The sequence below is a fragment of the Pungitius pungitius genome, chromosome 2, assembly GCF_949316345.1.
Source record: "Pungitius pungitius chromosome 2, fPunPun2.1, whole genome shotgun sequence".
Taxonomy (NCBI): Eukaryota; Metazoa; Chordata; class Actinopteri; order Perciformes; family Gasterosteidae; genus Pungitius; species Pungitius pungitius.
In genome coordinates this window covers 32,921,097-33,440,599 of record NC_084901.1, presented here as the reverse complement: position 1 = coordinate 33,440,599, position 519,503 = coordinate 32,921,097, and the positions used below count along the sequence as shown (strand labels likewise).

At 44.2% G+C, this 519,503-nt stretch overlaps 37 protein-coding genes across 52 annotated transcripts in view; 19 read left to right on the top strand and 18 right to left on the bottom strand.

Annotated features, from left to right (window-relative positions):
* ccnjl (cyclin J-like) overlaps positions 1-4,783 on the bottom strand; it is a 12,544-nt gene extending 7,761 nt beyond the window's left edge. The window contains exons 1-3 of the mRNA XM_037461906.2: positions 4,413-4,783; positions 3,719-3,828; positions 518-728 (exon numbers count right to left, since the gene is read on the bottom strand). Coding sequence (XP_037317803.2) covers positions 518-728; positions 3,719-3,796 — 289 coding nt within the window. The 5' untranslated portion in view covers positions 3,797-3,828; positions 4,413-4,783. The remainder of the gene's footprint in view (positions 1-517; positions 729-3,718; positions 3,829-4,412) is intronic.
* Positions 4,784-5,037: 254 nt separating this feature from the next.
* On the bottom strand, positions 5,038-7,977 carry c1qtnf2 (C1q and TNF related 2). The gene is made up of 3 exons (XM_037461907.2): positions 7,818-7,977; positions 7,225-7,476; positions 5,038-6,677 (listed from the first exon to the last, which is right to left on the bottom strand). The coding sequence occupies exons 1-3, from the start codon at positions 7,873-7,875 to the stop codon at positions 6,037-6,039; spliced, it is 951 nt and encodes a 316-aa protein (XP_037317804.2). The 5' UTR covers positions 7,876-7,977; the 3' UTR covers positions 5,038-6,036.
* Positions 7,978-8,315: 338 nt separating this feature from the next.
* Positions 8,316-13,067, bottom strand: slu7 (SLU7 homolog, splicing factor). The gene is made up of 15 exons (XM_037462462.2): positions 12,896-13,067; positions 12,516-12,672; positions 11,733-11,886; positions 11,545-11,625; positions 11,017-11,181; positions 10,801-10,866; positions 10,554-10,685; positions 10,352-10,449; positions 10,194-10,261; positions 9,914-10,053; positions 9,527-9,688; positions 9,327-9,428; positions 9,159-9,236; positions 8,911-9,033; positions 8,316-8,823 (listed from the first exon to the last, which is right to left on the bottom strand). Exons 2-15 carry the CDS (start codon positions 12,662-12,664, stop codon positions 8,644-8,646), a joined length of 1,698 nt encoding a protein of 565 aa, XP_037318359.1. The 5' UTR covers positions 12,665-12,672; positions 12,896-13,067; the 3' UTR covers positions 8,316-8,643.
* A 710-nt stretch (positions 13,068-13,777) lies between these two features.
* nsd1a (nuclear receptor binding SET domain protein 1a) lies at positions 13,778-25,463 on the bottom strand. Its single transcript, XM_037460180.2, has 24 exons — positions 25,046-25,463; positions 24,781-24,903; positions 23,737-24,443; positions 23,193-23,334; positions 22,842-23,014; positions 20,937-22,758; positions 20,659-20,783; positions 20,144-20,354; positions 19,888-19,991; positions 19,776-19,814; positions 19,460-19,672; positions 19,274-19,369; positions 19,078-19,201; positions 18,792-18,992; positions 18,116-18,295; positions 17,590-17,746; positions 17,271-17,476; positions 17,060-17,172; positions 16,711-16,980; positions 16,500-16,616; positions 16,273-16,414; positions 16,060-16,166; positions 15,778-15,976; positions 13,778-15,465 (listed from the first exon to the last, which is right to left on the bottom strand). The coding sequence occupies exons 3-24, from the start codon at positions 24,424-24,426 to the stop codon at positions 14,630-14,632; spliced, it is 6,267 nt and encodes a 2,088-aa protein (XP_037316077.2). The 5' UTR covers positions 24,427-24,443; positions 24,781-24,903; positions 25,046-25,463; the 3' UTR covers positions 13,778-14,629.
* Positions 25,464-26,456: 993 nt separating this feature from the next.
* Positions 26,457-28,646, bottom strand: si:ch1073-44g3.1 (uncharacterized protein LOC797133 homolog). Its single transcript, XM_037460184.2, has 2 exons — positions 28,204-28,646; positions 26,457-27,926 (listed from the first exon to the last, which is right to left on the bottom strand). Exon 2 carries the CDS (start codon positions 27,921-27,923, stop codon positions 27,255-27,257), a length of 669 nt encoding a protein of 222 aa, XP_037316081.2. The 5' UTR covers positions 27,924-27,926; positions 28,204-28,646; the 3' UTR covers positions 26,457-27,254.
* Positions 28,647-28,728: 82 nt separating this feature from the next.
* Positions 28,729-31,539, bottom strand: atp5po (ATP synthase peripheral stalk subunit OSCP). The gene is made up of 7 exons (XM_037460185.2): positions 31,401-31,539; positions 31,074-31,118; positions 30,878-30,988; positions 30,532-30,661; positions 29,414-29,526; positions 29,146-29,232; positions 28,729-28,993 (listed from the first exon to the last, which is right to left on the bottom strand). The coding sequence occupies exons 1-7, from the start codon at positions 31,425-31,427 to the stop codon at positions 28,883-28,885; spliced, it is 624 nt and encodes a 207-aa protein (XP_037316082.1). The 5' UTR covers positions 31,428-31,539; the 3' UTR covers positions 28,729-28,882.
* Positions 31,540-32,430: 891 nt separating this feature from the next.
* On the top strand, positions 32,431-35,545 carry LOC119210100 (serine/threonine-protein phosphatase 2A catalytic subunit alpha isoform). The gene is made up of 7 exons (XM_037459745.2): positions 32,431-32,723; positions 33,121-33,330; positions 33,471-33,644; positions 33,726-33,815; positions 34,314-34,475; positions 34,586-34,704; positions 34,801-35,545. Exons 1-7 carry the CDS (start codon positions 32,622-32,624, stop codon positions 34,871-34,873), a joined length of 930 nt encoding a protein of 309 aa, XP_037315642.1. The 5' UTR covers positions 32,431-32,621; the 3' UTR covers positions 34,874-35,545.
* A 606-nt stretch (positions 35,546-36,151) lies between these two features.
* On the top strand, positions 36,152-42,443 carry sfxn1 (sideroflexin 1). Its single transcript, XM_037459744.2, has 11 exons — positions 36,152-36,286; positions 38,084-38,253; positions 38,352-38,522; positions 38,699-38,797; positions 38,888-38,963; positions 39,236-39,321; positions 39,448-39,575; positions 39,705-39,754; positions 39,955-40,004; positions 40,139-40,186; positions 40,341-42,443. The coding sequence occupies exons 2-11, from the start codon at positions 38,090-38,092 to the stop codon at positions 40,435-40,437; spliced, it is 969 nt and encodes a 322-aa protein (XP_037315641.1). The 5' UTR covers positions 36,152-36,286; positions 38,084-38,089; the 3' UTR covers positions 40,438-42,443.
* A 683-nt stretch (positions 42,444-43,126) lies between these two features.
* On the bottom strand, positions 43,127-57,268 carry atp7a (ATPase copper transporting alpha). The gene is made up of 23 exons (XM_037459741.2): positions 57,032-57,268; positions 55,913-56,043; positions 53,325-53,829; positions 52,107-52,853; positions 51,741-51,959; positions 51,495-51,658; positions 51,107-51,268; positions 50,949-51,025; positions 50,431-50,653; positions 50,038-50,271; positions 49,856-49,947; positions 49,467-49,594; positions 48,875-49,029; positions 48,659-48,793; positions 48,313-48,507; positions 47,437-47,619; positions 47,127-47,340; positions 46,861-47,007; positions 46,574-46,716; positions 45,977-46,180; positions 44,891-45,008; positions 44,690-44,792; positions 43,127-44,582 (listed from the first exon to the last, which is right to left on the bottom strand). Exons 2-23 carry the CDS (start codon positions 56,030-56,032, stop codon positions 44,309-44,311), a joined length of 4,542 nt encoding a protein of 1,513 aa, XP_037315638.2. The 5' UTR covers positions 56,033-56,043; positions 57,032-57,268; the 3' UTR covers positions 43,127-44,308.
* Positions 57,269-75,244: 17,976 nt separating this feature from the next.
* gabrb2a (gamma-aminobutyric acid type A receptor subunit beta2a) lies at positions 75,245-97,869 on the bottom strand. Of its 2 annotated transcripts, XM_037460680.2 has the most exons (10): positions 97,699-97,869; positions 97,474-97,574; positions 96,963-97,030; positions 88,074-88,294; positions 82,078-82,160; positions 79,333-79,470; positions 78,960-79,112; positions 77,309-77,553; positions 76,690-76,830; positions 75,245-75,615 (listed from the first exon to the last, which is right to left on the bottom strand). In XM_037460680.2, the coding sequence occupies exons 1-10, from the start codon at positions 97,770-97,772 to the stop codon at positions 75,259-75,261; spliced, it is 1,581 nt and encodes a 526-aa protein (XP_037316577.2). In that variant the 5' UTR covers positions 97,773-97,869; the 3' UTR covers positions 75,245-75,258. The 2 variants fall into 2 exon arrangements, with proteins under 2 accessions (XP_037316577.2, XP_037316579.2); XM_037460682.2 differs by lacking the exon at positions 76,690-76,830 and having other exon boundaries at positions 97,699-97,849.
* Positions 97,870-97,919: 50 nt separating this feature from the next.
* On the bottom strand, positions 97,920-105,061 carry gabra6a (gamma-aminobutyric acid type A receptor subunit alpha6a). Its single transcript, XM_037460683.2, has 10 exons — positions 104,909-105,061; positions 104,726-104,832; positions 104,522-104,589; positions 103,918-104,138; positions 103,737-103,819; positions 103,492-103,635; positions 102,617-102,769; positions 102,273-102,520; positions 100,203-100,447; positions 97,920-99,030 (listed from the first exon to the last, which is right to left on the bottom strand). Exons 1-10 carry the CDS (start codon positions 104,965-104,967, stop codon positions 99,009-99,011), a joined length of 1,350 nt encoding a protein of 449 aa, XP_037316580.1. The 5' UTR covers positions 104,968-105,061; the 3' UTR covers positions 97,920-99,008.
* A 310-nt stretch (positions 105,062-105,371) lies between these two features.
* On the top strand, positions 105,372-107,809 carry nudcd2 (NudC domain containing 2). 2 transcript variants are annotated; one of them, XM_037460688.2, is made up of 4 exons: positions 105,372-105,840; positions 106,408-106,456; positions 106,552-106,808; positions 107,246-107,809. In XM_037460688.2, the coding sequence occupies exons 1-3, from the start codon at positions 105,652-105,654 to the stop codon at positions 106,782-106,784; spliced, it is 471 nt and encodes a 156-aa protein (XP_037316585.1). In that variant the 5' UTR covers positions 105,372-105,651; the 3' UTR covers positions 106,785-106,808; positions 107,246-107,809. The 2 variants fall into 2 exon arrangements, with proteins under 2 accessions (XP_037316585.1, XP_037316584.1); XM_037460687.2 differs by having other exon boundaries at positions 105,374-105,840; positions 106,552-106,703.
* ccng1 (cyclin G1) lies at positions 107,621-111,526 on the bottom strand. The gene is made up of 6 exons (XM_037460686.2): positions 111,311-111,526; positions 109,949-110,209; positions 109,595-109,848; positions 109,077-109,155; positions 108,799-108,909; positions 107,621-108,671 (listed from the first exon to the last, which is right to left on the bottom strand). Exons 2-6 carry the CDS (start codon positions 110,207-110,209, stop codon positions 108,480-108,482), a joined length of 897 nt encoding a protein of 298 aa, XP_037316583.2. The 5' UTR covers positions 111,311-111,526; the 3' UTR covers positions 107,621-108,479.
* Positions 111,527-111,991: 465 nt separating this feature from the next.
* LOC119210547 (septin-8-A-like) lies at positions 111,992-119,100 on the bottom strand. 2 transcript variants are annotated; one of them, XM_037460685.2, is made up of 10 exons: positions 118,945-119,100; positions 117,257-117,371; positions 116,963-117,158; positions 116,288-116,474; positions 116,045-116,206; positions 115,786-115,882; positions 115,470-115,638; positions 114,732-114,864; positions 114,421-114,611; positions 111,992-113,631 (listed from the first exon to the last, which is right to left on the bottom strand). In XM_037460685.2, exons 1-10 carry the CDS (start codon positions 118,972-118,974, stop codon positions 113,628-113,630), a joined length of 1,284 nt encoding a protein of 427 aa, XP_037316582.1. In that variant the 5' UTR covers positions 118,975-119,100; the 3' UTR covers positions 111,992-113,627. The 2 variants fall into 2 exon arrangements, with proteins under 2 accessions (XP_037316582.1, XP_037316581.1); XM_037460684.2 differs by having other exon boundaries at positions 111,992-112,665.
* Positions 119,101-120,230: 1,130 nt separating this feature from the next.
* On the top strand, positions 120,231-126,742 carry LOC119210544 (uncharacterized). The gene is made up of 3 exons (XM_037460679.2): positions 120,231-121,504; positions 124,176-124,474; positions 124,935-126,742. Exons 1-3 carry the CDS (start codon positions 120,306-120,308, stop codon positions 125,867-125,869), a joined length of 2,433 nt encoding a protein of 810 aa, XP_037316576.2. The 5' UTR covers positions 120,231-120,305; the 3' UTR covers positions 125,870-126,742.
* Positions 126,743-126,834: 92 nt separating this feature from the next.
* LOC119210550 (cytochrome b-c1 complex subunit 8) lies at positions 126,835-129,139 on the top strand. The gene is made up of 3 exons (XM_037460689.2): positions 126,835-126,941; positions 127,888-128,059; positions 128,966-129,139. The coding sequence occupies exons 2-3, from the start codon at positions 127,906-127,908 to the stop codon at positions 129,058-129,060; spliced, it is 249 nt and encodes an 82-aa protein (XP_037316586.1). The 5' UTR covers positions 126,835-126,941; positions 127,888-127,905; the 3' UTR covers positions 129,061-129,139.
* Positions 129,140-129,802: 663 nt separating this feature from the next.
* On the top strand, positions 129,803-136,294 carry hspa4b (heat shock protein 4b). Its single transcript, XM_037460935.2, has 19 exons — positions 129,803-130,131; positions 130,760-130,817; positions 130,993-131,133; positions 131,610-131,732; positions 131,981-132,080; positions 132,204-132,337; positions 132,430-132,674; positions 132,787-132,863; positions 132,978-133,129; positions 133,234-133,340; positions 133,436-133,569; positions 133,890-134,074; positions 134,176-134,271; positions 134,495-134,650; positions 134,758-134,883; positions 134,986-135,093; positions 135,173-135,292; positions 135,402-135,563; positions 135,770-136,294. The coding sequence occupies exons 1-19, from the start codon at positions 130,025-130,027 to the stop codon at positions 135,956-135,958; spliced, it is 2,520 nt and encodes an 839-aa protein (XP_037316832.2). The 5' UTR covers positions 129,803-130,024; the 3' UTR covers positions 135,959-136,294.
* Positions 136,295-136,739: 445 nt separating this feature from the next.
* gnpda1 (glucosamine-6-phosphate deaminase 1) lies at positions 136,740-138,999 on the top strand. Of its 2 annotated transcripts, none has more exons than XM_037460938.2 (7): positions 136,740-136,897; positions 137,180-137,322; positions 137,681-137,782; positions 137,890-138,072; positions 138,210-138,394; positions 138,540-138,714; positions 138,839-138,999. In XM_037460938.2, exons 2-7 carry the CDS (start codon positions 137,199-137,201, stop codon positions 138,898-138,900), a joined length of 831 nt encoding a protein of 276 aa, XP_037316835.1. In that variant the 5' UTR covers positions 136,740-136,897; positions 137,180-137,198; the 3' UTR covers positions 138,901-138,999. The 2 variants fall into 2 exon arrangements, with proteins under 2 accessions (XP_037316835.1, XP_037316834.1); XM_037460937.2 differs by lacking the exon at positions 136,740-136,897 and adding an exon at positions 136,932-137,098.
* Positions 139,000-139,905: 906 nt separating this feature from the next.
* LOC119210694 (NEDD4 family-interacting protein 1-like) lies at positions 139,906-146,735 on the top strand. The gene is made up of 8 exons (XM_037460941.2): positions 139,906-140,096; positions 140,867-140,951; positions 143,554-143,693; positions 143,817-143,904; positions 144,320-144,444; positions 144,624-144,690; positions 144,782-144,890; positions 145,253-146,735. Exons 1-7 carry the CDS (start codon positions 140,061-140,063, stop codon positions 144,886-144,888), a joined length of 648 nt encoding a protein of 215 aa, XP_037316838.1. The 5' UTR covers positions 139,906-140,060; the 3' UTR covers positions 144,889-144,890; positions 145,253-146,735.
* On the bottom strand, positions 146,711-156,960 carry fgf1a (fibroblast growth factor 1a). 2 transcript variants are annotated; one of them, XM_037460940.2, is made up of 4 exons: positions 156,825-156,960; positions 154,993-155,157; positions 148,273-148,376; positions 146,711-147,447 (listed from the first exon to the last, which is right to left on the bottom strand). In XM_037460940.2, exons 1-4 carry the CDS (start codon positions 156,937-156,939, stop codon positions 147,217-147,219), a joined length of 615 nt encoding a protein of 204 aa, XP_037316837.2. In that variant the 5' UTR covers positions 156,940-156,960; the 3' UTR covers positions 146,711-147,216. The 2 variants fall into 2 exon arrangements, with proteins under 2 accessions (XP_037316837.2, XP_037316836.2); XM_037460939.2 differs by having other exon boundaries at positions 154,993-155,200; positions 156,825-156,933.
* On the bottom strand, positions 156,939-174,659 carry nr3c1 (nuclear receptor subfamily 3, group C, member 1 (glucocorticoid receptor)). Its single transcript, XM_037460936.2, has 9 exons — positions 174,316-174,659; positions 172,441-173,627; positions 164,023-164,183; positions 163,705-163,821; positions 163,344-163,616; positions 162,826-162,970; positions 161,833-161,963; positions 161,124-161,281; positions 156,939-160,853 (listed from the first exon to the last, which is right to left on the bottom strand). Exons 2-9 carry the CDS (start codon positions 173,625-173,627, stop codon positions 160,701-160,703), a joined length of 2,325 nt encoding a protein of 774 aa, XP_037316833.2. The 5' UTR covers positions 174,316-174,659; the 3' UTR covers positions 156,939-160,700.
* A 2,475-nt stretch (positions 174,660-177,134) lies between these two features.
* On the top strand, positions 177,135-188,870 carry LOC119211516 (BTB/POZ domain-containing protein KCTD16-like). The gene is made up of 2 exons (XM_037462487.2): positions 177,135-178,958; positions 187,128-188,870. The coding sequence occupies exons 1-2, from the start codon at positions 178,136-178,138 to the stop codon at positions 187,577-187,579; spliced, it is 1,275 nt and encodes a 424-aa protein (XP_037318384.2). The 5' UTR covers positions 177,135-178,135; the 3' UTR covers positions 187,580-188,870.
* A 10,436-nt stretch (positions 188,871-199,306) lies between these two features.
* On the top strand, positions 199,307-212,019 carry sh3rf2 (SH3 domain containing ring finger 2). Of its 2 annotated transcripts, XM_062560805.1 has the most exons (11): positions 199,307-199,788; positions 200,061-200,499; positions 202,222-202,452; positions 203,534-203,629; positions 204,659-205,054; positions 209,204-209,325; positions 209,458-209,628; positions 209,865-210,139; positions 210,221-210,531; positions 210,670-210,974; positions 211,108-212,019. In XM_062560805.1, the coding sequence occupies exons 2-11, from the start codon at positions 200,062-200,064 to the stop codon at positions 211,286-211,288; spliced, it is 2,526 nt and encodes an 841-aa protein (XP_062416789.1). In that variant the 5' UTR covers positions 199,307-199,788; position 200,061; the 3' UTR covers positions 211,289-212,019. The 2 variants fall into 2 exon arrangements, with proteins under 2 accessions (XP_062416789.1, XP_062416790.1); XM_062560806.1 differs by having other exon boundaries at positions 199,335-200,499; positions 210,242-210,531; positions 211,108-212,015.
* Positions 212,020-212,435: 416 nt separating this feature from the next.
* kif3a (kinesin family member 3A) lies at positions 212,436-222,273 on the top strand. Its single transcript, XM_037461783.2, has 17 exons — positions 212,436-212,612; positions 213,125-213,398; positions 213,656-213,800; positions 214,347-214,431; positions 214,583-214,688; positions 215,254-215,393; positions 215,504-215,701; positions 215,812-215,986; positions 216,064-216,162; positions 217,636-217,792; positions 217,935-218,115; positions 219,310-219,420; positions 219,643-219,768; positions 220,092-220,145; positions 220,256-220,324; positions 220,455-220,585; positions 220,955-222,273. Exons 1-17 carry the CDS (start codon positions 212,607-212,609, stop codon positions 221,001-221,003), a joined length of 2,106 nt encoding a protein of 701 aa, XP_037317680.1. The 5' UTR covers positions 212,436-212,606; the 3' UTR covers positions 221,004-222,273.
* A 2,928-nt stretch (positions 222,274-225,201) lies between these two features.
* atrx (ATRX chromatin remodeler) lies at positions 225,202-249,606 on the top strand. Of its 2 annotated transcripts, none has more exons than XM_037459683.2 (34): positions 225,202-225,398; positions 227,034-227,095; positions 227,248-227,297; positions 227,390-227,511; positions 227,597-227,635; positions 227,826-227,935; positions 228,057-228,124; positions 228,368-230,655; positions 231,463-231,532; positions 231,848-231,999; positions 232,085-232,243; positions 232,343-232,463; positions 232,546-232,666; positions 232,922-233,095; positions 233,444-233,591; positions 234,004-234,113; positions 234,282-234,428; positions 234,524-234,701; positions 235,007-235,144; positions 235,239-235,414; positions 235,503-235,620; positions 236,863-236,993; positions 237,112-237,206; positions 237,344-237,483; positions 237,989-238,139; positions 238,280-238,380; positions 239,072-239,180; positions 239,302-239,479; positions 239,572-239,763; positions 244,825-244,974; positions 246,285-246,401; positions 246,799-246,894; positions 247,796-247,924; positions 248,059-249,606. In XM_037459683.2, exons 2-34 carry the CDS (start codon positions 227,039-227,041, stop codon positions 248,281-248,283), a joined length of 6,360 nt encoding a protein of 2,119 aa, XP_037315580.2. In that variant the 5' UTR covers positions 225,202-225,398; positions 227,034-227,038; the 3' UTR covers positions 248,284-249,606. The 2 variants fall into 2 exon arrangements, with proteins under 2 accessions (XP_037315580.2, XP_037315579.2); XM_037459682.2 differs by having other exon boundaries at positions 227,597-227,677.
* Positions 249,607-251,815: 2,209 nt separating this feature from the next.
* Positions 251,816-256,202, bottom strand: fgf16 (fibroblast growth factor 16). The gene is made up of 3 exons (XM_037461447.2): positions 255,448-256,202; positions 253,850-253,953; positions 251,816-252,179 (listed from the first exon to the last, which is right to left on the bottom strand). Exons 1-3 carry the CDS (start codon positions 255,749-255,751, stop codon positions 251,934-251,936), a joined length of 654 nt encoding a protein of 217 aa, XP_037317344.1. The 5' UTR covers positions 255,752-256,202; the 3' UTR covers positions 251,816-251,933.
* A 31,279-nt stretch (positions 256,203-287,481) lies between these two features.
* Positions 287,482-294,012, top strand: zdhhc15b (zinc finger DHHC-type palmitoyltransferase 15b). Its single transcript, XM_037459851.2, has 11 exons — positions 287,482-287,641; positions 288,032-288,058; positions 288,163-288,257; positions 288,372-288,492; positions 288,834-288,903; positions 289,193-289,225; positions 289,311-289,431; positions 289,616-289,748; positions 289,888-290,014; positions 290,398-290,516; positions 291,685-294,012. Exons 1-11 carry the CDS (start codon positions 287,524-287,526, stop codon positions 291,726-291,728), a joined length of 1,008 nt encoding a protein of 335 aa, XP_037315748.2. The 5' UTR covers positions 287,482-287,523; the 3' UTR covers positions 291,729-294,012.
* Positions 293,987-298,198, bottom strand: uprt (uracil phosphoribosyltransferase (FUR1) homolog (S. cerevisiae)). Its single transcript, XM_037459852.2, has 7 exons — positions 297,615-298,198; positions 297,069-297,111; positions 296,918-296,987; positions 296,680-296,742; positions 296,041-296,202; positions 295,322-295,420; positions 293,987-294,293 (listed from the first exon to the last, which is right to left on the bottom strand). The coding sequence occupies exons 1-7, from the start codon at positions 297,845-297,847 to the stop codon at positions 294,187-294,189; spliced, it is 777 nt and encodes a 258-aa protein (XP_037315749.2). The 5' UTR covers positions 297,848-298,198; the 3' UTR covers positions 293,987-294,186.
* A 4-nt stretch (positions 298,199-298,202) lies between these two features.
* On the top strand, positions 298,203-320,131 carry abcb7 (ATP-binding cassette, sub-family B (MDR/TAP), member 7). Its single transcript, XM_037459850.2, has 16 exons — positions 298,203-298,394; positions 300,506-300,589; positions 300,672-300,749; positions 302,998-303,117; positions 305,763-305,895; positions 307,554-307,822; positions 308,484-308,572; positions 308,746-308,833; positions 311,054-311,228; positions 311,688-311,845; positions 313,593-313,756; positions 313,904-314,033; positions 314,444-314,615; positions 316,394-316,497; positions 317,181-317,288; positions 318,721-320,131. The coding sequence occupies exons 1-16, from the start codon at positions 298,245-298,247 to the stop codon at positions 318,937-318,939; spliced, it is 2,241 nt and encodes a 746-aa protein (XP_037315747.1). The 5' UTR covers positions 298,203-298,244; the 3' UTR covers positions 318,940-320,131.
* Positions 320,132-326,479: 6,348 nt separating this feature from the next.
* Positions 326,480-368,468, top strand: nexmifb (neurite extension and migration factor b). The gene is made up of 3 exons (XM_037460111.2): positions 326,480-326,642; positions 359,937-360,067; positions 364,198-368,468. Exons 2-3 carry the CDS (start codon positions 359,986-359,988, stop codon positions 368,409-368,411), a joined length of 4,296 nt encoding a protein of 1,431 aa, XP_037316008.2. The 5' UTR covers positions 326,480-326,642; positions 359,937-359,985; the 3' UTR covers positions 368,412-368,468.
* A 4,416-nt stretch (positions 368,469-372,884) lies between these two features.
* On the top strand, positions 372,885-381,724 carry rlim (ring finger protein, LIM domain interacting). Its single transcript, XM_037461067.2, has 4 exons — positions 372,885-373,125; positions 374,154-374,381; positions 377,507-377,614; positions 377,693-381,724. The coding sequence occupies exons 2-4, from the start codon at positions 374,213-374,215 to the stop codon at positions 379,933-379,935; spliced, it is 2,520 nt and encodes an 839-aa protein (XP_037316964.2). The 5' UTR covers positions 372,885-373,125; positions 374,154-374,212; the 3' UTR covers positions 379,936-381,724.
* Positions 381,725-382,210: 486 nt separating this feature from the next.
* On the top strand, positions 382,211-384,380 carry glod5 (glyoxalase domain containing 5). 3 transcript variants are annotated; one of them, XM_037462672.2, is made up of 4 exons: positions 382,211-382,455; positions 382,846-382,899; positions 383,284-383,439; positions 383,597-384,380. In XM_037462672.2, exons 1-4 carry the CDS (start codon positions 382,318-382,320, stop codon positions 383,738-383,740), a joined length of 492 nt encoding a protein of 163 aa, XP_037318569.2. In that variant the 5' UTR covers positions 382,211-382,317; the 3' UTR covers positions 383,741-384,380. The 3 variants fall into 3 exon arrangements, with proteins under 3 accessions (XP_037318569.2, XP_037318568.2, XP_037318567.2); XM_037462671.2 differs by having other exon boundaries at positions 382,213-382,413; positions 382,846-382,998; positions 383,597-384,378; XM_037462670.2 differs by having other exon boundaries at positions 382,217-382,455; positions 382,846-382,998; positions 383,597-384,376.
* A 1,175-nt stretch (positions 384,381-385,555) lies between these two features.
* Positions 385,556-390,147, bottom strand: irg1l (immunoresponsive gene 1, like). Its single transcript, XM_037461576.2, has 6 exons — positions 390,003-390,147; positions 389,707-389,761; positions 389,393-389,580; positions 389,004-389,096; positions 386,935-387,140; positions 385,556-386,705 (listed from the first exon to the last, which is right to left on the bottom strand). Exons 1-6 carry the CDS (start codon positions 390,018-390,020, stop codon positions 385,784-385,786), a joined length of 1,482 nt encoding a protein of 493 aa, XP_037317473.2. The 5' UTR covers positions 390,021-390,147; the 3' UTR covers positions 385,556-385,783.
* Positions 390,148-401,413: 11,266 nt separating this feature from the next.
* Positions 401,414-405,385, bottom strand: si:ch211-153b23.4 (uncharacterized protein LOC335392 homolog). The gene is given in 9 exon segments (XM_037462498.2): positions 401,414-401,907; positions 402,003-402,125; positions 402,206-402,295; positions 402,387-402,499; positions 402,585-402,733; positions 402,820-402,919; positions 403,013-404,689; positions 404,797-404,910; positions 405,297-405,385. Coding segments are annotated over 9 exon segments (2,607 nt in total). The 5' UTR covers positions 405,349-405,385; the 3' UTR covers positions 401,414-401,718.
* A 583-nt stretch (positions 405,386-405,968) lies between these two features.
* On the top strand, positions 405,969-407,589 carry si:ch211-153b23.5 (uncharacterized protein LOC321177 homolog). The gene is made up of 5 exons (XM_037462499.2): positions 405,969-406,062; positions 406,416-406,528; positions 406,671-406,842; positions 406,954-407,155; positions 407,257-407,589. The coding sequence occupies exons 2-5, from the start codon at positions 406,421-406,423 to the stop codon at positions 407,447-407,449; spliced, it is 675 nt and encodes a 224-aa protein (XP_037318396.2). The 5' UTR covers positions 405,969-406,062; positions 406,416-406,420; the 3' UTR covers positions 407,450-407,589.
* Positions 407,590-408,356: 767 nt separating this feature from the next.
* On the bottom strand, positions 408,357-415,500 carry si:ch211-153b23.7 (uncharacterized). Its single transcript, XM_037462601.2, has 7 exons — positions 412,972-415,500; positions 410,516-410,669; positions 409,999-410,142; positions 409,742-409,870; positions 409,423-409,665; positions 409,048-409,173; positions 408,357-408,951 (listed from the first exon to the last, which is right to left on the bottom strand). Exons 1-7 carry the CDS (start codon positions 413,106-413,108, stop codon positions 408,724-408,726), a joined length of 1,161 nt encoding a protein of 386 aa, XP_037318498.2. The 5' UTR covers positions 413,109-415,500; the 3' UTR covers positions 408,357-408,723.
* A 42,169-nt stretch (positions 415,501-457,669) lies between these two features.
* On the top strand, positions 457,670-517,665 carry frmpd3 (FERM and PDZ domain containing 3). 7 transcript variants are annotated; one of them, XM_037460966.2, is made up of 17 exons: positions 457,670-458,043; positions 482,282-482,382; positions 503,233-503,345; positions 503,490-503,644; positions 503,774-503,876; positions 504,156-504,201; positions 504,712-504,816; positions 506,834-506,941; positions 508,287-508,418; positions 509,164-509,283; positions 509,510-509,646; positions 510,176-510,302; positions 510,632-510,721; positions 510,927-511,106; positions 511,291-511,426; positions 512,089-512,289; positions 513,575-517,665. In XM_037460966.2, exons 3-17 carry the CDS (start codon positions 503,305-503,307, stop codon positions 516,388-516,390), a joined length of 4,497 nt encoding a protein of 1,498 aa, XP_037316863.2. In that variant the 5' UTR covers positions 457,670-458,043; positions 482,282-482,382; positions 503,233-503,304; the 3' UTR covers positions 516,391-517,665. The 7 variants fall into 7 exon arrangements, with proteins under 7 accessions (XP_037316863.2, XP_037316860.2, XP_037316858.2 ...); XM_037460963.2 differs by having other exon boundaries at positions 512,089-512,973; XM_037460961.2 differs by having other exon boundaries at positions 511,258-511,426; positions 512,089-512,973.
* Positions 517,666-519,503: the final 1,838 nt, after the last annotated feature.

Below are 519,503 nucleotides of genomic sequence, written 5' to 3'. Positions count from 1 at the left end.
TGCACTTCACTACAACTGTGTCTTTAGGAATTCAAAGTACACGGTCTGTGATATTGGGTTTTTGTTAACCGATCCCCCTTTCCATGGCTCGCCTCGATCAATGTGACCTTTTGAGCAGTAAAATGTTGTGAGGGACAATAATGAAGCTGCATGGCACACGAGCATAAACTACAGTAAATACCCTCTGGAACCAGTCCCATCTTTTAAATGATCACAACTTAAAGTGGAGGACATTTTGACCGTGGCAGGTGTGAAAGTAGTTCATCTCAAACCCACCGGGCTGATCGAGTAACAGCAGCAGCTCCAGACATGCTAGTGTTACCAGGATCAAAGACACACTGCACTAAATTGTCCAGGCAGGCAATCTATCAGATGAGTCTGGGAAGTGGAGCTGGACGAAAAATAGCCCTGTGGTCTGTAGAGCATCAATCAAATTAGCATTGTTGCAGGCGGTTTTGCACTTTTATGCCATCTGTGCACAAAGTGCCACAGGGCTGAAGGCTGAAAATGGACTTACTGGCCAGGAGCAGACACGAGAGGGCGATGACGTAGAGCTGCTTGACGGCCACGTCGTAGTGGTCCATGAACAGGTCCAGCAGGTAGACGGCCAGGTGACGCGCTGTGGGACACAGCTGGTAGCGATTGCTCAGGATGGCCAACAAGTCGGCAAAGTACCGCCGCATGCCGATCTGTGGAGAGTGGGCTCGGTAGACCGGTAGCTTCAGCTCCTGCAGAAGGGGGGGGGGGGGGGGGGGAGGTGGACACAGGGGAGAGGGTTGTAAAAAAAATAACACGCATGTCCCCTGCTGACTGGGTCTAACTGCTATCAGGAGAGCTGCTGTGAGTGAAATAATCAAAGAGTAAAGTTAATTTACCATCAGAAATACTTGATTACGATTCAACCTCATTTAAATTTCATTTAATTCCCCCCCCTGTCGAGAAGGGGAGCTAATTTGGGTCATTGCAAGGGTCTCTGAGTAATGGAGGGTGGTCATGAGTGTGTTTCAGTGCGTCTGTGTGAGTGTGGTTGTGGGGGTGAGGGGTGAGGGGGGGGGCACAGTACTCCAGTAGCAGTTGATTAGTAGATAGGATTAGGCTTCACCCCTAGCGCATCTCCTATTCATGTTCAATTAGCTGCATGTGTTTCAAAGTGGGAGACAGATCCTCGGGGGCATTAGCATCCAATCAGCCTCAGGTATCCTTACAATCAGCGACAGAAAAACAGAACCAACAGTTCAAACTGGATTCACCCATTCAGAGCAAATACTTTCTATGTACTTAAGCTGCTTATGTGAAATTGTTTTTTTGTTATTGCTCTCTGTGAATCGGAATAAAGACATGGGTTTTTGATTTGGATTTAATACAAGGTTTAGGACTGGTATTTTAATCTTCTTAGATTTAAACCGCAAAGGGGCCTTAGATGAGAGGAGGTATACAGAAAACAGGCCCATCATGTCGGGGCTGTTTGGAGACTCAAACAGTGCGATGTGGCTTTAGAGCTTCGTATTTCAAAAGAATCGCATGCTACAGTCAGACAATCCTTAAAATAACACCGTTTAGTGTGAGGCACCAACACGGCCGGCTCTGTAAACAGTCAACTATTTATTTTGAGCTGAACTAAGACAACAATGACTGACTCTTCAATGGAATCTAAAAATAAAGAGTACCCACTCCCAAAACCATGTACAGCCACCCCCCTCTCCACCACAACCAACCATACCACCCAACCCTCCCCAAACTCTCCTCCCACTGCCTCCATCTGTCTGTCTGGGGGTAGTACGAGGGCAGCAGGAGAAGGAGGGGAGGGGGGTGGATGCGAAGGGTGGGGGCCTGTTGGAGTCTGGAAGGCCTCCGGGTGGGGCAGGGGAGGGGGTGGGGGGGTCTGTGAGGGGCGGAGAAGGTGCCTTTGTGGGGGGACCAGCACCGTAATTAAGGATTCCACAGCTGCCTGTGCCTGATTTGCATGTCTGATCATTTGCCACATGCTACACGGCGCAGCTATCTCCCACATCAGGGCATTGCCGCTGCAGCAAACGTCATTAAGGCAGGATGAGACCGTGGGGGTGCAGGCGCCACGCAGGAAATCTGCACACCGTGTGGGGGCCTTTTAACACGCGCCTTTGATACTTACTTACTTACTACACCACTAATTTCCATTGCAACTGTGCTTTCCGCAGCGTAGCCACATTTGCCGTCGGGAAAGGCTGGTGCACAGCAAATCCCTCCACTAAGTTTATGAAACCTATTATACAGCTGGAGCATCCAATGGTGAAGGAACCTACTCAGTTTGGTTTCAAGATGAAATGTTAGTTGTTTTTTTAAATATATATATGTATAACCCCCTTTGTTTATTGACTAAATTACTTTAAGGTCATTTCTACTTCAAAAATGCTTCAGTGTTCAGTAGCTGTTAAAAAAAACACCTGCATTCTAAGCGTGAAAAGTATTGTGCATTCACCGTGAGCAGGAGAACAATTAATCGATTGAATGATTAGCAGACTAATCGATATTTATTAAAACGGTTAGTAGCAGCACCCACCGCTAAGAACACAACTGAAACCTTTGTTCTTATATGGTCTTAAAAAGGGAACTTCTGAGTTAAAACAGGGCCAAAACAGAGCAATCGACTCCAACTGTTAAATCCGCCGTGTGTCGCTACGCAGTCGTGACACAGCAGGTATACTGTGGTGAGCCTGTTGCTTTTGGATTTTACCAAAATAATAAAAGGCAACCAGGACTAACATCAGACCGACTATCTCTCCCTTATAGGATGTGAGGGAAGGGGGGGGGGGGGGGGTGTTGTTTAGTTTACAGCTCTGCGGGCACATTGTCAGTCGTCTCGCTCTGAGTCCGATTGTGAATAAAACGTTGAATCATATACAGGACTCAAACATTTGCTGCCAGACTGCAAACACGACGGCTCCCCCTCTGCACATCAATACAATCTTTGGTGCATTCAGGCATCTGATATCTAGAACCTGATCCGCATTCATCTCCCTAGACTGGAGACTGGCAGCAGAGTCCCGGCCCAAAGATGCCAGTCGAGTGACAGATGTCTCCATTAAAGTGACACATGGGAAGAAATATGATCACGCTTCGTGGTTAATTAAGCAATTCCCCTCAATGAGCTTTACATCCTCCATGTAATCTAATTTCAATCAGGACCCTCTTTCGGACTTTCAATATAGCGTGAGTTTTATAACCTGCTAAGAAGCAGCTGTGGAATATCAACACAGCCCTGTTGGATCTGGCTGCAAATAATGATCAGAATCAATAAAGTTGTCAGTTAATATTATCAATTAATCAATTTCTAGTCAGAAAAACATTTTTTTAAAGGAGAGAAAAAACTATATTTACTGAAATGTTTGCCTTCCAAAATGGTGCAAATAATTGTTGTGTCTATTCGGGACAAATGCAGCGATCATATTGTGATTGATTGGTCCTTAAAAATACTATACAATTGTAAAATCACATCACAAGTTACATTCCGACTTCATCTCATTTGTTTTGAAGACTACCAAAATATATTTAACCCAACACATCTTTTATCCCCTTAAACAATTGATTGTGGGATCATTTTCTACAGAGAGCAGCGGCGTGTTTTTGTGGATTTGCGTGGATTTGTTCGACAAACAAAAAAAAGTGGCAAGAGAACCGCGTGCGGCTCATCCTGTGAAGAAAAGCCCGCAGGACGCGGCAGTGGTCACCGGCGGCTCACCTTGATGCGCAGGGACTGATGGATGTCGGCAGCTAGCTGTCCCTTCCACCATTGCAACTCCCTCTCCATCCTTCCCATCCAGAGGAGACTCCAAGGATCGAGTGTTTTACCTGCGGAGACACGCGAGCTCCAAATCAAACAAGAGTTCCAACACTTTGGAAGTGAAAATAGATCGCGTAAATAAAAAAATAAAAAAAAAGAAGAGGGGGGAAGTTGGGCGTGCAAAAGTTCTCGTTAAATGGATTATACGATTTTAATCCGACGTGTCTGTCTGCGAAAATCAGGCGGTTCCGGAACACGGGGGTCTTGATTAGGTGGTCGATCACCTTTCTAATCCCACAGCAGAGGTCTCTGTCCCCGCATAGGCCATTTTCTCTGCTCGGGGAATTTAAATGGCTTCAGTTAAATGCCCTCTCGACCACGCTGTCGGTCCTTCGGATCACGGCGGCGTTTTGCACAGACAACACGGTTGTTCGCTTCCGACAACAAATAGCCAACAAATCTCACACTTTACGGTTATCATTCAAAACGCGTAGGTACCACGAGACAGTCAGGCTACAAGTTAAGTGCCCACCTCGTGAGAGAGAACCCCCCCCCCCCCAATTCAAAAAAATAAACAACAACTAAACATCTTCGTCATTGATCCAACGCGGCAGCGACCCGGTGAACTTTTAATCCCGGTGGTTCCACTCACCGACGGGAATGCCCCCTCCTCCTCCTCCTCTAGACCCCTTTGTCTCAGTCCGACATCCCGACCCGCAGGACTCCTCTTCGGCTCAACTTTCGCAAACACCGCTGTTTTTTCGGCCAAACGGCAACGTTCGAACCCGCCGTTCATTAAACAAGCCGCCGCGGACGAATCCCGGCAACAGGCGCTCCGTTGCGTCGTTTTTCCCCGAAACTGTGCGCACTTTTTCCGAGAGCGTTATTTTTTTCTCTTTTTTTTTTTTTTTTGCGACACCGTGTTTTCCTCCCCGGTAGCTCCGCTGTAACAAAGTAACGTTGAGCTCGGCCGCACGCGACGTGCAGGGCCCTCCTACTGCTGCCTGGGAGTTGTAGTCCTTCCGGTCCAGAGGTCATCGGCAGAACTACAAACCCTCAAACGTACACACAAGGCTTTCTTTAACATGTAAACATTATGCAATAGGCTTAATTATATTGTTTTGGTTGATTTATTTTACTTACAACACATTTTCATGTAAGAAAATAGTTCATTTTAAACTTAATATAAATATTAAAATAAATATATAAACCCCGCCTGCTCCAAGTCAGATGTCGAAGTGTCCTTGAACAAGACACCGAACCCTCAACCGCTCCCTGGGTTAGGCAGTCCAATGCTCCCACTGTGCGGGATGGGTAAAATGCAGAGAGCAATTTCCTGTATGTGTAAAATAATACTTGGCAATAAAAATAGCTTCTTCTTCTTCTAATATAATTAGTCAATTAGTTAATGCCAATAGCAGGGTTTAAATGATATACCAATGCTTTTTTAAGCTAGTCCATCTCTTTGCACAGGCAGGTTTTGTGCCACATTACTTTAAAACACTTTATAAATAAGTGGATGCTGCCACACAAATTTGGGTTCCACAAATGCTGTATTTTTTTTTATTTGGGACACAAAATATGGTGCATAGTATTGTACATGTGGGATGTTTTAATGATGTGTATGTATTGGTTGCTGTTCAAATGGAGTATGGGCGACTTTGCTTTTATCGCAAAATCAGCATTAATCAAAATGCATTTCTTACCATTTCAATTTAAGTGATCAAAAGATGGGATCGAGGCTGTCTGTGACAACTCCATTACAGTTGAAAATATATAATCTGATTGTCGTTTTTTACAAATGTTATCCGAGTTACACATTTTTGCATTCGGATGACGTAACCCTAAATACAGGTAATATTTGACGACCCAACCGTGGGGACCGGCTGAGGTATCCAATAACAACCACACATTGAGCTAACAACAATGAAGAGTTGTAAATTATATCCAAATGTTACAAATATCTAAATGAATTGAATCAATTTGTATGAATGGCATAAAATGCTTCTATATACATAATTATTATCCAATGCAATAAGAAATATTTGATCTATCTACAGAGATGGCTTATTTAAAGCCTCCGGGGAAACTTTTTAATAAACCAGAAAAACTATAAAAGGTTGTGATTTAACTTTTATCCCAAAAAAGTTTTGCTTTGGAATGTCCAACAATTAACGTCCCCTCTCTCGTGCCCCCTGGTGTCAGACTCTGGTTTCACAACATTTCGATAAAAAAAAATCCACCAAAAACTCAAATAAAAAGAAATGATCTCAGGATTAACCGTCATCTCGAGCATTATCTTTTCTATCAGCCTCGTCGAGATATTCCTGGTCGGCATAGATAAGAAAGCCAGTGAAGGTGCTGTCCGTCCAGAAGGGGTCAAAGAAGAGCCCGTTCTGGTCCGAGTAGAAGATCTGCAGCCACACCTGGTCGGACTGCTGCAGGTGGAGCACGGTGGAACCAGACGCCACGTCGTGGTTCCCCGTGTTGGCATCAAATGTCCTGATCTTGTACTGCCCGTTGTGCACCAGCCCGATGGCCAGGTGTTTGTTGGCCAGAGTGATGTCGTACGTGAAATAGTAGACGCCCGGCACGGCGCAGACGAACTTGCCGCTGCTGGCGTTGTAGTGATCGCCCTCGTTCAGCAGAATCCGGCTGAAGCGGATGGGCAGCCGCTCCTTGGGGTAGCTCTTGGTCGACGCCACGGAGAAGGCCGATCGGGCCGCGCGGCCGCAGTCGCACCCGCCCGGAGCTCCCCGTGGGCCGACGTCACCCAGCTCTCCCCGGGGACCCCGGGGTCCAGCCGCCCCTGCTGTCCCCCGTGGTCCCTTTAGACCACGAGGTCCAGCTTTGCCGATGGGGCCCTCGCGCCCTTTCACACCCGGCTTACCTGGGTTCCCTGTCCTCCCGGGATCACCTGACGAAATGAGGACAGAATGCTTGTCATTTTACAGCACAAAATGCACACATACTCCATCCCTATGGCTTACAACCTAATTGGATGATAGTTACTAAAGAGTCCTTCATTGTTTCCAGGTTCATGTGTGTCCTTTTTATAGTGTTCACATTTGAAGAATCAGAATATTCATCAGGCCTATTTGTTTGTTAGAGCCATGAGCCATTGTTAGAGCTGTACTGACCATATGAGTTTTCCTACATTCCAAGGGGGCAGAGAGGTGGAATACATGACATATTAACAATCCAGATAAACTTGATGTTAACAAGAAGCAAATGTGTTTTTAAATAAAGAAAGAAGAGATACAGACCTGGATGAAAATGAGTTGTATTTAGTCATGTTTCACAACTTGTGTCTCTAAGCCCAAGTGGAAGTCTTTGCAGCAGACGTCCTAAACATGTCTTTGTTTCTCAGTGAAACTACAATAGGACAACGTGAAGCATAATGTTGGACCTGTTGAACATTGCGGTGGGCGAAGATAGAAGAAGAGAGCCGAACCGATAAATACCTTGATCTCCCTTCCCCCCCCACAGTCCGTCCTTCCCGTCCGGACCGTCCCTCCCCGGGGGCCCCATGGCGCCCGGGGGCCCCGGTGACCCCGGGGCTCCGGGGTTTCCGTCGGGCCCAGCGGGGCCCGGCAGGCTGCAGACCAGCTGGGAGGAGAGGACGGTGATGTTGCGTGCTCTCTTTGACGAGGAATAGCTGGTTTGGGAGAGGACAACCGAGAGCAACACCACCAGCATCTGGAACATGATGGTCCCTGTGGGGCCGCAAGGGAAAGTCAATGTTTACAACAATTAATGCCTTTTTGTTTTTTTCATATAGTTTGCAATCAGATGAGTTTTAACAAAAACAACAAATCTGCTCAAATGGCTAAAGTGCAGGGAGTGGCAGCCGAGTGCATGCACGCTGTCTACAGTAGAATCCGATGAAAAACATCTGCCGTCTCAATGGTGCAGTCCTTTCAATGCCAATCACTCGGTGCTTAATCATCGATACGATACAAATAATTATACATACGTTAAATGAAAGAATGCCGCTAATGTCATGTTTTTGCTAAGGGATGGTATCAGACTTTTCAAAAACACAGTATGAACTCACCCGTTAAGTTATTATTCAGCTTTTTCTCCACGATAGTCCACAAACATGATGTTTCCATAACTGAGCGGGAGAGGATTCTTCAAGAGGAGAGAACATCCACCCTGTTTAGCATGTAGGCCTAAACACTGCCAACAAATACTTTCACTGTGATGTCATGACTTCAGATCATTGCAGCCAGAGTGCACAGTGGAAGTTGTGACGCATCGATTGTGCACTAACTGAAACAGTGGAGGGCGGGGGGGGGTGCTGTGTAACAGACATCTAGAATATTATCCAGATGTGTTGGTTTATTGCTGCGATGCAAAACCAAGATACCAAATTAAACATTTCAGCTGCTAGGTGAAATGAATTGATTAATTAAATGAATTGTAGTGAAAACTGATTGATTATGTGTGGCTGTTTTCAATGAGACACTATAAGCAACAACACATTTATTATGAAAATGAAAGCTTCTGGAATGATGTTTAAACTTTTTATTTTTATTGTAAAACTATTTAAAGAGTTAAAAGTCTTGTTTGGCATGCATGAAGCCCAGGAAAACCCAATAACTCATTGGAGATAGCAAGGTCTTTTATTATAAAAACAATATTATTCCCACTAAAAGTAATTACATTGAGACTGAGGGAGGCTCCCAGATTTAGGAAAAGCACAGATGGTGCTATGGTCCATCAACCTGTAGCTTCCAATACAATAAGAGAGCAGATTGACATTTTTAAAAAACTGTACACAATTTTTCACAAAAAGTGAGTTGTCTGAGTCAGAAACATGTCTCCCCCCCCCCCCCCCCACCGAGCAGCGGCTCTGGTAAGAGACTCCTTGAGGAGACTCAGTTTCCCAGGAAGGGAGCCATGGGATCATCTGCTCGGCAGCGCTTCATGCGGAAGGCCTCCATCTCCTCCTCAGTCGGTGCCTTTACTTCCTGCAGGCTGGTGTACGGCCTCTTTCTCTCTTCCACCTGCATTATTGCATCCACGTGCTTCACCCGCTTGTCCTCTGCTTCCAGTGCCTGCAGAGAAGAAACATGTTGGAGGTCAGTCACGCAGACATCAGGGAGACCAGGAGATAAACAGATGCTCTCAGGAGCACTAGGAACCTTTCTCAGCTTCTCCTTCTTCTTCTCTTCATCCTCTGAATCGCTGCCTTCAGAGATGTGCTTCTTGTTCTTCTTGTTCTTCTTTTTCTTCTTCTTGTCCTTCATCATCTTATCTTGATGCATCTGGAGATTTAAAAAAACATTGACACGATTAACATTGCACAATCCACACTTAAACTGACAATAGAATACACCTGCATTAGGATTAAAGGCAACTATGACAATATTAACTCTCCAGCATCACTTACTTCCAGCAGAGTCTTGTGCTCTTCTTCCTCCTGTGGCTCCATCAGTCCCTCGTCAAATGGAACACATTCGGAGTTGTTCTTCAGGTGAACAAAAAAAACACAACGTGAGAAAAATAATAAAACAGAGCCTGTGTGTATCAGGTAGTCTTTGAAAACTCATCTACTTACAATTCCAATCCCACTCTCTCCTGTGCAGTAACTCTGTTTGACCATGGAGTGACAACACTTGTATCCCCAGAAGCCATCGATCCAGAAGGAGCCCCAAATACACTAAAACACAAGAGATTGGTTTGAGAAAAGAAAAAAGGAAATGTGACCAAAATACAGCAAGTCACTCGCTTTCCCAAAGGGTGTTTTCCCATCCTCACTGAATGGTTGTTGATGATCACGTCCTCCTCATACTTGGAGCGAGCCACGGCCTTCTCCAGTCCCTTCAGTACGGCGCCGTGCCGAGAGTACTCCACGTAGTCTTCTGTCTGGGCCAGGAGCAGCTCCCGTGGGGGTGCATCCAAGTGCTCTTCTCCTCCATACTGATGTCAAAGACAAAAAGCACAGAGTCAATACTTGAGCCCACGATACTCCTGATTTTGGAGCACTACTGTAGTTCACAGACCAAATTCGTGAGTAAAGAAATCTAAATTGTTTAATACAGTTATTCCCATCTCAAACAAATTAGTTGGTTCCCATTAAAAAAAACAACAACACAAACAATTAGAAGACATAGTGCACAATGACATCACAGTTAGACGGATTACCTTCTCCAGAATGCCGTCTCTCAGTTTCTCTTTGAAGTCCTCCTTCTTGACTTTGAAGGACCGGTGGAGCAGCTCGAGCTTGGTGGGGTCGGCTTGCAGATGCACCTCGGAGCCCCTCTCGTACGCCTCCCAGGCAAACACTGTTACCAGAGGCAGTAATAGATTGGGAGGAGATGTGAGATCAAAGTAAATCCAGGATTTAAGTACGAGGGAGGGGAACATACAGCATTGCTGGTGCCGACTACAGAGAAACAGAGATGGAAACATCGCGGTGACTTACGCTGCGTTTGAGCCATGTTGATGGTTGCTCCGCTATAGCGAGCAAAATTGTCTCCAGCATACCCGACCCTGTCGGACAAAAAACAGTTAACCAAATAATTTCTACGGAAGCCAGTGGGAATGTTTGAGACATCAGGAAGTACAGTAACAACAACTTACTCGTCGGGGTTCATGCCGGTGTTGGAGTACGGGTTCTCTCTCATAGCTCGAGTCTTTGGATCGTAATATGCTGAATTTGGATCCAAATTCCTCAGGTACTGTGAGAAACCGACACGAGAGATTTTCATTATCGGGAGTCTGTGAGTTAGTAACAGTACACCAGCTCTCACTTTGATCAACAGCTTCCAGATGTGTCTCTTACTTTAGCCGTGTCTTCTCTGATACGCAGATTCCTAACAGTGATTCGTCTCTTGGAGTCAAAGTTCTGACCCGGCATGTCGATGTCATCTGCATATTTATCTTCGTCCTCATCCTCGCTGTCGTGTTCCCGCTCCTGCAGACAAATTATTAAAGTAATATGTTTTTAAAAGTTAAGTCTTCTAGACAAGACAGTGTTCCTTAAATTAGACAAAAATGCGATTCATATTTGATCTTGAGCGAAAACTTACAGATTGATCCAGTTTTCCAGAGGCCAACTCATCCTGAAGCTTCTGTGCCTTCAGTGTCCTTTTGGCCTGAGAAGCAGAAATAAATACAAAGCGTGATTTGTGTGCCGATGGGAAAGTACACACGACCGTTGTAATTACATTTTTCATACAGGCAGAGATCATATGGTGCCAGCAAAGTGTGTTTTCCTTTCTCTCAACAAACCAAAAAGAACTTACCAGATCTACTTTGGCGTATTCCTCCACGATGCGCTGGTGTTCCTCGGGGTCATACCCATTCCAGCGATCTCGCTTCCCATCATAGTCCAAGTCGAGATGTACCTGACTGTGTTCGTCTGGAGCTATTCCGTTACCTGTGTACCTCGCTCCAACTTTTCGGGGGCGCTGATGAGACAAAAGTAAATGTCAGGTTAACCTTATTAATGTCAGATACAATATTCTTTTAACCTTTTAGGTACTAAGCGTTTTTTAGATCTCATGGTAGAAATTTGCATTTAGACACTAAAACTGGCATATTCATCACGGAAAATAAAAATAATTTTGCATAAGCCATTTTATAACTCTAAAGATTGTTGGGTTATGTTTGGAGCATGTTCAACCTTAGCTTTGTAGCCCAGACTGTAAGCTTTCTTGTGTGGCATTCTTATATAGGTTCAATATGAGGGTCGTACCAAGAGGGTTGATGCTCAAGATTAGAAATGAAGGAAGATTCTTTTCTACCAGAAGTGGAAAGAGTTGTACATTTACCTCCAAGCAATCCTTCCTCTTGTGTGTAATGGCACCACAGTTCTCACAAGCTCCCTTACGGAACTTAGTGCTGACAGCGGTCTAGTTGGTGAAAGAAAAAAAAGCAAGAAAAAAAAAGAAGAAGACCGTATTACTTGAAAGCGCATTTGTAATGACTACACAAAAGTATCTCATTGATTAATTCTCACCTCTTGCACTCCTCTCTTATACCACTCTCCAACAGATGAGTATGGTGCCTCTTCTTCCTCCTGTGGTCTCTGATGCTTTAGAGTGGGCCTTTTGGATGGGTCAATGTACCATGGCACCGATGAAATGTACTGTGGGATGTGAGGGTTTATGTCTCTGGGGGAAAAGCACAAGTGGGTCACATTAATTTAACAGTAATTATACTGAAATGATGTCAAATTAAAAAGAAGTGTTATTCGATGTCTTCTGTGGCTTAGTCTGAGAGAATAATGTTAGGATCATCTCAGGCTCAGTTTGGGGATTACAAACTTGTTTAAAATCCAGGGTAAAATCCTGGTTTCTGGGTGTTTGTTTGTTATGTGAGACTCAAAAATATTGTGCACTGGAAATATTGAACAATTTCCTAGATCAGACCTTGGCTTGTATGTTTGTCTCACTTCATGTGATGTTTTATTCAGATGATGTAGTTATTAAACATATAATATGAAACAGTTGACATTTACCATACAAGATCTAAAGATGTATACAGCCAATAAAAAGCATTATCCATCCAGTGTTTCCCACTTATAAGGAAGTCGATTCATAATATGCCAGAATCTTCTACTTGATCATTGCTTTCTTTTGTAGTTGCACAACTTTATGAAACAGAAATACTAAATCAAGCACAGGGTAATCTTCTGAGAAGTTGTATTAATTATCTTTGCCAGTTAAATGTAGTCCTCTCACATATCCAGATATGAGCCAGTAGCGACTGCAGCAGCCTCCCAGTGCAGACGTGAACTTACTTCCCCTCCTCGTCCACCTCAGCTGGAGCGTTTCCCAGCTTCCTCTGCTCCTCCAGCTCCTTCTTCTTCCTCCAGTCCTCCCGGGTCATCTTCTTGGGCTCATCCAGGCCCACGATCCCCTCCGCGCTGACGGTGGCCTCTTCTGCCATTGTCGAACCTGCAGGAGAGGGACAGTATGCGTTAAGTGTGTCCTGATATACAACGCCACTTCCCGTCATTCTCTGGCTAATGCTCACGCTAACGTATTCGAGATGAACGCCATAGAAGTTGATACTGGAGCAGCGGCGCAGTGAGCCCAACGTTAGCCGTGAACCAGATGAGTGACGTGAACGGGAAGCATTTGGTCTCTTGTGGATTTATTCAACTAGTCACTTTATTACCTTTGTTTGGCTCCAACAAGTTACGCCGTAATACCCCGAAATTAAACCGTAGTTTCCTTCGTAGCTTGCGCTGTGTTTAAACTTGTCCGTTATGTTTTGGCCTAACACACGAGCGACGCCATTTTACAGCAACTGCAATTACGTCACGCTGTTTCTTCTTCTGCGGTGTTTAAATCGTGAAGATAACGTCACTGCCGTAAACAGCGACGTCTAGTGGACTCGTCTGTTCGCCCTAAATCTAAGCCTCAACCGCACAGATAATGCTGTTTACATGATGTATAGTGAAACCAGTACATGTTTTACCGTGTGGTATGACAATTATATTCTTGTGTTCAGTTCGCAACGCTTCTGAAATTTAAATGATGCGCATTCACAGTAATGTCGGGACTCGAGCAAACTTTGAATTGCGAGAATAACGGCCATGCGCGAAACTAGCCTGTGCTTCCTGTTTGTCTTCTGCTCTGTGCTCATTTATTTCACTTTAGTGTGGCAACATGCGTCACCAAGTTCAGGATCAACTGTTGATCCTTGTGTTTGTTGTATGACGTATTCTGTAAGCAATGTATGTAAAGAGGCCTTTAATAAAGCGCTTTGCATACAGTCTGAGGAATAAAGGGTTAAAAAGGGGCCCCCATGGAGCTCATTCTGACCACTAGAAAATACAGATAAATAATTGCTATTTATCATTAGTGGCTAATTTTGCTTGAATAAGTCTCCCCAGACTTGGTCAAATGTTCTTTGAATCGTGTATAGTCAAGGTTTATGATGATAAACCACGATGAGCGTGTGATTGAGAGAAGATAAATTGTAGTTTGACGTCTCACTTTAAGTCACAATTATCAATTGTTAGTCAAGACTAAATGTGAGAATTCAAGCCCCTGGAGACACATAAAAATATGTTTATTTTCTGCCAACTGTTGATTTGGCTTGCTTATCTGTCAAACATTTACACTTAGGAGGTCACAGTAGAAAACCAAAATATAATGTTGTGACACATTGACCGGAGTCTGAACAGTGAATCTGTACTTTGATCAAACTCTGAATGGGACAGAAGTGACCAATGGAAGACAAATGTTACATTTTTTTTTTTTTACTAGTGTAGTTGTCATGACTTTTCTGTGTTTCTCTGATAACTGCCCCAACTGTTGATTGAAAATGTAAAGAAACAAAATGAAAGGGCAGTTTTTGTAGTGAGTGAGTGAATCATCAAAAGTCTTTATGACTCCAGTGGGTTTATTTTTGCATTCTTCAGAAGCACCGAGCAGACATTGTTGTGCCAAACTCTAACATGGACCAGTGAGAACTCTACTTTGATCACTCTTGTAGTTAGATATACAAAGTTAAGACAGTAACAGCAACATAACATGCCCTAATGACAGTTTGGTCAGGTAAAACTTCTCACCTTTTTCTTATATTCCAAACATTGAAAAAGGCCAAAAAATGTAAACAATGTTGAAAAAAACAAACCATGGAACATAACAGCACCAGACACAAACATATCGACGTAAGTATAAAGAGACGGACTGAGACAGTTCTTGAGACCTAGCACCAGTACGCATCCCCACCATCAGTCCAGCAGTCTGGGGACTCGAAGGCAACGCGGTACCAAAGTGAAGGCAGTGTTGCTTTCAAGTAGGTACCGAAATATCAAACTCTCGGCCTTTTTTCAAACTTTTTTGTTTTGAGTGGAGAGTTTGATGCTGAGTTGTCATTAAGGAAAAAGGGGGACCAGAGTCACTTGTCATTGTCCTCTACTCTACCCCACTCCTCCCCTTCCACCTCTCCATCATCATCATCGTCATCGTCGTCGTCATCGTCGTCGTCATCATCGTCGTCATCATCGGTATCTTCATTGGCATAATCACCCCAAGTGTCATACACATCCCCTCCTTCGCCCCCCCCTTTGTGATCGCCTTCCTGCAGCTGATCATCTCCATACCGCGGCTCATCTTCCACGACCTCCATCTCCTCCATGTCATCCTCTTCTTCCTCCTCCGCCTCCACCTCCTCCTCCTCCTCCTCCTCTGCTTCTTCATCTTCACCGTCATCGTCCAAGTCCTCCATCTCTAACCCGCACACCTCCCCGTCCTCCACCTCGCCGTCCTCTCTTTCGTCTCTGGAGGAGGTGGGGGTGGAAAACCCTTTCCCCTCAGTCCGGTCCGTGCCGTAAGGGCCGCTGGAGGGGACGAAGCTCGAGGTAGCCGTCTTTGTGTTGATATAGAGGCGAGGCGGGGGCCCCTGTCCGGCCGATGCACCCTGTCCATCGGGGGAAGAAACTGGAGCAGAAGTGGCTTCTCTGGAGTCGGGGCCGGGTGACTGAGTGACCGGCGCGGCCACGTTCCCCGGCCTCACGGAGGTCATGCCGGGCACGTATTCACGGATCTCCCCCGGCTCCAGTGGGTCCGGTCCACAGGGGTCGTGTTCACTGCACGACAGCTTGCCGTCCAGTTTGGAGATGAAGAGCATGCCGTCGCGATGCTCCTTACAGTAGGAGCTGGGACACATCTCACAGAACGAAGCTGCCTCTTTACCGCAGACGTCACACTGGTGCCATGGACACTCCCATCGCCCTGGAGACAAGATCGCTATCATTATCAGGTAAAAACATTCACCCGTCTCTTTTAAAGGTCACAATAGTCCGATTTTGATCAAAGAGATGAGGTGCAAAAAAAATTCACATCCAAGAGGTATGCTGATAATCTCCATTTGGACAGTGACACCATGACCTGCTGTTATCTGTGATCCTTCTGAATGAATCATAGTAACACTATTGAGGCTATTCAGTCCACTCACATCCAAACTAGTTCTCACTACCATGTTTACATCACATGTCATTTAGCTGACTGTATATAACACAGCGCTTATATAGCGCCTGGACTTGCCTGCAGGCCTCTTGGCCAGGTGGAGGCAGTCGGCGTGATAGACCTTGGGGCAACCCGGCTTCTTACAGGACACTATCTGGCCCCCGTCTCCGCAGCTGAAGCACTCGTCCTCCCTCTCCTTGGTCACTTCTTGCTTGGTCTTCTTCTTCATGGGGACCTTCCTCTTACCTTCCTTCAGCTTCTCAGCCGATGGCTGGTTCTGATAGACAGACGAATGGAGGTTACAGGGCTGCACTTCTTGAAAGTTCGACAGGATTGTGGGTTTTTTCTGAACGCGCCTACCTTTGGCCTGACCCCCAGGAAACCACTGCAGTTTGGTGCTCCACATTTACAAGCAGTTTTGCCATTGCCCAGACACTCCAGGTTGTAGTTAAAATTCAGCTCCACACCTAAGGCACACGTTGTCTTAGATCGATGCGGCACTCTGACGTGTAGATTGTAAATGAATCAACTTAACACAAAACACCCAAGTGGGAGGAACGCTGTCACTCAAACCTTTTGGGATGTCTTGTAGAGCAAACAGCCCCACTCTGGTGTCCCCATTCACGGTCCACTTCTGAGTCTCACAGTTGGGCTGGCAGCAGTGGTTCATGAAGCGAGCCTGGTTCCCTTTGGGCCCGGCGTCAATGATCCGGTCCTTGAGTGACAAAGTACAAACTGGTTTGCACAAGATCTACATAATGCATGGAGTGTGTCGCCGTGCACACAGCGTGTGGGATCACCTTGTCCACTGTAAGCATGTAGAAGTTACAGATGTCGTTCTCCTGGGCGTGTCGGATCCTGGCCCGGCATTCTTCTTCATCGATCACCTCTCCCACATATTCGCTGACGAAGGCTCCCTGAGCAGGAAAGCGGGACGGGTCGTTGTGAAACGGGCAGAGATGGACGCATTGGGCGCGAGAAACACCCGTGGGTTATTTTCTTCTGACGTACCTTCTTGATGTCCGACACGCCGACTAAACCCCAGCCACGCGACAGCGTTCGGAAGATTTCCACAGGCGTGTACTGGCGCTTTGTGAAGGCCTGGTTCTGACAACGCTCACCGGCCACACACACCTGAGGGTGGCACTCGTACATCAGCATGCGGTTAATGCACTCGGAGTCCACGCCGCACGGGTTCTCGTCAGACGCCTTACAGTTGCAGCGCGGGATCTCCGACAGGTCGGCGGTAAAGATCTGCACTTTGCCGATGGGCCGGTTGACCTGACAGACGGACGCAGGGTGGTTTAAGAACTGAAGCGCGCCGAGCTGGACCGAGGAGCTGAGGACGAGCAAGCGGTACCTTGATGTGCTTGTATGGAGGAGGCTTCTTGTCGTTCTTTCTGTTCTCCTGGAGCTGCTTCATCTCCCTCTCGGCCTGCAGCTCTCTGAACCGCTCTGCTGCGTCAGTCAAGGCTTTGAGGACAGAAAGTATTCCAGAAATAGAAGATGTACAGACTTTCTTAACAGATCAAAAGCAGCGACATTAATCAATAATGGACACAAGTACATACCATTTTTGTACACCGCATCTGCTCCCTTTCCCATCTTCTCTATGTTGTGAGTGTCACCCTCCATGTAGGGGAAGACTCTGGCATGGTACGTCCACACAAAATCTCTGGATCCAAAGAATTGCACGGGGAACTCTCCCACCTCATGTTTCATCCTCAAGATGTTGTCCGGAACGTCTCTGGTCAGACAAACTTCTGCAGGCCACCACCTGAAGAGTTGGTCAGAAATATGGGGGCAAGTTTGGCTGATGCTTAAAGACACTGTGTGTGTGTGTGTGTGTGTGTGTGTGTGTGTGTAAGAAAAGCAATGTAGTGACCTTACCTGTAACGCCCCCATTTCACCCACAGTATGTCCTTAATGCGAGGCCTCTTTCCAGCTTTGCAGTCATTGCAGAACCAGCTGCCCTGTGGCATCTCGATGTTCAAACACTCCTGATGGAAAGCAGCAGGACAGGCCTCACAGCACAGCAGGCTGCCCCCTACGGAACCACGATGAGGTCCTTCTTATCACCAGGAGGTTTGTCACCGTTTGTTTAAAATGTAATATATACTCTTTAAACCCAAAAGGCCTTTTATATATGAAACAGACGGGGAACTGGTGTGACCAGTTTATCCATTATCACACAGGAAGAGGAGGCAGTGAAATCCAAGGAACTCAACTGTGTTATTAACGATGTCGTCAAACTCACAACATGTAGTGATGTGAAGGCTTATTATTTTAAGGGGAGCATCTAATTGCTAGGTAGGATTGGCCATACAAATACATCTGACACATGACTTTGTCCTGAAGAAGAACAAGCAATGCATGGAGTGGAGTGGAGTGGAGTAGCAGTGAAGACCAGACTTACCCTCAGAGCACACAAAGCACCAGCTCACGTTGATGTGTTCGTGGTTCTTGCAGCCCTTGCGGGGAGTAAAGTGGTTTGGACAGAGGAAGCTATTGTTAGCCAGCACCAGGCTGCCTGCTGCCATACAGTTGTCATTGGCGTGATAGGCCACGGGGCAGCGAACGCATCGAGCCAACCGACCTACGATGAAAATACAGAGGAGCCGAGGCTTATTGATCCACGAAACATCTCTACAGCACACACACACAGCGCTCTCAGTTAGATTAAATCAACGTGAAGAAAATGTTTTATGGAGGTATAACATTGTAAATACTAAAGTTAAACGCTGTCATTTTGGTACCATCAATTCTAATGAGACATGAAGAAATATGCCAAAGACTTTTCACATAAAAGCACTATATTTTCAGGTAAAGCATGAAAATAATTTAATATAATAAAAAATAACAACATGTATCCATTTGACTGGGACAATCTACACCACAGATGCTGCTCAGGTGAAAAGGTTGCCAGGCACAATTGTAACGTTTATACCAAACAGAACCGTGACTTTACTCCCAAAGCACCGCAGCTCTTGGCTAAAAGAGTTTAATTTGAACGTGGTTTCAAATCTCTGTCATTTCTAAACCAGTCACAGTCATGTCACAAGGACTGAAGTCTCGGGCGAGAGGGGACTTACCTTTGGTGCTGCAGATGTTGAGAGGGTTGGCGATGTGGCAGGACAGACACACGTGCAGAGGGCAGCGGGAGCCCTTGCTGTGCGGCTGCGTGGCGGAGAACGCCGATATACAGTCGTTGTGGTAGAACTTCCCGCACAGCGGTATGATGCAGCGCTTCACCCCACTGCCGGGCTTCTTGCACACGAAGCACGCGTGCACACCTGAGAGCGAACAAAAGCAACATTTGGGACGCGTTTTAAGGACACACACGTGTCGGTCCTTTGTCAGACACGAGTCGTGACCCACCTGCGTTGCACTCGCCACAGAGGAATTTCCCCTTGGGGGCCGCTGACAGGCCAATGCACTGCGGGTGAAAGGCTCCATAACAGTGTCCTTCACACACCAGCAGGTCACCCGTCCGCTCGCACACCTGCACAGACATGCACAGTAAGGGCCGAGCTCATGGGCGCCGAAATCTATACTCTCAGGTAGATCGGCTCACCTGACAGACGTTCTCCTTTAGGGAGGTAGCTCCTATTTTCCCCTTTACATCCACCTGAGAGGAGAGGCTGTCATTCAAGCAGACAGACGGCAGCACCTAGAGAGGTGAGCAAAGGCGTTCTGTTAACACTCAGGGCTGCAAGGTGGCTCATTGTTTTCTTATTGTTGAACAATACAACGTGCACACCTCAGGTCTGGGAGTCGCAGGACGCGCGTGTGGTTTTTCCGTAGTGCTGCAGGCTTCCACCTCGGCCCCCCCCCGGGGCGTCTCAGATCCCTGAGGGCTGGGGGGCCACTTATAAGGGAGGACCAGGGGGAGTTCTTTGCATTCTGATTGGTCGGGCGCAGCAGGGGGAGAGGATTCACCGGCCGGAGGCTTCTCCTTCTTCACAGATACATCCTATAAAATGTGAGATTTCATTGTGCTTAGGAAAGTTAAACATATTTTTTAGACTTATAATGTATGAGGATAAATATTGCTTTGAGTTGTGTTTTTTTTGTACCTGAGTTTTCTTGATCGAGGTTTCTTGTCGCTTTGGCTCCTAGAAAACAACGAGTCAGGAAAGTCAACATTTTATCGTCCAAAAAACCCCATCTAAATAAATTCTGACATACCTTCTTCTTTGTATGAGCAACAGACACTTCTTCTATGGTACATTCCAGCACCTGGTGAGACAGTTTCCTTGGCCTCTTTCTGTCTGGGACCAATAACCCTGTTTCTGAAGTAAAACAGTTCCCAATTATTTAATAAAATCCCATCTGGGAGAAACCTCGGTATTAAATAAACCAAAAGATGTCACATTTTTGGTCCAGCAACAGTGGACAAATGAACGTCATACAACACAACTTAGACACACTTGAATATACTTACCAGAATCGGGAGGTAGATCAGTTTCTTCTGCGGTCTCTGCATCGATGGAGGGTTGAGTTGGAGCTGGAGACAATGGGGATGCTACAGGAGAACGCTCATCCTGAGGTGGACTCTGTTCCGAAGCCTCCAGTGGTCCAACAGAAGAGGAGGCCGAGGTACTTGTGTCCGCCGTGGTGCTGAGGTCGTGGAGCGCCGTCATCCCCGATGTCTGCTGCATGCACACATACAAATGAAGCGCTCCAACGGCATTCTACGTTTTGAGGGGATTTAAAGTCTTTGTTCTTGCAATGACATAATGGTGACCTTGCAAGACGACCATTAACAACATAATATAATCTTATATTTTGTACAGAAGTTATATCCATCCGTCTTGTAAGAGTACAAGGAGATGAATCAATTCGTTTACAGAAGAAATCGGTAAAAATAGGTACGACAGAATATTCAAGAACCGAGTGAATAAAAGATACATTTCAGTTTCTGTTTTTCACTTTCAGCTGCTACGTAAGGAAACTAACCATTTTGGAAGATTCTGAGGAGTGTTTCTTTGATTTCTTTTTTGGGACAAAAATCTGTTCGTACTCCTCGATGGACTCCAGGAGCCTTTTAGTTGGTTTCCGGAGACGCTTGTTCTCCGAATGTCCTGCGTGAACACACATGACACACATTTACACCTGCTGTTACCCAACACGATGTCCAATCCAAGCAAAGACAAGTCTTCTAAAAACACAACAAATACACAGGAAGGACGTGCTCTTTCCTTTCCTTAGTGAAACCTCGTCGGTTTGCGTCTTACCGGCTGCGCCGCTCATCTCGAAGAAGAGCGAGTCGTCCTCTGCCTGCTTCTCGACTCCCAGATCCAGATCTGGGGACCCCCTCGTGTGGTAAGACCCATTCGTCTCAGCGGGCGCCCGGCTCATCACGTCCGCCTTATTCTCAGCGGCCCCCTCCAACATCTGCCAGCGCTTCTTTGGAGCCACTGCAGATCCTGAGTTCTTAACGAGGTAGCTGGCCGAGGGATCAGCGGCGGCGGCGGCGGCGGCGGCAGCGGCGGCAGCGGCAGCGGCAGCAGTACAGGACCCGGGACCAGCTAGGTCAGCGTGGCCACTGACAAACTCCCTGCCGTAAGCCAGGTCGGCCAGGTCCGAAGACAGCCCAGGTATGCCCAGGTTTAGTTTGGCAGGAAGCCGCTGCTTCCGGCGCTGCTTGTCCGAGCTGCCGGTCTTGGAGCGGGCGGGAACGACTTCACAATGGTAGGTGTCGGCCGTCATGATGGCTTTAGTCCTGTTCTTGCTCCTCGCCGCCGTGTTTTTGGGTGTTGTGGATTTCCTCGACCTCCCGTTCTCCGTTTTGATGGCGCCGCCAGCGGAACCCTTCAGTTCTCCTCCCGTGAACGTCGGGAGCATCAGGGGCTCCTGCTTGATCAGGGCAGGCGACGGCGGTACAGCCAAGGGTTTGCCTTCCTGTTCTCTGGTGTCGTGCATGTCCTTCAGGAGCATCAGGAAGGTGCTGAACTTGTAATTGGAATCCGGCCGAAATGCCGTGGGCTCAGAGTCGCCGTTGTCCTCCTTGACAAGAGATTTAAACGTCAGTTCCTTAACATCCTGGAAAGCATTCATGGGCGAGGGAGAGGAGGACGGCGAGGTGCAATAGGACAGATCTGGGTTTTCGGTCTTGACCGTGACCGGCTGCACAGCGGGCAGACACGAGTCCTCGGACAGGGACTTTATCAACGAGCCGTTCCGAATGTGTTTCTTGTCGGGCTTCCGAGCGCGCCTCTTTGGAGAGCTGTGATTCCTAGAGGTGGAAGCGGTGCAGGGCGATTCCACCTGAGGACAGTTTTCAGGTGTTCTTACGGGTGCGTCCGATGAGGCGTCTGTGGAGAGTTGGCTTGTGTCCAGCGCATCTTTGAGCTCCGTCTCCTCTGCTCTGAGAGCCCTCGTCATGAGACCACTGCTGGCAGGGAGACTCATGGAGTGCTTTTCGGTCGGACTGTACGGCAATTCACGAGCGCTGCCCGAACTCTGCTCAGGAAGCGTCTCTTTGGACGACAACCCTTCTGTTAGAGCGCTAAAGGCGTCACAGGGATAGGTAGACGGGTTCACTTTCTCTGCACACTTTGTCTTAGTTTTTGTTGAACCCTTTTCTTTTCTGTGTTTCGGAGGCAACAACGTGCGTTTGGGACGATGCAGCATCGGAACTGAATCCAGGTCCGTGTAGGCCGAGTCCTTCGGCTCGTCTTTCAGTGCACAAGTTGCTGTGGGACGGCACTCCGCCATGTTTGTGATGGTAGATGACCCCTTGGATCCACCGACTATATGACCGAATATGTCTGACAAGCATTTCTTTTTCTTCTTGCAGGCTTTGCTCTTGTTGTGTTGAACTGAAGGAGAGTTTTTGATGAGAGCGTGCTCGTTTCCACTGGGGGCCACACTGGGCGATGGGGGTCGTCGGCTGGTGTCCACGGAGACGGAGGCTGTGGGGCTCGGGCTGGGAACACGCTCCTCTCCGTTTTCAGATGCTGGAAGCAGGCGTTCGGAATTCCTTCTCCGATCTCGGAGCAGACCCTCGGCTTCTTCCACACTGACTTTCCAGGCTGTCATCAAACTTTTGGGTATCTGCAAAGGATCGAAATTACATTCAAAATGAAGGTTCACAATAACGTTGCAGCCTATTTTTCAAATTGATGACGCGTATTTACCGTATACTTGTAGTCTTTCTCCTTCTGTTTCCCCCTCCGTCGAAGCACAGGTAGGTCTTGAAACTCATGGCCTCCCTCAAAAGGAAGAATGGCATTTCCGGGGACCCAGGCACCTTCTGAAATCTCCCCAATGGTTTGCAGGAAATACATCCGACAAGGACGGGGATGGGGAACTGAAACCGAGTAAATCAGGTACAAATGACTAATTACACAGTAGGATTCCTTTGCTTGGTGTTACTTACCTGTCGGGTGAAGCTCGAGTGGCAGAAAACAATTTGACAATTGTATTGTTAAATTCATTATAGGATCAAACTTCTTCTCCTCCACTGTTTGTTCTGAATGGAGCCTCACCTTTCATCTTAGTGTAGATCCCCTGGTCGGGGTCACAGTTGATGGCGCAGGGCCACCAGGGCCGTCTGTTGAATTTGGCCCACACAAAGTCCCCTTCTGTGTATTTCACTGCAGGAAGAGGCTTTTTCTTTGGGCTATTGGACTGACCAGGACAATAATAAAAAATACTATATCAGGAATGTTATCTAATACACAAAATGTATGAAAACGTCATCGCATTTCAGACATTTTGGGGTAATTACTGATATTAAATTATCCTGTGACTTAACCTCTGCATCTGAACACACTATTTACACACCTGTATTGTGTTAGTACAGATTTTTAACTGTTCTGTTAACAGTGTATTTTAAAAAACATTGTTCCCTCCACCTTGTACAATCAGATCAATTATACGTAGGAAGGCATGCTTACAGGCCAAGTTCAATAACATAATACTTAACCATCACTTCTATTCCTACTGGCCTTCTCAGTGGAAATACATGACCCGGATATACTCTTCCATCACGTGGCCTGCACAGAGGTATCCCACGCGTGTCGGACTCACATTCGAGTTGGTGCCCGCTGGGGAAATAAGTCCGGGGTCAACGGGAGATCCGAGTTCCCCGTCACTGTCCGACTCCTCGCCGAAGCTCCACCCGTCTCTCATGGTGATGTCTGGCAGTGCGCTGGGGCTTAGTGTGGGGTTCAGTTCAGATATGGTTTTGGACATCAGGTTAAAGACCGTAGGTTTGTACGTTCTTTTGTCCGCACCCGAGCTGCTCGCGGCCCTGCGGTCAGTCACAGTTCGATCCGAGTGTTGAAAAGGGGCCATGTCCTCGCTGCTGCTGCCCCCCCCCTCTTCTTTAATGTCACTGCTGTCAAACAGCGTGGATTCGAAATGCAGGTAGCCATTGGGGATGGGCGAGCAGCGCTCCATGCTGTCGGGACTGCGAGAGGAGAAGTCGTTTCTGCTCACGTCCTGCAGAGTCTCAAAGGGCTCCACGCCATCGTTGGCCGGAGACGGAGGCAGCCGGACTGGCGGCGCCTCAGACTCCTCATCGTCACTGATGGGGCTGGCACAGCGCAAGTGGTTCCTGGGGTTACGGTCCCTCTCCGGGTCGGACCTGTTGACCACGGAGGTCAGGTCCTGCAGCCTCCTCAGAGGGCTGTAGCAGTGGGATCGGTCGGGCTGGTTGTACCCAAGTGCTGCTGGCTGTTTGAGGCTGCAGGACGGCGGCCTGTAGGACTGGTTCATGTTGTCATGGCTCTATCCTGTCAAAGAAAGGAAAACAGCCAGGTTAGTGTGTGTGTGGGGGGGGGGGGATCATTTAAGTTGCTCCTTAACTGCTTAACAAGCTTTGTGTACTGCACATTCAAATATGGAAACATTGCGGAAATAAAACAACAGGTAAACAGAAATCTATAAAAAGGAGCATATTGCCGCCGTGCGCGCACACACACACACACACACACACACTAATATGCCGACATTGCATGGGCTCCATGCTAGAGGCCGCTCGGACGGCACAGGACAAAACCCGGGACACGACCGCCGGCTCCCTGCGAATCACACATTTCATTGACAAAGTGTGAGGAAATAGCCGCGTACCGCTTTGTCTGCCGGCCGCGGGTCAGTGGAGCGGTCAATGGAGTCAATGGAGGAGCGCACAGGCGGAGGAGGTGGTGACACCGAACCATCACAGGAACACAGTGAGTGGCTCGCACAAACAAGCTAGAGCCACACACCGACAGAAGGAAGCCACTGTTAACTCTCTCTCTCACACACACACACACACACAGACAAAAAAAAGGGCTGATCGCCCACTAAGTTCACAACATTACCAACACGTGGGGGGAAAAAGAGGAAAACTCACCATTTGGAGGTCGGTTACCGTGAAACCGCCGGCGGATGTTTGATAATGTGGCACACAGCGGGTGCTTCTCTGGCTCGGTGAGAGCGGGTCTGCACAGCGGCAGTAGGCCGAGGCACGGCTCTCATTCCCTGCGCGTCATCCGCCTGATCAGCGGCGGCCCCATTGAAGAAAAAGAGAAAGGAAAAAAAAGCTGTCACCTTAAATAAGAAAATAAAAAGTAATTCTCCAATCCGCCACAAGACCAGCGGAAATTCAGTGTGCCAGAACCTCAACAGCCACAGCAGCTTATTTACTACATGGGGGGGGTTGGAGGGGGGGTTGCCTGCTGTCGAAGTGCCCCTGGTTATGTTAAAACAAGCCCAGACCGACTGTGATGGTGAGCAGCAACCAATCGGCACTGCTACCCAACCCCCCCGTCTGCACAGGGCCGTGACACTCACCCTCCCAACGCACGCACACACTCACAAGCGCGTGCGCTCAGACAAACAGGGCCGCGCGCGTGCGTGCGTGCACCGCCAGGTAAAGTTTTCACTATGGTGGGTATTCACTGAGGCGCTTTGTGCAAATGGAAACCGTTCCTTCGCGTCCGTCCCGTTGCTCCCGCATTGACGGGCCTGTGCGTGTGCGTGTGTGTGTGCGTGTGTGTGTGTGTGTGTGTGTCGTGGGGAGATCGAGAACACAAAATGATTTTGCACTGCGCAAACAACCGCGCGGCCTCTCCGCTCAAACCAAACGACACGCGCCATGTTGCCTTTTCCCCCCCCCCCACCGAGTCCTCTGGCATGAGGAAATAGGCCGCGAGGCGCCCACGAAAACACGATGAAGGGAGCCCGCGTGTCTCTCTAAGCGTGGAATAAATCCGCTTCCCCCCCCCCCCACCGATATAAAACCAACAGTGATCGATGTCCAGTGTGGCCTCACGAAACCCTCGTGAGGATTCGGTGCGCGCTTTGTGGATCCAACTGATGCGTCTCCATCAGGGCGCACAGAGAGCACAATGGGCTCGCAGGATGAAACAAAGACCTTTCAGTTACAGGACGATTTGACACCAGAGACGCTTTACGTTCCCGGGTGCAGATTTTTTTTTTTTTTTAAAGATCCAAGGCGTTTACGAACTGATTATTCAGATGGTTGCGTGGTTCACTTACTCAACACTTCGAGGGAATGATCCAGCAGAAGCGACTTGTGACCCATTTACCCACAATACCAGATCTACTGTCCAGGGCTACCATTAAAACACGTTTTTTTTAACCAATCCCGAAAAAAAAAGTAAGATCATATGTCAGTACGTCGTAAATAAACTAAACAAGAGATAATTAAGGGATTATTACAAAGGTGAATATTGTCTGAGGACATTGGCCCTCTAGTGTCGACAGGGGGAATTACATCCTTTGAAATGGACAGGAAATAGTTACGTGGAAAAGACTATTTCTTTTATTTTGGCTTCACACACAGCACATTTCCATTTATTACATAGATCAGAAAGCAGAGCATGTTTCGTGGAGTTTTTTCTTTCCTAATTAACAGCAATAACAACATACATGTAAGTCTGGAAGCGCTTATCAAGTGAGTTTGGGGAGGAAAACAGGCCGTCACAATACATACTAAATGATATTCATATTGCCAAAATTACAAATACTGTATACAAAAAGATAATTATTTTGAATAAAATGATTTAAGTGAAATAAAAATGTAATGCAGTCTTATTTTAGGTATGATAATGTTACAAAAAAACAACATTTAAATTGTAAAACACAGAAAGGACAACTATACATCCACATAGTTGGACTCAGGAAACAGCTGATTTGACTGGCTGTACTTACATCTTTAATAATGTAATAAAAAAATCAGCCATGGAAATGAACAGGCAGAGAAGAATTAAATGTCACACACAAGTACAAAAAGGAGTCCCGCTATAGTGAAGTCTGCACCACCAAGTGCTTTTTTCACAGATACTGATTGGTGTGATTATTTCGTAATGCATGCATTTCTGCCAAACTGGAATTACACTTTTAATAGACTTTAATTATGAGAAGATGAAGAAAATGTCAATCACTGTAGAAACACTCCTTTGGATCCATTTCTGAACGTCAAAAAGTTATTTTCCCCAACATTTGTGAGAAACATTTTCCGTATCTTCTCGCTCATTCACTCAAATGTTTTTTCAAGCACCGGGGGGGGGAGGGGGGGGGAAGAGTACACTGCACATCTATTCGCTGGTTTCATCCACTTTGCCACTGGACTCGCCGAGGGGTCTTTTCTCCATCATAGGGTATGAAAACGGCGGAACATCACAACTAGCAAAGTCCAGTTTCTTGGGCACACTGCATTGGCTAAAGTCCAGTTTCTTGGCGCCGTCACAATCAAACTCCATCTTCTTGAGCCGGGCCGGACTCTTGATGCTGCCGGGGGGCCTTCCGGGACTGACCTTGTATCCCGCTGCTTTGGTGGTACCAAGAGGCCTCCCCGGGCTGGTTTTAAACCCGGCCGCTCTAGTTGTCCCAAGTGGACGTCCAGTACTCGTGCGGTAACCAGCTGACTTTGTCGTCCCCGACGGCCTCCCTCGACGCCCCGACTTCACTATGCCCTTCTTCTTCTTGGGGCCCTCGGCCCCCGCGGCCTCACCGCCCCGGACTCTCACCGCCTGAGGCTGGAAGTTGTTCTGGGTGTCTTGGATTTGACAGACCATGGCCTTGTGCATGCCCTGCGGCAGAGGGGCTAAGCCGGCGAGGGACAGCTGCAAACCAGGGGTGGTCGGAGAAGGGTAGAATTTGCTGGACTGTGTGCTACATAAGTCGAAGTGGCTGGCTGGGTGGCAGTCCTCGGCCAGCCCACCCATACAATAGTCACTGTTGCTGCTGGTCACTTGGTGCATCATTTTCTGTTGGGAGGGCGGATCAATATAAACATTAGGCAAAAAAAGCACGTGCCAGAAACAATAAAAACAGCAGTTATCTTTTTTTTTTTTTAACTTTTGATGTAGCCAGCTGGCCTTTTAACGATGCAACACAACTGTAAGTGATGGCGAGACAAAGCGAAGTAAACTATGGCTACAGTTTGCAACAACGAAAACGATGCCGTGCACAAAAATAACATTTTTTTTTAATCCCAAACCGATGGATATTTAGTTGAGCAAAGTAAGATTGAATGAAGCATACCTTTTTTTCTTGGTGGATGTTAGAAGGAAAGGGTTAATTTCGGAACGCATACGTTTCTCTTCTCTGGCAGTCACATCTTTGTGAAGATGGCGCACAAACTACACCCTCGCGGCCATGGCTATCGTCTTGAAGCTGGACAGCGATGTCGGCATCATATTTTATTCAGTTCATGCTCGTTTAATCCTTAGGCAGAGGTTTAGAGAGGCGGCCATTTTCGAGTGGATTTTTTTTTTTTTTTTTTATTAAAACAGGACGCGGGGAGCGCGCATGCGCAAAACTATACCCAGGAAACGTTGGAGCAGATTAGTGTCTCCCAACGTGGTTTTTCCTTAAAACAAAGACACAGCGACGATGTGGAGCTCGATTTGCAATATATACTAAAATCATACATTTACACAACACCTCAAATGTTAGGATTGATATTTATCAGTAACTATGACGTGTAATGATCACTGTGGGTGGTGACTGATTAGAAATAGGAGTACGCTTAGGACACAACAACAATGAAGACAACAAACATTCACCTATGTTTTACACATTTTTATTAACATCCATATCAACTTAAGTATAGACACTGGATTTTATGGAGCAACTGCAATGCCAGAACAGCAATATACATTAAATCAGCATCTTCCCCAATGGTCGCTTTCAAGCTTTCGCTAAATTAAGTCCACAGGACTTAAGATCCCTTCATGAGTTTTGTCAGCTTCTGAATCTTTGTTTTAGTAGACATGTCCACATACTTGTCTCCAATACTGACAATCATGCCCCCCAGGATTGCAGGATCAAACTGTAAAGAGAAAAGGTTGAAATTACTAATTATTTTAAAAGATTGAATGGCAGAATGGTAAATAAATCACTTCTAGGTCTACATTATGAAGAAAGTCACACAAATGTTAAAATGGTCATTTGCATGTTTCTGGCTTCATTCATTGTCTGTACCTTTGTTTCCAGCTTGATGGTTTCAGTCTTCTTTAGAAATCCTTTGAGAGCCACTTTAAGGTCAGCAAGATCAGCCTCAGCCAAAGGCTAAAATAAAGGTTTTCATAAATATGAATTGGTTGATTGCATTCTCAATACAGTAAATGTAATAGTCAATTACTTTTGATTAATTGCTGAATCATACAAACCAGTTTTATTTGAGGTGACATGTTTACTAGTGTCAGATCAGATTCAGTGATGGAACATAAATAAAAATCCTTTTTGTTACCTGAGCCGTGGTGACGGTGCAGATGACCTCTCCACGGTGTGCACTCATCATCTTGCCAAAGGCGGTGATAACATCCGCAGTTATAGGAAGACGACCATTGTCAGCCAAAACATCTGCGAACCAAAGAGCACAACACGTTCAAGCAGGATGGAATACTGTTTTCCTGCAATACCAGCTGACTGCCTAGAGGTGCAACGTGTAACGCAAGGCCGCCTGCTCCGAAGAACTAAGGACCAGCATTCGACCCCTACTACCTGGTCCATACAATCTAAATTTAGTCATTGACTATTCCTTTTCTTCTTAAAGACAACTGCTACCAGAGCAGAAAAACACAATATAGAAACAAAACTGCAGAAAAGCTGAGAAGGTGAAAGCGAATCCATCCATATATGTACAGTCAGTCAGTGCTTTGTGTATTTGACAATTTCCAAAGTGGTAGAGATGAGAAAAAGACCTGCGTCTTCATACAGTTACCATAATAAATACAACACTGCTATGCGAAGTGAACCATGTGGATTGTGCTTTTTTGGTATTTGCCCGATTTTATACGACTAGTTTTCCTGCTTGATTAGTAAATGATTCACATTTGTGCCGAAAAATGTTCTGGAGCTGTAGAATAGTCACACGGTTCGTGACCTCTATAGAGGTGAAAGACCCCAAGAGCGGTGGTTGATTAAAATTAGAGTTGGTTCTTTACCATTTGCTTGTAACTTTATGAACCTCAACAGAAAGGTGTTTGTGTGCAGGATATAGAGAAGAAGAAGAAAAAAAAGATATTTAAGGGTACATGGGACATTCCAGCATGTGACCTCTGAGAATAAACCAAACAGTATAATGTGATTTGCATTTTGGTGTCCTTTTAGTCCACTTATTTAAAAAAAAAAAAGAAGCAAAAGATAGTCATTACTTTGGCTTCTTTCTTGGCTACAATTAAGTGTGTTTATTCCATCTGATGAGTACTGATGGACTCTTCATGTAAGATCCACTGACTTTAACCAAAAGCCTCAAACTTGATTTGTTTTTACTATAATACAACCCCATACATTCATTCAGCCTACCTACGGTCTACTTAACTATGATTAAGCTAAAGGGCAAAGCAGCAATCACTGATCACTCACTGATGAGGTTGACAGTGACGTTTGAAACCTTGGCCTTTGCAAGAGCATCGTGGAAAGTCTTCTGCTTGATGCTGCGCTTAACATGAGGATTCATCACAATATGGGAAACTTTGGGGTCCTTGATCAGGGCCTGAAAAACAAGATGGCAAATAGCAATAGGCAATTTAATTAATGTGCTTCAGTTGGAATGAAAAAAAAAATCATTATCCAAATGCTGTATTTCTGGTATACAGCATATTCCCCCCCCCCCCCCACCACAATGTAAATGACATGTCACCTTGGAGAGATACGAAGCATAAAGAAAACGTTCAACATCCAACGTTACAATTGAAGGGGTTTGACTTACAGACACTTTCACCATCTCCTTTTCCACTTGGTCCAGTTGGTTCTGCTTACTGGCAGCTGAGAACAGCGCAGTGGCGTAGCGGCCCTCCACTCCATAGACCTGGATGGGGGACTGGAAGGACACAAACACACCGATTAACTACACAACAATCCCAACAAACGAGCAGTTATGCTTTCTGCAGCCAGGCGTGACTCACCTTAACCAGCTTTTGTCTGATCACAGATGTGCTGAACTGGCGGGCCTACAATAGAACAAATTCATGCTTTGAGCACCGAGAAACCAGAAGTTGAACCGATTCCACTAATGGCACGTTTTGTACCATTTACGTCAAGACAGCTAGCTGGTGGCTAACACGTTAGCAGTCATTCAAGTGCAAAGCCTTGTGTGGACTTATTCGACATTTAGCGTTAGCTCCTGATCAACAGAAGGAATACAACACAATATGATAATCGTTTAGGCATACATTTGTCGGTCATAGCCACCATAAAACCAATAAAATAACAAAAAGGGTTGAATGTCTTACCTGCTGTCCTAGCATGAGTGCTGCCATTTTCTCCTACAGCTGTGCCGAGAAGAGCAAACTACTGCGCATGTGCAGTTGGGAGGGAGGCGCGTGGCCGCGCTTGTGGTTGATGTAGTTTTTTACTGCGGCGCGACTCGACAGCTGCGCAAAATGACATCTCAACCATGTGGGTTTTTAAAATGAAAATTCTATCGCTATATTCGTTCTCTCTCTGAGAAAAGTATAGCAAATGTAAGTGTCACAACTTAGTATTATGAAACCATATTATTTATATTTTAGTTCAGTTTGTAGCATTTTTAGTCTGTTTGTTGGCAGGTTTATGGACAAACTACAGGCACTTTTTTTTAAAACTTGCTTTCAGTGCCTGTAGTTTGCGTCTTGAACTTACAAACAATAAGTTAAAGATGGTTACATATTTAATTCATATGTTACTGTGCTTAGCCCTAAGTTTGAGTAAGTTATATTCATGTAAATCCATTTAGCAATATTACAACAACCAACACCATATTAAGATAATTGGCTGAAAATGATGATGTGATGCTTAAGATTTGAATAATATTGTCAATGGATATTTGTAATACTAAATAGGCATGATTAGCCCGGTCTCGAACCGCCAACCCTCAGAGCATTGTAGGTTTAACTGTTGATGGTGACTGATCCCATCTTCGTCCAGCAGAGGGTAGAACAACTTCAGAATCAGCATCACTTTATAAATAGCCTGAATAGCGTTAAATATACAATGGCAATAAAAACCTTTTAAATGTCAGTTCGTCTGGGCGTTAAAGCTGTTTAAGCTGTTAAATATTGGTGTGGAGGCATGCGATGACGTAGTAAAGGAGGTGTGATGCTCAGCCTCTCTCTGGACCTGACTCTCTGTGTCTCTTGTTGTTTCATATTTTGTAACTAATATCACGGTACGTTCGTTTGACCTTGGACGTTTAACAAGGATAATTCATTTATGTATCATGTGAACGAGACCCCCCCCCCCCCCGCCCACCACCACCACCACTAAACTGCAGGGACGCAGCGGTTGACGCATTCGTTTTTGCGCGCACAAACACACGCGCGCGCGCACGCGCACACGCAAGCCGCGAGTGACCAGAGAGCTCGCCAGGACGCAGCGTAGCCGGGCCAGGAAAACGGAACGGGGAGCAGCGAGTTCGTTTTTCCCCCCAAAGAAACATTCCCGAGCTGGTCGGCTCGCTGGCTGACGCGCGCACCATGGATGACAAGTCATTCACCAAGGAGCTGGACGGATGGATTGAACAACTGAACGAGTGCAAACAGCTGAGTGAGAACCAGGTCAAAGTCCTGTGTGAAAAGGTAAGGTTCGCGCAGCAGTTTGCTGTTGACGTCGCACCTCCTGGCCTCATAGAAATGTGTTGGCGGAGCTAACGGCAGCTCGTGCATGTGGCCTTGCTTTGGAGCGCACCATTTGACTGCGGCTGCACGCAGGACGCCGCTCAGGGCAGCAACTCGCCCAGAAGATGGAGGAGGATGGAGGAGCAAATATGTATTCTGTAGCAACGCCCACTCTTGGTTCCTCGCTGTGGTGCACCGGCACCACAACAAACTATCATCGTCTGCATGTTTTACAATGGGGAATGTGATGCAAACATAATGGTACAGAGAAATGAAGAAGGTTTGTTTAGGACACATGCTCAGTGTGTGTTATACCTATGAACCAGCATCATCTGTGTTTTCTTGCTCCTCCATTAAGGCGAAGGAGATCCTTACAAAGGAATCCAACGTGCAGGAGGTGAGATGTCCGGTGACAGTCTGCGGAGATGTCCACGGTCAGTTTCATGACCTGATGGAGCTGTTTAAGATCGGGGGGAAGTCTCCAGACACCAACTATCTCTTCATGGGAGACTATGTTGACAGAGGCTACTACTCTGTGGAGACAGTTTCTCTTCTGGTTTCTCTTAAGGTAAAAACTATAAATGACACTTTGTCACTGGTGCTGTACTATACATGAGCTACAACTGGGATATGAATTGGGAACCGGGGCAAAGATCCTGTTTTTTTATTTACCTAACATATTGCTATGAATACATTTTGTGTTTAAAGGTAAGGTTCCGTGAACGAATCACCATTCTCAGAGGGAACCACGAGAGCAGACAGATCACACAGGTGTACGGCTTCTACGACGAGTGCTTAAGGAAATATGGAAACGCCAACGTCTGGAAGTACTTCACAGATCTGTTTGACTACCTGCCGCTCACGGCGCTGGTAGATAACCAGGTAAGGTTGTGGATTCCAGATGTACCATATGGCAAACAGCAAAGATAGCGGGACTCATTTGTTTTCTGTCTCTTGCACAAGATATTCTGCCTCCATGGAGGGTTGTCCCCTTCGATAGACACACTGGAACACATCAGAGCGCTGGATCGCTTGCAGGAGGTTCCTCATGAGGTAAATTGAGAAAGATCATCTAGATTATTTATAATTCAGTCATTTACTGTTATAACAAGATGAAAAAAAACATCTATTTTAAGGAGTTGGATGTTGTATGCAGCTGAGAGATGGTCCAACAATCTGGATTTTTTTGCATCATTTATATTCTAAATTCATTGCATATAATCTTAACGTTTTTCAGGTGAAACAGTTAAAGGACATTCATCCTTGATTTGGCAACAATTTAAACCATTTAGTGATCATTTATATGTTTTTAGCGAAACAAATCACTGGTTTTGCATTTACAAATGGAAAGTTTTGTTGGTTTTCTTGTTCACAATGTTCTGACAGTGACAGGAAATCCGTAAATTGATAGATAATAAATACATATTTTTAGATGGGGCATTAATAAAAGTCTATAGTTTGACATTATCTTTGAACCTCTGGATTTTGGATGGATTTCGTGCTTTTAAGTGCAAGGGAGTAAACAACAACGATGTTTTCTCCCTTGTGCAGGGTCCAATGTGTGACCTGTTATGGTCCGACCCAGATGACCGTGGCGGCTGGGGCATCTCACCTCGTGGCGCCGGTTACACTTTTGGGCAGGACATTTCCGAGACCTTCAACCATGCAAATGGCCTGACATTGGTCTCGAGAGCCCACCAGCTGGTGATGGAGGTAATTCAACTATGTGCATCTGCTGAAAGTCACTGTGCTTTTTAATCAGAGACGCTGCAGATGCAGGTTATATTTAAAGTAAATAACATCCAAGTCATCTTTTGATCTAGGGTTACAATTGGTGTCACGACCGCAATGTAGTGACAATCTTCAGTGCACCAAACTATTGTTATCGCTGTGGGAACCAGGCAGCCATCATGGAACTTGACGACACATTGAAATACTCCTTGTAAGTGCCTTTTGTTTGTTTTTGTGTGGACTTTTGGCACTTTTTGTAAAAGGAATTTGTATTGACGACAAATCTATCTTTTTTTCTTGGCTCCAGCCTACAATTTGATCCTGCGCCACGCAGAGGGGAACCCCATGTGACGCGGCGTACGCCAGATTATTTCCTGTAAGAGTCACTGGCGAGGATGGCAAGAGGCTACACAGAGAAAAGAAGCAGTCTCAACTCATGGACCAAAATAAATGTGTGCCATAATAGAAAGTATCACATCTAGATAAAGACCACAATCCTTTCAACTTTTTCCTCTCTGTGCATGATGTTTTTATTGCTAGAAATGAACAACACAATCACGATACCTGCTGGTTTGTCAGGAAATACGTATAAACTGATACAGAGGATAATAAGTAAATGTAAGTAATGTGTGTGTTGATAATAAGCAAAGTGTTTCCATATACAGTTTGTAAGCTGCATCTTACACTTGGCATGGCCTCAAATCAAAGGTTGCAGTAAATATAATGTCAACTCTTTCTTTTTGTAACTGAAGCGCAACAGTTTATTTTGTGAAGTGAAATTATAGGCTTAGACGTCGGAAATGAGTATGTTCTCTTTGCACTTTTGTATTTGATTTTTATCACATGGCACTGACAGACTTTGTTCTTTTTTATACCCTGTTATAGTGTAAGGAACCCTCTCTCTGCCCTGCTGTCTCTTATGGGGGTTAATCTAATCATTTAAATAGGCAATAATGGTACCAGTTAAATCGGTTGTTGAAAGAAAAATAAGTTTATGTTTTGCAGCCACCACTATACGAATAAAAACGGAAGTTGCTTCGTCATGTACTTCATTTAAGCCGTTTGTGGCATTGTTCCCTCTCACCAGTCACCGCTAGATGGAAACAGACGATCCACTGGTCACAGTGATTACCCAGTGACTGGATGTGTACGAGATATTGGGTAACTATTATTTATTTATTTATTTAAAGGTGCTTGGCATATGCTGATTGTGAAATGGACGAGGCTCCTGCTATGCCAAACAGGGATCATTTAGCTTTAAATTTAGCTTTATGTATGATGAAATAAATCATGATTGCTCTGGTTTGAATATATGTTCACTAGATGTTAGTGTCGGCCATGCACGTCAGTAGTTGTGGAGTCTAGCGCTTGAAAATCCAAAGTTTCACCAGTTATTAATGATTTACTGCCTGTGAATCACGTTCACGAAAATGTCCGCGCTTTAACGGATGTGCTGCTCAGCTCGCTGCTAAAAATAAAAGTCTAATTTAAAGGAAAAACGCGAAATGAAACCTGTTTTGCTGCCTTGTGTTGACCAACTATTGTTGTATTTTATGGAATAATTGGAAATGAAGAAATGTATTTTTTCCTGTTGTCATTTATCGCCACCCCCCCCCCCCCCCAATCCTTTTCCAGGGGTATTTCAGGGCTTTTATTTTGTCAGTGCAGTGGCGGCCGCGGGCGGAAGTTCCTCTACGCGCTCTGTGGCTGAGCGGACGCTGCTGCACGTTAAACTAGCGGGCTGCAGTCTTTCGGGGACACCTTCTGCGGACCGCCGGAGCCCCCAGAGAGCAGTGAGTAGGCGCCCGTTGCCTCCTTCCAAAGGCTCCGCCGGGACGCCGGCGGGCAGGAGGCCCGGCGCGGACGCGGAGTGTGTTTGGGGGCGCGGGGCCACTGCCGTGAGGCGCGCGCCATGTGTGGATGTGGCACGCAGATACTAGTTGAATCTGGGGCAGCACAGCTGTGCACTTACATTGCGCCGGAAAGATGCCGATGCTAATTAGTCGTTTTGAAAGGATGATCCGTTTACTGCCATTTTATGTATTTATTTTATTTCTGATAATTTCTTGATGGTTTTGTTCAGATGCGGAAAACGCCTCCAGTCACAGTCCAGAATGGACTGGTCTACGTCGGGTTAAACGTACTGGGAGCACAGACACGAAGCAGCAATGCACATGTTTCACAGTGAATGGTGACATATCTGCCACAGGATGCTGCGTGCAGGATTTTGGAGGACATATTGACTGGTCAAATGCTGTTATGATTGGCAGGTTAATGTGTAGCCACGCGGGGTTGAGCGTGAGGGCAAAGGCACCAAACGGATCAAAGGCCGCGTCAGTCCAAAGTTCAGTCCCCTAATATCACCTTCATTAATGAATCATAAATAGTTATGTTACATGTAGTCCGCTCTGCAGCTATTGTTTTAAAGAGCTCAATACTGTGATTTGGTGTTTCATTGGACGATCTCGTGTTTTGTTGTCATCTCGTGAGAATCTCATGGCGTTTAATTCAATTTAAAGAGACAGCCTGCCTCCTTCTCTCCATCACCCGCCAGCAAACTAGAGTTCTCTGTTTTATTACCAATCCAGCAGCCATCTTTGGTGCAATTTCTGGTGGAGTTTCATCATGCTGCAGCACATTCTTGCATGGACTTGCTGCACTTCCTTTTGTCCCAGGTCTTCCAGCCGTTCAGCTGGAGAATGTAAAATGGGTTCAAAACCAGCTCAGACTGGGTTACCTCGAACTGCGCGCACACGCGCACACGCACAGGGGGGTACAATGAGCATGCTGCATGCCCAGCGACGTATCTGATGTCTTTGACAGTGCAGTGTTCGTTCAGTGCCGGCCAGTTTGATCTGGTTTGGGGTTATGCGATATGTGCACGAAACGCACCCACTAGTGGTGTTGAAATAACAATAACAATAATTGCATAACATACCACCCTTTGCTCTCTTAACCCTAAAGCAATCTGTGTTGATAGAAATAATAATAATACAATAAGCCCCCGGTGTGCAGCGGTTCACGATGTACACACACAAAGCTCTGGCACTGTCCAAGAGCTGCTTTTCAGAGTTTGGGGGTTGGCGTGCACCCATAATAGGGCGTCGCAATTTAGTGCTGTCCGGTCAGGCGTCACCATGGCAACATTATGCTGAATAAGCAGCATGACAATCCTGAGAGGAGCATTATTCGTTGGAGTCCTCCCCTGCCGACTTGTGTCTGCAAAGGAAAACAAGAAGTCAGGGAGTGTAACTGGTTGAGTGAGGCCCCCCCCCCCTTGGGTTCTTAAATGGCGTGTTCTGTGTGTTGTTTGTTGCGTGCTTGTCTTGTACCTCGATCAGTTTGTTTTTTTTATACCCCTAAAGCCTTCTACACAGCGTGTGTACCAAACCATGCCTGCGCTCAGCCACGTCTAAAGAATAACAAAACATCTGGAATTTTGACATCTGTTTAGTGAATCCGTGACAATTGTAGCTGTGGTGAATGAATCTAGTAAATTCATTTGTGTTGGTGTGCTGAGATCTCGTTTATTTAACCCTGAAGCATCCTTCCTGCTGGTTGTGACTATGGAAACGTTCCTCCCTCCATAGATAAAGATGGCAGCAGAGCTCCCCACTTCCATAAACATCAAGGAGCCCCGGTGGGACCAAGCGACGTTTGTAGGTCGGGCCAAACATTTCTTCACCGTCACCGACCCCAGAAACATTCTCCTCACCAACGAACAACTAGCACACGCACACAAAGTGGTCACGGACTACAGGTACACCAGCCCCCGCCGCTCGTAGCAGCAGCAGCAAAACGCCGGGGGGGGGCGGTTATGCTCTCAGGTCAATGGCTTTGCTTGTTGTTGCCTCCTAGGAAAGGCATCGTCTCCCCGGGACTGACGGAAGATGAACTCTGGAAAGCGAAATACGTCTTTGATTCGGCCTTCCACCCCGACACCGGGGAGAAGATGATCCTGATTGGCCGCATGTCAGCGCAGGTTCCGATGAACATGACCATCACTGGATGCATGATGACCTTTTACAAGTGAGGACTTGTAGGAGTTTCACGTCTGCCTTTGACTGTTGAACCATCATTCACTGACCACCTGTGTATTTAAAATCACCTTCTTCCTCAACCTAATGACTTCAAATAGGATTTCTCGTCCATTTTGACCTGCGACTCTCCATCGATTCTACTGTTTTTTGTCTTAAATCTCGCAGGACAACTCCGGCCGTGTTGCTCTGGCAGTGGATCAATCAGTCTTTTAACGCCATAGTCAACTACACCAACAGGAGCGGTGATGCTCCCATCACGGTCAGGTAAGACGCACACGCTCACACGGCTCATGTTAACCCTTCAATGCCATAGTCGGGGGAGGCTTTCGTGTGATGTGACTCTTCTGTTTGCAGTCAGCTGGGGACGGCGTATGTGTCTGCGACCACAGGGGCAGTGGCCACCGCTCTGGGACTGAATGCACTAACAAAGGTACCCGCTCATGTAACACCCTTTATGTGTTACACAAAGCATAAGGGAGCAAAGGGCTGTATTACTTACAAGGGCCTGCTACCGGAATGTTGTCTCTGCAGCGGCTGGGCACCCTCATTCATGGTAGAAAAGTAAAGCATCTAGAACACAAGCTGCAATACTGGTACATACTGCAATACTGAATACTAGTCTGAGAGGTTACATTGGCCGTGCTGCTGAGTACAAATGATTCATTTCCTCTTTGTTTTTATGCCTCCTCTCTCCTGTTGTAGCACATCTCACCTCTGATTGGACGGTTTGTTCCATTTGCTGCGGTTGCTGCTGCTAACTGTATCAACATCCCTCTGATGAGACAAAGGTAAAGAGGACACGCAGGTGACCTCCTCGTGGTTTGGAAGCACGCCGACAATTGAAATGCATAGTGAACTTGAACTTTAATTCCTGGTTGTAGCTTTAATTGAAGGCCGCGCCGCTTGTTTTTCAGAGAACTTCAACACGGCATTCCCATAACAGATGAGAACGACAACAGGTTGGGGGAGTCGACGAACGCCGCTCAGCAGGCCATCTCTCAGGTCGTGGTGTCCAGAATCCTCATGGCTTCTCCAGGAATGGGTATGAACATGTTTTGTATGGGTCAACCTGCAGTGAGGTTGGTGCTCGCTGTATTAATCTGTATTGAATTTGAATTTGGTTCTTTGAATACGCTCTGTGCGTTGATGTCTTGGGTTTGTGTCTTTTCAGCTATCCCCCCGTTTCTAATGAACCATTTGGAAAAGAAGGCCTTTCTGAGGGTAGGCATCCTTCTGCTGAGTCACAGGCTTTGTTGGCACAGGTTTATTGTGTTAAGAGGGAGATTGTGGGAAGTCATGTCCCTCGCTGCGTTGTGATCACACGACAGAGGCGCTTAAAAAGCACTGAGGACGTGAGGCCGGTGCAGGAATTCTCCACTGCTTTTGTGGCGCTCATTGGTGGTTCTGCGTGCTCTTTTCAGAAGTTCCCATGGATGAGTGCACCCATTCAAGTCACCCTGGTGGGATTCTGGTGAGTCGTCAGAGATGGTGCGCCCGATAAGCCGCCGGGTCAAATTCCGTCGACGCTTCCTCTCGTTTGCTAACGAGGATGCGACGTTTTAGTAGCTCCGGGGGTTTATGCCACTTGTGTGTTTCTGTCTGCAGCCTGGTGTTTGCCACTCCACTGTGCTGCGCCTTGTTCCCTCAGAAGAGGTGAGGGAAAAGTTCAAACTCGAGCCGCCAGTCGTAGCCACAGAGCCGATGCTCGTGTCTCTCTCTAGTTGAATGTATGCAGGGTGCGCGTGATTCTTATCTGCCCTAAAACGTTGCATAACACGCCTTTTTCGTTCCTTCCCCCGCGATCCAGCTCCATATCAGTCAGCCGCCTGGAGCCGGAGCTGCAGGAGAAGATCCGGGCCAACCACCCCGGAGTGGAGAGGGTCTATTTCAACAAAGGGCTATGAGTGCGCGGCCCACTCATCCAAACACTGCCACAACACAGCTGCAGGCTCGCTCCTCTCCTCTGTGCCAGCCCTCCTCATTCAGTGTGCCAAAGTTAAGTTTCCACCATTCAGGTGGCCCTCTGGGGACTCCCTCTCTTCGTAACGACATGTTTGCTCTTGTCAATGTGATTGTTGACTTTGTTGTAACTGCTAGAGAAGGTTTTCCTCCCACTGGGCTGGATGAATCCGACCCGGTGCTGTATAGCGGGCAGTGTGAGATCGTTTTAAGTGGACGTTCTTTTCTGTACAGTTTATATTTTTGAGGTTGGCATTCAGCTTCAGTTTTAACCTTGATAACGCACACCTGTGCATTTCGTGCTTTTGCCAAATTTCTTCCACACCTCATCACCGATTGCGACCTCTTACTCATGAAAGTGTAATTCAGTTCATTTTGCCAAACGAGACGTCCAGTGGGCCTCGAGGCCTCTGGACGTCTGGTCCTGACTCTAAAAACAACTCTCCAGGGATGCACCCTATAAAATGTGATGCTATGATGGCGGCAACCATTGATGGGCCAACATGGTGCTATTTTGTCTTAATCTGTGTTTATCAATCTATTTATTCTGCTTGCCAAATATGCATGAACAAATCCCTCATGATTCTATCTCCTCGGATAAGATGTTTCTGTATATTTAGTTGCTTCGGGAGAGCTGAACGGTGGCGACAAAATGCAAGTAATGTTAAACGCACTGGTTCGCATTTCCCTAATCCATAATGTCCCGTAGCTAATCTAGGATTTGGCAATCATTGGACGCTTTTGGGAGTATTAAATGCTAAGAGGTTTGATCATTACTGCACAAAGTGTGTTAGATTTAGGTGGCAGTTGACCCAAACTCTTGTGTTAAAATGCATATGTTAGATTTGGATGTCAAAATTAGGGGGAAAAAATGCCAAAAGCCAGAAGTGTTTTTCACAGCATGGATGATCAATCTAAACAAGATGTGCTTTAAATGTGACTTGTGACATTATGAACTCAACCTGCTCCGTGGACTCATCGTACCTTTGACCTCAGTCTGGTGAGATCCCAGTTTAAAATCGTGGGATTATTAACAACCCACACTAAGAAATATGCACACCGTAGAGTAATACAGAGTTACATCAGCACACAATACCACAGCACACAGTCCCATGTGGTAATTCCTGTTGCTCTGGTTGCCAGTATCCAGACGACAATGGACCCAGTTAAAGACGCCTGTGTTGTGCAGGACTGAAATGATTGCGTTTGTGTGCCACCTTAACGGGAGATTTATCATTCAGCGTTGAAATCAGGGACTTGAGTGTAAAAGACAAACTTGAAGCCACAAAACCAACAAGCGGTATTCGTCAAAGGTAATTTAAAAAAAAAAAAAACTAAAGAATGATTTTGTATTTCTAAGCACAGGAAACTTGTGAAAATGATTTGGTTTCATTGCATTTTAATTACTCATCACAATGTGTAATGTGTTTAATGTTAAATATACTGAAATCTACTTGCATATATTGCTGTAAAAGTAACTTTATTTTAGATTGTCATTGTGTCCAGAGACGTGTTGGAGGTGCAGCTGTTCCAAGTGAAGTTTGTTATTTCGTGTTAAAGGTAACTGAATGTAGCATTCTCCAGTGTCAGTGTGTTGGTCCAGAAGACCTCAACAACTCAATACATTTCAAATGCTGCACATTTTAACATTTTTAGTTTCCTGATCGCAATACTTTTCTGTACAACTGAGAAAAGGGGATAAATATCAAACTTCCTCTTTGGTAGATGATAAAAAGTGTCCATTAACCTCCAACTGCATCTAATGATTGAATTAACTAAACTAACAAGCTTCCATTTACCAAATGAGATAAAGTCTCTACAGCCAATAAGTAATTTACTGTTTGCTTTCATAGCAATGAATTTAACAAAAACATGGTATTTGTTTTGCAGATAGCTGGGTTGATTCGATGTTTAGACTAAGTGGTTAAAAATAAAGTTCATCACATCTGCATTTGGTTTTTGTCCATTATGTTCAACCGCAGCGCCACAGCGCCACCTTCTGGTTCAAACTGGACGGAGCCGAGTGACATTACAAAAGGGTTTTATTCCGAGGCACTTAATGTTCAGAAGAACCATGAAAGACAGCATACTAGCTTCATTTTCATGCTCACAGATCAGAAGCCCTACGGACGTTTTTCACCAGGCAATGCACACAAACAATAGCACGCAGCGCATTTTGACCTCAAACAGAACATAATGCATCATGGGAAAATGGTGCAAAGTGATGGCTTCTTTTGACGTCTGAAAGAATCACTAAAGGGGCTCAAACACAAATATTACAGAAATAGCTGGAGTGCAGTGATGATCTCCTGAGTTGACAGTCAATAGCAATGCAGACACTTACAGGAGAAAATAAAGCATAGACCGTTTAACAGCATCTATGATATAAATACTTCACTTACAACATACAACTTGATCCGTGTGATTTCTTTATAACCACTACATAATTCATCCACGTTGGAGTCTCAGTAACTTGTTTGGTGGTACTGATGAGGCTTCTTCTGCTCCCCTGGGCTTAAAGACGTTTCTTTGATGGAGGGCAACAGTTCACGTTCAAAACAAAAGAACCGATTCCTTAAAACAACTACAGCTTTTAGTCCGACACCAGAAAGAACACACGCCTCCCCCCCGCCCCCCCGCCCCCCCCCCCCCCACCGCAGCTATGTTGACTTGTCATGGAAGGAAACGATTTTGCCAACAATAACAACGAGGCCGCGTGCACAATGTGAAACTAAAGCAGCTAAATGGAATCCAGCCTTCGTTCATTTCACACCGTCACGTGATTTTTTCCTACTGTGACAAATAAAAACGTCTTTAGTGAAAAAGGCCCATTTGGCTTTTTCATTATAAACTGCATCACAAAAAAACCCCACAAGACAGTCTTTGCAACGAGCAAATTCACGCACATACAAAGTCATTCACGTAACAATTTGCGTTGGAGTTTAACAGCAGATAGTGTTCACATTCAGTGAATGACACCCTGCACTATGAGATGAAGATGAAGACAGACCCAATTAACGAGAGCCTTCTGCAGGCGACGTCTCTGTTCGGTACGAGGTAACCTCTGTACCGTGTTATCTTTGGAATGGGATGGACTTCTGCCAAAGTGGCACTTCAACTGGCACTTGGGTAACATTCACCACTCCCTCCATTAGCACTCGGCACAAAATCAAAACTAAATGTGATTTCAGAAAGTCACCTACTTTTATATTTTCCCTAACTATACATATTGGGAGATTAAAAGTGAAAATTTGCATTTGGATTGAACAACTTTCTTTTTAAACATTTTTCCCCAAAGAATATAATGAACAACAGATAAATAAAAGGTAATATAAATACTCTGGAATATAATTATACAACAGTGTTATAATATTTTTTTCATTTTAGAAATTCAGTCAAATATATGACTCGGTGGTGTCCACTCTTATACGGGGCACCACTGCTAAGATGTCTTTGGATTGACAGCAGCTGATCAACGTTCTGCTTCCCGGTTGGGTGAAGGCAGCGTGGATGCTTCATCTCCATGCACCCAGGGTGGTGCACCCAGGGTGGTGGACCCAGGGTGGTGACCTCGACTAAAGATTGTCTGCATCTAAGGGACAGAAAGCCACGACTTCAAGCTCCCAAGTGCATGTGATCAGCTGCTTGAGCTAAAAGAAAAACCAGGAACGTGTAAGTAACCGGCGCTGCCCCGAGGTATCTGCAGCAGATGGAAGGGCCGCTACTCAGCGTGCAGCCCCCTAAGCTTGGCGCAGCACACACATTTGAACTTTCGGCACATAAAAGTCGCTGCCGGCCCGCGTGAGCGCCGCGTACTCAGCAGAACTCCTCCTCGCACATGGCCCCCCCCACCAGCAGCGAGTGCTTGTCGGGCTCACTGAGCACCAAGCTGTTGAGGGAGTGCCTGTCGGAGCGCAACGAGTTGATGGAGGCCCGGCTGTAGTTCACGACGCGGTCCAGCAGGCTGAGTCTGGGGGAGGGACGACGCAGCTCGCCCATGCCGATGTGCACGCTGACGTCCGACAGGCTGCCCGGCCGCCTGCCGTTTCCTAGTCTGGCCTCCAACATCTCAGCGGTGGGCTTAGTGTAACTAAACAAAGCCGATGAGAGAGAGAGAGAGAGAGACCAAAATGGAAAATGGTTTTAGATGAATATTATGAATAGGGAAGAGAGACAAAGCATCAAGTATCTCGTCACCATTTGAGGAGAAGGGAGGACAAAACCACCGAGACGGACGACAGAGCCATCGCAGCAGAGCCCATCCAGGGCTGTAACACCAGGCCGACTGGAAGGAACACACCTGAGGGGCGGACAGGGTTCAGATCAGCACGGTGGTTATATCAATGATTACCGTCATTTGGACGACATCGTTTAAATAAGTCTGTTGCAGTGACCCACCAGCAGCGATAGGAATGCCGACCAGGTTGTAGATTAGAGCGAATACGAAGTTGATTCTGATTCTCCTGACGGTCTTTTTGGAAAGGTCGATGCTGGCCACCACATCCAGAAGGTCATTCTGCAGACCAGATTCAAGTGAAAGAGGATAAATGACAAGGTGCTGTCATACAAGATAAGAAAGAAAAGCAAATCCATTTGGGATAATAATAAGCAATAATTTGCAAACGCAAGGTAGAAAACTCATTTAAAATAATTATTCTGACCCTATGTACGTGATAATGAGAAATACCACAACAATAGTACTGGCAATAAGTAAACAGATCATAATTTGTATATTAAGATGAGCTTGATAAGAAATACATTATATGAAATTATTTTGTTGGAACAGAAGGTGCTGAATCAAAAAGGCATTTTATTATTATACTGACATTATATTTCAACAATCTATAATATTGTTGTCTTCTCTCGTAACATAGATGCTCTTCTCTCTAATTAAAAAAAGATTTAAAAATAATGTTGCATCCCATTGCAGGATATGAATAAACTGATTGTGCAAGAGGGAGCAACGCAGCAAGTGATGTCTTTCATGTTTCAAGAGTCTTTAACAAGAAACGGATGTGACGTTTACCGTTGCTTGGAAACACCGTCAGCTGCCTTTCTAAGTAGCTATTAGGGGATGGTATGCTGCAGATTTTAACTCCTAAATATAAAATAGGTTCAAAATAATCGTTGGCCGCCACGCTGAGGGGGAAAAAAGGGTTTGTGAGGTTTAAGAATGAATTTGTTAATCCTTGTACTTTGTAAGTACTTCTACAAAGTGAATGTTAATATGATATATCCCATGTTGCCATCTTGTGAAATATGTCATATTGCAGCATCACTTGGATAAAACAGTATCATCATTCAGTGTCGCTGACTGTGACTGTTTTCTGTGACACTGTCATGGCGGATCCTGTGTGTGACGCTGCCTCTATGCTGCAGGGCAGCCGGATCATGTTTGATGCTTTCATGTTGTGAAACCGCTGATCTGTAGACTCGAGACATGACGAAGTTAAAAAAAAAAATCCATCAGGCACAAATACTCACCCTGATCAAAACCACATCTGCCGCCTCTATGGCCACATCTGTCCCCGTTCCTATGGCGATGCCCACGTCAGCCATGGCCAGAGCGGGTGAGTCGTTGACACCGTCGCCCACCATGGCTACTCTCTTTCCTGCCTGCTGCAGCTGCTCCACCTTGGCCACCTTGTGGGAGGGCAGCACCTCGGCAAACACCTTCCTGATACCCACCTGTGAGAGAGGAGGAGACAGACCACAAAATACTAATCAATAATAAAATGGCTATAAAAAAAGTGACAAAAACCTATGTCACTGGGGGAGGAGAGGTGAAGAGCAGAAAAGCACACATTTATGAGAAAGTATATACTGTGGGGGGAGGGTGTCAAAGATTTGTTTGTTTACTCACGCATCATGACAATTTGGTTACTGCATTGTAATACATTTGTTGGGTTTTTAAATGGAATATAGAAATGTTATATCAAAATGTATGGCGCCTTCTTCTCAAACCATAATCACTCTTCTCTTCCATAAGTAAAATATTTAAATTCTATTAAAGGGTTTTCACGTTTTAAAACATTTGTATTTGTCATATCATCTATCTCTGTATCCACTTTCTGTCCATACCTGGGCAGCAATGGCACGTGCCGTCTTGCTGTTGTCTCCAGTCATCAGCACCACCTCTAGGCCCATGTTGGTGAGGGTTCTAACAGCAAGCTCTGCCTCCGGCTTCACAGTGTCTGCGATGGCTATCATCGCGCACAGCAGATCTACGAAGAAATGAAAACGCTTTGAAATGAAAAGGTTGAAACAGAAAAAGATAATTGCACAACAGCGTAACGGTTTGCAGTCAGTCAGGAGAAGACGGCAAAAGCATAAAAGATTGCATTCCTGTGTGAAGCGGCACTACTCACCGTCCACGGCAACTAGAACTGCAGTGCGTCCTCTGCGCTCATGCTCCATCATGGCGTCATCTATATCCGGTCTAACCTGCAGGCAGTTCCTTTTCATCCACTCTCTATTGCCAATCAGAACAACGTAGTTGGCTGTCTGGACAAGGTCTACACACACCGAGATCATTTGGGTTAGAGAAGCATGAAGGGGGGTGACACAGAGCGCAGCTGAATCACTACTTCAATACAATAGTACACGCCTACAACAATGTGTTTTCCCAACATACTTAGTGGCTGTGGGTCCATGATAAGAGGATGGGAGCTGGTGGACATCCTGGTGTCACTGATCTGGACCAAGACGCTGTTAAGCTGGTTGTTGTCGTCGCTGTCGCTGTCCGCCTGTTTGAGCAGGTTCTCCGTGTTGCTCACCTGACACCGGATGCCACAGCCGGGAACCGACTGAAAGTCGGTGCATGCGCCAAGAGACGCTGTGCCGAGCTCCTTCAATGCAGAAAACAACAAAGGTTCAATAGAGCATATGGAGGATCATGTGGTGGGTGTGACATTGACAGTGTTGGATTTAAGGTGGAGACCTACCTGTTTGCAGTATTTGGTAATGGCTGCTCCCAGAGGGTGTTCACTGTTGTTCTCCGCCGTGCCCACGATGGCCAGTAGGCGGGAACGAGGCATCCTGTTCCCCTCCACAACTATCTTGACTTGGATAACTTTTGGAGCGCCATACGTGATGGTCCCAGTCTTATCGAACACCACTGACTGGACCTGCCAACAGAAGGAGGTGCGAGAAAAACAAAGAGGCTATCAGACTCCATGTAAGATCAAGCTGGAGTAACATCTAGACCAAGTATTAAGATTTTTACTCACTACTCAGTTTTCTCATGCCATCGCATCAAAACGTAAATCTCTAATCTCATTCCATCCATTTGGGCAACGTGCATAGCAACACCAGCTGCCCATCAGGATCTTAACTATCTCACACACACACATACACAGACCCCTCTCCCTTAAACGCAGCCTTACTGAGGGGGAGGGTGTCGAAATTCAATTAGAGGACTACCCGCTCTATAAACAAGAAGCCATCCTTCTGAAAACACCCACGTCTTAACGCGGTTTGCGAGGAAGGCAACGAGTGTAAGCCAGTCAGTCAGAGGCAGAGTCGGGCGGGTCTCCTTGGAATGGGTGTGTAGATAATTAAACCACCGTAAATAACAGGCTGCACAGGTGCCAATGCGTGTACAACAGGTATTCTGGCATGTGTATGAGAGGGCACTTCAGCATTTCCCAGAAACTCTCTTGCACAATGTGCACATACAGCTACAATGTGCACATCGACACTAACATGGTTGTGTAACCTAGAAAAATCAGACCCCTTTTAAAATGGAATTAAATTCATAGTTGGTTGGTTACATAGCTCGCTGACAGCATATAGGTGCCAGAATTTCATAATTCACACACCTTGTGCGCCATCTCGAGTGGCTCTCCTCCTTTTATCAGGATGCCATTTTGGGCACCGACCCCCGTCCCCACCATGACAGCTGTCGGGGTCGCCAAGCCAAGGGAACAGGGACATGCGATGCATAACACCGTTATGGAGGCCTGGAAGGCGAAACGAATCACTGCCTCAGCTTTGGAAATGCTCTTGTCGTAACCCTGCAGGGAGGGAAATGGTGATAAAAAACAGTAATAAGGAAGAATTTCAGATTTAGTGACATTTATTCACGTCAAACGTTTTAAATCAGTAAAAACTGAAATGTGAACTGTGCAGCTTGGTTCAGATATAAGGGTTGAAAATAAGACTCACAGGAAAGTACTCCTCCACCAGCGAGAAGTCTAAGAACCCGATGACAATCCAGACGATCAGTGTGAGGAGGGATATGCCAACAATGAATGGTACAAAGTAGCCGCTAATCTTATCGGCATATTGTTGGATGGGAGCCTAAAAATTAAAAGGTCAGACTTTTAACACCAGAGTAATTACTATCAAAGCATGTGCACACATTGCATGATCTTAAATCACCTTAGAAGTCTGAGCCTCCTCTACAAGTTTGACAATCTGGGACAGCGTGGTGTCCATGCCAACATGTGTAGCAGTGACGAGCAGGGAGCCATTCTGGTTGATGGAGCCTGCAATCACAGTGCTCCCCGGCTTCTTAGTCACCGGCATGGCCTCACCTGGAGTCACAAAGCAGCAGCTGGTGAGAAAACAGTCCGAGGCAGCAGAGACCGGAGCAGGACATCTGTAGCAAATACTGCAGTTCCAGCAGGATCCACCATTCAAAGAATGATCCAACACACTACATGTCTTATTACTGATGATGAAGACTAATGATGTGACAAATAAAGGCCACTAATTGTTCTGGTTAACTGTGTTAACATGGCACCAGTAGGAAAAACATCTAAAAGACCCATTTAAAGGATCAATTGGATCTATAGACTACAAACAAAATCATTTTATTTCCTTTGCAGGAAAGCACTATAAGCCGTCCTATAATTTATCGGTAGGCCTTGTAGTCACATTGTAGTGTTTTCAGAGGCGTTTGAGAAACCTACGATAGTTGATCCTCAGTCAATACAAATCAATACTTGTTTCTTTGTTTGCTGGGACCAACCTGTGATCAGCGACTCGTCGGCCATGGAGTGACCCTCGATGACCCTCCCATCGACTGGAAACTTTCCTCCAGGCACGACTTTCACCACATCGCCCCTCTGCACCAGCTCAACATCCACCTGCTCCTCACTGGCACACACAATGTTGTGAACAAACAACTAACGTAAAAAGGGGAAATTAATTTCCAAAATTAGCTTACTTATTAACAAATTCTTTGTTCACTCAAGTGAGACCTACTACTGAATTCCACATGAACCAAACCATACAAGTAAGTCAAAAGTTTTCTCTTCATTTCAATTGTAAACATTAAAATATCTTGAAATCTAAAACAAACTTAAGATATGAAAAGGCTTGTGTAATAAAATGACCACAAAGAACACAAGAACACACCTTATGAGGGACTTGTCGCTGCCGAGCGTGACCACTGTGGCCTCGGTTGCTTGTAGCGACATCAACTTGGACAAAGCTTCGGATGTCTTGCTCTGGGGGGAAAGGCACACGATTTCCCAATGATTAACACATTCAATAAATTTCAAGTCATAGAGAATTGATAATGACATAATGAGCTGCACCTTAGCTATCTGCTCCAGCCAGCGCCCCAGGGAGATGAAGACAAAGAGCATCGGCGGGGTGTCGAAGAAGGTGATGGGGTTGACTTTGGCCTTCTCTGCCATAGCAATTATTAGCACGACCAGCGAGTAGGTGAAGGCTATGGTGGTAGCCAGAACTATTAAGACATCCATGTTAGCAGATCGGTGCTTGACTGCTTTGTAGGCTTGAATGTAGAAGTATCGACCACCAATAAACTAAGAGAGAGGAAAAACGCAAAAGCCTAAAGACGTGTCATACAGAGTTCCTCCCATTTCCCGAACAAGCGCCCCTTTGAAATAAAAAAAAAAAAAAACTGTGTGTGCGGCTGGATTTTTTCACATTGCCTGGAAGTGCAGTGGATCCCTCGGATTTACCTGAACGGGCACACAAAAGAGGAAGGAGAGGAGGTTCATGATGGAGAGGCCTGGGAGCAGCTGTCTCTCCAGGAACATGGTGGCGTGGTAGTGGTTGCGATCCTCCAACGTGGCGTTGTGTTGGTGGGAAACATTCATGTAGTGGTCCATGATAATCATGTAGGTCATCATGCCCATCACAGGCACACAGAAAAACAAGCTCACCAGGAATGACTTCCTCCACCTTAAAGCCAAGAGACAGTCGTTTCTTAGATTAGATCTAGATTCTGTTATCTCTCCTTACGCCATCCCTACCGCCCTACATATAGAGTGAGGTGTTGAAATAACAGAATCCATTGAGTAACGTTAAGTTGGGCTGGTTCCACTTTAACTAAAAGCAGAACTGTTTTCTAATAAACAAATCAACAAATTGTTGAGTCATATGAAGAAGTGGATTCTAGCTACATCCGACACGCTTTGAGTTGGATTCAAATCCATATGAAAGCATAAATGCGTGGCGGGTTCGTGGTGCTGCTTACTGTCGGATCTCTTTGCTGTGGTCCAGGTGACTGGCAGTACGGTCGCGCTTCACCAAAGACGCTTCAAACCCCAGATTCTATAAACCAAAAAACCCCGATCAAATACCACCAGGATTAAGAACTGAAACAATGCTCAGATGACAAAACAAAAAAAATACCTCAATCAGCTTGATGACGTCTCGCGGCCCGATGATTTCCAGGTCGTGCTTAATGTGTGCTTTGTTGGTTGCCAAGGCAACAGAGGCATATATAATCCCCTTTTCTTTCATGAGGCTGGATTCAATTTTGTGAACACAAGAGGCACACGTCATTCCCCTGACCTGAAAGAAGGTGAAGAGATGCAGTCAAGTAGAGAAAAGGGATGCACACAAATTGAAGAGGGTATGAAGTGAGGAACAGCCTTGATCCAATACATCTACATCTCCTTATAAAACCGACATGTTTATACATCACCTCAACTAGTGATTGAAATGTTTATTCAGGAATGGATCTTTTCTTATTAGTGCAAGGCAACCTTAATGTCAATCCTGCCTTACGGTGACTCACCACTAGCTCCAGGGTCCCATCGGACCCTTCGTAGTTCTCCATAACGGAGGCGCTGAAGCCCAACTCTTTCACACACTCGGCTATTGCTTCAGGGTCGATGAGCTCCGGGTTATAACGCACCTCTGCTTTACTGGCCATTAGTGCTACGAGCACCGAGGAGATACCTACAAAACGTCAAAGATGCTACGTTTAGCTCCTGGTGACATGCGTTTAGTCCTTGTTAAGTATTTCAACGTTTTTACAGACCACATTCATTCTTGAGGTTTCTCTCGATGTTTGCCACGCAGGATGCACAGGTCATTCCTCCTATCTGGATGTAGCATTTGGAGTGTGTGTCTCTGTCGTTTGCCTGCAAGGTTTCTTTTGTTCTTTGTAGGTCCCCATCCAACTCCTTATCTTTCACAAGTGAAATACTCAAAGACTTGGAGAGGCTGGGATTCGGTGCAGGCAGCAGAGAATTGGTCTCTGTGGGAAAACAAATGATAGCCTTCAAAAACATTTTTTGGGCTGAGGCCAATCCGGAGGCAACAAAAGTTTAAACTGCTTTAGCCATCTAGCCGTTTCAGAAGGTAGTGGTAAAAAAAAACAAAAAAAACCCCACAATCATCTTACCAGGTAGGAATGCGTCGAAGCCCATGTCCTCTACGGCCTCCCTCAGCTCCTCCGCTGTGGCCTGAAGGGGATCAAACTCAAAGGTCCCCTGGTGATCAGACAGGGAGACGTGGGCTGAAATCACTCCCTTCCTTTTAGAGATCATGCCTTCGATGGACTGGACACAGGAGTTGCACGTCATGCCCTCTATGTGAATATTAACCACAGACGCAAGAGGTTGGCTAAAGCAAGGCTGAGAGACAGCAGGCTTCGCTTGGGTTGCTCGCGCAGGCCGAGGCGGCGATAAGGCAGATGTGGGCGATGCGGAAACGTCCCAGATTTGAGTCTTGAAGTTCCCTGGAGGCAGCGCCTCAATGGCCTGCTGCAATTGAGTCACAGAGACCTTTAGAGGATCATAGCAGATGGAGGCCTTCTCCATCGGTAGAGAGACCTCCACAGAGGAGACACCAGGCAGCAGAGAGATGTTGTCTTGGATATTGACCACGCACGAATGGCAGTGCATGCCTTTCACCCTCAGCGCGATAAGCGTCGTGTCTATGAAGATTTCGGTCTCTTCCGACGGCGACGAAGCGGTTGGTTTTTGGGAATCGACCAAACGTTCGATTTCACTGAGGGAGAGTTGCAAAGCCCGAGGCTTGGACCTGACAACAGCTTTGAAGCCAGCCACGGCTATCTGGTCGGTAATGGTTTGGACAGTGATGAGGTAAGGCAGGTACACGATTGTAGCTTCCTGAGTCTCTAACACAACTGTTGAGGATAAAAACACAGGTTTTTGAAAAAGAAACAGCAACAAGAGGACATGACTTTGCATGATGAGGCATATAAAAATAATTCATGAAAAAAACATTCATGTCCTTGTTGGCAGACATGACCTACATTCTCAAGTACTTCCTTGTTTAAGCACTCTGTAGCTTGAGTTCTGAGAAGGGCTAAAGATCAATATCATTATCAAAAAACTGTCATTAAGATATAGTATTAGAGTATTTGTGAGTTGAAACCCAATTGTATTAGAAAAGCCCTTGAAACTGGTGGGTGGCTTTAGAGTTTGTGTGTCCACGTCACAACAGCATCACCGGAAGGCTTTCATTGGTCCTGAGAGTTGTTCCCCGTAGGATGTGCATTCCTGTGTAGTGCAGCAATTGTGTAATGACATCACTTCTGTCTCAGGCCGTGTGGTAAAGCTTTACTAACAGCTTGTAAATAGTTCTAGTACATCACCTTTGATCTTTTCGACCCCTTTCAGTTTCCCAATCTTCCCTTCGATAGTGTTGGAGCAGGAGTGACAGGTCATTCCCTCAATGTTCAGCTTCAGTAGCGCCGCGCCGCGCCCAGTGATGTGGGATGGGGACAAGGCTGGACCTTTTGCCATTAGACTGCGAGGTGGTGGCTTCTCTGCAGGTGTTAATACTGAAAGCACTTCACTCAGCTGCTGCACTGAAGTCAGGGAAGGAACAAAGGACACAGTGATGCCCAGCGGGGCTGAGCTCTGTCGCACATCCAACACTCCCCGACACTGGGAGAGCTTCTCCACAGCCTCCTGCTGGGCTGCAGGCGTCAGGCCTGGGGTGGGGATCAGCTGGGTCTCCGTGGGGACGGGTGTGGCCGCGCTGGAGTCTGACACACTTGATTCAAAGCCCATGTCCTCGATGGCCTCCGACAGAGATTCTTGGGTATGTTGGCTGTGGTCAAATATGATTGTGGCATTCTTCTGCTCTAAAGACACCTGAAGAAGGAAGTCACGGTGTGGGTTAAGGGATTAGATTGGTACAGAAGGTGCATTTGTTAAGTAAGAAAGAAAACCAATCAGACTAGTAGAAGGCAGAAATGTCAAAACTGGTAAAAAGGTACATTTCAATATTCATTTTAAGAAAGCACACATGTTCAGACTATTTGAATATCTATTTCATGCCTAGGACACAGACTCGAATGAAATACAGAATCCCTGCTGAGAATAATAAAAAAACCAAAGTGTAGGCCGGGGCGATGAGTCGATGACGTCGGGGAACGACGACAGTGTTTCGTGAAAAAGCAAACGCTTAATGACTTTTGATCATGAACAACCAAAGTTCCTTCAGTCTCGATCGGGGCTTTGCGGGCCGGCCGCTGGGAGGTGCTCAGGTTCTAATGGTGTGACTCTCTCACTTCAGATTATTAAGAGTTATACCGCTAAGCACTGAATGCAGACAATTGAATGGGAAGGATTGGCAATGGTTTTCTCCTCACCGATATTACGTTATTTTAACCGATTTAATATCACAACTACGACGTTATAAAAGAATTAACTATTGTCTGTTCCCAGTTGTGCCATTAGAGACACTCCTGATTGGTTCATATGGAGGTACGCTGAGCCATTTTAATTAGCACACTTATCGTTTAAACAGTTTGCCACCATTCTTCCACGGATGTGCCGCCAGGGTGTTCTCCAAATACAAAGACTCTGCTCTGCTTCACATTTCAAGCTTTGATTGTGTTTTCTGAATATAGTCTGTTATTGTGGTTATATGAATGTAATTTAAGCTGCTGTTGAATGCTGCCACACCGCCCTGTTACACAGGTGTGTATGTAGAACAAACCGCTTTTGACCGCAGTAAAAATGCTGTTTTTGAAAGATTAAATCCCAACAAATGTGAAGAGCAGCAGAATATGTCTTTTATCAATAACTTTTGACTTTTGGACTGAGAACATTTCTGAAACGAGGCGCGTCCGTTGAGAGAGAGCTAGAGAGGGAGGAGAAGGTGGATTATTTAATAATATTGTTCAACCACACATGATGCTCTATCATAGTTGCACTAAGCACAGAAAGATTGCTTGCTTCTTGATCAGAGGAGTCATTGCTAATAAATAGATCTATGACACTTGACCTCCAACGTGAATTGCTCTCCTTAATAACTCTTAAAGGCATGATATTTTTAGAAGCTCAATCGGACACTGACAATTTGAGAAACCATGACAGGATGATAGCAAAACAGAAACAACTCCCCGACTCAAGCCTTATGTTGCCATACTGACAACATTTCATTCCATTCCTTCTTTATTGCTTTTCTTTACTGTCAAACCATGACTGAACGGTATCAACAGTGCACCTTGAATCTATAAAAAAGAAGAAAAGTCATTGCATTGCTCAAGCTCCCTTCATGTTTTGTCAGCAGTATGGCCCTTAACTCTTCCTCTTTAGAAGAAGGAAACATGTGACGCGCTTAATGGATGACTTGACTGAACCATGAGTTACAAATCACAGTGGGGATTTTGTTGTGAGTGCGGCTGCTTGTATGGATTAACTTTTCTTTTTCTCAGAATGAGAGGTGGAGGAGGGCAAGGAATGAAACGACTGTTGTACCAAGAAACAACAAAAATCCATTCACTCCTCCCAGATCATGTCTATATAAATTAATTTAAAATGAACCAGGACCTGGATTCTCTTAAGACATAAATGACATTTCCTGTGGGTATAGACTTCATATCGACCCGCTGTCACAGTCCTGCAAAAGGCAATGCTTAATCAGGAGCACAATATTGGGTTATCTTCGTATTCAACTCCTGCCTGAGGGGTAAACAAGCACTAAAAAAAAACAGCAGACCACCACTATTGCAATTAAGTTATCTCTCATGGCTTTATTGATGTTACTTTGTTGTTAATCAAGACTGTAGGATTAATCAAAATGCATTAGCCAAAAACAGGCTATATAGGAAACTTTAGTTAAAACAATAATGGATACCTGTCTTCCTTTTCAAAGTAAAAAAATGTGTCAACAGCACATCAATGTGGCCTGAAAACGTTGTCATATCTTTGCAAGAACTAAATTTACCTTTATATGTATCACTCCAGGAAGAGAGCCAATGCGCTGCTCAATGGACTGGACACAAGAGCCACAAGTCATTCCCACCACACCAAGGGAAACTGAACTCAGGTTGACCTTTTGTGTCATGGTTGCTTTCTCTAGAAGGAAACAAAGGGAAAGAATGCATTGTTTGTTTTTACAGAAAAAAAAAGGTTTTGTTCAAAATTGAAAAATAATCATACAATGGAGCTCTGATTACAAGAACAAAAGAAGAACGTTCACATCACTGCTACCAAATTAGATTCATTCATACAACATGAAAGCAGTATGTTCATCATGACTTGACAAAAATGGGGAAAATAAATCAAATCTAGACATAATGTTAAAATATGTTTAAAAAAGAATAAGTAAAACAACGGAAGGTTAGTTTTTCCTTATGGCCTTGCTTAGATGAAAACATTTTCTAGATTAAAGCTCTGAACATTATTAAACCTTCATTCAATCTACAATCCCCTCCAGAGTATCAAAATAAGACCAATATTCACCAGTAATAAGACATAAGTCAGCTTTTGACACCTGCCTCAACAAAGCAAATGTCACTTCAGCTGTCACGCTTTGTCATCCAGACCACAGCCCTTCTGGATGTTATTGTAGCCAAACACAAAGTGACGAGAATCACAGGGAAATATTTGACAGGTTGGACAATATATTACACTTGAGACTCATACCGTCAACGAAAAGAAACTGAATTATCTCACAATTAAAACTAGGGAACATGTAGTAACTATGTTGACGTGTATTATCTAGTTATATGTCATTTGTAACAACGTTTTAGTTTTCTGGTGACGACGACTGACTTGAGAAAGACTGAGTCTAGTTTTTTACAAAACGGTGGCTACGTTTAAGCGAACGTTAAGTAAATGTAACCTTAAAATAGCTGAATTTAGCTAAGTATTTGACGTTAGTCAACCTTAAGATTAGCATGGCTTGTTAATAAACTCACAAAACCGCGTAGGGTCTACGCAAAGCCCAAGTTAATAGTCACATGAGAATTCCCACAACATGTCAGACAAAACATGTAATCAGTTAAAAGCCAGGCTGATGCTAACGTTAGTTTTTAGCGTGGATTAAATGCTCAACTCTTACCTTGCTCACAGGGAACAGACCAGTTAGCTACAGGCTAATGACGTGACGATAGGCTTAGCTAGCAAGCTTCTTCTCTTCAAACTACGTTGCAGGCAAAAAAAAAGGAACGACGTGACATGGTCCCGTCCACGAGGAACAACAAATAGCTTTGTGGTTATTTTTTCCTTCCCGTGTTATCAAAGAAATTGGCCCTGTTTTCCCTTCTTCGTCTTGTGCCGACGTGACTGACGTGCCGGCGTGTCGTCACTGCAAATGGGCGGAGCTACGGCGACACGATTTAAAGTTGGACAGACTTTGCAATAGTGACCTCGCAAGGTTGCTATTATTTGGACTGTGTTGACACTTAATTTGCTTACTTTATAGATAAGTTAGGGTTTATTTGTGCGTGTTTGCCAAATAAATTATGAAAACGTATAGATTTTATATATACAGTATATATATTGTATTCCACTGTTGTAACTGATCAGTAGTCGTTTACATCATCCATCCACTTTGTGTAGTGGGTTGGCAGCAAAAACAGGCCTGTTCATCCCGTAGTAAAACACATATAGAATTGGATTATTTGACTTCGTTATATTAGTAGCCTACATACTGCAGCAAAGCTGAAGAGATACCATGCTTTAAAGTCAGCTTGAAGGTCATTTGTAACCTTTTATGCATTCCCATCATGTGTGCACATGGCATAGATCTAGTGTTGAGCCACACACGCACATGTGCGTTCACACACAAATGTCAAATTGTCCATTGAGTGTTTTGGATATTTTCTTTTCTTCTGTGCATGCATGCCAGTCAGTAACAGACTGCGTTTCCCCTCCATGGCTCCAAGTGAACGCTGTCTCCTCCAACGACACAAAACCAGGAGGAAAGTGTTGTTTTTGAGCCGCATGTGTAAGTAATGTGTTTTATTGCTTATTTGTTCAGGGTAATTGTGCTCATAAAGCTCCCAGATTTCAGTAAACATTGTAGTAAACTATTCTTGTTATTTACAACTGATTTAACAAGGTCAATGCCGGACTGTGTGTTTAATAAACATTAGACTAAAAAACCCAAGATTAAAAAGTACTTTTTTTTAGCAATAATACTGGTTTGAATTTAAAAGCTAGAGACCTCAGTTTTGATGTCATGTGTGGTATTTATCAACTTATTATTTGATAAAATGTTATGTTGGCAGGAATTATAATTATTGCATTATTTTGAGTGGCATTAACAGAACCATGCCCGATTTCAGCCACAACCTCAAAGTGTAAGATGCAACGCATAGATTTTAAAGTGTGACTTGCACTGATATGCTAGTGTACACACTGTGCATTGACCCTTTTACTGTTTGCATTTAAAACGTTTACTGATCTCATGATCCCACCGTGAGCAATAAAACGGGGAAGGAAAGGTCTCAAATCAAAGTGCAGGCGCTTCTCCTCTAATGAGAGAAGACGCGATGGGTGTCCAGCTTTGCTTATAAATTCCGCAGAGAACTGGGGTAACCTGCCCCCCCACTTCATCCTGCAGATCTTCCAGAACCTGTCCCTCGTCGACTGAGCCAGGGCGTCGTCACTTTGTTGCTGTTGGAATGATGTCTTTCACAACCCTGATCTGTGGAGGAGGTTTGAGTTTGAGCTCAATTGACCTGATTCAGCAGATCATTAAGAAGAGTCAGAACGTCAGAACGTCAGCTTCAAGGTAAGAGCCCTCACCTGCTGTCACCCCACACTCTCTCTTTTCCCCTCCTCCTTCATTTACATAACACAGCTGCATTTAAAAAACAGATCTGGCCTCTTTAATCCAAACCATCAGCTGCAGAATTGATCCTGATGCATCAGCTGTCTTGGCATTAGAGGGCTTAACACATCCAGGGATGATATTATTTTGTACTGTACACCTCCCTCCTTCCCTCTCTCCCTTCCGAATGTTATTCTGCCTTTGTATGTTTACCCAAAATGAAAATTGATTTCCACGGCACGGCCCAGCTTCATGGACGTATCTCAGGTAAGAGCCTGACATTTCACTCCTGCCTTTTGCAAAGATCCAGGGTTAGTCACACCGTGTCCTGCGTTGGCATGTCAACCGTAAGTCTGCTATTATTTTCCTTATCCATCATAAAGAGCTATGATACGGTGATGAAAAATAATCTTTATAATCTTAATTTATTCTATGTAAGATATTGCGTTGTAATTGGCATTACTTGAACTTGAACACGCCCACTCTGTCCTTGTATAAGCACAGGCTAAACAAAGGAAGGTCACAATATCCATATCCATTCAGAATATATGGGCCAAACTTTCATTTCCTTTTTTGAGGTTTGTGAAATTCAGTTTGTGCAAAACACTGTTATATTAAACACAATAGTCCCACAATATCCCGTGCACACTGTAACGCAAGACGTTAAATGTGCTGTAAAGAATACTGTATGTTTACCACTTTGTCACGTTTGCCTACATTTGCCTACTGGAATGAACAAGCTTTCTGACTTTGTCCATTTCTGTGGTTTTTAATCTTCAACACTAGAGAGCAGCAAAGTGGCGACAGTGAGACCTTGAATAAGCAGAGCACCTACTGTATAATGAAGTGTGCCAATGATAACTGGGCCCTTTCTACAAGTTGATTCAGCCTGTGCACACTCCATTTCTATGAAAAAGAATTAGACTGTACTTTCTTTTTCTTCTGATTCTTCAGAATTTACAGCCTTGTTTGATCTAGAGGTTGCATCTGCCACAAGGTGACACACATAGTTGTGATGAACACAATTTGATTGTTCTTACGTGTATTTTCATATTGTACAGATAAAAGAAAATACACATAAACAGTCTACAGCACGTCATAAAACACTTTTTTCAGGCCAAATCTGTAAGCCGCACACATGTGTTTGCCTCAGTGACAGGAGGCGTTGTGACTGTTTAGGGTTTCGAGGTGAGAAGAATTTATTAAACCAGCTAAGCTTTTTGTTCTGGAAAATTGCCACGTTTTGGAGGGGTGGGTGGCATGACTAAGTGGGTTACCACTGTGCTCTGAAAACCCATCAGGAAAGTAACAGGCTTATGTGTTCACTACGGCAGCTTGTCATGAGGCGGGTAACGAGGAGAGGGCGGACGCACTCCCCACCCCAATCGATCACCAGTCACCAGTCCAAGAGAAAGGGTTTCCAATCATGAAAAATAACATAATAAACATATTATTCTTTGAAGTTGTCGACTAGTCTGTTTCTCCTGTGTGAATCCCACCTCCATGACATCAGAGTGGGGGGACGGCCGTCCGTTGGGGTGTCCAGGGTGGGATGGGGGGGGGGGGGGGCGTAGACAACCTGGCCCGAGCTCGTGGAGATCCTCCGCTTCGTCCACTGTTCTTCTCGGGCGCAGGGGTCCAGCCGGTCCAGATGCCTGGCTTGCACAAGCGGGGAGGGGGCGATAGAGTTCTTCAGTACATGAAACGTGTACCTGGGGGAGAGAGTGTGGCGGTGAGAAAGTAGGCCAGTGAGAAATATGCGGCTCTTTGATGTAAATCAGAGCATTCCCTCTAAATATCAGCACTTTCAGACGCATCGGCGAACCAGGAAGAAGGGCCGAGCCGTGGTGCAGATCATTCCTGGACTTCACAATTAACATGAATTAATTACAAATCTACCGAGACTGTTTAGGCGACAACCTTTGGCGGATCGTGTTCTGAAGGAACACAAACTCTTAAATAACATCTCATTAGGATGTCTCTTTGTTTTGAACACGGGTGGAATACAGGATTGCAATAATGGTTTCTGAGCTTTTTGATATAATGTATATAATATTAAGCTGTCAGATCCAAAGGTGCATATTTTCTTCATCCTACTTTGTGTTATGAGCAAGTGTTCAACATTCTCCTCACTGTAGGTAAGCAGCACACCTGTAGGCTCCTTTAAAACTCTTTTTGTCGCAATATGTGATGACAAACAATCCCATTTGTGATAAACTGTCTGTTACTGATTTTTCTTTATTGCATTCATTTAAAAATTACACTGGATTAATGTATGTAATGTTGCAAAAACACATTGTGGGAGATTCAAATATTTAGCTGTTGTTCTTATCGTATTAGTATGAAATAGAACCTGACTAAGCTATTGAATGATTATTGGGAGTATATACCGTGATTATATCTAGAAATAGATATCCATCAGGTCAGCACTTAGGCTTTGATCTCTATTGACAAATGGAACAGTGAACAAGGAAATTGTGTTCAAAGGAGTTCCAAAGGTAAAAACATCAATGTCTGAATCCTGGTAAGCTTGGACATGTGGTCTAACTTTAGGCGAGAAGGACACACCATAACAGAACAGCAACTTGGCTCATTTAGCATTTTACCCATGGCTCAACTCTGTAAACACGTGTAGCTAGTATTGTGACTGAGCCCTGCTCCCTGTCCTGTGCAGCATCTCTGCAGATCATGGCAGTGCCACGGAAGCTGCAAAAGAACTGATACAAGAACAGCAGATTTACATCCGAGGCCTGGGAAGAACCTTAAAATGTGGATGATTGCATTAGAATATCCAGCTCCACCATAGAAACAACACTCACCACGTTCTTACAGCAGAAGTAAATGGTCATGTCAAACCTGAAACCAGGATTTTTAGGTGTTTGAAGCAAGATATGGCAAAATCACCCACCATGACGGCCTCCAGATGTCAGTGAGAGCACTACAAGAAACGAATAACATCTGGGAATCTGTTACATTTTTTTCATTATGGACAAAACAATGCATTTAAAAACAATACAAATACTCAACAAATGAATCAATTGTCAAAACAAAAAATGCTCATAGCTCTAATACAAAGTTTTAATGAATGTGATTTAGCTGTGGTCAATTGACAAAAAGTAAAAGAGGATAAATCTTAACTTGGATGTGCCATCTCTTATAATCCAAAAAAAGAAATCTCTCTGCTGTTGACTCATGTTCATAATGTCTGACTAGAAGCAATTATGAAGCTGTGCTCCCATCAGACTCATCATTGTTGTCTGTAAACAACTTCAGCCTCTTAGCCAAAAGCAAAAGGGACATGATGAAAATAATTGGGTCACATCCTGTTTTTAGATCCTCTATCCAGTGCCGGTTAAATTTCATTAGGTGTGGTTTGGAGACAACTGTGGGAGTGCATCCCTCAGGTGGTCATTGAGTTACAGTGGTAAACATGAACAAAAAAAAAGTTCATTACCAATATGAGAAAAGGGGTATTTCCATGGGGGGGGGGGAATTAGACAGGTAATTAGATGTGAAAGCAGTAGATGTTGAATTAGCGGTATCTCCCTCCATTCATCATCAATGAGAGGAGCGCAGCAGGGCCTTTGTTCCAGAAAGCTCCCCGTGTATCCGTACGAGCCGACGGGTCATTTCAGTCTATTTGAGGCAGGATTAGGACATGGTCAGGTTGCTATGAAGGGTCTTTAATGACCTCAGAGGAGCAGGGCCCACACCTGACATCTCATCTTTCTCAGATGAAAATGTGAGGGTTTGACCTTTAGTTATATGCAAAGATCGTCAAAAGGTTTGGTCATTTAAATTCAAAGGAGCTGGACTCTGGGGTAAAACCTCCAGAACTGACAATTTGGAAGCACAAGACTCGTCCCGAGTGACCATCAAAAACACCCGATGACGCCTCAAGAAAGACGCTGTATGTGTGTGACGTGGGACATTTAAATCACGTAAAAGTTGTACTACTACAGGACTTCCCAGTATTACTATTTATTGATTTGAAAACATACAACTGTTATTGTGTAGCTCAAGTATTACATTACATGTAAGAAATACATTATTTCGATTAAAAAAGACAAAATAAATAAATTAACTTGCAATCAAATTTGGAAAGTATAATTCTTCCAGCCCTATCAGTGGGATATCAGGATAATTCATAATTAATAGTAGTACATAACGGACCCCATCTTAGGCCTCTTTTTGGGAAGGAAGAGTCACGTGATGTAAATAGTTCCAGGATATATGCTGAAGATAAAAGAACAACTCAACAAAGTTTTGTCTATTTCAGAGATGCTCCACTATCACCAGCATAGCTTAGCTTAGCATAAAGCTTCGAACAAAGCCAAAGGTACAAAGGTAACAAAATTAACCTACAAGCACCTCTACGGCTCATTAATTAATTGCATCTTGTTTTTCTAATGTGTAAAAATGAAGCTGTCTATCGGACTGTTAACCTCCTGGATGCTCTGCCTGTTGCCTGGCAACCACTAGTGAGCAGATTTTGTTACCTTTGGACAGAGCCAGCGAACTGCTTCCCACTGGTTTAAGTCATTGTGCTAAACTAACACAACTGGATTATTTTTAAGTGCATTGACATTTTCATACCACGTTTGATTTCCCAAAACAAATTCAAATTGTGGGGTAAGAAATCAGAATCAGAGACGTTAACTTAACCGGTACAGTCAGGCGGGGAGAGGTCTGTCTCTAGCTGCACTGCAGTGTCCATAACAAACTCCTCTCTGTTGTCTGACGGAGCTCTCAGTCTGATCACTGACCAGCTTTCAGAAGACCTTGTCACTCACAACCCGCAGCACAAGAGGACGAGCAGAGCTCAACCAGTAAGAGACAATTATGCTGCTACATATCAACAAATCATATTGTCTACCTCGTTTGTAAAGCGCAGTGTACACAGTCAACGTGATGCTGGTGTCATGGTGAATTATGAAGCGGTACAGGGTGGAGCAAATACGTTTGGGGCTCGGTGGTGTCATCAGCCTCCTCTTTTTTGCAGGCGGGTCAAAACAGTGCTCCTCTAAAAATGAGTCTTCTAGTCTGGTCGGATTTCTCTGGGGCTTGTCCTGCCAGGAGAGAGACCGCCAGAACTCACTCACCTGAAAAAGTGAGGCAAAAACCCCCTAAATGTCATATAGTGTTTATGTATCACCACCCATATGGTGATAACACAAAAACACTCTTACAACCTTGTCATCCATTTCCACTTCATTACTTTTTGTGCTTTTACCTTTAATTACAAACTCAAGGGAAAACCCACCTATCTTTTCCCATCTGCCAGACGTATAACAGCACAGTCAGCTCTAAAATTAATAAAGACAACCCTGATTGCCCCTGCAAATCTCCCTTTACGTTGCTAATTTAGCGAGGCCTCAATTTTTACAACTGGGGATTGAAAAATGAAAGAAAATTAGCACCGACCACCGATGAATGAACAGAAACTTAAAGCTAAACAATTGAAGAGAACTTTTTAAATTGAACTAATTGTTTAAGGTTAATAGGAATCCTTTTAACTTAATCATTGTTACTGATTAAATTATGAAGATTTTGCTGCAGTACTGCAGCCACATGGCTACGTTTAAAGATCTGTGTTGCACAATGAATGAGACACTAAATAGATTCTTCAGTCTTCAGTAATACATAGTATAGTATTAGTAACACAGTTAGCCAAGTAGATGCATGCTGGTGAGAGAACACATTCTCTGGCCATCTTTCCGTTCCTGACTGTGCCTCCATCTCTATTTCTCATCCACAGCGGCAGTAGACAAAGCGCTCACCCTCTGTCTCCGAGCTGTTGCCATGGAAACCACCGCCGTGTTGCAAATGGCAAGGCCCAGAAAATAGTGCAGGTAAGGATCTATCTCCCGGCTGCCGCCGCTGCTCCCTGATCTACGGATCTGCTGCAGCAGCTTCCCGTCTGGAATCACCTCAGTTTCCTCTCGGAGTGAAAGTTAATCAGTTTTTATATTAATCATGTCGATGAATGCTTACTGCCTGCACTCAGCTTTCAGTTTTGATGAGACAGAATTGGAAAAGGTTTTACACTTTTAACCCTTTCATCCAGTTTTGTTTGATCATGCGGCTTCGCGGAACTACTTCAGAACGGGAGGAAGTTTTCATTTATTCTAAAAATTCTTCATGACTAGAAACCGAAGACGGGTTTTTTGCCGCCTTGCTGGAATAAACACGAGACTTGTTCCGTCTCAGCCTGTGTCTCCCAGCCCCTCTTTGCCGTGTGGGCAGAAATAGACGGAGAGATACTGTATTGCATGTCAAGAAGACGGTGACTAATATGTAGTGCACGTTTACAGTGTGTACAGTGTTTATGTGACATCATGGGTCTGGGGCTCAGCGTGACCATGTGTCCCGTCACAGACATGGAGGCCATCTAGAGCCAAAATGCACGTGCTCATCACTGTCACCTAACAGCTCTGCCATCTGCAGCGGGGACAGTTCCCATGAGACCTTTTGACACGACGATGGGGTGAGATTTTGGTAAACGAAATCACAGTGGGGTCTTTTCAGTGGGCACACTGAAAATAATATTTGAAATCAGGTGAATTGGGTAAACGTTCCAATTTCTAGATCTGACAAAATGTACAGCACTTTTAATATTCATAATGTTGGTATGGTTTGCAAACTTAATGAAAAGAAGTGTCACAACCGGACAATGGGCCTGAACCCAAATGCACAACTCCCAGGACGAGGTTCAAAATCAAAGTTTATTCACAAAAGGACACAAATGGAAATCACTCACAGCAGAGGAAAAAAACCCGCTATACTAAACCTAAAGAACAAAAAAGGGTCTAGAAAACAAATTCTAGGCTGAAAAAGTAATAAAGAGAAAGAGAGCCCGATCAAAACAAGACTTGGCGAAGGACATGGTGGTTTCTTGGACATGACCAGAAGCAAAAAGTACTAATTGCATACATTTTGTATACTGATATAATAATGACCCCATCGAGCCTGTACAGCATGTGTCCACACAAACTATGCTCCAGAGGTAAGGTCACATTTTCCACAAGTATCGGGAATCTGGAATCAGGAAACGTTTATTTCCATTATATGTTAGACATACATAGAAACTGACTTGGCAGTTGGTGCAGGACGAATATACATGCATTCTTAATACTGTTTTATGATAAGACATAAAGTCAGTGAGTTCATTTTAGATTATTTAAGAGATGTCAGGCAGGACGTTTCAGTGGCCTGGCTGGGCTCCTCAGGTGCAGTAGATAGTGTTCTATAGTCTACAGTGCACAGTAAAGACACTGTGGTGTTTGGTTTGGAGCCATATCTCTGGTATTCAGTCATCATTAGAACTGCAAGGACACTTGTTAATTAAGAGGAATGAGTCTAATTCATGGGCCCCCTCTGGGTGGCCTTGAGTCAACTACCTAACAACCCTACCCCCCCCCCCCCCCCCCCCGTGAGCAAACAAAATGCTGGTTGCCATTTCCCCCCCACGGTAGCTTCCTTTGACCCAAGACTCATGAAACGCACAACGTGGCCCCATTCTGAATTAAACGTCTGCCTTTTTTCTTCACGACTGAGCCATCATCTCACCGGCGAACTGCTGAAGGCCACGTCGCCCTCCAACTGGCTCTTGCGTCGGTTGTCATGGCGATGCTGCGTGTTGTCATGCTTGGTGACCTGTGGGGGTCGCGACCGCTGGTTTCAGATGACCTCTTAAACTATGGACTATGTGTCAGGTCATGTTAAACTGCGAGGGCATCAAAGATTCCAAAAACACTTCAATTGGCCAATAATATGTGTACTTTGGAGGAAGGGAACTCAGCTGCAGGGTAAAAAAGCAGTAATACAGAAATTGGATTTAAGCACCACAAACATAGAAAGAAAAATAGAGTGTGTCTCCTCCCCTTTTTTTTTTTACTATTATACTCTATTGCTCTGTGACCAAAGTGTGTTTTTTTATATTCCTTTGGAAATAAAAACATCTCTTCATAAATGTAAAATCATTAATTATGAACCAGTCTGCGTGATGAGTTTCTGGTTATGTAAATCCTCACTGACCCAGTGCTCCAACAAGACACATGGTGAGGAGGAGAATGACGCAGAAGATGACGTCCATGTTCTGATTTGCTGCGCTCGTATCTCGGGCCGCTGTGGTTGAGCATGATTTGGTTTCATGGCCTTTTCAAAGTTGGGATCAGGAGGTCTACAAACAGGTTCTCCGAGGTTGTCATCAAGGAAAAAAGCGGTTGTGTCTTCTGTAATATTTCAGGAGATGTGTGGGTTGATTATTTCACAGCAAAGAAGCGTTTTTAAGACATTTTTAAACACCGACCCCAGCATTACAATGTCCGTTTTTTCTGTCATTTGCTCCATACAACATCCAAACAGCTATTGGATGAGTTGTCAGGAAACACATTTGCACAGGTTGTCCCTGGAGGATGAATCCTGCTGCCTCTGATGACCCTCTGGAGCTTCCTTTATTCTACAAGAGCAAGTCAAACCTTTCATGTGGCCTTGATTCATCAGCCATAAAACAGACACAAGTTTTGACACATTAAACGAGATGGTGCATCATTATATTAACTTTGGTAATCCTTTATATATATCATCATTGTCAAATCACCATAGTGAAGAACTTCATTAACAGCTGTCCAATAAGCACTTATACTTTGTGTTAACATCAGCTTAAAACACCACTGCTACATATCGTGTAATCCCTTTTTACAGAATCTGTTGGTTGAACACTGATATAATGAGAAATGGTTCCTGTCTGTTTAGTGTGTCACAGTCAATCCAGTGATCCAGCACGCAAAATACCAGGGCCTTGATCCACCTAAAAGGATCAGGACTGTAATTGGTGTTATGAATTACACCTGTATGACATGTCAACATGGCTGCGTTGAAAATTGTGTTTTAAAGCCTTATAGGTCTGCAAGGTTTTACATTATTCGCCATAAAAACTAACCCATGTAGTGTAAAAACAACTGTACATTGGCAAGGCAGAATATGCTAAAGATACTTCATATTAAAATGTTTTATAGAGCTAAGTTGGAGGCCAGAAGAACACGTCTTTGGGTGGGGTTGCGATCTTTTGTTCTGGCTTGGGCCCCCTCCCAAAAACCCATTAGAGCTCATAGTAAATGCAGAGAAACAGCAGAGTGAACGGAGAACACACCTGCGTTGCACAACAAAGCCACAGCGCGGTCCGCGCTTTTCATTTGGCAGCAGCCGACTCTCTATTCCAGCGCCCACCTTGTCCTTATCAGGTATCTCTGCAGCAGGAGAAAATGAGAAATATCATTTATACTGTCAGATCTGGTTTGATATTCATTACTGTTTATAAGTTCAGCCATTCCCCTCCTTTATGGTAGAACAGCTGTGGTGAATAAAGACATCGATTACAATCTATTACTGCCCCAATAATGCCTTTGGAGGCATCATAAAATGCAGCAAGTGGCCTCAGGCATTGTTTGGGGAATCCATGTGATCAGTGTAGTTGATACTCACACATAAAACTTGAAATGATTGAGACTGTTGTTGGGCTTTTCACGCCCTGCGACTCTGTTGAAGTGAGAGGAGGTGTAAAGTCACCACAGAATGAATACAGACTTTCTTAATGTAACGTAATCTCTTCTGCCACAGAAAACACAAGCGTGGTCTAAAAATACAACTCAAGTTATGTAATACAACATGTATGGGTTTCGGTTCTGACATAACGATCCTCGTGTACCGCAGATGTTCAGAAAATGTTACAGTTGTCGTGTTGGATATCAGTCACAAAGAGAAGGGGGAGAGGTGACGCAGCGCAGGGGGAAAAGGGAAGTGGAATCCCTCACTGAGGCGTGGCCCTGCTCCGCGTCAGGACGTCTCTCTGTGACACACACCGTCACACCGTCACAAAGTCACCCGCTCGCACATCCTTCCTGAGAACATACGTGTCATATGTCAGCCGTTATTAGTAATGATTTCATAAAGATGCACAGTCCCCGGGAGGCTCAAGTATTGATTTCTGTCACATTTATGAACAATAATGGCACCGTGGGCGTACTTTCTGCACTCACATTAAATATTGACTCCCTGTGCACGGATAAAATAATCACAGCAGCTGCTCGAGTTCCTTTATTAAGGAATAAACAATACAACCAAATTAAAAATCAATGCTGTGGTTTTTTGGAGAGCGGCCCAGGTGTGTTCACGTGCTTTGAGGCACGTGAACTTTGAGAGAAAGACGGCACACGTTACGATCCGAGTCTGTTCCAGAGACTTGAGGATCCCCATGAAGCCACATGCGTTATTTCTGTAACAAAGAGGTGCCTTTGCTGCCCTGCACGTTGGGCCTGATCGGGTCGCACAACACCTCCCCTCAAACAAAGCCAGGGGGGGTTCGGATTTTTACTTTGATGCGTTTAGTCAACAGTATCCAGTTATGAGAAGTTCAATTATCCAAAGTGCATTGTGTATTGACACAATTTGTCACTGATTCTGCATTTGGGAGATGTGAACTTTTCTTTTTAAACACTAATCTTTCTTCCAGAAAAAAGATATTTAGAATTGCCTTAAAGATCTCATATTTGCCAATAATGACTTTGTCAAATCATCAAATTTAGCAGCTTTGGTGAATTTTGTAACCTTTTAAAAATGTCTCCAGACAGACAAATCGGCAGAAATGCCTCCAGTTTGTTTGTTTGGTTTGATGTCATATACGAGTCACGTTCAAACAGCGTGTGCTGGGTGAGATTTAATATTAGAGTGTGTGGTGACGACAATGTTCTGCGAAAAGGCATATGTTTAAAATTAGACACTTTCAACAGCACAATGACGTGTGCTGGGAGCCAATCCGTGTGATCGGTAGCTGGCGTTGGATTGACAGGAGTTTGAGATAACGACAGGATTGATTGAATGACCCTAAAGATAAGGCACCCGAGCTCAAACCGACACACTTCACACCTCCGCGAAAGCAACATTTGGGTAAAGGGGGGGGGGGGGGGGGGGGGTTGGGAAATAAAGACGTGTATCTGCAAAGGTTTGCCTCGCTACAGAAAACCAGGAAATGTGAGGAAGCCTCAAATTTATTCCTGAGCTTCTTCTGGAAACATTTGTATGCTTCAAAGAAATCCCAGCCGATCGATTGTGTTCTTGTCTTTACAAGCCCCAAAGATGGAGCTTTAGCCCCCCCCCCCCCCCACCCACCCAGCGAGCAATAAAGACCCACAAGAGAGCGCTCGCCATGACTCAACCTGTGTTTATCTGAGCGCCTGAGGCATCGATGACTAGTGACCGCCAACAGGCCCAGAGGAACTGGTGCGTTCTCAGAAGTGTCTCACATGCTAAATATGGGTCTGCTACCTGGACCATATTACCACACACGCACAGGAGGTGCAGGGTTGTGCCCCCCATTGAGGCGGCACTTGCACATCTGGGACATCTGATGGCTTTTGACGAACCCTTCGTCATCGGAGCGGCCTCCAGTCTCACATCACGTTCACGGGGGAAAACCAACACTCCACGTTCACGGCAATGAAAGGTCCCAGAATGTCTGTCTTTATCCTCATTTGTGAATTAGTCATCCTTCCCCAGTTATTCAAAAATAGATAACCGCGAACGTTACCGTCTCTGCTGACGCAACACCCAGATGAGGATTTCAGAAAATGTGCACAATGCGGTGGTGAGAGTGATATTGTTGTGAGGCTCTTCTAAAAAGCAATAATCTCCCACACAGTTTCCATTTCAAGTCAGAGATTCTCACGGGGTGCTGAGACGCAGAGGAGGTGAAGCACACGCAGTCACGCAGATCTACCTCAGATATCAGATATCAACATGCTGGATGGTAAGCGTCATTAGGCACCGTGACAGTGTCCTGCATCATGCATCAGCTGCACAGCGGCACTGCTTCTGGATGAGGGACATTGAGTCAGTTACCTGCTGTAGATGAAGCACGTTGTGATGTTGAACCCACTGTCCGACTTGTACCTTCTGAAGTCCTCCCAGCCGTCCTTCAGGACACTCAGAGACAGCGTGACACACTTTGGGGATGAGAGTCATCTGTGGCTGAAAGGTATTCACTAAGGGGACAAAGTTCAATTTATCTATACCCACAAAATATAGCAGGAGGGTGTTTTTTGTGGTCTCAATAGTAACGGTTTGCCCTCCCCAAGGCCTCTAGAGGCAGATTGGACACTAGGTTGCGGATGTCCTTCTCCCGTCTTCTCTGACCTCTCAAAGCATCTCTCACCCGGTCCAGAGGACTCTTCAATGTCACTGCTGATCTGAGGCTCTGTTCCTCCCCATCTTCTTGATGCTTACAGCTCCTTCAAGGCAAATGACAGCAAACGTAACCCTACTCTAAGTCGGCCCTTTGCGTTGACAGCTGTGTTTGCACTCTGTGCACTGGAGCTGTCTCACATTGTGGGGAAATAGGGTTGCTGAATACAGTTAGCACAAATTTAGCACAAGGGGTTTTTCAGTGGCAATCAGCTCCAAATCTTTGAATTCATCCATACAGCAGGATCAGGAGTCAGTGGCCTGCATGCGTAAATAGTTTTTAAATCTTTATCCTTGAAAAACAAACAATAAAAAACAATATTGGAGTATGCACAGCTGACAATTGCAGAGCAGACAATTGGTGCATTGGGTCATAAGGAGATTTGAACTGACAACACAACAGTGCAGAGTGCAACTGATGCTTGAGGCAAACATATATGAAGAGTCTGCAGAGTGTAATGGACACAGTAGGACTCTGTACTGCAAATAAAGTGCACGGTCTGTAATAATGCTGAAAACCTCTGTATTGCTCTTAATGCGACTGAAATTAATAATTAGTCTTTATTGGTGCATGAAGACTTCTTTCTAAAAACAAAAATCCAATTTAGCTAAATGTTGTTGATGGGTGAACGTTTGTTCACAATGATACAAGGCAGAATAAATGTGACATATGTGAGTGAGATGAATGACTAAGACAAAGTATCTTGTTGCACAGATGGCATGCATGTAGGATGCCTGCCACTTCCTCATGTTGACATATGTTGTCTTTTCCAGAGAACGCTCCAGAACCTGTTTAATCAGGCCAAATTTCCACTGGTTCGCTCATCCATTGTACTTCTTTTTAAAATGTACACACAGTCAGTAGTGTTCATAATCAAACTTGATGTAACTGGTTAATTATTTGACACACGGCGTATTGAGGCGGTATTTCAAATTTGCCTCAAAATGGAGATTGTGAGCCATTTATTGTCATTTTTAACCGGTGCCATGTGCACCTCGCAGGTGATTTATTACCTATCAAAAAATGTAAATGGCTTCCGGTTTTGTCCTTGAACAGCTGACACGTGCGGGTTCATCTCTGCTGGGCACCTCGGCACGTTTTTCCATCCGTGTTTCCTTTCGACTCGTGACGCGAGTGTGCCAGACTCACCCTCTCACCCGTCCCAGTCAGCTCTTGGCTGGCATGCCCTGTGCACAGTGGCACAGCTGTGAGTCCACACTGCGCACACACACACACACACACACACACACACACACACACACACACACACACACACACACACACACACACACACACACACACACACACACACACACACACACACACAGGAACAAAACCGACTCGTGGAAACAAAAAACACACACACACAATTCCACAGAGCAGAGGTCTGTGCATTCCTAATTACTCCAGTGACATGGAAACACTACAAAGTAGAAAGCATCTGCCTTGTCCCCCCCCCTCCCCCCCCCCTCACTTACATGTCAACACTAATGCCCTTTTTGAAAGGAGGAAAAGAGACAGAGATCGAGAGAGCGGGCAAATTCAGCACAAACCATCTGTCTGAGATAATACATCTGTTACAGGGAGGGGGAACAGTAACGTAGAGCATGGAAGCACCGGGAACAAGGTTACATGTCGCATTACATCAGTTTTTACACCATTTCGTCTTCTTATGCAGTTTTTACACCCAGAAGCATCACATGCCCATGTGCACACACACACACACACACACACAGGGACACAGGTGATTCCATTTGGGTCTCTTCTCTTACCTCCAAAACAAACTAAAGCTATGAATTCCTCACACATGATTCACTTTGTGTTCAAATCTGTACCAAACCATTTAACAATCTCAAAATCCTCTTTTGCTGCTTTTATCCTTAATTTGTATTCATGATGTCCATCAGATATTTCCTCAGTTAAACCCTCCTCCCTCCTGTTTGTTTCTGGTTGTGTTTCTTCTGTTCCTATTAGGCTAAAAGTCTAACATTAGCTTTATATTAGGCCATGCGAGAACAAAATCTTTTTAAATATTAAATATTCAGTGTTTTGCACCATGAAAAATTCAATAGCATCCATTTAAGGGCTGTAACAGTGGTCAGGAGGGGGAGAAGGTGCAGTGTGCAGTGGCTTTGCTGAATGAGGGGAGGATGCAGGGGGAGGTTGAGGCACGGATGGATGGACGGCTCTTCTTGCCCTTTACTTTTCTTTCTCTTCCCGTCTGCAGCCAGCAGGCAACAGTTGGGTCCAGAGAGTGCCTCCATGTCCGCGGCTCTCTGCGTTAATGTCCCCCGAGGCCGGCGCCCGGCCCCCCGCTCAGACCCCAGCCGAGCCCCATCTCAGCACCATCGCGGGCGCCCTCTTGCTCCGACTCCTTTGCCTCTCCATCCATTATGCAGCCAACAGTCCCCAGCTGCAGCCCCCTCACGTCCCTCTTTTCATCCCTGCAGTTCTGCCCTGGCGTGCCCACTCAGAGCAGGTGCACCGTTCACTCGCTCATCCGGACTCTCTGTCAGCCAGTTCGTCACGTTCACATCCAGGACACATAAAACCGCTGCCCGTGCACTCAGTTATTGAAGTGATAGACTGAATTGAGTTTTAATTGAATTTAGATACATCTTCATAATTGCTGACAATCATTACACAAGATATTTACAGTCATTATGAAATATTACAATTGGAATTTACAGAAACTTTGTACAAAATACGCCTGACTTGAATGCCTGGATAGTGGGGTCCTTGTTTAGTCATCTCTGGAGAACAAAAAATTGACCCAAAAGTCACTGGTGTCTGGAAGTGCTTCAGTTTCAGCAAGTAGATGCTTTTAGAGTCCATTAAAAAGAAAGTAAAGAGAGAAAAGTCCAAAAAGTACAGAATCAGCAAAGTTTTGAATTGTGTTTTTCTTTCAGTTAAATTGCTCTTTTCATTTTTTTTTTTGACTGAATGGAACATTTGATCTGTAATTCAACTGCAAAAACAACAACAGAGACCCATTTAAATAGAATAAATCCATAATATTTACACAATAATGTGAGTATTGATTTATAAAAATGAATCATCTCTTTTTCTTAAATATGATTTATGTTTATCTACAGTTTTTCAAAACAGAAACCTAATCACAATGAAACGCATCATACTTCTTCGTTCAAATCTACTGATAATGATGATTGTGGATTGCCATATTTATGCAGCAACTCTGGTTGCACTGAAACTCAGCTCCTCTATTGGAAAAGTTCTTCCACCAGCTCGCGTTAAAGCCATTTCTCCGCCTCTGGAGCTCCTCCCACAATGACAAGTAGCATGGAGGAGTCAAGTCTTCCCTTTAAAAAAACAACACGCGGTGAAATGGACTTTCTGTTCACCCTGTCATCACAGCACAGCCAAAGCAAAACAAAAACCCGGCCAAACGGTACCACCTCGTCCCCGGGTAACATGATACCTTCAACACAACTGAGGCTGCTTCACTCCGTTCTTCCGGCACCATAAAGCCCCACTGGGGGGGTCTGGGGAGACGAGTGCCCCCCCCCCCCCCCCCCCCCGCTGTTCCCCTTGTTGTCATCCAGTGACGCTCAAACCTTCCGTCCTTAGCCAAAGCTGCAAAGTGGTAACTGACAGACTAGTGAAACTAAAAAGCTTTGCGCTCTATGGTCGTCACGACTGAGATGCAAATGAAATCAAACATAAGCATGCTTTTAAAAGGATGTTTTTGATATACAGTAATTATAGGAAAATAGACTATCAAGGATGACTCCTTTAAAATCATTTGTAAAGCTTTCCTGGATGCAGACAGCTCGGCTACGAAGTAAATAGATACTAAACAAAACAAATCCTTAAAGTATATGCAAACACAAGCATAAATATTTGATCCACAGAGAGTAAGCTACGAATGACAAATATTAGTGATATATTGAAATTCTGGAACAGGCACCATTTCTGTCTTTTTAAAATTCGTTCTTCTTTTTTGAGTGTTTGTCAGTCGTTTAAAGGTGTTTCCCAAATCCTAAAAGAGTCACTGCTGACTGAAGTTTTGGGTGCTGCTGCAGTCCGTCCAAAAGTCTCTGCTTTGTCTTCACTTTTTCTACAATGAACCAGCTAAAAAAAGTTGGTGCACTTTTTATCTTTCACTCCCCCCCCCTCCATCACCCACCCTCTCTCTCTCTCTCTCTCTCACTCTTTCATCCCCTCACTCACTCTCCTGATTTCTTCCATCTACTCTAAACCCCCCCCCCCCCCCCCTCCTCTTTTTCTTTGCGAGCTGGCGCCGCCGGGTTTAATGGACGTAGTAGAGCCAGTAGACGACGTTGAAGAAGGAGAAGACGGTGGGGAAGATCATCCTGGACCACTTATCAATAGAGTTCACGTCGGACAGGTCTGGGATATTCACCTTGAGCTGGGAAGCCCGTCTCCGTAGGCGCGACTTCTTTTGGGCGTGGCGCTCCAAAGCGCTGTGGCCATAGTTCTGGCGAGCCATGGCCGCCCTGCGGTACTGCAGCGTCGAGCTGTCGTAGGCCAGCATGGTGTTGCGGGGGTCTCCCGGCACTCCGAGGCCTCGCGACAGGTCGCCGCCGCCGCCCATCTCGTTCTTCATCTCCAGGGAGCTGAACAGGATGTTGTCGTCGGGGGTCATCTGTGTGAGGGTGTAAGAACAGGTGCAGCCATGAGAGGTTACTGCCTCGGGGGGGGGGGGGGGGGGGGATCTGAGGCGGTTTGGAAGGTTCAGACTGAGTCTAGTAACATTACGAGTAGCTCCGGTAATCATTAAGTCATGAGGTGCTAGAATGAGTAATGTAAATGAGTCAAAAACTGTGTTACCTACAGTTTACACGGCACTTTAAATCAATTGTATTGCTATTATTCATCATCTATCAATCAATATCTGAGTGATAATACAACCACAAGACTATGAGATAACATTCCTGGGAGAGCACAACGCACTCCACAAACTAATTATCATGAGGAAATCTTCATTGTCATCTCAGAATTTCAACCAAGGTGGTAAAAATTCTGTTGATTCACAAGACAAACTGAATAACAAAGGAGAAAGCAAAGGAAAAAAATGTGAGAGGAGAAGGTTGAGATAAATACTAAGGACTTTGCAATGATGGAGGAGAGGCTGAAAAGGTTTGGGTGCAGGTCAGGAAAGACGTTGTGGGAAGTGATTTCGGATCAAGATTTCTTCATCCATAGCCTGACTTCTGAGGAAAAACGTCCCTGTAATCCAATGCTGTCCCGCTGTAAATGGAGCTTGTTGAATTTTGTTGGATTTTTTTTTTGTGTAACTCACTTTGACTCACACCTCATGTATGAGCATCCAGGTTTTTCACTTTCCTTCAATTAGCCTGAAGAGAATTATCAATTTCCGTTGAGAGTATACAAAATTTGTATAATATTATCTAAAAGAGAAGCTCCTAATTTTCTTCTCTCTCGCCATGTTTGTCATTTCCCGTCAATTCAGATGTACAGCCCAGGTTAAGATTAAATCGATGCCTGCAGAAATCAAACTGCTAAGCCATGTTTGTCAGGAAAATGCATGAAGAGCAAACCAAGAGAGGGAAAAAACACAATGGTGGGAGTGATGATCAAAGTTGCCTTAAAATCTACAGAAATCAAAGAAATGCACAAAAACTACAGGATTTTCCTCTGATCTAGATTGATTCAGATTGATGACATTGTTAGTTTTGACTTTCAAAACCTCCAGTACCTTATTTCTTTGCTCGCCTAGTCCTAATGCGGCATCGTCCACAAAGATGGGATCCCACATCGAGTCATATGCGTCAATTTCCCTCTGTTTCATTCTGGCATACAGAGCATCATCTCTCTGAACTACATTTCCCACCAGCCACTGCAAGCATACAAAATCAGCACTGTTACTTGGGGGAAATTGTAGCTTGCCACACTCAGAAGGAAAGGTTTTTTTTTTTTTTGTAAGTTGCTGTTGTTCCTGCAAACTTTAGCAGCTGAATAAGAATCTAAAGAGAAGACTTTGGCACCGCCAGTGATTTTTTCCGAGGCGCCTTGCCCTTTGAGAGAGACACACACAAATGGAGATAAAGTATAGGCCTGCATTCTGCATCCATTCTTTCAGCTCCTAGTATGAGTAATAAAATTGATACACAAGGCTAAACCAGTGAGAAATGGAGAGCTAGAGTAGGAGTAAAGAGTGCTGGTAAAGGACATCAACCACCGATCACAGCATCACATTAACCTTGAGGGGAGAAGAACTCGTTAGTTCCCACAGAAACCAACACACACACACACACACACACACAGATTAAGCACCAGCACAGATACCTCTAGAGCAGGTTTGGCTGCACATGTACCTTGTTGGGGTCGGGTCTCATCTTTTCGTTATTGGCCGTGGCTGCTTTCTCAGCCGCCTTCTTCTGCCGCTGGGGGCCCTGCCCGAAGAAGATGTAGTTGACGAAGGCGTACTCCAGCAGGGCCAGGAACACAAACACAAAGCACCCCATCAGGTACATGTCAATAGCCTTCACGTAGGGGATCTTTGGGAGCGTCTCTCGCAAGTGGGTGTTGATGGTGGTCATGGTCAGCACCGTGGTGATCCCTGGATACCACAGGTCACACGGTTAGAAAGAAAGTGAGGTCTTTAGACGCTGAAAGACATTTGTTTACCATTATCTGTACAGTGAAGGAAAACAGGGTTGTTAAACTGACTGAAGGTTATGACATCTTTGTTTTTTACTTACAACACTTTGGTTCAGACTGGAATATCTCATCAACTACAGGATGATTAAGATGACATTTCATACAGACATATGTTTTACTCTAGCGCTGCATGCAGGCTGACATTTGACATTTGAGTTTTAGTACAAACATTCATGAACATGAACCATTCATTATTTTGGTGATTCAACCAGTAATAATGAACCAGGGTGACTTGTTTGAATTTGGCGTACATCAGAATACGCAGATCTTTAAACCATTTCATCCGGGCTTGTAAACAGGAATTAGAACGTATATTAAATGGCTTTTGTGTATAGCAAACAGACAGGCCTGAAATAATGTGAACCCTCCTGAGGTCGTGTGTGAGTCTAAATCTAATCATCTATTCAAATGGACACGGATTGAACTGCAGGCTGGATAAAAGCATGTTGTAAACATCTGCTATTAGTCACAGCACAATTCACCTGTTTTTTTTTACCATACACACCCTGGGTTTGATCCATTAGTCATCTGCATGCACAATCAGAATTTGGTCAGATTCACACGTATTATAAATAACCCAGCAGTGTCGCTGTAGCATGGAGCCTCGTCTCTCATTGGCTGAGCTCACTCGCTGCACGTTCTCTGGACGCTGAGCGGAGACAGATCTTTAAATCGAGTTCTGCATGCACCGTCTGAGGCTCCAACCCACATAACAAATAACATGAACACACACGTGAAGCTCAAAGCCGTTCCCTCTGCTTCTCCGGATCTGCCATGTCCACGTTTAACACTAAAGGGAGCTTTTCTTTCAGGGTCAGTGGCACTTTGGCATTTTTTATCAAAACAGTCAAATGTGTGAGATGAATTGATGCAAAACCTTTTCGTTTGACTGAAATTTAGCTGGGAACTGTCACTGATTAGCATGGATCTTTGACCAATGAGGGGCTCCGATAGACAGACAGGCGGAGTGAGAGAGAGAGAGAGAGAGAGAGAGAGAGAGACAGCATCCTTCAAGGTCGAGCTTCAGCGCATATTGCTCTGCATGAGTCATGCATGTAGTCATCTCTGAACAACAGACATTTAGCCAGGCAGCCTATCACACACTGCTATCACTCAACTGCTTAGAGCTAAAAGAAAATACTGGAAAAATAAAGAGTCAAAACAGAGATCGGACACGAGCAATAATGTGCAGAACTAAATGCTAACGGTTCAATGTGTGTTAAATGGCGCTAGTTATGCTCTGTTATCATTTATCTTTGGGTTATTTCCCAGGGTCACTGTTCAGCGGTGGCGAGGCGATCCTACCGAGGGCCACTCTGGCAGCCGAGGCGTCGTAGTTGATCCAGAAGGAGACCCAGGAGAGGATGGTAATCAGGATGGAAGGCATGTATGTCTGCAGGATGAAGTAACCAATGTTCCTCTTCAGTTTGAAGCTGAGGGACAGGCGGGGGTAGGAACCTGAAGGAAGCACAGGGAGGAAGTGGGATAGAAATAGATTTTTCCTCAATGGCGCTCAACAAAAACTACACTTTCTATCAATATGTTACGCTTATAATACTAATAACTGTGGAACATTTTTATTTGACCCTAAATGATGATTTTCCCAATAATCTGCTCTCAGTGCACCATAAACCTGCTGCTGCAAAGACAAGTACCAAAGAGTGTGGCTGTAATGTACCTGTAGAGAACACCACGTTGGTAGAGATGAGCTTATAGTCAACAATAGAGAACTGTGGCAGCTCTATCCTGTCGACCCCTGACACGGCGCCGTCTCCACCTCGCCAGTAAAACTCAATGTCATCGGTGGTGTAGCCATCTGCAGAGGACAAACCAGAGAGAAAAAACAATGTCGCCCAGTAATGTTCTAGTAGGGCGGAGACGTCACCGTTTGTAGTTTAGCAGTCCTTCCGTGGTTCAGTGGGAAGCTCCAGAAACATCACTTCCATCAACACAGTTAATATGTTACTGTGCAACTAACTCTCAGGGACTGTTGGTTTTAGTTTCCTTGATCACACCAACATGGACGAGTTTTTAAAAAGCCTTTCGTCCTCCAGAATGACTTTTAATAAAATACAACTCAAAACAGTTATTGTAAATACAAGTAGGTCATTTTGTTAATTGATGAAGGCGAGAAGCTTCAAAAACGTATAGATATGCAATTCCGATGGAACTGCATATCTATGGGCATCGACTGGATGTTTATCACAGAGAAGAATAATCACCACTAACGGAAAGAAAAGACTGAAGCGTAAAGTTGAGAGGAGAACATCTGGCATTGGCTACTTTACATCTGGCTATTTTAAACCTACATGACATGGAAGAGATTTGCATTGGTTGCACAGGGATGTAAAGCATCGTCGTTGCGTTTGGTGGAGTCGAGTGTTGCAGACTCAATAAATTCCTATTCTACTTTGTCTCCCTCACACTACAATACACAGAGTGACCTATTCAGCTATGATGAATAATTTAATTGCAAGCCTTTGATTGAAAGAAATCAACAAACAATTCTTGTGGCCGTTCAGCATTTAACATAAAGACAATCACGATGGTCCTGTTATTGCATGAAGATCAGCTGACTTCAGGCTGCAGACATTTTGAATTATTAAATGTGACACCAACAATATGGACATGACCGCGTTCTACATGAAGCTGCACGAACAACAGCCCACAACTGAAGACTGGGCGGCTATTACTAAACATAGTATTTACTCCGGTGTATTTCCTTTTCTGACACATCATTGTCAACCAATGCCATGAAAAAGACTAAACCTACAATGCGCTTTTCCTTCTTTATACAAACACTGACTTACTTGTCTGGTAACGAAGGAACAGCTCACCTGTGTGGCTCAACAATAGCGGCTCTATCTACACGGAGGAATAATCAAGACTTTGGCTACACAAACAATACTTTTTAGAAGGATCTATTTATCATTGGTTCGGGTATTTTGAAAAGAAACACAGTGGTGCAGCTGTGATGCCGTGAAGAGGTTGATGTTGAAGCATCAGCAGATACACCGAGTTTCCCTCCACACCTGCATTATCATCAGCCACATCACCCCAATTAGAGCCGAGTCCACCGTACTGCGGTCTCCATGTGCTGCTCAGCTCAGTTCTGTCATCAGAAGTGTCTCGGGGAGTTTGGGAAGAGAAGGTTTTAGCGCGAGGAACGACGTGAGGGAGCGTTTTATGGCTCGTGCATAACTGGTCAGTCAGTTTGTAGCTCCATTAGTTCTCTTCTTGTGTGAGAGAGACAACGCAGTATGAGCTCTAAGATACGTGTACATACGTGGGTGTGTGCATGTACTGCGTGCGTTACAACAGACCTTTAGTGTTGGAGAGCTAAAAATCAACTATTGCTCAGCATGTGAGAGTCTGAGCCTCAGCAGTGAGCTGCTGATGTACCACAGGATCTGGGAATATAAGACTTGTGTCTGTTAAAAATGCATCAAGTTTATCAAGGGAGAGCGAGAGAGTTCTCTTGGCTCATTAGTCTGAATAAAATAGCATGCTCTGGCATCAAGCGATTCCAACGTTAAAACCATTGCCAGTTAATCCATATGAAAGCAGATACTGCTGATCAAACTGGAGCTGTGCATGCGTGTGTGCGTGTGTGTGTGTGTGTGTGTGTGTGTGTGTGTCCATTTTGTGTTGGGCTGCCTGAGAGAGGAGAAGGAGGAGGAAGGCAAAAACAGAGAGAGGATGAGTGATGGAGAGAGAGAGATAGAAAGGCTGGGAGGAAGAAAAAAAGGCGAGGATGAGACTGTGCATGAAAGGCGATGAGAAACAAAAAGAGAGGGTGATGAAGAGGAAGATGGCGAGCATAATGGGAGAGGAGCAGCACGAGGCCGTTCTGACCCGAGCTGCTTTTGTGCTGCTGGCAATAGCGTGATCAAACCCAGAAAGACTGAGCCTTACACCACATCCCAGCACCATAACCCTTTTCTCCAGGGACCCCGATAAAACACGCAGAGGACCTCGTCTTTCCCTCTCATGTTCCTCTACCCCCCCTCCCTCCCTCCCTCCCTCCCTCCCCCCCTCCCTCGGCTGGAGATCTCGCCAGATCACGTACAGTTACGAACTCTGTACTGTACAAACATGGAGGCAGTTTCGGGAGGAAGCCACACATCACATCCATTATCGGCACACCCCTGAAACACAAGCCTTTAGGAAGCCACTGCAGATGGAGTTGAATTCACGAGGCTGGATGTTATCAGTCAGCGAGCCATTAGTGATGTTCCTCTTCGCGATGCGTATCTCCTGATACCTCGTCAGCCTTTCTCAGCATTTTGCATGCAGTCTTATCGGCCTTCCTTCTACCTGCTGCCAAGCCGATTTCAGAGCTGCATGTGTACGTGGGGGATCTGTTGAATTCTGTGCCTACGTGTGGGCGTGAGAGCTGGTTGTCAGGGGCAACGGTACTTACAGCTTTCAATCTCCAGGGTGCAGTTTTGCTCGTCTAGAGGGTAGCGGCGCAGGTCCATCATACAGGCTGCGGTTGTGGTGATCCTACACACAGAGGGGGATAGAAATATATAGGATTTGTCAAAGAGCCGGCAGAGGCAGCCCAACTAATTTAATTTGACCTTCAAAGCAGAAATCCTTATAACCGAGGAGCAGCTGATGTACGATCGTTCTTCAGAAAACAACAGGCTCCAATATAACATTTAATCAAACAGGTGAATCGAGATCAACTCAAATGCTGCGTGTGCCAAGTCCGAGAAAGTCTTCCTAACAGACATTTGTTGGAATAAATAAATACTAAGTAAAATGGTTATACTACCACTTTCATGTGTGTTTACCATTTCAGGGGTCTTTAAGGAACCCAGGAACGCGTGTCTGTCCCCATTGAGGATCCGGTATGTTTAACTCTTCTCACTGACCCACAAAGCAACAAAAGGCCCAGGTTTGTTGTTGGTTTGATGCCCTTTGACCCTTTTATCCTTGTATTTTATTTGCAGTTTTGTACATTTATGTTTGGATTTTGTGTACAAAGGGTGTCAGTGCAAAACAGAAGAAGTTTACCTGCCAGTTTAAATATAGGTTCAATAAACAAATACATCATTTCTTGTTGTCATTCCTTCACCTCCAGGGATCCTCGACTGTGACATCAAGCATTGGCTTGAGAGTTGACACCATTTTAAATCTCTTTAACACTATACATCTAATCATAAGCAGGTTTTGAGTATGCAATATATTCATTGTGAAAATGTTTTACATATTAATGAATTAACATTTACTTCCTTATAGTATATAGCACAAGGTTTCCCCTCTGGTCAGTGAGTCCTGCAACAGAGGCTGGCAGCCAGCGGCCTCAGACAGGTTCACCCGGAGCAACGCGACACGTCGGGTTTCACACCGGACCTGAGACGGGCTGCACTCGGCCGTACCAGAACCCACAGGCTGTTTGACACCCAATTTAACTCTAAATCCAGCATCCTAGACAGCCAGGAGATGATATACTCTGTTTGCCTTACGTGCACCCAAATGTCTGTCCATAACTAATCCCTCATCTGACTGGACACCACCTAATGTGTTTGGGATACAAAGTATACAGTCAATTTTCTTTTTAATGAATAAAACAGCAAGATATCTATTTTTACAATGAAATCATAATAGCGTTCCTCTCCCAACTTCATCCAAACTACAAACTTATCTTGAAGAGTGCTTTGTCTTTAATAATTAAGAGCAGAAGTTTATTTAAAATATGTCTACATAATACTTGGAGCTCCCCTGGGTCCAGCCTGGCAAGTTTAGGATTTCTTTTTTTTTTTTGAGACATAGAGACGCAAAGTCTTTCTCTTTCACACACTCAGGCTCTGTGTCTCTTTGCTTCCCTTTTCTTGCTCTCTGGGCTCTTATGTAAGCGCCAGTTAGCAGGACCATGGCGCACTGGGGGATTAACACAGGAGTCTTATATCTGTCCTAGTTTTACCCCTTTCTAGGGGAACAACTTATTGGGAGGCCGTGCTCACCAGCCAGCCATTCATCCCTCACCATCACCATCACCACAACTAAATTGTGACGTTGGCAGAGGAAGCACAGGGGAAAAGCGGAAATGAGGCCAAAATGGCAGGGGTAAAAATAACAGACTATTTATAGCCCACCTACATCATCGGCAGAAGTCTCGAAGCTTTTTTTGTCTGAGACTCTGCATCACTGATCAAGAGCAGCATCTGCAGCTCCCGTCCAAACCACCACGGCCAACATCCACACCAGCGACTCACAAACAGCTAATAACAGAGGGGGAGGAGGGACGGGGGAGGATTTCTCTGCCGGATTCTCCTCTCCTCTCCTCCACCTCCTCCTCCTCCTCCTCCTCCTCCTCCTCCTCCTCCTCCTCCTCCTCCTCCTCGTCATCGTGGCTCCAGCGAGAGTCTGCCCCCGACCCTCTGTAGCAGCAGCAGAAGCAGCTTGTTTGCTCTTGATCAACATCAGGGCCGGTCCCCCTGCCTCCCCCCCCCCCCCCCCTTTCTCTCTCTCTCTCTCATCCCAACCTGCCGGAGGAGAGGCCACGCTCCAACAGATCACGCAGATTCAAACACGCTACATTTGCACAGCGTCGGAGCTAATGGGACATGGAGCTTGAAAAAAAAAGAAAAAGGCATTTTTTTCCGTCCGGCCATGTTTCGTCACAGTTGGGCGTGTGTGCGTGTGGAACCCCCCCAAGGCAACCTGTTCACCTTTATTCCAAATGACCTTGTTTACGCACATAACCCAACCTCCACAGAACCCCTGACAGAATCTTTCAGAATCATTTAGCGGGAGCGTCACAGCAGAGGCTGAATGCAGAGACTTTCCCAAGCAGGTTGCACAGCGTGTGTGTAATTAAACTCGCGTACGACTGCATGGACGTTGGAACGAAGTTAGAAGTTGGACTAAGATGGAGAAGCTTCCTCCATTTTGGATACGGAGCCTGTGTGGAGCAGAGAAAACGTGGCAGGATTGTCTCTCTCTGCTCAGGCACTGTTGCCAAATTTGAAAATAAAATGTCTGCAGTGGCAGCAAAAAAAAAAAAAAAGGAGTCCAGCGTGTGGCATAGCAGGACGGACCAAAGGACACCACATGCACACCACCCTGTGTGATCAATAGTGAAAGAGAGAGAGACGGTTTTATGGCGATGCTAATCCTATTTTGATGATGATGATGAGGATGATGATGATGATGATGATGATGATGATGATGATGATGATGATGATGATGATGATGATGATGATGATGATGAGCAATCATAAACGGAAAAGGGTCCTCTTTCAGCTTTCTCCTTGTGGCCGTCCATCGAGCTGCAGAGTGGAACCTAAAGAGCTCCTCATAGCACGAGGATATGTCCTCTCACAAGAGGAGTGAAAATATTCACTGAGAAACAGAGAGAGAGAGAGAGGGAGAGAGGGAGGGAGGGAGGGAGGACAGGGGAAGACAGGACGGGTGGGAGAATCCTAATAATTTCTCCATTTTGAATGAAGTCTGACCTTCAAGTCTCTTTCTTTCTCTTTGGCTCCCCCCTTTTTCCTCCCTCCCTCTCTGAGCCGTGCCCCGACTGCCTTTCCTTCTTTCCTGCCTCAAATGAAAGGCTAAGTGGAAGTTTGTGTTTTTATTTTTCTTTCTCTCTGTGTGTGTGTGTGTGTGTGTGTGTGTGTGTGTGTGTGTGTGTGTGTGTGTTCCTTTTCTCGCAGCCTGGGCGGTATCTGTGTTATTGGCTGAGCCTTTTCGGGGGGGGGGGGGGGGGGGGGGGCTGGGTAATTAGATCACAACTGAGCTCTAACGTGACAGTTGGGAGCACTGTTGTAATTTTCTGCTCCTCCTGGTAATTGAAGACCGGGATTTGGCAGGATTGGGAAGCATAGATCCAGGGAATAAGGAGTAAACAACACACTCACCCTTCCCTTCTCAGCATGCAGCCCAACAATAACACTCGCACACAAAACCATCCAAGGCCTGCTGCAAACTAAACAACAATCTAATCCATCGGTGTGTTCCCCAGGTGCGGTGCAAACTCATTTCAGTTAGATTGCACAAATCCACATTCACTTTGAAGTCGATAATATGTTTACTTGCACCCCTTATTATGCAATGATTTATCGAGACCACATTGTATCTTATAGCATGACATATTTACTACAGCAAATAGCACAACAAGCAAACAAGTAATAGAATGATTGTGTAGACTAGATAATTACCTCTTGTTAGTGTGAACTGTTTGTACATTTTTTAATGGACACCTTGAATAGACAGTTTGACAGTTTACTGGGTTTTGGGGTGATGACATTGTGTAAAGCCCTTTTCCAGCCTTTCCTGTATTTTTCAGCAAACATACCAGCTCCTACATTTCCCATGATGCAACTGGATGCCATCTCTTCAGTAGATCATTCCTACTGGATAGAAACTCCCATGTTTTTACTCAAATGACTTCACTATGACATCATCAAGGTTTCCAAAAACTTTCGACAAGTGCAAAAAGTGATCTTTAAAGCATCTCAATGCTTCAATTAAAAGTATATCTGGGTGAATATATCCTTTTAAAAATGAAATCAGTGGGGGAAACATTTTGAAGTACTTTCACTCCACTACATGTTTGTTACATTGGCCTCTTTACTCCACTACATTTATTGGACAGCTCTATTCAATATTGTTCCTTTACAAATGAAAGACACAAGTCCCAAACAAACAAACACATGATCCATTAAACATAGATACAGTAGGCCAACTGGATAACTTAGTGCAACATTGACCAAACACATCGATGAGAGACTGCAAACATCACTACCATCAATTCCATTACAGAATGCTGTCTTTTCGAGGACATTTTACTGTTGAAGCAGCAATTCTAGAAGCAACAGTATATTTACATTGTGCCGTTGCTATTTTCACTCCACACTATTAACAAATCCCCTTTTTGCACCTTTACACTTACGAAGGAGCGATATACGAATGAATTAACAAACAATGAACCAAACACGTGACGCCACGGACAGGGCGGCTTTTCACAGAGATCCTTTAGCCATCCCGTCCTCTGTGGAAGCTGCTGTGACCAGCCGGCCCGTCTCTGCAGGTACGTGTCAGTGTGTTCACAGCGCAAAGGCATCTGGCCGGGCTGACTCTGACAGAAGCTCGTGTCTGGACTCGCTAGCATCAAATAAAACCTGAACCAAACCCATGAACCAAAACACGGAGAAGCCGGGAGGCCCCGGCACCGACAAGGACGCACGTGAGGCAACGACCACATCCCTCTGCTGCACGCACACCCTCCGATCCACAACCAGCCTTTCCCTGCCTCCACAGCTGTGTGGTTGTTATGCAAAAATGTGTGTTTTGGGCTTATATAATTGCGTCAGAGAGTTGTAAATTATATTTCTTTACAAAATGTAGCGATGATGGCTCTGGTGCGGTGCAGATACTTACACTTTTTTTGCACAAGATGTGCATATCTGTCTCGAGGAAATGCTACAACATCTGGAATTAGCAACAATAATCTCATCTTTTAAACACACACACACACACAGATCAGAGGAGCACAGTGATGGATGGGCTCTGCTAGCTTGTGAAGTCAAATGCGCAGCATCAGTACAAATACAGATTCAGTGTTTGTATTGAACTACTACATTATTGATTATGAGTTATCCATTATGTATGTGAGTCTCCTCACAGGCTTCACAGTCCAATCGCACCAAGAGACGTCTCGTAGGCGGGTTGAACCCGCCTGCACAATCAGACCCACTTCGGCTGTTTGCACCACCCTGCTTTATTATTGATCGCGACCAATCAATTATTCATAAAGATGATCAGCGGGAAATGTGGAAGGGAATGTGTCTTTTGGCATTGTTTATTACATTTCATACCTTTTCTTCATATATTTTCATGTGCTAAAGCAATGAGCAATAATTGCATTGCAGTGTCTCTCCAATCTTATTGATCATATTTGAACTCCCTCGCAACCCGTTGGGTCACAGAGCTTATACCACTCAAAACATCATATTTCTCCCTCATTGTGCAGGAAAACTGTGTGTCAACACAATTGCGTTATTATTCAAACCGTTGGCTGGTAACTAATCATTTTGCTGCTCTGGTTAAGTTTCATTTATCTTTATTTCATTTATCTTTTCATTTCACCAGTTAGCTGCCCATCTATTTTCAGCAATGTTGCTGCGTTACCAGATGAGAGTTATTAACTTGTTGTGTAGAATATCATTATAAAAATAAATAAATAAAAACAAAATCATTTAACTGCATCTAACTGTTTGTTGTGTCACTCTGAGCAGAAAATTGAACTGTCACAATACTTTAAATTCAAAGTTGGAGTTCATTAAAAAAAGGCTCAGTCGGGCACAACGCAATGCGCTCCAATCACATTGCTTCATTATGCATTGGCGATCAATCCACTAATAGTCACGACACGAAAAGGACGGGCCGATGTGGAAGGCTTACCTGAGTCCGTAAAGCACCGTGCCGTCCGGGTGCAGACGGATCATCCGGTTCTTCACAGTGACGCCGTGAACGAAGGACTTCTTGTCGTTGAGGAAGTAGGTGTCGGGGACCCACAGCTGATCCGCCACTCGGTTATCCAGAGTCAGGTTGTATGCAATCTCAGAGTAGGACAGACGTTTGTCCCGCCATGCTTGCTGGAAGTACATGGTCAAGGTGTAGTCCTGGAGGACAGAGGGGAGAGTCCCTTTAATGAAGCCTCATGCAGAGAATCAATGACGCTCATTCCACCACCAAGCCAGAACACACTGTCAAGGTACTGACTAAATCCATCAGATGACACGCACGCGTGTTTCATTGAACAATGTCAAGCGCCAAAAGCGTGTCATCCCGCGCTCATGTCTGAACATGACTCCAACGATTAGTCACAGCTCGTTGTGTGGACTCTGCAGAGTGAGACCGTCCTGCCCAAAGGTCTTTTGGGGATCTGACAGGCTAAGGCCAGTACCAGGGTCATGGTGGCTGGTGGTGTGTATGTGTGTGTGTGTGGGGGGGGGGAGGGGGGTGTAATAATCAACTATCCTCGCTTAGTTTTGGGACCAAAACAAGAGGGAAAAATGTTATTATTACCACTTAGTCAAATGTGGCTTCATCCTGGTCCCTTTTTCGTATATTGCACTGCAATCGATGAGTAGGAAAACAAATAGAGAAACACAGCCTTGAGCACCGTCATGACTTATGCTTCTGTTTCTATGTTCCTTCTTTCTTTATGTCATGTGACACTGCAAAGGCTTTGAGACTCTGCTCTTATCACTTAAACCTTTATCACTCATTATAAGCAGCGCGAGCGACCAAAGCCCAACGTAAAGACTCCCGTGTCGATCTCTCCGGGAGTCAAAAGCCAAGCGCGGACGGCTGCATTTTACACGAGTTCCCAGTGAACCCCGTCTCACTCTCGCTTCCTCTCCGCCTCATTATCAGCCTGTCCATCTCTCTATCACCTTTGGGATCGCTAGCTGCTGCCTGAAGTCTCAGTGTACATCACCCACTGAGGCTGCATCTCCACCATCCTTCGCCGTATTGAAACACAAGCGAAGCCTAAACACTTTCCAAAGGGAAGCTAATAAAATTAACTGTGGTAACAATCTGAGCCACATGAGCAGAGATCATTTATTACTGTCTGGAGTCATAGACTCTTACATATAAGCTATTTACTGTTTTTTTGATACAGCTGAGGGGAGGGGGGGGGGTGTAATTTGACATGGAACAAGTGCGTCTGATGTGTCAAACACTTTTGCATTTAGCTCTTAATTATTACATTAATAGGATTTAATTATTATTACAATTTAGGGTGCAGCTAGCGAATATATTATCAGTCAGTTAAGATCCCCCCCCAGCCATCAGCAGAGGGGTCTCTCTCCACAGTCAGACATTAGATGTCATGTACTGAATGAACCAAAATGGCAAAATGAAGGTATGGAAAGAACCCTCACCACTTTCAAAATACTTACATATTTGACAAAAATAGCTGCTAGTAAAATTGTATTCATGACAGTTGCAATTTTTGAAATATGAATCGAATTGTCAGACACTATTTTTTTCAACATAGTGAAAAAAATTCACATGTGCCACATTGTGTCTGCGATGGCCATCTGCAATATGATTTTAATCAATTCAACCCACAACGGGTCACGATTTAAGATTTGAGCCATTGAGGAGCCAATCGGCAGCGAATGCACCAAGAAACGGACATTTTTGAAAATGCAACAGGTTCCTTGAAGCATGCAGCCACAACGGGGGGGGGGGGGGGGGGGGGCACCCAAAACATCCTCTGGTTTACTGCAGCTCAGTGCGAGATGATCCTCGGACGGACACGGGGGGGGGGAAAACTCACTCACACACAAAATGGATGACAGAGATAAACGACACCTGTCGCAGTCCGTAATCAACCCGCGTTACTAATAAGTAAGTAATAAATAAATAAGTAAGTAAGTAAGTCGTGACACGCGCACAATAACAGAGCTGCTCTCATCTTATTTTTCAGCGTGTGTACATTAGTGGCGTGGGGTGGGGGGGGTTAAATGTTTAGAGATGCACAGCTCCAGCCCGGAGAACACCTGGCCCTCCGGGCTGCATGATTAGAACCTCGCAGATGGAGCCGCTGTCCTTCGCTCGGACGTCACATGGGCTTTAAGGAAGGAACACTAAATACAGCTTTTCTCACTGTGCTGCCGGGGTGTACGTGTCGTGAAAGGGTTTTACTATTCTGGAAAACACAAAAGCAAGAGATCGTGTTGTTTTTGTTCAGGCAAACAAAGCAAATTCTCTACATCTGCATGTTCATTTTTTTTGTTTTTATTATAAATCTGCACATCAAATATTCATGTCACACAACAACATTAGGCCAAACTCTGGGATACACACAGCCCTGAGCCTAAATATGAGAGTAAGTTAATCAACACAAAATATAAAGAATGAGATAGAAGCCATGGAGGTGTTGTTTCACTTCGCCTTGTCTATTCAAACAGCAATAATCCACACAACATGTGTGTGTCGTGAGCCTCTTCGCTGCACACACAACACGGGACGATGTGGAGAGACGGGGCGTCCCGTGCCGGAGGGTCTGCCTCCCAGGCGACCTTCAGTCTCCTCGTCACAAGCACTCCATTGAAATCACACAGAAGGACCACTTAGCTTGTGGGGAGGACGTCTTGGGGAGGGCACCAACATTAAAAAAAATAAAAAATAACTGACAGCAGTGAACATATGAAGACGATGAAAATACAAACAAGGCTCGGTTGCCTTAAATATATCAAAGCTGGTTGCACAGTGACAGTGCCTCACTGCGGATGTGTTTCTGGGCTCAAAAACTCCCATCAAGAAGCTGACAGAGTGACGAGGAGTGCGTTTGTGTTTCCCCGATGAATCCGACAGAACGTTTAGATTTAAAGAAACAGAAGATTTCCATTGGCTTACTTCCTTATTGTCTTCTTTAAAAGCTCAACAAAACACGCTTAACGTTGTTTTAACATACTTTATGACTTACTTACGTGCTCTTTATCTGTAAGTGGGGTTGACAGTACTACTACTAGTAGTACTAGTACTATGAAATCCACACAAGCGTCATTAGCTTTGATGCCAATGTTGAACTCTTTGAGTTCTCAATGACCCCAAACACCATGTAAACATGTGACATTTGACTAATCAAAGAGATGTTCAGACCATAGACGTCCAAAGCATCACCACTTTAACTATTTAAATATTTGAACAGCTGATAGAGAAAATATGTAATGCATACGTCTGAGAACATAAGCATCATTGGTCATTTCTGGTCTCGTCATATAGTGAGTTTCATTAAATAAGCTTCATGGTTTAGGTTTTCACTAACTTAGGTTGAAGAAAACAGATTAAAATGTTTAATTTTGAAATCATTATAATTACTGTTGTTCTTTCTCTTATTATTTCAATGGTTACTGATAGGACATTATAGTGTGAGGTGCAAAGGGAATCCAATTAGAACCAACTAACAGCCTGCGATCTGTGTGTTTCCCTCTCTCTCCTCTGACAGACGGACGTCCGACATATTGCTCGCTGCTGTCATGTGTCCCTCCAGCAGAGGCAGAGGAGAACTTGCTGATAAGGACGATGTGGACTGTGCACAGCTACGTTTGGGCAATAAGGAGCTCGTCTGCGGAGCCTTCAGCCTGTGGTCTGTTTGTTTGCCATCTACGAGCTGGAGGAGACGCCACAGCACATCAACTGGTCAAGCTGAGTTTATTCATCCGTTGTGCTCTCTGTGTCCGGTTAAGAAAGGGCTTCAAATGAAATATTACGGGTCAAGTAGGGAGTTAGCGGATTCTCGCCATTCGCATCCTGAGGGAAGTGACATCATGGACGCCTTCGTGACTCTCCTTCCAATGGGTGGTTTTTTCAGCTACTTAGCTTCAGTGGAGAAAGCGCCTGACGGAATCATTAAGGGAGTCATGAGCACAATGAAGGCTTTTAATGGAGCTGGCCAACGTACTCCTGGTTTTAAGACACGCAGCTTTTTGGTTACGCTTTAAAGAACAATTTACTAACGTTACTAACGTTGCACTTGCAGTAGGACTCTACACCGCTTGGTTTTGATAATAAAAACCCTGTGAAAATATGGACAGCCTTCATTTAATTTCAATGGATTTTTTTGAACCATTGGTCAAAACGGGGTTTTTTTATCAAGAAAAAATTTTATCAAGAAAATGGATTTTTAAAATAGAAAGTAAATATGACAAAAAATTCTTAATGTTTAAAATATGCGTTTTTTGGGCACAAACATTGCTTCATTATATATTAGAAACCTTACTTTAACAGGTTTTACTTCTCAGCATAACTAATGACATTGTTCTGGAGAACCTGCATTCTTGTCTTAATCTTTTTGCAGAGCCAACAGAGTCGGATAGATGAACAAAATCTGGGAATTTATCTGTATAAAAGTGCGCACGGATCGTAGCTTTGATTTCTTTTAGATTTTTACGGCAACCTCAGAGAAGCCAAAGAGAAGAGAAGGAATTAAGATATCTATAATATTTCAATATGAGTCTGGTAATCAAGTAATTGTTTTTCTATTCTTCATTTGTAAACTGAGTTTAAGATGATTGCTGTGTGAATGGGGATCTTTGCTAAGCATTTTTAACTATGTGTTGAATAATAAAGGGAGAAAATCAATGGTTCAATAACTAATGTTATTGTTGGTTGCAGCCCTATGGAAGAGACTACTACCGTTGGTACTATGGGAAATTGCTGTATCGTCAGAATTTACTAAAAAGGCAAAATATTGAATAAAAAAAAGAAAAAAAAAACATAACAGAAATCTTCAAAAGCGGAGCAACCTTCACATGCATCACAAATGTGAAAAAAAACCTTGAAAAAGTCCCTCGAAAAAGAGGCCTTATTAGGTCTCCCTTGACTTCCCTATAGTCACAAAAAATAAAAGAAAGGAGGCTGCGTTGTCATGGCAACACTGAGTAAAAATAACACAAGCTTATTTTCCACAAGCTGGAAATAAAATGGAACGGGATCAGTTTGGACAAACAAGATCAAAATGGTTGCTAATTCGGAGACGCAGGAAGCTGCATCATTTCACACGGGTGGAGCGCGCGGTCGGGGGCTGCGTCAGGGTCCCTCCGGTCATCGGCTCCCCCCTCATCTGACGACCAGATCCCATTACTCATGTAAAGAAACCAGCGTATTGTCAGGATAATGATCGTGATAAAAGAAACGCTCACGCCCCACTAATTCCTCCATCCCAAAAGCCTCCGCAGCTGGTTTGTTTAAATCTCTTAATTCACAGCCAGCTAATTAGCATTCAGAGACGGGCGCTGTAGTACAGTCGGTGCCTCTTAACGACCATCAACCTCAGGTATTTTACATGTAATTAAACAAACGGAATGAAGAAAAGACGAGGAGGGGAAATACTTATTTACCTCCCTGCTTATTCCAGCCTTGGCCGTGCACATCGTGGCTGTGCTCAACGTGTGGATGGCGTGCGGCGATGAGGTTATTATGCACCGCCAATGCATTGCCGAGACAACAGACTCAACTTTTATTTAATCAGCTGCACTGCCTGTGTGCAGAACACTTTTTAATGCACCGTAACCAGGGTTGGGTTTCTGCATCTGTGATTTCAGCAAAAACAAACAGCCATATGCAAATGCAATTTCAGCTGCTAAATGAGGGAGATACGTGATTGAGCGGGATGCCAGAAGCGTACAGACAGACAGGCGGAGATAAACAGGGAGGTGGAGGGTGGGAGGCTTGTGTGTGTGTGTGTGTGTGCGTGCTGAGGGCGGCAGGGTCTCGGCCGTGGCCTCATATCGGTGCCGTGCTTTGCACTGACCCCAGTGAGTCAGCAGAGCCCCCCCCCCCCCCCCCCCACAGAGGACGTGTGGTCGCACCTCGAGCCTCGGAGGACACTTCTCTCTCAAAATAGCCCATTTGTAATGCCATGCAGGCGAGGCGGCTACCGCGACGCTGACTGACCCGCACATCTCTATCGCCCCGACAACACGGCTGACCTTTGAGCCTCAACGGGCCGCCGCAGAGGTCTGCAAGAGAAGGCACCCACTCGGCTCCGAACCCAACCTCCTACGTGTGCACGGAGACACCAGCTCAACAAGCAACCCTGAAACGACTTCAATCAGCCCCCACCTAAATGCAGAGTTCATTCTCCACCAGAGGCATTTTTATCTTTAATTAGAAGTGAGCAGCTGTCTACAACCCCAACCTGCTCGACAAACTCTCATTTCAAACCCAATCATGTGCTTTCAATCCTGACATCCTGAAAATGGCCCTTTCTTTAGGTTCATATATTGTTGAGATAAAACAGTGTCACTTCTTTCTTTCGACTTCTAGGTGGAGGTAATCCTAAAAAAAGAAATGGCAACAAATCCCCGGATACAGCTTTGAAATGCCATATTTCTTCTGGTTTTCTTTGTTTTTGCTATGATGGTAAAAAGGAGGATGGAGGCTTCTGGGCAGCTGATTGGACAAGACACTTGAAAACATGGGCTCCGGCAACTTATTGACATTTCTCTTTTTTTTGTGGATATTTTTGAGACAAAACAATTAATAAAGTGAATAATAATGACTTGCGGCCCTTTGATTCCCTCGATCTACAAATATATCTTTTTTTTAATGATTATGGCATCCTAAAGCTTAAAGATACCAAAGATGTGAGGCTACAATTCCGGGGAAGTGTATTTAAAACGATGCACAAAAGATATAGAATATCCAATTAGTAATTGACCGCCACAAAGCTTAAATAGCGAGCTGAAACAAGCTGTTAAAGAATCAATATACGATAGAGTCAGGCAGTGTGGAATAAGATGCTTTTCAAACCCTAAAGCCACTTAGAACCGAGGGTAAACTACATATTGAGGGGTTAATGAGCCGCCAGCTGCAGCTCCCTCGTGGGAACACGGGGGGCTTGCTACACATTTCTCCACCAGGACGTAGATACAGAATCATTAGAGGGGACGGCGAAGTAACCTTCACCTCTCTCCCACCCTGCTCCCTGCTGCCTTCCCCCGGCCCCGGCCCCCACTCCCCCTCTCAGCGTTTCAATCTTTAAAGCGGCTACCCCCGACGAAGAAGATCAAAGCAGCCCGCCCCTGAGCCCGGGTCACCAGCTCCATCCTCGTGATCACGAGGTGGAGGGACGACATCCTCCATGCCTCCCGGATCAATCCCATCAGCTGCTGTTATCCCCTGTTTGCACCGAAGAGAGCCGGGCGAGAAGAAGGAAGGACGAGGAGAATCCTTGTTATGTAAGGAGGATTTTTCACAAGGTGACAATGTGTGGAACACAAAAACCACTGAAGTTTTCCTATTCGACTTTTTGTCTAAATTTGCCTGTAGGAGGCCTGTGCAGATCTGGCAGGGAGAGCTTTTCGGAGAAATGAGCGAGATGAACGCTCTCTCATAGCCACGGGGAGTTGTGTGACGTCAGCCGCCATTCACTGTTGGAGCCCAGTTTGGTGCCTTGCTACACACACACACACACACACACACACACAGACACACGCCGATGTATGAAGCTGTGTTTTTTTTTTTCCAGCTGAATGCTCGCATAGTTCTTAAGTAAGATAACCCTTTGGAGCAAGGCAGAGGTGGATTACATGGCTGCTGAGCCCAGAGTCACAGCCAGGGATGCCGTCAAAGTGGTGGGAGGGGGGGAGGGGGACGGTGGGGGGGGGGGGGGGGGGGGGAGAAAGAGAGAAGCCAAAGCGAGTGAGGGGTTTCTATTTCAAATCTCCCCAGACCCCCGAGGCGCTTCCGCTCTGGCTGCATCCTCCACCAAAATAAACCATTTCCATCAAAGGAAACTGACCATATTCAGTGCTTTTCGTCATCCAAGGCAAGGTGCTACAGAGCTGCAATGTCCTAGAAGACTCATTTGGAACAGTCCAAAATGGCCACACGGATCTGACAGGCGGCCAAATCAAACTTAGAAATGCACATCTCTTCCAGTTCCTACTGGGAAACTTGTTTTTCTTGCTCTTATATAACGCCTCTATTACGTTGCTCCATGGAGAGGAGCAACATAATAGAATTATCTTTTATTACACTTTTATTATCTGCAAGGAATGCCCTTAATATTTAACTCAACGCGTCCAGAAATCCCACGAGCAAAACCAGTTGTTCTGAACCAGACAGAGAGGAGATTCAACACTGGAGTTGTTCAAGTTGACGCCAGCTTCCTGTGGGTTGCAGTTGATCTGTGTGTCTGTCACACGGATCAATAGGTGCCCCCCTGGTGGGGGGGGTCGTTTTACTTTGATGGTAAAGGCTGTGATCGCACGAATTAAAATAATGAAGCGCCATCAAGACACCAAAAGGATGCCAGTTTGGAGAGGATTGAGGGTTTTCTCATTTATTTTATAGGTAACTGCATGGGGAGGGGAGGAGGGGAGTGGGTGTCAACAAAATTACACCACCAAGGCTTGACAACGTGAAAGCAGTCAGGAACATACACGCGCGCGCGCACACACAACACACGTGCAGCTCTGCGCGCGCGCAGCCGGGGCTGTGCGTCCGAGTGCGCCAGTGAGTGTGTGATTTGAATTCAAATGCAGCAACACACCAGAGCTGTAAATGCGGAGGCACAGAGGAGGATGGCGATGATGTGTTTGGGAACGGAAGCGGTTTTTTTGTTTTTTTACACGACCAAAAAAAACATGTATTCATAAAGATGCCTCGTCTCGGCTCACATTGTCGCGGCTTCTCTCGCGTACAATCACACACACACACACACACACCAGCATCCGTGATAAGTAGCCCACTTCGGGGGGTAATCCAACCGCGCCGTGCAATCGGCAACATCAAGCGTGGTAATAATCATGAAGGTGCACCTACCATATTGACTTCAGAGACCATGTCTATGCTGGATATGTCTATATTCATTCCCACGGCCACCGGCGCACCTGTGAAGGAATAAAGGCATCAATAAAAAAAAAAGCCGTATGAATAATTCTCTCATCATGTAAATTTATCAAATTCGTGACGCGGGCTCGGGTTCCTCTCGGCTCTCCTCCACCTACAGGAGCATCATCGGCCTGAGCCGAGGAAAAACATGTCATGTTTAACACGCAGATGCGCTTGAATGAGGTTAATTCAATCAGTTTAGTGGGATAATCAAACATTAATGAACGGGATCGATCACGCAAAAAAAAAAGGAAGCCCGTCTGATCTTATCTTCCATCAAATGAAATATGGACATGATTTCTCATAGCCTAATTGGAAGGGCCTATTTGCTTGTGAAGGGATGATTACGTAAATTAAAAAGGAGATTTTGCGATTCATTAAACATGTATTGCGCGTCAGGAGGGTGAGAAAACATGACATCCATTTTCAATTTGCTCGTTACCTCCGAAATCTGGCCTCAACCGAATGTCGTATCCTTTCATCAGCCTGTCCACTGTTTCCTTCACCAGAGGCATATTGCTCGGGTCTTTGAGATCCTTGGAGCTGTGAGAGAAAAGGGTGGCGTGATGTAAAACAGCTTCTTAATATCACGCGACGGGCACGCTTTTACCGATGCTATACATGGCATGTAAGACGGGGGGGGCAACGACAGAAAAACGAGGATTACCTTTGAGTGCAGACAAAAGTCACGAGTAAAGAAAAAGTAAAAATCCCAAAGTGGTTTTTCCTGATCCTCCCCATCGCAACTGTTTTTGAGGCGGTTTCGGGATGCGAGTGAGGAGAGCGCGCATCCAACTTACTCCAGACAGTGCAGAGGAGCCAATGAGAGGCGCATGCGTGCAGCCAGCCCAAGATCAAAGAGTGGAGTCTGATGATGGTGGATGAGCAGTTTCCATTGCAGAGAAAAATATTAAAGGGACAAGTGGTTGTGCGTAATGAAGAAGCAAGCGTATGTGCCAGGAGTGAAAGGAACGACAGCGGTGTTGATTTTAGAAATTTCTTTTATTTTTTATTTCTTACCACTTGGCAGTTGAGTTGGTATATCCTTACAAGGTCAAACGATGGGATGGATTGAAGGGTTTAAGTGGTCAAAATGTCAACTTGAGATCAAGTTTATTCCCTCAGCTTGCATGTCAGTGTGCGTGTTAAATGGGTGAAAAGAGGACAACACTCCAACCGTTTGAGGTTTACGCTTCAGACAAACATCTGGGTCCCACAATCATGCAGCATCTGTACAAAAATAGAAAATGAGTGTCATCAACACCCATGGGTATTACATCCTACTCTCCTCTGCAATGTTTCCAGAAGACCTGCAGTAGATCTGACAATGTAGAAGGAGCACCGGAGCGGGCCGAGCAGGTGTGATGGTGGGATGGAAAACACAATCCCACAATTCATTTTCTCAGGTTTGAGTACATTTCTGAAGCCGCAGGGAGGGATGCGAGCCTCCTCTAAATTGCCTTTGATCTTGTTGTAGTGGGAGCTGTGCTTCTGTAGAGGGCAGGCTTCTGAAAGCATTGGTTCACTGTTGCATCACCACCCGTTACAGCCATCACAGATTATATCATGCACTTCTTTTTGATGTGTTTCTAAGCGTGTGTCTGAGCGTCATGCGTGCTGCATGTCTGTGGCGTCTGTCTGGTTCCAGGGGGCCCGAGACGTTGTTGTGTGCACGTGGCAGGCTTTAGAGTGATTGAGGCCCGTGAAGGGCAGCTCTTCAGCTGCTGATCAGGACACAAGTGGGCAGTGGTCACAGCCTGTGAAATGAGTAGATGTGCGGCAGGAGAATAAATGAGTTTCTGATTCATTTCCTCTGTCAGATGAGAGCAGACTGACTGCTGAAGGCTTGTTCTCACACACACACACACACACACACACACAGAGGGAGACAGGGAGAGAAAGAGAGAGGAGGGTTGAAGTCAGGCTGGCTGGGTACTGAAGGTCTCTCCGGCGGCACGTGCCCTTTTCCAGGTCCTCTTAGATACTAAGAACCACGTCCCTGCAAGACCAACAACACGGCAGGGCATTAAACGAATGAAGGAGGATGTACAGAAACCTTTGTGCAGTGGCCCCACCTGTGTGCTCCCTGCACTCCCAGAGCCTTCTTTAAAAGTACCTCGCGGGGTCAACACGTAAAGGGAATAGATGTGATGCTGCTGCTCTCGTGCTCTCCGTCTCGTCTCTCTCATTATTCTTCAGAACGTCGTGAACAAAACCACCAGAAGAACGATCGTACGGGAACATGAGATTGAGCAGATTTGCACTCCATACTGTTGCGTAACACATCTCGCTCCCCACAGTCTCCCTCTCTCTCTCTCTCTCTCTCTCTCTCTCTTTACTCTGTATCCCTCTCTTTCTTTCTCAGACATGGAGCTTTGTGTTCAATAAGTGGTTCACTTGCAGGGAAGAAAATAGTCTCTTTTTCATGTTCTTAGTGTACAAAGCTTTGGTTTCTTTTTCCCTTTCGAGACCTCCATTGGGGGAGAAACAGTGTTGTCATTAAAACAGATGGGGTTTCACCAGCCTTCAGGTAAACCTTATATAAAAGAGGAGAGAAATGTATGCAGATTTTTTTCTCAAATTAACCAAAGCCGGGCTTTTTGTGTTCTATTTAATCTATGATGATAAAAGCCCCATTGCTGGTGTAAGTTTAGCAACAACAAGACCAAACATCATTCTCTTTCTTTCTCCATCCTCCAACTCCAGGGGGTTTCAGCATTAGAAATTATTGATGTCTTTACTGCCGGGATAAAAGTCTTCGACAAAAACTGTGGGTAGTTACTGTTCTACTGAAGCTATGATAATTCAATCAGAGTGAGACGGATGTCGGTGAGCTACAAGGTAAGTATGGATAAATACTACAATAAAATGTCCAAGACTTTTTTGTAAGATCTGATCATGGGTAAAAACACTAGTACTTCACGTCCCCGTGAAGTACTAGTAAAGTAAATGAAAAGGTTTTTCTGTTTCTCTTTCCCAAAATGATGGTTCTTTTCTTAAATCTTACTTTAAAAAAAAAATTCAACCTATGTATGAAGTTCCTGGTAGATATTGTGGACTATAACTAGAATTTGAGTTGGATTATAATAAAAAGAAGATTCCTCATTGTGGTAACATTAGTACCAGGACAGATCGGTAACTGCACCGAGCCGACCCCTTTGGCTGATGTACCTGGCACTCTCCATGGTGTCCTTGGCCAAGTAGATGTACCAGTAGACCAGGTTGAAGAGGGCGAAGGTCAGCGGGAAGAGGACGCGGGCATACTCGTCGATGGGGCTGGTGCCGGCCAGCTGTGGGATGGGAGGAAATGCGGAGCCCTGCTGGAGGAAAATTGGCAGCGGCGGAGCATCTCCTGGATCGCTGCGACACACTGAGTGGTTTCTCCTCGTCAGGCCCTCCTGAGGGCAGCTGTCCAGCTGGTGGGGGCAATGTGGAGGGACAACGAGAAGAGATGAGAGAGAGTTTGTGTGGGGTTTCTGCTAAGTGGAAGGAAAAGGATTGGTAGTGTAAAGGAAACCAAACTAGCAAGTTCTAGCCAGCAGGTACATGCATACGGATGTCAACATGCTGGAGACGTGCATGTGAGGCTGGAACCTATGTTGATTCCCACAGGAACTTTTTTTTAAGTGGTTTCTCCTCGTCAGGCCCTCCTGAGGGCAGCTGTCCAGCTGGTGGGGGCAATGTGGAGGGACAACGAGAAGAGATGAGAGAGAGTTTGTGTGGGGTTTCTGCTAAGTGGAAGGAAAAGGATTGGTAGTGTAAAGGAAACCAAACTAGCAAGTTCTAGCCAGCAGGTACATGCATACGGATGTCAACATGCTGGAGACGTGCATGTGAGGCTGGAACCTATGTTGATTCCCACAGGAACTTTTTTTTTTCCAATGGCATGCCAACATCTCCATAGAACGCAGCAAGTAGTTTGCTGGATGCCCATAGGATGGTTAAGAGATTAAGCACGGAGAAGTGCTGGACTTAGTCTCTGTTCTCACACTGGGGCTATTTTTAAAACATCTAACCATGAGCCTTGCACGTGAGGCAGATCCCAGGAGGACGCAGTAGTGGCTTACTGTATTAACATTCAGCATATAGCTTTAGATGAGAGCACTACAACAGCCCCTATTACTATTTAATGTGCAGTGTGCCCTGAATTAGGAGAATGGAACATGCTGCACGACTACATGGAAATGCATTGAAAAAGACCTGATCTGGGGCATGATTTCTATCTCTCTACATGTGTGGAGCTGCTTGCTTCTGGCTCATAACGACCATCACTGCATCATCAAACTCTGGCAACACTGAGCAGATTCTAGTGGACAAACCACTAACCTTTATTATTAATGTACAGGAATTTGAGATATCAAGTGATATCATTCTTCAAATGGTATATAAGATCATACGATGACGTTGCTGAGCAGGTAGCTTTCCTACAAAACCTGGTTTACTTAAATCAATTCTTAAGCCAACCAGGTAGTAACATATATTAATGGAACAAATCAAAGATTTTGTGAAAGACGCTTCTTTGCTTTCTTATCAAGCATTTTATGATCCGCTTGATTTTATTGTGGTGTTTCTTCGCAAAACATGACGCTCGAGTCCAAAACAGTCTTAATGCTAAACTTTAGCATTAAGACTGAAAGCTGTGCTCATGTAACCTTACTTAATATTTAGCATACATACACCTCTAGATAAAAAAAGTTGAAACAACTATTTGACAGTTAAACTATATTCAGTATCTTAATGTGATGTCTTTATTCATTTACATCATAGAATTTGCCTGGAAAAAGCCTTCAGCGTCCTCTTGCATGCGTTAGCAAGAGGACTACATCTTGAACCCGATCGGTACAAACACCAGATAAGTTCATGTTATGTCAGCAACTTATTCACCCTGCCTAACCGTACAGCAAGAGGAAGCCAGGCTAAACTGTAGTAATCTGTACCCAAACGCAGCAGAAAACCAACACCGCGCAACAGAATGTGCAAAGAGCAAAGCTAAATGTGCACATGCACCTGGGGACTGTTGACTGAACTGTGGGGGCTGCATTCATCCGCAGGGTAACAATCACGTTTCACCAGTTTTTACACATCTTTATCCAAAGTAACGACCGTTACTTTGTGTTAAATGTCTTGTGTTAATGTTGCAAACACACACTTTGCTTTTCTAAACTTTTACAGTTGACTTGTAATTCAGGTTACGTGGCGATCCCCAACGTTTTAGACGGTGACGTGAAGTTAGATTCTCACCAAAGAGTTGTCGTCATCGCTGCCGGTAGCCAGCACCTCCAGCTTGTCTTGTCTGACCTTCTGCTTCTTCAGGCGGTTGGCCTGCAGGGTGGCGAGGTAGTTCACTGCCGCAAACTCCACCAGAGCCGACGCCACGAAGGCAAAACACACAGCGATGAACCAATCCATGGCCGTGGCATAGGCTACTTTGGGAAGGGACTCGCGGGCGCTGATGCTCAAGGTGGTCATGGTCAGCACTGTTGTGATACCTGGAGGGAGACAAGCGCTGGTGAAGTACACATGGAGAAGAACAACAATGTCAAACGCCACTGGTAAACATTAAAGTGGGGGCAAGAGCGCCGTACCAGCAACTGTGCGTGCAGGAACAGACTCTTTGTTGATCCAAAAAGACACTTGTGACAGCACCACCACCATAATGAGAGGGATGTAGGTCTGGATGAGGTAGTAGCCCAGCTTCCTCTGGAGGTGGAAATGGACCACCTGCACAGAGTAGTGACCTGCAAGATCAAAAGCATGTGTGAGGAGAGCAGCCCTGAGGGACCGAGCAGGGTAGCACAGAGCGGATGCCCTTGCCTGCCCTTGAAAGCAGAAAAGCTGCTGAAGGAAAGGTACAGATGCATTTCTGGTGTTACGGCTGGAATAACCTCCCATCATTTGAGAGGCAAGAGGAAGAAAGAGAGGAAGGAGGGGGCACGGCGGACATTTATTTAGAAATGGGATGAATTCGAAAAGAAGGCGCGCGCGAGGAGGGGGCAGAGGAGGGAGCAGGCAGTGTCACTATGCGTAACTGCCCGAGTCTGAACACATTTGTACAGACCGCACACACACACACACACAGATTTACTCTCTCTCTCTTTCTTTTGGTTTTCCAAATGGCTATCAGTCCCACGTTCTAATGCCTGCCTCAACCTTTTCCTCCCTATGCCACGGATCTGCTGGGTTCACAGGACGGGAGCCCTCCTCCTGCTCCCGGTGAAACACGCACACTCAGACACACACTCCCCCATCCCTCATCCTCTTCAGTCTCTGTCAGTGCTCTGAAGGAAGTCTTTGCTTTTATTTTGGCTCTACTCTGGGCGAATAATGGACACCAGTGTTTGAAGCAGCTCATCTGACCCCCTTTTTGCTCTCAGATTCATCAGCTCAAGAGATAAAGGAAAAAAGCCGGAGTGGGGGAAGGCAGCCGTGTAGCAACGTGATAGCGGACAGAGGGCGTCACCTGTGTTTGATTTGAATATCTCACTGGACAGCGTCTGTCCCACCAGGTCATACTGCAGAAGACTCATGGACTCGGCAGGACAATCAACCGATGCTACCGGTCCCTTCCGCCAAGTGAAAATAATTTCACTGCTTGTGTAGGCATCTGCAAATGCAAAGGCAATAAGAAAAACTCAAAGGGTTGACCCGTTCTTGAATGTGGCCATTATTATTCTTTCTGTTCATGAACAAATCTGTTAAACTTACAACTTCCAAACCTGAGGGGACACGCGTGGCCGTCCATGGGGAAGTCCATAAGCCTCATTGGACATTCCGAAGTGATTGTCAGTCTAACAGCAAGAGAACACACAAGTTATCTTTTTCCTGTAGACCTAGTGTCCACAAAAGATCCAATTGACTAAACAGTAGGTGTTTGATGTAGGGTCACCTCATGGTGTAGAGGACGGTGCCGTTCTGCATGATTCGGAACAGTTTGTTGGGCGTGGTCATGTTGTGAGAAATGGACTTCTTGGAGTTTCGGAAAAAAGTGTCCGGCGTCCAGATCTTGTCCACCATGCGGTTGTTCAGTCGCAGGATTTCAGACGGGCCTTCAAACTTAAGCCGCTCGTCGACCCACATCTGACGGAAGAACATGTCCATGGTGTACTCCTAATGCATGTTGTGGATATAAAACAAAACCACCCAAAGTTTTACATTGCAATCTTCGTCCCAGACGTTCCCCAGTGTACGTAATACTGGGGAGTCATTTCAACTGGCTGTAGATGGTGCGGAGAGATGACGAGGCAATGATGGATGCCACTCATCACAGATAATCATTAATCAATCCATTCAGCCATTCCCTCTGTCTGACGTGTTGTCATATTGATTTAGAGGCCATCGACAATGGAGTTATAGGGCTGGTCAAACAGATTAAAGCTGATTAGATGGTCTTGTGGCAGTTTGCCCGCCAGGCAGAAATTTAGCGGTCACTGAAGCGCTTTCATCTCCATGAGTCAGCAAATATGAATCTCCTTACAACAGAAGTATCTCACCATCTCAACATCTGATACAGGTCCAAAGCTGGTGACGAAGATGTCTGTTTTCACCTCTGTAAGACCACCTATAAAAGTAATAAACAAATGTATAATACACACAATGTGCACAAGAATAGTCCTCCACTAATGTTATAATGTATCAATGAATATATGTTTCTGTAGAGACCAGGCTTTAGGCTTTAGATTTAAAGTCCAAATTACCTCCAGATCCAGGTCGCAATCTGTTGTCGTAACCATCCAAAAGTCGATCCAAAATTAGGGTGATGTTGTCCGAGTAGATCTTCTCAGCTCCATGCACATTACCAAGACTGCAGAGTAAATAAAGGTTAAAGTTGAAGACTCAGTGTACTCAAACCCATGTTTAAGCAGAGAGGGAAGACTTACTTTATCCAGCAGATAAAAGTAACACAAGTAAATGTCAGAATGGCCATCCTGGGCAGCATTTATCCCAAAATATGCCGTCAATTCACGACACAAATCATCCTTTGTACAACAGCATTGAGGGCAGTTAAAACAGAGCTACAGTCCTTATTGGCGTCAAAGTGCTAAAGTGACTGGTAGGTTTGAATAAGGACTCCGGAGGCACTTAGTCAAGAACAGTAATCTAATTAACAGATTAGTAAATCCACTCCATTTTTAGACAAACACCGCATTATCTTGGTTTCATTTAAACCTCCCCACAGTACATTGATGAAGAAAAAAAAAACAAGAAAGACTTGTTAGTTAATGTTATATCAATGAAAACACTGACCTAAAACTCTTACATACATTTTCCGGCTGTAGTTCACTTTACTGGACAGCGGGTGGCGCTTTGGCCAAAAATACTGTTCACAAACGGAACTGCGATGCTTTCCTGAGAGCAGAAGAAGAGTGAGTTTCAGACATCAACACAGACTGACGCCACACAGCACAGGCTAATCGTCGAATATTAAAAAAACATTTAACTTGACATGTTCACAACAACAGTTCTACAAAGCCCAGCGAGGAGTGGTGAAGATCAACCGCGCGGCAACCTGTTAGCATAACTTCTCTGTAAGCCAGACGGAGTGTGACGTCAGACTGCTAGCTGGGGTTAGCCGACGTTAGCTAGCGCTAGCCGACCTGTCGGTACGGTGCCGAGCCGCAGCATGTCGGTGCACTTCGAGGAGCGGAGCGGCGTTGTCCCCTGCAAGACCCCCTGGGGCTCCTGGTACCAGACCATGGAGGAGGTTTTTATTGAAGTCAATGTGCCTAATGGGACGTCCGGTAAGGAGGTCAAGTGTCATTTGGGATCGAGGGACATCGAACTGCACGTCAAAGGGAAGGAAATGTTCAAGGTAAAGTTAAAAACCTCGAGACATCATTTCAACCAAGAGAAAGAGTGCGTTTTCAGTTTGGTTACTAGAACGAGGCCCTTGGGTCAACATAAATAAAGACACAATATAGACATACTTCATAGAGACAATGATAATAAAACATCTCCCTGAGTCACACGCGTTCACAGTTCAATTGCAATTACAAATCGGAGGTCCAACGCGTTTTCAATACCAGCACTTAAATAGAAAAACACAGTATAACGTAAGAAGCGATACCAAGTTTAAAGGTAAACGTCCTGCTTTCAAAATGTAACGTTAGTTTAAGTAAACTATTATCCGAATTTGGTCCATTCTGGATATTTTATTATTAGATTCCGTCCCTTTTATGGTAAAGCTGGTAATAATGGGCTCGTCTTTCTGTATTTCTGTTGATCATCTTTAGTGGTTTTATTTAAAAGATTGTGTTTATGTCAAGAAAGCTCCAGGCACTTTAATCATAAGGTTCATAAGGTTTGACTCAAAAGTTGAACGCACATCTTCACAAACTGTTTTCCATTTATTTATTTTTACATTTTTACATTCCATCAGGGAAAGTTGTTTGACACAACCATGTCCGACGAGGCCACATGGACACTAGGTATGTGGGGCTCCTTCGGGTAACACACTTTGACTTGAATGTACAAAATTCGCCCCTTATATCGCTCTTTTCTCTTTTTTTCTTTTCATTCTTAGAGGACAAGTGTCTCATTCGGATCATTCTGATGAAGACCAACAGAGAGGCAGGGAACTGCTGGTCCTCCCTCCTGGAGGGGGAGTACTGTGCGAATGCCTGGGTCCAGGACCAGATGCAGAGGAAGCTCACACTGGAGAGGTTCCAGCGGGAGGTTCGTTTAACTAAGTGCCATCTGAGGGGTCGTGGTGTACTTCGCCAAGAGATTATTACAAGTTCTCAGAGGCACACATGAGGGAAAGCTCGCTTAAATCAATGGGTACGACTACTAACTAAATGCCTTCATGAATAGTTTTTAAATGATTATGTAATATGAAATTAAATGGATTTTTCAGATTCTAACAAAACAAATAATTGCTCTAACCAGTCAGAGGAAGACGTCTCAAATTGGCAACCAAAAAGTTACTTATTCCATGAAGCAATCAGACACATCACATTAACAATTAATAGCCATCTACTTTTCTTTTTAAATGCCTGATCGTGTGCTTTATTAGAAAGTGATCGCCAAGTAGAGGCTTGATTACATCACTTTGCTACAAAAGGAAAGCAAAGCAGTAGCAACTGTGTTTATTCCCGATTTTGAACAAAATCCTATACGAATTCATACAGACCTTATCTGGGTAGATAAGTAAAAGGATATGTTTGCAGGTATTGTAGGGTGATGTCTCCTGACCATGTTTTTTGGCTTTTTGCTAGAATCCTGGATTTGACTTCAGCGGTGCAGAGATATCTGGGAATTTTGCTGGCGGTGGTCCAGACTTTTCCAGTTTACAGAAGTGAGCAGTCTGGTGATGCCCAACACCTGCAACCTGCTGGATATGTCACCTTGGTCTAACAGACCTCAAAGCGCCATGATGAGAAGTCACAACTTTGCCTTCAGAACTGCCGATAATGAGCGGCAGACGGTGTAACCAGACTTTATCGAACCGTTAAAGACGACAGAAGATTTCATCGGGCCAATTCGAGCCCAGTTTGGCAAGTTACAATGTTCATTACACAGGCTGAGCAATGGTTGATGGAAGAAGCTTGTGTGTGACTCGGTCGTTTTAAATGAGAAGAATGCAAAAGCAATAGCTTTTCAATAAAGTTTTATTGAAAGGTACAAGAACATAGATTAACGAGATGGTGTATTCAATCAGCCGATTTAAATTTGGAAACACATTTTATGTCACTAAAAGAAACTTCTGCTAAACAGGGAATCTGACCAAAAAAAATGCAACAAATTGCAATCCACATGTCCACTGCAACAAGCTTTTTTTTTTATATTTGCTTCCTAATTGACAACTAAAATCAATTAATACATGTCGTACTTAACTTTTATCAAATCAAGAATTGGTTTGAAAACCACTCATCTGTAACCACTGGCATTTTGGCTCAAACTGTGTGGTCAGCCATGATTGACGGGATAGTCAATAGCCTCACTTCGCTGGAGTAAACCAGCGCTCCTTCTCCGTAACAAAATAAAAACAAAAAATCATCACCTTGGGTAGGAGTGTGCAATCAGGACAGTTTAGCAACCTAGGGTGGGAGTTAAGGATTTTGGGCCCGATTTCTTGGTTCCATTTTTTGATATTCACAAAATCCTTCTCCCTCCCCTTCCACATAGTGGACTGAGGACCTAGGTGGTTATTTACTTAATAGCTTAAAACCAGCAACCCGTTCCAGGAAATACCAAACACCTTGGTACGGATTTTATCGAGATCATAGTGTACACTTTAGCAAGCCACATTTAACCAGGAGAGGAACACTTGGGATGGTGGTAGTTGGACCTTTCTGACGTTGGGGCAGATTAAAGATAAATGTAAGATGGTAAACAAAGTTGAGTCAATTAGAAGTTTTTCTTTTTTTGCTTTTCTTTAAAGAAATCCATCATCGCCGATGAAGATCTGTAAAGAAAATAACTGGAGCTACATGTTCACGCCCCCCCAGATTAACAAGCTGACTCGGGTATGGTGGGAAGATGAGTGATCTTGTAGTAGCTGTGCTTCAGCTGACGCGCGGTCCTTCCCGAAATAGTCCAGCGAAGCCTCTGGCCGTTTGGCTTGGAGCACCGGGCACTGGCATATTCAGCCAGGCATTTCCCGACCAACTCCCGCACGCAGACCAGGTCGCCGTCTCTGAACTGCAACGCCATCGGAAAAACCAGGCGGGACATTAAGCCCCTTCATTTCCACTAGTCCTAACGTCAAGCAACCGTTGGGTTCTAACCAGCTACAGTAAGACAAAAGATTAGTACAGTGGGTACTTACATTCAGCTGCTGCTGCAGACCTTTCAGGGCCTCTGATATTTTGTCAGTGTGCTCAGGGTCATGTTGTTCCTGGGCCTCGTAACACAGCAGCGCCATTGCGAGCAGAGATGGCTGCAGAGGAACAGATTATAGCTCCTTCAGTGCAATTCAACTTTGAACAGTCAATAGATTTGTCTACAAAGACTGGCAGAGAAAACGTTTTAAAAATTAATATTTACCAAACAGACTCACTTCATACCTGTAGTACCACGACAGACAAATAACAGATTTGGCCTTACCTTTATTTTGGAGAAGACAAATGAGCAATGACATGCCTTCAGTTGAGCCTCCAGTCTTTCAAGGCTCAGTATCTTCTTGCTGTGAAACAGAAAAATGCTTTTACTGTCAAGACAACAATTTATGTGAGAGGTAGCCCTCACGAGATTAGTCATCAATCTATTCAATTCAATTCATTTTATTTTGTATAGCCCAAAATCGCAAATTACAAATTTGCCTCAGAGGGCTTTACAGTCTGTACACATGCAACATCCTCTGTCCCGAAACCCTCACATCAAAATCCCGAAAACCCTCACATCACATCAAAATCTGAATTTTGTTTTTTGGTATTTTAACGTCTCCCTGACGATGTTTACCAACGCGGTCCGTTTCACGTCTATAAATCTACATGATTTTACGTCGGATGATTTGGGTTTCTTTATTATTCTTTTTAAACCCAAATATGAGCAGACACGTTTTAGTGGAGTAAATAGAATTGTGTTGAGTCACGGTTCAGCCCTGCAGGTCCGCCTGTCCTTACCTCTCAGCGTCGAGCTGCCTCTGGACGTGGCTGTGAAAGAGGCGGAGAAAGCGGAGGGCTGTGGGGGCCTTCACCTTCCAGTAGAGCTTCTCCATGATGATCTTCTCCATCCTCATCATGTCAGACACCGTAAAGCGATTCTGACTGATGCGGATCAGTTCGTTGGCCAGAGGCACGTTCTTCTCCTCCTCTGCAGACTTCACGGCAATGTAGAAGCAGCTGAGGCCCACGCAGGACAGGTGCTTTGGTTGAATCTGGGGGGGACAGGTAAAGGAATTCAGAATATAGAAATAACCTCTGCCATTTCTATATGGCCAGCAAAATGTACTTTTCAGGCATGAATGCTCTCCGAACCTTCATCAAGGAAAGGAATCGGTCCAACAAGCTGATGGCCAGTGAGAAGGTCTCGGAGCTAAAACCAAAGAACCTGGTCAGAGAGAGCAGGTCCTTCACTTCCAGCTCCCTCAGTCTGGTGGTCATCCTGAGACCGTTGTCCTGGGAGATCTCGATGAACCTCAAGCCGCTCAGCTTGGGTTGGTACCGGCCCTCCAGATCCGTCAGGGCCTTCAGCTGCACTGCGAAGGGCTGTGCGGGTCCCGTCACTGTGTCGATCATCTGTGCAGAGGGAAGCAGAGCTGAGTAACACGGACTGAATCTAACTAAAACTCTATATTTATTTAGTCTCAAAACTATAGAAATCTGTGAAACTTAAGAAACCACAGGTTTTGTTCTATCTACAACTGGCAACTAATCAGCAATATATGCCGACAACATACAGCACAGTGCCTGAAGTACCAATATGCTGTGGATACCACAGTAGGCTTACTGGTGTCACTCTGCTCGAACATTCAAATAACTCAATTTGCATTTATGAACAAAGACCTCAGATATCCAGCCTTTTCTGATATCAACCTAAACAAAATGTCAACCAGTTCATGCAATTTAGACGGCTTTAGGAAACCAGAAATGCTCGAACAGACCTGTGTGTTAAACACTATACTCATACCCCATCTGGATAAAGGGCCATGTGTTTGCGCAATAGTAAAACTCCTCAAAGAGTTTGAAGTGTGCGAGTAATCGAGTGAGTAACCATCCACGAGCAGCTGTCCCCAAACCGGACTGAACTGGAAGGGGCCGGTGGCGGTGGTAACGTAAAACACCCTCAAGGTCCAGCACCGTGGTTTATCACCAAGGGGGCAACACAACTCTGTGATAAGAACCGCTCGTGTTCGATAGTCGGGGCACGTGACTGGCCGTATTGTCTACAGGACGCGGCCATGCGCGTAACACAGCAGGATCCGAGACATGTCGGGACATGTCTTTGCCGCACGCACGCACCGGCAGACAGCTAACCCGATGACAACAGAAAACCCACAGTCGGAGAACTTGGATTAAACCGTTAAAGTGTGTCTTGAACTATAATACACGGCCCAGTGGGCGTTGAATCCATTTACCGTTGTAACGTTACTCCGTGACAGTAGAGAGGAATGGACTAACGTGAATCATTTGACGTTAACGGCGTGACGTTAACCGTTAGCTCAGGCTAACGCTAACCTTTTCTGATGGTCATAGCGTGAGTTTTTTTCTCTTTCTATCTGTGAACTGCCACTGAAAGGACATATTTTACACATTGAAAGAATCGATCCCACGTTAAACATATGCACATCAGGTAACGTTAAGTAAGCAGAATATACAAAGGGAGGTTGGTTAACTTACCTTGGGTGAAGTTACGTTGCCTTTAATGTTACTAATATAAATCGAGGATGGAAAAATGCCTCAACACGATTTCAATATGCGAGTGAAAAGAAATTAAAAACACAAAAAAGAGTGACTATGAACTTTCACTAAAGAAAGTTTTAAGCAGACGTTATTTTCTGCCTATGCACACCCCCTACCCTTGGAGTTAGGCGATGGTGAAAGGACAGTAGGATGTCAATGCAGGAATAAAGCCAGACCCACGATCCAACACGACGAGCATTCATTGGTCATCGACAGGTGACGTTTACAAGTTACATTTCAATTGGATACATTTCCAGCTTAGAACAAATAAGCCCCGCCCTACACATGATTGTGGCCAATTGTAGATTAGGAGGCGGGACATGACCTGAAATTGCTAACAGTGTCTGATGATACAACATAACGGGAGAGGGGGATACGAGAAAACAGCAACATTTTGGGGGAATGTTTCGGGAAACTATGCAGGATTTCTTCAAAGTTCATGTATTATTGTTTGTTATAAAACCAGGCATTATCCCACCATACTGGCTCTCTGGAGGGTTTCCAAAGGGTGCTTCCTAGATAGTTTCTAGAACAGTCTGGAGGGACCGTGAACCTGCTGAGACCACACCTTACCTGCCAAAAGTTGTGTCTTACAGTGCAATTATGGATAGAAGGAGGCACGTTTTCAAAGGTCTTTATTACATCAGGATGTACAAATCTGCAAGTGGTCCCACACAAACCCACTATATAGATCGAATGACAAAGATATTTAATCCTGAATATATGTGAGGCTGAATAATATACTTCTACATAGATATTTTTAACATAACATTAGGGTTGACATTTTCGCATGATAGGACACCATTTAGAATGATTAAATATAAAGGTAATCTAGTTGTACCATGACAGATTTAAAGTGCTTATAAATCATAATATATGGAATCCGTACAACATTTAACAGCAATATTATGTCATTTTATAATATTTATATCACAGTGTAAATTGTCATCAGTCAAAAACTACAAGCATAACAAAGCGGATAAATTAAGGGAGCATATTTAGTACAAAAACTGAGATTTTGGCAATGATCTTTAATACTTTTAGGAGTGAGGATTAGGAGTCATGCAGAGACTTCTACACTGCTAAGACGCTTGAAGAGGAGGTTAGTAGACATGGAAGTCTTCAGGCAGGTAACTTTGAGTGATGTTAAGTGCATTTCTATAAAATTGTTATTTCAAATTGTAAAAATAATACACTTGATTGCTAATCTGGGATCTTTTGATGTTGTAGAAAGTCGTTAATTCATATTCCTTCCTGAGGTTAAGGAGCACGCAGATGGAAGACTAAAGAAGCTATGAAAAGGAAAGAAAAACCATGTTATATATCCAAACAAACAGCTGTATTTATTAAAAGGCATTAGACAAGATTAGAAATAATAAAGTTTAGTGGAAATGGTCATCTGTCTTGATAAACATGTTGTTATTTGTCCTGTTAGCTTGCATTGAGGAAAGGCAAATTACCATCGAAACATGATGGAAATGGAGGCGCTGTTCTTGAAACACAACCAAATTTTGGTACCTCATGACAAGTACTTGTGAAATATGAAATGCTGCCTACAATAAACATGGCTGACGTGATGGGGGCAGGTTAAGATGAACGGTTCAGCTGACAAACTCGTGAACTGATGCTGTGTTTGGTTTCCCATGGACATGATTTATTTCAATATAAATAATGGTAACATATATGCTCATTTTTAGACTCTGTAAACATTAATTATAACTTTGTAAAAAGTGGTGTTAGACAATTCAATCATCTTACCACTGTTTACTATCTCAAACTAAGAATAAAATACATTTGAAAAAGTATCAATAACTATATGTTCATTAGTAGAAAATCAGAGCTAAAAACCCTACTGGAGACCATATAACTGAAAAATGACTGCACATGTAAAGCATAATATAAGTTATCTTCATCTCTTCAAATCAGTGTGTACCTAAAAGTCTCTATAACAGGACATGAACACACATTCATGGCGAGGACATCAAACAACACCAGCTACTGGTTATGAAAACAGTCCATGGACTGTGTCTCCAGCAGCAGCGTGAGGGACAAACTAAATACACAAAGTAGAGAACGTGGCTTAAAGCCATCACATATTTCAGGCTGACATATGAGTAACTTTGAATGGTTCACACATACAGTGTGACTAAGTAATGTCAAAGATGACATTACTTAGTCACAACTCTCTCTCTCTCTCTCTCTTCCAATGTGATGGCAGACACATTCCTGGTTCCCTGGGTGTTTGATCCATAAATCAACTGAAAGGGGGAAAGAAAAAAGACAGAAGATGGGAAAAAGAAAAAAATGGATGGATGAATGAATGAATGAATGAAAAGAATAAAGAATGAAACGAGTATGGGTATGCAACAGTATTTTGGTGGGAACTTTTTTTTTAAATTCACTTTTTTTTTCTCCATAGACCAACATTTTAACAGCCCGACCATCAGATTGTTTAATTAAAAAAACCTTGTGGAAAGCAACTCCTGAAACAGAATATCTTGAACAGCTTTCACACTCAGCACCGTGGTAGCATATAGTGAACAAAACGCTTTTAACTTATCCAGATGTATTTCAACACCTGAAAGCTCATCGTCTCTTTATTTTTTTCATATGTTTGTATCCTACTAATCATTAAGACAGCTTTGCCATTGAGTATTTTGAGCTTATGTAATTGACATATAAAAGGTAAACAGCTGGAGAAATGACTACAGCTCTGCGTGGGAGTAAGTATCATCAGGTCTGCGCATGGTGAGCGGTGTGAGCGTCGTGGGACCCGTCACGTATGAATAAGAGAGCTGCGCCTGTGCACACACTGTCAGTCTGAATCAGTCTCTGTATCAGTTTCTGAGCCACTGTGGCTTCTGGGAAAACAACACTATCTCATTAATCACATGGTACGCCTCCCCCCTCTGTCCCATCCACTCCACACAGAACAGATGTCCGTGGCTTGTCAATGTTTAGTGTTACTATTTAGTGGTTTTACCGCATGCTCTGACCACAATGGTGCAGGACAGGAAAATCAAAGGCACACAGAAAGTTGGACTTACTTCTTCTTGTCCTTGTCCTTCTTGAACGGTGTTTGTGAGCAGCCTTGAAGAGCCTGTCCCATCAGCGTCTCAGCTGCAACCTTTCTTCTGTTGAAGGCGTTCATTTCCTCCTCCAGTTCTCGTCTCTTCTCCTCCAGATTCTTCTTTTCTTCCTGGTGCATCCGCTTGAGCTGCTCAAACCTCTCATGAAGCTGGAAGAGATGATGATGATGATGATGATGATGACCGGGATAAGACGGGGCACAATGTGAGACAGACCAAATATGTTATACTTTGAATGAGTGGTTATTTCCGCTTATGTCAATCCTCACCTCTTTTTCCTTTTCTTTCAGCTCAGCTTCCGTCTCCTTCACTTTGCTGACAAACATTTGTCTCATTTCTTCCTCTTTGTGCTGCAGATCGACGAGGAACTCCTTCCTCTTGGCTTCGTATGTGTCCTGGAGGCTAAGACATGAGAGTAAAAGCAACGTTAAGATCAGTTTAATAACGTATTGGACAGGATTAGTCCACAAGCTAGCGGCTGCAGCACCATCAGGAGCAAAAAGACAGCATGTTAAATGTTACCTGTTTAAATTGAAGAGAACAGCAGATAATATGGTTCACTATCTGGCCTGAAACTTCCAAATGCTGTTTAATACAGACTTTAAAATGTTCTTCAAATGACAAAATAAATTAAAATCAGATCTAAATATTTTTGCAAGTACTGTATACTTATGTAAATACTCACATTTCCAACTGAGTCAATCAACCAGGTTTAACATTTTCAAAAGCAAGTTTTTAAATGGCTTTTTCAACCTAATCCTGAGCTCCATATGAGGTAAAACTACTGAGGTATCAGGTGGCATTTCATGAACATGTGGTTACTCGCCTATATTAGGAAGAGTGGGTAATCCTTGGATGAATTCACAAAATCAATTATTTACTAATAGTTAAATAATTAAACTAGAGGCTAAATTGGGGCATAATTCTCCACTAGTTTCCTTTAAGCTGAAAAGGGAAATGAGGTAAGTTGTCCAGATGCATTACATCAGCACTACCCCTAAGTTCACCTGAAGGACTGGCTGTCCGGGTCCGTGTCCTTGAAGCCCATCTCTTCTAGCTTGCAGCGACGATAGAGCTCATAGTGCCGAGCGTGCGTTTGCTCCCGGAGATCCTCCATGTTCACACGCACTAGCATCTCCCGCAGCTTCACAAAGTCACAATGATTTTCGTTCTCCACTGGGGGAAAAAAAGAAAAGAAGATCATTTTGCACTCACTGAGAATCAGAGAACTCATGAAAAACTGAGAATCGTAATATTATGTTTATTGCTCGATACTTCAGCAGCAGGACGTAACACTTTATGATGCTTGTAGGATCAACTCACCCTGTACTGATCCCCAGGGGTACAGCCTTGCTTTCACCATCTTATTTCCCACTTTAACCTCCTCCAAACTCCCCACCACAGCAAAGGGAAGATGAGTCTGTAACGTAAAAGTGGCGACATTGTCACACTTTTTATTAAATGACCCTGCTGTTGTTATGTCCGGTGCGTAAGATGTGCTTCAGTGGATTGAAATTGTGTCTTCCATTGTTACCAGATGGGCGCATGTATTGTGTCATGTGTTGGTGTTTCTGGGACTCACGTTCATGGAAGTGTTTATCTCGGCGACCGCTTCATCCTCTGTGGGGAACTGGTAGATCTGTACTCCATTACTGACCAGCTCGCTCATTATCTTGATCTTCAACTTGTCCAGTTCGCTCTTGGAAACCGTGTCAGCCTTTGCAATAACTGGGATGATGTTCACCTGCGTAAAAGATCCTAATGGGAGTGAGACTGAGGAACAGTTGTATTGCAGAATAAGAACATGGACAGATTCTGTGTTCACCTTGCTGTCCAGTTTCTTCATCGTGACGAGATCGAGGGACTTCAGGGAGTGTCCGGTGGGAGCGATGAAATACAGGCAGATGTGGATTCTTGTGTCATGGCAGTTAAATAAGGAGCGTTTTATTTTTAGCTCCTCCTCTAGATACCTCTCGAACTGGGAATCGATGTACTCAAGAATGGGCTTATGGCTGCACAGAGAGACGGCACAAGACATAAAACATGAGCGTCATTTGTTTTATTCTTCTATGCATGGGCAACAAACTGTACATTGCTTTCAAGTTGTTTGAGTACATTTGAATATCTTGAATATTTCCACCCCCTGTTGTTGGAGCACTCAAATGTTTATTGAGACTGCATTAGCTCTAGCAGCCATTCCCACATTTCCTTTCTTCAAACACAATGTTTATGCCAGAGACCGACCGGATCTCTTTTACAAGTAGATCCTGCAGGACAAGGCCCAGGGTGAAAAAAATAGCATGCGCTGAACTACCCAATTTTTAAGATCAGCATCAAAGAGCGCTGCATGTAAAGGGTTTCTATATCATTTGAACAACAATGTAGGCCTATATTCTATATTTGTGCAGGACAGTTTTATTGTTTTTTCTAAATCAGCTTCTCTCTCTGGAAAGCACTCTGTCTAACTGAAAGTCAAATGAACATCTCCATGTTGCTGTACCTCTCTGCTTTGTTGATCTGGTCTCCAAAGCCCACAGTGTGCACAATGGTCAGCTTGAGGTTGACATTGCTCTCCTGAAGATCATAGGTCTGTGGGCGTAGCTGCACCTCCCTCTGATAGTGGCTGGCTTCCTCATTTTCAAACGTCGTATTGAAAAGAGTGTTCATTAATGTTGACTTGCCGATCCCGGTCTCACCTTTGATGAAGAGAAAATGACACAGGAGAGACAGAGATGAGGGGAAGCTCTAATGTTAGGTCCATTCCCTTTGGATCATGAGCTAGGTTCAGACATACCAACGCAGAGGATGTTGAAGCAGAATCCCTGTGCAACTGATTTACTGACCAACTGGTCCGGAAGACTGTCAAACCCCACATGACCTCCGAGCTCCAGGGTTCGCTTTTCTTCATGCTGAGATATTCGGAAAAACAGGATGGTCATAGATTCAAAAAGGAAAGATAACATCACATTTAATTTTAAATTGATCATATTTACAACAATCAAATAAAATAGCAAGGTTAGAGAGCTCCTTCTGTTAGATCCTATCCCCAAATTTTGCGTTCAAGCTTAAAAGCATTCTTTGCAAATTAGGTCATCTCTCTCTTCCCATTTACACACGCTATAGTCTGCCTATAAATGCCTCAATATCACCAACCGAATTCCTCTGTTAGAGACAAGCTAATCTGAAAATAAAAAAACAGCAATGAGAATTATGCAGCACAGATGTCTTTCTTTACATTGTGCGTCCTATGCCTGTTTATCAAGCTTATATAAAAGGCTTAACAGAAGTTGAAAGCTGCCAACAGTAATGGTCTGTTATTACATTCATGGATGAAATTATTATGTAAGTATTTGCATTATGCATTAGTTTGTTGATTAATAGATTAGGTATAAAAGAAAGATTGTAAAAAAATAGCCCAAAAACGCTCCCAGAGCTCAGAGTTACCTCTTAAAATGACTCGTTTTGTTTAATTAACTTTATAAAACCAATACATACAGTATCAGTCAAAAGGTTTGGATACACCATCTCATTGAATTGAATGAGAAAATGTGTCCAAACTTTTAAATGGTACCATAAATATATTTGAAAATGATTAAAGACTGAATGGATTAATCATTTACAGCAGCACTTTTTTATTGTGTACAAAACTCACTGCACAAACCATCACCTTCTTTCCAGGTTTGCTAGTATAACCCTAAAAATCTGATCATGACAATAACAATATACTACATTAACTGCATTCTGCCCCGGCCCTATGAGCTGAGGGGTGTTTGATCCCTCCCATGCCAGATACATCCCGATTTACTGGCATCTTGCAAAAGGCTCAACATGAGGATCAGGATGTGTTCAGCACAACAATCATCCATTTCTGTCCCTCTTTATTCACACACATGCACACGCGCACACACACACACACACACACACACACACACACATTCACTAATACACAAAGAGCTCTTTATCTAGATGCTTGGGATTTGGAGAATATCCAAGCTGCTGGTACCCATAACTCCCCTTCACAGACAGACACACACACCCCAACTTCACAAAGTCTTCCATCATTCGCAACCCGTGCACGTGGGGCCCGTGACGCAATGCACGTACTGTCAGATACGATGACTTTTTAGCAAAAACACTTCCACGTTGACGCTGATGCATCATGTGGTGCATCTAGCTGCCCCTTCAGGAGGGTGACTACGTGTGTTCATCCTCTTAACTCGGTGCCTCACTGGCTGCTGCCCCGCGTCTCACCGAGCGTCCCGCTCTGCACCTGCGTGCACCTGTCACGGCGCTGACGTACTGCAACGCGCGTCGTGCGGTGCATTCTTTTTAATGCCGCACGGTCAGGCGGCTTCCTTTCTGCAAGGCTGCGCGGCTCTCACGCATTTTTGCGTAACCGCATCGAACCGCAGTTGAAACTACCCCCCCCCCCCTCCCCCGTCACACCGGGGATGCTATGCTAGCCGCTAGGATCGTACTTACCGCGAAGACGTCTCCATCGTCGGCCGCCATGGTGCGAAGGGTCCGTGTGCGGGATGGAGGAGCGATCAGCGGGGCTCTGCTCTCCTCACGGAGCGCGCAGACTCGCTGCTGCTTCCAATATGGCCGCTCGGAGGAAACACCCCCCCCCCCCCCTCCGGAGGGCGACGCCACAGCGACCAAAGCGCTCCGCCTTCACCCGGATTCACGGATTAGAGAGAGAAAATGTTAGCACCGGTTCTGTAGTAACCGATTATCTAATTTATTAGTTCATTTCCATTGTGACTTTCCTCAGGTTGGAAAGTTAAATGATAAGCCACATAAACAGCAACTCTTCATCCCGTTAGGGGCTTGGACACCAGTGGTCTCCTAGCAACGTTACACCGAGGACAAAGTAACTTGGGCTTTGCTGTGGTGGGAATTAACTCTACCTTTTGATATTGGGCTCTTTGATTTCAGTAGAAGATAAACCTGTTATACTTCATGTATATGGAAATCACGCTTTTGAATATGACGATTGTAAAACTATATTTTCAAAATGTCAGGGTGACTCTGTGGTTTTGTTGTTTGAATGATGATAAATGCGCATGTATATAAAGCAACCTGTTACCATTCAATATCTATTTCAGCATATTTGATATTTGCATGATTTCCAGAAACATTCGGATTACAGTGTGAAGTTTTTCATTGCAGTCTTTAGCATATTCTTCTATTACGTATACTTTAGAATTGCTAAATGTTTTAATGTGTTGTATGTCCTTGATTTAAGCTGTATTTGTATTAATGTGTAAGTATATTGACAAGTTGAACTCCTGACATGTTGTATTTAGCCAATAAAGCTTCTGGATTCTGGTTCTTAATAAAAAAGTTATTAAATAAAAAGTAATTCAAAATGAATGCTTACGGTACACATTTATCTGTATAAAATATAATATAACAACGTGAAACACTACTCCTGAGACAAGATGAAAATAAAGTGGTGAGAACAGAAAAAATGAATTTGCTGTGTTAAAACTGAACTAGACATACAATAAACAAATATGCAAACACACAAACTGTACTCAATAGCTCCCATTCACCTTTACAAAGGCCATATTTGAACCATGTAAATTCACGATCAATATAATAACAAATGTAGTTTGTCATAGTGTCTTCATATCGGCTGCGATATTGATGTGGATGACATAAAAAAAACGCGTGCATTTTTTTTTAGCAAGGAGGCGCCGGAAGCTGCAGGAGGACAACGGAAAGATAGATCCTCCCCCCCCCCCCCCCCCCCCCGCCCCGCATTATCCAAAACATCGGTTACACGTTCCCATCTTCAAATTCCATTCCGAACACGAAAATAAAAAGGAGAACAAAAAATGTCTTTGACCCAAGAATCTCTTTTGTCTTTTTTGCTGGAGCGCGGAGGCAAAGTGAAGAACTCTGAGCTGGTGAACCACTTCAGGAGACAGATCCACGGCGGCGATCCGGCGGAGAAGCAGCACAACAGGGACCTCTTCAAGAAGTTGGTGAACAGCGTCGCGGTGGTGAAGCAGATCGACGGGGTGAAGTTTGTGGTCGCGAAGAAGAGGTACCAGGACTTCGTGAAGGAGGCGGCGCGGGATGGCGCGCAGGGAACGCGGGTGGACGACGGCCCCTCGACCGGGTCCCCGGTTCCTCGACCTCGTCCCGGAGCGGATTCCACCCCCGTTAAAGTCCTGAATGTCCCCGCAGATCAGGCGGGCAGAGCGCGGGCATCCGGAGCCGTGTTCGCCGTGGTAGCAGTCAAATCCCCCCCGCGGGACCCCGCGCCAGGTACACAGACCGGGTCACGTCCCCGAGGGCGTCCCGACCTGTGGTCAGACGAACCAATCACGTCGGTGACCAACGCTTCACCACCACCGGTGCCGACTCGGAACCCCGACCGCCCAGCGTGCAGTAAGGGGTCACCGAGTGACCCTCAGTGTGGGAAAAACCCAACGACAGACACGCAAACCCCAGGTTTGAGGCCACAAAACCGGAGAGAGGAGGCAAAGTACTCGGAGTCAGTGCCCCTGGAGCCGTTGGCCCACGAGTGGTTGGTAAAGTGTGCAGCCGGACTGTGGGGGCAAATCTATGGTTTGCTGCTGCAGGACACTCGGTTGGCGCAGAAGAAAGACTTCATGTCGGGCTTCACGGCGCTGCACTGGGCTGCAAAGAACGGCAACAGCGAGATGATACACAAGCTGGTGGACACCCCGAGGAGAAGAGGCACTTATGTTGACATCAACAGCAAAGCACACGGGGGGTACACGCCGCTGCACATCGCGGCCATGCACGGCCACGGCAAGGTCGCGGCGCTGCTGGTGCAAAGCTATGGAGCCAACGTGCACGAGAGGGATCACGACGGCAAGAAGGCCTCCCATTACCTCGGCGACGCTGCGTCAGCTGAGGTCAGAGCTCTTGTGGGAGGACTGCAGCCCCGCGAGAAGACAGAGTCTGATGAAGACAGAGAGCACGCGAAGGGCTTCAACACCATCAGTAAACTGTTCCAGCCTCACAAGAAACAAAAGACAACAGCTAAATGTGCTCATGACGGGTGAGACAAAAGAAGTTTTGTGTATTTAAAAAATATTAGAATAAGGCAAACAAGTGTTTATTTCTGCGCCTCTCTTCTGCTTCTTGTGCTATTGATGAATGTTGTTTAAAATCTATCCTCTTCTAATTCGTTGGTTGTTTTATATGTATTAACAGAGGTCATTTTGAACTAATTTTAAATTATTACTTTGAGTAATAACACAGTGTGATATTCACACATATCTTCCTTACCACATGTGTAATACATCTTTACCTCTTGATAACTAACTTTGTGTGTGATAAAAATATGAAAACAGACCCCCTGTGCATGTAATGTGTTTATTATATTCTGATCATCAAAATGCAAGGTCTTGGCAAAGGTACAAAGAAAATATCTGATACTTCTGTAAAAAGAAAAAGTGGTAACATTTTGAAAAAGCAACAGTACCTCTAAACTTCAGTAAAAGCAAAGGGGGCCTTTGTGGGGGCATTGATGCAAAGATGGCGAACAGCCCGGGTGGTGGAATGTCTCCTTTATCATACTCTTTGAAAACTTGGGCTGTAATGGACGGGAAAGGCCTCCCTTTGTGGGACAACACTCCACAGAATTACATGCTAATGTTTTTTTTTTAGGTAGGAAAAAAACAAACTTTAAGGAGAAAAATAAGAATCCCTTTTAAAAAAGGTCTTCCCGGTCAAACAGTCATTGAGAAATGAATGGCCTTCTCAGATCAGGAATGCTCAAAAATAGTCAAAATGGTCACCTTTTTTTGTATTGTGTGTCCTTAACTTACCCAGAAACACCCCGTCTCGGATGACATTAACAGTGTTAGAGCTCAGACAATGAAGCCATAAGCAAAATGGTGCCAGAACAATGTCCTTTGTCTTGTTATGTGTACGCTGCTTGCATAATAATCCTCAGAGGACAGCTGCACGCACACCGACATCAACAAAGTAGACCGTTGTGGACAATCCAAACACAAAACTTTGTGATGTAACTAAATAGGACTCCAATCACGATTCTTTAAAAGGTTCACACAAAAATGTCCAGTTTTAAAAACTGTCCAACAATACTATAAAAGGAGTCCAGCTCTGTATCATTTCTTGGATAAAATGGAAAACAATCTTTTTTTAACAATCTTGCAAGAATTTAGGCTTAATATTTTAAACCTGTTCTGTAAATAATATTACATACAACATAAAACATACAACAAACATTTAATCAATGGTAATCCGATCCAAAACTTTCCCAGCAAGATAGATAGATAAAACGTATGCAGATAGCATGATAATGCAACTTCACACACAAAGCAGGAGTCATTGTAATAAACACTCACATATCTGTGTCTGCACAAAATGAACCCTAATTACAGCTTTTTCCAAAACATAACTAAATTCAGAAATTCTTCATTCTGTTTGGGGATCTGATTTTTTACAGGACATGGCTAACTCATATCATGTCATTCTCAGTTTAAATGGAAGCAGGATTTTCATAGAATTTAAGCTACTTTGTGTGATTAAAAAAGATTGAAAAAGGGAGAGTGTAATGTCTGCCCTCTGGTGGTCAGCAACTTTACAGTACATTCCTTTTTCAGGAATAATCATTGTTGAGTAAAGTTATTTTCTAGAAATTGAGTTCATAATGTAACTTTACCTGCAACTATTGCACATCTGGACTGAAATCGTTATAAATAATACACCATTAGCGATGCAAAGTCTATATTCCCTAGAATTTAAGTTAATACTGTAAAATAATATCATCGTTATACTAACAATAAAACAACAGCTACATAATAGCTTTGGCTAAAGCTAGTTAGGGTTAATGGTTAACATAAGCTTTTACAGTTTTTAATTTTCAAATGATATAAATCTACATTAGCATATTATGGTATTATGGTAAGGTTACACAAAATCAACGCTTCATAGATCATACTGAAGAGAATATAACTATAAAATGTACTACAAAATTATAAAAAAGAACTATATCAGTAATGGTCCAATTTAGCTATTGATATGACATAACGTTAGCTTTAACTTTAATGGAATTTGGATGCTAACTAGCGGTTAGCAGCTTAGCAAAAATCACAGTGTTTAACAATGAAAACTCACCAATGTTACTCTTCTGATTCACCCACAGGCAGTAATATTTCCAAACGTCATCTCCAAAATCTATACAGGTTTCTTTGCTCTTTTTGGTTAAATATTAGGGGGCAATAATACAGCGCTAACTAAAGTTGACTTTAAGGTTGTTTAGCTTGAAATTGGTATTAGAATATGTGAGCTATGGAGTACAGTTTACCGAATGTTAGTTATTTAGTTAATTAAATCGGAAAATCGCTTTCTTAAAACGTCCTTTTTGAAGACCTAGCGTGTGATCTGGTGTGTATTTATGCTTTGGAGACAACACTAAATAATGATCAAGCCATTGCTGAACACCTTCTGAAACCGTGCTGAATGTGATATCGAGCCTAAATGTGAAGTTATAAAATCCGTCTCTTTACCTGAGAAAGTTGAGGGACAGCCTTGATTGCAAACACCTGCGCAGCACCACGTGCTTTCGGCCCTGTTTACCTCGAGTTCTCAGAGGAGAAACTCTGCCTGGTTTCGTTATTTACCATGAAACAACCAACGCCAATGTCGGCGGTCCTTCGTTTTTCTCGCACGGCTTTCTTTCTGCTGCTGGTCACCTGCAGCTTCCCGCTGGTCGGAGCTTCTCTGGCTGCCCCGAATCCGCTGCACAGCCTGGAGGACTTCACCTACCCGTACGGCAGTATCTTCTCCCCGCTGCTGAAGGCCCTGGCGGAGCACGGAGGGTCCAGGTGGAACCCCGAACTGAAGAGAAAGATGAAGCCCGAGCACAAGTACATGAATTATCTGACGCAGGTTTACAAGACGTCCTCCCGAGTGCAGAGGAGTTTGGACGCGGATCAAATCTACAACACCGTCCGACTCATCAAGCCGCGAGATGAATGTCTTGCAGAAAGTAATAAAGGTGAGCAACCTGAGCGGCACAGCTGAACGTGCATGGACCTCTCACACTATGTGATGCACCTGCAGTGCCGAGGCTTGAAAGAGGGTTTTTTTTTTTTAATGACTAATATTTTATTTTATTTTATTACTGCGTGGGACTAATATTTCTAATGTGAAAATCTGTTTTTGTGAAGATTTAATGTAATCGTGATGACAAAATTCTTAATAAAAAGTATTGTAAAAAATGACATAAGAAAAACCATTTGGTTTTACATGATCTATTTAATGCCGTTTTTAATTATGCTTTTGAGAAATCCCAATTTTTAAAAACAAACTCCTGCGTATATAAAAGGCAAAACCCTCCACTTAAACCGACTCAAGTTTACTCTGGATTATTGAAATAGAATTTGATGATGGTTATTTGTGCCACTGACATGTAATGGTGACAAAGTGCCTTCATGGTTTCTAATTCTCTTCTTCAGGGGACTTCATGCAGGATCTTTCCTACAGTCTTGACCAAGTAAGAGGAAAGGAACAGCTTCTGAAGTCTGCCCTGCTGTACAATTTTGACCGCGCTGCACCTGTCAACTCTGTGTGCTACCTGAGTCTTGGGGAGCCGGAGAACGCGAACCAGTGTCCACTGTGTCCCGAGGTCCGTCACTCTGTGAACTTCACCGTCGGCACAGACTCCACGAGCAGGAGGAACTGGGTGGAGGTCGACGTCACCTTCTTTCTCCGGCCTCTCTTGAAGTTTCAGAAGAAGAATTTGCGCCTGCTCATCAACGTCACCTGTCCAGGGGAGCAAAGAGCCATCGATGAGGGGCGCAAAGCCCCGCTGAAGTACACCCTGAGGTCCCCTCTCCTACTTCTTTACCTCCACGACACCAGCAGAATAGCCCACCCGCAGCTCCCAGCCGATGCCAAAGCGGGCCGAAGGCCAGACACTGTGGCCACCGCGTATAACGAGCAGATGGTCATCAAACAGGAGCAGAGCGTGGGGCGAAAGCGGAGATGGAAGAGGGAATCACGAAAGAGCAAGCAAGGCGATAAAGGTCTGGATATCCAGCTGCCGGAGCTTCTTCCGAGCTCTGAATTTCAGACAAGCGACTGTGCCTTGTATGATTTCAGGGTGCGATTCAGCCAGCTCAAACTGGATCACTGGATTGTTTTCCCACCAAAGTACAACCCGAGGTACTGCAGAGGCATCTGCCCGAGGACCATAGGCTTCTTCTACGGCTCACCTGTGCATACCATGGTGCAAAACATCATCTATGAGAAACTGGACTCGTCTGTGCCCAGGCCCTCGTGCATTCCCTCCCATTACAGCCCCCTGAGTGTCATGATCTTTGAAGAGGATGGCTCCTATGTCTACAAGGAGTTTGAAGACATGGTGGCCACCAGATGCACATGCCGCTAAGCCAAAGAAGTCTGGGCTTTTCATTTTTCTCTTTTCCTTTTTTTCCCAGGCTGAATAGAACATCACCACAAACCTCCTCAACCGTCACCAAAGGTGGGCTCTATCCAAGTTTTGGATAGTCTGAACAGGCACAGTGATTCCATGAATATATCAAATTGTTGTTTGTGGATGAAGTTTGATCTGGAGCAGGTGTGGTTACTTAATCAAGTTTGTTTACTTAAACAAAGTATTTTATCCTTGTGAAACTATTTTTTCTTTTTTGTTAAGGTGTGACAAGAAAGGATGTGAACGGATCCTATTCTTTGACTTACTGCAACATAGTATTTAATGTGACGCACTTGAAGAAAGATTAGTGTATGAGTTTCTATTTTAAGTTTAACTCTTAAGTTTAAGTTATATTTTTGTTAATTTATTTTGCGTCGCTGGTCTTGTCATTATTCTATTATACAATTGCTAAGTTTTAGTAGCCCTGTTCTGGACAAGAGATGAATAAAAGCGGTCACAAACTCTGGTGACCGCTTGACCTTAGACGTGTCATTTTCTTCTCTGGGATTAGAGACAACTGTCTAAATGGCAGCCGACTACATGAAGTTGTCATGGGTTCAGTGTATTTATTACTTGTGGTCACTGCGTGACTCAATAGGTATAAATTGAGCACATACCTATGAATTTGTACTGGTTGAATGTGACTAAATGCATTTCACGTCTATTTATGCAAATTGAATGAATTCACTGAAAAACTATATGTAGACTTGTCTGAGAAGTTGGAAAATAAAATAACATGCATAAATGTTTGAAAGTGCATAATTATTTAAATCATACAGATTATAAAAGACTGATTTAGACCCACTTTTAACCCCGATGTCTAGATATTTATGGTAGCCTATAATGACTGATCAGCAACCAGAACCATTGCAGACCAAACCTGTGGGTTGATTGATTAATAAAACGTAACGAAACTCCAGTCCACCAGAGGGCGCTGACATCCAGCGTGTCAGCAACCAACCGGCGCCTGAGTCAAAAGCGAAGGACACCGGAACCTTACTAGGAGATACTGTTTTGAAGCAGCACGGTAAGCTAAATGTTAATGTGGTTTTAACTGTGTCATTTGGCCTTTTTAAGCTTTAATCGCCCTCTGTATGTGAGATTTACCTGGTTTATTTTAGCAGGAGTCCCCGAAGGTTTTATGTGCCTTTTACGTGAAACTAATCCGCCAACGTGCCAAAGGAAACGTTTCAATGACCTTAGCAGCTAACGTTAGCCTGTCGGAGCTATCGATGCTAACCTTTAGCTATCACCCTTAGCAGTAGTTCGTCCTGTGGTCGCTAAACCTTGTTTAACGTTAGATTAACTGTTTCTTGAACATACGGTGTCCGTGGACGTCTTTCCTCCTTTTAAGTTACGCATTTACACCTAATTATGTGACCTGGTAAGTCTGTGGAAGGTTACATAATTAACGTCACTGACAAATCAAAGTTGAGATGGAGCAATCGCATACACTTATATTCGTAATATTCAGCAAGTCATGTAAGGAGAAGGAGAAGACCCTGTGTTAAATATATTCGCTCGTGTCGTTTTTGCGATGATTATTTCAGCTGATTTAGTTGAAAACACACCATACAGTGAACCCATAGCATATATTTTATTATTTTTTTTATCTTCTTCCTGCACTACGTTGTCCATTATTATACTGTCCAACCGCCAAGTCAAATTCCCCGTAACTGACACTTTCATCCAAAGCGACTTAGAATAAGTGCATTTCAACCATAAGGATACAAACTCAGAAGAGCAAGAGTGCAATTTCATCAAATTATTATCCCCAATATCTATACTCATAATGGGTTTGAATGTTAGACTAGAAATAATTGTGCCTAATCTTATTTAAAAAAAACTGTTTGATTCTAAAAAATAATGTGTCTATTAACATTATGGTAATAAAGTAAATTAAAGCCCAAAAGACATTGCCTGTAGACCAAACATCATGAAATAAGCACAGAATATTTCTTCTCTCATTTCAGCTCATCTCTCTCGTAAACATGGGCCGCCACTTCGGAGACTTGGCCAAGATGCGGCATATAATCACATACAGTCTGTCACCCTTTGAGCAGAGGGCCTTCCCCAACTACTTCTCCAAGGGAATCCCCAATGTGTGGAGGCGGGTCACTGCCTCTTTCTTCAAAGTTGCCCCCCGTGAGTTTTTATTTATTTTATTTTTTAGAATTTCTAGTCTCTATCTAGTATTTTACATTCAGAGCCGATGGTCCTACACTTGAGATTCATTTATTTAGATATAGTAGACTCTCAGAATGTCAACAAGACACTAACTAAAAAAACTCTTTGAGACTCTTGATAGTCGTTGAGATGTCAATATTCAAATAAATGGCAAGACACTGTATGGCATTGTAGGGAGAGTTAATTTTTTATTTAACCGTCTAAAATGTTATAATTACTACTAAACATGTCACACTAAAATTGGGTTGTTTACATAGCAAAAGTAATTCTGAATTTCGGATAGGAGTGTGTGTTATGAATACAATCCGATACCACATTGATGCAAGAATCCTATAACGTCATTACCACAAGTGACTGGGGCCAAGTCACATGACTTGTTGACCACTGCCGTGTCTTCCTTGATGAGTCACTGACATCAAGAACGAGCAGACTGTCACACGACTTGCAAATGACATGGGCAGGCCCATAGTTTCAGGCAGCATCTGTCTTTGCTGTTACTGCATTTAATTACCTTAAAAAAAAAAAAAAGAAACATATATATGTATATATAATAAAATATTTTTTATATACTAAAAGTAAGTATTTTATGTTATAATATGTATTCACTTAACTTGTTTTGTTGGTTGACCCTAGCAAAAATGGGTATTTTCCAACAAAAGAAAATGGTCATGTAGATAATGTGTAATGTCTGTTAAGGAGAGTGAATTAGATTTGACAAATGTGGTTAATAACTAGTTTTTCAGGATCTCTTTACTGGTTATGTAATATTTAACAGTGGGTATTGCGATTTTACTGACATCTGTGGCTAAATTCAATAAAAAGATACTCCTGGTACTAATTTTCTAAATAATTTTTCCATTGCAGCAATGACCCTCATGTACCTGACATACACCTGGGGCAACAGTGTCCACGAGCAAGGCAAGAAGAAGAATATTGCTGACTTTGAGAATGATGAATGAACTCCTGCCACCTATATGAACACCACCCTCTGTTATTAATTCCAGCTGTATGTTTCACCAATAAAGATCGAAATATTTATGTGAAAGTCGTCTTGATTCACTTAACCCATCTCTAGCCACAATACATTCATATTGATTTATTGTCACATGAATGCATTTTTTTTACACAAAACTAATCAACCCACAAAAAGAATTGCATACTTGTGGGGGGGGGGGGGTCTTGGAATGATATGGATGAGGTTTCCTGACATTTTAAAGAAAAAGTAGCATGGGTTTTTAGCGACACGGTCAAACTTAAAAGCTTGGGAAATGTACAGGATTACAGCAGCATAGGGGAAAGGTGCACATGAGATATACTAAAAAGAGTTACAAACAGCAGTAGTAAAAGACTGAAATTATATATACAGAAGTATTTATTAATATCGACACATTACATTAAGAGAACTATTTTAGTATTTATTGCACAGTTTCTTTGATCTTGAAGCAGAGCAGCCTGTAGGCCACAGAAAGGAAGGAAGACGGGGGAGCAGCCTGGGGCTGATGGCGCTGCAGAGACCTGCCAGGGCGTCCTGCACTGGGGTGGGGGTTGTCCATTAGGGGGTGACAGTTTCACCATTATCCTCCTGTATCCAGAGGGCACCCCAGCACATTGATCTAAACTCCACATTTACCGATCTAAAGCTGCTATTGCAGTTCCTCGCCGCCAGGCGGCGCGTGACAGCGGCTTGTCGTGCTGCGCAGTCGCGTGCTATTGGTCGGTGGGACAGAGAAAATTCTTGAACGCTCTCACCTATCAGCCGGCGTACCGCATGCTGCTACCCAGCTTCATGGAACAAGAAAGAGGCTGCATCACAGTCCGCTGACTCAAACCCACCGTAGCCTACCGTCGTTTCTCAGCAGTGACTTACATTTCTGGTCTTCCTTGTGATTATTGTAGTCCGCGCTGTTCCGTTAGCTAGTGAAAATGTCGGTTGTCGGATTTGACGTCGGGTTCCTGAACTGCTATGTAGCGGTAGCCAGAGCCGGGGGGATTGAAACGGTCGCTAATGAATACAGTGACCGATGTACACCGTAAGTACAAGTCAATGCGTTATTGTGTATGCTTTTTGTTGTTTAACTGCCCCGAGACCGCAGGTACAGATGTGAAATAATCCAATCTTTTCTTTCATCATGATATGTCGTCTTGCTACCATGCTACGTAGGATGCTAGTTAGCTCGCTAGTGGATTTCGAAACAGGAAACGGCATGTGAGTGCTAAAGCTAATGCTAGCTTAAACGGCACCTTTTGTGTTTTTGAAGAGACCGTTATACCACATCATAGGACGTATTCTCTTGTGGCTTTTTATCAAATGGCCTCGAGATAACCTACATAACAAGTAACCTGCTCTGTCCGGTGATGGATTTTATTTTCACTGGAGGCATGAATGAGCGCATGACGGGAGGAGGCCGTATCGCGCCTGTCAAACGGCTCCATCATCCAGCCATTGCACCTTCGTTTTCACACCAATAACCATCACAAGGAGGCACTATAGATTATCTGTTTGCATTAACAACGTAAGCCTTATTTGTATTATTTAGTGAACTCGTCAATGCAAACCGGTGCCATTTTGTTCCGGGTTAAGACGATAACGAAGCTGCGTCGTTCTAAAAAAAAAAAAAAATGTTGTTGTTGAACAAAATGTGTGTTTTCTCTCTTTAGAGCATGCGTTTCCTTTGGACCCCGCAATCGAGCCATCGGTGCTGCTGCTAAAAGCCAGGTATGATTATACAGCAGTAGACGTAACACTGGATATCTGATATATATATATATATGAACCTGGCAAAGTAACCATAGCTTTGAGTATGACTGTATATGTGTATGTATGTATGTGTATATATATATATATATATGTGTTTATTTGATTAATAAGTTATTTTTCTGTTGTCTAACAGATTGTCACAAACTGCAAGAACACAGTCCAAGGGTTCAAGAGGCTTCATGGCAGGGCGTTTACGGATCCCTACGTCCAGCGCCTCAAAAACAGTTTCGTCTATGATATTGTTCAAATGCCCACAGGGACAACTGGCATCAAGGTGAGAGGACATTTACAAGGGGAGCATTTACAGTTAAATTATGGGATTGAACACAAGACACACTCAATATACTTCCAAATAATTCATGTGAATTTGTATATTCACTTTGAGAGTATTGTAATGGTCCTATATCTTATCATTAGGCCAGGTAACTATCAACCTCTCAAAAAACACCCCTCGGACAGTGAGGCAAGTCTTTATTCAGTTTGTTGTTAACCATAACAAGTTTATATTTCCCAATAATAAAGAGACATACATCTATGAAGGCAGAACACCTGAATAGACAAAGAATAGAAATATAATACAACAACACAGCATTATATAGTTCCATTAAAAAAATTTTTCCCACAATCTTTTGGGTATGGAAGCTCAAAATTATTATTTTTTGGTATTGCAGTCAAGGATTAGTGTTATGATACAGTGGAACCACGATGGATACTTTTACAACTATAAAACTGAGGGACGTTTTTTTAAAGGTGAATTACATGGAGGAAGAGAAGGTGTTCAGCGTTGAACAGGTCACCGCCATGCTGCTGACTAAGATGAAGGAGACAGCGGAGCATGCACTCAAGAAGCCTGTGGCTGACTGTGTTGTGTCTGTGAGTACTACGTATTAAGGCACCATTACTGATGCTATTCTTGACCTTCATAAGTAGAGGGTTCATAAGAAAAGCTTAAATACCACACAAGTTTTTTTGTTGTTTTTTTTAAACTTCTGTTTCCTGGTCACATCTGTTGTGAGTCCTCGTGTTTGGTGACCTCCACTAACTCCAAGGTCAGGCGGGTTAATTGAAAATGCCTACATTTAAAGGTGTGTCGAACTCAAATACTTTTCTATTGTGACCAGGTTCCCTGCTACTACACGGATGCTGAGAGGAGATCAGTAGTAGACGCTGCTCAGATCGCCGGTCTAAACTGCCTGAGGCTGATGAATGAGACGACTGCCGGTTTGTACATGTTCTTTTTTGGGCAGGGCACGGGCAAGGTTGTGCATGTCAATGATTGTTGACATAATTACCACATAATAATTGCAGCAGATGCCATTAATAATTTACAAATTTTCCTTCCAGTTGCACTGGCGTATGGGATCTACAAACAGGATCTTCCGGCTCCGGAGGAGAAGCCCAGAAATGTAGTGTTTGTGGACGTGGGCCATTCTGGATACCAGACCTCAGTGTGCGCCTTTAATAAGGGCAAAGTCAAGGTGTGCAGCTAAAGCATCAAACCTATCATTCATTAACATTCAGAGGCTTTGTCTTTTGCATTTTACTCCCTCTTCTCCTTTTTGTCTCCCAGGTCCTTGCCACAGCCTGCGACCCCGAGCTGGGAGGAAAGGATTTTGATGAGATGTTGGTGAGGTACTTCTGTGAGGATTTTGGCAAGAAGTACAAGATTGATGTCAAGTCCAGGCCCAGGGCTCTGATCAGGGTTTACCAGGAGTGTGAAAAACTGAAAAGAGTGATGAGTGCAAACTCCTCTGACCTGCCGCTTAACATCGAGTGCTTAATGAATGACATTGATGTCTCTGGAAAGATGAACAGGTACACAAACAATAACACATATTTTTCTTTTAGCATCCATGGCTCCTAACTACCGTGTCATATGTTAAATATACCGTCTTTAATTGCAAGTTTACCTGTTCTGTTGCACAAGGGGTCAGTTTGAAGAGATGTGTGCTGATCTTCTCGCCCGAGTTGAGGCTCCACTGCAGAATCTGCTGGAACATGCCAGTGAGTGTAATTTCCCCCAGTTGTGTTGTGCTTTCTTATTCAATCGGAATTAGAACTTTAATCCATGCACATCTTGGTCTGTGTGCTGACAATACTACATTATTGTTCCAATAGAACTGAAAAAGGAAGATATCTATGCAGTAGAGATTGTGGGAGGAGCTTCCAGGATCCCAGCAGTCAAAGAGAGGATTAGCAAATTCTTTGGGAAGGAACTGAACACCACCCTGAATGCTGACGAAGCTGTGGCCAGAGGATGTGCCCTGCAGGTTAGACACGTTAAAAGCTGATCTCTCACATCACCCTTGAATGCGTATCCATATGTATGCAAGAGATGTATTTTTTTGTTATTGATCCTGTGGTGTTTCTCCAGTGTGCAATCCTGTCACCGGCATTCAAAGTGCGTGAGTTCTCAATCACAGATGTTGTCACCTATCCCATCTCCTTGAAATGGCCTTCAGCTGCAGAAGAAGGTCTGAGGTATAAAAAGAAATTATTTTTTATATGAACCATTAATCGGTCACTTGTCTTGATTATTTACTGCTTAGATCTTCATGAAATATTCTTTTTTGCAGCGATTGTGAGGTGTTTCCCATGAACCACGCAGCACCTTTCTCCAAAGTGCTGACCTTCTACAGGAAAGAGCCCTTTTCCCTGGAGGCCTACTACAATAAGCCCAGTGAGCTGTGCTACCCGGATCCTACTATTGGTAAGCGGACAGTGCTCCCTAAGTGATATGACTCCACAACAAGCGTACTGTTGTGCTTTTGTTCAGTATTAACTCTCCTCTTGAGGCTGTTTTTAGTACACAAGATCCTAAGAGAATAATCCAAGTTGATAAAACAGGATCAAATTGACGAGTAAAGGCTAATTGCAAGCCTTACCTTCAAAGACTACCAGCATCAAGAGAGGCCTTAGATCAGGGGTTCCCACACCATTTCGGCTCGCAAGATATTTTTAAATCGACCAAGTCAAACCCCCTCCACCCTCTCGGTAATTTTTTGTAATACTTTTTGTACTTTCCTTCAGGTCAGTTCTTGATCCAGAAGGTTACCCCACAGGCATCTGGTGAGAGCTCCAAGGTGAAAGTCAAGGTGCGGGTGAATATCCATGGTATCTTCAGTGTGTCCAGCGCCTCCCTGGTTGAAGTGCAGAAGTCTGATGAGACAGAGGAACCCATGGAAACGGAACAGGCCAATGAGAAAGAGGGAGAGGTAATTGTTCTTTTACACCTAGCATCAGATTAGTATTTAAACTATTTGTTTCTTTTTTGACACAAATCCTCAACATTATACGTTTTGAATGGCTCCTGCAGAGCAAGATGCAGACCGATCAGGATGAGCAGCAGGGTCAGGGAGACAGTTCGAAAGAAGCTGAAGAGAAGACGCCCCGCGAGAATGAGGAGATGGATGTAAGATGCTCAGCTTTTGTCCTCTAAATATTCTTTAGTCGATAGGTTGTGTCTTTTTCAGAAACCATTTGTATTCAACTTCTTATCCTCCTGTATGTTAAGCATACTTAAATCAGATTGCAATGCCTCTCATTAGGTCTGCAAAAGAAGAATTGACACTGTGTAAAAAGTGGATTTCTTAACTGTACAGATGTTCTAATAAATAGCTGTGTTGTTTTTTTAGACTACCACAGAGGAGGGCAAAGGCGAGAAAAAGTCAGACCAGCCCCCACAAGCCAAAAAGCCCAAAGTCAAAACAAAGGTGGTTGAGCTTCCGATTGAAAACAGTCCACAGTGGCAGCTGGCTGATGACATGCTCAATCTGTTTGTCGAAAATGAGGTAATTATATCTTTCAGTCATGGATTGCAAAATTCTACGGTTTTTAATAACTCAATCCATCTGTCCAAGTGTTTTGTGGTTATATTTGCTGTTTGGAATCTCTTTAGGGTAAGATGATCATGCAGGACAAGCTGGAGAAGGAGAGAAACGACGCAAAGAACTATGTGGAGGAGTATGTGTACGAAATGAGGGACAAGCTGCATGGGGTCCTGGAGAAGTTTGTCAGTGAATCTGTGAGTATAATTGTCGGTTGTAAAGTGGCTCAAAGGTAGCATCTATACAGTCACCACCCAAAAGCTTTTCTTTACATTTACATGGTGTGAAATCATTTTCAGGACCGAGATGCCCTGTCATTAAAGCTGGAAGATACTGAGAACTGGCTGTATGAAGATGGAGAGGACCAACCCAAACAGGTGTACATTGACAAACTGACAGAGTTGAAGGTAACTGTTTCTATACTAACAACCTTTTGCATCTGTTGTTTGGTGTTGTTGGTTGACACGTGTGTTATGTTTGCAATAGAAACTTGGCCAGCCCATCAAGGAGAGGTACACGGAGGCCGAAATGAGACCAAAAGCATTTGAGGAGTTGGGAAAACAAATCCAACAGTACATGAAATTTGTGGAAGCATTCAAGATGAAGGTATGTCTAAACGCTTTAGAAGGAAAACCAGTAGGAATGCTGACATTTTTTTAATACAATCAAAGTAATAATGCTTGCGACATAATATTGTTTCTCTTACGATATCCAGGACGAGCAGTATGACCATTTAGATGAGGCCGATGTCAAGAAAGTGGACAAACAGACAGGCGATGCAATGATGTGGATGAACAGCTCCATTAACCAGCAAAGCAAACAGAACTTGACAGTGGATCCCGCCATCAAAGTAAAAGACATTCAAGCAAAAACAAGGGTAAGTGTCTTTTCCATGAGAAGAACATAAAACCAAATAATAAAGAGTGACTAGCAAATAAAATGGACAGTCCCACACATGTAAAATATAGATGCAAGTTGCTCAAGACCACTCGATCTTGTTGTAGATCTGGCTTGGACCTCCCACACAACTGTAGGATAAAATCATTACCAAATGTTATTTACCTTTTTTGTGTCATTGTCCAGGAGCTGTTCTCCGCTTGTAACTCCATTGTGACCAAGCCCAAACCCAAGGTGGAGCTTCCCAAGGAAGACAACCCTGCTGAGCAGAACGGGCCTGTGAACGGACAGGAGAAAGCCCAGGAAGAAGCTGCTAGCAAAGGAGCGACCGAGAACCCTGGCTCTGAAAACAAGCCCGACATGGACCTCGATTAAAGCCGCCCAACGGCCCGCTAAGCAAAGCTGAACGGGAGCTGGTTGCTTCAGATTGAGATGCAGCCTGGGTGTATATCAGAGCAGGTTAAATGTTTCAGGAAGTGCACTACACAGTCAAAAAGCAGGAGGCGTGATTAGCAAACGGAGACCAGCTCCTGGTGGTAACTCTGTCTGATGACATAGCATGCCCTCTCTCTTTCTGGATAACATAAATCTAAAGCCAGCCGCAATAAGCCTGTTTGACAATGAGCGCTGTACACATAATGGTATTTATTTCTGTTGTGTGCCCTGTCAGTCTGTGTCACAATATGGTTTTAATAAAGTTATTGAAAATCACTTGTATCATGTTTCTTACTTTGCCCAAATATCCCCGAGGCTCCACTACCACTGAGACACAGCTCCTGTTTCTGTGGGGGGGGGGGGGTGGTGGGTAGATGGCAGCGGTTTACATCACATGATTCTGATGGTTTTTTTTAAATACTTCTGCTTTTAGTCAAACATGATTAATGTTACAATAACGTGCAGCAAATTATGTTGCATTAACTTGCTAGGTTTTGAAATTACTCATGCTGCATAATGGGCAAAAATCAAACCGAAAAGGCGAATAGTATATTTTGATTAGGAATCAAAAATGATGATTCACCGATGAATTTCAATGTAACACCGTTAATGTTCTGCCCGAGTCGAATTTCCTGTATGCATATGTCCAACGTTTCCATGTCATTGTAGAGAAGAAAGAACACTGCTCTGCAGCTTTAAGAGGACCCCGCGACGCGTAATTACAACTTTATCTAGCTAGCAAAAACATAGCTAACTAGCTAGCTAGCTGATCAGCTGACGTCCGAAGAGCGTCACCTCCGCATCCTACACCAGCAGTCACGTGACCCGTCCGGATTCCGTCTGCTGCAAGTAAAACGGACACGGATCACATCCTCCACGGTATACGTTTTTACGTTTTCTTCAACAATGTTCTTATGTTTTATCGTGTTTTATCGTGCGTGGATAGGACGCTGACTCCACGGTAAAAGTTTTTGTCTCCGTGGTCGACGGAGACTTTTTGGCAGCTTGTTGAGCGACTCAATGCACTAAAAGCGACTTGGTTTTATACTCTCCCCGAACGATGTAATTGATGAGTCCAAGGTCTGATTAAGGTGTGGGGTTGTCATTGTTTTACTTCGAGGTTGAACTCGTTCAGACAAGCGGCCCGTTCCTCTTTTCTAGCGTTTTCCCCTCCAGGACGATGAAGCTGATTGTCCTCAATGACTACGACCAGGCCAGCGAGTGGGCTGCAAAGTACATAAGAAACAAGATTTTATTGTTCCGACCTGGTCCGGACAGATTTTTCACCCTGGGGCTTCCCACAGGTGAGTAGGACCTGGCAATTCATTTGTTTGATAATGCCCCCCCCCCCCCCCCAAAATGGACAGATTCTTTTTTTAAATGTGTACACGTGATAAAAGCTTAAATAAAAAGTAAAATCACAACGAAGTCGCGTGGAACCCGTAAGAACAGTCAATGTTTTAACTTGTCTTCTCCATGCAAACTTTGAAGTTTAAAATGAAATATTTGCCTGTGAACACAGAATATAGCAAAACGATGCAATCACATTAATTTGGGGAATAACATTTTAACATCATGGAAAGACACAAGTACCGTACATATCTAGTTGCAGTACTTTTCCACTATGTTACTTTTGCTACACAATCTTTTGCATGTTTGCAGGAAGCACCCCTATGGGTTGTTACAAGAAACTAATTGAGTACTACAAGATGGGCCAAATCTCGTTCCAGTATGTAAAAACATTCAACATGGATGAATACGTAGGTACGTCTTTGTCATTCTTTCTAAACACATATGATGCTTTGGCATTTAGGGATTATTTAAACCTGGGATCTGTCATTAAAAACAACTTTCATGTAAATCCTATACAGGACTTCCCAGAGATCACCCTGAAAGCTACCACTCCTTCATGTGGAATCAATTCTTCAAGCACATTGACATAAAAGCAGAGAACACCCACATCCTTGATGGCAACGCGGCTGACCTACAAGCAGAGTGCGCCGCCTTTGAGGAGAAGATAACAGCTGCTGGAGGGATTGAGCTCTTTGTCGGAGGTCAGGAGGTCACAGTGCTGATTGTGAATGTGTCGCAATCAACTGCATCATTTCAGTTCACATTTTCGCATAAAGTAACTTTACAGAAATTGTTGGCGTGGTGACAACACTTACGAATGCAACTTCTGTGCTATCAGGTATTGGACCAGATGGCCACATTGCCTTTAATGAACCGGGTTCAAGCCTGGTTTCCAGGACTAGGGTGAAGACCCTGGCAAAGGACACTATCGTGGCCAATGCTCGATTCTTTGATGGAGATCTCTCAAAGGTGCCGACCATGGCACTGACGGTGGGAGTGGGCACAGTCATGGACGCAAAAGAGGTTAGAAGCTTCGATGACTTAACGAACCATTTGGTACGAATGATCGTATTGCTGCTGTTTTTGAGTTTGCAGAGCAATGCATTGCTCAGTAAACTTGATCATCTTTCTGATGTGGCTTCAATTCATATTTTCATCTCCTTCCCAGGTCCTGATTCTCATCACTGGAGCACACAAGGCCTTTGCTTTATACAAAGCTATCGAGGAAGGTGTGAATCACATGTGGACAGTGTCTGCTTTCCAGCAGCACCCGCAGACTGTTTTTGTGTGTGATGAAGACGCCACACTGGAACTGCGGGTCAAAACTGTAAAGTACTTCAAAGGTGAGACTAAATAAAAAAGCTACTGTGCTGTGACTCCATTATTTCATGGACCTAGTGTGCATTGAACCCGAATATTTGCAATGACTGCACTAATCCTAGAAAATGTGGGAATTCTCTTCCTCAGGGATGATGCACGTTCACAACAAGCTGGTGGAAACACTTCCCTCAACGCCAAAGAAGAACTGAGGATATCTTGTCTCGTAATTGTTGATTCATGAGGCATTTTTACAGAACTTTAAAGTCAATGATGAGCCCCAAATAAAAAAATAAACTGTTGCAACTTGAGCTGTGCTATTTATCAATTGTTCCAATGTTAAACTATTTACAACAATCTTCATCTTTGGATTCTTTGAGTGACTGAGTAACTAGTTATCATTTATGGATTAAGATCATGTTTAGTTTTTGGACCTTTGAGCACCACAAGGTGAGTGCCAAATAGTCTTATCTACTAGAAATTGATTAGTAGGATTTATCTTCTTTTTAAAAAAAAATTGATTTGGGGATGTTCTGTCCCTGAAATGCTCCAATTATTCCTTTTTTTTCTTCGGATGGAGTTGGTGAAAATCAAGCAGCGCTGACAGTAACTTCATCTTGTAGAAATGATCAAGTTCTGATCAAGGTCTTCATGTGGTTGTTCATACATAATTTCTTTTCATTTGTTCTTTTGAATAAAGTGCATTTAATTTGTAATATGTGATTGTGGATAGTGTGGTATTCAGTCAGTTAGCCAATGTGGACTTTCAATGCTATGTGTAAGCGTTCACTTACAGATCTTTACTAGAAGCAATGGCCCTTTAAATTAAAGCAACGCACATTTATTCAGACAAGTATAATACTTTACAACTCTTCTAATCTTCCAATCTCGTGTTCATCGTGTTCTTGTTCTTTATTCTTCATACTTAAAGTTCATTTATCTAATAATATATTTTTATATATATCGCTTTAAGACGTGAGTGGCTATAATTAACATTGTGGAACTTTTAAGCGAATATTCCGACTGCATCCAAAGGTCCATCATAGAAAACATGACGAAGGCGTGTCCCGCTCTACTCTGCCTCTGATTGGCTGACCATGACATTCTTGCCTTTACCAATCTCACTCGCCGAACCCAAACCCAACAACGGAAGCAACGTAACATTATTGTTGTCCAATGAGAGGCCGAGTAGGGCGGGTCATCCCTTCGCCTTCGTAGGGGCGTCCAGGCTTCACGATCGGAGGGGGATAAGGAAGGAGATGGCCGACTAGAATCAACACCGCTACTGAATTGGCGAGACTATTTTTACGCAACACATCTTCAAAGTTGAAGCGGGAAGAGGACGTGTCACATATTTAGTCACTCTTTCGAAATGGCAGAACAAAACGCCAACGTTAGATACCAAGAGGTACGTAACAGATTGCTGGCACCTTAAAGTGTGGTTAGCTAACAGCTAGCGATAGCTGCTGCCGTGTTAGCTAGCGGCTAGCGTTAGCTAGCCAACGTTAGCCTGTCGCTGAGAGGAAAACAACGAGTTTAACAGACATTTGTGAAGGGGCGGGCCTGAGTTACGGATAAACACCGTTACTTGTTGTGAAACCAAATTAAAACGGAAATAAACGCTGAAGTGACAAATATCTGCTCATGTAATTTAAAGCCTATGTGACCCAATTCCTTTTATTATTTTCCGTCACCTGACCCTACCTGAAGGCGCTGTATTAGTGAGCGGTCCACAGATTACTGTGTTGTCAATCACGGACCACTGCAAACTATTCGAGTCTATTTGGGGAAAACAATTACTTTTAATAATGTCTCTTATGACCACTTGGTAGACGATATATTAAACAATGTATCAGTGATACTGGTGACTTTGTCCCTCGTTGATGAGTTGGCACAGTTTTATGACGTTTCCTCAGTCCTCCTCTATTGTGCGTGCTCAGCATCTGTTTTGAGTAGACATGGAGCAGCAAAAGAGGTACTTTGAGCCGGAGTCTGGCAATGTGTATAACATCTTTTTGTTAGCTTGTTATACAGGCAACTCGAATTTAAAATTGTTTAGCGATCAGGCATTATATTGTCCTTAGGTCTGAGAAATGTCTTTTCCTCTCCTCACATCCAGCAATAACAGTTTTCCTAGATGATGCGATTGAGGTCTGTCATGTAATAACATTTGTTCAGCTGGTGAATGAGGAGGAGCCCTCCCAGGAGGGTCTTGCCCAGGATGCACCACCACCCTACAGCAGCATCGCTGCAGCAAATGCAGGTTAGGAAACCTCCACGTCTGCATTACGCTCGGCCCAAACACAATTTAGAAGTGGGAGTGATGTTTAAATCTCTAATTACCATTGCCACCACATACTGGTTAAGTCTTGAATTCAAGACAATTAAATCAGAGTGTAGAAGCACCAGCAGAGACTTGTTTTTTTGTCTAAAGTTTGTTCTTTTGCACAATCAAATTATTTTACAGCCCCAACTTTTATGGAGTATTTTAATGTTTGGGCTGTTCCAACAACCGCTGCTCACGTCTCTTCACTCTTTATAGTGACTTATATTGTGAGTTCATCTCGTGTTTTACAGTATTGTTGTGCAATGTGACAACGGGATAAATAAAGTATTCTCCATTGAAATCTACCAAATGAACTACGGTAACGATGATCCACAACTTGTGTTGTGTCTTCTGCTGTAGCTTGTCCATCTTTGGATGAATAATGTACAGGGTGAAAGCTTTTGTGCGAGGCCTAATGTTTGTAATTGCTCTTCTTAAGAGGCAACAGGTCAACAGATTGCATTAGTGGGTGTAGCTTTGAGCTCTTCTCAGGTGATTATATTGATCTAGTCCGGTGCTGTATGTGTTGGAACAACCCTAAGGAGAATTCTGGAGGTCTACCAAATGACCCAGATAAGTCTTGTATGGTATACACTCACCGGCCACTTTATTAGGTACACCTGTCCAACTGCTCGTTAACACTTAATTTCTAAGCAGCCAATCACATGGCGGCAACTCAGTGCATTTAGGCATGTAGACATTGTCAAGACAATCTCCTGCAGTTCAAACCGAGCATCAGTATGGGGAAGAAAGGTGATTTGAGTGACTTTGAACGTGGCATGATTGTTGGTGCCAGAAGGGCTGGTCTGAGTATTTCAGAGACTGCTAATCTACTGGGATTTTCACGCACAACCATCTCTAGGGTTTACAGAGAATGGTCCGAAAAAGAAAAAACATCCAGTGAGCGGCAGTTCTGTGGGCGGAAATGCCTTGTTGATGCCAGAGGTCAGAGGAGAATGGCCAGACTGGTTCGAGCTGATAGAAGGGCAACAGTGACTCAAATAACCACCCGTTACAACCAAGGTGGGCATAAGAGCATCTCTGGACGCACAGTACGTCGAACTTTGAGGCAGATGGGCTACAGCAGCAGAAGACCACACCGGGTGCCACTCCTTTCAGCTAAGAACAGGAAACTGAGGCTACAATTTGCACAAGCTCATCGAAATTGGACAATAGAAGATTGGAAAAACGTTGCCTGGTCTGATGAGTCTCGATTTCTGCTGCGACATTCGGATGGTAGGGTCAGAATTTGGCGTCTACAACATGAAAGCATGGATCCATCCTGCCTTGTATCAACGGTTCAGGCTGGTGGTGGTGGTGTCATGGTGTGGGGAATATTTTCTTGGCACTCTTTGGGCCCCTTGGTACCAATTGAGCATCGTTGCAACGCCACAGCCTACCTGAGTATTGTTGCTGACCATGTCCATCCCTTTATGACCACAATGTACCCAACTTCTGATGGCTACTTTCAGCAGGATAAAGCGCCATGTCATAAAGCTGGAATCATCTCAGACTGGTTTCTTGAACATGACAATGAGTTCGCTGTACTCAAATGGCCTCCACAATCACCAGATCTCAATCCAATAGAGCATCTTTGGGATGTGGTGGAACGGGAGATTCGCATCATGGATGTGCAGCCGACAAATCTGCGGCAACTGTGTGATGCCATCATGTCAATATGGACCAAACTCCCTGAGGAATGCTTCCATCACCTTGTTGAATCTATGCCACGAAGAATTGAGGCAGTTCTGAAGGCAAAAGGGGGTCCAACCCGTTACTAGCATGGGGTACCTAATAAAGTGGCCGGTGAGTGTATAACATGAACAGTAATGGATACAGATACTAGTAATGACTTTTTTCCTGCTCTAACTCGTCATTTGCACTATGTTGTCTTATTGTACTGTCTTCATGCACCTTCCGCCAAGACAATTTCCATGTATGTACAACATACTATGGCAATAAACGTTTCCTGATCCTGATCCCAGGTCTAGTGGTTCTCTGCTGCTGCTTTTTCTTTTTGAAGGAAATTAAACCCTCGCTGTAAAACAGTTGACATTATATCATTTCACTTTGAATTAAATTTGTTATGAAAAATGCTGATAACTGCAGAGTTTCAATCAACATCTTCTGAATTTAATTATCTATGACTTGTCCGTCCCTTAGTGGAGAAAACACGAACAAATATGAATGTTTTTTCAATGACTACTAAAATGGGTCATTTGTTTTTGAATTGTTCCCCTATCCAACGCTATAGTGAGGGAACCCTATCGGGTTGGATGTAAAACTAAAGTGACCCACTTGCTGTGGTTGACAAGGGTCTCAGAATTCTAAAATCATGTTTTTGTGGTCAAACATAGCGGTTAATAGGGAAATTGCCACCTAACTGCAACAAATTTTACTACTTTACTAAAATAATGTTAAGTTACTACACATGCTGAATCAACGCTAAAGACTCTTGCTCTGGGTTTTATTACCCATATCTACCCATATCATAACTTTTTTTTTTACCATTACCTGTGACCACTTGTGTCCTCTACAGCCTTCTTTGAATACAAGGAAGATGGAGGGAGATTTCCAAACCCTCCGTCCTACAGTGTTGCCACCACTTTGCCCTCCTATGACGAAGCTGAGAGGAGCAAAGAAGAGGTTGCCATCCCCCTGGTCGCTGGAAGAGTCACGGTAGATGTCATTTTCAAACATTATACCTTTTCACTTTCCAATGCAAGCAACACAAACAACAACAACAACCACAAACACGGGGCGTATTCCAACATATGGACTCGTTTGTTGGTGTTTGTGCAGGAGGACGACTTTGTGGCCAGGGATGACTTTGAAGATGCTGACCAGCTGCGAATAGGAAATGACGGCATCTTCATGCTCACTTTCTTCAGTAAGAAATATTTGGGGTTTCAATAGTTGACCTGTGTACTGTCTCCGGTCTGAAAGAGTAACCTAACCTTCATTGCCATTGAGCTGTAATGGGACTAGTAATGTACAAATCTTTCAATATGGTCGGAGACCATGAAAAAGATGCCTCCTCCCTTCAGTTTACATCTGTTGCGTAGCGGCTCTATTGAATAAAGGCCACGAATGCGCCGTGTTCACATGATTTGCTCGGTGCAGATTCCAGTACGCCCACTGCACCAGTTTGTTTTCTAGTGTAAGTGTGAAGGAGGAGGAGGAGGAGAAATGTACCGGCCAGTTTATGTCTTGAAAAGAAAACGAAATATTTACTAGATAAATAATCTCCCACGTTGCATTGACCGTGCTTTGAAATTCACGGATTTATTGTATTCTCTCCCCAGTGGCATTCCTCTTCAACTGGATCGGGTTTTTCTTGTCGTTCTGCTTGACGACATCGGCTGCTGGCCGATACGGGGCCATCTCTGGCTTCGGTCTGTCTCTCATCAAATGGGTTCTCATCGTCAGGGTAAGGGCTGTTCAGTGGAATAGCTGTCAGATGTGGTGATGGTGCAGCTTAACCTGTTCCATGCTGTGCTGAAATAATTGAACTCTGACAATGACCTTCCAGGATCTCGTTTGTGCGTCGATAAAAATGTGAATTGTTTGACAGCTTCTAACAGGTACTTCTTCTCTCATGTCTCTCAGTTTTCTACCTACTTCCCTGGTTACTTTGATGGACAGTACTGGTTGTGGTGGGTGTTCCTGGCTCTGGGTAAGTGAGAAACATTATTCTTATCATTTACTTCCCATGGTCACGTTTAGCTGATTGTCTGCATTCTATCTTTTGTTTCTTTGCCCTTCAGGCTTCATGCTGTTCATCAGAGGCTTCGTGAACTACTCTAGAGTGCGTAAACTGGCCGATCCCACCTATGCCATTCTTCCCCGAACGAGGGTGCTCTTCATCTATTAGAGGTACGGCATAATTATTATATAGCACTTATTAGGAGTCCTTGCCATTAATCCTTTCTTTAGAAAATAAAAGTTGCGGCATAAGTCACCCAAATGTCAAAAACCTGTGAAGTTGCATTGTGGGTAGAATTGTGACATGGTTTTGACATCATGATAAAAAGTAGATAAATAGAGGACCTTTATATCTGACTGAATTGAAGGTATTTGCTTAATCTTGCCAGGCCGAGTTAACGACGTGCATGTTAACACAGCCGCTGACCGAACTCAGGCACCACACCTGAAATCCTTTAAAATGTTAAAGCAATTCCACTCAGAAGTCCATTTGTAGACTTGATTTGTTCATTTTCCCCTTAACCTGTATCCAGGCTATCGGATGTGGCCGAGCTGGACGTGGCGGATGCGAGCCGTGACCAGAAGTCAGCCAGACGAGTTCTAGATGAAGTCTACTCTCAATAAGATTTTCAGGAATTGTATCACTTGTTTATTTTCTTTTGCAACTTTATTAATGGAAAACGAATAACGGTAATATTCCCTCGATGTACTCATTAGTGGCGAATGTCAAGTGCTATTTACATCCGTCTATATTGTGCAAGTGATGCCTTATATGATTTGATGGCAGCGTACGAGCATGCATCTGCCCTTACGGTCCATAGATAGGGAGCGTCTCATGTTGGTGACACCTGAAGCCAGCAGGTAGGTTTGTCACAGCATGCCACCCGCTCTGTGATCTAATCCTAGTTCTGTTGTGACTACTAAAGGCTTTACTTAGATGCCACATGCACTTAAAAAGCTGGATAACATCAGGAAGTAAATGCAGTTATACCACACACACGTCACTCACCTGTTGGCTTTAAGTCCCGTTGCCCTATTTTCCTTTTAACCACCAGGGGGCAGTGTTGTTTGCTGCTTTTAGCTTGTGAGAAGTCGTTCATTATTGGCATGTCACATTAAAACACCGTGTCAGTGAAGCACATTCAAATGACATCCATGTACCACAAGTTATGATTTTCCCAGTTAGATATATTGTTGTACATTAAATTTGGTAAACCACCAACCTGGGAAATGAAGTTTAGGTTACAAATCTGATTAGAGATGATCCAGGGTGAGATTTTCATCACAAACAAGTTAGAAACCAACCTGACTACAAACTTCTTCTTCTTCTTTTGGACAGTGGAAGCAACGGGGAGGATTTCTTTTTCTTTATGGGTCTGTGATCATATTTTGCAATTCACGCCCTCATAAAGCTGGTGTAGATACAACAGCCTAAACCTCCCCCCCCCCCGCCCCCCCCTTCATTGTCAGTGGAAAAGCTTGTGATGCGTCGACTTGGTTTTCTGAGCTTCTGCTGTTGAAGATTTCACTCTGAAGTTAGGATGAAATTATCTTGAGAAAAGAAAATAAACTTACATTTCATTTTTAGTTTTTTTGCAAGATTAAATTGACAGTAAAGGGTAATCTTGATGATGATGAATGATTAATACGGTGTAAGTTAATAGCTATCTTGTAGGTGTTATATATCAACGAATGTTGTATGCAGGTGCACTTTTAGAAACATAGCCAATAAAAGCCACAGGACGTTCCCTAAGTCACAGAATTGTAAAACCAGTGGATTCAGTTTCATCTTCTGCAGGACACGACACCGCTTTTTATGAGCTGAAAACTGCTTTCGATTGAAGGAGTTAATGTGGATTTTAGTCTTTTGCCTAATCGGTTTGTTCTTCTGCCGCGGCTTTGATAAACATCCATTATGCTTATTTCTATGTGATCTAGAGCTATGACCTTGAGGTTTTGTTGTTATGAAACTGTACAGAAAACAATGAGTGTTAAATAAACATCACTTTTAATGCATCAGGTATGAGTTTTCTAGATTGTTACAGATTATAGTATTGTGGACCTGGGTCTGTTTACACACCTGGTAAAAGCAAAAGGTAAATATGAAATTATTATTTTGTCATGAAGAGAAGCGAGTAGCTCAGGAGGCGTATAGGTGATACTTTCTCTTCTAATCTGCTAAGACAAAGCTTTGGCTGCACAAAAGTCCAACAAGTCGACAACATCCTCCCAGCCATTGGTTACAGAGATTAGTGCAATATATGAGGAGAAAATTCAAAATGCTTATCTAAGCAAGGGTGATTGGCTGCTGCCCCTGGGCTGACCTTGAGAAGCACCCAGAGTTCTCCTCGGTGTGAGAACCATTACGTCACAATCATTTATTATATTATCAAGTTTCTTTTTCTCCTCAGCAAAAAGACCTGTTTCCTACTAAAGCGGCGTCATTGGACAGAAAAACGTGACGCTTCTTTGTTGCAATGTACATCTGCTACCATCTTCACACAATTTCTTGATGTCCCATCTGTTTCCACTCGGCGGCGTCGCCGAGCCGTCGGGGCAGAAAGAAGACGGCCTTCTGTCCGATGTGAGTCCTCGGGCCCAGTTTAGGTCGTCCGTTCTTCTTCAGGGCAACATACCAGTTCCTCTCCTGATATTTCTGACTTGCATAGGTGTTGTAGTGGTTCTCCTCCAGCTTCTCCAGGAAGTAACATTCATCAGTCACTATGGGCTGAGACGTAAACACATAAAATGGAACAGCTGATTGCAATTCAGAGCCTTTGAGATTAAAAGTTTAAAAATACCCATCTACAGTTGTATGTGATACACTGTAATTGGGAAATCTGCAAAATCGGCAGTGTAAGAGTCTGTAGTTTTTATCATAGGTACTCTTCAACTGTGAGTGAGGGCAAAATCCAGAAAATCCCATTGTATGATATACAAAAATATATTTAGTAGTTTATTGCATGACGCATAACATTTGATACATCAGAGAAGCCAAACTTCATATTTGGCACCTTTGTAATTACAGAGGGGAGATCTTGCATGAAGCCCCAGAACGAGGGAGATTGACCGTCATCTTGAACTTCTTCCATTTTCTAATAATTGTGCCTAATAACACCTGTTGCCTTCTCATCAAGCTGCTCTCCTCATCCCAGCCTTGTGCAGGTCTACAATTGTATTCCTGATGTTCTTCCACAGCTCTTGGCCATCGTGGAGAGGTTGGAGTCTGAGTTCAAACAGGTGCAGTTAACACAGGTCTTTGAGAACAGGAATATTCACTGGTTGGTAGGTGATCAAATACTTTCATGCAATAAACTGCAAAGTATATTTTTTTAAACAATGGGATTTTTGTTTTAGATTACGTCACTCACTGTTGAAGAGTACCTAAAAATGACACTCACACATGCTTTGTAAGTGGGGAAAACCAGCAACACCGGCAGTGTATCAAATACTACCCGTGTAGATAGAAATGGAGAATAGGCTGAATAGTATTCATCCACATTTGGCTGATTGACTATCTTTATGAAACATCAGGTGCATTGCAGATACTCACTGAGCTGTACAATCGGCCCTCGTCGCTCATGGCCAAATATCGCCCGGCTTGTGTTCCCTGGATGACGACCACGCCTTTATCCACCGCTTTGAGCTTTAACACAGCTAAAAGTTAAAAGGATTCACAGATTCACAGCAGACATTTTCCACGCGTCATAGAAGAAGAAACTGCGGGTGAACTATGCTCCCACTCTGTGCGTTCCACAGAGCCTGGGTGCACAGCACCGGGTCCTATTAATGTTCTACTTCATGTATTCAAGTACACCTGGGTTAGCGCTGTGAGGAGGCGTTGGCTCCTCTTCACAGAGCGCCGCAGTAACGAGTCCTAAAACACACAATGCAATCAGCATTTCCAGTTCCTTCACGTCACGTCCATGTTCTTTTGGTTGGACGCCTGAAATACTTTTTTGTTCTGGAGTATCATTTATGTCAGGATACTATATACCTCTTATTGATTCTCTTATCTTGTCACAAAAGTAAGTTTTTGTGTGCCACAGAGCTTATTTTGTGTGCAACGCTTGCTTCTGTAGACGGCCTCAGAAAACACGTCTTCTAGCAGCGCTCTTTCCACTAAATATCCCCGTCAGAGCAGGACTCTCCACTCTCCTCCTCATCGTACCTCAGAATTCACATACACGAGATAAGATAGTAAGATGACTGATAAAGACAGCGAGTACCCTAAAGTTGTCATGACCTGAGCCTCTTTATCCTGGGTTTGGGATCTGGTACAGTGGTTGCTCAATGTCTCTGTTCTCTGTAGGAGGGAGAGTCTCCTCCTGTAGAGAACATGTGGATGCAGGTGGAGCAGGTTAGGGGTACCTGAGCTGGTCTGGACTCTGGGGGGGACCACACTTTCATAAGCATCGCGCGACACAACGAATCAATGGTGGTATTTGTTGCCAACACTTTGAATAATTGATTTTATTGATTCGTCATTGCAGCCCTAATCTATAGATTATCATTTAGATAAATGTCTCTGTATGATAAATTGGTCCTGTGTGTGCTTCATTTGCATTCATACTAATAAAAGCAAGTTTTATCAAGGATTGTTTGTAATGAAGAAAATATGATGTTAACTTCAAATCTTTCTAAATCTGTTCAGTAAAATCAAATCTAATTTCACCTAATTCTATTGTTTAAGGACACACTGCTACTGATAATATTAAGGACATTGGCTCAATGATAACGTGTGTTTGGATGTGCTTCTGCGCACGACGTCTCTCCACGGGACAGTCCCCCTCGGCGGCGAAGTCCGGTGCCCGATCCGAGCCAACGAGCTTTCAAACGGGCAACGGCTAGCACCGGGTACCGCTAGATGCGGCACTCATCCAGACGCAGTTTCTGTAGAAGTCGATGAAATTCATCAAGGCGTCTGCGCTTACGGATGCTATTTGGTACAAAAACACGACTCCGTTTGAATGTCCGACGTTAGTAGGACCTCCACATCAGGTACAGAGTCGCTGTGCCTTCCAGGTTTGATGCGGAGGAAAAACAATGGCGGAAAATTGAACGGTTTCAGCGTGATAAACCGCGCCTCTCTTAAGCCACGCCCCTTTAGTTTAGCTACTCAACTGCCAACCAAAACGTCATCTTCGGCCACGCCCCTTTTACGTCGGTGTTCACCTGGCAACCAAAACGTCATCTTAGGCCCCGCCCTTTTGCATTGATCGTCACCTGGCAACCAACCCGTGATCTTAGAATATCCCGTGATCCCTTCTGCTTAGAAGCTTAGTACACGACGTTCAACCCGACGGACACACACGTTTAATACACGACGTTCAACCCGACGGACACACACGTTTAATACACGACGTTCAACCCGACGGACACACAGGCAGACTAATGGCTGACAATTATCAGATAATCAGTCCCGAGGACGACATGGATACCATAAAGAAGGCGCTAGCTTTGTCCGCACAGATGAACAACGAACTGGTAATTCAGGTGATCCAACTGGAGGACATTGAGGAAGAATCTAAACGCCAAAGATCGACTTTAAAAGAAACGATCCAAAAATGCTTCAAAAAAATCACTGATCTGCAGAAGGTTGAAGCAGAGCAAAAGAACGAGATTGTCAAGTTACGTGAGGAGAAAGAATCATGGGATAAAGAAAGGAAACTCCTTGAGGAAACCTGCTTCAGATCAACAACAAAAAATTGCGGTGGCATTGGGAAGATGAAGGATTACGAGATTGAACTGGGGGAAATAAAGGCAAACCACATCGTGCAATTTCAAAACACAATGGAGTTTTGGAAGGAGCAAAGCGTCAACCAAGATGTGCCGGAGGAAGGGTATTTAGCCCCTAGTTCCCCCTCTACGCTCTCCATTCCTCCATCTCCCTCAAGCCTTCACAAGAAAGAGATGAACGTGGCTCAGAAGACAATGGAGAGACAAAGGCAAAACATTTCTAGTCTGAAAGAGAATATTCAAGATCTCCAGAACACGACCAGAGATTATGAGGCAAGAATGTCTGAGGCTCAGAAGACCATCGAGAGACAAGAGCTCGAAATCTCTAGTCTGAAACAGTGTCTCCCAGATCTCCAGAAAGAGGTCAATGATCATGAGGCAGAAAGGACCCAAGCTAATCAGACCATCGCGACACAAGGGCTGGAAATCTCCAATCTGAATGAGAGACTCCAAGATGTCAAGATGGTGGTTAAACTTCACACAGCAGAAATTCAGAAGCTCTCTGGAGAAAAGCTTCTGGTTAGTAAGGAGGCAGATCTCCTAAAGTCCACCAACATCGACCTTGAGAAGTGCCTCTCAGAAAGCAGAAGTCTCCTCAAAAACGCAACAACCAAACTCGCCCAGATCCAGCCAAACTGTACGACAGACAATACAACTCTGAGGACAGACTACGAGACTCTGAAGACAGAGTATGAGCCTCTGAAGGCAGAGTATGAGACTCTGAAGGGAGAAACCAGGATTCTGGAGACCGCCTTCTGCGCTGAGCGGATGAAAAGCGAGAGACTGGAGGATGAACAGCTGCTCCTAGAGGACATCTGCCTCTGGTTGAAGAAAAGGACTCTAGGGTTCTTTGGTAGGAGAATGCAAGACAGAGCCACTGAGCTGGAAAAGCTAAGGGGGAAAATGTTAGTAAGGGACACTCAGAATGGACACACCAGGAGGACGCGACACAATAACACCGAAACTGCACGGTTGGCAGTTTGAACCCCGGCTGCTACACGTAAGTGTCCCCTGAGCAAGACACCCAACCCCTTGAATTGTGAATCCGTGTATGGGCGGATCAGTATATTGGCTGACAGTGTGTGAGACACTGTGTGAGACAGTGTCGGGCAGTGAATGCTCGGCTGTGGCGTGTGGTGTGCACGTAACATGTGTGACACACTGTGTGAGACAGTGTGGGACACACTGTGTGAAACAGTGTGTGAGACAGTGTGTGACACACTGTGTGAGACAGTGTCGGGCAGTGAATGCTCGGCTGTGGCGTGTGGTGTACACGTAAAATGTGTTGCACAGTGTGTTACACTGTGAGAGACAGTGTGTGAGACAGTGTGACACACTGTGAGAGACCGTGTGTGAGACATTGTGTGAGACACTGAGAGAGACACACTGTGTGAGACAGTGTATCGGGCAGTGAATGCTCGGCTGTGGCGTGTGGTGTGCACGTAACATGTGTGACACACTGTGTGAGACAGTGTGTGAGACATTGTGGGACACACTGTGTGAGACAGTGTCGGGCAGTGAATGCTCGGCTGTGGCGTGGGGTGTACACGTAAAATGTGTGGCACAGTGTGTTACACTGTGTGAGACACTGTGAGAGACAGTGTGTGAGACACTGTATGAGACAGTGTGTGAGAAAGTGTGAGACACACTGTGTGAGACAGTGTGCTCGGCCCCACAAACACACACGGAACACGCCCCCCCACCCCGCGGACCTCCTCCCACAGGAACCCAAGGAACACCCCCTCCCCGCAAACACACACACACGGAACACACGGAGGAGATCTAGTCGGCCGACGCGGGGTTTCGGCGTGTTCCTTGTCCTTGGGTTCCTGTGGGGGGGGGGGGGGGGGGGGTCTGTGGGGGGCGTCCGCGGGGAGGGGAGGGGGGTGGTTGGCGTGTTCCGTGTGTGTGTGTTTGTGGAGGGGGGGGGGGGGGGGGGGGGGTCGGCGGGGTTGTGGGGGTCGGGGTGTTGGGGGGGTGACCAGGGTTGCAGGGGGGTCGGGGTGTTCCGTCTGTGGGGGTCCGCGGGGAGGGGGGGGGGGGGCGCGTGTTCCCTGTCCGCGCGGGGGGAGGGGGGGTTCTGCTGGGATGGGGGGGGGGGCTGTGGCCTCTGCTGTGCCACAAAAGCCAGAGTTGCCACAAAAGCTAAAGAGTTGCCACAAAAGTCACTGCTGTGCCACAAAGGCCACAGAGGCCACAGCCCCTCCCCCCACACACGGAACACCCCGACCCCCCTGCAACCCCGGTCACCCCACCCCACAAACACACACACGCCCCCACCCCCCCCACAGGAACCCAAGGACAACGGGGTTGCAGGGGGGTCGGGGTGTTCCGTCTGTGGGAGTCCGCGGGGGGGGGGGGGGGGGGGGGAGGGGGTCTTTGTGGGGGGGGTCTGTGGCCTCTGCTGTGCCACAAAAGCCACAGAGTTGCCACAAAAGCCACTGCTGTGCCACAAAAGCCAGAGTTGCCACAAAGGCCACTGCTGTGCCACAGAGGCCACAGCCTCCCCCCTCCCCGCGGACCCCCACACACAGAACACCCCGACCCCCCTGCAACCCCGGTCACCCCACCCCACAAACACACACGGAACACGGCGAAACCCCCCCCCCCCCACTTAGTTAACTTCCTTGCGAAAGGAAAGAATGACCTGTTCCCTCTCAGGGAACTTGAGCTGCGGTGTGAAATCTAACCAATGGCAAGCTGGTGCGTCATAGGCGGGGACGCCGGACCAGGGCGCTATAAGGGACCCGAAGGGCAGGACCATTCATCTCTGTGCCTTCATCCAGTGCGTGTGAAGTTTTTCCACTTAGAAATGGCTGAGCGGTTTGTCCAATGTGTTCCCCCTTGCACCCGGTTTATTACGGGCAGCGACTCACACGACCTGTGCGTTGTCTGCTTAGGCGTGGAGCACGCTCAGCCCTTGAGGTCTCTTCAACGAGGACGGCTCGATGAGGCGTGCCCACCGCGGCTCCGGTCCAGCTCGTGCCCAGGCAGAGCGCCGAATGTCTTCCTGGGGATCACAAATGGATCTCGCGGAGGATTCCGGGACGGCTTAGGCCTTTTCCCGGCCCTTCACCGCGGGATCCAGGCGCTCGTTTCCGGCGTCGGAGGCACGCTCTGCGGCTTCCTCCACGCCGGACGAGACGCCGCTCTCACGTTCTCCCGGCTCCGAGGAGCTGGACGTGGTGAGCGTAGAGGCAGCGGAGGCGACTCATTCCCCCGCTGCCGCAAAAGAACTGCTGGAGGTCGTCACCTGAGCCGCTGACAGATTTCACATCAGCTGGCCGGCGGGTAAACAGCAGCCGTCTGCTTCCGGTAAACTGCAGGAGCGGTTCTTACCTTCCCGCAGTGCCTCCGCGCCGGTGCCTGCCGTTCTTCCCAGACGTCCACACTGAGGTGTCGGCGTCCTGGAGTAGGCCGACCCAGCTAACTGCCCGGTCGGTTCAGTACTGGAGTTCCTGCTATGTTTCCCACAGGTCTTCCCGTCTGCCTCTGGGCATCTCTCTTCCTTTGTGGCACCCTGTCTCCTTCGTTCCTGACGTCGGACCAGGCGTAATAACAGAGCCGCAGCATGTGAATGGTTGAGGCCATGACACTTGCGTATGAATCGGCCGGCCAGCCCGCGCCTCTGCTGTCCGGGCCCATTCTACCTGGGGTATGGCGGATGCAGAAGCCCTCCTGTCGGGGACCTTACTTGGGTTCCCACAGCGTCTTTAAGCAGCTTGAGTTCCCTGAGAGGGAACATCTCTCGGTTACGTATGTAACCTTCGTTCCCTGAAGGGAACGAGACGCTGCGTAAGTTGTCTGCCATACAGAGCCTGCCTGCCTGCCTTTCAGAGATGAATGGTCCTGCCCTTCGGGTCCCTTATAGCGCCCTGATCCGGCGTCCCCGCCTATGACGTACCAGCTCGCCATTGGTTAGATTTCACACGTGCTTCATGACGCGGTCACGCAGGGGCGTTCCCACAGCGTCTTTAAGCAGGGTCTTGTTCCCTTCAGGGAACGAAGGTTACATACGTAACAGAGGGACGTTATCCACTTTGTCATGTCAGGGACTTATATAAGGTGCTGTAACTTTGTTGCTCCAGAATTAGAGGGTTACCTGTTTGATTATAGCCAATCCACTTCTCCAGACACCACTACACTACTGGGACCAGCCCAAACCATGAAAAACATCCCAAGACCATTATCCCACCCTTCAAAATATGTCAATATAATTTTGCCTGCAGTATATAGTGTAGCAAGGTAGTCTTCAGTATTTTTTATAGTTACATTTTAGGGGACCCCCCAAGAGTCCCAAGTCATTTCGAACCCTGCCAACATGTGATTGCGGAGGTTTTCACTTTCTTACAATTACAACCATCTCTTTTCACTGGACTACTCAACCATCAAGAACATTATAGTTTTTAAGTCGCCGCTACAAATCCGCAAATTTCTGCATCTTATTCATCCATAAACGGAGCTGGGATGCACATGTCAAGCCTCAAATGAGCGGCCCTCCGCAGGGAATGAGAGGAAGTGAACGCAGCCTTACTGTGCACGTCCCCCTCGTCCCTCTGTCCCTGCACCGCTCCATCGGCCGCGATCTGCAGGTGATGTCCGCCATTCCTGCAGTAGAGACGAGTCAGCTGCCTGAAGTCCCCCAGCGGGCCGCCGATCACCGTTTGGTCCCCCGACGCGAACATCTCGTCCCGCACAGCTGTGTGAATCAACGGGACGGTTTCCGGAGGAATGTCGGCGGGCTGAGTCCCCCCCCCCCCCCAAGAAGTGGTCAGGTGTTTACATGCTCGTGAACGAGCAGAGGCAGCTGTATGCGCGTTCCCGACGTTGGGCCTCAACCGGCACGAGGCGATGTTATGAGGTGTGATCGATGACGCCAGTGCCGGCGCTCCGCACACGCACATCACGCGCTGCGCGTAGGGCACCAAGTGCCTGGAGGGGCACCAAAAAATCTGGGACGTGAAAAATCATCACAGTAGGCTACTAGTATAAATAACAAATAAAATATGTCTAAAGCATGCTAATATGCAAAATCAATACAAAGTCAAAAGGTAATAGGCCTAGACCAAATTAGTGGAGAAAAAGGGGAACCTCCTGTGCGGCCCCCCCCCCCCCCCTCACCTCCCAGTGGTCTGTTCCATTATGCCTCAAATCTCAAATGTGGCAGACAGCTTTGAAACGGCTTCGAAAAGGCATCAAGAGTCGGGGGCGGAAAAAAGAGACAGCGGGATGATGCTCGCGCGTCGCTCTCAGCTAAGACAATGTTTTAAATCAGGGGTCCCCAAACTTTGTCTCGTGAGGACCGTTGCTAGCGGTCACCGGGCGGCCGGCTGCCCACATGTACTCGCGCTCATAATGTCCGCACGGACCGCCGTGGGTCGTAATCGGTACTCGTCCGCGGGCCGCCCGACGTTTCTGTTACCGTTACCGTTTCTGTTATCATTTGTTTTTCATGTTATCATTTACGTTTTTGCATAACAATCGGCTTCAAGAGGCATATCCCAATCTATGGATTGCTTCGTATTGCACTGACTCTCCCTGTCACAGTTACCTCTGCTGAGCGAAGCTTTTCAAAGCTCAAACTAATCAAAACGTACCTGCGCTCATCAATGGGGCAGGAACGTTTAAGTGGTCTGGCTGTCATCAGCATCAATGGGGACGTGGCTCAGAAACTGTCATATGACCTGAGAGCTGATTTTGCAGCTAGGAAATGCAGGCGTGTGCCTCTGTAGGGCCTTTGACAACTGATGGTAGTGAAAATGTTTGTAATATTGTTCTATCGGATAGCAGAATGGTCTCTTTTATAGAGATGGTAAAGTAAATTCTACTGTGCAGTTTGCACTTTATTATTATTATTTGTACTTACTGAAGAAATGTGCACATTATTACTTACACGGTTATATACTTGAATACTTTCTGCATTTACAATGTTCAGTTCCAAATCTGTGTTTTTAGTAATTGTGGTGGTATTTGGTAATTATAATTTATAATTTTATCTTTTATATAATTTATTTCTTTTCATGTTTGTTTATGTAAATTATTTATGTTTAGAAGTTATTTGGGGAATAAAGAGAACCTAACTAAGACCTAACTAAGATTCTGAATGGTTGTTATTCCTTTGGTGGTGGTGGTGGTTGGTTGGTTCGTTGGTTGGGGGGGGCACCACCAAGCATTTGTGCTTAGGGCACCCAAATGGCTAGCCCCGGCCCTGGATGACGCTAATGGTGTATTAGCTTATTAAAAGTAAATGTTAAGATAATGTAGATGTTGTTTTATTGGACAATGCAGATTTTATAAATTAAGTTGTATAAAGACAAACATTTAGTCATGAGATGTAGAAGTTGATGGTGCAGTACTTGCACTGACCTCTCTCACAGTGATGCTGCGATACAAGCAGCTGACCGCCTCCATAGGAACATACCATCCACCATGGCAAACATCTGCATGCAGCTCCGTGTTGAGAAGTAGAACACAAAGACATACAGTTCGACCTTTAATCAACGGAGGAAAAGATCAACAGGAACCACACTACAGAGGAGAAATAATACAGAGGGCTCGGTATTGAAAAACGTATTTGGAGACAAATACACCACATTTCTTTACAATGAATTATATATATATAATACACATTCATTTTTTTAATTACGCAAAACCTTTTTTTTTTTAGAGAAAGCATATACCAGTAAAACATGATCTGCCCTTGATAATTCTGAAAAGTTAATGTCTGCATATGCTTTATACAAAATAGCTTTTCAAACAATATTTGGATAGTGCAAACCTTTCCTTTTGTAGATTCAAGCTGGTCGATTACTTTCACAAACAGTCTGTGTGTGAAAAACACTTGACTCTTATCCTATTCACAGTATTAAACAATTTGACCCAAGTCGTCATGTTGGTGTAAAAAAAGAAAAGATAAAGTGTCTAAAATCAAAACAAAACACTGTACATTTGTCTTCTAGGAGCTACTTAGTTTACACCGACACGTTAAATTTGCCTGTGCTTGCTTTGGTCACCTTGTAGTCAAACATAAAATAGGCTTTTTGTGTGCAGTCGGTCGAGACTGACTACTAAGTTTACCTGAAATTCTGGCCTGCAGATATGTTAAATGTGAATCTCCTGAAGGAAAAATAGCTTATACTGGAAAAAGAGAAGCGACCACATGTGGTTATGTGATGGTGACAGATCACCTGTCGTTTCTATTGCATATTCAGACGTCCCCCTCAAAAATAGTAAGTAAGCAGATCCACTTTTGAGTAAGAAGAGGCAAGTGTGCAAGTGTGTGTGTATATATATATATATATATATAAATATAAACACCTGTTGAAATAAACAGCAGCAGAGATTTGTATACACTGAATGTGAAAGTAACCCATGGACAACCTCTATGCAGTTAATGAGGATGCTTTTCTACTATTTTGAATGAACATCGGCAACAAACGAAATCTTTTTTTCTGAGCCTGGGTAACTATGAGACGTTAATAGAAAGGTCCTAATCTTGGTGGAGAAATACACCAGAAGCACAGAAGCACACACACACACTGCGGGGATCCAAACTGACCGTTTTTTGGTTCTTCGGGACATTAAACGACTTTACACGGACAAGCACGTACTGTGGGAATCAGACATTCAATGGTTCCATTTCAATGACCTAAACGTGGGAAACGCTTCAAAATGCTTTTATATTTGAAGTTGGGGTAGTTTACTAAGAGCAAGACATTTTCCGTACGAGTTAACTTTGTTATCACACTTTATCCAATGATTTTAAATCGGCAGGGCATCCTCGTTAATCTGCTTGAATCTGTCAAAAGCATTTTTACTTTTATTAAATTAGTTAACATTCATATCAAAACCTGGATTATATTGTGCGTTAAACACATGCATCATGACAAACTGAGCTGACTGATGAAAATGTTGCAGCACATTTCAAATCCACACAACACGCAGAAGGGATGCTGTGTGAATAGCGCTCATTAGTGATGACTTCTATCCAGCGGACTGAAGCTCAGATCATTTGACAAATTCATAAGCTTTAATACTTGAACTAGTTTCCCTCTACTGATGCAAACACCGATCAGACTTTCAGCCTCCCTGAAAACAGACAAAACTGGAGTTTGGCACTGAAATAGTTCCCAGAGAATAAAAGGATCCATTTGGCCTGCCTCCATAGTCAGTGACATTACACTTTCACAGGGACATGACTCCATGAGGAGACTGCTGACAAGTTCTTTCAAACATTGGGGCTCGACTAGCTAAAGCGAACAGACAGACATGTAAATGTGCTACAGACAAGGTGCAGACGGGGCGCTACAACAGCAGAAGGCTTAAAAGGGAGCGGTCAAAGGTTATCAGCAGCGGTGGGAGGTTTATTGGGTAAAAAAAAAAAAATCAGCATGATCCAAAAAGCTATATACACGAGCCGTCTTTCATCTATATTGTTCATATTGAAAGGGATAGTTGAGACAAGTAGGGAAACGTCTCGTTAGTGTTCGCTGAACAGGAAGCTGCAGCCAGGAGCCGGTTAGCTTAGCTCAACTTACAGACCAAAAAACAGGGGAACCGACTGGTCTCGCTTACACTAAGGGTTACGAAATCGCTGTTCCGCTCGGCAACACAGGTCAGTTTCTGCTTTAACAGATCGCATACATCTGGACCCGTTGCCAGGCAACCAGCTAAATCTCCAGAAAGCACCGGCACTAAAAATCCTCCACCACTTCATTTCAAGGCGAGTTGTTTCCGTTTTCTTGTACAGATTAAACCAGCTGGATATAATGTGTGCTGCAGAGGCTTCATGGTGCCGCTGAGCTTCCAGTTCAAGTCTTTATGCTGATTCAAGTTAAACCAACCGGCTGCGGACTACAGCTTCGTATTTACCCAAACATTTGAATGGTATCTCTATTCCTGGCAGTAAACAAATATATATCACAGAAAATAGCAAAGTAACAATGCGAGCGCTTTAAATCTAAAGCCACATGCTGATTGCGAGCGTGAACATACTGTAAAAGGGTTATCGGTGGCAGAATCACGATTGCATGTTGGTCAGTTTAACAAAAGCAAAAAAAAAAAAACGATATTTTCCAAACAATTTGAGCAATGCTTAAAAACAGAAACGAGTCTCCCGGATGAACAAAATATGACATAACCTCGCAAACAAAACATGCCCTCTCTTCTGATTGGTAGACGCGGGTATCTAACATATCATTCTGTCATTCCATTATTAGGCTATTTGGGGCATGAGTAGGAACTGAAAAAAATGATCAAGCCGGCTATTTCCTATAGAAAAGCTCCGATCTACAGCTAATTAATAAAAGACTGTACAGCATAACAGTCTTTCCTCACAGTCCTTTAAAGCCGTTGGCAGGGTACAAAGTGCTCTAATCGCCATTAAGGAGTTGAGTGTGTGGATATCGCATCCACACCAAGGTCGGGCCGAGCTGCTGCTTCTACTGATCAACACGGCCATTGTACCAAAAGGAAAAAGAAGAAGAGGGGTGACTGCATGTGACATAAAAAGTACAATCAACACACGATGAAGGTATACCACGGTGGGTCTAAGAGAGCACGCCTCGAACAGGGGGGGGTTTAGATGAGATGTGACGCAAAAAAGGCACATTCTTTTCCCTTTTCTGACCGACTCGGGTGAACCTGCGAGAGGTAAGCTTGTGAGGAACCGTCCTTCAAACGACGCACGGCCAACAGTAAATCAACTATATTGTTTGGATTTACGGAAGAGCCCCCTCCCCCCCCACTGTATTAGAGAACACCTTCTGTTAAAACCTGCTATAAAAACTAAATGAGCGACGTACAGTCTGAAAGCCTACCAAGAGCGCGTCATATGAAGTAAGCTCGTTACCGTCAACCTGGAAATTTATATAAACTGTTACAATTTGAAAATGTAGAAAATGCTATCAGAACCTGTACATTTATATATGTATATATATATATATATATATATCTGTTTATCTATTTTAGATATTGTTCTGGATTTGAAGGTAAGAAACCTGAGACCACATGGATGTTAGCCTATATCTCTTTACGACTATCGTTTATCTCACAAACGCTTCCTACTCGACTCCCGACAGCCATGGCACAGAGCTGCTCACTCGCTCTCACAGACATCCTGCACTCCTGCTCTCCTTTCATCGTCGAGGAGGAAGGGGAGGGGGGGGGGGGGGTTAGGGTGGGGGGGGGGGATTGGTGAGGTGGAGGGATTTTAAGGCATCGTGTCTGTGTTACGGGGCACGATCATCTCTGGTGGAAGAGCAGAGGCTTCACGCTCCCGGCCTTGAATTTTGGTAACTGGTTGCTGATGATCTCCGCCAGCATCTCGGGGAACTCCACGCTCAGGGACTTGTTCACGAAGGTGTAGAAGCAGAAGCTGAGCAGTCCGCCGACCATCTGCGAGCACGGGGGACAACGCGTTAGGGGAGGAACATCACTGAAACACACATGCAATGTTGGCTGTTTCGAGAAGAAGAAGAAAAGTGGTGGGAGATGGTATGTATTTGGGGGGCTTTGAGCGGATCCATTACTCTAAATAAAATGAAAAGGTTTGTTGAAACGTTGAAACATTACAGGTGGTCTGATTTCACAAAGAAAGCACGAGGCGGATTGGGTACAATCCCACTTGTTGCAACCCTTTTCAAGTACTACGAATGAAAGTAACACCTCATGCATGGAGTCCAGCAGCTTGGTCAGCTGATAGAAACGCTGCCAGTTCTGGCTGGAGTTCTCCTCGCGCTTCACGATGGCTTTTCCCAGCTCCTTAATGTACGACATGCGGATATCGTCGAACACCGCCTGGCTCTTCAGGCCGTCCTTTGGCACTAGAGGGAGAAACCAAAGGTCAACTTCTGCGATGGAGATAATGATAAAAGTAATATACATCACAAAGGAGGAGGGACACCCTTTACATTTTAAATGTTCATGTGCAGGCAGTGAAGGGCGCTAAAGGGCAACAGATTAAGATACATCAAGTCCTTTTCAGGGTGAACTCCTGGTAATATTTTGCAGTACGGAGCAATTACGAGTGCAAGAACAAAGCTACACGGCCTGAGGGCCGGTGTGTGAACTGTGAGCTGTTACAGCAGCCTGCAACTATCGTTTAAATGGGTTTCATTTTTTGCTTACGTCTTCCATTCTCCTGCATCCCATCACCTCGGAGATAGCAGGCGTACGTTTCTGTATCAAACCAGGCAGCCCTGGGAAGACTTATTTACCATAATAACTGCCTGTCAGTTAAGTGAAGTGCTAGAGTGCCACCATGTGATGTGCCGCATACATCAATATTACCCTTCAGCCACTGTACAGAGTATCTGATTGGAGGAATAGCTCATGTAATGATGCACAAACACGACTCCAAGGTGAAAAGTCTGACCTGTGCTGAGCAGCAGCAGGACCTTCATGCACAAATACTCGTCGTGGGAAACCTGGAGCCGGACGAACTCGCTGGAAATCTTCAGCATCTGCTCGCACTGGTCCGCCATGTAGGGCAGCTTCATCCGCTCGCTGGTGGAATCACACAGTGGGGGTTAAGCACACGGGATTCACGAGGGCGGTTTGTGCGACCTCATTCAGGGAGATGAAGTAGCTCACTTTAATATCGCTCTAGATTAAAGGTTCAAGGTCTTGCTACAAACCAATTGGTGGATCTCATTTTAAAATCATTCTTCCAGAAGGTTGACAATGTATTTTTCAGATGAGTGAGTGAACTTATATTGTGGGTGAAAGTGAAAGTGGGGACAAACATCTTGAAATGTATGATTAAGGTTCCTTGTTCATTCCATCCACACACTAAACCAAAAATGAATTAAAAAACATGCATCACTAACCAGTATGAAACCACAACAAAAAATAAATTGCCAAAAGGCTTCAAACAAATTGAGAAAGATTGTTCCACGTCTGTCACAATCTAATTCAAATATAACAATCTGAAAAAGGCTGTAACTGTCTTTTGTTTGGAGGCGGACTGGCGAATGGAGAACAAAACATAATAAGATATTAATTATGATCATATTAACTTTCAGTTTGCGATCATGGAGAAAAACAGACAAATCAAAAGGCCTATTACAGCCTGCAGCACGAGAGCAGGGCGGACTGCTCACTGCACTCAGAGTCATCAAGTCTACGAGAGGGATGAAGCACTGATTACAGCTGACAGACAGGGTTTGGTTCCCTGGGGACGGGACACGACACACACACACACACACACACACACACACACACACACACACACACACACACACACACACACACACACACACACACACACACACACACACACACACACACACACACACACACACACACACACACACACACACACACACACACACACACACACACACACACACAATGGGCCAGCACATACTCGTTGATGACGAGGTCTGGTGCAAAGCAGAGCATGTGGCCGTTGCACTGCTGGAATGATCTCCAGCCCAGGCCGAAGGACATGAGGAAGAGCCAGGAGTACTGGAGCAGAGTCATCTGGTCGTCCAGGTGCAGGTTCCTAAAACCTGTGGGGAAGGACAGGGGGGGGGACAAAACTTGAGCCGGCTCCCAACCCGGTCGCAACGTGACACGAGAGCCACCAAATACAATAAATCTTTTGCATGTGCACTACAGACGTCACAATAATCTGTTAAAACTTAAGGTTAAATATTCCTATTTTTAGACAACGGCACAAATCATAAGACATGGCTCCGTGCTGGTTTTAATGTCCCCTGCTATATTATGAGCTGCAAATTTTCCTTCAATGTGTCCCATCTTTCTCTCTGCATATTGACCAATAGAAGCTACTATTCAATACATCCACACAGTGGACACCCTCTGCAATGGACACATTTAACCCCCCCACCCCCCCTCCTGCTGGCAGAGGCAGCCACTAACCTGGCAGAGCTTTGGCCCACTTGACGGCAGAGATGACCTGCCGCCCGCCCAGCCTGTTGAGGGTGGTCATGAGGCGGGTGGAGGTGTCCGGCAGGGTGCTGTCGTAGCCGGCGTAGATGGTGTCCGGCTCGATGGCCTTCAGCAGGGACAGCATGGTGGGAATGAGCTGAGGCATGCACTTGGGTAGGAGGGAGCGCGCCTCCACTGGCGGAGAAGGAGTCCGCTCGGGGGGGTTGTTCGGCTTTAAGCGGTTCAGCTTCTTGGTTTTTCGCGCTGCAGAGGAGGGAGAAAAAGGGTGGAATTGAGAGAAAGGCTGGAGAGGAGACGGGCGCCACCCGAACAACTGCAGGGCTCGACATACCTTCCAGGTTCATGCCCGCCATCCGACACTTGCGGAAGCGGCAGGCCGGGCAGTTCTTCCTCCTGATCTTGTCTATTATGCAGTCGTTTCTCCCGGCACACAGGTAATTATGCTGCCCTGAGGCACAGAGGAGGAAGATAAAAACTGGTTAGTTACCATCGCTGCCGTCCCACACTCCAGGGGGGGGGGGGGGGGGGTGAACTCATTTGCTGTGTCCCTGTCCTGATGTCCCGCCTTTGTAGTCAAAATGACTCCAGCATTTAAGACAGGTCAGTGACGATGGATTGAGTGAGGAATGATTCGGGGTCTTGTGGATACCTTCCACTGCTCTCTTGAAGAACACCTTGCAGCTGCCGCAGGTGAGAACGCCGTAGTGGCAGCCTGAAGCCTCGTCAGAGCACACCAGGCAGATCTTACGAGTCCCGCTCTTCCCCGGTGTTGAGGAAGCGGCGGTGACCACTTCCCTTTTGGAGGCAGAACTGGAGGGGGAGAGAAGAAATGGATATTCAGTCACTCTCTAAAAGTTTCATGTCGGGTTTTTGGAAATGTTTGAGTCTTTTATTGTACTTTCTTGTTACTTGTTCTTCCGAGTTTGTATCTCTACGGTTGAAATGCACTTATTGTAAGTTGCTTTGGATAAAAGCGTCAGCTAAATGACATGTAATGTAACGTCTCGTGGATTTTTCTACTCATCTACTCAAAATATTTCCACTCCCCCTTAGGATTATGGAATAAAACCATACAGCTTTTAAACTTTAAAGGGAAACTCAACTGTGTTTTACAGGGATGGACACGTGTTCACACGTTTGCTGGACCACAAGGATACACTGGAAACTTTTACCCAAAAACACAAAACAAGTACTACAATCTTAACTTCCAGTGTTTGAGAAAGTGTTGCACAGATGTTCCAAATTCCATCCAGAGAGAAATACTGTGTGTCAACAGAACGCCACATGTACGGCACACCCTCTCTCCTGAAAGCATCCTTGCAGTTTGGAGAGTTCCACTAGAGTTGATATTTATAACGCTGCAGTATAAATAAAGCACACTGATATAACACAAGCACTACCATCAGACTCCAGATGTTGTGGGTAGGAGAACAGAGTCCTGTTGTGCCCGTTTGAGCCTTTAAAGCCTAAATGGTCTGTGGTCACAACCTGAATCCAGTGGTTTATCACTGAAACAGCTCCTCTCCCTTTGATCCAAACCTCCATTGTTTACAGTCCTAGTAAACATCTGGTTGAAATGCACTTTTTCAAAACCACCACTAGAGGATGTCAGGACTTTGCAGCATCCCACGACAAAAGCCTTTTTTTCATTTTGATAAGCGCTGCTAATCTGTCTCTGCACACCGACACGTTTATACAGGGTCGATTCGGGGGGGGGGCAGTTATACAACCTGAGGGCATTAGCATGTCATGCCCCAGTAGTTTGTGAGCGTAGAAGGACGGGAGAACTTCAGTGAAACATCAAAGCACCAAGTCCAGAAGCATTCAGCAGCCTAGACGTGACCATGTAATAAAACTCCCCAGGGACGGAGCCCGGAGGACGCCGTCTGGCAGAGACACGGCGGAGACACGGCGGAGACGCGGCGGAGGGCTTTCGAAGCGCTACTGTGAACACGCTAGGTTCAATAAGTCTCTTACGGCTTCAATGCAACCGCGTGCTGATGTTGAGTGAGCTGCTTCCTGAGAGTCTTTGACGGCATTATGTTGTATTGCTTTCAAAACTCCTACACAAAGTACACCTTAGTGGTTTTTTTAGTGACCAAGACATTGTTTACGAACAGGTTTAGCTGTCAGTAGCAAGCTATTTAGGTCAACATAGCTAAACTATGACCTAGGCCTCTTTTAGTTTCCATTTCACTGTGTGGTTCACAGCTCATGCAGCCTCTCAAGTAACTGCGTAAATCATGAAATGTGCCAATGAAGGGCACAGAAAGTCAATTCACTGACATTAGCATCCTTTTACCGACTGTGGCGAATGCAACGCTACCTTTTACAATTCAAAGGGTATTTAACTCAAAAGGCCAGAAGTTGGAGTTTAGTTTAACGCCACTAAATCACCTGAAAACAATACATTATTTTTATTGGAATGTCAGCAAAAACCTCTTTCCCACAACTTGTCACCTTTTTGTCTGTGGAATCTGTGGATTCGAGGGGGGAGACAGTCACTGGCAAAGCTTTGTGTAAACTCGCAGCCATCCGTTACCCTCTGCTACGCTACAGCGCCCAAACAGAATGACCACGAGTAACCGGCAAAACCAACATCCCAAAAACTACAGAGAATACTTCAATAATTCAAGCATATCTGAACTTACGTAATTTACTTTCACCACACTATCCAATCAATGACCTTGCTTTCATTGAAGGTGATGGAGCTCCATTTCATAATGTAGTTCTTGGCTGCTTTGTATGTAGACTATAATGATATATTTCAATGCTCTACTACGCAGTGTGCTTTATCTCCTTAATAAACCCTTAATCCACCAGCAAAAGTCACATTGTGTTACCTGTGTTTATAAAGTGTCAGTCATCATCAGATGTGATGGAAAGCGGTTACCGTCATTGGCCAATATGCAGTCTCAGGGCTACTGGGTCAGATAAAAATAATGTCGTCTCTTAAATTTCCTAAGAAAACCTTTTGAGAAAACAATGAAAAGGTGTAAGAATGCACTATTTACTATACACGCAAGTCAATACAGCCTGTGTTTGCTATCAAAATCCCCTGCATACACAATTTCTTCTATTCAAAACAGACAGGGGTTTTTCACCGTCTATGCACTGCATATACTGCATATACTGCATATACTGCATATATGCAGTATTTCCTCACAGTATCAGTTTTTCACGTACTGTTACACCGATGTGAAGCCTTAACAGCTGATGTAGCTCCTCAGCAGGCAGAATTTATTTTTACACCTCACCTCCGGGCGCGCATGTATAGAGATTGAGTCATGGTTTTAACATTTTACAACAGTTAATAAACCCACATGCTCTGTAACGAGGTAAAAATGTTTGAGTTTAACCAAACCCTGTTTTTTTTTTTTTAAACAGTGCACTAAGTGGGGGGGTCACTGACCTCTCGATCCAGTGGTGAGGGAGGGGGCAGATTTAATTGAGAGCAGTCACTGAACCGATTAAAATCAAGAAAGCTAATTTTTTTTGTAAAAAATAATAATCAAATTCTATTAAAGACACTTTACCAAAAATGGATTTGGTTTGGTACACTGAAGATGATCCTTTGGAGCACCAAACTAATCCTGCTCCATATTCTGTGAAGAAAACCCCCAGCAAAAGGAACTTTGAAATAAATGTTTAGGAGTTACAGTGAAAATTCATCATTCCAACTAAAAAGCCAAACCTACACAGCTACAGACAGAAACTACATGAAACCACGATCAGGTCCCGGAATCCAAAGAATTAAAAATATTCAAACATCCTCCTACAAGCTGCTTTGTCATGATCAGAATCCAGTGCTTACCAGCATAACGTTATCTTTGGATCTACAAAGGGCTTTTAAAAAGGGTTGAATCATACCCAGTCAATAATAACAATATTCAGAACACTTAATCCTCGTCTCTAGTTAGTGCTTCGACGTCGGGAGGAACCGGGACCGTGATAACGGCAACAATCACACGAGAAACGGTTCTTTACTCCTGATTTTATGCAGTCGGATGTCTTCAAATTAAAGTTTCTAATCGGTAACATACGGCGCCTTTTTTACAGTATCGCAATTCATTGTATCACAACCCTGGTCTTGTTACTGGTATCATGTCCCCGATTCTTTGTCAACACACGGCCGAGACGAGTGTGAGTTCCTGTTTGGAGAACAGCCAACAACCTTCAGAAAAACCCTCCAGAAAACACCGGCTGGGCCGGAGGGTCACGCGATGCATGCAGCTCGTACTAAAGCCGCGCCGCTGCGATGGAGTAAACAGCACGCCATCTGTCTCACGCACGGGTTTATGTGGGGTTTCCCCAACAGGCTTTGATGAGACAAAATGCGCACACCCTGGCCAGCCAGCACGCCATTCAAGCTGCAAAATAATGGCGTTCTAACCACCACGGTGTTTGGAGGAGGCTAATGAGTTCAGATGGATGGTGTCAGAGGTGAGGGGGGGGGGGGGGGGGGGTCAACCCCTCCCTGGCAGCGAGACATCAGGGCAGCTTTACCAGACAGTTGGGCGCTGCTGGTTCAAATCCAATTACCGCGGCGTCAATACGTTTACGACAACAAAGGAAGCTGGAGGCGTCGTCGGCGATGGAATCAGTCGAATAAGCCATCGAACAAGTCACAAATCAGTTGTTTGCAGATGGTCACGTACAAAACGATCAAAGCAGCACAGCAGTGCGGTTAGACCACATTTCTGCTGTCTGAAAACCATCTGTTGAAGAGAGTGCATGCCATCGACAGGAAGTCCTCACATTCCCCGGGAGTTTACTATCGGACGGAGCGCAGCTGCAGCCCGGCGGCAGAGACGCCCGGAGACGGGCGCGGCGTGGAGAGAAAGCGAACCGCTCACGCCTGTGATCAATCAGAGCCGGGTTTAAATGAGTCGAGCCACTTCGCGCCACTTAGGGTAACGCCTGTGGCCCAGTGCCCCGCTTAACTGTTCCTAATCTCCCTCTAGCTGGGACCTGCCCCGAGAAGCGCGGCAGGTCACAGCTACACGTCGACCTATATCATCACAATACTCGGATAGCTCGTTTTTTTGGACAATGCGTTTACTGTTAGTCAACTTTCTGCAGCCAGCTCCAAAAAGACTTATTTCTAACCGGTTGTCCTAAAATGATAGGGATTAGGGATTTGAACAAACACCTATATTAATTAATTGTGATTTACTGTGAAGATCGCTGCTACCGATGGGGTTGACCACTGAGGGTCGACCATTGCGCTAACGTTTCTAATTGTAACTGACTGCGTGAGCACAAAGAGAGGAGAAGGAAGTGCTCCTTCCCCGAGGTGAGGGCCACCGAAATAGAATGGGAACTGGTCCGTACGCTCTGAATCGCCCTCGCGTGCGACGCAACAAGGCAGCGGTCCATGAGAGCCGGAGAGCCTGCGTCCGTCTGGTCAAAAGACTTCCCTCAAAGCGCTGCTGTGATAACAGCCCGCGTGTCTTTAGTCTTTAGGACTCCACAGAGGGACAAATGTTCACTTCGGCACTGCTGCCTCGCGAAGGTCGTTTTTTTTTTTTTTTTTTTTTTTTTTATACGGCCATTGCTTTGGTTCACAAAACCAGCCATTGGGGAGATAATCTTACACGTGACCCTCCCCCGCAGTCACTGCCTGCAAGGAGCCACTGCCCCCCCCCCCCCCCCTCCCCACAGTATTGATTAACAACCCTTCAATAACAGCTGCATTCTGTAGCCGAGTGCAGCACAGACATTTTGGCTTGAGACACCACAAGAAAAACAACCCCTGAAGGAATGCTTCCATCATTTTAGCTGTAGGTGACGATATGTGGGTGCGAGTCGGCCCCCCAGCCCGCTGCTACTGTTTACCAGACAATAATGCCTTTAGTACTGCTGGATGTGGGCGGCGACCGCTCTCCATTTTTTGGCTTTGCTGACTCAACTGCACATAAAAGTAAGAAGGGGGGTGGGGGGAGTGCAGGGACAACTCTCAGACTTCAGCTGCATCCTCCTAACCACCATGAAGGGACTTTTCTATAAACCTGTCCGGTGTCAAACCAAGAAAAACTAAATAAAAACTAAATGCAGAAAAACAACGGCAACAGGACAGTGCGTTGATAGCAGTAAAGTGACTGGCATTTGATCTGGTGTGCCGACTCGGCGCCAGCTGTGGTCAGGGCGGAGGGAAAGTAGGTCAGGAGAGTGGGGGCTTCACGGCAGCCCTGCGTGATCCGCCCGCCTGCCACAGCAAAGATATAAAAGGTGATTTGCAGTAGCTGAAAGCAACTGCTGAAAAGCTTCTGCTGACAGTCAGTCACTGACCTTGGTTGCAGGAAGCAAAGAGCGGGGGGGGGGGGGGGGGGGGGCGGAGAGAGAGAGAGAGAGATGCAGACATGCGTGTGAGGGAGGTGTGTGCCAAATCACCGCTGTGCATTAAATAGCATCTCTGACCACAGCTCACTCTCAAAACAGAGCCTCAACTGAAACGAGATATATATATATATATATATATATATAAATTAAAGCGCACCAAAAATCACACATTCAACAGGTTGCCCCCATGTGCCGCACGCACAGCTGTGGTCAAACAAAGCAATAACGGAACAACTCATACTGACACACGCTCTTCAATCATCACACACACACTACTGCAACTAAAGAATCAAAATGGCTTAACACTCCTTTGTTGTTCTCTAAAGAGTCTACACATACATTTTCCAAACTCATCAGAAGGATTGCAAGGGGATATGAAAATAAAAAAAATAAAATGTTTTAGCTCTAGAGAATATTTAGCAGACAGAAAGAAACGAGAAAATGAAAAGCTGAACTTAACATACGGTTCCATCTCCACGCAGTACATCAGTGAAAGCTCGAACGAACGATTGTTCATTTTAACAAAAAAAACGCCACTGAACACGCCGGAAAAGAACACCTCGATGTTGAAGCTACGACGCGGCTCTGCCTCAAAGAAAGATGTGAGAGCGGCTCGACTCCGTCAGCCAAGTGCATCACGCCATCAACCCAAAAACAAGTATGCAAAACCAAGTCCAACGTCTCGAACCAATTCCAGGAAACAAAAGAGTGCTTCATAATTAACTTGACCTAAACCCAGAAGCATAATTAATGGCTACGTCATTTCAAAATAATCAGGTCTGTGGGCTGGGCCAATCAAAGGCGTAACTAAACAAAACCAAAATTAGATCAGCGGTCATTAAAATATTTTCCAGTGTAAAAGAATTCATCGCAGCCGTCAGGATCAGGTCACGCCACATTTTAGTCAATTATCGTATGATGAGGGCGGTGTTGTCCCAATTTTTTCACTCAAGGTGAAGCATTCTTCCTTGTGCGAGAACCAGTTGTTTGTGAGTCACACTTAGTCAGGTCGTAAAACTGCGAGGCCAAAAATGAACTGCCGGGGTATGGAAGATGTTGACCCCGGAGACCCTGCGATGTGACGCACAGTGATATTACGAGCGCCTGTTGGCAAAGCGGCAAGCCGTGGCAGGCCGGGGTCCGCGGCGCCAGGAACGGAGCGCCGTCGCTTGCGTGAGAAGCTTCGGCGAGACGGCGACCCGGTGCCAACCGCCAGACCGCGCAGTCCCCGAAACAGCTCGGCTGGTAAGGAGCCACGAAATGTCACACAGCCCCGGGCCAGCGGCCGCAGCGCAAAAACAGACTCCCGCTCTCCGGAGAGACGTGCACATGCTAAGCCCTCACACTGATAAGCTAATACACACACCTACACAATTATCTGGGCTCACACAGGTATAATCCACACACACCAACATCTCTGCGGAACAAAAAGACTGGAAAATTGAAGCCATGTGATGTGTGAAGATGGGGTGTATATTTGGTGTTTTTCCCCCATCTGGTGCGGGTCATAATTATCACAAATGAAAAGACCAATGACCACATCTGTGTGGAAGAAACGCCCTTCCGGGTGCCAACCGTTGAGCTGATCGCTCCTCGTTAAACACCCTGAATCAGACGGCGTGAAGGTAAGACGGACAAAAGATGAGCAAAAAGAAAAAGACACGGCTCCTTTACGACTGAATCTCAAAAAAGGCACAATCACAGAGGAACACATCCAACCCTACAGGGCAAGAGGAGGAGCTGTGCAGAAGACACTTTATTGGGCTGCGGGGAGACAAAATACTTTTGACTCTATTAGCATCTAAATGTCTGCGTTCAATCTCCCATGAGTAAAGTCCCATGGGTGAGTCATCAGAAATGGGCGCGTTTTTCCCCCCCATTCTCTCTGCTACTGAGCTTCCTTCTTCCTCAACAGGCCTGTCGACTCTGTGGAGGCCACAAGTCACTCGTCCCTAGTCAAACTGATCGCTCCGTTCCTTGGGGACACATCAGCTCCAAGTGAAGACGGCGCACATCGCAGGTTTAAATACCCACAACATCCTCCTGAATCCCCACCCACCTGTTGAGTTGATGAATACGAGCAAAGCCAACGAGCTGATCAAGCAAGAAACACAGTAATAGAAAAGCTCCCAGTTCAGATTTGCCATAAACACATATTGAAAAAACGGCACTAATTAATACTTTTAATTAATGTCATTAACATTAATGTCACGTCAAAACTAATTATGATACTGATCCCAGGTTACTAAAGCCATGTTGCGTCTCTAAATTAATTGCTGATAGAGTTAATAATTAAATGGGTGGGGTGGTGTATGCATAATGTCTGATACTATGTTTACAGAAGTCTGGTTACACGAGCTGTCATTTAAACCTGATTTATACATTGAAAACACTTTCCTTATACACATTATAAACATGTAAACCATAGAACAGCATGGATTAACATTAACCCGTATTATCATTAAAAGTCAGCGAGTACTTGACGGTGACATTTCTCAGGGTGAAAAACGTAAGGAAAGTGGCTCTAAAACTGCACGTGAACGTCTGCATTGTGTTCACGCTGAAAATAACGAAGGGCAGTTCGACCTTGTTGGCAGTGCAGGACAATGAAAGACACTCGGCACGAGAGCACTCAACGCGAGACACAGAATGAAAGCTGTGGTGAAGGTTACCCTCGCTAAAGCGAAAGGTCGGGTCGGACCACATTTTGACTTGCATTTCTTACCTGGCACAGCTGGTGGGGTAAGACGGCGAGCAGGAGAAAGCCTCACTGGCGCGGAGCATCGCAGAGCTGTTCCCGACGTCTTGGGTGCGGCTCCAGGCCCTGCCGATGGTAGACAGGCTGGACACCGGCTTGTGCTCCGTGTGCTGCGGAGCTTCACCGCTGCTCGGGTTCACCCCAAAGTGGTAGCTCTGTCCCCCGGAGGTGCTGACGCCACAGATGGAGATGGAGCTGGAGCTGGGCATGTCGGTGGTGGAGGTGCCGCTCAATTGACAGTAACTCTGGCCCGCAGACGTCCTCTCCTGTTTGATCACACCTTGGGTGCACAGCTGAATGAAGCCGACGTCTTTCTCTTTCTTCACCAGAGCAGACAGAGGGGTTGTGGGGATTAAGGAGGCCGATGGGCATTGGGTGGCACTGGACAGTTTTGGACTTGACACATTGCTGCCGCTGAGAGACACGGTGCTGTTGATGCTCTCAACGACAGGCTTCATGTCCCTCTCTGAGCCTACGTCCCCGAGCAGGGAATCATCTGTCAGAGTGGAAAGGAAGGCATCGTCCCCTACATAAAAATATGAGGGGGACCCGCTGAGCTCAATGTCTTGGAGCAGGTCTATAGAATTGTCAATCAAAAATTTCTGGTTCACGTCCATGTCTTTCCCAATGTGATCGAAGGCATTATCAAGGTCAATGTGGTCTTGCTCACCCGTATCCATGGAGAAATCCTCCGTTTTCGTGTGAAAGAAATTGGGATCAGATCCCCCAATAAGTGAATCCATGCAGGACTGTGAGATGTCTGCTGTGCTCGCCTCCAACTGGGGGAAGTTCTCCCTCAAAGTTTGGCGGCCGTAGGAGGGAGAGGTTTGTGTCTGGAACAACTGCTGCTGCTGCTGACGGAGCTTCTGGTCCCTGCTCAGATACGACTCTTGGTCTTCCAACAAGGGGCCTACGGCGCCAGTGGCGGAGGTGAGCTCCTCTGGAAGGGGGCTGTTGCTGAGGCCGTAAGGCACCTGTCCTGGCTGCATCAAAGGGCTGGATGGAAGAAGGAGAGAGGTGGCGGAAGTGATGGACATGGCACTGTGCGGAGCCACTTTCAACAGACCTCCATTCTCAGGGCTTTCAGTGTAGACCAATTTGCTCAGATGATCATCTCTTCTATACGTTATCTTCTTCACGCCACCATTGTCCATCTTGTTTTTGTTGATGTCAGGAGGGGGGGGGGGGGGGGGAAATAAACAGAGAGCGTTAACACACGGGGCCAAGTACAGTGCATAGCAACTACGTTAAAATTCAGTCAAATGGGGCTGTCAAAACGCGCACTGCGCCACTAAACTGTTATGTCATTTAAAACGGTAGCTGGTCAAGAGTATGCAGAGAGAGCCACACTCGTTGGGTCCGAGTGAGACTGGAGAAAGTTGCCAGCATGCCCCCCCCCCCTCTGCGCGCCCTTGATAGCTCTCTTTAGCTGCGTTATAAGCTAATTGTTTTAGCAACATGTCAACATGGGCTCAGAGACAGCATCGTCCCATCGGATAGCCACCGTAACGCAGCTTACGGTTCACACTCAAACACGCGTCGGACCGCACAGCACACGCACGCACGCAGGCTGCCACGACGCTGAGCGAAGTCAAAATATCGCTAGCGTTAGCTCATAGGCTAACTGCTGGGACGCTAGCTAGCAATGCGGCTAACGGGGGAAGAGCCTGCGAGGAGCCGTTTCGCACGAGCGCCGTTGACAGCGACGTTAGCCCGACGTCCAGCGCCGCCCCGATAACCGAACGGCAACAACGCTCCACGCTTCTGCATTCGTCTTGTTTTTTGGGGTCTAAATGCAACAACACACGACAACTGAAAGCGCAATAAAAGCCTCGTATTTACCGTTCAAATGAGCGATTGCTGGTACGTGTCCGCGGGTCTTCTGTCAACATTGTTTTGGTTTGACCCAAGTGGCACCGCTGACTCAATGTTTGCTGCCTTCAGACGCTTCCTGCTGCGGCGTCTCGCTGCGTGACTTGATCAAACGAGTCAACACGTCACGTTGGGTGTGTTTACTTGTGCGAGTTTTTTTTTTTTCAATCTCACGGTGCGATCTCGCCGTTAATTGTCACGCAAACTGGGCTGGACTGAGCGAGCTGCGGAGAGTCCGCAGCTAGCCATTAGAAAAGTAGGCGCTAACCTCCAAGAAAAACAGACAAAATGGAGATCTGAGCGACTCAACCCCATGACCCGTTCACAACGTGCAGCGCCACCTGCCGCCGGCGCAAGGCGGCTGCAGCTTGTTATTTGCAGAACCTCGACCTCAACTTCCTCAAACGGTTTGAGATACGAATGATACGCACGTGGGCGCCAGGACCCCAGCAACGAAGTAGTCCACACAGCAGACACCACATCTCTGGGAAACTATTGGAAGTTCTGTTCAGGTTGTTCACATCTGTGCATGGGAAACCAATTGAACTTGCGCTTGTATCCAGTGTGTATTTGTATTTTACATATTGCACCTTACAGGAAACTACAGCATCTCACTGTGTGCAACTGGCCCCTTCAGGATGCACAATGGTGGTTAGTGTACTAATGTGAATAATATGATATTGCATTTTCATTTAGACTGCATACTCTTAATACAAGCTACAACTTGTATTATGGTCTTCTTATCCTACTGTCTCCAGAGGCTCACAGACTCAGTGCCACTGAAGTTGCTGCATCAGTAAACAATAAACCCCTATTGGATAATTATCAATCAGTAAATTGCGATGAGTTAACGTACCGTTAATAAGGAATCGATGGGTATATATACATGCAATAAAAAAGCAAAATCAAGCAAATAATCAATTAATTAGAAAAGAAGGGAGCTTAGAGTCTTTTTTAAGAAGTCACTTACATTAAGATTTTTTTCTCCAGAAAAGCGAGGTATATTTGTTACCTCAAGACAGCCAGTTCATACTTATGCCTCTTTTATCTGAAAAAATATGAGAGGTCAAAAAGTGCCTGGAAGGAGAGGAAGTAGGGTAAGGCAGACTATTACTGTGTGCAAAGGGATAATAACTCTGCAGAGTGCTTCAGGTCTGTAGTGTTTGCTTTCAAGGCAATCCAACAATGCATATTCTGAGACAGCAAATTCTCTGGCTGGTTTGCAAAATGACACATCCCAGGAACAATGTTTGGATACCAGATGCACGCACATCTGTTGAGAAGATAAATGACTAAAATCAAAATGTCTTAATTTACCAGACCAATTTGTAGATGCAAAACAACACAATTTATCAATTTAGCGTTACGCTCAACTGGGACCCATATACTCTTATTATGGAAATTCCACCCTTTCCGGAAGATATAATCTAAAAAGGGAGTAGCGCACGGACGGGAAATGAAGTGAGGACAAGAGGCTTGGAAATTGGCTGTAATGAGAGGATGAGTGAGATGAATAAGAAACAGGGTTTAGAGCACATATGGGATGAGAATAATCCCCAAGCGAGGACCAGGGAATGGACTTCTGTATACAACAAAGATTCACTCAAATCTATTTAATTGTAATAAAGAAACATAGCACATACATCCTCATAAAATTATCCAAATTTTAATCTAATAATACGAAATATCTATCTACACTCCCATGATAAGTAATCCACACAACTTTTCAATTTCATGCATAATATTAGCATTAAAAAAATCATATCACAGAAACAGAGATGAGTGCTGTAGCTCCAAATCACCCCCCGGTTTAAATCCCACTCATTCCCCTGCGGCTGCTTAGCAACCCCTCTTCAGCACAATACTCTGAATTAACAGAGTAAAGCGTGACCGCTGCTCCCTCAGAAACCACGAGTCAAGGGTGCGTTCCCATCATCAACGCTTTCTCTCAGCACTGCAGCAAATATCAAGCTTCAAAAAATACAAACAAAGCAACAAATAATCCGTAAAGCAAACATGGGTCGCAGATCAGTGAGAATGCTGCTCGACCTCAGGACCCTTTTACTTCATAAATAAAACAAACTGGCCCATACTTTGTCCAGATTCCGCTCCTCAAACGCTTTTGAATGCATGTTTTGAGCTGGACATTGTTTATATGCAACACATACATGTACATGTCATGTATGTCATATGATGACATGCATTGCCAAGCCTTCAGTTATAAGCTCTATTTCTCATCAAACTGAATTCTTCGCTTTATGTCTCAGGTAAAGTGATGGCAAGTTCACCCAGAACCTCAACGAGAACACTCATCACATGCCCCATGTCCTCCTTCTATAGTGGAGAAATAATGACTCAGTAATGAGGGTTCCTATTTCTGAGTTTCTTTATACTGAGAAAACCGCAAGGAACATGCCCTTTATCGTGGGAAACGGGCCTCGCATTGCGTTACGTTTACTTTCAAAACCCATAGTTGCGTACAATTTAGAGATAGCAACCAATTTATTGATGTTTACTCTTGAATCACTATTTGGGGGTATTAAGAGCCTGAGGGCGGGCTGAGATCTGTCCGTGGTGCTGAAATAGGAATTCCCTCGTTCAAGAATAGGAAGAGATCCATTTTCGCATTGAGCCACATTGTTCTGGGTGTTGGAAGTGACACTGCTGCTTGAATGTTTCTATCTGATACAGAGGAGTGCCACAAGGATTGACATCATGTCAATATTTGAACCGTTGTCTGCGATGAAGGAGTTAAGAAGTATAGTGGCATCCTGCAGTTCACCAGCTGAATAGCAGTGCCGACGAGTCTCTGAGCAAGATGGGACCTAACCCATCACCCATCTCTGTGGATAACGCGTCAGCTAAAAGCATTAAATGTAAATGCGAAAGCCTCTTTGAAGACTCAGAAGAAGGGATTAAATCCGCAAAATCTGCATTAGACCCGAATCCTCTCCGCCAGCTGCACGCCGCTCGCAGCTGCCTCACAATTTCACGAATCAGTCCGTTTAATGCCGATCTTCTGTAAATGTCATTTTCCTTTAAGATGATGTAAGACATTACTTCATGGGACGATTTTCACTCTCTCTCTCTCTCTCTCTCTCTCTCTCTCTCTCTTTTGTTTTTTTTTCTCTCGCATTCTCTGTCGCGCACAGCTTGGAGCAACATTTGGTTTAACACCGGAACAAACGTTTCCGCGCTCAGCAGTTTTGGGGAGATGCGTGTGCACAGGAGTCGCACCTTCACCCTCCTCTCTTTAAGCAACCTCGGACCACGCTTCAGCATCCGAGTTGTCCGGAGCGACGCTTGGTAGCAGAATGACGGGATGCACGCACCCTCTTCAAATCATTTTGGGCTGATTAAAGCAGACACCAGACGCAGGACGGCGGAGCTTTCGCCAGAAAACTTAGATAAACGAAGAAGAAAATTGTTATGTTTTTTTTACTTTTGGGAAATTTCAGAGAAAAGTGAGAATTGCATAGCTTTAAAATCCCAGTAATGACCCAACGCAGTGGATGCGTGTAACATGATGCGCTCGCTGCTTTTATTTGCTTCTGTTCAAAAAGGACACACCGTGTGCAAGCACACTTACGCATGGGGTTAAAGGATGTACTGTGAGCACACCTTGTGAGTCTTTGTAATGGGACACTGGATAAAAGGACTGCAGCTTGATTCAAGACTATGCGTTTGGGTCTGAGGGCGTCAACACCATGCAGATAATCCCCACACTCTGAACTTCTGGGACGTTTGCGCTTCGTGATCGAGCCTCGGATTTCGTACAATATCTGGAAAAATGGCACTGAGCGAAAACTGCAAAACGCAACCTGCAAAAGAGCAAGTGTCGGTGCAAAATACTCCATCTGATGTAATTGAGTTAAACGTGGGTGGACAGGTATATTACACTCGCCATGCCACATTATCAAGCTTTCCAAATTCGTTACTTGGCAAGCTGTTCTCTAACAAGAAGGGGTCTTCAAATGACCTGTCCCGGGATTTTAGAGGGCGTTATTTTATTGACCGAGATGGCTTTCTGTTTCGCTATGTATTAGATTATCTTAGAGACAAGCAAGTTGTCCTCCCCGACCACTTCCCCGAGAGAGGAAGATTGAAAAGAGAGGCGGAATACTTTCAGCTGCCAGATTTGGCCAAACTTTTGTCGTCCGATGATTCCAAACTGTTACCAGACGACTTGTACAACAGCGACTTGGATGATGCGTCGCAGGGAAGCGACCAGAGATTTTACCCCTCTTACTCCTCGGACCGGAGGTATGGCTACATCACGGTCGCGTTCAAAGGCGTGTGCGCTGGTGGAGGCAGAGAAAGTCAAATTGATGTCAAGACGAAAAAGTTGTCGAAGATCTTCATCAGCAGTAGGATTGGTTTGGCAAAAGAGGTATTTGGAGACGCCCTGAATGAGAACAGGAACTTGGACAGACCACCGGACCGCTACACCTGCAGGTTTTACCTCAAGTTTAGGCACCTGGAGAGGGCTTTTGACATGCTGTCAGAGAGCGGCTTTCACATTGCGGCCTGCAATTCGTCCCTGACTGCGTCCTCCATCGGTCATTACGCGGATGACAGGGTCTGGTCCAATTACGCGCAGTACATCTTCTACCGTGAGTCAGATTTATTCCTTTTTCTTGCTTTCCGGCGTGATGAGAGATAAGCTGGCGGCTTTGACCTCCAGAAATAATTACCATGCCAACAACCAAAAACACAACCAAAAGCCCAAGTGCCCTTTCTCACATAAGGGCATCCAGGCCGTCATAATGGTGTTGCATGCGAGACGGAAAGTGCTCTTTTCCCATTAATAAAATGGGGTAAAAAAGTTGAACCACACACATTTTCACAAGCATGAAAAACAATATTTCTAATGGTTTGGATTTAAAATGATTTGCAGAAACTGCTCCGTGTTAGCTCACTTGGTTCCAGCACATTCTTCTAAAAATTCTTGCATTCTGTTCTGGGGCCCGAGATAAGAGGCTAACTTGCCTCGGGCCTCAGGGAAGTTGAGTCACATTGCTGCTACACTTCAAGTACACATGCGTCATGCGTAAACATTATAACCCAACTGCTGATGGGTTATGAATAATATAACACCGGTGGGCTGCACACAATTCACATGAATGCTGCTACACATTCTCTTGAATCAGCATGGCTTTTCACTCGAAGACGACTTTGTTCATTGGCAAATGCCTTAATTAGCTGCAAATATGGCTCATCCCACTCTCTGTAGAGAAAGGAGTTGTACCATATGGCTAGTTAAAAAGCACTTTGTTCGTTATTCTGTAATGCTCCCTTTGGAAGAGCCCTGTTAGTGGGTCAAGGTTGGAGGTGCAGGAGGGCTGGGCTGAGGAATGACATGACATATGGTTTACCAATAGTGTTCTAAATACAGGTTAATTATGAAAGAGGGGGCTGCCTTGACTTCATCATCACAATCATCTAGCCAGGCTGGAGTTTCATTCCACTTTCTGGAGCACGGCATGTGGTGTAGGTGTTCATCCCTATCCCCAAAGAGGCAGTGCCCTTGGACAGAGACAGTGGAAGGAGGATATGAAGAAAGCTGAGGGACAGGGAGAAGCAGCACCAAGGAAGGACTGACGATATAAGAAAAAGCACAAAAAAACACAAGTTTAAATTTAAGGAAGCAAGCTGAAGGAGAGTGAAGAAGGGAGAGGTGGGAAGATGACGGAGAGAGCGGCTGAGAGACCAGGGAGTAAAAGTTGCATGAGACCAAGCCATGGGAAGAGAGAACTGAGGCAGAGAGAAGAGAGAGGGAGGGGGCTGCAAAAATAGATTAAAGTAAGTATCAGACAGAAAAGTTCATGGGGTCTGAGGGGGCGGAGAGGGAAGAAAACTGTTTGGTGGTGAGACACGGAAGAAGAGGGAGAGATAGGGGGTTTCCATTAAAGGAGAGAAGACAAGGTGAGGGTGAAAGGAAACACACATATAGATAGCGGGCATTGGGAGACAAAAGCCTAGTCAGGATGATGGATAGACACATCAGGGGCAGACATGCGTGAGAGCCCTGCCTTCACAGCAGCACAGCGGCTCGCATCCACTTTCAAGACAAATCCTCTAACCTGATTCTGAATGTGGGACACGGGCTGGCCTAGGGCAGGTAGTCCAAATGCATGTGCAAATGCACCTTTGAGGTTGGCACTAAGCAGATGTGCTTCATCGTTGTTTTCAGCAGAAGATTTCACCGCTCTAACACGACCTCGAACCAATCGAATCCCAGGGAAAGTAAGAAAGTTAAAAGGAGCAGTTTGGTGCACTAATTGATGGACTTTCTTCCAGCCTGTCAGTTCCTTGGACTGACCAGTGTTGCTCTTCCTGTTAAACACGTCAGTTGTTTTCATGCTCCACTCACTCTCCTCAATTGTGTGGACTCCCGTCAAAGTGCCAACAGTACATATTCCTTACTGTGTGATCGGTTGGATTCATACCATTAGTTTTTTTCTTAGGCTAAAACAAATGTGTCTTACATGCAAGAGGTGTCTGAGCAACATTTTTAGTTTTAGCAAACTAAAGTCAATATAAAAAGTCATTATCAATTGTGGTGTTTTTGAAGTTAGATACGAAGATGACCAGTCAAAGGTATCACAATCACAATTATGACGTAGCTATTGGGTTGCCATGATGATCTTTACTGGTTATTTGTCAAGCAGACATGCAGTTTGACTGCCATTATAGAGAGATTTTTTTATTTTTTTATGCGGTGACAAGAATATTTATGTAATGATTTACAACTCTAACTACTCAGTTGGTGTTTTTTATTGCTTATCCTCTCTGGGGCAAAGAGGAGCTTGTTGGCTAATTAAAAAGCAATCTGTGATCCCAAAATATGTTCAATGTCATGTGGGATAGAGATGCAATTAGAAAGATAAATGTTTACCTACTTTCAAGGCAATTTGAAACACAAGTCATATTTCAATTTAGAGATGGAAATTATTCGTCGTCGTGGACACAGCCTCATCATAGCCTGCTTCGACGTCACCTCGTCCACATCACAGAGGCAGAGCAAATCATCAGTGAACACTGGTACCGTCGACAGTTTCCATCCTAAGGTTTCATCTGAGACGCGTACGGTAAAGGCGGACCAGGCCAGGTTTGCTTTGTTAATACAAATGTGCAGTCTTCGTTTGGAGCCGTGAACGAGATGATGTGTGGCCATAATTGCTCCTGAACAATGGCCGCAAGGCGGCCGGGAGGAAGTAGGAGGGAAAGTAATCAATTGCTTGGATGTAATGGAGGAAAAGATTGGGCCGTCCCCGAGCTCCCGGAGAGCCTATTGCAGTGTGGATAGATTGCCGGTGCCTACGAATAATGGCTGGCGCTCCCATGAATAACTGGTACACAGAAGAGCAGGGGCAGGAGGATGGTCAGAAGAAGAAAGCGCCTTGTGCACCTCATCAGTTCATGTAGACCAACTGCATCACATTGGGAGTAAATTTGAGCTTATTGAACTGCAGATGCAAAGGGAAAACACATTTATTCACATTTATTCAAAACCATCGTTATTTGATGCCCAATGCCCTGAATTTTAAGGTGTCTTGCAGGTCATTTTCCAAACAGTCCCTAGGAACTTCATTACCAAGTGATGATAATGCAATTTTGACAAACAAAAAGACTAAACAAGAATTGATGGATTACCCACATTAAGTCATTTGCAGTTGCAATGTTGAAAAGTTAACCCTTCAATCCAAACATAAAATTCATACAACCTCCATGTTCCTTTAAAATAACAAATACAGTTAGAACAGAGTTCACTTACATTTTTTGACATAATTTGAATACCGTCTGTTTCTATCGCCGGCTCTTCCACTTCTGTGCTCTACAGCTGAAGAGAGCGGGAATAACAGCTCTTACCATTTGACATCCAACACCTTAATGATCCTCCCAGAGACCGTTAATGGCTACTTAGATGGTGCAGCTCACATTGTGGGTAGGCCCGAGTGTTTCCCGAAGACACGCTCCTGTGTGTTGGCATGCGGCAGGTCATGAGGTAGTGATTGTGATGGCGCTGGGGCTGTAGACTATGGGAGTAAGTATGTCCCGAAGAATTGATATATTTTGAGGGAATGATGCAGAAATAAAAGGGGAATCAGATGCTTGAACATTGAGTTCTCTTTCCTTAGACGTCACTCTTGAATATCATCTTGACAGGGGGAGGGTCGGGTGAGGCCCTTCGTCTTTCCTGCAGCCTCTGCAGGGAGGCCAAGAGCTCGGTGTGTACCCAGGACACCTTCGTCGCTGTTTCCCCCGTCTCATCTCGCTTCATCAGTGCTTTTAGCCTTGGAGGGGTGTAGGCAGGGAGGGAACAGGCCCGTAGGCAGAGGCTGTTTTAGACATTTCACTCCGTCTAAGTTGCTTGTTCATCGCCCTGTGGGGGACCCGCGCGGCGGGGCAGCCACCCTGTGACTCTGCGAGGGGACAACACCCTCTTGTCATTGACAATTAGCCACTGAAGCTTTCACTCTCGTCACAGAGAGCAGGTCAGTCTACGTGGGAGTGAGAGTGTCCTTGAATTATCATGTAAAACTTGTTGGGTCACCCAGTCCGTCTCTCTCCAGCTCTCTCTCGTCACTGCCGGAGCAGGTCATTAATATTGACAAATCCAATTTTATGCAAATATTACAGACAATATTATACCATGCGAGAGGATGGCTGTAGCTAAACTGCTGAAGTGATACTTTCATAGCAAATAGGACTTGGTGAAATGGATTTCCATCACCCTGTAAGGACTGTCACTGCTTTTGCAAGACAAGCCTTTCTCTTTGCTGTAAGGACACGCTGCCCTAATTTGTGAGCTAACAAGCATGTAAACTACACTCCTCCTGAGGCGGATGCAAGCTAAACAATATTTGTGGGAGCTGGAGAATACAACAGTGTGTCTAAGATCAGAGCTTCTCCTGGCAAATTACTTTTACTCCATGAATTCAACTGCCAGAGAATATCAACCCTAATGTACAGTTGTAGGTTGAAAAAGTACTTTTGCAAGACCCCAAATTCCATCAAAATCGAGGTCAGAGAATATTATAGTGGACCTGCAAGCTGGAGGAATTGGTCTTATTGTGCGGCAAAAGAAAGTCTCTCGTCGGTTAAATGATGGTGAATTAGGATTGTAGCTGGTTGTCAACATCACTACGGTTACAGAGAGGTGTCCATTTTTGGTGTGGAAATAGGCTTCCATAGTTTTGTGCATGTACAATTCTCAAAAGAGTTCAGAAGAATCCAGCAGATACCATGTTGCGAGCAAAGAGGTCTCAAAAGCGAGCAAATTACAAAAATTGAAAATCCTTTGCTTGCAACTCTTTCGCGCTGGTGTTTTGACACTGATTTGCCTTTATACGTTTTGTGTTAAAGTTATTTTCTTTGATTTAGATTGAGGACAGAGTTCACATCAAAAGCAGACAGCTTTGGGTCACTCAAGTGCAAATCTGAAATAAATCGCATAATGGCTCCTGGCTATGTACAATAACAAAATGAAATTTCTGAGTGATGAGTCTTTCTTGTTCCTTCTTATATTTTTGCCTCTCTGGAAGCAAAGAGCTGCTCAAACATCAGAGAAATAATCCTCACACACCCTTAATTGGGGATGGGCAAAAATAGAATACATTGTGATACAAAATACCCCACAAATAAACAAATAAATACAAAATACTGGTGCCAGAAAATATAGAAAATACTTTTTTTCTGTTTTTTCTGTTTCCTCACAATTTGGTACAGCAAAGCATTAGAGTCTTGTTTACAGACAGAAGGACTGAAATGCAAAAAAAAAAAAATAAACTGTATTTTAACTGAACTGTCAAATGTCAAATGGAAAACAGGGACCAGGAAGCAAGGCACAAGACACAAGGGACACACATTGGGGAAGTGTGGTAATAGATATTTAACATTTATATTTAACATTTACATTTATATTTAACATTTATATATAACATTTAACATTTACATTTAGATTAAATATTTATATTATTTAACAACTTTGTGTTACTGCCAAACATTGTACTTGGAAAAGTTGTTGCATGTATTTACATGCATTTGTCTCTAAATGTTTGAAAAAGTGACACATGAATATTGTCCTGCTTATTTGTTCATATGGTAATGCTCAATGTACCGAAACTACGCAGAATTTTAGAACGTGCAACATTGTACAAACGGCGCCACAGAAGAATACATCATGGCAGGAGATAAAAAAAACTTTACTTAACTTGTCATACAGGGCAAGATCAGATGGTCAGACGTGTCTTGGTAAGGTTATCGGGGGTTATACAAGCCTCCGATCTCCCTATAGCTCGATACTCGACTGACAGGTCGACTCGTGACTGGCGCAGGGAGCAGCTGGAAGCAGCAGGGTTCAAACCTCAGTAGCTGTGTCCCATGTCAAAGTGTCCCTAAGCAAGACACCTAACCCATAACTGCTGCTCTCCCGCCAGCTCACTGCGAATACTGACAATAGTTTCCCCAGGGGATTAATAAAGGGTACTTTATTCTTCCTAGCACTGGCCTAGCCTAGGCAGCATGCTTGCACCATTAGCATGTTAGCGTTGATCGCTAGCTTGATATTATAACCTTTACGTGTATATCCATGTAGTCAGACCCAGACAGAAGTTATACGTCAAGCTAGTTGACATCTTGATAGATGATCTAAGTAAGTATTTTGAGTATTTTAAACAAAGATTAAATATGATTTTGTTATTTTGTTACAAATGACATTAGATTTTTTTTATTGGCCCCATTGAATTCAAATCACAAAATACTCAGAATCAATTGAAAAATGAAAATAGTGCCCATGTCTGCCTTCGATGGGTCTGTTTAGAAGCACAGAACAAAAACTCACGGCAAAATAGCCACTGACATTTGAATCTGTTTGTTAGAGCGCTGTGCCTTCAACCCCTATCATGTCCTACTTTTCTGCCATTTAAAACCTCTCAGCACATAACAATGTTACATTTTAATCCAATATCCCGGGACTTGAATTTCCACACAACTCTGACCCCTCACAGGCACGAGTACAAACATCCCGGCTTTCATTAGAGATGGGGAGGAGTTTGCGATTACTCCTCGTAACGGGCCTGCATACCTCTGTGCTGAACTCCACTCCCCCTCTCTGAGTTATTTATGAGAAGTGCCGTCTGGTCTGAGGAGCAGCCATAGTCTTTTAATGGGGTTGCAATATGATCCATGAGACAGGCTGTAGATCCCTCTAAAAAACACAATCCAATCCACGGCTTCCCTGAAAAGGTACCAAAGGGTATTGCACACACCCACTTGTTTAAGCGGGCCAGAGAAGGACTGCATTTCCTGACACAGGCTCTTAGTCGTTTCCTGTCTTGGCCTCGCAAGGGGACAACGAAGCCTGACACCAAGCCTCTTTTGTCCAAAACACCGCTTGTGCTCTCGTTCACGACACACACAGATTTCTATATTCTTGTCTGTCCATGTTTTGTTTAGAAACATGACATGCCCAGTTCCTTCTCTGCCTCATCAGAGACTTCAACAGAGAGGGCCTGCATCGTCTAAAAATTTGATGATGCTATTATTGGGTGTTGGCTAGTTTCCTAAACGGGATGGCCCTCTGGTGTACAACAACCATCCATTTAGAAACAATGCTCTGCCTGATCTTCCGCACTAAAGCGCCTGCATCCATTTGCCTGGTGCGACACGTCGGCTGGATTCAGCTTGATTCCTTTTCTGCGGGAGGAAACTGGCGCACTGATTGGCCCTTTTACTCATGGATTAGCCGTTAGAAAGCTGTTAGTGACTCTCTTTACGATCAGTTGAACACAATCATCCCACTAGAAATATGGTCATTATTACAGTGGGTGCAGAGAGGTTAAAATCCCCCTTCAACTCTGTTCAGCATAAATTGATGCAAGCACTGGGATGAGGTAATGGACAAATGCATCATTCGCCTTGAGATATCATCGCCTTTGAGTCTGTATCATCACATTTGAAAAAGGCATTAAGATGTATTAGCTGCCTGTGTGCAACAGGACATATTTATCATATACTGCTATTTATGTTACATTGAGGACAAATTAGGGTGAAGAGGCAGAATCTCGTGTTACTTGGTTGAGTGACTGTGTAAACCTCAAGATTGGAGGTCAGGACACCAGCGGGTACATCTGTTTAACTGACCCAGTTCTGTTACCAAACTAGGACGAATTATTCTTTGTCAACTCACCTTTTCTACTTTGCTGCCTCACTAAAGATATAAAACACCCTGTGGGGTCATTTGAGGGATCTTAAAACACGCCACCTACTAAATTCAAGGAAGTCGGGTAACAGTTCCAATGAGAAACTGCGACGCGTAAGCAAATAGTTTTGGCTCCAAGACAAGCTTCGCTTTGGGAAATGAGATCTTCTACGGAGTCGCACTGAGCCGCGCTGAGCTCTGGGGCCTCTCGTTATCTGAGGAAGCAATATGCACAGCCTCCAAGCCTCCTTGAAATTTAGCAATTAAATGTCAAAGTCAATAACATTCATGTTGTTACGTTTTTACCCCTCTAAATAAAGTCCCCCCACACACATTCATCTGATGTTTGTTCGGATAGATTTGCATGGCATTGAAACTGCTGTGTGGGTAATTGTCAGCATTTGCTCGATCGGTGCAACTATTTCTTTTGATCACAGCTGGAATCTGTCACCATACAGACAGCTGGGACATTGGTTCACAGTGCATTACTCCATGAAGAAGCATTGAGCTGCAGGAGAATGTGTACTGCCTGTGTTCAAAACAAGGGAGCAATGCGTCTCTGTGCTTTGTTTCCTAGGTGGGCCCTCGAGGTGGGCGTCCTCCCACTGTGAATGCTGCTGCAAGAGCCACAAAAGCGAGCGCGAAGGAGAGAGCGGCACCTCCTTCAACGAGCTCTCCACCTCCTGTTCTGAGACCCAGTCGGAGGCCAGTTCCCCGCAAGGAACCGTGATCTGCGGCCCCGTCCGCCGGCGCCCCAACGTCCAGACGCTGGACCGCCCGATGCCCAAAGGATCAGCTCACATGCTGCATCAGGCGGAGATGCGCCGCAAGACCGACGTGCTCAGGGTCAGAACCTTCGGCGTTCGAGATCGAGAGGCTGCAAAGAGGAAAGCTCAGAAGCAGAAGATGACTCCAGCACAGGAGCTGGAGAAATGCATCCAGGACTTCCGGCGCATCAGGATTCCTGATCGCTTTCCGGAGAGGAAGTACATGTGGCAATCCGAGCTCCTGAGAAAGTACCGTCTCTGAAATGAGGGTTAGAAAGAAGGTGGCGGTAGTCATCGCGTCAACTCGATGGAGTGAATCCACTGCATAGGCAATACATTGCACCTTCTAAGGGACATACCGTATTTAAAGAAGAAAAAAAAAAGGACACTGCCAGCATGATTAGCTGAGCACACACAGTACAGAGCAGTGGGACACATTGATTTTTTAGGTATGCACCTTGTTGTGTGTAATAAGCACATTGTGTGAATCAGGTGACTCCTGTTGGGGGTCAACCAACCTTAACCCCGCTCTCTCTTCAGAGAACTGACTACTATATCACTATTAAAGCAACAAAGCAACCTCAGGGCAACATTGTTTCCATTCCATCAACGTATCTCACACTGTATGTGAAAATGTCCACAGGAGCTGGTTTTTAAAAACGGACGTACCGAAATGGTGCTGTGCGTTGGCAATGGATTATCACTTTACTCCACCGATAACACACACTGCATACATCATAGTAGGCTTTGATATTTCACATTGGCACTGCATGTCATCTCACCCTTAGCATTAGTATGCACTATGAAACAAACTTTCAAATTGACTGTTTTTGTGTGATGAGTAAAAATGGTGTGTTCCAACTGGGGCTCACTTAAAGGAAAGCACTGCCTAGATCTTCTTGCCATTGTAAAATGATGTCCATTGTTGTCATTATGTGTTGGATAGATGATGTTGTGTAGGTAGAGTGTATGCTTTTGGCTATTTGACTTGATTGTAAGTGTGCAAAAAAGCTAATAAATGGGTTCAAATTGAATTTATTCTTAGTAGGCCTGCAGTCTGAGTCAACCTTGTAATCTTCAGTAAGCTACAATTACAACGAACATGGAAATTATAGTTTTAAAAAAAAATATGGGTTATTCTCATAATTGGCCTGTCAACCAAACTCACCCCTAACAGAAATAGCCCAATGACAGACGTATCCACCCTACTAAAAAGGCCTGACAAGCTTTAACTATGGCTTTCTTTAATCTACATGCTCAGGTGGTCTTCACAGTGCTACAATTAGATCAATACACCCAAGAGAGAAGAAAAGATCAGGAGAATAAGGAATGGATTATATTGTGTTTACCTGCTCAAGCTGTCGGAGGTAATACAGTGTTAGGCACCTTATATTTGACGATACATTAAGAAAAGGAAGCATAAACAATAAAATCAATATTTCTCTGGTCTGAGGTGACAGGATTAGTCATATTAACAAAATCATTTGGATTAAAACCATTAATATTCTTCAGTCTATGTAGAAAACAAAAGCATCTTGCAACCCCACACAAAAACTGGCATCATTGAAGAAATGAAATAGATCCCTCCTTGTTGACATTTCAATGTGTGTCTCATCCTCTTGGAACTATTTCAAAGAAACAGGAAGAGAACCATAACTGTGCATCACAAGCCCCATTTACAGAGAGCACTATTTATAGCCGATGCATTTTCGCAGTGTGGCCACGTTGCTTCCATAAGGAGCGAGGCTCGGGGACCAAATTCCTGCAACTCCCAAAACGGCTTTGTGATGGTTGATAAAGAGCTGCTTCTCGCTAGAGACGGAAACAAAGCCATCGTCACAAGTTCAAAGGAACGAGCTTTGATATGGATTTGTGATACATTGGGCTCCATGTGCACAAATGCATATGACAGTAACAAGATTGTGGGAAATACAAACCCTTCTACGTTTGCCACTGACGGCATGAATGTAAACTGAAACCTATACGCCTGGTAAGAAAATACAGCAACCCATATGTTACAAAAAAGACATAAACAAATATCTTAGTGCGTTTAAATGTCTTCATTTAGCTGTTATTTTGTAGAAATATGGGTTAGGATGTGAATGGACTTCATTTTAGTCAAAGCTGCAATGGATTCTTCGCACAGCAGCAGAGAAAAAAATGCAAAACCTGGAAGGGGAAGGTGACATAATGAATTAGTCAGGGACATAGTCACCTTTCCATCCCTCTGCACCCTAAACCCATATCTCTTTCTCTCAGCCTCCATTGAGTAGGAACACAGCATGAAATCTCTCAATGCCCCTTTCCTCGTCTTTGAAAAGCAGATCCGCTTTGAAACGCCGCTTCGCCTCGCACTCTAAAACCTAAAAAATGAGAAATCAATGAATCTGTTTTTTGCACATCAAATACACGCCACGCCGAGGCGTAGCCGGACCTGGCAGGGCCCAGATGACCTTGCTGGCCTATCCCACAGAATCACCTGAAAGCAGCCGTCGCCACTCTGCTTCCCTTACAGATCAATAGCCTCTGATCTCGCCCTGGCCCTACAGTCTTTACAGACGGTCGATAGGAAGCATCCTCCTCTAGGATGCAAAGTAACATAAAATCCTCAATCAGAAAAACATCCCTGCCACCGCTAAACCGCCCTCAATCATCCAGCAGGGTTGCCGGCAGGCCTCGCATTTCCCACAAAAGCTTTGTTTAGCACGAGACAGGTCTGACAGGGTGATTACAGCCCTTGTGGTGGAAAATTACTGCAAAGCTTGAGAGTGGGAGAATTACCCTGCTTATCAGATATTAGGCAACCAGAAAAGAGTGTTATTCACACATGGAATAATGGAGGCGTGATGCAAAACCGAGCAAACGGGATTTCATTTTGTATACATTGAACATAAGGTTTAGGCTCTGTGTTATGCAAGACTTGGAAGACTTTAATTCCCTTTTGTGTAACGTTATACATCTGCGTGATAACCAGTGCTATTGTTCCAACGGGGGCGACGTGTGGAAGTACTCACCAAGTCGGGCATCAGGAACAGAAACCATGCACCTTTTCTTTTTCACGGGTTCTGTTTCTTACGGAAGGTCTCCATGAGTATCTGAGACCAACATGTTTTCCTGCTCACTCACCTCATTTTGGATGACTGACGTTTCAATATTGCAATTTTCACAAAAAAAAGACAAATGGCCATCATGTGCACAGTGGCTCAAAATGTTTTTGCCCGCCAAATGGTGGTTTGAATCATTTTTGGGGAAGACAACGCAATCCCAGCAAAATATTTTATTAATATGCACTTGAGTCACAATCCTGTGGCCCAGTTTTCCCATTTGTGTAACATCATTTAATTATTTGTTAAAAACATATTGCAAAGACGTTCATGACTGTTAACAGGGTCAATCTCTTATTTTTAAGCCGCATTGTGCTCAAAGCTGTGGGTTTTACTAAACCAACGCTGTGCTCTTTCATGAAGTGCCTGCAGGGATAGTAGTTAGAGGAATGGGAGCCAATTCATAGCCTGAGAGAACATTTGGGGTCTTACTCTGGCCTGATTCTGCCAAGTCCAATGTGTGGAAATACCGATGGAACATATTACAAATGAGTCCAGGGGAATAAATGACAAATCACAGTGAATGTCGTCCCCGTCACGCCCTGCAGGAAATTGGGAGCGATATCCTGCGTGGTGGGAAGACACACACACACACACACACACACACACACACACACACACACACACACACACACACACACACATGTGGACACAACACAGGCTCACAGGGAGTTACAAACCAAAACATTAAGTCTCTGGGCACCACTTCCTTTCATCTCATTCCTACTTCACCTCTGTTTCCTTTCTTCACTACACATCATGATTCAAGCTTTTAAAGTTCAAGCTTTTAAAAATGTATTTGAAAGTGCCATTATTACCAAAATGATCTCAACTTTAAAACTCTTTGCAGTCAGTCTGTGTAGCAAAAGATTACACTGAATTTACAGGATGGTTCTCCAAAACCACAAAGAACATCTTTTTTTATTTTACTGTAACGTACCGTGTTATCAATTCATGTATGAGTCGTCCCAATTTTGAGTAATCCAATATTTCTGCTTCCAACAGTACCACAAAGGCAAATACTTGTTAGTGTTGCTCAAAGCACTGAAATAATGTATTAAAAAATGCAAAGAAATATCTCTTTTACGTGTCCCAGTTCACCTGGAAAATATATGTCTCTGGCTTCTTTAGCACTTTCTACTAATGAAAGAGTACACGATTAGTTTTATAGATTATTCCAGATAACAAGGACTCCTGCAGTGACAGGTGTCAGTCAATAGTGCTGACTTCAGCAGTCACTGAGTCCAGTGAGTCTACCTCCTCCTCAGCGATCGGCTCACTGCTCGGGCGCCATGAGCACACAATCGTTTATCCCCGCAGACATCCGCCGTCAGCATTTCAGCTACTTATACGTACCGTCTTATCCGTGCAGCTCCACACATTCCTCTGGGATCCACCCAGCACTGCTGTGAGGAGGGGGGGGGGGGGGGGGGGGGGGGAATGCCAGGGTGCAGCGGAGAGGCCGGGCCACTGCCGTGCCGCGAGGTCAGTCGAGTGAACTTGAAGCTCCAGAGCATTTGTGCAAGTGTAGCTAATGTTTTTTTTTTTAATGCGTTTCCTCTTGTCAGCCGCAAGGAGGCTGATTTACGGCCAAAGTGTCTGCCGCTTGTCATTTTCCCCCTCATTAACCCATCCCTTTCTCAAGGACTGCTCCGGAGAATATACAGGCTCAATTAAGCCGTTCTGACCGGAAATCCCATTGCTCATAAATCACCTCCGAGGGCTACTGATCAGCACTGCTGGAACCACAGCACACAGCAGCTCACAGCGCCGTGTGTGCTTCTCAGCAGGCCACCACCTATTATCAATCAAAGGAATGGGACGGAGTGCATTGCAACGGATAAAAACATCGTGTGGTAAATCTCTAAGATAATCACTGCTGGTCTGTGAACTGTGGTATCAGACAACGAATACAGGTAAACAGTTATGATGTTATGGGACAATGGGCAAGGACTTGCACTTTTTATGTCCGTTAAGGGGCTGAAATGATGGGCAAGGAGCTTTTTATACGTTGAATCTTATGACAGAGTTAGGGTTATACAGGATATTTCACTTTTCTGTTCAGCCAGATTTTGTACAGTCAAAATGTGCTGCGATCAGCTAATGTGTTCAATGTGTTCGGCCTATTAAATAATCACTAGTGGAACATTGTCTTAACTCCTCCCAACATTTTCCAAGCGCTGCACAATTAGAATCTCGTACCTCGAGGTGTCGTTGCTTTATAAAACATCCTCGAATAGCTTAAGAGCACCAACCCTTTTTACCGTGTAAGCGAGATAAAGACTGTTCGCTGTTAATTTATTTCATGCCTTTTAACAAGGACCGAAGAAGAAAGCCTGCGCTGTATGCATTACAGAGCTATTACCGTACAAGCAAATAATCTCTAAAGTATTTGAGAATTCAATTAGACTGCGAGGCGAAAGATGGCCTTCAGGTTTAATGAAACAGATCAGAGTGTAAAATAACCTTAAAGCTAAAATGATCTATGTTGGAGAGTTGGTCTGCTGAATTTTCCGTAGTTTAAATTTCATTTTGGAGCGTCAGCCGTCTCAGCTGTAGGTGACTAGCATGCTGCTCAGAGTGAGCACAATTCTTTATTGTTCAATTCTCAATCTATTTTCATTGGTAATGGAACAGTATTAATGCCAAATACATTTATTTCATATGTACACTCAGTAAACAGAAGTTAACATCTCATTGTCTTGTTTCCAGTGCAGGACTTTACGAGCACCAGAGTATTTTTTACAAATCTGACGGCATTATGCATCCAAGAAACCACTGATGTTACATATGATGCATCCGGATTAATCTCCCAAAGATTAAGTGTAGCACGCAGATGGCGGGCATGTTGCATCCACATCGCTTGACCTGCCACCATTATTCTGTGATTATCAGCAGTGCACCACACATATCTACAGATTACTTAAAAGGACATCGGTCCTGAAAACATAACATTTGGGGAATAAAAGCGGCATGTGACTATTTCTACTGTTTCGCAACTGGGTGGGTAAAAATAAAGCATTAATGTTCTCGCGTCACAGAAGAATAATGGTCAAATGAAGTTGTAGTGCATAAACTAGAAAAATAAATCAATAAGACTACTGTGGAGGGACCAAGTGTGCACACATTCAGTCAAAGATACTCCTGTGCAAAACCAAAAATAATGCATCACACAGAGTAGGTCTCCCCATGGAAAGGATGTTATGGATAGAAACTTTAAAATGGAGAAAGATTAACATGGACTTTTGCTAAAAGGTGCTGTCTAGAGGTCATGCTACTTACACTTGGAGGCTATTTTAGATAGATGGGGAGAGCGATGTACACTTTATTCGACCCCAGGGGGATATTTGTGTGTTGCAGCAGGTACGGTTACATATTAAACATATGGAATATACTAAGTATTGCGTTTGGAATTCAAAAGAAACGGTCAGGTACTCAACCAAGTACCTATTCAAAAATCCTTAAAAGACACTGACATGGACTTGTGATATTTTTAATATCATGGCTGTGGCTCCCGTGTTATCACTTCTGTTTTTCACTGTGCAAAAAGTAAATGGCTGTTTCCAAGTGTAAAAGTGTAAACAACAAAAAGCCGTTGCAGAGGCTGTTTCTGTTGATGCAGGGAGCGTGTTAAAGACCCCTGTGCCCTCATTAATCTCTATTGGCCAATGTCACCTCTCAGAAAGAAAGGCCAGATTACTCCCATCCCCGACTTCACACTCTCATTTAGCCACAAACGTCAAGCCATTATTCAGCCTCCATAGGAAAGCCACAAAACAAATGGTATTTACCTCAAAAACTCATATTACCTCGGGTGGGTGGGTGGGGTGGGGGGGATGGGGGGGAGGGATATAGGAGGCCAAGAGCCGGGAAGGGGAGTGGGGTATAAACAAGAGTTTGAAACTCATCATGGGGCTGCAGCACCCTCACTGGCTCTGCCAGCGTCAGCCTGTCATCTGTCATCTGAGAACGTGACAAATGGCTGAATTGAGCCGGGGAAGGATTTGACACAGATTCCTGACATCACCATCTAATCCTCCAGTGGAAACGCCACGATGGCGTGGATTTGATTGCCATGGCACAAAGTCAAAAATAATCCTTCAGGACCTGAAAGCCTGGGTGATTGGTTTTGATTTTGATTGTGGCATTAAATCGTGGCCTGCTTCCACACCAAAGAATGACTGATTTACAAATTAGGCCACTGTTGATTAGTCACCCTCAGTCCATCACAGTCCTTTACACAATCAAACAGCTTACATGTGTAGTTATAACCTACAGCCTTCTTACACAGCTGAACCAAAGCCTCAATAGTAATACTGATTAAATCTTCCCTGACTATCATTTGCTTGAATGCCTCAGGTCTCATTTTGCTGTTTGGGTTTTTAAGTTACAAGGTTCAAGTAAGTGAAGTCAAGGTGAGAGCGCAGCGTGATACTGAGCTCTGTGATGAATCCACAGTTTGGGTGCCAGCCACGAGTCAGGGACAGGTCCGCTGAGCGATTAACTTCAGACGAAGGAGACCACAGACCTGGCCGAGCAGGAGCCGAAATCCTCGAGAGAATGGCGAGGAGACACCTCGCTTTCCACGGGATCGACTTTCGGGAGAACAACACGCCCAGTGGTTAGAAGTCTGAGTGTCAGTCTCATGCCGGACTACCTAGGAGAGCTGTTGTTAAAAGGAAGTCAGTATGAACAAATAGTATTCAGTTACTGAGTGTGTGCAAGCCGTTTGTTTGTGTGTGTGTGTGTGTGTGTGTGTGGGAGTGAGAAGGAGGCTGGAGCACATACGTGAAGCCCTCCAAGGGACTGGTGACATTTCCATGCAGATTACGTCCACGGTTCCACAAGACCCGGGATGTGCCATCTTGATGGCATTTACCTTAATCACTTCTGACACACTTTTCATCACTGCCACGACTCTCTCTCTCTCTCTCGAATAATGTCAAAGGACGATGGTGCTTGACTGGCAGAAGAACTTAACTAGTATTTTAATATTTCCACATGTAGATCTACCTTCCCAAATCAGTTCCCAAAGAATAGGATCTGGCTGCAGCGCTGTAGTGTGGATGGGTTTCTGTGTCTGAATAACGATGAGGCAGAGAGAGAAAGGCAGAGGTTGCATAACCTATTTTCAATGCTGCGAGTCTTTCTCCAAAATTGATACCAAGCAAACAGCGTGACACGTGTATCTGCTCACTGAATGGGAATCAGACACAAAAGCACATTAAAGGGTGATTGGGGGGGGTTTTGTTCCACAGGAGATGAGTGAAAGAAACGTGGCCAGTCGTTTCAGATGTGAATTATTTTCATCATCTACACACATGCGGCAGGCCACAATAATCATGTTACTGCGTTTACTTTGTGAAAGAGAATTTTCTTGTTCGCAGAATCTGGGGGGGGGGGGGGGGGGGGGCGATAAATAGAAGCTACTTTCTCATTCAGACGCCATGCAGCACACATGCGCCTGTTTGATTTTTTGCCCTTTATGGAAAAGAGCCACATGTTTGTCTGCATTTCGGTTTCCCTTTGAATTGAGGCTCTGCAGAATAACAATTTCTAAGCCTTTTAGGGTTAGTATTGCATAAGGTTAGCATTGCATAAAATCATGCATCCCTGACGTTCTTGTCTGGTGAGATGGAACACGTCACCTCTTCAATTCAGCAATTTTTGGACAACAAAGGTAAAAGCTACACTATCCCTCTTTTACACTGTATTGCCAAAGTACTACTTAGGCAACGCCAAAAATGACCATTGTCAGATGTCAGATGAAATGACGGTCTGTTCAGTTGGAATGGAGCTTTTCCTATTCTTATGTGTGAAAAGAGAACAAAGATAAAGCTCCTACAGTACAAAGGCAGGTTTGAAATCTCGCCAGCCATGGATCACAAATATGTTGGGCAGCCATTTAACGATCCTTTTCCAATATATATTACCATCCTTTTTACCACCAGATCGTATTTGGCTGGGATGGAAATCCTCAAATCATTGGGCCCAAGACTCAAAGGACTGCAACCTTCTCAGTACTGTGCCATACTGTGTCCTACTTTCCCATCAGGTTGGATAATGGACCATGGGGGGGGGGGGGGGGGGGGGGAGTGGTGTCCCGTTTCAGACACACAAGGCCAGGTACAGACACTAAAAAAAGTGGGAAGACGGAAAGAGAGGGCTAACAACAGCCACTCCGTGAGAGGGAGGAGAGCAAGAGGCCTAAAAAAGGGAGAGAGGGGAGACGCAAAGGTAGTCCCAAAGGAAGTGAAGAAGCAGCTGGCTCAGAGGTGTGCGCGTCCTATTTTTAGTTTTCCTCATGCGCATCTCCAACTCAAACAGCTGCTGTAGCATTTGTTCACCAAAAGACTTGACACGCCATTGTTCCTGCCGACAAACCACCACCACCCCACGTGACAGAAAAGCTCCAACTTTACTCTGACTCTGACAGGGAGCAGCACCGCTTCCCTCAGGCTCTGTTTTTAGTCACGTTGAGTTGACTTTTACGCAGAATCACAAAGGTGAGGTCAGGTCTAAAGACACGTGACCCAAAGTGCTGCTGATGCAAACCGCCTGCAGACTGACAGGTAGGACAGCGGTATCAAGTACAGGTCCCATGTGGATCATGGGACCCAACCCGGCCGACGGAGAGCACACAAAGTAGGTCATTCGGGTGACTTTAGGAAACACATAAATGATTATAGTTTATTTTGGAGGCTTTGGAGCAAAGACAGAATAAACATTGAGAAACTTTGACACTGTGCAAAATATTTGATTCATAACATTCTTGATAAGGGCTCCAGACTGAACATAACTAGCTTCTATTCAAACATGAATGTTTATTGATGCCAGCGTCTGATGCAAGGTAGAAGAAACTAGTGAAAACGTGCCTGAGCCAAACCACATTTAGCATTGACTGAAACAAAGTCAGAGCCACGATAATAAGCGCCAGCATACGTAGGTAGAGGAGCACCTCAGTGCATTACCCAGCTGTAAGAAAAGAAGTTGTTTCATTTATTTATCAAATATGAAATATGTATAGCTTTGGAATTTTCTAGCAGAGGAGCACCAGGCAGAACAAAATGGGCTGGAAGAATCTCAAAGTTGCTTTATGGAAGGATGTTAATGATAACATCTGGCAGATGCTGCCTGCTGCTCTGAATACATTTATCACTTCTAAGTCCAAGAACCAGGCTTTCGACCGGTCACGACCGAGTCCGTTCTCATGACCTGAAAACGCACTGCATACCTGTCTTTTGTGAGCTGGATTCTGCCTGTTGGACGGTGTGGGACGGTGGGAGTAGAAACCTTACCTGCATGAAAGGTGAGGTGTCTACATTGTGGTTGCAAAAAAACTGCAGATGTTCCGGTCGAACCAGTTTTGCTGCAGTCATTTGTTTTCCCTGGAAACCGCCCAACCTCACATGTCCACCCTGTGAGAAGAAGCTGGCGTTTACTGAAGCTATTCTACACATATCAGATAAGAATGTAAAAAAACAACAGCTACAGAGGCCGCTTATCAGCACCTGGGAACTGCTGCAACTATGACAGCAACGGCGTTTTTGTGGTTGGAGGATTAGTTCCCTGTGAAAGAGACAAAGTTAATTACGTGGCTCTGTTCCACCTAAAGTGCTGTTTGATTTTTGGTTAATCCTCATCTAACTGCTGCACAAGGATTATGCATCTTGACTGACAAAGTGTTCAGATGAAACTGCTGAAACACATTCGTGTACACTTTAAGGCACATTCGCATGCACACCAAATAATCAAGCACAGACAAAGAGGGGGAGAAAGAAGTAAATTAAAAAAAAACAGGGAAAGGCAATGTTGAGACGGATCACATTCAATGAGGTAGCAGGCCTCTCTGAGTGAGACAGCGTTTTAAATAAAACATGAAGGCTGGAGAAGAAGGCGGCAGTTTATGACAAGACGTGATATTCTGAGAGACAGCACACCAAGCTACGAGGCCTCCCCGAGGAGACCCCGTCCCTCCCCATCAGATATACTACGTATCAGAACCATCAAACACCGGCCCTCATCCCACAGCATCCCAAGCTCCTCAGCTGGAGCCAGACTGGCCGTCGGGCTGTAAGAAGCCGATGAGCACTTATGCACTGAGGACTTCCTCTGTGCTCTCACTCCTCTGAATCCCTGACTGGCAGGAGATCCATCACTCTCAAACCTGAGCCCTGCAGTCATCAGGAAGGGAACTTTCAAACCGGAAAAAAAACTAAAATCACGTCCTCTTTAGGCTCCTTTTCATGGCCAGAGCCTGTAAGAGGCTTGAGAAGAAGGGCCTGTATCAACATTGATATGAACAGGTAAATAAATCATGGCCAATCTCTCTCTGTTTCTCTGCTCTCACCCTCTCTATAAAAAGCCGTATGCACTTTTTTTTTTAGAATTCCCCGAGTTCTGCTGACGTGAAAAAAGAGATGAAAGATTCATGCTTGTTTGAAAAATTCAAACAGATGTCCTGAACGTTCTGTACATAGCCAGCATGTATACATTATTTAGGCTTGGGAGGCAAAATAGGGGGAATGTGGAGTTTGGAGCATGCAATGAAATCCAAATGATTGCAACGCAAATAGATTCACCTGTTATTAAGAAAACCATCAATAACTGTGACTCATTTGCGGCATTTTATTTTCTTTGCTCAGTGGCCATAGTGTGGACTGAGCTGACAATTGCAGTGAATTGGAAGAGCTGGTCACTGAATGCACCAGCAGAGGGAGACCATGTCACATGACAGAGCTCCACTTGTCTTTGCCTCTTTCTGCCCATTTGAAATGACACAAATGTTACCAACAGAACAACTTTAAAAATAGTGGGGTGTATACGTGTCTAAATTATAAGGCTGGAAGACTGAATCATGTATGTATTTAGGGCGGTTTAATGAAAAACGCCCCTTAAACAACTTTTACATTCATAACTATAATAAATATTTCATGAACAACCCTCTAATTCATGACCTGTTGCCCTGACAGGGATATCTACATGTAGCCTCATCATTTGGATAACAGCGTTAATCAAAGTGAAAGATGTTGCAAATCTAAGTGCTGATTAAGGGTTAAACTGTGTCGAACACCCCACTGGGATCGGATTCGGAGCCGCATGAAGTAGCCGCTGGCGGCGCCGCAGACCTTTTCGTTCTTTTCGTTTGTTGTCACTCTGAACTTCAAAGGTGTTTCTGGTGACGTCACACATTCGGGCACGGAGTCGCTCGGCGGACGTGAGGCTCACGCGCGTTCCCTCCGCCCCGTGGGTGGTACTGTCCCGTGTCCGCAGCCCGCTGCGTCACGCCGACAGCGGCGGAAAAGTTCTCGCGTCTCGTAACCACGCAGTTCGCGGAGCATCGCGGCGGCTGTCCGCGGACACGCGTGTGAGTATTCCCTGTTTCTTGACTCCGTGTACTGTACTCGGGACAAATGCAGGTGGGCGCGTCCTCCTCTGTCGCTGGCTCACCTGTCCAGGTAACCAACACCTGTAAACACGCAGGGTGTCGTGCTCACTGCACGGCGTTTGTTCTTTAGTTCCACCCTACCAAGGTACAGTGTTATCTATTATTGTCCCCTTTTTATACATTAAAGAAGGACTTTGGTCGGCAACTCATTCATTCTTTCTGACATTAACTTCTTACCCCCCCCCTCGCAGCATGGTGGATTACAGTGTTTCGGATGCAGCAGGAGCGCTGCTCCCAAACAGAGGGGGCTCTTTTAAAATGCAGGAGCTGGCCTTAAGTGAGTTGCTGGAGTGCCCCCTGTGCTACAAGCCGCTGGACGCGTCGGCCAAGGTGCTGCCCTGCCAGCACACCTTCTGCGTGTCCTGCCTGCGGGGGCAGGAGGGAGCCCACCCCCAGCTGCTCTGCCCCGAGTGTGGTGCTCCTGCCCCGGCCAGGACCGTGGAGGAGCTTCCTGCAAACCTCCTGTTGGTGCGGATCCTGGGGGGGCTCCGGGGCTCACCGGGGGGGCCCGGCGGCGGGGACAGGCAGGCGTCCCGCTACGTGGTGCCCTTGGCCCTGGAGGGCTTGGAGGTCAGGCAGGGTCATCAGCAGCTCGGGAGTCAACACAGGGAGAAGCAAGGGCGCAATGAGGTCAGTGAGCGACCCCCGGCCGAATTGAGAAGGACCAATGATTTGAGTTTTTGGTTTGTATTGGAGTAAATGCCACAACCTATTGCAATTTACCTATTAATCTACTGTAATAAAGTACACAGTGTTGTTCATGTTTTTTTTAAACACACGCAGCCCCTGTTCCACAGCCCAATTTATTTCATTTATTTATTCAATGACCTCATGACCTCAAAGCTTACACACGTTTTCCATCAGGATATACTGTATCATGTACATTTTATGGAAAAATGGATGAATGAATGACCCGAAGGTTTTGGCTTCATGTCATTCATGGTGGCTAAATGACTAAATTAGATACCAGAAAGAAATGATTCCAGTATTCCTATAAAACAAACAATCTTTTTCATCAATCTGCAACATGGCCCACACTGTCCTAATACTCCCACACAGCTCGCTCCGTGTCGACACTGTGGCTAAAGCTCCTACAGTTGAGACATGTGTATTTCGTCACTCTGTCTTCTTTCCCCGCCCTGTGATGGCTCGATTATTAATCCCTCGGAATGCATTGAATGAGACCACATGTCTCATCTCTGTCCTATAACCAAACTTGAATGCGATCCGGTAGCTGAGATACGAAGAGCTCTGGTGGAAATTGATCAACCGGGGGGGGGGGCCTCCATTTTTTTTTTTTGTCTTGACGAGGAGTGAGTCAGTGATGAGATCTCCCCTAACCTGTATGAGGGAGGAAGACTTCCTCCTCGCATCACAGCAAACATAGGAAACCACATTAACTGCTGCTGCTTTCCTTCCTCAGACCCGACCCGCCTTCGGGTAAACTCTGTAGCACGCACTACTGGTGGAGTTTTAGCAAATGGGTTGTGAGGAATAATAATAATAATGTTACGTAAAATGTTTTACATGTAAAAATAAGTTAGTCATGTTTAGCATATGTATAATATGGACAGGAAAAAAACATTCTGCATGATAATGTAAGAATAACGCCTTCTGGTGAAGGTTTAACATGATTTATCTGTATAAAGCAGATCTGTCAGTTACGAAAACCCAACAGAGCTCTAAGGCTCATGAAGGTACCTCACAGTCAGTACATCGTATTGCAGGTTTCATTTGATCATTATTCCCTTAGCGATACATTTACTTCTCTACAGTCCTGTGCATAAACTGCTCATGTATGCTGTAAATCTGTAGCTTGAGTTCAGCCAGAGTTCACAGAGCGCAGCGGCTTCAGCGAGGGGGAGTTTGTGATCATTCCACAGTCACTATGCGCACCTGATAAAAAATGATATACTGCCACTTCCTCGGGTATCATTGCCTCCCTGTGCCAGATATCACACATGTGTCATCATTTTCCTCACTTTAATCTCAAAGACCACTATTCAAATGACGTAATATACGTAATACTTGTGAAAAATGTGAGAATAAATGACTAATTTGTTGCGTCATATCAGACGGATCTACGCGTTGATGTTTGGTTCAACGACTTCACACCTGTGTCTGTTTAGCACCTGCAGGGGTGGTTTCAACCTGCTCTGTTGTTAATGGAACTAAAATCCCCACTGGGACTATCCGACCGAGAGCCTCTGACGCGCGTCTGCACCGCAGCACTTTACAGATATTTTGGCCAATTGCTTCTCTTTTTAAACAATGATCTCAACAAAGTCCCCTGTTGCTGTTTGTCAAAGTCATTTCCAAGTATTCAGAGATCAACTCTCGTCCGTCTTCCAGCTCGCTCTCAGAGCTTCAGTGCGAAACCAACGCGGTGATGCTCCAGCAGAACAGGCGCCAGCCTCCAGCGGCTCAGGTGCGCCCGCCGCCGGGGGGGGGGCGCCGCCGCAGGCCGCCAGCCAGATGCCTCCGATGCAGTCCCACCCTCCGGCCCTCTGCAGGGCGCTGCACGACTTCAACCCCGAAGAGAGCAACCTGGAAGACAGCAAATATGGTCTCAGCTTCTCCAAGGTCCGACTCTCCACCTGCAGGAACACTTCACTCACTGTCAGCTAGATGTTTTTGGACCTCGAAGGGTTTCCATCTTTTTAATGGGTGCACAAAGACAATGATTCCGCTTGACTTTAACCTTCAGCGAATAATGAGGCATCGTCCTTGTAAGAAAAAGGGCGAAAGTGCTATTTAACTTTAATTATACTGTATGAGTGTGAATGATCTTAAGATGAGATGCGTTATACCCGGGTACAGAAACCCATGGTCTATGATTGAATGGATGGATCATTTCAGTCTCCTACTGTGAAAGAAAAACGATTTAATGACCTACTTATTTGATTGCTTACTGAGCAAACACTAAATCAAGTAATGAGATGTGACGTCTTCAAAGACGTTTTGTCTGATCAACCGTCCAAAACCCAAAGATATTCAATCTACTTATATGAAAGATGAGGAAAATCAGATATTAGAATATTCACCTGCGGCACACTGGAACAAGTGGAGTTTTGCCATCTTTGCTTAAAAAATAAGATGATTGGGAAATCAAAATGACGGAAGATTTATTGTCCTCCAATCAACTTGATCGACTATTTACAGTTCTTAAAACATTTGCTTTTGTAATTTCATGATTCTAAACTCTCTTTTATTATTATGTTTTATCTGTTAATATCATTACTAACTGACTTCTGCTGCTTTGATAGACTTGCGTAAGACCCCTGGTTTCTACAAGCACTGAAGGGTTTCTGAGGAACGTTACATAAGGGCTTCAGAACTTGGGTTCCATTAAAGCTCACTTGCGTTGTTTTTTTTTTTCAGCTTTAATGCAGATGGTCAAATGCTTTTTAAGAGGTCACAGAGCGACGGGTACAAAGACGACGGAGGTCACGTGCTGCAGGAGAGATGTGGTGCTCACAGAGCGCCCAGTCTCCAGGGCCGGCACACTCTGTCATAAGCTACTGGCTTCCTGGGGTTTTGTTTTTTTTCTGCGGCCAGGGGGGGAGGGTAGGGAGGAGGGGGGGGTTGTTCTGGCAGTTTCTCTGCTCCTCACCTTCTCACCACTTCCCTCCTAAGTCCTGTGTCTCTCACTTCTGGCTGACAGGGAGACGTCCTCACCTTCATCAGACGGGTGGATGAACACTGGGTCGAAGCCAAGCGAGGGGAGAAAGTTGGAATTTGCCCTCTGCAGTATGTGGAGGTGAGTTTGTCTCCCTCTCCCCCCCCCACCCTCCCCTTCATTATTGAATGTGGGTCGGGGCCTTCTCCCCACTGCAATCGGGGTTGACACCTGCCGTTTTGCTCTGACGCTGCACCTCTTGTAATGAATTGAACCGTGGATGTCATTAATTCCAGGTCACTGGCGGGGGGGGGGGGTGGGGGGGGGCGCTACCTTGAATTTCTATCAAATCTTTGTAAATGTCACTCCAAAGTGCTGAGGCAGAGAGGTAATCCGTGAAGCCGTGCTGTGTCTGCAGCTGCTCATTAGACTGCGCGGCTCACCCGGGTCGGCGGTGCTTGAGTGCCTTTTGTTTTCTTTCTGTACTTTCTGCCTCCAGGAATTCCATTTGCAACTGTTGTTTCGGTGAGGTTGATGTTCTTGTTTACTTCCCTCACACGTCATCTGTTTTTGCTGTAGGTTTACCCAACACGGTGGTTCTTCTCCCCCCCCTTATTAGTCCTTCCCAGTCTCCTGTCCACCCATGTATTTCGCTAAAGCCCCGCCTCAGTGGTGCTCTTAGCCTTCGACTACCTCTGTACTCTATTCTTCTACCCTCCCTCCTCCTCCTCCTCCTCCTTCTCCTCTCTCCTCTCCCATCTCCTTTCTGAGCCTACCCTCCTGCCGTGCAGCCAGGCGTGAAGACACACTAAAGCTTTCTTTGCTCCGGCGGCAGAACGGCACATCTCTGCGGGGAGTGAAAGCATTAACCCCGCCATGCCCGCCTGTGCAGCTTATTCTCTCGGCACCAGTCGACCCTCTGTGGCTTATTGGCTGGCAGTTGTGCTCCTGCCTTCCCGCCTGCCCGCCTGTCCAACAAGTTGCAGGGAGTGAGTGGAGTAGAGACAGGTGGGCGCATTTAGACAGACGCTGATCCACAGGAGCAGGGGGTTGACAGGCGCCAGTCGCAGGTGGGAGCAAGATGGGAGAGGACGTCCTGGACCGAGGACCGACTGCTCTCTGCGTGAGGATTCGTGCCGATTCACACTGTGCTTTCTCCTCGTCTCTCAGCCGAACTCAGTGGCTGCCAAACTGCTAGAGGGAAAGAACCAGAGGGGGAGTGACTCAGCAGACTTTCACCATCGGACCGGGAGCGGGGGCAAAGACAAGGCCACTGACGTGTCCAGTCGGACCAGCCGTTACGGAGTCCCTCCGTTCCCGTCGCCCGCCATCGACGCTTTGCCGCTCTCGGGCCAGCGGAGGCACCCGGCGGCGGCCACCAGCATCCGGTTTCACGCTGCTGCCAAAGGAGAGGCGTCCGACGCCGGCGCCGCTGACGGCCCCGGCCGCCGGGGTCAGCCGCACCGACTCTCCGGGTCTCTGGCTGCCCGCGGCCCCCCTCGTCCCCCCAGAGTGAGCTCCCAGCGGACGAGACGGCACTCGGACTCTACACACAGGCCTCTACAGGTGAGGGGCGTCCCAATTCTTTCTGCCTTGGTGCAAACTAGAGGAGAGGTGTGGCAACTCTACTCCGCTTCAACGTTGTGGTCGGCTTTGTTTTTATTTGGTGTATTTGGTTTTTTTTAACAGAACGTGGCTTTTGTGAGATAATAGTGGCATTTATTTGAGTCACTGAGGGGGGGGGGGGCGGGGTTGTCCTCGGGGATGCCAAGAGGGAGACAATTACACTGTGAATTCGGAATGAACGAGTTAAAGGCAACAAAGGAGTAGATATGAAAGCACTGAGCACCGGATGTTACTGGACCAAAACTCTGAAAAGGTCTTTAATCAAAAGTTCTGGGACGTGAGCCAGGAACCCCCCCATTAGATGAACAGCGCTGCGTCCTTTGTCTTTCTTCAGCTGTGGAATATATTCATGTATATATTTGCTAAACCATCTAGTTCATATAGTTCTTGAAGGAAGTTGTTTTGGAAGCTCCTTTGACCTTGAATGAGAAATATAAATTACATACAAGGTTAATAAAAGCACTGCTAATAACTTCAATGGAGCACAACAATACTGAGCATCTCATCTTGCCTTGACTGCTATGATGTCTTCTATATTACTCCCAAGAAGAGTGTGTGATACTCTCTGGTAGAGTCATGGCCACCTTTTGGCATCAATGAAACCTCTACAACGAGAAACAACTAGACGGGTTGACTCTTTTCATGTGACCAACATGATACCTGCTGCATATTTTTTATAAAACTTATATCACATGGCAGGATGATGATTGGCTGACGAACACCTCCATGAGATACCTTTGTGAGAATTTTTATTTTTTCCATAACAAACGAGATGGAAACCGTTAAAAGAATTAATTTAACTTAGCTTGAAAGTTGTGATGGATTTATTTCATTTCAACAATTCAGTGTGTGCGGAGACATTTCCATTAATTTATGGTATGAGATATGGTCAGATAAGTCAGAGAGTACAGTGTCAACATAAAAGCCTCTGCAAGTCATAAAAATGTAACCTGCCGCCAATTGCCCCGCCCCCCCCCTCCCGAGGTAATGATTTCCTTTGATTAAGTTCACCCTTCTACCCGTCAATCATATACGTCAGAGCACAGGAATGCTCATGCGGCCCGGAGAACGAAACAGGGGAGGAAGGCAGAAAGAAACTGTAGAAAGCGATAAGAAAAGTAGGAAATGGGAGCGATAAGACCGTAAGAGGAAAAGGTGAAAGGAAAAAAGTGAACTTTTGAATTCCATCGGTCTGGGAGGAGAAAAGGGAAACAAAGTGAGTGCACTGCCAAAGACGTGGGGAGAGGGAGGGAGTGGGAAGCTTGGAGAGTCCCTCAGTGTGTCTGCTTATCGCTCTCATGCTGATGATGATGAGTCACTGGAGAAGTTGGTTACATAACAGACTTTCTCTCCCCCCCAACCCCCCCTCCCCTCTCTCTCTCTCTCCCCCCCTCTCTCCTTCTCTCCCCTGACTTCAAACTCCTTCCCCTTCACTAAGCAGGTAACTCACTCACTCTCACATCAGCGGGCCAGTAATGGCAGACAAGCCACGCACCCTTTTTAAAGGAGCCGGGGGGGGGGGGGGGGGGGGGCTCTGTCCCTCAAGCCGAGGCTGATCTCCCCACTGACCGAGCCAGCGCGGGGGGGGGCTATTCTTAGCTCTCACCTCTGGCTCCACTGTGTCACGGAGGGATGTTTCTTCCCACAGACTGTGGGATGGGAAGATGCATATTAGTGTGAATATTGGCACGGTTATGTAAGGCCAGAACTTTAGGATGGAAAGCAAAAACAGTCTAATTATCTCAAAGATCACAAAACTCTTGTTTAGAGTTTGATTCGGAGCTTTTGAGCTTTTGATTTTTCCAAACAGTAAACTGAATACCTTTGATTCGAAGACAAAACAAGCAGCTCGACGATGTGGGCTTTTGGAGATTGTGTGGCATATTTCAACAACAGACCAAGGGATTGAAATAATTGCCAAATTAATCACTAATGAAAAAAAAATCCATATTTGCCAATGACAGAAGTGCAAAAGCACTGCAGTGATTGTATATCAGACACTTTCCATTGGTCTGGCCAGAATATATTATATAACATACTTTAAAACAAATTGTTGTCAGATCTTAATCCCTAATAGAAAGCTTTTATTTAAAATAGTATTATTTAAAAATGTAGTACATATGGTATACTTATATGAAACTAGGAAAACCTAAAATATTTATGCATCCACCACAACCTCATTCAGAACGTAGCTCCTGCTTCTTTTGGCTCATGAAATCAAATGGAAATACTTTTATAAAACAACATGGGAGCAGAATGTGCAGCATAATGTCTCTTTACTGTCACATAATCCAGTGGGATCTTGCACCAGGGAGCAATCAGGCGTTGCCCATGAAGCCTCGGGATCATACAATCATCTCACACCAGCTACCTGCTCCCAGAGTTTGGTGATATCCCGTCAATCAAGAATAAAACGTGTTGTTTGCAATAATTCATTCTTGAAAATGTTCACTTTAAGCTACATAACTGAAGCAGAATCTAAAGAAATTAAAGAAAATATATATATTTTTTTAAAAGGTAATGACAAGATGTAAATGATTTAATGCTTTAACAAATACACAAAGTAATCTTTACTTCATAAAATTGCTTTTAGTTTAAAGGTCTTGAGTGTCACAAAGGTTTGGTCGCTAAAACAACTCTAGAGGACATTATTGCTCGTCCATACAGTCCCCAGCATGGGATGGAAGGTCGGTCTGTCTTCAGGACATGATGTCCTACGTTTGTCCCGCTTCACTTGTGCCTCACGGCTCTGGCTTTGACATGTGAGGCCGTGCTTAAAGCATGGGCTGCCTCTTGATCAGGACTTCTTTTGTGCTTCTTCTTGAGTAGTAGTGTGTGGCGTGGCTGCATGCTGCACAGAGGGAACCCCGGGCCAGCAGCAGGGCCTTAAGCAGCAGTTGAGTGGCCGGGCTGTGAGTAGTTCAACCCTTCGTGGACGTCACTGCGTAGATGCACTGGGAGGGAGTTATCTACGCCTGTCATGGAACAATACGAAAACGTTAGGAGGGAATTTTTCTTTGTAGTTAGTGGCCAAAATAAAACATTCAATAAAGCCTTTTCGGGATGGCAATTAAATGATTGCGTTTCGTGCAGTGTTACCTGTTGTGCGACACACCTCAGTGTCCCTCCCTGATGACTGTGTCGGGTCTGACTCACAGCCCATTCAAGCCTTTCTCCCCCATTAAAAACATAAAGCAAGGAGATTTAAAGTTAAGAACATCGATTGAAACATTAAAAAGTCATTAAAAAGATTAAATAGACAAAAAAGTAAAAATAGAATAAAATTTGCATTGTAGGAGTTAAGAGTACCAACATTCTAAAATGCAGAAATGGTCAATTAAAGGCTGCAGAACTGGAGTGATGGGATCCACTTTACTGGTCCCAGTGAGGACTCCAGCTGCAGCGTTTTACGGAGACGTAAACACACAGTTACAGTAGTCAAGTCTACTGTATTTACACTATGTTTTCTTTATTAATGAAGTATGACCTTAAACTAAGCATTTAGAAGGAAGATGACACACACACGTCTTAAAACACAAGGGGTCGCTGAATAGTTGATTAGCAAGAACATTGAATAAATCATATATTGTGTCCTTGACTGTGATGACTCCTATCATCCAATATGTTGATTAATGATGTGTTCAAGTCTCTGGTCCTAAATGAAAGGATACCTTTTTCTAACTTAGTTCTAACTTGTGTGATCATTCCTCCTGCCTCTGAGAGATCCTTTCCAAACATGCCTTCAATGGAAGTGATGGGGGATCAAATTCACACTTTTTTGTGCTGAAATATGTCTTAAGTTATGGGGCTACAGGGGACTAAATTACATAAAGACTCTTTTGTCTATAACAAAATCTCATACAACTGACTTCGAATGGATTGTGAAACATTATGGTAATGTCCCACACATTTAATCATGGTACTCCTGTTGAACATCAACATGTTAGCATGCTGATGTTGACATACTATATACTAAATACTATATTCCTCCTTTGAAAAATGGAAATAAAATACTCTCTTGAATAATGTACCATGCAACACTATTGCAGATTCTTTTTTTTTAATGAATCTGTATCCATCCCTTAACAGAGTGAGAAGAAGATGACCAGTGGCGCTCCACCCGCCATCTCTATGGCTCTGGTGAACCCCCAAATGTCCTCGACCTCTACAGACAGCAAAAACTCCTCCACACAGCAGCTCTCCATCAGCGTGTGAGTCACTGTTTTTAGACGTTATGCTCTCGCATGGTAATGTCAGATTGCAGGCGTGAGATAGAAATAGATAAAGAAACAAGAAACATATTACACATACACATAAACATATCGTATTGTGTGACTCCTCAGGTGTGCCGTCTTGTACTCCTACAAACCACGGCGGCCCGAGGAGCTGGAGCTGAGGAAAGGAGAGATGGTGGGAGTTTACGGAAAGTTCAAGGAGGGCTGGCTGCGTGGGTTATCGCTCAAAACGGGCAAAGTGGGCATTCTGCCCGGCAACTACATCACGCCGGTGCTCAGGTGAGAGGCTGTGATCCTTGACCTGTGAAAAGTGGGAGCTGAATGAACAGGGGATTCAGACGGCGATGTGGCGTGGGCCGGACGATGCGTCATGGCGCAACACATTTGAATGAATCATGAAACAAACAAAAAACTGAGTCTGGTGGCCTGTGCAAAGAAACGTTTAACTACTGTATATCAAGTGTTGTTCTGTGAGTACTTGAGTGTGTACCAAGCGTCCCGTTGCCTCACTGCAGAACCTCGGCACAACTCCTGGAGACCAAAGTGGCCAACGCGTCCTCGCAGCACAACGCGGTAGCTGGAAAGAAAGCCCCTGGGGTCAAGGATCCCACCGTGGTCCTTGCCCTTGATAGGGTGAACTCTGATGGAGCGGCACACTGGACAGGACAGGTGCCGCCTGTGCCGAATGGAGCGCAGCACGCCACGCCATCCACCGCTGCTGGTAAACCGGCCTTTTGTGAGGGTTCACAGGGTTGGGACACTGTGAGGCGCATCTTTAACCCTCATAGAGGTGAGGGATGAACAACCACCAGGTCTACCTTCCTATTTGCTTAATTGAATCAAAGAGATTTTAGACGGATTGTCAATGAAGGCCTTTTGAATGTGTTTTCAGGGTCAAACTACTTCTCCCATCCGTCCAATCTGAACGTCCCGTCCAAGTTGCACCACTTTTCACACGCTCAGGCGTCCGGCTACTCGCCGGCGCTGCAGAGGAAGAAAAAGAGCATCCTCCTGACTAACTCCGGGCCACCGAGGGGCTGGGTGACTGAGGCGGCAGCGCCCTCTAGTGCTGCCACCTTTAAGGACAGGGGCTTCCCTGCTTCCCATGAGCACGAGAGGCAGCCCAACGGGCCTCCCTCAATTCTAGTCAGGCCCAATGCACACAAGAACAATGCCGACAAGGTAAGGTCATTCTGATGATTGCTAGCGAGAGGCGTGAGCATGCATTTTTCTGAAGTACTCATTGGTGTTCATTGGTCTTAGAATTTTGAGTTTTAAAAGAAATATATACATGTAAATATATATATTTTACTCCCCCAGCCGGCAAAGTCAGTGCGGTTCTTCACCGATGAAGACTCGCCTCTCCCGAGGCGTCGAACCTCCTCGTGGTCGTCAGGGAATCAAGTTCCTTTCAACTGCGGCCCCGGCCCCCCTCCGTTAGAAGTGTGGGCCCCGTCGCTCACGCTGGGAAGAGACGGACCGGGGATCATCCTCAAAGAAGGAAAAGCTCCTGTTCTTAGGAGAGGCCTGGAAAATACCATCTCCGATTCTAATTCCAATCCACAGAGAACAATATTGTCACAGCCGCTGCTTTCAGCCGCGCCCGCTCCGTTCGACCCCAGCAGGTACAATGAATCTGTCTCTGTCCTTCAAAATAAGAAGTATGTTGATTAACAGATAAAGTAGACTCAAAACATTTTTGTTGATCTCATGTATTGGACTATAACCGCTCTGCAACTTTTTTGCCCCCCCCCCCAGACACAGAGTGACCACGACGCATTTAGCTCAAACGGACTCAGAGCTCAGTCTGCTTCAAGGAGACGTTGTCCTTGTCCACAGGCCTCGACCTGATGGACGGGTTCTGGTTACTCAGGAGAGCAGTGGGCGGACGGGCTTATTCCACAGCACTGTTCTTCAAGTCCTCGAGAGACTCAGCTGACTGTGTGGTTCCGTGGTTCCGTATGTGTCTGTATTTCATGTGTCCAACTGCCAAATGAGATGACTGACCTGAACAACAAGATGCAGGTCCAAGGGTTAATGTTGCCATTGACAATCCTTTGAAGGAAGTGTTTATTTTTTATGAAAGTATGGTTAAATTCTCCAGAGATATATTGTGTGTTCTTAAACGTATGTGCATGTTTGTTTCACATGTACTATTATAAGATTTTGCACAAAAATCCCATCTGACTGTTCCTTGTTCAATATCCATGTTAAACACATTGGTGAGTGCCTTTGTCAAAACTCACAAAGAAAAAACTATATTTAAATATATTTAGAGAAATAATTATGTTAAATATATGTACTGCTTTAGTGGTAATAAAGTACACGTCCATAATCTTTTTAGTTTGGTGTCTAAATGGGGGAATTGCCTGTATGCCAAATGACTGCCTCTTTTACCTCAACCGCAATACAAGATAAATAAGTAGAACAAAAGTATAGGCCCTGCTGTTCTTGAACCATTTCACCCTTATGTTCTACATGTGTGGCTGCACTAGTTCACTGTGTGTCAACTGGTTTCCGCTGATATAAAGACCTACGACAGTGACTGGGATGAATCACATATTTGGATGAGGATACCTGATATTTTGTTATCAAAGAATTTGTACTGAGTGGGACCTATTTCAGTTGAATAAAGGAGCTTTACTGTTACATTACTGTTTCTAAATAAAGTGCAGCAGTCCTGTGAGATATAAATTTGTGGATAGCGCTTCATCTGCCAACATAAACCGTGAAAACTGCAAAGAGCGTTTATTAGCCTGAATAATTTTCTTATTTTCAAAATCTAGTATCAATAACTTCAATATTTTATCTTGTCCACATTGAGTATGTGCCAAATTAGTGTGTGTTAACAAATTCTGGGTGGTTGTCAATGAGGCCCGGCTTCTCATTTTTGGAGTTTCCTGTGTACTTTATTTTTCATTGCACTTAATTGAATCGCATGCATCAGCTAAAGCAGATGCTTGTTGAAAATTACCGTCACTGTCTATGTCGAGTAATATAATGTATCTGAACGCAACGATACCATTTAGTGGCCCATTCATTGCAGCAGTCACTGTAACCAACCAGCTGAAAACCCCGTTCCAAGGTGGAGCGCATGCGCAGTGTGGCACAGACCTGACAACACGCTGAGACCAGAGCCTTTGATATGGGCACTGCGCTGGAAATTAATTGGGATAACGAATAACCAATGAACACAGCCTTACACGTATTCAATTGTCATTATACATTCACTATATTTTCCCTCTTGCCTTCTCAAAATGCCGGTAAGTTGACGTGCATGTATTTTTTGTTTTGATTGCAAAGGGGTTCCTCCCTTCCTCCGACCGCACTGATGTGATGCTAACCGGTTAGCATCGGTAGCTTACCAGTTTCATAGGAAATAATACGCCTCGTCATTATTTGCCAGTCACCACAAATCAGTTAGCACACATGCCAAAGAAGTTTTGGGTTGATAAAACAAATATTTGACAACATTTGCTATTGTTCATTTTTTTTTTCTGCCCGTCGGCTAACGTTAGTCAGCTCACGTTACCTTCAACGCTAGTAACGTTAGCGTTTGCCTGCCTAGCAACCCATCAACTGCAAGGCAGGTAAAGCTACTAGCGTTAGCTTTGTTTTGACTGAGCCCTTTAAGCTAGCTGCTAACTGACAGCTGCCGTCGCATCCACGTTGGTTAACTAGAACTGTATAGTTCAGTGTCATTGCAGGGTTTAGCTTATTGTCGCATTCCATAGCTTGACGTTTAACCATCTCAATATGGTCCGTTTTTTTCTAGAGCAATAAGCACGACAAGCCGGAGATCAATGATAACGTCAAGGTAGTAGTAAGATGCCGTCCCTTCAACCAGAAGGAGAAGATGATGAGTCACAAACAGGCCGTCATTGTAGACGAGATCCGTGGGACCATAACAGTCAACAAACTGGAGACCCCCCATGAGCCTCCCAAGTCCTTCACATTTGACACGGTGTTTGGACCAGACAGCAAACAGCTGGATGTCTACAATCTCACTGCCCGCCCCATCATCGACTCTGTATTGGAGGGATACAATGGTAAATTCAATGTGACATAAACTATTATTCAATTAATAAAGGATTGCTGTAAGATATTTATCCTCAGTGTACTGACGAAATCAATATTACAACATGGATCCTCAACTAAACACTATTAGCACTATTAAATCCGATTCTCACATTTTTGTTTTCATTATTAACCTATTTAAAAAATAAATAATATTAGGTCAATCTTCAATGTTATTTTTCTATTCCGTAAATTAAACTGGGATTTGATGCTTTGCTGTTCATTTCAGGCACCATCTTTGCATACGGGCAAACTGGCACAGGAAAAACATTCACCATGGAGGGTGTGAGAGCGGTGCCAGAACTCCGAGGGATTATTCCAAACTCCTTTGCTCATGTTTTTGGTCATATTGCCAAGGCAGAGGGGGACACAAGGTGAGAGAGCAATCAGCAATCAGGTCAATTAAAGTGAAAACATTGGTGTCTTGTTTATCTATATAATACATTTTTAAAAAGTACTCTTTACACATACCTGGATACTCCTATTGGTAAACTGTTTTGGTTTTATGTGATGGAGTCTTCCTAAAAGGAAGGCAAACCTTTTGATCATTGCGCAAGCAACTTAAAACATACTAAAATGATTTATATGAGAAAGGCAAAGTTATTAGTAACAAGTGATCTTACGCATATCAAGAAAATAAAACAATTTTGAGAAAAGGCCTTCTAAGAACATATTTTCATCTGTTAATGGGATAATAAAAGTTTGGCCCACACTTGAAAAGGATATACATTTGTTACAGATATTTATTCTGCCTAGACTGCTCACATTTAGGTCTTAAATAAAGGGCTCCATGTAAAAATTGTTCCTTTTAAGGGGCCTCAAATATTATACATTGATGTATTTACAAAGATTGTTTTATCTTTTGCAGCTTGACATTTTGGACACGTGTCTTAACATGTCTTTACATTTAACTCCTACAGGTTTTTGGTTCGTGTTTCTTACCTGGAGATTTACAACGAGGAAGTGCGAGACTTGTTGGGCAAGGACCAGCTGCAGAGGCTGGAGGTAAAATTATACTTAAAACCAGAACATTGAGTTCAGTTATTTAGACCAAAAAGGTCTGTCATAAAGGGCACTTCAATCGTATTTCCAAACAGGAATCTTGCAGAAGATTAGCTTGTATTAGCTGTTTAATCCTAAAAGCACTTTTTCACAGGTGAAAGAAAGACCAGATGTTGGTGTGTATATCAAAGACCTCTCCGGTTACGTTGTGAACAACGCTGACGACATGGACAGGATCATGACAATGGGCCACAAAAATCGTAAGCGGAATCACTGACAGCATAAATACACAAACAGATACCAACAAAATCTAACGCCGCTCTTTGCTTTTCAATAAGATATTGATCTTTGCAATGTGAAGTAAAACCACATACTTTCCTGGCTTGACCGGCCACTGAAAGCCCCCCCCCTGCATTATTTACACATTATGTATGGGTTGACATGTCATGACCACTAGCCTCCTTTTCAAAACAATGCCAGCTTGACAAAAAAAAACATACCACAACCATGCATACCATCGTACTTACCTGTACGCCTTCCGTATGAATGTGTGTGAATCAAATTTCTTATTTAAGAAGACTAATAGCACAGGCCTTTGTGGCATGGTTATATATTATGTTGTCACCGTTTTTTTTCTTCATCTGTTTGCATCTTCATACACAACCTTTTGTGTATTTAGCAAACCGATCTGCATAACACGTATTACATATGGGATTATGTGTACATCCGTGCTGGTGCTGTAAGTGGTGTGTGCAGAGACATCACTGCTAACAAAAAAAACAATAGAATTTAAGTGTCTGACGCATTGTATTTCCCTGTGTGAAGGGTCTGTTGGAGCAACAAACATGAATGAACACAGCTCCCGGTCTCACGCTATCTTCACCATCACCATCGAGTGCAGTGAGAAGGGTGTGGATGGAAACCAGCATGTCCGCATGGGGAAGCTTCATCTGGTCGATCTTGCGGTATGTATATGCGGCCCCTTGAGTAAAACCAAACTACTTCCTTGGTTTACTTGGTTCGTTCAAGGTTACTTCCTTCCATCACCATTTAACCTTCCAACCTACCAATCCAGGGCTCGGAGAGACAGGGCAAGACTGGAGCCACGGGTCAGCGTTTAAAGGAAGCGACAAAGATCAATCTCTCTCTTTCCACACTGGGCAACGTCATCTCCGCCCTGGTGGATGGCAAAAGCACCCACGTGCCCTACAGGAACTCCAAACTAACCCGTCTGCTGCAGGATTCATTGGGTGGAAACTCCAAGACCATGATGGTAGAGGGAAAGTTGGAAAAGTGTTGTAGAAACGTTGGGTTGTAAGCATCAAATACATCATTTCAGATTCATTTTGACTCCCTTTTAAACGACATACTTCTCTCCACCAGTGTGCAAATATAGGTCCCGCAGACTATAACTACGATGAAACTATCAGCACCCTGCGCTACGCTAACAGGGCTAAAAACATCAAGAACAAAGCCAGGATCAATGAGGATCCGAAGGACGCCCTACTGCGCCAATTCCAGAAGGAGATTGAGGAGCTCAAGAAGAAACTGGTGGAAGGTAATGAGAAACTATCTTTTTGGGTTACACGTTGTTGTTTTTTTTTTTGTCTTCTTACGTGTTTTGTATGAATCTAGGTGAAGAGATCTCTGGCTCAGAGGGCAGTGGATCAGAAGAGATGGATGAAGGTGACGATGAAGGAGGGGTCGCAGGAGAAGGCCGCAGGAGAAAAAGAGGTTAGAATTTGTAATTTATGCACACATAGATGTAAGTGTATCAGAGCAAATGGTTAAAAAAAATCTAATGATGCAATCGACATGAGTCTGTGGGAAGAGTCTTTTTTTCATTGAGTGGTTTATGTTTTCTGTAAATGGTTCGATATCCATCTGTAAGATGTGTATATATCTATTTTGATCTCTTGTTTTTGCAATGTTAATTTTATTATGAGTCTGCATTCACACCTCAGGGGATTGTAAAGCTAAAGTACCAGTCACCAGTACAGGCCTCCGTAACACTGTTCTCATTTTGGAGTTCCCCTTGTGTTCGCACCTCCTATTGCGTATAAGTGGAAACTAATAAGATGTTTTAAATACAAGTCATTATGTTGTAATACTGACACTTAAGTTCCACATGTTTTTTTTCCAATACCAATACCAAGAGATTCTGCTTTGAGCCGTTTGTTGGACCTAATATATACCACATACATTCTGTGGGCTTTGGTGGGGGGGGGCTTCATCTGACAGTGGCAACAGCAGCAGTCAAGCCAACAGTTGGCATGAATGAAAGCAGAACATGAAGAGAAACTATATTACTGTGTTTGAGTGTGGTAATTTAAGAAAACAGACCTGTGTGCTGTGTATGTACGGGGTTCCTTAGCGGGGGCTCCTTTGGTTTAGTTAGTCAAAGTATTTCCTCTTGCAAGCAATTACTGTCTGACGATGGTTGCACAAGATGCACTAGACTCATCATAAGCCTTTTTTTAACCTTTTTTTATTATATCAGCCATTTTTTTGTGTGAAACCCTTTTTTTAGCGTGACAACTAATTTTAGTGTTATTAGGTTAAAGGTTATTTCCGACACATCCACAAATTCATTTTTTTCATAATCAGACATATACATACATTTTTAAATATATATATATATATATATATATATATATATATATATATATATGACACACACATTATCGTATTATAAGACTTTACCTTGCCTGAAAACACTAACAAATTGTAGCACTTAAATTGTTCTTATCTTATCTATAACGAGTCGTAAATTGGCTTATTTGATGAAATCGGCACGACCAAATGTTCAATTTCTCCTTCTTTCTTCCAAGCATGAGCTAAATGAACACAGTTTTGAAATCAGTCTGGTTTTCTGCAGCACTTAATTTAAGAAGAAAGCAGCTGGTGGGAGAATCTACAGTCCTGTTGTCCTGTAGTAATGGTGTTTGCTCTGTTTTAGTAGCAATTGCACAAGCTGGGTTAATGGGTTTATCGTACACGTACTGCACCTCCGCATCAAGCAAGACCTTAATATTATTAAGAGTGGGAAAGGTACCAGCGTCCTCTATGAGCATTTTAAAGTGAAAAAAGAGGTCTACCACAAAACCTAATCCTCTAAGATACATCAAAATGTATGTAAGACATAGATTACATAGTATAAGATCAATTTAAAGATTAAAGACACTGTGGTTTGCTGTGTGTCTCAAGGGAGGAAGAAGGTTTCCCCAGACAAGATGGTGGAGATGCAGGCAAAGATCGAAGAGGAGAGAAAGGCTTTGGAGGCCAAGCTGGACATGGAGGAGGAGGAGAGGAACAAGGCCAGGGCAGAGCTGGAGAAGAGGGAGAAGGACCTTCTTAAAGCCCAGTGAGTCCTGGAAAGTCCTTGTAATTTTCACATAAAGACAAATCTAATAATAATAATAATGTTTTTGCTAATACTTTAAAATACTGGATGTGGTTATATGGGCATTGACCTGTCAGTAGCTGATCCTCCTGTAACCCCGTAGACAGGAGCATCACCTTCTGCTGGATAAATTGTCCGCCTTAGAGAAGAAGGTGATCGTGGGTGGGGTGGACCTCCTGGCCAAGGCTGAGGAGCAGGAGAAGCTCTTGCAGGAGTCCAACAATGAACTTGAAGAACGTCGCAGGAGAGCGGAGAAGCTGCGAAGGGAGCTGGAGGAGAAAGAGGTATCGATGAATGTAAAATAATAACAAGGATCTGACTACCAAATAGGATCAGGTGATCATAAGTGCTCCCTTACTTTGTCATTCTGAAACCATTACATGGACGTGTGCATTAGTTACATCTTATTGAACACTTTGTCACTATCATTCTGTAACTACAGTAAAGTGAATAACCAAATATTGTCCACTTATGCTTGATGCTGTATTTTTTTTATTTACCAACAGTGGCTTTACTTAACAATTCAATGAACACCTTGACCCCAAATGTGTAAAAACACAATGATTTGGGTTTTTTTCTCCCAAAAAAAGTACAGACACATTCGTCAGCAGTTAACAACCAAAATATGACTTCAGATACCAGATAATTTACTTGAGGTGTTAGTTTAACCACCAGCTGATTTACACTGGAATGGCAGCATATTTGTGGTTAGAAGCTCATCTCTTAACCCACTTTCTTTGTGTTCAGTGGAATGCAAAGAGGAAATAACTCCGGATGTGAAAACTAGGGCTGTCAAGATTGCTCAAAAAGGACGTGTGAATGTTCACATAAAAAAACACATATATTCAAACATATTTGTATATCTGGTTGCGCATTAGGCACGTCAACAACAGGACAAAGTATTACGAGACATAACTACTTGTATAGGTAATTTCTTTTAGGTTCTGACATATTTAACAACATATTACCGAGACAAAAATAATTAAATGAACTATTGGCCAAGACCACAGACCTTGGCCTCACACTCTCCGTTAAAATGACCGACAACACCACTTTGAGGTTTTGATTCTTCTCCCAAATATGACCGGCTTGATTCAGTGATTGAAACTAATATTCTTAACATTAATTGAAGTTTATAGAGTATAGAACCGACATGAAAACATGGAACTTTTCCTTGGCATGAAACTGCAAATAATCAAACCAGTGCATGAAGCTGTTGTAGCCCATCTAGTCTGTTTTATTCATGCGATATAAAGTCCGTACAGCAGCGCGCCACCTGCAAAGCAGACAGTTGTGCTGGCGTTGTTGTGTTGTTGTTTTTACATTCAAATATTATTTTTCACATTTGAATATCTGTTTTTAACAACTATTCGAAATATATATTTAAATATAGAATATTTGTTGACAGCCCTAGTGAAAACAATTTCTTATTTTAATGACTTGTGCATAATCAGTGTTTCCTCTCCCCCTTAAAATAGCAAGAACGTCTGGACATAGAAGAGAAGTACACTAGTCTGCAGGAGGAGGCTCAAGGAAAGACTAAGAAGCTGAAGAAAGTGTGGACCATGCTGATGGCTGCCAAATCAGAAGTGAGCATAACATACTGTATTAGTATCATAAGGTGTCCGATCAGCAGGGCGGTACAATGTCTGGACTGGTATGAGTGACCTAATTCCCACTCACGATGTTATGAAACACTTTATTCAATCCGTGCTTTGATTATTAAAACTAACCTGACGGTTGAAGTTTGTCTCGATTGATCGAGGTAATTAAAACCAGTTGATTTACAGTGGCTGTTGTGTTTTTGTTAGATGGCAGATCTACAGCAGGAGCATCACAGAGAGATTGAAGGCCTCCTGGAGAACATTCGCCAGCTGAGTCGAGAGTTGCGCCTCCAAATGCTCATAATAGACAACTTTATTCCCCAGGAATACCAGGTGTGAATGTCTGACACAGCACAATGCCCATGACATTATTCCCTACGCACACAGTAGTTATTTCTTTTCTTCGGTTGTGTGCATGACAAGCAGACACGGGCTCTTGCCGCTGAAAAGCAGATAATACAGTTGATCCATTGACTAGAAACAAATTCACCGAGCTTGTACGTCGCCCACGGCGACCAAACCATTCAGACGTAGCAGGGTGCACACGGTGTACTCCCACACAGATTATGGTACCAACTGATTCAATGGGCCATGCATCACACACAATGTCTTTCCTGGCTTCTAGTTTTAATATTTTCTCCCGTTTTTCTTTACAGGAGATGATAGAAAACTACGTGCACTGGAATGAAGACATTGGAGAATGGCAGCTGGTGAGCTCCCTTTGCATAAATCTTGCACACACTTCGACGGACATCAATTTAATGGCGCAAACTGCTTGCGATTAGCGTCTGTCTTTAAAACTGTACCTTGTATCTTTCAGAAATGTGTGGCATACACTGGCAACAATATGAGAAAACAGACCCCTGCGCCAGACAAAAAAGAAAAAGATGTGAGTCCTTTGCACCTTTATTTTTCCTACCCAACATTGTGTTTCTGTGTAATGACTGATGTTACTGACATTTCCCTCGTTGACCATGCATTTTCAACCCCCCGTCCTCTTCTGTCCCTGCCTCCCACAGCCATTTGAGGTGGATCTGTCCCACGTCTATCTGGCCTACACAGAGGAGAGCATGCGGCAGTCACTGATGAAGCTCGAGAGACCCAGAACTTCAAAAAGTGGCAAAAGTGGCCGACCCAAGACTGGCCGAAGGTAATCGTGTGTGTGTGTGTGTGTGTGTGTGTGTGTGTGTGTGTGTGTGTGTGTGTGTGTGTGTGTGTGTGTGTGTGTGTGTGTGTGTGTGTGTACACCAGGTACTTGTATGGTTGCCTTGCATCGTACGTTGATCAATTTTGGAGCAATTACAACCTTCTCAGATTGTTAAGTGAATTTGAGTTACTCAACATCAAATACTACTGACCACTGTCTTTATAATAATTTGTTCATTATGGAAAGTGTATGTGAAGCCTTCCCATAATGTTATATCATGATTAAGCCAAATGCGGTTATTCTGAGAAGCGAGAGCGCTTTAAGCTCTCAAAAGTTGTTGATAGCACTTATCATGCGTCTATCTCCACACAGGAAAAGATCTGCAAAGCCAGAAACAGTGATCGAATCCCTTCTGCAGTGAAGGCCGCAGAGCGGAAGCCTTCACTTCACCGCAACTTCTGTGTTACTTTTGGAAAAGGAGTCATTAGTTGAGCCTGAAGAATTAATGGTTGAACATTATTTAAAAGATTATCTGAGCACACTGTAGAGCCGAAATGTGACAGAGAGGCACCTCTTGGCCATGAGGACTTGTTAGTTGTATTAAACTTTAAGACTTCTTTGTGGATGTTAACATTTTGATGTATTGTTGGAACACATTTTGTTGGCAGCAGCTTCTGTTGGTTGAAGGCTCTTTGAACTTATCACCTCTGTAGCATCGTGGCGAAATGTACAATAATCATGTTTAACATGCAAGATGTTTGGTTTTGATAAAAACCAACACACTAAAAGAAGATGTTTAAAAATGTTTTGGACATGAACTATAAACTAAATTTACACACTTACAAACTGTCTTGTGTGTATTTAACACACAAAATGATTAACAACAAATACTCCACTGTTTAAGTTTTACTTTTTTATTATAGATTTCCTGTAAGAAACAGATTGACATTATTAGCCCATTCTGCTAGGAATACATTATAATTGAATTCTAAATGAAGGTGTTTGTTCACTCAGAGTATGTCGTACCCAGGTAGGGGCAATGCATGCCAGTCACTTATTATGTTGGTGCCATTCGCTAATCCAAGCAACTCATTTTTTCATTTACAGTCAAGAGTCAGAACACGTAATTATATTGATATACATCTCGCATACGGTTTGACTTGGTGTGTAACAGTAGTATGAGGTGGAGATCATGTATTTTACGATGTTCTGTAGACGCAAACTGACTTATTTTGTATCATAATTTATGTAATGTTTACATGCATCAAACCCTAGGATATTTTATTTATTAAATTATTTTACACGTTGTATCTCACATTCTTGTTACTCTTGTTAGTCTCATTAAATTGGCGGTATGCATATCATTTTATTGTTGCATTAAAAATAGTTTTGACCCGTGACGTCAATTAGCACATTATATTGAGTTGTATTTCCTACTGTTGGTGAGGAGGAAAACCTTGAAGCATCGCTCTGTCTTCAACACTTTGTTCTTCACCTTGAAACAGCTGTTAATGGTTAACTCAAATACTTAAATAGAGTTTTACTTAAATACTGATGGACAAAACATTTTAAGCACACACAATGTGAAAAAATTGACAAATTACAAAGAACTGTGACATAATTTATTGATGAATAAATACAAATTGTAAAGATGGATCTGTCGGACAATAAATATTACATTTCACAAACAATTGAAATAACTTATGTCTTATTTCTAACTATACTCTTTTCTTTTTCAGTGCAATTATAGACTTTGTTCAAAAACACTCGTAGGGAACATGTCTCGTATGGGTTCAGTTTACAGTCGACCCTTTTTCTATGCTCATCCTGAAAGAAAGAAAGAAGACAATTTTAGCGTGAAACTAGAGTGAAGAAAAACACATTTGACATTTAAGAGCATATTCTTTGTTAGAACAAATGCCTTGTAGAGTCACTATTTGAAATTAAATTGATGAATTTTGTCTGAACACATTGTTACAACCAAATGAAACTCCTGTTTACCAGGTAGCTCTTCAGCTGACGACGGAGAGCCGACACGTTGAGCTCCCCTTGGAATGCACTCAGAGCCTTCTCAGCCAAACACAAACACTTTGAAGAGAAAGGCACTATTAGTCTAGTAGTGGTATTTAACCCATTGGTTAGCACTGAAGAAACCAGTTCAACTTGTTGAGTTCACATGATGAATGCAAGTTTACATCTGCTATGCCAGACAAACGTCAAGTGTACTGTTTCCCCAATATATAACAAGACTTTGACATACCTTAATTTGTCCATCTGGTAGACTTGTGATTTCTTCATTGCCCTTCAATGAAAGTATATGTGCATCAGTACATTATAAAACAAACCAACCCACAAAGTGCCGTTCTGTAGTTCTCTTACCTGCATGTCTTGCAGCAGCTTATTCACCTCGGTCAGTATCTTTTCCAGCGTGAGTTTGTCCTTGCCATCCTGGTGGTAAAGCGATGCTGCGTAGACCACTGCGACCATCATCATCATCACCAGTGCAAAACTTTGACTGTTCTTCATGACGTTGGAAGAGACCGTCAGACGGGCGATGTTCGTTTGAGCAGAGAACATCCAACACGCTTTAATTTGACACTTATATCTTGACTGAGACCACGGTGTAGAAACACGTCAGAGGAAGGAGACACCAAATAAGGATCAAAGAACGATCTGTATCTTTGTTTTTTTATACCATTTTCCACCAGGTTCATGGCATTATTAGTAAGCAATTACTTAGTAATCACTTATCAGCAAAATACGCCCAATAAATTACTCATTACTAATGTCTGTTAACATTTGATGACGGTTTTCCAAATATTTAGGCATGCAATATAATTTTAACTTACATAATCACCTGGTGTTACAGGTATCACTGGTGAAGTGAATAATCTGCTGTGAACTCTACTGCTTTTTTAAAACTGGATAATTGACTTGTTGCAATAGAAAAGCACACAATAAGAAATTAATAATGTCAGTAATATTTTTAGACTTTACACTTTTATGTACACTTGTAGTCAAGTCAAAATGACTAAGAACACAGGGAATATTTTGAGTCAAGCTCTAAGCTTTATTCCACACAGCAGGAAAAGGAAAACATGACTGACAGAGAAAATTCCAATCCAGCTTCAGGTTTCTATTTGATCAACTCGAACCAGGTTAAAATCATTTAAGTTAAATATTGCTGGTGATAGTTGCCAGCATGTCATACCAATTATTTGAAATACATATTAGTTCACTTAATTAAAATTGCAACATATGTAGTTTGACAAGTTCTGAAAGTAATTGCTGATAAGATTAGTGAGTAGAGGAGGGATTGAATACAGCTCGACCTAAACTAACACCTTCACATCTCCACAGCAAACACTAGTCATCTTTGTTGAGCAGCTCCATCTTCAGGTGGTATTTGTAACTTGCAAAACTACAGTTTTAAGTAGTAACCAAGTCACAAAGCAGTCAAGATTAGAATACTCCAAACAATCATGTTTATTTTTTATTTTTGCCCTTGTGTTTTAGATTCCTGTGAGTTGTTTAGCAGCACCCACTAAAATACACAAGCCATCCTGTAAAGGGTTTTCAGGTAAATAAGAGCACAACTATTTAATATGATCCTGCATTCAACAAACCGCAAACAAAGAGTGAGCACATGTTTTTCTTTTTACTCCATTTATCATCTCACTTTGTTGTGTTATCCTGTGGATGTACCCCAATCACCTAATGGCCCACTCTAATGTACTAAAGACAGTTAAAAGTAACTCAACCAGCTAACAATCAAACAGTGCATTTCGGGATTTTATTTTATATTATTAGATTATAATACTGACAATTAGATATAGTGGGTTACAGTTGAGTCTTATCTTTATACATGGTAATACATTATAATGTATTTGTGTACCAATGTAATGATGACATCTCAAGGCCGATATTGTTGCGTGCCCACGTTTACTTTCAACGATTTTGATTCTGAACTAGGGGTTATTTATGTTTTTTTAATCTATTAATTTGACATCAACATCATATCTAGAAACTATACTAAAGTGGCAAATGACCAAACTATGTTGAAGAAGTGCAGTTGTGTTTTACTGATGTTTGTAAAACTTCGATCAGAGAAGAGCAATTTCGCCAAATGTCTTTTTTCCATCCCCCAGATATTAACACTACTAAACTAAACTAGGTGCTATTAGAGGTTTTTCTAAATAGAGTTTTGGTAAAGTACTATTAATGTTGATGTGGCTACATTTCATGTACTTGCTATTATCGTGCGAAAAATCCCTGGTTACTCATATAAGCCATCTTCCATGCAAATAATACATTAGAATGGCAAGAGAATAACCAATACACATTCTAAAGGTGTGATATAAGGACAGTGCCAACATAAAAAATAAAGAATCATGTTTAATTACGAAATGTTCCGACATGTAAATGACAATGATTCGCTTAAAAAACAAAACAGCGCGCCTTCCACTGTATCAACAAATGAATTCAGCCAGCAGCGTTTCACTTCCCACAGAAAACCTTTTCCTGGTCGGCTAAACGAATCAATAAGCGCCGGTGAGCGCGGACCAATCAGAGCACGAGAGCATCAGAGGCGGTCAACCAATAGGCGAGCGGACGAAATTTAGGCTAGTGCGCCATTTTGCTGCGTCCACAGCCATCCGGCAAGATGGTCCCCCTGCTTTGTCTCCCCTGACCGGAGTTGTGTCGGTATTCAGAGGCCATTCTTGCCGTTGCACCATCATACATCTGCAAATTGCCCCTCTGTACCGAAAACCAAACGTGTCTGTACCAGTCAGGAAATGACGACGGCGAACAGCAGGTAGGGACGCTGTTTGGCCCGTTTGTTTAGACAAGTCGATTTTGCATTGATTACTGCAACTGCGAGCTGGGCCGTTGGTGCCTACTGCTAGCTAGCAAGCTAGGCTAGCCAAGTCGTTGCTACCAGCTGCGCAGCCGGCAAGGTTTAAATTGGTGTTCGTGCAGAGACAGAGGTGTGACGTGTTATGTCTTGCTGAATATTCTTTTAAAGTAAACAACCACTTAAACCACACTTGTTCGCGCTCCGCGCTAACTAGCCAAACTGTGAGTGCGCTACTTTGGACGCCTCTCTGCTTCCAGGTAACGTTAGTGCCAGGCTGCGGTTAGCGCGTTGCTTCCTGCCATGGCATCGTTAGATGGAGGCCTGCCCCTGCGTTCTCCGTTGCATGCACACGCATTTTTTTTTAATGCACTGCCGAGATTGGAATTTAAAGGGGGAATATGTGCGATGCTGAAACGGGGTCGTCTCAATTTGACAGCGACCGCACACCCTGTTAATGATAGCGAGCCCTAAACTCCTGCAGGGAAAGTCAGGAGTTCCCGTGTTGTCAAAACATGGAGGGTGCGTTGAGGATAAAGAAGCAGCGCAGAGCCCTTCAGGGCCGGTAGCTGCCGGCAGGTCAACACAGGTGATCGCCTGCATTTGTTACGCCTACGCGCGTAAAAGCATGCGGCTCTATATGACGGACGTATTCAATTTTAGAAAACATGCAATTGGGTGATTTCCAATAGATAGGGCCTATTAACCCCCCCCCCCCCCAAAAAAAAACACCTCCCAAGAGTTTCCCCCCAGACCAAAAACAATCAAAACATTGACTTGGACCTATGACTTACATTTTCTGGTGTCACGCCCGGAATGATATAATTGTGTTTTCATAGTTTTTACAGTCTTGATCAAATTACTATTTAACATAGCTGTTTGTTGGGAATTTATATATACATATAGATATTACTCCAGTTTGTGTCAGTGCTTTACTGTCTTACACAATTAGTAAGTAAGTCTTGCTTGTCATTTAGTGGATGAATTGAACTTAGTCCCAGGCAGCCTGGAGAAAATAATTCAACGTTGAAATGCTTTTTAGAAGCGAGCTGCATTTAAATGAATAAAATATGCAAAAAGTTGAACTTCGAACTAAGATTGTGGTAATGTGGATTAGTGATGCTCTCTGTGCACAGCGGTTTGAATGAACTACAATAAACAAATGCTGAGTGCTGATCGCGGCTTTAAGGTCGCGATTCTTGTCCCAAATATGACCGGCTTCATTCAGTGATTAAAACAAAATATTCTTAAGATTAATTAAAGCTTATAGAGTATAGAACCGACACTGAACGCTCCGAGCGAGCTGTGCTTTGGCAAACATGGAACTTTTCCTTGGCATGCAACTGCAAATAATCAAATCAGTGGCTGAAGCTGTTGAAAGCAGCAATATAAAGTCAGTTTAGTAACAAGCCACCTGCAAAGCAGACAGTTGCACGGCTGCTGCCGCTGTTTTTTTTTAAATACATAAAAATATTAATTTTCACATTCGAATATCTGTTTTAACAACTCTGCGAATATATATTTAAATTTAGAATATTGGTTGACAGCCCTATTACTCACTGTATTTATCACAAATGTGTCCAAATGTCTCTGCAGGTAAAATGAGTCTGGCTTCTTCTGAATCGCACCAAGATCAAATGTCAGAAAAGGCAGAGGAGGTAAGCCTGCAACGTCTTGGGTTGTCAAACATTATGTTTGGACCTCTGTGTGTGTGTGTGTGTGTGTGTGTGTGTGTATATATATATATATATAAATAAAGATATGATTCGTTAACTGTCTCCTATTTAAATATGTCTTGTCCTCTCCTCAGCCTGGAAGCTCAGCAGAAACTATGAAGCCTTCCTCTTCTCGCAACAGAAGGTTAATGTGGCTTATTGTCTTTCCATTGTTGTTTTTGCGGGTTCACACAAAACATCTTTGAAATATTAATTTTGTGTCTCAACACATTTTAGGAAGCTCACTAATGTATGTAAGCACACTGGACTGAAGGACTCTGATGCCTCAGCTGAAAGTGAAAATGAAGTTGCCACTTCTGACAATGTTTCGGACAATAATACAAGCAACACATCTAAAGGTATGAACTATGGCTGTACATATTAGTCTTAATCATGATATTGATGATGCTGATTTGAGACTTTTCTGCTTCTTCCTTTGTTTAGGCACTTTAGTGATGAGGCCAGCTGGAAATGATAATAAAGGTGCCATGAAGCTCCGAGTAGATTTTAAACAGAAACATACAGGTGGCTTAATTTGATTTAAAAATCCTTTTGGAATTTTCAGAACCAGCAAATGGTTTAAATGTAAACTTACTCAACAATGAGGAAAGTAAAGAAAGCAGTGAATTGACCGAAGTGACAGTTATGGTTTTATTTCTATCTCCTTTCACAGATGATACCCTGCAGGAGAAGGTGAACTGCACTGCGTGTGGTAAACAGGTTTACCAGTTCCAGCGCAACTCTGTGTACAAGCATCCTGCACTCCAAGTACTCATTTGCAAGGTAGGAAAGTTTAAATGTTCAAATAATCTCTTCTCTGTGTCCATTATGGGGAAGTTCCCCACGGGTATTTACTGGTCTTTCTAATCTTGATGTCTGATTAAATAATTTCTTCTCCCTGTAGTCATGCTACAAGTATTACACAAGTGATGACATCAACAGAGACTCTGATGGGATGGATGAGCAGTGCAGGCAAGGGATTTAATATTTTATATTTGCTAAACAAAATGAATGAGAAACACAGTTGAAGTATTAGGATCTGAAAATGAACATTGTTTTACTGACTGCGAATCTCAACATGATGTTGCCTTATTCATATATATATTTATTTGTCTAGGGCATTTTTATACATGTTTTCACTCCGCCCTTAACCATCATTTTGGAAACAATAATATATGTGAACCTCAATTAACATCCTAAACTTTCCCTACCCAGGTGGTGTGCTGAAGGTGGCAAGCTCATCTGCTGTGACTACTGCAACAATGCCTTCTGCAAGAAGTGCATCCTGCGCAATCTGGGCAGGAAGGAGCTCTCTGTCATTACCGATGAGAACTCAAAGTGGCACTGTTATGTCTGCAGGTCAGAGCCCCTTCAGGATCTTGTCTCCAAATGCCACAGCATCATGGAAAAACACGAACTCAAGGAACGAAAACCAGACAAAAGCGAGGAACGTGAAAGCAAGCGACACAAGAACAAAGAAGTCAAAGAGCACAAAGCAATTCTCAATGGGAAAGAACACACTGAAGGCTCAGGGAGCATTACATTCTCCTACAAAAAACTACAGGTGCCCAAAGAACTTCTAAAGAAAGCAAAAAACCTTGTTGAAACCACAACTGGTCTGAACAATACATTCATCCAGTTCATCCAACAGACAGCTGACAAGCAGGAAGATAAGTCCATCAGGTATCGGCATTTGAAAGCCTTCAGGGCAGTGCTCGCTGACTTGAAAAAAGCCCACAGTGCTTTAGAGGCGGCTTTGGTGCCAGAGTTCAAAAACATGGAGTTGCAGAATGGTAACGAACAACTCGTTGTGAGAAAGAACCCATATCTTGTGTATCGAGTAGAAAATGACCACGTGGATAATATAGCTGATGAAGAAGAGGAGGCGGACGACCAGGCATCGGAGGAGGCGGACGACCAAGCATCGGATGAAGCTGACCACCCAGCTGCCAAGAAGACTGACGACCAGGCAACAAAGCAGGCTGTGGACCTAGCTGCGGAGGAGGAGGCCGACGACCTCCCTGCGGAGGAAGCGGTAGGGGAGCAGGCCGATGTAGCGCCACAAGAGGTCCCTGACATAGCAGTGGAGGAGGCTGACCACGCTGAGGCGGAGGATGAGGAGGCTGACCACGCTGAGGCGGAGGATGAGGAGGCTGACCACGCTGAGGCGGAGGATGAGGAGGCTGACCACGCTGAGGCGGAGGATGAGGAGGCTGACCACGCTGAGGCGGAGGATGAGGAGGCTGACCACGCTGAGGCGGAGGAAGCTAACCATGCAGCAGCGGAGGCCGACAGGCTGCAGCATAATGAGCATAAAGGGTCGGATAAGACTAAAACAAAAGAGAACCAAACACAAGCTGTTGTTACCAAAAAGACAATTAAAACCGAAGTGTGTGATGACGGTCTAGTGTCAGCTGGTGAAATGTCTCTAGATCAAGACATTATGTCTGTGCCCCCTTCGGTTCCCGAGGAGCTTTTTCAAATGGTGGAGAGCCTTGCGGATTCCACCATGCTCTCACAGTCTGACGCCAATTTGGTCAAAGATGCTGTTAAAAAGTTAAATGGAAATTCAAAAGACTCTCAATCTCCTCAGCCCAAGGTGAAGAACCTCATTGTCAAACTGACTCCTGTGCCGGTTGTGACGACACGTGGTTCCAGGTCCTCCTCCAGAAACCGGGAGAAAGCCGGGGAGACGCAGAGAAGGTGTGACGATCAGGAGAAGGACAAAGGCAATGCTGCTAAAGCAGCGGATGGGACAGGCAGCCCGCCACCCAGCCGCCGCTCCAGTAGATTAAAGACTACTCCCTTGAGGAAGCAAGCTGAGAATAAGGGCAAGGAAGAATCCTCAGAGTCAGAAGAAGATTGTAAGGGCAAGACCAAATGCTCAAAGAAATCCAGAAACAACAACAAAGAGAAGACCAAGAATTCAGAGAAGAACCCAATGGATTCTGACTCTGACGAAATCCCTCACATACTGCTGGAGAAAGCGGCAGCTGGCCAAACCACGGATGAGGAACAGGAAGGCACAAGTGCTAAAAAGTGTTTATTCAAACTGAAAAACATATCCACACAGGATACAGACAAAGCTACCAAACGCAAAAGGAAGTCTGAAAGCTCTGATTCAGACTTGGGGATCAAAAGTAAAAAGAAGAATAAACAGAATGGCTCAGACTTGACTGACTCCGACCAGGAGAAGGAGACTAAGAGTAAAGCGGCCACATCAAAGCGGAGATCCAGCCGTGTAAAGAAGCAAGATGAAGCCAAAGAAGGAGGAAAAGGCTCCCCTGAGAGGAATGCGGCCAAGCGGAGACGGTCTTATGAAAGTAAGCGAAAGGGAAGGGGCCTCAGAGAAGCAGCTTCCAAGCAGCAGTTGTCCTCCAGTGAGGACGAGGAGGAGGAGGAGGCTGAAGGTGACTCCGGAGAGGACAGCGACGAGCAAAAGATCAAGCCCATTGTGGAGGATAACGTGGTCGGAGGAAGTGGGGCTTTCCGTCAGTCGTCAGGTAATTCCTTCCACAAGAGTTCAGTAGCCTTCTGCTCCCACAAGTGCCAAGTTAAATGTTTTTGGCACCAAGTTCTGTCTCCTTGCCAAGAGTTCAATGAGGAGATTCTGAACATTCTCATGTCAGTAGGTAAATATGGAGCTGGAGCCAGCAGGTTGTTAAGCATAAAGCTAGCGTGGCGGTGTTTGTTGAGAGTTTGTATTTTTTAGCATTCCGCGCTAGGTTCATATACGTTTTTATTGTAACTTTTGGTTTTCCACCGTGTAAAAACAAAGTTTGAGATGTCTGACCAATGTGTGGGGCCAGGATTATATGCAGGACAACAACTGAAACAAGAGGCTAAGCTAAGCATGTGCAGGGAAATTCAAACCAAACCCCAAGTATATTTTTCCTGTGAGAAAGAATTTAGAGTACTGTAATACAAAAGAACAAAGGGATGATCGCTGAGGTGTGACTCCTCGTGTAAAGCCACGGGCGCAGTCCTGTCCCATGTGCTCATTGCCGCACGTGTTCACTAAGTATCTTCGTCACGGAGTCCCGGAGGCTGTCCGTGAACGCGTCTACTGTGAGGCAGCGTGTACCCGAATGTGTCCAGCTCCACGTTGAGGGCCATCCGCTCCACTGACGTGTGTGTCTTTCATGAGGCAGGTGATCCACGGCAGCCTGTGTAACCATGGGAACACAGCCAGTATAGGCAGACATTTTTCTTTTACACACACATCTCTTGGCAAGAAGGTAAATGGCCCTTTTCTCAAAATGTCCAAGGAGTTCGTACATTAACATCACCTGTGCTATTTTGTTGTATAGGAGATGAAGAGGATGATAAAGATGGAGTCCCTCAGGATTGTGAAGATGATGATGATGATCCTGAAAACAGGTATACACAAAGCAAGAAATTGTAAACATCGAGGCAATCGAGAGGAATCTCTACATCATTCAAGGTCTCCAATTAAAGTGTTTTATTTTTTAAACCATTGTAAGAATCTGTCTCATCTCATCAGTTAGAGCTGTCTACACTAGTACATTAGCTCAGGGCCACAGCCAGGTCTTCACTAAAGAGGGTTGAGTAGATCCAAGCATTTTGAGATTATGAATGTTATGTTCGGTATAAACACATTTGTTGTGATTGTTGTGCATTATTTTTCTTCATGTGAACCTCTTCTGTTTGCGTGTCTTCTAATTTCTCCCAAAGGATTGCTAAGAAAATGCTTCTCGCCCAAATAAAATCCAACTATTCATCTGGAGCAGAGAGTTCCTCCGATAATGAAGATGCAGAGAAGGATGAAAAGTCCTCCAAGAAATTTAAAGACGAGAACGATGACGACGATGAAGAAGAGCAACAAGGTAGTTTAACTCACCAGAACATTGCTTGTTTTGATATAGAACCCTTCTTTGTGCATCATCTCAAAATCGGTCTCTCTCTTAAAAGATGATGAGGATTCAGAAGATTCCAGTGCCGAGGTGAAGAAGCGTGTAGGACGCCACAAATTGCTTCGTCATAAACTCTCCCTGAGCGAGGGTGAATCAGGAGAGGAGAAGGCCTCCAGTAAAGAGAAGAAGGGGGGAAAGAAGAAGTCTGGACAGAAAGGTAGATCAAATGAGTTCATTTGTCCTGCAAAAGCACAGATCCATTTAAATCCTGATTGCGTGGACTGACTGTTCCTTTTTGTCTTTGTCTGTGCGTCAGTCCGCAGCGACGACTCTTCAGAATCCGAATCAGATTTTGAGAAGTCGGAAGCCAGCGAAGAGTCTGGGATAAGCGAGGAGCTCAGTGAGTCGGAGAATGAAGGCAAGCGACGAAAGACCAGGTGAGAAAATTAGATCATTACTCCAGCAGATCTCTATTGATCTCTGGTTTTTGCTTCAATGTGTTCCGTTTTGTGCCTGCAGATCTTCAAAGAAAAAGGACGACGCAAAACAGAAAAGTAACAAACAGCAGCAGCAGCAGCAGCAGAAGAAGAAGAAACGACGCAGGATCAAGGTCCAGGATTCCTCTTCCAGCAACGAGAAGGTGTTTAAAATGCAGAGCACTAGTAGAGTCTTGAACTGCCCCAGTTCAAGTTTACAGCAAGTGGACGAAATGGACCCACATAAAGTTTGCTAGTCAAGTCATGCATGACGCATAGACTTAACCCTGGAGTGTGTTTTGAGGAATGTTGTGGGCACACATTCATCATGGAGTTGCTGGGGCGCTCATCCAAGGCAGTGAATTTCTTTCCCTGAGGTGCTGAAGATCAGAGGGGCTAAATCCTGTTTTCTTCCACAGAGTGGAAAGGAAGACGGTGATGAGGACGACGAGGACCACAAAGGACGCAAAAAGATCCGCAAAATCCTGAAGGACGATAAGCTGCGGACAGAGACGAGGGACGCGCTGAAAGAAGAGGAGGACAGGAGGAAACGTATAGCTGAGAGGGAAGCACTCAGGGAGAAACTTCGAGAGGTAATACTGATTTGGCTGTCTCGTATTAATTACACTGTCACTTATCACACTCGCATAAGGCTCAAGAAGTTGTTTCGAACGATCGCATTAAATCATTTTTAAAATTCTGCTTTGAGGAGTTTAAATTACCGACATATGTTGCCCTTGAATTGATGGCAGATGTGATGTTGATGGTGTTTGATTGTTGGTATTAATTTGACAAAAGGTGCCACTAAGAAAATAGCAGTTGTATGATTGAATAGGATATGAAAGTGCTTGTTGAATAGTTGTAAAATGTTTTTTCAGGTAATATTTGACTTTTTTTCTAAACAAAACTGACATGTACGTCTATTGCATATCCTTCTTCAGGTGATTGTGCTGAAGGAGTCTTCCCACGTAACCTGTCCCTGTCCCATCACCACCAAACTGGTCCTGGATGAGGATGAAGAGACCAAGGAGCCGCTAGTGCAGGTGCACAGGAACCTTGTCACAAAACTGAAACCTCACCAGGTTGACGGTACGGACAATTAAAAAAGTTTCTCTTTTTATATCCCCGCTCTAAGTTATGACTTCTGTGTTTTGTCAGAAGTAAATAGTCAAGTGGAGGGTGAAAAATAATTCAATCATTTGGTGATGCAAAGGAGCAAAGCCTAAATTAACTTAAAACAAAGTGCCACAGTTCGCTCTGTTCATTCGGCTTATGTGCTGTATAAGATGCGGAAGCACAGAATTTCATTTTAACGTCTACAATTATTTGAAATTCTGCAAGAAATAGATTTCAAAACTGATTTTAATTTTATCCTCAAATTCCACAATTGTTAGTTTTTTGCATGGGCGGCCTATGTCAACCAAAATGAGCCTGCATGCAAAACAGCACGATGCTCTGGAATGATGAATGTCTGAATGATGTCTCCTGCGTTTCGTTACAGGGGTGCAGTTCATGTGGGACTGTTGCTGTGAATCTGTAAAGAAGATTGAGAAGTCTTCTGGCTCTGGCTGCATACTCGCCCATTGCATGGGTCTGGGGAAAACTCTGCAGGTGTGGAGGAGAGCGCAGCATGCAATGTGTTATATTCTATAATAGCTTTCATATGGAGAAAAAATAAAAATGGGGAACTTTCTATATCCCATTCACCAAGTGTGGTACATAGTGATGTATCTTTTAATTCGAACTACGTTTAACTGTACTTGTGTTTCCTCCCTGTAGGTGGTGACGTTACTCCACACGTTGCTGCTTTGTGAGAAGCTGGAGTTCACCACAGCGCTGGTGGTTTGTCCCCTGAACACTGTGCTCAATTGGCTCAACGAGTTTGAGAAGTGGCAAGTCGGTCTGAAGGATGATGAGAGTTTAGAGGTAAGGAGACGTCTCCGTAACCCTCTCAAATAGTTACCGTTGTCTTTTGTGTGCTTCTCTTATTCTTTCTGGTTTCTGTGTCCCATGTTTACCAGGTGATCGAGCTGGCCACAGTAAAGAAGGCACAGGACCGGGCCTATGCCCTCCAGCGATGGCAAGAAAGTGGTGGCGTAATGATCATCGGCTATGAGATGTACAGGAACTTGACACAGGGAAGGAACACTAAGAGCAAGAAGCTAAAAGAGACATTTCAGAAGACACTTGTCGATCCAGGTACAGTGCTGTGTTTTAACCTGCAGGTGGCAATGCATTTAAACGTGCATCTGATTCATTTTAATGCAAATGCTTATACCTGTGGGCCGTCAAAATGGCCTGTTATCTTTTGTAATATAGGACGTACAGTTTAGAGCTCAATCTAGGACAAAAATGTTATCTAGTTACATCCAATTTTTAGGATTTCATTTTTTCATAATGAGCAATTATCTTTTTTTTTTTTTCTTCTTCCATTTATTCCTCAAGCTGCACTTCCTGCTGTGCTGAACCTTTCCTTTTCTCTCTCACCTTTTTACTCCCTCCAGGTCCAGACTTGGTAATCTGCGATGAAGGTCACATATTGAAGAACGAGGCGTCTGCTGTGTCCAAGGCGATGAATTCCATCAGGACGAGGAGGAGGATTGTGCTCACTGGAACGCCGCTCCAAAATAACCTTGTTGAATGTGAGACTGCCTGGTTTCAAAGATGGTCGCATCAAAATGTCATGGCGTTGGATGAATGTATCTAAAACCTTTAACCTTTTTGTCTCTTAACCAGACCACTGCATGGTGAACTTCATCAAGGAGAACCTTCTGGGGTCCGTTAAGGAGTTCAGGAACCGCTTCATAAACCCCATTCAGAATGGTCAGTGTGCCGACTCCACACTACAAGATGTCCGGATCATGAAGAAGAGGGCTCACATCCTCTATGAGATGCTGGCCGGTTGTGTCCAGGTAGACAAAAACAGCGGCTACAGGAATTGACCCTCTGAATTCCCTCTGTGCCTCCTTAAAGACGGGTGTTTTTTTTTGCTTCCCACAGAGGAAAGATTACACAGCGCTCACAAAGTTCCTCCCCCCGAAACACGAGTATGTGTTGTCGATCAGAGTGACTCCAATTCAGTGCAAACTCTACAGATACTATCTGGAGCACTTCACAGGTGAGAAACCTACTCTTATGAACAGGGGCCTTTTATTTTAGGATAATCGTTTACGCAATCCAACATTCTGCCCTCTCGTTTGTGCGGTGCCTCATGAAGTAACGTCCTTAATCACATCTTACCTTATCATTTGTCTTCCTTTCCTCGCATCTCCTATAGATACGAGGAGAGGAAATGAATCGAGGATGAACACACATCCATATGGCAGTGCCAGGCCTGGTTCAAACTACTGACCTTTCTTGGGTGTTACGAGACGCATGGCCTCTAGGGGCTGCTAGCAGCGCTTTGACCGTGTCCAGTGAGATTGCCCAGACAGGATTTTAGCGGAGTATCAGACGAGAACAAAATTCAATTGAGAATTCCACTGGAAAACGTGTGTTTTCTAAGAAGAGTTGAATCCTTCTGCAGCAGTCTTTTTCCTCTTAAAAGTGCTTTCTTGTGTTTTTACTCCGACAGCAGTTTTAGAAAGCAAGGCCTTTCTGCTCTGCCTTTCATGCTGCTTGTTAAGTCGTTTAGTGGACTTTCCTCTCAGAATGTGGCCAGGAGGGCTGTGTGTCTATGTGTGTGTGTGTGTGAGAGAGAGGGGAGGGGGGGGGGGGGGGGGGAAGAGGCCACTGGCAATGTGCCGGAGGCAGGGTTTAAGCCCAGTTTCCCACGTCTCCCTAATGAAGAGCTTTGGGAACAGAGGGTGGGGAGGTAAAGGGGAACTGGGGGGTGGAGGGGGGGCATAAAAAAAGTTTAGAGCCAGAGGTTTTAAACCCAAAGTGAAAACAAAGGCGCCATTTCTGAGGAGTAGTGATTGGGAGGAGATTGGTGGTAAGCGCCGTGACTCATTAAGCCAGGTTGTCTAGTGCTGTCACACTCGTGGCTCTGGACTGACACAGCGCTGTTTGTGGACACACAACCACAGAGGAACAGCAACTGCTTCTCTTACGCTGCCTACCTTAACCTCTGACCTCCCTGGGTCAACGCAGCCCAACACGCCAAGCGGCTGCCGCTCCGTTACATTCATAAATCTGCTGGTTGAACACGCCACATTAGACGGGTTGTAGGTTTCTCTGATCGCAGATGTATGATCTGGATGTGTAGAGTTTTGACTCCAGTTGGTCCATCGTCAGGTGACTTCAATGTTCAGCGTCTGTTGCGTTACCTTTTCCACTTGCGTTTGAACGTGGGAATGCACCCTGGAGTTCATGATGCAACATTTATCAGTCTTCCTCACATTCTTTCCCTTGTGTGCAGGTGTAGGGAATTCGGTAGAGGGGGGCCGGGGCCGCGCAGGGACCAAACTTTTCCAGGATTTCCAGGTGCTCAGCAGAATTTGGACCCATCCCTGGTGCCTTCAGCTGGACTACATCAGTAAAGAAAACCGGGTAGGGCTTTGCAAGACGCTTATTGCCACTGCAGCAACAAGGTTTCCCCTGCGCATAATTCCTACCCTCGATCCAGCTCTGTTTGGCTCACCCATATCACGCATGCTCTGTCTCGCAGGGTTTCTTTGACGAGGACAGTATGGATGAGTTCATCGCTTCAGAAACCGAAGAGTCGTCAATGAGTATGACATCCGAGGACGAGAAGGCCAAAAAGTAAAGGAGGATTTCCCCTCAGTTTCCCCCTTTTTGTGTACATTCGTGCAGAGATGACCTCATGTAACGGCCCTTCTTTTGCATCTGTTACTCGCACTGCCCCTGACTCTTCCACTGCACCTTCTTCCTAACAATAGGAAAAAGAAGCAAGGGAAGGGAAAAAAGAGAGGATCTGATGACTCGGACAGTGATGACGTGGAGGTCATCAAGGAGTGGAACACCAGCTCACGGGGCAAAAACGGGGAGGGTCGGAACAGACCAGAGGTTGTAGAAGAGCGTAAGTTTGTTCCGCAAGCAGGAATATCACTTTTTTAGCATCTACTCTAAATGATTACTCTTAATCTGTCCAATTGTGTAATTTATGTTTCAAGTCTTTGTGGCTTTCGCCGGTTGAAGGTGATTCCGTCAACTGACATTTTGGTCTTCTGCCATTAACGACAGAAACAATTGTCTTTTGAGTGCGTCCCTAGGAAAATTCACAATGCTAAAGCCCAACGTTAGACTTCAGAGGTCATAGTATTACAGAAAGCCATCTCTCACTACATATATAATGTAATTTCATAATGCATGAAAAAGTTCACCAGGTGGTCCACAAATATCAGTAGACAGCAAGTGTGGAAACAAAGTAATTAAATGAATGACATGTTGTCAGCTAACATCTGCACATACAGCAGCTGTAGCACAGCAGAGGAACATTAATTATACTAAAGCGCTGTATTGTAAGCTGGTTTTAAGGCGCCTGCATGGAGGATAACCGTAACCACCCTGTGCATCACTAACAGCCCGGATTGCTAACTCTGCCGATGGGAGCCCCACTCACGACTGGCACAAAGAGTTTGTTGCGGACGCTGATGCTGAGATTCTGGAGCACTCTGGAAAGATGGTGCTCCTGTTTGAGATCCTGCGCATGGCTGAGGAAATGGACGAAAAAGTGTAAGTGGGTCCGTATTGTACAAGGTGCCCATCAAATCCTTTTTTTGCATCTTTTTATGTTTTGCGGTGCTTCTGGAATGTGTTGAGTTACTCAGACTGAAAGTGACACTGTGGTCCCATCTGTCCTCTTTGGTCCGCAGCTTGGTGTTCAGCCAGTCTCTGATCTCTCTGGACCTGATTGAGGATTTCCTGGAGCTGTCTTGCAGAGCTAAAGATGATGAGAAGGTTTCTCCGTACAAAGGTACATTTCTAATTTCTCAAAAGTTTTCCCCGTAGAATAAGAATTGAATAATCCTTTTGATTCAAAGGGTTGGTCTTTGTTTCATGATGTGCTAAAATCACAGAGCAAGTTTTAATGTAAGCCAGCTACTGACTTATGGACCCAGTTTGGTCTCACGGTTCACTTTTGTGGTTTTCCACCGTAGTCTTTGAACTGACTCGACTCCGAGATCTGCTTTCAAACATTAACATTGGCTTTGGAGAAGGCCGAAGTATTTTCATCTGGAGATGCAGGTTTCACACTAAGAGACTGCATGCAACATGCATTTTTTCTACATGCTGGTGTGCTTATTACCCTTGAACACAGACGCATACCGCTGCTGGTGTAAGGTCATGTTCCTAATTAAACTCCAGCAGCTGTTTTTACTTTCATTTTGAAAATGATTAGACCTTGACTTTTTATTCTACAAAAAAATGTTTGCTCAAGGGTTTGTAATTTGTAATGAAAAGATCACAGCGCTGTAATTGGGAACATACTGAAATGTTGGTTATGAAGGCTGGCAGGGGGGTTGGCCATCTTGAAAGCTGAACAGGACTGGCCTCTAACCAACACAACCTTCTATCCGCCGCCTGCTAAGACCCAAAATCTTTGAAAAGTTGATGACGCCACATAAGGGAAATAGAAAGATTTCTGAACTGTCAAATGTCTGAAGGTGAAGGCAAGTGGTTCAGGAACATTGACTACTATCGTCTGGATGGCTCCACCAACGCCACCACCAGGAAGAAGTGGGCTGAAGAGTTTAATGACACCAGTAACCCAAGGTACTCTACTCTTATTTAACATTAAACCATGTTACCATTTCTATTAATTCACTGATTTCTTCAAATTAAAAGGCTTCTTAGAGCGATTTTAAAAGCACTAATTCTCAGCTCCCTTTCACAGAGGTCGTCTGTTCCTAATTTCAACGCGAGCCGGCTCTCTTGGTATCAACCTGGTGGCCGCCAACAGGGTCATAATCTTTGACGCCTCCTGGAACCCCTCCTACGACGTCCAGAGTATCTTCAGGGTCTACCGCTTTGGCCAGATCAGGACCGTCTATGTGTACAGGTTCTTGGCGCAGGTGAGCTTCTCAAAGTGTTTTGCTACTTTCTTGCAGACAAAACAAACACAAAACGGCTGAATTTATCTTCTGATCGCATCCTCTTCTTCCAGGGCACGATGGAGGAGAAGATCTATGATCGCCAGGTGACCAAACAGTCTCTGTCTTTCCGGGTGGTGGACCAGCAGCAGATTGAGAGGCACTTCACGGGCGTGGAGCTGGCAGAGCTCTACACCTTTGAGCCAGAGATGTTGGATGACCCCTCTGGGAAGAAGAGCAAGAAAGCCACACCCATGCTCCCTAAGGTAGACTCTACATACAGTAGATGTGACAAGTGTGCACGGAGGTTGTTCCCATTTGCTTCTATGTTGGACCAAACCTCTTTTTACAACTACATTTTGAGTAAATACTTATTGCGCTCCCCCCCAGACAATAACAGTAAAACGGTCTTTTTTCCCTTCAATAAACATGGAACAGAATGCCAATTAAACGCCAAACTTGTTTTACTTGGAACTACCTTTTTGAAGCTTAGCACCAGTGTGATGAACACGATGCCAGATTGTGTCCAACCTGTTTGGCAGCTCTCCTTTCCTCCTGGTTTCCTTTACTAATGTAGTGCTCACCTTTTCCTCACCTTAATGCAGTTGCTGTGACACCATTTGGGCCCCCAGTTTTTATTTTATTTTGTAAGTACACACAGCCCTTACATGGGCTGTCCGACCCCGCACAGCTGCACAGATGTGTGTTTACTGCTATATAGTAAATAGTCTTCTCATTGCAGCACTGCTTCTGCCGCCTTATAAACCTGCACTCCTTTTTTTCATTAATTCCCTGCTGTCTTTTACATCTCTGTTGATCTTTGAATTACTCTCATCCTTTCCCACTTCATCCCTTTTTAGCCCTGCCTGGGCTTATTCAGATCATCTCAAGTGGTTTTAACTCTTTGTTTTGCTTTGACCTGGCCTAATCTGTAAACGGAATGGATAAAAGAAACACTGTCAGAACCGCTCGCTTGTTCAATGGACAGTCTGGAGGCCTTTGGGTGCACCTGGGGGAAAAAATCTGTTTTCCATTTACACTTTGAAAATATCTTTACCGCTATTCCCTTCATGGGCATTAAGGTTCGAGCAACGCATGAATCCACTCAGTGGGCAGCCGCCATAATCGTCCTCAGCAGGAGGAGCCACAGTGTGAGACTTTGAGAGGGAAGATGTGTTCTGTGTGTGATCTTTAATGAGCCCAGTGACATTTAAGTGACACGGTATCAAAGACGGAGAGGCTGACAAGCTCTTTAACAAGCTGACCGGTTTTTGCCGGGGGGCGGGGGGGGGGTTAATGTGTTATGTGGCAGCAGGACTGTAGTTCTATGGAAGGAATTTGCCGTCTGGAATGATGTGAAGATGAGTCAGACACCCTCGATCACTTTCAGCCCACAGCACTCTGCCGGGGCGCTTTCTCTCCTGTGCAGACAGTCTTCTTCTTCTTCTTCTTCTAAACTTGTATGCAGGAAAATCTTCCTGAGGATTCTCTTCTACCCCCAGCTTCCTAAATCTCTGCTACCTGCTGTGGTTCTTTCCTCACCGCCCTCATCCACATGGTCCTAAAGTGATGTTCTCCCTCTCTGCCTCGTAAAGCATTACACCGACCACCTGTTGGCCGAGCTCCACACTCAATGTTCAAAGCGAGCTCTGTAAAGTTGTTATTCTTTTTCTCCCACTGGCCTGGCCCACATGATGATGGGTCATTATTCAACCCCCCCTCTCTTTAAGATGTCTCTGCGCTCTTCATAGAGAACTTAATTGGAGACGAAGGAAGCGGCAGCGCTTCCTCCTAATGACAAAGAAGTTCCCAGACATGACACTTGTTACTCACACCTGCCCCTTCCATCCAGCATGCGGCCATTTGTAAAGGGAGGAGTCAAGTTTGAGGCCAATTTTGAAACCAGCTCCGCAGCGGTCCCTGCAAATGTTGCCGCTTTCTGCATGTTAGTGGTTCGGGATGGCAGGCCGCGGGCGGACCTCAGGCTGTGTGCTCTCAGCAGGGGGCGGCTGCGGCGGCCATTAGCCCTTCGTCGGGTACACTGAAGGACTGTGGGGAGGCTGCTCTCCAACCGCAGCATAGACGGGAGCAGGTCGGAGCAATAAGTCACACCGGCCGGGTCTCATTAGGAGTAGGAAGTCACTTGGACCTGAGAGTATCTTGAATCCTTTAGGCCCTGCGTGGCACTGGTCCGTGATGTAGAGTGGATCACGTGGGATATTTTGTGCTGAAAGGTTTGCAACTTTGGTTATCTGGTGAACCCAGTCGCAGCTTGTCGTGGGCCGTGTTTCCTGCTTTCTGGTCTGACTGCCGCCTGGGACCGTATTGGTGTCTGGCTCGTAAGAGATGGATCTGTTTGGCTGTTGAACTGTAAACTGGTGGCTGTCTGTGGGGTTCGCTGCTCATTTTAATTGGCCATGATTGTGCCATGATTAGCTGTGCCTGGGTGACAAAGTAGCTGAGTTTTGAACACTTATACCAGCTTTCTTTTATCTTTACATCCATGTACAGATGTGCAATTCTGTGAATACGCCTTCAGAAGGGACCGTCTGACTGAAAGTGTATTATTAAGCAACATAAAACCTACCCTCAACCCCCTCTGTGACTGCAGGCTTCTCACCCCTCCTTTTGAGAGTGCCCGCTCGTGATGGCTATAAACAATCACATGTTATGAACCACTTCTTTTCGAGCGCGCCGCAGGCCTCCGTCTGCAGCACATCTCATGAGAAACAGCCGGACCCGACAACTGTGGGCCCAGTCAACGGGGAGCAGCCCCTTGCACCCAATTTGAACTATGCAACAACTCTCCACTCCCACGCTCTGATCAACTACCACAGCTAGCGAGTCCTGTAGGGTTTAAAGACAACCTGGTCCCCAAGTTAGGGGCAGTGTCCTCCTGATGTCCGGCACAGCGCCTGTGGTTTCTGCAGAGACGCTGTTGAGAGCAGGCCACTAGGTTTGTGTGTATCACAGATTTGTGCGCTGCCGGGTGAGGGAGAGATTTGAAAAGCTATGTTCAGGTATTACGAATATCTCAGCCACTCGCACTCCTGCTGTCAGCATCCTGTTTGGCCCCCGCTGTGATACTACGGTTAACGCACCTGTGCGTCTAAAGTAGTTTTTGGCAGAGGCACACACTTGAAATGCATTCAGAAACAGCTGGACGAGTCAAGTAGCCCATTGCGATGTTCTAACAATGCTTGATCTGTCACTTGGACATTTAATTCCTCCTTTGTAGGAGTTTTCTCCTAAAGTAGAGGTTTATTGTCATGTCAATGACGGACATGTAATTATACGCAAATACCCTGCTGTATTAAATCTAGACACAGACACACTGATACAAAATTACTTTCCAAATTTTACCCTTCAAGAGTAATCCTGCTGCTCTATTTTTTTCGTAAGCGGGGTAAGAAACTCAGTCTGCCCACCCGGCATCTCTGACTTTGTCCCCTGCTGTAAAGTGATGAGCTTCACAGCAGCGCTCTATGAGGATGACAATAGCCCGGGTCGGTTTACCTACAGTCATTAGTGCTGGCTCAGGACACACACACACACACACACACACACACATTCAGCACACTGCTGAAGACAGACCAGACCACCCCAAAGCCATTGCTGGTGGGGATTACTGGGGTATCCCAGAATGCACCTGGTTCCTAAGGGGTTGCATCTGTCCTGTCATTTGACCCGCAGCTCCACTGAACCGATACCAGTCGTCAGTCTAAAGTGCTCCACTCGTCATCTACAGGCTCAGCGGATTGAAGCCTCCCTTCCATGCACAGTTTAAATGTTAATGCCGTAGCTTACTGTTAACGGGGTTAACTATTTTATGTCCCACTCCGTGTGGAGAACGGACTAATCCTCTTTCCTAATTGAACCCTGTTTGTGCTCTTGCACCCTAATTAGACATTATGCAGCAGCAGCACAGTGACAGCTGTTTGCCTCCATGTTGGTTCAGGGGTGGCGTGGTTCTGTCCTCAAGAGTGATGTCGGGGAAACATAAGCATGTGTCAATGAGGAGTGTGAAGCTGTGTGACCATGTCTGCCTTCCAAATGTTTTAGCCACCATATTTTTAACTACCTCCGTAAGATCTAAAAATAAAGCTTTTTTATTTGCAGCTCATATCCCAATTCTAGTGATACAGTTTCACTCAGTCTGGTGTTTATCACTCCTTATTTTTTCTGGATTGTTCCCTTTTTTCTCCTTTTTTTTAATACCAGAGACTTTGACTTTAGTTTACAATATCAAACTTGTCAAAATGAGATGAAAGAGTCAAGGGAGGAAAGCAGTTAATGATGCAACTTCTGTATGACGTTGTTTCCAGATTGCAAAGTTTCAGCTTAATTTACGGCCGAGTTGAGACAAAGAAAAGCAAACGTGCTGCAAGGAAATATATTTAAACCATGTTTGTGTGAGCAGAGCCTGGTCTAGCTCCCCTAATTTTACCCAGGTATTGTTTTTCAATAACACTGTAGTCATGGAAGCTGCAGCTCTGAGGAAAAGAGAAGACGTCATTTGTTTATCGTTTCATGTGGTTGATTTCCATTTCTTTTTAGGTACATCTAATCCCCTTACAGGGACGTCTTGTTATCCAAACAAAGTACATTTTTGTATTCCGGTCTTGACCACACAATCTCATTGCAGGTGTACACATGCGAACTGACGCCTCTTTATTCCAATATGGAGATGAAACCTGCCTGATGGATGCAGAATTAAACTCTTCTTCGAGCACATGCTGCTGGTCTCACTGTGAAAGATCATTTAGGGTTGTCCTGGTGGCCCAGATGTTAAGACGCATCTACTGTGATTGCATCATCCTGATTATGTCCATTCTCTGTTGTTGATTATTATTATTTTTTTTAAGATACTCTTCAAAGAAACTATTGAGGCGAACATTTAGAAATCAGATTTGAGTTGGGTTTCTTAAGTTTTATGGACGTCTCAGGTAGGGCTGTTACAGCGCTGGTTGAATCTGGTTGCTATGATACCGAATATCCGGGGCAGTAAAAATGTTGGCCACGAGGAAGATGGATTGCTTGCTCTTGAGGAACTAAGGGCATAAACATGTAGGGAGAGGGCGGGCCTTGCTGATGTTTACAAATTTCACTAATTGAGTTTGTCAGCACTTTAACATTTTGGATGTGATGGTGATTATTTTTTGTCTGTCTTCTGTGGGACGATTGCAGTTTTACCCAAAGGTGTTTCAATAATTCATGAAGTCTTGGTATTACATTTTTTTTCTTTTTGTAATCATTTGTCCTGTTCATACATTTAGAAATCAATTTTCAATGGGTGACCTCACAACGACTACGTCCTTCTGCTGCAGGACCCCTTCCTGGCCGAGCTGCTGCAGAATAATAAGGACCAGATCGTGTGTTACCATGAACACGAATCCCTGCTGGACCACAAGGAGGAAGAAGCCCTGAGCGAGGAGGATCGCAAGGCAGCCTGGGCCGAGTATGAAGCTGAGAAAAAGGTAGCGCACAGATGTGCATGCTGTACAGATCAATGACACACACACACACACACACACACACGTGTGAAGCCCTTACCCCTCCTGTCCATCATCCTCCAAGTCATTGACATCAAAGGGCAAGGTGAGCTAAGCGAGGCTCCCCTGTTATTTGTGTGTATGAGATCTGTACAATCCTTACATCACTTAAAGGCTGATGACAGGGCCCCCACCTCCACCCCCCCACATTATTATCTTGACCACCGTCCAGTTAGAAACCAGTTTTCCTGCTTTATCTGAACGCCGTTGATGTAACTGCTGCTGTACGTAGAAGCCGTGTCTCCCTCCCCAGACGTGGATAGGTAGAATGGTGTAATAAGAGACCAGGAGCAGACCCCCCCCCTCCTCTCCCCCCCCAGATGTAATCCTAGATTCTAATTCACTCTAATGATTATTTTTCCAACACACTACCTCCTCTCCTCTGTGTGCTTTAGGACGCTTCTCAAAGCTCATCTTCTTTTCAATAGAACAGAGGGCTCCCTCCCCATGAAAGAAAACTGTGGTGCTGAGGTCTAATTTGAAGATTTCCATTGCGCTCGCATCACTGCAATCTGTACATTTTCTGATGTACCGCATCACAAACGATGCACAAGCATTGTCGTATTCTCTGAGCTTTGCATGAGAAACAACTGGAAAGTAACCGGGCCTCTGCTTCACAACTTAAGGGTTGTCAGGAAGTGCTACGTGTATGGAAATCAGATATGCAACTTATGAAATGGGGGGGGAAAACTGAAAACATGATTAGACGGCCAAAATGAACCCAGGACCCCCGGTCCTCACTGGGACGACTTAGTACGGAGGCTCATGTCATAAAGTGAAGTGTCGATTATGTGTCTTTTTGAAGATGTAAGTCTTTAGAGAATCTGATTCATTCATCTGAAGTCCAAGTGGCTGCTTATTCATTGCAAACCCCAAAGTATGTATGTAGTGTCTTTTAGTCTTGCACACCTGTCTATCTGACCAGGTCCAAACATCCCCCACTGGCCCCGAAGACACACACACACACACACACACAGCGCTCTGCATACCGGATGCACAGATTACAGGGCACAGGACAACCATCTGCAGCAGAGGCTCAATTACACACAAACATTGGCATCCTGCTGGCCTCTACTGGGACAGGACTGTTTACTTCAGGTTGAGGGGCGTCTCAGGTCGGACACGGTCCCTCCCTTCTTGTGTCCTTGGTGGCGTCCTGACACCTGCCTAATTAAAACGCACTAATCCCGCTCTTCTCTCGGATTCCCTCTCTGTTGCTGTCCTTCATCTCTCAGGGCGTGTTTGTGAGGAACAACTACCAGCCCGGATACCCCCAGATGGACATGGGCAACTCAAACTACTTCAACTTCAACATGGCGGCGTTGGCCTCCATGAGCAACCAGCAGCTGGAGGTAAGTAATGAGCTCCACATGCCCCTCTCCCCCTACGGCATGGCGCCCCAAATTCCTCAGTCCCAACTGCTAATTGTGACAGCAGTCGCTGGGCTGGTGCTCCCGGCTCCGCTCCTTCGACCAACGTTTCCCAGTATCAGACGTCTGGGGCAGCGGCTGTTCATGTACGGCGGCTTATCTGAACGATGGAAAGGACACATCCTGTTTCTAAGCTGTATATTTGGAGGTAGAGGACCTTCTGCAACATGTAAAAGGGATATAAAAACATAGCAAGTGATGCCTCCTCTTGTAGAGTCGTTCCAATTGAAAGGAATATTTGGATGTTTATTGTAACTTCAGCTTAATCTTACATTTTGAGTGCAACATTTAAAGTTAGCCAACCTTCATTTGTCTACAGGACCTTATAAACCAGGGACGACAGAAAGTCATCGAAGCGACAACTTCTCTGAAGACTCTAGCACGCGAGTCACTGGAAGATACCATCGCCCGACTGGTGAGTGTCTAAAACCAAGGAGACATGTGTCCCTAAACCAAGGAGACGTGCGTCCCTAAACCAAGGAGACATGCGTCCCTAAACCAAGGAGACATGCGTCCCTAAACCAAGGAGACATGCGTCCCTAAACCAAGGAGACATGCGTCCCTAAACCAAGGAGACATGCGTCCCTAAACCAAGGAGACATGCGTCCCTAAACCAAGGAGACATGCGTCCCTAAACCAAGGAGACGTGTTTCCCTAAACCAAGGAGACGTGTTTCCCTAAACCAAGGAGACATGCGTCCCTAAACCAAGGAGACGTGCGTCCCTAAACCAAGGAGACGTGCGTCCCTAAACCAAGGAGACGTGTTTCCCTAAACCAAGGAGACGTGTTTCCCTAAACCAAGGAGACATGCGTCCCTAAACCAAGGAGACGTGCGTCCCTAAACCAAGGAGACGTGTTTCCCTAAACCAAGGAGACGTGCGTCCCTAAACCAAGGAGACGTGTTTCCCTAAACCAAGGAGACGTGTTTCCCTAAACCAAGGAGACATGCGTCCCTAAACCAAGGAGACGTGCGTCCCTAAACCAAGGAGACGTGTTTCCCTAAACCAAGGAGACGTGCGTCCCTAAACCAAGGAGACGTGTTTCCCTAAACCAAGGAGACGTGTTTCCCTAAACCAAGGAGACGTGTTTCCCTAAACCAAGGAGACATGCGTCCCTAAACCAAGGAGACATGCGTCCCTAAACCAAGGAGACATGCGTCCCTAAACCAAGGAGACATGCGTCCCTAAACCAAGGAGACATGCGTCCCTAACCTTTGCCCAATCAAGTGCTGTTTCCTGTATTCGAGGGCGTGGATGAATAGTTGCGGCGGTGGTTGAGGCTGACCGCCATGGGGCATTTCCTCTCTCCCCCCACAGTGGAAGGAGAACCCAGCACTCACAGAGAGCCAGGTCCAGTCCATGGCGCTGGGCCACCAGGCCAGCGTGGAGCTGGAGATCAAGCGCAGGGAGGCCGTGTACAGAGACGTGCTCACCCGGCAGCAGACGGTAAGGAGCCTCCTGATGGAGGCGGTCTTGTTGTGAAAAGCTAAATGGCGGCGCACAAAGTCAACATTTGTATGAGAATGTTTAAAGGAGACGATTCATTATGTTTAAGCGTCCCTCTGTGTTTGTCCCCCCAGCTGATGATGTACGTCCAGAAGCTGATCACAAACAGGAAGGTTCAGGAGCAGCAGCTGGCCATGGCCAACCAGGCCAACTACCTGAACCAGCTGGCCATACAGAACGGCATGATGGGAAGTGGCGGCATCAGTCAGATGGACCTGGTGGGGCTTTACCAGCAGCTCCACGGCCTGGGCTCCCATCAAGGCATGGGCAAGAACCCTGGGCCCTCCAAGGGCCTGTAGGGTCAGAGGAGCTCCTCCTCACCTCGGCGCCCCGTGACGAACGCACTGTGACACCAGAGCTCAAAGGCGTCTGGTGCAGCAAGCAGAGGGTGGAGTAGTTGTGAAGCTCTCAGTTCTTTATCCCGTTGTTCAGTGACAGAAGGTGAATATAGTCCACGAATGACTGGTCGGGGTCAATTAGGCATTTCAACAGGAAAAAAATGTATATACCGCCTTAATGTTATTCAACTTCTATGTTTTCATTTTTCATGTATTTAAAGACAAACAAATTCAACCCCCAATGCTTTTAAGCATTGTACTGTTTTTCTCTTAAAAGAGGGTTTCTTTTTGATTTAAAATGGAGTTCTTTTTATACTCTTTTAAATGCCTAAGTAAACCAGAGTGGGACCAGTGTCGTTGGTGACGGGACTCGCTGATGTAACGCTTTTTAATGAGTAGCCCCAGTAGATTCCTTCACCAGTATCTAATAAAGCAGGTAGCTGATGGCGCTGCTAGGTCCTGCTCTTTCTTGGGGGGTTAGAAGAAATTGGTAAGTCAACAAAAGCCGAAAAAATGGCCTTATATTAATTTCCTAAATAAAAAAAATTAAAGAAAAAAAAAGCTCTGTAAAGATTTGAGATTTGTTGAGAATCTTTTCTATTATGCTTTTAAGTGTTTACATTAGTTGTCACTGAACATGGTAAAAAAAAAAAATGCTTGTGTTGTTCAGAACCGCCTGCCCGGTTCTGATGATCTTTTTGTGGCATCGTTCTCATTTGTCACGTGTTGTCTAGCATAGCACCGTGCGTCCTGTTCATTGCTCATGTCCCACTTGTGTTGATCCCAGTGGGACGACCGGGTCTCACCAAGCAAAACCACTTCAACCACATGTCAAAGGGCCCAAATTTATTTCCTTTAAAAAAAAAAAAAAATAGTTTAGTCAAACTTGGAATTGTGTGAAAACGCAGCGGATTTGATGGAGTGAAGAAGGAAATCTGTATCTGTATCTGGTTGATTAGTTTGCTGTGCTTGGTGAGAAAGGCCCATCTCTGCCCGGACTATCTCTGTTCTACTTTGGCACATTTTTGCTTCTAAACGCTTAAACTGGTGTAGCTGTTAATCCGGAGGAATATGTACATTTCTCACAAAGACATGTTGTCTCTAGTTGGCTCCTGTGTTTGCACAAGGTGTATTTCATAAATGTAAAAACCTTTTTGCCCTCCTCTAAGAATGTTTTTGTGTTCGCAAATACACCAACATTTATTTGCCATGAATCTGATCTGCTATTATCTTGTTAAGTATTTAATATAACATTTAATAAAGTGACCAAAAGGATGAGCAGCTCCTGTGTTTGAGTCCTTTCTATTTCGTGCCTTCCTCTCCACTGACTGGATTTACTGGGAATGTTGGTAGGAGAGCAAAACCAATCTTTTATATACTTTTGTAGCGTGAGACTAGAAGTAAATACTAGTTACGGGTCTAAAAATGTGAGAGAGCGGTGTATCAGGGCTGTTTGTAGTTTAGTACTTTTGATATTTGTCCCATTAATGTGATTTATTAAAGAATTGGGACCCAGACGTGTTGCGAGAGGGAAATTTGGACGGTAAAATGGAAATTTCAGAGCGGGACTCAATAAGATGGCCAGCTTTATTTTGCCTTCCAACCAAAGCAGGTGAGCCGTTTTTTTTTTTTATTTCCCTGAATGAAGAGCTGTAACATTCGGCGATGAGAAGGCCGATGCGTCCTGAGCCCCCCCCCCCCCCCCCCCCCTGTATTTCACACCCTCACCCACCGCAAGGGCCTTTTGTCCCACTCGCTTCTCCCTACAATCTTTCATCTATCCCCCCCCCCCCCCCCCACCAACCCCGCCTCTCCCGGTATTGTTTTCATTTCTCAATCTGCCAGGGGTTTTTCCCCCTGCACGTCTTTTGACTTTTCCATTCCCTCCCCGAGGGGAGCTCGCTCTCACAGCTCACAGATATCTGCCAGTGGAGAAACATTACAACTATTGCAGATGTTGAAACGTCCGCCCCGTCCGCTCTCGGGGCCTAGAGCACCGCCGCCGCACAATCCGTGCTGGTTTCTATGTTGCAGCTGTTCCCGTCCCATCGGGAAGCCGGCGAGGCCCCAATGCAGCGGGCAACCAATCAGTGGCCAGAATCCGGGCCGACGCGTGAAGACGACGAGGAGCCGGGGGTCCAGTTGCACGAGGAATTTGATTTTGTACGCTGGAGGTAGGCGGACTGAGACCTGCAGACGGAGCTGTGCACATGGCTGGGTTGGGTTCCCTGGGAAGAAGAATCTGCTGTACCTCCATTTGTTTTTAGACAGCAGGACAAAAGGCAATGCGGGTTTTGCTTTTTTAACAGATTACATTTGAGGGGTTTTGATGATCGTGTAGAATAATAAGGGCCTCACATTGAGTTATTGTAAAGATAATGAGCAACGGCTAAATGCTTTAAGTCCAGACAAAGGAAAGCTTAACTGGGTCAGTTCATTATCAGGTGAAAACCAACAAAACCCTTGATTTGTCTTCATGGGACCACAGATTTGATCTGTTTATCAAATATATCAGATCAAGGCATTGTCATCCTGCAAGCATGGCTGAAAATAAAGAAATGCAACATTCACATAGATTCTATATCTGTTTTTAATATGGACATCATATTTTCATCCAAGCAAAAATAGTCTCTCACGATGAGTTCTCAATAGCAGGACAATTTTATTGTCATGTTCATTGCAGTTTTTTTTTTTTTGGTGTAATTTCAGTAGAATCTACAGTCCAGATAACTTCAAGTTCATTACAAAATAAAGTCTTTGCAATAAATAAATATATAGATTTATATTTAACTTTATACGTAGAAAATAAATATATATTGTACATCTCATAAATAGGATCGCCCGTATGTACACCTCAGCTGCTTGCATTTTCAGTAATGTTCCTGATAACATTACACGTCTCCACCCTTTGAAAAAGTCCATCACATTTCTTTACAGCCGCATTGAGAGAAGTGCTTTTGTCCCGAGCTTCAGTCACTCGTTTTGCGCCGCGTGATACTTTATCTGGACGTGACGACTTGGACTCCAGCTGCGACGGGGATGTGCAGTAAGTGCTCTTTCATCCCTCGCACGTTCATCTCAAGAGACTTTATTCCCCTCTTTCATCTTTTATTAGTAAGTCAACTTAATAACTGGAGTCCACCTTCTTCCTTGGTACCTGACCGCCTCCCACCCGTCTCACTCTTCTCCCCACTGGTACGGAAAAAAATGTACAATGTGAAATCTGGCGTTTTGGTCTCGCACAAATGAATTCATCCCCCCCCCCCCCCCCCCCCCCGGCAAGTCGGGTCTGCTCAAACACATTCCTCGCGTTGCGTGTGTCACTTTAGTATCAAAGCATTGACCTCTGAAAAGCGGCAACTCATTTACATCCACCCTCAGCGAGGCCTCCCCCGCGTCTCTGTCCATGCAGTGGTTTTACCAGATTACCCCCCACCCCCCCCCCCCCCCCCACGGACACCCAGGAACATGCACGAAGCTGATGTCCGTGCTCGGCAGTGGGCCGAGGCGCAGACCGAGTGACCTCAGGGGGAGCTGAGGGCGAACCGTCTGTGACCCGTCCAAAATATCCACCCCCAACCTTCTTGTTTTCCTGCCCCCGTGAGCACTGGTCACCTGTACTGGAACAGTTCCCTGTACGCTTGAGGGATCTTTTCAATCTCCACCGGCCTCGGCAGGAAGTGGGTGAGTTTCTGGTGTTTCTTAGTCCGGTTGCCCTCCCGGGGCGAGCCGTCTTTGTTGAGCGCCACGTAGTAGAGGCGCCCCGTGTCCGTGTGCTTGTACAGAGTGGACGCGTAGGTGTTGTACCAGTTCTCCTCAAACTGCTCCCTGAACACGCATTCCGCCGTCAGCTTCTTCTGCAGGAGGGGGGAGGGGGGGGGGGGGGGGGGGGGAAACACACACGCCAATCAACTGACGAAATGGTGGAAGAAGAAGAACATTTGCAACGGAGACGCGGATTTCACACAGCAGCAGTTATCAAAGATCCCAGTCGCCGCTGACAGGGCGCCGTGAGCTGTGGCCGCGGGTTCAGCGGGGGGGGGGGCGCAGGGTGAGTGAGTGAGAACAATAAGAGGCAGCCGCGCTCCTCGGGCTGCTCTGCCGCCAAGACCAGCCGCTCATGCAGCAAGAAGCATGGAACCTCCAAACCAAAGGCCAAACGTGACCCCCTTTGTAAAGTGTTGCTGTCTCCTTGTTCTTTTTCTTCTAGTAGGATGTGGCTCTTGCACACGGCAACACACTTAATTATTATTTTTTTATTCCTGCAGCAATTTTTGTTGATAAGCTGTCAGGCTCTGCTTGGCTGCGGCTATGTGGTGGAGCTGTTGTCTGTAAACAGAGGCCTGGAGGCACATGACCGGGCCGACTCGCACACACACACGCACACACACACACAAACACACACATGCACACACACGCACGCACACACACACACACACGCACACACACGCACACACACCTCGTTGGATCAAAAGCTCGTCAAAGTCTGGCGGTTGTGGGACGGAAGCACCCTTCAACCTGTTTCCCTCCCCCCTTCCACCTCCTGGCCTCTCCGCTCCAGACGGATGAGTCCGGAGCTCCTCTTCCCCTCCCCCCCCCCCCCCCCCGGCAGTCAGGTGACTCATTTAGGTGTGCAATTACCCCCATCCCCCACAAATCACTGACTCTCACCGTCAACCACCACGCCCCCCCCGGCCCCCCTGCCCGCCAACCCCTAGGGTCAAAGCCCCAGGATGCCAGACTCTGATAGCGCGCGGTAACAATATCTGCACGTTTAACATAATGGCCGCGCTTAAAAAGTGGCCTCTGTTCAAAATGTGCAGAGCCCCGGGGGGGGTGGGGGGGGTCTGGGCCCTGAGGGGCCCTCGAGTAATGCCCTGGGACACCTGATCCAGGTGACCCTCACATACTTCCCCTTCATTGTCTCTTCATCTCTTCCCTTTCCTCCAGACTTGAACCACAAATGACAGGAAGTCAGCACGGCGACGCGTAGAGCTCGGGACACTCTGTCCGCTCTGCTGCACGCCGCCGCCCGGACTCGAGTCCAGCTGTGCACAGAGAGATCGTCTCCGTTCGATTCCCCCCCCCCCCCCCCCCCACGGCACACATCTCCAAACATTCCTGTCTCCACTTTAGGGAAATATGTAAATATTTCTGCCTATCTCAAAACGAAATGAAGACGTCGGTTCTCTCTCTAAAGCTGCAACATCGGCCTTTCCTTGAATCCCTTCCCACGAATAACCAGTGCACCAGGCTTCTTCTTTTTTTTTTGTACTTTTGATCGTTCCTCGTGGAATCTTTTCTCTTCATTGATTTTCCCGTACATATGTAAGCAGGAGAGGGAAGAGTGTGAGACCCTGTAGAAGAATCGTGCTTGTTGTGTCTCACTGTGGTTTTCCCATCCGCCGGGAACCGTGATAACAAGCTGACTCTCAGACTGCTCCGGAAAAAAATGTTTTTGACCGACTGCTTGTGAATGGGACCCCGGGGGCTGCATGATGAGGGTGGTTTTTTTTTTTTGACTCACCGACCCATAGAGCTCTCCTTTCTCATTCATGCCGAGGTAGAGTCCAACGTCCACCCCTCTGATGCTGACCAGGCCCACAGCCAGACTGATGAACTCCAGGATACCTGAGAGGTCAAGCACACGCAGTACCGAAAAAAGAAAAAAAAAAACAGTTAGGAAAGCCCCCCCAAAAAACACCCTGCTCATCAACAAGTAGCCTCCATTTATGTGAGGAAGGCAAAACATGCATCATTTTTTTGGGACCTTCAGGACCAATATTTTATTGCATTATATAGTCCAAGTGGCTTTTTAGAGTATTTCTACATGGTAAAAACAGCTTCTTGCATCTGCTAGTCTCAAAAATGTGCTGTTTTAAGGTGCAGAGAAGACACGTGAATAGACTGCATGCATTTGGTAAATATTTATTTGATTCACTTGCTTGTATTTAAGTCCGTTCTTAAGAACATACATCAGTCCTAAAAGGGTTGTTTGTGACTAATAATGTCTACAACCTGTCTGTGGGACCCAGTGGCCACTTTCATGAATCCGAGAAGTGGAGAAGGCTGCTGACTCACTGGAAGTTACAGTAAAGTGAACATGTGTCCGTTCAAAGGCAGCGACACAACCAGTAAAATGAAAAGCTATTGGCTGTTGTTGATGTGTAGGGGTTAGTCAGAGGATCCAGCTGTGCCGACTGGCAGAGGCCAGCATGCAGCCACCTGGTCCCCATCTCCCCGACATGATGTGATGCCAGAGGATGACAGAGAAGATCCCTCTGAGTTTTTTTTCTTCTTCTCTTTTTGGGATCAAGAGTGTGTTTTACGTCCCTCTAATCAAAGCCACGTCTCCCTTGCAGCTCCGACAAAGACCTTGCATTTGAAAACTAAGTGAAGCCAGAGACAAACACGCGGACCACCCATCCCTGTACACCGGCTTGTTTTGGCTCAAGTCTCAGCTTCAACTCTTTCCTGAATTCCACATTGGCCATGCTTTAATTTGGGCTTATTCGACTCTTTCCGCAGCCAGCAAGCCGGCCTGCACCTGTGAGATGCCTGCATGGATATGGGACGAGAGACATGTGCATGTCTGCACCCCCCCCCCCCCCCCCCACCCACCCTTCCTCCCTTCTTCACCACTGACCTCGTCTTGTTTATCATTCTCTCCACCTTGCTCCATTTGCATTAATGTTACCAAATCCTTGGCTCTGGGCGCGCTCTAGTTGTTTGCGCTCTAAGAGAGAGAGAGAGAGAGAGAGAGAGAGAGAGAGACACCTGCCTCCCCCCCCCCCCCCCCCCTCTGCGCAGTGGGGATTGTCAGAGGAAAAGGTGCGTGGCTCTGGTGTCCTGCGCGCCAGGTGCCACAGTGACGCACGAATGAGTGTTCACTGGGGATATGCGATGGGAAAACGAATTAGACCCACTTAACCCTGCAGCCTAACCCCAGCAGCCCGAACGGTACTATGATCTCATTTTGTGAAATGATGATAAAGTATTTAATAAGTCGTCGATGGTTAAATAATGGAAATAACCCTACGCTTCTGTCGATGGAGACGGACACGTGATGTGACAGTCTGGTGCGTAAAAAGAAAAGTGAACAAATGCGCATGAAAACAGCCTCACCAAATCTGCTGTGGTCCTGCCTTGTCCCGTGCACGGTCCCATTGGGGAATATCTCCAGCTGAAAGCCGGTCCTGCAGTAGAGCTGCCGTCGCCTCAGGATCCCTTTCAGGTGCCCGAAATCCGTCGGCGACCCCCGCTGCAGCCTCCCTTCAATCTGCCCCAGCCGCTCATTCAGGCCCACTGGAGACTCCGCTATTGGCATAGTCCCGAGTGCAGGAAAGCTTTGTAAATCCAGGTCGAGTGTCCCCAGAAAACTTCCGACCTCTGCCATTGTTTGCACAGCTGTCAAATTAAGCGACGGCATTTGAAATGCTCGGTGGTTCGAGGAGGGGAGAGAAAAGATGACCCGAGTCCAAAAGCGTAAAAAGCCAGCGCACGGTGCTCCTCCAAGACCAGGCAGCGTCCCTTCAGTTTATTGGACGTCCTTTGCTATAATCATCAGTTTGATATCTCTGTTTATCAGATGGAGAGACTCTATTATATACATACTCCCCACGCATTCTCACATTGGATATTCAAACACAAGCCACGCCTGGCTGGCATCCCTTTCTTGCGCGCATCACTTTGTTCACTGAACGCGTCCTTTCAGTCCAACTTGCCGCGGAAAGCTGCGTCTCTCCTCCGACGGAGCCAATCCGAGTCCAGCGCTTTCTTCCCACAGCTTCTGCGCTCCTGTTTGCGGTCCGACGCTGTCTGGTGAGACCACATCGCCCTCCCTCTCTGCAGGAAACCCTGGCAGCAGCTCGCGGGGCTTTAAAAAAAAAAAAAAAAAAAAAAAAAAAAATGCGCCGCAGAAGCAAATCGCTCAAACACCGACGGCAGCCGACTCAAAGGCGAAAAGTTCCATTCATCACGCACTGTCACGACAACCACTACGCCGCAAAGGCAACTCCGTGATTTGCCCTGACTGATTTTTGGTCACGCCGCATCCTCCGTAGGAAGCGTCAGGTTAACGGTTAAAGACCACGACGTGATCGGAACAAAAAGATCCAGCCTCTTGCGCAAGTATCAGTGGACGTTTTCGTGCATTTTTCTCCACCTCCTTGCTGGAAGCAGGTGCTTCCTCGGCCCCCCTGCACAACGTTTGCAACGTGCTGCAGCAAATCCAGCAGCTTAACCACTTGTAGGCAAGGAAGAGTGGGGGGGGAAGGGAACGTGTTAATGACGTTTAGGATCAAATCCGACCGCTGCAGATGCTGCAGGAACTTTTGCACTCATCAGAAGTTATTGGAGATGTAAACTTTAAAAAACATCTAACATTAAATTCATTTTTTTCCCCACTGAGTTTAATGCAAAGGAACAATCATGCTGGGTCTGGGTCAAACGGGAGAGACACAAAGATATACTTCTCTTACATAAATGTAAATAAAGATATTCAGATAAGCACTGTTAGCCCAGTTAGCGCTGTTAGCCCAGTTAGCGCTGTTAGCCCAGTTAGCGCCGTTAGCCCAGTTAGCGCTGTTAGCCCAGTTAGCGCTGTTAGCACAGTTAGCGCTGTTAGCACAGTTAGCTTGCTGTGAGCTGCTCAGAGTATAAAGAAATAGAATCTGTAAACACCAGTAGTGCCTTGCTTTTTGAAAATACTGGAACAAATGTCTTAAAGTTCTTTTAACCACCAGGGACGTGGTGTTATTGAATTTTTGTCTTTTCTGTTGTATATTTTTTGTTGTTGCTGTCTTTGTTATTCCTCCTTTTATCTTATTTTAATTTTTACATGGACTTTTAATATATAAAGTGTCATTTTTATATTCAAGTAGAGCACAAGTAGTATCTCGTATTTAAGCACTTTGCTTATAAAGCTAATGGCTCCCAGCCACTTTCTGCTGAATTGACTCTGATTTCACAACGCCACGACAGGAATGATGAATAATAGGTGTCATTTACGACTGAACGGGGATTTTGCATCTCTTCTGTGCCGAGTGGGGCAACAAGTCCCAACTTGTGGCTACGAAGAAAGAAAAAAAAATGCAGTAAAACACAGCTGTTTAGTGAAGACTTTATTTCTGTGCAAAGAGCGGAATGAAAACAAACTCTGCAAGCGTTTTAATTAGTTCACTGTTCTTGAGCTTTCAGTGACAGCAGGGAGGGTGGGAGGGGGAGGGCATGATTACATCCATAACACTGTTTAACTATTAGGTATGTTATTTTAGACCTCCTTCACGCTGTTTAAGAAAGCCCCGTCTTGAGGGGAGTTCTCTCCTCAGAGCTGCTCGTCACAAGCAGAAGCAGCCGCTTCCCTGCAGAGAAACACAAGTTATTGCAGGCTCTCGTTTCCATGATTGGTGACAAATAACATGTCAAAGTGTGCATGATTGTTTTTTATGTCAGTCTGAGGCTTTGAGAAATTCCCCCAGCTTCTTGTAATTTATCAGCTTTTGTGGCGGGGGGGCATTCTCTGCACCTATTCAGAAGCACACCTTCTTTCAGAGCTCCTCTGAGTGGGAAACCGTATGATTGACCCTCCAAAGCGCGCAGGCCTTTTTCACTGCTACTAATTATGCCACTATAAATCTCACGGGTGTGTCATGGCATGCATTGAAGTCCGAGGGGGGGACAGTGGCTTTCAGCTGGTGCGGGATGTGAAAAGTGGTGGGGGTGATGGATGCCCATGGGCCTCAGCTTGATGAATTGGGCAAGGGGGTTGACGAGGAGTCAGGGATGGTCGGGCTTTGTGCAAACAGACACCAGGGCCCTTGCTGCAAAAATAAATGGATGAAAGGAGGATTCGTCTCAGCGAAAAGGTGGAAGAAGAGGAACTAAAGAACAGAGAGAAGCGGAGAAAGAGAGAAAGAGGGATTGAGCGAGTGAACCACAGTAATAGACAATTAAAAGGAAACACTGACCCCCTTTTCTTCCATCCTTTGGGTTTTTGTACACTGTCCACCTCCTGTGTTCAAGACTGAAATCAATCTTAGAAGCTATTAGGTGTTAAAAGAAACATTTAAAAGGGGTACATTTTGATTTGATTTTTTTTTTTTTGCTAGCTATTAGAGCAACATCTGTTGCTGGTAAGCTGTATTTTATAGTTGACATGACAGATTTATGGCTGCAGACAAAAAAAAAAAATCCAGAGTTAAAATGTTCCCATGTGCTGAGAACCTGCAGTGAATATAGAAATAAAGATAATGACCTCAAGTGCACAACTTTAGCTTTGAAGTTGCTTTCCCATGAGTCACAGCCAGAACCAAAATTGAAAATGAAGTTACACTTGCAGCGGGAATTGGGGGCTAATAAGTGCCTCACCTGTTTATTTGGATTAGACGAGCTTCACGTGTCCTCTTCAGAAGGTTGAGCAAAGGTCGGTACGTCGCACAGACTCAGGTGGGTCTGATTCGATTATGGAGCTCGCTGGAGGCTCCTCGCATGCTTTTGGCAGACTCGTTGTTGAAGTCAAAGGAAGCGTCCCGGGGGAAATACGCTTTTCATGCTGAGAGTTAAACAAGAAGATCTATATACACAGCATGAAGCTGCACACAGCGGGCCCGGTTAGCTCTGAATAAAAACTGGAAATGGCTCACCTGGCTCAGTCCAAAAGCAACAAAATACTCCCATCAGCATCTCTGTGGCTCATGGATGAGAAGGTCATATCTCTGCTAGAGCTTGTAGCATCTGTGACCTTACAAGGTGCTGATAGATTTATTTATTTTTTGCTTTTGGACTTGCCATCTCCCCCGTCGTTATAGTAAGCTGAGCATGTCGTTGCATATGATATTTGGGCAAATTCCTTAAAAAGATCCTCTCCTGAAAGTCCTGAAACAGAGGAACCCCTCATCTCATGCTGGAAATGGTGGAGCCAGTCGCAGCCTCCCTCTGCTCTGATGGATGCCTGGTTCAGGAGAAGGCCTCCTGCTGCTCCTCATGGCGCACACATAATAATCAGATCTCCTCAAACCCCCTTTTAACCTCAGCCAAGTGAAGGCATGAGAAAAACACTGATGTCGATGTCAGCATTAGTGAGTGAGCGAAACCATGCATCTCATACCGCCCGGTCAACACCACCCCCCCCCCCCCCCCACGACGTAGAGTTTAGCTGCAGAGCGGCGCGCGAGAGGAGAGTGAGGACATCATCTGTTCTTATTTTACCTTTTTGTCAAGCAGCATGTGGAAAATGATCTTCGCTGTGAGTTATTTGCAGAGCTGGATTCCGTGTTATTTCATTCCCGAGCAGAGACATAACAGAGAGGGTCTCCTCTTTCACGCAGGTGGTCCTTCAGCCTTGTTCAAGGGCGCTTGTGTGCGCTGAGGCAGGGGTGTGAGGGGGGTGGACGCAGACAGATGCATGCGAATTTAAGTAATGGTGTAACGTTTCAGCGCCCGCTTTCCTTGGCCACCCCATGTAGAGATAGTGTTAATTAATTTGTTGGCTTTGCTTTTAAGCACTAACGAACGGAGCCCCGCCGCTTTTCGAGAAGCCACTAGTACGCAAGGAACACAGCCTAAAACCAACATTTGTTGTACAAATTGCTTGCATGTGTTCTTGGGAGAGGGGAAAAGGATCCTTGTCATGGTGCACCGACAGCGATGTCCCACTCGTTCTCTTTTCTCTACACTGGTTGGAATGTTTTACATTTGTCTCCAGCATTTTGGTTTAGCAGTCAATTATCCTTAAACTTGGTGGTTTTGCTGTTTTCATTAGTCGGCGGACTTAAATATAAACTGGACCACTAAATGCTTTATTTAATGGCGCAAACGTCCCGCTTAACCGTAGGATTTGGACGCTTTCGACGCGCTGATTCATCTGATCCTGTGCCACAGCCGCTCATCCCTCAGTGCGTCTTCGGGATGGGGTCTGATCTCGCCGTCCACCCCATCGCTCCTCCACCCGTCCGTCCACGCCCCACGGCACCAGGTGCGGCGCCACAACACCGACGGCGGCCCGGCTCGCGCCTCTCAGCTCTGCAGGGCCCGCGGTTCTGATGTCAGAGAGTGTGTGTATGCGCGATCATGATCCTGTCTGATGAGGGAACGGGGCCCTCAGAGCTGAGACTATTATTCTTACAACAACACAGAGCAGGAATCTACCCTCAAACAGATGTTAGGAGCCCTTTGTAGAGCCTTTGGCACGGGGCCCAACCCTACCTATCTGCGCAGCTATTTACATGGCCATCCAGCTGCTCGGGCTCTTTTCTTCTTCTTCTTCTTCTTCGTCTTCTTCTTCGTCTTCGTCTTCTTCTTCTTCGTCTTCGTCTTCGTCTTCGTCTTCTTCTTCTTCTTCTTCTTCTTCTTCTTCTTCTTCTTCTTCTTCTTCTTCTTCTTCTTCTTCTTCTCTCTTTCTTTCGTCCCCTCTCACCCGGGCCTGTGTCTTTGCATCCACATTCCCCCCCCCCCTCTCACTCTTCCGCCCTTCTTCGCTCCCCTCACTGTTTGAAATGAAATACCCCTTCTCGTGTAAACTTTGATCAATCAAATGTACTAATTTGTTTAGCCCGAGGAGACAGTGACATACTGACTCAGGTTCAGCTCCAGAGGGATGAAAAAGGCCAGGCGTCCCGTACCTCAGAATATCTGGGTCCTGACGTAAACCTTTACCCCACACTTTATATTTAGTCATTCCCTTTAACTGAAAAGCCAAATTCATCCCAAAAATATCTGCCTACTACGCTGACTTATTGTCCCCTCTAGTCCAAGCAGATGTGGGAGGTAAGGATTTATAATGATAACCAGAGTTTATATTTTCTTGCTCACTAATCTTGTGAGTTGATAGAAAAGTCTTTGCATTTCTTTTTTTTTCTTTTTTTTTTTACCCCAAATGGCCTTTTGATATGTGCTGGAGGAAAGACATATGTTAGAGTCATTAATTCAATTTGATTTAAATCATCTATCAAGTTCATAGAACTTAAGGTACTGTGTGGAAAGGAGGGAAAGAGGGAAAGAAACTCGATGTTTCTCTTTGTTAAAAAATAAGAACTTTCCTCATTGTTTTAAATATATTTCTTTGGACCCTGCTCTTGAATAAGAGAAACATTACAACAAATTCTCCTTGATTTCCTAAAAAAATACCACAGTATTAAAATGGTATAGGTGTCACTTACTCTGTTTCGAAAATATCTTTTGACTTTGATGTCATTTTCATAATCCTCATAAAAGTAGCAATGATTTAAAGGAATGACATGAAGCTCTCCAGCTCAGAGGACGGATCTGTTGCTCATTAGCAGGTAGCTCACTGGAAGCATCGTCATAAGACCTTAATTAGACGAGCAACCTTGGTGTAAGCGTAAAGGAAACGACATCAAAGCCCCTGGAAGCGGGGGCCTGTCGGTAGAGGGTGCTGATGTTTTCTCCTTTCAGAACCCAGCCGGCATCTCAGAATCATGCACAGTCACGCTATGACAGATGGAGATGCATTACATGGATCGGAGTGGAGAGTTCAGAGTAGGGTGACACAGGTTGTCCCTTTTAAAAATTAAATCACGGTTAAACATTCCTCCTTGTCACGATACGAAGGCAGCGTCCAACTCGCTGACTCTCTTGGCGTGATTGAATGAATTATTGCTCAGTTTTTGTAATCAAAGCCCTCTCGGCTTCTGACGTAGTTTTGTTGTTATTCTCCCCTCGGTTGACTTAAGGGAACACTCAAATCTGGAGTATTAGTGGCGGTAATTTACTGTCGAGAGTGATTTACAGTTTGGGGTGACCATGTGGGCCTGTGCATGTGAACGCTTAAAACATGTCGAGCAAATTGACAGAAGGCATGTCCCCCGTGTGCTCATTGACATTAAATGGGTCGTCCACCACAGACACTTTAAATGAGGACAATGCCAAATCAACTAATGGGGGCATTGAGTTCATTCTGTGGTTGGTATTGTGACGCTAAAATGGAAAAGAAGTCCCCCCCAAAAAAAACCATTCAAAGTCTTCAGCTTCTCCCTCTTTGGGTGTATTTGGTTGAGACATTTCCCCCCCCCGGCTGGATGCTGAGACAGGTGCACAGCGTTCATCACATCCTGATGGAGGACGTCGAGGGCCAAGATGTTGTTCTCACCATGTTGGAAGCGTTTGTTACCAGATGGAGACATGTGCTGGCAAACGTTACCTCACTTTATCAAAAAAAAAAGAGCAGAAAAGAACTGTGGAGTGGAAAGCAACTTTTAATTCATAATGGCACGAAGGCCATTGAGATAGAAAAAGAGACGTAATCATTGGAATTAAATGTAATCCATGTAACTCCAACCAAATAATACGTCTTTATGCGCTTGTAGTAGCTGTCAATCAAAGTCTCACAGAAAATGGTTTATTTCCAGGATATAGGTTAAGGACGTTCCCTCAGGAAATCTTTTGTGTCATAGTTCTGAAGCACGTCTTGTCACATATGTTGCCCCCCCCCCCCCCCCCCCCGGCACAAGTCCACTCCTCAATCTGTGTTTGTATCACAGCTCTGTTTCTCTTGTAAGGTCATCCAGCTCCAGCTGGCACCAATATGCATGTGCTTTTTTTTTTTTTTCTCTGTCTGAGTCCCGCGCTGGAAAGTTATATTCATTCAGGGCTAATCAGTTTAAAAGATAATGAAAACAGAGATTGTTTACAAAGATTAGGCCCTTGGAAATGGAGTAATCAGTGCTTTGAAAGGGCACTGACAGCGGTGGGCCGGGTTACTGTCCACAGAAACTCTCCGTCACTAATAAGCTCTCAAAGCCCTGATGTCATCACAGATAGAAGATAGAGTACCTTGTCCTCCACTCCTCTCCATTTGCTCCTCTTTTGCAGGAATGAAATTACTCAACGTCCCACAGACGAGGCACCTGTCAGCCAGATGTGTTTGAGTAATGAACAAAGTGTAGGATGAAGTAAGCGTTTTGACAAAAATGTCCACGGCCAAATTAATCATGTGCTTGATTTCTTCTCGCCCCACATTGTTGAGTGATAATATGCAGCATGATTCATGGTACGATGGATTGATTTATTTAACAGCAGAGATGCTGAATTGCTGTAGGTTTACTTCACGGATTAAAACGGATCCATTATATACTTTGGTAAAGTCATCTTCAAGGGGGGGCGGAGGGGGGGGGGGACGCGGTACACCCTGAATTGGTCGCCAGTCAATCGCAAGGCTTTCGTAATGACTTCTCTAATAGAATTCTATTGTGTCTTGAGGGTGGGTTGGTTGTTTGTGTGGCCTGTTTTGGGCCGAGCTCTTCCATTTAGTTCCAGGTTCCTTCACAAAGTCTCACTCACAGAAAGGCCATGAAAGTAATTGTCACTGTCTCAGATCTCCGCCCGGCGAGGAGGGGGAACATGTGTTTAGGATTTGGACTGGTCCAGGGTTACCCCTTCCACCAGCCAAACATGCGCAGCGCAAGTACTTATGTGGCAACATGTCCTCTCACAGAGAAAAGATCTGGAAGGAAGATAGATGGAGGATTTGTGGCCGAGAGGACGCTGGGTATGAGGTGCCAGGACAAGAGGTAGAGAAGCTGGTATTTGGCTTGTGATTCGACTCAACGTCTTTCTTTTTTCGTCAAAACCCAAAATGTGGGGGTCCTCAGTGGCTTCGTTTGCCCCACGACTGATCAGGGAGACTCCTGCAGAGAAGAGAATGGGTGTCAATCTTTTGCTGTCGGTTGAACAGCGCGGCGAGGCCGACCCGGGATCTTTATTCGGATCAGAAACCTCCAAGGGACAGATTTCCATAAAAATGTAATATATTCTCTGGGGGGGGGGTTCTACTTCTCCTGATCAAACTGTCTTATTTTTCCCACAGGATACCTTTCTGTACTTCAAAAAAAAAAAAAGAGCAAGGCATGGACTGCCTTTGTTGTGCCGGTGCTGCTGCTGTCACTTTAAAGCCACCTGAAGACTGATGTCGGGTCCGGGTTTGTAAAGCACTGCGTGTACCCCAGAGGTATCCATTAGTGTAACGTTTGATTGCGAAGGAGACCCTTGACAGCGCACTTGACAAACAGTCGGCTGATCCATTTCCTTCCCAAAGGGGAGTGACGGGGGGGGGGGGGGCTGCCTTTGCTGTGAGCGGCCCCACTGTGCGCCCACAAGAGCCCAGAGTTGGGTGGTCTGTCCATCAACGGCAGATTTGGGGTCAGGCCTGAGAAAAACAGCTCACCCGTATGGGTTTCAAAGGGTGAAACCCGAAGCGCCGCCCGCTGCAGTCCTCCAGGCACAAAGACACCTGTTGTTCGCTCTCATACGGAGGCTCAATCCATCTAGGTGTTTGCAGCCAAACAGACCCCGCCGTCTTGTATTCGGTTTGTTAAGTTTCATGTGATTAAAAAAAAAAAAAAAAAGAAAAAGAAAGAAAACTGTCCGTGCTTTTGTTTTAGCTTCTGGCCAGTTGGGGCCAGTGGAAGCCTCTGCCAAAGCACTGATTACACACATTCTATAACAATGTCGGACAGCTATTTGAACAAGATATGGTCAGTCAGCTGCACGCACCTGACACCTGACACGCAGTGCTCAGCTGCAGGTTGCTCTTAGGGAGGTTTTTTGCATTTTGGGCACCAGGATGCACTCGCTGTCCTCGAGCAGCTCTGTGCAACTGCCAAAAGCAAAGTGCTCTTCCCCAAAAAGCTCCTCTGTGCTGCGTCCCTGTGGTCCCCCCTTAACAAGCGTGTCGAAATGAAGAATGATAACCCGCTTCAAAAACAACGCCAGCCATTGCAGCGCTTTGGATTCGTGCTGAAAAGATCGGCTGGACGCCATATTTGTCAGAGATGTATTTTTTTCCTTCTGACACTCCGGACAATTAATGTCGCATTCAGCAAGCGAAGCCAAGCTGAGGAGGTGTTTGCTTGTTGCTGTCGCACAGACACCGCGGCGCATTGGTCCCTGTTACTTCTTACTTTTATAGAGAAATGACATGTGCAGCAATTTCATTGATCGTCTTCAGACCACATTGGTTGATTATGTTGCTTCTCTGGGGAGCAGTGATGACATTTTTATGCCAGCTTATGCTTCAGTTCAGCAAATTTAACCAGAATTTGAAAATGTTTGGTTTAAAAACTTAAATAGCTTTGACTGCGCAAGAAATACATTGATTTTGGGCTTCTTTTAGCATTTTGGGCAGACTAGATAGCTGGAAAACCCCTAGGAAATATACATCTCAATGAACTGGATTGTAAGCTGTAATTTGACGTTCTTCTTACTTCTACATGTTTAATAGCACAACTGCACAAACAACAGTAATGGCAATTAGACAATAATGTATGAAGCAATAAAAACAACAAAACCAAATGTTTAGGACAAAAAAGCTTGCACTTTAGGTTATTTTTTGCATTCAGAAGGCCTCATGTCACTCCTGCTGGGTGCACGGCCGATGCAATTTAATCCAGAAGTTAAACACAATTAAGAGGAACTGAAGATTGTTGAGGAAAGATGGGATTGAGTTCTACCTAAATGGCTCCAGGAGAGAGAAGCAGATATGAATGGCTGAGGTAATTCGATGAGCTGCGCTGCCTCCCCGTGGGATCCCACACTGAGAAGGGGGCCTTGTATATGTGCCAAGTGGATTCATGGAATCAAATAGGAGCTTTTTTTATTTCCTTGTTTGAGTTGACATGCAGGGATTAGGAGGGGCAACGTTTGGTAGAAGATAAAAGTAATCATTAGACACAGGGTGGTGGAACAAAGGCTCTTTGGTTCACCTGCAGGTTGTTTTTTGAATGGAGCCTTTATGCTGCACTATTGGTTCACTTTAGAGTTCAAGAAGGTTAGATTTTTCGTGGAAGGCTTAAGTTTAATTCATTTGATGTATTTGCTGAGGTAAAAAAATCCACATCAGTCCCACAATTTGAAAAAAGCAATTAATCTGATGAGATCACAAAAAGTGAAATTAAGCTACAGATCCCTTTTTCAATGCAGTTCACCAAAAGAGAGTTATAGTGATCGATAACATTTATTGGTGTAAAATGCTCTTTGTCTGCTCTTCACTTCAGTGCTTAATATTTCTTTGATCATTTCTGCATCTGAGTTCTTTCCGTAACCCAATAAATATCAAAACATTTTGGAACCAGCCGGTTTTTCTAGACATCTTTAATCCCTGTTCCTAGTTTTTATGCCCAACTGAGCTTCCCACATCTTTTCATCCCAGTCTCTGTTAATGTATTTCCCAGTATGTCGGCCTATTGCAGTGTAATCTGATAGATGTGTGATTCTACTGCTGAGGACTGAATGTCTGTTGGAATCAAACCCCGGCGAAAGCTGTTTTCTAAGTTTGACTTATTTATCAACCAAATATCAAGTTGTTTTGCTTACAGGTTCTTCACTCAAAGGGACTCGTGTGGTATATTTCTTATATCATTTTTTAGAAAAGGAAACTAAAACTCACAATGTCCTTGCTGCTCCACCCTTTTCATGCTCAGAAAGTCTGACAGCATCCCCGTTAAATCCTCTGATATCATCCATCCTTTTTGATGTTTCCTAAAAATTTGGAACAAATCAAAAGTAGCCTGCACACACCGGCTCGCTGCCAGGCGCAGCAGCGCATGGTGCACATGAGCCACCGTGGGGCCAGCACTGACCAAAACAACAACTTCATGGGTAAAACATGGAACTATTTGTCATGACATTGTTTGTCTTTTGACTTGAAACGTGGTTTTATTGGCTCGCAAGCGTGCGAAGCACAAGTAAGGTTATTCCTTTTCACAGTCTCTGAGCTCTAGTAAAGGCAACAGCTGCATTTCATAGAGGACTCGCAGGCCGCTTTGTGTATAAAGACAGAAATAGACATTTGCGCCTCAGAGTGACGTGTTTCCCACAAGCTGCTGTCGGATGGCAAAAGGGACTGAACTTGTTTCACTACCAAAGCCGACTGTGTGATTAATGGATAATTGAGCTGCACTGCATTACGCCGCGTTCCCACAAAGAACGACACTGCACAGTGTAGTAAATCCATGTTGGATATGCTGACCTCCGGGAATGCTGCCGTAGGTATGCGTGAGTTGCACCGTCGATAAGGCACAACTGAACAAGCAAGTTGCGCTTCTGTTCTTGTGTTTTGAAAAGCAAACTGAAGAGCAACACCCACGGACACCCTTCAGAGACGCGTTGCAGTTGGGCAGTGACCCAAGCCTTGACCGGCCTGCTACAGCTGCTAGGAGGGGATTGATGATTTATTGTTTTGGGGGGGGGGAGAAGATTCAAGGAAAGCCGGGTAGCGATAAGGAGAAGTATTGATAGATTATGACGTTGTGGCAATAAAGCACATTCACTTCTGTTGAATTCACCGCGAGGACGACCGCACACACTCGCAGCCGCAGCGTCTTCGGACGACGCGAGCACCATCTTCGAAGTGACCGGTGCCAGTGGTTAATACACGTGCCGATTGTTTTGTCAGGTGGAGTGCCGTCTATAAACACATTCCACAGGTCCAGACATAAGTCATTTTCCAGAGAGGTGGCAGAGCAGCGGGGTTAAACTTACAGGCTTGTTCAAGTTTTAGCCCAGTGATCACTGCATTATGAAACTTTACATCCCTGACCCCCCCCCCCCTTTGGTCTGGAAATGCCCACGTTGACACGTGGCTTTTTTCATTGTCCTCACAGAGCCTGTCTATTGTCTGCCTGCTCTCGCTGTGTCTCAATCAGAGACCCTGACGCGGCCCTGCGGATGCACCTGGCCCATAAGGTTCCACTCATACGTCCTCCGCCTCGGAATATTAAAGCGCTGACAAAAAGTCGTACTGGGTGGCGCTTTGTGGCGCCGTATTAGGTGCTGTTGTCCCACCAGGGTGACCAGCCAGGAAGATTTAAAAACAGCATGGTCTTTATTGAGGGATATCATGTTTTTTTTTTTTTTTTTTTGGAAGGGTGGGGGATGAATGCAGGATTCTTTGAACTGGGATGAGGGGGGCGAGGCGCGGCGTCTGAAGGTGGCTCCCGAGCAGGGGCACGGCGCTCCGTGTGGATCGGCCCAGTCATGAGCTTAACAGATGTGGCCCTCTCTCTGTTCCCCTCCCAGGCGCTCAGTCATTCTCTGTCACAGCTTCAGAGAGCCCAGGTCCGGGCCTCGCGTGCGCCCCCCCCCCCACCACCCCCCACTGTTTACCCTTTGTCCTGTCGGCATGGCTGGATACTTGGCTGAAAACGGATGATGTCCAGGACCGATAGAGGGATCTGCTTTCAATAGGCAGAGATCTATTAGCCAGTGGTGTGAATTTAACGTTTGTTCTTTGAGGCCAAGTCTCAAACAAATGAAGGGTTATCTATAGCTCTCTAATTGAAACCATCTTACCTTTTTTTCTTCCCCTTCGCTCCGTTCCTCCCCGCCTCGCGAGTGAGTGATTTCATGATTTTTGTCAGTTGGCGTCACAAGAAACAGATGTGCACGACGTTCTCGCCGGTTTCTGTTTTCTCGATTGAAAACCTTGTAGTTGACATTTTGTTTGCCTGCGAACACGTTTTTTTTATCGGGTTTATGGGGCCGTCTCTGTGCTTTCAACACACCTGCCGCGCTGGGACGGATGGTCAAAGTGGGCACTCTCACGCCTGTGACTCTTGGCCGACAGATGATTCATGAATATTTTGTCATGCTCTTAAACAGATTCACTGGGACCACAAAGGTTTGAAGCCTCATGTGCAGTGCTCTTGAAAAATGATATCCCTTTTTAAGCACAGTATATTCAGAGATGAAATATCACTCATCCGTCTTGTTGCTTTGTTATTGCAGCTCCAAAGAATACTGCACTGTCTCCTGTGTTGCATCAGTGAAATGAATTCAAACAGAGAGATCTTCTCACCAAGTAGAACGATGGTTTTCAATGTAACGTTAACGTTTCCAGCAGCGAGGAATGTGCTTAAATTCATTACATATTTCAGATTTCTTTGATCCCGTTCCATCCTTTTTGGACACTGGGCCCGTGGAATCTTATTCGATTATACGCAGCTGAGGCTGTGCAACAGTAATTTGTGCAATTTCTGTAGTATTTGTCATGGAAATGCAGTGGCCCTTTAATCAATTGCAGTTGAACTTGTAGAGTATAAAAACTAGTACTACACGGTGTAAGTGTTTTCTCTGATTTGAGCTCAACCCGCGGTTGATCTGATAACTCTTAGAGCCGCTCTGGAAGGTCGAACCGTCCTCTTTTCTTTCTCCGGCTTCAGGGGCGCCGTCACTTCCCATCAGCTGCACCACGGCCTCCTCCGTCCCACAATCAGCCCCACAGTCCCAAACACCTGCTCCTGTCAAGCACTTTCCATGGAGTAATGCAGTGATTCCAGCAGGAATTGATTGGGACGGGGGGAGAGCGAGAGAACATTTCAGGAAAAGGGGAAAACAAAGATGTGCCGGCATACACAGTCGACTCCATTGGAAAGAATGCCACTGTTTGTTTTCTCAAGCAAAGGAAAGAACCCTCCTCTCTTCCATGGAAGATAAAAGAGGTTTTGTCATATGAGATGGTCCCGTTCCCTCGGTGCAGTCTTTTATAAATGTGACATAAATATGAGCTGTTATATCTACTTTTCCTTTATCTGTGAGAAATAAGTTTAAAGTTCAGGCTCATAGATCTGTAGTAAATAGGCTACAAAGCCACATGCTTCTTGAAAATCCCTGAATGTCCAGGGACAAAAAGCCAAACCCAATCATATATTATACAGGTATTTCCTGTTTGCCGTTTTCTGGATATTTTTGGCTCTTTTTTATCGTGCCGAAGCCCAAAGAACTCGCTCGTCTTTCAGACACTTTTACAGTCCATCACTTTTCTTCAGATGACAAACTTTGTATCAATACAAATTCAGTTCAGTGATGGTCTCTTCAAGGCTAAATAAACAATAATCTCTGGCAATAATTCTCTCTCCAGCTTCCATGTTTCCACCATTTTGACAAATACTATTCCCACTCCCTGCAGAGGGGAGGATCAGTGTTGCTGGGGTCAAACACGCTGCAGGCAAGACATTATATCAAAGGGCTCGGGAGGATTTGGAGAGTGAGGAAGCAAACCGCTTGGGCCTCGGAGAGAGAACCTTTTTCAAACATCCATCATCCTACGAGGCCGTTCACATCAGCCTTCTTCACCCGGCGGAGGACAACGTGTCTCGCTGTCTTCCTCTTTCCGAATATGCAATTTGAATCCCTTCATTCCTTTCGGAGCATCCCTCTCGTGAGCACGTGTTATTTGTGTTGTGTCAAACTACGGCCACTAGTGGTTACCAAAAAAACCCCACAATATGATTACGTTATTGAAAAGATTAAAAAAGCTGCGTCTCTTTTCAGCAATCACGTAGGGAAATACGTTTTTTCCATTGCATTGTGATTTGGTTTACAGCAGATTTCCCCTGCTATTCATCTCCCGCGAGAATTGTATCTTTTCTGGTAGCAATCGAGACTAATTGATGGAAAACGGTTTGTGTGCCGTGGAACTTTCCGCCTGATCTAGGAAAAGGTTGTCATGTTACTTGCTGTTTACTTTATCTCCTCAACTTGCTAAGACATGAGATATTTTCTCCCTACTGGCAGGTATTCTACGAGCCTGCAAACACACACACACACACACACACGCACGCGCACACACACACACAGTGCATGGACAATTTCCCCTTGTGTTGATGGGTGAGTGAGAAAAGCATTCCTCAGCCAGAAGACTGAGGTGCCCTAAAGGATTGTCTGTGTGTCTATGTTTCTATGTGTGAATGTGTGTGTGTGTGTGTGTGTGTGTGTGTGTGTGTGTGTGTGTGTGTGTGTGTGTGTGTGTGTGTGTGTGTGTGTGTGTGTGTGTGTGTGTGCGTGTAGGAGAGCAAACAGTAAGACAAAGAAATCATTTCTTTTATCAAAGACAGTGAGCACAAGAAGCGCACAGGCAACAGGGCCACACTGCGGGGCGAGGCCAGGGGGATTATATCAGGGTTACTTCAAGTGATGTTGTGTCATCTGTAGGGTGTTGTATCTGTTGTGTATGGACTGGGGAGAGGCATTTTGTCGAGGATAAGCAAAGAAATAAACATGTTGTCAAGGCAACATCAATCGCGTTGCCTGACACTGCTTTCTGTAGTTAAACACCTGTGACACACGATATGAGCAAAGCCTGGGAAAAGCATGGTTGTGGTTCCCTCTGGGAAGTTGGGGGGGGGGGCCCGAAGACGTGTGTTCCTGGGGTGTTCGCCATGCGGCGCGGTGTGCTTAGCTTAGGGCTGCTGGGGACTACGGTGTGTGTTCAGCTGGACCTGCAGGATGTTTTTTTAAGGGAGGCGATCCCCTTCTGCACAACACACACTAACACACACACACACTCACAGGTGCCTGCGGACTTTAGCTATGACTGCGCGCGCGGGGGGGGGGGGTTACGTGGTCAGTGCACCATGCGTCACTGCGCGCTATGTCCGGCATGCGGCTCGCTCGCAGGCCTTTCCTGGAGCCTCTGTCTGATGTCTGCTTCATGGCAGCCAAGCCCGTAGGCCTCCTCCCTCTCCGCGTCCCGTCCGTCACGGGGCCTGTTTTATTCGGTCGGTCCCGCCAGGCCTCAGAGGGACCCCCACTCACGTGTTTCCCACAGCCAGCGGATGCAGCAGGAGAAGGAGGAGGCCAGTTTTCTCGCGGTCACAGTAAGTGCCTCGCTATTCCCCGCCAGGACCAATCAATCAATACATTTTTAAAAAAAGGGAACTCCATTTCATAACATTTTAATTGGCTTTGGGGGCCTAGCTGTGGCTCGCCTGTGGTTACCGTGGTCAGGCGTAAGTATGGAGCACAGCAGCCACTGGGTTTTTCTTTGACGCTCCCAACCACACGGATGCTGCAAGCAACTGCAGTCTCTCACTGTCTAAAGGCCAGGGAGTGCTGTACTACAGAGGTTGGCATTTACTTTGATATGACCACGCGTTGAAATCCAACTACCTCGTTAAACCGTGTTCAAATTGCCGAACACTGCGGGCAAAACGTCCCGCCGAAGTCTCCCATAGGCCAAACTTCCCTGTAAACCCACCGCGCTTGTTTCTGTTCGACCTCCTGATTCTTTTGATGTGTGTGTGTGTGTGTGTGGTTCCCACACCATGTGATGAAATCTGCAGGTAGCATCTGACGATGTCATCGCCTCTTGCAGCTTGGGATCCGTTTTTGTGCGCCCACATATGTGCGTGCATTCCTTATGTTTGCTTATAGCGGGGATTAGGTGGCGTTTCAGAGTGGCCCCCGCGTTGATGTAAGATGATGTGAAGGTCTGGACAACAGGGTGCCCGTGTTTCTCGTGAATGTGAATGTTTCCTGGTTACATGTGATTGATAGAAAAGTCTCCAATTAGAGCCTGAGATCATGTCACACATCTGCTGATCCCATCCAGCCAGCTCCAGGAGTTTCCTACCTATTTATGAGAAAGCCATCCATCTGCCTTCACGCCTCCTAATCCCCCGGCCTCCATTATTCCTGTGAAACACGTTGTCACCATAGAAATCAAGAGCGAGAAACGGAAAAACACAACAACCGTCAAGGAGGGGCGGGGGAAGCAGAAGACGAAAACAGGGAATGAGGAAACAATTGGGAAAGTCCTCCAAAAGGTCAAAGCGCTGTTAAAATAAATGCAAAGAAAAAGGGAGTGAAATAAGGAGAGGAAAAAAGGAATCGGCCATGAAAGCGTCCGTGAGGAGTCTGTGACGCATTGTCGGTGCTGCTCAGGACGAATGGGTCTCACGGGCTCTTTATTTTTAAAGCTTGACTGCAATTTGGATAAAAGAGTCAGAGGTCCCAGGGAAGGAGGAGCCAACCCTGACAAGCTTCAGGAGGAGCCCCCCCGCACTGGGGGGGGTCACTGAGCAAATCCCCCCCTCCCTCCCTTTTCAGTCTCAACGCTCTCACTCACGTTACAGTGGACCCTCGTGTTCATCGCTGTGTTAATGTTTCTTCTTTTCCACCTTTGTTGGCAGCCTCTCCGCTCAGAGCCTGACTTATCACTCTGAAACCGTCCGTGGCCATAGAAACCACCCAAAACAATAAAAAAAGCAGAGAGATGTTAACACATTCAATCCTGCAGGGACAACGTAACGTTTCCTGACCGTCATCCTGTTCGTGTGCATTCAGGTGAATTGTTCCTCTTCCACGCGTTGATTTGTCAGAGTGTAACTTAATGAGGACAGAAAGGGCCCAGCCTGACATGTTCCTCTTTTGATGGGGAGTTTCCCTCATTACGCCGGGGGTTGAGCCTCCAGCAGGCTGGCTGATGACTGGATGATGGGATTAGAGAATACATAATTGTTCGTCACATGTGTCGTAAAAAGAAAAGGCCAAACCCTTTGTAATGAGGATTAGGGGGTCTTTTCCATGGATTTACTTCTCTACTGTGTTTAGTTGAGCTGGGAAAGCATCCCCCATCCTGACCGTCTCGGTCTGTCTTTCCACTGACATTTTTACTGGTCAGTGTGGATACACTGACTGCAACATTGGCCAAACCCCATAAAACTAGCACCAGCATGTTTCATGAACTAATGGAGTCTTGTTGTTTGGCAGCGGAGCAAACTGGAAGTGAACCCTCGACCTTGACTCACCTCAGAAGATAGTTGTCTGTTATTTTTTGCGTTTTCCAAGTCGGGACACCTTCGCTTTAGGTTTTTTAATGTGCTGGACTGATGAAAGCTTTTGTCTTTGTATAAATTCCTGCGTTAAGCTGTTTATTGTTTTAATATATTAATTGACTTTAAACACTCCCACAGGCATAGTGAAGTTAAACGAAATAGCCACAGTTGTGTAAATCCTGTTTATAAATTCAAAGACAACAGCAGATTCATGCAAGGCAGGTTTTAGCATCATTTACTGAGTAAACAGTGTTCAAAAAGGGTTTCTTATTAAAAAACTGCTTTTTTATATGGTTTTTCCTCGTTTTTTCCCCCTCAAGTTTATAGAAGCAACAATGGTTATATCTATTTGTCTAATTATATCTAAATGTATACAATCCACAAATATGAAATCTGCATAGTGAGAAGTAGTGTTCAGATTTACTGATTAGAATTAGGAGTTTTTAAAGGTCAAAGTGACCTCACATCTGTCCCTTTTATGTAATATCTCAGTAGCTCTTTAAATACTTTTCTTTAAATTTAGCAAAGAAATTGACTTTGACTAAAGACAGATCTGATATTCAAATGATAGAAATGTCACACAAACTGTTGTAGGATCAAATAGTGCGATATGATGAAAGTCTGAACAGACATGGGGGTAAACTGATGAATTACAGATTTAAAACACTTAAATGGCACCTTATAGATGTAGATATTTTTGTTCTTAAAGTCACAATGAAATGGAAGTCAGAGCGTCTCTAGCTTCTGTGCATTAAATATTTCACAGGGAAAAATAATCTTTGATCAGTCCACAGTTACAGATTTAAAGTCCTTGAATTTTATTTGCGCACTATCCACAGGCTTAAAATGTAAAACAATACAGAGCTACGAGCTGCTGAAGCTGCTAAAAGTTGCACGACTGATTGAGGGATGGGTCTCTTTTAATTATTGGTTAAAATACAGTGGCATAGCTTATATAAACACCTGTCGGGTTTTGTTTTACAAGTAGACAAGAGGATTGGACTTTTGATTTAAAGATATGAAGAAATGTGACGATGCAATTTGACCCGGTATGTGGTCGAAGGGGGGTGTGACTTAGTTACAGTTTCAGTAGAGTAAAGACATTTTTTCCCGCAGCCATCACCACAATGATGTACTTTTTATTAGATATTTATTAAATTGTGTTTTTTTAAAACCATGTGCATGCAATTTTGAAGTAGGAGGGGTGAAAATTAGGAATGTGGCCACTCTATTAAGAATATAGGATGAGAAAGGGAAAGTTTTGAGCAAAAACAAAGACCATTTAACAGTCAAAGACAGATGCGCACAGATTTTATTTCATCCAAAAAACAGTGTCTTGCTTTAACCAGGACAAAGTGTGTCATTGATCACTAACAAAACAGACAAAACTGTTCTTGTTCCTCACTGTCAGATGGAAAATGTGTAAATAATGGTTGTCGTAATGTCACTTTATAATCTCTCCCTGGACTGGTCTTTTTTTGAATTGTAAAGCAGGTCTAGGTCCTTTATACATACTGCGATAGTATCAGAGAGCTGAATACACAGAGTAATTCACACAGCCTGTATTGAGAAAATGTTGTGACAGTTGTGAGACGCAGTGAGGTCCCAGCTGCAGTGTGCATCATCGTTGCAGCACGCCAAGTTACACCACTGCAGGCAGAAACCAAACAGCGTTAAATTGCTCTTCCCAGAGGAATTTTGAATGTCCGGCTTATATTTATGTATCAGTTCTGATCTGTCTTCATATTTGTTGGCGTTTTGGACGGCGTCCGCGTTTTAGCGAGAAAACAGAAAACTCTGTAAGTGTGTGCGGTCCTGCTGGTGCACTTTCTTCAACACCCTGAGCGGCGCGGAATGGCCCTCAGTGGACCAAGCCTTCACTCTGCCCATCACTCCATTACCGGCCACGCCGCTCGACTCGGCCCAATGTGCAAAACATCTGTGGAAAAGGCCTCATGATTTTCTTTAATAGAGTGTCCCCTTAGAAAAGTTTTTCCTACTCCCCATTTTTATCAGAAGCACAGAACTTCCCGCCCACCTCTGTCATGTAAGATTGGTTCGCCTCCAACTATGACATGGTTGGAGCTCATCTGGATTGAGTTAGGGCGGGGCACCCTGTGGAGATAGGGTCGACAGGAATGTCATTACTGAATTGATAAAGTCTCGTTAGCGGCCCTGGACTCTTAGGATCCCGTCCCTGCCGCCGCAGCGTGACGCTGCACCGTTTTGCATTAATGGGAACGCCCGCCTCCCCCCCCACCCCCCCCTCCCCCACCCCACATTCAACCCATCGAAGCTTCTGTTTCTGGTATGTTACTTGTGCGCCACATGTTGTGCAGATTTCAGCACCATAAAAGTGTTTTTTTTATTGGCCACATACTAAATATACTGATTTCACTTTCCTTCAAAACCAATTGAATGCCTTTACGTACTTACTAGTCCTTAAACATCTACAGTGACTTCATCCCCACCTCCCCTGTGCGCCTCTGTTCACACACTGAACATGTTCCTCAGCTCTATCCAAGAAAGCCAATAGAAACGGGCTCAAGAGCCATGTGCTGCAGCTTGTGTGCAGAGCTAATTCAGTGTAATTGGTTGCACATTACATAAGTTTGAATCTCTGATCAGAGTCCCTGTGAAAGTAATGGGAAGCCACAGAGATCAGTAAACAAAATATTACTGAGGGGAAAAAGTAAAAGCAGTGATCAAAAGAAGAAAACATGTGTGGTCAAAGCATAACAGGCAACAGTGAGATTGAAGTGCATTTTCCTGTAAAATGTGACAAACATAATCATGAAGAGAAAGTAGAAAACAGAAGAAGTTTTGCAATTGGTTCATTTAACTCGACTAAACTAAACTATAGATTACATGTGGAAAACCCTGTGCCGTATTTCTCCACTTCATATTTCCATGAGTGTTGCAGTTTATTGTTGTATAATTATATATATCCAGAGAATCTGAACACATTTATAATATTCTTCTACGTTCCCATTCATTTTCCACACACGTTTATTCAGTCATGACGGGAGGCCATCCAGTACTTTTCAAATCTAGGAATAAAAGAGCAGCCCTGATGGATTGTTTTCTGCAGTCTAGTGGAGGCTGGTAGATCTGCTAACGGGGATATGAGATTGAATAGGTACGTCCCGAATTATTAGTGTATGAGGGATATGATATCATGTTATGTCTTCTCGTGTTTTTGTCTTCTCATGTTATTGAAACCATTGGTGTCCTTGATGCACTGTTGGTGAAATCGATGCACAGCAGGGAAGGCCAGTCTCATGGCTGCGTGTTTGGGTGGTGTTTTGTCTTTTCCTGGTTCAGACTCGGGCTTTCCTCTTGTGCCTTTTGTGCTGCATCTATAAATCCCCTGTTGAATGACACGTTGCCTTTTGAATGACATTTCCTCACAAGTAATTTAACTATGAACACGTTTTTCCATTTTAATCTACTCAGCCATATGATGATGTCTCACAATCAATCACAGTACATTCCAATTTGCGTAACAAAAGATGAAAAGAGACACCTCTCCCCTCTGCCTCTGAATCTGGTAGATCTCTCAACCCCACTTACTCAAGCAGATCTAAAATCATAGTTGAAATAGCTGACATTTTCCGCAAGTCTTTCATGATTACGTGAGAAGGCTTCTAATGAGAGAAATCAAGCGTGTTTTCCAGTCCTCCTTGTGCATGTCGAGCACTTAGCCCCGGACCCATCAGGGCGCCAGCGCGGAGCAATCACACTAATTGTCCATGGCAACACCGGTGAAACATTTCAGGAGGAGGAGAGGAGAAAAATGCAGGCTTGGAAAACTGAATCAATATCATTAATCACAGGCAGGAATCCGCTATTGATGGTGTCTGTTTGCTATTAGGGGGCCGAACACAGACGTTCGCCGTGCGTCGGGATCATCTGGCTGATGCCGCGGTCCCGGCTGTCCTCGGCATGACCCGACACAAAAGGTTCACAGTCTTCATCACCCCAAACACAAAGCAACAAAACGCAGCATCGCCTCTATCTGTCAAGGTCACGGCGATGTTGCAACACACACACACACACACACACACACACACACACACACACACACACACCTGCAGGTGCTTGCAAAACTGAGGGGTGTAAAATTCAATTCCGTCGCTGAATTGTTTTTATCAGACACAGGAGGTGTGTGTCCGCGTGTGTCTGCGTGTGTCTTTGTTGGCTTTAGACACAGCAGACGAGCTGTGTTTGAAGGGCAGACGATATGAGTGTCTGTCAGACACAAAACAGGCCTAAACGTCCCTTTTGAGCAAGGCTGTCTGCACAGCTGTGAGTGTTGCTCTTTTCTCTTTCTTCGTCAACCAGAGCATCATAAGATGTGACATCGAGTCACAACTCCACGTCAAATTAAATGCGTCGATCCAGGGAGTTTCCCTTAAATGGGCCCCACGTTGTCACCAGGTTCACCAGCTAGTTGTTATTTCTGTCTTTGTGAGTTCTGGCCAGGCAGCAGGTGGGTGTTTATTGAGCTTTTTTTTTACGGGAACTACGCCGTTAGCAGTGCGAATGAACCAGAACAGTAAAGGCGATTGGAAAAAATCAATTCAATGCTGAAATATTCTTGGAGGCTCTGTACTACAGGGGGGAAATAAACATTTTTAGAGGTTCAGTCACTTTGAGCCACTTGTTATTAAATAGGACAAATCAAATAATTATTCTTCAATATAAAAATATGGATTTTAGCAGCTTGAAAATAAAAGTAATCATTTACGATTTCTAACCATGGTTGTAAATGAATAAGTAACACCCTGCACTCCAGTGAGCCAGCTTACATGAGACGTGAAGGCCCTTCACCAGGTGGTTTGGTCTTTATGAGACCGGTAAGGCGCCCTGGCCTCCAGTGGCACATCTGGACCGCAGTTGCTGTCCCATCAGTCCCATCAGACCCTACTTACTATGAGAAAACCACCTCACGGGAAAAGCTTGTTATGCTAATGCGGTGATGGAACGCAGTGAGAAGTGTCGAGGATGAAGGGTGTGTGGCGACGGAGGCTGAAAAGTTGGGTTTCCGTCCCGGCTCTGAGTGAGGCGGTTTGTGCCTGTTACTTGCCAGAGGGTGTTGAGAGGGAGGGGGGCACACAGGAGCAGTGTGAACGGCACCCCTCCTCCCTCTCGCTTTCTCTTTCCCTCTCCTCTCCGACTTTGATGTAGCGCCGGCGGTTATGCAATATTTTTCTTGGCTATGGGATCCGAATGGAAAATACAATGCAACAAAGTCCTCGTTGCTGCCCAAGTGCATAGATTTAACTTTTTATGTGACTTTAAAAGATGGAGAAGCTATTTGGAGGTGACATTGGTGCTCTAATTCCCCCTAATCCTTAACTCAACACAGAGCTCTTTTGCGAATGAGAAGTCTCTTCCACACTCTATTTAATGCTGGAGCTCCCTTTTATGCGCAGATAGTGACATCATCATTACAAGACGTGTCCATTATCAACAACCTGATGAGATGTGGGCAGGTTTAATTTGTTGTCATGGAGACGGAAACACTGCTGTGTATACAATACATATCTCGGTATGCAAGACAACAAAATCCACTGGCAGTTTGATTTCAGTTCCTCTCTTGCCCTGTTCATTTTACGCATATATACTGCACATCTGGTAGTTCAACTCCAACACTCCCAACACAACAAAAATCCTCCAGATTTAGTGAAGCAAAACAACGGTAGTGCCATTCAGCCTGAGATAAATCCAAGCGAGAGCCACAACAGTTGCTCAAAATATGAACCTTTCATAACTTCTAATAGAAACTTGTTTCTACTCGTTCAGTTACTGTTACCCATTAATGAACCACACACACACACACACACACACACACACACACACACTTAAGCAAGTATCAACAGCGATGGGAATCGCGCGGCGTAGCAGGCTTCGGGGTTACTGTGCACAGAGAACATCGCCGACTGGATGAGGATTTACAGTCATGCTGAGACCCAAAGGACCACAACTATGGTTCTGTTTGGACCAACGGGATTCTCTTTCCAAGCAGCTGTCCGTCTGGCCGGTGGCTCCCGTTGGCCTGTAGCTCTGAATCCAATGCAGGGGAGACAGTGTCAGCTGCCAGGGTTTTACACGACACTGCCAATGGAAAGATAGAGCGTTTAAAAGACATCAGTGGAAAGACCTTCAACTAGCTTTCGCCTGCTGATAAAAGAAGCTTTGGACCAAAAAAAAGGTCCCTGATGTTCCGCTTATAATGTTGATCAAAGTTTTGGAAGGTTTTCACTCAGAATAATTTGAGATTTGTTATAACAGAGCAATTTTTTGCCATAATACATTTTTATACAAAGTGTTGTTTATTCATTTAGTGATCCAGTACATTTAGGGTGCTCAGAGGATCACTCCCACTGATTTTGGTGAATCCTCTGACTTTTACTCTGAATTGGAAATGAAATAGTTCATTAGACACAACCATGTCCTGAATAATTGAATTCAGTGTTTCCGCATGTTTACGGACAGCGCTGTAATCAGGTCAAGATTCCAACCATCAAACTTAACTCTTGTGTTTATTAGCGAATGTTGAATGGCTGCAGTATGTGTCACGAGTGTCAAGGTTCAGAAACACCACTGTTTATGATGGCAACAGTCAGATTTCTGTTGGTGTTCTGTCATCACCACTGATTACACAGCGTGGACCCTCAGGCGGGATGTGGAGTTGTACAAATTGGGAAGGGAATTTATTTTCAGTATGAGTAACAACTTGCACACACACATGGTTTATGTATTACTTTCTATCTACAAGCATCGCCAGATAATAAATAGCTCATGCTGGCAGTGACATGAGCGGATTTATCCGTTCAGTCTGTCAGTCTGAACTTCACAGGCATGTCTGTATCAGATACAAGCGGCCGCTCCAGGTTTCTCGGGGATGCCGACGGGGTCAACCATATTTGTGCTATGACTACCCACCAGCCCCCCCTGCGGCTGCAGACTGCATCTCTTGCATTCCTCGCCAAACGGAGCAAACCCCGGTCACCCCTGTTTGTTTTGGTGGCCCGGAGCATGAAAACACGTCAGCGCCTACAGAGGGGCCTTTAAATGCAACCGTTGGGTTTCTCTCACGATGTTCACAACCTTTGGCTGCGATCTCTCACGGTGCTGGGAGCTCTGCCTGCATCACTAACTCAGTCAAATCCCCTCACACCCTATGATTCTATAATATTCTTTCTATTTGCACTCAATACCTGGATATTTCTTGAGAGCAGCCCCTACATTCGTGTATCTGCTTTGTTAACCCTCCTGTCTGCTCCTCGGCCATCGCATTAGATTGGAGAATGGAGAACATATTCCCTTAAGTACCTGCTCAGGAATATCCTCCACGATGATAACTCCAGAACCTTTCCATGCAGAACCGGGAAAACAGTCAGCCCAAACTCACATCTTTAGACGGGAAATGGAGAAAATAGCCATTAAAGTGTCTTAGTAACCTTTGAAATGAAAGTTATTGTCGCTGATGGGGTCACCTCTTTGCTCGAGGCCTTCGTCAGAATATTTATGAGAATGTAATCTTGAAAGACTTCATTTGGTTCAAATGGAGCGCTCATAAATTTGGGTAAACTACCGAAGCAGGAGACAGAGGAGCTGTTGTCACCCAAGTTTTCTTTTCAGCTCGGTTCTTTTCTGTCAAATTGCTTTTTTACACAGTTGCTCACATCTGGCACCGGAGTGCTGACACTTGAGTAAACCTCACCAACAAAGCCCATGTCCTCAAGTGTGTGAACTCTGAAACATGCTGAGGTAGGGGGGGGGCGACAGGTAGACAATAACGTACGTCAATGATTTCCATCTGGGCTTTTCATTATTGCTGTTCATACAGTAGCCAATAAGTCTTAAAGGTGCCTGCATGCCTCAATGGCTCCATCTCATTAAACCCTGAGAGCGACTCACTGATTTATCGCGTCCATCTTGTGTCATCGCGTGTAGGCACAAAGGTGTGCATCCACGAGGATGAGTGACGGACACCCATGATGGAAAAAGACTGATTTGGTCCCATGTGGACCTGGCGTGGTTGCTTCAGTGGGACTGGATCATCAGAAGCCCCCGAGGCCTTCCACTGCCTGTCTTTATGCCCTGCTGCACCAGCAGTGAGTAATCTGCTTTCCTTTGGTGGAAAGAGGGATGTCGGCGTATTCCTGTCGTGTTTACTGCTGTTCTGGGGGGGGGGGGGGGGGGGGGCATTTCTCCTTGTGTGCGTGGTGTATGTTTGTGAATGTGCAAAGCCGAGCGTCCTCGGGGGGGGAGGGGGGCACTGGAGGCGGGCGTTGCAGCACGAGGCAAACAGCAACACATGTGAACCTGTGAGACGAAAGACTTTCCATCCGCCCCGTGTGTCCAGTTGCTGCGGTCCTTCACTACCCCGCCTCTGTTTGTATCTCACCAATGGCACTTAACAACCACTTCCTCTACACTGCAGCCAAATGACACATATTGATACAACCAATTGTTTTCATGGAAAGTCAGCTTGGAGGCGATGACAATGAGTGAAAGGGTTGACTTTTGTTCCCACTATCTGCGAGGAGAAAAGGGGTTATCTTCAGATCACATTTTCCATGAGGTGTCCCAGTTGAGAAGGTTAAGTTTAGAGAGAGTGTTTTAGCTTTGAAAAGTGACACAGCTGCTACAGTCGCCTTTTGATGTTCCACTCCAAATATGATGCTGTTATTACACACAACGTATTATTTTAGCACTTGGCACAATGCAATTAATCTGTTGGACGACAAGCGCAGAGGTCCAGAAGAATGATCCCGATGAAGTATGTTTTCAGTTTGGATCCCGTCGGCGTCAGACGTCCACGCGGGTTTCCAAGGCATCGTGGGATTTCCTAATCGAGTGCGTGACAAGCACACGGCGTGAAGAAACGCCTTTATTAAAACGCTTATAGACCTCCTTCATGCCGTGGCCATTGAAATTTCCATGATTGCCGAAGACACACGGGTCTCCGCCCTTGAGCAGATTTATTTTCACACACGCTGGGTGAGGTGTCTGCCATTCTTCCCGGCCCTGTCATTGTTTGTTCTGTAGTTAAGTGTGAATATAGGCAGAGGCCAGTCAGAATATATAGCCTTGTTTAAGGGCTTCTCCTGCTCCGCTGAGGGCCGCTCGCTGACGTCACACCAGACGTCTCTGTGGTCCTCCTCGTCTATCGGGGGGGTGAGAAGCAGACCTGGAGGACCTGCAGTCAGAACTTTTTGGCTGTGTGAGATATTCATACATTTGGAAAATAAATGCATTATTCTCCCTGAATCGGACTTATTTATACATGCATTACGCACCGTAAGAGGTTTCTTGACAGTTCTCAGGGCAATGCATTGGTGTTAATAAGTTAATGGTAGAAGACTTTAGGTCTTATTCTGTGTTGTGTTCAACTAAATTGCAAATGACGTGCGTGACTATGTTCTGTGAAGTCATAATTATGTTTTCTTGAACTGGTCTCTCTCTCTAATTACTCCTGTGCTTACGTCTGATTTTTGCACACATACTTTTTGTCTGACTGTGGGCGACTCAGAACAGCGACTCTGTGATCACCTGGACGTACACCAATAACAATATGTTAAGACGAACGCCGACTTTCCAATTCGTGCTCCACATCGACTTCAAACGGACGCACACACAATGAACTCCCTGTGCAGACACGGAAGCATGCAGGGAATGAAATGACCACCCTATCAAACACAGCACTGCATCATCTTGCAGTGTTGCAGACACAGACGGCAAAACAAATAATCTCTCCATTCCTCTTCCTCGCACACACAAACACACACACACACACACACACACACACACACACACGTCCCAAATGAATCAACCTCCCAAGTGCTTGGTATCATCAGCATTCCCTGAACCAGCTGTGACTGCAGAGCACAACTGCATGACATGAGCGTCTCCGGGGTCAAATGAAATGCACACTCTAAGTGCCACTTCATCCTCAAGGCAAAACAGTGAGCAGCAGCTCAAGAGCCAACTCAAATAATGCCGCATTGTGTCGGCCATTGTGCTCCTCTCGGCGGTTATGGCGCCCTCGGGGGGGGGGGGTCTGTTGTGCAGCGAGCTTTCATTTGCACTTTTCTGCCGCCACGCATGACTTCTCCCCAAACGGGCTCCCCTCCAGCGCCCACTGTCTGTTGACGTAGACCCCCGCCAGGGGCTTTATGGAATGCACCTCCACCGCGCTCCGCTGACGCACACCTCTGAGGCAAAGAGGCGGCCTTTAACCTGCCTGTTGGAGCTTTTTGCTTTTACGCCAGCGGTGAAGGTTTTGAATGAAAAGCCGTCATTATTTCGCCGGTCACACAGGCTTTGAGTTGGAGGGCCGCTCCCTGCCTCCAATGAGCGGGTGAATGCGAGAGGAGCTGTCATCGCCCGGCTGCCAGCGCCGTTGTCTGGAGAGAGAGAGAGGAGGACAGAGCGGGGGGGGGGGGGGTCCAAGAGAGCAGGAATTGGATGAAGAGCCAGCGGCGGGGCCGATGTGTTGAAGATGTCAGGGAAAGGAGAAGGCCTTAAGAATGAGAGGGGAGAACATGTGTGATGGAGGAGAGGAGGTCAGCATTGGACGCAGCTCAACCCACACCCATCTCCCAGAAGGCCCCGCAGAGAGGGAGTCTGCATTACGTAAAGGAGAGGGGGGGGAGCAGGTGGTGCTGCGACGCAAACAAAGCCTTCCTACGACGCCTGTGATCAAAAGTCCTGCCGGGACCTTACAGTCCACGGTTAAATGCTGACAGGTCTCAGGGCGTTCTGTAACGGGGAGACTATCACACCGCTCGGAAATGTTTCGCAACAAAAGGAAGCAGCGTCGCTCTGAAGGTGGAATTGATGGGGCATGTTAGAGATGCTAACTAATTGACCGAGGTCGTTGCTGATACTGACGTCAGCTGTGAATAGTCTTTGATCGGTTTCTTTCTCTGCTGTTTTATCTTAGAAAGACCATTTGTGAATCACGAAATCACAAGTCTATGCTCAAGTCTATGCTCAAACAAGTTTAAATGCGTTGTTTACACAAACGCTCATGCTTAAATGTGCCTGGATGCAGATTTTAGAACTTGGAATGAACATTACTATCGAGCTCACAATACAGAAACATTTGACTGTATGCTTTTTAGTTGAAATCTCAGTTTCTCCTATGAGCAATTGTAAAATATGTATTGTGAGCCCTCAGATGATGTCTGTGGCTGCAAGAACACACGTTATTTGTCTGACAGTGCCTCCCGTTGGTGACCGCTGCAAAGTGCATGTCGTTTTACTCCAGAATGTTTGTTAAAACACAGACTTGAATGGCGTACTTAGGCGCTAATTTACACAATTACTGAGTAGAAGTTTAACTGGTTCTGTGATTGCCACTGTATCATTGTTACTGAATTCCTTTAAACACTATTACGAGCCATGATGGGGAGAAAAAATAACCCTAAAATCAAAAGACAAAATCAGCAAAGGAGCATTGTGTCTGGGTGGTAGAGGAGAATAGTAGCTTATGATCAGAAGACAGCAGTTTCTCCTGCACCCACAACATTGTAGACAACGTACACTCAATTCATCTCACGCCTCGGTGAAAGTTAAAAAGGGACTTTTCAGATTACCCCTCGGGGAGCCAGAAGGGAGCCATGGGAGGCCGACAGGATAAACAATGTAGGGAAAAGGCCGGCCGTCATAGGGTTGAACCTGACACCCTGGAGACTTCAACACACAATCTCTTTTACCCCCTTAGTGAGGAACTAATGCATGAAGCACCTACAGGGTCCACCTCGTACCTCCAAAGTGTGACAACTTTGAGAACATTGTGACATATGGAATGGCGCTGTATCACTCAGGGGGAGCAGATGCAGTGCACGAGACAGGTACAAGCTGACCAGAACGGTACTGTACATATACATTATTTGTCCTGTTGTCCATCATCTAAATGTCTTATTGTCCAAAGTATGCACCACCGGCCGTTCCAAATTCCTTGTTTGTCTAACATACTTTGGAAATAAATGTTCCTAATTCCTGGTTCCTGATTACTGCAGTACGACCCTGCTCACACAGTTCCCCTTGTATATGAAGCCTTGCCTGGCCATTACACACATATAGTACATATTGATAGATGCAAATATTATTTTTCATAATTAGATGCAACAATCCTACAATATTCAACACACAAACCTTTATTACATGTGGCCTTTGCAGCCACTTATGCTCTTGTCTTTACTGGAAATCCAGATTATTTCAATGATTTTAAACATGTCGAAATAGTGGGTTTGTAAGCATTGGTTTGTCTTGTTTTTGCTTTAAATACATTTTACTTTGACGCATCAGGTTACTCTGTCCTTGGTGCAATAAACCAAATGAGCCTCAGTATCAGTCTAAAAGTTGAGTTGTTCACTGACTTTTCACGATAAATTGGGGGCAGTTGAGGATGAAAGTAAACTGGATGCGCTATTATCACCTTAAAATCAAACGAGAAACGCAAGATGATGTAATCCACAGAATGTTTTAATGGAGAAGGTGGAGAAGTATTTATGTTAGAGTAAATCGACTGCAGCAGTTTTCATGGCTTAACCTCAAAGAATGTTGATCCAATTTTCTCTCCTGGGAGGCTAACCAATGAGGATTTGCACTCCTTGTGTGTCTGCAAGCATATGTGTGCGTGTCCGTGTGTGTGTGTGTGTGGTATGTAGAGATATTGAAAAGAAGCCAGCTTGTTGTGTAACCTACAAATTAAGCACACAGGAGTAAACAAGAACATTTAATTGAAAGATGTACCATTAAAGTTACTTTTTGTTTTTTTACAATGCCAAGACATAAAAACGGGTAAGTGTGGTGCAACTGAAACCCTTCATGTATCCTATTGATGTTCCAGGAATGTTAAACCATATCAAACAGTCTCTTTTACATTTTGGTAATTGTGTTCATAGCCATATTTACAGCATGCCAAAAATGAAAAGGCCAAAGGCTCAAGATAATGGTGTTTGAGTTGGCATGTGGAAAGAGATATTTATTTGGTGTTGTTTTGATGCAAAAACTTGTGTTGTGTGCTGGGTGTGTGCTCTCAGAATGCCAAAAACCCTTTATCAATATTTTGGGACTTATGTTGCTTGTTATCTTCCATCTCTCCACCCTCATAATTAACTTCCTGTGAAAGGGAATAAGGAGATTTCTGTCTTTATGCTTGGCCTACTTGCTGAAAGAGCTTCGGTGCTACGGAGCAGGTTACAAACTAATTATTTGGTCGGCTACGTGTCGAAGCCTTTCTGAGCAAGACACAGAGCCTTGTATGTATATGTACGGTATGTTTTTGTCTGTGAACAAAAGCGGCATTGTCGAATAAGACAATAAGTGCATTTAAAGCCATGTAGATGAAGATGATGAACACATGTGAAAACACTACATGAAGATATTATTTTCTACCTGCGGGTTCTTTTAAAATGTGTTTCTTCTGTTGCATCTTAGTTCAGATAGAGAACACCTAACATCAATATCTTATTATCTATACTGTAAAATGATCATTGTAGAAGGACACCGGTCTGCCACCTGGTTGGCTGAGAGTCGCTCGCCGATGTCACTGATGGATAAATCCCAGGAAGAAGCAGTCGAGCGCCGATAAGATCAGAGGTGGAACATGGCTCTCTCCAGAGGTTTGAGATGCTGTCAAAGGGTTTTCTCCTGGATACCTGTCCTTATAATAACCTGCGTGGTGTTGTGGTCCTACTACGCCTACGTATTTGAGCTATGTCTCTGTGAGTATGAGACGTCGTGTCCGCTCGTTTTCGAGGTGTTTGCGTGCCGTTTGATTAAAGACATCGCGGATTGCCGCACAGCAGTGTGGACACAAACACCGTGTCGACGCGAGCAGAGTAGGCAGGAAGTGGTTCGGGGTGTGTGCGCCTTTGCTGACACGACGTGACATTTAGCTATTGACAAAATAACTCGTTATTATTTTCTTCGCTTAGAGGTTGACGTCCGGGCTATTGTTTTGTCTCCGACAGCTAGCTTGTACCTGTCAGTGTGGCTAGTGGCGTTAGCCGGTAGATGTCGGGACAGATCGGAACGGTGTGAGAGGCGACCGATGCCGCACTGTTGATACTCACTGTTTGTTTTTGTAATGCCGTATTCTTTCCTTTTTACAGTTACACTCACCAACACACTGGAAAAGGGTGAGTTACTCACACATCTATTGCGCAACAATCACTGTGCCGCTATAATATACACATCATTGGCTGTTTGGTTAAATCAACGTGCCCGTGTGGTGTGCTTGCAGTGGCCTATCTACTGGTCTTTCATGTTTGCTTTGTGATGTTCTCCTGGACCTACTGGAAGTCCATATTCACCCCTCCTGCATCACCATGCAAAAAGGTATCCTGAACTGTTACTAAGATGAGAGGTGTAACATCCTCGTGATCTATTGTACCATGTAACACGTCTTAGAATGTAGTAGAATGCATTTGGTCATGGTGCTTGTTGGTGTAGTTTCAGCTGTCGTACTCGGACAAGCAAAGGTACGAGATGGAAGAGAGGCCAGATGCTCAGAAGCAAATCCTGGTTGAGATCGCAAAGAAACTTCCCATCTTTAGCCGAGCTCAATCTGGAGGTAAATTGTCCCGTTCAGTAATTCATATGTTTTTTTTTCTCGGCACGGGTATGATCTCACGTGGAATAATGCACTTATTTGCCACATCTGGAGATTAGAGGAGTAACCGAGGAGGTGCATCATCTCGCACGTGATCTGTGAGTGTTGAGAAGAAGACGGCTTTGTGCGTGCTCTCGCGCATCCCCCCCCCCCCCCCCCCCCCCCCGTCCACAGTAATCAGCCAATGCATCTCTTTCATTAGTGCTGATTGATGAGACCCAAGTTCCAGGCTACAGGAAGTAAGTGCAGGGGAGGCTCAGCTCAAATGTCCTTCATTCAACTGGCCGTCCTGTTGTCTCCAGCTATCAGGTTCTGCGACCGCTGCCAGGTATTGAAGCCCGACCGCTGTCACCACTGCTCGGTTTGTGAAACGTAAGTCCCTCTATCTTTCTCGATCCATTCATTCTAGACTGCAGCGCCGTGGCCCGAAGCAAGGAGATATCTATGGACTGTTGTGATAACGAGAAGGTGTTGCTTTGTGCTCAGAGAGAATATCCCGTATGTTGATCAGAGCAGATCGCAATCACACAACATGTAAAGAAGGCTGTATGCAAAGTGAGAGTTTTCATATGAAAACTGGTATTTGAGTAAATACCGCGTCATCATATCTGCTGTACAAGAAAAATTAGGTACGAATATTTTTTTATATTTTTTTTTAAAGGTGTGTCTTGAAGATGGACCACCACTGTCCCTGGTAAGTCACACAGTCGGTATTTCCTTGTTATAAGGAATTTATGCGTTAATTGTGCGCCAACAGATCCGTTTCTTTTTCTTTTTAGGGTGAACAACTGTGTGGGCTTTTCCAACTACAAGTTTTTCCTGCTTTTCCTCTTCTACTCCATGCTCTACTGTGTATTCATTGCAGTGACAGTCTTTCAGTATTTCCTCAAATTCTGGGTGGTGAGTTGTCAGTTCGTGTAAATGATCACTCATGCTTAACACCACAATGGAGTCACGTGACATACATTTAGCTGCACATTGTCGGCACTATTGCAGTTTCACAAGAGCCGAGAACTAAACCCTATGTCATGAGTTCGGTCATCAGTTTTCTCACGTTTTCCGTTCTCCTGTTACTCTCCCACAGGGTGACTTGCCAAATGGGCCCGCAAAGTTCCATGTTCTCTTCCTCATGTTTGTGGCGCTCATGTTTTTCGTCAGTCTCATGTTCCTCTTTGTCTACCACTGTTGGTTGGTGGCCAAGAACAGATCCACTTTAGGTGAGGACTCACATATTTATCAGAGAACCCTGAGATTCTGCTCACGGAGCTGCTCGCTACCTCTTGATTGTGGATGCTTTGTGAAAGTAGATGTGGAGAATGACCATCATATGTTCTGATTGATTTTTTCCTTGTCTAGAGGCCTTCTCAGCTCCAGTTTTTGTCAATGGACCAGACAGAAGCGGCTTCAACGTCGGCACACGCAGAAACCTGCAGCAGGTATTTGGAGAGGATCGGAGACTTTGGTTCGTGCCTGTTTTCACAAGGTGAGTTTAACGTCAAGAGGCCTCTAGTTAGGATCCATAATTAACCCGGTTGTCCTCTTGCTCAATAATTCAAAGGGATGATACTCCTTTTTATATGAGCATTTCTTTTTATATTAGACGTAGCTGATTTTAGAACCAGAGAACATAATACTACACAACATATACGTCATTGTAAATAAAATACTAAGTAATATAATATAGGGGATCTGGGTTGTTGATGGGGCGGACAGTATGAAGTTGTATACATAGAGTTGTTTAATATATATAGCAGTGTTGGAGCTAATGAACACAATGTAGAATTAGGACTTGGGTCAGTGGAGGGGACGGGACAATGGACATGGTTCCTTAACTAGCTTCTGTCTTTTATACACTGCGCTTGTCAGCCAAGGGAATGGCCACTACTTCCCCTTAAAGAATCGCACTTCTGAGTCCCACAACTCCTTATTAGCTAATGAGGACATGTGGGAGGAGTCGGATGATGGCTCTGAGGAAGGAAGCTTGGGTAAGTCCCTTTTTTATATACCTATATTTATACAGCAAAACGTTCTTTGCTATTCATTGAATGCAAACATGTTTACAATATTTTAAAACTGAAACATTATCTTGGTCAAGTTAAAAAGTCACGCGATAAACTGGATCAATATTTTCCCAATAGTTCAGTCTAACCACAGTCAATTTGCCATTGAAATAAAAAATACTTGATAACGGCTTGAGTAGTAATTCAATTTTTGGCATTTATATTTGCAACCTTCCCATCTGACAAAATGGTGAAATTATATAAAAACAAGTTTGAAATTAGTTTTATCTAAATGTGCATATCTAAAGTAGTGCCTTGTTCAATGTTCCACTTTAAGCACAAACATTTTAAGGCGATCTAATGCGGTTAAAACGTGTTTTTCATGCACTGATGACTTCTGAGATCCTGTTGCTGTAACATGTCTATCCGACTAAAGAGAGAAAATATCCACAATACACATTCAGGGCTTTATTTGGTGAGGAGTTATCTCTTGCTCATAAATTCAACAACATTTAGCTTTAGATAAAGCCTCATTTTCATATTTCAACATGCCATTGAAGGAAAAAAAAAAAAGAAGAAAAAGAATTGTCATGTCAATATTTATCTAGTTCTGACATTACAACATTACAACTTCCCAATGTCCAGATTTATATTCTGTCAGTTATTGTTTATTTCATATAAGGCGTGAGAATCATCATTAACTCACTTGGTTTTCAATAATTCCAATATACAGTTTTATTTTTCTTTCCAAAGTTTGAGCAGTTGATCCAGACCCTTCTTAATACCCAATTAGTCCTTAACTCACCTTTTGTGTAGTCTCAAAAAGTACTCGGCACACACCTAAAAAAGGTAACTAGTCAGTAGAAAGTCAGCTTCCAGCACTAAACCACAAGCAGTTAGCAAACACGCTTTGTCCCCTGAAGTATGAATAAGGCCTGAGACGCTGACCGTGAAACGATCCGAGACACTTGTGTGTTTGTGTTGAAGCTGGTGTGTAACCTGGAGGCAGCTTGGTTCTAACGATGCCGCTCTGCTGCCACCGTGTGGTCACATGCAGCATCATGTTAACGGCCTTCAGAGCTCAAGGAGCTTCAACAAACAGTGGTGAAATAACGCATGCTGACGTTTCTTTTGTTTTTGTCTTTCTTTCCAGCTGAGGACCAAGACCCCTCTGTTACCATAGAGATGGAAGAATAGTTAGTTTATTTAAAGGGCAATCTACACCCGAACGGAGGACCTGGATTAACCTCTCACACACACACACACACACACATAATGTACCACGAGGCGATGGACAGACGCTGGAAAAAAAACAAAAAACATTCCCGAAGGGGGGGGTCAAGCTTGTGGATTAAAACCGGTGATTGGATTGTTTGCCACTTTTTACATATATTTTACACCATGATTAATGGAGTAACTCGAGGGACAGCCAGTAGTTTCACCTCATGTGACCCGGACAAAAGAAGTGTCAAATCTGACCTTGCATAGAAAAACACAAGCCACAACTATGTACGTATATTTATCCATCCCTATGGTTGTTCATCTGAAGGCCTCCTTATGATTATATATTACTGTTAATTGATTAGCTTTCCGTTTGGCACTTCATACGCCTCTTTTTCATGTGGGGCCGTGAGTTTCCGTGTTGCAGCTTGAACTATCTGAGAATCTGAGAAGGGCAGAATCTAACGTGACCCCGGAGGGCTCCAGAGGTCTCTTGTAGGGATTCGGTTTTGGGGTTTTACCTTTGGGTCTTACAGCATATTATCATAGCTAAGTACTTTACGTATTTATTTATTATTAACGACGATAAGCATTTTGTCATACGTGACTTAACCTCCGCCTTATTGATGTATTTATTTCTAGTCTTTTGGGAAGCCATTTCTTCTGAGAATGTAAGAAACAGCCTGCTTGGGAATTGATGGTGTGCACATTCTAGGCACTTTTATAGGAAAGAACCTCTCGTATTATGCTTTAATCAAGTATTATAGCATTAATATCAAGTTTAACTGCTATTACCTAAATCTGATCAGACTGGTGAAAGTAATAAAACCATCAGCAGCATATATTTGTAGCTCTGGTTTGCAGCTACAGCTTAAACTATTTGTTTAAAAAATGAATCCTGAAATCTCCGCTGGAGAATTACAGCAAACTCAAAGGTAAAAACAAACATGTATAGACTCGACACGTAAATTATAATTGATTATTATATTAGAAGTGGGTCAGTTCTCCACCTGTAAATTCTGTCTTATGTTGCTGTGATTGTTTCTAAGCATTTGGGCAGCAGGCGTTTACCACTTAAACAGAACGTAGTGCGCAGCTTAAACGTGCAAAGAGCTGCAGATCTGTGCTTCCGTTTGACCGAGAGCGGAGGTGACACACACACACACACACACACACACACACACACACACACGCAGACAACCTCCCGTGGAGGTGTGGGCGCGTTTGTTTGTGCTTTGCAAGAATAAACGCAGTGAAACAATTGGGAAATCATTTTTGACGGAGAGGCCAACTTGAAATGGTGCATAGTATACCCTTTAAATATATCATTAACAATTTGTTTGAGTCCTATCCTGAATATACTGTATTATATCATATTTTACAAATTTGAAATGATCACAATCTTGTTTTCTTCCTTATACTAAAAGGTACAAAGTCATTCATATCAGAGGATGTAAGATAGGTTATTTTGTTTTTAATTTTGATATTTTTAACCTGCAGATATATAGAACAATATCTTTTTAGATCTATAACTAATTCTCATCCACTGGTTGGTAGAGGTCGGCGTTCTTCTGCAATATTGTTTTTTTTTTTCTACCTGTTTATGTATTGTGACTATTTTTAAATACCAATGAGATTCTTCTTGTTGAGTGTTTGAAGAATTGTGTATTTATCCAGTGTACCATGTATTTAATTGAGTACGAGTGTTAATTTAGTACCAGTAAACATTAAGGCCTTTTATCAAACCTTAATGCGGGTTAATCTTGACACATTGGCTTTATTTGTCAGGTCTGTTTTTCTAATATGTTGGCAAAGCCAAATCAAATGCTGATCAGGTCTGAGTAATGCATAACATACATAATCATATTGCTTCATTCAGTGTCATTTTTTGGTTTGAAAGCATGTATAAAATATTAGAAAAGATGTGAATGTTGTGTTTCATGTTGTCTTCATGTATTTATGGCTTCTGTGTATTAAGTTGGCTGATTCTAAACTGCTGCCGGTGGTGTCTGTATATTTTTCTTCAAGTGAGACTTAAAAGCACATTGCTTCAACAGTTTCTTTTATCAGATAATAGGATATTTATAGTCATTTTGCGACAGCACATACTGCAAAGACCAATCAAAAGGGATCATATTGTATGTGATTGTGGCGTCTCCCTTTTTCCAAAAGTACTGATACGGTTTCATTCTGTCTTTTAACAAATATAAATTCTTTATTTTTTTCACCATGCAAATAAAATGATCCAAGTTGAACTCTTTATGCATAACACTACACGGCAAAAAACTAATAAATAAAATAAATCAGGAATCCTTTTGTATCAAGTTGAGGGACTTGAGAGATACAGTCTCAGTATTTGGCAGAACATGAGGTGCATTTAAATAAGTAAGACAAAATGAACTCAAAACATCATGTTCCTCAGGTTGTCCTACGTTCAGTCAGTGCCAAAGTATTTCTGTCCAAAATGTGTCGGAGCCACTGGGTGGACCTCCGTGGTCAAGATGGTGATATCAGGGAACTCCTGGACTATAGATTTGGCTCCTGGGAGAAAAAAAAAAAAAAAGGTATTACACTTTTTGTGAAGTGTTTCAATGTAGCCAAAGACATCCAGCCACAATGCTGCTTTTTCTGGAATCATTGAAAAAATGATACATAAGCAACCTAAGAAACTTAAACCTCTAAGTCCATCTCATTTTTAATGACGAGGTTGCCATGCCTTCGTTTCTCACCAGAAGAGCAATCCTGAATAATGCGTTTCACACCCATACTGACGGGTTCAGCTTGCCGAACAAAGACGTTTTTGACAGGTGACCTAAAAAACTAATGACCAAATTAAATGCCAGCCTTAGTTGTCGTGTACAATAACGGAGCCCAACTCCTTGAGGCTTTTAGAGTACATTCAGTTCTATGAAATATTGAAATGCTGAAAGCACACTGCATACACATCCAAAACCGATGGTTGAAAACCAGTTGATCCTGAGCCACAGGTGGCAGTGTGGTACACAAATACACACCAAAAGACAGATAATTAACATGTCTCTCCTAAAAGGTCATCTCTTTTTTAATCCTTTCAGCTGGTGTCCAATTCCAATAAGTCAAGACGGTTCCAGGAGACAGGTTTGTGCGTTAACATAATGGATTAAATTTAAATTTCCTTTGGTATTATTTAAAATAATTTCAATGAATGGTGTGCTAGTTCCTCTGGCAACTTACATTTTATTTTCAACATGTTGTCATTACAGTGCTGATAATGCTGTTAAAATGGCCTTAAGATTTCAACAATTCTTGTACAAAAGTGTAAAAAAATGGCTTAATGATTGAAAAAAAAAAAAAAAACCATGAATATTCACATTAAATTTGATTGCTATCTGGCTAGTATTTTAACTGGAGTGAAAACTACTCCCAGACAACGCTAATCTTTAAAAAGAAAACAACGCTTTGCTCACTGGTATGACACCATTGTGGACTGAACAGCCGTAGTGGGATCGGCATGTTGGTTACCAGCAGTCCGTTGCAAAGGCACAACGATGCAGTAAGCGTGTGAAGAAAAGTGAACTTGGGTGGCATACCGTGAGGTGTGGAGAAGAGACTGAGGAGGATAATATGTCTGGGTTGGACTCCGTGCTCTATCAACACCTTCACCGCCTCAATCACAGTGTTCCCAGTGCCTGCAGACACACAAAATGTACGGTTTTCAAATCTCAGTTTTACCATGTTTCAGGTTCATCACAAAAAAGGGTACCAATTAGACGGTTTGCACATGACTGATGTTGGCACCTGAAAAGGGTTCTAGAGCCGTGTGCTGATCTGCCCATGAGTCAGAGCGCTTGGCAGGCTTTTATTTCTGATGCTGATACTAAAATGCATTAGTGTAACCATATGTTCCATCATTCTGACAGGTCAGAGAATACCTTCAAACCGGCTTGGTCCCAATCATGTTTTGATTATTGTGACACTCAGAAACCAAGGCTTTTAAGATACTATTTTTGTTAGGCCTCATTATGCTATTCAGCAGCTTGGTGGCTATCTCCCAGGGAGTGTATAATTTACCCCGTGAGAGCTATAATTATCAGAACTGTGTGAAAGGGCCGCTATGATGTGGAAATGCAGACTTGGCGGTTAAGGTCAGTCAATTCAAGGCAGATTTTTCAAAATGAAAAAAAAACAAACACGAAACCATTTTTACAATCGCAACAAAACTGGAGAGAACGTGACATTTACGGACTTCCGAGGGCAGTGAACCGGACTCATCAGTGAGATGAACTGTGTTCGGCCCCGTGTTACTTACTGAGGATGGGATACATGAGCAGCACTTTTCGCCTGTACACATCTGGAGGGAACTTGGCATAGTAGACCTTGGCTTTCTGTGTCTCCTCATCACTCTGGATGAGGATCTTGCCGATGCGGATGGAGCGGCAGCAGTCCCGGAGGCCCTGTTCCATGGCCTCACCTGTGGGGACACACAGGGACTTGGCTTTGATCAAAAAGTATTTTATTCGAGCACAATTGTTGTTTGTAGCCAGTTTGGAGCCAGTGTGCCAGCATTTCTTTTTGTCCCCAGACGGTTGACATTTTCAACACTAGCAGGATAATATAAGGTTTGCAAAAGCTGCATTAAATGTACCATTTGACAGCGCTACAAGTGCCATTAAATCCGACGGACAAAAGAAGCGAGTCACTGACTGCTACGCTTTCAGAGAATATGTTCCGCAAAGCACAGAATTGCCCGATTATTTGATATTATCAAATTATCAATATATTTCAGTGACAGAAATGAACTGCATGTGGGTAAAAAGCAAAAGATTAAGAGCACACAATTGCCTGACCGGATGAATATGTGCCGAAAAGAAGGTGCAGTACAAGTGCAATGATACATGCCCTCACAAAGGAGACCCGTGGCAGCGGTGCAACGGCAGATTCAACTTACCACTTCTCATTATGCTGACTCCACAGTTGCCTCTTTCAAACTTGACACCGTCATACTTGTACCCTGAGAGGACAAAGAAGAAGAGACATTCACAAAAGTAGCTGGACTGAAAGGGCCCGCTGCTCATATATGCTGGAGAGAGATACACTTGATGGGAGACCTGGAACCATTTCTTTCGTTCTGCGTCGCACCATGAAACGTACGAGGGGACTTCATTATTTGAGGAGGAGAGCCTCACCTGTTGGCGTGGTAACGGTACACTCAGAGTACGGGAGCTGATTCAAACCCTCTTCAACTACCAGTCTGATCTGTAGTTGGAGAAAAGGTTTCTAGCTTGTAGTTATAAACCTCCACGTGCAGGAGGTAACATTATTAAGTTTCAATCTTACCAGTCGATCAGCACAAAATACAAAGTCCCCTCTGCTGGTTGTCCTGAAGGATGAATAGAAACATTTGATTAAATAGTTCAGAATGTCCTTTTTCACCCGAAAGCACCAAAGCCTCTTAATGTGTGGTATTGGTGCGAGGCACTGATCCGTTACCAGTGTCCTCTTCCAATAGAACTTTACCTTTCGGTGGGGAGCCAACTGGATAGTGAAGATTAAGTTCTGCGAGTTTGAGGGATGTTTAGTTCCAAAGCACCAGCGTGCATTGACGGGTTTTCAGGCAAGATAGTTATATTGAAGGGGGAGGGGGGGGGGGGTTGATTCGGCCAGTCATCACTACCACTGTGCTGGGACCAGTCATATGCTATGTTACAACAATAATATATCAGTATAATATTCAAATGTTCGGCCCGAAGACACACATATTAAAGTAGTTACACCACGGTTGCCTTTTCATTTAATTACAAGCTTAGCATCGCGTCACGCATGAGACTTGAACCTGCACCGCTGCCATCGTGTTGCGCAAGAGACAGAAGAGCAGGGACTCACTTGTCCCTGATTATGGTCTGTAATTCCCGGATCTGGTCGTTGAGGGGGAGCAGCTTAAGCTGCGGCCCCAGGTCCTGCGGGCTGTGGGGCTGTGTGAGGCCGTCGGTGGGCTCGGAGTGGGACAGCGCTGCGGGCACGTTGTTGCTGCTGCTGCTGCTTGCAAAGCGCACTTGCTTCATGGGAAGCTCCTGGCCGCTGCTCACATTGTTCAGCTGCTGGTTGTGGCATGGCATCCTGAGGGCGGAGATCGAGGGGCTTTCTCTTGACACCGAGCTGAAGCCGGACCGCGATGCTTTACCCCGACCCCCGCGACACCTGCGACCCAGTTCTCAACCGCGTTCCGACAAAAGGCAACGTGTTCTTGGCTTTAGCTTCGGCTGCTTGTTTTCAAAGTGAGACTCTCGGATTGACGCAGCTGCCGCGTAGAGAAAGTCCACCGGCGACACGTTCAGGGACCTTTACGTGCTCGGTCCCGTCGTGCTGAATTCAAACCGGTGGCTGATATCTCGTCCAAAATGTAGCCTTAGTGCTCAAAGTGTGGCGGGCGTGTGCTAGCTTCGACACTGACAGCGTTAGTGAAGACAGGATGTGACGTAACGGCGCACTGCCCGCCTTCCTCCTTTAGACAACATGGCGCCGATGTTGGTGCCGCTGAAGTGCGGCATTCACTTCCAACAACGCAAGTTGGCGCTTCTGCTTCGACAGACGAGCTCGTACCACAGCTGGAATAAAAGTCGCCTTGAAACTGGGACCGACCATAAACGCCAAAGTACATATCTGGTGAGTAAGGGGGCATGTCGCCTCGCCGGGGAGGACACGGGGTTGTTGGTGTGACTGTCACCACGCAAGGGCAGAGATGGGAAGTGATGCAAACTAACTTTCAGTGAAGTTTGATTAGGTGATTTGGTCATTCTGTTGACACGAGGGGTTAATGGCGCGTCAATATAACGTCAAGTCAACCATCCCAACACTTGGCGTTGCGCGCCAGCTAACGTTAGCTACGTGAGCTAACGTTACCGCTCATGACTTATCTAACGCGAACAGTCGCGTTGTGAAGGGTGTGCACTTTGTCCCTTCGCCCTGACCGAACGACGAGTCACCACGTAACCGCAACAGTTCATCGGTCCCCTTGAAACGGACGATACTTAGCGAGCTAACGCTAACAGAGTCATTTAGCTTGTCAGTGGGACCAGTCACGTGGTCGTTGTCGATAAACATTTAAAAGATTCTCTCTTATCACTGGTCAACAGTCTGTTATTGATTGTTTTTTTGACGACGTTACTGTTGAACAACAAGCTGATCACGGGGCACGTGATGCATCCTGATGTTACATCCCTGCCACACGTCCTACCCCCATCAATATTATAATATTCAATGTTTCTAAAAACTGTTGTCTTTTTGAAGGTAGTAGTTTTTTTGGTGTTGACCTGTTTAGTGCAAACCCTGAGGAGGTAATCCTTACTAAAGCTTGTCAGAGTTACAGTTTTGACAAATTCAGGTGTTAACTTTTGATGAAATTGCACCTTCTTGTTTCTTGTTCTTCTGTTTTCATCCTTATGGTTGAAATGCACTTATTGCACGTCATCTAAATGGCACGTAATGTAACTCAGTTCATGCAAATCACACATTTCACAATTGATGTAAAATGATTAGTGTGACATTGGTTTAAGTAAGTCAAATTGTAATCTTACAGTTTCATAACAAATGACATGTTTCTCAAAATTGTTGTCTGTAGTATTTGATGACATAATCGTCCATCACAGATCTGAGGTTGGATTGCACAGCCCCCTCACAGAGATAAACATATCTGATATTTGCCCACACTCACCGATTAAGATTTGTATAACTGTTGGCTCAGTATGTGATCTTAAACCACCCACTACATCTTTCATGCTCAAACACACAGGGCTAGTTTTCATCCCTCTTAAACAGTGTTTCACAGACTTTCACAGGCTCGTGGAAAGTGATGTTATTGAAACTATTTCTGAACATCATGTACCTAGTTCTGAACTTGTTTTGGATATAATGAGTTGTATCAGGGACAAATATTCATTGTAAATAACCTCTTATTTAATGTATCATTTCCCAATGCCCTCAATTATTGTGTAATATTTTCCTTGGTGACTGGGAGACACAGTTGAGAGCCCAGTTAAACCATGTATTTTCAGATAAAAGTGAAATTGCAATCTTAAGGCAGAGGAAATCAATCAATTGTCATCAAAAGCATCAACAGCAAACACATTTATTAACTTGTATGCAAGTTGCATTGGATGCAAGCTATCTTAACTGTAACCTTCAGCTTCATGCTGCTTCCTCCTGGCTCCCTAAAACCAAACAAAATGAAAAGTTAGTTTATAATACACCACGAAACAAAAGTCACAGCCTTAGTAAGATATCAGCCCGCCTCTAAGCTGTCAAAGTTAAGGCGTTAGAGTGACTTTTCACTAATGACCACGGTCGGATGCGGGCAGACAAGCTGTCATTAGCAGCGCAGGCGGCTCCTGGTAATGTGAGCTGTTCATATTTGTTATAAATGTGTGTTGGTACATGTAAAAGTGATCTCCTCCCCCGCTGTTGGCTCACCTGCCTCCGTCCTGAATAAATGTAATCATCGCCCGTCCGTCCGCCCCCCCCCCCGCACTGCATTCTGGGATATGCTGGGCCGCAGGGGATTGATCAGACGTGTCCTCCGAAACGGCTCCTGCAGGGCTGCGTGCTCAGAGATGCAGTGACGTATGCGGTCAACGAATGCGCCCTAAAGGATGCAGCCCGAGGAATTGAGACAGACTTTGTGTTTCAATGTGTGTCTGAATATTAAGACATTCGTGCAAATGAATCTGCAGTCATTTGAAACGTCAGTCGAACAAGACTCTTTTTCTTGTGCGTTTCAGCTGAGTTCCCCCCCACACCTACGGACATCAACATGGAGCATAAACAGGAGCCAAAACAGTCGACAGATTTTGGAGGCGGCGAAAGTAAGAATGTTTGAGAAATGACTGTGAATCATGAGTGCTATTAAAGTCAAAAGTAGACTAACAATACATAATGTTTTCACAGCATTTACAGATTACAGACAAAAGAACATGCTGGCATGGAAATGCAGGAGGGAAGCTAAATGCGGATCCCAAAAATGTGGTGAGTGACTTCTTTTCACAGCTAAGGGTTTGGATTATGTTAACTCTGGTCCTTTAGCACGGTGGGTGTGGTTATTCTGTGCTGGTGTCAAAGCTGTCATTCACTTGAAAAGGTGGGTGCGCTTTTAAGTGAATTGTGAAGCACTTTGGTGTGAAACCACAGGGTTTTATGATGGCAGCTATGTGACTACAGCATTATTATAAAAGCTGAACTGTAAATACATCCATTTGCTGGTCCTGAAATTTAGTTGTGTGATGTTATAATTGTTACACAAGCATATGTTTACCATTTGTTAACCATGGTAACAGGCAGACTGCTAGAATTTAACCCTGATGAATATGTTCCATACACTATGTGATCGGTGTATGGAACATATTTAACCTACCAAGAGACATGGATTCTACCAAATAATGATGAATGCTATTTTCATTAATGTTATGGATGCATCGTCCGACTTCTATGTAATACCAGTGTCTCTAAAAGCTGAATGACCGTAACTGGGATCATTCTTGAATGTGTAATGTTCCAGCAGATTCCTTCTGTCGCAGGTAGCTCCGGCAATAGTTAGAACAATGTTTAGGGTCATCCTCTTGGAAAATAAAAACAGGCCCAATGAGACGACTCCCAGATGCTACTCCGTGCCTCACCAGAATGTTGTGGTATACTTTCTTATCTATGATGCTGTCAATTTTCACTAAGTCTCCTGTTCCTGACCAGAATACTACCCCCTGTTGGCAAGAGACACTCATTTTTATAGCTTTCCCCCTCCCTCAGTCGAACACACACTCTTTGCTTGTTGCCAAACTTGCTGGACTCATCTCACACACAACACTTTACACCAATCTTCCTTTGTCCATTTCTTGTGTTCTTTTGCAAATTTCAGGCGTTTCACTCTATTTTTCTCCCTCAGTAATGGTTTCTTTGCTGCTAATTTTGCAACAAGTCCTCCTTCTCCCAGTTTCCGTCGCACAGTTCTCTAAAGACACTGCTGCGCCATCAGTCCATTGTGGTGTTGATCTCATCACGCAGTTCTCGCGAGACCGAGAATTTGGAGATGCTCCACTCGTCTGTCTTTTGGTTCTGGTGTGAATTAGTGGCATCGTGGCTGTCTAAAGTGCATCTCAAGTCCGTGGCTATGCGGCAGTAACTCCAACCAGCATCAAAAAGGGCCTTAATTCGAGCCCATAGCTCACCCGTTAGCTCCTTCTTCACCACAGCCATGTTCAAAGAGCAACATGTGATTCAAGACTACTTCTAGAGGCCTTGAATTCATACCAATTGGTGGCGTGGCCTCAGGGACCAAACCCTGATGTTACCATTCACTTAATGAGCAGGATAGGCCTTGTGCATTCAGAGGAATCACACAGCTGTGTCATATGACTCTTGCATCACCAGCAGTTTAACCACGATCACACCTGACAATGATTGCACAACTGATTTGGCTTCTTCTGTGAAGGAACATGATTGTGTGACATTGACCGTGAAATAGGCATAGCTTGTTTTTTTTGTAAGGAAAATGACGACTTTGTAGATATTTCATTTTTTTCTGTGTGAATATAAAGCAAACAGGTTCTATGAAGTTAGGCATACCGTCTTTAATTATACATGAACTGTTCCCCACATGTAGAACATGGACCTCCGTCGTGCATTCAGCTGCTAATGTTAATCCTCTCTTAGCAGTGTCACGTACGGCTTCATTGTATTTGATTAAAGGCAGGTGTTGGGCACAATTTCCCTATAATGTGCTTGGAGGTTCTGCCATGCAGCAGCGCACTTACATAGTGCCACCATATTGAGTGGATTAGAGGAATTATTGCATATTCTTTGGCCCATGGAGAGTCCCAGTGGCAGGTGTGCGGTGGAGCGTGTGTAAACACCCATATTGGCGCCAGTGGGCTTTCGACCTCAGCTGGGATGACAGCCCAGGTGTCTCCTGGGACATGTAGTGTCAGACTGGACCCCGAGGTCCACCTGGAGACTCCGCTGTTGTTGTTTCCAGATCTCCCGAGAGACTCCCGTTGACATTTGATGTTCCATGTGTCCACGAGAGCCATCTTGAGGCTGTTATGATTGTCACATTTAATCAGAATGGAAGTTAGTGGCAAACATATGGTGGGTTGAATGTATATAATAGTTATCATTGTTTTAATGGTTTGAACTGGATCTTTCAGCACAGGAGTCTCATGTTAATTTTCAGTGTTCAGTGGATCTAAGAAGGGCCTTTTTCTTTTTGTCTTCTTCTCTACAGCTGAACGAAGTGAATTCAACCCAGATTCTGTCTGCAATGCTGTCCTATGTGTGGCCGAAGGATAGACCAGACCTGCGGGCCCGTGTTGCCATCTCTCTGGGCCTGCTGGCTGGAGCCAAGGTAGGTTTATCGATAATGTTGTGAGTATCAAAGAGGGGCTCATTCCTATATAACTCGTATAACTATAACTGTGTTATGGATGCTTACCATACAACTGACCTCGGTGTTATTGAATAGTCCGGCGAATTCATTTTGAGAAAGAAGCTCCACTCCATTTTTCATATTGAGTGATACTCTTTCTGATTATATTTTTCTCTCAAATATTTTTAAATTTAAAGCTCACTAATGATCTTTTAAAATTGGGAAATTCCTCATTAAATACGAATATTTTGTACCTCAAAACATAATCAGAGCACTGATCTAAATTTATGAAGACATTAAAAATAATAACCCACCAAAAGTTTCTTGCACAGTAACAAATGTTGCTCATAACTGACGATTTTGCAGATGATTTAGAAGATTTAGCACACGTCTTTAATGATTCGTACCGGGCTGCCATTAGCTAAGTTGATGCCAGGTAGGTCATTGCCGGCTTTGTGGTGACTTCAACCTTTTCTCACTCTCCAGTCTTCACTCATCATCTGCTTTGACAGTTTTGAGTGCTTTCCGGGGGCTTCTGTTCGTTTTAATTCATCCCCGTTTTACAAGAAAGTGTAAAAGTGATGCGTTACAGACGGTAACTAGCAATTATACATTTCTCTCAGGTAAAAGATAAATTAATCTAGAGATGGGCGCTTGAAGCAGTGAGTGACAATTCAAGGTCACGGCTGATGTCAGTTCAACCCAAAGCAACTTGTACTAACTTAACTTGAACCAGTGAATGCCAGCGTTGAACTGAGTTTGAGTCGACATGGTTCGAGATCGCGGCGGTGTAGAACAACCTGTTTCACAGCAAACAGTTTACCGGCTCAGCTTAGGCAAACACGTCATTTGTTGGTGGCACATCATTGCAGTGAGAGAGATGCCGGATATCAGCTGCCAGCTCGTGTTTCGGGTTTCGCTCTGTTAAGAAGCGAGAGGCTGCTTACTATTCACGACCTACAGTATCCATGACGGTGGGAACCGAACCCTGGAGGGGACAGAGCTGTGAGATTCGAGGAAAATAAAAAAAGGCTAATGACTTAATATTTTGCTGCCACACGTGAAAGTAAATGCAATGTATTTTTTAATATTTCATCCTCTGTCCATTATCAATACAAATAATATTCAAGGGTACATTTGAGCTGTCCCGTCGTCACACCAAGACATCAATCAATCATCATAAAAGTTTAACTCTATTCTCGCCCCCTTTGTCTTATTTCTAAGCATGACATTTGAAACACTCATCTTCCCAAATGACTATAGGAAATATACCTCTGTGAATAAATGTCAACTGCGAATTTATTCAGGTAGGTTAGAATTTGTAATTGCTGCTCACAAAAGGCCTAAATATAAATATTTGAACGCTTCAGGAGAATTAGAAAACAGCAGCTGTTTCTCGCTTTCCAAAAGCCTTCAAAGTATGGCTCTGATTCTTACATATTTATATTCATGTATCTCACTAGTTCAAATAAAAACTCTTATTTTGAACCCCAGTTCCTCGAGCAACATGAGCTCACACACAACAGCTGTTAAACTGTAAAGGACACTCCACAACATCTTCAATTCAAAAAACTGATTATGTGTGAGCTCTCATTTTCCTCCCAAAGAGGAAGCCCTCTTGCTTCCGCAGGTCACACTATGAGCTTAGGCTAATTGTCGTGGCTTCTTTGCCCCCACTCGACGCGACGCCTCTTATCATGAGATCACTTCGGCGGGTACGGACACGGTATTGATTTAATCTCCAGTTGGCTGTTAATGTATTAAAAAAGCACATCTAACCGTATCTACTATTAGTGGTAAAATCAGGTCATGTTTTGGCCCTGTGGTAATGGCCCCAGGCAATCATTTTGTGTCATATTCTGTTGTCTTGGTAGCAAAGAAAATGTTTTTCCTTGTGCGGTTCAGAGGACCTCTATTATCTGAGTATAATGACGAATTGGATGAATTGAGAACCCTGGGGATGGAGCTTTTAAAGTGGCATTATTAGTTGTTCTTTCTGGTTAGTAGGGTTGATGGGTTTTGTCTTTTATACTCAGTTTGTATATAATTGCTATTACCTTTATTTTATTTCATCAAATTTCCCCATGCAATATTTGACTGGAGTATGGGAACAAAAGGGAGAGTTAAGAAAGCGCCCTCCCCCTGGTTAGAGGTTGAGAGGTTCAAATGAAATGGGTTTTGTATAAAAAATAAAATGCTGTGTTCCCTGGCTGTCCTAATGTGTAGCAGACCGCCTTGCCTGAGTCACACAGCTGTCCCCATGCTCTTAATTATCCCTAATAACCATTTCTATTCCATTAGCAGGAAGCACCAGCTACCTCAACAGCACTAGCACCACCACACAAGAAGAACACACTCCTGCTCAGCACAATACACATATATATATATATATATATATATATTATATCCACCAATGCACCTGGATAGGTCTCATTTGATTCATGGCCTAATAATAGTGGAAATCCATGTTTCTAAGCACACATGATGCACTTGCGCACAAACACACAGGACTAGAAAAATGTCACGGGACTTCTCTGAGCATATGTCTGTCTAATAGGCTATATGAAACAATTTATTTCCCCCTCCTCTCTGAATGCTTTCTCTCTACCTCTCTGCCTCCCCAGATGACCAATGTGACGGTGCCCTTCATGTTTAAGTATGCCGTGGACGAGCTTAACCAGATGTCGGGACACATGCTGCACCTGAACGACGCGCCAACCACTGTGGCTACCATGGCAACGGCCATGCTGATAGGCTGTGAGTCCCAGACTTGTATTGCGGTGGCAGGTGCCGCGCTCATCAGAGGAGACTGGGGGACTGCCTATTATCTACAGGCTGACCTTTCCCAGCATTCATATCAATGGCGCTCCGCGGCACCCCCATCCCCCCTCCCCGCCGCCGCCGTCGCCTCTCCCTCATTATTTACATTATGTGCTCCGTGCTGCATCTCGGTTCACTTATGTCGATCTTCACGGCCCCCCTCGAGAGCGCTTTGCAGTACGACACCCGTGTGCCCCCACAGCAGGGAAGGCTGGATACATTTTATTTAAGCCATAGGACAGAAATGCAGTTTTTATTCAAAGGCCGAGGATGTTTCTTCCGTTTCATCCCTTGAGAGCAGTCCTTTTTTTTATCTCTGTGTTCAAACGGCCCCTTGTGAATACAAGAGGGGTCAAATGGGTGAAATATAGCATGAATGTGAACATCAGTATTTTCTTTCTCTGGGCAGCTGATGAAGATCTTGCAAAAGAAAATAAATATTGCCGACCAGATATGTGTTGAATGTCACTCTGGCATCGGGCGAGATCCGCTTGGAAGCAATATACACCCGTAGCCACTTATTTTAATGAGTCCACTTAGGTCTTGCTCACTAATGCTGCCTGTAGAGTAATTGGAGAACACGAGCAGGACTCCAGACAGGACGAATTAGGATGACAAGGAAGAATGAAGGACATGCTCTTAAGGAGAGGAATTGGGTTTTTTTTTCCCTCCGTGTGACACTCGGGGCCCCTGTACTTGAATCCTGCGTGAACGGGTGTAATTTGGCTGAAAAGGTTGCACAGTGCTCATCCTACCTTGTCAGACGTGGACATGTTCATTAGATGAGCATTCCTATTTAACGCCACATTACAGACCCATGAAAACCGGCAGACGGAGCGATTATTACCCTGACTTTGGTCTCGGCAGACAAATCGTGTGTTCACACAAGTCTGTTGAAATTGCCCCAGGAAGGCCACGTGACATTCAAACACAGGCTATTAATTTGCGATAGTCATGCTTGCCATCTGTTTGTGGACCCGTTTATGAGGAGTGCAAGAGATCAAATAATTGACTGGTTTTATTGAACTTTAAATCTAATAAAACTGCTTTTTTAAAATGTATTTTGCCGCACTTCCTCTGAAAAATACATTGAAGAGATTCTATGTTACTTGCGTCATACAGATGTGTCAAGACCCAGGCCATGGTGAAATTAACATCACATCCTTCGGCCTCTGATATCATGGTGATTTCATATCCCACCTCCCCTCAGCCTGCAGTGTGCTGGCCTGTCAGGGCCGGGAGGTTTTCAGACAGCTTCCTGCTCTGCAATTACCGAGGCTCGGGGAGGCCGCTGTTGCAGCCCTGAGGTACTTTGTGCAGACCAGAGATGATGTGTAAAACGCCCGGCCCCGGCCACCTTGCACAAGCCTTCACTTTAGAGCGGTTGACAAGTCTCTACAGTCCTTAGCCATCACCGTCTCAATACTGCACTGCGTCTAACAAGACGAGAGGAGTACATTCTTGTTTGGCTGCCTCGTATCGCTGCAGAACAGTCCTCCGTGTTTAGGACGAGGACGTGCGCTCACTTGATGGCGCTCACTTGATGGTTTTTCAGAGCAGGTGGGCTAAACTCTCCGTCTCCTCCGCTATCCCAGATGGCGCGTCCCGGGCTTGTGCAGCCTTCTTCAACGAGCTGAGGAACACTGTGTTTGGCAAGGTGGCCCAGAGCTCCATCCGACGCATCGCCAAGAACGTCTTCCTCCACCTGCACAATCTGGACTTGGGCTTCCATCTCAGCCGCCAGACGGGGGCGCTGTCCAAGGCCATCGACCGCGGTACGCGGGGCATCTCATTTGTCCTCAGTGCCCTCGTCTTCAATCTGGGACCCACGGTCTTTGAGATGGGCCTCGTCAGTGCCATCTTGGTGAGTCTCATTAACATATCACCACAACGCTTAAGACCCTTGATGATGGGAGCAACAGGGATGCTACCAAAAATTATTTAGCACAGGAACTCCCCTCACCCTGATACTCTGCTCCTGTCCTGCTGATTTCACAGCAGATTGTAAAATAGTTTATAAATAATAGTTTTGGCCATATATTGTCTCATTTACTTTCTAAATGGAATACGAATCTCTGTGAACTTTCGGCAATACGAAGCCCATTAGCGTCAATGACGAATCCAAAAGCTTGTGGCAGCTTAATGTCCTCCTGTGGAATAAGCCCACACCCCCCCCCCCCCCTTTTCCCCATTCCTTCCTCCCTCCTTGGCCACCACTCTTAAGAACAGCCCTTCTATTGCTTTGTTCTATTATTCCACTCTGGACCGTAATGTAAATGTTCCTGTAATGAGGGCTGACTCTATGGCCCAAATGGCTAAAGCATTAGCCTGATTAGTTCTTCTAGATTCCCCTCCGTTAGTAACACTCGGTACCATAGTGCTGTGCTCAAAAACGGTACAAAATGCTCTGCACCGCCAAGGCCGGAGACCGGTGGTCTGACGTGGTCACTTAATTTATCCTCACTAAGCTGTTGAGATTCCTTATTTTATTTTCATTTTCTGTGCTTTCTTTTTTTCTTCCGTAGTATTACAAGTGTGGTGGACAGTTTGCAGCGGTGTCCTTGGGCACACTGTCAGCGTACACCCTCTTCACCGTACTGGTCACCCAGTGGAGGTAACGTTGAGGACGTTTGTGCTAGTCCTCCGTCTTTATGGTTTCTATTGCTGTCACATGAAATGGATTCAGTAAGCCGTCCTGTGGCTCTCTGGGCTCGCAGGAACACTCGTACCTACAAAGATGTGCTTGAAAAACGGCTTACGTCATTGTGCATGTGTCCCTGCGCGCAGGACTCGTTTTCGGATAGAAATGAACAAAGCGGACAATGAAGCCGGCAACGCAGCTATTGACTCCCTTCTTAACTACGAGACTGTTAAGGTGAGATGAAACGCACACACAAACATAGGCGCACGCACTCGACCACGTGCACACAGGCATACACGCCTACCGTACATCCTCATCCCACCTTTCCTTTCTCCCCCTTCAGCTCCTCCTTTCTAGCGTTTTTGTTCTCTTCATTATGCCAGACACATGGACAAGAACTAATAGTGTCTCGTCTTTGATGAAAGTTTCTCTAACTCCTTGTCGCTCCGCCTCGGACTCTCGCTGCCGTGCTACACAAACTCCTTAACATAACAAAATAAAGTGTTATGGCGGAAAGGATAGAAAATAACTTCTAATCACTACTGTAGCTTTAGTTAAGGCTATCGTATTAATTCATTAGCATAACGTTGTCCTGGAAACTGTCGGATTCCAAATGTTCATTTGCTCCAATATTGTAGTTGTCAGTCAATTGGCAAGAATAATGAATATAAATATCCTACTTGCATATATTTTATATTTTTAACTTTTGCCTGTCTGATTCAAGATTAACTTGATTACAATTATTTCAAATATATGATTAGAGCTGGACAAATTATCAAATTTACATAGAAATCACAATATGAAAATGCACGAGATATGCACAAAAAACCCCAGAAATATATATATATCAATATTATTGTCACTGTTGCTGTCAAATTATCAGTTCTCATGACCTAAGGAACAGTTGGGTAATGGGGATACCGGAGTAAATATACAGTCATATTTCTTAACTAAGTGAACACTTATTAACATTAAGACGGTGCACTGATAATTAGCATGATATTGGTTCTGCACATATTGACCTAGTGCTGCAACTAATGAGTAATAATTGCAATAAACCCTACTAATGTATTTTTTTATGCCACTAATATTCAGATAACGAAATAGCAGCATAATGCAGTTAAGGAAATGGATTATCTTCTAAACAAAAATGCAGTCATCTAATGGTAGGGGAAACCTCACTTTTTATTTTCGCATCATGTTGTTGAAAATCTTGATGACATTATTGTTAAAAAAAAACAAACAAGCTTTTAAACACAACAGCCCCTATCAAGGTCAGACAAAATTTGATCCATATTTTCTAAGTTGCTATGGTAATTATTGTTCCAGGTCTAGTTGCTACAAACAATCAGGCATTTATTCCAGGACATCTAGTCAATGACTAAAATAGTGTCTCTGTTGAGCTTCTGGAATGTAGAAGTCGTCTGTATTTTGGCTAGAAATGACATAAACGTTGCCTTGCACCTCTCAGTGGCCTTATCCACAATCTTCATCCTCGTTTTAAGCCTCTTTCTTTGTAACCTCATTGTACATAAAGACAATCACCAAAAAAAGTCACCATCCAGCTTTTGGGTGCTTTGTTAGGCTGTTCTATGGGTGTGTGTGCATATATATTCGTACCCATGTTATTTTCTTTGCTGTATTATTTTTGCGTCCTGTTTTTCTTAACGTTTTGTTCCATGTTATTTTGTGTCATCTGTGCCAATGCGGCCGGATTTAGCATCACTCTGAGCTGTGAGTGTGCATATGTAATTAGATCTCCGCCCACTCAGAAATCCGTTCCACTTTCACAAAGGGCTAGAAGAGAACCTGAACGCGGTGCCTTGCACTGCTTCTATTTGTCCTCCATGTGCTACTTTCTTTTCTCTCTCTCTCTTCCCCCCCCATCCCTCCCCACCCCCTATGCGTTTCCCTAAATGCAAATTATTGGCAAGTCTGTTGCGGCACAGCACCACTGCCGTTAGCTAGAAAAGCAAATCGCCCACTTAACCAAAGCAGAGGAACAATAGTGCAAACAAAACAAACGGCAATATTAGGTCATTGGCAGTAGAGTTGTGGAGGGTTGTTGTTGTGATACTGGCTTAGATTTATGTGCTAAATTTTAGAGATGTACTTGTTGCTGATTCATGAGGATGTATCTCTCGAAATGATGGCTGTACGGCTCAATCAAAATTAGTGCTGCTTGTGTGGTGCAACCGTTGAGAGGTTTCTGTGTAAGCCGTGGTGCCACTGAAGGATGCTCCCAAGTGATGTTTAGGCCTTCCTCACTATTATAATCATAACTCCACATGCTTTAAGATCAGTGGGGTGGAGATGATCGTACTGAGCCAGCTGAGACCCAGACCAGGCCCAGCACAGTCTCACAGAACGAATGCTGCGCTAAAGTGTCCGACACGGCTCTCGTCCTTAAACTTTAACCGTATTGTTTGTCCCTCCTGCTTTCCTCGGCTGCAGTACTTCAACAATGAGAAGTATGAAGCTGAAAAGTATGACAGTTACCTGAAGGTCTACGAGTCGTCCTCTCTAAAGACCACATACACACTGGCCATGCTCAACTTCGGCCAGAGCGCCATCTTCAGTGTCGGCCTCACAGGCATCATGGTGCTGGCCAGCAAAGGCATTGCGGCAGGTGAGTGAGTGAGTCCATAAATCATGAAAACAATGTATTGCATCCTAAAGGCTCAAGTGTATATATCGCCTGACAGGACCTTGTGGCCCATGATCTGTGTGCACAGTCCAATAGCAAAATAAGAAACACCTAGAAAATAATCAAATGGACAGAAAATGACAAATACAAACTCCCAACTGGACTGGATAATAGAAACCAAATGAGAACAAAGCACAGCAAGCATAAAAAGCGGCATGAATAGGAAATAAAACAGCCTTGATGCAGAAAATGAAATCACAGCGGGTGGAGATAAATTCAGAAAGTAACATGCTTTGTCTGCCTTCCCCCCCTCGAGAGAAAAAAAAAAACTGCTTGAGTGCTATTTATTTTTTTGATCTTGTATCTAAAAGCTACTGGCATGATAGAATGGAGCTGTGCATCCTGTGCATGTCTGTAAGTGCTGCTGTTTCTGTGGTGCAGGCACCATGACCGTGGGAGACCTGGTGATGGTGAACGGCCTGCTCTTCCAGCTCTCCCTCCCGCTCAACTTCCTCGGCACCGTGTACAGAGAGACCCGGCAGGCCCTGATAGACATGAACACTCTCTTCACCCTGCTTAACGTGGACACCAAGATCAAGGTGACTTGGTGTCAGCACGACATGTGCTTTGCCACATTGTAGCGGTAAATTGCAAAATGCCATTTTTACATGTTTCCTTTTGTTCTCTATTAGGTGATCAGTGGACTTGTATAGAATATAACTTGGAAACTGAGAATTGAAAGTGTTCTTTCTCCACCAAAAGCTCTTAATGGTGGTAAAAATAAATATTCTGGGCTGCATGGTATAGTTAACCTTTTCCACTGTAAAATAAATCATAGGGTGTAGTCTAACATGGTAATTACATGCTTGGTGTGACTCAAGCGTACTCATCCTTTCACAATAGAGCTTGACATTACTCACTCCTCTATATTTTATGGTTAGTTGTCACGGGGCATCTTTTTGTGATTTGTTATAATTAATTTCAGCGTAGTTGTGTGTTTTTTAACAGCGGGGCCCCATCTTGTTTCATTTCTATGGATTTGTTTTGCGTTGCAGAGGGACACAATCTTATGATGCTCCCCCAGTTACTGGCGTGATTTGTGAGAGTATTTGTTGCTCATCAGCTTCTCATTCACTCTGTGTTCAGAGGACCATTGATCCTGTTTCAACTGGACACTTGTGGTAAAACTCCACTACATGTTGTGCTTTTGTTGAAGCTCCTTTGGTTCATTTTGAAGTGCAGTCCTCCCCACTGTCCCTACTAGGATGGGATCCAAGATTATTCATGGTATTGATTGAGTTTTCAATTACTTTCTTGTTTGATTACATACTCATTCTGTCCCTATGATGTAAGAGCCCCAGAGTGACAGTTTCAAATTGCTGTTTTATTTTGCCATTTTGTATTTTGAATTCATCTTAAACACGCACGTCAAAATGTAGTCCTGCTTAAAACCAGATCCTGTTCCACAACTCTAGAAATAACTAAAATTTTCACAATTGTTAACATCTTGTTCCTTCAATGGCAAGACTATCAAATGTTTTTGTTTGATATTTAATTGCATTATGTTTTTAGTTTTTTTTTTTACTCAGGCCGTCATACGTTAGAGCTCATATACAAATATGAACGGCCTTCCTGTTTCCAACTTGTAATTATAGTAGGAGAAATGAATCTGTCCAGTTATTCTTCACTCATCAGTAGTACTCTATTGTGGTTCCCTGTGGAATGGCCCTGCCCAGCAAGCCATTACTGTCTGAATGCTTTGTTTTTGTGGAACACACTGGCCTATTATGTAGATGTAAAGTCATTTAGAACACCCCCTTACTTGAAACCGCTTCACAGGCTGAAGAAAAAAAAATACTACTACTCATTTTGGCTTATTTCCATGTTGGAGGTGTGTAAAACGAACATTTGTTTACACTAATGCACTATGTATTAACTGGCTGAGGCGGAGCGTGTGTGATTATGTTTTTATTGGACAATATAGGAACAGAACAGGCTTTTTCTCTCAGGGCAACTAAAGGACTTCATTCACCGGCTGACCTTGGCTGCTTCACAGCACTTTGGCTCAGCTCAGTACGCACCCAAAGTTTTTCACGCCTATTGATCCTTCAGTTACCATGAAGGGCAGCGTCGGAAGATCGGGTTGAAACGACCTCTGGAGTTTGCCCCCGAACGCCGTTGCTTTATGCAGCCCAGGGCCGCCCGCGTGCTGCGGCATCACAACCCTTTACGAGGTGTTGGAGCGGCGTTGCATCATCCGGGGCCTCGTCTGCCAGCGGCTGATCTGCATTCGTCTCCTCTCGCTCTCTTTTTCGTTTGTCTCAAACCCCCTGATTGTTTTTGCAGGAGAGGAATCTCGCCCCGGCGTTGGCCGTAACGCCACAGGACGCCACCATCCGCTTTGAGGACGTCTATTTTGAATACATGGAGGGCCAGAAAGTGCTGGAAGGCGTCTCCTTCGAAGTGCCTGCCGGGAAGAAGGTGGCTATAGTTGGTGGCAGCGGGTCAGGGTAGGTCACCTTTTGCTTGTGCGTCACCTCGTTTGTGTCTCCGCAGACAGTCTTATCATCAGATGGCATCCGTGGGGTTGGGGGGGGGGAGGCGGTGCAGCTCACAGACAAAATGATGCTGACAATTGGTTCCTCCTCTGGTTGCAGGAAGAGCACCATTGTGCGGCTTTTGTTCCGCTTCTACGAGCCGCAGCAGGGGAACATCTACATAGCGGGGCAGAATATCAGAGACATCAGCCTCGACAGCCTGAGGAAGTCTTTGGGGGTCATACCGCAGGTCTGAGACACCCACACGATGAAAATGAAACCACATTTATATCAACACCACATGGATTGTCTTTCTGTATTTGGAGTTTCTTCCCCAAAAATGAAATCATTGTTAAATATAACTTCTCAGTAGTGAATGTAATGTATCTCGAGTTATTGTTGATATTCGATACATACATATATATAAGGGGGCAGCATCCAAAAAAACAACTGCATTAGTTAACAGCATTAGAGATGAGCTGAATTCTGTTTTCCACTGCAGTGAGCTCAGCGGCTCATCTGAACAGATGGTACATGAACAGTATTTTTGTCATTTGCGTTCGTTCTCCTCCCTCCTACCCTGTCTTTGTATCCGCAACCCTCTGCTGCAATAATAATATTCTCTGAAGCCTCGTTCTTTTTCTCTAACTGTGTTGTCAGGACGCCGTTCTGTTCCACAACACCATCTTCTACAACCTGCAGTACGGGAACATCAATGCTACTCCTGAGCAGGTGCACCAGGTAGCACGTCTCGCAGGCATCCACGATGCCATCCTCAGGATGCCCCATGGCTATGACACCCAGGTCGGGGAGCGGGGCCTGAAGCTGTCAGGTTTGCTGCCACATTATGATCACTGTTTAAATATGTTCTCCTCTGCAGGAGAGCGGTGTGTTTTGTATATTTTCCTGGATGGTATACTTAAAGCATTAAGACATTAACAAGTTAAAACATTTCCAACTCCATTATCATCTAGTTAATTTTTAAATCCCATCATCGTCACAACGTAATAATTTAACTAATGAAATTATTTTATGTTCATATTACCAATTTACAGACATTTTATAAGTGAAATGCAACAGTAGACATAATTGTGCTTCAGAAGAACTGCAACAATATGACTGGTGCATCTAAATGTATGCTATGTATGGCAGGTGGATGAATTATAATTATGAGTCGTAGATGTAGAAAGTCATTGGTTCACGACCTGGGTCGCCTGAGGGAAGAAAGGACTGGAGCACGCGCGGCAGCTGGCATACTCACGCCGCCATTTTATTTTGGTATATTGTTCTAATTCGCCCCAGCAAGTTATTTTCATTTTTGATTCATATTTCAATTCTCAATCCATTAATTTGAGTGATGAACAAGAAAAGCAGGAGATGCTCACATTAGACCAGGTTCTGTTTGCTGGATGGTCGACTCGAGCAATTCTCTATAAATTGTTGCAGATTTATCGACTGATAATTTCAACTCTAAATGTAATACTGTTATTGTGATAAATTGGGAGAAATCTGACCTAATCTAATTGAACTTCTTACTGCATTAACCCATTATTAAACTCATTATAGTATTGAATCAAATTTGTGTTTTATATTTAAAGGTAGTTCTGTAGAGGTCCACATTCAAAGGTACACTTACTAAACTTAAACAGTACTTTATTCCAGGCATAAATCCCAAAAACATTCACAGAGACAACTGTGTTTTGGGTCTTAAGACTCTTTTCTTTAGCGCGTTTCATCTGCTGCGATGTCCGTTACACGCTTTGATGAATGAACTCGGGCCAAAGTTCTGTGAGGGATGGATACGTTTGCACAACTTCAGATGATAAACAAATTTATTTTTCGTTCCAAAATTGCTTCCAACACTTGATTATGAGCTATTGTCTTGTAAAAGAAGTGGATGATTAAAGTTAATTGAATTCTTAAATTTTACCTCATTTTATGACATTCATTATGAGACCTAATCGGTAGCTGCGCCATTTGTTATCGTGCCGTCCTCTTTCGGTGTGGTGAGCCAACGTGTTTAATGGCTTCATTTGATCTGCAGTGACGGTACACGACTGTAGTATTTGGCTTCTAGCGTCACTCTGCAACTCATTTAGCCCATTTTAACACTGTGTGTGTGTGTGTGTGTGTGTGTGTGTGTGTGTGTGTGTCCCTCCACAGTCATGATGCAATTACTGGCTGCACAGATTTCTTTTTGTGGAGTGACTGAGTGAGAGAACGGACAAAGTAAAGACATGACTAACTTCTCATTAATTTCACTGTGCGCACTGGCTGCCAATGAGTTCATTTCAGGGGGGGGGGGGGGGCAGTCTGGGCTGTGAGGCTCCTAACTTTCTTCACTGCTGCTCTCCACTGCCAGCAATATTTATATCTGCTGAACGCTGCTTGGTTTCAAGAAACCAGCCACAGCTCATCTGTAATGAGTCCGACACGGCAAAGAAATGTGTGTCCTGCTGATTCCTTTCCTCCCTTTTTATGAACGTCTTTGGCTAGCCGTCCGTTTGAGGTGTCCCGAGTAGAGCGAAGGGCATGATGTGTCTTTGCATTTATTCAACCTTTTAGCCTGGTTTTCTGCTGTTTCTGACATCATTTAATTTGGTTTTTCAGGGGGGGAGAAGCAACGCGTTGCCATCGCTCGTGCGATTCTAAAGAATCCACCGGTCCTCCTGTACGACGAGGCCACGTCCTCCCTCGACTCCATCACGGAAGAGGTGACAGCTTATGAACACACACACACACACACGCGCACACAGAGACCGGCACGAGGATGCGTACCTCACGTGCCCCCTGTCTGCCGCACGTACAGGTTGACGCCTCCTCGTGCATACATACACGTTTAGAACAACAAACACCCACTCAGTGACCTGCTGTAGGTGCACAATAACTCGGCTCGCTCCAGCGTCACACACTACAAAGAAATACCCCCGTCTACGCACTCGCACACGCCGCCCCCGTCTTCTCCCCTGCCACCTGCCACTGTTTTCTCCTACTTAATCTCCAGCTCAGCTTAAACCCCACAGTCTTTGTAAATGTTACATTTAATGAGAAAGTTCAGCATACCATCTCTGAAAATAAGTGCGGGGCACCGGATGGGGCTGTTAATTGAGATTTTCTATTGTTTTTCATCACAATGATGTTTCAACATTATCATATGTAAACAAAGGAAGAAAAAGCATATGAAGGTCGGATGTTGCCGAGCAACATTGTGTTGACTTAGCTTCTCCTTCAAATCAGAGTTTGGGAGTACATCGTAAAAAAAATATCTTGTCATTCCGCCGCTTTTATCAAGCCACCATTATTGCAAACCCGGGAATTTTTTTTTCTTTTTGAATAGGGGGCACTCTCTTTTAAATCCTAACAAAGTGATCAAGCCGTCTCCTTTGTGTGCCTCCAGAACATCATGACTTCAATGAAGGAGATGGTGAAGGACAGGACGTCTGTGTTTATCGCCCACAGGCTTTCTACAATCGTAGACGCAGATGAGATTATAGTGCTCAGCGAGGTGAGAACTCATCCACTTATTTTTTACTTGATGCCATACCTTCCCTGATTAACATTTCCACTCGTAATGTCAGGTTCATAAAAAGAAAATAATAAGACGGTTTAAAGTTTGCAAGTAAAAACATGCACTGTGTTAATTGCCGGTCCAATTAGCAGTGAAGGGAAGGATGGTGACCTGCACTCTGCATGACCTTCAGCGTCTCTGCATCTGCCAGCGAGAATTTAGCAAGCAGCCTCTCATTTATTTTGAATTACCTTTCTACAGTGTACGTGATGAAAACATGCTTTGTGCAGCTTTTCTCATTAACTTCAGAACAACAGGACACTGTTAGTAGAAGCAAATGTATTATTTCTTTCTCCATAAGGGCTCGTTAAAGCAGTCGGACTGGACTGGCTGTTTTGGTCAGATGGCATGTGGCGTTTGTCTCTGTGACTAATAATGTATGGGCCGGCTTCCCAGACACTGATGAGGCCTCATCCAGGACTGAGAATGGCTTGTAATGTAGGACGAGGTTTTCTATTCAGTTTCTGGTCAGATGGGTTTCGGTCAGGCTGAAGGTGCCATAGAGACACAAAGTGGGTTTAAGAACCGGGAAGACGGGGATTCTCTTTGCTAAATCGTCACCGTTTTCTTTCGTGCATCAGAGAAATATCCCTGGGAAGAGGAAAACGCTGCAGCACGCAACGGGTCGGGCTCCAGACAAAAAGACAGTCGAGTCAGTTATTATCTGGAAAGTGGAGCTACGGTGAAATATAACACAGAAGTGACATTTTCCACCGGCACTGGAGTCGGATAGCATGAAATGAGAAGAGGTTTCTTTGAACTGCAGCGAGTGAGCATGTGTCGTTCCGTGTTCCCAGAGTCAGATGGCGGGGATCAGAGGGTCGTGGCGAGGAGGCATGTTTGCGTGTGATGTCGCCGCGCCGTTTGCTGGTGGTGTCACCAGCAGAGGACTGCCTGGGGTGCTCATTAAAATAACGAGCCCAAGCGGTCACATGCTCATCCCTGGTGCACTAAGGATGATGCCAACACCCCTGCATGCTCACGGGAGGATGCGGGGGAGGGGAGGCGAGGGGAGGGAGGGAGGGAGGGAGGGGCCTTTGTTTGTCCGTGACTGTGTGGGAGGGGTGTGTGTTTGTTGCGTGTGTGTCTGCAAGTTTTTTTATTTTATTTTTTTTGCTAGGGAAATTGCAACAGTTGTTGGGGAGGCGGCGTGGATTGTGGGGGAGGGGGGGGGAGAGGAGAAGGAGCAGGGGGCGGGGGGGACAGGGGAGGGGGGTGTGGTGACTCTCAGAGTGTGCTCTGTTGTTTGGTCATGACGTGATGCGAACTATAGGACTCCATCTTCTTCGTGGTTTTGTTTTGCGAGTGGAGCTTTCAGCTTTCTTTTCTATCCTAAAAAAAAAACCAAACAAATTGTATTCCGTGCCAGGGTAAAGTGGCAGAGCGAGGAAACCACCACTCCCTCCTCAGCACCCCCGGCAGCTTGTACGCAAACCTGTGGAACACCCAGAACAGTAAAATCCTCAACAGCGCCAAAGGCTCCCACGAGCCTCCGGTGGAGCGTCCGTCTCAGAAAGAGGAGGAGAGGAAGAAGCTGCAGGAGGAGATCCTCAACAGCGTGAAGGGCTGCGGCAACTGCTCCTGTTGAGAGGAGCTGCCACCTCCATGTCGCCACATCCCTCACAGATGGCCTGCACTGGAATCCCTGTTCCGCGCAGCATTTGGGGGGGAGGGAGCGGAGTAGGGCTACATCCCCACTATCTACTCAAGCCAAGCTCCCACCCATGTGACTATCCCTCCTCTTTGCACGAATAAAGGCCACTGCAAGCCAATGTGAAGGAGGAAGAGGAGGAGGAGGAGGAGCAGCAGAAGAAGAAGAACAGGGAGTAAGTGTGTTTAGCACTGGCTGGGGTCCAGGGATGGAGCGTCAATGCCAGTTGTCTCCGCTGAAGCCAAGCATAAGAGACCTTGTATATCACATACGTGTGTGTAAGACATCTGTTCGTCAACATGGTTTCCCCACTCTTCCTCATTTCTGACATCAGGTTTATTGACATCTTCCGCTGCACCGGGAACAGATGAGAGAACACAAATTGACTTGCATATGCCTTGATATTACTGAATTTGTATTGATTTATTTAAAAAAAAAATGAATACCACAAACTCAACCTATAGTCTGCTTTTTTTAATAATGGGGATGTCTGTAAATTACATTTTATGTACTGGATTACAGATTGTTTTCAGTTACGAGTTGGTTTGGGTTCTTTTATCAGATAAATGTACCATTTTTTTCTTTTTCTTGATCCATGTTCTTAAGACCCGAGTACCTGCCACATTTTAGATTTTAACTTGATTCAAAAACAATACAGTATTCCCCTGTGAACAAGTAGTATGTCAGTCACACTCATGTAAATACAACACACAGAGAATGACAGAGAAGTAATAAATGATTGCATTTCACCACATTACGAAACAACTTGTTCCTCTGGGAACATTTCACCATCATATCTTTTAGCCTTGGTTGATGGGTCTTTGTAATAAAAAGTTCCTACGGGGTGTTTTGAAGACAGCTTTTTGCATTGTATGAGCAGAATACAGAGACTTCTTCCTGAAGCTTGAATAGTAATGTTTAAAAGCCGACAATGCACCTATGTCCTCATTTTTCTGAGGGGTGTTTGGGCTGTGATATTCACACGTTGTCCTCGGTATATTGTGTCTGTAAATTAAATGAACACTCTTGTACAATATAGTGTACACGATGGGAAGTCAGTTCAATAGCACTCTGGACTGTGTTGACTGGGACTACGCCGCACAAAGACTAATAAATGCTTTTCTCTTTACCAGTTCTCATGCTGATTAGTTTTGTGTTTAGTGGAATCGGCCCAAACGCCACAACGTATTGATGGTTTGTTGCAACATCAATACCAAGAATATGTACCAGCTTCTGTGGTGCATTCATTCTCAAACCCGGCAAAAATCTTTGGATAAGTGACCCGTTAAAAGATTATTATTAAGTTTAATGACTGATTCCACTGTTTCGCATAAAGGGTTAAAACGGCCTGCTGGTTTAAAGACAGAAAAGTACAGCATTATATATTGTTTGTTTAATCTGTACCTACACACAGACATCTGGACACTGAGCAGTTACCACGCCAGCCGCTGACTGTTGAATATTAGGATTTAGAATCACTGTACAGTAACCTCTGCATCAATACACTTCAGAAGATATTAAACCATGGCCTACAATACATGGACATTTGTTCCCTTCTGGCCTCTAAATGTGTTCAAATGGAAGCACAATTAAACGATATCAAGCAGTTTGAGACTATTTTCAACACATTTTGGAACGCTATTTCACAGATCACATGATGAACAGGAAGCAGCCTCATTTGCGTCCTCTGGAGGCCACGGGGACACCGAGGTAAGTTCCTTCACTCGTCTCTGTAGCTTTGATCTCATTTTAAGTATGAATGAGATTGACAATCCCAACGCACAATCCCTACCCCCAAAGCATTACTTATGCCCTCATGTTTTTCGCTTTTTAAACATATTTTGGAGAAACCACTTGAGGGTGCTAAGTTTGAAATATTAGCATTGCTGCCATGTGCTGTCATTGTATGTGCTGTGCTCATGTAAAAATGGCCCGAGATTGACCATTACGTATTTTAAATAGTTAATCGTGTATGTTATTAAATGAAGTTACAACATGCAAATGGCCTCATTTGGTGGAACAGCCTGCCACGGGGACGCCTCCAACCCCTCTGAAGTCACACATTACAGATGAAAGTAGACTTTGATAGAGACCTGCTTAAAAGGAAAGAAACTGATTACTGGTTCGATGGCTCTCCTTTCATGCATCAGATGTCCAGGCAGATGAGTTGATGTTAATGGCGTCCTTCTAATCTAACCCTAGGAAGAGATTACGAGACTATTCATTAGCAACTCCCTTGAACACTCAGTTGCTCCTAACAGGTTATTCGCTGATTATTCAGTGAACATAATTCATTAGAATCTGCTCAGGTTCTGTAAGAGAGTATTTCGCCGAGCGGGTTTCTTCTCGCTGAGGCAAAGCTTTGTGTGTGTTTTTAATGCGGTCAAGGACGTGACCCCAAAGGCAGTGAAGTAACCTCACGATGCGATATTGACGTACACATAGAGGGCGATTTGCTTTCTGGCTATTTATGTTTAAAACCTCAGACCCAAAATGTGTTGTTCAACGAGCCTTAATTGTTTTGTGTGTGGTGCACGCTGTTGTGCGCTGTTTGCTTGCGTGTCCTTGTCCATCTCTCTGTTTACCGTGCACTATTCTGCAGGCGCCAAAGAAAGACAGACACACAAAGGCCTTTAATAACGTCCTTAATGTGGACTGCAGCAGGAGATTCAGCCTCTGACGCTAACAACGACCTATTTACTGAGGGAGAGATTTTCAAAAAACATGTTGCCGATGTGCAGATAGGGCGGCATCTCTCTCTCTCTCTCTTTCTATTTCAGTCTGTGCACGACTACATCACATCATCTTGCATGGTTCAATTCAGTAATCGATTCAACGTGTAGGCCTAAAATGAAAAGAGGAAAAAAAAAAAAAAAAAGAGCCACATCCCTGGTCCCGTTCACGGTGAACAGGTGATAAGTGGAGTTCGGCCTGAGCACCTTCCGTGGCCTGTTGCTGGAGTCTGCCTCGCTGATAACTGAGACTCAGGGCCATCCCTCTGCAGCAGACAGTCAGCTGCCTCCCATCGCGCTACAATGGAGCTAGAATGTGGCCAAGGGCGTCTACGCCTCAATAAATATGCATGGATGCCTCGGAGAAGATGTAGTTATTTCCACCGTTTTGTGTGGGAGTGTAAATTTATGGGCGTAATCCCTGTGTAGTATATCAATGCTCCTGGTGAAAATGAGAATGAATATTCACACATGTGTGAACTGGCACACACACACGGCTGATCCCTTTAAAGTCAATAAACACGGATGTAGTGGTGCTGCCATCTCTGCTCGTGCTGATGCAACCTCTGAGCCGAGCCCGGCTCTCACATTACGCAACATACACCGTGACTTCCTCCCCTTCAGAGTAACGAAAACCCGCTGAATCTCTTTCCTATGGGAGCATGCAAGGTTAAGTGATTTCACTCTCTGACTACAGTGTTTGAAAAGTTATGACTCCACGGATTTGAAAAAGTTCTCAACTCTCTTCCTTTTATTTTCTAAAAATGGTTTCTCTGGTTAACTGCTACAGGCGGGATTACAGCGATGGAGACCTGTAGGACTCCAGCGAATATGTCAGTATAATTGGTAGTGAACCTTGGACGGAAAGAGTCACAATCTTCCTGCCTGAACTGGCGATGTCATTAGATGTCACAGGTGAAGTGACACAGAATTGGTGTTTAAATCTGTGGCCGCCTTTCCTCTTCTAGCTGTGAATAAGGAAATGTCCCCGTGTCCTGGTGAAATTGATTGTGGGTGCCGTCAACGAGTCCCACAGGAGTTGTTCCATTATTCGCTGTCTACGGGAGCCGCTCTGGGGGTCTGTGCCTGGATGACATCATCATCATCGCTGTCTGTCGACGAAGCATTACAGAAATAACTCTCTCTTTCACAGGGTTTGATTTCAAATCAAAGAAAGACCAATGTGTAGAACCGTTTTTGTCTTAAAAACTAAACAATAGTAATAGTAATAGTTTTTCAAAGGAAGCACGACGTTCTGATACTGGGCGTGTTGAGCAATGGTCCCCAAAAATCCATTCGGGGGTGTTTTAGTGAACATGAACAAGTGTACATTTGGAATCAAATTTCCCAGATCTCAAACAGAGCAGACAAATTCAGACCAAACGGCCCCTTCTTAGACCTGTGTGGTCAGGCACAGTGGTGCTAAAACAAAGATTGATGCACGCCGGTTACAACCGACATCATCTTATTGGAGATTTCACACCGACTGTCAGACCCGGTGAGCGTCAAAGCCGGAGCTTTCAGCATTTACATTCTGCTCCCAACTCCTTGCAGCCTGTAATTTTACAGGAGCTTGAATGTCAGAGTCGTCTCCTGTTGATCCATTTAAATTGTGCTGTGGAAAATCTGCACATTTCTCACATTCAGTTCAGATTACTGCACCTCATCACCGCGCTGAGTCTTTCGGTGAAGCCGATGATTCTTCACAGGCCTTTACAGAACAAATCCTCACCTGGAGATCAACAAATACATGCAGTGGACCCACTTGAATTCAACAAATAAAGCCCTTAATTTACCCTGTTAGCCTTCTGCAATGTGCTCTTATTTCCATGGTTGGTTACTGATGCAAGAAGTGTTTTAACCAAAAGTAAATAGCACAGGCTTCTCTATCACATGAGCACCAAAATGCTCTGTACTAAAACACAGAGATGTGGACAACATGATGAATTCATCCAAGGATTTGGAAGTTCCTTCAGGCTTTCAGCTGTGATGCGTTTCGTTAAAGGCGCTGAATAGCAGGTCTACAACCGAGGGATGGGCTCCACGCCTGCATGGCGGCGGGTCAGGGCGGCGCTGTGAACGCTGCATTAACGCAGTGTGGCTAGCTGAAGTACGAGGAAACGTGTGCACAGAAATGTGTAAATGGACATTACTCCCCCTGTACAGCACTGTGACGTAGGAAATAGTTCTGTTATTAGAATACAGCCCCTTTAAGAAAACGTCTTAGTTTGTTCTGACGTGTCACTCGTTATTGTTAAATGACATGTTGCCACTGTCCTTTTGTTTATAGCTGATATATTATTTATTACCGAGACAAAGATGTTGCTGACGACCTTTCTGTAATAAAATAGTCTTTGCTCAATGCCTTGAATTTAATGCACAGATAGCATTTAGACCCTTAATTCAACATTTTCAACAGCAATATTCATTATGAACATGTAAGTTTAAGTGTTAATTTGTGTAGTTGAGCCTATTATTTCCCATTCAACTCATCGCACTGCAGTAGTGATTAGCTCTGTTTACTGCAAAGACATGAAGCAACAGTAATTATAGCAGCATGAAAATGTTCCCACTTCGTCAGCTCTCGGTTTTTGTTATCAACTTGCTGTGCTTAAGAGAAGCTGCAAGCCAATTTGTCTCCTCTGTAAAAATATAATTAAGTCTAGAGTTGAAACGGTATTTTTAGAAAGGTGGATGTCATTCCTGTTTCGGATTCACGGTTGAGCTCAATATTGTACATTTTGTACTTTACATGGAAAGTAAAAGCATTGGTCATAACAACAATGCTATTGATCTATTTCAAAGGTTATTTGCGGTCTCTGTCTATATTTCTGGGTTATCGATCGGTGTGCATGTGGTCTGCATGTTGTATCTGTGAATGGACACGTGCACAGAACAACAAGGAATGCCAATCAGTCTTCACGTGTTTTTAACATGTGATGTCGGTAATAACGTGTGTGAGCGAGCTGCAGCAGAAAGACAGATTTAGTGTCTGTTTTATTTGACGCTATTGAGTTTGGAGGTTTCGTGTCATCGGGCATCACTCCACATTCAAGTTGGCCTACAGACTTTCTTCTTATAGGGAATGACACTGAAAATCCTCAAGATGTCGAAGCTCTAGAGTGAAACAACAAGTTGGTTAAATTCAATCAACAAATAATCAAGTTAGACAATTTATCCAACCTTTTGTAAACAGACTCCAATGTTCTGCACTACAATACTTTCATATGATGATATACATGTGTTTAGTTACCGATACTAATGCCAAATATGAACACATGAATGAGGAGATATTATTGATGATTAAACCCAGCATATACAGTATATATATATATATATATATATATATATATATATATACAGTAATTCTATTAAAAAGATCTCCCTCTCTACCAGCGGCAACATTAAAGTGATAAATACATTGATCTCTTAATGATTACTTGACAATAACATAGTATAATATGTATGATTATGAGAGATTTATTTTGCTAAACTGTTTTTAATATATTTAATGCAAATACTTACCAAATACTTCATCAGTTTATAACCAGAGCCCGAGGTAACGCCTTCAGAGACATGTTCTCAGTGCAAGTCACCACATTCTGAATGTTGGTTATCAAATCAAAAGGTTTTTTTTTGTAGAGATCCGGTTCTTGATGCACTGACTGGCATGTGTACATTTCATCAGACAGCACTGGGAGGATCTCCGAGGACACAACTGTGCTTTTGTAGCTGCAGGACATGCGACAAGATCAATTGACTGACTGATATTTGGGCTATTCATATCCCCCTTTTATTTGTCATCGCAAATAACAATGCGTGTTTACGCTGCAGATCCAACTCATATCAGTGAAAAGCAGAGAGAGGGAGAGAGAGAGAGAGAAAAAAGAGGGAGGAGGAGGGCGGAGGGGGGAGGGGGGGGGTGGAGAAAGAAAGACACCCACAAGTCTACCCAAATATTGCCTTCAGTCCGGTTAAGTGTTACGAGTGGGCCCATCAGCCAGCATCGGCACACACGAGTCTCCTATTCATTATTCATGTCGTTGCAGTCGCCCTGTTATGATACAGTGCTCCTCGGAGGGGGGGCCACCTGATTTGCTAAGCGGGTCCGTCTAAAGCGGTGCGTGGCCCTGCGTCGGCTGGCTGTGCGCGCGCTCATAGGTCGGACCGAGAGGAGTCGGAGAGGGAGGGAGGGAGGGGGGGAGGGAGGGAGCAGGCAAAGTGCGCGCCTGCGAGACTGCGCGCCGCAAGGAGGGGGAGAGGTCCAGCTGCAACAAAAAAAAAAAAAAAAAAGGAAGGAAGGAAGGAAAAAATACGCCGTGACAATGGCAACGTCAAGCATCTCGTAACAAAAAAAAAGAAAAAGAAAAGCTATAGACAACCGGCGAGGGGGCGCCGCGGATCCGGAGTTTGAGAGGCGACGGCTCCTGTTTGTGCTGAGAGAAAAAAAACAAGAAAAAGGCGGAGATATTAGGAGACGCCGGGCTGCCCCACGGCGCGTTTCCTGGAATACCGACCCTTCCCTAATTGAACATGGAGCGGCGGGGGAGAGGAGGACCGCGCTGTCTCCATCACTGAGAGGCGCGTCCACCTGCTATTACCGGAGGCCCGGGCGGCTGCCGCTGCTGGTGGCGGGGAGGGAGAGAGGGTGGTGGTGGTGGTGGCGGTGGTGGTGGCGGTGGTCGGGGGTGGGGAGGGGGGTGGTGGTGGTGGTGGTGGTGGGGCGTAGGGGGTGGGGGGGGTGGGGGGGCAACATGCAAGTGGGGAAGTGTTTGCATATTTCGGGGGGGAAGACGCATCTCTGAGACTACTGTCCAAAGCGGCTGAGAAGGATCCCATTGCGACGGGGGAAAAACACGCAAAAAAAAACACGCAAAAAAACGCAGTTCGGGCGCATTCGCTCTTGAGGTAGGCAGTGAAAACGTTATTATGCCGCTATTCAGTGTGTCGTCTCTCTGTGTGTGTGTGTGTGTGTGTGTGTTTGAAGAGGGATGCGAGCTCTGCTGGGCATGCACATGACAGCTTGATTCATGCACACAATGATGATTTGCATCCCCGTGCTTTGCCCGATTCGATCCGATCGGACATTTTATTCATAGGGAAGAACACAGCAAAGCATGCGCTGTAGTAGCCGCTTCTGCCTCCTCGGGACAGCTGCTGTCGTAGCCTCCGTTCATGCGTCTCTGCTCCATCGACCACCTATTCCCTGTGATTTTTTTTAATTTTTTTTTTACCCCCACTTATTCCGGAGCACATGCACTGACCTGTTCGCTTTAGGCTCGGACATTGCAACACGAATACAAATGCCACGTGTGGTCGTTCATATTGAAGCCAGCTGCACTGCACTGTTTGTGTGTTTTGAAGGCAAACAGTGGCCTTGTGGACGTCATTTTGAATCAACGCTATGCATCCCGAGCAGTGCTACCCCCCCCCCCCCCAAATGAATTAGACATGAATATAGGGCGAATAAGCTATAGTCCAAACTAATAAATGATTCATGAATGGGCTATTGAAGCCCAATGGGATAACACATCATCTTGCAGCCCGGGCCCCTCCGCTGTGATGAGGCGAATAAAAGATGCATAGACGCTTTATAAGCACACATTCCTTCAAATTGCCCTAAACACCGTGATGGCAGAGCACGCACAGGTGCACGGAGGAATGTGTGAATGCCTGCACTGTCGGGTCACTGGATCAGTGGCGTGCTGTGTCTGTGCTCCCGTTTAAGGATGCCTCATGACAGATGTTTACTGGATGTCCCGGTCAGCCACACCGCCATCCAGACAAGCCCTGCTAGAGAATAATGAGCTGCAGCCCATAATAACAGCCTCTCTGTGCTCCGGTTATGTGGAGGTGTTATAATCGGTTGTTAACTTTTTTTTTTTTTTTTTTTTTCACACAGCTATTAATTGGATTTACATTTGTAACTGTTTTTCGGAACGTCTTGTCAGAAGCGCTTGTGGCATCAGAGCAGAAATGTATTGCCGCAGTTAATGATCTGCACTGCACTCAGTTGTTATTGACCTGACACGACGGTTGGATTTCTGTTTTCGGAGCCTTCGGTACCCCTGTTGACAGGCTGTTTGGGACGTTTCAGCATGCGTTGGGTACCTTTTTGAGGACTGTTTGATGAACTGAATGTGTACTAAACCGGTGGGTCAGCCGGTCACTGGCCATCCTCCTTCTCTAATGTGGGGACAGCACTGGAAAGCAGATCGAAGGAATCCATGCATTGATTCGGTCAAAGAGAGCCTATAAGAGGGCCGGATCGAGTTGACACGCTGATGTGGGTGTCATTAACGTACGTGTTGATGTGTGCCGTCGTTGGGCCTCCGTGCTCCGGTCCATTGTCGTTGTTTTGCGGTTCACAGAATGCAGAAACTAACAAGAGCTTTCACATCACATTGTGCCTTCATGGCGTGCTGAGCCAGCCGCTGTGGACGTTTGGTCTTGACATCATTCATCATGCCCATCTCCCCCTGGTCAGTCCCATTGCTTCCACTCTGCCGTTCTCCGTTTTGTTTCACGTTGGGTGAGAAATTGAGCTTTTCTGAAAATGTATGAAAAATCATTTCCAATCGTTATGTTGCAGCGATAAAACCAGCAGCGTGTGTATATAGTCTCTTATCTTTCTGTGGCCATGTGTGCTCTGTTGCTTCTGCTTCTACATGTGTTGGGTCTCCACTACCTCGTCTGTTGTTGTAGAGTCTCAATTTTACACAATGAATTGATCCCCAATCAATCCTCCCTATTTTCTTAAGCGTTAGTCATAAATGAGAATGACATTTCCTGTTTAATATTTTACCTTGCACGCTGTAACCACTACGGCATTCAATAAGGATACAACACCGCCGTGTGGCTAATGGCCCCAATTATTGTTAGTTATTGGCCAATAGTGACTCTGGGCTTTTACACGAGGATGTGTGTTTCAGGCCCAGACCGCTGCAGTCTTTCTCTGCACGTTACAGTATTTCGTCCCAGTATGGAACCGCAACTCTGTCCCGGTCTTAGAAGCTCGCTGAACTCATATGTCAAGGCGCACAGTGTTTATGTCAGGCCATTGCATGCGGAGGCCCCTGCCGCGTCGACCCCCACCCCCCCCCCGCCCCTTAAGCCCTGTGTTTGGGCCCAGCGGAGGCGGGCTTTCTCCGTGCTGCCGCTGCCGCTTCGGAGTTCTGTAATTAACGGCAGAGGTAAGTCCAGGGGAGAAGGCTGGGCTCTGATTGCTTTTCGTGGCCTCGAGGAGAGAGCTGCAGCCTGTCCTGGGGGACCGAGGCGCTGCTGAGCTCTTTCCTGCCTGTCCTCCCCCCCCCCCCCCCCTACCCCCCCCGACGGGAGACGTTCCAGGAGAACACACACACACGCTCACCGGTATTCTCATGCACGCACGCACTCAAACGCATCCTGCTGGGAACACACACACACACACACACACACACACACACACACACACACATACAGTCACTACAACAAAAAAAAGAAGAAAAAAAAAGGATGGCATCTGTGGCTAACAGGCCCACTGCGCTAATCTACTTTCAAGAATACCCCGTTTTGGAAAATATGTGTCAGTAGGAGTGAGGCTCTGAGGCAAAACTGTTACAGCCCAGTCATGTAATGAATTAAAAGCAGCGCAATCAGAAAGACATTAAGAAGCCCGCCCCCGATTGGCTGCTGGCCGGTATTGACAGAGCCGTTGATGTGTGATTGGGCCGAGTGTAGATGTGAGCAGAGGCTGCCTGTGGTTGTCTTGGACCAGCGCTCTGCGGGAGGGGGGGCTGTGCCTCCCCACACACCCCTCCCTCCCTCGACAGCAGCAGCCGAACCGACGAGTCTGAGAGCCTTAGCAAACGTGGACTCGCTCACATATCGGATCAGGGCGGGCCCCGGCGCTTTTAGGGGGAAAATGGCCTCTGGAGGAGAGTTTTCCTCTCCTCTTTCTCTCTACCCGTTCATGACAGCCGGCTGGTTAAAGTACACCGTGGGTCCAAACCATCACTTACGCGTCACATGTTGTGGCGAAGGGAGAAGCAAGTACTTTAGTTAGAAAGAGACAGGGAGAGATGCAATTTAAATGCCAAGTCCGGCAATGTTTTTTGCACTGTGGTCATGAATTAGTTCTGCCACGGTAATTAAAGTAATGCATCAGGATTTCTGCCATTAACAAATAAAAGTCCAATTAAAATGAGGTCTATTAAACCACTTTCCGCATTGCCTACTTGATCTCAATATGTAGGCTGCGGGCCACTGGGACCAGGAGCACACGGGCCTGACGTTCATAGCTCATTTCCTTCTTCCACATCAGACCCTTATATTGCAGATGGATAGATAATGTGAAATCTCCCCCCCCCTCCCCCCCCCGCTCTGCTCGCTCCCTCCCGGCCCCCCCTTGTATTCCAACTCATGGGATTCTTGAAGAAGATGGTGAGATGCCGTGTCTGGGAAATATGAGAAGGAGCAGAAAGAGGGGTCGGGATTCAATGCAGTGGACACAGGTGCAGTGCCCCGAACGGTGTGAAAGCCGCATATTCACGACATGACTCGCGGGGGGGGGGGTGGGGGGGGGGCTATATGACGAGGCTGGTTTTTAATTGCTTGCGCACAGCGTGCTCCCATGAATTGTTTCCTTTGTGATGGCACACACAGTGGCAATAACAGCTCTGTTTTTTCTTATATAATCATAAATCCATCGCCCCATGTCTAATCTGTTATATGTTTTTGCCGCCCCCCCCCCCCCCTCCCCGAGTTCTTCATGTTGGAGCCACAGGAGCTACATGCCCGTGCGATGTTGGAAGTGTATCCTCAGAGTCCTGAATGCTGGAATTATAACCCACCTTCATTAGCCCTACGTTCGATTTGTTGGATTGAAAAGGGGGGGGGGGGGTGGAGCGGAAGGGGCGTGGAGGGGGGGTTTAAAAAAGGAAAAAGGGTTGATGATGAGAAAGAGTGCACAAACATATAGGGTAGCATAGCAGAGGAGACAAGAGACGAGCTGCAGAGGGGAGGGGGGTGGACCTGGTGGGAAGATGAGAGGAAGGACCGGACAGACAGAACGAAGGGGCGAGACGTTGTTACTGTTGGTGGTGGTGGGGGGGGGGGGGTCCTGGGTGCGTCCTGGGTGGCGGTGGGGGGGGTCCTAGGTGCGTCCTGGCGGCACATCCAGTGGGAACAAACAAACGGCCGTGAGACAGACAGCGTCTTGTCTGTAATGGGGGAGAAGCTGGCTGTGCCCTGGATGTTTCTTTGCACCTTTCATTTCCTAAACGCTGTTGTGTCTGTTCACCACTTAACGAGCCACCGGGGCCTCAGAAGGGAACCACGCTTTATTTGCTGCTGTACATAATTACCAGCCATTCAAGGCAGCCTTGTTTGCCACTCCAAACAATGTTGTGAATGTATGTACTAATAAGAGACGGTCTATATTTTGCTGTAAATCTTTTCACTGTGCACAAGTTGAGCTTGTGTAGCATGTATGGCATGGCTAGCGTTGGGCCTTCAGTTGGCTTCAAATCATTTATCTTTAATCGTGCTGCGGTGTGCGCAGACTGCAATATTTGCGCCCCAAACAATCGTTTGTTCTAATTGAATTAAACGTGCATTTATCTATTTTTTTTTTTACACCGCAACAGCTCCGGTGAAAAGCAGGATGACAGAAGCCTGTTGCAAAAGTCCTCCTGTCACACACAGTCGGCTGAGCTTCACTTTCCGTTTACCGTGGCGCGCCACATCTAAGCAGAAGTCAAATGAGAAATGCTTTTGAATATCTTACCACAGGCGATGTGAATTGGATTGCATACATGAATTTCAAGTTGGATCTGACCCTGATCTGTTGGATGATGTTGCTGATGATACAACAGCATGACTGCTATTCTACTACGGGTAATAATTATAATCATTCACAGCTAGTGGTCCTCGTCGCAGGAGTGGGGCACAATGGAAATAATAATTAGGACTTTTCATTTCAGATGCATCACAGAAGGGTGTATGAAGTGTGTGGGGTGGCTCTTTGACTTCTAGGATGTACAGCTGTGTGTATACTGGGTGGTTCCTCTGTGTGCGTTAGTAAGAACCACGGCTGGCTCTGGGCTTTGTGACTCCTGTTATTTCTCTTATTCACACACACACACACACACACACATAGCCAACAGTAACATAAAGACACACAAAGGGTCAGCGATCCGAGTGATGTCTTGGCTAAATAGTTCTTTTTCAACTCACCATCTCTCTGTGTTGTTCTTACCAATTTGCCCAAGTCGTCATTCAGCGCCACTGTCAGAGTTCAGTCCATGTTTATCACTGTTGAGCCAGTGAAATGCTCTCCATAAGGAGTCAAATATGCATCTCAGCATAACGGCCGCTGATAAAAAAGAAAAAAAGCTAATTCATCATTTAGTCACACAAACCCTCTGAGATCTATTGTCACATCTTGTGTTGGAATTCAGGACAGCTGGGTTCTGCTGAATCATTCCCAGGCTTTCTATACTAGTCCAATTTAGTTATATTTCTTTTTCAATCTATGTGCATAATATTTAATTTGATAATATTTGGACAGGAAGGTGCATTTCTAACATGTTCTAACTTTATAAGAGGACTATTTGGTTGGGGCTTGACAGTGAACCTTTTGGTTTTTATTTTTTGATTAACGATTCAGTTGAATTAAAGGCGTGTGTGTTGTTTACTTATTTCTAATTGGATTTATACTTTAGAATATTCTAATTCTTCAGGCCCAAACACAGTATTTTTATGTGATGTTTTGTACCACAGAAGTCCATATCGTCCAGTATTTCACATTTCTCTTACTGCTATGACGTGGTTATCATGCAGGATGTTTCTGTCACAAAGGGCCAAATACTTCTGGGAGCATCACAACAGCAGGTATTTTCCTTTCATATTCAAATGGGGCCGTGTGTAACCCGCTCCTCTGATATGCGCCTGTGAGGTGTGTGTACACGCTCACTTATGAGCACGCCTTTTTTTTGCCTTTTGTTTGCACTATTTGGGATTTGCTTATGGTTTATTTATTCCACTGACAGGAAGTCAGTGTGCACGCGTACTTCATAGCCGTATGATCTAATAGGTTTAAAACTCTCTATCAAAGATGTATGCCGCTGCAGTGTTTAGGCTCCAGTGATGAGGCCTCCGGAGAGGGGGGGGTAAAAGGAATCGATGTGCATTGGGTGTGCATTACCCTGTGTGTGTGTGTGTGTGTGTGTGTTTGTGTGTTGCCTGAGGGGCAGCCAGTGCTTCCAGGAGCCCTGTGTGCTGACTGTTAATCCCGCGGTGCAGAGTCTACCTGGACTTAGTGCACCGACATTAAATTAGCAACAAAAAAACAACAACCGCCATCTCTCTCCCTCTCATTCTCTCACAGATCTGCCTGCATCTACTGGGACTCAGCAGTTAATGCAGTGACAGCCGCCAGTCAAACACGTCAATGAACGTGTGCACGTGCACGTGCTTATTTGACCCTCTGAGATTTTTTTGTGGGCATGAATGTTTGTTTTTGTGAGTCTGTCAGCAATCACATGATGATAGTTTTCATGCTCCACTGTACAAAAAAGATAGCAGCGAACCCTCCTATTTTGGTGACTCTGAGTATGAATCAGTACCGGGAAAACAAAGGCCCCGTTGTCGGGGGATACGGGGAAAGAAAAGGATTGTAACAATTTAAACTTAGATTTTATATCTGTTTTTTTTTAGGAAATGTTAATTTAAGTTCCTATTATAACATGTATTTAGATCAGACTAAGAAATAATTCCGTTATTCTCGGAGGCAGATGGCGTTCCCGTGTCCGCCGAGGCGGGTTGCTGCTCCCTCCTGAGACTTGTGGGTTTTCCCATCACTTTTAAAATCAATTACCTTTCTGCCTCCCTCGCCTCTCCAACTCGCTCCAAGTACTCTCCGGATATTCTTCATTAGAAAACCCACCACTTCACCTGTAGCTCGGCGTGGACACCTCAATTGGAACTGTGCATTCTTAAGTTCCCTCGCTCTGACTCACTGACGTGTCTCACACGCGTCTGTTGCCTTTCTCCTCGTGTCGGAGTCTCGACGAATGCGGCCGCGTACGACCCGTCAGCCTCATGTGACGCTAAAGCCACAGCAAAGACGCTGCCGCCGTGCTCGTTCTCCCTTCGTGCGCCATCTCACAAACATCCCAGCGCCCGGCGGCGGCGCCCGGCGGCGGCCTCCTATTTTAGTCGCCGGGGGGCAGGTAGGCGGAGGAGTTGAACTGCGGAGGATCTCTGTGCGGCGAAGTCTTCGTCTAATTAGTTGGTCTAATTATGTCTTTGTGCTGGAAATTTCTCAAATTAGTGGTATGGTGCAGAATGTGGGCATGCTCATTTCGGTTGTCATGAGAATCGTTGCGGTGGTTGGAGGAGAGAAGAGAAAAGGGGGAGAGGAAGTGTCACTGGGACCCAACGCTCAATCCCATCTAAATACAAATATCTTGTAATGCAAGGAATTCACAGGCAAAGCGTTACCTGTGAAACACACAAAAACGCTCCAGCCCCTCCCCCTTTCTCCATTTCCTGGGGTGAGAGGGTTGGGGGGGGGGGGGGTGGCACCTATTCAAAAAGGTCCCCTTTGAATTCCCCACCCTGTGTGTCAGCTGTACGAGTGTCACACCATCAGGGATGCTGGTATCTCACAAGAAGACTTTTTAGATTTCCCACAGACCCCCCCCCCCCCATTCCCCCCCACCCCCCCCACACACACACCCACTTCCTCGTCATCACGCACGGCTCTGAGCTTCTTCTCGGCCACCACACAAAGTGAGGACAAGCCTTCTGGACCGCTTTTCATTTGCCTCCCTCCTCTGCAGTTTCTCATCTTTCTTCCCCTTCCTCCTTCTCACTACTCCCTTGTCCCCCCCCCCCCCCCCCCACACCATCCCGCTCTCTCTCTCTCTCTCTCCTTCTCTCTCTCAACCTCCCTTTCCTTCTACCTCTCTCCCTCTCCTCCCCCTACTCCTGGGCCTACAGTAATTGGTATTCCGAGTGGCAGCTGGGATCCATACAAGCAGAGCAGATAGAGGCAGTGAGAGAAGGAGGGAGGGGAGGGCGCGGGGGGGGGGGGGGGGGGGGGGCATGGAGGCATGGGGGAAGAGAGAAAGAGAAAGCCAGCAAGTCAATACGCTGCTTCATTAGAGCACTGAGTCACAGTGGCCGCTGCCTCGTTTGTTTGTGTTTGTCCAATACTCTTAAGTCTTAAGGAGAACCCGCCGCCTCGGTCCGCTCACACCGGCAACCCCCCCCCCCCCCCCCCCCCCCCCCAGGCCGCCTGTGATAGGGGCTTTTCTGTGCTTGTGAGTATTTGGACATAGCGCCTTATGAAATAATGACCAAATCGATGGCTCTGAATTAAGCGAGGCGAGGCCTTTTCTGATGATTCTCACCAACAAGTTGACGCCAGCATTGATATTTATAATAAATATATATATATGTTTTTGCATTTTTCTATTTTTAATGACACATTATACGTGAGGTGTCATACTGAGCGGCAGGAAACAGCAGACCCTCTAATGGTGGTGGACGTAAAGACTGTCGGGTTCTCTGAAATTAAATTTGCAGACGAGAAAAAACAACAACAACAACAACAAAAAAAACGGGCTGCTCCAATAGAAAACAAAAATAGGATTCTGCAGTTATTGAAAATAGTGGATGTTCTGAAAAACAAGAGGGAGGAGCTGAGAGCGGAGCCCTTGTCAGGATATTGAAAGGGAGGGAGGAAGAGAGGCAGGTTAAGGGAACAAGCTGAAATGACCTGTTCCTCTCTTCAAAGCCTGTTTATTTTGGAGGAAATAGTAATAGGACGGTGGCTGTGTGGTTGTCTGGGCTGGACCGCTGGCTCCCAGGGCGCCCATGGTGCACAGTGACCTCTCATTACCACTGCTTGAGGGAACGTGAAACGGAGGAGATCGCTCCAAAGGGCAGCTGTGTAGATGCACCTAACCTTTTAAACCATCCCAATACGTCAGCCATACAAATAACTCATTAACCTTATCCATTTAAATGAAAAGCTGCTACTTCTATCCCACACCACCTGCTTCTCTCCTGTATTACATTTGTCTAATTGGCCATTGCACATGATGAATATGGCCTCCTATCTCCTATGCAGTGCGGTACGCTAAATACAGTAAACGCCAGTGGGAATTTGGCTCCTTTTGGCCTCTTTGGCGTCTTTGACCGTGACACAGGTTTGAGATTTAGGGGGCGGGCGAGAGGAGAAATGCAGGGTTGGGAAAGTGCTAGCATGTTGGCGTGTGTGTGTGTGTGTGTGTGTGTGTGCGTGAGCGTCGCTTCCAAAGTGGCCTCCAGCTCTGTCCGGCAGCACATGAGGGCATTGATTGGAGGAGCTCAATAGCTCGGGCCTTTTAATCACCTCGCTCAGAGGCCGCTATTGTCCCAACCGGCCCGGAGAATAAGAGCCGCTAATGCCCCCGCGCATATGCACACAGCCACTGGCTCCCCGGCTTCAGCCACTAATCAATAGGCCTGATTACCAACGGGGAGGCCGAGCAGGCTTTGTTGTCGTTTGTCAATGAAACGCTTGCCCCCCCCCCCCCCCCCCTCCCTTTCCCCTCCCTTTCCCCAACACCGTGCCAATTCCTCCTTTCTTCGTGGTGCCTTTCAGAGGCCGCGGCTGTGGCGCGAGGAGAGAAACGCGAGCCGCTGCACACCGATCCGTATCTGCCGGTGTCAAAGGGCTCGAGCGCTCGCTTGTTGTGCGAGTGGAGAATAATGGGCTGTTCTGACCCGGTTGTAGCAGAAAACATTTAGACGAACACGCCGGGCTTCTAAAAATGGCATTTCTCTGACTCTCACTCTCTTACTCTGCACTCCTTCCCTCGCTCAATCTGTCTCTCTGCTGCCTGCCTGGCTGTCATATCTCTTTATGCCGTTTAGAAATGCTGTACATTGTGTTACAGGGTTGTGACTGATAGCCTGCCAATTTCAGCTGTGGCACATCAGAGAGGCTAACCCCCCCCCCCCCCCCCCCCCTCCTCCCCTATGTCCCCGAACACAGAGGGACACACATTAAAACCGTGACAGTGTGTTCTTTTGACTGCTCTCACTGATTCCACAGCTCCTGATGAAGGGTTTCACAGCTTTTATATTTATTTATATATATCGGCCTGTAAACTGTAACAAGCCTCGACGCAGGTGAACACACACAAAGCCCCCCCCCCCCCCCCCCTTTGAGTGATGTAGATGTGCTGCAGCGCCACACGGGCAGTAGAGCAGAATTATTGTTCCCTCTCGTGAGAGATTGGGAGGGCATCCATATTTCCGTCGATAAAGCCCCCGAAGCCCGCTTTCAAAAACTAATAATATCAACGGCTTTAAAGGGGAAAACAAATATCAAAGGAAAGTGGCGCATTAGGATCCAACCACGGCGGGTGAATATTGAGATTCGAGTTGGAGGACTTTCCAAAGGGCAGTGTGGCTTTTGTAGTCTCCCATGCCTTCTTCGTTATTAACCCCCCCCCCCAGACAAACACATTGACGTCTCTGACTGACAGCACTCTCCGCCTTGTCTCTCCATCTCTGCCCTTTTTCCCTTCTATCAACCCCTTTTGTCATCCCCCTCTTTCTCCATCTTCTCCTCTGTGTATCGCCTTTCTTCTCCTTCTGGTCCTCGCACCCCCCCCCCCCCCCCGCCCCACACACACACCCTCTATACCCCCTCCTCCACCCCACCTGCCCCCGTCCTTTGGTTTCGAAGCCAAGCAAAGGAGTCGCCTTCTGAAGATACAGGGAAATCATTTGTGGCTCAGAGAACAAAGGGAAATGTAATGGAATGAATTTCATGATGGCGATGAAAACTGTTGCCTTTTTTTTTAGATTCTCATTTTTAAAAACAAAATACTGAGGAAAGTTCGCATATTAAAGATTAGAATCATTGCGGCATTATATGTGATGATAAGATATTTCTCTCTCTATTTTTATTACGCTCTCTTTCAGGGTCATGATTATTATTATCATTAAAAAGAAATATATTTTACCCCCTCAAAAACTGCATTCATCTGCTTGATATTTGTAACTTCATTATGTCTCCATCACTGCTACTATGCTGTGGTTTGGGTGACAATGCTCATTTTCAGCACTTGAATACTGTTAAAAAAGGCCATGTGCCGTCTAATGTGGTCCCATATTGACTGGGAATTCCTCAAAACCCTCAGCAGACCTCGGTGCTCACTTATTGAGGTGTTATCAATGAGCTGCTTTTGTCTTGGCTCAAGAGAGGGGGGGGGGGGGGTGTATTAGCAGGACTTTTATTGTGCTGGAAAGGAGGGAATTGCAAAAGCAAGAAATGTCATAGATCTTTATAAATGAACTCTTACATCAGTCTCTGCAACAACTATGTTTTATCTTTTATTGAATTTTCTAGCCAATTCTTTTTTTGCTTTTCAAAATCTTTTTTCTTTGAGATAAAATGAAAAAAAAAAAACTCAGGAGACCGAGCACCGTCCCTCGACAAAAGAGAAGAAATGTTCCCCACTTTTTAAAGATATTCCTCCATTACTCGTATGGTCACAGTGACTACTCCAGATTCCCAAAGTTATTTCAAAGTACGCTGTTATCATCATCAAAAATATTTCGAAAAATAACATTCGCACTTATTTCCAACGAAAGTGAAGTGCGTCCATGATGCATTCCGTGACCCCTTCCAACTAGGTGGCTTTGTGATGCAGCACACCCTTTGATCGTTCTGCTGATAACGGGCCGACTCGTCGTGACTCTCGGGAACAGCTGGACGCGCACAGAGCGACGAAAGAAGCAGTTGGTCTGTTCACTGCGTCACAGGGCAAACAGTCACGAGTATTACTGACATGTGAGCAAACAAATAGCTTTTCTCACACCCAGACACATGGAGCAACATTAGCATCCGTTTACACCTTCTCTCCCGTCCTTTCTGCTGAGACGAGTGGCCTTTGTTCGCCCGCTAGTTGACTTCGTCACATGTCTGGTGGCGAGTGCTGAAGCGTACAGTGTTTCATCGGATCTTTTAGCTTAAATGATGTTATTAGGTGTTAATTTGCACTTTGGATGGGACTTAACGGTTTCTCTCCGCTTTCAGTGTTATTGCTAACCGACAAGAGAGTTTCCTTGATCTTTTCATCCCTTTGATTCAGCAAATTTCCCAAAATGTCAAATCGTTCTTTTAATGCACGTTTGATTTCCCCTCTCAGATTTTCCGAAAGAATGTAGTGAGCTAAAACGACGTGTCCACAGACAGTTGTTCAATGCCACAGAGTGAGACATGTTTACGCGTCAGCTGATCAAAACCCGGGTTTGTTTTGTCACACAAACTGGAACGAAAAACAGCCTCCGACAAAATTAGCCCAATTTCCCCCGAAGGAATCACGTGGTCATCATTTTCAACTTGACGTTTTATGTTGTGTTTGTATTGAGCTGTGACAACGTCATAGCTGCCATTTCCTTTTCCATTGAGCTGAATGGTGCTTCTTTGTGGGAATGCTGTACCAGTCGACTGCTCCTGTCCCTTTTAACAAGCTTACGTGGCTCCTTCGTACGTCTTAGACGGGATTTTCAATGTTCTCCACAAGATTCTCTAGTTTTAATTTAGATACGGTTACTCGATACACCATTTATTTTGGCTAATGGTGTGATTGTGATAATTGATGCTGCTCCTCTGCAGATGCCTCAGAGACTTGTCATTCAAACGTCAGCAGGCCCCCATGTTTTCCTGAGTGGACGAAACGGGACACATTTCGATTGACTTCCTGCTTGCCGTGGATTGCAGCATTAAACCATCCTGCCCACCTCCTACTCACCTGTCTAGAATTCCACCCACCCCTCACCTGGCCAGCCTAATGTATCTGCTTTCTACCCAGATAACAAAACCTTTTAATTAAAGTCCCATTATTATCTCTGACATTATCGCAGCTAGAGGCCAAAATAGCACTTGCTCTTCACACTGACCTTTGAAAAAAAAAGAAAAGCCAAGTCAAAGATGACAGTGTATTGAATCGATACATGTTGTACCAACATAAGCGTCCTGCAGCCCCCCCCCCCAGATAAGCTACTGTGTTTGTTATTTTATGATATAAAAGGGACAATTTCTCCTATAGAATGGTATAAATAAGACAACATTGTGATGGTTTGTGCAACAAAGGAAACTGAGGGAGATTGTGTACACAGGGCAGTCCTGCATGGCTCCTGCAGCCCCCCCCACCCGACTCATACCTGGTCGAGGCGCTGTGGGGGGACGCCCTGCTCAGGTCACAGTGTTAGTCTTTATTGCTCATCCTTCAGCACAGTTGTCAGGGGAAACTTTACTATTGTCCCCGATGATTACAACGTTTTACTGCACTGTTTACGACTAAAGAAGTTTTGTATTGATTGAATTCAGCTGAAACAGTTGGGTTAAATTAACATGTTGTTTTGGATCCATTGAGACAGCGGTGATTCATTTTCTTGCCTTCAGTCCGCTTTAAATCCTCGTCACAGTAAGTGAGTTTTTCTTGATTCTCGTGTGATGATGAACAATCACTTACACGAGGTCACCGGCCTGCTGCCGTATTAAAGACGTTAATGAGGAGTTCAGCGGTTGCATTGCTGCACATTTCATTGAACATGACCAAAATTATTTCCTAACCGTAACCATGTGTTAATAATCACCACAGCAAAGGTCCCCTTTACACAGTCTTTTAACTAAAATATTGCTTTTCCCTCTGAACCTTTTCACGTTACCACACCTCACTCATATCGCCATCATGAAATTCATTTGTTTTGAAAAACCTGACTTGGCATTTTGGTGAGAATCTGACTAAATATTGTCCTGCTTATCTAAATAAACATATTTAGTGTCTTATGATATAAAGTAGATTATTTACTTTATTTATCACAAAGAAGAGCAGAATTTAGAGAATTTCATCTCCTTCATTTCCCTTTTCAGGTGTATGGTTATTATTTTCCTTGCTGCCTTGTGAAACCTCAAAATTTGGTAATTTTAAACGTAAAGGTCTGATTATGTTATAAGAACACTGTCCCAACTCCTCCTTTTATTAACCATTTAACAACTGATTGGACTATATTAAAAGAAGGCACTGTTAAGAAAAAAATATTTTTCTGATTTAAGTTCATTTTTTATCTTCTTTCTGTCAAGGTAGCACACATTGAAAGGAACAAAAACATTTACAATTATTAGACATTGCTTCACACATTCCCTTATCAAAAAGGAGCCAGTGAAAAAGAAATATGCTTTACATGGTGAAATATGGTATTTACAGACACCAGAGCAGCTCAACGTGACCAGTAATCACATTGGACATTTTGTCCGTTTTTTTAAAATGAAATAATTATTTAGCCTTTGGTTTTTTATTTGTTTTTCATCATTCATTTTTTCCAAAGCCAATTTCGATTAGTGTAAAAGCAACTTAGAGTTTCATCCAGTCCACTCGCTGCATCGCCCCCCCCATTCATAAACCTCACAAACGTTCTCATCACAAATAGTTCAGTATGTACTTTGTTGCCTTTTTAAATATTAAGGGGTCAGCAGGGTCACGCCTGTCATGTCCTACAACACCCTACAGGAGCATTCAGATTCCCAGCCATCTTCTTTCACCATCTCCGAGCACGAGGAGGGAGGGTGTGAGGGAGGGGGCTCGTGCGTCCGGCCATTAATCACAGGCCCAGAGGTAGTAAACACTCTTTGATGGTCATTAGAAAACAGTTCTATTACAGAGGTTACTGTGTCTAGCGGTTAACCTTCTCCTCTTTGATTTATAGCAGCGTGGGTTTTTAGAGTGGGAGGTGGCATCAGGCGAAGCGGAGGAGGAAGAGGAGGAGGAGGATGGGAAGGCATTCTCACCTAGGCAGGAATGTCCCCCCCCCCCTTCAGCAGCTTTTGAATCGTTGTGCGATCATAGTGCAACCCTTTTGTTTCCTGCCCCCGATGCTCCTCCCGTCCCCCCCCCCCCATCATTCCCCTTCTCCCCTTTTTCTCCCTCCCTCCTGTCATCTAAAATGTGCCCTGCATAAGTGGAGGCAGCTGCTTAAGTGCTGAGAGAGTGAGGAGAAGGGGAGAGTGGAAGTGGAGGGAGGGAGGGAGGGAGGGAGGGAGGGAGGGAGAGAGGGAGGGAGGGAGAGAGAGAGGGAGGGAGGGAGAGAGAGAGGGAGGTGAGGGCCAAAGAGAGAAAAAGAGAAAGTCTGACGCACAGTTAGCTTTGCTTTCCCTCCCAGAATGCTGCGGCATCTCCTCCTCCCATTAAACTCAAGGTCTCTCTCTCTCTTTCTCTCCCTTACACACAAACACATACACTCATGGAGATGCACACACACACACACACACACACACACACACACACACACACGCGCGCATTCTTTTGCAAGCACACATAAGCTGGGTTTAGTGTTTTACTTGAGGTTTCTGGCTTGTTTAAAATAATCATGTTTTGTGCTGCCTTGGTGCATTATTGACTTGAGAGGCTTTATTTTCATCCTTTTTTTTTGTTATGAAATTTTAATGCGGACCCTCACAATTAAGGTGGCTGTATTTGATGCAGTTACTCTTGTGCATTGTAGCTGCGGGTGTGTCGCGGTGGAGCAGCACACGCGGCGACGATCGTCTCCGTCAATAACATGTTGGATGAAACGTCTCTGGAGCTTAAGGGCAATTTGGCGAGGGCCGGTGTCTGTGTCTTTAGTGCTCCTAAGGCAGTGGGCTACATAGCTAAATGCACACCCCCTCCCCCCTTGCTGTGGAATTACAAAGTGGCCGGTGATGCCAGCAGAAACCCAGAGCTTTTATCGGCTGTCATTCACACAGGAGACGCTGCACACTGGGAGCGAGGCCACCAGGCACGGCACAGGAGAAAAGCCTCGTTCTGGGCTGCAATTGTCGGGGAAAAGGTTATCTAACGAGGTCACGGCGGCGCTGTGGTGAGGTTGATGCACTGTTTCAATGGAAGAAAAAAAAAACACTGTGGCCTTGAATTGAATCAAGTACACTTAGAGAGAGAAAACTCCGATGACATGCGCTCATCTCTCTCAGCGGTTATGGGATGTTCTTTAACACGCAGGTGGAAAATTAAACAGATTAATCAGTAATGTGATCATTTTTCTATGAAAGAAAGGACATCTTTAATGTAGTTATTTACAGTAGATGCGTTTTATTGTTCTTGCATACTCAGATTTCAAATTTTCATTTTACTTCTAATAAAACACCTGTATTAATCAGTAACAATTTAGTTCATTTATTGATGATTTTGTTTTGACCAAAAAAGCCTCAATGTTTTCCGCCTTCTTGTGGCTGATGGTCATTGCCTAACCCCGTCCATTAGGCCAAGGTGATATATATATATATATAATAATTAAGTGAACGCGTATTTATTTTGGATTTTTAATAATATCCGCTATTCCTTGTAAGATGGATCTGCAGCCCATAAGAAACACACATCGGGTGTAAAGGAGTTTTCAGTCAGAAGCACCAGCAGGTTTGACTCCAGGTGGTGTTGCAGCCCTGCTGGCAGTTGTAGAGCAGTTAGACAGTGACGGCCCCAAATGTGTAAAAATTATTTTATTACTAGTCTTGGATGATTACCAATTCCATTTAAAAGCCAAACCAAATGAACCTATATTGTATATTTTACAGACGTTTTCATTCTTTAATCCTCATCCACAAACCTGTCTAGAACCAACAGACCAAGACGTGTGACACAAAGTGAACTTGAGAGAGTGAGCTCACGCTCCACCTGCCTTCTTCCTCCTCAGTTTGCTGATATCCCTTTTTGGTCACTATTCACAGCACAGCAGTTCCATGAATACTACCCAACTGACTCTAGAAAGCAGAGGGGATGCGATCTATAACCTGACCTCTAGATGGCCCTAAATTAAACACGCTGGTCCTTTAATATAAATGAATGCAATTAAATGCAACAAAGCCCAATATGTTATTACGTCATTCACAATTCATTTTGTTCTTGATCCAGTAGTAAAAATACTAAACCATTATCATTATTTACTTAGAACTATTGTTAACGCTACCACACCAAAGCCATGCAGAGTGTGAAGGCCGGTTCGGGGGGGAAACATGGTGGAAATGTGGGTTTATATCGGGTCAGTGCACCACGGTCAGTACTGTGGAGGCTGCAATAGAAAACGATGGTTATACACCCAGCGAATGTTGCGCATGTACAATGAATACACTTTGTAGAGTAATGAATAATTTCACCGCTGTGTTATTAGGTCCATGGTGTTTTTAGACCAGAGGTGAATGGAAATTGACATGCTAATATTAACATATATATTTCAACCTGAGATTATTATGGTCAAGGTTTCTGACTTGGCATCGTCAAAGTGAGACACACTCAAGGTCTGTGCGATGTTATTATGGATGTATTTTCTCTCTTCGTTTCCTCATAAGTATTCATGATTAAGGGGCGGGCCTACGGGTCAGTGCGGGATGTGAGGCTCTTCTGTACAAAAAAAATCCATGAAGCAGATCAAGAACACTCTAAATATTCATTCTTTCTTTTTTATTCATGTGTCATGCAGCTATGCTCCTTCGGAGCACAACTTTTTACTTAAAACTGTTCACTGGTAATTGTAGGTACATGAATTCCGTTTTAAAAGACCACACAGGATCCTCAGTGACTCAGACCTGTATTTCTTGAAACATAGTTGGCTTTGGTTCACTGAAGAGTCCTGAAGACGGTCCAGGTTGGATTATACTATATGAAAACTAAGGAATGCAGAGCATCCTGAAAGGATCCATCATAGGACAGGTGATGTTTTCTTCCATGCCTAATGATGCACACTAAGCTGTTTTCAAAGAGAGCGAGAGATGCCTGCACTGTTCTGTCTTTGCTTGTTGGTGTACTTGGATCCCCATTAGTGCATCTCACCAGGTACTCTTCCTGGGATTTATATAAAAGCAACAATGACGACGGAACGTTGTTGTCCTGGTTTAATATTCCAGTTTACATAAAGGCATTTTACTGCTATTCCCACAACAGCATCCTTTAGATGTTGGAAAACATGTTCTGCCTTATCCATAAGAAAATGGTGTTTCCTACTTCTGCTTCTCCTCTGGTGTGCAGAAAAGTACACAGATTTGTTTTTTAAATTTCCCTGAAGGAGTTGTGAATTCTGCACAACAACAGATGATGTAATGCACGGGCCACTCCCACTGCTCCACGCTGCGGTCAAGTTAAATCATCGGTCCTCGTGAATCATCATAGCAGCCGTTGAATGACTTGAACTCACCAGGATGTGCCAGAGATGAACTAAACATAGAACGCACAAACATTGAAGGGATTGTGTTTAGTTTTGCACATGTTCGCCCAGCAACAGTGGCTCTTTAACGTTCTGTCAACAAACGTGAAATGATAGAGGCAGGAAGTGGAACTGACTTGCTGTAGATTTCAGTTGTGACGCTATCATGCAAGAAGAAGTGAGGCTGATTGGATGAGTGATCACGCTTGTATTGGACTTGTTGTTTTCTTCATATGTGGATATTTGTGTCTTAGACTTTGCTTGAATTGGCCTCTCCTGGATTTGCGTGTAGTTAAACACCTGTTTCGGGTAACTGTTTGCAGAATTGTTGATGTCTTTTACTTGAAGTACATATAACTGCATTGCCGGTAATCAGTGTTCAATCTTTTTTGGATGCCAGTCTTTTGATGGAAAAACTGGAATCACAATGAATAGCATTTATTCTACCAGCACCATAAGCATAAGTCAATTAAAACAGTATTTCTTTCTCCGAGCCCATGTAAGTACGACGTGTCTAACTACATTGGCATCTACAGAATGCAAAAATGATCGATTTCCCTCGTTTTCTGACCCTCAACGCGGAATACCTTCAAACAGCTCAGTGCTCATAATAATACAGTTAAAGATTATGGTGAATGCTCAATTAAAGCTTACTAATACTAATGTTCCCAAGTAACTTAAGTTCACATGACTTTTATTTTTGGATGATCACGTTTGTTGTTGTGATAGTTACGAATTAAGAGAGGGGAGAAATGGGGGCGGCTCTTGTTAATTGTTTTTCGGTTGTTTTGCTGTGTGTGAGTGAGATGCTTTTCCCCCATCAGAGACTTAAGTTGGACTAAGCTCTATACGTGACACAGTGATTCACAAGACTGACATGTAATCCACGTTAATCAGGTCGTTTAGCTTAATTTGACTTGCGTGAGCCTGGATGTTTACATGACATTTGAGATAATTGTAGTATCACCTTAATCTGGTTGAAATGATAATGGAAGGAGGCCAAAGAGGAGGCTCTTACCCACTTCCCCACGTTTGAGCATAAGAAGATCAAAAATTGTGCTGGAACCGTACACTGAAGGGCCAATGACAACAACAACAACAAAAAGCTTTCTGTGAAGAAAGATGGGATCCTTTTTCTTCTTTGAATTACTCTGTTTTCTCGTTGTTGTTGTTGTTGCGGGGGGGGGGGGGGGCTCATCAACAACAGCGTCATTCTGTCGGGGGGGAACTATTTGGGATGTGAGAGTGCGCCTGCTGCTACGGGGGGAGAGAGCGTCTCTGAATGGCCGCCCCGGGCACCGAGCAGAACGAGACGCGGAGCGAGCCGCTCTGGAGGAACAGCAACACTCTGTTATTCAGCCCTTGGCCTGTTGCTCCAGAACATTGTGTGTACATCTGTAATCTTATCTACCCCCTAGGCTCACAGAGACACCCCCCCCCCACCCCCCTCCTCCTCTCACCACCATGTTCTCTCTGCCTCTCACTCGCTCTCAGCCCTCATGTCTGCACACTTTCTCTCCCTCTCGCTCGGTTGCTCTCGTCATCGCGTCGTTCCCTTTTTCTCTCACACAAAGATATAGTCAAGCAAATACACCCACGCTCTTTCTCACATTGACACCCATACACAAACACACCGAGGGCCTTGAAGATACACCCATGTGTGAAGATCACACTGTCTTAATGTGTCAGAGCCACTACAGCCTGTTCAATTTTTATATTAATTAAAATGCAACAATGACACTTGAGAAAGAAGAAAAAAAAAAAGGTCATCCGCCGCCTCGTCCCTTCAGCTCGTCCTGAGGGTACGTGTATTTATATGTGTGTTTTCTGACTGAAGTTGAAGTGGAGCCGCGAGTGTTAAAATATATACACGACGCAGGGCGCTGCGTGCAATGCGGCGCCGTCCTGCGCGGGGAGCAGTTATGAGCCGTGTCATGTGTTCGGCGCTTTCGGCTGCTTTTTGTGCCGGGCTTTCATCAGCCTCTGTCACTGAGACATTCCCCTCTCCCTCGCTGCTCCCGGCTCCACTTCACACGCTGTAGGAAAAAAAAAAAAAAGCATTCATACTCCCTCCCCGTCGCCCCGGCTGCTGCTGCTGCTGCTGCTGCTGCTGCGCCGCGCCACTGCGTGTAAAAGTCTAAAAGCATGCTGTTCTTGTGTCAGCGAACCAAACGCTGCTCTTTTGCGGCCATCGGCGTCACGTCGACCTCAGAGATGCATCTACCGGGGTCACATTTGAAGGATTCAGATTGGAATCTTTTGTTCTGACACCGAACCCCGCTCTGCCCGTTGGTACGTTTCACAACGACATCCCCCCCCTGAACAAATCTTCATTATTTTCACTGCATTCTCTGCGCACACCGAGTCTTAGTATATTACGCTTTTATGGCCTATATGTTTATTTCTAAAGTGAGGCATCTCTCAAATTCCCACTGAGCGTCTTTTCTCAGACACCAGCGGGTTTCTCAATTGAAACTGAAAGCCCTGCTTTTAGCGCTAAGGTTGTTTGATTATCCGCTGAGAGGGAGCTGTGCTGGATTCCATTCCTTTCATCATGCTTTAACCAGTGTGAGCTGGCTCCCTTGTCATATTTTATGAGAGGTGATTTCGGTGCCTCTCCTTTATGCAGATATTTGGGGCTGCCCCTCCCCGGTCTAGTCTTCAAGAGGGGGGATATTGGTTTTGACAAGAGAGCTCACCCCGCCACCTTCGCTCTCACCAGGCTGTCGTCACGACCGCTTCACCGCGCCGGATATTCTTGGCCTTATGCTAATGCAAATTGCTCCTAGTGCAAAAGGAAGATGCCGGTTGCGTCTACAGGTGTTCTCAGTATGAGGCTCAGTGACAGGAATATTACACCATTGACCCTTCACACTCCCAGGTGGATGAGAGTGGATTTATATGCTGCCACTGAGCCATATATGCTCTTTATATGCAGTAATACTCTTGAGTTAATACCCACATCAGATGACAGGGGTCCAAGTATTCATTCAAATATATATATGGATTACAGGTTGGCGCGGAGCCTTTTCACGGCGTCCTGCGCGGCCATTTAAAGGATCTTTTCCTTTTACTGATAAGTGTCCCTGCTTCCTTTGCCCACTGCCTCTAAATGTGGACTCGTGTTGCCTAATGCATAGCCTCGGCTTATCTGCACACCTCCGTCAGGTCCCCAAACACAAGGCATTGATGTGGGAGCCATGGGATTGAAGTGAATGGGGATAATGAGCTGTGTATTCCGTGTCCTGGTTGGATTCCGCTATAGTTTGAGCGTGCATGAAGCCAGATCTACAAACGCTGACCGAAAAGCGTGCACGTCTACTTAAGCGCTACAAGACTGAACCTAAGGTCAGAGAGAGAGGGATCATGTTTCCGGCGTTGATGTCGAAGCATGAAGTCACCATGATAGTCACGTGTGTCCTTTCACTCACCCTTTATCCACTTTTACTAACTAAGTAGCCGGCTTTGCATGATTGCCCGGATGAGTGTTTCCCGTTAACGCTGCATTGCTTTTGTCCACTCGTTCCTTTTTCATCTGCGCAATTGTATGTATGACGCGTGAACTGTAAATCCCTGCTGCTGGCAGGTTGTCTGCTCCTGCAGCGCCGGGTATTTTCCGGTAAGCCACTGGCTGAGGGCTATTGGTTTTTTTTCCTTAAGCAGGCAAACATCGCGAAAGATAACACAAAGAGGAGCTACTTTTTATTTTCTCCTTTGCCGGGCGAATAGATCGTGGGGAGAAAAGCAGGCTGCATTTGTCTCTGCTCTCTCTCTCTCTCTCTCTCTCTCTCTCTCTCTCTCTCTCTCTCTCGGCGCTGAAAAAGATAGAGTAGCTGTGTGGAATAAAGGAGATGCTTTCTCTCTCTATCACACTCCATCAGCATTATTTACCAGACCTGCCAGTTGCTTTGTACAGCACCTCTCCCTGCCAAGTAGGCGACTGGCGCACGACCAGGGGCTAGTGACAACAGGCTACAGTGGAAAGCAAGGAGAGCTGTGTGGACGAGCCAAGTCTATTCATTCCCCCCGGGCTGCTGAGCGAAGCCCAGAACTCTATCCGCTCTCACCGAGGAGAACACAGCACTTTATGGATTCTTTTTATCATACGCTATGCGAGGAAATGATCATAAACCCGGGCCTATCTTTTTGAATCAGAGTAGAAATGCCACAGAGAGCGCAGCGCTGCAGGACTGACGTGTTTTTTTTAAACATTTTTTACAGCCATTATAAACCTATTTGATAACCCTGAGCTGAAGTTAAAAGGCTCTGAATAACTGCGAGGCTTTGTGTACGTAGCCTCCCGAAACGGAGGTGAACTGCACGTGTCAGAGAGGCCGTAATGAATGCGCGGTGCGTTTGTCATCCCAAGCCACGCTCCCATCAGCACCCCCCCCCCCCCACAGAACCTATGGAAACATCTGCACTCTGGGCCTGGAAACAGTGATTTTTTTTTTTTTTTTTTTTTCCACTGTGTGTCACAGATGGTGGGAAAGCCTTTGTAATGCTAATATAATATCACACTGTGTCGGCCCAAGCTCCGCAGTTTGCTGTGCGTGCCAAGAAGCCCGGGCTGGGGAGTGATTTACCAGTAAGGAGAGAAAAAGACCTCCCCCCGGTTCACGCTGAAAGGCTGCGTGGTTGGCGGGTCCAAGCGGCCCGGCCTGCTGCGACGGGGCACGCCTTTACTTTATTGATTCCGTGGTCCGTCCAGCGCTATGTACTGTTAATTAACTCTGCCTCCAAGTGTTTGTCACATGGTGTGTGCTTAGAAAAGGATATTACTAAGAGGGGTTTAGGCATTAAAAACAGCAGGCAGGATGTAGTTCACAAACAAAGGCGAAGGAAATTAGACAAAAGGAAAGAAAACCTGCTCATGATGTTGAAACATGAACACACAAATGTTCTTCGATAAAATATGGTTTCCTTGTCCCATAGAAGCAAGTGTTTTGAGAGAAAGGCGCCTTACTCCCTAAAAATGTGACGCCGCCTCCCCACCAACGAGCCAATAGCAGGCCACTTCCCCTGGTCTTAGCCAATGACTTTGAGCCTCCTTACTGGCTGCCGTGGAAGGAGGAGACGGCGGCATTGATGTCTTTCTCGAGCTGCGCCACGTCACATTGTTGTCTATTCGATTTCCAGCCCTCGTCCCCGCTATTTGAATCAGGAGGGGGGGAGCGTTTCATATCCTTGCTGGGAGAAGAAGGGTGATCTTGTCTATCTGAAGGAGCATGTTGGATTAAGGGGGTTATTTCCCCAGAGAGGGGGATATGAGAGTGAGTGTCACTCAGGCAGCACTCACTCTCACACTGCCGCTGCATGTTGCCAGGGAGCTCCGGCTTTGACTCCCCCCCCACCCTCATCTCCACCCTTCTCCCCACCCTCATGTAATCCTTGGCTTTTTGCCTTCCCTGCCTCTCCTCTTCCTCTGTCTCGTACACATCTTCTTCCTCATCGCCGCGACCATCTCGCCTCGCTCCCCGCTGTTTTTCGGGGCCCCGCCCCACGGGGGGAATGGAGAAATGCGTGGTTTGGAGGATGGTTGTTATTCCAATCACACCTCCGATGCAGCGAGGGTCCAGTAAAGTACAGAATAATTGGCAGGTTCCAGCAGCTACAAACTGGCATTCTATTTTAGTATGAGTATGAGAGCGTGTGTGTGTGTAGGGGGGGGTAGGGGTGGAGGGGGGGGGGGGCTGTGATGAAAAGGTGCTGCTGTAGGTGCACCATTCGGAGGTCACTTCATTAATTACTGGCTCTTGTGTTACGTGCATGTTCTCACATTCTGTTTGTCAGTGATGTGGTGACAAAGGAGCTGACAAACACAGAAATATCAACCAAAGGACAAATGACCACTGATGAAAAAAAACAAAAACTAATTAAACAAACAGTTTCACAGTTTAGTTAAACCAGCCAATAACATATTCGGCGGTTGAGATTTGGCTGCAGTTTTCTGCCTGTTTGTCCCTCAATATTTAGCTCCCCTCCGCGTTAGTTATGCCTGTGCTGTAAATATCATTCAGACTTTTCAAAAAGAAGAGTAATGGCGCAAGGGCAGCAGATGTTTGGTAATCACACGCACCTAATTAACTGAGGGTCGCGCTGGTCAGAGGTCAGAGGTCGTATGTGCTCATCCTCTGTCACTGCCCGATAGGACTCCGGGGTTTACCACTAACACACACCCCATGGAGCCAAGCAGGCCGGCTAATAATGCATGTGGACCATCTGCGTTAGGGAAAATAAACTGGTGCTATCTCCTGGCAAACACATTGACCCGCAGACTCGACGGAGCACGTCTCCCATAGGTGCAGCGCTCCATTGATTAGCAATTGATGGCAGTTGTACCTAACACTGATATTGAGTGGGATTTTGCTTTCTGGCTCCATCCCCGCTGTAGGCCCAGGCCTGTTCCCAGAAAGGTTGAAATAAAACAGGCAGCGTGTGGCTCTGGGTCGTCTTTTCTCAGCTGTGATTGGCTATCACGGAGGTCCGGCGCCATAGCGACCATCATCACTTCTTGCTCTGGTGCCCTTTCCCTGAAATCCAGTATCACCTTTATGGTCTTCTCGTTGTGAAGGACTTTATATTTGGTTTTTACATGAGCAGACGTGCACGGCATCCACGCGTTATCGAACGCAAGCACACACAGATGTCATGAAAACACGCATATCTCCCAATAACCAGAGCCGAATGCTGCACTTGTTCGTTCATTGTGAGGAACAAGCACACACACACACACACACACACACACACACACACACACACACACACACACACACACACACACACACACACACACTCACCTGGGAAGAGAAGAAAGGCATTGGCCCCAAAAATTGCATAAATGTCAATTATTCTGGAGCTTATGTGCAAGAGGTAGAACAAAGTGGTGGTAATAAAAAATATTGATCACTTCAACCCATAATGCGTCTGACAGCCTTTGTTGAAGCAGAAACAGGCATTGACAGAGTGCCTTTGCAGGCATGTAAACCTGCAGGACATTATGTCGCCATATTAGCACTGATCACCGCGGTGTAATGGCCCCCGATCCCACCAGCCTGATTGAGATTCAGAAAAGCAAACGAAGCGTAGCTCTAATAAAAGCACCTGTTGGAATCATGATAATTGCATCTCTGATGGATGACCTTTTTTTTTTTTTACTGTTGCAACAAAGCTCAGTCGATGCATGCAGTGTTTGCAAGTGTGTGTTTGTGTGCGTCAGTGGAGCGTTCAAAGGCGTGGTCGTGATGGGTCGTTCTGCCCCGTGTTTCTAGGGAGAGGACGAATCATCTGCATTTGTCCACAGTTACTCGTACATCAGCATGTTTTTAACAGTACTGAGTGGGAGCACTGTGTTCGTACTGAGTGTGTACGGGCCTGCGTATGTGTGAATGTGTGTGTGTGTGAACTTGTATGCAGAGCCTCATTAAATACGCAATCGTTTCATAAGACTGACCCTTCAAGAGCAGTGGGTGGACCAAACATAGATTTGCTAAAATGAGCAAATTAATCTGTAATATGAAAGTTTATGGCGTGCAAAGCCATGTGAGAGTGTGTGTGTTTAGTGTAGTACATTTGCATGTTTAAAATTACTCTGCATTCCCACTTTCTGTGATGAAATCATTTATTTGTATGTACCTCGGCCATTCTTGCCCTGCACTGTGTGTTCTCGTTGCATTCACCTCAGGCTAACCAAGTTGCTATTTGTTATCGTCCTCGCATTCACTGGATGTGCATGTACCATCAGAAGATCGCCGTACGTGGGAGCAAGATGTTTCCATAGTGAGGGTACCATTGCTCCTGTCTCATTAGCAGCAGTGCTGAGGCCCTAAGCTGCTTCTTGTGCCCCATTGGAACAGCTGATGAGGCTTGACGAAGTGACCTTTAGCAACCTAATCAAATTTTAACACATAGTACTTGCCTTACTGCCATTCTTGTCTCTGCCATTCACCGGAGGGCTCCATCCCCATTTAAACCGTAGGCTTTTTAAAAAAAATTTCAGCTGAATCCTTGTTTCAATTTCTGGTCCATACGATCGGAGCAGCATTGCCGTGATGTTTTCTAATCGGTTCTTTCTCTCCTCGACCTTCCCTCTGCTTTTTATTCTCCTGGTGCTGAAGAACTCAGGTTGTGTAAAATATCAACAGGTTAAGTATCCACGAATGTAAAATCATTTTAAAGTTATACACAATTTAAAGCATGTGTTTGCTTTCTTTAGTCATTCAATACTGTGTCTCTATATATAGGTAAATCTTTGAGAATAACACATTTACCTAATAACATATGAGTAACGTGCCAACGCCGAGGAGGAACACATTACACGAAGCGCTCTTTCACTGTGCATTGATTAAATATACAGATGTACTGTTTTAAAAACAACTTCTAACATATGAAATGCATTTTCTCGTTAAAGCACACAGTGTGCAAATTTGTTAAAGCTGTAATGGATTCCCTCCATTTAATTACAATTGCTGACACAATACACAAACTAGTCTGGAATAAACTTGAAAAATATATTAGCCTAATGCAATAGTTGAAGCCATAGTAAATTGCAATATAATGAAATGGAATATAATTTAGCAACCTGGTGTGAATGCGACATTATTTTTCCTGGGTGTTGTGCATCGAATCCACTGAACAAACACAGACATTTTCCAAAGCGTTCCCCCTGTACGCTGGCCAGAGCCTGCTTACCCCCCCCCCCGGAAATGGGGGGGGGGGGATCTGGAATCTGGTACCAGTATTTAGGGTTAGGGTTAGTATTTAGTATTAGTATTTATCATATAACGATTCAGTACACATTTGTATCCATCTATTTCTTAGTGGGTGTCACGGCGGTGTGGAAGTCAGCACCCTGGGCTCCCAGTATGAAGGTCCTGGCTCCCAACCTGCCCAGCACCTTTCTGGGTGGAGTTTGCCTGCGTCTCTGTGAGATGACATGCAGGATGGGTTAATTGGTGGTTGAATGGGAGAGTGAATTTGTGTCTGTCTCTATGGTAGCGCGATGTTAGCTGAGATTGACTCTGGTCCCCCCCCCCCGCCCCCCCCCATTTTTCTTTGCAATGGATGGAAGTCAATATTTAAGTCAGGCCTGATTTGCTTTGCACATAAAATAATGAGTGAACGATAAGGTTCCACATATTGCAGCCTTCCTCTGTGGACAGTGCTGCTCGGTTGTCATAGCGATGGATTGGGTTTTCAGTGTGGTTGATTTGATTTTTGTAAGTGAAACAATTAAATTGTGCTTAGAGTTTGGCAATCTGGAGGATGTTTTTCTGGTACAGATTGCATGCTAGTACCGCATCTACATCTAGACAATGGACAGAAACCCTAAGAGGCCACTTCATTGACCTTTATTAGTGAACAAAAACCTTAAAAAGCGAGTCTGAAAAGCAAAATAAAGCAAAAGGTCTCATGACTGAATTTGCAACACAAGTTGTATTTAGGAACATTATTGCATTGTATTCACCATGTAACTATTATTCTGTAGTTATTGACAGTAACTAAAGACTTAGGTGAAGCATTTCCCATTAAAAGTGTACGCTACTAAATGCAGATGCGATAGTTAAAATTTACTCATCTATTAACTAAACCACAAACTTATCTTGGATTACGCCCTGTCAGAAGTATTATATAATGTATCTGAACAGAAGCTTTATCTGATTAAGAAGAAAATACTAATTGTACACTGAACAGTACCTTTATTGTGCAGGGGACTGAGGCGTTGGCGGTAACAGACACTTGTCCAGATGTGGCTCTGCAGGTTTTGCTGCGCTGATAAAGATCCAGCTCTATAATCCTGATTTACACTCAATCTCTACTTATCAGATGCTTCCTGGGCTCTCCAGCAGCCTGTGGTGGACGATGATTATCTCAAGCGGAAACCACATCTCTGCCATCTCCATGCCGGCCATGTCAGGGATTTTTAGGCGAGGACGTAAGATTAAATACAGATACAAACAGCTGACGCAGAAGAGTTTCATGTGTCAAAATGAGTGACCTGTGCCTCTTGCTGAAGCAACATATTATTGTCGTAGGGCCCCGTGAATCACATGCTATTGTTAGTCTCACGTACGGTGGCCGAGAAGGTTCAGACAAATACAAAAGCAACAACACAACCGCAAACGCCACAACGCAACACGAACGCCACAACACAAAATACAAAAGCCACATCACAACCGCAAATGCCACAACGCAACACGAACGGCGCAACACAACACGAAAGCGAAAACGGAAGTAGCTGCCCACGGGAGCGAGCGTATTTTGGAGGAACGGAGCTGGAGGATGCCAGATTGTTTAAGAAGTAAGTGAAACATGATTCCTTACTTTAACTGTAGCCGCAAGGAATCATGTTTCACTTACTTCTTAAACGATCTGGCATCCTCCAGCTCCGTTGTTACGTGCCGACTGGGTTTTTGAACCTACTGGTTTGGCTACGCGTGCGTGTTTGTTTTGCCCCGACAGCGGCAGATGTTGTCTGCCTCGGTCACCTGATCCGTCACACATTCGCAAACATATTGCTGAAAATGTTCAAAATGCATCCCATATCCAATGCAGCGGTTATGATTGTATAAGTGAGCACTACATCACTGCCACGTATAAAGAAATAAATAAAAGAACATACGTTTATTAAAAGATCGCCACAACCTGGATTCGAACCCGCAGTCGAGCAAAATAGCAAAACTTTATAAGACGGCGGCGCTACGCCGTCGGCCAACCGAGCTGTCAAATGCCGCTACTGATTTCACTACTTATCATGAAATTGCAAATCGTCAGTGGCAAGAACATCTTTTGGTTCAGGGTGAGCCAAGACAACTGGTTTTTTTGTGGCGTAGCGTGAAATACATAGTTCTGTCAGGTTTTCTAGCACATTGCCCAAGTAGGATTACTCTCTTAATAACATCTAAACGCGTAGCCAAACCAGTAGGTTCAAAAACCAGTAGGCACGTAACAACGGAGCTGGAGGATGCCAGATTGTTTAAGAAGTAAGTGAAACATGATTCCTTGCGGCTACAGTTAAAGTAAGGAATCATGTTTCACTTACTTCTTGAACGATCTGCCATCCTCCAGCTCCGTTCCTCCAAAATACGCTCGCTCCCGTGGGCAGCTACTTCCGTTTTCTCTTTCGCGTTGTGTTGCGCCGTTCGTGTTGCGTTGTGGCATTTGCGGTTGTGATGTGGCTTTTGTATTTTCGTGTTGCGGCGTTCGTGTTGTGTTGTGGCATTTGCGGTTGTGTTGTTGCTTTTGTATTTGTCTGAACCTTCTCGGCCACCGTACTCACGGCTTTACTTTGGTTCACTCGAAACAGAAACTTAATTCCAAACAATATAGAAAAAAAGGCGCAGTCTGTCTGATTTCTTCATCTAATTCCAGCGTGTGCCACGGTGTGATATTCATTATGTCGGTACTGAAATGAAACTTGTGTTATCATTGCCCTATTGATTTCATTCAACCAGGTCTAATTACAAACACCGACCACTCACTTGTTACAACAACGCGTTGGTGTGTCGGCGTCCAGTCGGCTGTGGCTCACGGGAGAGAGATGCAGCGGGGTGTGATCGGTCGGCCATTGGCGGCGTTTGGTCTCTGAGGTGGTCTCGGTGTGCCCGTGCCCCTCAGAGCGGGAGAGGAGGCCCGTTGACCTTCGACAGCGACGCTGACGTACGTGAGGGAGGGAGAAAAAAAAAACCAAAGGGAAGAGAGCCGGGGCTGGGCATCACAGAAGGAACACACCGAGAGGCATACTGAGGCATGACGACACGTCCCCTGGTTATTACACCAGAGAATGTCAAGAATGATGGCTTAGAGGAAAGCAAGAGAACTCTGGGCGGTTGAGAAAGTTTGTCCTCGTATAATAGGAAAGGTTCAATTTAATCCCTAACGGAGTGAAAATTTTGATAAAATGTTCTTTTTTTTTTTTTTTTTTTTTAAGTGAAAATAGTTGTTTTATATTCATTTTTGATTTGAGTACATCATGGGAATGGGTGCCTGGTAAGGTTGTGGTTCCCTCTGTTGGAATGCATTTGTTGTGCTGCTCGCGGTCACCTATAATTAACCCCGCTTGTGTGTTTAATTCACTGCCAGGAGAAAACCCAGAAGAAGGGCGTTTTGCCTGAAATGTCCATCTGGCAGTATTAGAAAGTCAAATTGGAGTGCTATCCTAGTCTTTCCTTTTTTATTAGCTACATTTAAGATCCAACACCCCCAGGCGCCAAGAGCTAATCAGGAGTCGAGCGTGTTGTTTCTTAATTTTGATTAACTCATAGCTTTCGGTGCAGACCTGAGTTATGGTTTTACCATGATTTAGTACTTCTGTGTTTCTCTACTACAACTATACCACATGTCGTTGCACGCTCCCCGGGTAGCGGCGTTTGAGGTCGACCAGGCGAGGCAGCCTGCTCCGAAACGGTACACCTGTGCCGAAAGGAGGAGTCGCCATTTCAGCGCTGTCTGTTTGGATCAGCGTCCCCTGTGGCGCCGCGCCCTCTCTGAGAGCTTCTCTGCTGGGGATCCGTTCCTTGACCCCGAGCTCTTTCCCTCTGTTGACACAATGGGCCCTTTGTAGCACGAAGGCTGCTGCTGCTGTGGGGGCTTTGCCTCGTCTGTGTGACAATTATACACCACCCCACTCCAGCCATGCCTCGTGTTGCAGCTCCACCGGAGAGAAACGCAATGGAATCGGGGGGAGATGCAGTGAAACGGGGGGGGGGGGGGGGGACCTGCGAAGAGGGCTTGCAGGAATTAGATTGTGGTACCGATAAGTTCCATATAGAGCGAGTAAACATGTTCTTATCTTGTTATCCAGCTTGCACATTAACACATGGTGTGTGGAGGAGGTGGAGTGGAGCTTAAAAAGGAGATGAAGCAAATCGAATCATTACGTCTGACTTTTCCCACTCCCCCCGCGCTTTTGTCTCTATTTCCGCTTGTCACCGCGCAAAGAACCGCGGTCGCAACGGACGGTGGCGGGGTCACAAGTGCTCGCCGTTTTTTCCTACACCTGCTCCGTGCCCCGGGAATGAGTCCTCGGCGATTACGTGCCCCGGTGTGTGGTGTTTAAAGAGCCGTCTCAAGCTGCAGAGTTAAATGATGGTGCCCTCTGTGAAGTATTAATGATGTGGATGGATGAAGCCGGTCCGCACGACCCTGTCCACGGCGGGCGCGGCACTCCCTCTTAAAGCTGCACCCTGACATCAGGCCTAACCGCTTGGCAAATTGGACATGCTTGTTGGCTGTAGCTGCAATTTATGTGCGCTCTCTATTGCAGTTAGTCCATCTTCATTATTGAAATGGCCTCATATCAGGTCTTGACAGTAAAGGAAGGAGGAGAATTATGGAGGAGAATTATGGACAACGTGGAGAATAAACACATTTGAGGCATTGGAGCTGGACAGCAGGAGGGGGGTTGGGAGTGTTGTAAAATGTTGTCCCCCCCCCCCCCCCCTTCATGTGATTGTATGTGCAGCCTCTTCCAATGGATGCTGATGCTGTGGATGGTCAGCCTTGGGGGTCTGTTTAACACACACACACACACACACACACACACACACACACACACACACAGGCAGCTGTAGGCGCTGAGTTCTGGCAGGACCTCTGTAGCCTTACCAGCATCCCAGCTGTGTTGTGTCACTCTCACTCTGGAGACGCACCTCTCGGCGGCTGCAGCCTGTTTCTGAAGGGCCGCTGCTGTGACTTCACTTGGCTCTGAGTCCGTGGATTGTCGCATTGATAAATCCAGGCTCAGCTCGTATGGGTCAGCCGGTCGGGTAGGGGATATCCAATTCCAATGGGTGCTTTGTTGAAGGCGGATGTAAGATGTAGAATTTCAATTTCTCCGTTTGGCGAGTTGATAACCCCCAAAACATTAAGCCTCGGCTATGGAGAGAAGCACGGGCCCTTGCTGGGTCTACCTACAGGGTTCTTGTACCTGCTGCACACATAAGCAATTGTGATGGCTCATGAGGTAATCACCCACTGAGCCAGTGTGTATCCGTGCAACTGTAAGGTGAAGCAGTGGCTCTCTCCCCCACTCAGGTCAGAGAACAGCTAATGACATTTAGAAGCAATAGGATGAAAGAGATGGCACTTGTTTGTAGTCAGGCGCACACTACCTTTGTCTTATTGTCTGCCGTCTGTCTTAATCTCCCAGCCACCGTTTTCACACCACAAGGAGATCATGTTATTAGATCCCCTCCCCTTGGCTCATTTGTCATCCTGCAGCACCACGCGTCCAGAGAAGCAGTTGAAAAAAGAAAACAATATAAACTGGCAGGATGGCACAGCATCAAATGTTCATGGTATACCGACTCAGGGTTTCTTGAATCCTCGTTATTCTTTCAGGAATCACACGTTAGGTTAATATCCTTTTTCTTCTCTGTGTGCCACTCCACCCAACTTCTCCACCTTAACGTGTGATTGTGTTTCACGGCGTACCCCCCCATCCTCACTGGCTCCAGTAGAAAAGTATTGCCAGTGTCACATCTTTGGATCTGTCTTCTCTGATGCGGGGTTGTTTCACGATGCCGAGGCACACAGGAGGGAGGGAGGGAGCTAATTACAATAAACAAATATGCTCAGAGCTGCTTATGTAAGGTTCGCATGGGTTAACGACTCTGCTATAAATGTTAAATGAAGCTTAAAATAGGATAGTATGGCATACAGTTGCCATAGTGATCTCATCTGTGACTTGTGTACTTTCTTGGTTGGTAAAGTTTGAATTAATCTGGTAGGAATCTGTGGTACAAAGAAGAAATGAGTGCCCCTAGGGGACACTTTGATGTCTCAATCATGTTTGAAGCTTTTTCTTCAACCACCGCATGTTCATGTTTGACTTCCTTTGTTGAAATGACACCTCATGTAACCGTGTTCATGTTGCTCTGCATTAGACACACGGCAGTCACCCTCTAACGATCCCTTTTGCGCTCCCTTCTCCTTCCCTTTGTCTCCCTCTTTCAACAGGTGGGACAGTCAAAATGTTGCGTAGGAGGTGAAGCGTTGAGCCGTACTGATGGACGTGTTAACAGACACCAGTCTCACACTGGTCGTGAAGACTTCAGAACCAGGGAATGCAGATGTAGTCGAGAACACAGGTGAAAACCTTTTTCTTCCATTTGTTACTTGATGAATGTAATAACGGACTTTTTTTTTCAATTTGAAAATGTGTATAACAATGTTAAATTGCCCTCTCTGCTGTTTGATGGTTCGCTTTCAACCTTAAGAGATGCTTGCTTGTCGACCCAAAGGAATACTTTCAAATATTTCAAAGAATTACATTAGAATAAATGAAAGCTTAATGAGAACAGTTTCTATCGCAATGGCTTAAAACTTTGAAAAGACAATTAGTATTACCACAAACCATTGAGATTTCTTTGAATTACTTTTTGACACTCAGTTTTAAGCTCTTTGACAAGATGGGGAGTGTGTGTGTGTGGGGGGGGGGGGACTTTTTTAAATGAAAAGTGGAAAAGAAAGATGAAACATAAATGAAGCTATTGATAATCCTCTCTCCTGATGCTTCCCCCATTCTGAAAAATGAGATCTACCCTTTCTTTTAAAGAATAATGCTAATGTGAAATAAGGTGCAACTATCACTTTCTTTCACAATGTTTTACACATATCTATATTTAGGTCATACCTGCTTCCACTTAAACCGTTCTGACTTAACTAGATGGTCTAAAACATGATTCAGGTTCATCGGGGTGCAGCTCCTTCATTCTCCAAGACTCACTACCCACACCTTCCTAAAGTTTACCTCTACCAAACAGAAGGGATCCTCGGACGAGGCTTATGGCAGACTTTTAGCTCTGGTCAGGCTCAACCGGAGCTGACCGGTCTCCACTGTGAGAATCACACAAATGCTCCAGCGCACGGGTCCGTTCGGAGGGAGAAGGAGGCAGGAAAGAGAACGGAGAGGGTAAGCGGCTCCGCTGAGCAGGAGTAGGGCAGCTCTCTGAGGAGGGCGGCCGTGAATCATGCTGCAGTTACTCACCACTTATTATGAACATCCTGTACTCGCCGGATTGATTTTCCCCCCCCACCATTCACAAAATGTCACATAGTGAAGATGGAGACATAGGTGGCTGGCCTGCACAGCTCGGATGAGCGAACGCCCCGGGTGGCTGAGCTGCAGAACGGCTGGCTCTGCATTTTAAGGGCGTAAAAGCCTCCACGTAGCAGGGATGAGGAGACGGGGACTTGGAAGAGAAGGAGATAGTGAGCCAAAAAAAAAAGAGAAGGAAGATGGAAGGGGACGGGAAGGGGGGGAAGGGAGTTTTGAATGATTTAAAAAGGAAGGAAAGGCCACGTCAGCTTTTATTATTTGCATGGTACTTTTGATTTTAATGTCTGAGCCGCTGTATTCATCACGCCACATGGGATGAAGGGTTCAGTTTGATTCGCGTTAATATCGGGGGCTGATGTTATTTCTTTTGGTCCCGTTTATGAAGTGACTAAAGGCACTCAGGTGAATACCGCGGCTGGGACAGTATTGGAGCCTCTGAGGGCTACGGGCTTCGTTCTGGTCGGGTCTAGTTTGGCGGGAGTCGGGCCGTCTTGCACGGCTGCGGTCGACAGGGCTGGAGATCAGAGGATCATCGACCTCCCAGCCAGCCGCCGGGTTCCTTCCATATGCTTAGTGGTGAACGTCCACGCCAGCTTGCCTGAGCCGTGTCACATCCGGCCTCGGTTCCTATTCGAGGAGTGCTTCTGCCGATAACACAATTACAACAGTGCAACTGTGTTGGGATTTTCTCTGAGGGTATGATGCTTGTTTTTATTATTAGTACATGAGCTGTTCTCTCTGCAGTGCTAGATATTGAGTTCTGGCAGCAGTGAGAGCTTTGGATGTTTATCTTGTTTACATTTGCCAGCCCAGACGCAGTAGTAACGTTTGGATTTAACGTATCAGTGAATATGAGGGTGCCGATCCCCCCTTTGACCTCTGGTGTCTAACTTAATTTGTTCTTTACAGTTATCGCTGTAAGACCCTGTCACTCTTGTTTGTGTGTACCTTGTGCACCTGTCAGACTGACTGATCTGTGGCACATTCTGAACAGCTGAAGAGCTAATGGTCCAGCTGGAGACAGATGGCCTCTCGATAACACTATACCCCCAGGCCAATAGGCACACTCTATCACTCTCCCTCTCACACACACACACACACACACGCACGCACACACACACATCACACAATCACATGCACGCACACATGGGATAGATTGTTAATCCATTATGAACCCCGAGGAAACACTTTTTAAATGCGAGCTTAATGTTTCGCAGCAACTTTGAACAATCTTTTTGCAATATCAGGTGGCAGCTGAGGTTTCATTTGAGCGGGCAGAGGATAAGGGAAGTTAATTTTTTATGTGATTTCTCACTCTCGGGCTGCTTTGCTGCTTTGTACGACTAATTATAGAGATAAGACAAATATAAAGAAATCATTACTTATCTATGAGCTGGAAATTACTTGGTAGGTTTCGAGCACTTACTTTGTTTACTTATAATTCCAATAAATCCAAATATATTGTGTCCACACCGGGGCAAAAATATCATTCCTGTGCACCTCTCCTGACCTCAAGCGCCACAATGTGGTTCAAAATGTAATAAATGAAGGAGGGTAATTGTTAAAGGAACAAAGGATATCTGTCGTCAAGAGAGAACACGTGTCACTAACATGTTTATTCTTTGAGCTCATTTTTCTGTTACTCCTGCAGCCTCACAAGTTGAGATGCATATTCCTCGTGAGGTTTCCTTCATTATGGATGACAGTTATATGCTAACAGTTGTGTACTTTTATAGGGCCTTCTTGGTGCTCCAATGTGTCTTCAGGCAACAGACCTTCACTCAGAGATGTTGTTACCTTGTTAAATCACTCTTGAATCACATCCACATTCAGAGATAAACTCGCTGCTATTAAAGCCGCGCTGAACCCTGTTTCTGAAGCAATCTTTCCCTTGAGCTTTTTTCACTACGTCAATAACGAGGCGCATCCATTCTAAAATGGGGGAGGTTTGCCAGTTAACCTCTGTGAATGCATTCATTTGTTTTTCAATTTAAGAATTTTTTGGCATGATTTTAAAGAGTATGTGCGAGGGAGCAGCTTGAGATTGTAGAGGAAAGCAGGTGTAGATGATATCGGTTATCCAGTCTCCAACATATGGGCCTGTCGTGTCCCATGTGTACGTACCTGCCTCCACTGCTGTCGTCTAATTATTGAGAGCAAACAAAAGTATCTGCCTGCTGCTACAAGCCTGCTTCTGTGGGTTTGGATAGTTTCTCATCAGATGGATGTCTTCCACTGATTAAGACACTGTCAAAATTGACCTGTGGAAAATGAAAAAAAATATATATACTCAATCAAGTCATTACTGCCAAAGGTAGTTCATTCCTATGAAATGTTGTAGTAGTAGTTGGTAAAGAAAGACAAATGTGTCATTGTTGTGTAGTATTTCCGGTTGTGATATCTGTTTTTTTTTTCCCTCTATGCATAAAAGCTTAATTTACGAGAAATAAAAGCATTTAGCAACTATTATCTCGTGAAAGATGTGTGGCGTGATTGTAAAAAGTCATACAATACAATTGCCCATTTTGTTCTATTAAAGTGAATTTCTAATTTGCCTGCTTCAGCACAATCTTGTCAGTGTTAAATCAACACTCAATGTTAACAATTGAACTCGTAATAAGTGTCAAAAATGAATCTGCTCAGTGCTAAATACTTTAGACGTCATTTAGCTGACGCTTTTATCCAAGGCCACTTACGTTGCATTTTTGACCCATGATTTTTACATTTTAGCACCGGGAGCAATTAGTGATTGTTGCTCAGGGACACTTTGTCATGGAGCAGCCAGGGTTCAAACCACCAACCCTTTGGTTCCTAACACACCCTCTCCAACCCATGCGCCACAGAATTATATAGATTAAACTCAATGACATGAATTATGACACTGTACAGTTACATTTCAAACCCATCAAAGAGTTCATTTAAGTTTTGCAACTTTTTTTTCAACTTTTTTTGCAGTGTGATTTCAACACTTTTGCCCAACACCGGAAAATTAACTCCCAAGAATTTTGCTGTGAATGTAGTTCATTAACGCTAATTTAATTTCAGCATCCCAGAATAAATGTCAATGTAACTCCAGAACAAAATGTGTCATTTAATCGTATAATGTATTACAGTTTAAAGAGTTGAAAGAGCTGAAATGTTTTCATTTTTCCTCTGCAGGGGTGTGTGAGCAGAGTGGTCATCTGAGTCTCTGTGGCATTGTTGATGCTGCTCTCGCTCCATCCTTACCTCCTGCTGCCGCAGGGACTTCACAGCCGGCCTGCCCAGCACACACGAGGACCACGCCTACATCGCCCACACTCCCACTTCCCCTTGGCCCCGAGTCCTCTCTGGGCCTGACAGCGCCCCCCTTCCCCACCTCTGATGATGCTCCAACTGTAGTCTCTCAACTTCGCCGCGACCCCACAGCACGTCCCTCCCCGGCTGTAAGCTCCTGGAACCCTACGGTGGACGCACAGAAGACTTCCCTTCTGCTGCCCGTTGCCCTCCCTCTGTCAGCTGCAATGATGGAGCCTGCCACTGTGTCCACCCTGACAGAGGAGTGTCTTCTTCAGCCCACCCGCACCTGCCTTGGCTGCTTCATCGAGACCCGTGATGCCACCGACCCTAATTCCATCCAGAACGCGCCCCACGACCCTAACGCCAACCCTGACAGAGAGACCGGGCTAAGTGTTAGGATAGGCGACGTGAGCAGGGAGGACTTCTCTGACATCAACAATATCAGCATCCAGTGCCTGAGCCATGCGGGGGAGGCAGTGAGTCACTATGGAGAGCAGCTCCTCTCTGACCAGCTACTTAGCTTTCCTCTGCCAAAGGCCCCAGGTGAGGGTAAGAGGGCTGACGGGAATAAAACTACAGACGACTGCGATGACCCAGAAGATGATGCAACAGCTAAAAACTTGTACGAGGGACTGTTGCTGGACAAAGTGAGCGGCGAGGAGGTTCTACTGGCTAATGCCGGCCAGGACTGGGGCTACTTTGAATCCTTCATCAGCGAGAGCAAGATGGAACTGCTGGACCTTTGTTCTAAGAACGAACTCTCAGTCAACCTCTTCTCCGAGGAAGACGTTGACAATCTGTTTGACGACGAAGACGACGATTCCACTTTAAGCAGCGATGTCTGTTCGCTGAAGATTCGCTACGAGTCTTTCCAGGACAACATGAGGGAAAAGACAAATGTTCTCCAGGAGGAGACGCAGTTTAACTTTTTCCCCAGCGTCCTGACCAACTGTGCCAAGAAAGAGGAAGGAGCCGGAGTCCTGAGGAGGAGCGCCGAGGAGCTTCAGCTCAAAACCGATGAGCTCATTCTCGAGACGGGGCAGGAAGGACGGGCTGGGGACTGCAGCGGTAGGAGTCCCCTCGATGGTTCCCAAGGCTCACCCATGTCGACTCCCAAAGTCAACTACCTGATGGACTTCAACTCCACAGAGGAGTCCGGTGAGTTTAGCGATGACAGCTCCTGCACCGGCTCCTCCTCAGACACCCTGCAGGAGGGAAAGCTTAAGAAGAGCCACTCAAAGAGATTACTCAGCCCCTCCAACCCCCTCAACTATGGTTTGCGCTCCAAGAGAAAGGTTCGATACAGCGATGATTACTTATATGACGTCGACTCGCTCGAGAGTGAGAAGAATGCGGAGAAAAAAGAGAAAGCTCCGTCTGGTCAAAAAGAGGAGGAGGATGTAGACTGGTGCCCCAAAAAACGCCGAAAATCGTGTCGTAAAGAGCCGCCAGTGGTCATCAAGTACATCATCATCAACAGGTTCAAAGGGGAGAGACTCATGTCAGTGAAACTGGGCAAGTTGGACCCTGTGGACGAGACTGTGAGCTTAAACACAAACGCAGTAACCAAATATGAGACACTGGCTCCTCTGAAGGATTTCTGGCAGGAGAAGCAGAGAGAGAGACAGGAGCAGCTTAAGCTGGCTGCCAGAGATAAACAGCAACGCGGTCTTCATCTAAACGGACGCCATCATCGCCCTTTTAATTCTAGCCATCCCAAAAGGAAATACAAGATTGCAAACAGGCTTAAGGTTCAGAGGATTCACGCTGTGGAGCAATCAGCAGCAGCACAGTGCTGCGCTCTCTCTGATCGGGGCCAGGGAGGTGTAACTAAAGAAGAGGCCACCCCCACGGCAGCGGGAACAATAGCAGCCCCAGGCCTCCCAGTGACATTAGACACAAACTCCATCACGCACACAGTCACAGCCAAGAGTCGCTCCCAGGAGAGGGAGGAAAGGGAGGGGAGGAGATTGGGGGGGAATAAAACAGTCAGGATAAGGAAATTCAAAAGCGAAGCCAGGCTTAGGAGCAAGAAAATGAAGGAGGCCGAGGGAGACGAGGGGGGGAGCGCGACAAATGACCCGGATGCCTGTGCCGCCGCCGCACCGATTGGGGAGCCTGCTGCCGGCTTAGAGGAGGCAGGCATTAGCTCAACTACGGTCAAACCCCACCTCTCTGACAATACCACGGCCGCTCAAACGCCTGAGGAGAAATTCCCCTTTGTGTCGTCCACTTGCCCCCCTGACAAAGCCCCCCCCTCGGAGGCGGTGGAGTCGGGTGTCCCCGTTATCCCGGGGGGCTACCTGCAGACCCTGCTGGATGCTACGGACTCCTCCGCCGGAGCCGCCATTTCTTATTTCCCCCAGCAGCCCCCTAGGCAGCGGTATCCTTTGGGGCTTTCCCTGGAGGAGAAACAGTTTCCTTCTCTGCAGCTCGCTCAGAGCTGTGTCCTCTCTCCTCCCTCCGAGTCGGAGCTCCAGCAGTCTCCCCAGAACTGCCCCAACTTCCCCCAGATGTGGCACTCGCAGCTCTGCACCAGTCAGAGCTTTGGCCCCGAGACCCCTGAAACTCCCATTTTACCCAGCAACTTCCCAGCTACGGTGCCCCTGAATGACAGCCTGCCAGTTTCTGACTACAGCCAGCTGAGCCCTGAGGCTGACAGGCTGCTTTATGAGAAGAGCTATCTGGCGGAGGCAGGGCTGCAGCCCGGGACAGACCTGCAAGCGTGTCAGTCTGCCTGTGTGGAGGGTCAGGTGCAATACCAGAGAGGGTCCCTGTGCACTGACAACGGCAGGCTCATCAGCTATGACTCAGTCGGCTCTCTGTCAGCCTCCTCCAGCAATTACAGCTCCCTCAGCCTCAAGTCTTGTGAACGAGAGGGTGAGGAGGAGGGCCGAGACAGCTTCTTAGCCCATTGCAGTCCGAAAGTGGTGATTCAGCAGAGTGTGGACGCCCTTACCCCACTCAGGGAGTCTTCAGACCTGCTGGACATCTCCAACTTTACCCCCGACAAGTTTAGACACTCATCACTGTCAGAGCTCTCCCCTCCTGAGACCCCCAACCTGTCTCCCCAGGTGGTGGGGCGTGATATGAAGATGGCAGGGAATGCTGGGGAGTACCAGGATGTGAATGACATGACCCTGGACTGCAACAGGGAGGCCAAGTGGAACTGTGACGTTATGCAGCAACAAGAGCACACGGCAAATGCATACACAGTGGAAGACAGCCAGTTTCCGCTTCACAACTTCAGCAGTCAGCAGGACGTGTTACATTTAGATAAAAAGGAGCTGGGAGTTACCGAATTTGATGAGCAGAGTGGGGAGGGGCTGGCCAGTGCGAAAAGCATTAAGTCAAAGAGGAAAGGAAATTGCAAACAGACAGCCGCAGGACAGAGCCCTAAGAAAGTCCGGGCTCCTAGAGCCCCGAAGTCCGAAAAGGTCAAGACCCCCAAACAGAACTCGCGTTCCACCAAAAAGATAAAGGCCATGTTGGAGGGCAAGGCAGCGAAGAACCAGGCAGGTAGTTGTGGCACAGGCCTGACTGACAGTAGCAGTACTGGGGACTGGTCTGGCCCCGGTTGGTCGGAGAGCAACAGCCTGGTTGGGGACGACCAGAGAGAATTTGAGGAGCCCTCAAATATTCTGTCCAATATTGTCTCTGGCATGGCTGAGGTCCAAAGGTTCATGATGGCCTCCATTGAGCCACTGTGGAACCCCATGTCTGAGGCCTGCATGCCCTCTGAGGCCAATAGCCTCAACCTAAAGACCCTCAAAATCTTGGCAGGCACAGAGGCCGACCTGAAGAAAAAAGGGGCCGCGCTAACGGGGGCCGGAAGAGGCAGGAAGGCGGGGGGGAAGGGAGGGAAGAACCAGGCCAAATTCAACCCCTCTCATCCCTTGTTCCCACAATTAGCTCTCGGCTGCAACATGTTTGATAAACCCAACTTTATTAACCCTGGGCCTGCACACAAAAAGCTGTACCGCCACAAGACGAGTGCAAAGTTCCCACGGATTGAGACAATGAAGGGCAAGCGAGCTGAGAGGGACCCAAATAAAGACATAGCACTGATGACCTCGTTTGAGAAACTGAGGTAATATTTTGTTATCAGCTGCTGTTGCACCCCCTTTCTCACTCCCCCCCCCCCCCCCCCCCCCCCCACTACCTGCTCAGCCCCTCCCCTCCAAGCATACCTACACTGACGCTATGCCAGAGCTGCATGAGTACTACGTTCCCCCCCGACTACTCCCACTTCCTTTTAACCCCCACCCGAAGAGGAAATTACTATCTGCATGAAAAACTTCTTGTACTTTGCAAACTACCTATTGAGTGATTGTGTCAAGCTTGATTGAGATTTCGAAAAACGACCATGGCTGCATTTTTCTTGCTTTTGTTGTTTCTGCTTCGTTTGTTCTTCTTATAGTCGTTTTGTTTTTATTTTTGTCTGAAAAAAAGAATAAGCCTTGAAAACAGTTCTGTCGCCTTTTTGAGGAACTTTGTTTTTGTATTTTCTCAGCAGAACTAGCACCCCTTGAATTATGTATTTATCCCCCCCTTTCCCTAAAGATGTAGCTATATACACAAATGCATTGAGTGACATCTACGCATCCCTCCTCCTCATCTGTTTTTGTATGCAGAATATGGATGTCCTGTTGTTGCTGTCCTTCATACACTGCCTGGCTCATTTCAAGAAGGAAACCTACAATAAATGAGCCCTTTTAAGCCCAAGACATCTTGAAAACACAAGATGGGACCATTTTGTATTGATGACATATCAGACTTTGTCTGTTTTTCACCCCCTCGAAGTTGGAATGACTCCCCATTTTCTTTTATCAAGCATTTCTTTTTCCTCTGGAGTTTTGAGGAACCGGTTATCTAAATTTACATTTTTATGCCTTGCAAATTCATAAAAGCTCCACCCTCAGAGTATTTTTGTCAATGTTGTTGTACAGGGACATGCAATATTTGCAAAAAAAGATGATTATAATCTTAAAATCAATGTGCCAAAAGTAACAATGCTGTGTAAATGACCTCTTATATATGTGTGAATATTGGCTGTTCCATCTTTTTTATCCATTGGAGTATTGGCTGCTCGGGCCGGAGACTCCTTGCAAAGACTTGCCACAACAGGAATTCTTTATTTGGGACTTTTCTCTCTTCTCTGATGAAAGGCACCAACAGCTGGCAGTGGTACACCTCCACTCACTAAACCAAATCAAAAGACTCTGAATTCTCCTCGTTTACCCCACTTTGTTTGCCAAATTCAATTTACCTCAACATCGCCTGGCACGGAGAGAAGCAACAAAGAGGAGATCAGCTCTGAAGGCTACTGTAGATGAAGACCATAAAAAAAAGAGATGTTTCACTGGACCAAGGAGAGTGTAGTGCAGATGTTTGAGCAAGGAAATGATTTGTCAGTTGGGGCTGTGCCTCACTGGATTGCTGTTTTGTACAAATAATTCAAGGCAGTATATTACTCATAGAGACTCTGATGCACGCATCAGTAATGAATGGACATGCCATGTTTGCAGTTAGATTTAATGTGAATGTGAAAGCAGTTTTCAGTACAAATGGAATCAGTAATCCTGTAAGTGAAGGAAAGCATGTCTTTGCATTAGCTCCACGTGGGAATCTTACGTCTATCTTACCTGAAACGGTAACTTAAACAGTAGTTTTTCCTGACATTCTCATGTCATTTTTTTCTTAACACTGCCATATTTTTGCACCACTGTATTTGTTATCAGATTATTTTGGTTGATTTATCAAATGTCTTAATTTAATTTGGTGTCTTTAACTGTCTTTTCAGTCTCGATGGGTCAATATTTTGGCAGAAGTAATGTCACCAAAAAAATAAAGGCCAAATAAAGGCACAAATTGAAAAAGAAAATGTTTTTGTACCATATGATCCAGTTATTCCTGGGCCATTTACATGAATAACTTTGGGCGCATTGACTGCCTCATCGCACAAAAACATATCCACCTTAAATAAAACCATACAATGATGTTTAATGAGTTATATTATTTATTTTTTGTAGCTGTATATCAGGGGAAATGGAGCCCCTTCAACTGGTTATAAGATCATCTTTTTTAAATATGTGCTCAAACAATAGGCACATATTTTCTTTTTCTCTTGAAGGTTGAATTTCTTCTCTAAACACAATAGTAATTATATGCGACTGCATTGAAATGTGTGGACAAATTCAGGCGTGATTCAAAAACAGGCTTTGTCACACTGGATATGGTAATTATGAGGTGATAGTAATTGATCGCTTGCATATGGCAAGAATCATAATCAATCTTTGTCCGTCTCTTTTCTCTCTGCCATGATCCTTTGTTTCTTTTCTCCCGTGTATCAGGGTTAGGACCGAGACAAGCTGCTGATGGGAGGCTCCACATGGGCTTTAAGCCCATTTAGTTTGCCTTCTCTCATTTCTGCCTATTGTCAAATTGAATGTACTTCTCTGAGTTCATGGTTTATTTTCATTTCTTCTCTTTGTTAATCAAATGTGCCACTGTTGAGCTGCCTCATGTTAATGGTGCTAAGAAAGCTGACAACGTTTTATTTATTTATTGTTTTGATTTTTCCCAGAGTTAACAAAAAAGAAATGCAAAATAGATTAGGTACCTAACCCTCTTTATGAATGTATATTATAATGTTATGTTCGATGTATTCACTTCATGATTCTTTAACATTGATTGGAATTACTTTCGCTCTTTTCATTAAAAGATTACCGAGCTTTATATATACTGTCTAGAGTTGTTACCAGAAGGAATCTTAATGAACTCTTGACACTACAAAATCTTGTATATTTTTTGTGTGCCAATTTGTAACATATTTTGTAAGTGTATATTTTTCTTAGAAAGTGCTGTGAAGTATTTGTGTGTGTGAGTAACCTTTTATGCGCCTCTATGGGCAGTGGAAAGGATATACAATGACAAGTTTCTGGTTTTAAAAACCAAAATATGAATATCAACAGAAAACTAGAAATATTTACATTTTGTTGGGAGTTTTGTAATAAGACCATGATCTTGTTGTGAGAGTGTTGTGTTACTGTGCAAAACACAAATAAGCAAAGAAAAAAATGAAAACCTGGAAAAAAAATATATAATTTGTGAACAATTTGCTGTTTTATAGATTTTCATGTAAATTATTTGAGTATTATTTAGTTTTTTGTTTTGTTGTAACTGTTGCAAAGGTTTTAAATATTTGTGATCAAGCCTGTATGGTGATAATGTAATATTGGTAACTTGCTGAGTTTTGTAATAATGTTTATGGAGTAAATATACAAATTAAAATAAGATTTTGAATGCTGCTTTCTGAAGAGCGTTGGGTTGTATTTTTTACCGCCCACCAGTGGTTTCAGCCAGTAAATAAAATCTCCTCCCTCACGAATTATGTGCATCCAAAACAACAATCAAAAGAAAGTATGACAGAGTTTTGTGAAAACAAGTTTAATTAAGTTGCTTGTTAAGCAAATATCCCCCCCCCCCCCCCCCAATGCTTGTGGTATACTACAGTAATAGTAGGGAAGAATATAGTCTATATAACCGTTTTTATTGTTTACACAAACTGTTAAAGAGTCCTGCTATAAACTCAGTTACTCCAATTAGTCTGTCCTTATTTGTTGTATTGGAAGTTTATTCAACCCAAGGCATTTCATTTCTGCACAAGCCTGTCTTTGGCTCATGTTATTTTAATGTCATATCTAATTAGCACTCAGGGTCAGGCACTGCTAGAGTGACTGCTCATCCATAACTCTGAGCTGGGCTGCTGTGGTCCACACTGCAACTCATTCTGGCATGCTTAATTGGAGCTGGAGATACTGTCTGAGACCATAACAGATTCTGTGATGTATGCCTCCAAAATTGTCAGGTGGTATTAGCATTGCTTTTGTTCTTTAGTCACCCATGGCCAATAAGGCAACAGGCAAATTAAAAGACGGAACGTCTAATGCAATGAATCAGATGCACCTGCGGTAATTAAATGAGACCGTTTTGTCGGTACATTCTCACACCGCAACTGGCAGTCAGAGGGTATCTCATTAGTACAATTGTTTGAGTGATTGTTTATTTATATAAAGGTTCCCGACCCCTGCTCGATGGACATAGCTGGACCAGCCTGTTCATCAATGGGACTTCAGAACTCGTTTTTAAGAATTGTGTGGAAATTAAAAATCATGATGTGGGATACAACACTGCCTTAGGCCTGACTGTACACAACAATATGTTGTCAAACAATAGGAACTAAACCCAGTAACGAATTAATGGCACAAAACAGTCACATGGTGTTTCAGTAGCTGTACGTTCTTTACGTTTTCAGGCATTCTCTCCTTTGTTCAAGAAGATAAATCATGCACAATTATGAACAGTGGACAGTTTTTTTTTAATTCTGCGGAAGAAAAAAAAAGTATTTGCAAGTACCACCGCATCGTGACGCTACAGCTCCACAGTGACACACCGTCCAACACAAACATCCTCTTTCTATCGCTGTTCTCCGAGGAAAGAGAGCCCTTGTGGCCCCGAATTTAGTCTTCCAGGCGTAACCACTCACCCAAGCCCGCTCGCCCTCATTGGCAGACGTGAACTCGAGCCCTCCAGCCGCGGGTGTTGCAGCGCCTGTGTCTGCCTGGAAGGCAACACCCAGGGATCATGGTCCATGAGGCCAGTTTCCGGAAGATCATTGTAGCCTTCCTTAAAGAAAGAAAATGGAATCCTGAAATCGTAGTTAGCTAAACAGTCGAGCAATTCTGAGAGAATATTAGAGGAACAAATTGGAAGTACGATTACATTGCTACAAACATTATTGAACAGGTAATGTGCCAAACATTTGATGACAGAGTTTATAGTCCCTGTGATTACCGTTACATGCATTAGCTAGCTAATTTTAGCTTGTTTGCTCTGGTCGTGAACGTCATTGGTTGACGTTGCTTGCTAAGTTAGCTTGTGATGCCAAAGGAAATGCTCGTGTTTTTCTCCGTATCGACAAACAATATTAATATCAAGTTTACGGCCTGTTTCCTAACACACAGCGATTTGTGTTAAAATAATATTTACGTCAGGGCAATTGGACAGAGGACACAATCAGGAAGTCACTGGCCAAGTTAGCTTTAGCTAATGTAAGACATGGAGGCTAACTAGCTCAAGCGCAGTGGAAGCTTTAGACAGACGGGCTTGTTTGGTCTATTAAGACGCCAGTTTTTAGCCGACAACACACATGCTAATGTATCACATTCATCCAATCGCTAGTCCTTCTCGATGCCCTTTATCTGTTACTATAAAGAATTGGTTCTCCTGTTCTCATCATTATGATTTTTAGTTGTCAGTGTTTTGAAACCGTGGAAGTTACAATACTAGCTAGCTAGCTAGCTGGTGAACGTAAACCAAGCTAACGTTAGATGATGCCATTTTGTTTTCTATTTGGACTTTGTCAAACACACTGCTTTCCCCTGTGATCTAGAAATACACAAACCGTCAAAGCATACACACGCGTTGTAGCTATTGAATAGCGGCATTATCTGTTGTCTTCGGGATACCTACGTGGGGTCAAACGCAATGGCCCAGCTAGCCTTAGCTGTGTTGTGTTTTTATGGTAACTGGTGCAGGGTTGCATTGTGTTGCTGCAATTAGAGTTTTCCCTTAATGACTATTTCCCTGGCTTGTTGTAATATCGGAGACAGTAGGTAACGTCAATACACTTGCATTATTTTCATCTTAGCTAACAGAGTGGATACAAGACATGTCATGAGTCTTTGTTGATTAACCCATGTTGCATCACCCAACCATGTTTAATAATATGAAGAGCTTATTTGATGACTTTATCTAATTTGTTTTTGATGCAGCGGCTGGATCTTGCTGAAGATTGGAGAGCATTCCCTCGACCTCCCTCCCCTCTACATCAATGGAAGGGTCTGACAGTCTAGAGCAAAGTGGCAGTGACCAGCCAGAGTCACAACGCAGGAGGCAGCTGGACCGCCTGGACAGGGAGGAGGCCTTCTACCAGTTTGTCAACAATCTAAGTGATGAGGACTATCGTCTCATGAGGGACAACAATCTTTTGGGCACCCCGGGTAATAAACCTTTTAAATCTAATTACACCTTTAGTCGTGCGACCGCAATCTCTGACGGTGGAAATGTTGACATTTGTACCTCAAAGACCGGGCCGGATATCAGTACTCGCTGCATTCTACCTACGTATTCAGTGTGAATTACAGTTTTAAACCGAGTCACTCCACGCCTGTCCAGCTAATGGTTTTACTAAGCGTGTGAGTAATTTATCTAAAACTCTTTATGTGCACTCTTTTTCAAGAGCAACTTATTGTCATTGATTTACAGTATTGTCCTTTAGTTGTGTTTAAAGAACCAAATCCCTCTATCGGCCAATGCAGTACAAACAGTAACGCTGGTTCTTTTTTGTTTTGTGGACACATTTTCTGCAAGAATTTATTTTTGTGAAAGTTGGATCTCCTGACTGAATTCCCACAGCAATCTTTTTCTGGTGCTGCCCATACATGAGCCCCACCCAGGCTGCATTTGTGTGTTGCACATGGCTTTATTTCAGACTTGTGATCAAAACATTTGCTCAAGCGTTGTAGAGTTTAAAAGTTAAGTCAAAAGATATAAGTTACTATTACAGGCAAAATATTGATCAAATTAAACGAGCTTTGTTTTTGTGTGTATTTATGTACACACTTTATTTCAAATATGCATTTTGTCCTAAGATTTCTTTTTTTTGAAAGTTTGTTAATCATAACAGACATTTAAAGCCTCATCTAAAACGCTCAGTATATATATTAGACTATAAAAGACTTGGTGGCCAACTTTATTATGACATCATAATGTTGCATGAAGGTTCTGCGGATGATTATTCAAGGCTATAACACAGGAGTTGTGACCATGTTTAACTCTAGATTGGATACTGAATTGGTGACACTAATCTCGCATGCCCACCTTGGAACACACACTGCTGTCATGTGATGTTTGGAAATGACGTATCCCTGTTTTGGAGTAAGTAGCTTCTCAGCAGCAAAATCAACATTTGATACTTTATCTAAAGAAACAGCTACACCTTTTAGTTCTTGTAGAATCCACTTTCTAAGAAGATACATACAATGTATTTTACTACATCTTTTTTTCTTGCAGTTGACTTAAAAACTAACAATTTAAAACAGCAAAGCATACAAGACAAGTCAAATGCATTTTGTTTAAATATACCAGAAAATTAGCACCTTTGCAATATATACCTCAAAAACCTTTTATTCTTAGACCCTCCCTTTGGAATGAGGCAACACTCCCAGGGTGTTTCTCAAAGTTAAGGATGCCTCCTTGGTAGGACTAGTCCAAGTTGGGGCCTATAGAGTCCGGTTAAGTCTACTTCCTAGCATTCCGAGAACACACATTTTAATGGTCAAGCTGGTGTAGAGAGGAATTGTACGCGTTTTACATTTTACTATTTACCATAGTTAATTACATTACTGTTCCTCATATCTTGTAGAAATATTGATTTGAACACAATATAATCAGGGATTTGTGCAATTATTTAGCCCCTATTCCACAAAATTGATATGAAAATGGACTTGCTACTCCCTTTTAGTAAATAGCCTTGATGAATGACTCTGTTGCTCCTTTTCAATTCTATACTTTTATATCATGTCGTTTTCGATCCAATAGTGACGGTTCAGCAACTGGATTGGCCATTTCTCGCCTCAAGTTTGATTAGAAAAACAGTACTGCTGAGGTCAACTTACTCAAAGTTTGCCATTATACCTCAAATGTTTCAAAATCCGGGGACATGAACTGCATTATGCGCATAAGATAATGGGTCGCAGAGGATGCACACACACACACCTACTTGACGTCCCCTGAACAAAGTTAGTAAGTCCTCTGTAGAGTTCAAAGGATCGTCGACATTGGAACAGTTCTTTTTTTTTTCTTTTCTTCCTCTAACGACCTTGAAATTCAGCAATTAAAGGATCCTTCTTTGATTTTGAGAAACACCCACTTGTCTTGATCTTGTCCTTTTTTCATCCTTCCGTCTGAAACAAGTCGCCAATCTGCCACAGCAGGTTTTTACAAAGTGTGAGAAGGGTTACCCAAGATGGCTTTGATTTTTGACCGGTCCTCTACTCCGCCACTTCGTCCACACTGTTCAGTTCCAACCTCATCACCGAGCTGGCCTTCCTTAACAGCTTGTTGAAACTGCTGACCTCCAGGCCTTGCTGCCACCTCTCCAGCATGCCACCACGACGAACAGAGCACTGGCTACTCCAGACTGATAGAAGATCTGCACGCCAGAACACTGAAGGACCCGAGTCTCCTCAGGAACCACAGTCTGCTCAGTCCCTTCCAAAGGTGTTGTGAGTCCAGTCCAGTTTTTTATTGATTTGGACGCCGTGATACTTGTTTGAGTCCAACCCACTCCACTTCCTCTTCTTGGATGACAACCAGGACTGCAGGGCTCCTGCTCCTCCTCAAGTCCACAACAAGGTCATTGGCATTGCTGATATTAAGCTTCAGGTGATTGTTGTTGTATCATGGGATACAAAGCAGTACTCTGGAAAAAGAAATACACTAGTCCAAAAGGAAGGTAGCATGTTTCTCTTTATTAATTATTAAATGGAATCATACATCTAACAAAATATATTATGAGTTTGGGCAGAACAAACCGCCCACATAAAAACAACTGTCCACCAATATTCATTCAGTAACATGCAGCTGTGAATTTAATGAATCAACACGCATTACCCCCACGATTTATGTCCAACAGCTATGACCCTAATTACCATAAAGTTATCTTTCTTCTTCCCAACTACACCCATGTTACTCAAGCTATTCTTCTTCTATGGCTACGCACAAGACCAGACTGACACGCACAGGACTGACTGCCAACAAGCAAACTGCAGTTTAAAATCCCAATTGAGATGCATACTTTGCATGTCCATAATAGTGCAATGCTACTGTGGATTCAGACATACTCACTGCTTCCCTGTGCTGACATCTGAAATAGGAAAATGTTTGTACTAATGCAAGGAGTTCATCTTTCAATCCCTCCCAGCATCTGCAAATGTCTTTCTTCCCTCGAACATTGGCGGTCAGACTAGAAAAGAGGAAGTGTAATAAACACTTAAAAAGCTTCAAGTGATGTGTTTATTTTCTTTTCTGATATTAGTCTCTTCTTTCGTAATGTGTCTTTCAGGAGAGGTGACCGAGGATGAGCTGTTTAGTAGACTTCAGCAAATAAAGGATGGTCCAGATCAGCACCGCACCAATGCTCCCAACACTGAAAGTGTAGAAGATCCAGTTGGTAAGTTTGCCTAGTTTGGACTTATCTAATGTCAAATTCAGATATGATTTGTCACTTGTTACCTCTTTTGATTTTCAGAACCGCCAGAAAACTCTGAGGATCCTGCCAATGGGGACAGTCTCTTAGACTGGCTGAACACAGTGAGGCGCACAGGCAACACAACCAGAACTGGTCATCGTGGAAACCAGTCATGGCGGGCCGTGAGCCAGACCAATCCAAACAGTGGCGATTTTCGCTTCAGCCTGGAAATCAGTGTGAATCGTAATCTGGCTGAACAGCAGGCAGCGGGGGAAGGGGAGCAGGAGTCCCAAGAAGAGTCTCCAGAGGGTCAAGAAGTGGTGCCGAATGGTGATCCCCAGGGGTCTGTTTCGGAACCCGAAACCCAGGTGTCCGGGGTGGAACCCCAGGTTCCCACTGCGGCTCTCCAGGTTCCCACTGCGGATCCCCAGGTTCCCACTGCGGCTCTCCAGGTTCCCACTGCGGCTCTCCAGGTTCCCACTGCGGCTCTCCAGGTTCCCACTGCGGCTCTCCAGGTTCCCACTGCGGCTCTCCAGGTTCCCACTGCGGAACCCCAGGTGTCCACTGCGGAACCCCAGGTGTCCACTGCGGAACCCCAGGTGTCCACTGCGGAACCCCAGGTGTCTACTGCGGAACCCCAGGTGTCCACTGCGGAACCCCAGGTGTCCACTGCGGAACCCCAGGTGTCTACTGCGGAACCCCAGGTGTCCACTGCGGAACCCCAGGTGTCCACTGCGGAACCCCAGGTGTCTACTGCGGAACCCCAGGTGTCCACTGCGGAACCCCAGGTGTCCACTGCGGATCCCCAGGTGTCCACTGCGGATCCCCAGGTGTCCATTGCGGATCCCCAACTGATTATTGCTGCACCCCAGATAACCATTGCCGATCCCAATAGGACCATGATCGACACACAGTTGTCCATTGCTGATCCCGCGGTCCCCATTGTAGAACCACAGGTGCCCATGGAGTTAGAAGTAGTGGAAGAACCCATGGTTGAGGAATTGGGTGTCATTTTAGGACCACAGGCTGAAATACAAGAGGTTTCACAAGAGGTTTTTGGAGAACCACCCTGGTCACCTGTCACCCTAACGGTACAGTCACCGCTTTCCCCTTTACCCCGCAGAGGACAAAGGAGAGCCCGCAGCCGCAGTCCAGAACCTCGCAGGACTAGGGCGCGTACAGCCAGGAGCCGCTCCCCTCTCAATCTGGATCAACGTAATTCAAATAACGCTCACAGTGCCCAAGGCCTCGACTCTCCCACACATGTGCCTCAAGTGGAGGGAAGTTCTCGGACTCGACAACATGTTCCTTCTCGGCAAAGCGCTGCTGACGGTGATGTTCAGCAATCTCGTGCGGGTGCAGAAACGGTCCCAGAGCCCGGTAATGTGGCATCTCAGGAAGGAGAAGCTGCTGTGGGTGAAGGGGGCGCAGCAGGGCGCCGCCCCCCTACTATCATGCTCGATCTCCAGGTGCGGCGCGTGCGTCCAGGCGAATATCGCCAGCGGGACAGCATTGCCAGCCGAACCCGCTCGCGCTCCCAGAACTCGAACAACACATTCCTTTATGAGAGTGAACGTGGTGGATTTCGTAGGACTTTCTCGCGCTCCGAGCGTGCTGGTGTGAGGACCTACGTCAGCACTATTCGCATCCCCATCCGAAGAATCTCTGATGCAGGTTTGGGAGAGGCGACCTCAATGGCTCTCCAATCTATGATTAGGCAGATAATGACTGGTTTTGGTGAACTTGGCTACCTCATGGATTCCGACTCTGACTCTTCAGATTCAAACCGTGGGGCCGCCACACCTGCTGATCTGGCTGAAGCCCTCAACAACCCAGATGCTCCTCCCGCCGCTGTTGCTGATGTTGATGAGCCACCGGCGGCTACGGGAATCAGAGCAAGGACAGCTGAATCTGAAATTGATGAGGGCCTTCCAACCGCTCCACCCCCCTCTGGGGGCAGGGCTCGGCCTAGACCCCCCATCAGCCTGGAGGAGCCGAGCTCATTGCCCTTCCTCCGTCTTGCCCACTTCTTCCTCCTAAATGATGACGACGAGGACCAGCCCCAAGGGCTAACCAAAGAGCAGATTGACAACCTCTCAATGCGCAACTTTGGTGAGAGCGATGCCTTGCAGACTTGCAGCGTGTGCATAACGGAATATGCGGAAGGCAACAAGCTACGAAAGCTGCCCTGCTCTCACGAGTATCACGTGCACTGCATCGATCGCTGGCTCTCCGAAAACTCCACTTGCCCCATCTGCCGCAGGGCGGTCCTGGTATCTGCCAACAGAGAGAGTGTGGTGTAGCTTGTTAAAAGACTGTAGGCCTTTTGTCTCAACCTAAGTAATCAAATGTACCAAGTCCAAAAGAGGCTTTGAATGTGTCTCCAATGTTGAAATGTTTTCCCTTCATGCCATATGGGACTTTGATCACAATGCTTTCACAGGTTTGACTTGGGCTGCTCCATACAGTGACCCATGGACATATTCAGTCTTAAGACATTTACTATTGCAGTCCAAAGTTAGGCACAAGCAATGCATGCTGTTTGAATCAACTTGTAGTGACCAAGCAGTCTGTTGCATTGCATCAAGCCACACAAGCAGACTGCTGTCTCTTAAAGAATCCCCTGGTAATAAATACTGCACATCTGCAGGTAGTTGCAGCACATCTGCTCTTTTCTATTGACTCTAAATGGCGCCTTATGTACCAGAGGTTGGGTATTGGTACAGTTCTTAGTTCCACAAGTTCAAAGTATTAGCTGTAAATACGCTTGTAAAAATAAGTTTCAATCATACTTTGTATTAGTGAATTTGGTTTTGAATTGTATATCCTATAAAGATTAGGGTTGTTTTAGCCGCGAAATACTCTCAGAATTTGCTGTTGAACCGATGGGTGATATTTGTGTACCCAGCAGAAATATTGAAAATGTCCAAAGGATGTAGGACACAATTGGGTTTTCCATTAACAGTGTGACTTGTGCTTTCCCTTTTTTGTTCACTTAAAAGAAACAATCTACAGTTTTGAGGTGACATTTTGATTTTTGTACAGAAGCAGGAGAAAGATGAGTCAAACCAGGCTAGTTTATCTAAAGTTTATTTTGGAATCATAGCATCTTTATTTTCTTGATCATTGAAACAATTGAGTAGCATTCTTTTCAGAAATGAAAAAATGACTTAATATTGGATGTCAATATTGAGTTCATATCAAGTCGTTGGCATGTAAATTTACTCACCTCAAAAATCCTCTCACGGGCATGACATGTAAAACAATTTGAACATAAGTGTTTCTCCCCAAATGTAAAAAGATACTTACTTTATAATGTACAACAATGATTTGCCAGTCATCTATTATCTACTAGTCTGATTCCTCCTTTTCCCACTAACATATTGGATTGTCTTTAATTGATTGAACTAAGTTTTCCAAGATGTCATTTGTACTGATTGAAATGACTTCAAAAGAAATGTCACCTACAACAAGATCTCTTACCTGGAGGTCCGCCACAATGTACACACGACAACGTTATTTATTAAAGGGTTTGAGTGTTGCACATTTATCAATTCACACCGTTGCCCTTCTGTCATAGTAAAGCTCCAGTAGAAGGAGGATCACCCACTGGGACGCCTCCAGTCCCACGAGCAGATATCAGTGTGCAATACATGCTATAGTGAAATACAAACCATGATATAAATATATGCTATTGTTAAAAAAATGTTGTTAATGGCTAAAATCTTAAATGAAGACTCATTTCTCTTTTTAAATGTGTTGAAGTTATTTTGAAGTTCTGTAGGTTTTTAATCACGCTGTTGATCAGGGACACCGGCTAAAGTTAAGAAAGGGTCGTCACTAATAACGCCATCCTGTCATGTTTCTTGTTCCACTGTTTGATGTCATTGCCACAGTTATTACTTCCCTTGTGGGACATAAAAGTTTCAATGCAAGACAGCCATTGTTGAATAACATAAATATGTAAATGAAATGTATGTTCCCTCTTAAGCCATTCTTTAGTTTGGGCCTTGTTCTGTGTCACCCAGTGCGGTATGTTAACTGGGTGTTAAATGAAACTAACCGCTGAATTAAACAAGTTATGCTACAAAATGCATCGTAGGTATGCATTCTTTACACTCTCTGCGAAGGGGGGTAGTTTTATTCTGCGATAATACATTGAGCTATTATCTTATCAACAGCTCTATTGAAGCATTCTAAATATTTTATTTTTGCACTTTTGGTTTCATCTGACATTGATTTCTTTTTTTCCCCTCACAACCCCTTCATTCTTTTGCTTTTTAGGAATTGAATTAGTCACATTTACACAGTAGGGGATGATTTGTGATCAGTGTTCTTAGCATTAAAGATCCCACCCATATTCCTGGCTGTGTGCTTGGGCTCGTTGTCCTGAGGTCCAGATCGCATCATTGAGGATGTCTCTGTAAATTCATCTTTCCCTCAACCCTGATATCTCCCAGTTCCTCCTGCTGACAAACACCCCCACAGCCTGATGCTGCCCCACCATGCGTCACCGTAGGGATGCCACTGGCCAGCAGTGAAATATAGATAATCTCATCCATTTTGGAATAAGGCTGTAACATAACAAAATGTGGAAAAAGTGAAGCGCTGTTAATAATGTACGGATGCCCTGTATTTGAGGCACTTGGCCACTTACTCTTGAAGAATAACGCTTCTGACTCGTTATGGCCAACCACGTGTTGCAGCAAGTTCACAGTCCACAGGTGAAGCAACCCGGAAGAGACGGTGTCACGGAGCCGGGAAGGATGGCGCTGCTGAGGGTGGGGACTCCATTGTTGCACCTTCAGAGGAACAGTCTCAATGTAATTCAATCAACTACCTGATTGTTTGGATAACCACCAATGTTACATTTATTTTCTTATCGACACTTTCCAGCCTTTAAGTGACTTTGTACGGGCAAAAGTGGCGTCACCGGCAGACCGTTAAGGGTTTACTGTGGAGAGACCGTTACCACGGTAACCAGCTGACTGCGTTCGCATAACGTTACCTCAGCGGCACTTAAACACGTGAGGGGTGAAGCCGTGAGCTAGCTCGTTGCTAGCTTACGGTTTGCTAATCGGTTCAGGAAGTCCACCGGTCAGTTGCTCACAGGATGCCGTACACATGTATGACCACGCAGCGGCGCTGTTGATCTGGATCGATGTGTTGGCCTTGTTATTATCACTCGAACGTGTTTGTCTTATTTCTTGCAGAATGTCTACATCCAAAGACTTGGAGTTAGAGGAAAACAATCCTGTCCAATCCAAGTGAGCCGTCTCGATCATTTGGTTCTTACAGTGAAAAGTGTGACAGACACCATCAACTTCTACTCCTCGGTCCTTGGAATGGAGGTTGTCAGTTTCAAGGTGCATTGTGCATAAACAGGATGCATCATTAATGTTCATTTGAGTATTAGTAGACATGTGAGACTAGAATTTGCCAATAAATCATCTAAAATCGTCTTAATGTCCTTCATGCATTCCCATCGAGCAGGACAAGTTAAATAACTCATGTTTGGGTTTGAGAGAACCCCCACTAGATGTCAGGCTTGGATTGCATGCGGTTGATTGCATCCGTCTCCTCTCTGCGAGGGACTTGGAACTTTCAGACAATTTTTAAACATTCTCAAACGCTGTCTCCTCATTCTCAAGGGAACCCGTAAGGCCCTGGCCTTTGGGCAGCAGAGGTTTAACCTTCACCAGCTGGGTCAGGAGTTTGAGCCCAAAGCCAAGCATCCAACTGCAGGCTCTGCAGATCTGTGCCTCCTCACCAGAACCCCCCTGGCTACCGTAGCTGCACATCTGAAGGTTGTCCACCTGTCTCCCACGGACCGTCTTGAATTGCTAATGTCAATCATAAACGTGATGGTTACTCTTTTGAAACTGCCTGCCCTCTCAGCTTTACATGTCGCTTGGCTTGTCTTAACCACTGTACGTTTTCTTTTTTATTGTCCCTGCTGTGCAGGTTTGTGGGGTGCAGATCGAGGAAGGCCCGGTGGAAAGGAGCGGGGCCGTGGGAAACATCACCTCTCTTTACTTTAGAGATCCGGACCACAATCTCATCGAAGTGTCAAACTGTAAGCAGTCAACATCACAGGACACTTCTTAAGTTTCTTGAAGTCAATATTACCCCAAAATTAACATACTTTTCCCTGTCGCCTGGCAACATAGTTGTAGTTATGACTCCACAAAGGTGTCAAAAAATGCTGTTAGTCATTGTCATTATGTATTACTTTGTGATCAACAAATGACCCCTTTTCATTAGAGGTATATTTGGTTTTCATATGAAATAAATAAAAGATGAATACAACAATGGTTGTAAATGAACCCTACAGAATTAAATACATATGTAATAACAGATACATAACATAACCCTGTCAATGGATCGGTTTCTTATGTCTTATTTATTTTCAATTTATTTCCATTTGTTGAGAAAAACATGTGTGAATCCCCCCCTCCTGATTGTACACTTGTGTGATTTTGTTTGAAACCAACTTGCGACGTTCTGCGTTGTCATGGTTACCTATCACTTTTTCGTCAGTCGGTTGCGCGCAAACAATGATGATACTGAGCTAAATGTGTAAGCAAATAAAACGAGTGGCCCCGTGAAAGCAGAGTATTAAATGATAGATCATGAATTCCAATGGTAAATATAGTCCTCGAAACTATGTTGTAAATGTGCAAGACCTTAGTCCTGATTACTTTCTCCATCAATATTTACTTATGTTAATATTTAATCTGAACAGCCAAAGTCAATGTTCCATTTGAGCGGCCTATTCTTTGATATTTTAAATGTGAGGATTGTTAGTTCAGAATGAAAGTCTATTCCAGTCCATAAAAAAGTTTCAAACAAAGCAGAACAAGCAAAGGAAAGGAGCCAGAAACCAAACCTGTTCCAGGAAGTATGTTACAATTGTTACTTTGTTTGCCAAAATAATTTCTATAAATAGGAATGTCCACCAATTTAAAATGACATCATTCACCCACAATCCATCAAAACACCTGAGAATGTCACGGTTTGGTCTCTCTTCCTGTTTTAGTTTGAAGTTTCATGTTCCTTGTGGTCCTGGGTTAACTTCACTTCCTGCCTTGTCTTGTGATTGCTTGATTGTTTCCACCTGTGTCCAATCTGCACCTCCCTAGAGGCCACTCTGCCTGGGACTCTGCTGGCTTGGTTTGTGCTCTTGTGTCAACTGTGAGACCTGATATAGACAGGTGTGTGCATTTCTAAGCCAGGGAGTCCAAGGAAATATATGTAGACCACCGAGACAGAATTAAATCAAGGCGAAGATCTGGCAAAGGATACCGAAATCATTCAGCAGCATTAAATGTGCCAATGAGCGCCCTGTATCAACCAGAAATGGAAGATGTTTAGATTACATTACAACTCTGAATGTCCTTAAGCGGCCCAGCCAGAGCCCTGACGTGAACCCGGTTGAAGCAGGACAATATTCACATGCCCATTAGTGCCAAGTTTGCACATTTGAAACTAAAAAAACACCTTCAAGGGAATTTTGTGTGCACAGTAGATACTTATTGACTTTATTACTCTGCAAATCTCCGGTGGGTTTCATTCAAGTGAAAGGTACAAGAAAAACTGCGGACTTTACCTCGTTTTTAATGACTAACTGGCTGAGATTTGACGGGTAACTTTGTAAAACCCACTTCATTTCACGTATTAGTCACTCATTTTTACACCAGGATATCTTTATTTCTCGGAAAACACTGTTGTTTTTCCTTATACGGCTGTCGCTTGTGTTGAAATTAAAGTTTGGTCAGCACATTAATTACCCACAGTTTAGTTTTTTTGTCGGTACTTTTATTTAAAGAAAAACTCATTTATATTTGTTTAGTGAAATTTGACATTTAAAATGGACTTTTTATTGTATTTACTTGTATTTTTGGAATTTACAAGCATCAAGAATGAGCAATTTTATAAAACCACCAAAAATAGTATAAGATACAGCATTTCTTCATCTACATATTCTCTCATTGTCTTTTGCAATTTAACTAGATTGCACATTACAACTTTTTTCTTAAAGACATTGAATCAAACGGTACAATATAAATCTCTCCAGAACATGATTAATGACAGGGAACATTATGCCTACGGGATGTTTCAGTGTTTGCATGTGATCTATTCGTGTAGCTGTCAGTGCAGATGTGAGAGAAGGGCGCTGCAGTCCTCCCGCTTGTCCATCTCCTCCACCACATCAATCAGCGCCTCCACCTTCTCTGAGGGGAGCACAGCCCCTGCGTTGCTTCTGAACTTCTTCCTCAGGCTGTCGTTGGTCAGCGGGTTGCGCCAGTGACCGTAGAAGGTGTTGCAGCGTCCTCTCAGAACCTCACCCCCAACCAGTGTCACCTGGATTTCGCCATACATGCTGTTGAAGTTAGCCGGGTTGTCTTTGGGATGCTCAATGTGGACACGGCTCAGCAGAGCCAGCAGGTCAGGGCGTCTCATGGCAGCGGGTGAGAAGGACTGCACGGCCACCTCCCCGTCCAGGAGAGCGCTGCAGGCATTGAACTGGAAGGAGTGGCGGGCCTCATGCTCAGACTCAGGGAACGGCCTGTTGATGTACTTTGATTTGGGTACTCTGAGCAGGATTTCTTGGACTTTGGCTTGGGAAACAGTGCCGACCCGCACTAGAAGATTATGGACCGAGGCTGCAGCGTCTGCCACCCAATGCATCCCCAGATGTGCAGGGAAGCGCTTGAAGCCCATGTCCTGCTCCTCTAGCAGAAAGACGTGGCCGTCGGCCTCAGGTGAGGCTATACGCTGCGGCACATAGTCTTCGTAAAAAGCGCTGAAGCCGGCGACACCAGCGACGGCATCGAGGATCAGGGGACTCGCTTCAAGGCCTTGGGAGGCCAACAGAGCGGCCTCCAGCCCTAAGCGCGAGGCATTACCGATGTGAAGGGGTTTGGACTGAGTGGCTGCATTGGCCATCGGGGCTCCTGATAGAGAAGCAGCTATAGCCAAGGCATGACCGCACTGGGAGTCATCCAAAGACAAGAAGCGAGCGCACGCCGCCGCACTTCCCATGGTCCCCACCACAGTGGGAGGGTGAAACCTGGCGGGGAGAAGGACAAAAGGAAAAGACTTCTTACTTTTCTCTTGAGCTATATTCTCCTCAACGTGGCTTATTGTGCTAACACTACCCACAGTGCCCATGCTGTCCTTGACATGGACATAATGACACACTTCTCATGGCTCACAGACACCACTAAGAGGCTGCACGTTACACTGCACTGGCCACCTCCTAAAACCAGCCTTTTTGACTCATTTCATGAGGCGCTTACCTCTTTGGGATGTTGTGGGCCTCATCAGAGAACCTCATCAATCTCCCCTGGATCTCGATGCCGATATTGAATGCCAGCAGGAAGTCCAGACCGCTAGGTTTACTGTTAACAGGCATCATGTCACTGAGAGCTAACACAGCAGGAAGGACCGCTCCCGAGGGATGAGTGGCAGGGTGCCACGTATCATCAAAGTCCATGGAGTGAGTCTGCACACATCAAAAAACACGTTTGACTACAATGCTTCATGAAGCCACTTGTAAATTCTTTCATCTCCCTTCTACACTCACCGGCCACTTTATTAGGTACACCTGTCCAACTGCTCGTTAACACTTAATTTCTAAGCAGCCAATCACATGGCGGCATGTAGACATTGTCAAGACAATCTCCTGCAGTTCAAACCGAGCATCAGTATGGGGAAGAAAGGTGATTTGAGTGACTTTGAACGTGGCATGATTGTTGGTGCCAGAAGGGCTGGTATTTCAGAAACTGCTAATCTACTGGGATTTTCACGCACAACCATCTCTAGGGTTTACAGAGAATGGTCCAAAAAAGAAAAAACATCCAGTGAGCGGCAGTTCTGTGGGCGGAAATGCCTTGTTGATGCCAGAGGTCAGAGGAGAATGGCCAGACTGGTTCGAGCTGATAGAAGGGCAACAGTGACTCAAATAACCACCCGTTACAACCAAGGTGGGCATAAGAGCATCTCTGAACGCACAGTACGTCCAACTTTGAGGCAGATGGGCTACAGCAGCAGAAGACCACACCGGGTGCCACTCCTTTCAGCTAAGAACAGGAAACTGAGGCTACAATTTGCACAAGCTCATCGAAATTGGACAATAGAAGATTGGAAAAACGTTGCCTGGTCTGATGAGTCTCGATTTCTGCTGCGACATTCGGATGGTAGGGTCAGAATTTGGCGTCTACAACATGAAAGCATGGATCCATCCTGCCTTGTATCAACGGTTCAGGCTGGTGGTGGTGGTGTCATGGTGTGGGGAATATTTTCTTGGCACTCTTTGGGACCCTTGGTACCAATTGAGCATCGTTGCAACGCCACAGCCTACCTGAGTATTGTTGCTGACCATGTCCATCCCTTTATAACCACAATGTACCCAACTTCTGATGGCTACTTTCAGCAGGATAATGCGCCATGTCATAAAGCTGGAATCATCTCAGACTGGTTTCTTTAACATGACAATGAGTTCGCTGTACTCAAATGGCCTCCACAATCACCAGATCACAATCCAATAGAGCATCTTTGGGATGTGGTGGAACGGGAGATTCGCATCATGGATGTGCAGCCGACAAATCTGCGGCAACTGTGTGATGCCATCATGTCAATATGGACCAAACCCCCTGAGGAATGCTTCCAGCACCTTGTTGAATCTATGCCACGAAGAATTGAGGCAGTTCTGAAGGCAAAAGGGGGTCCAACCCGTTACTAGCATGGGGCACCTAATAAAGTGGCCGGTGAGTGTATGTTGACACTCACTGCAGCCCATATATTTGTATTGAGAAATCCACAATTTCCATTAAAGGCTTGAAGTGAATTAAGGTTTTTTTACCAAGGGGTGGACTGTCCAGAAAGTCTCCCAAACTGTTGATCGATTAGAAACACTATAATGTTTTTATTTATAAATGTCAGAGGTCAATCCCTACTGTTTGACTTTGAACGCCACTTGTCAGATTGGGCCAATCAAATACTCAATAATATTTGGGGAGAACATGAGCATTTAGACTCATCCCTTTTTTATCATCTTATTGGTCCATTCATTTTCTCTGTAAATGTTCCTGACTGTGACTGGCTGGTGTGGTTTTGATTCAGTGGAGTATTGAAATTCTTACACAACTTGAAGAGGAGGGACTCATCATTATGTGCCTTGAACTTTTCCAGCATAATAAACTTCTCATTTTAGCAGTAAAGCCAGCAGTCATGTCCCTCCGCACCTGGTGTGACATGACAAAAAACTTCCTTCCCAGTGATCAGGCTTGAATTTCAGTCCCTTTGTGTCGCTGAGTGCGTCTGTGGTGCACTGTGGACAATGGTGACCCCACGTGTTCATACTTACAGCCACTCCATTGACGAAGGCTGCCAGTGTCGGGGAGAGTCTGGTGCCCCCGCGGCCGTACACAGAGCTGATGGGATCAGGGGCATACATGTGCTGCAGGTAAACAGGCAGATGGTGGTCAGAAGGGTATTTCTTAACACAACAGTAAACGCTCCCAGTCTGTGTCCTCACACATGTATATAAAGGAATGTTACTTCATTTTAATCTTTAGTCAAAAGCTGAATAATTGATGTGTATTGTTGTCTTATAAATAACAGAAAAGGTTGAACGACTATGATGATCATTGTTCTCGTTTGAAGTCATTCTTCCCCACAGCTATCAAACTGGGTGCTAAGGTAAAGCAGCTTTGATCATGCTTGAGTGAAGACCATGAATTTAGTTTGACTCACCTGGCAGTGCTGCAGGACCAGCTGAAACACGTCTGTTGTGCTACCGATCAGACCGACTCCGATGCTGTCCAGAACCATCCTTTTGCTGCGGTGGAGCACGACGGGGGACAAGTGTTGGGGCTTTACTTTACTGATGAACCTCCCGTAGCTGGCTGTGACCGTGTCCTCCGGGGCAGGGCGCTCCAAGGCTGCAGGGGGGAGATGTGAGGAATGTAGTCGCCAAAGACAAGATTAGCCGTAAGTAACCGTGACAACGTTTAAAAGTGTTGTTTGTAATTCTGATTGAGACAGAAAGAGGATGAAGATCAGTTTACCTTCCACTGCAGACCGATGCAGTCCTCTGACAGCCCAAACTGGTCTCATGGTGTTCTACATACAGAAATATGTCTGTAAACAGCTACAATATTTGTAATTGCTGTTAAAGTACAAAGATATTTTATAGCTTTGAATTAAATCCTGCACTGGAAGTTAAACATTTTTAAGCAAGCTGCACTTTTGGGGGGGGAGGGGGGGGGGGTTGGCTATGCTTTTAATTTACTCAATCCTGAAGAGAATGTACAATTACATTATTAAAAATGATTAAAGTATATATCTATACAGATGTTAATACCTTTAATGTGGACATCATGGCTTCGGTCGGGTGTTGCTCTTCTCTTTTCTTAATTTTAGATGCGGCAGGTTTGCAGTCAACAGGTTGATGCAAAGATGCTGATGCTTCTCAGAATGAGAGGTCACCTGCATTTATAGTCAGTACCACAAAGGCCACTGAAACTAATCTGGGAGGGACAAGTAAGGCAGGTGTTTCCGCCACACAACCTGTTGAGTAAATTTAGGAATTGGTCATTGTCATCATCTTTATGTCATCATCACTATTCCTCAAGGTGGGTTCTTCAAGAAGGTTTCTTTGTCTAAGGAGGGAACGTGACGTCACCTGTGAGGTCACGGGTGGTGTTGGGAAATTTTGATGGGCTCCTCCTATGGGCAAGCAGAGGCTTTTTATGCCAAAGGGCCTTTGTTGGTAAGAACAAGTTCATCTGACAGAGTGTCTTCACCAGGTAAGACTTTCATTTCATTTGCTGTATTTATCATTTTCACAAAAATGTATTTCGTGTTCATGTTATGTTAGAAAAATAAAAGTAATTAATCAATGATGTTAAAATGCTGTTCACATGATCAAAATATCTACTGTTAGTTGACATCAAGTTAGTTATCCAACTAATGGCAAAATTAAACTTAATATAATAAAAATAGTTTATGTATGTATATGTAATATATAACATACAAAGTAAAAACCATTGCCGGTATTTTGGGTCAATGTCAGTAAATCTGTTAATTATCAATAAAATGCTTGATGACACAAGCTGATTTCCAGTTACCTGCACAGGGAAGTTGAAAGCAGCTACTTCACTGCGTGTTGCTCTTCTCACAGTGTTTAACACATTTAACGCTCGACTGATCAGGGCCAAAGAGTCACGTTTGTGTCAATGCCACAGGGACATAAGACAAACTTTGCAGTTTGACTTAATTTCATTTTTAGTATTAGAAAAGCACACATTATGCACATTATGTTCCCTAAAGTTAAAGCTTTCTTTTTCATTTTAAATTTCCAAAATGTAAAAGAAAGCATTAAACATGCTAAATGTAATATTCACGCCTTAAATATAATAAGAATTTTTTGATAAGGTTGATGATTCTAATTTCAGAATATATTGTGTTTATTTAAGACAATATTATTAATTAGTGTTAATGCATTTACTATTGCTTGTTATTTATACTTCCTAATTATGGTAAGTACTCTAATCATTATTGTTATAAGGAAAGTACTAATAGGTTCACGGTTATGTTTTCTGTGTCATTTGTTTCATGATTTCAGTTGAACGGCAGCATTTCAACAGAGACACGATGACAACACCAGACGGATTTCCAGCCAGTTTCTACGGTGAACCAGGAGTCTTGGGAATGTTATCCAATGGGATCAGTGCGTTCCTCGTGCTTCTACAGAACTTCAGTACAGCCCACACTGGTATTGGACCAGTCGGGGTGGAGAACATACTTGCAGGTAAACGTTTTAGAAAACGAGTGGTTTTTATTGAATAAAAAGTAAGAAATAATGTCTTTATAATGTCTATTACTTGTTTTTCCATAGGTGTTCATCTCATCCTCATCGGTGGTTTATGCCAAATGGTGGCCGGATTGCTTTCGTTTAGAAAGTACGATCATCTGAGCGGCACTGCCTTCATTGGGTATGCTGCTCTTTGGAGCAGTTTTGGTGCCACCCGAATCTTTTTTGGGGCCTTAGCTGTAACTCCTATAACAACGTCTGTGCCACAACAGATGATGAGCAATTTGTCCTTGTCCACCAACATGTTCAACAACACGTCTCTGAACGCCACCCCTGAGATCCCAGTCTGTCATTTATGCATGTCCTTGAAAGAATCAGCCATCGCTGGCCTGGTCCCCTTCATTCTTCTGTCCTTCATCCTTGCCTTCTGCTCGGCCACAGTCAACTACATCATGCCTTTTGTTTTCGGAGCCATTACTGCCACATTAGTTTTTGAAGCAGTGGGTCTGGTATCAAGTTCCTGGGCTCTCGTGGTCTCTGGGGTTCTGGAGTTGCTCATTTTGATTTTCGCCATCTACGGTTCAGCTGCACTGCTCATCAAAGGCCTGACTCAACGTCTAGCCCTCAAAGGCTTCGGTACCCCTCTCTTTAATGTTCTCCTGCTAGGGACCACCAACTCAGGAAAGGCCCAGAACGTTGGCCAAGAGAAGAAGAAAAACACAAAATATGCAGAGCCCATGGCCTTGGGTTTCTTCTGTGACACAGTTGCCCCCTTCATCTTTGCGTTCTACAGCTTTGGGTACATGAAATCCTTTGGTTTAGGAGCCACATGGATCTCAATCATCACAGTTGCCCAGCTGTTCTCCAGCTATTATGCCCATCTGCGCCAAGACTGCTACCACACAACTAAGTTTGGTCTTCACGCAACATACTGGCTGATCAAGGCTTGGGATGAGTTTGTGGTATCTGCTCTGGTTTTGGAAGACACTATTGTAATCTCTGGAAGGGGAATGATGGTGGGAGATTGGTTCTTTGTGATGGCAGGCATGGTGCTCTGTGTGGTAAGCCTTAACACAGACGTCCTGGAGCTCATCCACAACATGCTGTTTGTCCTACTCACAGTCGCCACAATCCCTCAGATTCCTCTCAAGGGATACTACATCTTCTTTGGTGTGGCATGCTCCCTGTTCACAGTAGCCTCCCTCTATGGTACTTTTGCCCGTCTTATCAACAGCATAGCAGAGAAGTCTCTGATCCCTGCAGGACCACAGCCCATCTCTTCTGACCAGTTGAAGAAGGCTTTGAAATGCTGCAGGGCCGAAAAGGGAGACCAAGAGTCTCTTCCCCAAATGGACCAGGCCTCAGATGCCCTATTCTACCTTTTAAATGGAGTTGCAGCGCTCTCAGCTCTTACTATAAGTTCAGCCAGCACAAATCCCACCTTCCTTCACCTGACTGTCCCTTGGGTCTTAATTTCTGGAGCCATCATCCAGGTCTACGTCAGCCGACTGCAAGTCACAGGAACCGGTCGGTTTGGGTCGGTCATCGCATCCATCTATGTAGCCGTATGGGCAACCTGGACCTGGTTTAGGTTTGCAGGTATGTCAATACCAACATGTATATATATCAATTATTAATACTGTTTATCAAATGGAGACTTGATGTAACTAAATCACAAACAATTCTGATCCCACATGTTTGTTTTTCAGGTAACCTGCTTCAGTTTTCCAGACAGGCGGCCTATGCTTTCACAGCGGGGGCCATTGCTCTTCTGGTCATTAATGCTTTCCTCATGCTGATTGGTAAGGTCAACAAGATTCTTTGTTTTTAAAAGAGTTCAAATAAATGCAATGATTGTTTTTATGCTTGAGATTGATTTCCTTCTTCAATCATCTCTGTCAATCAGCTGCCTGCAGGAACCTGGTTTTGCTGTTTCTAACAGCAGTCATGGAGGTTGTTCTGGTGTGTTTGCTGCTGTCCACTCTGCAACGACTGCCACTTGAACTGGAAAGTATGTGTGGCCGAAGCCTCGGTGATATTTTGATTCAGATTTTAGTAAATGGATAAGGGAAGAGAAGAGAATATTGTTTGAGAAAAACTAAAGAATTAATATAGTTATTGTCATTGTCTTTGCAGTAGCCATGCTTGCACTACTCTCAGCAGTTTGCATATATGGAGCTCTGGCATCGCTGGTGAACTGCATCTTCTCTCAGAGGCTGCTACCTATGGGCCCTCCCCTGATAAAGGTACCAAACAAGACACCCTTTGCATTCCTCTGCTAATTCAACATTGGGCTTTCATATTCCATCATTTCCCCCAAAATGTCCCTCTCTCAGGAGGAAGCAAAGGAGGAGTCTGCTGCAGAGCTACCCTGCCCTGTTCACTACTCACGACTCACCAGTGGTCTCCTGAAGATCGCTGGCATTCTGGAGGCAGGAGGAGTGTGTGGTATTCCTACGGACACTGTGTATGCCCTGGCTGCCTCCTGCAAGAACCCTCAAGCTATAGAGAAGATCTACAATATTAAAGTAAGAGGGACAAATGGGCCATTGTGGTGGCATTTAGAAGCCAAATTTGACACTGATCATTCAATGGAGTTTCCACATTTTGACTTTGATGTAAAATTCTTCAACCTGTGATCTGTGACCTTACACAGGACCGGCCAGCCGAGAAGCCCATCTGCATTTGCATCTCTAACGTGGAGCAGCTGGTGACAGCCAAGCCTCCCTTCAGCCCTTTGCTGTGGGAGTTTATGAGGAATGTTTACCCAGGAGGCATCAGCTGCATCGTCAGCAAAGGAGACTGGCTCCTCAGACTAGGTAAACCTTTCAGTTTTATGTCTGTATGAAGAACAGTTCCAGCCTTTACATTCAAATCACCTCTATTTCCCCCTTTCCTTTTGAATTCATTTGGAGTAGGAGTGGGACCAGCTTATGATTGTGTCGGCACCAGGGACAGCATCATGATCCGTGTCCCTGACCACACTGTGACGTGCCACCTGTGTGACATCACGGGGCCCCTTGCCATCACCTCGGCGAATCCCAGCGGAGAGCCAGACAGCACCCACCACACCATGGTCATGGAGTCAGTGTCTCCTCACAGAACTCACTTTTCATTTTTACTGCACTTTCATCTCAGTGTAGCAGAGTGACAGCTGTGTGGCATGTTGCTAATAAACTACACGCTCATTCCGTCACAAACCTTCTTCTACCATCTGTTCTTCCAACAGTCGACTGGGCCACAAGATTCAAGGGGTTCTGTGTGATGGAGACTCTAATGAAGTTGTTGCTTCCACCGTGGTCAACTGCCTGAAGATTGATGAAGGTCAGATATTCCTGGTGCATTCTTACGTTTTTTGTCTTTTCGTTGGCGCTTTCTAACTCGAGCCCATTTCCCTGTTTCCACAGGAACCATCAGCATTGTGAGAGAAGGCTGTGTCCCTGCACTAAAAGTCAGGCAGATATTCGAAAGAGTGAAGAGCTCCATGGTGTGATTGTTCAGCACCTCATTTCACTCCCTCAGAGAGCCTCTTCGTTACATGTTTCATACAAGAACAGCAAGATCTCAGAGACGCTTTAGAGTGTGTGAAAGACTTAGTGAATGTGTTGCTGATTGTGCGTGTGCATAAGTGTAGCTGCCTTGGCAAATGCAATGAAATAAGCTGTTGATGGATTGATCTGAGACACGAAGAACCTCTGCTGATGTACCACGACATGGTGAAAATAAAGTGTCTAAGCTGTTTCATTTAAGAGAGGAATTGACAAAGAATCTTGTTTTAAGCTCACTGTACAAACAAGGAATTTGACTAATGTATACAGTTTGTGTGCCAAAATATGAATAAATAATAATGTAATCAAAAATACAATTTTCAATTTATTTATTTTTTGTGTCTTTTTCACTGTAGTCAATTAAGTGTCATTTCTAACATGAAAGAAGTGGAATAAGACAGGGTGTAAACAAGATGCCACTAAGGCCCCCAGATGGATTTGAGGGCTCCATGAATTGCACTTCACTTGCAATTGCTGTCTGCTCCATCAGCAGGTCCAAAGACACACGTTGCACAGATGTTTCCCCCTCAAATTACACACGACTCAGGAAGAACATTTTGTATATGAAGAAAAGTGTGAAGTTAATTCTGAAATAACCCGTTAATAACAGTTATTAGACTTGTCTTCAGTAGCTGTAGTCTGTGTGTAACTGCCAACTCGTCTGGTTTAAATTAGTTCAGAGTTGACATGCTTTATGAATGTTATGTTTGTATTGCAATAAATAACAAATAAAACTACAGAAAGATGTGAACTATGAAACACGTTTTAACAAAGTTAGATGGTGGGCATATTGTATTAAGTTCACTATTCATTAATCTTTATACTTCCGTCTCAAACAGGGCGCACACAACCACTTCCGAACAAAAAGCAACTTAAACTACCAGCGACGTGTGGTGTCAGTAACTTCAGTAGTTGATGTGAGGGGAAAGACACTTTGCAATGTCGTCTAATGTGGAAACAAAGCAGGACCGTGAACTAAACACAATACGGTTGACTCAGCAAAGAGAGAGACACCTTCAAGTTATTCTTCTGTTTGTTTTGGGGAGAAATTAAAGATGTTTCTCCTGATTACTTCCTCCATTCATATTTGCTTGTGAAAATGTGGGTGAACTATTGAGTTGATTTTTAGGAAAACATTTTTTTAGATGCAGAAAGGTGTCTACAATGTGAACTGGAAGATTGAAGAAACCTGAAAACATTATGAAAGTATCCTGATGTGAAGAGTCTGAAAGAAAGACTGGACTAAACCTGCCCTAAACCTGTCCTAAACCTGTCCTAAACCTGCCCTAAACCTGTCCTAAACCTGTCCTAAACCTGTCCTAAACCTGCCCTAAACCTGTCCTAAACCTGCCCTAAACCTGTCCTAAACCTGTCCTAAACCTGCCCTAAACCTGTCCTAAACCTGCCCTCAACCTGTCCTAAACCTGTCCTAAACCTGTCCTAAACCTGCCCTAAACCTGTCCTAAACCTGCCCTAAACCTGCCCTAAACCTGCCCTAAACCTGTCCTAAACCTGCCCTAAACCTGCCCTAAACCTGTCCTAAACCTGCCCTAAACCTGCCCTAAACCTGCCCTAAACCTGTCCCACAACTGGTCAGACACCCTGACCATTCTCTAATGACTATGAAAAGCACAGTGAACACAGACTGCAATGTCACCCCACAAGATTAGACCATAAATATAATTCATGTCTTTACAATTACTAAATATGTTGTAAATAGAATATCGTGTAATAAGATTTCATCTGAATAGTTCAACTCCATTCTTCCATTTGAGCTGATTTATCCTTTGTTCTTTATTTTAAATCTCAACGTTTAATTGTTTGTTTATAATACAGAATATAATTTAATTTCAGTCCACTGGAAATGGTTTGGTTTCTGGCTCCTTTTCATCGCTTGTTCTACTTTGTTTAACATTTGTGATATTTTTGGAATAGACTTGCATTCTGTAATATGAACAAACAATCAAACATGGTGTTACATTTAAAACACCAAAGAAGAAGCCGCTCAAATGGAAGATCACCTTTAACTGTTCAGATTACATCGTAACATATTTCCCTCATCAAGACCGCAAAATGTGTTATTTTGATCTCAATGAGGCGAGTAAATGTTGATAAGATTACTACATGTGTTGGATACAATATACATACGTATAAATATATACATCAAAACAGATGTTTTTTACATGTTTAAATGGAGGCCATGTTTTTTACATGGCCTCCATTTATGTATGTTTATCATATAATTCAATATATATATATTGATGTATACCTAAATAAACATGTATTGAATTATACGATAAACATATAAAACATCACTTATAAGTTATTATTTTATTTATGTGTGAATTAGTTATGGTCATGTATTTTTTTATTTTGCTAATGTTGTTGCAATCGTTAAAGATGGTTACAATCATTGTGACTCATCTTCTCAGGTGTTTCGATGGATTGTGGGTGAATGATGTCCTTTTAAATTGGTGGACATTCCTATTTATAGAAATTATTTTGGCAAACAAAGTAACAATTGTAACATACTTCCTGGAACAGGTTTGGTTTCTGGCTCCTTTCCTTTGCTTGTTCTACTTTGTTTGAAACTTTTCTATGGACTGGAATAGACTTTCATTCTGTATTATGGACTAACAATGAAATGTGGTGTCACATTTAAAATATCGAAGAATAGGCCGCTCAAATGGAACATTGACTTTGGCTGTTCAGATTAAATATTAACATTTTCTTCATCAAAACAGCAAACACTGCTTGCAGGTTTTCCTAAAGTCTGCTGTTGATAAAGTGCACACGTTGTTTCATGCAGCTGAAGAAAATGTTTAACATAAAAATCAACTTCATAATTCAATTCATTTCATTTTATTTTGTATAGCCCAAAATCGCAAATTACAAATTTGCCTCAGAGGGCTTTACAGTCTGTACACATGCAACATCCTCTGTCCCGAAACCCTCACATCGGCACAGGAAAAACTCCCCAAAATATGAAAAAAACCCTTCAATGGGGAAAAAAGGGAAGAAACCTTAGGGAGAACGTCAGAGGAGGGATCCCTCTCCCGGGATGGACAGACTGCAATGGATGTCATGTGTACAGAATCAACAATGTAAAAGATGTACAATACATTCAATTTCTCTAACTGAAATGATACAAGTAATTGCAAGTAGCAGAAGAGGTGTACGGCAGGACCACTGCAGGGACAACCACCATCAGATCGAACCACCATCCACAGAGGCTTCTGTGGGGAGGGAGAACAGAAAGATGTTGGTTTTTGATGACAGTAATATGAATCATATTTAAAGTAATGATGATGGCAGTAGCAGGTGTCAGCAGAGCCATGAGCCAGGAGTCAGAACCGGGGTCCGCACGAAACTATGATCCACGGAGACCTGCTAGGCGAGAAAGCACAAAAAACTCCCGGAAAGAAGCTTAATTAGTGATGTACATTAATAAAGCATGGATGATTGTGGGAGGAGAGAGTGAGAGTGAAAGAGGGGCTCGGTGTGTCCTAAGAAGTCCCCCGGCAGTCTAAGCCTAGAGCAGCTTAACTAAGGGCTGGTCCAGGCTAACCTGAGCCAGCCCTAACTATAAGCAATATCAAAGAGGAACGTTTTAAGCTTTATCTTAAATGAACTGACCGAGTCTGCCCCCCGGACTGAAAGTGGAAGCTGGTTCCACAAAAGAGGAGCTTGATAACTGAAGGCTCTGGCCCCCATCCTACTTTTTAAAACTCTAGGAACCACAAGTAGCCCAGCATCTATGGAGCGTAGATGCCTTGTAGGACAATACGGTGTAACAAGCTCTTTAAGATAAGACGGTGCCTCACCAGCAAGTGCCTTGTAGGTGAGGAGAAGTACCTTAAATTCTATTCTTGATTTAACAGGAAGCCAGTGCAGAGAAGTTAATACAGGAGTTATATGATCTCTTTACTTAGTAGTTGTTAACACACGTGCTGCAGCATTCTGAATCAGCTGGAGAGGTTTAAGCGATTTACAAGAGCAGCCTGATAACAAAGAATTACAGTAATCCAGTCTAGAAGTAACAAATGCATGAACTAGTTTTTCTGCATCACTTTGAGACAGGAAGTTCCTGATTATAAATCATAAATCACCAGCTTTTTCACATATTGATGAAAAAAGTAATCACGGACTAACGTCTTTTTCCCTCAGTTCTAAAATACTTTACACAAACAAACAGACAAAAAGGATTCTTACACATTTTAGTTTAAGACAGGTTTTATTACAAAATGTTGAAATATTTGATGTGTTACAATATATGTATATATATATATATTTATATATATGATGAAAAATAGATTTTTGTTTTATGTGGCCTCTATCTACATATATATATATATGTAAAAATATGAAGATATATGTATGTATATATTTGTATATATATATTGTGATCACGTATAAGGTACAAATGTGGTCATTTCATTCATGTGTGATTTAGGTATGCTTTTTTTTAAGTGTTGCAATCCTTAAAGAAAGGTTACAGTCATTGTGACTCATCTGTTCAGGTGTTTCATGGATGGTTTGTAAATGGTGTTATTTTAAATGACAGAAATTACTATTTGCTCAAGCATTTTGTCCAGGAAGTCTCCTTTCAGAATTTTCCTGGAACAGGTTTGGTTTCTGGCTCCTTTCCTTTGCTTGTTCTGCTTTGTTTGAAATGTTTCTATGGACTGGAATAGACTTTCATTCTGTATTATGAACTAACAATCAAAGTGTCACATTTAAAATATCGAAGAATAGGCCGCTCAAATGGAACATTGACTTTGGCTGTTCAGATTAAATATTAACATTTTCTTCATCAAAACAGCAAACACTGCTTGCAGGTTTTCCTAAAGTCTGCTGTTGATAAAGTGCACACGTTGTTTCATGCAGCTGAAGAAAATGTTTAACATAAAAATCAACTTCATAAATCACCAGCTTTTTCCCCTCAGTTCTAAAATACTTTACACAAACAAACAGACAAAAAGGATTCTTACACATTTTAGTTTAAGACAGGTTTTATTACAAAATGTTGAATTTTCCTGGAACAGGTTTGGTTTCAGGCTCCTTTTCATCGCTTGTTCTACTTTGTTCGTTTGTCAACAAAGTAACATTTTCACACACTTCCTGGAACACGTTTGTATTATGAACTAACAATCAAACATGAAACAGGACTCCACAAATGTCAAGAAATAGCCGCCTAAATGGAAGATTGACTTTGCCAGTTTGAGGACAGGTTTAATCAGGCGTGTCTTTCAGATTATTCACATGCTGATACTTTGATACTGATACTAAAGTCTGCTGTTGATAAAGTGCACACGGTGTTTCATGCAGCTGAAGAAAATGTTTAACATAAAAATCAACTTCATAAATCACCCACCTTTTCACATATTGATGGAAAACGTCTTTATTCCCTCAATTCTAAAATACTTTACACAAAAAGACAAAATGGTTCTTACACATTTTGGTTTAAGATTGGTTGTATTACAAAATGTTTAATTTACTTCTGTTACAAATAGAAAACATACATATTTTATTCTTCTCTTCATTGGATGAATTGGTTTAAATGGTTTAATTTTTCATTTTTAACGGCCGGAAGTTCCCATTTATAGAAAATATTTGGTCCAGGAAGTAAAAATGTTCACTCTGGAAATGTTCATGTTTTATTGTTCAATAAAATAGTATCCATTTTAGTGCAAAGCCGCCTGTGAGGGCTGTTCATGACAGTAATTATAGAGAATGGTGACGTTACGTGCTTTCAGTCACACCACGTTGGTAGATCTGACGTTAGTAGCTTTTGCAGTGCCTTCTGGGATTTCTTACATCAGCCTCTGTGCATCCCATCGAGCGACACGGTGTCTCCCCATGGTTTACTACTTCACGGTGGGAGGGGGGCGCGCCCCTGTTATAAGGATGGGAAACACTGAACTGGCAGCGGTCGGATATCAACACATTGGCCAAATGACCCGTGTCAGGCTTTGTGAGCAAAGACAGAATCGCTTTGCGTTAATTTCTTGAGTCTCGCATTAAGAGATAACTGAATAATCCCTTCATTCAAGACGCTGCGCTACTTGCAGGTCGCTGTTGTGCCAGATACTCCGTAGTAGAAAAAAGGGTTCGGGTTATTTACGGCAAACCCATGATCACGAAGATCATCATTTAACGTTACATAGAATTTGAACGAGGAAGAGGGTCCATGTCGCTAAATACCCAACTGAGAACTCTGATTTGTGTCATCTGCACCGCAGAGAAAACCAATAGCGTCGGAATGTAAATGTTTATACTTCTCATCAAACCACAATCAAATTCAGTCAATGCGGATACTTCTATAATAAATTATAGAATACATTGAGAGTCGGTAATGTATTAAAATAGTAATTTGTTAATATTTACAGCTGCTTTTGGAAATCATTGAATGTTTATTTGAACATGAAAAAGTAAAAAGTAGAACACTCATTCATATAAGACACTAGTGTTAAAGTTATAAAAAGGACAAATCAAAGTCAACATGCTGTTAAAGTGATTAGAGGCTTTGTGAAAATTGTAGAAGTCATCAATATCCAAGATTTTAAATAACAAGAACACAGTAAAAATAAATGTATTCACGATGAAACAGATTGTGCCTGTGCACAGAAACCTCCTTAAACAACAGTGAGGCACTAATTCACTTATATCTGTTGTTTATCCAAATTTTAGTTACATTTGAAAGCAGTGTATTGATATTATGACCGGTTTCCTAGGTCTGGACCTTGTTCCAGTTCCACGTAGTTTTCACTCCCTGACTCGACGGAGTCATCTTCTCTTGAACTTGCGTCTCTTTGTGTATCTGACTGATGCAGATCATTTTCAAAAGCAGGATTTATCTGCCCACCTATGTGTCGCTTCTGAACATCCTCAAAGATCTGAAGAACCTTCATTAGCACAAAAACAAAAAGGCAGCAGGTATGAGCATAATCATTCACTGAACTGAAACAGTTCGCAGGATGAATAGAACATGGAGCGTTACCTTCGATTTAGGAATGAGACCCACTCTGAAGAAACCTATATGCCCCGTTTCAATCTTGGTGCAGTCAACCACAGTAGATGCAATATTCTCAGGGGAGGGTCCGTCACATAACACTCCATCCACCTAACAGAGCAAAAAGACACAAAGTTTGCTGCAAAGAACAGTGCCTCCAGTATTCATTTACACTGAAATAGTGTCCTCACCTTCTTTCCCAGCTTGGCAAAAACTTGGTTGTGGTGAGTTGTGTCTGCCTCACCTGATGGGTTGGCTGAGGTTACAGCAATAGGGCCCACCTGCACGAAATAAAGTTTCAACTTATTCATGAACCTGACGAGTAGCTTCATTCACTTCGACACCTTAAGTATTTCATTCCACAGCCCTTACCATATTAATGAGATGTGTGGCCACAGCACAGTCTGGGTATCTGATTGCAATACTTTGTGGAGTGCCGATGTGTTTGGCAGCATCTCCTAAACCAAAGGTGTCCATCCATGGGCCTGTGAAAGCCAATAGGAGACTTAAAACCCCCCCCATCATGGAAAATAAAGCTGTACAGATATGCATCCTTAAACGCAAACCTACCTCTGGGTATAACCATGCTGATGGAGGAGGGCCACGCGGCCTCCATGAAGTCAAGGAGCAGAGGGCTCAGCAGATGTCGCACTGGCTCCAGCTGTTTGATGGAGGAGATCCACATGGACATTGGGCGGTCCTGCGCCTGCTTCTTCACCCTGTACTCAAGCACAACCATGAGAGAGTCCGGTCATCGAATCAGAAGAACGCAGACGATTGCACTCGCATGAAAATGTACGCTCACTTGAATGCTTTGATGACCGCGTCTGGCCTGTTGCAGGCCGCAACCAGCACATAGACAGTGTCAGTAGGCATACCACATATGCCACCATTTTTCATAATTTCTGCAGGTGAAAGAAAACAAACAAACAATAACTCATCAAGTACAGCTGTGCATTTTCAAAAATCATTTAAAACATTTTTTTTTATAAACTCACCAGCAATCTGCTGGACGGACGTTGCCTTGCGGCCGGGTACATGTGGACAGATTTCCGTGCCTCCCCCAACCCCACTCAGCTTGACGAGAGGTTTTCCCAGCGGTATCTGCGGTGACTCGAAGGTGCCGTTAAAAATGTGCGCCAGGAAACTGTAAAAACTGACCAGCCCAAAGATGATTGTGACGCATATGTCGTAACCATAAGGAAGTGCACCGACTGCGTCCAACAGGAAGCTAATGAGGATGAGCTGGAAGGTGAGGGCGTAAACAAACCAAGTGACACTTAGAAACAACGCTGCAGCGGTCACTAGACAATTAAACAGCATGAAGCTGATGATCCCGACGGCCACGTGAAAGCTTCGGGTTTCACCGTAAAAGCCGCCGTATCGCGTCAAACCCCAAACTGTCCACATCATCCCATACACGATGAAAACCGTGCTCTCAAAAGTTTTACCTCACGCAAAAGCTACTGAACCACAGAGGAGCTGAAGGGCTCCTCCAGCAATCACTACCCAGGGCAGGACCAGCACAGACAGAGGATGCAGGTCATCAACTCTGGCAGTTACTGCAAAAGCAGCCAGCACATTGCAGGCGTGGCCCAACACCTCTGCATCAGCATACTTGGAGTAACCCAGGTGAGGTACATGTAGATCTTTATCATTGGCCCTTAGAGTAAATTTCGGGATCCTGGTCACTAAAGCCTTGAAATATCCCCGCCCTGTAGGAATCATTGTCGCGGAAACCATATTGAACGTGGTAATGAAAAGCAGGCCGGCAGAGAAGACAAATATCGCTCCCTGAACCCCTTGGGTGCCTCCTTGGGAGAAACCCTGAGGCTGGGCTGCGATCGCGATACAATAAGCTGTAAAGAACAGCGGGTAGAGCCCCTCCAGCAAACTCTTTTGACAAAGGAATAGAGCCAGGATGAAGAAAAGGACAGAGAAGACAACGGGAAAGGGAACAGGGGAGAACGGCTCGACGAAGGGGGATAAGAGAGCGCTGTAGCCCTCTGCGAATTTCAACAGAGCAGCGAAGCCGTAAAAGGTGGCAGCCAGTGTGTCCATGGCGCGGTAGAGGAGGACACACATGCCAAGCTGAAAGACCCCCGCTGTCCACAGCCAGGGGACGTGACCGGTTGAAAGCTGGGTGACCACGCCCAACAGAGGACAGGCCAAGACAGAGGCGGAAAGCAAGTTCATCACCAGACACACGGACACTGCATCATCACCACCCCCCCGGCTCTGCTCGGTCTTCAGGTGGGCTATTTTCCTCGAGCCCGTTCCAGGTAGCTCCATTTTACCACGAGTGATGCTGTACAGCAGACGTCCAGAACCAAAGTAAACACCCACCAGACAGACCAGAAGGTAGCTTGCAGCCATTGCAGACTGACCAAAACCCGGAGCTGCCAAACCGGCGATTTGATGGGCACTTGCCAAACTTATGCCGACTGCTAAGAGAAACAGAACCGCTTTCTTTGCTATAACGGCTACAAAGCCTATAATTAGCAGCGCTAAGGTGAATGCTGCCAGGCCAGGGACCAGAGCGGATCGAAGCTCTGCGCGCTGCAGCACCGCCTGCCCCACCAGGATGTACACCAGACCAGAGCCAAACCACAGGGCAGAGACAGTCAGACACAGAGACGAAAAGAGCTGGGCGTGGGACAGACTGCGAAAGACACCTGAGAAACAGGGGGAAGCACAGGAGACCATTATGAGTTTTACAAATACCAACAACGACACAAAATGAATGAATTAAATCTTGCAGTAAGCATTCATCAAATCCAACCGGCATAAACTAAGAGGATCGCAATGACTAGGAGCAAAATCCCCAGTGCTGTATGGGGGATGAATTCGTTCTCAGGGGAGCTGGCATAGCTGTTGACCAAAAGCAGGAGGGAACCTGTCAGTCAGAAGGAAAAACATACAAAGAGAACCATATTGAGTTTTTTAATGTAAAATTTGATGAAGGGTCAAATATTATCATGCCCCCCCCCTCTACAGAGGAGCTTATTTTAAGCATATTATTAGACAACTATTTGGTATGAGTGGTGGATTTTGTAAAACAGGTTTCAGTTTCTCGTGCTTAAAACGTCAACTTGTAAGCAAGAACAACTTTATTTTTTAATCACACAACATATTCAATGACATTGGAGGATTCATAATAATCATACATTAGTGTTTGGATACATATTTTAGGTTTAAAAAAAAGTAACAAGTACACTTTGATATTTAAAAAAAAAAAAAAAAAACAAGAGCCGTAAAGTCACTATGCAAGTCAAAGCTTACCGCCAGCGATTCCCAGTATGCCTATGGACCCATGCAGTGCGTGTTGAGCCATAGTCGGAACTGAGTCCGCAGCACGTGACGCGGAAAACTTTATAGTCCTCGGCGGCGTGTGGCGTCGGCGGCGCGCACGGAGCCACGCCCACTTACCTCACTCCGACAAGGAATGCGGCTTAAAGGGAAAACCCGAGACGCGTCCGACCGGAGGGATGAGAGCCGATACCCTACATCACCCCGATAATGGAGCGAGTTTCTCCTGAGAACCTCGTCGTCATGAGTCGTTATGCTGTCGCGAATACTCCTGTACTGTGGGGCTGGCGTGTCTTAATCTTAATAAAGGCTAAATAGCAACATTGTTTATGTGCATACTATGTTCATAATCCAAATGGGAGTATTTCCACATGAATCTTTTCCCTCCAATTGTGCATCGTAAAATGCAGATAAGCATCTCAGTGAGTATTATCTCATGTAATACTCAAATATATCATCACATATATCATATCATTTTATGTATTTACACATGTTGTTCATTAAATACCAAATTACAGAGAGCAATGATTCAGCAATCATTCAGTCATGACAAGAGCAATGATTCAGCATTTTTTCCTCCAACGCCACCCAACAGGTGTTACCTTTAAGCAGGTTGTGGGCGGAGCCAGAGGAGAGGGGCTGGCAGGACTATAAAGCGTCTGCTTCCGACCTCATCCAGCACACCTCAGCTGAAGAGCATTACTACCGGCAGCAGAGGCACCCGCTTCAGAAAGACAAGGTAAGAGCTGGCGGTACTAGCGTCACTTGTATCATCTTAACACAATGGATGCTTTCTCCAGACATACAGCTGACTACAGTTAACTAGCAAATGTGTTGATTTCAGGTAGCATTGTATTAAGTGCTGAGAAGCATTGAAAAATGCATGAGGAGAATAGAAAAAACGCCTGTGTATTCTTTTCATAGTAATGTTTATTTATTTTTTATTCAAGATGCATACTCTAATCTTCCTGTAACTGTTTAGATATCAACCCTGTTTTCTTGCAGCAATAGTCACTCCTCCCCCCTGACTCCTATGTGTTGCAGGAGCATGTCAAATGAGCATGTCTTACTATTATTTTTATTTTTTTATAGAAGCCATGTCAAAGAGCGTTGCAGTTATTCTCTCGGGTTGCGGAGTCTACGATGGCACAGAGATCCACGAGGCCTCTGCTGTCCTCGTGCATCTGAGTCGAGCTGGAGCCAAAGTAAGAAAAGATCAGCCTTTACTTCTTGCCTTTATTTTGTCATTCAGTCCTATTAAGATATAAACCGCCTCACCTCTAAGACTGTGCCCCTTGTCTTTAGCTACACAGGCTTAGTAAATAAGTTTGACACGCTTCATTTCAGGTGAAGATGTTCGCTCCGAATTCCGCTCAGATGCATGTTGTAAATCATTGTGAGGGTAAACCTACCGAGGAGGAAAGAAACATCCTGCAGGAGAGCGCCCGCATCGCCAGGGGCGACGTGGCCGATCTGGCCAAGTTGGATGTGTCTGCATTTGATGCCGTCATCATCCCAGGTTCGGCTGACCCCGCCATTGATAATTCCATTGATTCAAATATTTGTTCTCATCTTTTACATAAAAACAAATGGCAATGCTCTTAATGAATCCTGTGTGCTCGAATTTTAGGGGGCTTTGGCGTGGCGAAGAACCTGAGTGACTGGGCAGTGAAGAACAAGGAGTTCACCGTCCAGCCTCAGTTGGAGAAGATCATCAAGGCCTTCCATAAAGCCGGCAAGCCGCTGGGCATGTGCTGCATCGCCTCCGTCCTCGCTGCCAAAATCCTGCCTGGCTGCGAGCTCACTGTGGGAGCGGACAAAGAGAGCGACATGTGTGTGATAAGCAGTTTTCGTGTAATTGGTGTCCGTGGTATGGATGCACAGTTTTTTTTTTTTTTTTTTTTTTAAACTTTCCCTCTCTTCTCGCCGTCAGGTGGCCGTACGCTCAGACGGCGTGCGCCATGAAGGAGATGGGCTGCAAACACGTCAACACGGACGTGGAGAAGGCGCACGTTGATGTCAAAAATAAACTGGTCACTACCTCCGCGTTCATGTGCAAAGCTCCCGTTCATCACGTTTTTGATGGCATTGGAGTCATGGTTAACGAGACCCTGAAACTGGCTTAAGTCTCCCATGATGTACTGATGTTTGTATTCACTGCGACTAATTAATGTGTCTGCGCACCCATGTTTAACATGATCTTGTGAGACAATTGTTCTAATGTATTGTCAATGTGTGTGTTTTCAATAAACTACAAAAGAAAATTGCTAAATTGTAATCATTTCTACGTTATTTATACATATGGAGGGACCAGAAGTCCACATTTATTTCCAAAACCGTCCAGGCGATCTTCCAAGATGATGACTTAAGTGGATTTACATTTCTTTTGCCTGTCTAATAGTGATCCTAAAATGGCAACAATACACTTAGAAATTAAGGGTAGCATCTTATATTGACCCCCTTCTTATACAAAGGTTTTGTACAGTGCCTTACTCACCTACATTTGGATTTCTTTAGGAGGAAAGGAGAAAGATAGTTAGCAACATACATGTGACCCCATGTGTGAGGACGCAGATCTTTATCTGTGTGGGGACAAAAAAGTTTGAACTTATGTCACAGTGACTAGGAAAATGTGACACCTCTCAGGTTACGTACTGGTTCATTTAGTGTCCTTTCTGCTCATGATGTCATTTAAACACATGAAAATTGAACAATAGATCGCTTGTGAAAGACTTGCTTCATACAATTGTCTCTATGTTGTACTTGAACACCAAAGTCTGGTTATGGAATTTTTTATGACATTTTCGGAAGGGAAAGCCCAGAATTTATAATTCATCTTTTGCTACATACGACCACACAACAAATATTGCCTTTGTTGTTGGATCGTATGTGGCAATAGTTTCAGTTGAGATCAGTGCTTCCTTGTCAAGGCTGTTTGTGATTTGTTGAGGCAAGTCATTTGAGAAGCAATTATTTTGATGGACTTCCAAGTAGTGTACGACATAAGGAATATATAATTAAAGTGGTGGTGGAAATAATCCGTAAATCCTCCATTCACACAGAGGTTAGAGCAGTAACAAACCACTATTATTTTTAAGTTTTGTCCGTGTTTGATAGTCATCAAAGTCAGAGAAAAAAAACACATGAGAAAGTATTAGAAATTGTTATATTAAAATATTTATGTTAAATATATTTTTGATCTACAGGTAGTAAAATTGACAGATGTTTTGTATTACAGTGGGAACAAAGTGAACCAAGTTTTTCTTATGAAGAATAGAATGCAGAACCCCTAAAAGGACAAAAAATTCATTTGACCTTAGATTTTCTCTTGTTATTCCTGCTATTTCCATAAACAAAAACGAGGGCAAAGTTTCGACATCGTTGAGTTCATGTGCGTCCCTCAGTCGGAGTCTTTGTCCCTGTTTGGGTGCTTTGGGCAGAGTGGATGGTGCTGTTTCCTTTTCTCTCCACTTTGTGTCCTCTTGTCTCCCCCTGGTGGCTGCTGCTCATTATTGCAGCGATGGATGAGTTCAGGGTCCTTGTGTGGAGGCGTTTTCTTCATCAACAGCCGCTGCAACACCTGTTTGTCCGACCGCTCCCGGCGGAAGTCGTCCTCGTAGACCTTGAGCTGCAGGAAGGCCATAACCGGTACAATACAATCATTAAAAAAAAACTCAAGAAATTCAGTGACCATTTTTAAAAACGTGTACTGTAAAACCACCACCTGCTCTTGCAGTAGTGCCACCTGTTGGCGCTTCTCCTCCCTCTTCTTCCTCAGCCTCCGGTTCTCCTGAAGCGTGTTTTTGTGGTCGCTGTGCTCTGTCTGATATTCTGCTTCATACATCTGGATCTGCCGTCACAAGTCATCCACATGGCAGAGATCCAATGTCAAAGACACATCTTTTGATATGCAGACTCTTGTTGTTTTTCCTGCGAGAAACCGCACCACGCCACCACTTGGGGGTGCACTTGACCCTCTAATTCAGGTCTAAGCATTCAGCGAATCTTTCCCTGGCAACAGTGAGCCGACTTCAGTTTTGCTCTCATCACATCAGAAACAGAAGAATCGTTTGATGCCGTGGTGAAAAGAGCATCCTACCTGACATTGCAGTGCCTCAAGCTGCTGTTTGAGATCCCGCACTTCTTGCCGTGAGTCTCCCAGTGTCCCCAGTGGGATACTTCTACTTTGGCTTTGTGTCTGCGGCCCTGTCTCTAGGCTGGAAGAAGCTGGGAAAAGGGAAGGGGAGGGGTTGTATCCGGAGCCGTGGGCGGGAGGCAGGTCAGGACCTACCGGAGGATTAGTGGAGGGCTCAGTTACTTCAGTCACTGAACCAAAACTGCCCTGGAGTTAAGACATAAGAAAAATGATTAACACGTCTTTACACATGAAATAATTTCCCACTGACAGGCACAATTACCTGTTTGTCAAGTATGCGGTCTCTGTCTGGGTGGTGCCGCCTGCTTTCCATCAATCTGATGTATTGACACAGCTCCTGGTTCTTCTTCAGCTCCTGCATCAACTCCTGCTCGTAGTACTCCTTTGCACTCTGCAATCCCCAACACAGCAGCACACAAAACACCTCTATTAGCCTCCATCGCCAAACGCCTCCAAAGCCGTAACTCAACGCTGAGCCCTTGCACCCATCGAGCTTTTGGAGTACTGCTGCGTGTTTACCTGCTGGTGCTCGACCCGGAGCAGCAGTCTGCTGTTGAGCTGCTTGACGGCGGCGTTCTCCAGCTCCAGCTCCTCCAACCTGTGCTGGAGACCCAGCGTGGCGTTCCGGTACACGTGGTCCCAGTCCGCATTCAGCTTCATCAGCTGTAACACACCATCATCATCATCATCATCATCATCATCATCATCATCATCATCGTCATCATCAGCGCCTTGGCCTCCACAGCAGCCAACAACAGCAGCAGTCATTTCCAACACGGGCATCAGGAAGTCGATTAAGGTCACACTTCAGTTTACATCAGTTCTTCATTTCCCTCTTTCTCTTTTTATTAAGCAGCACTTGATTACAATCAAGAAGGTAAGTGTAAGGATGATTCTTCACGGATTGACAGCAGTTTTCACACAACGCCCACCATCCTCCTCCTGGTTTTCAGAGAGGACTCAGTGTAATCGGCAACATCAGCAATACATATGTGGTCTTGAAGAGAATCTGCACGGGTCCAGGGTGCCGTTGTACCTCTTTGTTGACTCGGCGGAGCTCGGTGTTCTTGTTGAGCAGCAGCAGCTTCTCCTGGTCAGTGGAGGTAACTGTCATGCTCTCAGTGATCAGAGTGACCGGCTCCTCAGCGGACAGCAGCCTGCCGCCGGCCGCGGGACTCGCGTCTCCTGCCCTGGATCAAGCGCCGACACACAGAGACAACCATCCATCAATAAAGTCACGATGATGATGATGATGAACATTCGAAGAAGATTCCCATTAATAAGCAAACACATGTGTGCGCACAAAAAGAACCCCAGAGTACTTTTGAACACCCACTCGCGCAGAGTGCACTTACAGGGAATTGAATCGGAGCGATTATGCACACCCACGCACAGGCATGCGTGCAGTCACATGGTGCACTCAAGAAGCACACGCGCAACACCGACCAATCGGGAAATATGTGAGATTACTGTTAGATGTCTTTGCATATTTATAGTCCTGAAACAAATATGGGGGATGACCTCTGAAAGATGTTGACTATCTGCTGTTTGACTATTTGCAAAGATTAACAGTCAAACTAGTTTCCTTTCCAGCAGCCCTGCTCTGAGAGGCGATGTAGATATTATAAGCCCCGGGGGGGGGGGGGGGGGGGTCTGTCTGCTACGGACGAACGCACAACTGTGAATGTAGCCCCCAGGGCTCCTTCACACAAAGAAGGACCCATGTGACCTCAGAGAGTTCAGTACTACAAAGAATCACAACCGGCAAAGACCCACCATCCGCTTCAAGCTTAAACTACATCGCACACGTGCACTTTCCACCGCTAGGCCACAATGTCCTGCTACGTGACACCCGCTGTTGCACAAGTTTCGAGAGATGTTTTATTGAAGGAAGTAAAAATGGGAAGATGCTGGTATTTTGCATGAATGTTATTTTTCGAGTTATGTATTCTTGAAAAGACAGATTTCTCAGTTTACAATCAACAAGGTATCACAAATCACGTGTGAGAGGGCAGTTTAAACTTTGCTGAGGTTAGGTGCGTGTAGTCATTACACAGTGCGAGTCTGAGGATCCAGTTCTAACCTGAAGTTAAAATGAAGATTAAAGTAGGTAATTACAATTCAGAAGCAAACCATGCTGCTTTTGGGAGAGATCGCCTTGCTGAGATCTCATGGACTGGACTTGTTGGTTTGGGTTGACCAACCTGCTGCGTTCTGCCAAAGGTCAAAGTAACCTCACTTTATGGGTAAAGCACAAGATGCCAATAATAAAATAAAATGTGTTGTATTTTGCTGTAGAACAACTGGGAAAGGCTTTGTTGATGCTGCACGTGTCCCTGAAGAAGAAGAAGAAGAAGAAGAAGACGCGATATAATTTGTGGTTAGTCCTCTGCGTGGACGTGTGCGCATGGTCAGAATGTTGGAAAGCAGCGTCATACTTAGGGGCTTTTGCCGTAAAAGCCCCTGGACAATGTCACAATGGCGTTTTGGTCAGAACAAGGGGATTCTTCCTCAAATGAGGACTCTAAAAAGAGATGATTTAAAAAGAGATGATACCCCTGTGATATGCCCTTCAAATGACGTGTCCTTTTAAGACATTTCCATCCGTATGAATCCTCAGATACTCTCATCGGATAATTTAAAAAGTACTTAATCGAAAAGTTAACTTGTGCAGTTTGGGAAGTGTAGGATGGAGTCAGAAGCTGAAATGAAACCCATAAAATCGTGGCCAGTACGAGTACAAAATGCTAACATAACCATGTCCAGCAAGCCAGCTCTGTGTATTCAACCATCCTAGTGGGACCACACCACTGATCCACCGCCTTTTCTCTTTCAGCTTCACTGACAGCCGATACACACTGTGTGTGCGACCCAGTTTCACAAAGTTTTCTATTGTATCACGCCATGGAAGGACACCAATATTCCACTGCTTCCAGCAGCAAAATGATAATTCACTTTCATGGCACATGATACAGAGAGAGATATCATCTTTCCTTTTAGCTGGTGGCTAAACTGAGAAATCTCACTGTTGAGATGTCTCTGGGTGTGACGGCACGATGGCCCCTTACAGAGGAGAGAAGTGGGAAGTTTCACTATTTCAAAATGGTTGTTTTAAGGCACACATATAATTTGTTTTAGACATTAGGAGGCATGAGAGGAGAGATAAGGATACACGGAGCTAGTTTTCCGGTTTATGACGTCATGGGAAACTCCACAGTCACTCTTAATTCCTCCTCTCATTGAACTCATGAAATAAAATGCATCCATTTAAGTTCCTGTTTCTAGAATGTAACACATTAGAAAGAATAGCCAGATCACACAAGCGTGATTAGTGTATCTGTAAAATACCACACTGTAACACAACCGTATACGTGTCTGTAGTGTGTGATGCTTAACATCTGTTCACACTCACTCAGCGAGATGTTGATGACTAGGTTAGTGGATTTGTTGTGTTATATTGTTATAGCTGGTAGTGTGGTGTGGCACGCGTACCATAATTCTTCAGTTGGTGTGTGATCCCGATGACTCTGAGGGAGCCTGCTGTCCTTCTTGGGTGGGTTACCCCCCTGTGTTCCCGTTGCTCCCGATAACGATGAAAAAGACAACAAAGACGACACATGTCCATCCATGATCGTTAAAATGCTAACAATTGGAAAGTAGGAAATGACAACGCTGCTCTAGACACGGGCTAAAGTTTGTCTGCCGAGGATGAAGTGGGAAGTAAACAGTGTTGCTTTGGATTTATACGTAGCAAAAAGGGGAAGTGGCTGAGACCTTTAGCCCCATGATGCAAAATGAGTTAGAACAGGAAGTGACTGCCACAACTGTTTCAGCTGGTCTGAAGGAAAGCTTGTCCCGCTGTGCTCAAATGCAAAGACTGCACACACAGCACAGTGAATAAATGTACGTATCGTGCTCTGATTGTTCGCTATTTGTGAGGTTTGGACAGTTGATGTGTCGAGTGTTAGTAAGGAGACTGTGGCCCGTTAGCCAAGCTGTTGTCTTGTGTCTTTAAATGAGCAATCGAAGAAAGAGCTAATAGCAGGGCAGCTGCATAGATATGCATAATTGCAGAACATGTAATTGATAATAATAGTGTCACATACATTTATTCATGACAAATAATAATGGGGTCAGCATTCACTAGTCTGCTCATTATTGGTATTAAGGAAAGTGGGCTGCATCAGGTTAATTAGGAAATCCCATGTTCATCCAAGGGGTAATCAAGTATATTAAAAGCATTTTGTAATTATATTCAAATTACGGAGGGTAAGCTGTCTTTTGTTAATGCTAAGGAAATTGATTTGCCACACATTCATTGTCTGCTGCACATTCTCCAACATTTAAGTCCAAGAGATTCGGGTCCATTTGAGAAATAAGATATAGGAGGAGATGCATTAAAGTGGCCCAGATGTAAATATCCTGCTCTACAGCTGATATAGTTTACAGTATGTTGCACGTTCAAAGGTTATAAGAAACTCTCTTTATCATTGAAACTTGTCACCAATTTTTCTGGAATCGGATAACAGAAAGAGCTCAGATATATACATACTTCAAAACATGTAATGAATGGAGAAATCATTGAATGGATCATTTAATGTGGGTTGGGAAAATGTTGACTTAAGTTGAAAAGGCTGTATAGATACTTAGTGACGTCAGGGTATGATTAGGTTTACATATGTGCTGTAGAATTTCACACAAACATACACAATCATAGTCATTTGTCTTAAAATAACTGGAAAATGTTACTACGAAGAGTTGAAATTGGAAATATAATTGGTGAATGAATTTAATTTAATTTAATGGTGGCTTGGACTTGTCTCGTCATGTGATGCAGAGTGAATGTTTGATTGAGTTCACTTCAGTGCGAACCGCCTGGTAATGGCAAACTTAATTGTTAGATCGTTAGGCAGTTTGCAGCTCGCACGGATTGTGTATGTCATATAAAGTATGTCAGCATGCCAGATTGAACGTCTGAATGACAGAGCTAACTCCTGATGTTTAATTACAAGTTCACCATCTCAGCACTTTAGCAGGCTACTATTTGCCAGTTGGCATTCAACAAAGTACAGCTCATTGGATTTAACGATAGTAAATAGATGGGGATCCTCAAAGTGATTCATCTCGAGGGGGGGGGGCAGCCTTTATAGCATTTAACAAATGTCATAGCAAACCATCCAATCGTATCAATTTGGACCAAATTAGACACACGGGAGAAGTTTACCTTCAGGGCTGTCTGACAGAACACTCCTCAGCTCACAAGTTTGTGGTTGTGGTTTGGGGTGAGTTGAAACCCGTCTGGCAGAAAGCCCCCCCGAGGCTTGGTGCCCAAAGGGGTGGACCGATGGACACCATTACCTAACATTCCTTTAATATGTCTTACCAACTGGTACTTTGATATGCAGTGTTAAACAAGTTAAACAACAACTATTCTAACCTATTTCTGGCCAAGGAACAATGGAGGAAATAATCAACGGATTTAGAGTCTTGTTATCTACTGTGGTATCGACGTTTCTGTCATTTTACCATCTGCTGCACCACCATGAGATGAGAGGGAGAGAGAGAGAGAAGTAACACCGTGTGTCAGTCGCTCCGACTGGCTCCGCTGGTCCCGATCACATGCCTGGGCCATCCATCATGGATGGCAGTCAGTATTGCTGTGCCAAGCAGAGGCCTTGCTGGGAGGCTCGATGAGGGAGTAGCGATGCGGTGCCTCTATTGACCCAAGCTTCTGTCACGTCAACGACAAATGGGCTGCCGCTCCATTGGGGGATGGATTTTTAGTCAAACAGAAGATTTCGGGGAGGAATAGAGAGGGTCCCGTGCAGGGAGGACGACCGAGAGGTGGATGGTTATTTTTCAACTGGATTGGACCAAATGGATTGCTTTAAGAACTCGGATTCTTTGCATGGCCACTTTAACCCAAACATTTGCTTCACCTGTTAAGACTCAAGATGCAAAAGCTTGATCAACTCGACAAGGGCCAATGACGGGTTCAGTGACTGAGTTCATCGCTGTGTGTCTTTACAAAGAGGCTGGCGTGTGTGTGTGTTGCACGGCAGTGGGTGACTGCGAGAGTAAAAATGGGGTCACAGCGTAACAATGCGTTAGGTGGTCCAAATGCGGTTTAGAATAAAGTGTTCTGCTCTGACTAAACTGCTCTGACTAATAAGTCAATAAAAGCCTTTTTTGCAAATCCATGCAAGAGAAATCACAAAGATTTATTTAGGTATTATTTATTTCCTACGCATGGCACACTATCACATTAATTTGATTTTAAACATACTCCAAAGAGGGAGGTATTGGCATGCAGACTGATGCAACTGAAGGCCACTTTAAATGCAGTCAATACTAGAAAAGGCTCTGTAATTAAGCATGGTCAAGGTTCAGCAGACATGTTTTGCGCTGGAAAAAAAAGAGAGGAATCTATAAGTGGAATGTTTCATAGGAAAATAGATGATATTGTGGCAACAGAGGAATACATACCTTTACATTGATATTGATCACAAGTGATTATGCAGCGCGTGACACATTTTAAGGTATTACTCAAAATAACATTCTCAACAAAGGTTGGTGCAAAGCCAGAGAGGAGATGTTAGATAAAGTTTAGAGTTCTTTTCCAGACGTGGATTTATAGTGAGAGCATCTGAAAAACCCTGTTTTACATCAAAGCGGGGCGGATTGAGCCCGGCAAATTTTTAATGTAACACTTGCTATTAATTTGGCCGGTAAATCCCTAATGCTCCCTATTCTTCACTAACTCAACTTTTAATTCCCCCATTAAGAATTAATATCACCCTGGACATGGCTCCTCAACTCACTGCATCAAAGTCCTGTTTTACTGTCGGATTTATAGTGTTGGGGAACAAATCTGGTCCACTTCAGTAGACCAGCCAGGTCCATCACTATCCCCTTGATCAGTCCTAAATGATATCTTTGTCCTATATGTATTCTTCCACACTCTTTCTCCTCTTCCTCCCATGCTTCCCTCTTTCTTTTGTCCTTTATTTCTTCAGCATGACAAAGAGACGAGTCAAACACTTTGCATATCTGGCCTATAGGCGTCTTATGACCCCTATTTATCTGGTCACACATCATAACAGGGGGTAAAAATGATAAAGTAGCAATGTGCTCTTCTGGCCTTTAAATTGTGAACCAAAATGAAAATCCCAGTACAGTTGGGGAACTACAAGGAGACTCAAGGATACTCTGACAGGACCCATTTACAAAAGCATCCCTCAACACATTAATCTTTTTCTGTGTGTGTGTTTGTGTGTATAGAATGAAGCTTGTACAGGCAGCACGGTGTGTGTTAGTGTGAGGGCACCGGGAGCTTGCAATATCACAGCAGGCTGCATTCGAAAGATTTCATTTCCAACTTCTCGCTGCTTCCTAATCGGTGGGCCTTTCTAGAGGTTAAGGGAAAAAGGCAAGTGTCGCAAAGCATCAAATTACCTCAAAGGATTTCAGAGTGAAAAAAAATCAAACACAAATACTCGTCTTTCGCTACCTCTTACCGGAATGACTGCAATATGTGGATCAATTACAATATTAGTAGCATATTCACAAAATCTTACTCCTCCCCACACGATCTTGTGCATACATCCTCCTCCAAGTTGGTCCTGGACACAGAAACCAGGTGATGATCAACCATGAACCACTGAACCAAGTATCAAACCTCACCTGCCCCCACTGGGCATGACAATAAAACCCTCCCATAGCCCTGCTGTAATGCTTCTGCAGAGTTCATCTGTCCAGTAGTGGTGTGAGGTTACAGTATTTGACATGTCGTATTTCCTGGCCAGCCCCTCATTAACTTACGTTTGCTCAGCCACATGAATTAATGTATTGAGCCGCACATACTTGCTGAGAAAACAGAAACTCCCAATACCATCATTTCAAAACAGTGTGTGGCCATTATGGGGCAGGAGTGAAATGAATTGGATCTCCGTAGCCTGTGAAATATGTGTTTGTGTGCTGCACGTTGCCTGGGTTAAATGCTTTGTGCATGTGTGGGAGAACGAGGTCTGCAGGGCTCTGGATCAGTCTGCCATAATCAAAAGGTACCTTTTCTAATCTTGCAAAGTTTGTGACCGATTATTTAAAAAATTGTAGCCCCCCCCAAAAAACACGTCGCTATAACCAAGATAGGTTTATTTTTTAGGACATGATGAAGGTCCATGATGAAGACATTCACAAACGTGCCACTGTGGTAAGGCCACTTCTGTACGACACCCGTTCAAAGAGACCAGAATGCAACACTTGTCAGTCAGTCGTGTGGTCAAGGCAATGTGAAAACAGCTATTTAGTATATTCAGTGGGAGGCTTGTCGCTTTGACAGGGAAAATGAGGTAATTACCCTGTGAGAAGCATACCTGCTTTGGGCCGGTAAATGTGTGTGAGGGCAATATCCAGACAGACATTAGACGGTAAATGTCTGCTGGTGCCTGCTTTTCATTTACTCAAAGCCAATATGGCTATTTATGTGTGTGCTGGGAAATGATAAATGTTGGTGTGCTGCCTAATAAATATGAAATCCCAGAATCATTAGCTAGATTAGATTGGGGGGAAAAGTGCATAATCAGCCCGGTGGATGCACCGTAGTCAGGGAGCCATCGATATTATTGCATCAGCTCACCCTCGCACGGACGGAGGGAGAGACGGTTAGAGACAGGGGGGGGGGGGGGGGGGGGGGAGAGAGAGCTTATTAATTCAGTAATAGACAGAGAGCAGCCCTAAGCAATTACAGAATGTAGCTGTCTAGTTAGCATTACAAATGGGAACAATACTGTCATGTATGTGGAGACTGTGGAGGAGGAAGCTGCAGCAGGACGAGTCGGTGTGGTGCAGTGGGCCCCCCCTCCGGCCCCCTGTCGATGTGTTTAATCACCCAAAGATATAGGGAAACAAGCGCTGCGTCAAATGTGAGGGATCCTAATTTTAAATAACAGCTCAGTCCTGACGGGGTCATCACACACGCATTAATAAAAATGTGAAATTACAAAGTTTCACAACCAACAACAATCTTAGTTTTTTTAGGGTTGGAAGCTCATCAGCAAATCATAAAGATTGGCTATTATCTCCTAAATCATAGGGCTCCGTCTCACTTCCACTGCATCCCTGTGAGACCTTAAGAATGAGAAGTAGAACGGTGTCATCGTCTTTCATGGGACGGTAACTTTTCACAAGCGGCTTTCTTTGAGCAATGAAAGTATTGAAGTCTCTGAAGTACGATACACAGAGGGCTTACTGGAGGAGATGAAACGATCTAATTTCACTGCTACATCGGGACAGTGTCCCCCACACACAAGCATACATGTCTCTGATACATGTCTGTCATACGTGTATAGCATGTAAACATCACACTTTCAAAATAAGCCACTAAGCTAATTGTCTCTGTTTCTAGTGCAGATTTCTGCTCTGGCTTTTCTGTAATTTATTCTCCTTATCCTTTGACACAATCCTTCTTGCACTCGAATACACCATTGAAGGAAAAACCCTACTATTTTTTTGCCTTATGTATTGAAAGAGAATAAAATCTTTGAGGATATGGCTTGAATAAAATCAACGCCTCGGCAACCCTCAGCAAAGCCGCCGTTTCCTCGTTCGTCTCACTGCCCCTCGCACCAGGCCCAGCATCGTTAGCCCAGCGCAGGCCTAATTGGGCTATGTCTAATAACTGCAGGCCCCAGGGTGTGCTCTAATGAATAGAGAATATAATTAACGCCACGGTGCCGGATATCCGACCACAGTGCTCAGGCACGGGGACTTTCTCAAACCAACTTTCCCCCCACGGTTTCTTCCCATCTCTGCACTAAAAGACGGCAGCATTCTACGTATTGTCTCTTCACCCGAGTGGCTTTGCTCCGCAGCGTTACCACAGAAACTACAGATGTGTAAACTTCCATTTGATAAATGAAAGGCATTATATTGCATTCGAATCATGATTTAATCAGTGCTACGGCTGTCTGCCCCAGTGATCTGTGCCTTGGCCTTACCGGTGGGCCGTGGGTGGATGCGTGGGTGTGCGGTACCAGTACTGCGTCAGCATAAGTGTCCATGAGGCATCCAGGTGAATCCGGCAAAAGACGGAGGAGTGAGTGGCCAGCTGCTCTGCCCCTCCGTGGGCACAGCACAGGCGTCCATCTAGCTGTCCGCCACTCTGTCAGGTCCCACAGGGACACGCTGATGGATTCACTCTAGATCTCGCCCTTTCTCCTCTCTCTCTCTCTTTCTTGCTCCTCTCCTCCTTCCCGTCTCCATCTGTCTGCCATCTGCTCCATCCTTTCTACTCACTAGCTCCCGTGTGATCCCGGGTTCAAAATTGATTTAAGTTTTGTACATTTATACATTCAGTTAATCCACATGCTGCTGAAATATGAGGCTTCACCTTATTTTGTTGGCATCTTGAGTGTTTTCTTTTGGAAAGGCAATGGCTTTGTAGCACAATACTGGCCCCTGGTGGTAGAATGTTGTCCCTGCATCTCATGGGTTACCTCCAGTTTGACTGGCCAGTCTGTGGCCAGGTGTGAGTCCAGGGTAAGCTCTCAATGAGCACCCAGTGAGGAAGAAAACAACAGAGGAGATGAGGAGAGGATAGGAAGACTTGGCGAGAGGAGAGAATACGGGAAAATAGAGAAAGAGAGAGAAACAAAGTTGGCGGGATAAAGAGCTAGTGTAAATGGGGGAATAAAAAGTATAATGAGGTGTTGCTCCGTTACCTCTGTTGGCTAGGTGTTACGTAAAGCTGGTATGTCAAGCTCGAAGGGATTAGAGAGTGAATAAGCATCTGCACAAGTAGAGCAGGCTCATCAGCAGGCCAAAGAGCATTATGTTTTTCAATGGACAAACACAAATGCTGTCATGTCTACCTATGAATTGATTTAATCAGAAGATCAATAAAACTCAAAGAAACAAATAATAGAAGCACCACTGTTAATACGTTTTTTCCCTTTTTGTGCAATACCAATGTGTGCATGTGTGTGTGTGTGTGTGTATCTGCATGACATAATGCAGATGCCATAAAAGCCTCAGATAAATACCGTAACATCATGGCACACTGCACTGACCGTGGCTGTGATTGCAGCAGGACCTTTTCTTTTATTCAGGACAAGTAATTAAATGTCAACCAACCCCCAAGGGGAAGAACCAAAGGTATCGGAATCAAAGCTCTCCAAAATGTCCGACATTCAGCTCCACTGTTCCCTCTGCTCCTCGTGAAAGAGCCTCGGTCTCACTCAGCATGCGCATGTAATACTTGGAGGGATGTCAGAAGCGGTAAAACCCTCCAACTGAAATGGATACTAATGGAATTATGTGGGAGTCTAATTGCAGGGGTAAATAGAGAAAACAGTGAATACGCCCCCCCTCCTCCATTCATTCACTCAGCCAAGAGCAGAACACATACACAAGAATGCACATGCATGCACATGCATGCGCATTGCACTCACGTGCACACGCAAACACACACGGAAGACAGAGGGATTGTGAGTATTCACATTTGGAGGGAAATAGATGCAGCAGCAGCGTCCAGAGGGGATCCTTGATGTGCAGCAGAGAGGAACAGCTTTGAGTCAAGGTTTGTCGGAGTCACCGGGGGGGGGGGGGAACACGGCACCAGTGTGATGTTTTGGATTCTGTAGATGTGTAGATGTGCACTACGATCATAGCAACACACATTTGAATGTTCAGGCACAATTGGTTGTAGTTTCAAATGGGACCGTTTCTGTGGAGCAGGTGCATTTGCGTTCTGCCAGTTGTGACTGGTGTTGACATTTTTATTTTATTTAACCTTTATTTAACCAGGTAAAAGTCCCATTGAGATCGAGATCTCATTTTCAAGGGCGACCTGGCCAAGAAGGCAGCGGCACACGTCGTTAAAAAACAGCCATAAAATACATATACATGAGATGAGTAAAACCACAATACAAATTAAGTTAAAAACTAAAATACAAAGAAAAAAATGGTCAAAAGCAGAGGCACCGTTCAATAGATTTTTGTTGTCTGTCCGTTTGGAGACGTCGGAAAACATTAAAAGATACAACACGAAATGCCATATGATACATTACAATTATATTAGAGCGTGCCATGATCCCATTTGTCCAGCAGGGACCACAACAAATTTACTAAAACTAACAAACTAAAGAGGACAAATCCCCTGCGTGAACGTTATATACAGCAGGTCTGACCAGCAGCTTGACCTGCCTCTACGGTGTGTCTCTTCCTCTGCTCTCCCCCAAGGGTTGTTACCAATAATCCTACTATGTTCTTTGTTTTATTGATTTTTTTTATTTTATTACTAGTCTTTAGAGCAAATTCCTTCAACATTCCGGAGCACACACTGCACAAGGTGAGTTTCTGTACTACTACAAATCTGCAGGGTTGGACATAATGAAATGACACAAATAAGCAGAACTTCTCTAAATGAGGTGGTATTGCAGCATGTTGTGTGTGTGTGTGTGTGTGCGTGTTTGTGTACACAGTATATATGCATTCCTCAAACCGGTCTCCCAAAAATCCAATCACACTGTGAAACTCAGGTCACTTTGTCCCATTTCAATGACCCCTAAATGTAATCACATTGTATTTTGGAAATGTTTCAAAAGTTACAGACTCATTAATAGGCTAATATGTGGGAACCGGAATTAAAGGTTCAAGCACGATTACATTCATTCGTTCCAAAATAATCAAGGGACCTGGCTCACAATTTAGTTTTAATCAAAACTTAGAAACAGTCTCAATCATCCTAACATTGTTTTACCAGAGGACATGATGGAGACAAACATGAAAGAGGGGGATTTTTGGAAAGAGTCCAACAAGGTGGAGAGAAATGTAGCTGCACAAATCACCGTAACACTGGTGAACTACAGTCTCCAGAAGGGGAATTAACACACAATTTGCACATATTAACATAATCTTTTCTTTTCATTCCTTTTACTTGATGTCTGTCAGTTTAGGCACCTCTGGTTCCTCATTGGCTCTCCGGCTAAAAAGGTAACAACTCAATAATTTCGCTTCACAGGCTGATAGTAGATGTATGCTAATAGTGATCTGCGAGATAAAAACTAAACTATATATCAGATTATCAGAAGAGAAAAGAAGACAAGGAGTTGGAGGATTAAAGAATGTTGACTGAGGCTGTTGCCCCGAGGTGAGTCTGACACTCCCAATACAGAATAAAACTACACTCATAAATAGTACCGGATTAAGCATAAAAAGACGGGGAAAGTGTATCCAATAATATGTCTATATATTTTGGATGGCTGGTGATATTATCAATACCAATGCTAACAGGATACCAACACGGCTTAAATATCGAACTGTCAAAGAAAACTGGAAGGAGATGCAAAAATGCATGGTCCCTGGAGGATGACTCAAACTGCCTTTGACTCATTTCCATGAGGATACACCAACCGTGAGGTTGGCAGTAGGAGATTAGAGCAAAACTATTGGAGAAAACGTCCATGGAATTTGGTACCGGCACCAAGATGTTGAATATAACCGACGATATGGTGCTCGAAACACTTGAATGTTCGAGACTTGTCTTGTTTCGATGCATGAGCACAAAAGCAGTTGGACAAAAACTCTTTTAAACTGGCAAAATTTAAAAAATCACAAATCAATGACTCACAACAACTAAATCACACATCTGAACAATGCCACAAAATGTGTTTTACTCTATTTCATTTTATTCATTTTGGTTAGGTTCACTGTGAACGTGTTTACTAATTCACTGTTATTTTTTAACATCCTGGCTTTAATACTGAATAACAGCCTTCTGCCAAGAATGATCTGAAAATATTTTTCCAAAGCAAGGATGTCAAATTCTAACGCACAGACATGAGGGCATCCGCGTGTGGGTGTTTCAAGGTCCAGTATTAGGTCCCACAGTCCTCTGACAAAGACCAGAATATTTATTTTTCTATTCCCCCCCCCCCACCCGGGTGCCGCTGGCGAGTAACACCGTCATGCTCCTGCTGCCTGGCAACGCCTCTTCACCGGGGGACGAAAAGTGCTTCATTGTTTTTCTGCCGTTCAGAGCGGCTGTCTCAAGGTCCCTTTCCTCTAAGGGAGAGCAAGGGACCTTTCCTTTTACTTTGTGTTTGTTTGTGTAGACCTGCCTGAGCATGTGGGCACGCGCTGACTAAAACAAACAAGGTGGACCCACTTTGACAATTTCATGAGCACACCAAAGGAAAAATAAATTAACACGCTCTTCAGGCCCGTGAAGCATGCAGGGTATTTAACGCCTACAATAAACCTTTGTCTGTTAAAAATCGTTTGAGGTTTCCTCTGCAAAAACATTTCTTGACACCTTTTTTTGGAAGAGTAAAACAGAATGGAAAAAGGCCGATGCATTGAGGAGGAGATGAAGACGCAGCGGGTAAAAGTCACAAAAAAATCACTGTCACAATTTAAGTGGCCAATCAGAAAATGCTCCCTCATTATGTCATATTTAGATCCGACCTGCCTGCAGATCAAATAAATGTCATCAAGCACCACAGACCCTGAAGACCGCGTGTCTCACACGTTCTTCCCTCTGAAGCTTTTATCATTTTCAAAGTGATGTTCTCATGTTTCTTCACCTTTTAGCCTCTTAGAAAGTCTTCCCGGTTGACCCTGTATTCTTACAGTAATGACTGCACTATCAAATCAGAGGAAGGACAATTGGGACAATTGAACAAAAAGACTCAGTGACATACATGTCCTTATGATGCGCACACAAACACACACACACACACACACACACACAACAGGGAGTGGAGACGCATTCAGCAGAGGCCTGCACACGCACACACCGAACCTGACAAAAGCAAGGCAGTGAAGTGGGGGCAGACACACTTTTGTACTTAAAAGCAATTGCATCATTGTGATCAGAGCAGATAAAATGAGGTCCTGGGAAAATAACTAAAAATGCCACTCCATTTTTAAACCTTTGATACAAAAGTCACAGCCTCCGCAAGGCCTGCAAATTGGATAGATGGTGAGAATGAACCTTATCTTCTCTCGGCACCCTGTCACTCTTTTGTGTTGGTTTTAGTTGGGCACATAAAGCGACTGGTGTCTCTGATAAAGTTGTCCGGTGCCTGACTGTTTCACCTCCATTTAAAGGAGCTTCATTAATTATTCGTACGGGTTGGACGGAGAAGTAAACAATGTGTGGCTCCACCCTCTCTGTGTTAATAGCGGCCCATGCATTTCACACCTGGGCCTGCAGTGATGTCACGCATACATTCCTTTGTGAATTTATCCACCTCTGATCGGCTGGTTGTTAGGATATCTGTGATCTCTTATCATCCATAAGACAATTTTGCCAAGTTTGAAATGAATAGCTTGTAGATGGACACAAATTAGCTCGTTTATGTTTACATGGAGTCGTCAGTTTTCTAGCTCTGCATAGCTCCGCCTCCCACTTGTGTGTATCCAATCAACCATGTGCATGTTCTGATGTTGTCTGCCTGCTAGCTGGCCCCAGTATCACAGACTCAATATGCGATTGAGTAACCCCACAATTTAGTTTCGGTTCTGTTTAATAAGGTCGGCACTCCAAATCACGGCCTGAGAAGAAAGCAATGAGGAATAAGGAGGAATAACTTAATACGTATTTGTGGAAAGAGCATATAAAAATGTAATTTGTATTCTGATGATTTGCCTGAGAGGCTTAAACCTCTAAAAAATCTGTTTAAACCAATCTACACCAAATGAACTGCACCGACAAGACAAGTAGCAACCTTAAAAAAAAATAACTTTATCTATAGAAAACATACCAGCTGCACATTTGCTTAGTTACTGTACATCCTGCCTTTGATATGTGAGAAAAGAAGCACTTTCATCACACATCATTTAGCCGACACATTTATCCAAAGAAACTTACGTTGCATCTTTAACCCATGTTTTTATTTACATTTTTCCTGGGGAGCATTTGGGGGGGTTGGGTGTCTTATTCAGGGGCCCTTTGACATGGAGCAGCCAGGGTTTGAACCACCAACCTTGTGGTTCCCAGCTCAGCCACAGTCCCCACGCTACGCCATGCGCCATGGTGCCCGTTTCACAGGAAGCTCTGTGGAAGAACTGGATTCTCAACAAACTTAAAAATGAATGATAGTTTTATAAACTGTAACATTAAAACATCCAGCAAAGTTCAAGCTCTTATCATGACCTAATATTTTCTGGGGGGGGGGGGGGGGGGGGATTGACAGGTGAAATTTATTGTTTGGGCTAAAAGGAAGCAATTTGTGAATGAAGCTCAAACCCAGGGACCTGGTTTCTATGAGATCTGACCCCAGATGGAGGCCTGTTTCTCTGGTTTGAAGGACAGGCAGAATGATCTTACAGAGAGGGAGAAGTTCTGCTGTTTCACTGTCGAAGCAGGAGAACCTTAAATAAACCCTAGAAATACACGTTTGAACTTGAGGAAAAACATTTTGACAAAACCTGAAGATGATTTAAAAGTTCAGCTTTTTCAATAACACTTCTTAACATAATTGGAAGAAAGGGAGACACTTTAGACATAACTAGTTTTGTTAAAATAATTTTTTGAAGTGTGCCGAGACCAGACAACATACCTGAACTCAGTGAATAAGCGTGTGATGCCAACATCCCATTAAGAAATGTAAAAGCTTTTCACTGATTTACTGTAGCAGTTAGAGGCAAAAGCCACTTTGTAGGCAGCCATCAGAAAGTAATGTCCTGAATAATGACGTGCTGCGGGCGTTAAACAGAAGTTCTGCTCCGATAAATTAAAAATGATATAAGACAAATCAGAAGGCGCTTTAGCCTCAGGTCTATGAGTAAATTATCCAAACATTTTATCAACCCCCATGCTGTGGTGAGGATCAAAAGATACGTCGTAGGGAGAGTTACAAAATATTTGCTTAATAATGATCAATATCTTTCAGAATTTTCACATTTTCTATGTTAAATGACAGATTTTTATAAATAACTGACAAGTAGCAACAGGTAATCAATAAATAGGCTGGCAGGCCGTCAGGGGCAGCAAGGCCTTCTCTGCTGGCCTAAACGTCATCACTTTTTGTTTTTTCTACGAATGTCAAATTATTCCACATAGTCTCTTCATTTCATCGCTTTCCTGTTGGTTGCGATGCCTTCAGCCTCAGACCAAATGAATCATTATTAGGGCCTGAGCCCACTGAAAGTCGGGCGACGCCCTATTGATTGATAACCAGGACATTCTGATGTACCAGTCTAAAATCAATACTTTCATGACCATTCCACTTCAGGTTGATAGTAGACATCCCCAAGGTGACACTTATGGATAACTTATGGATCCAAACAGATGTTGAATTAGTTATTTATCCATTAACTAATGCAAAACTCAAATAATATCCTACAATATCAAAACACATTTGGGGGGGGGGAATTTATGACAAAGAGAGTAATTTTCTATTCTTAAATTTTGATGAATGAAGAAAAAAATGTGCTCCAGCAGAAGGCGTACTTTTCTCATGCAGGGTGTTGAGTGAGAATTTTTCTAACAGTTAGTTTAAGAAAATACTGCATTAAAGGAACATAATTTGAATTTTAGATGCAGGTTAAATCAGGCTATAGGATGTGGAAGGTCAGAGTGTATTAATACATGAGGTGATTATCAACCGCACTCTTCAACACACAAAGTAAACTCTTGATGAAAGTACAATGCTCTGGGAAATGATCAACAGTTTATAGGTGATTCACTTATGCATTGATTAATCTATACCTGTTAGCACCGCCCAGTCTAAAGGTTTGTCAACGGAATTTAACACACTCACCACCAAAGCCCAAACTCCTCAAATAGTGACGGTTGATCACAAAGGCTTTCTGCTCACATCCATGTTAAACCCAACATGTCAGAGCAGAAGTCACTGCATGGTTGAAAAAGCCAGATAGTTAATGAGAATGAATCAAACAAACACAGGATTTTCTATCAGTTTGTAAGTTAAGTGAAGGCAAATAACAAAAAGAACTGGTTAGTTAAACAAGTGGTGGCGTTCATAGTTCGAAGCCTCGGAATGGGTCAGAATTTTGAAGATTAGTTTGTGTTTTTATTTGAATTTTGCATTAGTTAACTGTTCCATTTGCAGGACACAGGCGCAGGGTCTTTTCAGTGCGTGGGGTACTCTTTTTTTTTGGTACTGTTGTCCTCCAAAAATAAATGCGGGCTATGAATTTAATCTAGGACACACTTCTTCTTCCAATAATAAGTGTGGCTATAAAAATTATCAAAGCAAAAGTCACTCCACCCTAGGAGGAAAACAAAAAGGCTTTTAATTATTTTTAATTATATCAAAATAACATGCACTATTGACGAAGGCAACGTCACAAAACAATTCAGCATTAACATAAAGACTGTTTACCTTTCTTATAAAATAGCACTGAAAAGTCCCATCTGTGCTGGTGTGGTGAGGAATGGCGATGAGAGTTTTTATACGTGTCTCATGGATGACAGCGTCAACAGAGGACAGGTTATGTCGACCACTATCTCATTGGGCCACTGGTCAAGTGCTTTAACAAATTGTGGAAAATCGCTCCTCTTTGTGACCTTTATTTTAAACCGCTGCACATCGTGACACTCTGCGTTATGTCATCCAGGGGTGAAAAAGTGTTTTTGGCAGGGTGTGTTGGTGCTGAATAATGAGCTGTAGGGAAAACGTCTTGGCTTGGGGCAAAAAGATGGCAGATGCTGAGAGTTTGGGAGTGAAGACTCTGTAGGTGTCTACTATTAAAGTTCTCACCGAGTTAGTCTCTGTGTGGTAGTCTACGTCCCTGAGATGGAGCTGTCTGAGAAAACTTTACACAACCAAAAACACAAGACAGAAGTCTGACAGTATAAGTGCACTCAGTGTCATAAAAATCCAAATTATTTAAAGAGGCCACTGCATTGTCACAGCGTTGAGTTGATCCGAGTGCAACCTTTACTAGTGGCTCAACATGGCACCAAATAATGCAACGTTATCTGACAAAACCCTGCACTGGCACACACAGCATTTGAAAAAAACGAATCAAATACAAGCTGAATCTTAACCCTGTAGTATATTATAGGAGAGCAATACAAAGGAATGTGTGATGGCCGGTGGTGCATACCATTGGACTATTGTGTCATTACCTGACTCAGATGACTTGTACTGGTTGGAGTCAGCCCGGGTTGCTTTTGAATGAAATGAAATGCGTCCGTCAGTGAGTACGGTTTCTGTTAGCTCCCGCGGTCGACTGCGCATGCGCAATGTGATTATTTTTTAATCAATGGCAGGCGATATATTGGCAATGCCCTCGCGAACCGACTGAGTTTATTCACCCTGAGATGGGAAACTTTTGTGTTCCAGAACAGCTGTTTGGAGTTGGTTCAATCCCCTCGGAGGAGGTTGGAGGAGGGAGACTCGGGGCGTGTGCACCACCACATAATGAAGACAGCATGAATGGAGCCATGATACTGGGATTTACCATGGCAACAACCACAAACAATGGGTCGGCATACTTCACCCCTTATTGAGCTGGAAATATCAATGGGAGCATACGGCGAGTAGGAACCGTTGTTAGAAACAAAAGCAACACACCACTGCAGCAAAAGACGGAGACGTGGGACAAAACTGCTGCTCGGGTCAATATAGGTTTATATATATATATATATATATATATATATATACTGTATATAATATTGGTTTGATCGTAACAAATTCTGACTCGATGGAAGCAACCCATTGCATGTGTGCCAAAGACGTGGAAAGCTTGTGGCTAACTCTCCCCTCTATTAACCAACTAGTTTCAAACCAGTTGTCAGCCTGTCATGTCCAGCTTTTCTGGAGGCTAACTCCTCCGGGGCCCTGTTAATGAGTGTGGATCCACATTCAGCTGGTGTTAAATTGAATACTGTGGCCCTCTGATGGCTGCAGGGATTTCAATCATGATACCAAAATGCATAAAGCATGGCCAGACTATCAAGGGTATGTGTAGAGGGGGCTCGGCGTGTTCCTGACTCAATCAGGTAAAGCAGGTAAGCCTTTGTGACACCACTCGACCTGGTTACGTCTATCTGAGATTGGTTCTCTTTCCTCTCTGCCCATTCATGCATACAACTTTTGCATATAAACACCGATGGCTTGAGTTCATGTGTGCATTCAGAATAAGATGCAACATGGAGAGCATGGTGTCTAGTCACAGTTTGTCTATACAGTTTGGATTTATTGTCTCTCTGTGCGGTTGTGTCTGCCATCTACTTCTTTCTGCTCTTTCTCTCTACAGCTCAGTGACGTCCGGTGATATATATATATAAATCATTATTTGACTCCACTGACTGCATGTCATTGCTACAACTCTACCAAATGCAACCACAGTAAACATTGCATTTCATTTCATGGTACTGAGCTCATTTTTCCTCCACATATTGCAGGATCCTGCTTTGATGAGCTCCATTTACTAAGCATACCATATGTATACTTTGGTCTCCCATGCAAAAAATAAAATCAACTGAAGAATAAAGGAAATATTCATTGTCGTCTTCATCGAGCTCGACTGCTGGGAACTTATTATGCAAAATGTTTTCCACCCACAAAGTTTCTTTCATTGTAACCTGACGCGCAGAAAATGGTAGGTGGCATTTTCTTCCTGACTCGGGAAGACAGCGGGACAGCTGGAAGTGCACTATTAAATATTTAGAAAGAGAGAGTGAAAGAGAGAGAGAGCAACAGAAAGAGAAGGGGGATAATACTGCCGACTCACCGACCGAATGAGAAGACCATCAATTATCTCCACCCAATTAAGCAGGACTTTAAATCCATCAGCATATGGTTTTGCTGAGGTGGTTCTGAACACTGAACATGCCTCGTATACATTTAGACATTACATTACATGTCATTTAGCTGATGCTTCTATCCAGAGCGACTTGTGCATTTCAACCATAAGGATACGAACTCAAAAGAACAAAAAACAAGAGAGCCGATTTACAACTTGCTATGAATAAGAGCCATTATAAGTACAATTTAAGTGCTACAATTTAGATCAATATTGTGTGTGTGTATGTGTGTAGTTAGTCTTTATCATCAAGGCATGGTCTGAAGAGGTGTGTCTTTGGTTTGAGGAAGATGCGAAGGCTCTTGCCCTCCTGATGTCAGAGACGTCATTTTTCAATTGAGGCACCAGAGAACAAACACTCCTAGACAGCACTCATAAGGTTAGTGTACATGCAGAAGTCTGGGCTCCGTGTCCAGCTCACTGTGCTGCAAGCGGAAAACACAAATTCTGCAAAAGCTTTCTCACTGCCTTTTACAAGAGATCCACTTTCACCCAGCTTATAGTTGTACAAACACCACGTCAGCATGATTTCATAATTAATTACTATGCATTTCAAATTCTATTTGTTATGCAAACATTTCATTTGGACAAAAGACGCAGAGGTAATTGATCAAAAAATGGTTTGTTGATTTAGAGGTAATTCAACACATTGCAACACATAGTTGTGAAAACTATTTCAAACAAAATGCAAATACAGCTTTTCTTTAACAATAACCTGCTGCAGCATATTTATGGATTATAGTTTTAATCCACAGGGATCAATCAACAGTTTTTAAAATATAATTCACGTCTGGGAAAATGCACTCCGTCCCCGGTAAGGTTTAAATGACTCCTCTGCATATTAATGTGATGCAGTTGGACTGCTGGAGTGCTTCACCTCCCGAAGGAGAAATAAACCAGGACGTGCTCCTTTGTCTTCTCGCCTGCTTGGTTAATTATTGATGTCTTCAGTGGTGTCCATTTTTGGGGGGCTGACTGCAGTGTTGTTACGCCGGAGCTCTGTGAACTGGGCGTCCCTTGTGTGCCGGCTAACCTGTCACTCAGCCTAATCACATGGCTTTAGCCTTTTCGTTTTCCTTCCCATTGAACCAACGGCTGATGGAGCCTGTTGTTTGATTGATGAGAGTTTAATGCACTTGTCAACCTGTTGGTGTGCTGGAGTGAAAGTCGAGCCGTCTGGTTTTCTCCGTTGAAAATCAGCAGTTTTTAACCTCTGTCTAGAAAAATATATTTTCTATCCCCATTTGTGAATATCCTGATTAAGTTTAAATCTGTTATATAATGTGATTTATTGTGACGTTGGATCAAGGAAACCAACAGCCTCAAAAGTGTCGCCCATGCGGTGAGCTCTTCGGGGATTTATTTTAGCGCCAGATATGGAGGCCTGTAAAATGGCATTCATCAACCATCATTTCCTAGTTTGATCTTTAAAATCAAGACATTTCGGTAGCAGTTATCTTAAAAATCTTTTTCCAACTCCATGGTTCCAGCTGAGGTAAATGGAAAAGAAACTGATTGTGTAACTGGAGTGAACTTCTTCAACTTCCCACTCAATAGCACTCGAGAAGTAGCAGAGAGTGCTGGATGATTTCCTGTGGTCTCGTTGTAAAAAAAAACAAAAAAACACACTAAGCCCTCCTCCCTTATCCCCAGACCACATTCTAGCCGTTAATTCTGTGAATCTGGAGGGGAGTGAATGCAGCTTGTTCACTTTGAATGATGAGGTCATTAGCAGAGATAATAGGTGTAGAATCTTAAAACTGGGATAACACATTGCATATAAAACGTTGATCTGTACAACCACAAGTCACAGCCTCTCATTCTCTGGCTCAGATGGCCCCCCCATCACTTCCGTAATTTTCACACTGGGACTTAATTTAACTGTTGCATCACAACAGCCATCTGAGAAGCATTGTCTATGACAAGGTGAATCATTTCTTCTCACTGACACTCAGAGAATGTTCTGCATTGAGATTGAGGTTGGTCATGCATACCGCAAGCTATTTCTCGTCAATGGGAATGAGGATCTATCCTCCTGTCTAGTTCTCTTTCACTCTGTCATTTTGTGTGTGTGTGTATGTGTGTGTGTTTGTGTGTGTGTAACAGCGGTAGGAAAAAGGGGCAAGTGGTCCTTTTGTGTGCAAATGTGAAACGTGGGAACATTATGCAATGCAGTAGATTTGAAAGGAGAAAGTTCACTCTAAAATAAAACCACTAAATAAATGAACATTTAAGGACATCCTTGCTGTTCAGTCATATGTAAAGATGCATGTAGAAAGGCTTCATCTTTGTAGCCTGTACTAATGTACTGTGCATTATACTGTATGTATCATAAGCCATAGGTGACTCTATTTACGTGCATTGATTCCTCACATTTCAATGTTCCTAATAAATTTTGTTTTATCAAATGAATGCAGCATGCCAAAGATTATAAGTGTGCTACAATATGTATCACAGGTAAATGTGAACTTTTGACCCTACATTGTGTTGGTTGTGCTGTTGGTTGCCTGACAACCTCACTTTGACAACCAGGTACAGTCAGGAATGTGCCTTTGAATACCACGTGTGCTTCTAATGAAAGTATTGACAATTGGTCAGTGCAGAGTGAATGATCTTAATAACGCTTTATTGCTGTAGGAAAGATCACCATTCAATTTGGCAGAGACATGCATTTAAAATGGTGGACGGATAAGGACTTTTTAATCAACTGACTTGATTAGACTAAATATATTTCCCCTGTCAAACCGAATAATATCACCACTGTACACTAACATGGCATCATCATGCTGGAAGATACTGCAATATTAGGAAATAAAATAAATGATATTGTCATTCTAAAATGACAATACAAGTAAACCTGTGATGAAGTAGTAAAATATTTATGATGACTATACTTTTGTACCCACGGTGCACTGCAAGTTCCCAAGGCAGTGTAAAATACAGCAATAAATGGAGCCAAGTTCTGAGCTAAATCTGCGATTAGCTTTTTATAAAAGCACAATTGATCCTCAAGTAGTGAAAATAACGAGTGAGTGAAAATACCTTTTGCCTTCAATCGTGCCATTAAAGCTCAATAATACCAAAAGCTTGTGTTCTCAAGTGTAAACGAAAGAGATGTTATTTTTGCGCTGGGCCAAACCCGTCCCCTCAGAGGGGTGAGATTTCTGACATTAAATTCTGAATTCTGCCAATTACTTCAGACAAGCGGCCAAGCATAGCTGCCCAGATCCTCCGGCTCAGCCAACTCTGTGCTGATGACCCCCGGGAGCATCAGCCAGCTTAGCGGAGCCTAAAACCCTCCAAGAGGTGCTCTGAAGAGTTGGCCTTGTTCACACTGGACTACAATTACCCAGAGACATCATGTGAAGGCTAACACTTGAAAACAGTGAAACCCTTTAAACATTATATAACAAACAGGCTCCCTCCAAATAGAGAAAACCATTTTATGATGCATGAGGAATAATAATGAAGGGGTGAACATTTGGGTGTTTTGCCTACACAACTCAAAAGAAGGTCAGATCATCCCTGGAGACCGGGCGGGCGGGGGGGGGGGGGGGGGGGGGGTTCTGGGTAATGACCAGTCTGGGCCTGTGAAGGTGAAAGCCAAGTTCCCTGATGAATGAAAAAGAAAGGGCCGAACATGCCCTCGAGGTATATGGATTCAGCTCCAGATGTAATGTGCACTGCGTGCTCTTCCTCTGGCGCCCTGAGGACGTCCCGCTGTTTACATCCTCTGCCGTTTAATCACGCATTCAAATTCTGTATTCATTTCGGGTATCAAAGTTGGGTGTTTTTCTCAGGGTTTGGGCTAAGAGTCAAAATGTAGCTGGGAGTTAATATCAGCAATAAGTAGAGTCAACAAATCGGCACCCTTTTTCATCTTTTCATTGCTACTAGTCAACCTGGGCTGGATGATAGATGGTATGACAGAGACACAGCAGGACCGGCATCCTGACATTAATCACCAGGCTGGTATTTACACACCAGTAGAGCTGTTAACAAAGCCAGAGGAGGGGGGGGGGGGGGGGATTGTGAAGTAACAAAACCATTTCAGAACACTGTTCTGCTTCTAAATTGGGCTTTCATCATTATGTTCATTTGTTATTATTGAATATTTCAGAGGGTTTGAAGTGGCACACCTGTTCTATTCTGCTTAGAACACACACACACACACACACACACACACACACAAACCACCTTGCTCTAACAATTGAGAAATTCTACCAAAACAGACCACAGGGCCATTGAAAAAATGTATCAGGCTTTAGACGATTCATCAACATGAACCAAAGTAGAGTTCATCTCTCTATTTCCATTGACACAACTATATGTCAATTACTGGACTATCTATTGCTGTTTATTATAGACTGTGGCAGAATTATAAGCAACATGGACCGTTATAAGTCAGAGATGTGACAACTACTCTTTTGTGAGTAAATGACAGCTGACGATTGGGGTTTACTTTATGGATCCAAATATTCCCAGAGACCCTGAGGCCCCATTTATTTAAATGTCACTGAATAAATGTCAGTTTGTATGTGTGTGTACATGTGGGAGTAGGGTCATGCCCTGTCCCATTTTGGGAAAATATAGGCATATGTGTGGATGTGTGTTTTGTCGGTGAGAGATTTAAGGAAACGTGAAAAGTTTTTAATGCATTGCTTAAAAAAATGGGAAACCACCAGTGGCGGCTGGTGCATTGAGGGCACCATGAGTGACAGAAGAAAAAATAATTGTTTATTATATATATATTAAAAATACATTTTACAAATCGTCAAAATGTGTGCTTTTTAAACATGGATTATATACTGTATTATATCAGGTATCTGTGCATATGCTGCACGTCCCGTCCGCCTGTCTCAGCTGGGCTCGGCCGAGTCCCAAAGAGGCGGGTCCAACAAGCAGTTAGCCAATCAGCGATAATGTTAATGAGTGACATTATCATATTCTGACAACGGACCGCCGTGAAAGAGAAGCCGCACGTAGCCTTCTGAAGAGACTTCTACTCATGAGATGTTTAGCTAGCTAGTTAGCTACATGCTAACACTGTGTAATCGCGCAACGGGGAACATGACGTCGCAGTGTTAAAGTTAACATCGCTACCCAGCTGCGACGCACACAGGACTGTGGTGAGGACACACAACTAGGTCTTGGATGAAAACAGGCACGTTTCAACCAAAATAATTATTTGTGTTTTGTGGGGCTTTGAGTTGATCTTTCCTTAACACACTGATCAGGTGTTTCCCCAACACACTAGGTCCATCTCAATATCAATATATATTGTAATATATTTATCTTTTAATATTATATATTTATTATATGATAATTATAATAGTTACAGTATGGTAGTCTGAATATTGATATATATATATATATATATATATATATATTCATTGATATAGGGTGAATATTGGGACACCAGATAATTTTGGACAGCATATAAGAAAAATGCATTTTAGGGTGCTAATAGATTGCTTAGGAAGCATATAACTAAAATTCCCATGATATGACGAAGTAAAATGCTTTTTTCTTATGCTCTCCCAGATTACCTGATATCCAAAAATACCCAAATTTACCCTACTAAATTGTTTGAATAAGATGTCCGTATTATGTAAACTGTTGGAATAAATGTTAAATATTGAATTGCAATGTAATAATGCATATTTGATACCTTTTTTTTGCATTGAATCAAACTGGGATGTTCGCTGAAACTGATTGGCTGGCCCTACCAAAAAAAAAAATCCAGCAGCCGCCACTCGAAACCACTCCTGCACTGGGTACCAAAGCGTTGACATTCATGGCTGGAGGGCTAGAGATACGGCAGTTTAGAATTTTATCCATAGCTAATTATGAATAGAACAGATGCAGATATGATTAAGAAGAATTAAGAATGAGAGATTCTCAGGTCCAATTTGAAACAGAGCGATGGCCTTATCCCTCAAAAGGACAGTCACTGTGATTGGCTGATCAATGCTCACCCAATGTAACTGGCTGACAAATACAACGTTTGAATAATAAAATCACTTTGTATCACTATTGTTACACAGTTTCAATTCACAAATTGTTTCCGGCACTCTTACAGTTCTTTTTATATCCCTTTGTTCAGTCACAGTACAACAAATGATCTTCTTCCCAGGAAAAAATAACAATGAAAGCTGAAAGGTCACTCCATCTGCAGTCCAGGTCTCATAAGTTAATCGTTCTGTGAAAAACATCTGGTCTGAACTGCGGGATACAAAGCAAGTCTCGCTCCAAAATTGATGGCTGATTCGCAAACTGGGGGCTAATTACAGGAGGGTACGTTCAAATAACAATAGAGCTGTTCAGTGTGGCGGCCGTGCTATTGACCATGTTATCTCAATTAAAGCTGTAAAACAAATGTAAGATAGAAAAAGGATGGAATCTAACATACACACTTTTTCGCCATTAGTCTCTCTCATGGTGAAACAGCTCAACAGCTGAGATTTTTTAAAATAAATGAATCGTTCCATCGCTCGAGGCCTACCGGTTTATAATATATTCATATTTGAATAGTGGTAAAAGCATAACCTCTTTAGTATAGTTGATCAAATTAGATCCAAACACTTTAAAAAGTCTTCTGAGAAATTGCATGAAGAAGCCGGCAGGTGGGAGGGGCACGATTTGAAGTAGATTTGAGTTCATTGCAAGGAGTAGATTGTGGGATTTATCCGTAGTGCAAAGCTGGTGCTGTCTTTTCGTTGGATTTCATCACTTTCAAAGCCTGAGCCTCCTGCACAGAGAGCCAGACCTCCAGAGGCCCTCTACAGAAAGTACATCACAAAGTACTGACTGATGAATCTGAAAATGTTAGTTGGTGAAGTAACAGTCAAGTAAAAAAAAGAGGACACTGCAAATAGCTGCGCCAGGATTAGAAAGTATCAGCCCGCCAAAAAAAATCAATCATTCGTGTCTGTAGAAATTCATATCAAACATTGACCCACAAACAAATTCTAAATGGCAAAATCCCACAGTTCTCTACCTCTCTGTTTGGATCCAAAGCATCATCATCATGCACTGACACACACACACAAACCTCTACCTATTACTCCTGCAGTGTATCTTCTAAGGCCGACTTTAGGGTCTCACTGTGATTTCTAAGATTGAAAAGAAGATGTGTCAATCTTCTGACTCTAAATTCTCACCTATTCTTTGGTTGTTGGGAGTTCAGTGAAGAGCTTTGCCTTGAAGGCCCCTCTCCTCTCTTGTCTTGTCCCCAATCCGTCATTACCAGAGCAGACAGGGCTCCGTCGTCCTCAGAGATAACGCAGCACACCTGAGGGGTTGCATGGCTGAGGCCTAAGACCCACTGCCAGGTATGCACTGCATTATTCACACTACTGACCACACTGGTCTGTGCGTTTGAACATGGTTATATTAAACCTGTGGCGGGTTTCTTTGTGTCAAATTCTCAAATTAACGATGAGAGGCGACAACTTTATTAGTGCAGTCTGTTTCTCTCCCTTCTCACTTTCATCCATCTCCATCTCTGCAGTCTCTCTCTCTCTCTCTCTCTCTCTCTCTCTCTCACTGCCTTTCTCTCTTACTCTGTCTATCCTACAGAATCAATTATTTTTAATAGATTCAGGACATGATTTAGTGTGGGCTTCAGTTTTCCAACGGCTGCAAGAGAAGGGTATTAATCACTGAAAATGTATTTTTATTATTTTGCACCACATAGCCCTGTGGTAAGCCTCTGGCCAAATCTAACTGGAGTGAGTGTGGTGCAGTTTGTGTGTATGTTTAAGAGGCTGAATACAAAGATATTTCAGTGAAATATCAAAGGCGTAATAAATCTCTCATCTACTCATTTGTATTTGTATAACTACAAGAGGTTATCAAAGTCTGAACCTGTTGTATGAAAGATTGATCCATTCAAGAAGGATTTTACATGAGCCTTGTATCAAAAACACCCGTTTAAGCTTACTGGGTTTTTTCACAAAATTAACAATCTGTGGCAGCTCTTTCCCTCCATGTATTGCCTTTGCCACTTCGGTCTCACTCAGTTATACGAAGCACACTAAACTAGTTGAAGTAAACACGGACCTGATAGCTGACAGGTGTCTGGCTTTCATTTAACCCGGCAGGTACCCGTCTGCCCAGGGGATTCACTGGGGAAAAAGACCCTCTGCTCTCAGTCTTTTTCCTAAAAGCAATGTTTACCAGAGCGGTTGGCACATATTTCCGTTCCATGGAGGTATTGTATCAAAAGACTGGTCAGTTTGGTAATCGAAGCACGGTTTGATGCACGGTTGAAATCACAGATCTGCTTAAAATGCTTAACTGGGACAAGCGGAATTCTGGGAAACAACAAGAATTGAAATTTTCAGCTCAAATGTTTCTTTGAAGGTTCTGCTCAATGCTAATTAACACAGGACTCTTAATATTGTTATCATAGACTGCAGAAGCCAATTTGAAAGACCACATCGCATCCCGCTAATCCCGGCTCCTCTTTATCGGCTCCCTTTAGCTTTTAGAATTGATTTGATGATCACTTTAAAAAGAATGTGAGAGTCTGGCCACAAGCCACCATCCCCAGTGTGAGCCAGCCCAAAGACGCAGATCCTCAAGAGGGCCCTCAAGGTGTGCGTTTATTTAATCTTGATCACAGTGCTATCAAAATAAAACTTTTGGAGCAGGCCGTGTGCCAAAGCCAATCTAACTCTGCAGACAGCGACACCTGTCAGCAGAGCGGGGGGAGCGCTGCCCAAGAGGCAGTAGAACTTACTTACTGCAATGCAACACGGGAGTTATAGACAGCTTCTTCCTTCCTAAAGTTTTTCATGTTGTCAGGATCTCACCCTTGCATTGGACCAACAATAATCAACTGAAAAAAACATCATGCATTTTTCTTATCTGGGTAAGAGTGAGGTTGACTACAACATTTCTATTTTCATGGCAAAAATAAGAAAACGTTTGTGAATGAAAGAAATCAATTTGCTATTATTGTAAATATGAAGAAAAAAAAAGTAAATAGAAAGTTCTTCAAGCCCAACATTGAGCAATGAATTGTTATGCTGTTCCATGATCACCCCCCTACATATTTATACTGCTTCCCCAGACAAGCCCCTTTTTGCACGAACATTTCACTTCTCCAGACAGACGTTCCTGGCCTTTATGTAACCCACAGCAAACAAGAACATGAATTGCCATTTCAAATAGAGTTTTTGTCAGCGGGGATCTCATTTGGAAACCAGTCAGCCAGAGACACCAGAAAAGTCAGTCATAGACACCCCCCCTGGGGGATTGTGGACACAGCGTCTCAGTCAAGGACCCTGCAGGAGCTCGAGCCCTTTGATGACCAACGGCGTCTGCCTTCTCTTTCTGCCACCCTGCTTCTTGCTGTGAAAGTTGCCGTTTGCTCCTGTCAAAACTGAAAGGAAGGAAAAGCAACCAAAATCCAGGCAGCATCAACAGAGGCACGCATGTTGACTAGCAATGTGCTAAAATAGAGATGAATCCAATCAGTGCGGCGGCCCGCTTCTTCGTAAATTGGCGTCACGCTTGGCCCGACCCCAATGGCAGATGGGAAGTCAGAGGAAACTAACTGGCTCCCGCCAACGTTGGCCATTATCTGCTGGGCATGCACGCAGGGCAAAAGGTTAAACTAACAGGCTCGCTCGTCCCAGATCGAGCCTCGCTGACTCAACACGCCGACACACGCGCTTCCCCACATGGTCAACATGGCTGACGTGAAAGTACAGCATACTGTTTATGTACATTGTTCATTTCACCATGTGCCAAGATGGCGTTGCAACAATTGGCACACAGTAATCCTTAGTAAGCATGTATGCTTTAGACCTGTGTGCATGTATGTATGCATGTGAGTCACAAAGAGAAAGCGATTTGCTGTTATGTGAAAAATTCTATTAGCAAGAGAGCCGTGGCCTTGACGTCTTTCTCTGGTGTTCTAACCACCTTCCCCTTTTCTCTCGCTCTTTTTTTTTAGACGGCACAAGATGGCACATAATGGAATACTTAACAGACTGCGAGTCCCTTTATTGTTTACCCTGTCACCTCTCATGCATTCGCCACCAATCACTGCAGGGTGCAGGCAAAACCTCCAGCTCTGATTAAGTGCTGCTTGACTTCTGTTCAGATGCCCATTTGACATTTTGGATTTCCTGTCCATTATTTCAATATTTAATCCCCCCGACACCCACCTCGTAATCCCATTACTGTCAAAAGCCTGCTTTGTGCCCCTCACTGTCTCAAGTTCTCATTTTTCTTCTTTCACAATGAGCCGGCACAGAAAGGAGTCTCATTCCAAGCTGGAGAGGAAAGAGTGAAGATGGAGAGTAGCAGGGAGAGAGATACGTACTGGGCAAAGGAAAAAGGAGTGAGGCAGGGAAGGATGGAGGATGGGAGGGTAGGAAACAAGCAGAAATGACAGATGAGAGTTTGGGTTTGAAGAAAAATGGAAAAGTTAATGGAAATGGAGAATGGAAGAAACTTTAGGGGATATAATTTATAGGTAAAATAGGTGAGAAACAAGGGAAAGGCAGGATGCGTTACGGTATTTCCAGGGATGCTGCAGGATAAATATGTTTGTGCTCATTCATTATCAAACATTTAGCAGAGAGCAAAGGTTTACAGTGACTTGTGAAACTGCTGCATCATGCCTGCAGCTCAAACATGTTCAATGTTGCTCCCTCACCGTCCGAAAGGGGCACGCACTGAAGAAAGGCCGGCAGTGTTGACAGTCTTCTGCCCTCATCAGCATAACTGTGATGGGCCGAGTACAGCGGAGTGCAAGCGTTTAACCTTGGAGCCGTCTCTGGTTAACGTAGTGCACCATTAAGTCCTCACACTGCAGTGCGATAAAAGGCAGATAATACGACCTGGTGTGCGCGTGAATATGCTCACTCTGTCACGCGCAAACCGGCCCAACGGTGTTTTCTTTAGCATCTTCACCCCTGAGACGGTGCCTATTATCGTACATCCAACCGACATGAACCGAGCACGTCTCTCTCCACACACACACACACACACACACACAGTAGCTCAGATGCACAGCCTGGGGCAGAGGCTGGCATAAAAAAAAACAAAAGCATCCTCTGCTGAGAAACGAGCTACGTTATCTCTGTTATCTTCCTCCCCAGCTGGGCCTGGCGAGACACAATGACGTTGTCGCAACGATCGATGCATTACCCGCAATTCACAGAGCTGATGGAGTGAGTGTCAAACTGTAACTTACTTTTTCACACCACACTCCGCAATGTACGTACACAAACACACACACACACACACACACACACACACACAAACACCTGCCTACACATTGCCACAGCTATTCAATCAACGCCACTTTGGGAGTGAGGAGGGAGGTCAAAAACATCACAGGTCAAAGCAACTAGGATGTGTAGGGCGGGAAACTGTATTATGTCATCAAGCAGCGTGGCACATTTTATTTGGCATTGATAAAGGTTGTGTTGTGTCACAACATATCTCAACCCAGGGAGGAAGAATAATAGCTTAAGAGGTGAAAATGACATTCTAAAGTATCTTATACAGTCAGCAGACCTGATAATTAAAGTTTAAATTTAAGTTGCGGGAGTTAATACTTATTGCGTTACATCTTTTTAGTAGTGACAACTCTTCTGGGTCTTTGTCTGGCTTGTCTTACCTCATCCAACAAAGGCGTGGTCACAGACAGTGTGTCAGGTTGAGGTGGCGAAAGTCCAACTCAAACGCTGTTCTTAGTAACAAAAGGGTAACAGACTGTCAACGATTAGCCTACAAAGAGACCAGGGTCACACATGGTTTAAATACACTGGTAAGGTGCACGCGATTGGACACGGGAGGAAACAATCAAAGACGATCAATATCCCACTGGGAACACAACAGGGCAGGAAGTGAAGGAAGGCAGAAAACTACAAAATAAACCCCCACCGTTTGAATCTGGTTGTGTGTGTAGTCAAAGCACAATATTTTCCAGTTAGACAATTGCTTTTCCCAATCCCAAATGGATTTAAAAAAAAAGTGGAACCTGGGATTAGGTAGAAGGTGAGTGTGGGAGAATAAAAAATAAACTCTGTAATTAGCCAGCGCATTAGAGTGAATTTGACTGGTGTTGAGCTGGATTCCCATGTTTCCTACAGAGTGTTAATTGAGACAAACACCTGTAATCATTGCCATGGAGCGTCTGGCTTCCCTTTGAAATAAAAGACTTGACCTTGAATGAGTCAAACAGTTGCTAAATAAAGAGGGCACTATCAAAAAGAACGCAAGACACTTTTCCTTTTTGCCTGAAACAAAGGGAACACAGATACTGACATTTTTGTGGGTTACATCACATTGGCTCACATTCATTTGTGATGTAAATGTCTAAACTAATTATCTTCAACTCATCAAATCATATGTCAGGTTTCAGGTAAAGATTCTTTAGAAATATCACTGTAGTTTGTACGGATAGGGCCCAAGCCCTTTATGGTTGAGTAAATATTGAAATAGATTATTTTTCATTCAAGTCACAAAGTTCTGTGTTGTTTTTCACTCTGTCTGTTCACGCCTGCACATTTCAAACCCCCTACGGACTTTGTGTCTTTGATTAAGCTGCCAAGAGGCTGAAAGTATTGGGTAATGCCTGCAGGGAGAGGAGTAGAAGAGCAATACGACGTCTTAAGCCTTCTGAATGTTTTTCTTCCTTCTTCTTTTAATTTCCCATTCAATGTCTTAGAAATAAATATCAGTCTTTGTAGCCTCACCTCATGCGCGGCAGCTTTCTGAATCCCAGCAGCTGCTTTGGATGTTAACAAATATAAGCTCTTGGTTTTATACTGTAGATCCAGTGGAATTTTGCTGGATGTCTCACGTGTTTGCAGTACGCTGGTAATGAGCAAAGCGTGATCCCATTATCGCTGCAGCAATGTAAACAGCTGTGTTGGCAGGAAGGAGACAGCACTCACAAAGCCTCTCTCTGTCTAACCCTAACACACACACACAGGTAAACACTGCACAGGGAGCACTGCAACACTACACCTGTATCTTACTCTTTTAATGGAGCTTAGTTAGTCTCAGAGTTTTGATACCTGCTGTTTGTTTGCTTTGTTCCAAATTCAATCAGCAGAGACTTCCGAACTTTTGAGAATGATTTTTTAACACTAGCCAAAGTGTTAAATATCCAAAGTTTGTTGGGGCTTGGACTCCATCCAGCCGTCGGATAGACCAGGGGCCGGGATGCCGAGATCAGATGAGGCATACCCCCCCCCCCCCCTTTTGGGAGTCCACACACTGGTGGTGGTTGTGTTGGTAGAGAACAAGTTGCCGGATTCCCCTGCTGATTGGAGGTGTCAGTGGGGGGGGGGTGGCATGTTGCGTCTGGTGCTCGCTGAAATGACAACTGACAGCAACAGAGATGAGAACAGCTTTCAACGTTGACAGCCCTGCCGTGATTGGTTTACCCAACTGTGCCCCCGCCCCCGATCATCAGCTTATGGCACGCCCACATAGACAGCGGGGGGCCGTAGCTTCTCCAGTCTCCCCGACTGAATTCACGCCTAAGCTTCATTTAGCAGCTAGTTGAATTTCTACAGAGTTGAACCTGGACCTTGGTTCAAGGGTTACGACATTTTCAGGTGGCAGGAATGACGGGGGTAAAGCGAGGGCATGGCCCTTTATTCACCACGAAACAGACTAAATGATGCATGTAGGCATCAGCACAGCGTCTGCATCATTGTTTTTGTATTCATTCTCTGATTAATTAAACCGGTGTTCATTAGTAGTGTTGGGGATACGACCCCTGAGATGCTGATTTAATGATGGACACGACAGGTTCAGGTCAGAGAACACACACACAGATTGTTCCACATTATTCTGTATTCACTCCGGCATACAGACGAGATGAAGAGAAGGATGGATAGAAAGATACGAGTTTCTGAAATGAACAGAAAACAAATTACAGAACCGAATATTTGGCAGCAGTTAAAAAAGCAGTAATACACATCATTACATCATTACAGACTCAATCTAACTACTGTCCATGTAGCATGTATTTTTGTGGAAGCAGTACGCTGTCCAAATTAGATTTCAAAATAAAAGCATCAATATTGTCTCGGGCTGTGAAGAATTTAGAAATGTGAATCAAGGCTGCAATCTACAGTATGTGCTACGGTGTTTTAGCAGGAGAGGAGATTTGCACCTAAAGCTATTCAGTGACATACCATTTCCTTCATAATGACTTTTGTATGGTGGAGAGAGAACTGCTGATATGACCTGTACTGAGCTCTTGAACCAATGCGAAACAGAGGACCATCTCAGTGTGACCAGAGAAACAAGCCACCCTTACACCTAACCGACGATATTTAATTGAATACTAGTATTGAAAATGACATACAAGGTTTAAGTCAGAGTTGCATGCAGTTATATTTGCACTTACTAGAGTTAGCTTGAATGTGTGCCAACAACTTAAATGCATAGTCCTGGATCCCAGATTCATTCAGTTTGCTTTCATACAGGACAGAGAAAACCAGCATTTCTTCCCACTGAAGAAGCTATAACCAGAGAAGGTTTAGTATTTTTGTATTAGTATGTTTTACTGATTAATCAACGAATTATTTATTAAAGCTTTTATTTATGAATATAATTTTAGTCACAGAGTGAGCACGTATATTCTCCTGATAATAGATCTGAGCAGATAAATGGATCCCATGTAATAGGGTTTCTAAATAGACTCTGACAGACAGATATTACAGGTGGCCAGATGTGGTGTTGTCAGATTTACTATAAGCAGTGATGAACTATGAAGTGCTTCGTGCCATACAAAAAAAAATCTCTAAATTGACAGAAGCATTTTAACAAGGATAGGCAGATGAATATTTTCACAAACGGGCAACTGACTAAACAGTGATTCAGATTTTCTTTAATTCATGGACATGAATGAGCTGTCACCAAAAGAAGTGTGAGGTATCCAGCACAATGACACACATTGGGTGTGATTTTAGCCCATTGGTTTCAGTTAATCAATACTAAAGCAGTGTGTAATTGTCACGATCTGTGCTGTGTGCAGGTTGACGGAGGCAGGCAGGCAGGCAGGACTCAAACGCAGAGTTTTCAGAAGGTGATCTTTATTCACCACAGAACCAAACAGAAGCCAAAAACGTGCACCAACGAGGACTGACATGGACAATGACGCGACAAAGGACAACTGGCACACAGGGCTTAAATACACAAGGGAGGTGCAGGTGATTGGACACAGGTGGAATCAATCACGCAATCACAAGACAAGGCAGGAAGTGAAGTTAACCCAGGACCACAAGAGACATGAAACTTCAAACTAAAACAGGAAGCGAAGCCAAACCGTGACAGAACCCCCCCCTCAAGGACCGAATTCCAGACGGTCCTAAAGGGGAGCAGAACCGGAAAAAATCAGACAAGGGGAGGGAGGGTGGGGACCCGACGATCCTGGACCGCGCGGGGAACTCCGGGTGATGGCGGCCATGTGTCGGGTCCTTCGGGGGGCCGGCCGGGCCTCAGGGTCTCGGGGGTTCTGGCGGGGCGGCGGCCGGGCCTCAGGGTCTCGGGGGGTCTGCCGGGTCGGCGGCCGGGCCTCAGGGTCTCGGGGGGTCTGCCGGGTCGGCGGCCGGGCCTCCGGGTCTCGGGGGGTCTGCCGGGTCGGCGGCCGGGCCTCAGGGTCTCGGGGGGTCTGCCGGGTCGGCGGACGGGCCTCAGGGTCTCGGGGGGTCTGCCGGGTCGGCGGCCGTGCGTCGTGGCGGGGGGCGCCGAGCAGTGCGGCTCCGGCGTCGTCGTGGCGGGGGGCGCCGAGCAGTGCGGCTCCGGCGTCGTCGTGGCGGGGGGCGCCGAGCAGTGCGGCTGCGGCGTCGTCGTGGCGGGGGGCGCCGAGCAGTGCGGCTGCGGCGTCGTCGTGGCGGGGGGCGCCGAGCTGTGCGGCTGCGGCGTCGTCGTGGCGGGGGGCGCCGAGCTGTGCGGCTGCGGCGTCGTCGTGGAGGGGGGCGTCGAGCAGTGCGGCTCCGGCGTCGTCGTGGCGGGGGGCGCCGAGCTGTGCGGCTGCGGCGTCGTCGTGGAGGGGGGCGTCGAGCAGTGCGGCTCCGGCAGTGTCGTGGCGGGGGGCGCCGAGCAGTGCGGCTGCGGCGTCGTCGTGGCGGGGGGCGCCGAGCTGTGCGGCTGCGGCGTCGTCGTGGAGGGGGGCGCCGGGCAGTGCGGCTCCGGCGTCGTCGTGGCGGGGGGCGCCGAGCAGTGCGGCTGCGGCGGCCCAACCCCTGACCCCACCCCCCCCTCAAGGGCCGGATCCCAGACGGCCCCCAGGGGTGGGGGGGAGAGGACCAAGGGATGGGAGGGAGGGGGCACGATCAGGGGCCGTGGGGACGGGCCAGGAGACTGGACTCTGGGGGCCGGAACGGGCGGAGTCTGGACTCTGGGGGCCGGCACGGGCGCTGACGGGCGTCTCGGCGCCGGAACGGGCGCTGACGGGCGTCTCGGCGCCGGAACGGGCGCTGACGGGCGTCTTTGGGCCGGCTCAGGAGCCGGGGCTGGAGGGGTTCGTCTCCTCCTCCTCCTCGGGCCCTTCCTCGGGTTGAGGATGTCCCGTAGCTCGAGGCACGCCTTTTGATAGCTTCTGGGCCCGAAAACAAAGTTTGTCTTCCGCTGCCAAAATGGACTTCTCACGTCCAAGTAGTCGGGGCCCAGATCGCTCCAAGACTCTGCTGAGTCCCTCTTTGGTCGCGTCATTCTGTCACGATCTGTGCTGTGTGCAGGTTGACGGAGGCAGGCAGGCAGGCAGGACTCAAACGCAGAGTTTTCAGAAGGTGATCTTTATTCACCACAGAACCAAACAGAAGCCAAAAACGTGCACCAACGAGGACTGACATGGACAATGACGCGACAAAGGACAACTGGCACACAGGGCTTAAATACACAAGGGAGGTGCAGGTGATTGGACACAGGTGGAATCAATCACGCAATCACAAGACAAGGCAGGAAGTGAAGTTAACCCAGGACCACAAGAGACATGAAACTTCAAACTAAAACAGGAAGCGAAGCCAAACCGTGACAGTAATAATATGAAGAGGAGGGTCTAAAGTAGAAAAGAGAATTTATAAGGTTAGTTGAATACCTGCTTATAAGAAGACAAATGTAGAAAGGTTATATATTTTTGGGTTATATGTATTGAACAATGCATGCTTTATATTTTGCATGCATTCTGACAAAAGCATTTGTTGCAGTGCCACCAATCGATGCTACTGAGGAGCATCAGAAATTAATAAAGACACTTAAAAATAAATAAAAACACTTTGACAGTTTTGACTTATTAATACTGGGCTTTCAAATGCTGAAATACACTCTGGGTTTTCACATAGCACCGAGGATCATTCAATGCAAAACGCGCAAATCGAATTGAAAAATGAATCCCTGTCTTCTTCAACCTCTCTAAAAAAAGGCGACAAATACTACAAATTGTCTTAGGCAAGCCACAAATGTTCTCATTTAAATGATTTGTGTGCTAAAGAGGAGGCGTGTAGGAGGTCCAATCAATGTAGTTGTATCATCATGCTTCCAGTACATGCGAAGCCATTGTTTCCTTTATATAAAATGATAAAAAGCATTCTCAAAGAACACGGATAAATTCCCACAGACATCTTGATGGAAAAAAAAGATTGGCTCACGCTGGCAGCCTGGCGGGGGGGGGGAAATATAATAATGAATCATTCTGTTTTCCTCTGTGAGTCTGTCTGTGTGCATCTGCCATTATTAAACACATTAAACATTTAATAAAACTGCAATGAACTAGCCCTTCAATTCGCCTTCAGCAGGAAATGAAACGTCATGAGGGCTGTCTCTGCCCAATTCTACAGTCTACAGACATTTTGTACACATTAAAGGCTTCCCCAAAGTAGACGGACAAAAGCACAATAAGAGCACTGGTTGAATAGTGCAGCAGTCGGCGTATTCTCATGATCATATAGAGGCTGTGTGCCTCTGCATGTGTGCAAACTGTAGAGGTTTATGTTGGTTGGGGAAGGATAATTAATAGGACAGCAAACAGGAGCAACTTATTGCTGGCCCTTCTTGTTCTGCTCCATTAGAGGGAGAGAGCATCATTGGCCTAATGTTCCTAGAACCAGCTGTAGACGAAGAGAGAGCTGTCTGGAGTCCAAGTGGAAACACTAATGAGCTGCTTTTAAAGACACAACTCTGCAACTGGCCAACAGGCTGAGGCTCGGGGGGGGGCTAACGCAGACCTGTGACTAGGCATACACACATTCACACAGGCACATACGCAGACTTATTTGCGCACATACACAAAAAATGGTCTCGTAGCATCTATCTGCAATATATCTGGACTGCAACATTTCCACTGATGATGTCATGACGGGATGATCCTGATGCCAGTTATTTTAACGTAGCGAGGAGTTCAACAACTGCTGGACTGGATTGTTGTGGTGCGCTGAGTGGACGATGCGATGCCTTCTTTGATTTCAGCAGCTGTGATATCACGTGGCCGCTGAATGATTTTTGTGTTCACTCAACTGAAAAAAGTCTGATCCTCGTGGCAAAAAAATGCGTTCAGCTCGTCTCCTCGGCCTACGTTGCCCATCTCTTCATTGGGAATCTCCCACTTTCCCCTCGACCCTCCCGTGAATGCGTATGCATCCACATGCAGTCTGCGCTTTCACATCGCCATGCTCTCACGTGGCACGTTGCGAAACAAATACCCCTGGAGTGGTTGTACACGAGGCCCTGGGTGCTAATTGTTGGGGTAAAGTTATTTAGAAAAACAGGCAAAGAAAGTAAAAAGAGGCTATGGTTGGAATGGTTGCTGTTTTGGAAAACACTTTCTCCCTTCTCCCCCCTCCCAAAACATGTCAATGTAATGGAGTCTTCATGCACATTTGTCTCAGCCTGCCCTGAGAGAGACTTACATTATTCTGCAGGGAGCAAACTGCTGATGATGATGAGAGAAAATCAAGGACACTCGCACACAAACATCCGCTGACTGACACGGACACCCACCCGTGATCCATCGCAAACAACATTGCTTATAAGCCAAGAGCTCTGTGGCCTAATAATCCCTTTATGAATCACAGCGGGGGTCATTTGCCATTTGTGCTCCTCTCCGACAAACTTATATCAAATTGAATACACTTTGTAGACTTGTTAAAGGTCGACTTTACTGTATGTTCCCGTGAGTATATGCCAGTTAAAAACCAAGTCAAATTTGTTTTCATTTGATATAAAATAGGGCACTACAGTTACAATTAAGTCATCTGCACCATACGTACATACATACGTGACTGGTGCAAAACCAATGTTTAAACCCAGGATTTCCACACACTGTGCCCAGCCTTTTAGAAACAGATCAACAAAGATCACCAAAACGTTGCCTTTTTCGTTGCAAAAGCTGAATGCCCTGTTCACTAATTAAATGTTTGCTGTGAAAAATGACTTTAAAGCAGATATCCCTCAAAACTTAAATAACAAAAAGTAACAGGCTCTCAAGGCTTTTGGATTTTCTCTTAATTTAAAAAAAAAGATGCTGAAAATCAAACACTGCAAATGAAATTGATTGAGTGATGTTTGTTGTAAATTATCTAAATGTCTTACATCCTCATCCCAGAGATTAGATCATAGACTACAGAGAACCAATTCTAAAAGTTATTATGATGTTCAGGTTAAAAAATAAGTTAAAAGTATGTCATTTAAAAGACACAAACAAAAGGGAAGAAACAAATATGCTCTCTGTCCATCTGAGAACCATCTTCTCATTAAAGAGCTAACTTAACATTATCCTCTAGACAACCAAAACAAATTAGGAGACTAACACGACTCTCCACAGGTTCCTGTAGGAACTGAGTCATATACAACAGTAAATACATGAATAACCTGAATGACTTTGAAATATCTTCTTTAGATGGATTATAATCCATGAGATTAATTCTAAAATTCTAAAATTTGACAGCAATTCCGTGCACTTTAATTCCTAATTGTGGTGACAGGCTTCCCTCTGTCCTGTCACAGCGATGTATTCGCCGGTGACTGGGAGCTCTGGGACAGTTCTCTGACCTTAGATGTCCGTGCTCATGGTCGGAGCCCCACTGGTCTGAGAGAAACCTCTAGAAGAGCCCTGACTGACTGAAGGCTTGAGACAGAGGAAAGGTCGGGTGACATCACTGATGATGCCAGAGGAACAAAGAGCAGAGCCCTGTGGTAAACAGCGATGGTCCCAGTAGCCGCCACAGGCAGATGGCTTAGGTCAGAAGGGTTTAGACCCAGTGAGGTCTGCTGGAGGCTGACAGGCGGCACCAACGTTGGCAGTAATCACGGTGCCGGACGTAACAGTGTCACCTCATTAAAGAACGTGTTGTCAGCAGAAGAAAGGCTGGAATGAGTCCGCTCTTGGCGGATAGTTAAACCTGATATGATAAACCTTTGTCTCCCACTCTTTGCTCTGGGTGCTGATCACTCAGCATTTACATCCCAAAAACTTTGCTAAAGAGGCAAGATTAAAATAAAAAAGACCCCTATCTTATTCAAACTACAAGTAAACACAGATTCATCATCCGGGGCTTCAGATCTGTGATTGGTTTTGGTTTGAAACAATTTTCTTACCACTCATAATTTGAAGTTAGCAAAAGTAGGAACTAAGGATGCAAAATACTCAGTTTGTGTTACCCCTGCTATCTTAACATCACAACTCAAAGCCCCCCGGGGGGGTTTCCATGCGTCATATTTCAGCAAGGAAATGTAGCAGTTTTCCTAAACACGAGGACAGCATGGCGTCACACGCATTACCGTCTTCCAGTAGCCAATTGGAAATCACTAACCACTTCACAGGCATAGCTTTCGGCATGTCTCTGCACAGAGACAGTGGCCACTTGGTTGAAGCTACACAAGTCATTTCATTTCTTCTAGAGATCAAAATGTGTGTTCTTGTTGTCACATTTCATGTCACCTGAATGTAAAAAAAAAGCCTTTTTTGAGGTCATGACTTAATTTGGATGCAATCAAATGCTAATTAATTGAAATCATAAATGTGGCAATCAGTCAACATCTGTGGCGTCTGACTTGCACTTTAATCTGTCAACGGTGTGACTCCACTATCGGGTTTACCGCATCTCTTTTTTTATGAAGGTAACGGCAGTTCGATTGAAGTTATGACCTTGAAAAACCATTAATATTCTATCTTGAGATAACAAGATAATTAAGTCAGGATGGTGGGATTAGAGGAGTTAAAAGGCCGTCGTAACGATGGCTGCACAGAGGACTGCTGAGGTTACAGATTTTTGGCAAAAAGACTCGACCTTCAACCAACCGCTTCTTTAATGAACAATATTAAACCATTTGTGAAGGTTATTTACCTCATTTAAGTCATGAAGAGATCCCCTTTCATGACCTCCTTGTAATCAGATACCTGAATTATAAAAACAAGAAAACTTCACAGTAAATCTTGATCATCAAGAGGAAATGTTGATGTCAATACGTTTAAATTAAAAATAAAACCACGAGGAACCAAATACAGCTGCTTTCAGCTCAGAGGGACAAAAAAACATTTGCACATCATCAACCTCTCAGTTTAGGTTGGTGCTACACCTTCCTTTGCCAGGTTTCTATTTTACTCCTAAAGCTGATTAATCTTCTGACAGAAAGTTTATCCGGCATTTGTTAGGCTGCCATGAGCAGAGTGGGAATTCAGCTCTGCAGGAGTGCCAATTTTAATCAGTAATAACCAGACCTGTTGTTCTCACCAAAGGGAGTGGGTGCAGAATTGCTTTGTGTGGGTTGAAAAAAAACCCTTAAACTGTTCGGAAAACCGGGTCCTCGGAGAATCAGTGCAGTAACATGCACTAACATGCCTGCTTTGTGTCCATCTGTCTAATGTGCTGCCCTTTGACTGGCTGCAGTCCCTATGAGGCTATTTTCAGGTTGATTCCCATGATGATGATGATGATGATGATGATGATGATGTCCAAGCACTTGATGTCCGTGGATGTAGACGGGATGATAGGTTGATTCGTTTTTACCCAGAGCAGAGCCCTCTGACAAATGCTGCCATGACTGTGGTGCTGAACAGTTGGTTTAATGTAAAACACCTGAACACACACACACACACACACACACACACACACACACACACAGAAGATGGCTTGATTGGTCCTTCTGACCAATCTGGTGATTTTGTGGTGAATCAAAAAGACAAAGACAAAACCCAGCGGGAAACACCTGCTTCAGTGCACTAAACAAGGGAAGCTGGCTGGGTAGAAATACCCATCACATGGTTGGTTGAAAGGTCTCAGATCCATGTGGGAAGAAAGGCCACAGAAGTTCAGCTTGTCCGCTATGGTTTTTAAAAAAATTGCACGGCCCAAATATCATCCGTCCAAAGGGCAGCCCGTCTCTTGTGCTCCAGTTTTAGATGTTTGAATTTCCTTTAAATATCCTACTAAATATTACTATTAAAGAAAAATGTTAAACCGATTACAACGCAGCACAACTGAGACAACAAATTATGTCGCACTACTGTAAGAAAAACAAAAAGAAAGATGTGACGATAGTGAAGAAACCATGAGGCAGAAATTCTGTTCTCACCTGTCAGTCATCTACATCTCTCATACTTTCCACAAAACCTAGATGATTGATGTGATGACCACTTAATTGTTAAGTTGTTGTTGCGTTTTAACATAAAAGTAACGAACCCAATGTTGCTACACATGATCCAAAAGACAAATAATTTTATCATCTAATCAATGTATTGGAAGTTTTCCAGCATAAAGGCTTAACTTGTTGTTTCTTTCAGGTTATGACAACTGCGGATGGCATGTCCTATAATACGTTTACCAGCACAAAAGAGTCTGGGAACTCGGGTCTGCCATTTAATAATGTACGGGCTAAATTTCCTTCGTAAATGAGAAGAAAATAAATTGTTTTTTGAAGCATGTTAGATTAGATTATATGAAAAAAATCAGCGAGGTCTTCATGCTGAGTATTTCTTTAGCAGATGCCCTCTTTTACCTCTGGAACGGGTTGAAGGTGACTGTGTTGTTGTTTATATATATTTGTCTTTGCGTCTCTCGCCATGTGTTTCATCATCACAGTGAGTCGATGTGTCATGAGGCAGGTCAATGTGGATATGAACTCTTTGTTCAGCTATGGTTGTATGGTTATTTGTGATTGGAGCATTTGTGTGTGCAACATGTACCATGCGATCCTGCACTGTAAACTGCAGGGATCAGAAGTAATCAAAGCTTTAATGTACTGTAAAGCCCCCCCCCTTGGTGAGATCAAACACTTGCTAACCCTACAATCACAATCAGCACTTTCTACAAGCGAGCTGCTGCTAGGTTTCCTCATGCAAGGTCACCCTAACATTTGGATGGGTTAGGGATTATAGTGTAGATCATAGATCAGGGTTACTGTTGGCGTGTCTGAAACAGAAACATCACAAGGTTAATGCAATGAAACCTGAGTTGTCATGGTGACATTTCTTTATTGGATTTATTTGATGTGAATTAAACATCAAAAATGTTGGTATTCATTGTTTGCGTGCTTGCTTCTGTGCTGCTGCTTTGTACCAAGCAACGATCATTTGAATCCTACTATGAATATGAACACTACCATTCTTACTGTTAAAAAAGCAAAATAATGCAATAAATAAGCAGGTCAGACCTTTTTAATAAAGGATCTAGAATGAATTATTCTTATTCAGTATCATTATAATTTGAAATCCATAGTATTTCATAAAGCTGCACTCTTCTCCCAGATATATTTTAGTTTTTTCCCCTGCAATAACGACAATTTAATAACGTTGTAATTAAAATGTTTTAGACTGTATAGTACATGACACTATAAGCAACTATATAACACTATCAATATTTTTACACATTCTGTCATTCTGTCCTTCTGTCAAGGCCGTTTAACATTTAATCCTTCTCTTGAATGTCTCTGACTTCCGGATCCGAAATGATTTCAACCTGCTTAACAACACCTGTGCAGGTTTGTAAGAATCGATAATTAACGGGATCAACAGCCTCGCATTTCTCTAAAGGACCTCCTGTGGTGCTCCATTTGTGAGTTTCATAGTAATTACAAAAAAAAAATCCAGCAAGAATACTTCGCAGTGGGAACTTTGCCAAGCTGCTCAGTAATCAGCAGATGAAAACAAAACACATTTAGCAGAATCAGCAGTGGTATTAGTGGGCGGAAGGATATTAGCAAAGCTGTGAACACAGTCTTGCTCAGGAAGCCGAACTGTGAGCGAAATGAATGATAGATTTAGACAAAAAAAAACAACACAAAACATCTTTCTGAAGCAGAGAGGTCCAAAACTAAAATGGGCGGCGGGAAAATTCCATAAAATGTCACAGAATGAAAGGTTGTGTCACACCTGCAGAAACATTGCGAGGAACAAAACAATAAATGTAGTCTCATTTTTTTTTTTTTTTATCATTGCAACAAATATATACAGTTTTAAACCCTGAACTCAAATATCTGTCCTCACATCCTAAATTCACATAATGGCCTTTTTATCTCATTGCACTGGATCTCTAGACCTTCACTGCTGACTTTATCTGTCTGCTGTGACTGACACCTTCACTGGCAGCATCTGTAATAGTGTGCAGCTGTACAGTGGTGCAGGCATGTCTTCATCCCTGGGTTCCTACTGTGTGGCTGTGAAAGAGCTTCCATCTCTCGAGTCTCACTCTTCTCCTTCCCCATCTGGATGTTCTGCTCATCTGCCCCCCCTGTGCCGTGTTCATTTTAGGACATCCTCAGAGCTCAGACTCAAGTGTCAGACTCAAACCAAAAGGCGTCAGGCGTCGTTTAGTCTGAGCTCTGACGATGTCCTAAAATGAACACCGTAGCCCTGGCCTCCTGTTCTTCTTTTACAAAGTGGGGAAACTGCTCCCTATATTGTTTCTCCATGTCAGGCCTGTAAATGACTTCATATTTCCTACATTTCACATGTTTTTTAAAACCTTTGGCCCGAAAGAGCTTGAGGAATCACTGGAGCTGTGTCTGAATCTGCAGTTGTGTGTGTTTTTTAATCCCTGCAGATTTGACAGAAGAGTTTGAGTTCATCGGTGCAGACTGCAGAGAACTTCTTAAGATATCGGGTCGCTGATCTGTGGGCCTCACATTCGTTCTTTCTTTGATAACTTTCTATTGTTTAGCGGGCATTGGTGTTTTTATCTCTCCCTCCAACGGCTTTCCAGACAGTCCCTGCAGATGCTTTGGCCTTGTGACAGAATAACTTAAGACTCAACATTTCAGAGCACAGATTCTAGACAGGAAAGCCATTTTCTCTCTGTCTGAAGGACAAAAAGTACAGTCAGTTCTTTCTTTTAAAACTCACATTTAGGGCCTCATCAACCAAGGCTCTTTTGGGTTTGGCAACATGCGCTTAAAAGCTTGGGGAGGCGTCTACAAACAAGCCGCACTGGTGTGAAAGCGCAAACTGCCTGTTGCGGAAACTGAAAAAGGGCAAATTGCGCTTTCCCATGCATATGCATTCACGGCAAAGAACCTACCAATTAATTGGTAAATAGTTGCATTAACCATCAATAAAGCACGCTACTCTTTCTTCTTCCAGGCTCAACAGCAGCGCAGCATTGGTGCAAACACAACAACTGGACCTCTGTGATTGCTGCAGCACATCTGTACAGGAGCAGATGATACGTGTTTGCAAAGCGGTACCAGTGCATTTGTCATCCAGAGGCCTGCCAGTAGTGCAGAAGCCAGAGGGAATTACCGTCTGTTAGTCCTCTCCCAACGTCGAACGCAGTACTAACCGTCTTCCTCACGCACAATTACTCACACGTGCATTCCACAAGTCCGATTCTTTTCCACAAGATTGCCTCCGGCGCTGCCTTGGCTCACTCCTGAAGCCTGATTTAGCAGCAGATTAACACAGCCGAGCGTCAGGAATTGGTTCAAAAGCAGAGCCGAGGTCAGCGCACAACTGTTTCCCATGAAGGATCAGGTCAGCAAGAAAACTGGATGAATGAATTTCAAGTGTTGTGATGCATTTTATCGGTTCCTCCAAATGCATGACTTACTTTTCATGCTGAGGTCCTTTCCATAATTTGATATTTAAAAATGGTCTCTTTTCGGTTAGGGTTGGTCATGGACTAGTTTCTGGGAGAATTGCAGGAGCAAGACACAAAAGTTCATGTGAAACTGGGTGCTTTGGCCAAACCATTCTTTCTTTCTGCTGCCGAAAGGATGTTGGTTTGCAGAGATGTTCGAGGTTGTCTTCAGATTTTTCTGTCAGTTTTCCTCTCCTTTTTCAACAGGAATCTTAGTTTTCATAGCTGACCAGCAGACCTGGTATATTTAAAGCCAGTTACATAAATTGTCAGGAACGGATTATTCTGAGAACAAAGGCACAACTAAATAGGATGCAAAGACGAGCACAGACCTATCTACAGAGAAGGCAATAGCTCCATGTGTTTTTCTTCTGATTTGAAAATGTCATTGTGCATATATTTCTCTCCCATAGTTCAATTTCAAAAGCCTTCCATCCTATCTCCAGATCATAAATCTTTTCCAATCTGTTTCTATCTGCCCGTTCTCTTTAATTCGTGAGGCAGTCAAAGCAGAAGAGACAGCATCAGAGAACAAAACAGAGCGCACTGTCAGTGAAACTGAGCCTCCACATTTCACCTCTTGTCTCTCTCATTTTCTCTCCTTCCCATTTCTTGTTTCTCCCTCTAATGTAATGGCCCACCTGCCTTTGAGGTTTCGTTTAGGAGAGGTGACTTCCCAAAGGGGCTTTCATATTTGTTCTTCCTGCACTCCTCTCATCTCCTGAGTATCCTGCATGTGAGTGTGACATGTTGTTCCCCTGGGGCATCGAGGGAGGCAGGTAGGATGGTTTTTAGGGCTGATGATGTCCTCCTACATCTGAGGCATTCCTCCAGTCTGTGTGTGTTGGGCTGCGTGCACATGATGTGTGTACGTTGCAGTTACCGTTGTAAAAAGCGATACATTTGCATTCTAATAATTTACAAGTGTGCATTTGCACGCAGTACACGTGCAAGCTGTGTGATACACAAATAGGTGAAGACTCTGCTTATGTAAAGTACATATTTGCCTCTCTCTCTCTCTCTCTCTCTCTCTCTCCTTGTTTGTAACAGACACCGACATGCGTCTGGGTATGAATGACTCATTAACTCAGCTATGGCCATGCATCACTGATTGAATGGATAACGATAGATGGAGGACGAGGGAAAGCCACCTTTCCTATTCTTTCCCGTGCCATTCTCCTTCCTCCGCTCCAGTACACACACACCTCTTTCTCTCTCTCTCTCTCTCTCCCTCTCACACTGCCTCAGCATCTCAGAGCCACCGGCAGCCGTAACAGTTTGTGAAGATACTCGTGGAGCGCATGCACACGCTCACACACGGGGGGGGTGGTGGACCGAGGCTCCCGGCAGCAGCATGTCCACTGGCTGCAGTCAGACACGTAGGAAGAGGAGGTGCTCTGCTCTCCGATCCATGTTTGCTTCAGTCCTCTAAGCACCTCCCACCCTCTCCCACCCCCCCCTGAACGCTCTCTCCCTCGCTCTGCGGATGCTGAGGGGCTAGCTGGAATGACCCAGGAGAGCGGGAGACACAAGGCAACGCTAGACGGGGCTGCTGTCCAGGAGGACTCTCTGATCGTTGATCCCTCCTCTTCTCACAGGCTGACATACAGGAGCCAGACCTCTGATCTGCCTTGCAGACGCATGCCCATGTAGGAGGGCATGGCTGTGTACAACGAGGGTCTTCATCAAGCGCGGAGAGGACGAGAAGCACATAGACACGCAGGTAAGGGACAGAACAGCTGAGGCTTTTTCTGATGGATTTCCATGTATATTGATCTGCGCAGATGTGAAGTTATCAACTATGTGTCGTCTGAGATATAGATTCATTCACCGCACTGATTGTCATCTGTGTTCATGCATTGGTTTGGTCATTTAGGAAGCTTGGGCAGTGTGTCCTGTTTGTTAACGCCTGCTGTGCTGCGTGTTCATTGATTACAAGGGAGATGGGTCTGTGAATGAGCACTGTGTCAGCATGATAATGGAACATGTCTCCTGGAGGACATGGTCCGATGGACATCATGAAAGAAAAGAGTAAAACGGGGAGGGAGAAAAAATGAAAACAGACAGACAGAGGATGAAAGTCTGTGGCATTTTAACAGGATTTATGTGTATGCCGTTGGCTGTTTTTTAGGGGTGACCACTTGGCTTCTCCTTCGCATAGAAGAGTTTGAAAAAAGGGTGCTCACTGTATCCAAAGAGCACGTAGACCCCATCCGTGTGATCATGGCGTTACACCCAGCAGGCTGGAAGTTAGGGTAGAAGCTTCGGGACAGGGACGGAGGCACTCGTTTGCTGCATAATTGGAGTGGCATACTGAGAAAAGACATGTTGGAGTGAATGTAGCTTCATTTGCAACAAACAATGACCATTATACTACACGCGATGTCAACTCTCCTGTGGCGGCCGCTGCAGAAAAGGGAAAAGGTCCGCTTGCAACCGCCGCCAATAGGCGATTTCCCCCCTCAACTGTCACACAAATTATCCCGAGCCTCATTACATGACCCCAAAATGGTTGTGGTGCTTCTGCAGAATTGCATTTCTGCGGTTGACCCGGGGTAGGTGTGCCTATCCAGAGGTGAGATGAGGTGTCCAATGGGGTTGCGTGAAGCATACGTCACCAGGCTGGAGACCCAGGAGGAATCAACAGAAGGAAAGCCATTACTTAGTTGACCAGGTTTCTCTGATCTCATTATGTGACTCGGCAAGTTATGGAGACACAGGGCAAGAGCAAATAGAATAAATGAGACAGATGGAGACCAGTAGTCAGAGTACTGTCCTCAATGCCATGATTAATTCTTGACTTATGCCAAAAAAAATATCAACATTTTCCATTATGCAGTGATTGGATGGTGGCTGATGCCACTCTGCTGAGGCTGGCGCTTGATGGAGTGAATGCCTGAGGTTGATTGGGTGATCTCTTGTAGAGCATCAGTTAGTTGATAGGGGCAGTTTTTATAGAAGTAAATATACACACAACCATCTTTGAATAATGGAGCAAATGCTCTTTTTGTAATCCACCCCTTAGTGATTAGAGAGAAGAGAACATCTCAATGGTAGCAGGGAGGAACAAATTGATCAAACTTGCGGTGCAGCCTTTGCCCGAAGGTAGAGACAGGCAGCAAACTCTGGTAATACGTCTCATCCAGACGTCCTGATTAACAGCACGTATAGAGCCCGCACATGCTTTCACAGTCCAATCAGTGTCAAAGTAGTCTGATGCACATTTAAGGGCAGCCCTTGCCACGAGCCGGCAGCTCTGCATGAAAGCATATTATAAAAACAGACATGGCACTCCATTAAACATACGCATCACACCAATTACATCGTAGGGCCTTTAAATGAGATTAAACATCCCATATTATTTTCCGCCTGCGCTGTTGGTTATATGTATGAGAGGAAAGCTCCGTTACAACAGTTAAACCCTCTCTGATGCACGAATGAAAGCACACACTCAAACCAACTACTTCCCACTGGATAATTATAAATCTATGCACTGCTTCCATCCAGGATTTCTTAAATGTATTATTATAAACAGATCTCAATACAAACAAAAAACACCATTGAATTGATTGGACAGGATTTTCCTATTGATCTATTGTAGCATTTAGTGGCATAAGCAAATAAAATACAATACAAATACAACGGTGTTTTTCATGTGTTTTGGATGGAGCCAATTTAGAGACAATGCTTGGATTGTAGAATGTACTTCTTAAATAGATTTTTAAATAATGTTCATAATGTTTTGTACGTCCTTTTGTTTTTAATTACTACGGGCAGCCCTCGAACATACTGGAAAGGGTTGTATAATTTACTAGGAATGATTCATGATAAATTATATCCAAAATACTATATAGCTTCAATACTGGAATGTGACAGCTGAATCGGATTACAAAGCTCTCACTCTAACCTTTTGTATTCAACAGAAAGACAAACAATCATTAGAGAGAAAATGAAATAGAGGAAAGCTAATTTTATTACCAAAAAGAGTAGCCACTCAGAAAACTGTATGACAAATCTCTTTTTCTGTCCAACTTGCTTGCACCCTCTCTCTCGTGTGGTCACCCTTGACAACCAGCTGTTCCTGCTGCTGTATCCGAGGACTAACCTGCCCCAGCTGGATTCATTGCATGAGATGAACATGAGAAACCGAAAAAATGAATCATGACAACCTGAGTAATAGACTGGCAGTGCTACTGGGCCAGTAACAACATGCATATTAATTGGTCTTTTGTGTCAGCACATATCTGAGAATCACGCCAGTGTGCCGCAGACGTGCAATGCAGTGTGAAGTCATTACTTCACTTGGCCGGGATCCCAAACTATCTACTCGGGAAAAGAAAACACGTGCAGCAAAGCCCCCCAAAAAACTACACCCTGACGAAAGGGTTTGAAAGATAAGTGCAAGGACCGGATTTCTCCCCTAAATGAGAAAGAGAAACCACCGGACATTGTCCTCAATGCAAAAGGACACTTTGCCGAGCTGCTGTTATTCCATCAAAGAGCCAGAGCTACCATGGAGCGCAAACTGTCACTAACTGCACTGCCTGCATAACAATTTGCACGTTTCATTTTGGAATAAATGAAAAAGCGATTTCAGAGAGAAGCCAACAGAGGGCTCTACATTTAGGGCTAAGCAGTATATCGGTTTAAAACGTCCTTCTTGTGCAGACAAACATCATTTTGAAATGACAGAATGCGTGCAGCACTCATACATGGAGACACACTCCAGACAAAAAGAAAACCAGAGATGCAGGTGCACCTGCTGCGTTGATCTCTGATGCCATGTGGCAATGTTGGTTTTGTTGCCGCTTGCCACATACTACTCATACTCCTCTATGACCTCACACTGCTGCATACTACTGCACAACAAAGAATCTCTCTTCAAATTTAAACTTAGACTTCATGCCCCAAGTCTAGCAACAGCTATAATTTAACCAAAAGCCTGGGGTCACGCAGCATTTTGAAGATGTGTGCAATCTTTGGGGAAAGTATTTGCATTCTCTCTTAACACAAACTCAATTGTTACTCTGCACATGAATATGTACGCTTTACACACACATGATTAAAGCAAAAGCACACTCATTAGTGTTAAGATCACATTGATGGCTTTTCTTGTTTCGCAGGGTACAAACATAGCCAAGGGGCCACAGAGCTAATTACATTATAAACTGTGGTTGCATGCTCCCTTCTTCTGCCACAGAGATGCTCCAAAGGCCGCTTCAAAACAAAGCATTTTCACGGTTGGCGGTCACAAAAAGTCCCATCTAGTCTACCTGATAGAAAACAGATGACGGCAGTGTTTTCTTATCTCTCTTTCATCTGATAACATCATCCCATTGGGTTTGCTTTCCAGCGTCCTTCCTTTGTCAACAGCAAAACATTGAGGGAACAGAAGGATTTAGAAATTGCTATAGATTTGTGTGCGGTAACAAAGACTCCATTTTGCAGGTGATGTCAGTTTTAGAAAAATAGCCAGGGGTAAGACGGAGGGAAGCGTGGTGGGCAGATATGAGGAGAAACAAGGAGATCAGTGAGCTAAACTGAAGGAGCCATCTGGAGTCTCTTTGGTAGGCCTCACGTGTAGAAACTCCGAATGAACTAAATCTTTCAGTACAGTAGTTTCCCCAAAGGAATGGGAAACAGATTTGAAAACAGATTTATTTACTTAATATTTCAAAAGAATTTAATGGATTTCCTTCACTCTCCCTCTGTTTGACCCTCCATCCTCCCAATTCCCCACCTCCCTCCCTCCCTGTGTTGTCTCTTCTTCTCATATGTATTATTATATATATATATATATACCTCATGTGCACAGCTTAGTTGGCTAAAGTGTTAAACTGGTAATAATATTTTATTAAATAGAACTTGGGCTTTTATTTAATAGTTGACTGCTGTTATTACTGTTGTCATGTCGCAGAGATTTTTTGTTCAATTAAGAATAATGTTTCAGTTATTCACCTCATTAAATCCACCGAATAATTTATCAACCCTCTTTTGTTCTTTTTAAAATTACATTATGGAGACACATTTTACACCAAAAGACAACAGCACAACCTTATCTTATGTTATCTAAGCCTTAATAATTAACAGCAAAACCGTAATGTTTTCCCACTTCTTTGTTATCCTCAACATCTTTTCCATTAACCAATGTCCATTAGACATCCAGTACCAGATTGGACCGAGCCATCTGTCCTCAAAAAGGATGAAAAGACGAGTACGATCCAGATAAAAAAAGAATTCAATATATTCCTCGGGTGTGATGGCTGACAAGGAAGCAGACAAAAAAAAAAGGAAAAGAGATGCAGATAAGGATGCGGGAGATGATTGATGAGAGCTATTTTCTTTCCGTCTACAGACCAGTAAACAACTTCGGATTGTTAGAAAGTAGATTCTGAGAGCCCACTACACAACAACAACCTCGCCTCACATGGGTCAAGATTTAACCAGCCTCTTGTGAAAATATTTAATTATCTCACAAGTGATCTTAGGACAAAATCATTAATAATGATCACCAGCAGTGAAAGTGGGGCATTTGCTAACAAGCTGTCAGAAAGTGAATTGCTTTGCTCTTAAACCAGATGTAGCTCCGTAAAGTGGAACCACCACGTAAGCAGAGGGTGCAGCTTTCTCTACATCACTGCCTGCTCCACTCACTACGCATCACTTCTAATACGTTTTTATTAAGTATGGAATGAAAATAACGATTCTCTGTCTGGGGTTGTTGCGCAAGACAGCAAATCTTTGAATGGTTCATAAGATAAAGATATGTGCTGAGAATGTCGAGCAGATACAGTAACTGTTATATAAACAGCAAAATGCAAGAGAATGAGAAGAGGATTGTCATGAGACATGAATAATTTACAAAAAGACCTGATATTCTTCTATAGCACAACAACAGCTCAATCTTATTTTTCTTGTGATTCTTTACGCTATGATGATTCATGTATTTTAATGCAGAACAATTGAGCTAGGAATTAATTAATTTTTCTTAAAAACGTAATTCCTTTCTTTACTTTAAAAGAATTATAAGAAATGTGGTGTCACAAAATGGAGGGTACTGCAACTAGAGCAATATATATATTCAACTCAGTGATTCCATTTCCTACAATGATTACTACAGCGTGCGGCAATCAGTAGAGTCAAGAAGCAGAAACAATAGAAACAAAATATAACCGTGGTTCAGTATTCAGTTGGGCTGAACACTGGGGGAGAAAAAAACAATCATTAATGAAAAGGGGCAAAATCAATTTTACAAACAGCTTAAAAGGGAAGCAAGGGCATCATTTTGTAATAACTTTTGCATTTGATTTATGAGAGCTTAAGTGTACTTCATTACTGCATCAGAGTATTATTCACCCAGTTATGCATAATTCCAGTAGATATCTGCTAAACAAATCATTTTCTGTCATGCAACTATTCCAAATTGTGAAAGCAGTTCCTTTCAGATGAGCACACTTCAGACGTGTCCCTCTTAAACACAGCAGCAGAACATTGGCAAAGTTCTGGTTGTAACACTATTAAAGCACCACAACGCCAACAAGAGCATACAACATACAGTATATGCATGTATATGTATCTATGTGGAAATGGTCCCTATTTTTAACTAATGTTGTACATAAACTAAAGTTTTTAAATATATATATATATATTAAATGATAAAAACTATCATGATAAATTCAGACAAGTGATGACATCACTCTACTGCCTATTCATAGGTGTTGTGTCTTGCAGAATATTAACAAGTATAAATGAAATGTACTTTATATTTAATACTGTTTAATATATTTTAAAAGCAAAGAATTTTCCAAATGTAAATACTGTCAGAAAACATTGGAGGAGCCCACAAAATGAGAAAGTGTAGCTCAAACTCAAATATGTGCAACTGCTTCAGAGACAAAGAACTGGAACAATGTTACTGATGGTGAGAGCCCCCGGGACGTGTTTGAGTAGATGTACGGGAGAGATCACATGTTGCACATTTTAAAGGACTATTCTATCTCAGCGTAAGTTGAGGACTTACTTCTTACAGCTCATGTTCACACACACCGACCCAACCTCTCTGGGCCATGGAAGAACATATTGGAATTGATCATTTTGGGTTCATTTAGGGAAAGAGAAAGCGCTGGAGAAACTGATGGTGATGCAACTGCTCACATTGGGTTTGAACCAGACTCATTGCTTACTGGATTGTTTTGGAAACCACTCAGACAAAGTTCCTGTTTATCCGCTCACTGTTTTGGGGAATTGTAGCTTTCGGCCCACTGGTCTTTTAGCATGCACACGCTACATGTTATGCATGAGTATGCACTGCTAGAGCAGCCCAAGAGGAGTTATTACTGTAACACAGATTCTTCCCCTCCCTAAAGATGCACATACAAGTACACACACACACACACACACACACACACACACACACACACACACACACACACACACACACACACATTGGTTGTGTCGGGGTACATTCACTCTCATCAGAGAAGCCTAATTTAAATTCTAAATGGATTCATACTCTTTGATGAAAATAGAGAAGTGGCTTCACTGAATGTTTATAACCCTCCACCCAACCCAGAGGGAGAGGACGCAGCCCAAATAACAACATTTAATGTAATTGGACAGGCTAAATGTGGTTATATGCAGAGCACGTCCTCACGTAAATAGCACTCTGCCAAGCATTGAATGACTGATTCAGCTCGAAACTCCAGTGTTTCTCTTTATTTCTTGTCTCAAAACTTGGAGCACGGTGTCATTTATATGGTACCAGACTCATACTACGATATGTTAAGTATCTATAAAATAATAATACTACTAATGTGCTTACTAATTTGATTGCCTTCTAATAATTTTGTTAACATTCAGAATCATTTTGATGTATCACCTAAAATTGCTACTTATTGTAACAGGATACATTATTGATCACCATAGGATAATAATAATAACAATACAATACATCTAAGATTCCAATATACAAATCATGCATTGCTCACTTATTTGTGAGATTAGGGTGATTGTGAATTGCATTCAAAAAATGTTCATGAATCATAACCAGCAGAACAAATATCAGGTCCTGCAAATGGTTTCTGCAGATTTTAGCTAACATTAAAGCAAAAACTTTAACCTATACTTAAATTTCTTCAACATATAGAAGAGTAATAGTAAGTAATCTGTGATGCCTGTTAATACAGACTGGAAACATTTCATTCGTAACCTTTAAATCCCTGTTTACAGCAATGCTGCTGCCTGCTGTGTCTTCTATGGCAGCTCACTGATACAGACAAAACAATCCTTACTTTCTGGATCTTGTCTGAAATGTTAAATTTGTTCTACCTTTAGCGCAAATTGACCTGTAAAACTCTCAAGCCAACACATTGAGAGACTAAGTCACACAGGAATTAGGCTCTCCCTCCTGATATCTTTTCCCCTCTGACATGAGGTGGCGACTGCGTCGCCGGATGGCTTTTAGTTTGATATATAAAAACAGGACCACCGTTAATCTCGTCCAGAACTTTTACGGCCTCCAGCTGGTGGCGGTCTGCAGGGCCGAGGGCCACTGCCGAGACGAAGCTCTTGTCTCGTTAATTAATGGTGTGCAGGTAATGTGGGCGACGCGGGTCTCCAGCGGAGTAGATCCTCTGGGGAAGGATCGGCCTGTAATGAAGGGCTCTCAGACCACCTGCCAGGAGACCGCAGCCATGATTAAAAGTCACCAGGATTTCCATCTGAGGAAAGAGGACCGCGTCACAGACGTCGGGCTGCTGGTCCAACTTTGTGTTCGTCGGGGAGCAAACAGAAGAAACGGCAGAAATGCAGCGAATTATAATCTCAGTGCAGATGATGAAGTATCTTTCTGTGAGGAGCAACAGTGATGAGTTGTGCTCTGCCCGGGATATTCTCATTCAGCGAGTATCTCAAGTCTCTTGGGATTACAATGATAATATTTCAGAGACAAATATGCTGACAACACACAGCGCAACAAATATACAACGTAAACAAGGCACTTACTAATGAAAAGGAAAAAGGGAAGTCTTACTAAAACAATATTTATGCAATAGCCTCTTGGGGGGGGGGTGTATATATCAAGCCTGTATTTGGATTTGCACATGTATAAACACCTATTAACTTTAATCAGTTGTCAGAATTTGCTTCTGAAGCACAGAAGGATGCGTTGTCTAATTTTGGCTAAAGCACTTTCATCCAGCAGAGGAGGACAATCACAGCTGCTGACCTGCAGGTTTATGACTGTTTTCGAGGAAACACAAAGGAGTTTTCTTTGCGAGTGTTAGTAGCAAAACAAACTGGGTTGTAATAGAAAAAGGTAAATGGTTAATAAGTAGGCTGCAGGGCTGTTTTACACTATACAATTATCCTTGATTTGTGTCCAATGATAATAATGCAAAGCTTCCAGACAAAAGTGTCAGCTACGTTTTTGTTTTTAATCTTTGTGTTTGTTAACAACATCAACATTACTATATAATAGGGCTGTCAATATGTTAAAAAAAACTAATTAATCAAACATTTTGAAATTCATTAATCCCGATTAATGGTGATTAATGAATGTTGTTGTTGTTACAATGTTGTTTTTAATGAACGTTTGTTTTTCTTCTAAAGACTAAATCTTACATGAAATGAGTAATCACTTTAGAAAAGGTGTATTTTAGACACTGTTTTGTTCTCCGCTGTATGTCGTGCCTGTTTGTTTGACTTCTAATGAAGAAAAGTCACTCCATCTCGATGTAACTGACTGCAGCAACATTTTTCAAAGTAAACAAACGTACGTTAACTACGTAAAAATGTTTTGTTGCATTAATTCGGCCTCATTATATGTTGATAGCCCTACTATATTATTATTATCATATTATTTTCCTTCACCAGCTGGGAGAATATGTCTGTTTGTAGGTTATTATTTGTCTGTTTGTAGGACTTGTAGTATTTAGTATCTTATAAGTAGCATTTGGCTGGATTTTGAGAGCGGATGACTCTACATGTGAGCTACACCAATTCCATCAGTCTGCCTCACCATAATGCAAATAAATGTGCATTAAACCGCTTGTTGAACAATTAGAAGAACAATCACACTTAAGTTGATGAATTTCAAAGTCGGAGGTTATGAGGTTGGTGATGTTTCAATCATTAACGGGGCTGTATGATGATGTAGTGTGAGTGTGTGTGGCAGGTTTTAGCATGTTTTATATATACATGTTAAATTATTTGAAGATGATACATTGGTTTTGCTGTGGTGTCAGAGGAGGTTTGGAAACATCATCTTTTCGAAGGAGAAATCGGAAAGTTGGTGTAATGGTGACGTGGTCAACACCTTCAAATAGCTCTGATTGTCCATCTTAGCATGGACATTTAAAATAGCTATGATCTAAAGAGGCCCATTTCATGATTCAGTTGCACAGCAGTCAAGCCAACATGTGAAACAAGCTGATAATGGAGCGTGACAGAATATATTCATTTCTGGTCACAATGTGGATTTGGCATATCTTGATATTTTCATTAATGTTGGCACTTGTTGGATGCAATCTGCTGAATGCCATTTATTATCCCGCATTTTCCTTCATTCGCTACATCACATTCACATAAAATACGCCTCTCCATCCAGACTGGTTGGCGACTGTCGATGACTTCATTGGTCATCCTGGCAAATCGAGGCTCCGGCGTAACGTGGCCAGTTGTCTCACTGGGCGAAGGTGCTGCTCCCAGCTAAAGGCTGTGATCTCCCTCTCACCTGGCTGGTGCGGCCGATGCCAACAACTCTCGGGCTCATCAGTCTGGCAGTCGGAAATCAGCCCGAGGGCCCCTGCAGGGATCCTGCAGCCCGAGGAAGCGCCTCTGTGGGAGATTTGCTTACCATGTGAACATACAGTTTCCCCACTGCAGTTTACAAAGGGTCCAAAACGTAATTTGGATAATTTAACAGCAGGTAACGATCACACCTTCCACACAGAGGGAACGCTTTGAACTGTCTAGGAAAAGGCTGCGTCATTACTTTGAATGGCGCTCCTCTGGTGCTCTTTTGTCAGATCATAGAGGACAGAGTGACATACATACATTAAAGGTATTTCTGCTGGACTCTGTCGTGTGTTTGTTAACAATGTGTGGCAGTTGATGCATGCGTGCGTGCGTGCGTGTGTGCGTTCAGTGTGTGGTAAGTGCTTTGTGAGCCGGATGCAGGGGCCTGTGTGACAAAAGCTTACAGCTTCAGACAGACAGATGTTCCTCTTCAGATATCGATCTCAGCATGGATCGCGGATGTGAGAACAAAGGCGTCTCCTGTGATTACGCTCCCCGAGCAGCCGAACCCGGGGAACACTTTGTGCACCGTGCAGTTGAGACCCGGCGGATTGGAGCCCCTCATAGATAAATGATTAATGCATTTATGACAGGTTCTATTTTTATATCCGCCACAGTGGCTGTTTGAAGTTGGTCGGAGAGAAAAAAATCCGAAGCTGCCTAACCAACTTATTTGCCTTTTTTTTTTTACTGTAACTGCCAAAGCCCACTGAGATAAGACTTGGGGAAAATGGCAGCTGGCAGAGTAAAGGCTGTTTTTGAAAAGCCGAGACTTCAGAGCCACCTTCTCCCCAAAAAAAACATCCCCAGCAGCTGGGACAGGAGGACGTGAGCAGGTGATTACTGAAAGCAAAAGGCAAAGATCTAACTACATCCCACTAACTAAACAAAGCCCGGAACACATGCTGCACACATCTCAATCACACAGTGTTCATTGACAGACAGCTTCAAGAACTCCTTCTCTGATAACGCAGGGAGGAAAAGGTGAGGGCTTCAACGTTTGTTCAGACTAAGAGTGACAAGATGAATGGAAGTGTTAGCCTTAATGCGATGCACACAGGGATGAATGGAAGGGTTAGCCTTAATGCGATGCACACAGGGATGAATGGAAGGGTTAGCCTTAATGCGACTGAAGAGGAGTCTAAACTGTGATGTAAATGCAACAGGATGATAACATCTCATTGTGGGAAGGACGTCTCAGAAATGTTGCTGTTCAAGATACTTTTTAGATGGAAGTATTCATTTGTTAAGACAAATTGAAAATGGAAATTAGGTTACAATTTAATACTCATCTATCTATGAATTCAGGAATCTTTGGCTGCCTTTGTGTATTTTTTGTGTATCTTGACAATCACACACGTGATATACCTCACACTGGGAAGGTGAATTACTTAAGGACTTATTTCATGTCCTAATGTCCTCTTTTCAATAACCACATGTGACTACACATTATTTGTTGTATGAAGTCTCGTTCATAAACTTTTAATTGTCATGATTTCAGTTTTTCTGTTGTACGTTCCACAGGAGCATTTCCAAACACACTCTCGCAGCATCTAATAGGACTTCCACCCATTAGTCATTTGTACAGGCAGCTTTTAGCGACCCACATTAAGATTTATTGTGAGGAAACATCTAGTGGCCTTAGTAATTATGAAAGGAGTAAAGGTGGAAGTCAGGTGACATGGTTTAAAGAGTGGTAAAGTCTGAGTAGGGAGAACGTCGGGGTGGATGAATGGGTCAAACAAATCAGTGGTGCATATATACAACACCTCACTTCTGCTGATATAATATAATATTATATTATATCTAATAATTATGCGACACATTGCATTCTTATTCTTTTCTACAGACAAGAATTGAACGTGCTGTGGTGAGATTTCATGGTGTCCGTATTTTAGCCAGTGGTCCCATATAAAGTCAGGACATCTTACAGCTTTGACAGCCAGAGAATTGCAGTTGTGATTGTACAGCGGAAAAGGGCAAATTTGACGTATTGATGCAGAGGAGGGGCATGACCTGCCTGGCTGTCACTAATCAATGTTCACCTCAACCTTCAGCATATTCTGCAGAGAAACCCTTGTGTGCCGATGCAATTTGAATTTCTTTTCCCCTCATGCTGTGTATGTCAAGATTTAAAATGAGAGGTGAGCTTTAGTTCTCCAACGGAGGGGCTCTTTAACGATCTTGGTTTTATGGTGCTACTTAAAGCATGACGTTAGCGATACGTGACTAGAATGCTGCGGAGGCAAAATAATATGGTGCACAGTCACCTCGTTTAACAATTATTCAATGGAAAGTTATTGTTTCTGCTTTCAACCATTAGTGGACAAAGGGGCGTCACCTCCTTAAGCCCCTTAAGATAAATATATGTGTTTTGAAATATGGAATATACCCACTTGATTTGTAAAACATGATATATGTGCAAATTATATGCTTTTTCCTGTTTTCTGTTTTCATGCACTTTCTAGCTGCGCTAGGGGCAATCTCAAAATTGCCCAAAGAGGGCGGGTCTAAGAAGCACTTTAGCTAATTTCTGATTGAATAAAATAATGTGTAACATACAATTTTGAGTCCGAGTTCTAGACCCAGCCTGGGGGCAACATTGGTTTTGCCCCTACGTGCCTGCGTGTTCTCGGGTATTGTCAGACGGATGACGTTTTGGAGGAAGTAAAGAGCGAGGATTTTATCGCCATTCATGCAGACGAGAGGACTGACATATATACAGTATACCGATTACTATTTGATATATATTTATATTATATTATACTGAATTGTCTGTGAGGGTGACAAAAATGTGATTGTCAAAGTGTTTTTATCCGCTTTTTTTCCCGTTGGAAAAAATGTGAAATATTTAAGTAGTAATGTGTTTTAAATACCTTAATTGTTTTGCATTAAATCGACCTGGGATGTTTGCTGAAATTGATTTGATTGCCCTACACAACATTTCCACCAGCCACCTCTGCTTTCTGACTCAATATTTTTAGAACGATCGCGCCGCAATTTGAAAAATACCGGTGATCGGTCAGTTACACTAAGCTTCAAATTATAGGGCCCTAGGTACATCTTTAGTCAATTTTGGGCATGGCATGGAACAGCATGTCAATATAAACTCGCTAGAGTCTGTTCAAAATGAACAACCGCCTTCACAGGACTTCAGGTTTAGGAAACAAAAGAACTTAGTCAAGGTTCTGAACAGAGTGCGGCTAAACGGGTTGCAGACATAGACGGCAAAGTGAGGATTAAAAGTTATGCTTTAGCTTAAGCGACTTGCTTCTTGCTTTACATATACTCATTTTTAGGCTCTCTCATTACAAAACATTGTATAAAGTGCAGCATTGTTTGAGTCATGTAGTCCGTGCATCAGCATAGAAGATCTCTTCAGAGTTATCAATGAGGATTCCATCAGTTTGCTGAAATGGTCTCTCATTCTAGTCCCAGTGTTGTGACGGTACGACTCATCGGCTCATTAAAACCTTTTGTGATTTATCTGTTTTTGCAAAAGAAAATAGGAAAATATCTAAACTGTCTTAGCTATTAGCAGATTTAGGTCTTTTTTGTATAAGGATATTTGTTATCCCCCTTGATTGAAAAGTAAATGAAGAAACAACAAATAAGATAAGCCAATTGTACCAAATGTATTTGGCTTAAGAGCCTGGCTGTAGTACATAATGCACGTATCTACTGCAAATATGGCAAAGCACAACCTTAGGAAAATAAACAGAGCCAATAAAGCCATCAATACAATTTGTCTTTGAATCTATCGTCTCGTTGCAAAAAAAAATATTTTTGCACTAGGAAATCATAAAAAATCTTACACAGTGCCTAATTAAATGTATTTAAGTGGCTTGTTTTGCTGCACTAGCACTTGTTGATGAATGTAGATTGATCCTGAAACAAGTAGCACACAAAACAGTGTTTGAGCTTTCAATATTGAGGATCAATAATAAGGTTGTTTCTTAATGAAACCCAGGTCTTATGAAGTCAGACCAGGTTTCAGTACAGGAAATGACTCTGAACGTTCCTTCTTGATTTATAAACACTATTCAACCAAAGTTCCTTCATTCTGGTAGATTTTCAATGTCAACATTTTAAAAAGACATCAGACTGTGTTTCTGTGACCTTCTCAGTGTAATAGCTTTTTTCTGGATGACTAGTAAGCTAGATTGCTTCACGCTCTTTAGTGGACCTAACCTGTTATGATGCAATGCTTTTACCACTTTCCCCTGAGACTTGACTTTTAAAGAGTTCACGACATTTCCCTTTGAAGTAGAAAGTATTAATTTCTAGATTATGTTACATAACTTCTCAAGTGCATACTGTAGTGTTGTACAGTATGTGAGTGTTCACATGTTCCCAGTGTGGTGGGGACTTCTTGAGGTCTCTATATTCCAAATTCCTAAATAAATGGGAGTACATTCAGTTACAGTGAAGGGATGGACTTGCATGAGAAGGACAATAAACAGGCTGTGGATGCTTCACGGAGAAGAATCTTTGCCATAGTAACTGGTATATATGTATATCCGTATAAAGGGAACCAAAATAAGGATGAATTCTTGCCAAATTAGCCAACCTGTTGTGGATTAAACCCTCGTCGTGTTTCCACTACATGTTGTATCATATGTTGTAATGCAGAGACCTTTTTCAAAGAGACATCAATCTTTTCCTAAAATGTACTTATGAGTTCTAGTTAAGATTAATAAACATAGTGTCTTGTTAAATGGATTAATCAAAAGGAGAGGGGGGCAATGGCATAAAGAGGATTAATAGGGATGGTTTTGTTATGTGTGATAACTGATGTGTGGAAACAGTCTGCAGCCACATACCAGTCAAACTAAACTTCATTGTTGCCACTTAATGTAAGCAATTGAGTCTTTTCTGTTTTTTCAATCAGGCAAAGGTTAAGCCGATCATTCGTAATCAAAAGAGTTTTTTGATGGCTTTCGAAATTATAATTGCAAATCATCAGCAGGTGGATGTTGCTGATTTCCATACTGTGGTGCATTGCTGTGAGCCACGGCAAAGTACCGCATGAATAATAGCCATTTTCTCAGCACAGAGTATCTCTGTGTTGGTGGTGCGGGGGTGTATTTTGGGCACTGTTTGACATTATAAGAGAAAAGGGGAGAGTAGAGTGAAAGACATGATTAGTCACAGGTGTTCTGGCTGCTGACGTAAACTCCTTATGCTGGTCACATGGTACATTTGTGTAATAAAGGACAGATTCCAGAGCCGGGATGAGTGGGCTGTAAAAGATACTATGATGTATGCTCTTGTATCCTCTCTCCTTTTTACCACTGAAGCGTGTGCTCTGTATGAGACATTGTTATGGATTAATGTAATGGAACTCTGCAAGTTGGACAAAAACTACTGTTTCTAAAAATCAATAAAAGCAATACTGTTAAAATTGTTTCTATTGCACCATGATTGATAACTACTATACTCTAAAAATAAAACTGCTTGATGATGCTGGCTGGTTTTTCTACGTGTACTGAACAAGAAGCTAAAATCCTCTCAGTGTGAAGAAGTAATACAGCACACAGTGGGTTTTAATGCTTTTTAAGCTATAAAGCGATTCGTTGGTTCACAGTTTTGTTTTGGGGCGGGAGGTCGGGGGCATTGTAGCAGCTTAATTATTTTTCTGGTTCGTTGGATCGTCCTCTAAAAAAGCAAAATCCTATCAAAGGTGTAATTTTTACTCTTTTGTGAAATGAGTACTTTTGTGTGTGAAAATGATTTTGTTTATAGGCTCTCAGGTTCCCATTTTACCAAGTATGTACCCCGAAAAGGTCAGGCTTTGTGTCCATTGATGACGATGATACAATGGTAATGAAAATAGTTTGTGTTTGCTACAGTGATGAAATACACAGAGGCTATAAATAGTTAAGTAATTATTCATGATGGATTTTGGGCCAGTGGATTACGGTTAAGGTTGTGTTTTTTGCATTATATGGACACAAATAGAGTACAAAAGCTCTCAATCCAAAGACGTTTAGGATGAATGGACAAATCAACTCTTAATACATCCTTACATCCTGAATCAAGCCTTCCTTGTATTTCCAAAAGTCAAATAAATACACTGCTGTTGGCGGATCCCTTTTTGTGTACAAAGAGCACCTTCCTAATTAGCCAGAACAAGCAGATTTATAACATGTAATTTGCTTTCTGGTGCAAAATGGTTTCCTCTGATATGTAAACGTGTGAAGATGACTTTGTAAAGTCATGACATTTCAGCAGAAGTTAAAATAATCTTGGTAGAGAGGTGTCCCAAGACTACAGCCCGTTGTTCCTTATCTCTGAGATATGCAAGGAATTAGAAATGAGAAATCATCCGATATCACCTCAATCAGAACCACCACACACTCTCCGACACACACACACACAAGACTGGATACGTATTCAGAGAAGTACATTACTTAGTTTTCCACCTTCCTATTCATTGTTCCCCTTCAAGCCCTCTCTCCAGTGTGTGTTCATTAAGAAGTTGTGTATGATTGGCCTAAGGTGTAAACATGGAGCTCCTAACGAGCCTGCTGAGTCTGAGCAACAACTGGACCTCGGGGGGGAAAGAATCCGTAAAGCTTGGAGGTTACTGATGAGCATTATTTGAGTTATTCCTAAGTACAAGGTATTTACAACACTAATGGAGCACATGGTATGAAGATATAATACCCAAGTAGTAGTAATTATCAGCTAATTATATACAATTGGCTGTTATAATAATCTTGAATATAAATACTGTCATGCAAATTATGGTTCCAATTTTTCCAATAAATGTGATTTACTTCCAAAGAAAGCATGTGTCTTTTTTTTACATTGTGTGGTCTGTGTAGAGCACTAGTGGCCCAACATAAGTCCCACATGTATGGAAGGATGGAAGCACTAAGGCCTTATCTTGTCTGACAGATATATATCTAATATCTAAATCTACTTTAACCTGTCCCCTCCTTGCTTGTTTTTTGCCTCTGCTCCGAAAATGGCATATCCATGATAAAAAGTGTAATAACTTTGAAATTACTTTGTCTATCTGGACTTGTTTTATGGGGATGAAGGGGAACCCTTGTGAGTGTTGTGATGTGTATAAATAAATCACTGTAATACTTAAAATGTTCGCTAACAGCCCCTTAAACCCTATAAAACATGGATATAGCAGGCCAAAACCACATCTAAGTGATAGCCCCGTGTGTGGACAGTAATCCTGGATGGTTTTACGTTGATAGAGTGATGATTACTACTCGAGGACAAGCTCACAGCCCAAAAACGGAAGGAATCAAAATCCTATTGAATCTTAGATTTTTATCTGAGTCTGCCTCTAGTTGGCCGAGTTGAAAAGTTCAACCACTTTTTCAAATTGTTTGATCCAGTGTAAATTTTGGAAGTTATTTTTGATGTAGCCTTAGTCTTAGTCTTTTAGACAAAAATGCATTTCAGTTCTAGTCACATTCAGTCATTTTAATCCTTTTTTTTTAGTCTAGTTTTCGTCGACAAAAAGAACATTTTAGTCAAGTTTTAGTGGATGAAAACTAATTGCATTTTAGTCTAGTTTTAGTCACATTTAATAGCCATATTAAACTCCTTTTCTTGCCTTCTCAGGGCCAGAGACCCCCTGTGTTGTGTCTACAACTGCACAATAGTCTATCTTACAGTACTTAGGTTGTGCATTAGCCTGCTAACAGTTAGCTAAACTGAGACAGCTGAGCTAAACCAACGAAGCGCACACTCACCGAAGTGTAAAATAGTCGTTGTGGTCCGTATCGATGACAAGAAGCCCCACAGTGGCCGGGCGGTCTGGGTCGGTGGATGACGTCATCATGACACTTTAATAACCGCCATTATGGCCCACCGTACTTTGTCCACGTCTGTTAGGTGCACGCAAATAAAAAAAAAAACACCAACATTTTCGTCTCGTCTTAGTCTCGTTTAAGTGCAGAAAACGCACCAACCTTTTTCCGTTTTTAAACATTTATATTTTTCGTCTCATTACTCCTAACTTTGTAAAACTAGACTAGACTTATGTTCCCCCAACTGCCATGACCTCTTGGGTCATGAGTGTTGTTAGTTATACTTTCCTCAAGGACGGTCGCAATGACGTGGAATCGTAAAGAGGAAGGTCTTAGTTCTTTCATGCTTTCATGCAGGTTTTCCCCAAGAAAAACAACGCTCTCAACGCACCTCAAAGTTTTCCATTTTGTAACCCGTCCACGTAGCTTTAAAATGTGGATTATGCAAGGAAACCAAAAACCTGCTTCTCGCAGCCCTCGCAATTGTGGCAAAAAATTCTGCTTCAAGCAGCGTTATTGTTTAGCTTTCTTTGGCCACATGGGGGCTGTGAGCCCAGCATTGAATTATTGTCACCGTGTAATGTTGATGTTCTAATCGTTAGCGTAAACTTGCTTACACATTCAGTTAAAGAACAACACTCATTTTACATCCAGTCAGAGCTCAGCTAGTCTTTAAATTTTGTGGTGAAAATATAAGTGTAAATGATTTGACACGAGAACGTACTAAAAGCATTCACATACATATAAAATCAAAATAATAAGCTTAAAAATATCATATGCAGCACAAAGGGACTATTTGTGGGTTCATGGTTGTTTACAATTTTCACATAACACATAACCATCTGACCTATACTAATATGAAAAAATATTGATTAGTTGAAAACTTTGACATTCTTACAGTTTTAGGAAAGATATGCACGCCTTGTTATGTTATTTATGTTATAACGCCTACATACTAAAATCAGAACGATAATAGAGTGCTGTGTTTTGTCAAGAGCAGTTAATAAACAGCCACATTTTAAACAACAAAACATTTCTAGCTTATTACTTATTTACAGCATACATATTCACAAATATAGTCCACTCTCTCTCTTTCATCCTTCAATTTAAACAGATACGTGTACTGCCTGCAGACCTGTCAACCTCCCACTGCATCAGTAAGCAAAAACTTGCTTCAGAGAACAACCCCTGGGGACTAACTATCTTAATTAGCAGATATTCCTTTTTTCCAATGTGAAGCATGCCACAGCGGAAGCCACAAAAAGACCAACCGCAGGTTTCCATTAAAAGCTTTAGGAGGTTATGAGCTAGCAAATACATCTAACAGTAGGGTGATCAAAGACATAAACACACAAATCAATGTGTAACGTGTGAGCACACACATACTGTACAAATGTTTGTGCTCACAGTTAAAAGTCACAGCCTTGAACTGAAATCATTTATACTTGAAAAACGTCTGGACCACAGAGATATCGCTGTGTCTGGACACACAGCAGGTTTATTATGGATACCCAAATTTAAATAGCTTTCACCATTTTTGCACTCACAACAAGCATCCAAAAGTTGCATTGGCCAGAGCCACGTGTTATCTAAGAAAAAAACGCCAAAGTACCTGCTCTCATAACCACAGAGCCTTTGGAGCATTAGGATGGATGCGTATTGACAATACAAGACCCCGGGCAATTACAGGCCTTATCTTCCTGCCCGACAAACAGCCTGCTTCATTATGAGCTTTTAGATGACAGCTTACCTTAACCCTTGCCATAGAACCCGCACTGCTATTGTAGAAAATTAAATGGCTAAGAGGTTTTTTTTTTTAAATATATCGGAATTGCCTAACCGTAATTTTCCTCCTGGGTCGTCCTTTTAAAGCTTCCATTAGTGAGTGGATGCAGTGAATGACAGGTGAAGAAAAGAGATTGGGGGATGCAATGGAGGAGGAATACGTAATGCACTACTTTCTGGGGAAAAAAACAGGTACAGTGGGAGTTGAAATTGTTTGAAGTATATGACAATTTCTTGAATATAACGAGATTTTCTTTTCAGCCTGACTACTTAAAAAGTAGTGTTTATTCATTAATTGGTTTTTCCCTTTCTATCAGAAACTATTCTTGTCAGCATGTTATATTGGTTGCCTTCATCAAAATGCTTTTTGAAATGGTAAATCAATATTTAAATATGAATATTTAGCTTTAATGGAGAAACACTTAAAAAGGATGCTTGTTTTTCACCTCGTCGGTGATCATGTGGCTTTACGTTGCACTCGAATGGTAAGTGAGTGCAACGTAAGGATTATTCTACACTGAAACATGGAACATTTTAAAATCTCCCCATGCTTTGAAGCTTGCACACAAAGGGCTTCTCCCTGTAGGATGGTTCCCGGCATGTGAGCTGGAAAGAAAAGTCTTGTATCTCTCTGCAGGGCTCCCATTGAAGTCCGTCTGTCCATGGTGCTGAAACACCCACCCCTCGGCCCGACAATGTGCTGTCCATGGTGCTGAAACACCCACCCCTCGGCCCGACAATGTGCTGTCCATGGTGCTGAAACACCAACCCCTCGGCCCGACAATGTGCTCTCCATGGTGCTGAAACACCCACCCCTCGGCCCGACAATGTGCTGTCCGGGGTGCTGAAACACCCACCCCTCGGCCCGACAATGTGCTGTCCATGGTTCTGAAACACCCACCCCTCGGCCCGACAATGTGCTGTCCATGGTGCTGAAACACCCACCCCTCGGCCCAACAATGTGCTGTCCAGGGTGCTGAAACATTTCCAGCAGTCTTTTTGCTGGAGGGATGCAAAGTGTTGAAATAAACCACCGTCTGACTGACCTCAATGTCCGGATTATTATCGCTTTTGTTGCGGTTGTCATGGAGCTCATCCTTTGACAGCGATGTTTTCTATGTGCCTCTTTTGAGTCCACTCTGTCTGTCCAATGACTAACGACAGCCTTCAGGTCTGGTCCTAACTATCCCTCTTCACATTCATTCATCAGTATGTTTATTTACCTTCCTCTTTTTCATGAGAATAATAGGTCAGGCCCGTGAGCAAATGAGAATTAGTGTTGACGGTTTACTCTGCCATGAGACGACTCATTATGTTGGCATGATTACAAAGCCGATGCCAGCCTTGTGGGTGTAGTGGTAATATATGGATGTTGTATATACAATATTACAAATTAATTGAATATGACACATCTACACACGTTGATATATTATATCATATAATAGTAGCTTATAATATATAATTATCCCTTTTGCCCGAACCCTTGTTGAGCTTGTTTGTGTGTAAAGCTTTGTATGGGTTCAGTGAGTATCACGTGCATATGATATAATCTGACTTCTAAGAGCACAAAGTCCAGACTGGGATAGTCTCAGCCATGTAGATAATATCAGTGGAGCGGTGTGAAGGAGAAAAAGGCAGAAAAAAGAAAACAGCTGACAGATATTGCTTGCATCGGACGAGTAAGACGTGTTAGTGTGTGTTTCCAGGGAGAAGGGCTGCTGAAACGTACAGAATGCAGACATGCTTCTGTGAGAAAATAGTCGGGATAAAAATGGATAAAGGGTCAGGGCCTGTTTACAGAAGATACAAGTCAATAGGTGGATGGAAAACACGAGAGCAATAGGGAAATTAGCATAATTTACTTGAACAAAATAGGGGTGGAAGATAGATGAGATGCAGGGGCATATACTGTATGTGAGGTGCCCTCTCATAATTAGAATATTGATTAATTCACGGAAAAAGGTAGATCCATGATGGCGCGTCACTAGCAATATTCAAATGCCATAAAAAACAAGGAATCTTTCTGTAATTAATTGGCAATAAAAGTCACTAAATATTTGCAAAAGCCATGCACTGGTTGCAGTTTCTTCCATACTGAACATGTTTTAGTCACCAGTGATGCTATTAATGATGAAAGTGGGATGACTCATGAATGTGAGATAGGAGGTAAAAATAATGCAGATGATAAGGAGGATTGAAAAACTAAACAACAATAAGTAAAGAAAGAGGTAATGGGAATGTAATACTGAATATATCCATATTCCCGTGTGATCCAATCAAGCTTCATACTTTCCAGCCTAAAGTTTCAGCTTTGAAAGATATATTTGAGTAACAAGTGTTCTTTGTATCAGAATTTTTATACTGCAACAAATGATGACATGAACCTGAGAAAATATTAAATGAAAAATACTTTACCTGATCTATACTTTGAAATGATTGTCTTACACTATTCCATAGGGGTGAATCCCTCCCCGATCCCCTTTTGACACCGACAACTCAAATATAAAGCCTCAAATATAAAGCCTCAGTGTCTTTGGACAAGCAAATGCGCTTTGGTGAGCGTTGCTGTTGTAAAATTAAAATGTAGTGCTGTGGAATGCGACGCTGGTTCCTGCCGCGATAATGAAACAATTACTCACTGTTACAGCAAGCACCACTGGGCATTGTTGGCGCTAATTAATATCCTCCTACTTTTATCTCAGATCTGATTCTCATCCTGGACTGTAAAAACCCCTCCTGGGTCAGACCTCAGAAGCTGCGGGAGACTTATGTAGGAGTTCTCCAGGTTCCAGCGAGTCTCCGTCTCGTTCTTCCTCCTGCGATCAAAGCTGCGGGCCGTCTCTCTTTGAAACGTACCATTTGTGCAATTATAAAAGGAATGAGGATGTTTTAGGGCTGATTAAACTGGAACACTATGCTCAAATAAAGCTGTGATGACAGCTGGATCAGTATCCTGTGGTAAAATGTAAACCTCCACTGTTCACTCTTACTGTGGAATAGTTGACTACTTACATGTAGAGTCAACACCAATTATGAGACTTAGGTTATAGCTTAGTCATTGCTCCATAATCCCAATAATTTATTTTTTATACTTGGTAATAGCCAAATATGCTCTTACCAAGTGCACAACACAAAGGAAAAATATATGAGATAATTAATGGCCTCTTAAAGATGTACTGAGAAATGCGAATAGGACATTTACCCCAATCTCCACCCTGTTCATTATGACCAGGACAGCAGGAATCACCAGCTATCAACCTTCTGAAATGACAAAGGAGGAAGACCCACACAGCACAGACTGCAACAGAACTGAAATGCAAATCTGTGAAATAATGACATCACAGGAGTTAAACATTACCATATAAGGAGAATGAGTCACTTCTGGTAGCTGAGAAAAGAAGACAATTTGTACCATGGAGCAACTATTTTGTGAGTGGGTTGCCGCTTTGTCGCTCCTGTGCTTGTAAAGGTCACAATTATAATTGCACTGTTGATACTATAAATAGTTCTTGCATTCATCCACTTGTCTCCAGTTGGCATTATTCTGCCAAGAAAGAAAGAGAAAAAGAAGACCACAAGGCAGCAAACATGGATTCAAACCATGCCTGGGTCCACAATAGTTACAGAACCTGCTTTAAATTGTTTTTATGAGAGAGAAAATGTTTTGTAGACCACATATTTGTTAAGCACAATATTTTGAAGGTTGTCCAAATTATTGTAATTTAACCGATAGTGTATTTTTTTAGCTTTTCAAACCCGCTGTTCATGTCCTTCACTTACATGTGGAACATGTGTACAACATCACCTGGACACTAAAATGTTGTAAAGTGTTATTACAACAAATGTGTGCATTGACACAGAATGATGGTTGTGTGAAGTTGGTCCAGTCGTGTGATATTCTGTACCAAAAGAAATGAGAAGTGAATACTGTTATGTATTGATGTCCCGATACATCTGCACCCAGAGAGTAAAAATCTTTGTGAAGATGTTTTTTTCTTTGAACTCATTTCCCATGATTCTAATCTTGAATATTAAAAAGTATGAAGATCCATAATTACAGCAGACTACTGCACCAAATAATCATCCGTTTTTACTGCTCAGAAATCCTTTTTATATCATGTTTATAAAGGATTTATTGTTCCTTGCAAAACAGACTTTATGTCCATTCATTTAGGCTCTACTTTTAATGAACTCTAAACTATAGCACTGGGTGTTATTAGCACCACGTTTAAAAGAAGCTATAAAAGGGTCGTTTTTAAACGCTTATATACATCATCAAGGGGAGCGAAAGTATGAATAGAAGCAGCACAAACCATTGAATTTCAGCCAAATGGTTGGTTTGTGTGGATTTTGTGGGTTTAAGATTATTTATATATATATACTGTATATTTCTGTTCCATTTCTAAACTCTTTTATGGAGATATTTCGTGTGTTAACCTGTGCTGGCCTTTCCCTATCCTCAATAGTATTTAAGTATAACTTTATATATATTTATATACTAATCTAATACTCAAGAAAGGTTTCTACCATAAAATGTATGAAATTAGGATTGACCACCACACAGAGTCATTTTATCTTGGTCCTTTTCGTGTCTCTCGACAGGGACACACATCTCCGACCCGACGTGCGTGTGAGTGAGTCTTTGTTGGAGACCCCAGCTGTAAAACCACAGCCTCCAGTCCACCGCTCACCATTCAGAGATTGTAAGTACACATTTGACCTTCTGTTTTTCCCTTTTTGACCAAAGCTGTACCTTCTTCACAAGGTCATTTACATGTAGGAGAATGATCAGTTTAGACAGGACATGAATCACGCAGTCTTACTCCTCAGTTGGATCTAACAAAAGGATATAAAACGTAATCTTATGAGGGTGGTATGTTAAATCCTGTATCAATGTAAGCCATGGGGGAAACTCTATAGAGATGAATTGTGCTTAAAGGCATAACCTCAATTCATTTTTGCTGGCTGATTATTTTTGCTTTAATAGATCATTTAAAATAAGTCACGCTCAATTATTCCCCCTAACCTTCTCGGCCTGTCTGTCATTCTGAGGAAACGTACTCTTTATCTTATTAGAAGTTATGAACTCTGTCTTGGTGAGAAGCCTCTGATGTGATATTTCAGCGAAGACGCGATCATACCAAACAGCCGCGATGTATGTGTGTGTGAGTGTGTGTTTGTGTGTGTGTGTCCTCTCCAGCTTTTGCTCACATCGGCAGTTTTGTATTGATTCCATGCCAGTGAGCAGAAGCTGATGCAGAGTGGTGGGCTCTCTGTTATAGCCAGGTACAATAGCTGTTGCCATTACAGGATGTGTGTGAGGGAGTTTAATGCAGCAGAGGAAATGACTGCAGTAAAGTCAGTATCAGATTTGCTTCAGTCATAAGCAACTAAAGGAAAATGTCATCTGCATGCAATTCACATGATATTAGAAATTATTACTGGTTCTTCGCTGACAGAATTAGATATTTTTGTGTTTTTGTTCTTATATACAAAATACTGTATTTTTTTAAAGGAAATAACGTTCACACACATCAAAGCGTATTGATTATAATCAATTAACGAGCACACTTATAGTCTCTGAGAGGTGGCCCATCAAGCTAATGTTAATTATCCAGTCATACAGTATATCCGGCGCACAGCACAACTTTCACCGGCATCTTCAGACACAGTTGTCAAAATCTTAATGTTATAATGTTGACATTTGCATTCTAAATCAACATCCAAATGTCCACATCCAGTGGGTTCTATTCCCAATGCACAGTAGAAAGCTAAAGATTAGGATACACTAATAGTATTAGTAATATTCTCATTAGGGTCCGGTCGTGGGCATGGTTGATTCTTCATGACTTACTGGGATAAATACCTGCACGTTTCCAATTGATTACCAAATCCAAATCCCTGGAAATAGTTGCAGGAAATAAGACATCCTGATTGGTTTGATTCATTCTACGCCCAAACTAAAGGCTAAAACTACACATTTAGCCAATTGCGCCTTAATTTGTATACTGATAATGTTCCGTTTGTTTAATTTAAATGGAGTCGGACGAGCCCTAAATGCGCTTGTACAATGCACTTTAGACCGTGTACTCCAGACTGCTCAGAACCTGCAGCTCTCAGCATTGTTCCTCATTAACATGCCTCAATGACAATGCTGATATGCTGATGTTTATTGGGTTATATGTTGACTATTTACCATCCGTATTTTGCAGATTAGGTGAGGTTTGCCTTATTTGTACCCGTTGGAAGACTTGTTTTGCAGTAGAAGGCGACACATCCATCTCGACACACATTACAATCCACACAGACAACAAGAAAAACATGATAAAATCAATCAATCAAAAGTAAATCAACTGATAAATAAAGTAAGTAAAATAAATGCACAAGCGTTGCTTCTATACCATCTGTGTATGTTTGCTATAGTTGGTTCACCTGAGTGATGGCTGCTGGAACCACGCTGTTTTTATAGTGCTTTGTCCCTCCATCGAGAAGGAAGAAGCTGAAACTCGGTGTACAAAGGTGGAAGTGGTCCTTTTTAGATGGAGCCAGTTATTGGTTGTAACTGTCTGGTGTACAGCGACTCTGGTCTGAGCTCTGACTCACCAATCAGCCTGCTACACCTTTTAGAGTTTCTGTTTGTTAAGGATTGGTTTCCAAACCACAGATAACAGATAAAAAGAAAAGCCTTATGGAATAAGGTGGTCATGGTTTTGTGAGTGTGGAAAGAGGACGGTTTGCTCAAACATAACTAACGCTGGTCCCCTTTTTGCCCTCGGCTACACGGTTTGCTTCAAAGTTCAGTTTTTGAGTAAATAATTGTCATAAGATGTTGTAAGATTGCACACATTCTCCCGTCTTAATGGATATGACGTCACGTGTGTGGCCAAATCACTTCTCATGTGCATCATGTGTCATAAACAAACTAGTACAACACTAGTCTGGTCCAATAGTTTTAAATGAGAATCAAACACAATGGACATTTTTCTCCAGTTCCACAGATGCACAATGTTGCTTCCCACAGAGCAAGTGCCACTTCTAAATATCACCGTTCCGCTGGAAACTCTCTTCATCATTTCACCATTGTGCGAGTGGAGGAGGCCACAGAGTACCTGGTGTGCCAGGTGATACATAAAATAAACCTCTGATCTGCCAGTGGGACTGTAAACATCCACCGAGGCGTATGGAGGATATTGTTCTGTGAGGCAGGGAGGGTAGTGCACTTGGGTTTTTCACCTGCAGCTCGACGTCTGTTGCCTACAACACTTTTGCTTGGAGCTTCCTGTGCGATACGATGCCCGGACCTCTGCACACGAACCACGTGTTGGTGAAAATAATTACCTCAGGCTAAGAGATATGATGCTGGTTAAGTCTGAGATGCAGATAAGCCACTTTATTTCTTCCTAAACGATGCGTAGGTTTTTAGTGGTTCAAGGATAAATGTTGGATTTAATGACAACAACAAAAAAATAGAATAATGCTCCCAAATGTCTTACACGCTTTTCTGTCAAGTGCTTCGAGTTTATCTACTGGCTGCTTGTGCTGTGCAGGAGCCCATCGATGCTCTACTCTGTTGCACCGACTGCACACGGTGTTTCAAAGCCACCAGTCAGACAAACCCATCAAAGGCTTTGCCGGATATCCTTCTGGGGAAACATTTCACAGTTAAAAACCGGCAGGTTGATCCTCGACCTCTGTTGGATTCCTCTCATCTAGAAACCGTGACCCTCGTCTCGCTTCATCAATGACCTCTCTGTTCATCTCCCACACTGAAGATTTACTCACCCTTTCTTCAACTACTCCCCTTCTCACTCCCTTGGTTTTTCCTGCATTCAGTGGATACGTCTTGTTTTCCGTCTCTTGCTCCTTGTAGTTAAATGTTGTGTTATGGTGAGCTTACAGCAGCCATCTGGATTTCCTTATCTGTGGCCCCTGGAGCAGAGAGGCTCCGAAGGTCTTTCTTTACCTGCTTTACCTGCTCCGATTCCGCCTTCTTTAGTGGAGCGAGCACAGCTGTGCTTGTGCCAATATGTTATCATCAAGAATGGTGGTAAATATTGAGGCTGTTACTAATCACTGCGGGTAAAACTGTGACATTTTAAATCAGCCAATCACAGGCATTCTCCCTTCATAGTGGACTCTCCATGCGTGTGGATGCTGCTTACTGGTGTGTGCGTGTTTGTGTGTGTGTGTGTGTGTGTGTTGCGTGTCTTACAAGTGTGTGAGATCATCTCCAGTCTTAACATGGTGCTCGTCTGCTGTCACAACACTGCCTGGCAATGAGCTGGGTGACACAGCGCTGCAATTAATCACAGAGAAGGACCACTAATGAAGCCATTATGTATTCTGAGAGTTTCCTCTTGACAACCGCTTTCCCCACTAAAGAAATGACTGATACAGGAATACATGTAAAAGGCTTAAAACGTACAGCGGTAATAGATTAGCAAAAATTGAGTTTGATAAGTGGAATGTAGATCTGAAAAAAATGAAGTAAGTACCACTGTTGTTCATTTTTGTCTCAATCATAAAATATTAATCAGATAGTTACTAGTTTCAATTAGTCTGCTCACATTAGCAACTCATGAAGTTTGACAGTCAGATATTAATGTTTAATTGAGTTTAACATTTTTAGAATTGTTTGATTTTATACAGTGGTTCTGAGATTATGATGCGGAGGTTCAAAAAATGTCCAAATATTTTACTGCAGATTACCTCTGGTGCAATGATAATGTTACTAAAATATTGTCGACACTGCTAATGTTTTATTCATGGAAATTCAATTTTCAAAAAGCTGGACACAACTAATTCTGCCTCAGTCTTCATAATGTCCAGGATATTGCTATGTAAATGCAACTCTGCCTATTAAAAAAAAAGAATGAATACTTCTTCATTTGATATCTTATGCAATTTTGTAGAATACAAGTGCAGCAACTCTTGGCCAATATAAAATATATAAAACACTGCAGTGCTGAGTACATCCACAGTTCCCCTGTCACTGTGACCTGCCAAATGCTGTTTGTACAAAATCCACTTAAATGAGCCACTTGACAGCTGGCAGGGTCGCCCGCACACACATACACACTTATGTGTGAATGCACGTGCACATTTAGACTGAGAGGGCAAACGAGACAGAAAAAAAGAAAGACAGAGAGAGAGAGAGAGAGACAGATGTGGAGTGGAGAAACAAACACAAAATGAATCCCAGACAAACCATTGGTAGCATACAAGGATACCAATTAGGGGTAGAGATAGAAGAAGGGATTTCACAACACAAACATATATTTATACCTCCTTTCATCTAAAACAATTGCATCGCGTTGCATTGATGACGTGACAAACAGTCTGCCTCATGCCATTCTTTCATCACCGCGCACACGTGTGCACATCAGCAGAGAACAGCTTAATGAATAAACCGCACTCCATGTCCTTCATCATCATTGAGACGGGGCCGAGAGTCTGTGAAGGAGCAACGATGTCGGTGTAGAGCTACGTGCAGATGTAGTGTCGGGGGTCGTCTCACTCATAACCTCCTCATCCATCGGCCCCCAGGCTCACAGCTGCTGTAGAGATGCTACGTGGCTCCTTGCTCGATGTTGCTATGGTGATCACTGACTGGAGGATTATGTAAATCAGAACTTACTGAGTCAACAGGTATTTTATTATGTTTTTTTAAAAGAATGATAAACTGCCTGCATGTCTCTGGTGCCTGTGCCATATGATAAAAGATGTTGAGCCAATTGGTTTATTCACATGAACTACATTGCCAACCATTTTAATGAGTGATTGTCAGTTGTTTTTTTTGCTAGTGTGCCAAAGAAATTAAAACAGAATCAAGACTGCTTAATAATTAGGGATCACACCACACAAGCGTGTGTGCATGGGTGTGTGGATATAGCATTTAAATGTATAATGTGTATGTTCATATTGAGTATGACCAATAGCACCATGCGGCTTAATGTGTCTTCACACACTACATCATGTCCAGCACATAGACACATGACGCCCTTCCAAACAGCTACACACTTTCCATATAGGATTCATTGTTGTGTTTGACTGTTGGCTTCTCGCGCACAGACACACACCCACTCGTGCGTGTGCAAGTGTGTGATATAAAGGCTTTGTGGAGCATAAAATAAGCTTTCCAAGGGAACAGCAAAGATGACAGGGGCTGCTGTCCCTTGCTATTTCTTAATTAGGTCTTAAAATCGTAAATGTCACCTCGGAGCTTGTGGCTGCCGTTCCAGCCCGTCGTCTCGGTTATGGCTATTAAGTCAAATGCTGGTGCAGCCAGAGTAATGCAGTGCTAGGCCGATACTTTGTATCTGCAGTGGGGCATTATTTTGTGATACCAAAGCAAAACTCACGGATGCAACCTTGTTCATGATGTATGATTTAAAAAAAAGGCTCGTGCAGTGCATCTGTAAAAACATAGAGCATTTCCTTTCCAAACTGATAAATGGCTTCTCTTTTCATTACTCCTACCTCTCCTCCTTCTGCGTCCGTATCACACCCGAGGTGATGGGTGTGTGTTTGTGTACATGTGTGTGTCTGGACTGTGAGGTGCCGAGAGGAGGCGGTGCCGTCCTGCCTCTTTACGGACTGACTTCACTAGCAGGTTTGCATGTGGAGTCTGCGCTCAATGCCGTAGCAAAAGGCCCCAAAATATGAATCAAAATAAAATGTAGTGTGCAGTCTAAAGGCTATTTGATGCAATAGTTGAAATAGAATGTGCTTTTCCGACTTAGCGCGGCATCGATCCTGAGGAATGATGACAGACAGGTTGTGGCTCTGAAGACGAAGCAGCTTCTTCACAAACAAAAAAATTTCGTCTGGACCCTAAAAGTCTGAGCACATTTGTCAATGTGTAACAAAAAGCAAAAGCAATTTTGCTGACAGGTTAGTTTCTTTTTTTTTATATAGCAAATAATGTGTCTTTTTAGCCATTGTTTCATTTGGTTTGTATCTACACATCAGTCCAGGGGCAGTGAGAAAACTATAAATGTAAATTCCTACACATCACCATGCCCAGGATGTAAATATCCTAATGCATCAGACAATGTTTGTTCTTGGTTTAAAATAAGAGACCTGAGCATACGCTTGCAGGCCTGCACACATCTCTAGCTTCACACATGGCTACCAATGCCTCCACTAATACAAAGCGTAGGCATAAACAGTGGTTCATGAAGTAAACAAGTCAATGTAGATACCGCAAATATACAGCTTGGTGAAATTCGTTGAGCCTTTCCATCGTCCGTTCCATTATTTTATCACAGCCTTATGCAAAGAAGGATGCATTTTACCGTGCCATCAGAAGTTGAGAAGGTAAAATAGTTTTCCTGAGCAAAATAACCGAAATTAGTATCATGCTTACACAAATGTCATGGTTTTGGGCTCTTCCTGCCCCTTTTCCCCCCCCCTACTGGTCTTTAGTTATTCATACATTGTTTCCACAACTCACCAGCTGAACCCCATTTCCCCCCCCCCCCCCCCCTCTCACACCAATTGTTACACACCTGTTCCCTATGATGTTAATTATTCTTGCTATTTCTAGCTCCCCTTTTCCTTTGTTCCCTGTCAGAGTATTTTGCCACCCACACAGGAGACACACTCCTCAATCTTTATGCCTAGTTGTGTCCGATCGCGTCTTGTGTTCATTGTCCAGATCCAGCGTCCGGTCCCGCCGAACAGGAGGAGTCCCAGCTGAACTGCCGCCACCCCGGCCAACCGGCTTTGTCGGGAACGACGGGCAGAGTACCCCTCTTCCCAGCCCTCGACCTCTAGTGCCCCGTTTCACCGGGAGATCTTTTGTTCACTTTTTCTACGAAGACCTCAGTTGCCGTTCTTGTGCCTGCCTTCGCGGCGTTCTCTAAGTTTGCACCTTCCTATTAAAAGCATCATTTTTCTGCATCCCGCTTTTGGGTCCTCTCTCTCCGCATCACAGCAAAAGGCACCGTATTATCTGTGACCGAATTCTACTCCTATCGCTTCTATTTTCCCCCGTTGTCAACATGACACAAATGGTTCCAGGTGCACTACTTTTATTCAGAAGATTTTCCCTATTTCTGCAAAAGGTTCAACATGGCGGACCAACCCAGAGCATTACCTGCAATCTTGTTGATTATCTCCACATTGACATCGATTGTCATGTGGTTCTCTCGCTCTTCATACTCAGTTATCACCCCGCGGTTGCTGGTGCGGAGCTACGTTATTGATCGCAGCCCATTAACAGTGATAAGAGTGCAGAGTTGCAGCCTGATTCATTGCAACTCATGGTGGAGCCATCACTAAGTGGGCTGCCGGCACTTTCAACTGGAAGAAACATCCATCCACAGGTACGGTTCACATCAGGTGCCGTCTATGAAACAGGGATAAAGCTTTCATTTTGTCAACAAAAAAAAAAGAAACGAGGAAAAAAATATGAGATGCCATCTTCTGAAAAGAGATATAAGCTAAGCACATAATTATAATTGTGCTGGTCCATTGCCTATAGAATACAGAGGTGTAATTCTCACTGGACAAACACACATCTGGTATTAACATGGTCAATTTATCAAAGCCCGAAGGGACATTGCCATTGATTGACAGCTGTGGCTTAGAGAAGGTGCCTTCATGTTTACTCCCATGTAGGATGCCAAGTAACCGTTTCTTTTAAAGGCAGAACAGGCTGGAAAAGGACTTACGAATGACAATGACGGCCGGTGCACAAATGATATACTGTCAGAGGTTCTGCTTCTGTGCAGTAGTCAAGCTCTTTTAGATATGTGCACCACAGCAGGCTACATATTCCTCTCCCCTTTCCCTTTGCCCAGGGTGCATTAAATGGATTAAAGCACTGAGAGCAGCCAAGCATATGTTCATTCCCTCCACACTGAGGGAGAGCAGCAGACAGCAAATCACGGAGTGCCACAAAGTCCCTGGCCCATCAAGGCTCAACGATTCAAATCTTCAGAGTAGATACAATATTTTGTAATAAGCAGCTTTTATTCCACGTTGTTTACTTTTAGCCCAACGTAAGCAGGTGCTACTTCACTAAAATGAGTAATATTGTTTTTTTTTTTTAAAGTGGCCAAGAAACTGTTAAAAGCGAAAGATTTGGTTTCTCTTCTCTGAATTTAAGCAAAAGTAAGAAAGGAAAAGTAGGCTTGTGTTAAGTACACAGTGTGTCAAATGAGGGAGGGGCACACAAGCAAAGTGGCCCCCTTGTTTGGGGATTCATTCTCATCCGTCAGGCTGAAGCTGTTGTGGTCCTGGACAGACCGGAGCAAGACATTCGATAACCTGGGAGAGAAAGGAATGCTGCACAGTTGCTGCACAGTGGTGCACCTGAAGGCCCGGCCTGAGGCATGGGTGCGGTCGGGGCCATGGCTGCCCGGCAGTCAGATAGCTATACACCCTGATTAAAACTGCCACTTGACATTCTCTGCACATCCACTAAGACATACCAGCGCCACCTGAGACAGCGGTACGGGAGAATGGGAGGAAGAGCGGCTACAGACCAGCCAGAACCGGACCGCAGGAAGGATGGGTTTTAAAAATGAAACCCACCCACCCCCAGAGCCGCTCTGACCAACAAAACCAACACGTTACCCAAAACCACCAAATGTTACAGTTATGTCATTAATCATGTCAATAAACCCAGGCCCTCTCCTTGCCGGAAAGCTGAAAAGGAAAATCAGTTTTGACAAAGAGAGAAGACAAATCAAAGTAATACGACAGTAATGTGGGGCAGAGCTTTACATTTGGAAGCTGAAGTGTGTGAAAACGTTGTCATTAATACATGTAAACCAGAGATATGGGCAGAACTGTAGTACTAACATTTATTACAGAGAAGCTTACTAATACCCCCCCCTGCCCCCTTCAGCCCCTTGTGTTGCTGTATATAATAAAAGAACATTGATATGGAAATATCGCAATCACAATGCATGAATTCACATCACGGAGAGCGGGAGACTCTGTGGAAATGCTTCCCATGAGAGAACATTTGTTTACAATGTGTGAAATGCAACTGAACGTTAGTTATGGAAGCTGTGGATGCCGCTGTGTTGTCGGTCACAAAAGGGTGCAGTTGTTTCGGGGGCATGGGGGTGACATCTCATGGGAGGCAGCGATAGGTGGAGGAGGGGGGGGATTTGGAAGGGAACGAGAGTCCCCGTGTGTCGTTCTGCTGTCAGGCGCTGTGTGCGTCGCTGAAGGGTGGCGGCAGAGAGACACCGCCGCACTGCTGCTGCCACGGACGGCGTTCGGCTGGCCGGAGCAGGGGGGGGCGGGGGGGGGCAATCATGTCATTCTAACTAAGTGAAAGCTAAATCCAACTGTTAGCTAATGGTCTCTTGTACATAAAAAAAAAAATATGGAGCAGGCTGGAATTCATTTAGGAAAGGTCAGTTGTGTTAACCTTCGGGGCGGCAGCTCGGGCGCGCTGCCGGCACTTGAAAGACCTGTCTTGTTTACAGTATCTATGCAGCTTGAAAGGTTTGGTCGGGTCAATGAAAAGAAATAGATCAGGAGTGACAGATGAATGAAGGCACGCAATCTGAACAGTGCATCGTCCCTTCGGGGCACGGGCTGGTCCCTCGGCTTTGGGGAGAGAAAAATGCAATGAGGTCTTTCTCCTTTTAGCTCCCGACTGATGAATCCAACGTAGTCGAGTGGAACCTCCCCGGCCTGAAGGTAGATTCAAGATAACCAGCCAGGGAAAATGCATCTCCTTGCTATCTACGGGGGATTATTGAACTATGTCACTATTTCACTTACAAAATATTGTTTCATTGTGCATTCCTCTGCTCCATATTTCCTTTTATTTCAATTTGACTCCCCTGTGGCTTAAATTATTTGCTCTATTGCTGCTCTATTTTTCACCTCCACCCCGCATTTAAGTATATGCACACATACAGACATGAGAACAGCAAAGTACAACATATGTATATATACATAGTACCAGTCCAATGTTTGGACACATTTTCTCATTAAATAAGAAAGTGAACATCTGACACAGCATATGCTATAGGTAGCTCTCCATGTTTGCCTTTCATTTGTACTCTATGTATATTTTGCTGTTTTGTGGGTGGGTAAAGTGGACCCAGAAGGACAGTTAAGAAGATTGCCTCTGTGCCATTCGCCCAACCCCAGTGCTATGGAGATGTATAGCTCTACACTTCGCTCTCCCTCAGTATAACAGTCTATTCTCCCTGGGGGAATTGTGATGCAGCTCATAGTAGACAGCGTTTACGGCGTTACGTAACGCTGCACGGAAATGAAAAACCTTTTTTGATTTCATGTCAAACTGAAAAACCTGCAAAACAAGACACTGATGCTGCTGTCATCAGAAAGCACCGTCGGTTTTTCCTTAATATTCATTTTCTCTTCAGGGGTGCCACTGCCTCTGGACAGCATTCAAATCTGCCCTTTGCCCTCTATAAACATCTTATTTATGGCCTGGGGGACGTGGAGGAAATTGGTGACAAACTAGTACATGTGTGAGCTGTATTTCTTAACCTCATCCACCTTTAATCAACGGAGAGTCCTCTCAGTGACCCGCAGAGACCATCAGACCTGAACCCTCTGCTGGAGAAATCCAGCGTGGGAAGAAAATGGTCTGGTCTGTGCTGAGTTGTGAGGCGCAAAGGTCAATTTCAATGTCACAGCTTGGTGTAATTGAATTATGTTCTAAATGTAAAGCATTAGGCAGAGCTCAACCGTCCCGCAAACTGCTCTGGGGCTGTGTCTATGATCAACATCTGGTCTACTCTCATTCTGTGAAGGGACTAATGATGGCCCTCGGTGGGTGTCTGCAAATTCTATTGATCATTATTAATCTGCCAATGGTTTTCTTGAACAACAATAATCGGGTATAAAGAAAATTGCTCATTACATTTTCTAAAGCGCTCTAAGAGACCAATTATTGATCCAACCAACAGTCCAAAAAGGCAGCCATATTCAAATTACAATAACTTCCAAATGAATCTTATTTCAACAAACTAATCTCTGGCTCTGTTTAAGATATTTACCTTCACCAGGGAAAACATGAACTATAGGGACCTATATGCTTATTGATTATTTACCATTTAGAACAGGGGTGTCGAACTGCCATCCAAAAAAACACAAATGTATTGACTTGGTAATATCCTACAAGACCTAATGTTGAATGACCTAACAAATAACAAAGTGTGCCATTTCAGAATCACATGGCAATTATTTTAATACAAGTTTAGGTACACAGCAAGTAAAGGGCAATGTAGGAGATCCATACAGGAGGCTCACATATACAGAGCAAAGGGGTGGCCCTGTATCATGAGGTCCCATCAGAGCACCTGGGGCCACACGGCTACGCTGTAGCAGAGAGGTTGTGGGGTTAAGCTTCATTTCCATGTCGTGGGGACGGCCGTGTGGCTTGATGATCGGATAAATAATGAAGAAGTGAATCAGAGGAGGAACTAAGCTCAACACAAACAAGTTTCTTATAGTTGATCCAACATTCTACAAACAGGTGGCCCAGCAGATGTTGCAATTTGCCTCATATTTTTAAATCAGCATGTGTCAGATAGAGACTTCTTTCCACCGTGTGAGAATAACACAATAAATCATGTGTCAGTGGTAAGACGAAGTTTCAAAAAGGAAAGGCCTCCAGCATGAGTCCCAATAAAGGACTACATTTATTCACTCTTTATTAGCACATGTGAATAAATCACTGATGTGGAACATTTGTACATAAATGTTTATACTGTTCAGAGGACGTTGTGGGACAAAGCCTGAGCCTTTTCGCCATCGTTAGAGACGAGGAGAGAGAGAGAGAGATGTTTGAGTTCACTTCACTGTGTTTAAGCTACAACTTCCATTGGAATCAGATTACGGGAGGAGGGTTTGTTTTTCTTGTTTGCATGTGGTGCTTAATGGAGTTTCCTGAGGAAAGTGATATATTTCAAGGTGTTCAAACTCAACGATGAAGAAGTTACATCCAATACAGGTCTCCTTGGTTTTCTCGGATGCTTCTTAACCTTTCAGCGTTTCCAGGCCCGAGACAATAACACCTCGGAGAGACATAAACAAAGCGCATGGAGGGAAATGGCTGTGCCCATATCACACTTTTGTGATTGAAATCTCTTTTGCCAGTACCCAAAGCCTATTTCTCAGATCCTATAGAACAGTGGCTCCCAAGCTTTTTTTTAAATGTGATTCACTGCCCTGTCAGATTAGAAAGACCTTTCAATCAATCAATCAAACTTTTATTGCAGACTCAAGGTCCAGAGAGCACAAAACATTGAATAGAATAAATCACACAAATAAAAATCACAAGTAAACTACATAGACCTACAAATGCCTTAATAGACAGCTTTCCCTGCTGGGACTGATACCGTGTAGCACTAAACTTTATGTTGTATAAACCCAAGATGATATCATTTTAAGAGATATTAACCCGGCAGATACATTTCCAAGCTGTTTTTAAGAAATGATATATATATGACAAACATTTCACTGGCACTACACCATTCCGTTCTCTCAGTAATATTCTGATGGCATCATAATAAGGTACTTGGAGTCTCGGTAGGCTTGGTTCTTTGTCATCAGACTGCAAGTGTGCAGTGTAGAGTGGTGTACAATATGCTCCACGTAAACAGAGACATCTTCACTCCATCTGTGCACATACTAAACTTGCGTGAGAGAATGTTTGCTTGTGCATACAACCTGGAACATTGCCTATTCATATTTTCATCATCGGCCATCTTTTCTGTGATAAAAGGTCCAAGAAATTTGACCTTATCACAGACACCGAGGTAATTATCAGACAATTTCGCCCCATTATACTTGCATTGTCTGGAAGGCATACCATATAGTGTGCGTTTGGGGAAACCTCTGATGCAATTTTACAATTTTCCATGATTAACACTGTTAAAAGCTATAAAACACATGAAAAAGGATGAGTTTTGACCTCTATATCTGTTGATAATTGCCTTTAAGGCATGTATACACAGGTCAGGGCCATGTTTGGCCTCTAAAGCCAAACTGGTTATCTGAGGAGGGAATAAACTCTGCCAAAGCAATGGGTCCGTTAGCTCTCTTTTAAATGGCAGAACAGACAGCATTGAGTCTGACAACCAAGCATGAGTCAAGAAGAGGAGCCGTACTCGATATTTAAGGTGTTCAGCGGTAATATGGTCTAGACCACTTGCTCTGCCACCAGCCAGCTTATTTATGGCTTGGTACACCTTGTGTTACATAACACACATTACACATTACTCTCAACATCCTCCACATTATGTAAGTATATAATGTTGTTGCCATAACTCGGCAATATTTTCATGTGCATCAGCTGTACTAATGCAAAGGTCCAGCCATGACATAGTGTGCCAGGCCTCACTGATGTATGTATAGCTGTATGCAGGAAAAAGCAATAATCCAATGATTATCTTTACAGAACTGAGCCATGATGTGGCCATGATGTACAAATAATGGGCAGTTGTCTGAGATACGCGCATTCATGTCCCCAAGGGCAAGTATTACCTTTAAACTATGAATTCTTTATCATTGTGAGTAAACTCTATTGCATTGCATCGGTTAACAGCAGGCCTGACCACATTTATCAATGAGACAAGCTTATTATTCCATAAATTAGCCACACCTCTTGGTATCCAACCTCTGACCAAGATCAGTTGTAGACTTTCCTGCCCCATGACACTTTAAAAGAGCTGAAAATACTATGGACAATCTCCATCTTTTGACCACTGACCTCCCGACCAACACAATTCTTACCCCACAACAAATGCTGTAGACATTTGATAGTGACACCAACATATTCACAACTATACAGCAGATACGGTAGAAGGCATGGCCATGCAAACACGCCAATGGTTCCGTAAACACGTATTTTTGTGAAGCTTTTTCCATGGATAAATAATCCAACTTTGAACTTGGTTTTAGGCCCAGCGCTGGACCTTGAAAATATAGAAAGTGAATGATTGTTTAACGAGAGAAGAAAAGTAAAGAGCTCAACCACTCAGTCGGCAGCAGTGAATATTTTCCATATAAATTACACCCCGAAGAGCTGATGTTCTCTCTCTCGCCTTCCTAAATCAATCACCACTCAAGCTGTTGCTCTTACCCAAAGCCACAATCCATTTTCAAATAGGCAGTCAGCTTTGGCTCTTAGAGGAGACGGACCAGGTGGCGAGAGACGGATCAGGGCCGACAGTGACAGAGAGAAGAGGGGAACAGGGAGATAAACAGCCAGAGAAAAGTGAAACAGTACAGGTGGGCAACGAGCTCCCAAAGTTAATGTGAGAAACAAGTCACAAGCGCTCGCTAAATGGATGCCACCTGGCCCTAACAGGGAAGTTAATTGTGTAAAGACAGGGAAAGATGGCAGGCAGGCCGGCAGCTGAACACAGCCAGCGACGGACCGAGTGCTGGCTGCCGCAGCAGCGCGCATTTTGGGACAGAACCGGAAGCCACCGTGTCAATATAGGCCCATCGGAGATGGTTATTGTTCACCTGGTAGCAAGGATAAGAGGGGTTGGCTGGACATTCTACCTGCAAGGGAGAGAAGAAATTGGGGATACTAGATAGATCAAAGAGGGATGAGAGGCAAGAGTGATGGTCACATTGAATTATAAGGCGTATCCGTGTGAATGCATGGGTGGGGTAGGGTATGTGAACTGCAAAAGAGGAAGTGTTTGCAAAAGATCCATTAATGTGAATTGCTTCCAAAGCTCTACATGTTTAAATGTTCCAATTCTGTCAATTCTTTAGGGTACATGATGAGGATTTGATCTGCAAGGACTGACATGTATCAGCTTTCACATTCTGCACAGTATGAACTGGTCCTGCGTGATTTCTGTAGAACTGGCCAGGACGGCCTTCAGAGACCGAAGGGATCAGGCTGTTTGCCGGCAGCTTTGTTTGATTGGCTCCATCAGTGAAAACGCCTGTCTGTCACCGCGAGTCACAAATCCTTTCAATTAACATCACAAGTGCCTACATGTTATCAAAGCAGTTGAGAACAGATTAAAGTACGGTGATGACCATGCAACCAGAATGACTTTGAAGTTTGCTGCTTCCCCGACACGCTGGGGAGATCATCGTGTCGTCTCTTTCATTTGCAGATTCTAGGATTTGCTCTATTTGATACGAAATGATGGCAGCGTGTGCTCTAGGCTGACGGATTGCTCAGTTGAATGAGTAGGAAGTTTGCATTGTGCAACATCACTGTATACATATGTGGACTTAGATGTAGCAATAATCGTGAATAAAAGATCCAACATATTCATCCACCATTATCTTTTCTCGTGTTTGTGATTCAAAATATTATAAGCTTTGGCTAATGTTTGTTATTGTCACAAGGGTTATTAATGTCTTAAAGCATTAAGAAGATGCTTATACTGCAGTTTTCAATCACCCTCCTCTGCAAGAAAGTGAATTTGTAACTCACTGATAGGCATCAGCTATTCAATAGCTTTTAGCTTGATTAATGTAATTATGTGTATTTATTTAATTTATTTGTCTCAATCAGGAGGTAAATACATACCAAATATACATGTATGTTGCTTGATTCAGGGGCGGACTGGAGGAAAAAGATGGAAAAAATTGTAGCACTAAAAAGCAGTTGGCTTGGTGAATGTGCTTAACTCTGGGCTAGTATCAAATGGTTATACGTTCAGAGCCTTAAGGAACAAATGTCAGCAAAGGCAGAACACACAATAAATAAACTGTAACCAGAGGGTAGAAGTAGAATGAGCTATATCGCAGAAATTAACAAAGCATACAATGGGGTGTGAACATCAATGGCATCAGTGGTGTTGTGTGCTGGGTCTGTGATCGTATGTGTGTGTAGGGGCGCGGTGGTTTCGCAAATAAGTCGGAGATAAAATATCTATTTTATTTTGATGCACCTTCCTCCAGAAATCTCAGTTTCTCAGTTCCGCCTTCACAGGATTTGGGTTTCGGCTCGCGCTCCAAAGCGGCTTCCTCTGCTAGAGAGCGACCTGAGTGTGCGGAAGGCTGGAGCTGTGGTGTCAAACTCGATCACAGAGAGGGACAAACTTCAAAACTGCCATAAGCATCATGACGTCCCCGTCACAATCCCAGGATTGAGACAATGCCACGTGCACGTCTCACCTGCGATTCCTCGTTGTGAGCGTGCGCTGGATAGTTAACTGGAAATTAATCACAATTAATCGCAAATTCTAAGGGCTTTCATTTATCTTTTTCCTAATTTGTTTTTTTAATTAAATGCTTTTATCAACATGGAAAGTGGATTGGCTTGCTTTATGCAAATGTTTCATTTAACTGAAAAACAACATTCCCAAATAGGGCGGCCCAAAACAAAATTATAAAGTGCACATTTCAGGTAAACAAGGACTCAGCTATAGTGCAGTTAAACCTTGGCTCAATATTTTCTGTTTGCTGTGAACAAAGCAGTCAGGCCTCTTATTTCAGAAACAATGAACCGTAACAGTTACTAATGAAAGCTAAGCCCACTACTTCTTTGCTTTCAGCTACTCAAACAGACGAGCCTGTTGACAATTTCCACTTGGACAGTTTCTAACACGGTAACACTATGGTAACTGACAAACTGAGTGGTATACAAAATACAGCAGCAAAATGCCAGGGCTATTGCCAACTCACTCTTATGTTCAAGACGTTAATTAGCCAGCTAAAGGACATAAGATCAGTCGGTTCATCTGTTTGTCCAAAATAATCACTGAGATAGCCTATTCTCTAGCTTCTCAAAGCTATGATCCAATAAAATGCAGTCACTTATGACTTTCCAAAGTCCAATTAGTGCTGCACAACTCCCAAGTTTCAGCAGTTGATTCCATCTCTGATTCAAAGGACAATTTATGTATCAGGCGTTAAACTGACGCAGTACATGAGACAGCTTTGACAATTAGTGCAACGGTAAAATAAGCTAAAATTCTCCAAGCATCAACAGGGTAAGTAACCAGATCATTGATGGCGAATGGGCTCTTTAAGTCCTATCAAACCATAATTAAGAAGTCTAATAAAAAAGGCCCTGCAATTGGGATTCAGCTAAACTGATTTTGTTTCAATAATCTTACACAGGCAGAAATAATGTTGTATTTATTAATCCCAAGTGAATAGATCAATGTTGTTGAATCAATGCTAACGATCTTCTATATGAATATGCCTGTCGACAAGTTTACAAAGGCCTTTTATTAAATAGTCTATACAATATACATTTGTCTTACAGTAGTTCTGAAAAAGAAGACGGGTCAAACTTACATTAATCTATTATCTCAATTGTCCCTATCACTGGGGACGAGCTCAGTATCCATTTTATTTAAATCTGGATTCATTTCGCTTGCCAAAAGCCCAAAACCTGTTAGCATTGTGTTACTTAGGTCACTCAGAATATTTCAGTTTACTTTGGACACATTTATACTATTATTATTTTTAGATTAATTAATTTGCAATATTGGCTGCCCAACTCCCCAATCATTTGGTCTGATTTACCAAAACAATTGAAGTGCCATTCACATGAATAACATAAATAGTGCAGCTACTGAAGAGACAACTTATTTACCCTCCATTGGGGTTGTTAGTGGTGTGTCACATTATTCTGAACAAGACTACGGCTCTGGCGCTTTATTATTTGTATTCACGATGGCTAAGATGTCGTTCATCTTTGCTCCTTGAGGTACAAACTCTTCACAAAAATGCAATTCAATTCCATAGAAAAGTGTAAAATATGTTTGAATACGTAATTTTTGAGCCATAATTAGGGCCTGAGCCGACTGAAAGTCGGGCGAAGCCCTATTGTGATTAATCTTGGTTTCAACTCCAATTCTTCTAGACCCTTTAGACACTTCAGCCACTATGGACCAAACCAAAAGTCGGCCAGAAATAATACACCCAATGACCACCAATAAAAACGTATTTAGTAAAAACTCTATAAACTTTAACACAAACTGCAGCCTCCAGCGTGACCTGAAAGTTGCATCAACCAATCCTGAGTATATCATGACGCTAATATTTATAAAGATTCTTTCTTGGATTGCATGCAATGCAGAAGAACCCAATAAACCTCTCGGTAGTTGTTTACTGGTCGGTTGATTGAGCAATTTAACACCTGATGAACCTCGTTCTCTCATTTCCAAACACCTGATCGCACTGAAGCCGTTACGGTTTGGGTTGCTCTGCTGTGTTATTTTGTGGTGTCCTGCCTCTTGTGTCCCTGGTTTAGCTTCACTTCCTGCCCGGCCGTGTCGCGTCTCCCCCAGTGATTGTCTACCGTGTCCCTGATTGTCTCCACCAATCACCTGCACCTTCCCAGTGTATTTAAGCAATGTGTGGCTCTTGTCACCTGTAGAGTCACGGAATGTTGTTTTATGTGGGTTCCGTGGATTCCTGATCTGCGTTTTGTCCACGGGCATTTACATTTTTTGGCAAATAAAGTATTATTGTGCCCGAAATTTGCGATTGAGTCCTGCTCCTACCCCCCCCGGTTGTGACAAAAACTGAAACTATTCGGCATGACCGCTGTATAAAAAGCGTTACAAACTAAGCCCTGCTAGAACGCGGGCCTGCGAGGATACAGTGTAAAAGGTTATTGTACCGGATCCTGAGGCCTGGTGAGCTGCTGCTTCAGCCTGGCACACTGGAACAGAGCAGGTATGTGATAACCTGACCTCTGGAAATGTTGGCATTTGGCCACAGTGGCCGCAGGGTGATCGAAGAGCGTCTGGATAGTCCTCGGTCTCTCTTGTAGCGGCCACATCACTATTCTCATCCACCCACTATCCCTCCATCCACCCGAGCTTAAACAAGCTACCGAGAGCCGTATCCATAGCAACGGGCAGGCCTTTAGGGATCATTTCTTGACAGAATTCCTCAGTGTCCTCTCTCAGTAAAAGGTCTGCCCCTCTGCTGAATGCCTGTTGATCTTTGCAGACATGTAAGCTCCGTGTACCCCCGGCTACCTTTTTGAATGCTAAAACTCATCTCTAAATTAATTGAAGAAAACCTGTAAACTCTGTGCGTCGTTTACAAAGCCACAGTAGAAAAACACAGAGGAGGACATATTCATCCGTTACTTTTTCCATCAGAGTTTTGTATGCTTGTGTAACAATCATGATGGTGGTACTTCATTTCCAGCGTATTGTCAGTGTCCCTGTTTAAGCTTGATATGTACAAAAATATCCAATGCTCCTCATAATACAAAATAAGGCTTGGTGAATAACAGACAAGGTTTACATGCACGCTATTCATGACAAGGATATAAAGGGAAAGTCTCCTTGATGAGGTCAGATTTAAGCAACCCTGCACTGGAGAAGAGGTGCTGATGAGATGCTGACATTTCTAATGACACACACACACACACACACACACACACACACACACACACCTGATGAGGGGCCTGTCTGGCAGCTGCTTGAAGATCCAACATAACCGGTGTCCTTCAAGCAACTGGAGAGGGAGACAGATGGCGGAAAGACAAAGACATTAGTGGGACAGAAAAAAACCAAATAAATGCAGAGTGCTGTGCATGTGAGAACTAAGTCAAGTCATCGTGTGTCAACGCTGTGTCTCTTTGATGCAGGCAGATGATATTTTTGTCAGCTGAATGTGAATACAGAACATCATATTCAAATGCAATCTTTTTGGGTGATTAGCATAATTCAAAACAAACGTAATGCAATCAATTTTTTTTTTTCATGGATAAAGCCAATCTGGGATGCATCAAACCTCATCTCGTACCATGATATAAGGTAGAGATCAGTAATGCATCGCTGAAATTGCAAATGAGCCAAGCTCCCCCAGAAGCCACTGTTATCAGAAACAGCAAGTGACAAGAATACGAATCCGAACTATTGACTAATGTGACTCAGGCTGCTGTTACTGGCCGTTTGTTCTCTGCCTGTGGCACTCAGGAATATATTTGCTCTCCACAGTGTATCCCTGCATAATAATCAACACTACTGTTGGGCTCTTTGTACGTGTATGTGCCGAAGCCCATCTGCACCGTTAACTTCACAATCGTTGTCTTGTCCTTAGTCGGTGACAATCAGAGTCCCATATCACAAATCTGAGCACAAATCTCTGGCTCCCTTTGCATCACACAATCATTTCCATCGATCCTTCTGCAACAAATCAAAACCCACGGTTCACATACACACTCACACACAGTCTTTTAGTAATCTTGCTCTCACTGCCTCCCACTCAGGCATCTGTAAAAGAGCATGTGTGGTTCACAGCAGAAGCTCAGTCCACACTGGGAGAGGTTGGAGTGGTTTCAAAGATCGCAATGTTTTAAATACTCTATGTCTGAGTGTTGTAGGTCCTTGGTAATTGCAGCTTTTCACAATGGTGGCCTTCAAATGTCAGATGATTTTAGCAAAAACATTACCTACATTTTTAATTCCATCTTGTGCATATTCGCTGCAAGGCAGGAGCTCATGAAGAGCGAAAATCATCCAGTTGATGTTGGACAATGTAAAAGATTGTGGTGTTTGAGCGTTCCAAAGTATTGTGGTGTCAACACAAAAATATACCTCAATGGGTAACAGTGTTTTTGAGATTTTCTCCTCCCGTTTATTGTGCAGGTGAATGATTGCGAAACAGATAGCGGCCTTTGCAGTGCGACCCTGTCCCATGCTGCTCCCTCCTCTCAGGGGATGGCAAAGGTCCAGGATGGACACACGAACGCATGTGACAGGTACGCTGCGCTACACGTGACATTCAATTTTCACAAAAATGTCCGGTAGGATACATGCAGTTTTATCTTCTTATATTGCTCATACTAAAAAGGGCTCCGTCGATTGATTTTCTCATTACTTATAAATGTGTGTGTACTCTTTAGCTCTGCAATGTTAGAGGAGAGCCAGGATGGTAAGGACAGTGGTACCCTAAGTCCTGCCTCAGCACGACAGGTCACCATCCAGCGCCACCCGACTCAAGGCTTCGGCTTCATTGCAGGCAGTCAAAGGCCTGTCATTGTACGCTCCGTCTCTCCTGGTTAGTGTGCGTGTGTGTGTGTGTGTGTGTGTGTGTGTGTGCGAGATTAAGACTTCAATTCAAATATTCCGTTTGTACTGTATGTTCATGAAGGTTGCATGCTGGCTATGTGTCCATAATTATCTGCAGACGGCCCCTCTTTTGGCAAGCTTCTTCCCGGAGACCAGATCTTGGCCATTAACGAGGAGACGGTGAGCGACGCGCCACGAGAGAGAGTCATAGACCTTGTAAGGTAACATCCTTTACTGTCCCAGGAGGGAGGGAGGGAGGGAGGCTGCGGGCCAGGGGCCAGCATAACTGGGCAAGTTTAAGTAAAGTGGACGTGGGTGAAGAGGCTGCATCAAAAGGAACAAACTGTATCTTATTCACACATCACAAACATGTGGATGAGACGGCCCTGAAGCCGAAGCACAGCGTTGATATGGAGGAGCTGAAGCGGAGAAGCTCTTCAAATACCATGAGGTCTGCTGCGTTATCTAATACCACTCCACTCTCTGTGTTCTTTCCATAGACGCTGCAAAGACACAATACTTCTCACTGTGCTGCAGCCCCATCAGGTAACGCAGAACTCGGCACTAATGCAGTGTAAAAATACATTAGTCTAAAAGGCCATGCTTTCAACTAGAGGTACTTCTTTTTCTGATAAACAACTATAAAAACAACTTAATGCAGGCACATATCCATCCATAAATAGCAAACAGAAATATCGCATTAACATTTAGCCTACTAACTAAGTAGTATAACATACTGATGCTTTTATTATTCATTGGACCTTAGAGAAGCAGTCCCACAGGAATTGGCAAATGTGTTGGCTCTAAGATATTTATTGTGCAACAATAAAGCACAATGATTTAAAAAATATTGAAACTTCTAGCAGTTTTATATTAGAAGCAGGTTTGCAGTTGTCGCATTAGCATTAGCCAACTCGCCATCACACCTCTGTTTAGCACCTTCAGTCACAGAGGCTTTTCTTTCATTTGCGTGTTTCTCTCTCTCTCTCTCTCCCTCTCTCTCTCTCTCTCTCTCTCTCTCTCTCTCTCGCTCTCTCGCTCTCTCCTTATCCTCAGTCACCCAAGTCTGCCTTCATAAGTGCAGCCAAAAAGGCCCGCCTGCGAACCAACCCGCCTAAAGTGCGCTTTTCAGAGCAAGTGTCCATCAGCGACCCAGACTCAGTAAGTTCAACTCGTGTCTCTCTGTGACGTGAAGAGACCGTTGCATTCACAAAGCCTTTATTCCAGCTGTTTGGCCAGAATGAATTACTTTTAGAGCTGACTTTAATTTTCAACCTCAACATCTTTTAAAAGGCACTCCAAATGAATAAAAAACACTTAGGATTATTTGTCTGCAAATGTACTGGTTGCCTATTGCAGCGCTTATGTTTAAGTTTCTTACCGGATTAAATCAAATGTGTAGGGAACAGATACCTTTTTTACATTGTTCAACCAAGGCCTGCTCTGTGGTATATGTATGCGAATAAAAGACGGTACACAAATCAAGGCTTGGGAAGTCAGAAGCAATTGTAATTTTAATTTCCGCAAAACGGATGCTCTTATTTTTTTTTAGGGAGGAGGTTACACTGTAAATAATGTGGGAGCATGAAGATGAAATGAAATGGAAAATCAATAAGGAATCAGAAGGAGGGCAATGGTTTTCTTTCAGTCCATTTTCTATTTACCTGAACTAAGTTGAGAGAAAGAGAAAGATCAGCCATCATTCCCCAGTGCCTGGCAAGAGGTTTCTAACCAGGAGGTGCTATTGTACCTGATCACTTTTGGCCATCTAGCTTGGTGTTTAGGAAAACCAAGGAAATGAGGTTGTGGCATTGAGCTATTGTACGCCTCTCCCAACAGTTTCCCTGCTTGTGACAGATGGCCTCCCCTTTACTAATAAGAATACAGATAGCGGCCGGCACTGGGCAGTGATAGAGCTTTTTGTGGAGAGTTATAGACCTTCACTGTTTCCCCCGTCGCTTTTTATTCTGCAGCCTGGAGAAAACGCTGTTTACTTGTAACTCAGGCTTTAGTTGGTTCCAGAGAACAACAGCTTGTTGAGCCCTCTGCGTACTCAAGTTCTCCTAAAACAGACTGCGGGGCATCTGTTGTGGACACAGCTCTCCATTTCAACTAAATGCTGGCATATATTGTTGCAGCATATACAAATCCTTTTAGATTCATGAGTAATGTCTTGCCCACTGTTTAAAAAAAAATGCCACCCTTAGATGGGGCACAGTGGTGAGGTGGTTAGCAATGTCGCCTCACAGCAATAACGGTGTGAAGTCTGCATGTTGTCTCGGCGGGTTCTCCGCGGGTACCCCCGACCCGGCGATTAGGTTAATTAGGGACCCTAAATTGCCCGTGGGTGTGTGGATGTGAGCGTGCATGGTTGTTTGTCCAGGGTGCACGCCGGTGAGCCAAAAACAAGCGGTTCATGACTTGGGACATGATGCCTGAATGGGGTTTGAAGTCATGGACTTTTTGTTATCTCACTGCCACACGAGCCTTTTTGTACAAACACCAATCAATCAATTGACCTCCGTGACTGATGGTGTGTTTTAGCTCATGACCCTTGGTTAAGCTCCTCCCTTGGCTGCTACTTGTTTCAAGTTGCCAGATCGACCAGGGAGTCCAAACTGTACATTCATTAACAATTCATGAAGAAGCAGAAGGAGGAAATTCCTCTCAATTGCATCATTGTTTTGTATCCTTAAAGTCCAACCCCTTAGATCTATCTTATCACATTTAGATACACCCCTTCCTTCTGATCACAACTGGGGTTTTGGGGAAGTACTTGATGGGAACCGAGTCACTTTCCTAAAAAGCCCTCAGCGAGATAGAAAAAAGGAGCGAGTGCCGGTCGCATCTCATCCTAGCAATAATGAACTGAACTGCATATTGGAACTTTTCTTCAAACGTATGCTTGGAGTAACCTTGAATCACGCTGCTCCTCTTGTTCCTCTCCTCACGAAACGAATGCCTTAAATCCCACCATCTAATTTACTTTGCATTGCATGCATATTGAATGGGTGGACCGGAGAAACTTCATCGGCTGTTCTTTTGATCCTGATGCAATGCATGGGGTGGAATTTGAGAACGTCTAGAACCTCTCCATCGTTCACAGAAGGCATGGTTTGTTTCTTAACGCCTCTTCCTTTTTTTCACCTCCTCCTTATTCTCCTTCACTCTCTTTCAGACGATGCTCAAGGACGACTCCCTGCTACTCATACCTAATGTGTTGAAGGTGTTCCTGGAGAATGGACAGATTAAGTCCTTCACATTTGATAGCCGTACCACTGTCAGGGTGCGTGTTCAAGTCCATTGTGGACATGGGAAAAGCAACTACATTTCAACAATAGCGTTATTGTGTCTTTCACATAGAGCATGTATAATCCATTTTCATATTGGTACTAGTCTAAATAACGTTTGATGTGTGACAACGCGAGAATATGAATAATAACACTTTGCAGTTCCTGTCAATGAGGATGATTGGAGTTCCAAATTTCCTACTAGTATTCACTCTACTGGCATTTTCCACACAAAAAAAAGACCTGCACCAAATGGCAGAGAGACAAAGATAGAGACTAGTTATCATGATAGAGTGATATTTAGCAGCTAAAGAGCTACATTTTTCAGGGCTGGTAAAGACTGGAACACAACTACCTGGGGAGTGACTTCAAATGGATGATGGTGTCATCAAGAAATGTCACAACCTAATGAGGCGATAATATGCGGTGGTTGTGTTTACAGCTTGATGGGCTGCCCAAGTTGACCATGACAAATCGTGCTCACAGTAGGTTTAACATTTGGCTGATTATAATTTTACACAAAACGTTGGCATACCATTGTTCTCTGTTGATGGCTTTTCAGGGATAAATGTGTGAAATTTCTATGGATTTTACTGGAGTTTCTTGTGGATTCATTATCAATGCAATTTAGGAACATCATAATTAATCAAAACGCAAGTCAAGCATCCTAATTTTGAAGTTTATATATTACAAGTATAACTGAAAGAAAAAAAAAACTTTTAGTTTTTCCCCATAGCTGTTTTGGGGAATTTATATTCTGATTTGATTAGAGCTATGAATCAACAAATTAATTAAATCAGACGGAGGTCGTTTATTTCTTTGTGTCAGCCTCTAAGATGAGTCTGACATCAGTGAGCAGACTCATTTAACAGACTATTAGATTTCACAAATCTCTCCTCTGCTCATGGAAGGAAACCAGGGGAGAAAAGGAGAAACATTGCAGCACTTAGAGGAGGAGATGGGGAAGCTACTCTTGTCAGCCTAATTAAATGGAATTTTAGCATAATAGGAAGATCCAGATCAATAAAACAATGCCACAGATTAAATCAGATGCCCGATTAGGACGCCCCATTGAAAGCCCATTAGACTGTCTGTCAACTAAAGAGCCTTTCCTGCAATGTTTGAGGCTACAATCTACAGCATTATACAATCATGAAGTTGAACATCAAACATTACATTCATTTATTTGCAACGGAATGTATTCTTAACTGCAGAAATGTACTGAACAAGTCCAAAGTTTGGACACACTTTCTCATTGAACAGAATGCGAAAATGTGTCCAAACTTTTGACCGGTACTGAATTTCAATCTCTTAACGCCTTCCATGTCTCTTCTTTCACAGGATGTGATCTCCTCCCTGCAGGACCGCCTCTCACTGCGCTACATTGAGCACTTTACCTTGGTGTTGGAGGCAGGTGGTCTGGATCAGAACCAGAGGTTGCATCTGCTGCAGGACAACCAGCCACTGACACATGTAAGAAACCCAAAACAGGAAAATGTGTGCAAGATATATTGTGGGTTTAAAACTGTTTCAATGGGTTGATATGTTTCCCGGATAAACGGCAGCAACCCCAATCAACTATGAAATGTTCACGAGACGGGGATTTTGTATGACATGGCACTACTGCCGTTCTATTTGGTCAGTTAAGTATATACAACTAGTTTAAAATTGTCTAGAGTGAGTGGGTGAGGTGGATAGCGCCCCTCGCAATATTTTTACAAAGCACGAAATGTATTTATTGTAGTAGGAAATACAAAAAAAGCCTCTCAATAAGAAAATAGTTAGTCAGTTAAGGCTGTATTTTCAGAGTCCATTTTTAAACATATCTGCAGGCCATTATGGACAATATGGTCATAGCGACACCTACTGGCAACAAGCTCTTTACTTTACCAACCTTCTCCTTGCCAATTTATCAAATCATTCTCATTTTGAGTAGAGAAGCCATTGAAAATGGGATGGTTAAAGGGAACATTTTTGTTAAACTCAGTTGCAGGGCTCAATTTCTCTGATCGGCTCGGCTTTTTCAGATGCTTTCCAAATTTCTATGTTATTCTGTCGCAAGGACACTGGCAGGCACATTTTAAATCAACGTCATCGCACCACCTACTGGCAATGCATTGAATGCAAATTTAGGAGTCAAAAAGAAATGAAATTGAGACACTAATGCAAAACATATACTTGGTTATGTAGCTAATGATATAATATTGTATTTCCCCAGGTGGTGCACAGAACATATTTCCAAGGGATGAAGTGTCTGTTCCGCATCTGCTTCTTCCCCAAGGACCCGGCAGACCTGCTAAGAAGGGACCCCGCTGCTTTTGAGTACCTCTATATACAGGTAAGGCACTAGACTAAAGCGGCTCGCAAGGATGTCATTCAATGGTGTGACATCGTTGGAGTGGCTGCTCGAAGAGCCAAGGCTTTACCTTCTTTGAATGATTTTATGGTTAGAATCTTCAGACAACATGCACTTGTATGCTGACCCTGGCAAATAAACTACTGCTAATACTTACAGAATGATTCCATTCAACGTTGTCGTTTGAAACGTTTAAATGTCCTAACAGAGTCGCAATGACGTCATCAAGGAGCGCTTTGGGATGGACTGGAAATCTGACATCACTTTACGACTGGCTGCGCTCCATATCTACATCACTGTGTCCTCTGCACGGCCCAATCAGAAGATCTCTCTGAAGCATGTTGAGTATGTCCACAAACTAAATTAGCCTTCAAATGAACTGATTAGAAATTCCATACTAACAGTGATGTATTTTACCTCGTTAATAACTCTGTGTGTCATATCTGTGAGTCCTGCGGTGAAGTTGGTTCATTCTATAATTTCTAAATGATTCATTATTAATGCTGATAGTATTAAAAAACTCAAATTACTCAAGGATCATTTTCTCTCGGCGGTTATGAGACAAAGAAATCCATTGCTTTGTGAAATGACATCTTGATTTGCTCATATATTCTCAGAAAACTCAACCTTAATTAGCTTCATATTATCAAAACCACAGAAGCAGAACAGATCCACTGTAATAGACTTCAGTGGTGGCCATGTCAAGCTGGTAGTTAAAGGCTACGCATGCTTTTGCACTGTGTCTTCCCGTGGGACAGAAAAAGCCTTTGTATCCTCGCTGGAGAAATCTTCTCTCGACTCTGATTAACCACTACACTGTTGTTTTTCTCTTGTGTGTATACTCTTCCATCTTTCTCTTTGCTCATGATCACAGAAAAGAATGGGGGTTAGAGCCTTTTCTTCCCCCCACATTGCTTCCAACAGTCAAGGAGAAGAATGTGTGCAAGAGCCTGTCTCAGTTGCTAAAGACCTATCAGCATCCACCACCGTCAGGCAACAAGGTCCATTTAGATCCTCCATCTAAAACATATCTAAGCAATTCTTTGTGGAAATTACTTTTCTTACTTTGTGTACACTGGTATTACAATAGATTTCTAAGCATTGGAAAAATACATACTTGTTCCTATATTGTCATAATCTAGATTACTATTGTAACTTAAATCACATTAATGTTTCATAACTAGGTCTTTGTATTGTCTCTGCGGAAACTGTTGCATAAGACTCCTGATCCATATGTGGCTCAACAGTGCCCTCAGGAGGAAGTAGGATGTGCAGGTGGCGGCTCCCTTTCTCAGAGATAAACACTTTTTGTGTATCCTTCTGTTGACAGGTCCCTCCTCTCCAAGGAAAGCTGCAGTATATGCGTGTGCTCAACGACCTCCCACCTTTCGGTGGCATACTGTTTCACACTGTTGGACTGGTAATACATGTACATGAATCTTTGTGTACAGGAATGCAAACGCTTCACATTGGGTTAATTAGTTGCTTCAATTAATTTCCACGTGTCTTTGAAGATGTGCATGTTGTTGCCAAAAGAGCATTCTTGAAGAAAATATCCTGCGGTGTTTCAATGTAGCGTATTAAAAATGGATAAGTCCTTTTGAACGTTTTGTGTTCTTCAACAGGATGAGAAACAATCAGCTACAACACTACTCGTGGGTCCTCGACATGGTATAAGTCATGTTATTGACCTGAAAAACAACCTCACGACAGTTCTGTCTGAGTTCAGTCGGGTAGTCAAGATCCAGCTCTACCGTGAGAGCCAGGGAGTGGCTCGTGTAGAGGTGACAATCCATGAAGCCAAGGTATTAAAAGCACTGAAGATGCACACTATAATTAGATAGCAGGGAGAGTACGTAGTTTGAATGGAGTCTGAAATTGTTTGACATCTTTATACATTTTATTCACGTCATTACAAAATGAGCAGGCAATGCTCATTGCCTGTCCCCTAAAAAGTCTCCTAATTCCCCTCCCTCCCACCCCTTGCAGCCCCTGGTCCTACTCATGGAATGGCCTGAAGCCAGTAACTTTGCATGCCTCATCTCGGGCTATTACAAGCTGTTTGTAGACCCCAAACGGACCATCTACTTCCGGACCCCTGGTCAGTCTCAGCTGACCAAAGCAGGTATGTTAGAATACTTTTTGACTTGTAGTGACTTTAAAAAACATGTTCTAAATAAGCATTTACCTCAAGAAAACATTATTGTTAATGACATTCATGTTGCCCATGTACAGTTGTCTTTCTTTCAGCATCATATTAGAAACTGCATGTCTGGCATTATTTAATTATCTTCATTTATAAACAGTCTACATGGACATTGACCTGCTTCTTCATTGGCTGAAATCATTGTCCGTAGTAGCCAGGTTATCCCGAAACTACCATCCCATGGCGCCCTCTGCTGTCTCTCCTCTCATCTCAAGCTTGATTCATTGGAATTTCTTTTCCCAAGACAGATGGAATTGTTCAGGTTATTAGTTTTATGTATGTATGTATGTGTGTGTACATGTATATATATATACACATATATATTATATATACTCATCATACATGGAAAAATCTTCTGCCATCTGCTGCAGTCCACATACAAGAAGGATCATCATACCATCACATTCCACCAGAATATAACCCGCCAACTTCAAACAAACTTCGACTATCAACATCCATCTCTGAAATAACAAATAATCCCCATGTGACTGCCAGCTGTCACTTCTGCTTTTCCATCTGGATCTACCCCCCTAGTTTTTACCACCTCAAACTTTCCACTGCTCTGACAATTCTATCCTCAGATTACAGAAGCTCCCACCATGCTCACCCACGTTGTGCGGCAACCAGCTTGCCAAGTGGAGGGCGGCGAGGGGACGAGAGGGAAAGCTCACACAGGGAGTCAGGGTCTTCAAGGGCCCTTTTACCGGCAGAGCCTCAACATCTGGGCCTGTGTCATGTCCACCTTCGGGAACAACAGCAATTTCAAGAGCTCCAAACACACGGTGAAGCTGAACTCGACATCAATGAAAATTGTATTTCCCATGAGCCCCCTGGGCGGCCCCGCACTAAGTCAGACCCGATCCAGAGTGCAGAGGAAATAGCTGGGGTTTTAGAGATGCCAGCAGTGGAGAATGCAGGATTCAGAATCCGAGCCCAAACAGTGTGTCAATCCCAGAAAGCCTCACGGTACTTTTGTGACTCCTGCAAAGCCAGGCACAGGGCAGAGGGTCAGACAACAGCTTTGAACAGTAGTGGGAGCTCGGGGAAACACTGCTCCAGTGCTTGTGCCTCCCGAGATGGAGGCGCTGTTGACCTCATGGCTCTGCCGCCCCCAGGGAATGAAGAGGAGGACGAGGCAGATGGTGGTGTAGAGAAGCCGCAACCACCACCACCTGCTGCTATTGCTGCCCCACCACCTGGCTTCAGGGACAACAGTTCAGATGAGGATGACCCAAAGAGAGGGAGGAAGTCCCGAACCAGTGCCAGCCTTGGGGTCACCTCTGGGAAGCAGGCCCAAACCAAGGAAGCTGTGCCTGTGACTCTAATTGATAATGTGGCCACGAGAACAGTCCGAGATCATGCCCAGGAGCTTGATGATGCGTTGGTGTCCACCTTACAGGCTCTAGAGGCTTTGGCAGCCTCTGAGGACTACCCACATCACCCTCAACAGCCAACACAGACTGCAGGTCAAAAGCCTCAGTCGTGCCACGGCCAACATCTCACACACAGTATCAATGGCACTTCAATAGTGTTCCAATGTATCATTTTTACATCAGTCAGTATTACACAGCACCTTTGCAAAATAGGTCATTTTAATATCTTGTGAAATGGCAAGACAATATTGTAAGAGCTTTATTAAATGGCTGCTACAATATTTTAAAAAAAACATGAATTACAGTGAAAGGTTCAAGGAAACATGAGGTCTGCGTACAAATTGATCATTCGACAAAACAAAAATGATATTACAATAAAGCTAAAAAATATCAGGAAGAAACAACATTATTAGCTGATGACTATGTCAGTCTCAAACACATTTGCTAGTCTTGGCACATTTATTAAGCACACATACGTATTTCTGCAAGGAAAAGCAGACGCTCTTTTAAATGCAGTGAGGCAAGCTCACTGGTTCACCAAAAGCTTGTAATTAAGGTGAATCCGCTTAACTGAAATGGTTTGACAACTGACTAGAGTAGAGTAAATACAAATACAAATGTACATATTTTTGTGTTATTAACATTTATTGTGTCTTGCCTATCCTAACAGTGTCCTGTTTACCTCCATCAACAGGGCTAATTGTCTTAGCTGCAATTACACCTGAGTCATCATTGGACTCAGGCCACGAGACCAACTCTTCTGAATTGGCTGATGTTTCGGAGATGGTGTCGGCCATGAAGCAGAACCAGAACCAGGCCTACCTGCTGGCTCATCATATCAACAAAGAACGTATACTCTGCCGCCGTGACTTTCCTCTGGCTATCCCTGGCTGCACTGCAAAGACCATTGGGACTGGGGCCTTTTCTGTGGGTCAGATCCGTGCTGGCTGTCCAACCAAACAAGTCATTCTCAGCAAGACGATTCCCTTTAAAGTCAGTCCCTGTCAAGACTCTGCAGTACTCAATGTTGTAACAGAGCAGGGTGGCAATCAAGAGACCCAGAAGGAACAGAAAGCGGAGATGAAAGCAAACCCAGAGTCCACCAAAGCAAACACCCCTGATGACTATTCTAAGTCACCTGATGAACGTAAAGTGTCTAGTGTTCCACTGACAGCTCAAGTCAGTAAAGATCAGAAGCTATCCACTTCTGGGGAGAGCCTGAGACAAAATCTTTCGGAGGGTATAAAGGGGAGGACAACAGCGCCTCTTAATGCAAACCCCAGCAGCAAAGCCTTACCTATCCTCCAACCTGTGGACAGAATTGCCTCTGCCAAGATTTCACCTACTAATATGTGCCAAGATGCCAAGACTGCCTCTAGTGAGACCATGAAGCCTTCAAGCTCTGCAGAACTTTTGTCAGTTGACGACCTATTCTGCACATGTCCAGTGCAACAGGAGACTGGGCCTCAAATAAAAGTGAAAGACCCACAGGTTCAGAAGATGGCCGTGTTTCAATCCTCCTCTCCTACAGATGACGAGCGTCTGCGGGCCAAGGGCCTTCAACTTGCCAACAGCAAGGACAACGTAGTGAGAGTAGGGGCGGATCCTTGTTTGGCAAAACCCAGCCCGCAAATACAAATCAAGTACTCCCCTCATTTGCCAGTAAAAGCAGAGAGAAAAGAGGCAGGTGACAACAAGAGTGAGAGTGCTCAGGGCAAATCCCAGCCCGAGTCACAGAAATGCCCTATAAAATCGTTACCTATTTTAGAAGATCTGACAACACTTAGCCCTTCTGTAGATAAGGTCTCCACTCTCCCTGCCAGAGACTCAACGATACAATGCAGCGGTAAGGGCAAATCACAGCGCAGTGCTCCCTTCTTGAGCTTTAAAAACCTTCTTTCAGCTACGTTTCCTGCGCGAATGCGGAGAGAAACAGATGAACGGAGAGCTCAGTTACAGAAAGTCCGTCAGTACGAACTAGAGTTTTTAGAGGAGCTGCTAAAACCCAAGTCATCCAAAGGAGAATTTCTGCCCCAGGGATCCTCACCTGTGCCCTCAGGCACTCCTTGTGCCTGCCAGCTCCGCACCAGCCCTGTCCTAAAGGCTCCAGGTATATCCAGGGAGCAGCGACGGAGCTGTGACTGCAAGCGGATGTGTAGAGGCATGCGACTACCTGACACACCGGTTGGATCCACCACAGAGACACAAAACAGAGGCAGGGAGAGACCCATCACTAAAACCCCTCCGGCGGTTTTACAAGGTGCTTCAAGGAGACCTCAGACCTTGGAGATCAAGACCTCACGCATACGCTCTACCAGTCTGGAGTCCAGAGAGCCTAGGGGAGAGCAAGGTTCTTGCTTGCCCAACTGTACTTCTCAAACCGATTGCACGGCATCTCCACAACACAAGAAGCTCCAGAGGCGATACAGCATTGGGGAGCTGGATAACAGCACTAGCATGCCTGTGTATGCTGAGGTGAGACCTAAAGCCAAGAGTCTAGAGAAGGAGATGGAGAGAGTCAGGGCCACAGGGCTGAGGCTCCCCACCCCAGTAGAGCCGGTCCACACTCAGTCTCACCAAGCAGAGGGGAAGGGTAAAAAGGGCGTGTTTTTCATTCAAGGAGAGGAGCTATTGCGTGAAAGTAAAGAAGGGACTAGCGAGGTGCTGCTGACCCTGCCTGGTGAAGACAGCGATGACAAGGATAAATGCTGCTCGTTCTGCTTTTGCTACAGGAAGTGCGAGGCTACAGATGAAAGCAGTGAAAAAGAGGAGCTCTCATACTCCATACCCCTTCAGGTCCTTCCAGGCATGGAGCTAGACTCGTGTACCTTTCCTGTAGTGAGCAAAACGCTCCAGGTTCTAGATGCAGAGGATTGCAGTGGGGGTGAAGAGGGGGAGGAAGAGGAGGAGGAAGAGGAAGAGCAAGAGGAGGAGCCACAGACCCAGGAGATTGACCTGAGAGCCTGTGGTACAATGGAGGGGAGCCTTGCACGGGTCCAGGCTCTCCAGGGGAAATGTTTCTGCTTGCCAGACGGTTTCCTAAATGCCCAGTTGGATGCTAATGAGTTGCTGGCCATTCTGCGTCAATGCGCTAACAGCCCGCAACCTGAGGGCGAGGCTCGCCTTCAGCCCCCACAGATTGCAGAGTACAAACAGGAGCTGGCAGTGCGCTTTAAGGAATTCAGAGCATCTTGTCGACGAGTGGCGAGCGTTGAAAAAAGCCCGACCCGTATGCTCGCCGTGGTCACAGCCAGCTTCCAAGTGTTGTGTGAACTGACGCAGACCTTCATAAAATTGGTCAAGGGGGTTCGTTCGGAAACCCAAAGGCTGCAGCTGTTGCGAAAGGTGGAGGAAGTAGCTATCAACTACACGTTGCTACTGCGTGCAGCAGAAGAATCAATGGGGCACTCAAGCAGCTTGCCGACAAAATCAGTGAGCCCTCAAGTCTCCTCCAACACCAATAACATGAGCTCCCTAACTCGACCCATCAAAACTCTGCCTGCCCAGTAACAACACATCTGGCAGGGATGTGATCCCAACCCTCTAGGATGTACTGTGCTACTCTACCCAAATTCATTATTTGTTTATTGTTTACATTTTTTACAAGACATGCAATGACTCATCCTCAGTAAAGATTGCAACGCAGCTGTTCCATCTCATAGAGGCCCTGAGGTAGCCTCGTGGATCTCGTTTTGAAATATAGAGATACACCAAACTAATGCACAATGGAATAAGAACCCGATAACAGACTGGGTGAAACAGGGCTAATCCCCTTATATTAAAATTCACAATATACATATGTCATTAGTATAATATTTTATATGTGATGTATATTGGGGTTGTGTCTACTTAGCAAATAATATAAAGTTTTGTGAAGAAAAAAATATATTTGAAATGTATTGAAATAAGAGAACTATAAAGATTATAATAAATCATCAAATAAATGTTCGCTCTGGACAAAAACACTTCAGAGATCTCGTCAAGTAGCGACTTCTGTAAACCGCGTAGTCCAAAGCGTTGGCTGGTTAGATGGTGATGTGTTCGTTTTTTGAAAAAATATTAACTGTTGTAATGCAAAACGGAGCTCTCTGTTGGCAATAGTGTCAATGTCTGGCGTAGTGATACATGAATCAAAATGTAAGTGACAGTGTTGGAAAATGAAAACCGCTGAAAGACGACTATGACATTTGAAACTATATTGACTGACAGAGGCCCATTCTCTCACTATGGCAGTGCAGGTTTGAAACACACCCGCTATGGGCAGACAATGTAGCAGAGACACAAGTCACAGTCTTATCCACTGTACAGTACCGAGTGTTGTTACCTCACTCAGCTGTAGGAGAGGGATACCCACATTGTACGAAAAAAACGCACGGTGTATTTTACACCTTCACTGATCCATGGCTCACTTGCAACTCACTCGTCTTGAATTATAGTTTTAAATATAGCCGTCCACTTGCAAGGGGGGAAACGTATCACTAGAATTTTGCACAAATTGAAATTAGCTCTGAAGTTGAAATGTATCTTTTAATAGTTAAGTTGTGTGGTTTTTATTTACACTGATGCTGGAAAACCTCACTGAAGTCCACATTACCAGTTTTACATTATTCATCTCATCAAAGCTACAGCTTACCGGTTTCAAAAGATCTTTTGTTTTAATTCAGGTTTTCAGATAAAGTATATAATAATTTGCTTTCTATGTGCTGTTATACATTGTGCAATCTAGCAAATATATAAAAACACAAAGTAGTTTTCTATGTATTTTAATAAAACTAACACATCTGTTTCCTGTCTGAAATTTTCTTTGTGTCTCATCCTCTTGTTATTCCTTGAAATCAGTCAGAGCGACTTGGGCTAACATGTGTTCTGGACATAATGTTAAAAGAGAGTACCATTAAAACCAAATCAATTGTGACACTCAAAGAAAGAAGAAACAGAATATTGTCCTATTAATGCCACACATATTCTCTGGCCAAATTATGTCTTTGTACTGCTGAAAATTTGTGCCAGTTCCAACTTCTTTGTTTTTAACCTTAAATTATTGTTTTCTAATTTGTCTGCGATTATTTAATTATTCATCAATATTGCAATATAACTCCCCGTACGATAACAGTTTTAATTTTCCACTAAGTGGTACTTCCAATGAATGACAAAAGTCACAATGTCAGCGTTGTTGTGATCATTTTCTTGGTTTCAGTGTTTACGAGCTCTCTTTCAACACCAAGTCCTTCCCTGTTGATGTGTCATTGTCCATATCCAGTGTTCTCTCTTTCACTATACTGCATGTTTTGCTTTACATGTTAGACTTTCAGAGGCTGATACTTTGACCATTGAAGGTAATGATACTGTTTATATAAATCATTTTCCATTTCTAAAGTTGAAAAACAGGCAAAAAATTAAATATGTTCATTTTTTGCAAATGGTGTTCAGTATGGAAATGTATCATTCTACACAAATGTAAATAGTAAGATAACATATTTGAGAGAATAAAACAATTTTAAATTATTACCTGTAACATTGCGATTTATCCAAACTCTTCACTCTTTTGTAAAAAGGACAAGACAAAACAAGTCTCTAAGGTAATTATTTATAGTAGTAATGTAACATAGACACTAATAGCAAAACCTATATTTTAATGAGTATATATTGAGTATAAAGCATGTAACATGTTTATTTTTATAAACAAAAATGACAATGTTCGCTCATCAGCTCTCAAACATTTTAACATTCTGATAAACATTTTCTGTGGTTGTCATTGTTCAGCTGTTTTGCTAAACTATGTGGATTTGTCTGTGTTTCATTCCTTCAGTGAGCCTGCCATGGCCTAATCCATTGTTTCTTTATGTGCACCTATTCATTCCTGTCTTTATTTACTGTCAACGATCTTGTCGTCACTGTGGTCTTATGTCTGTGTACAAAGTTAACTCATGTTTTACGAGCAATAAAGAATATAATATAAACTCTTTCAGAGTTTTTCAAAATGGCATTGCATGCAGTAAACTTTCCACAGGGACAAGGTTTTGGTCGTGAACGATAAATGGACCGTAAAAACGCATCTTGTATCATTCAAAATTGATGTTGACTTAACAGTGCAAACCTTATCACACCAACTCTTGACAGAAAAATGGTTTCGTTTTGTTGATATTTTAGATTTAGAATTTACTATTCATGTTATTCCTAAAAGAATGCAGTTGAGCCTCTCTTGTCACGTTTTCAATGAAATTGCAATGGAAGGTTTTGTAACTTACAAAACTGGAGTCAAGAAAGAAAATCCACGAAAAATACAGATGTCTGGATGTTAGAAATCTCACACAGATCATTTTACACACCTTTACACACCAAGACTAAACACAGGAATGCTCCACTGCTAATAGTTAATAGGCTTCATTGACTGTGGTCAGAGTGATGTGTCACTGTAAGGTCCCAGTGTTGGGCATGCTGTCACACTTCCCCAGCTTATTAGGCGTTCGGGCCAGTTTACCTCTTCTACATTTCGGTGAGTTTGCCATGTTGTCCCCGAGGTGCTGAAGAAGGTGCCAGCCACACACATTTCAGAGATCAGCGCCATAATGTCAGGTTTTGGGTTTAGCTTTAATGACAACACGAGGGGAATGAGCAGCTGT

Excerpts from the sequence above, each read along its gene's own strand:
- c1qtnf2 (XM_037461907.2), bottom strand. The coding sequence starts at position 7,875 with ATGGAAACATCATGTTTGTGGACTATCGTGGAGAAAAAGCTGAATAAT. Across the intron at positions 7,477-7,817 it reads GCTGAATAATAACTTAACGG|GGACCATCATGTTCCAGATG; the intron begins GTGAGTTCATAC and ends GCGGCCCCACAG. Across the intron at positions 6,678-7,224 it reads GGGGGGGAAGGGAGATCAAG|GTGATCCCGGGAGGACAGGG; the intron begins GTATTTATCGGT and ends TCATTTCGTCAG.
- slu7 (XM_037462462.2), bottom strand. The coding sequence starts at position 12,664 with ATGGCAGAAGAGGCCACCGTCAGCGCGGAGGGGATCGTGGGCCTGGAT. Across the intron at positions 11,182-11,544 it reads AGAGGAAGGATTGCTTGGAG|CGCCCCCGAAAAGTTGGAGC; the intron begins GTAAATGTACAA and ends TTGTCTCATCAG. Across the intron at positions 9,429-9,526 it reads TGATCATCAACAACCATTCA|TGTATTTGGGGCTCCTTCTG; the intron begins GTGAGGATGGGA and ends CTTGTGTTTTAG.
- nsd1a (XM_037460180.2), bottom strand. The coding sequence starts at position 24,426 with ATGAACCAGTCCTACAGGCCGCCGTCCTGCAGCCTCAAACAGCCAGCA. Across the intron at positions 19,673-19,775 it reads CCTCGATCAAGAAAACTCAG|GATGTATCTGTGAAGAAGGA; the intron begins GTACAAAAAAAA and ends CACATTTTATAG. Across the intron at positions 19,370-19,459 it reads CTGCGACTCCCAGACCTGAG|GTGCTGCCGTCTGTCTGCTT; the intron begins GTGTGCACGTTG and ends TCACCTCTCTAG.
- si:ch1073-44g3.1 (XM_037460184.2), bottom strand. The coding sequence starts at position 27,923 with ATGATGCACCAAGTGACCAGCAGCAACAGTGACTATTGTATGGGTGGG.
- atp5po (XM_037460185.2), bottom strand. The coding sequence starts at position 31,427 with ATGGCAGCACTCATGCTAGGACAGCAG. Across the intron at positions 31,119-31,400 it reads CACTCATGCTAGGACAGCAG|GCCCGCCAGTTCAGCACATC; the intron begins GTAAGACATTCA and ends GTTCTATTGTAG. Across the intron at positions 30,989-31,073 it reads TCAGACAAAAGCTGGTTAAG|TCCCCCATCCAGGTCTATGG; the intron begins GTGAGTCACGCC and ends GTGTCCTTCCAG.
- LOC119210100 (XM_037459745.2), top strand. The coding sequence starts at position 32,622 with ATGGATGACAAGTCATTCACCAAGGAGCTGGACGGATGGATTGAACAA. Across the intron at positions 32,724-33,120 it reads TCAAAGTCCTGTGTGAAAAG|GCGAAGGAGATCCTTACAAA; the intron begins GTAAGGTTCGCG and ends TCCTCCATTAAG. Across the intron at positions 34,705-34,800 it reads GACACATTGAAATACTCCTT|CCTACAATTTGATCCTGCGC; the intron begins GTAAGTGCCTTT and ends TCTTGGCTCCAG.
- sfxn1 (XM_037459744.2), top strand. The coding sequence starts at position 38,090 with ATGGCAGCAGAGCTCCCCACTTCCATAAACATCAAGGAGCCCCGGTGG. Across the intron at positions 38,254-38,351 it reads AAAGTGGTCACGGACTACAG|GAAAGGCATCGTCTCCCCGG; the intron begins GTACACCAGCCC and ends GTTGCCTCCTAG. Across the intron at positions 40,187-40,340 it reads GCCTTGTTCCCTCAGAAGAG|CTCCATATCAGTCAGCCGCC; the intron begins GTGAGGGAAAAG and ends CCCGCGATCCAG.
- atp7a (XM_037459741.2), bottom strand. The coding sequence starts at position 56,032 with ATGACACAAAAGGTCAACCTGAGTTCAGTTTCCCTTGGTGTGGTGGGA. Across the intron at positions 50,272-50,430 it reads TCTTTTGTGTGCCCGTTCAG|TTTATTGGTGGTCGATACTT; the intron begins GTAAATCCGAGG and ends CCTCTCTCTTAG. Across the intron at positions 47,341-47,436 it reads TTACCAAATACTGCAAACAG|GAGCTCGGCACAGCGTCTCT; the intron begins GTAGGTCTCCAC and ends TCTGCATTGAAG.
- gabrb2a (XM_037460680.2), bottom strand. The coding sequence starts at position 97,772 with ATGGGGAGGATCAGGAAAAACCACTTTGGGATTTTTACTTTTTCTTTA. Across the intron at positions 76,831-77,308 it reads TGAGACCCGACCCCAACAAG|TGGCTGGTGGGAAATGTAGT; the intron begins GTACATGTGCAG and ends GTATGCTTGCAG. Across the intron at positions 75,616-76,689 it reads TAGGCGAGCAAAGAAATAAG|ATGACCCCCGACGACAACAT; the intron begins GTACTGGAGGTT and ends ACCCTCACACAG.
- gabra6a (XM_037460683.2), bottom strand. The coding sequence starts at position 104,967 with ATGCTGCCCAGGATGGCCATTCTGACATTTACTTGTGTTACTTTTATC. Across the intron at positions 103,820-103,917 it reads ACCGTCCTCTACACCATGAG|ACTGACAATCACTTCGGAAT; the intron begins GTGACCCTACAT and ends TCTTGCTGTTAG. Across the intron at positions 103,636-103,736 it reads TCCCCTCAGGTTTGGAAGTT|ATGCCTACACAAGCAGTGAA; the intron begins GTAAGTTTAACA and ends TTGCATTTGCAG.
- nudcd2 (XM_037460687.2), top strand. The coding sequence starts at position 105,652 with ATGTCGGTGCACTTCGAGGAGCGGAGCGGCGTTGTCCCCTGCAAGACC. Across the intron at positions 106,457-106,551 it reads CGAGGCCACATGGACACTAG|AGGACAAGTGTCTCATTCGG; the intron begins GTATGTGGGGCT and ends TTTCATTCTTAG. Across the intron at positions 106,704-107,245 it reads TGGAGAGGTTCCAGCGGGAG|AATCCTGGATTTGACTTCAG; the intron begins GTTCGTTTAACT and ends GCTTTTTGCTAG.
- ccng1 (XM_037460686.2), bottom strand. The coding sequence starts at position 110,209 with ATGATCGACACAGTGACGGGACCCGCACAGCCCTTCGCAGTGCAGCTG. Across the intron at positions 109,156-109,594 it reads AGGCAGCTCGACGCTGAGAG|CAAGAAGATACTGAGCCTTG; the intron begins GTAAGGACAGGC and ends TCTGTTTCACAG. Across the intron at positions 108,672-108,798 it reads GTCTGCAGCAGCAGCTGAAT|TTCAGAGACGGCGACCTGGT; the intron begins GTAAGTACCCAC and ends ATGGCGTTGCAG.
- LOC119210547 (XM_037460684.2), bottom strand. The coding sequence starts at position 118,974 with ATGGCGGCCGACGATGGAGACGTCTTCGCG. Across the intron at positions 115,639-115,785 it reads CCCCTGGGGATCAGTACAGG|TGGAGAACGAAAATCATTGT; the intron begins GTGAGTTGATCC and ends TTTTTCCCCCAG. Across the intron at positions 112,666-114,420 it reads AAGGACAAGGACAAGAAGAA|CTTCTTTAGTCTTCCATCTG; the intron begins GTAAGTCCAACT and ends TCCTTTTCATAG.
- LOC119210544 (XM_037460679.2), top strand. The coding sequence starts at position 120,306 with ATGTCTTTGACCCAAGAATCTCTTTTGTCTTTTTTGCTGGAGCGCGGA. Across the intron at positions 121,505-124,175 it reads GCTAAATGTGCTCATGACGG|CTTCCCGCTGGTCGGAGCTT; the intron begins GTGAGACAAAAG and ends GGTCACCTGCAG. Across the intron at positions 124,475-124,934 it reads TCTTGCAGAAAGTAATAAAG|GGGACTTCATGCAGGATCTT; the intron begins GTGAGCAACCTG and ends TCTCTTCTTCAG.
- LOC119210550 (XM_037460689.2), top strand. The coding sequence starts at position 127,906 with ATGGGCCGCCACTTCGGAGACTTGGCCAAGATGCGGCATATAATCACA. Across the intron at positions 128,060-128,965 it reads TTTCTTCAAAGTTGCCCCCC|CAATGACCCTCATGTACCTG; the intron begins GTGAGTTTTTAT and ends TTTCCATTGCAG.
- hspa4b (XM_037460935.2), top strand. The coding sequence starts at position 130,025 with ATGTCGGTTGTCGGATTTGACGTCGGGTTCCTGAACTGCTATGTAGCG. Across the intron at positions 133,130-133,233 it reads CCAGAGGATGTGCCCTGCAG|TGTGCAATCCTGTCACCGGC; the intron begins GTTAGACACGTT and ends GTGTTTCTCCAG. Across the intron at positions 133,570-133,889 it reads CTACCCGGATCCTACTATTG|GTCAGTTCTTGATCCAGAAG; the intron begins GTAAGCGGACAG and ends ACTTTCCTTCAG.
- gnpda1 (XM_037460937.2), top strand. Across the intron at positions 138,395-138,539 it reads CAGTCATGGACGCAAAAGAG|GTCCTGATTCTCATCACTGG; the intron begins GTTAGAAGCTTC and ends TCTCCTTCCCAG. Across the intron at positions 138,715-138,838 it reads AACTGTAAAGTACTTCAAAG|GGATGATGCACGTTCACAAC; the intron begins GTGAGACTAAAT and ends TCTCTTCCTCAG.
- LOC119210694 (XM_037460941.2), top strand. The coding sequence starts at position 140,061 with ATGGCAGAACAAAACGCCAACGTTAGATACCAAGAG. Across the intron at positions 140,097-140,866 it reads CCAACGTTAGATACCAAGAG|CTGGTGAATGAGGAGGAGCC; the intron begins GTACGTAACAGA and ends ACATTTGTTCAG. Across the intron at positions 144,445-144,623 it reads AATGGGTTCTCATCGTCAGG|TTTTCTACCTACTTCCCTGG; the intron begins GTAAGGGCTGTT and ends CATGTCTCTCAG.
- fgf1a (XM_037460940.2), bottom strand. The coding sequence starts at position 156,939 with ATGTCTTTGTGTTCTACTTCTCAACACGGAGCTGCATGCAGATGTTTG. Across the intron at positions 155,158-156,824 it reads GCAGCATCACTGTGAGAGAG|CTGTGCGGGACGAGATGTTC; the intron begins GTCAGTGCAAGT and ends TGATTCACACAG. Across the intron at positions 148,377-154,992 it reads GGACGAGGGGGACGTGCACA|CTGTGTTAAAGCTCAAAGCG; the intron begins GTAAGGCTGCGT and ends TTTAACTTTTAG.
- nr3c1 (XM_037460936.2), bottom strand. The coding sequence starts at position 173,627 with ATGGACAATGGTGGCGTGAAGAAGATAACGTATAGAAGAGATGATCAT. Across the intron at positions 164,184-172,440 it reads TACCCCACCAGCTGTGCCAG|TTCTGCCTCCAAAAGGGAAG; the intron begins GTAAGAAATGCA and ends CTCCCCCTCCAG. Across the intron at positions 160,854-161,123 it reads TGCTGGACTCCATGCATGAG|ATGGTCGGCGGACTGCTCAG; the intron begins GTGTTACTTTCA and ends CCGTGCTCGCAG.
- LOC119211516 (XM_037462487.2), top strand. The coding sequence starts at position 178,136 with ATGGCACTGAGCGAAAACTGCAAAACGCAACCTGCAAAAGAGCAAGTG. Across the intron at positions 178,959-187,127 it reads CGCGCAGTACATCTTCTACC|GTGGGCCCTCGAGGTGGGCG; the intron begins GTGAGTCAGATT and ends TTTGTTTCCTAG.
- sh3rf2 (XM_062560805.1), top strand. The coding sequence starts at position 200,062 with ATGGTGGATTACAGTGTTTCGGATGCAGCAGGAGCGCTGCTCCCAAAC. Across the intron at positions 200,500-202,221 it reads AGAAGCAAGGGCGCAATGAG|CTCGCTCTCAGAGCTTCAGT; the intron begins GTCAGTGAGCGA and ends TCCGTCTTCCAG. Across the intron at positions 210,532-210,669 it reads ACAAGAACAATGCCGACAAG|CCGGCAAAGTCAGTGCGGTT; the intron begins GTAAGGTCATTC and ends TTACTCCCCCAG.
- kif3a (XM_037461783.2), top strand. Across the intron at positions 215,987-216,063 it reads CAAGAAGAAACTGGTGGAAG|GTGAAGAGATCTCTGGCTCA; the intron begins GTAATGAGAAAC and ends GTATGAATCTAG. Across the intron at positions 220,146-220,255 it reads ACATTGGAGAATGGCAGCTG|AAATGTGTGGCATACACTGG; the intron begins GTGAGCTCCCTT and ends TGTATCTTTCAG.
- atrx (XM_037459682.2), top strand. The coding sequence starts at position 227,039 with ATGAGTCTGGCTTCTTCTGAATCGCACCAAGATCAAATGTCAGAAAAG. Across the intron at positions 237,484-237,988 it reads ACCAGAGGTTGTAGAAGAGC|CCCGGATTGCTAACTCTGCC; the intron begins GTAAGTTTGTTC and ends CATCACTAACAG. Across the intron at positions 244,975-246,284 it reads AGTATGAAGCTGAGAAAAAG|GGCGTGTTTGTGAGGAACAA; the intron begins GTAGCGCACAGA and ends TTCATCTCTCAG.
- fgf16 (XM_037461447.2), bottom strand. The coding sequence starts at position 255,751 with ATGCCGTCGCTTAATTTGACAGCTGTGCAAACAATGGCAGAGGTCGGA. Across the intron at positions 253,954-255,447 it reads GCAGGACCACAGCAGATTTG|GTATCCTGGAGTTCATCAGT; the intron begins GTGAGGCTGTTT and ends TTGACCTCTCAG. Across the intron at positions 252,180-253,849 it reads AAGGAGAGCTCTATGGGTCG|AAGAAGCTGACGGCGGAATG; the intron begins GTGAGTCAAAAA and ends CCCCTCCTGCAG.
- zdhhc15b (XM_037459851.2), top strand. The coding sequence starts at position 287,524 with ATGGCTCTCTCCAGAGGTTTGAGATGCTGTCAAAGGGTTTTCTCCTGG. Across the intron at positions 289,432-289,615 it reads ATTTCCTCAAATTCTGGGTG|GGTGACTTGCCAAATGGGCC; the intron begins GTGAGTTGTCAG and ends ACTCTCCCACAG. Across the intron at positions 289,749-289,887 it reads CAAGAACAGATCCACTTTAG|AGGCCTTCTCAGCTCCAGTT; the intron begins GTGAGGACTCAC and ends TTCCTTGTCTAG.
- uprt (XM_037459852.2), bottom strand. The coding sequence starts at position 297,847 with ATGCCATGCCACAACCAGCAGCTGAACAATGTGAGCAGCGGCCAGGAG. Across the intron at positions 296,203-296,679 it reads AGTCAGCATAATGAGAAGTG|GTGAGGCCATGGAACAGGGC; the intron begins GTAAGTTGAATC and ends GTGTCCCCACAG. Across the intron at positions 294,294-295,321 it reads TCTCTTCTCCACACCTCACG|GAGCCAAATCTATAGTCCAG; the intron begins GTATGCCACCCA and ends TTTTTCTCCCAG.
- abcb7 (XM_037459850.2), top strand. The coding sequence starts at position 298,245 with ATGGCGCCGATGTTGGTGCCGCTGAAGTGCGGCATTCACTTCCAACAA. Across the intron at positions 308,834-311,053 it reads TTAACTACGAGACTGTTAAG|TACTTCAACAATGAGAAGTA; the intron begins GTGAGATGAAAC and ends CCTCGGCTGCAG. Across the intron at positions 311,229-311,687 it reads CAGCAAAGGCATTGCGGCAG|GCACCATGACCGTGGGAGAC; the intron begins GTGAGTGAGTGA and ends TCTGTGGTGCAG.
- nexmifb (XM_037460111.2), top strand. The coding sequence starts at position 359,986 with ATGGACGTGTTAACAGACACCAGTCTCACACTGGTCGTGAAGACTTCA. Across the intron at positions 360,068-364,197 it reads AGATGTAGTCGAGAACACAG|GGGTGTGTGAGCAGAGTGGT; the intron begins GTGAAAACCTTT and ends TTTCCTCTGCAG.
- rlim (XM_037461067.2), top strand. The coding sequence starts at position 374,213 with ATGGAAGGGTCTGACAGTCTAGAGCAAAGTGGCAGTGACCAGCCAGAG. Across the intron at positions 374,382-377,506 it reads CAATCTTTTGGGCACCCCGG|GAGAGGTGACCGAGGATGAG; the intron begins GTAATAAACCTT and ends TGTGTCTTTCAG. Across the intron at positions 377,615-377,692 it reads AAGTGTAGAAGATCCAGTTG|AACCGCCAGAAAACTCTGAG; the intron begins GTAAGTTTGCCT and ends TTTGATTTTCAG.
- glod5 (XM_037462670.2), top strand. The coding sequence starts at position 382,318 with ATGGCCAACCACGTGTTGCAGCAAGTTCACAGTCCACAGGTGAAGCAA. Across the intron at positions 382,456-382,845 it reads TTCAGAGGAACAGTCTCAAT|AATGTCTACATCCAAAGACT; the intron begins GTAATTCAATCA and ends TATTTCTTGCAG. Across the intron at positions 383,440-383,596 it reads CCGTAGCTGCACATCTGAAG|GTTTGTGGGGTGCAGATCGA; the intron begins GTTGTCCACCTG and ends CCTGCTGTGCAG.
- irg1l (XM_037461576.2), bottom strand. Across the intron at positions 389,581-389,706 it reads GCATCGGTCTGCAGTGGAAG|CCTTGGAGCGCCCTGCCCCG; the intron begins GTAAACTGATCT and ends TCCCCCCTGCAG. Across the intron at positions 386,706-386,934 it reads GCCCACAACATCCCAAAGAG|GTTTCACCCTCCCACTGTGG; the intron begins GTAAGCGCCTCA and ends TCTCCCCGCCAG.
- si:ch211-153b23.5 (XM_037462499.2), top strand. The coding sequence starts at position 406,421 with ATGTCAAAGAGCGTTGCAGTTATTCTCTCGGGTTGCGGAGTCTACGAT. Across the intron at positions 406,529-406,670 it reads TGAGTCGAGCTGGAGCCAAA|GTGAAGATGTTCGCTCCGAA; the intron begins GTAAGAAAAGAT and ends GCTTCATTTCAG. Across the intron at positions 407,156-407,256 it reads GCGGACAAAGAGAGCGACAT|GTGGCCGTACGCTCAGACGG; the intron begins GTGTGTGATAAG and ends TCTCGCCGTCAG.
- si:ch211-153b23.7 (XM_037462601.2), bottom strand. The coding sequence starts at position 413,108 with ATGGATGGACATGTGTCGTCTTTGTTGTCTTTTTCATCGTTATCGGGA. Across the intron at positions 409,871-409,998 it reads TCCGGGTCGAGCACCAGCAG|AGTGCAAAGGAGTACTACGA; the intron begins GTAAACACGCAG and ends TGGGGATTGCAG. Across the intron at positions 409,174-409,422 it reads TTGAGGCACTGCAATGTCAG|ATCCAGATGTATGAAGCAGA; the intron begins GTAGGATGCTCT and ends TTGTGACGGCAG.
- frmpd3 (XM_037460962.2), top strand. The coding sequence starts at position 503,305 with ATGGCAAAGGTCCAGGATGGACACACGAACGCATGTGACAG. Across the intron at positions 503,877-504,155 it reads AGAGTCATAGACCTTGTAAG|ACGCTGCAAAGACACAATAC; the intron begins GTAACATCCTTT and ends TTCTTTCCATAG. Across the intron at positions 511,427-512,088 it reads GTCTCAGCTGACCAAAGCAG|ATTACAGAAGCTCCCACCAT; the intron begins GTATGTTAGAAT and ends TTCTATCCTCAG.